This window comes from Anabrus simplex, chromosome 2 (assembly GCF_040414725.1).
Source record: "Anabrus simplex isolate iqAnaSimp1 chromosome 2, ASM4041472v1, whole genome shotgun sequence".
Taxonomy (NCBI): Eukaryota; Metazoa; Arthropoda; class Insecta; order Orthoptera; family Tettigoniidae; genus Anabrus; species Anabrus simplex.
In genome coordinates this window covers 805,590,722-806,058,559 of record NC_090266.1, presented here as the reverse complement: position 1 = coordinate 806,058,559, position 467,838 = coordinate 805,590,722, and the positions used below count along the sequence as shown (strand labels likewise).

At 39.1% G+C, this 467,838-nt stretch overlaps 1 protein-coding gene across 1 annotated transcript; it reads left to right on the top strand.

Annotated features, from left to right (window-relative positions):
• Window positions 1–123,266: 123,266 nt before the first annotated feature.
• CenB1A (Centaurin beta 1A) lies at window positions 123,267–439,791 on the top strand. The gene is made up of 15 exons (XM_067141489.2): window positions 123,267–123,455; window positions 161,393–161,450; window positions 209,099–209,157; window positions 258,266–258,439; window positions 292,294–292,522; window positions 318,526–318,621; window positions 330,182–330,504; window positions 339,811–340,041; window positions 344,460–344,566; window positions 345,735–345,915; window positions 383,965–384,545; window positions 399,219–399,382; window positions 412,434–412,533; window positions 431,864–431,984; window positions 437,015–439,791. Exons 1-15 carry the CDS (start codon window positions 123,394–123,396, stop codon window positions 437,172–437,174), a joined length of 2,646 nt encoding a protein of 881 aa, XP_066997590.2. The 5' UTR covers window positions 123,267–123,393; the 3' UTR covers window positions 437,175–439,791.
• Window positions 439,792–467,838: the final 28,047 nt, after the last annotated feature.

Below are 467,838 nucleotides of genomic sequence, written 5' to 3'. Positions count from 1 at the left end.
GGGTTGTAGTAAGGATGTAGAGGAGAGGGCTTATAAGTCTCTGGTAAGACCCCAATTAGAGTATGGTTCCAGTGTATGGGACCCTCACCAGGATTACTTGATTCAAGAACTGGAAAAAATCCAAAGAAAAGCAGCTCGATTTGTTCTGGGTGATTTCCAACAAAAGAGTAGCGTTACAAAAATGTTGCAAAGTTCAGGCTGGGAAGAACTTGGAGAAAGGAGATGAGCTGCTTGACTGAGTGGTATGTTCTGAGCTGTCAGTGGAGAAATGGCGTGAAATGACATTAGTAGACGAATAAGTTTGAGTGGCGTCTTTAAAAGTAGGAAAGATCACAATATGAAGATAAAGTTGGAATACACGAGGACAAATTGGGGCAAATATTCATTTATAGGAAGGGGAGTTACGGATTGGAATATCGTACCAAGGGAGATGTTCAATAAATTTCCAACATCATTGAAATAATTTAAGAAAACGCTAGGAAAACGACAGATAGGGAATCTGCCACCTGGGCGACTGCACTAAATGCAGATCAGTATTGATTGATTGATTGACTGATTGATTGATTGATTGATTGATTGATTGATTGATTGATTGATTGATTGATTGATTGATTGATTGATTGATTGATTGATTGACTGATTGTGCTAGAAACCTGATGGGCCTTGGCTTACCAAGCAATTGCTGCTCATACCAAAAATTTGCAGATTACAAGGTGATGCATGGTCAGGGCAATGAATCCTCTCAGCTGTTATTCTTGGCTTTCTAAACCGGGCCTGATATCCCACCCTCAGATAGCTCCTCCACTGTTCTCACGTAGGTTGAATGGACCTTGAACTAGCCATCAGATCTAAGTAAAAATCCCTGTCCTGGCCAGGAGTAGAACTTGGGGCCTCCCACTAAGAGATGGACTTCATACCACTAGACCATAGAGCTGGCCTCATACAATACTGCACAGCGATACTTTGCTAACAATCATCCTATTTCATTACATATTACAGGTCACTCATTTGGAAGTGGGGTAGAGACTATTGTCCTAAAGCAATTTAAAGAAGGTATGGCATCGTATCTTGTAGTTCTTGCATCATATTGGACTTTATTTAATAATGAATTTAGAGATGAAATTACATACCTTGATTTCAAATCCAGAAGGTCCAATAGCTTTGTTTTCAAGCTTTTCCTTCGCACATATTCCAATGCAATACCTAAAATAAAATGGGTTGTTATTAATAGATGTCTTCATAGCAATTTACGATAGAAATGTACCCCAAAGATGTACATTAGGAAGTAGCTTGGTATACTCATGTGTGTAAAAAGTCATCTGGTAACCTACTATTGTGAGGTCTGAGGTTGTGAGTGTAATAACAGTTATTATTTGAATTGATTTTCCTGCAGTAAGTATGGAAAAGCCACTATCAGCAGAGAGATTCACGTGGTGCCGTTTCTCAATCTGATCACCGAGTACAATTTAACACACTTGACTGCAGAGGTATTCATTCCCACCAAGCAAGTTGACTGCATAATGTGGGCCGTGTAGCTGTAATTTTGCATTCAATAGATGATGGGTTCGAGCCCCACCACTGGCAGCCTGAAAATTGTTTTTGTGCCAGGCATATACTGGGGCTATGCCTCAATAAAAACCCTAGCTACTACCTTCCTAGTCCTAGCTCTTTCTTATCCCATCATCATTGAAAGCCTTAATGTGTTGGTGCTCTGTTAAGTAAACTTGCACCAGGAGAGTTGGCTATGCGGTTAAGGGCACGCAGCTGTGAGCTTGCAACCGGGAGACAGTGGGTTTGAACCTCACTATCGTCAGCCCTGATGATGGCTTTCTGTGGTTTCCCATTTTTGCACCAGGCAAATACTGGGGCTGTACATTAATTAAGGCCACGGCTGCTTCCTTCCCACTCCTAGGCCTTTCCTATCCTACCGTCACCATAAGACCTATCTGTGTTCTCATTCTGAAGGGGTGCAGCTCTTTTCAGACACACCCCCAATGGAGGTGAGCTGCACGTACCATTTTAACTACACACCAGCCCTCCGGCCATTTTTAAATCTCTGGCAATAGAGGAAATGGAACCCAGGTTCCTGAGGTTTGCAGCTAATAGCACTAACTGTTACATTATGGACGCAGACAGTGTGACGTTAAACCCTACTATGTTGAAGGAAGATATATATTTCTCTGTTATCGTTTTGAACTAGGTGCTCAAAATTACTTTAAATTTCAAGATATAGAAAACACTTTCACTGGCCAGCGAAGCTTTCATGCCTCTAGACATAACTGACACAATACTTTCAGGGGTAAACAATCATTCAAATAAAACAACGTGTGTAGGTATTAGCTCTTTGCAATCCACTTGCAACACCTAGAATGTAGCTTAACAAGAAAGACATACTCTCCTTGTGTATGCTGCCATGCATTGTCAAATACTATGTACCTATAAGCTATGAGGACTTTAAAGGTCAACTGAAATTATTAACATTGTCATGAAGTTACAGATGTTATATGCATACAGCATTCTGTGGTATGGTAATAAGGAGTGGGAAGGCAGTACTCCAAGCATAGTTGTACACCAGTATCAGATAATGATCCCTGAACTTAAGAATAAAGAGCACATTACATGTCATGCACAGTAAATATTTTCTCCAACACATCACAGGAAGTAAATGTTTCTTGAGTCAAGTATCAAGATGCCTTTTATGCACAGTGAAGCATAGGTTGGTATTTTGGTATGCTCAACCATTTATATATAAGACTGCAACATGAGATTTAAGAACTTATCATACAGGTTCACAGCAGGCCCCTCATCATAGCACATGTCCTTTTGAAAAGTTTGTATCGATCAAAAATAATATCATTTCACAAGGCTGACAGAATTTTGTTTCATCAGATTACATGATCTTTATGTGCCTCTTGCAGAAGGCTTTCATTGGCAAAATCATGTCATTTTGGCACAACCATGAATTAGTAAGATAAGATAAGATAAGATAAGATCAGATCAGATCAGAAATGATAAGATAAGATAAGATACGATAAGATAAGATAAGATAAGATAAGATAAGATAAGATAAGATAAGATAAGATAAGATAAGATAAGATAAGATAAGATAAGATAAGATAAGATAAGATAAGATAATACTTGTCTCGCATAATTTTGGAAACCACAGATCAAAGGAAGGGTTTGAGGAAAGTAGAAGACAAGGAGGAGGGATAGGAGAAGGTGGTAGTGTTTCATGTTGGTACCAACAACATAAGGAAAGCAGGTGTGTGTGGGATCTAGTAAATGCAGCACGGGTGAAGTTTAAGGAAGAAGACATTGTTATCAGTGGAATACTGTATAGGAGTACTAACTGGAAGGTGATTGGGGATTTAAATGAGACTATGGAGTAGGTATGTGGGAAACTAGGAGTGAGATTTCTAGATCCTAATGAGTGGGTAGTAGATAGGGATCTGCGCTCAGATGGCTTTCAACTAAACCGCAGTGGTACATATAAGTTAGGAAATTTTTCAGAAGGGTTACAGGGAGGTATATTCATGAAAACAGGGTGGTCTAAGGAGCGGTGATAGCGGTACAGGGATATGGAAATCAAGTAGGGTATGACATAAAAATTTTAGTGTTGAACTGTAGAAGTATTGTAAAGAAAGGAATAGAATTAAGTAATTTAATAGATATATACTCACCACATATTGTAAGAGGAGGTGAATCATTGCTGAGAAATGATATAATGGATGCAGAAATTTTCTCACGAAACTGGAGTGTGTATCGTAGAGGTACGATAGGAATGGTAGGAGGGACTGCGAAAAAGTGAAAGATGACAAACATGAAATTCTAGGTGTAAAGCTCATCTCTAAAGATAACAGGCAACTTGATGTCTTTGGAGTGTACAGACCAGGAAAGGATAGCGCTGGCAGTGATTCAGAATTATTTGATGAGATAATCAGCTATATGGCAAACGATATAAAAAAGGAACGTGATTGTAGCGGGTAATCTCAATTTACCAAATGTCAATTGGGAATGTAATCCAAACGACAGAAAACATGACCAATAAATGGAAAATAGGTTAATATGGGAAGGGCAGCTGATCCTGAAAGTGATGGAACCAACTACTGTAGAGGGTAGGGTTGGGCAGACCGGAACAGTCAGTTGTTCCGGAACATTAGGAGCTTGAGGTGGAGTGTTTCAGTACAGTGTGCCAGCACACGGAACACGGGATTGTAACTGCGCAGTAGAGAGAACTTCATGAGGCAAAATGACATGCTATGCTTCAGCAGGAAAGTGCTGCTGTACCGGACGTCCTGTGTGTAGTTACGGCCAGCATAAAGCTGCACGGAACATGAAGGAACAGTCAGAACACTGACATTCACGACCAATAATCATGTTAGAAAGACTGCTTTTAGGTTAAGATTTTTCGGTCAATATTAAATACACATAACACGGTTACAATGGCAGTACAGGTGTTAGGATATTTTCACCAGTTGAATGTATCAGCCTGTATTGTGAGTAGTTAGAGCCAGGATAAAAACTTCATGGCACATGAAAAAGCAGTCGTAACTCTGAAATACGCACCCAGAAAATAATGTCTGAATGTTATTTTTTGGATAAGAATGTCTTTATTCATTCTGAAATACACCTGTCACAATTACACTGGCAGTAGATTTGCTTGCAAATGTCACAATGTTATTTTCACCAATTAAAAATATACTCGCACAGTTGAAGAAACATTTGCCAGTACTCTATTTACATACAGAATATACAAGCGGAATACAAAAATAAAAATTAACCCATACAAGCAAAACAAGAAGATTAAAGTTATACACTATATACAAGCGGAACAGGAGATTAAAAATAAAATTATACAAACAGAACATGAAAATTTAAAAAATTGGGTTGTTTAAGTTTGAAATGTCTTGTCATTGTGCCGGTTGAGATCCCTTTACAGACAAAATAGAAGAATATAAATTGCATTTCACTCTGTCCGGTTTTATTCTAGTAAAAAAGTCCTAAACAGGACTCCGGTGCGACATTATGCAAAGTTTACCGTCTTTCGTACGGTTATATTACTAGGCTTCAATGTAAACACTCTTACAAAACAGTTGAAAACAAAACAGAACACATTACAATGTTCGCATGTATCGAAGGCCAGTTGCCGGTGCAATGGAACTCACAGAAAAAAAGAGGATATGACAGAAGACGGAACACGGAACATGGAACACTTCAGCACATGGTGGCACTCAGCTGGTATCAACAATCAGCTAGTAGGCGAAGGACAGTGCATAGTGGTGCTGTCAACGAGATAGCGAGTCACTATTTCAGTCTCGCTTGAGAATGTTTCGGAACAACTGACACTCGGTGTTCCGGAACAGCGGAACAGAACTGTGCACCAACACAGTGTGCCAAAACAGGGACATAGTGCCCAACCCTACTAGAGGGAAGAATATTCTGGACGTGGTGCTGGTAAAATCAGATGAGCTCTAAAGAGAAACCAAAGTAACAGATGGTGTTAGTGATCACAAAGGTTTCTTCGTCATAGTTTAAAATAAATGTGATAAAAAGGAAGGTCTTAAAATTAGCACTATTAGGCAGTACCATATGGCTGATGAAAACAGGCATGAGGGAGTTTTTAAAAAGTAAGTATGATCGGTGGAAATATGGTTTAAAAAAATGTAAACAGTCTCTGGGGTGAGTTAAGGCAATTGTTGAGGAATGTGAAAACATTTAATCATTTAAAGGTGGTAAGGAATGGTACGGACCCTCTATATTATAACAGAGAAGTAAAGAGTCTAAGAAGGAGGTACAGACTGGAAAGAAATAGAGTTAGAAATGGCTGTGGAAACAAGGAGAAATTGAAGGAACTTACTAGGATATTGATTCTAGCAAAGAAGTCAGCTAAGGATAACATGATGGCAAGCATAATTGGTAGTCATACAAATTTTGTGCAAAATAGAAGGGTATGTATAAGTACATTAAAGCAAAACAGGTTCCAAGAAGGAAATTCCAGGAATCATTAATGAACAAGAGGAGTGTGTATGTGAGGATCTTCAAAAGGCAAAAGTATTCAGTCAGCAGTATGTAGAAATTGTTGGGTACAAGGATAATGTCCAGATAGAGGAGATGATAAATACCAAAGAAGTATTAACTTAAAATTTACCAATGATAACAATGACATTTACAATAAGATACAAAAGTTGAAAACTAGAAAAGCAGCTTGAATTGATAAGATTTCTGGGGATATACTAAAAACAATGGGTTGGGATAGTGTACCACATCTGAAGTACTTATATGGTTAATGTTTGCATGAAGCAGCTATACCAAATGAATGGAGAGTTGCTATAGTAGCCCCTGTGTATAAAGTAAAGGGTGATGGACATAAGGCTGAAAATTACAGGCCAGTCAGTTTGACATGCATTGCATGTAAGCTTTGGGAGAGACTTCTTTTTTATTATATTAGACATGTTTGCAAAATTAATAACTGCTTCGATAGAAGGCAGTTCAGGTTTAGGAAAGGTTATTCCACTGAAGCTCAACTTGTAGAATTCCAGCAAGATATAACAGATATCTTGGACTTGGGAGGTCAAATGGACTGTATCACAATTGACCTATCTAAGGCATTTGATAGGGTAGATCATGGGAGACTATTGGCAAAAATAAGTGATTACTGGAACTTTATGTTTACTTATATAAATATATAAATGAATTGAGTAAAGAAGTGTAATCAGATATAAGGTTTTTGCAGATGATATTATTCTGTATAGAGTAATATATAAGTTACAAGTTTGTGAGCAACTGCAAAATGACATCGATAATGTTGTGAGATGGACAGTAGGTAATCGTATGATGATAAACAGGGTTAAGAGTCAGGTTGTGAGTTTCACAAATAGGAAAAGTCCTCTCAGTTTTAATTACTGTGTTGATGGGGTGAATGTTCCTTATTGGGATCATTGTATGTACCTAGGTGTTAGTATAAGGATACATCTTCATTGGGGTAATCACATAAATGGGATTGTAAATAAAGGGTACAGATCTCTGCACATAGTTATGACGGTATTTAGGGGTTGTAATAAAGATGTAAAGGAAAGGGCATATAAGCCTCTGGTAAGACCCTAACTAGAGTATGGTTTCAGTGTATGGGACCCTCACCACAATTATTTGATTCAAGAACTGGAAGAAATCCAAAGAAAAGCAGCTCGATTTGTTCAGGGTGATTTCAGACAAAAGAGTAGCCTTACAAAAATGTTGCAAAGTTTGGGCTGGCAAATATTTCAGGTTCCCTATGGGAATCAACATCTATATCATCTGATGGCCAGGCAGGCATCAATTTTTGGTAATGAGACAAAGTCTCTCATAGTGCATTAGCACTGCTTGTGGCTCCAAGTAGCCTACGCAGTGGCCTCCATGGTATGCACTAGCCATGTGTCTTGGTGGGTGTGTTATTTACCAACTGATGAGCCCAACTAAGCACACTGGGGCGAAACACTGGCAACTGGGAATGAGTTAGCTGGAAAGTTAATAATGTCCAATATCGGACCATTTATATTGTTATTAAGTGGTATGTTGCGAGCTGTCAGTAGAGAGATGGCGTGGAATGACATTAGTAGATGAATACGTTTAAGTGGTGTCTTTAAAAGTAGGATAGATCACAATATAAAGATAAAGTTGGGATTCAAGAGGACAAATTGGGGCAAATATTCATTTATAGGAAGGGGAGTTAGGGATTGGAATAACGTACCAAGGGAGATGTTCAATAAATTTCCAATGTCTTTGCAATCCTTTAAGAAAAAGCTAGGAAAATGACAGATAGGGAATCTGCCACCTGGGTTACTGCCCTAAGTGCAGATCAATAGTGACTGAACATGTGTTATCATCCCTATTCTGTCTGTATGCTTTATTTTTGTGTACTCCCATTAACCTCCATATTATTCCCCTCATTTCCCTTTTTTGATGATGATGATGCTTGTTATTTAAAGGGGCCTAACATCGAGGTCATCGGCCCATTTCCCTTTTTGTTATATTATCTACATTTGTAATCATCTCCCAATTATATTACAAAATTCTACTAGTGACCTCTTATTTTTACACTGTGAAGCAATTTGTTGTTTTTGCGTTGATGGGGTGAAAGTTCCTTATGGGGATCATTGTAAGTAGGGGAGAGTGGGGCAGTTTCATACACATTCTACCTATTAACACTCAAGAAGATTAGTGGCTGTATTTCACAATCTAAATGGCTAAAAACAAGTGTTACAAAACATTGTTATATTAAAAACAAGTTGGACTTACGTAATTACTCATTTAGTTAATTCCTATAGAACAATTTAAAAATATTTATGAACATGTAATTTGTATGAAAGTACCCCAACATGGGGCAGTATCATACATTGCAGGGGCTCTTTCATACATGTTCTACAATACCGATAAAACATGCTTTTATACATACAAAAACACCACTAGCCTATCCTAAATTGAATTCAGTCAGATCTACAGAAAAAGTTAAGAAGGACATTGCTCGAGCTCTTCCTCCAACCATGGTAAGCTGTGGAAATTTAGTGTGAACAACAGCCCGAGCAATGTTACTGACATCTTTCTTTTCATGCAAAACAAATTTCTTTTTATAATTTGTATGTAAAAAGTTCGAGAAACTCTGAATCATTCATATTCTCATCAACTTTACAAACAAAGTATTTCTTTCTTCTTTTTGTTGCAAACTCAACCAGAACGGAGTCATTAAGCTCAATATCACTGTTGTTATCAAGCAGCGGTAAGTCAACATCTTGGTCACTAAACTCAAGTTCACTTTCACCACTTTCTTCACTGCTTGAAGAATTCAAGCCTACAGATTCCTTGCCAGATATAAATAATTTTCATCTAGGGAGATTCAATGATGTCAACTTGTTTGGCTTTCTTTTTGTTTCATTCTTTTCCTCCAATCTTTCTTTTTCAGGAGTGGTAGTCAGAATTCTTGAGTTTTAGCTCGTCCAGTGTCTTTAAATGTTATAGGCTTTGCTATGGGGTAAGGGTGGATATATTCTGGTGTAACTGTAGGTTTTTGAGGGTTGCCTTGGAATTGGGTGTTGGCGTGGAAGTGGGAGAAGCGGTGAAGTGGGTATGATGCTGGATGTACACTGACTGACAGAGCAAATGCAACACCAAGAAGGAGTGGTTCGAAAGGGATGAAAGTTGGGGAAAAACAGAGACGGCACGGACGAATAATTGATGTTTATTTCAAACCGATATGCAGGTTACACAATGCGCACGGCATCGACTCAGTAGGATGTAGGACCACCGCGAGCGGCGATGCACGCAGAAACACGTCGAGGTACAGAGTCAATAAGAGTGCGGAGGGTGTCCTGAGGGATGGTTCTCCATTCTCTGTCAACCATTTGCCACAGTTGGTCGTCCGTACGAGGCTGGGGCAGAGTTTGCAAACGGCGTCCAATGAGATCCCACACGTGTTCAATTGGTGAGAGATCCGGAGAGTACGCTGGCCACGGAAGCATCTGTACACCTCGTAGAGCCTGTTGGGAGATGCGAGCAGTGTGTGGGCGGGCATTATCCTGCTGAAACAGAGCATTGGGCAGCCCCTGAAGGTACGGGAGTGCCACCGGCCGCAGCACATGCTGCACGTAGCGGTGGGCATTTAACGTGCCTTGAATACGCACTAGAGGTGACGTGGAATCATACGCAATAGCGCCCCAAACCATGATGCCGCGTTGTCTAGCGGTAGGGCGCTCCACAGTTACTGCCGGATTTGACCTTTCTCCACGCCGACGCCACACTCGTCTGCGGTGACTATCACTGACAGAACAGAAGCGTGACTCATCGGAGAACACGACGTTCCGCCATTCCGCCATTCCGCCATTCCCTCATCCAAGTCGCTCTAGCCCAGCACCATGTTAGGCGTGCACGTCTATGCTGTGGAGTCAATGGTAGTCTTCTGAGCGGACGCCGGGAGTGCTCAGTGCAGGCCTCCTTCAACCAATCGACGGGAAATTGTTCTGGTCGATATTGGAACAGCCAGGGTGTCTTGCACATGCTGAAGAATGGCGGTTGACGTGGCGTGCGGGGCTGCCACCGCTTGGCGGCGGATGCGCCGATCCTCGCGTGCTGACGTCACTCGGGCTGCGCCTGGACCCCTCGCACGTGCCACATGTCCCTGCGCCAACCATCTTCGCCACAGGCGCTGCACCATGGACACATCCCTATGGGTATCGGCTGCGATTTGACGAAGCGACCAACCTGCCCTTCTCAGCCCGATCACCATACCCCTCGTAAAGTCGTCTGTCTGCTGGAAATGCCTCCGTTGACGGCGGCTTGGCATTCTTAGCTATACACGTGTCCTGTGGCACACGACAACACGTTCTACAATGACTGTCGGCTGAGAAATCACGGTACGAAGTGGGCCATTCGCCAACGCCATGTCCCATTTATCGTTCGCTACGTACGCAGCACAGCGGCGCATTTCACATCATGAGCATACCTCAGTGACGTCAGTCTACCCTGCAATTGGCATAAAGTTCTGACCACTCCTTCTTGGTGTTATTTGCTCTGTCAGTCAGTGTACTTGGATATGACTTTCTTGCACTGAAGGTGCAGTTGATCCCATTAAATCTTCCTCATGATGGACTGGATCTGAAGATGTAGAAAGTTTTGTAGAATGCTGTGGAGGGCATGGGCGATCTGTTGTCAAAGATGCAGCAAAGTCTTTGTCGGTAAAGACAAAACGATTTGGGGACCAAAGTCCGGTCTTCCTGAATGTAGACACAATGTTGTTCTTGGAAAATGACTGACTGAATGGTACATTTGTCAGTTCTGGTATGTTATAAATTGATATGGTCCTTCCTGGATTTTCATAGATCCACGTATTAAATGCTTGCCTGCATCTGGTCTTAAATGGACCGAATTTGTCGAACAAGACAAGTACGGAATCATCCTTAGAAGACTTGCATATCTTTTGGAGATGCTTGATGATTTCAAGAAAAGATGTTCCTGTAATCCAGCCACTAGGGTTTGCAAGGCCTAGGAGCCCCAATTATATCCTTTTTGCTTTAAAAATAGATGTAAGGGGGTGTATGAAAGTGCCCCAAACCATTGTATGAAAGTGCCCCATAGGCAGTTATTTTACTGATCTTGCCATGTGGCTTTTCGTAAGTTATGGGGACTACTGTAACTTTTATATAAGTTGCAGTGAAGAGTGTAGTATGATGTGAAAATTATTTCAGAATCAAACACAGTGAATCAAAAGACTTACCTAACTATTTCACAGCATGAAGATTTTTAAAAATATCACCAAAATTAAACTTTTTAGCACAGCTTCTCATCAACAGATGCTATGATGCTACAACTTGCACAGGAAGTAGATGAACTCAAAAGGAGTTAATAAAAATAAAAATGATGGCAGTCTCTACCCTTAAAGGTTGGAAATTTAAAACTGTATGAAACTGCCCCACTCTCCCCTACCTATGTGTTAATATAAGGATAGATCTTCATTGGGGTAATCACATAAATAGGATTGTAAATAAAGAGTACAGATCTCTGCACATGGTTATGAGAGTGTTTAGGGGTTGTAATAAGGATAGAAGGAGAGTCTCTGGTAAGACCCCAACTAGAGTATGGTTCCTGTGTATGGACCCTCAGCAGGATTACTTGATTCAAGAAATGGAAAAAATCCAAAGAAAAGCAGCTTGATTTGTTCTGGGTGATTTCCAAAAAAGATTAGCGTTACAAAAATGTTGCAAAGTTTAGGCTGGGAAGACTTGGGAGAAAGTAGATGAGCTGCTCAACTAAGTGCTATGTTCCAAGCTATCAGTGGAGAGATGGTGTGTTATAACATTTGTAGACGAATAAGTTTGACTGGTGTCTTTAAAAGTAGGAAAGATCACAATATGAAGATAAAGTTGGAATTCAAGAGGACAAATTGGGGCAAATATTCATTTACAGGAAGAGGAGTTAGGGATTAAAATAACTTACCAAGGGAGATGTTCAATAAATTTCCAATTTATTTGAATCATTTAAGAAAAGGCTACGAAAACTACAGATAGGGAATCTGCCCCCTGGGCGACTGCCCTTAAATGCAGATCAGTATTGATTGATATCCTTAACTCTTAGGACTGTTTATTACATATTATTTCCTGCTCTAAGCAATCCCTTTCCCAGTAGTATCCCATTCATACTGCTTCCGAAATATTCCTTACCCCATCCACCCAGTATCCATGGTTCTGATATTTTATCTGGTATTGCTAGGCTATCTGTAACACTCCGCCACCTGATCCCAACTTCAATCATAACCTATACTTAATTATCGTTTTTAACAATATCTCCCTGTAGACTTACATCATTGCACATCATACTTACTCTACAACTGGCTGTACAATTGGGTTGCCCCGTTACTAATTTAGCAAATTTACTTGTGATTACCTCGAGTGTAGAAACTTTTTTCAAATCCCCAGATCTCTGCTCCATACAATAGCTTTTAGACACCCTGTAATCAGTGTTTGTTTTTTTTTTTTTTTTTTTTTTGTCCAACATGTTAATAGCTGACAATGCACTCACACCCTTTCATTTTGCTCTTTTATTTTTCTCAACATTTTCCATTTCCACTTATTATCATAACGAGGTACTCTATTTTCTTAGCAACTTCTAATTTTGTCTTACCCATCCATCATTTTTCATTCTTTGATAATTTATAGCCTTTTATTAATATACCATTACCTTTGTTTTCTGTGTATTAATTTTTAAACTGCAATCTTCGCAGCAATTTACCACTTCATTTACACTACCCATCATACTTGCAGGAATCAGTGTGAGTAGGAGGATGTCATCTGCTAAAATGAGACCCGGAATATCCTGATCCTCAAGACTTGAGTAAACCCACAATGCAAAGCTGTTCGATTGAAATATGTCATTTATGAAGAGTAATATAGGGGACAACTTACATCCGTGTTCCAGTCCTACTATGGAGAGTATCTCCCCAATTACTTTACCCTCCGTAACTTTAATTGAGCACTTCTGAGTATATGCTTTCCACTGCTCTGATCATCTTATGCAACATTCCTATCCTTCCCATCTTTACCACAACAGCCCCTCTACTCATAGAATCAAATGCTTTTTACAAATCAATAGTGGTGATGCACAATTTTCCTCCTTTCTTTTTTACATATTTATCCATTATTGTTCTCACCACAAATATATTGTCAGATGTTCTCATCCCTTCTCTGAAGCCCGACTGGAGTCTCTCCAAGATCAAGACCCCCTCGGCCAATTTCATAATCCTTTTTGCTACATCCTGTGTAATACTTTACTTAAAGTATCTAGCAATGTTATGCCTCTATAACTAACTGGGTTTGATTTCTCTCCTTTCTTCCTATAAACTGGGAAAATCACTCCTTCTTGCCAAGATTTTGGAAATTCTCCCCCTTCAACTATTTTATTAAATACTGTAATTTCACAATGCTTTCTAGGATATGTCTGTTCATCACCACTTGCTTCCAAAATTCATTTGATACCCCTGAAATAGGACCTGATTTCCCTTTCTTAGCTTGCTATAAGAATTTTCTTACTTCTTTTACCAATATTTCCTTATCTAATGAAGGCACAGTACATCCCAACCTCCTGATAGTCCACTCCTTTCTATTTTCGGTCTCCACCTGTCTTTACCTCCTAATAATTTCTTATATTACTCCATCCAGTCAGCATGACTTACGATATTGATGATACTGATGATATTGCTGGGAGGTTCTGAAATTGGGAGGTAGAGCTATACTATGCAATTTGGAAATACTATTTATTGTGTCTCTCAACAATAAGCAAATTCCAGATGACTGGAAGAAAGCAACTGTAGTCCTGATTTTTAAAGGGGGCAACAGCTGCTAATGGACAACTATAGACCCATTAACTTTACATCCATTGTATGCAAACTAACAGAACAGCTCATTTCAGGATATCTAAGGGAACAATGGGAGAAAAGTTTGTGGATTAATGGCCAGCAACATGGTTTTAGAAAAGTTTTCTCCTGCGAGAGCCAGATGTTGTCACTCTTTCAGAACATTAGCAAGTCATTAGACAAAGGTGTGCAAGTTGATGCTACTGTAATTGATTTTGCTAAAGCATTTGATGTAGTACAACATGGCACTGTGATCAGAAAATTGGTGGTTCTGTGGATCCTGGAATTTTTGACAGACTGCACACAGAGAGTAAAGGTGGGAAATAAATACTCCAACAAAGTTTCTATAGCATCAGGAGTAGTACAGGGTTGTGTTACAGGGCCACTCCTATTTATGGTGTTTATCAACAATCTGCTGAATGAAATTCAAAGTGACTGGAGATTGTTTGCGGATGACTGTATAATATACAGAATGCTGGCGATAATAGGTTATCACAAGCTGATCTAAATATACTCATAAGTGGGCACTCGATAACAAAATGAAAATAAATGCCCAAAATTGCAGTTTTATAAGAATGGGAAAGAAACACAGGCAAGGGAACTTTCAATACTGCTTCGGAGATTGGACCCCCTTGTAGAGATTGACTCATGCAAGTACCTAGGAATCCACGTAAAGAGAGATGTAAAATGGGACACCCACATAGGATTTCTAAAGCATATAAGTCCTTACACTTCGTGATGAGGATGCTAAAGAGCAGCAGTTCCCAGACAAAGGCGCAGGGTTATATATCACTCATTAGGCTAATCCTAAAATATGGAGCAGTCGTATGGGATCCCTACCAAGAACTCATTAACGAACTTAAGATGGTACAGTGAAAGGCTGCAAGATTCGTGCTTAACGATTTCAATCCTAGAAGTGGTGTGACAAGTAGGATAAAGAAACCCAGGTGGGAAACGCTGGTGAGAAAGAAACGAACGTGGTTAGGTGCCATATATAATGCCTACATGAATAAGCCAGCTTGGGGAGAGTTGAACAGTTGACTAGAAAAGCCCTGTTACTTGAGTAGGACAGATCATCTGCATAAGGCAAAAGGTAGATCGCACAAAACTAACTATGCTACATATTTGTTTGTAAATTAGGGAACTGATGATTAGAATGCATTACCTGCAGCTGTCTTAGATACTTCTCCCAAAAATGTAAGATGCTTCAAGAATATGTAGACTCCAGCATTCTGTAAATTGTACTATTAAGGCATCTGAATTATTTAAGGTATGTGCAAATTTGTATATGAACATGTTGTATTTACAATGCAAAGATAACAGTAATTAGACCCCTCAATCTACTGTAAGTCGTAGAGTATAATTTTTAAATACTTACGGTACGTACGAATTTGTATATGGCCATGTTGTAATGTTAAGCTAGTAGTAAGTCATTGTACCGATCAACCTAGAGTATTGTAAGCTGTAGTGTTATGCACTGGAAATACTTGAGCTGTACGGGAATTTGTATAATTATGATAATGCTGGAGTTAGAATGTTAAACTTGTAGTATTTCTTGTAATATTTTCTTTCCATGGTAATGCTTGTTTTTTTTTTTTTTTTTCAATCAATCACTACTGATCTGCATTTAGGGCAGTCACCCAGGTGGCAGATTCCCTATCTCTTGTTTTCCTAGCCTTTTCTTAAATGATTGCAAAGAAATTAGAAATTTATAAATTGGTAAATTATTCCAATCCCTAACTCCTCTTCCTATAAATGAATATTTGCCCCAATTTGTCCCCTTGAATTCCTGCTTTATCTTCATATTGTGATCTTTCCCACTTTTAAAGACACCACTCAAACTTATTCGTCTACTGATGTCATTCCGTGCCATCTCTCCACTGACAGCTCGGAACATACCACTTATGCACAAATGCCTCAAGGATAATTTAATAAAACCACCTATTCATTGCATTCCACGTTTAATGTGGTTTGAATCTACATGAATTTATATAGACTTATCAGACACATGTTTCACCCTTTTTGGGCATCTTCAGCCTGTGGACAACCTTAAAGTCAAGGTCCAGGACTTTATTTAACCATATATAGTACAAAATATGAATGCTGATGTTACTCAGTAATAACCTCTTAAAATTAACATGCCATAACAATATTTTAAAGGGCCTCCGTGACTCAGGCGGCAGAGCGCCGGCCTCTCTCCGCTGGATACCGTGGGTCAAATCCCAATCACTCCATGTGAGATTTGTGCTGGACGAAGCAGAGGCAGGACAGGTTTTTCTCTGGGTACTCTGGTTTTCCCTATCATATTTCATTCCAGCAACACTCTCCAATATCATTTAATTTCATCTGTCAGTCATTAATCATTGCCCCAGGAGTGCGACAGGCCTTGGCAGCTGGCACAATTCCTAACCTTGCTGCAAGATGGGGGCTCCATTCATTCCATCCCTGACCTGGTCACTGACTGGAAAACAGGTTGTAGGTTTTCATTTTAATTTCAACAATATTTAAAAAAATGTGAACAATACATAAAAGTGATTGACATACAGTAAATTGATGGTGTTATTAACACAAATAAAACTTGTCAGTCTTATTCTATCTAATTTTAAAAAATGTCCAAAACTAAAATGGATCTTCTTCATCCAACATGAGTCTTAGGTAAAGAGTATATTCATCCAGGGGCTCATTTGACCCACATATATCATTTACATATACTTGACAAAACCAATGTTGAATGTGTTGTCAACCACAAGTGGAGACTTAAACCGATTGTTATATGTACTGGATACGATTGTTTAACACTACATTAAACTTTGTTGTGAATGAAAATGTAAGCGTCTTGGTTTCCTGTCATATGTGGTGACAATGAATTGTGAAGAATACAATCTTAGGTTGCTTCTTAGCCTGCAGGCAAGCGTTGCCGGAACAGACAGATCCACCTAGTATGAACTGAACGAATAATCTTAAGATCCCTCCCAAGGCCAAGTAACATATCAATGGGAAAGATTATTCATACAAGACTGTATGTAAGTATTTAAGACATTCCTTCCCAATTATGCAGCAGCCTAAAAACTAAGAAGAAATCTAAGATTGTCTTCTTCACAATTCATTGTCAACACATATGACAGGAAACTAAGACGCTTATACTTTCATTCACAATAATGTAGTGTTAAACAATCGTATCCAGTACATATAACAATCAGTTTAAGTCTCCACTTGTGGCTGACAACACATTTTAACATTGTTTTCGTCAAGTATAAGTAAATGATATATGTGGGTCAAATGAGCCCCCGGATAAATACACTCTTCACCTAAGACTCATGTTAGATGAAGAAGATCCATTTTAGTTTTGGACATTTTTTAAAATTAGGTATAATAAGAATGACAAGTTTTAATTATGTTAATAACACCATCAATTTATGTCACTCACTTTTATGTATTGTTCACATTCTTTAAAATATTGCAATAGCATGTTAATTTTAAGATGTTATCAGTGAGTAACATCAATGTTCATATTTCATACTATATATGGTTAAATAAGGTCCCAGACCTTGAACTTAAGGTTGTCCACAGGCTGAAGATGCCCAAAAAGGGTGAAACATGTACCTGATAAGTCTATATAAGTTCATGTAGAATCAAACCAAATTAAACGTGGAATGTATTGAATAGATAGTTTTATTAAATTATCCTTGAGATATTTATGCATAAGGTCATCTACAATACGGAACAATAAGAGTTGTTACTTGTTTATTTGTAACATACCACTTAGTCGAGCAGCTTGTCTCCTTTCTTCCAAGTCTTCCCAGCCCAAACTTTGCAATATTTTTGTAACGCAACTCTTTTAAAACCAATATAGTTGGTCCATTACTCTTTTGTCGGAAATCAGCCAGAACAAATTGAGCTGCTTTTCTTTGGATTTTCTTCCAGTTCTTGAATCAAGTAATCCTGGTGAGGGTCCCATACACTGGAACCATACTCTAGTTGGGGTCTTACCAGAGACTTATATGCCCTCTCCCTTACATCCTTACAACAACCCCTAAATACCCTCATAACCATGTGCAGAGAACTGTACCTTTTATTTATAATCATATTTGTGTGATTACTCCAATGAAGATCTTTCCTTATATTAATACCTAGGTACATACAATAATCCCCAAAAGGAACTTTCACCCCCACCAACGCAGTAATTAAAACGGAGAGGGCTTTTACTATTTGTGAAACTCACAACCTGACTTTTAACAGCGTTCATCATCATACCACTGCCTACTGTCCATCTCACAACATTATCAAGGTCATTTTGAAGTTGCTCACACAATTTTGTAACTTATTTATTACTCTGTAGAGAACAACATCATTTGCAGACAGCTTAATCTCTGATTCCACTTCTTTACACATATCATTGATATATACACTGATTTAGCAAATGTCATGGGATAGTCACCTAATAGCCTTCTCTGGCCCTGCGAACTGCAGTGAGACGCCGTGGAAGTGAGTCGACAAGTCCCTGGTAGTCCTCTGGACGCAGCTGACACCAAATCGTTTGCAGAGTGGCCGCCAATGCTGGTCTGTTCGTAGGTGCAGGATCCATGGCACGGAGCCTGCGTTCCAGGACATCCCAGATATGCTCGATACGGTTTATATTGGGGCTTCTGGGTAGCCATGGCAGTCATTGGACCTCCGCTGCATGTTCCTGGAACCATTCCCAGGCAACATGGGAGCGATGTGGTGGCGCATTATCATCTTGAAACACCGCAGAACCGTCTGGGCGCTGGAAGGCCAAAAGTGGGTGGAGATGGTCTCCGAACAGCTCAACATAACACGTACCATTCAAAATCTCTTCCAGAACAACTAAGGGGCCCATTCCATACCAGGAAAATGCACCCCAGACCATAACAGACATACCAGCACCCTGAACCACACCTGCGAGGCAGGCGGGATCCATCGCTTCATGTGGTCTGCGCTATACACGGTGCCTCCCACTGGCATGGCGCAGTTGAAATCGTGATTAGTCTGACCATATCACGTTACGCTATTGTTCCAGTTTCCATCCCTGGTGACTGGCGACAAATGCGCGTCGTTGTGCCCGATGACGTTGGGTTAACAGTGGCACCCGTGTGCGGCGCCGGCTCCCATACCCCATAGAGCCCATGTTCCTACGGATTGTCCACTGGGAGACGTGTCTAGCATGGCCTGTGTTGAATTGAGCCGAGATTTGTTGCACAGTTGCCCGTCTGTCACTATTGACAATCGGTCTCAGATGTTGCCGGTCACGGTCACCAAGGGTGGCTGGACGGCCGGTCATTCATCTGTTGTGTACGGTGACACCCGCACTGAACCATTCACGATACACCCTGGACACGGTTGATCGTGTGAAGACAAATTCCCGCACCTCCTCCAAAATCACACTTCCCATCGGTCGGGCACCGACCACCATACCCCGTTTGAACGGTGTCAGCTCACGACGACGTTCCATGTTACACCTGTCACATGCTCAGCCACTGCTCACAAGGTCTTCTATACAACTGCCGCATCAGTGCTCCGCTATCCCATGACATTTGCTCAGTCAGTGTGTTTATATATATATAAGAAAACATAAAGGTACAATAATACTGCCTTGAGGAATTCCCCTCTTAATTATTACATGGACAGATAAAGCTTTGCCTATTCTAATTTTCTGAGTTCTATTTTCTAGAAATATACCCACCCATTCAATCACTCTTTTTTCTAGTCCAATTGCACTCATTTTTGCCAGTAGTCTACCATGATCTACCCTATCAAATGCCTTAGATAGGTCAATCGTGATACAGTCCATTTGACCTACTGAATTCAGGATATCTGCTATATCTTGCTGGAATCCTACAAGTTTCCTAAACCCAAACTGCCTTCTATCAAACCAGTGATTAATTTCGCAAACATGTCTAATATAATCAAAAAGAATGCTTTCCCAAAGCTTACATGCAAAGCATGTCAAACTGACTGGCCTGCAATTTTCACGTTTATGTCCATCACCCTTTCCTTTATATACAGAGGCTACTATAACAACTCTCCACTCATTTGGTATAGATCCTTCATGCAAACAATAATCAAATAAGTACTTCAGATATGGTACAATATCCCAACCCATTACCTTTAGTTTATCCCCAGAAATCTAATCAATTCCAGCTGCTAGGCTAGTTTTCAAATTGTGTATCTTACATAAATGTCATTCTTATCATATGTAAATTTAATACTTCTTTAGTATTAGTCACCTCCTCTATCTGGACATTATCCTTGTAATCAACAATCTTTACATACTGGTGACTGAATACTTCTGCCTTTTGAAGATCCTCGCGTATACACTCCCCTTGTTCATTAATGATTTCTGGAATGTCCTTCTTGGAACCTGTTTCTGCCTTAAAGTACCTATACATACTCTTCCATTTTTCACTAAGATTTGTATGACCACCCAATATGCTTGCCATCATGTTATCCTTAGCTGACTTCTTTGCTAGATTCAATTTCCTAGTAAGTTCCTTCAATTTCTCCTTACTTCCACAGCCATTTCTAACCATATTTCTTTACAACCTGCACCTCCTTCTTAGTCTCTTTACTTCTCTGTTATAATATAGTGGATCTTTACCCTTCCTTACCACCAAGCTCGATAGCTGCAGTCGCTTAAGTGCGGCCAGTATCCAGTATTCGGAAGATAGTAGGTTCGAACCCCACTGTCAGCAGCCCTGAAAATGGTTTTCCGTGGTTTCCCATTTTCACACCAGGCAAATGCTGGGGCTGTACCTTAATTAAGGCCATGGCCGCTTCCTTCCCACTCCTAGCCCTTTCCTGTCCATCGTCACCGTAAGACCTATCTGTGTCGGTGCGACGTAAGAAAACTTGCAAAAAAAAAAAATTTACCCATCCTTACCACCTTTAAAGGTACAAACCTATTTTCACAGTCCTCAACAATTGCTTTGAACCCATCCCAGAGTCTGTTTACGTATTTATTTACCGTCTTCGGTGATGATAGTTACTTTTTAAAAACTCTCTCATGCCCGTTTTATCAGCCATACGGTACTGCCTAATAGTCCTAATTTTAATACCTTTCTTTCCTTCACATTTATTTTTAACTACAACAAAAAAAGCTTCATGATCACTAATACCATCTACTACTTCGGTTTCTCTATAGATCTCATATGTTTTACCAGCACCACATCCAGAATATTCTTCCCTCTAGATGGTTCTGTCACTTTCTGAATCAGCTGCCCTTCCCATATTAACTTATTTGCCATTTGTTGTTCATGCTCCCTGTCGTTCGTATTACCTTCCTAACTGACATTTGGTAAATTGAGATCACCTGCTACTATCACGTTCCTTTCCATATTGATTCCCACATACTTGATTATCTTATCAAATAATTCTGAATCAGAGTCAGCACTACCCTTTCCCGGTCTGTACACTCCAAAGACATGAAGTTGCCTATTATATTTAGAGATGAGCCTTACACCTAGAATTTCATGTTTGTCATCTTTAACTTTTTCGTAGCTTACAAATTCTTCTTTCACCAGAATGAATACTCCTACTCCTACCATTCCTATTCTATCTCTATGATACACACCCCAGTTCCATGAGAATATTAGTGCATCCATTATATCATTTCTGGGCCATTATTCAACCCCTATTACAATATCTGGCAACTATATATCTATTAAATTACCGGTACTTAATTCCATTCCTTTCTTTAAAGTAATTCTACCAAAACCAAACCCCAAGGCACTTAACGCCCTTGAAAGGGCCTTGGCCTGCCCAGCGACCGCTGCTCAGCCCGAAGGCCTACAGATTACAAGGGGTCGTGTGGTCAGCATGAGGCATCCTCTCGGCAGTTATTCTGGGCTTTCGAGACCGGGGCCGCCATCTTACCATCAGATAACTCCTCAATTCTAATCACGTAGGCTGAGTGGACCTCGAACCAGCCCTCAGGTCAAGAGAAAAATCCCTGACCTGGACAGGAACAAAACCCGGGGCCTCCGGGCGAGAGGCAGGCACGCTACCCCTACACCACGAGGCCGGCTAAAATACTTCTACAGTTCAGCACTAACATTTTTATGTCATTTTACTTGACTTCCAGTTCCCTGTACCCTTATCACCGCTCTCTAGCCCCTCCCCCCCCCCCCCCCTGTTTCCCTCAATGTACCTCCATATAACCCTTCTAAACAAATTTCCTAACTTATATGTACCACTGCGGTGTAAGTGAAGGCCATCTGAGCGCAGATCCCTATCTCCTACCCACCCATTAGGATCTAGAAATCTCACTCCCCGTTTCCCACATACCCACTCCATAGTCTCAATTAAATCCCCAATCACCTCTCAGTCAGTATCCCTCCTACACAGTATTGCACTGATAACAATCTCCGATTCCTTAAACTCCACCCGTGCTGCATTTACCCGATCCCACACATCCCCAACTATGTTGGTACTTGTACCTGCTTGTCTTATGTTGTTAGTACCAATGTGAAACACTACCACCTTCTCCTTTCCCTCCTCCTTCTCTTCTACTTTCCTCAACATCTGCCTCAACCTAATTCCTGGATAACACTCTACCCTGATTTCCTTTCCTCCACTCCACACACTTTCCCCACACGTCTAACAATGGAATCCCCCATGACCACAGCCTCAACCCTACCCACCTCATTTGATCCCCTCCCCTCTTGGTCAGCCCTATCTTTCCTGACAGCTGCAGAAGCTACTTCCTCCTCCCTTTTCTCCTTCCCATGATCCTGTTCCACATGTCTTTTCCAATCCACTACTCCTGATTTCCCTTTCCTACCTTTTCCCTTCCTCGTACTTCCACACTTCTCAGCAACAGTCCCCTGTTCTTCATCTTCCCTCGGTTGTTCCACTTGCAGTGACTCGTACTGATTTCTCACAGACACCTGTCCTGAATTCTAATCCTGAATAGAGCCCTTAGCCTGCAATCTCCTTCCCCTTAAAACATTAGACCACGTCTTCTACAATTCCACCTTCCCTTCCCTTCCTATCCCTTTTTTACACCTACTGTATCCTGTACATGTTTTTAGGAAGACCTACTTTCTTTCCTGTCCTCTGAGAAAATCCTAATTATCTCCCTCAAACTCTTCAACTCCTCCCTCATACTCCTCAATGCCTGGCAACACCCACAGTTCCTGCACTTGCACTCCTCAGCCATTCTTTACGGAATAATGAAAATAAAATAAAAAATAAAATAACTTTTTCTGTGCAAATTAAAAATGAAAGGATAGAAATATTGTCTAGGATTGTTCACAAAGATCACACGACAATAAGGTAAATAATATAAGCTACTACTATACTACAATACTACTTAGTTGTATGAATTTGTTTCCTACAACACCTTAACAGAATGAAAATCGTTGTTAATGACTGAAAACCGAAAGTAATACAAAAGAATTACAAAATTCTAAACTGCAATTAAGTCTATCCTAATTACTAAAACAGAATTCTAATAAGAGAGTTACTACAGATCCTACAGATACTATACTACACAAATATTTCACAGTACCATAATAGAATAAACACACTAATTTCTAATAAGATAATATAATACACTACAATAATTTTAAACTACGTTCAGACTACAGTACATTCAGATACTACAATACACTACAATATATTTAAATTACATTCAGACGTATCCTAATTACAACAGGTTATTACTAAGCACAAACAGAAATGGAAATTACAATTAAAGTTTAAAATTTGCAAGACTACTTAAAATAACAGAATAAGCAGTGTTATTTCTAATAAGTTACTACAATAATTTTTAAACTACGATGAGACATATCCTAATTACAATAGGTTATTACTAAGCACAAATAGAACTGAAAATTGCAATTAGGCCTAAAGTTTGAAATTTGCAAGAACTACTCAAGGATTACCAAGAAAGTTAAACGCATACACAGATTATCTGTGGGTATCTGTGGAACGCAGAGAGGTGAAAGAAGGTGCCGGGGTGAATGGGTCTATCTACAATATCAAAATTAATTTAAAACTTGAACTGAAGGTTGTATTTCTTCAACAACAACTTAACAAATTTTCACTTAGTGAACATCACAACATGTCAGGTACAAAAGCAAATAAGGGTGGAACATCCCAAGAATAGGGAATTTAACAAGTGTGGGCTTCAAGCCCTCGATTTACAGTTTCTGAGCTACCAGCTCAATTTTACAAAATTATCAATTCAAAATGAGGAACAATTTAGTCAAGGGCAGAAATCCCCTAATTCAAGAGCACTTGCTCCCTAAATTACAATATCTAGCCTTCCAGAGGCACTCTTCACTATCACAAAACTTTGAAAAGAGCTAACAGGCTCTCAGTTTCTTCCAGCCTACTCAAGGCAACATTACATCAAAATCTTACAATCTCTGGCCTCTCAAGGCACGACTTACAAATTGAAATAGTTTTAGACAGGGGTATCTAGTACCCAACCTACAGGGCCTTTGCGAAAAAGGAACAGGTTAAATGAAAGGCCCGAACACAAACTGAATGGAGGCATACACTGCGCTCCCAGATAATGAAAAAACCTACCAGGCTCTCGGTCGATGAAACAGGGGCTAGTCTCAAACTACTGAAGTGGCTTGCATGGAAATAACTTTAATACATTACAGGAAGAAAACAGTTATGAAAACGTAGTTACTTCAAATCAAGATGAAGGGGAGCTTGAGAGGGTAACTCACTCTCTATCCCCGATTTACAGTTAAAGACTTTATGAAATTTTACATTAGCCGAAAGAAGATTTACATTTAAAAAAAGTTGGTTACATAGTTAAAGATTTGGACCTTCCCCTCGGATAAATTTGCGGAGACAGCAAGAAAGATAGAATTTACGTGGCCATTACCTTGTAGATGTTCTGTTGGCCTTAACACACACACACTCAGAAAGACGACGATCAATGGGCAAGGAAACTTGAAAAGCCGCAGTTTATATACCCTCAGGGAAGGTTCGAGAGAATTCAGGACTAATCAGAACACACCCTCTGAATGTTTATTGGTTAATTCAAAGTGAACAAAAAATGCGGGATTGGTTGAAAATTAATTACAAAAATTCATGATTGGCCAGATTCAAAAATGGTGGAAAGGAAAAGAAGTATTGCCAACCCAAAAATAAATGAACATAGATTCAGTTATGCAAAACCTAGAAATATGAAACTTCTTTAAGTTATAAGTTCTTCCACCTTACACCAGAGTGCATGATCAGAGTTTTTGGTAGTGTCATTTGTGGAAAAATGTCCAAACTTCTTGATGTATAGCAAAACAAAACAAGGAGAAATTCAATCAGTTTAGGAAACTTCACAATAACATAATTACTTAATATTTCAGTAGTGACATCTTCCAATTAAAATTCCAACTTCATGTGGTATCAGTTTCACCTTTTGATCGATAGAGGAATTTATTAAGGCGCTTATTTGGAATGAGTGGGGTTAAGGTGTACCTCCTGGTACAAGTACAGTACTACTTTATCCTACTATGATCTAATAGAAATGAAACCTGCCATTTAGTTAAATGCTAAAGTGTTGTTGTTGTTGTTGTAGTTGTTGGGTAATTATGTTTTTTAACTTTACTTCATTATCACACTACTGTAGGTCATCATTGCCATTGGGATATTTCCCAACTGTGTTGTATTTGTTAATAATAATAATAATAATAATAATAATAATAATAATAATAATAATAATAATAACTGTATCAGCGGTACACCTTCCGCAGCTACTTAAATTGTGCGTCTTCTCTACGGCCATCTATGCGAACTTTCAAAACTTTCTTTTCCGACTGTTAGATGGCTCTGCCATCTGTTTGCTAATGACATCTAATGGCTAGACACAAAATAATTGTGGAAGAAATTTTGTTTTTGTTGTTGGTAAACCTTTTTTCTGAGGATTGTTTTTTTAATGTCCCGAAGTTGTAAACACTTCAGCTGGTTCCTCCTCTATTGTAATCTGCCTATCACATGCTTGTAACTATGTTCTCTAGCCAATCAAACCCGGAAGTGTGTATGGAAATTCAGCCTATCAGCGTATTGTATTTTAATTTAGCCTGGAACTTTCCCTTATGGAACTATTTAAGGAGAGCACTTTAGGGCCATCTTATCTGAACTGCTCCAGTTCTTGAGAGTGTGACTTGACAGAGGCCAGACAGGGTTTGGGGGCACGGCGCAGCCAGCTTGGAAAAGATCCAGTGCTACAAGGTAATGGCAGAATTTACTTAAACATGTGATTATGCCTGCAGGTAGTTCGAGGGGAAGATTTCATCAATTTCCTTAATATCTAACGTGTAATCTTTTCTTTTTGGGGTTGAAATGTAAGACCTTCTGCGCAGTCTTTGGACTCTATTTCTATTCCCTACTGGGAAAATATTTAATCTAAGGGAGCATGTCTGGTGACCCTCAGCTGTCTCCCCTTCAACTTTTGAGCTGGGTGACTAAAATTTTCAAACTCTAAATTTTGGAAATCTTCTCTCAGCTTTTAAATTCTTCCACTTTAGTCACCCTTTTTAGTATGGGATTAGCGTCTGTGTCATTGGGCCTTAAGCCCACTTAAGTTCTCGTCTATTCCAGAATGTTCATTGAGGAGTGCTGGTGTTTTGCCTCCTTGCCTTTTGTTAATGCAGTGTGTAACCTTTCCCTCATTATTCATAAGGCCTTGTAGTGTGGGCAATTTTGCCCCTCTTTATTCTTTATAGTTCTTAGGGTAACTGTATGTTTTGGTTCCCTTTGCGAAGAGTACGTAAAACTATTGTGGACTTTGGTAATAGATAAGCCCACCATGGGGCACCTAGTGTATGAACACTATGAAGTGGGGTCACCCTAGAGGTACCATGTGTAATTAAGAGCATAAAAAGCAACTGATAGTCTCTTGTATCTTGGAACTGAGACTCATATAAATTGTACCTGTATGGAGCAACTACGCTCTTTCATAATATTGTACCAGTCAGGAGCAATTATGCTCCTTCGTATGTAATTTAACGACTAAGAGCTTCTCCCAATTTATTCTGTACCTGATTTAGGACTTCTAAGTCCAAGGCACTGTTGGAGCTGATGAGCTTGTTGTTCATATTTTCAACTGTTCTTTGTTATACTATTAAATTTCTCTCTCTGAATTTTAAGAAAGGAAAGAAATAACATTTCCAAATTTGTTAAAGTAAAAGTTGCTCTAAGTGATCCCATTTCCAGCCATTCTACCCAGGCACTTCCTATTCCTCTGTGAGCCACAGAATTAGCCATAACAAATGATAGCAGGGCATGGTTGAATGGGTCTGGACAAAGCCCCTTTTGACTATTTTCACCTAATTTGGTACACGAACACTGAAAAATTTCCCATTTTCAAAGTTTTCTAAATTTTGTTCAAATTTCCATCCATCATGTCCGGTACCAGAGACGTTCTTGCTCCTTGGTATTTACATAAGGAGGAGCTCATTTATGAGCTGGCAATTAAAAAGTTTCAGTCTGTGGCATGGTTGCAACAGATGCATCAAAATGAAAGAATTCTTTAGAGTTACCTATTTCTATTCCTGTTTATGGAGAGAAGGAAGTTGGTGAGTCATTGTCCACGATCAGCACTAATATTGCTGATCTTGCTTCTGTTGTTAGTTTTTTTTTTTTTTTTTAAGGAGGTGAACCCTCCGGAAACCAACTTAAACGTGTTCAGGCTAGGCTTTTTCATTTTTATAACAGAGTGCAGGATCTGTTGTCTCTTCAGCTGAGCGAAGAACATTCTAGTATGGCTAACTCACTCACTCACTCACTCCCTCGCTCACTCACTCACTCACTACTGATCTGCATTCAGGGCAGTTGCCCACGTGGCAGATTCCCTATCTATTACTTTCCTACCCTTTTCTTAAATGATTGCAAAGAAATTGGAAATTGATTGAACATCTCCCTTGGTAAGTTATTCCAACCCCTAACTCCCCTTCCTATAAACGAATATTTGCCCCTATTTATCCTCTTGAATTCCAGCTTTATCTTCATATTGTGATCTTTCCTACTTTTAAAGACACTACTCAAACTTATTCTCTGCTGATGTCATTCCACGCCATCTCTCAACTGACAGCTCGGAACATACCACTTACAAACAATGAATCTCATTATTGTGACCATACTGAAGTATATTAAAAAGTTACAAAATAATTTATTAATAACCACCTGTTCAATACAATACAATCCTTATAATTGGGATGCAATTATTACATAGTGTTTATCGTCGCCATAAGACCTATCTGTGTCGGTGTGACGTAAAGCCCCTAGCAAAAAAAAAAAAAATAACCATCTGTTCAATACAATACAATCCTTATAATTGGGATGCAATTATTACATAGTGTTTGATATGGGACATGTTTCACTTGACACGGCAAGCATCTTCAGTCATTAAATATTTTAAGTTAGGTCAGGGCCCTGAGTCAGATGTTATATGTAGGACTATCACTCAAAATCTAACAGTTTATAATAATATTGTATTAATGGTCATTAATTTTCCAAAGTGGTGGAAAGTTATGCTAATTCAAAATTAAGTCATAAAAACTTTAATAAGGTAGTTGTTTTGTTGACTTTAATGTGACAGGCAGGGTTCACCCATTCCTTATATATCTATCTGTGTGGCGAGGGTCCCATACACTGGAACCATACTCTAGTTGGGGTCTTACCAGAGACTTACATGCCCTCTCCTTTACATCCTTACTACAAACCCTAAATACCCTCATAACCATCTGCAGAGATCTGTGCCCCTTATTTACAATCATATTTATGTGATTACCCCAATGAAGATCTTCCCTTATATTAACACCTAGGTAATTACAATGATCCCCAAAAGGAACTTTCATCCCATCAACGGTAACGTCAACATATCTCTGAGCTCTCTAATAAGGTGAATCAGTTGTTGTCTGGGCTTGTTAGTGGGAAGATTGATTAAGTTGCCCCATTTCCTATGAATGTAGAAGAGGACCATAACAAGTCATTGCACAGCGAGAAATCTGTTGAACAACAGCATGTGTCAGCTCCATCTGAACAGATAGCTAACACCGTGGGCAACCAACTACTTCACCAGTTTTTCATTACCAATGCCGCTTTTGAAACACCTAACCCTCTGGTAGCCTCACCTGTACAATCCCCAGGCTTTAGCAGTTTGCCTCATCCACTAGCCATGTTGCTTACAGGGATTTCAACAATTTTGGTCAACTCCACGAATGACGTCACTTCATTTTTAATATTCCTAGTAGAATTCCAAGATGCTTTGGTGTTTACCCTCTCACACTCTCAAATTTTGCAAATCATCTATCCTTACACCATTGGTGTCTTGTCAAACAAAATCGTTAAAGCTATATCAGAAAGAGGCTCCATTGAGATATTCCGTGCACACCTGCTGGCTAACTTTATTCCGCCTAGAGCCTTGTCCTTTTTAATTCAGAAATACTATTTCAGAGTTTAGAGGCTAGATGAAAGTCTAGCTGATTTTGTTCAGGACATAAAATTTTACACCAGAGTTTTCGCCTTGCACTATTCCGAAAGTCAGATAGTATAGACCATTACATAAGGAATTTTTTCATCTTATCGCTCTTATTTGTTCTTTGCTTCCCATCCTCAAATATTTAGGGAACTTGAGGCCATGTCTGTTTCTGCAGAGGGAGCAAAATATGCCGACACCTTAAGAATTGCGCGCGATCCACCACCTTCTTCTAATGTTTCTCGGCCACCCCGCCTAGAACTTTCTCTCCTCGTAAATGTTATGCTTGAGGGTCTGCAGACCAACTTAAGGAATAAGTGCCCTCTGTTAAATTCCAAAGGTTCTAAAAATGGATCTTATGCCTCTTCAGGCTGTTTTACATGTGGATCATCTATGCATTTGACAAAGAACTGTAATTCTTCGAATACTATGGCTTCTTGTTGAACTCCAAGCAATAACAGTAATAGAATTTGATGAGAGTGGCTGGCTGAGTCCTTTTCCCGGTCAGTGTCTCCAGGCTCAGCCCAGTTTAAATCAGATTATATATGATTTCATGTGTTGAAGAAGAAAGGCCATCTAAGGCTTTTTTGAAGGTCCTAAAGAATGTCTCAAAATTACTTCTGATGCTCCAGGATTTGTGCCATTCCTCAAGATCGAAATAAACAATGAACCTGTCACCATCCTCTTCAATTCCGGAAGTATTGTATCCATTATATTACAAGACTGGTATTCTACATTAAAGAACTGTTGTAAACTCCCTGAATATGTTTCGTTTAGTGTAATTTTCAGTCAACTATTCTCCTTTAGGGATTCACCTATGGAAAAATTCGTATTTCTAAGTTTACCTGGAAATTTAAGTTGTATGTTGCTAAAAATTTGTCATGCCCTATAATATTGGGGGCAGATTGCATGTCTCATTTGTGTCTGGTGCTTGATCTTCAAAGGAAATCATGCACTTTCAAGTTTGATAATAAGTTCCCTATTCCACTTTTGTCTTGCAATTTTGCATCATGTTCACATGTTTCGCCACCTCAGAGTGAGATGACATTAGATCTCAGTCATCTACCAGAGGATCAGGCCACAAATATTCGTACATTATGTCAGTCAATTTCCAATGTATTTTCAAAAAATCTATGTGTGACTGACATGATTGAGGTTACGGATTCGATCCCCGTACAATTTCCTCTTTATACGTTGTCACCACCTAAGATGAAGGTCCTCAAGGAAATTATTGATAAGATGCTGAGCGATGATATCATTTGCCTCTCTACTTCGGCATATTTGTCACCTATTTTTCTTGAGTCAAAACCACAAGGCAGTTTCAGGCCAGTAGTTGATTATAGGGCATTGAACCGTAAGATAATTCTCCAGTCAGTACCCCTACCTGACTTGCATTCATGCTTTTCTTGGTTTCGTAAGGCTAAATACTTCATGATCTTAGATCTCAACCAAGCCTATAGTTAAATACCTCTTGCAGAGGAATCCAAACATCTGACTCCTTTTGCTTTTCATAATAATTTCTAAACTCTTTCCCTAGCTCCTCTTTCCACCTGTATTTCGCAACTGATATTTCTTTAAAATTCCTTGTGCAATTCGTTAAAGCATTACTCTCTCTATGTTCTATTCTGATAATAATTGGTAAATGGTGTGAATCTCCCCAGTCCTGGACCTTTATACTCTTAATCATAGGTAATGCATTCCTTGAATATGCTACCATATCAATCACATTGCCCCCTGTTTCTGTTATGTATGTCAGGTTTGCTGTTTCATCACCACACCACCACCCATTTAAAATATATAGATCTTCAATACCACACAACTCTAATAATTTTTCACCATTTTTATTAAGTCCCTTATCTTTACATACTCTCTTTTGAATATATATTTCCTCTGATCTTTGTTTACAATGGCCTCTGATCCACAACCCTGGCACTGAAGTCTACCATCAATACAATATCTAAATCCTCAAAAGGATATTTTATCCTATTAATTTCCAGTGCTAACTTGTTAAAAAAGTACTTTTTTGCAAATGGAGAGGCTTCAGGTGGGTTGTAAATGAAACCAATGCACAAAACCCGCTCACTCTCATCAGAAGATGTTGTTTTTAACCAAATCATTTTCTCTATTTCTGACCCAATATGTTCTATTTTATCGTTTACCCCCTCCCTCACCATAGCCATTAATCACCAGGGTATTGTCCGGCTCCATGGCTAAATGCTTAGCGTGCTGGCCTTTGGTCACAGGCGACCCAGGTTCGATTCCCGGCAGGGTCAGGAATTTTAACCGTCATTGGTTAATTTCTCTGGCGCGGGGGATGGGTGTATGTGTCGTCTTCATCATCATTTCATCCTCATCATGACGTGCAAGTCGCCTACGGGAGTCAAATCGAGAGACCTGCACCTGGCGAGCCGAACATGTCCTCGGACACTCCTGGCACTAAAATCCATGTGCCATTTCATTTTTCATCAGGATATTTACCTCTTCAAACCCTCTTTTGATTTCTTTGGAACAGACTGTAAATTCTTATACTTCTATTTTACTTCCTGGAGCAATCCAGTTTTCTACACAAGCAAGTACCTTTAAGCTTCCCATCAAATCTCTAAGAGATTCATTCCCTAATTTAGTCATAAAAACTTTAATATTAATACACTCTATTTTCAACTCTATTTTTTTTTCTCCCATGCATTTCACTCTGTGTGCCAGTCTTTATCCTTGTAATCCTAGTTACTCCTAGGTCACTAGAGCTTTCCTCTAGTGCACTAACACTTTCCCTGTCACAAACTTCCTCATTTGAACTACCTTTCTTTGGCCAGAAGTCCTTCAGGCTCACCCGTCTATGTTTGGGCAATGATTCCTTACTTCCAGTCTCTGTTCACTCCTCCCGCTGAAGGTTGACATGGCTGTTCTCCCTACTGGTGCCCTCCAAGTCAGCAGTTTGGTTCACTTTCTCATTTCTTGTACGTCCCACTGCTGTACTCACTGAGCTCAGCCGTCTCCTACATTCGCATTCTTTCTCGGCCATCGTCCTCTCAGTGTTGCTTGCCCATCTCCTTTAGATGATCCACTGCCCACGTATGCCTCCTTTTTCCATCACCCACCACAAATTGATTTCCTCTTGTGTAGGCGATGAGACAAGAATGCCTTGCTTGGCCCATATGGAATCAGAGCAATTTTTGGCTCCTAAACACTTCTCTCTCCATTACATGTTTTATCCATATTTTCCCACCTTTCAAGTGCAGCATACTGTCCAAGATTTTCTTTGCCATTATGAATGAAACAAGCCTCAACCTCACTGGACGCTTACCAATTCTCGTCCTAATTAGCTGAACATAGTACTTCTCCCTGCTGCTGATCTTCAGACTTCTATTTATTAGATCTAGTACTTTAGCTACTAGATCTTCTTTGGCATCCTCTAGAAACACGTATATAAAGATGTTTTTCTTACTGGTTTCCTGCTGATGCCTTCTCTCTTGCCACCTCAGTTTCATTATCTCTGTTTCCATTTTCTTCACCTTGACCTTCAAGCTTTCTATTTCCTTGTGGTTGTGGAACACTATCTCCGTTACTTTCTTTAGTGGGCCGATGAACTTAGATGTTAGGCCCCTTTAAAAATCAAGCATCATCATCAAGCAACTTTCTTTAGTTCCTCTTTCATGCAATCCTTTAATTATCTTAATTCCTTGTCTTGATCCTGTAGAAGTTCCCTGGTCTGCTCCACCTGGCATGCCTCCTTGACAATTTCCTTTATCTTTTCTATCTCTTCCCATCCAACAGCACCAGTAGGACAGGGTTCAGGATTCATTTCCACACCTCCGATGACAAGTAGCACCACCACAACCGAAGCTCCCATCAATATTGTGGTAAACCCCATCTGATGTATGGCTCCGTATTCAGTAGCATGCCTGGCGAGTCCACTTCACCCGTACCAACGACCTATCGCCGCGCAGTATTGCAGAATAGGGATCCCCATGTCCGCACTTGCTTACTAAATGAACTTCCGCTTTGCTTGCTTGATTAAAACTGACCATGAATTAGTAACAAAGAATGATGATGTTAGCTCTAGGTCTACAAGGAGAAGCAGCAAAAAGTTATCGGCACTTTAGCCGATATTGCCACACAGGTGGACTGGGGAAATACTTGCTTTGTTCTCAAGTGGTAAGGATAGAGAGCATGGTCAGGCAATGCAGTGGGCATGGTTAGCTGTAAGTGTAAGGTATGAATGTTAATTTTATGAGTGGAGTTCTTGCTGAGCACATGTTATTAACATTATTAGTGTTGCATTTCTATACATGCTGTTGAACATTATTTGTGTTACCTAACAGTATAGAAATGTATAGTATTGGATAACGGATATTTCTAGTTGAGACATTTCTCCTAAAGAAATCTTATGACAGAAACATTTGCAAATTTCTGCGACGTTTCCATGGCACTGCAATGCCTTCAAGACAATATATAAACAAATTAAAACAGAAAGTGTACAAGAACAATCCACACATTCTTGAGGCCTTGTAGAATGAAATCACATGACTAATACATGAAATTATAGAGATGGAGATATGAGTGATTCAGAATTTTTTTTATGTCGGTGCAACGTTTGTATCGAGAATGATGAAAATCATTTTCAACAACTCCTTCAATGAAGGTAAGATATACTGTATATACTTTCTTTTTTACAATTTGTTTTGCGTCGCACCAACACAGATAGGTCTTATGGCAATGATGGGACAGGAAAGAGCTAGGAGTGAGAAGGATGCGGCTGTGGCCTTAATTAAGGTACAGCCCCAGCATTTGCCTGGTGTGAAAATGGGAAACCACAGAAAACCATCTTCAGGGCTGCTGACAGTGGGGTTCGAACACACTATCTCCCAAATACTGGATACTGGCCGCACTTAAGCGAATGCAGCTATCGAGCTCGGGAAACATAAGATCTACATTAGTTTTCAACTTCATTCATTATTAACTCTTAACTAATAATTTAGGCATACTGTAATGAAATTGAATGCCCACCTACACTGCTACAGGTTACCAGTAAGTCTAGCAATGGATTGCAGGCTCATCCCCTGCATAGTGTGATAACGTTTTGCTGCCTCCCCTGGTAGTACCTTCTGTATCCAGGGCAACAAGAGAGCTGTAGATATTTTACCATTGGTATCGCAGTCAAATTCTATAGATGGTGACTGGTCACATAACAGTATTTAAGAAACAAGTTTACCAAACTTTCCACCTTCTCCCTGACTGCAGACATTTAATTTCTTAATTTCTTTGCTAGTTTCCCTAACATTCACAAAATATCTGAATAGTATATGACTGGGTACCCAATGCAACAGATCGCACAATAACAGCTACAGTCATTCTCCCCAGCTGCTGATTTATATTTATATATTTAAGCTGCAATATGAATCTCACATTTCACTTTATTATAGGAAGTTGTCATGGCTTCGTATTCATGAGCGTCACAGTCTCCACATGTTATCCCTTCTGCATGGAGTTCTAAACTCAGGTGTACCAGATTACCTCTCATCAAACTTTAATTACCTCTCCTCCTATCATAACCATGACACACGATCTGCCTCCTCTTTAACTATATCTCTCAAGTCACTCCAGGGCTTACAACCACTTCTTTGTAGTCACTGCCACTAGGCTGTGGAATACACTCCCTGCTACCTTTAGGGATATGCGTTTTCGAGGAGATTTAAGATGGACTGCTGAAATCGCTTGCTGAATACTTCTAGCTGACTTGTATGATGAGTGAAGAGTGAATGAGTGTGTGAAAGAGCATATTTTCATAAAAATTAGAAATGTATTTGCTAGTTATATGTTTTTACTGTGTTTCCTTCTTTTATTATTATTGTTGTTAGATTTATAACTATTATCATGTTCATTTATATTGTCAAGTTGTACATTCTACAATAATTTCCTTTATTACTATTTCCATATTTGCTATTAGTACTATATTATTTAAGAAAAGATTTGTTGTGTTTAAAAAATTATATTTCAGTTAATTATTTTTAATGTTGTGGTTAAGTGTAAGAGAGGGCCTTGAGCCCTACCTTCACCATGAATAAAGACAAATTACTTACTTACTTACTGATAATATCCTATTCAATGTGAATTCATTCTCAAATCGACGTCAGCATCAACTGCATTGGAAGAAATGTCCATGAGAAACTAGTCCTGGGCAAAGAATTATGTGATCTTACGTGATGTTATTTTTTACATGACATTTAAATTGGTGAAGGAAATATAATATATTATCTTTAAAACTGCAGATGTCCCTCAAGATAGATGGTACTTTGGCCCAATTGTTTTAACAGTAATAGTGAATTAAGAGACTCACTTATATGCGTCCTTGAATTTGGTATAAATATGCTGATGAATTTGTGAAATTTTACATTCCACCATACGGTACCACCATTCTCAAAGCTGTCACCATTTGTTGCACTTTGTCCAGTGTTATATTTTCAGACAGCTGCTGCAACTCTTTCTCTTTCTTTCTCCCCCACCAGAAAACAATTCAAGAATACTTCCCAATTTCACTCTGGAGATAAGAAGAGAGGGAGTTGATGGTTCACTGAAACTGCTTGCTATATTGTGTGCTAGACCACCCAGCATACAACTATCTTCAAGAAATTTGTCCAATGATCCATCACTATCACACCACATGTCTATGTCTAACATGACAGCCTACTTACATAGGCAACCTGCTCCATAACGCTATACAACTCCCATATTATGCCCCTATCAATGTTTATTGAAGTTGTGTTGTTCACTCAGTAATTATGTGCCACCTCAGTTACTAGTATTTGTACCATAGCATGATGATTACAAGCCTTTTGGAGTAAACACGTGATATGTACAAACCAATTCTGTACAGACATTGCTGTACACGATGCAGGCCACCTGCCAAGCTGACCCGGATTTAGAGTGCCTGGTGCCCTCAGCACAGCCTACATTTGGTGCCCCCTCCTGTTGTACTATAAGTGGATCATACAGGATACCGGTACTAATAAAACTCAATATTTAGGGACTAAAGGTAGTTGAGCATTGATCTACATTGATGTACAAGGTTATATTATAAAGTGAATTGTAAAAAATATGTTAGTTTTTTTTTTCATTGGTATAATATTAAATTACACTGGCCTGCGAGGATTTTCCGGCAAAAATAATTGTATGAAATATACATTACATTTAGTGTCCTCATGTAAAAAATAATACCAGTTGTTTCGTATCACGTACAGATTTGTCACAAGTCCGCCTCATGTTTGTACTAATGGAACTTCGTTGTTGTAAATGAGGTTTGGATTGGTTGTATGGAATGCAGGTATGGACATGTCTGAGAGAAAATATTGTATGTGCTCTGTTTTGGAGGGGAACACTGGAAGAACAATTAGAACAGTTGCAGTTCGCGCATGCCAAATCCCAAGATCGCATTTCTCCGTAGTCTGAGAGGAGAATCTGAGAATGTGCGTCACACCTTTGTCTACAAGTTACAATGTGCACTTGAAGTTGATTGAGTGAATAAGTGAGTTAGTTTGTGTTAAAATGACAAGTGGCAGTGATGTTCGGGAGCAAAAATGTGTGAACAATCCCAACTCTTTCTCTTATATATGCGGCCAGTATACAATTAAAGGCCAGAAGCGAAATATTACGCCATTTATAAAAAGCCTGTACTTGGCATATTTTAACATGAAGTTAGGTGATCAGGACAAGAATTTTGCACCCCATATTGTGTGTAAAACGTGTGTATAAAACCTGCGGCAATGGTACAATGGGTTGTTGCTGTCAATGCCATTCGGAATCCCAATTGCTTGGCAGGAACAAAGAAATCATTTTGACTAATGTTATTTTTGTGTATGTAAAGTGTCCAGGTTCAATACGAAAAACAAAAAAGCACATTGTGTATCCCTGCCTTCCATCTGCCATAACCCCCATACCACATGGACCTGATATTCCTGTACCAAAACCACCAATACAGTTACCAGAGACTGTGTCTTTGTCATCTTCAAGTGCGGAGGATGGTGATGATGATACCTTTGTACCAGATGTTGAGGATAAAACTCCACATCTTTATAATCAGTGTGACTTAAATGATTTTGTGCGTGACCTAGGCCTCACTAAAGAAAAGAGTGAACTTTTAGGATCAAGATTAAAAGAGAGAAATTTTTTACTTCCTGGGACAAATTCATATTGTTACAGAAATCGGGAGGAAGAATTTTGGTAGTTTTTTGTTCATGAAGATAAACTTGTGTTTTGCTGTGATATCCCTGGCTTGATTCGTTGTCTTGGAACTATTTACCAAGCAAAGGACTAGCGTCTATTTATTGATACCAGTAAAAGAAGTCTCAAAGATGTTCTTTTGCACAATGGAAATAACCTTGCTTCAGTGCCAGTCACCCATTTAACATCTCTTCGTGAAAACTATCACAATTTACCTATGGTGTTGCAGAAACTGAACTATAATGAACACAGATGGTTACTGTACTGAGATTTAAAAGTGTGTGGTATCATATTAGGGCAGCAAGGAGGATATACAAAGTTCCCGTGTTTTCTGTGTGAGTGGGACTCTCGGGACAGGGATCGTCACTGGTTAGTGTCTGATTGGCCCAAGAGGAAACAGTTCGTGTCTGGAGAAAAACATTGTAAATCGTCCATTAATTGATCCTCAAAGTGTTTTATTGCCCCCTTTACATATTAAAATGGGAATTATGAAGCAGTACGTGAAGAGTTTGGATAGAGGCAGTCCCTGCTTTCGGTACCTCTGTCAGAAATTTCCAGGACTGTTGGATGCCAAAATTAAGGAAGGTGTTTTTGACGGCCCCCAAATTCACAAGCTTATGAAGGATCCGACATTCAGTACGATGATGAACGAAATACAGCTTCAGGCATGGGAATCATTCAAGGATGTTTGTAGCAAATTCCGGGGTAATGTTAAAGATGTCAGCTACCAACAGATTGTGGAAACCATGCTGTACAACTTCCAGAAATCGGGTTGCCGCGTGAGCTTAAAATTACATTTCCTGCACAGTCATCTGGATTATTTTCCTGCAAATTTAGGAGCATTCAGCAAGGAACGTGGCGAGCGGTTCCATCAGGATCTAAAAGAAATGGAATGAAGGAATAATATTTTAATGCTTTTTAATTAATTCTAATTGAATTTGAATAGTTAAGATATTTTATAAATAAATAATAATATGACTATCGTATTATTTTAAAGTTTTCACATATTTTTAAATTATAATTTTGAACTGTTAAATATAGTTACCTTGTATCGGTTTCTTCACTTTTCCAAATGTGTGTTATTTTAATATTATCCTAATCACTTGTGATTTTTTAATATTATACATATAAATTAAATAGGGTACCTGTGTTGTTTCCATAGGTTATGGAATTTATGACCAATTAAACAGAGCAGTTTAAGGCCAATAATGTGTTTAACAAATTATTTCATTTTTGTGAACTGTACGTGCCCACAAAATGTTGGCACTCTGAGCCACTTATAAATCTGGCACTATATTTATATCTCATAATCACATGAGTGACAGTTTATGGCCACAAACATTATGGGTGCATCCAACATTATATGCCACATGCTAAGGTATGTGGATGACTGCGAAGTGCTGCGCTTCACAAATGTTGTTTTGTTCACATACCTGTCCACCCTGAATGTTTCATAATTATTTTTGTCATGTGCTCCAGTAGTTATTCTTGTTAACAACATTACAAGAAATACTGAAGAGAGAAATACTGAAGAGGTAAATCAAGCACTGTAATAAAACACATTGATAATGTATCTCTACATAAAAATATTCACTGTGAGGTAAATATAAAACGTATTACACAACCATTCGACAAAAGCATGATTTTCAGCTTCTATCAGTTTTTCATTCAATTTTCATACTGTTGCAATTAATTTTTAAAATACCAATGCCTTGATTTTCTTTCTCTACTTTTATGACAGCCTATGTCAGCTTGTGTGTGGCTCCAACTATTTCAAATTTCTTTCCTTACAATTTGAAGGAACTGTACATTCACAAGAAGTAAATTTATAAAAGTAGGTAATAAATTATATTTTTAGAGTGGTATACAATCCCTTAAGCCCTACTCTTCATTCTCTCTCCCTCTGCTCTTTATTATTCCTTCTTCCTGCACTGATCAAGCTAACCACAGTATGTTTGCAACAATTATAGCCAGGCTGAGTGGCTCAGACGGTTGAGGCGCTGGCCTTCTGACCCCAACTTGGCAGGATCGATCCTGGCTCAGTCCGGTGGTATTCGAAGGTGCTCAAATATGTCAGCCTCGTGTCAGTAGATTTATTGGCACGTAAAAAACTCCTGCAAGACTAAATTCCGGCACCTGGGTGTCTCCAAAAACCGTAAAAGTAGTTAGTACCATGTAAGGCCAATAACATTATTATTATTATGTTTGCAACAATTGTAGCAATCTTTAGCAATGGCTTTCTGAGTCCAAGTTGGCAAGTTTGATCCTGGCTCAGGCTGGTGGTATTTGAAGGTTCTGAAATATATCAGCCCTGTGTCAATACCCTTATCGGCTCATAAAACGACTTCTGTGAGACGAAATTCCAGCACCACAGCATCTCCGAAAACTGCAAAAAGTTTAGTGGGACATAAAAGAACCAATAGCATAATATATAGGAAGTAATAGTAGTAGTAGTCAACCTCAGCTGAAGAATGCAAATTTTCTCAGTTTATCAGGGTAAGTTGTGCTCAATATCAAGTTACATTCTCAACACCAATTTGTACCATCACCATCTACACAACAGAAAACGCAGCTGGTAATCAAACCAACAGCAATATATTGAGAAAATAGAATGCCAAGGATGGAATTTCATTAAGTCGACACCTAAAAGGCAAAATGTGATAGGGTATTAGGGTATGGATTTTTTTTTGCAGAAAAGAACACCGGCCTCACCCTGGGGTCAATTCACAATTTCGCACCCTACTAGCTATTTCATTAACCAATCAGCCCCTGGCATAGGATTGGATGTCTACCCCTTAGTCCTGTTTTGTCTAGCTCCATGTCTAAATGGTTAGTATGCTAGCTTTGGCCCAAGGTGTCCCGGGTCAAATTCCCAGCAGGGTTGGGGATTATGAACTTAATTGGTTAATTCATCTAGCACAGGGGTTGGGTGTTTGTGATGTCTTGAACATCAGAAATCTTCAACCTCACAGACTTGAAGGTTGTCTATAAGCCGTCTACTGAAAAAGATCGGCACCTAGACTCTCTCGAGGATATATAGTCCCGTTTCCCTCACATGAGGTGGGGGACGAGATGACATGAATTTACATGGCATATTTTTATGGCCGGATGTTCTTCCTGACACCAACCTCAGTTGAGGAGCTAATGAGGATTAAATGAATGATGGTGAATAAAATTGGGTAAGGAGGTGGAAAGAATCGGCTATGGCCAATAAATAGGAATTGTCCTGGCATGTGACTGGAAGTAAAAATGGGAAACCACAGAAAACCCTCCCCAGGACAGCCAACGGTGTGGTCTGAACCCATTCATCTCCCAAATGCAGAGCCATAGCGCGTAAACAGGTGGACTGGTCCCTTGAATGTACCATGTTGTTGTTGTTGTTATTATCGATACCATTTTGCACAATCATCTACGATACTACAGTCAACGAAGCCAGTAGATCTCTAATGAGCGTTTAGAACATCAAAGACAGTTGCTTTACGTCGCACCAACACAGATAGGTTTTATGGCGACGATGGGATAGGAAAGGGCTAGGAGTGGGAAGGAAGCGGCTGTGACCTTAATTAAGGCACAGCCCCAGCATTTGTCTGGTGTGAAAATGGGAAACCACGGAAAACTATCTTCAGGGCTGCCGACAATGGGGTTCGAACCCACTACTTCCCGGATGCAAGCTCACAGCTGCGGGCTCCTAACCGCACGGCCAACTCGCCCAGTGAAATGTACACCTCAAACGCACATTGCGATGAGATACAGAATTTTCCGTCTCCAAAATATTCCGACCTCACCCCGAGGTCAAATTCGCAATATCATCCCCTGCAATCTAATTCGAAAACCACTCGGCTCCTGACAATGGAATTGGTCCCTTGAGCGTATTATTATTATTATTATTATTATTATTATTATTATTATTATTATTATTATTATTATTATTATTATTATTATACACTCACCAGGCGGGTAGTAACGAAGTAAAAATCGCTTCAACCGCATTTCTATTGTTTTGGACAATAATTTATGATCTGGCTAACCTATCAAACACTACTGACACGGTGATCACCGTACTCATTCCACATTACAACGATTGAAACGGAGCCAAATAATGCCTAGGTATACCAGTTCACATAATCACTTAAATGAACTAATAGTTCATTCTGCGGAAACAGATATTTGAAAGCACAACTTGTGAAACAATAACAGTGGTTGCTTAGCAACGAAACAAAATATTGTAGAACCAGAACTGCCAATATACAGTCCATTTTCCAAGGAGTTACGGTGGTGAATAAATCGATATACGGTACTGAATTTTCCTAAACACACTAATAATATTCGTTTTAAAAAAAATGCGTTTTATGTAGAACTAATAACTCAGGGCGGTTTTCGACAAAGCAAAAGTCTGTAATAGTCAACGAGCTCAACTAACATAGAGAGACGGAAGCGCTACCTGGATGAAGCTAATTGACCGAACGTCCGCCATATTTTCCGTAATCACAAAAGAATGGGAGCGTGGCTGTCGAATGACGAACCACAGTAGCGTAGCCCGGATTTCTGTTTGGGGGCGGGGTGGCATTAAGAGAGTTCTTCATTCAAAATTTTATTTTGATAGGTGTCCAAACTTCCAGAGTTTAGGTGGTATAGAATACCTACAATACCAGATCTGTGGGGTCGTGGATGCGAACTGTGTCGCACATGTGAATTTGGCCCTGTTTTACGGCCGGATTCCCTTCCCGACGCAACCTATATGGAGGGATGTAATAACTCTTGTGTGTTTCTTTGATGGTTGGTAGTGAAGTATGTTGTCTGAATAAGGAGAGGAAAATGTTGGGACAAACACCCAGTCCCCGAGCCAGAATAATTAATCAGGCGCGTTTAAAATCCCAGACCCGGCCGGGAATCGAGTCCGGGACACTCTGAACCGAAGGCCTCAACACTGATCATTCAGCCAGTGAGTCGGACACCAGAAGCTAACAGTAATATACATTATATATAAAATGCTTAATAAAAGTACATTCATTAAAATTCCTGGGGTGTCTGGACTCCTTGGACAGCACCCCCTCCACCCAACCTCTGTTACTCCTGTCCCAACATAACTGCAGCAATTCATATATTCCGAGTACAAGTGAAATGAATGCAAGAATAAACAGTTTGAGTAAAAATGCAATAATCTGGTTTGGAATAAATACGGTAATTTTATTATAATAATTGTCACGTGATAAGCTATAAAGAAGTGACATTGTATGCAAATAATGCGGCAAAGAAACACACACACACAGGTCGAATAAGGGTTTCTCGCCATTCTACTCCATGGCTAGATGATGAAACCAAGACAATGATGGCCCACCGTGACTCGTTATTTCGACATTATAAACAAACCCCAGATGACACAAACTTCGAAACTTACCGCGTCTTAAGAAATCGCACAAAGCAGTTAATCAGAAATAAAAAATGTGCATATTTCCGGAATTTAGCTAACAAGTTAAATTCTAATCGAACATGGGACCAACTTACACTAGAGCACTTATAACAGGAAAACATCAACAGAGACAGACAACTCCTGACATTCCACTTGACGAACTGAACGATTACTTTAGTAGAATAAATATTCAACCTACCCCATTTAACTGCACCGACTCACCGCATTCCCCTCCAGCCGATCCACCATTCACATTTCACAGTGTCGTAGAAAATCAGGTTAAAAAAGGCTTTGTACTCGATTAAATCAAAGGCTACACGTATAGATGATATTCCTATTACTTTTACACATAACATTATGGGTGCTGTCCTGCCTATACTGACGCACATACTGACCTACTGTTTACTAAACGGAACTTTCCCTATTGTCTGTAAAACAGCCAATATTCAATATTATACTAGTACCTAAGAGTATAAACCCACAATCACCCTCTGACTATCGTCCTGTGTCCGTACTCCCTGCGCTTTCGAAAGCCTATGAACGTTTAGTATGCGAGCAAGTTCTGGAATACCTAAATAAAAATGCTCTTTTCGACCCTTTGCAATCTGGATTTAAGAAGGGTCACGGTACCGTGACAGCACTCTTGAAGGTTACCGAAGACATTAGAAACGCTATAGACAAACGACTGCTCACTATACTTATCATTCTTGACTTCAGTAGCGTCTTTGACACTATAGAAATTCCGACTATGATAAACAAAAGAGAACTGCTAAATTTCGACCTAGCTGCGCTTAAGTTTCAACTACCAATGTTTTGCTCATCTCAGGTCTAATGTAAATATTTGAGTAACCATCAACAGCGTGTAGCAGTAAACGACAAGGCCTCTAAATGGAAAATGAAACTTAGTGGTGCCCCACAGGGCAGTAATCTAGGGTCCTTACTTTTCTGTATTTATATCAAGGACATAAGGTAAATCCGATACAGATTCCGCACCGGTGTAGATGTCGCATACACTGTAGGCACAGGTTCCCATCGTTAGAGCTATATGGCACTGTGTATGGTTTTTCAGTTTCTAAGGAAGAACTACTGTTTGCGTGTACGATGGCATTTGCTAGTATATTACGCCAATTATACCCAATATCTTGTGGAGAGAACATGTTTCCTCCTGACAAAGTTTTTCCTTGTGTTCATTTATTGAATATTAAATTGATTTAAAATGCTTAAATCAGCCGTTTTTGGTACAGCAGAAGTCAGAAGCATTACTCTAATTGATAATAAGCTTACTTTCGGCCATATTGGGCTTGAGATAGGACAGCAGGAGGGGGCGGCGTCTCTACCTGATAGTTGAGAGAGTTGGCGCACAGCAATCCGGCTGAGATGCCTAATTGCTAACAGATTCTAAAAGCGATCTGGAAACATTCAATACTATTCAGAGGGTACCAGTATTTTATTCGAATATAAAAATATCGAATATAAAATATAAAAATTCACGATTCTTAAAATAGATAATTTATTTTATTGCTTTCATTGCTAACATTGTTGTTATTATATAAATGAAAATCCACAGCCTGTTTACAGTCATTCAACCGGGTCAGAAACGGAATGAAGCCCCATCTAGCGGCGAGGATAGGAAAAGTGTCGGCTGCCGAAGACATGTCGCACTCCCCTGGGGCAATGACTAATGAATGATTAATGAGGTGAAATGACATTGGAGAGTGTTGCTGGAATGAAAGATGACAGGGAAAACCGGAGTACCCGAAGAAAGACCTGTCCTACCTCCGCTTGGTCCAGCACAAATCTCACATGGAGTAACCGGGACTTGAACCACGCTATCCAGCGATGAGAGCCCAGCGCGCTGCCGTCTGAGCCACGGAGGCTTTGTGATATTGTTATTATATACAATTACATTATTTTCAGAAATAAAAATGTATTTGATGGACCATAGAGTGCTTTTAACATGGATGAGTTTGGACTGCAGGCTAACCGCCAAACTGGTTCTGTGATAACGAAAAAAGGTTCTAAAGGAGAGGAAGGCGAAAATTTAACTGTTCTGGCTTGTTGTAATGCTTCGGGCCAATTTATTCTTCATGTTTTGATTTGTTCTAATGTTCAGTAATATTAAAGTTGAAGAAATGAGCTTAAATTTGATTTTGCTCTTGATTATTTCACTTGCGGCATCTCTCCCAAGCAAAGTCGACATCTATACCGGGTTCCAGGGAGAGATGCCGCTGATGCAACAATTGTCTTGTTCTTTCCTTTCACTAATTTATTTTCAACTACCAATGTATTGCTCATCTCAGATCTAATGTAAATATTTTCAAATTATGCTCTATCAATTTGCAACATTTTTTAAAAATAAATCTACGGATATATATCAAAAATTCTAAAAAGAGCGGCAACTCTACCGGAATTACCTTACCATCTGTGACAGGAAATAACACACACCACCTCTATGCTGACTATCTTCAAATACACCGACACTGCAAGACAAGATATTAACATTGACCTCCGACGACTCAGTATATACGCACAATGAAATTCTCTTGTACTAAACTCCACAAAATCTCAGGCAATCATAATTAGATCACGAAAATTACTGAGCTGCTCAAGCAATGTCGCAATCCCGCCTATCCTACTGAATGTTAACATTATTCCCTACAGTAAAACGATTTAAAATCTCGGCGTAATTATGAATGAAACACTTGATGGGTCTGGTCACACGAAAGAAATACGTAAAAAAGTTTTTGGAGTGCTTCACCCTCTTAAAGGGCAGAGGGACGCATTTCCATTTCAGCTAAAGGCCAAACAAATACAGACACTCATTTTCCCTATTCTTGATTGTTGTGACGTTGTTTTAGTTGACATGACGAGAGAAGAAACACTTAAACTTCATCGAGCACTGAATTCCTGCCTGCGATTTTATTTACAATATCGGGCACGATGTTCATATCACCCCATACTATCAGGCAGTCTCATGGCTGAAGCCTGATGAACGTCGGCAGCTACACACTTTAACGATGGTGTTTAGAGTCAGGCTGAAAGTCAGCCACTGTATATTTCTTCTAAATTCACCCTTTTATCATCATTTCACAACTTAAATACACGTTCTAGATCCTTTCTTTCTATTCCACTGCACCGCACAAATAAAATTAATAGATCATGTATGGTGACCGGCGGGAATTCCCTGCAAGATCAGGTCAGAGAAACTAGCTCTTTATCAAGATATAAGGTCACCTGCCGAGACTACTTGTTGAGGACAGCTGACTGAATGTGTGCGTGCCCGAGGATTAGTCATTTTAAGAGTTTTTAATATTAATTAGTCTCATTACTAATTTAGTTAGTACCGAGCTCGATAGCTGGAGTCGCTTAAGTGCGGTCAGTATCCAGTAATCGGGAGATCGTGGGTTCGAGCCCCACTATCGGCAGCCCTGAAGATGGTTTTCCGTGGTTTCCCATTTTCACACCAGGCAAATGCCGGGGCTGTACCTTAATTAAGGCCACGGCCGCTTCCTTCCACTTCCTAGGCCTTTCCCATCCCATCGTCGCCATAAGACATATCTGTGTCAGTGCGACGTAAAACAAATAGAAAAAAAATTAGTTAGTAATTTATTTCAATATATTTTCAATTCTATTAATTTATGTAGTTTTAACTATTTTAAGTAGGTATCCCAGTATTTTATTTAAGATGTGGGTTAGTATGCGTTTAAGGGTAGGAGAGGGCCTCGAACCATAACTTCGCCACTGTAAAAAGGCACAGATAAATAAATAAATAAATAAATAAATAAATAAATAAATAAATAAATAAATAAATAAATAAATAAATAAATAAAATTGGATATAGAATGTAAGGGGTATGGGTATAGATATTTTGTTTGTTGGCAAAGAAAAATACACGTCACAACATATGCTAGGTAGGGGTTACCTTGTCCTATTTGTTTCCCTCGCGGTTAGGGCCGCGCAGCAGTAAGTTTGTATCCGGTAGATAGTGGATTCGGAACCCACTTTCGGCAGCCCTGAAAATGGTTTCCCGTGGTTTCCAAATTTTTACACGAAGCGAATGCTGGGGCTGTATCCTAATTAAGGACACGGCAGCTTCCTTCCCACTCCTAGGCTTTTCCTATCCCAGCGACGTCATAAGACCTATCTTTGGGTGCGACGTAAAGCAAATTATTAATTAGTTTCCCTCGCAAGCCTGGGATATAGAATATAGTAGTAGAAAGTTACAGTTTTGTGACGCTAATATTCGTATGTATAATTTTATTAACGTACCAGAAACCAACGACATGGAACTGTTGCCAATTCAACACAGTTTTGAGGGCCACCGACCCAAGTCGAGATTTGAACCTGCGAACACGGACTCAGAAGGACAGCGACTCAACCAGCTGAGCCACATACAAAGGAGGCGTTTATGATTATTGTTATAAATAGATTCAGTTAGTATGTTCACAAAGGTTTTGTGAGGAGTATTTGTTAAGACGCAAGTTTTCCAACTGTCCTAAATGCACGAGACCGTACGGAAGAACTAGCTGGAAGTTAAGAGCCTTGCAGGGTTGTCGCTTCCTTCTCTGTTCACTTTTCCACACCAAACACCATGGCGTAACAGCACCGAAGGGCCATCGCCTACCAAGCGACCGCTAGTTGAGACCGAAGTCCTGCAAATTACGAGGTGTCCTGTGTTCAGCACGACGAATCTGAAATTCTGGAATTCCTTGCTTGAGAGTGTTGTGTAGTTTCTGAAACTTTGTGAACACATTGTGGATTATGGGGGTGTTGGACTCAAAGGCAGTAATAAGTTCAATGATTGGAGATAAAAGTTGGGAGAAATTTATTCAGAGCATTGGCCAAGTTCTACAAAAGGTGTAATATACAGTTTTCAACACACAACACACTGTATACGATTTTCAGAACAGTTTTTAATATCATTCATATATAAAATAAATAATCAAATAACCAAAAAGACTAGTAAATAGAAAGTTAACATTTACACTAAAAAGGTCTAAAAATAGAGGCCTTACTTAACTTAGGTTTAATGAAGCTTATCAAATGCATTAGGCTATTCATAATCATACATAATGAATCACTTTAGGCTTAGGCTTATATTCCAGTTTACAATGAAAATTATATTGAGTAGAACAAGTACAACTAATCTGAGATTTCATCACGCTCAGTGATGTACTCTACATTTGAGAGCCTAGAGGCAAATGCTGGGGCTGTACCTTAATTAAGGCCACGGCAGCTTCCTTCCCATTCCTAGCCCTTTCCTGTTCCATCATCGCCATAAGACTTATTTGTGTCGGCGCGACGTAAAGCAACTTGCAAAAAAAAAAAAAAAGTTCAATTGTTTTTCAGGTTATAACTATTGAATTTTATCTCCTGATCTAATTCCCAATTCTAATTCTGTTTTTAAGTCCCAATTCAAATTAAATTTAAATTTATTAACTATCTAATATTGTTACATTTCTAAAAAGTTAATGTAGAATAGTTTGCATACCGGTACCCTTACTTACCACGACACAGGACAAATTGCGTATTTACCCCAGTATATACCCTGGGCATTTACCCCGATTTATAAATACCTGGGTATTTTATATCACTAGTTGAAGTAATACCTTTTCTTTGGCTTTGAGATGCTGCTTCATGAAATAAAATCACTACATGTTTGTTTCCACTTCTTCTTCATGTTTGGGAATGTTTTATTGTACACGTTCAGTCTTAAAATGAAAAACGAATCTTTCGAGACAGGGGTTGGACTTCATGTAAGACTGCTGCAAACACTCTAACATTGTCAATTGTCTCCTGAGCTTCAGATTTATAGGCAACACGAGCACCGTTAGACTTATTTAAATGCATTTAGCTTTTAGCCACATTATAATTGTAATTATAATTATAGTTATAATTAATAATTAACCATTGTAATTAATTGTAATTTCCATTTCAGTTTGTGCCTAGTAATAACTTGTTGTATTATAATTAGGATACGTCTCAACGTAGTTTAAAAAAATTGTAGTGTATTATAGTAGGTATCTTATTATAAATTAGTGTGTTTATTCTATTACTGTGAAATATTTGTGTAGTATAGTATCTGTATTATCTATAGTATCTGTGGTATCTGTATTAACTCTCTTACTAGTATTCTGTTGCAGTAATTAGGACAGACTTAACTGCAGTTTAGAATTTGTAGACCTAATTCTTGTGTATTACTTTCGGTTTTCAGTAAATAACAGCAATTTTCATTCTGTTAGGGTGTTGTAGAAAAAAATTCGTACAACTAAGTAGTATTGTAGTGTAGTAGTAGCTTATATTAATTACTTTGTTGTTGTGTGATTTTTGTGAACTATCCTAGACAATATTTCTTTTCTTTCATTTTTAATTGCACAGAATAAGTTATTTTATTTTTCCTTTTCTTCCCATTATTCCGTAAATAACGGCTAAGCAGTGACTGTAGGAACTGTGGGTGTGGCCAGGCATTAAGGAGTATGAGGGAGGAGTTGGAGAGTTTGAGGGAGATAATTAGGATTCTCTCAGAGGACAGGAAGGAAAGTAGGATACAGTAGGTGTAAAGGAGGGATGGGGAGGAAATGGGGGAATTGTAGAAGACAGGTGGTCTAATGTTTTAAGGGGAAGGAGATTGCAGGCTAAGGGCTCTGTTCAGGACCAAAATTCAGGACAGGTGTCTGTTAGAAATCAGTACGAGTCACTGCAGGTAGACCAACCGAGGGAAGATGAGGAACAGGGAACTGTTGCTGAGATGTGTGGAAGTAGGAGGAAGGGAAAAGGTAGGAAAGGGAAATGTAGTGTAGTGGAAAGGAAAAGACTGGTGGAACAGGGTCATAGGAGGGAGGAAAGGGAGGAGGAAGTAGCTTCTGCAGCAGTGAGAGAAGATAGGGCTGACCAGGAGGGAAGGGGATCAAATGAGGTGAGTAGGGTTGAGGCTCTGGTCATGGGGGATTCCATCGTTAGACATGTGGGGAAAGTGTGTGGAGGAAAGGGAACCAGGGTAGAGTGTTATCTAGGAATCAGTTTGAGGCAGATGTTGAGGAAAGTAGAAGAGAAGGAAGAGGGAAAGGAGAAGGTGCTAGTGTTTCATGTTGGTACTAACAACGCAAGGCAAGCAGATATAAGTACCAACTTATTTGGGGATGTGTGGGATCTGGTAAATGCAGCACGGATGAAGTTTAAGGAAGCGGATATTGTTATCAGTGGAATACTGTGTAGGAGGAATACTGACTGGAAGGTGATTGGGGATTTATATGAGACTATTGTGGGAAACTAGGAGTGAGATTTCAAGATCCTAATGAGTGGGTAGGAGATAGGGATCTGCGCTCAGATGGCTTTTAACTAAACCGCAGTGGTACATATAAGTTAGGAAAATTTTCAGAAGGGTTACAGGGAGGTATATTCACGGAAACAGGGTGGTCTAGGGAGCGTTGATAGCGGTACAGGGATATGGAAATCAAGTAGGGATGACATAAAAATGTTTGTGTTGAACTGTAAAAGTATTGTAAAGAAAGGAATAGAATTAAATAATTTAATAGATACGGCATATATTTACCAGATATTGTCATAAGAGTTGAATCATTGCTGAGAAATGATATAAAGGATGCAGATTTTTTTCCCATGGAACTGTAGAGTGTATCCCAGAGATAGGATAGGAATGACATTAGGGGGAGTATTCATTCTCGTGAAAGAGGAATTTGTAAGCTACGAAAATGTTAAAGATGACAAACATGAAATTCTGGGTGTAAGGCTCATCTCTAAAGATGTCTTTCGCTTGTACAGACCGGGAAAGGGTAGCGCTGATTCTGATTCAAAATTATTTGATATGATAATCAGCTATGTTGGAAATGATATGGAAAGGAATGTGATAGTAACCGGTATTCTCAGTTTACCAAGTGTCAATTGGGAAGGTAATGCGAACCACAGGAAGCAAGACCAACAAATGGCAAATAAGTTCATATGGGAAGGGCAGCTGATTCAGAAAGTGATGGAACCAACTAGAGGTAAGAATATATTGGATGTGGTGCTGATAAAACCAGATGAGCTCTATAGAGAAACCGAAGTAATAGATGGTATTAGTGATCACGAAGCTGTTTTTGTCGTAGTAAAAAAAATGTGAAAGAAAGGAAGGTATTAAAATTAGGACTTTTAGGCAGTACCATATGGCTGATAAAACAGGCATGAGGAATTAAAAAAAGGTAACTATGATCTCTGGAAAACGGTAAATAAGAATGTAAACAGACACTGGGATGGGTTTAAAGCAATTGTTGAGGAATGTGAAAATAGGTTGTTCCTTTTAGGTGGTAAGGAATGGTAAAGATCCACTATATTATAACAGAGAAGTAAAGAGACTAAGAAGGAGGTGCAGGTTGGAACGAAATAGAGTTAGAAATGGTTATGGAAGTAAAGAGAAATTAAAGGAACTAACTAGGAAACTGAATCTAGCAAAGAAGGCAGCTAAGGATAACATGATGGCAAGCATAATTGGTGGTCACACAAATTTTAGTGAAAAGTTGAAGGGTATGTATAAGTACCTTAAAGCAGAAACAGGTTCAAAGAAGGACATTCCAGGAATCATTAATGAACAGGGGGAGTGTGTAGCAAAGAAGGCAGCTAAGGATAACATGATGGCAAGCATAATTGGTGGTCATATAAATTTTAGTGAAAAGTTGAAGGGTATGTATAGGTACCTTAAGGCAGAAACAGGTTCAAAGAAGGACATTCCAGGAATCATTAATGAACAGGGGGGAGTGTGTATGCGAGGATCTTCAAAAGGCGGAAGTATTCAGTCAGCAGTATGTAAAGATTGCTGGTTACAAGGATAATGTCCAGATAGGGGATGTGAATAATACTAAAGAAGTATTAAAATTTACTTATGATAACAATGACATTTACAGTAAGATAAAAAAGTTGAGAACTAGAAAAGCATTTGGAATTAATAAGATTTCTGTGGATATACTAAAAGGATATAGTACCATACCTGAAATACTTATTTGATTATTGTTTGGTTGAACAAGCTATACCAAATGAATGGAGAGTTTCTATAGTAGCCCCTGTGTATAAAGGAAAAGGTGACAGACATAAAGCTGAAAATTACAGGCCAGTCAGTATGACATGCATTGTATGTAAGCTTTGGGAAAGCATTCTTTCTGATTATATTAGTCATGTTTGCGAAATTAATAACTGGTTTGACGGAAGGCAGTTTGGATTTAGGGAAGGTTATTCGACTGAAGCTCAGCTTGTAGGATTTCAGCAAGGTATAGCAGAAATCCTGGATTCAAGAGGCCAAATGGGCTGTATTGCGATTGACCTATCTAAGGCATTTGATAGGGTAGATCATGGAAGACTACTGGCAAAAATGAGTGCAATTGGACTAGAAAAAATGAGTGACTGAATGGGTGGCTATATTTCTAGAAAATAGAACTCGGAATATTAGAGTAGGCGAAGCTTTATCTGACCCTGTAATAATTAAGAGGGGAATTCCTCAAGGCAGTATTATTGGACCTTTATGTTTTCTTTTATATATATATATATATATATCAATGATATGTGTAAAGAAGTGGAATCAGAGATAAGGCTGTTTGCAGATGATGTTATTCTGTACAGAGTAATAAATAAGTTACAAGATTGTGAGCGGCTGCAAGGTGACCTCGATAGTGTTGTGAGATGAACGGTGGGCTATGGTATGATGACAAAAGGGGATAAAAGTCAGGTTGTGAGTTTCACAAATAGGAAAAGTCCTCTAAGTTTTAATTACTGCGTTGATGGGTTGAAAGTTCCTTTTGGGGATCACTGTATGTACCTACTTGTTAATATAAGAAAAGACCTTCATTGGGGTAATCACATAAAAATTATTGTTAATAAAGGATACAGATCTCTGCACATGGTTATGAGGGTATTTAGGGGTTGTAGTAAGTATGTAAAGGAGAGGGCATATATTTCTCTGATAAGACCCCAACTAGAGTATGGTTCCAGTGAATGGGACTCTCACCACGATTACTTTTTCATGAACTGGAAAAAATCCAAGGAAAAGGAGCTCGATTTGTTCTGGGTGATTTCCGACTAAAGAGCAGCGTTACTATAATGTTGCAATGTTTGGGCTGGGAAGATTTGGGAGAAAGGAGACGAGCTGCTCGATTAAGGGGTATGTTCCGAGCTGTCAGTGGAGAGATGGCGTCGGAGGACATCAGTAGAAGAATAAGTCTGAGTGGTGTCTTTAAAAGTAGGCAAGATCACAATATGAAGATAAAGTTGGAATTCAAGAGGACAAATTAGGGCAAATATTCGTTTATAGGAAGGGGAGTTAGGAATTGGAATAACTTACCAAGAGAAATGTTCAATAACTTTCCAATTCCTTTGCGATAATTTAAGAAAAGGCTAGGAAAACAACAGATAGGGAATCTGCCACCTGGACGACTGCCCTAAATGCAGATCAGTAGTGATTGATTTTGATTGATAATCTGATGGATTTTCATTATATTCAATAGAGTAGCTACATGTATCGGTTTTACTTTACAGAAACCCGTGTTAAAGCATTGCGATTACGCCAGATAAACATCATCCTTCACATTAGCATTAGGATAATCAGTTTCTAAATTAATGAGCCTGTGCACTGAATCATTTCTGTATCAAAAAAATTATGTTCCTTCAGAAACTACACAATTACATTCAAGTAAACTGACAGATATGCAAGTACCAGCATATTAATTATAATATTGTAAAAAAATATCCTTCGGCGCTGCAGTGATACTCTTGTCCATCCACGCTCTACATCAATCCATCTTGGCTTTGAATCCTGGAAGCGTTTAGCACAGGACTCTCATCCCGTTCGATGCGTTGTGGCCATTCAAATGAAATCAGAACAACAATAGAAGAAACAACAACAAAATATGTTGAAAGATATCGTCAATGAGTCCAGTTATAAAAATGCATTTAAAAAACTACATATGCCTACATTATATTTAAGCAAATATAGTGGAAGTACATACCACTTCTGAAGATATAGAAACCTAGGAATTAACACTAAGTTATTGTAGACCACTCCAGTCCTCTTTAAAGGACTCGGCAATGGAATACCATGGCTCAACCAACAACCATTTATAAAGACGTAGTTTGAAAGTGTTAAATGTGAGCTGACGGAATTCTTGACCTGATTTATTGCATGGGGTTACACTTGGCACCTTGTTTCACTTTGAGTATTCTTTAAAATACAACATGGCATATCGAGATGATAAGATAACCTGGTACCATAGTTATGTATCGGGTTCCGACACGCTGGAAAATTTCGTAGCGTAACGGTTAGTGTTGTTAGCTGCTGTCCACGGGTTCGATTCCTGACACTGCCAAAAATTTAAGTATGGCAGGAGGGCAGGTATATGGTTGAAATGGTACATGCAGCTCACCTCCATTGGGGGAGTGCTTGAAGAGAGCTGTACCACCTCGGGACGAGTACACGAGTTCTTTACGCTGGAAAATAATTACTGGGCTGACTCTTCATAAACATATCAGAAGATTATGTACCTATAAATTGATTTATGTTAAACAGACAGTTCAATGAATAGTGGTTTACCTTAAGTGTAAAGGGGAACGCCAGAAATGGCGAAAAATAATTCCTTTACAAATTTTAAATATTACCTACGTGCACACTTTTGCCAAAAAAATATTAGACAATCCCCAAAAATCTCAAAAATACAAAATATGCAGGTCGCACACATGATTTAGTTACTACATACTTCAAATGACGGATTAGGTATTCCACTCGGAATAGTCTGACACAAATATGATTAACGTGGTATTCCCATGTCAGCTTTGTGTCAAGATGTGCCAAACTTAGGGGAAAACCATTTATGTTAAACGATGGTTTAACTTTCTCAAATGTGTGTTCGGTAAACAACAATAGTTCATCGAGATTTTTACATGAGCTCAGAAATGTCGAGCCGTCTGCATATAGGACAGTATTTTTGGTATATTCTCACTTAATTAATTTATCATGATCAGAAAAAGAAAGTGACCATGGACGGAACTTTCAGACACCCCATATTAAATAACAGATTATTTGGAGGGCACCCCATTTACCTCCATATATTGGGTTCGTCCAAATATGTATGATCTAAATATTTTAAATTCATTTCAGAAATGCCATAGTATGCTAATATATCAGGTAGAATATAATGTGGTACACAGTCATGGCTCTACCAAGGCCTCATATGGAAAACTTAACATAATTTTCTTCCTCAAAATTGCTCGTTATATAACTAAATACCATCATCCAATGCATTTATTGTTTATTTTCCTAGTATAAAGCCATACACAGATTTTGACAAAAGTTTATTAGACGAAAATTATTCATATAAGTTACTAATATCACGCATAGAAACATTTGAGAAAGAATAGGAACAACGGACACTGAACGATAGCAGCTACATTTTGACCTATTACATGTTTTGTACACTGGAACTGCCTTAGAAATTTGTATTTACTCGGGATGTTAACCAGTTTGAAGTCATTCATTTATGATCTTTGTCAGAGGGATAGAGATAAAAATGATGACAGATTTTAAAATGTTGTTGGTAAAGCCATAGTGATCCTTGCTCTTTCAAGGCTCCATATTACCAACAACATTTTCAACTTATTCGTAGTTAACCATCTTCCACTTAAAATGTAAGTTTCATGTGGTCAGTCTGAAATCTAACCTCGTCAGCTTTTCAATGCTATTGTTTGATTGTTGGAATTGACATCAGATGTCTTCGACTGAATGGATGAAGTAATTATTAAACAGATTAGGATGATTTATAGCTATATGTTTTGCATTACATGATGTGATCCCTTAATTACTGTCCAAGGTTCTTTACACGAATTCTTAGAATTTTGTATAAAATTAATATTTGCAGAAATATTAGTTTCTCTATGTGCCACATTATATTTACGGTATTATATATGCAATCGTATCCATTTTTGGTATTTAACGTGTTCTGGATTTTATGTAGTGTATAGAATAGCATTACATTTATTTTTAACGTCATGACCAGCAGTATACTATTTTACCTAATGTTTAGTTTCATGGTGATCAGCAGATCATGTAATTAACACTTAGACTGGACGGTAAATATCTACAATTGCGAACATGATTTAGGCATAATGCTTAAAATGTGACTCAAATTTTAAGATATGATCTTCAATTGCCTGACGATCTTTCGTACCTTCAAAGTCTTTGTGCATGGTAAGGTTATTTCATTTATTGTGCAGGATGTATCAGACAGGAGAAGTCCCATCCGATTTTCGGCAGAATGTTGTTATACCTATTCCCAAGAAAGCCGGTGCTGACAGGTGTGAAAACTACCGCACCATTAGTTTAGTATCTCATGCCTGCAAAATTTTAACACGTATTATTTATAGAAGAATAGAAAAACAAGTTGAAGCTGAGTTGGGAGAAGATCAATTTGGGTTCAGAAGAAATGTAGGAACACGTGAAGCAATCCTGACTTTACGTCTGATCTTAGAGGATCGAATCAAGAAGGACAAGCCCACGTACATGGCATTCGTAGATCCAGAAACGGCATTCGAAAATGTTGATTGGAACAAGCTATTTATGATTCTGAAGATGATAGGGATCAGATACCGAGAACGAAGAATTGTCTACAACCTGTATAAAAATCAGTCTGCAGTGATAAGAATCGAGGGCTTTGAAAAAGAAGCAGCAATCCAGAAAGGAGTGAGGCAAGGCTGCAGTTTGTCCCCTCTCCTTTTCAATGTTTACATAGAACAGGCAGTAAAGGAAATCAAAGAGAAATTTGGAAAGGGAATCACAGTCCAAGGGGAGGAAATCAAAACCTTGATATTTGCCGATGATATTGTTATTTTATCTGAGACTGAAGAAGATCTCGAGAAGTTGCTGAATGGTATGGATGAAGTCTTGGGTAAGGACTACAAGATGAAAATAAATAAGTCCAAAACAAGAGTAATGGAGTGCAGTCGAACGAAGACAGGTGATGTAGGAAATATTAGATTAGGAAACGAAATCTTAAAGGAAGTAAATGAATATTGTTACTTGGGTAGTAAAATAACTAACGATGGCAGAAGTAAGGAGGACATAAAATGCAGACTGGCACAAGCAAGGAAGAGCTTTCTTAAGGAAAGGAATTTGCTCACTTCAAACATTGATATCGGAATTAGAAAGATGTTTTTGAAGACTTTCGTGTGGAGCGTGGCATTGTATGGAAGTGAAACATGGACGATAACTAGCTCAGAAAGAAAGAGAATAGAAGCTTTTGAAATGTGGTGTTACAGAAGAATGCTGAAGGTGAGATGGATAGATCGAATCACGAATGAAGAGATACTGAATCGAATTGGTGAGAGGAGATCGATTTGGCTAAATTTGACGAGAAGAAGAGATAGAATGATAGGGCATATCTTAAGACACCCAGGACTTGTTCAGTTGGTTTTAGAAGGAAGTGTAGGTGGTAAGAACGGTAGGGGTAGACCAAGGTATAAATATGACAAACAGATAAGAGCAGATGTAGGATGCAATAGTTACGTAGAAATGAAAAGGTTAGCACAGGATAGGGTGGCATGGAGAGCTGCATCAAACCAGTCTATGGACTGATGACTCAAACAACAACAACATCAATATTATGAACCTGCACTTAATTCAAGTCAGTAATTAAATCAGTACTGTTAATGGCTATTGTATTTAGACCAATAACCTACTATGCAAAACCACCCAAATAAATTTTTTCGTCATCATTGCAGTTTTGTAAAATGATTTTAATAAAGAACCAGTTTTATTACTATCGCTCAAAAGCTTTCTCACAACTTCTGGTTTATAAATACCCATATAGTAAGAATGCTACATCCATCTAAGTTACTATTCAATGTACGTACTGTAAACGAAAGGTCTCAAACAGCGGTGAGAGCGGTGAGAGAAGCGTATTGAGTGAAAAGAAAAATTCTGATTGTGAAGAATTACTCACTTCATTTTTCCTACAACTCATTCTGCCTAGGTATAGCATACTTCCTTCTAGCAACAATCAGTGGGCAATTTTTCGTTTCGCATGTGTTACCAAATATACTATAGATAGTACTGTGTACTGGCATATTCTCCCGTACAGAACAGAGAGGTATGCTGACAGTGGCGCATCTGGCGGCCCGACCTTAAACACCAGGCGGTAAGATTGAAACCACAACATTTGCATGTTAAAACTTATAGAAATAAGGCAAATAAATAATGATTTTAGCTTTGTTCTACTAATAAAGTTAATGCTAATAATGATAGAAATAATGAAACCCCATAATGATTTCGATTTGTCCGAATCCTTGGCTGAATGGTCAACGTTTAGGCCTTCGGCTCAGAAGGTCACGGATTCGATTCACGGCAAGATCCGCGACTTTACTCCCATCTAATTAATTCTTCTGTCTCGGGGACTAGATGTTTGTGTTTGTTCCAAAACTTTTCTCTCCATAATCAGACAAAATTTGGAGAGAAATTTGCATTTCAAACCACCACAGAAACATGCGTATTTATTACGGGATTTCAGATTTTTAGGTACTAAAACGTATTTTTTTCTAAAATAGATTCTCATATATGTTCTAAAAGGTTCTTACGCATTCAATTTTACGTATTTTAATTTGCATCAATAAAAATACCATGTTGGGGTTGCTAAATTAATGACAGTTCGTTAGAGGGAAATATAAAACAAGTTTCACTCACCTTGTTGCTGCAAACGACACAAAATATAATTTTACTATCCGATGTGAAATGAGGAATCTCTTTTAAACATTTTTAAATTAAAGACTACTTGGAACCTGACACTTTCGGCATAATTCACACACTGAGAAAATGGGAATACCGAAACATTCTCACAGAAGGAAATGGATTTTTTCCCAGCAGGTCAACGAATATTCCCTTCTGCCCCTTGACAGACTACGGGAGTGTTTGCTGCGGGAGGCTCTTAAGGCTTTCCGGGGAGTGCGATTTACAGTTTCCCAATTTTAAGATTTTGTTTAGGTACTGAAAATGCACCAGCAAATATTTTATTTTATCGGAATGTATTAAAAGCATTTTAAACTGATTTAAGTATAATAATACGAATTATAGAATAATAGGCATATATAGGTTCTAACGTAAATTCGGGCATTTTTAGGCACGATATTGGCACTGTTTCTTATCTTATGAATACATGAAACGTGTAAATAAAACTTAATTTCCATTGAAAATGTTGATGATTCTTTGTACATTCATCAAGGAGACTATTTGAAGAGTGTATAAAAATAATGCCATATTGTAGATCAGCAAGAACTGCTATGGATAATAAATTTAAAATAAGTGAAGGTTTTGTGATCATTTCTGGTAGGGAAATATTGTGTAGGTCTTGTATTGTGCCTTTAATGTTTCCTAAAGTCGCTGGTTGAAATTCAAATTCTGGATTTGTCTTTATAAGGTTTTCAGTAATATTGTGGTATGGAAATGGAAGAATCAGAGTGTTGTACCTTTTAACAGTCCTGAAGCATAATTGATATTTTCGTCAATATTTTGTGAAAGCTATGAATCTATAAATGATGTTATTCGGTTTAAATGTTAATACAGTTGGTATTACTATTTTTGAAGTAAATAAAATCACAATTAACATTGATAATAATCCTGAGCAACAACGTGTAAAACACTCCGATATTGATTACAATTTTGTTAAACATCAAGAAAAAATAATAATGTATCTATAGACTATGTCCTAACACAAAAGCAAATGGCTGATGTATTAACCGAACCAATGAGTCATTTAATATTTGAGAGCTTTATGCTATATCTTAGTTTGTTCAGACGTTAAATGTATTCACGTCAGTATATACTGAGTGACCATAAGTCACGGGAAGGGGTGTCCCATTTGAAGATGTTCCATGTATGACCTCTGAGCGTTGCGGCTAGCTGCGGCGTAGCTGAGCAGTGTGTCAAAGATACCAGTGTCGTGAAATTGGCAACATGTCGCGAGTTAACCGACTCTGAACGTGGGATGATCATCGGTGCACGGCGCATGGGTTACTATAGTGTGGAGATTACTCGCGAATTCGGGTTTCCGAGATCGACAATGTCGAGGGTGGATCTTCAATATCGCAGAGAGAATATTACCACCCGCCTAAGCCGCCCCACGCGAAGAAAACAAGTGCTTAACGAACTGACCACGTCACCTCCGCAGAACCATACTGGGCACTCGATGGGCTAGTGTGAGTCAGATCACCCCCAGTTGACTGCTGGGAGTCAGGAATCCATTTCTACCAGGACTGTAAGGAGGTAAGTGCACCGCAGGGGCTTCACCAACCGACGACCAACTCGTGTCCATTTGATGATACCTCGACACAGAGCTCAACGAGGTGCATGGGCCCGCGAACATCGGCACTGGACCATGGAACAGTGGCTGTGTATGGTGTGGTCCGATGAATCCCGGTTCGAGTTGTATCGAACTGGCGTGCGCGTGTGAGTGTGGCATATTCCCCATGAAGCTATGGATCCTGCGTGTGAACAAGGTTGTGTCCAGGCGGGAGGTGGCTCAGTTCTGGTCTAGGCGGGATTCTCATGCTCGCAATTAGGCCTCATTGTTTGGCTGCAGGGAGCACTGACTGGTGCACGTTATGTGGACGTGCTTTCAGACTAACTGCATCCCTTTCTGCCCTTAGAGTATCCTGATGGAGATACCATGTTCCAACAGGACAATGCTCCATGTTACCGCTCTGTGGTGGCATGCGGGTGGTTGGATGAGTACTTCAGTTGAGTTACGACCATGGATTGGCCCTCCAGATCCCTCGATCTTAATCAAATCGAGTTTTTATGGAATGCTGTCAATACTGGTGTACGCTCTATGAACCCCACACCAATACACAAGAACAATTGTGGGTAGCAGTGCAAGAAGAGTGGGTCCAGATCCCTCCAGAATGATTTCAACACCTTGTAGAATCGATACCTCACCGTATCGATGCCATTTTGAGGGCTCGCGGAGGAGCAGCACGTTATTAACTTAACATTCAGTGTCTTCCCATGACTTTCGATCACTCATTGTAAGTATGCCATTGAGGAGGAAGATGTTAAAATTAAATGGTGATGTAGATTCCAGTACTGATGTTCATTAAACCGTGGAAATATATTGCATTTTGCGTGACTTTTCGGTCAGCTGTTTTGATCTTGTAATTTACTTTGTACTAATGTTCTCTTTGCTGAAGAAAGCATGTAGTGAAGAAGTCAAGTGGTGATTATATATATTGTCTTCTCGTTTTATAAAGGTCATTAGTCACAACCTCAAAAATTAAACTCGGGCGACTTGGCCGTGCGGTTAGGGGCATGCAGTTGTCAGCTTGCATCCGGGAGATAGTGGGTTTGAATCCAAATGTCGGCAGCCCTGAATATGGTTTTCCGTAGTTTACCATTTTCACACAGGGAAAATGCTGGGGCTGTACCTTAATTAAGCCCACGGCCGCTTCCTTCCCACTCTTAGGCCTTTCCTCCCCTATCGTCGCCATAAAACCGTTCTGTGTCGGTGCGACGTAAAGCCACTAGTAAAAACACATTAAAATGGTGCTTACTTCCTTCTGCCTTCTGAAGTATGTGTTCACATTTATGTGTTCGTTCATACAGGAGCGACTTCGGATGCAAAAGTTCGTATATTATCGATGATTCAAGATCACATTTGTGAAAAATACCCAATGTGGTCTTTTGGAACATCACTTCTTCAAGAAATCTAAATGCACTATGCAGACCCCTGTATTTTTAAGCACGTTTTCTCAACTCTGTTCTCAGTGCATCGAGTATGGCGAGAAATGTGTTTACGCGGAAGTGTCTACAGCCATTCAGCAAATCTTCTCCATATCTGGATTCACAAGAAGCCCAAGTTCTTTTCATCTTCCTTTGCATATTTGCCATGCATTATTGAAAGCCAGATCTTCGTTTTGACAGAATTTCTAAGCGACCGATATCATCTCGTAAATTTGAAATTAATTCGGAGAGAGAGAGCTATAATACATTTGAACCTTTGTCAGATACACATTTCATTCTGAAGCTTAAAGTTTCTAGTATCGTTCCTCATAATATGGTCATAAATGCCGTTTTATGCAACTATAGTCTTTCCCTTACTATGGGAGCTTAATTTTTAGTTGTAGCTTTTCAACGGAGTGATTTGGAATGGTATTCAAGGTCTGAATTATACCAGGCCAGTCCCTTAGCAGTGCTCAAGGCGTATCTTGGTGAGCTTATCGTGTTTTGCACAGAGCATGCACTGCAAGGTTGAAGTTTTCAAGAAGATTCCACAGGTGATTTCCAGTGTTTAAAAATTATTGTAAATCGCTTGATGAAGGACCCCCACAAAATTGGTAGTGCTTCAGTGCATGATTCTGTAGCACAGGTATCTTCAGGATTTTGATGGGGGATGCACACGGAACACATTCAGTTTCTGGACATTGTTCCCTGATACGTGTTTGAACACCTGTGTAATCACAAGACATATTAGGGGTATTGTCGAATGACTGGCCTTTACGGTTACTTATATACAAATCAAATCGGTCAAAAATATATAAAATGATCTGTACTATGTGTTGTGATTTGTGACCAACATTTGTCAAGAAACACGAAGACGTTCCATTGGTTTGCTATCTAGTGTGTTATGAATTTAACGACAAGTGACAAGTGGTCCTTACTGTAAGAGAAATGTGTCCTCTTGCACTTCATTTGTTATTTTGCCAGGAACATTTTTTGACATAAGTATGATAAACTCCTTAAATATAGTTTTGTACAAGTAAGAATTATTTCCTGAGCCTGTCAATACAACGTCTGAAATTTTCGCCCGGAAAGTAGTCAAACCCAACAAGAAATTCTAGCAAACCAAGAAAATTATCTCCATGCAGATTCCCTAAATGTTCATTACTTCTTTGTAATGCCAATCATCTTACAACTAGAAATTTAAAAGCAGCGACGATCCGCTTTAAAACGTGACTCAGATATATAACTTCTTCTTGTACATACTCAATGAGGATATAGTCAACTCTTACTTGTGCATTTATCCTCATTATTTATTTTCATACCATAATTTTGTGTTGGGGAGGGTGTAAATGGGAATGCATTATTTGGGAGGCCTTCTTCGAGTCTTTAGACTTAATTGTAAACAAACGTTTGGAATTCGGACCTAAAACTAGCTACGCGTTACCGATTACAGGCAACCATTAGACTGTGATTTCGGCAGCCAACACGTCGTATGGATTTCAAAATTGATAAGTTAGAAAGGATAGATAGGTTCCGAATTTTGTGTGAATATTATCCTTTTGACGCACTAAACTTCAACTTCACAATTCTGTGGTATATCATGTACAGAAACATAATCTCATAACTCTTCGGTAACGTCGCATAGTGCAGAAACAGCATCAAGAAAAGAGCTGATACGCAACTGAATCTCTTTTCCTTCAACGTCGAAGACTTTGTCGTGGATAGTTCCATTAAAATCATGGTGGGGGTACTCTGAAAATGCCAGAAAAAACTATTCTGCACCACTACGCTTCTACTACTACTCATATTGCTGCTCATCTTTCAGTCACATTCACGTACGGTTACACTAAATATAAACTCGAAATGAATGTTAACGTTTTCACGGCCCTGAATGACAGAAATGTACTGTAAAGCTAAGTGTACATACAGACCACTAAACGCATGAAGTAAACAAGCACACCACGACACAGCTGGTCGAATGCTGACAGCATTCACCTACTCAAACACTCACTTCCATGAATACGCTGCAACTTGGCGCTTGCATATAGCCCACCGAGTCCAGTCAACCAGCGATAGTTCAACAAAATATCATGGCTGAAATAAAACATATCTTTTCCATTTTACGGTCGATCAACCTTGTTGAAAATACTAGCCTGCATATCTGGACAGAACAATTTTCGGAGGTCTTGCGCCACCATGACTCCAGGTCAACGAAACCGAACAATGAGACATTCCTGGAAAACTACAACACATCTAGCAGAATCTATGACGCACACAAAATGCAACAAAGCAGCCGGCCTTGATAAAACACACAATACAATACAATGAATTTATTCTGTCTGGCAAGATTAAGGCCATTAGAATCTCTCTTCAATCTAACCAGAAAATACAGTATGTACAAGTGCAAAATTAAACTAAATAGATAGCTGCAGTCGCTTAAGTGCGGCAAGTATCCAGTATTCGGGAGTTAGTGTGGTTCGAACCCCGCTATCGGCAGCCCTGAAGATGGTTTTCCGTGGTTTCCCATTTTCACACTAGGCGAATGCTGGGGCTGTACTTTAATTAAGGCCACGGCCGCTTCCTTCCCACTCCTAGCCCTTTCCTGTCCCATCGTCGCCATAAGACATATCTGTGTCGGTGCGACCTAAAGCAACTAGCAAAAAAAAGAAAAATCTTGAAACTAATAAACACTACAATATTGTGATAAAGAGCAATAAAAATAGGGGAAAGGAAAATTATTAAATTATTTTTATTATTATTATTATTATTATTATTATTATTATTATTATTATTATTATTATTATTATTATTATCATCATTTTACCGGATGGTACACCCGACCCGTTCAATCAAATAAAGCGTCTTGCAGAATGCCATCTTCAATCTAAAACTCGCAACAATTAGTATTAGAAGTCTGGACTGTTGTCAACAGATGTCTCTCCTACTAATTTATATTAGGCACTCTGGTGTAAAGATGAACTATTAAGATTGTTAAGTAATTTTGTTTTCCTAGATTTCACAAGCTGAGCTGTTCTCTGCTTTTTGGTGTGTTGAAGTTTACAACACTTCTATCTCAGTCCGCCAACTTCAAATATTGACCATTAGGAAATTTTGTATATGTATGTTTCCACCAATAAAAATAATCATGTAGCTATTCGATTATCCAATAAAAATTGGGGGTGTGTCGGGCCTTAGCTCAGAGCTCTCTACAACCTTCCTCTCGGGTATAAAAGCTGGCACTCTTTCGAGTCATCTTGTCTTATTCATTGCTCCAGTCTTTTGTTTGGTTGTGAGGAGAGGCGGGGGTTACCGCTTTCGTCGTCGAGATGCCCATGAGATCAAGGTAATGGCAATCCTGGCTTAGTTAAGTAACAATCTTTGACAGCTGGCTCGAGGGGAACGTTCCAAAACTTAATAATGTTAACTTCAATTTTCCTAAAATGTTAATTTCAATCTTCTAATATAACTTCTAATTAGCCTAAGAAACTTAGCCGAAATTCGGGTATAGAATGTGACAACCTCCTGCAAAACCTTTCAACTTGAATTTGAGGTGACTATGACTTCGTAACCGTTTTACGTCTTTAGCTTTTGTAACTTAAATTTTCTCCATCTAGTCACCTCAGTAGTATGGCCATAGCCTCTGTAACTTCGGGCCACGAGCCCAAATAAGGCTTTAACCATTTAATTGTAAACTTCTAGGAGTTCAAGAGTTCGCCTCCACTTAATTTTGGTATTTGGGCCAGTAAATGAACCTGTTATTTTTCCACAAAGGCCTGGTAGAATGGGTACTCCTTACCCCTGTGTCAGTTCTTGAATGTAGAAAAGTAGGCTGTTGAGCACATGAAACAGTGCCTACTGTTGGAATTGTTAAAATGTAGTTTAAGCCATTGATAGGCTTGGAAATTTCTGTAAATAGTTTGCTGAGTTTAAAATTTATAGAGCATAGAGGCCCTTTCTTTTCATATATTGGTGTAAATATTGAATGGTGCCTTTCGAAGGCCGTAATGTTGTGGGGTTTGGAGAGGGTTCTCCTAAGTAATTTGGTGGAGTAAATTGTGCTCTTGAAACATTGTGTATTTTGAATACTCTGCCTCCTTGTGTATTAAAAGAAATTGGGAGGTTCGTCTCCTTTACTATTTTTTGAAAGAAGCCTCAGTATTGAATTTTTAAGGACAATAGTTAAGGAAGTAATAGAGGAGTGCAGTCCGTTTGAAAAGTTGTTGCAGGAGAAAGCTAAGGAACGTGAGAAGACGAGGAAATGGTTCCAGGAGATCATGAAAGAAACGAGAGCAGATATAGAAAGCAGAGAAAGCGAAAATCGTATCTTTGAGGGAGAGAATAAAAATTTGGAAGAGTAGGTTAGTAATTTAAAAACAGGAACCTGCAGACGCTAGCCGAGAACGTAGAGAAAAAACCATATTTATTTATGGTATGAAGGAAGAGAAGACAGAATCTAAGGTGGAGATCATTCATAAAGTGATTAACATCGCGCAGCATAAAATGAAAATAAATTTCAGTGAGATAGATATAGACGATATTGTGAGAGTAGGCAGAAGAAGGGGGAGTAGACCAATAAACGTGACGTTGATATCCACGCTGATGGCTGATACGATGGTGAAGAGTGCCGGGAATCTACAGGGTAATAAAATGTGGATTAAAAGGGACATAGGAAGAGACGATTACGATAAGTACAAGATTCTAAGGAAACATCTAGTGAAAGCAAGGCTGCAAGTGCTGAAAGCGCAGATCAGGGGACAGACATCAGTTGTTACCAATGGAAAATGGACCCGGAGGTGGTCTGTGTCCAAATTCATGGCAATGGAAGAGGTGATTGGAGTGAGAGTGGAGGAAAGGCAGGTTCCAGAAAGAAGTTCCGGAGGAGACGGTCTAGGTTTGCAACATGAAGCTACAGGAGGTTGTGTGTCGATTGAGTCTAGTATAGGGACAGCACCTATGGCAAGAGATTTTAGGGAGTATCTTAAGGATAGTTTTAGAGAGGCAATAAGTGAGAACAGAATTGTCGAGGACTCAGTGAACGATATAAGAGATATGTCGAGGAAGAGAAAGGTACAAGTGTCACCTAGCAGAGGAGGGGCTTTGAGGAAAGGAAGAAGTATGAGTCTAAAAGAGCTGTAGGGTAAGAAAGACAATAAGGACGGGGGTATGGTAACGAGAAGTAGGAAGTTAAGTAAAAAAGAGACACTAGATTGTGTTGGTAGTGGTAAGTGATAAAGTATTTCATTATGGCAGTAGAGTAATTGTAATGAGGTAATATGTCTGAATGATAAGAGAGGTAGTGAAGGGCGGTGAATGGATCATGGCAAGAGAGTAAATATAATGAAGTATTATGTATAGTTGATAAAGGAGCTAATGTTTTGAATGGGGTATTATGCTTTTTTGATAGTATTTGAAAAGTATGGTGAGTTTGGGGTGGATGGATAGTTGATAAGAGAGCTGGTGTTGATGTGGTTGGTGATCTAGAGAAGTGGGTGGATCTCGGCAACTGCGGAATTGTAATGAGGTATGATGTATGATGGATAGTAATGTAAAAGTGTGGTGATTTGGGGGTCGAAGGTAAGAGAGATGAGTAGGTGATCTGTATTTGAAGTGTAATGAAGTATTATGTACGGTTGATAAAGGAGCTAGTGTTGTGAATGGGGTATTATGTCTGATTGATAGTATTTGAAAAGAATGGTGAGTTTGGGGCCGAAGGTAATTGAGCTGGAACTAGATTAATTGTATTTGAAAAGTATGGCGAGTGTGAGGTTGATGTTGGATAGGAGTGCATAATTTAATTTGGTGAGCGGTTTGTTTTGAGTGAGGAGTTGAGGGTAGAGTGTGTTTGTTAATGGTATTTTATAAGAATAGTGAATAGTGTGAAGAGGGATTATGAATAAGAGGTCTTACAGCTGCATGACCTCGGCGCTGGAGTCGAGCGTGCTATCCTGTGACCCTGGTACACACAAGTCCGACATTCTGGCTGGCTCGTTCTCTGCTGAAATATTAAAGTAATCCAAGTGGTAACACTACACAACTCGTCACACGGTCCTGCTGTTTACGACGACACGAGCACAGAGTTTACACCACGAACAAGCAGGTCATGCCAATCACAGCGAGCGCGTTAACAACATGAATCGGGTAGCTCACAACACCTAAGCACCTTGACTTAGAGTAGCAATTTGGGTGATACCAATTTATTAATATCACGGACTCATTTAGGCCGGCATTGTACATAGCCGAAACGGCTTCTCGTTTATAAATTCTACTCGCAGCTTATTTACTGACACGCGGCACAGAGACATTCGCCTAGGCTCGCACTTCACAAAAGCTTCGTATTTCACGGCCGCGACGGACACAATAGCGCCGTCTTAATATGTGGTCAGTAGGGTTCTGACTGTAAAACTGGGGCACAACGTGACACAATTTCCCCTCTCAACGACCCGCTAGGAACTGACTTCAGCGAGGATCAGCTCAGCTTTTATGGTCTATTCAACGGAAAACGATGGGCGTAAACGAATCACGGTTCATTAGGGACAGCAGCTCCTTTCATCCCACGAACTCAGAACATTTAAATGGTGCATATTGCAACCCTCTCTTTACTCTCTTATTTGAACCAGGCGTGTTCCCCTGACGATCGGCAGATTCCCCGCAATTCGCTTCCCGCTTTTAATTATTCCATGAGCATCATCTGGGGGGTGGAGTCAATTTTTAGCGCGACTCTTAGCTTGGGGGACGCTTTCTCTTCCACATGTGTTTGCAATCTGTAAAATCTGGACATCTGGTGATCTCCTTTCTTCCCCTGAACAAAGTATTACATATTTTTAATCTGGGATATGCAGAAAATTCAGCTTTATTCATTGGTGTGTCTCACATAATTTTCCCATGTCTGTATCAAAATATCTTATTATCTTTACGCGCCAAAATTCGACGTTGGCACTCGTGAAACGTGCATAAAAACCGGAAGTTCCTTCTGTTAGTTTGGATCCCTGGCAGGATAGGCCACACCTCAGGGCGTGTTTGTCTACTCCAGCATCGCGTCATCTCTCCAACTATCTCTGCAAGTTGAGAGGGTCTTTTCGCGGGGGCTTGGCTCTTGCGCAGTCTTCCCTTTGTTTTCCAGGCGCTATTTCGCGGGTTCCGTTCTGGCCGGACGCCGCTCGATCCCCATCGCCCATACTACTACCAATGACGCAACCTTTAGAAGTGATTTTAATGAGGTAGAATGGCACCTACAATTCCAATGAGCTGTACAGGACACTGTAGGGTTTCAGTAGGTGCCATGGAATGTGCAAAGGTTTGCGTGTTTATTCAGGAGGGACAATAAGGTCTTTGTCATTCATAATGCCGTTTATTTTATTTCTACTTAATTATGTCTTTTTGGAATCTTATTTAAATTGCATATTTTGAAAAGGCAATGCGAATATCCAGGGGAGACGTTAGACGTGGCATGCAGGGGCTGAGGATGACTACTGTAGTAACCCTCACTTTGGGAGTCACGTTTCCCTAGTATACGATGGACCTCATGGCATGTCCAAGGAGTATCGTTTGATTATTACCTGTATTATTATTTCATATTTTCTGTTTATTTGTCGGCTTTTTCTCTATTGTTATTATCTCCAATAAATTTGTGCCTATTGTCATGGCCTCTTGTTTCAGCATTAAGAGTTGAGCATTGTCCATAACATAGCCTTTATTATATTCTTTTGCATTTTTGGCACTATGTAGGTTGCGTATGCTAGTATGGATTTATGGGAACATGTATTTGGGCGTGAGCCTGTTATGTTCAGCAAATAAATGTTCAATGTTCAATCAAAGAAGCCGCAGTGCGCATGTATAATGAGTAATTATGGAGCTCAAGCTCAAAGTGTTAATCAACTGTTTAATTAATTGTTATTTGATATTCTATAATTGTTACCCTATCTTATGAACCTTGTACCTGAATTATAACGTTATTTTTTGAAAAGAAACCAAAAGATAATCGAGAAAAGAAATATAACTCTAATTTTAAAATTTTTAATTAATCTTTTGATTGTCCTAGATAGCCCCATTCAAGCCCACACCTTGTTTTACCTCTGTACACCACGGAAATCCCGTATAACGTGGTAGCAGAACGTGGTTGAATGGGTCTGGGTGAAGCCCATTTTGCCGGCTACAATTAAGTAATAACACCGAACTCAAAAATTTTCTGGGTCGCTGGAATTTTTCAAATTTTGTTAGATTTTCCTTCAATATTCTGGTCTTCGTGAAGTCCTCGCACCCGGGTTCTTGCGCAAGGAGGAATTCATTTATGAGATTCGAATTATGAAGGTCCAATCTAGTGACATGTTTGTGGCAGATATTCCCAAATTTAAAGAATCTTTAAAACTTCCTATTTGATTCCCCGTAATTGGGGAGAAGGACGTTGATGAGGCTCTATCCACGATCACTGTTAATACCACCGAGCTAGCTTCCGTAGTTAGTTTTTTAAGTAAATGATCCTTCTGCTAATCAACTTAAAAGAGGTCAAGCTAGACTGTTTCGTTTCTATAATAGGGGTAGAGACATAAAATAAAAGTATGATCATGCTAATGAAGCAAGTAATCTATTGAACAATTAATATGTCGAACAGAGTTACTCAAATGTTTTCTGGGGCAGCTAGGTCTAAAGTTGACCCTGTTTAAACAGTAAACTTACCTGAGGAGGAGGACTCCAGCAAGGCTACGTAGAGTAGGAAATCTGTGGCTATTCAACAAACATCTGCCCAATCGGAAACAGTGTCTGATCATCTAAGACAACTTCCGCCGTTCTTTATGACTAATGCAGTGTTTGAAACTTCTCAACCTTCAATGCCGTCCCAGTAGAGGAGCAAAAACTGTTCAACACCCTCCAATCAGAAGCCGCGGAGCGAATCACGTGACTTATGAGTCAGCAGCACGCGAAATTTGAATTCCACGTGCTCTTGTTTGTAAACAAGGCAACGTGCTTTCTTGATAGGTGTAATCTCTAAACAAGAGAGCGTTGTGCTGACATCTGACGGGGCTAAAACTTCATGGCTGCCACTTTATGCACGTGGTGGAGGGCAATTTGAAATTCCATGTGCTTTTCTGACAGCTGACAGCTGCCATCTTTAAGCAAGAGAGCATCGTGCTGTCATCTAACGGGGCCAAAACTTCATAACTGCCAACTTATGCACGTGGTGGCGGGCAATTTGAAATTACACGTGATTTTTTGACAGCTGTCAAGGTGACAACTGCCATCTTTAAACAAGAGAGCTTCGCACTGGCATCTTGACCCCGCCAAAACGTTATAGCTGCCACCTTATGCATGCGGTGACGGTCAATTTGAAATTCCACATGCTTTTTTTGACTTCTGTCAAGATCTTAATTTATGAGCTTCATATCCGTATTGATGATTCACACAAATACAAAGAGGAGAAGAATTCAAGATAACAGCCGCCATCTTTAACCACGTGCACTTGTTTTGAACATGGCTTACTTGAGTGCTACTTATTTAGCGTATGGCTTATACAGACATAATCAGTAACATACATATATACATATTTACAGCTGAGAAACAAAGCAACTTGTGCTTCACAATTGAATGTCTAATTCTTCGATCCAGCGTGTAGCATCCGGAGTTAGCAGCAGGAAGTCATCCTCATCACCGTGATAGGCTCGAATCCTACATTTCCTGACGATATGACGAACAGTCTGGTGAGGAGCTCCGCAGTCACAGTCTGGGTTAGGTAGCTTTTTTCCACTTATGGAGAGCGGCTCTGCACCGACCATGTCCTGTTCTGATTCTATTCAGGGCAGTCCAGGTCTTGCGTGGTAGGTGGGATCCACTTGGAAGTCTGGGACCTGAGAAGAAGGTATGAAGGTGCACATCCGTTGCTGCTTCCCATCTACGTTTCCACTCATCATGAGATTTAAAATCCTTAGCATCCATGTTAGAAGCATCACGCAGAGTTGGATGCCGTGATTTTAGTCTGTTAAGATTCAGAAGTGGCAGGTCACTATTCACGGGTAGACTAGGATTTCTTGAGATCTTGTGAAATTCCTTCATAAAGGCATTAGATCGGCGTAGATCAGGTGGCATTATACCAGTTAACAGTGGAAGCCAATGAACTGGAGTAGATGTGATTGCTCCAGATATGATGCGCATTGTGGTATTAAGCTGGGCGTCAACAAGCCTTGTATGATGAATGTTCATCCAAACAGGTGCACAATACTCGGCACTTGAATACACCAAACCCAGGGCTGAAGATCGCAAAGTGGTTGCTGAAGATCCCCAGGTAGTTCCACACAGTTTATGAAGGATGTTATTGCGAGACTTCAACTTTTGTGCTAAGTTCAGGAGGTGTTGTTTGAAGGATAGTGTGCGGTCCAAGATGACACCAAGGTATTTTGGGTTCCAGTTATGACGAAGAATTCTCCCTCTGAAACTAACATTCAGTTTCACGTTCGCCAAACGATAATTTAAATGAAAGCAAGACACTTCTGTTTTGCTCGCATTGGGTTGGAGTCTCCAGATTTTGAAGTAGTCTTCCAGTAAAGACAGGTCTTTGGTCAGAATCTCTTCAGTCGTCTTCATTACCTGATCTTGTACAGCTAGAGCCAAGTCGTCGGCATAGCAGAATTTTCTGGATGAAGTGTCAGAAAGGTCAGAGAGATATAAGTTGAACAATAATGGTGAGAGAACTGATCCTTGGGGCAATCCGTTGTTTAGCTTCCTCTCTTTGCTTATCTTGCATCCAGTGATTACTTGGAACTTCCGATCACTTAACATGTTGTTAATCAGTTGAGCCATCTTTCTGCATGGTATGATACGAATAAATTTGTAGATAAGGCCTTCCCTCCATACAGTGTCAACGGCAGCAGTAAGATCAATAAATGCTACAGATGTTTTCAGTTTCGTTTGATATCCTGCCTCAATGAAGAATGTAAGAGTCAATACATAGTCACAGCAGCTACGTCCTGGTCTGAAGCCTGCCTGTTCAACTGGAATATGCTCTAGGATTGCGCTACTTATTCTGTTATATATCAACTTTTCAAAAAGTTTGTAACAGCAGCTAAGAAGGGCGAAGGGTCGATAGCTTTCTACCTTGTTGCTGGGTTTGCCAGGTTTCAGAATAGAAATTATCTTTGCCTTCTTGAACTCCAATGGAAGTTGACCAGTCAGCAGGATGTCAGTAAAGACCTCTGCCAACCATTTCTTAGCATATCCTCCCAAATGAATAAGAAATTCTGGATGGATGCCATCGAAACCAGGTGACTTAAGAGGTTTGAGGTCCTTCAGTCCCATGTCAATGTCTAAAACTGTGAAGGGATGTGCATATTCAGATGAGGGAGATGTTTTTTTCAAGTCGCGAAGCTGCCGTCTGATATGTTTGGTATGTTTCTTGTCGGGAGGCACTCTTGATCTGGTAATGATGTGGGAAGCAATTTGTTCAGGTGTTACTCCTGAAGGTTTCCTGCATAGTGATCCACTTCCTCCCAATCTCCTCAGAAGACTCCATGCTTCCCTGCTTGAGTGGGTAAAGTCCATACTTTCAACTGTGTCTGTCTATTTCTGCCTTCGAGATAAGTCTAAGCTGGTCAAAAGTTCTGTAGCTATCTCTTGGTCACTACTTTGCTGGAATTGTTGGTACAGTGTTTCACTTTCATCACTCCATCCTGGGATATATTCTTTTCGATATCCTCTTGGCATACACTTTTTAGCTGTTGTTGTTACTGCACCGATGAACCGATGGTAGTTCTTATGAGATGGAGGGATCCAGCGAATGCACTTATCCAATTCCCTCGAAAACTTTGCCCAGTCAGCTTTCTGGAAGTTCCATCGAGCATGTGGAGTTGATCGTATGACAGGGACCGTGCAACCAATTTGTATTATTACAGGGCTGTGCTGGCTGTGGAGGAAGGCATCTATCACTTTTCTTGTGGCATTGATCGGGAAACCTCTGTCATTGCAGGTAACAAAACATAAGTCAGGATTAGAATCCTTGCTCCAAGCAGCTGACCTGAAAGTACCTTGATCTTTGGCATCGAACACTAGATGAAGATTGTTCACTTCAGCCCATTCTGCAAGCATACTTCCATTCTCATCATTGTCAGAGTATTTCCAAAATTCATGGTGACTATTGAAGTCCCCTATATAAATTGCAGGATGTTCTGCAGTTTGTAAGACAAAATCGGGCCAGGGTGTCTTAGGTGGCTTATAAACATTTGTTATAGTGATATCATGCACTTGTATGACAACCGTATGTATATCTTCCTCCACATTAACAGATATTAGTGAAACCTTGTTTAGGTTGCTCCGAACATACGTAGCAATACCATATACCTCGTGATAAGTTGCACTAAGAGCAGTATATCCAGGAATTCGACTTCTGCTTCGGAATGCTTCTTCGTTGGAAACATGAGTTTCCTGAATGGCGACAATGTCGATGTTATTGACCAACAGGATTTTCGACAAATAGTCACACTTTGCCTTGCTAATGCCCTCGACATTCAGTTGTCTGATAAATGGACCAATGTTTCTCGTCAGCGTGTTCTGAGAAGAACTGTTTCTATTATTTCGTCGAAAATATGTCATTGACAGGAGATCCTGTGGATAGTCTGGCTGCCTGACTATTTTGACGGAAGTAAACTTTACTGCTACTACCTTATGGCGCGTAAATTAAATTGATATTAACGGGACTTAGCCACGCCGCGGGGACATGGCTAGGAGGTCTAACATTGCTATTCTCAACCTACTACTATCTTAGTTATAAAGAAAGCTGCCCTTGTCGACATACTACCATTTCTTTTAGCAAGCTACTGTTTTTCACATACTTACCATCTTATAGCGAGCTGCCCTTCTCAACATACTACTATCATAGATAACCTAATTTTTCCGCATATTCATTGCTACTACCTTACGGCGCGGAATTTAAATTGATCCAGACGGGACTTAGCTACGCCGCGGACAAGCAAGCTGCCCTTCTCAACCTACTACCATCTTAGTTATAAAGCAAGCTGTCCTTGTCGACATACCACCATCTTATAGCAAGGTGATGCGAGAGCTCCTTGGCGACTGCTGAAAGAACCTGTAGATTATAAGGTGTCGCACGACAATACCCTTTTTAGACCGGAGCCGTTAAATACCTCTTGAGTAGACTTTATACCAACTCTAAAGTCTACGTAAAAATCCATGAGCCAAAGTAGACTACCAAACCCGACGCTACTTAACGCTTAACGCCACTTAAAAGGGCTCCCGCCTGCTTAGCGACCGCTGCTCACCCTGCAGATTACGAGGGGCTACGATACATCTTCTCGGCTTTCGAGGCTGGGAACCGCTATCTTACCGTCAGTTCGAACTATCCTTACAAAAGGCGGCTAAAAGGCGATCTCAACTTAAGAGTACCCCTTCCCTGTCATACGACGTATCTAAAAATAATATCTATGGGCACAGTATCCCTTGCCGGTTATAAGAGGCAAATCGGAAATACTGTTTGAGCAGTGATTGCTTGGTAGACCCCGGGTTCGATTTCTAATCACGTAAGCTGAGTAGACCTCGAACCAGGCCTTTTGTCGAGAGAAAATCCCTGACCTGGCCGGGAATCGAACCCAGGACCTCCGACAAAGAGGCACATTAGACTACATAAAACAAAACTCTCCGACTTCGCTTAGAATCGAACTTGGAGTGTTAAGAAAGGATGCAGGCATAAGCAGATTGTAGACTACGAACAATTAGTTAGGTTTACGAGAATCATAAACGGAGCGAGCTATTAAGAATCGATCTCGGGGCTTCTAGGCAAGCATGAACAGACGTATAATTATACGAGGTAGCCAAAAAAGGATTATCTATAAGCACAGTATCCTCTTCCGGCCGTAAGATGTAAATCGGGAATACTCTTTGAGCAGCGGTTGTTTGTAGACCCCGGGTTCGATTTCTAGACACGTAAGCTGAGTAGACCTCGAACCAGCCCTCAGGTTGAGAGAAAAATCCCTGAGCTGGCCGGGAATCGAACTCCTGCTAAGACGCCGGCAAGCTACGGGGGTCGGCAGAGTAGACAAAATAAAAATCCCTATCTTCACTGGGAATCGAACTTAGAGTGTTAAAAAAGGAAGGCGGCATAAACAGATTGTAGACTACGAGATGCATAAACAGAATATTTTTTTCTACAGAGCGAGCTGTAAAGAATCGATCTCGGAGCTTCTAGGCAAGCATGAACAGACGTATAATAATAACCTGCTCTTGACTAGGGTTTTAGTGCGCTGTGGACTCTCTATTCATACCTTGTTCAGGGCACAGCGGCGTATCTTCGCACATGGAATGTCAAGTGTCAGGCGTTTTTCGCGGACCTTGGAGACGAGATGCAAAGTACATGCTCGTCAAACTGTACAAAAGAATACACACATGTTGTATTCGCCTTTGTCGTATAAATAAAATCCACCGCCTGTTTGACCGGGTTAGGTGGATAGACTACATTCACAGAGGCTAAGGATAGAAATTACTGGAATAAAACATGTTGTATGGTCGATTTCGCTGGTTATCGGAAGTTGATACTAGCTCATGCTGCCTATTATTAAATGAGCCTGTCTAGCTTAGGCGACAGTGCACTAAGCTCTTATAAGATGTACTCTTTACAGACAAGAAATCGACTTAAATAATTGAGCATTCATATAGGAATCAGAAATTTGCTTTAAAACCTTTGTTAGAAGTATACCGGAGAAAAAAGTGTCCCGCCTCTGTTTTGTCTAGCCGGGATTTGAACCAGCGGTAAGAGAACCTCGCGCTTCTGCTTGAGCTATAGAATAGTCTGCTGTTATGCGAACCCATATCATAACATAGATTAGATTATTCTCTACTTGATGGACTGATTATCTCAATCGGTTGAGGCATTGAACTTTTAACCCAACTTGGAAAGTTCGATCCTAGCTCAGTCCCATAGTATTTCAAGATGCTCAAATACGTCAGCCTCGTGTTAGTAGCATGTAAAAGAACACTTGCAGGACTAAATTCCGGCACATTGACGTCTCTGAGGTGGTCGCTTAGATTCCCGGTAAGGACAGAGATTTCTACGTAAGAGCTGCTTCGTCCAAATTTCAGGATAAGCAGCGGTAGACAAAAACCCGCTTTCGATTCCCAGTAACGACAGGGAATTTTACCTAAGCGTTAGTCAGCATTCTAGAAGAAGAAGATAGTGTTTTCGAATCCGGTAGTATTTTAAGACGCTCAAATACGTGAGCCTCATGTTAGTAGCATGTAAAATAACACTTGCGGGACTAAATTCCGGCACTTTGGCGTCTCTGCAGCGATTCCTTGGTACACCCTCGGTTAGATTCCCGGTAAGGATAGTGATTTTTACCTAAGAGCTGCTTCGTACAAACCTTCAGGCTAAGCAACGGTAGACAGAAACACGCGTTCGTTTCTCGGTAAGGACAGGGATTTTTACCTAAGCGCTGGTCAGCGTTCTAGAAAATAGCGTGTTCGAATGCTACAGTTTTACACTAAGTAAATGCTGCGGGTTGTAATTGACGCTAGAACAGCACAATTCCTATCTTTGCAGTTAGACAGGGCTTTCGTCCGATTTACTTTTGCTTTTTAACGGATTTCGGTAGATGTAGAATTCTGGACTAAGCTAGAATCGAACCTGCTTGCAGGCTAAACAGCGGTCGCTTTTGTAGGAACCATTCAGGTCGTATTGTAAGATGTACTTGTTCAGAGCTTAGCCGCATATAAGTTTCTATCCAGTACGGGAGCTGGAATGTTATAGTGTCATCATTTCCGTTCACTTTCAGCAAGGATATTGCTTGTAAAACTGTACAACAAGTTTTTACACTCACAGAGAGAGAATCAACACCTTGTGCTATCCTTCGAAAGCTGCGTCAATGCATACGACAACCCTAGGCGGACTAGACTCAGGTCAGGAGTCTCGTAGTCTCTAACCCAAGTGCGCAAGTTATAGCCTCGGAAGGTAAAATAAGTTCGATTCCCACCTCAGCTGTCCTGGAAGTAGTTTCTTACTTCTCGTGCACAAATCTGACATCAAGTGGCCTTTTTTTAACTACGGTACTTATTATGAAAAGGGGTAGATCGGGGTCCACTCAGTCTCGGAAGGTTGAATAAGTAGAGGAGAGTTCCATTCCTACCTCAGCTATCCTCGAAGTAGTTTTTCCTGTTTTCTCGTCCAGGCAAATGCTGGGATAGTACCTAACTTAGGGCCACGGCCCCTTCCTTAACAAAATTATGTTCTTAAGGCCACGGAAGCTTCTTTAACAAATTTATGTTTAAAGAGGTGGCTGTGTTAGATTGCTACAATAGGACACTAACATCCTTTGTCTAACTCATCAAGTAACCGGGGTTTGAACCACAGTAACAGACCATTGCGCTGCCGCGTGAGCTACGGTTAGAGGCTGGTGCGCTGCTGTTTGAGCAATAAAATCTGTATAATTGTAAGTTTGAAAAGAACAAGAGTTGACCAAGGGAGGCTGGATAAGATAGATTATGTTTTATTCAAATCCCAGGACGCTTCTATGTGAGCTATGGTATTTGGCGGTTAGAGGCCGGTGCGCTGCTTACTGAGCTACGAAAAGCTGTTACTGTAGGAATTTGAAAAGAACAAGAGTTGCCAAGGGAAACCGGATATGAGAGATTATATTGTGAGTAAACTTTTGTTACTACTGTATGCAACCAAACTGTGTGCGTGCTAACATATACACTAACTGCTGCCCGTATAGCAACAATACAGAGCTTGTGAAGTACTCTTTGTCTAGTACATGTGCTGTTGAGACAAGCATCGTAACAATTTCTGGATGCAGTAGATCTAATTAGGCAAAACGTTTATCGTAAAACATAATATAAGATTTGTGTGTGTAGTAATGGGTAGGCATTAATCCAGAAGACCGTCTACGTAGTGACAGTGTAGTGTGTGTGTTCATCATAAAACTTCTGACCGTATTGTTCATCGATCCGTGTATATAAGCGAATAAGCAATTCTACCTACGGTATTCCCTTGGTTTGATCGAAGCTACTTTCAAATAAGGCAGGCAAATGTGCGTGTGTGCTGTTTTAAAAACATTAATAAGCGTATATATATATATGCAGGGTGTTAGGGGTATACCGGCAGAATTTCTTCTAGCAATAGAAAACGATGTGACGAACCACTATATATCAATAATCTCGGAAGTTATTTTCGAGAGCAAAGAGGTATTATGTCTTTAGAATGGGTAGTATTCCTTGTTCTTGCGAATGAATAGCTTCCCTATGATAACAGGCGAGTCACGCGCCATCCGTGCCAAGCCGGTTTCTGTTTATGTTTTCGAGCAAATGTACTACCGTAACAGCTGAACGCTACCTATGCAATGCACGAGATGTTACGTAACATACTTGTCAAACTGGTTTTATGTTTAAGAGCAACTGAAGTACGATAATAGCTGAAAGCGGCTACTACAGTAGTGTATGCCATGTTACGGTACATTCTCGCTAGACTGGTTTTGTTGTTGTTAGTGTTTAGTTTCCGTCTTAGGGGGTTCAGACAACCCTTGTCATCGGTCGGACCCTGGAGATGTATCGAATTCTGAGCGTTAATACTGGTTCATTTGCTGTTACGTCCTTTAGGGGATTGGGATATCTGTGATCGTCAGCCCCGTGGTCTAGTGAGTACGGAAATGACCTGAAAACCTGTATCGGTTCGCGACTTGTACGAGCGTGTGATATAATTATTGGTTGGGATAGGCGCGCCGGGACGTGAAATACGATACGAACCCCGTTGTGCATTGCGTAAAGGTAGAAGAAAGATGGCAGTTCCTTACGCCAACGAAAGCAGTCATGGGATAGGATGTGCAAATGAGTAGCATCGGAATTGAATGATCGAAATACATCGATAGTTTCAAAGGAATAATTTACATGATATACAACTATATAAATTAAACGTACCTAAATTTCGTGCCTCCTTCCTGGCTGAGTGGCTCAGACGGTTGAGGTGCCAGCCTTTTGACTCCAACTTCACAGGTTCGAAGCTGGCCCAGTCCGGTGGTATTTGAAGGTGCTAAAAATACTGTACGTCAGCCTCGTGTCGGTAGATTTGCTGGTACATAAAGAGAACTCCTGCGGGACTAAATTTGGGCACCTCAGCGTCTCAGAAAACCGTAGAAGTAGTTAGTGGGACGTAAAGCACTTAACGTTATTATTATTATTATTATTATTATTATTATTATTATTATTATTATTATTATTATTATTATTATTAGGTCATTATAAGCTGAAATACGTGGAAGAAAATAGTAAAATATGCGTGGTTTAAGAGGAAACAAGCTGAAATGTACGTCACGTGAGGCAACATCGTTCGCAGTAGTGTGCCCTTCAAATATGGTAAATGATTTATTGGGAATGAATATTTTAATATCACAGTGGGCTAGTGCATTATTACGTCGGCCAGGACGGAAATTTTAACATTTCAGTATCTCCGCGAGACGAGCTGCCTAGACAGGTTTTTTCCGACCAGGCCAACAAGCGAGCAGCGTGCGCTGGGTTACTCTGTGATGTGTGTGAAAATTTTCGTAAAATGTGTTCAATTATTTACCGATTAGACCCTTGCTACACAACACCCGGTCTTCCATGGGATGCCATGCTAAAGTGTACCGGTGTTCAACTTGATCTTCTTACAGATGTTGACATGCTTTTGTTCATTGAATGTGGCATCCGCGGCGGACTAGTTTCGCTTGTTAACAGGCATGCGATCTCAAATAATCCCTACCTCGACAATTATAATTCAGAGAAAGGAAATTTTTATCTCATGTATTACGATGTCAATAATCTGTATGAGTGGGTCATGTCACAGCCATTACAATGTAAATATTTTGTATGGATAACAGAAATTTAAATTCAACATTTGGATGATTTTAAAGCTGCTATAGATCCTAATAGCGGCTACGTGTTAGAGACTTGTCTTGTTTACCCTTTTCATCTTCATGATTCACAATCCGACCTTCCTTTTTGTGTTGAAAGAATGATTCCACCTAATCATAAATCATAAATCAAAGTATAGTAAACTGCTTGCAACACTTTTTCCGAAAAAACGGTACGTTATCCACATACAATGTCTTGTTCAATATCTCGTATACGGCTTACAGTTAGAGTGTATTCATCGTGTCGTTGCATTTAAGCAGGAAGTATGGCTTAAACCGTCCATGTATTTAATCGTCATCAACGTATTACAACAACATTTGAAAGTGCGTTTTTCCAACTGATGAATAAGTCTATCTATGGAAAAAGCATGGAAAATGTACGAAAACATCGCGACATTCATTTAAATAATCAATGGGATGGCCGGTATGGGGCACGCAAGTACATCTCAAAACCAAATTTCAAAGCCTATCATGTTATTGATCGTGACCTTATTTCTGTTGAAATGAAAAACTGAGATCGTCTATACCAGGCCAATTTGTTTGGGAATGACTATACTTGATTTTCAAAATTAAAAATGTATGATTTTCATTTTGCATATGCAAAGCAAGACTTTTCTGGTCTTACGCTTTTGTATATGAATACAGATAATTTTATTTATCATATTCGGAAAACAGGCGTCTACGATGTGATGTGAAACCATTCTCAATACTTTGACACTTCATACTTTTCACTTAGTAATCCATTTCACATTCAGCCACAGAACAAGAAAGTCATAGGGCTTATGAAAGATGAATGTGCCATGAATATCATGACTGAGTTTATTGGTTTAGCACAAAAATGTATGAATACGATACGCAAAATTCACAGTCTGTGAAAAAAGCAAAAGGTGTACATTCAAGCGTTATTAGCCGTTTACACGTTCAACACTATCGCGATGTACTAACATCGAGAAATGCCGCGTTCTATACGCAAAAAGAATACATTCACGCAAACATCATGTATATACAATCGAGCAAAATAAATGCTCATTACTTCCTGTTGATGATAAACGTGTATGGGATACTAATTCCCTTACAAGTGTTCCATGGGGGTACAGCAACAGGTAAAAATTACAAGATGCATAATTAACTTGTAAGAAAGGGGTAGAGCAACATGTAATGTTTTACATACATTATCTGTAAGATGGGGAAATTATATTATCATTATCATTATCATTTAAAACATGTGTAAAAACGATATTATCATTCAAGATGCAGAAAATGACTAAGGTTATAATTAAGTTATACATGTAAGAAGGGGGGAATGAATAATGCTCTAAGAAGGTAGTACAGCAAATTATATTTTCATTCAAGATGCAGAAATATTACACATGCTATGATTAACTTGTACATACAAGATGTAATATTAATAATAATGTAGAGTTTAAAGATAAAAATTTCATTGTTCCGTATTGAAATTATTGATGTTAAAAATTAAATAAATTTTAGATTATGTATTCCTTTGTCCACATGTCTGTCAATAGAAGTATTACCTTCTCCTTACAAAATCCTTCCCCTGCCACTCCCTCCTCTTCTTTGCAAGATAATGTTAGGATCGTTTTCTTAAATTCTACGTCTGCACATCATTCGAGTACGAGGAGGAGGAAGAGGAAGAACTGTGCCCTGTCAGAGGAGGAGGAGGAGGAGGAGGAGGAGGCGGTTACATTTTTTAAATTCCATAAACAACGAAGTTATGATAATAGCTGTTAAGTTAAAGTCTAGGAGTGTTCAGAAGAGCAGTTTGCTTTAATTCCATGTTCTCTAAATTGTCAAAAACAGCAGCTTAGTTTAAGATGGTAAGTATGAAGAGAAAAAAGGTCTTAGAAGAGCAGCTTGCTTTAAATTTAGGTTCAATAAATGACAAAAAACAGCAGCTTCGTTTAGGATGGTAAGTATGTCAACATAAGGAGGTCTTAGAGTGTTCAGAAGAGCAGCTGGCTTTAAATCTATGTTTATTAAGATGTAAAAAATATTAGCTTCGTTTAGGTATGACGAAAAACTAGGTTCTCTATGATTATAGTACGTTAAAAAGGGCAGCTCGCTATAAGATAGTAAGTATGCCAAAAACAGAAGCTTGCTGAAAGATTGTGGAATGCCGACAAGGGCAGCTTGCTTTATATAGCTGAGACGGGCTACGCGTACCCACCGGCATTCAAACAGTTCGGCAAACGTTTGACCTACCTGGCCACTCACTTGCCTAGTAGGGGGTGATTTATGACGGCAGTGGGCTTTAAAACGGAAGTTCGCATTCCCCTTCAGAAATACTCACAGCTCTGTTGCCAATGCACCTCTTGTTAAATAGACGTCAGTCTCTCTTTTCAGCTCAGACAATTCACACTTGCTTTGTTCGCTGTTTGAAAGTTTTGGATTATTTCTTTGCTTCATTAATTAATATTTGTGAAGTGTGTTGTTTTTCACTTCGCTTCACGCAGTAATGTGGAGGGCGTGGGAATCACACCTGGAAATTATCGCATCAGAAAATCCTGAATTAAATCTGCCAGTGCAGGCAAACGATCCTCAACCGAGCACCGGTAACAGTGATATTCGACCGAGTAGTACTGGTTCCATGTCCGCGGGTGATACTCAGCCGAGCAGCAGTGGTTCCGCGCCCAGGAGTGATATTCATCCGAGCAGCAGTGGTTCCGTGTCCGCGAGTGATACTCTGCCGGGTAGCAGTGGCGGGCCCACTATTGATATTCAGCCGAGCAGCAGTGGTTCCGTTCCCGCGAGTGATACTCAGCCGGGTAGTAGTCGTTCCGCGGAGAAAAGAAAGGCGACTAAAACTTTAAGTAAGCAAAGTCAACGGCTGGTATGTAACGCATACGAATACGTTATGAAGAACAACGTTCGCAAGGGTTATATTTCTGAGACAGTATGGTTCGTCCATTATTGGAATATGCAAACATTGTTTGGGTTCCTCACCAAGAATAACTAATAAAAGAAATAGATAGTGTGCAGAGGAAAGCAGCAAGATTTGTAACAGGGGATTTCAGGAGAAACAGTAGTGTATCAGAAATGTTAGAGGAACTTGGGTGGAAATCTTTAAGTAAGAGAAGGGAGAAAACTAGACTTATAGGATTATATAGAGCCTATACAGGAGAAGAAGCATGGGGGAGAAATCCGTGAGAGGCTTCACTTGGAAAATAATTATATCGGCAGAACTGACCACAAGTATAATATTAGACGGAATTTTAGCAGAAGCGATTGTGGTAAATTTTCATTCATTGGGAAGGGCATGAAGGGGTGGAACAGTTTACCAGGGGGTAGTGTTTGATCCTTTTCCAAAATCTGTACAGATATTCAAGGAGAGAATAAACAGCAACAGGGAAAATAAATGAAATGTTAGAGGGCATTCGACCAGTGCAGGCTATTGTAAATAAAAAATGTGTGTGGAAACATTAATTCCATCCCGTGGTCCATGGAGTTTGGACAGCCAAAGTAGGGGACTGCCTGTAGAGGTGAAGTACAGTGGGGACTTCGAGGGCCCTGGGACCGCTACGGTAGCTGTGAAGGCCCTTCAGGAACTATGAAAATTGGTGGCAAAAGGGGCTCTGATTAAGACGCAGCAGGTCGATATACTACTTAGGTTCCAAAACAGTCTTGATTAAGCTAGTGAACGGAACGGATGTGCTGAGTGAGTGCTGCGTAATGGGGAACACTGTGCAACAATATAGAGCTGCGATAGGAATTTGGCAGAGTAGATGTAAGAGTAATGACTTAAACGATAACAAGATGAAGGATATGAAAGAGGGGTTAATTGCAGCTCTGCTTGTAGCAGTGGTGGTGGCAATGTTGCTAATGATAGGGGGAGTGGAGACGAACACAGGACCAGGACAAGGCAATGTGAGAGCTCTTGGTTGGGAAGACATTGAAGCAATAAAGGAGCTGGTGAAGGAGGCTTGTCAGGCAGACCATGTACGGGATCTGTTAACGAAAAAGGCTGAGGATATCAAGCAGTGCATCAAGGAGGAGATGAAAGATCTAAAGGGCAAGGTGGAAAACAACAGGGAAGAGGTAGAAATACTACGAAAGAAGGTCAAAAATTTGGAGGAGGAGCTGGTAAAGGTGAAGATGGAAAGATTTAATGGTGAGCAGCAAAGAAGAAGGAAATACATTTTTATTTATGGAATACAAGAAGGGGCCGGAGAAAATAAATTTGGCGTAGTGTATAAGGTGGTGGACGCGGTACAAAACAAAATGAAGATAAATTTCAGCGAGGTTGACACTGATGATGTTTACAGAGTGGGGAGAAGGAAGGGAAATAGGCCCATTAAAGTGTTGCTATCAACCACCCTGATGGCGGATATTGTGCTAAGCAACGCAGGAATTTAAAAGCGGAGGAAATGTGGTAGAAGAGTGATATTGGTTGTGAAGCAATTAAAGAGCTGAGAATTTTGAGAAAACATCTTTGGTTAGCGAGAAAACATGGTTGGAGAGCACATATTAGAGATCGTCAGTTGGTAGTTGGAGACGGCCGGTGGTCACGTGTGTGGGGAGTGAGAAAGCTTCAGGAAATGGATAATAGTCATCAGCAGGTTAGCAAGCAAGTGGCGGGTGAAGGTGAAAGGAAAGTCGAAGCAAGTGTAGAGTGTGCTGACGCAGTAGTGAATAACTGTGAGGAAGTGACCGAAGTCCAGTGCCCAGAGGAGGAAGGAGCATCGAGTAGATCACCGAGTGTGGAGGGGTTGGTGCTGTCTCACGCAAGTGGAGCTGTGGAAGGAGAAGAAAGAAGACGACGAAAAAGTTTGGGCAAGGGAAGGGGTCTAAGTTTAAAAGACTTATGGGTAAGAAAACAAAGGGCAGGATTACAAGACCATAAACGAGACTACCAAATTGAATACAAAGGAGGAAGGTACAGTTGAAAGTGAAGGAGCGAGGGTAACGAGATGTAGAATGATCAACACAGCAGAAGTAAATAAATTTAAGGATGGAAGGGTAAAAGATGGAGAGGGGAATATATAACTATATTCGAAAATAGGATTTGTAAATATTGAGGGCTTCTATGTAAATTCGGAAATGGGTTAGTGATAAAAGTAGTGGAGAGCTTTGACATCGTGGCCCTTTTGGAGACATGGCTAGGAGAAGGAAGGAGTTTGACCTGGAAAGGCTTTGTGGTAAGGAATGTAACTAAGAAAAAACGGGGAGGAGGGAAGATATCCTGGTGGAATAGCATTACTAATAAAGGAAGAAATATGCGACAGGATTGATGTTTTAGACAATCAGGTGGAAGGGGAGATTTGTGTGAGGGTTAACCTAGGTTGGGGCGAGCCGAAAGAGGTATGCCTGGCCTTTTTATACAACCACCCCAGTGGTTCTCTATATGCAAATGATAGTTTCTTTGAAGAACTGACAGTGGAAATCAGTGGGATAAAGGAGAAGTACGAAGAAGCGGGGATGATATTGATGGGCGACTGGAATGCGAGAATGGCGAACTTATGCCCCTTATATAATGAAGAGGTGAAGGAGGGGTGGGTCGATAGTGAGTGTAAGGGATTGAGGAGAGAAGTTCTGAGGGTGCTGAAAGACTTTAGGAAGCATGGAAGGGGAGAAGAGGGGGAAAGGTTTTGTAGACTGAGGAGGGAATACAAGGCCAAGATAGTAGAAAATAAAAAGTTATGGAAAAAGGAACAAGTGGAGGCGATCAATAGGTAATCCAAAAGTAAGGAATGGGAAAAGATATGGGAGAGAATTAACAAAATTCATAGGGGACAGAGGAGTGATAGCAAACCTAAAATTGATTACGAAATATGGATAGAATATTTCCGTAAACTGTTAGGAGGGAAGGATAGATGGAAGGGGGATAGAGGGATGGAGGCGATTGGGTGGGGGTTGGAAGTAGGGAAATATGAATTGGACAAAGAAATATCAGGGGAAGAGGTATTGGAAGTGATAGGCAAAGCTAAAAATAGAACAGATGGGGGTAGGAACGGAATATCAAATGTATTTTGGAAAGAAGCGATAAAGAATGATAGGATTAGGGAGTGTTTAGTGAAGTTATTTAATAAGATGTTTGAAGGTACCAATTTTACGAAAGATTGGCAAAAAGGTATCTTATGCACTACATATAAAAAGAAAGGAGCGAGGAGCAACCCCAGTAACTATAGGGGTATAACTCTATTAGATGCGTTGAGTAAGGTGTACACGGGTGTATTAGAGAATAGACTGAAGAAATGGGCGGAAGAGTTGTCTATTTTATCGATCTACCAAAGTGGGTTCAGGAAGGGACGTAGAACAATGGATAACGTGATGATAGTGAAGAAAATAATTGATAAGTATGTGAGGAAGGAAGGAAGCAAGGTGTATATAGCAGCGGTGGATTTTGAAAAGGCATTCGACACAGTTAGTAGGAAGGCGCTGCTTGAGAGATTGGGTAGGGTGGGAATTTCCAAAAAGATGAGACGGACTATTGAGGCCATATATGAGGAAGTGTACTGCAATATAAGATTAGAAGAAGGGGTTGTAAGTGGTCTAATCGAATCAAATGTAGGTTAAAACAGGGCTGTAAATTATCTCTCGTTCTTCTTTTGATCTTTATCAATTACATATTTGAAGGGCATGGGAGGGAGTGGGCGAGTCCTGTATTGGGTGATACAGAGATCCCTGGTCTGATATTTGCAGACGATGTATTATTGATGACGTTGATGAGGTGAGGTTTACATAGAAGTTTAATTAAGGTTGCGGAGCACGCCAGGATGTGGTCGTTGAGAGTAAATAGTACTAAGACAAAGGTAATGGTATGTAGGAAAAACAGAAATGGGAAGACAAAGAGGCATTGGGTGATAAACGGGGAGGTAATAGAGGAGACAGATAAGAGTATTTGGGGGTATGTATAAGTAGGAATGGCAAATGGTCCGAACAAATAAATCAAGCTAAGTGGAGGGGATAGCAGCACTTTCAGTTATAAGAATATTGGAAAATAAATTTCCAGGGGTCGATTACAAAATTCAGAAAATGGTATTTAAAACAGTGGTTCTAAGTAGGGTGTTATTTGGAGCAGAAATATGGGGAGTTGAAAAGGATTTTCTTATATTAAATCAGATTGTTAGTCGCTTTGGAAGAATTATATTGGATCTCCCAATTTGTATGGCTATCGCAGCGGTCAGAGTCATGTGTAATGTGTGCTTAGAGGTTGATATCATGAGGAGACTGTTGGGGTTCTGGAGAAGATTGGTAACGGGAGAGGGCGGTCTTCTCCTACAAACGGTCTACTGGCACCAAATTAAGAGTTCTTTTGGAGACTATTGGGTTGACAAGGTGAAGAATATCATTGAGAGGTTGGGGTTAGGAATTTATTGGGGGATGGACTGGGAAAAAAGGAATGCAGTTTGTTGGAGGAACACGTTAAAAACGATTAAAGATATTCACTTACAGGAGCTGGAGACTGATTGCGGGAGAAGAGCGTCCCTAAACATGTTTATTAAAATCAAACAAATAGTAAGTGTAAAAATAGATAATGTGAATCACAGTCTAGCTTAAGCCAGTAAGGAGGACGGACGTATCGTGTGGCGTGCGCCTGCTGAGTGGAGTGGAGTAGGAGTGGGGAAGCGGTAGGGTCAAGCGGTCGGCAAGGAGATAGATAGGATGAGTTGGGTAGACGTAGAGGCTGTGAGGAAAGTAGTAAAAGAAGTAATACAGGAAGTATGTCCGTTTGAGCAATTAAAGAAGATGCTCCAAGAACAAGTCCAGGAGCAAGAAAAGACGAGACAGTGGATCCAGGATTATATGAAAAATACGAAGGCGATGATAGAAGGCAGCGAGAAAGAGCTGGTGTCACTAAGAGAGAAAATAAAAAATATGGAAGAAGAGATGGTAAACCTGAAGAAAGAAATTGAAGTCTGCAGACAGGAGCGTAAGAAGAAATCCATATTTATTTATGGGGTGGAGGAAGAAAAGGCAGAATCTAAAGTGGACATTATTTACAAAGTGGTAGATGTCATACAAAAGAAAATGAAAATAAATTTCAGTGAGGTAGATATAGACAATGTGGAGAGAGTTGGCAAGGTGGGAGGGCACAGGCCCATAAAAGTGTCGCTGCTATCTTCATTGATGGCAGATATAGTGACAAGGAACGCTGGTAATCTACAGTGTGAGAACATTAGAGTTAAGAGAGATTTCGGAAGAGAAGAGAGTAGGAATTTTAAAATTCTCAAGAAACATTTTGTGAAAGCAAAAATTCAGGGATTGAAAGCGTATATTAGTAGTCAAATACTTGTGGTGAGCGACAGGAATTGGACCCGAAAGTGGACAATATCGAAACTGAAATTAATGGATGAGAGATTGAGGCAAGAAGAAACTAGCAGGGCTGAGAGGTCGAGGCAAAAGAGTTTGAGGCAAAGGAGTTTGAGGCAAGAAGAAAAAAGCAGGGCTGAGAGCTCGAGGCAAGAAGAAACTACCAGGGATGATGTGAGGGAAGAAGAAAAAAGCAGGACTGAGAGTTCGAGGCAAGAAGAACTACCAGGGCTGATGTACATACTGTAAAGGGAGGAACACTGTGTAGATGGGGTTCCTGGGAAGCGATCGTAAAAAGAGCTGAAGAAAAAGGAAATGCAAGGAGGATGGAAGTAGCCAGGAAATTAATGGACGAACTAGTGTCGGAGGTCTGCGCGAGGGAAGAAAGCAGGATGCAGGAAGAGATGATGGAAAAAGAATCACAGGGGAAGACAAGTGGACAGAATCGGAGCGAGAATAATGGTTTGCGGGAGGAAGCAGAAGTAAGAAGTGCCGTGATTAAAGGGAGAAGCTTGATTTTGAAGGAGCTATGGGACAAAAAGGGAAAATGGAAGAAGGAGTAATTACGAGAAATAAAAAGTCAAGTAACTGTAGTAAGTAACATGGTTTGCCTATAGATGGATGATAAGAGAGGTAGCGTAGTTTATGGTGGTGTCTGTATGTGTATTGTGTATTGTAATTGTTGAAGTAAATGTGGCCTAGAAGGAGAGAGGTAGCGAAGTTCAGATGGTATTTACTCAAGTAATGGTGCCTGTATGTGTAGTATAATTGTTATTGAAGTGATGGTGTCTTTAGGTAAAAGATGGATGGATTATGGATGGATGATAAGAGAGGTAGCGAAATTTGAGTTCGATGGATGGAAATGAGGTGAGGTAACGAAGTTTAAATGGTATTTATTCAAATGGTGGTGTATATATGTGTATTGTAATTGTTGAAGTAAGTATGGCCTGGAATAAGATGGATGGATTGTGGAGTTCGAGGGATGGATGATAAGAGAAGTAGCGAAGTTTAGATGATTGTAATGGTAAAATAAACGAGGACTGGAATTGAAGTGTTAGGTATGAATAGGTGATGATGATGGATCGATGTTAAGAAAGGTAGCGAAGTTTAAAGGATGGCATTTATTGAAGTGAAAGTATCTCAATGTGTATTATAAATGTAAGTAATTGAAGACTGGAATTGAGTGTATGAAAGTATGAAAGGTGATGATGGATGGATGATAAGAGAGGCAGCGAAGTTTAAATGGTATTGGTAAGTGATTTATTAGTTAATGGTAGATCGGTAAGCAAAGTTGGTTGTAGATGATTATTTGTGTTTTTAGATATAAGATGGCTGGACTGTGGAGTTCGATGGAGGATGATAGCGTATTGTATGATAGATGAAGGAGAATGAGAGATAGCGAGGCGATAAGGTATTTTTTTAAAGTGTACTGTAATTGTATGGTATTTATTCAAGTGATGATATGACGACTGGATTTGAAGTGTTAAGAATGGAAGGTGGTGATGAGGGATGGATAAGAGAGGTAGCGAAGTTTAAATGGTATCGATTTAAATGGTATCGATGATAAGAGAGGTAGCGAAGTTCAGATGGTATTTATTCAAGTGATGGTGTCTGTATATATGGATGAAGGATAAGAGAGGTAACGAGGTGATAAGGTGTTTTAAAGTGTATTGTAATTGTATGGTATTTATTCAAGTGTCTTTAGGTATAAGATGGATGAATTGTGGAGTTCGATAGATGGATGATAAGAGAGGTAGCGAAGTTTAGATTATGGATGGAAATGAGGAGAGGTAACGAAGTTTAGATGGCATTTATTCAAGTGATGGTGTCTGCATGTGTATTCTAATTGTTGAAGTAAATGTGGCCTGGAATAAGATGGATGGTTTGTGGAGTTCGATAGATGGATGATAAGAGAGGTAGTGAAGTTTAGATGGAGGACTGGTATTGAAGTGTTAAGTATGAAAGGTGATGATGGATGGATGATAAGAGAGGCAGCACAGTTTAAATGGTATTGGTAAGTGATTCCTTAATTAATAGTAGATCGGTAAGCAAAGTTGGTTGTATATGATTTTTAAATTAGATTAAGCATGGTTGAATAAGACGAGCAGGAACAGATAAGTAGTGCAGTGATAAAGTTGCAACGTGAGCAGAGTACGTAGTAGCAGAATGTGTGTGCAACGGAAGTATGGAATCAGCAACTCAGAGGGAGTCAAGTAGAGGAAATGTAGAAGGAATGGAATGTGCAAAGGTTCGCGTGTTTACTCAGCAGGGGCACGAACGTCTGTGACATTCATAATAATGCTTAAATTGCATATTCTGGGAAAACAATAGAAATATTCAGGAGAGAAGTTGGACGTGACATGAAGAGGCCGAGGATGACTACCGTGGTAACCTTCATTTGGGGCGTCACGTTTCCGGAGTATCCTAGGGGATTCATGCCATGTCCAAGAAGTATCATTATTTTACTAAATTGTTCTATTTATTTTCTGTTCATTCCGTACATTATTTTCTTTTATTTTTCTGTACAGCACATAGTGTGAATTTCGGCTTAAGCTGGACATTGTTATTTTTCTCTTTTAACGGATCAATGGGTATTGTTACTGTAGATCTGAAGAAAAATAATAAATCAATAAATCAATAATAATAAAAGATAATGTGAATAGATTAGAGAGAAGAGGAATCATTTGGTGGATGTTGGGTGCTCACAAAAATAAAGGGTGGACAACAATGAACGACAACTCAATTTCTTTATAGTGTGGAGAGGCAAGGGAGGGGTTACATTTGTTAACAGCATGTAAGGGAACTCGTGCGGAGAGAGAGAAATTCATGAGCGAGGGACAATTGGAAGCCATGAAAGTGTTGGACAATGACCGGAAGATTAATAACTGGATAGCGAGAGAGTGGAAAGAACCAGGAAACTTAAACAAGTTTTTAGAGGCTATCAAAAAAACCGCTGCATTAAGAAGTTAAAGGAAACTGAAGTTATTAGAGTGTATTGTGGCAGATATATATATATATATATTGTTCTTCCTGTCGTAGCGAGTGTGTTGTTGAGAAGATAAGCAAGCAGGGAGTGACGAGATAAGCAGCAGAGGATTATGATCCTCACACTGCTGGATAGCAGAGTGGGGGGAGATAATGGGTGTGCACGAGCGGCGGCCTATGGCAAGGCTCGGCTGCCTCAATCTGTTGGAAGTCTCGGTCAGCCGACCAAGTGCTCGCCGCTCGGACATACGTCCATTGTAGGGACTGATATAATTAGCCTTTTTGTTTGTTTTCTGCCTTGTTTGCCGTGTTGCTCAAGAGTTATTCAATAGCGTTTCTTTCTTTTCATTATTTACATCTTGTTGTGGGTTGCTTTCTATAAGTTTTCCTTTTGTGCAATTCCTTCTTTTATTTCTCAGTAAGAATTAATTTGGTTGAAAAACTGTACAATCTGGAGAAATAAATATACTACTACTACTTAGGTTCCAAGTGGGTTAAAAAAGAAAGTAAATAAATGCAATGTACAATTTTAATCTTATACCAGTTGCACAGTATTATTTGAAGTAATTCCACATACTGTTTATGAGTTGACTATGTTTGTAAGTATAGGAGATATTATAAGTAAAATCTTGTGAACAATATAAATTTATTAAGGATAATCTGTTTGTTTAATATAATTTTTTAGCGAAAATTGTATATTATTGTATTCTAGAAAAAATTTCTTCTTTTCTTGTTAATTTAAAATTTAGTGCTTGACAATAATTTATTTTAGTGTACCATTTGCCACCGAGGTAGACACCTCATTTGCAAATAAAGAGATTTTTGATTTTGATTTATTTTTCTCTCCATTATCACTGTTAAGAGGCTTAATTTTCATTATTGGTGTACTCACCAGAAAAGGGCACCCTATTGCCCTTGAGGTGGGAAACTACCTTTATATGTGGATGAACCGATAATGGTCAAAGGCATAGAAGAAGCCCTTAGCGGTGAACCAGGCGCATGCGCAACTAATGTAGCTCCAACGGGTGGGAAACCAGGTGAAGGCTGCATCATTTCGGGACCTCCGGTCGTCGTAGTTGTAATGCCACTGGTCAAAGGCACTGAGACATTTCCCACAATAATAGATGTCACGCAAGCTTTGCTCGAGGATGGGCTGTAAAGCAATTCGTACGCTGCACTCGTGACTAAGTAGGCCTATTTAGTACTTACTCTGCTTACACTGAATAGGGAGACAGGGAGGGGCTAAAATGTTAACCTAAATATAGTCAGCCTATTTTCACCCGACTGGATAGTCGCTTCCATACACCACTTGCGGTCGAACCAAAATAAGAAATAATTTTACTACTTGAAACGTACGTACTCTGATGGACAGTGACAGAGATAATCGACCACAAAAACGAACAGCAATTGTTGTTGGGAATTGAAAAGGTTGCTGCACTCAGTGAAACAAGGCTTGCAAACGAAGGACAACTGAAGGAACATGGTGGAGGTTATAACATCTTTTCGAAAGGGAGGAAATGGAATGAGCCCCGTATCCAGTGAGTTAGCTTCGCCATCAAGAATAAAATTGCTGATCATGTTGATGAGCTCCCATGTGGTGTAAATGAAAGGCTAATGACCCTTCGCCTTAAGCTCACTAATAACCATCGAATTACAATAATCGGTGCATACGCTCCGACTCTCAATTCCAATGATGTCCAGGAGGAAGAATTCTATTCCCAACTCGATGCGCTGTGTGAGAATATAACAGAGGCAGATAAAATTATCCGTATAGGAGACTTCAATGATTGAGTTTGCAGGGAATCAGGATTATGGTCTGGTGTAATTGGTAAAGGTGTCGGTAAAAGCAATTCAAATGGAAATCTTCTTCTAACCAAATGTTCTGAACATAACCTTGTAATCACGAACACACCCTTCCGAAAAAGAACAAATTTAAGAATTCATGGCAACACCCTAGATCAAAACACTGGCGTCCAATCGATTACGTGATTGAGCTTGCCCGAGACAAACGAGACGTATTCATCACAAAGGCTTTGAAAAGTGCTGGTGACTGCTAGACTGATCACCGACGATACGGTCTGGTATGGCTCTGCAAGTTAATGAGAAACACAGGAAGCTGAGAAAGCATATCAGATATAGGGTGAACACCGAACGTCTCAAAGATCACAGCGTTAAATCGAAATTACACCCACTCATTCATGAAAAGTTTCCTGAGAATTATCCAGAGAATGACGAAGACCGTTGGCAAACGTTCAAGTCAGCAGTGTGCTCTCAGCCTGTGAAGAATCGGCTGAAACATGCAGATTGGTTTGAGAGAATGACCTAGAAATTCAGTCTCTTATAGAAGCGAAAAGTAAAGCATTTAATATCTGGCAAAACAAACCCTAAATCTACCTCCAAAATGCAAATGTATCAAAATGCAAACGCTGAAGTCCATAGGAAAACTCGGGTCATGATGAACCAATGGTGGATATATAATTTCCGTGGAATGCAGCATCCAGCTGACACAAACAACACCCATGCTTTCCTAAATGCAAGTAAAACTGTATATGGTCCATCTCACCATGGAATAAATCCCATAAAATAGAAAGATGATACTGAATTTCTTAGAGACACAAACTCCATCAACTCCCCCTGGAAATAACATTTTGTAGAAGTACCGAACAGTGACACGTAAATTGATGACAATATCTTTACCCAAATTCCTCAGAGCCCTATACAAGGCCCCCTTGATGAAGCTCCCAATATATTGTAAGTGAAAATTACCATCAGTCAACTCAAAAATAATAAGGCACTAGACATGGATGGAATTCCTGCTGATCTCTTCAAGGAAGGGAACACATCACTAGTTCACCACACACAGAAGCTCACTGACAAGTTATAGCAAATTGGAACCATGCCTGCTGATCTAAGGGATTCCCCGATAGTAACCATACTTAAGAGGGGTCATGGGGGACATGTGGCAACTATCGATGGATATCATTTCTTTCTGCTGCTGGCATAATTATCGCCAGAATACTGACCAACCTCCTGAAACCACTGGCCGAAACAATATTGCCCGAAACTCAACGTGGCTTTAGACCATATCGAGGCTCAACTGATATGATCACTTTTGCAGGCAACCGTGGGAATATCAAGAGAACAAGACCAGTCTCTATATATGGCATTCATTGATATCGTTAAGGCCTTCGATTCAGTCAATCGAGAAACTCTTTGGAGGATCTTATCCATAATTCGATGCCCACCAAAATTCATACAGATTCTTCGATTACTACATTATGATATTAATGATGCAGTCTTTAACAACCATGGACTTAGAGAACGGTTTAGGATCGCCACAGGTGTAAAACAGGGCTGTGTAATTGACCCCACACTGTTTTCCATATATATTGGTGCCATACTTCACTTGGTCAAAGACAAAATTTCAAATGGGGTAGAAGTTGTATACAGGGCAGATGGAGGACTATTCAATCTTAGCAGACTGCAACCAAACACTAAGGTATCTACTACTTCTGTTCTTGAACTCCAGTATGCAGAAGATTACGTTATTTTAGCAAACTCTGAAGATGATCTTCAGCATACCCTGGATGCATTTAACGAGGCATGTAGGAGAATTGGTCTAGACATAAGGTTTGTTCCAACAAGCAGTTTGCGTACGGTTTGGTATCGATTCATGAACTGATGTAAGCGCATGATCGAGCTATGCACTCGTTGGGAACCGTCGCTAAACAGCAGTCTGTTGGAACGATTCGTGAACGTCAAGAAAAACTACAATGCGCATGCGTTCACAATTACGCGGGAGATTCCTCTTTGAGGATAAACAAACAGCAGTTCTTGTTCATCTCTGCTAAACAAACTTGTTAGGCCTACTCAATGGAAGGTAATTGGCAATAAAATGACACAACTAATAAAATTATAGACTATTGGACCTGTTTCTAAAATAATAATTACTTTATTCCAGAATTATGTAAATTTATAATTCTACCACGAGTACTGGCAGCGTAAAACCGATGATGTAGACGGTCCTCTTCTCTGTCACCTAAAAGAAAATACTGATCACATTTTTCTTCTGAATAATTGCCAAGAGGTGAACTACTAAATACTCTGCTAGTCCGGCTCCGCGGTGTAGGGGGCAACGCGTCCACCTGTAATCGGCGCCCCCGGATTCGATTCCCGGCTGAGTCAGGGTTTTTAAATTGTAATGACGTCCTTTGTGGCGTCCTTAATCTTCATTTCCTCACACAAAATATTCCACACTACCGCCATTCCAATTACACGCAGGTTCATACAATATGGTGCCAGTAGTGGCACAAGATCCACATGGGTCGACGCCCCGAACAAACAGCATTTAAAAATACTCGGAAACACATCCAAAATTTTTCTCCTGTGGTCAAAAACAGCTTGCATTCATTAATTCATTAATAATAACAGTGGTTTACTATGAAGAGATATGTTGATAAATAAATTAATATACCTGTACGGAATAGTGTCCTTTTCTATTTATGCAAGAGTCGGGATCATTTGCAGGCTTATCAATTTCAATATGACAGCCACCTATGGCACCAATGACACCTGGAAATCCACTTTCCCTGAAATGTTGCTCAATATTTACTTTCTCATATTCTGTAGGCCAAGTGATCTCTTGAGGTGATGAGTTGCTAATGAAGACAGTCAATCGTTTGACAATTCTATGTAGAGAGCTCAAAGAAATGTCAAACCGATCTGCAACTTGCAGTCTGATGCCCAATAAACCACAGGATTGGAAAAGCAACACTTTACGATAATTAAAATTATTATTATTATTATTATTATTATTATTATTATTATTATTATTATTATTATTATTATTATTATTATTATTATTATTATTATTATTATTATTATTATTATTGCAGCAGCTGCAGAAAAACATGACTCAGTGCAGAATGTTTTCCATGTTTGTAAATATTTTCCATTATCTCCCTACTGACGCGCAAATGCTCCTTGAACGTTTCCTTGTCATAGCGAGGTACTGTTTCTTCTATAGGCGGAGAGCGAGAGAGAAAGAGAATTTTGGTTACAAAATTATGAGTTACTCGTACATGTAGTGAACATAAATATCATTTAAACATAATTGCAAACAAGTAAAAAAATAATATGCCTAAATAGTCTGCCTTTTTCGCTTTTGGGATATTGTAATACACTGACTGACAGTGACAATGCAACACCAAGGAGGAGTGGTTCGAAAGGGATGAAAGTTGGGGAAAAACAGAGACGGCACGGACGAATAATTGATGTTTATTTCAAACCGATATGCAGGTTACACAATGCGCACGGCATCGACTCAATAGGATGTAGGACCACCGCGAGCGGCGATGCACGCAGAAACACGTCGAGGTACAGAGTCAATAAGAGTGCGGAGGGTGTCCTGAGGGATGGTTCTCCATTCTCTGTCAACCATTTGCCACAGTTGGTCGTCCGTACGAGGCTGGGGCAGAGTTTGCAAACGGCGTCCAATGAGATCCCACACGTGTTCGATTGGTGAGAGATCCGGAGAGTACGCTGGCCACGGAAGCATCTGTACACCTCGTAGGGCCTGTTGGGAGATGCGAGCAGTGTGTGAGCGGGCATTATCCTGCTGAAACAGAGCATTGGGCAGCCCCTGAAGGTACGGGAGTGCCACCGGCCGCAGCACATGCTGCACGTAGCGGTGGGCATTTAACGTGCCTTGAATACGCACTAGAGGTGACGTGGAATCATACGCAATAGCGCCCCAAACCATGATGCCGCGTTGTCTAGCGGTAGGGCGCTCCAAAGTTACTGCCGGATTTGACCTTTCTCCACGCCGACGCCACACTCGTCTGCGGTGACTATGACTGACAGAACAGAAGCGTGACTCATCGGAGAACACGACGTTCCGCCATTCCCTCATCCAAGTCGCTCTAGCCCGGCACCATGCCAGGCGTGCACGTCTATGCTGTGGAGTCAATGGTAGTCTTCTGAGCGGACGCCGGGAGTGCAGGCCTCCTTCAACCAATCGACGGGAAATTGTTCTGGTCGATATTGGAACAGCCAGGGTGTCTTGCACATGCTGAAGAATGGCGGTTGACGTGGCGTGCGGGGCTGCCACCGCTTGGCGGCGGATGCGCCGATCCTCGCGTGCTGTCGTCACTCGGGCTGGGCCTGGACCCCTCGCACGTGCCACATGTCCCTGCGCCAACCATCTTCGCCACAGGCGCTGCACCGTGGACACATCCCTATGGGTATCGGCTGCGATTTGACGAAGCGACCAACCTGCCCTTCTCAGCCCGATCACCATACCCCTCGTAAAGTCGTCTGTCTGCTGGAAGTGCCTCCGTTGACGGCGGCCTGGCATTCTTAGCTATACACGTGTCCTGTGGCACACGACAACACGTTCTACAATGACTGTCAGCTGAGAAATCACGGTACGAAGTGGGCCATTCGCCAACGCCGTGTCCCATTTATCGTTCGCTACGTGCGCAGCACAGCGGCGCATTTCACATCATGAGCATACCTCAGCGACGTCAGTCTACCCTGCAATTGGCATAAAGTTCTGACCACTCCTTCTTGGTGTTGCATTTGCTCTGTCAGTCAGTGTATATCCCTAGATCATCTTCACTGGAGTCCGAGTTCATAAAATCATTATCAGAATTTATTTATTTATTTATTTATTTATTAGTTATCGGATGTCCCAGTAAGCTAATGGCTCAAGGAACCACCTTCAAAATCATTTTTTTGCTATTTGCTTTACTTCGCACTGACGCAGATAGGTCTTATGGCGACGATGGGATATTAAAGGCCTAGTAAGTGGAAGGAAGCGGCCGTGGCATTAATTAAGGTACAGCCCCGGCATTTTGCCTGGTGTGAATATGGGAAACCACAGAAAACCACCTTCAGGACTGCCGACAGTGGGGCTCGAACCCACTATTACCCGATTACTGGATACTGGCCACGCTTAAGCGACTGCGGCTATCGAGCTCAGTGCCTTCAAAATCGTCATGCATCATTCTCGTTTTAATCTCGTGCCTCTTACTTTATTAGTGTGTAGTCAAACATGACTTTTAACTGTATAACTTTCTAACTATTACTGTATAATTGTATAACAACGCCGCACTTCTATTTAATTGTACGTGTAATGTGTCGTCTGTTCGCGCCAGATGATACCGATCAGCTGTTCATGCTTCACCAAGTGAAAGCTATGGATCACAATGCACAGCTCACACTTATTTTGGTGTACTGCGCATGTCTCTGACGAACATTACTTGTTCTGGATCACGAACTGCTTTGCCAGTCCGCAAACTTGTTCAGGAACGGTCCATAGTCTGTTGGAACAACCGACTGCGAGTCCGTGTTTGAGTTTGATGTTTGTTGGAACGCTCTTTCCGTACTGTGCATGCGCCAGCCAGTTTGCAAACTGTCCCCGTTGTCGTTGGAACAAACCTATAAACACCAGTAAAACGTACCTTTTATATCAACCTGCACCAGCCTGTAATGCTGCTCCTCCTGCTTTCATGGTTAATGGAACTAGCTTAAAAATATTGAACACTTTACCTATCTGGGCATTTTCTTTCAACAAATGCAAACATTGACGCCGAAATTCAATATCTTCTCAGATGTGTCAGCATAATCTAGGTTGTATGCGAATTAGAGTATTTGACAATAGTAACATCTGCACTCAATTTAAGCAGTATGTATACCAAGCCATTGTTGTTCCAATTCTACTGTGTGTTTGTGAAAATTGTGTTACATACAGAAAGCACTTACTATACCTGAAAGAAATCAACGCTGCATTAAGGCAAATCCTTAAGATTATAATGGAAAAACAGACGTAATAACATAAGTGTTTTGGAGCAAGCTAATACTACCAGCATTGAGGCTCTCATGATTAACACCAGCTTCGATGAAAAAGTCATGTAATTCGCATGACTGAGTCACGTCTCCCAAAATAAATCATGTGCTGTCAGTTAAAGGACGGACAGAGAAAGCAGGGTGGGCAACAACACTTATATAGACGTTCTGAAGATGAATGTAAAGAAATGTCAAACTGACCCTGAAAACTGGAAGGTTGTGGGATCCACTCGTCCAGAACGGCGTCGCCTTTATTTTCTCCAGATTTACAGTTTTCCAACCTTAAACCCTACGGAGAAAATAGCGAGAACTCAAAACCAATCAAAAACAAAATATAAAACATAAAATATTGAATGTTGCCAATAAACCCTAATAAACAAGCCTCCTCGGCAAAACGGCAAAATGTACAACCTTGATTAATTATACACAAAGAAACAACATAACAAATAATATCCTGTTTGAATCAGCAAGTCTTAATCTACTTTCATTTTATACTCGCTCGCCACTAGGTAGTACTTTGCAACACCTTGTCCTTGAATAATATTTCCTTGCTTCTGGACAAGGCTGCTAGCTCGATGTTGCGACCTACCTCACTAAGATCTTGTTGATTCACCCTTTTCATTCCTATAATCTGCTGAGTCTCATGCCTTCATTCCTCTTTACTTTTAACTTATACCTAGGTACCAATATCAACAACGCACGATATTTAATCATACACACAGTGTTCTACTCGATAAATTTCATGTCCAATTGTCTCATTAGCCCACTGACATGACCACTTCTTTTAATTTTTAACACATAATTTCTCATTAGCCCACTCACACAACCACTTCTTTTAATTTTTAGCACATAATTTTTTACAGCACTTAAGTACCAATTGAGATTCCCTACCCTATTCCGTTCTATAATCACCCACCCAATAATTTCTGCTCATTACTCTGTTTTAATAGCTCTTGCTGAATTACACTCAAAATTCTCACTCTTACTTTTTCTGTTTCTTTACATTTTCCTAGCAAGTGCAGGTCTCCATTCACTTCCCCACACAATATACATAATGAATTATCTTTATCTCTATTCAACCCCTTATTTTTATATAAATCCAAAATCCACCACAGTGAACATTCTCTCACATCTCTATCCACATTACCAAAATTTATCCTTGATACTTGGCTCTCTTCCTACACTCCTCCATCTGTCGTTGCATTTGAATATCCTTGACCTCATTAAAATCGTTCTCCAACTTCTACTACCCCTTTATTCCAAACCACATGCCATATGTATCCAATACCCACCCTTTACACATACATTTTGATCATCGGCAGCCAGCTCCCAGCATACATACTTTTCAGCTGTTGCTGGTAAGCCATTTGTAACACTATACCCACTCCCCACTCTTTAATCACATCCAATTATTAAGTATCCTCATCACACATTCAACTTCTATATACTCCCCACAAATAACTATCGTCCCAGCATTTGCTGAACAGTGCGGGAGTCGCATCAATGTCTTAATAAATTTACAAGTAATCTGATTAACATATCTCTTCGTTTCCCTAGACCCCATAGTTCAGCACAATACAGTACTCTGCTCAGCATTAATGTCTTTAACTTCATCCTTTGAATACTAAGCTTTATACCCAGATACTTCGTCTCCAAAATCTCAACATCTGACCCCTTCAATTTCACTCTCTTAACTTGATCCTCCCATCCCCCTCTTTTGATTATAAGCACTCCTAGATTTTCCAGCTTATCTACCACTTCAATCATCTCCCCCTAAACCACCCATTTCCTCTTCTTCTTTCTCGACCTGTCTTTCGAATTACCAACACCTTCGATTTATTACAGTTAATTTTCAGGGACCACTTCCTTGCATATTTGGAAACCGCATTTAAACTTCTCTGTAAATATCACCCTTTAAGGTCATTAATATCACATCATTAGCAAAAATCAATCCTGTGGTCTCTACATGGTTTACTACCGGAGATGCCCAGTTATCCCCTTCGTTTATGAATAGTAGAAATAAAATCGGCGACAGTTTACAGCCCTGTTTTAATCCCATCTTACATTCAATCGGATAGCTTGCTAGATTTTCTTACAATTTAATACAATATGCTTTATCGTATGTAGCCTCAATCGCTCGGATAATCTTTCCTGAAATCCCCACATTTAATATTTTTCTACTAACGCGCTTCTGCTCACTGTATCGAAAGCTCTTTCAAAATCAATGGCAGCTAGATATACTTTACCTCCTTCCTTATTCAGATATTTCTTCAGGATCATCTTGACTGTCATATTATCAGCCGTCTTTCTACCCTTTCTGAAACCACCTTGGAAAATTGACAGTATCGACTGCTCTCCCGTCCAGTGCCTCAGTCTGTTCCCTAGTAGGCTACTCCTGTATAAATCTTACTGAAGGAACACCGTAAGATTATACCTCTATAATTACTCGGGAGACTCCACTCACCTTTCATTTTATAGATTGGGCATATGATCCCCGTTCGCCATCCATTTGGAAACCTACCACCCTCGAAAATCTTGTTGAATAGTTTTACTATGCCCTCTATCATCTGACTATATTTACCTATTTCTTTCCAAAACAAGTTATTGATAGCATTGCTTCCACCAGCCGACCTACACTTAAGGTTTCCTACCACCCTTAATACTTTTCTTTTGAAATTTGCTTATCAAGCTCATATATCTGTATATCCACTCCCCTCTCTAGGACCTTGTCCCCCTGTATCTTTCCATCTATTCTTCCCTCCTAATAATTCTCGGAAGTAGTCAATCAATGAATCATAGTCGATACTCGGTTTTTATCAACCCTCTTCCCCTTATTAATTCGATTTACTCTGTCCCCCACCATTTCAGGTCGCTTCATCCTACACTACCTGTTTATTTCCTCTGCTTGTTCTCTCATCCACACTTTCTTCCTCTAAGCAATTGCAAGCCTGTATTCTTTCCTTAATTTACAAAAAGTATCTTTTTGCTCTCCCTCCGTGCTTTCTATATTCTTTAAGAGACTGTACGACTATTTTCTTCATTTCCTTACACTCTTTATTGTACCACTATTCTTTACATCCCGTCTTTCATTTCTTACATCTAGCTAGATGGGCTACCCTCTTAATTGGGTATTCGATTAATTCCAGCGCTCTGTCAACATTATCTTCTCTCAACGCTACCTGCCCTCAACACTTAATTAATTGCAGTTCATTTTCTATAAGACCACCTAAATCTCGCTTTACATTTTCTGACCATTTATATTTAATATATCTTCTATCCTTCTCAACACTCCTCTTTTTCTCTCCTACCTTTTCCTCTCTCTCACATCTTTCCATCATCACCAAAACCCGAGCATGGTGGGATTGAACCCAGTCCCCTATTTCTATCCCCTTAATTCCCCCTATCATATCTTCCAAACTAATTACTAAATCTATAACATTTTCACCCTGCGATGCAATATACGTCAGCTTCTCTTCCCTATCCCCTTCCCACCAGCCATTCAAAATATAAGATTCGCTTGCAGCACATAATTCTAGGAGTTTTAACCCATAACGATTCCTTTCTTTATCTTTGCTACATCTTCTTCACCTCATCAACATCTTATCTTCTTTTTGTTGAACAAAGATCACCTATCCTAACGTTCCAATCACCGAATAGCAACATTCCATCTTCTTCATATTTCTCTCCTGACACTAGTTTCCAATAATAAATCCTCAACAAAATTTTCATTAGTATATGTGGATTCCTGGGGTGACAAGTACAGAAAAGTCAAGCATACCTCCTTTTCTCCCAGTTTCTCGTTCCCCGTATTGAACCAGACCACCTCTTCTATCTCATTATCCATGTCTTCAATTAACTCGCTAATTCCGTCCTTTATTAAAACAACAATACCCCCGGCGTCCTGCACTTGGTCCACTCTTTTGTTTTTGATTTGTACTTGACCACAAATCCCATCCACGTTAACACCTTCCCTATTTGTAAGCACGTCTCTAAGAGCACCACAATACCGATGCTTTCTACTAATTTTATTACTTCTTCATTACCCATCTTACTTAATAATCCTTCAATATTTACAAATCCTATCATTCAGTCTAGTTATAACCTAACCTCCCCTGCATCTCCACTTCCTCCCATTTTTACCCCCCTCTGCCACATTACTTGATTTACTTCTCGTTATTATGGCCATACGCTTTCTACTTCCATTCCATCTTTTTTGGACATTTTGAGACGCTCTTTGTTCACCTTATCCTCTACAGCTTTAGTTTTGTTTCCCCACAGGTCCCTTAAGCTCAGACTACTCCCTTTGCTCAAGGCCTCTCTTCGTTTTATTTCTTCTTGCGCACCTTCACCTTTACCATGCACGTGGACGCTGCTGACAGTACTTGAAGTTTCTTCAGTTTCTCCCTCCACCAACACCTGCTGAATTCTCGTTTCCTTTCTTGAGCTGCACTGGACACTGACCTCTGCCATGCGCCTGCCTCTTGCCTCGTCACGTCGCTCCGTTCGTTCTGCGACCTGTCTATCACCTTGCCACGTCACCATGCACTCTTTCTGTTTGAGCTTCTCATCCATTTCCTGAAGCTTATCCACTGTCCACGTTCTCACCCATTTACCATTTGTCACAGCCAGCTCATGGTCAATGTCAACTTCACTGAAGTAAATCTCCATTTTGTTCTGTATCACCTCCACCACTTTGTATACTAAGTCCACTTTATATTCTTCGCACACACCTGGGCACAATATATAAATATACATTTCCTCGTACGTTCCTGGCTCGAATTGCTTCCTATTTCTTCAATTTAATCACCTTCTCTTCCATATTCTTGTCTTCTTCCTCATTATTTCCCACCTTGGACATTGCCACACCCATTTTTTCTTGGACCCACCTCTTCATGTCATAAAATTCTTTTGATTGATCCCTTATCATTTCCGTGATTTGGTCCATTTGACACGCTTCTTTATCCACCTCCTTAACCACCTCCTAAACGGCTTCGAAGTCATCCCAACTGATTATTTCCACTTGTATTCGGGTCGGGATTCAATTCCACGCCCCCAATAACTAGTAACACTGTCACCACAGCTGCCAACAAAAGCACCTCCCTCATACTTCCCAAATCACCCATGCACTCCATTCTCCTTGTTGTTTTTCTCTTCAAACTCCTCTGCCCATCTTCCAATTGCGGCTCGATATTGCTCCACTGCAATAATTTCTCGGCACTCGCCACTCAGCACGTCCGCTTTCACTGCTTGCTTAGGTTAGACTGTGATTTGAACTTTACCTTACACATTAACGCGTGATAGTCTAATAATAAAAATACATTAGTGAATAGTACAAGTTATTTTATGTACTTTAAACAGTAGTTTTCATCGTTACTGTGCTTGAAGACAGCGTGTTTCATTGCGAGAAATATTTATGAAACATGCCCACGTTTTTTGTACCCGGTTGTAGATCAGGATATGATCAATCGTCTTCAGATGGGCATTTCTTTAGACCTCCTAAGGAGTAGTAATCTTTGGTTGCACGTTAAAAGTAATGGAACTGTTTGGGAATATCCGAAAACGTAAATAATCCCAAGCGTTCAATTTCCAATCCAGCTGACTCTAGCAGAAAACTGTGGGCATTTTCAGACGCGCCATATATATTCCATTGTGTAAGAAATCATTTCCATGACAAAGTACAGGATAAATAAAATGACGATATTGTTGACAATTTATTTTACAAGAAAGTTGATGAATCTGATATATCTCTAGAATTTTCGAGGATTGAAACTTTGCTATAAATTCACCTCTGCCCTTTTGGATCCTAATTCGTTTCAACGAATGAATGAATGAAAGGCTGGCATTTGAACTATTCAGTAGATCTGTGTCTAACGGTATAGAATTCTAGGGGGTATTAATTCAGAAGGTTTAGAAGGCAGTGAAGGAACGGAAAATTTCACAAGTGATTTATACTGCCTGATTAACGCATTAATTTCATTCATCACTAGTCAAGCACTGTATAAAGTATCAGAGGCACATGCCACTTTAGTGATGCGGCAGAATATTCTCAGAGATACTCAAAATACAGTCGCTTCGCAAAAAAGGCTGAAGTCCTTGAAGTGTTACATTAGAAAGCACTTTAGAAGTTTCTGAATATTTGTGGAAAAGCAATATGACAGCAACATTTTGACTAGAAAATTTAATAAAGATTCCCATGACCCCTATTTTGGTATCTTTCGATCACTAATTTGAGACGATCATCCGTCCACTGTTGACTTTCTACATTTACATTCATTGCTTTCCATTTATGTACCAACTAAACTTGCTCTATATTCTGGCGGGACCTATGAGTACCGTGTTGAATCTCTATTAATGTCTCTCGTTAATTATATGTTTATTCTTGCATGAACAATTGAGTACAAACATTGTGCAGTGAAAATACAAGCTGAAGATAAAAAGATGGAAATAATTGTCAATCTTGAAGATCAAATTCAAATACCGGCCTGGGAAAACAGTTTACCCTACTTAAGTGAGCAGAGTGTTGGCAAAAAAAGCTTAGTGTATCATTTAGCCTGATACATGGTGCGAAATACTTCGAAAGTGACACAGTGTAAATTATGCCTACCTTTCCTCCACGGCAAACCGAGTGATATTGTACCAGTACCTGCTTCGCCTACACTAATTAAAGATCACGGGTCTACACAGAGCGGCACTTACCCTACGTATTGATCGGGAAGTGTCTATAATCGCTGTGGCGAGTGGAAAAGTTTGTTGCGGAAAAGCTATTGTGTGCTAAGCGTTCGTGAGATGCAATGGCGTATACTGAGGGCTGCCAAGGCTATCGGTGAAGCAGTAACCTCAAATGAGAACGATCGAAATCTAAAGCACGTTATACTGTAAGCATCTGACACTATGTGCCATTTACAAAACTTGAACGCAATGAGATAAAACGTCGCTCGCATTTCTGAGCGCAAGTCACCGGAGAAAGGTATTGCAGCCCAGGCACTGCGTCCCTCTCTCATCGCCACACATCGCACGGTTTGCTGCTGAATGCCGATAGGTGCGGGGACCAGGGGGATAGGTGTGCTAGGCTTCAGTCCGTCCAATCGCCACTGCTAACGAAGGAGAGATAGCTCAAAGACTAGAAGTTCTCCGGAAGTTTCCTAATTGACATATACTTTCCTCTTCGTATATACGTCCTCACCCCACACTTCTGACTTAATTATACAGATGACAGAGTGCTGGTATTTCACTCCCTTTTGCTTCTATATACTTTCAGGAAGACTCTGCATGCTACTGTTATAGGAGTAATATAGTTTTCTTGATTATTATTATTATTATTATTATTATTATTATTATTATTATTATTATTATTATTATTATTATTATTATTATTTATTGGTGTCAAAAGGTTCCATGAGCATCTGGCTCGTGATAGGGACAATACAATACATACTTTTTTAAGGCGACACAATAATTACATTTCATATACAATAGCTTTTTCTGTAAAGTGACAAGTACATTTTTGGATAACTAAGACATTGCTTTTTTACATGTTAAGATCATAGTTTTTCAGAAGTATATTCATATATTGCATGGCTGTAATGTATTAAATATGGACAATATATATATTATTGTATTAAATAAAACAAGTTATACATAGATTATACTAAGATATCCGTAAAAGAGTAATATTCCTTATTCCTTCAGTTTTTCTTAAAACGTATAATCACCGGGCGAGTTGGCCGTGCGTGTAGAGGCGCGCGGCTGTGAGCTTGCATCCGGGAGATAGAAGGTTCGAATCCCACTATCGGCAGCCCTGAAAATGGTTTTCCGTGTTTTCCCATTTTCACACCAGGCAAATGCTGGGGCTGTACCTTAATTAAGGCCACGGCCGCTTCCTTCCAACTCCTAGGTCTTTCCTATCCCATCTTCGCCATAAGACCTATCTGTGTCGGTGCGACGTAAAGCCCCTAGCAAAAAACATATAATCGATTTAGAGTTCTTTATAACAGGAGGCAACACATTATATTCCCTAAACATTGATGATTCTATGCCTTTCGCTCCATACTTTACTGAATTAGCGTGAGAGGGATATATTCTTAACGATCGTCTAGTTTCATATCCATGAATTTCACTAAAATGGGAGAAGTTAACAGTAGAATGGGTTAATTTCCTGTCTAGCGTCTGCTGTCTGATGATGAAAATGCAATTTGTTTATGGAATGGCAGAATATTTGACTCTGAAAAAAACTTCATATGACGGTTTAAGGAAGGGGAATCCATACATGATTTTGATGGCTCTTTTTGTAGGATTTCCAAATTATTAATGTAATATTTCCTACATCTTCCCCAAATAAAGCTTGTGTATGTTAGATGTGGGTGGATCATTGCATAATATATACACTTCAATTGTTTATGAGAAAAATTACTGTATCTTAATCTGTGCATTATTCCTATCAAAGGGGTAATTTTGCTGATTACATAATCAATATGGCTTTTCCAGGAAAGTGTTGAGTCTAATATTATACCAAGATACTTAGCTGAGTTGACTCGCCCTATTACTTGGTCCTTTAGGGTAACAGTGTTAGCCGCTTGGTGATATTATGGGCTTTTTTATGAAATATTAAGTATTTTGTTTTAGTCACATTTATGATCATTTTTTGAGATAAAGCCCAGTCCGATAACTTGTCCAAGTCACAATTTATATCTTCCATAATTTGCGTTTCACGTAGTCCTTTGTAAGTTATTAAGATATCATCGGCAAATACTTTACATTTTCCCTTTAGTGTTAAAGATTGTATGTCATTAATATAAATCAAAAATAGAATAGGACCTAGTATTGTTTTTGTTTGCTGCTTAGAACTTTTAGTATCGTTAATCATCACATATTGTGTTCGGTTTGATAAATAATTTTGGAACCATTTGTGTGCTAAACCCCTAATTCCTGCTAATTTTAACTTGTGGTCAACTAGGTCAAATGCTTTTTTTAAGATCTATGAGTAGCCCTGCTGCTAATTTATTTTCATCTAAGGTCTTTTGAACATCTATTACTGTATCAAATACAGCATTATCAGTTCCTCTATTTGGGAGAAACCCATATTGATTATTGGAAAAGTAATTTGTTTTACGCAGAAAATTTACCAATCTAATTTTTACTACCATTTCTCTGAGCTTTCCAATTGCAGATAATATTCTAATTGGTCTGTAATTGGATGCATCTGTGTTACCTCCTGATTAAAAAATAGGTACAATTCTGGCACATTTGAGTAATTGGGGTATTTCTCCACTGAGAATTGAACGGTTAATAATTTCCACAATATATGGCACTAAACTTTCAACACAAGTTTTTAACATGACATTGGATATTTTATCTTCTGTTAAATTATTTTTATTTTTTTGTGAAGTGATAATTTTGATCACTTCACATTCATCGGTTGGAGACATGAAAATACTATTAGTTTGACTTTCAACTGTTGTGCTGCCATGAACTTGCTCATCTTCAAGAAGACTTTTTCTTATATTTTCAGCTACGTTAACGTATAGTTCATTTAGATTATTGCATATGTCCTCTGTGCTTGTAATGCTGTCATCATTTACCACCAGATGGCTGATTTCATGTTTATGTCCAAGCTTCCTATTTAACACTTCATTGACTACATACCATGTTTCTTTTTGGTTTTTGCAATTCTGTAATCTGTGTTCATAATACCTTTTTTGTAACTCTCTCCTCAATTTGGTTATTTTATTACTGATTCTTTTGTATTCTTCAATTACTTCCGCAGAGGGTTTTTTACTATAGTTTTTTAAACATTGAGTCTTTGATGTGAATCAGTGTTAGTAATTCTTAGGTAACCCAAGGTTTTAAGGGAATATCTTTGGGGTCCTTTCTTTTTATTGCAATTGAGCTGGTTTCAATTGCTGTGCTAATATACTCAATAAATGTATTATAATAAGTGTTTATATCCATTTCCTCACAGTTAAATTTATTTTGTAGCATATACTGATTTAATTTGTTGTAATTTACAAATTGCGTACCACCATCTTTGACTATTGGTACTACTGGAACTGATTTTCCACTAGAAATTTCACATACCAGTAGGTAGTGATCACTTAATTTTTTTTATATTGAATACATGGCATTTTTACTGCTATTTGTGACAAGTAGGCTATGTGATCAATTAACGTGGAGGTTGTTTTCGTTACTCTAGTTGGGTATTTGTTATTACATGTTATATAGCCGTACGTTGTTATTAAATTGTCATAAAAAGTTCTGTTTATGGAGGTTGAAAGCAAGTCTATATTTGTATCTCCAAGTATTATTGAAGTATGCCCTGAACTACTATTTAGGATATTTTCTAGATCAAACATGAAACTTGGCGAGTTACTTTCCTGTGGGTTATAAATGGTACTGTTTTCATATCTTTGATTTCCTTTTGTAATCATGACTTGCAGTATGCTATGAGATTTATTTATTTCATTTATGACATTGCTTTTCCATTTGTTTGAAACATAAAGCGAAACATCCCCACCTATCTGCTCCCTTACCACATGATGAGAAGTGTAATTTTTTATTTCAAAAGCGCGGGTTAGTTTGTTGGTTAACCAATTTTCAGAGATTGCAAAAATATCTTCTTTAATCTGATCTAAGATAATTTGGATATCATCAAATTTATTTTTAATGCTTTGTGCATTTATGTGTAGGCCTTTCAAATCACGTGATCTACTTTCTAATACTCTATCTTTAATATAATTATTTAGTGTTTTGCATTTAAATTCGTCTACCTTAAGAAATTTGTTTTCAGGATCCAGGTTTGTTTATGTAAGGACAAAAATTTGAAATTAAGAAAAGAAAGCTTGGAATTGAAGCGGGTACAACACAAGGAAAGTTTACCTCGTTGTTTCTAGATCAGCTGAAGTGAGCAAGTTCATGCAGAGCTTCATGGTTTGCCACTAGCCTCGAAGGACCGTCCTGGAACTTACGGATATACACTTTACAGTCCCTGACCCGTGTGCCAAATATTTTCTCCTGTTGCCGTAGCTCGCGGCATTTTTTTGGCGGGGGTCTCATTCTTAGGCGTGAAGTGCTCGTTGATATAGATGTTATTTACCGAACTATATCCGATTTCGTTCGTTTTTAGTGTCTTTTTGTCGTCTGCTACTGAGGATTTCTTCTTTCTTCCATCGATTAAAAAACTTCACGATGATAGGTTGTGGTCCAGGTTTCGTGGATGGAAGTCTGTGTGCAGCGTCAATATCTTCGGGCTTTATATCGACTCCCAGCGCCTTGCCAACTTCAGTTACTTTCTGGAAAACTTTTTCATCCTTTTCAGCAGGAACTCCATACACTAGTAAATTGTTTTTGCGTTGATACTGCTTCAAGTCTTCTAGCTCGTTCACGTCTGCCGTTGTCGCAATTTCCGCATTTTTCTTATCTTTCCTCAAAATGTCTAGTTCGTTCTTGAGGTCATCATATTTTTCGGAAAGAAAGGTTGCTAATTTCCGTAATTCTTGTTTTCTTCCGTTAGTACTTTGAGGGACTCTTCAAGTTGTTTGGAAAAGTTCACCATAACCTCATTTATGTTAGGCTGTACAATGCAGTCTTCACGTTTACACGACCATTGGAATTGTTCTTCCTTATGGAAATTTTGGAGAGTTCCTTTGTTCATTTTTACACATGTTACGTGGAACCAACTTTCTCATTTACTATCACAACCTACAGCCTGTTGATTGATTTTTATTTTCTTGCCACACGGGGAGCACACGAACACCATAATGTTGTTTATCTTATTTATTTAGTTGTAGCTGTTTGAGTGCTAATTCGATTTTGTTTTAATGGTTCCCTGAGTTATTAATGTTACTGATCTGCAGTATCTTCCTCAAGAATTGTGGATATTACTCACATAAATTTGTTTTTCCGTCACTTCACTTAATGTATTACACACTCACTGCCGCCATGAACAAAATCATGTTAACACTGGTTGATCTGCTATAATGAAATGCAATCTTACAGGGTTAGTGTTCTCTTTGGTAGGCTGGAATCGAACTTGTGATCATGGGTCGGACACCACCACTGATCTCCAGAGGAAGCAAATAAACCGGTGAACGATGGGTACGACTGGTGGTAACGCTGTAAAATTCAAAATGTTAATTTAATAATAATAATAATAATAATAATAATAATAATAATAATAATAATAATAATAATAATGGCGCATGTCATCTGTCTAGGCTTGGCGGTGACCTAATTAGGATGAAATGATTGACAAAGATGTGATGAACAACCAGTCGCCACGCCAGGGAATTAAGAGTACGAGGGGGTTGATTCTGAGAACTGAACCGGGTCCATCGGACCAAAGGGAAGCATTCTATCCATTTCGCCCAAAGCCGGACTTAAATTTGCTAAAGTTTAGGCTACCATCTCCACTGATCAGGTGTTGATTATTGACAGTTGCAGAGGCCAGGGCAGTAGTAACTTGGGAAGCAACACCGACAACCACTGCCTTCGTAATGTAACAGGCCATACTGTAGGAAGCGCGCTAAGGCAATCAGCTGATCGATTAGGGCGAATATTACGAGTTGCATCTCTGAGTGTAACACGAAGTGATTGGAAGCTTTGTGTGAATAATAATGGTTACTGAAGGTCAATTATTGATTTTTAGGTACGTTAAATGCCTTTTATTCTAAATTATCGTAATTCATCAAATCAAGATTCACATAGGTAGTTGTAATTGAAATAGTGAGGCAATGTTGTTTAGGTTAGGTATGCTATCCCCTTATGGGGAGTTGAGGTAATTCAGACGATATATTGCTCCTTGTTAAATACATTAATTGAATACTTTCTGTTCTGTGTAATTTAATATGTTGTGTGTTGAAGTGTGTGTGAAAAGCGATTGCCACTATGCCAAAAAGTTGTCGTGTGCCAGGATGCAAATCCAAATACACAGGTGAATATACAGCAGTATTTTCATTTCCTTCGGATTAGGAAAGAATTAATTTATGGAAGAGGAAAATACCGAGGTAAAATTTAACAATTACAAGGAATAGGGGAGTATGCATCATTCATTTTCCTAAAGACCAGATTTTGAGAGAAATCAGTGCAACCCGTGCTGATGGTGAGTCCTGCTTTTGTCTTTCTTCTTGTGGTACAGATTTATAGTAGTGAGTTTTGCAGAATAAGCCTACAAGTAATTAAATGGGCAATAACTGAGCCTGAATTTGTGATGTTTCCTGGATATGGAATATCGAGAATTAGCTGCCTTTTTTCCTCTGATGCTAAGTACTATTAAAACACAGTTTAATGTAGAAATGAATGCAGTTTATAAATCCTAATCTTTGTTAAATGATTTTAGCATTATTATAACACTGAAAATTGAACTATTGTTAGTATGAATGATGTTTATCTTGTAGACAACAACAAATGGGTCAATTTGTTCGCTTAGGTACTGAATTGGTGGTACCACTCAAGAAATTGGAACTGACAAGTGGTGTTGTACCATTAGCATTTCAAGTTTAACAAAGTATCTTACTTCAAACAATCGCGTTTATCGTAAAGATCCAGAGGAAAGAAGAAGAACTTATATCGAGAATGAAAACAGGAAATATACTCAGTAGTTGTCAGAAGATGAAATTTAAATTTAGATCAGATTTTAAATAATGAATCAAGGTATAATCACTTAAATTGGATAGTCAAAGGTAAAAATGGGAAATTGTATTTTATGATTGTATATTTCAGTGAATATGCATCCCTTAAAAGAACTGTGACCATTGATAAAGAGTTAAAAGTAAACATTATTGTTGATAGTTATAAATATTGAGGTAGGGCAGTTTTCATATATTTTAGGCCCAGAGCTATTATGCAACTCTTACTCTAAACTGCTTCATTTGTTAACGGCAGTAAACAACCTTGAAAGTAAAGATGTTACAATTAAGGATAAAATTAGACATATCCAAGTTGTTCTTAAAGAGTGTAAAGATGTTTGTGAGGAAAGCAGAATAAAAGCTGCTCTGGATTTAATTAGTGAACAGCTTGCACTTTTATTTTCCAGTCAGATGAGGTATTCTCTTGATAATTTAGTTTTTGCCTGTAGCTTTTTTTATTCATTTCCTGCTGCTTATAGATTTCTTAGGAATTTAGGAATTCTTGTGTTGTCACATCCCTCTTATGTCAAAACATTTACTTTATCCAGCATTAGTTCTGATGTTAATGATTCACTTAAGAAGTATCTGAAAGTAAGATGTGATGCCCTGGGAGCGCATGAAAAACTGGTATGACTGTGTGTTAGATAAGATATATGTTAAACCAAAAATTACATACAAAGGCAACAAAATTGTGGGCATGTCAAGGAATTCATTGGATCTTATATCAGCAACTACTGTTCAGAATTTTTTGATTAAATCTATCTTGTCAAAGCAAAAAGATGTAGTAGCTTTACTACCAGTAAAAATATGGATGCTGATTTTCTCATCAGTCAGTAATGAATGTCTTACGCACACTTCATGAAGAAGGCTATGAGGTTGTTGCTGTTAATGTAGACAATGCTAACGTTAATGTTAAATGTTACAAACTGTTAATTAATGATAGTGTGATCTACCCTTTTATCTCTAACCCCTGTAGCAGTCAGAAGAAGTGCTTTTTACTGTTTGATACAGTTCATCTGTTGAAGAATTTAAGAAACAATTCGTTAAACGAGAGGAACAGTACTTTCATCGCCCCATCAATGAATGATGTTAACACAATTCAAATGTGTAAACTTCAGGAAGTCAGAAGAATTTATCAGGACCAGAAACTTCATCTTGTAAAGCATGCCCCAGGACTTTCCTTTCGAGTGTGTTATCCAAACAGTTTTGAACGACAAAATGTTAATTATGCCGTAGCGCTTTTTGACGATAAAACAATTGCTGCAATGTCCACTATCCAGGATACGGAGGGTACGAAAGAGTGGTTGCGAATTGTCAGGAAGTGGTGGATGATTGTTAATGTGAAGCATCCCGAGAAGGGGATTCGTTTGAGAGAGAAGTATGCTGAGCCTGTTAGAAACATGGATCAGGAATGTGTTCAGTATTTGTATTCCTTTTGCTCCTGGCTCAAAAGCTGGAATGATATTTTTATCATTGACTCTCCCAAAAGTTGTGGAAAGCTCAGTAAGGAGACATTTTCAGCTTTGTTACATTCCACTGCTCGAACTATGTAAATACCTTCTGAATTATCTGAAGTTGCATTATAGAATGATAGGCACTTTTCAAACTGATGACTTGGAGCAAAGTTTTGGAAAGTATAGGCAGATGAGTGGGTGCAACTACAATGTTTCAGTTCAGCAGATAATGGAATCTGAGAGAAAAATAAAAGTTACAAATTTACTGAAGTTAAAGTCTAGGCAAGCAATTTTCAATTTTTCTGAGATGATCAAAGATATTAATGCAGCTTCAGACCAGGACATATCCAATGAATTCTTTTCCTGCTGAATAAGACCATGTCATAAATGTAAGTGAGGAAATTGAGATGTAATCCTCTAGTTTTGAAATAATAATATTTATTGCTGGCTATGTTAGCTTTAAAGTGTCTCTGAGATGTGAATGCTTGTTGTGTAAAACAAATCTAATTACAGCTTCAGACTTAATTTGTGATTTGCCCCCTGAAGTGAGTTATTTAAATCATTTAAATCGTGGAGGGGTAAAGTATCCATCTAGTTTCTCACTTGAAATTGGAATTCAGGTGTATACAATTTTTGAAGTTCTTGTTTCTGATAGTTACAAAATGTTAGTTTTGTATTCTGAGGACCCAAAATCTGTGCTTAATCATCTGGTACTAGAAGCAATGCAACTTAGTTCCTCTACAATTATGTGTGAATGTGAGAAAACATTAGTATATCTTGCAGGCCGGTGTGTTACCATTTGGGCGAATGTATTGCTAAATAACTACAGTAAAATTCAAACAAATGTTTGTGTGGAAGAAAGTGCCTCTAAACGCTCTTGGAAGGATAGTGCCGGAAGTTCCAAGAAGAAAACCAGGAAAGCTGCCGTATTTATCGGCATCTAAAATTATGGAGGTAATGCCTTTTATTATTACACATTTTATTGTTGTACGTTCGTTGTCTCCATACTTTTATCAATGAAAAATATAATTTATTGAGTGCGTTGACAAGTAAGGTAATCGTTATGCTTTGACTGTTTTTATCACGTTCTAAACCAAATTTTCCTAAAATTATGTCGGCCGTATTTACTATATTTCGAAAGATCACAGTGTTATTTTTTCATCTGTTGTATTAATGCAACCAATCGTTAATATTTCGTAACTAAAAGACAAATTATATCGCATTACAACTATATGTGCATGCATTGCCCGGGTCGGACGGACCTAGCCGACCGCCTCTTTGCGAGACGTCACCGAAGTTACAGTACGGCCTGATCATTACGAAGGCAGTGCGACAACACAGCAGACTACTCCGTTGGCTATAGGCTGCAGCTCAGAAAGCTTAGGACTTGACATTCGCTAACCAAACTATCGAAAAGCGGTAACCTAAATCTAGTGGTAGCCTACATCTTGTTCCCAGCATACGCTACTGGTGAAATGATATATTTATTGAGTGTTTGGATAGTTTAGATGTTATTAAAGTGAAGTCGTTGCATTTGGAATGCCGTGAAGACCGTGTGTTGTTTTAGCTGCTAAAACTGGTTTTTCACTACTTGAAGTGTCTACTTTTCTTCCTCACAAATGACATAGGAAGGGAGCTGGCTACTTCCAAGACAGCTAAATCGTCTGGAAAATACTCCAATATGTCCTGCTGCTGAAATCATATTTAAACGTGAATTGCATGTGTCACTTGATTCATGTAGATAGAAGCAATAGCAAATACTTTAATATGACAATACCGGACAGCTTGCGGTTTTCAGCGAGAATGTCTATATTGCTGCCACCTACATGGTTTGGTGTGACCAATTCTTTCAAAACATATTGCCACTTAAGTAATTCTTGGCGCACTAGCGTGTTGTTTATAATGTATCAGAGTTTGTCACCATATTTTTGTACATTGCAGTTATATTCCAAGAAATGTGTTATGCGTTGAGCAAATTATTCGGCAAGATAATGACATGGGAAGTGATAAGGATCGCATGTACAGGTTGCGGCAGAAATATCTGACGAATTTCAGACATAAATAACTCAGCAACGCAACAAGCCATTCAAAATTTTGTTGCGCAGTTTAAAAAAGTAGGGTTTGCCATTTATGTCACATACAGTAGATTGGAGCGAACTAATGGTCGTATTGGCCACATCTTGCAAACAGGTGTTATTGTCGTGGTGCGCGCGGTCTTGGACTTAGCCTTTGAGAAAACGTGCATCGTCTCGTCCGGGCTAGTCAGTCAGCCAGCCAGTCGTAGCATGGCGTGGAGTGGTGAACACCGAGGTTTCGTGATTGAGACTTATTTCAAAAATGCCGAATCTGTTAACACAACACATCGTTTGTTTCGCAGACACTTCCGCTTAGGTCGACATGAGAAAGTTTCGAGCAGGAACACCATTCTGTTATGGGTGAACAGTTTGAGAAAAAGTGGTTCGAGTGTGAAAACGAAGCCGCCTGGTAGGCCTCGTGGCGTCCGAACACCAGAGTCCGTCCGTACGGTGAGACACACCGTCACGCAATTTCTTCAACGTTCGGTGCGAAGGCATTCACGTGCTAAAGGACTCTCAGATCGCACCTTAAATTGGATTATACACGCAGACGTGAAGATCCACCCCTACAAAATAGTGGATATTCAGAAACTCAGCGAACGTGATTGGGCCAACCGCAGAGCGTGTTTTGAAACAATCCTGGAAGCTGTAGCAGCTGACACCAGTGTCCTGGCAAGTGATGAAGCGCACTTTCATTTGTCAGGCTACGTTAATAAACAAAGTGTTCGGTACTGGTCCGCAACCAATCCTCAACATCTCCACGAGGGACTTCTCAACAGCGAGCGTGTTACTGTTTGGTGCGCTGTCGCTGATTTCGGAATTGTAGACCCTTACTTTTTTAAGTGAAGGACGGATCTGTAACCGTAACATCGGATCGTTAAGTACAGCTGTTACTCACCTTCCTGCAGCCGACACTCACCGACTTAGGGAATCCTGCTGTGTGGTTCCAACAAGATGTTGCCACTGCTCACACAGCCAGGGCGTCGACAAGTCTCCTCAGGGAAATGTTTCCAGGACGTCTCATCTCCTTGCGGGATGACGTTCCATGGCCAGCCCATGCCCCTGACCTCGCCCAGTGCGATTTCTTTCTCTAGGGATATTTCAAGGATCGCGTCTTCCGACGTAAGCCGCGAACACTACATGACCTGAAAGCTGCCATCCGTGAAGAAATCGAGGCAATGCCACAAGACATGCTCAAGGGAGTCATGCGGAACTTCAGGAAGAGTCTGCAGAGGTGCATCGAACAGGACAGTCGGCATTTGGATGACATTATTTTCAAAACCTAGTGTGCGTGTGTGTGTGACGCAAATAGCAAAATCTTTTCTTTTCAACTGTGCAATAAATCTTTAAATGGCTTGTTGCGTTGCCGAGTTTTTTTACGTTTGAAATTCATCAGGTATTCCTGCCGCACTCTGTATTAAAATAGTCATGACCTCGCATCTCTGTTGAGGTTTCCTTCTATGCCCCTTATATTAAGAAATCTATCAAATACTGTACTGGAATGTTAGTGGGACTTAAAACCAATAATACAGTATCACCGAGCAATTGTCCGACTCGCTGGCTGAACGGTCAGCGTACTGGCCTTCGGTTCAGAGGGTCCCGGGTTCGATTCCCGGTCGGGTCGGGGATTTTAACCTTAATTGGTAAATTCCAATGGCTCGGGGGCTGGGTGTTTGTGCTGTCCCCAACATCCCTGCAACTCACGCACCACACATAACACTATCCTCCACCACACTAACACGCAGTTACCTACACATGGCAGATGCCGCCCACCCTCATCGGAGGGTCTGCCTTACAAGGGCTGCACCCGGCTAGAAATAGCCACACGAAATTATTACCGAGCAAGTGGTTGTGCGGCTTGGGTCACGTAGTTATCAGCTTGCATTCGGGTGATTATGGGTTCGAACGCCACTGTCGGCAGCCCTGAATATAGTTTTTCGTTGTTTCCCAATTTAACACCAGGATAATGCTGGGGCTGTACCTTAATTAAGGCCATGACCGCTTCCTTCAATCTCCTAGCCCTTCCCTATCCCATCGTCGCCGTAAGACTTATCTGAGTCGGTGCGACGTAGAGCAGATTGTAAACAATAGAACAACAGTATTAACAGATATGAAATTCTCGTACACTCAAACAGGACGGTCCGCATTTTCAAATAATATCATAAATTTCACAATTGGACTCTATAGCCATATCATTCCATTTCTACTCCTTGCCCTAACGAAGACTCCACTAAGACAATTATCTGGAAATTTTGTACTAATTCCACAATTTCTCTATTCACCAACTTCCCCACTAACCCCTCAACGTTTAGCACCCCTATCGACGTATATAGTTATTTATTTTATCCTCCCCCTTTCTGCTTATGTGTTTCTCCACTGCCTGTCTTGCTTCTCGCAATTTTTCCTTGTGAGCCCTCCTCAGCCCTATCATCTTCCTTGTCTTTCTTGTCCCCTCCCTCCTTCCCATTCTTTGAGCCGGATCCTTTCTACCCCCATAAATATTTCAGACTTATCGATCTTCCCTTATTCATCGCTTGCCTTTTCACCACACTCCTATCTGTATTCCCTTTCATATAGGACGCTGGATCACTTCCCTGTCTAATTATGTCTCTCCCTTCCACTTCACCTCCTATCCTCTCCTCACTCTGGTCCTCTTGTGTCTCTCTTCTCGTTTCATGTTTCATTAACACCTGTACTGCTTTGACTCACCAAAGTGTCTGCATTCACCACCAGCTGACTGCTGACACTGCCGTCTCTTCTCTCTCCTCTATCTCCGCTGTTGACGTCTTGTGTTCGGTCGCTGCTACTCCCCTGTTTCCCGCCCATTTCCAGCTTCTGCAGTCTCTCCGGGTCCAAGTCCACGACCATTTTCTGTCTGCTGTCAGCAGACGCTTCCCTACTATCTTCGCTCGTAAACCTTATGCTCTCGTCTTCCAAAGATATAGGTATCCTCTTTAAAGGAGTTCAACTCCTTCTTCACTTCTTTTCAACTCCCACACTTAAGTTGATTTTCCGAAAACAAACAATACGTGTTCCTTTATTTTTAAAGGAGAATCCAAATATCAATATTAACGTCAGTAACCGCTTCAAATGTTGAGATAGAAGTATCCTCATAAGAAGAAATGAACTTCTTCTTCACTTCTTTTCACTAATTTCCCCCACCCCTACCCTTCTTAAGTGGACTTCCCGGAAACAAATCTACGTGTTACTTAGTTTTGAAAGGAGATTCCAGATACCAATGATCACGTCTGTAACCTATTAAGTTTATGAGATATACTCATTTTAAATATTCACCCGTTTTTTCAATTCTTTTCACTCCCTTAAGTGGACTTTCTGAAAATAAAAGATAGGTGTTTCTTTATTTTTAAATAAGATTCCAGGTGCCAAATTTCGCGTTTGTAACTTCTTCAGTTTTTGAGATATATGAATCCTCATATAAATAATTAAACTCCTTCACTTCTTTTCAACCACCTCCCCCATTAAATAGAAATCTGAAAACAACAGTACGTTGTAACGGTTCAAATCCCGTTACAAGATGATATCTATTATATTAATTATTATCGTTTCCGAATTATTATTATTATTATTATTATTATTATTATTATTATTATTATTATTATTATTATTATTATTATTATTATTATTATTATTATTATTCAATTCAATTCTGTAATGATTATCACTTGCTTGATTGTAGTCAGTTTGATATATATGTGTGTGTTTAGATTAGCATTGCGACATGTACAGTAAGAGTTGCTGTATGATATCAGATGTGGATGTGTTGTGTGAAATAATTTGTGACATTGCAATATTGTGCAATACTGCTAGCGTAACTGCCAAGTCATCGCTCTGTCATTGTGTGCATTTAGCGATGAGCTCATTTTATGGAAACATCTTGAATGCCCCAGGCAAAGAGTTGGAGCCGGGTGGGAGTAATGTAATAGTTATTTTTGGAGATTGTGTAGGTGTCTCAGCTAAAGGCTATGTATACTTGAACCAGCGTCTTATAGCTTCAGTCAAATGGATGGAGAGGCCTCAGTCGGTCGGTTAGTTGGAGTCATATGGATGGAGAGGCCTCCGTCGGTCAGTTAGTTGCCTTGAAGTCAGTGAAATACAGAGCCTTGCTATACGGAGTACCACTGAGATGATAGTAGTCAGTCATCTGGATGGAGAAGCAGCAGTTACATGGATACTTAGTCGCCAGTCACTATATGGATTAAATGTTCGGAGTGTGAATCTAATTTCAAGCCACGCTATATCTCGTCAGTGAAACAAAAATTATACACCACCAAATTAGGCTTGATACACCTACAGTAGACACCAACTCAAAGGAATACGTCGTAATTACACTCAAAATGTTGAAGGTACAGTCAAGTGAACCAGTGAGTGATACATTTCTTGTACAATTTTTAAATGTCCGGTCAAGAGGATTTCAAATTTAATGCCTAGTTTCTTTCAGTTGTAATGTCATACTTTTATATTCTCATCTGTTTTATCGCAGCCAGTCTTACTATTTTTTATCGAAATAATTTAAAGAATATATTTTGTTCTATTAAATTAATTTATCGTTTTATTTCAATGGTAGAATTAGATAACCTCAAATTTAATGGCGAAACTGAACGCCAATATCCTTTTCCCAGATCCTAAATTGGAAGTTGTCAAAAGTAAGCTTATCACCCCACACCCTAGAGATATTCAACAGACTCATTCTATTATTGCTGCACTGAGTTGTACCTGGCGCCCATCAAATATTGTATGTAATCAGGTAAGAACTAAGTGTGAGTACAAGGCCCGACAATTGAGTATTTTATCTAATGAATATTAATTTTCATATTTTTCATTTTAATGCTATTTGATTTCGTATTTTAAGTGTGTGTGTGTGTGTGTGTGTGTGTGAATATAGTGGAAAAGATACAACGTGCTTCTTTATTTTAAATAAGATTTCAGATACCAGTTTTCACGACTGTAACATCTTCAGTCTTTGAGATATAATTATCCTCAAGAGTTCAACTCCTTCTTCACTTCTTTTCTCTCCACCCTTTAAGTGGATTTTCCGAAAACAGAAATACAGACCTTTTTATGTTTAAAGGAGATTTCAAATACAATTTTCACGTCTTATATGTGTTACGTTTTTGTGATATAAGTATCCTCATAAAAATAATTCGACCCCCTTTTCCGTATTTTTATCCCCCCCCATGAATTTTGCGAAAATAATCAAATACGTGTTCCTTTATTTTTTTATGGAGGTTCCAAATACCAATTTTCACATATGTAACATATTCAGTTTTTGATATATAAGTATCCCCATTAAAGGAATCAACCCCTCTTTCAATCTTTTCACCTTTCTCCGCCCCGTTAAGTGTATTTCCCGAAAAAATAGACGTGTTTCTTTATTTCCAAACGACATTCCAAATATCAATTTTAACGTCAATGAGATGTTCAGTTTTTGATATATACTCTTTTAAAAATTCACCCATTTTCACTCTCTTCACTCCCTCTTAAGTGGATTTTCCGAAAACAAAAAAATACGCCTTTCTTTATATTTGAAAGAGATTCCATGTACCAATTTTTGCGTCTGTAACATCTTCAGTTTTTGAGATATGAGTATCCTCTTACAAATTATTCAATCCCCTTTTTCACTTATTTTTACCCCCATACGTGGATTTTTCTAAAAAAAAAAAACGTATTTCTTTATTTTTAAAGGAGAGTCCAAATACCAATATTTACATATGTAACATATTCAGTTTTTGAGATGTAAGTATCCCCATTTAAAGGATTCAACCCCTCTTTCAGGTTTTTCACCTCTTTTCGTCCCGTTAAGTGGATTTTCCGAAAAAATAGACGTGTTTGTTTATTTTTAAAGGAGATTCCAAATACAATTTTTTACGTCTATAATATGTTCAGTTTTTGATATATACTCGTATAAAAATACACCCCTTTTTCACTCTTTTCATTCCCACAGTAAGTGGGTTTTCCGAAAACAAAAAAAAAAAATAGGTACGTGTTTCGTTATATTTAAAAGAGACTCCATGTACCAATTTTTACGTCTGTAATATCTTCAGTTTTTGAGATATAAGTATCCTCTTAAAATTATTCAACACCCTTTTCACTAATTTTACCCCTATAAGTGGATTTTTCGAAAATAAAAATGTACGCGTTTCTTTATTGTTAAAGGAGACGCCATATACCAATTTTCACATCTTTAAACTGTTAGGTTTTTGAATTATAGATAAAATCATTTTAAAATTTCACCCCATTTTTAGCCTCTTAGCAACGTAATATCCAAAAATCCTCTCTTGGTGAGCACCCACACTTTAATATAAATGTCTCCTCAAAATTTAATTTCTTTCTGTTTAAGAGTACAGTAGGTATTGCAACGGACCACAATCCATTTAACCTCATCGTTTGACGTGTCATACCATCTGTTGGTGAATGAGGGTACTTCTCCTATCATGGATGATTGTTTTGGTGTGCAGAAGTGATTCATAGGTTGAAGTGGAAGTGTGTCATTAAATCTTCTCCTGTTTTTTTAATGACAGGAGGTCATGTATTTTGTTTGAGTCTTAGGCTATCTCATGCAGTGAATGCATGATCATCATGGAACCAATTATAGAATTTGAAGAATGTCTGCGAGATTCTCCGAAGTTTAGGTAAGGAACTGGACGTTGGGTTAGGTCTGGGTGACAGAATTAATTTTAATATTCTTAAGGGATTTTGCGCATCGTGTTGTTTCTGCATGTGTTGTTTCTAAGTTTTCAAATAATAATAAGTCCTTTAAATGGTTAAACGTGTAAGCTGCATTGGTGTCTGTCCATCGAAATCGTAATTTTGACAGCGTTTGACATTTGAACTGTATTGGTGTGATTCTTCCTTATAGTTACATTTATTTTTTACTTTTAGGTATGCAGTTGGTTGTAGGTTGACGTTTATACATTTCCTTAATATTTCATTTAGTTGTCATGGGATTGTATGCTATAGTTTATTGTAATTAAAGGTAGGAAACTTCAGATATTTTTTCTTTAATTAACTCTTCGTAGGTTATGAATTCCCATATTCTTGTACGATTTTGATAGAAAATAGAGTTTATGCATTAAGAGAAGAAGTATTCTCTGAACCAGATCAGTATTAACCTCCAGATATATTAATGGCAGAAATTATTTGTGGGTATTTGACCCTAGTGACCTGTTACATAAAATGAGATCAAGTGCAGATTAATTTCTCTTTCATCCGTTTATTTGTTGATATTATGAAGTATAATAATTTCGTGTGGCTATTTCTAGCCGGGTGCAACCCTTGTAAGGCAGTCCATCCAATGAGGGTGGGCGGCATCTGCCATGTGTAGGTAATTGCGTGTTATTGTGGTGGAGGGTAGTGTTTAGTGTGGTGTTGGGCCAGAACAAGCACCCAGCCCCCGAGCCATTAGAATTAACAAATGAAGATTAAAAACCCCGACCCGGCCGGGAATCGAACCGGGACACTCTGAACCGAAAGCCAGTCGGCCTAAACTCTTGTCCCTTTCAGGCACACCCCCAATGGGGGTGAGCTGCATGTACCATTTCAGTAACATACCAGCCCTCCTGTCATTCTTAAATTTCTGGCAGTACTGGGAATCGAACCCGGGTACCCGAAGGACGGCAGCTACTAACACTAACCGTTACGCTACGGAGGCGGACATTCTGAAGTAGGTCTATAGAGACAAGATTACATGCTGTTATTAAGTCATGAACAGGGAGATTATGATGTTTGGGATGTACCATAGCATACCAACCGATCATGGTGGAAATAAAATAAAAATATCGTACTCCTTTAAAGGTTGTCAGTAGTTACTGCAGATGCTTAATCATTAGATTGCATGCAAAAAGCCAGAATTCAATTACAAATCTCTCCGCATTGGAGTGAAGGCGTGTGACGCGATTGATGGTAATTCATCTGTCAGATGGAGACGTTAAGCCATGAACAGACCCCTTGGTGTTATTCGTCAGGAGTAGCCTACAGGCTGACACTGGGTTCTTCTCTCTCCCTACCTCATTACCAGACACGCAGGTCGCCCATTGGATTCAAATAAAAAGACCTGCATCAGGTGAGCCGAACAGGTCCTCGGGCATTGCCATAACTAAAAGCCATATGCTAAGTAAATAAATTAATTAAATAAATAAATCAATCTTAATATCGGTCAAAATATTTGATACCTTTGGTATTCTAAGCTGGCTCCGTGGTGTAGCATGCCTGCCTCTTACCCGGAGACCCCGGGTTCACTTCCTGGCCAGGTCAAAAGAGAGGAATCATCGTACTGACCACACAACATCTTGTAATCTGCAAGCCTTCAGGCTGAGGAGCGGCTGCTTGGTAGGGCAAGGTACTTCAGGGCTGTTAAGCCATATAGTTTAGTTTAGTTTAGTTTAGTTCTGGTATTCTGACCAGAATCTTCCAGATTTGTGAACAGGGGGGTTCAGTTTCATAGTAGTCCTACAAATTATTTTCTCTTTAAGATAACAGAGATGAATAATAATATAACTTCCATAATATTAAAATAAGCAAAATACAAGTGTTCAAATAGTATTTTTTTAATCATCATATGTTGTTAGACAAGTTGAAAGGAAAGAGTGTGAGGGATTGTTTCAAGGAACATGTTGCACAAGGACTAAATGAAAAGGCTGAAGGAAACACATTAGAGGAAGAGTGGGTAGTCATGAAAAATGAAGTCAGTAGATCTGCTGAAGAAAGATAACTAAGAATCGGTGGATAACTCAGGAGATACTAGACCTGATTGATGAACGACGAAAATACAAGAATGCAAAAAATGAAGAAGGCAAAAAAGAATACAAGCGATTAAAGAATGAAGTAGATAGAAAGTGCAAGGTAGCTAGGGAAGAATGGCTGTGGAAGGAGAAGTGCAAGGATGTCCAAGGGTGTATGGTCCTAAGAAAGGAAAATGCATACAGGAAAATCAAGGAAACTTTTGGCGAAAGGAAATCTAGGTGTATGAATATTAAGAGCTCAGATGGAATGCCACTTCTAGGGAAAGAAGACAAAGCAGAACAATGGCAGGAACATATCCGACAGTTGTTGATTTGGTTCTGGATCAAGAAGAAGCTGTTGATGGTGATGAAATGGGAGACCCAGTTTTGAGGTCAGAGTTTGACAGAGCTGTGAGAGACCTAAATAGGAACAAGGCACCTGGAATTGATGACATTCCGTCTGAATTACTGACTGCCTTAGGAGAAACCAGCATGGCAAGGTTATTCCATTTAGTGTGTAAGATGTATCTGATTTTCGGCAGAATGTTGTTATACCTATCCCCAAGAAAGCCAGTGCTGACAAGTGTGATAACTACCGCACCATTAGTTTAGTATCACAGGTCTGCAAAATTTTAACACGTATTATTTACAGAAGAATGGAAAGACAAGTTGAAGCTGAGTTGGGAGATCAGTTTGGCTTCAGAAGAAATGTAGGAATACGTGAAGCAATCCTGACTTTACGCCTGATCTTAGAGAATTGAATTAGGAAGGACAAGCCCACGTATATGACGTTTGTAGATCTAGAAAAAGCATTCGATAATGTTGATTGGAGCAAGCTATTTAAGATTCTGAAGGTGACTGGGATCAGATATCAAGAACAAAGAATTATCTATAATCTGTATAAAAATCAGTCTGCAGTGATGGGAATCGAGGACATTGAAAAAGAAGCAGCAATCCAGAAAGGAGTGAGGCAACGCTGCAGTTTGTCCCCTCCTCCTTTTCAATGTTTATATAGAACAGGTAGTAAAGGAAATGAAAGAGGAATTAGGAGAGTGAATCACAATCCAAACCTTGAGATTTGCCAATGATATTATTTTATATGAGACTGCAGAAGATGACGAGAAGTTGCTGAATGGTATGGGCGAAGTCTTGGGTAAGGAGTACATGATGAAAATAAATAAGTTTGAAACAGAAGTAATGGAGTGCAGTGTAATGAAGGCAGGCGATGCAGGAAGTATTAGATTAGGAAATGATGTCTTAAAGGAAGTAGATGAATATTGTTACTTGGATAGTAAAATAACTAACGATGGCAGAAGTAAAGAGGACATAAAATGCAGACTAGCACAAGCAAGGAAGAGCTTTCTTAAGAAAAGAAATTTGCTCACTTCAAACATTGATACAGGAATTAGAAAAATGTTTCTGGAGACTTTTATCTGGAGCGTGGCATTGTATGGAAGTGAAACATGGGCGATAACTGGTTCAGAAAGAAGAGAATAGAAGCTTTTGAAATGTGGTGTTACAGAAGAATACTGAAGGTGAGATGGATAGATCGAATAACAAATGAAGAGATACTGAATCGAATTGGTGAAAGGAGATCGATTTGGCTAAATTTGCCAAGAAGAAGTGATAGAATGTTAGGACACATCTTAAGACACCCAGGACTTGTTCAGTTGTTTTTTGAAGGAAGTGTAAGAACAGTAGGGGTAGACCAAGGTATGAATATGACAAGCAGATTAGAGCAGATGTAGGATTCAATAGTTACATAGAAATGAAGATGTTAGCACAGTTTAGGGTGGCATGGAGAGCTGCATCAAACCAGTCTATGGACTGATGACTCAACCAACAACTTCTTGTTAGTTTTTACCATTAATGTATGTGTTCTGCATTGGTGTTTTCTTTTTTCTTTCTTCATTCTAATACAAGATTCTTTCAGTCATTAATTATTCGTTTGAAGTGTAAAGACTGGTTACGGTGTTACTGATGCATGCAATGTGAGGTATTTATGTAGTTTGCCAACTGGTCATGAACTATTTTTGAACATTTATCAAACTTTTGAAATTTACTAGTAATAGTTTTATAGGATAACCACTGTTAAATATTGTTTATAATAGGAATATGCTGGTGATGTCTTAGTGTGATGTTAAACCATTAGGGAATAAAAAGTTCAAAATATTGGATACCTTCGGAACTCATTACGATTGTGGTGTATAAAGAGTCTCTCTCTTCTGCAGATGTACTTGGGTAATGCTAACTGTGATTCACACCTAGCAGCTCAGATGTGCTGCTGAATCCTGTTAGAGGGCTGATGACCTTAGATGTTTGGCCCCTTTAAACAACAAGTATCATCATCGTTATCATAATTGAATCCTGATAGTACTGGTTATTGTGACTGATTTCTGCCTCCCTTCTTCCATCTAATTATCAATGTATAATTTTGTGGAGTTCAGATTTGTTCAGATGATTGCGATTTTCCATAATTATCAACTTGTAGTAAATTTTAATTATTATTTTTCTCAGTGTAATGCATGTATATTAGTGTTTTATTTATGACTAAACCGAGCTCAATAGCTGCAGTTGCTTAAGTGCGGCCAGTATCCAGTATTCGGGAGATAGTAGGTTCGAACCCCACTGTCGGCAGCCCTGAAAATGGTTTTCCGTGGTTTCCCATTTTCACACCAGGCAAATGCTGGGGCTGTACCTTAATTAAGGCCACGGCCGCTTCCTTCCCACTCCTAGCCCTTTCCTGTCCCATCGTCGCCGTAAGACCTATCTGTGTCGGTGCGACGTAAAACAACTAGCAAAAAAATATATATATTTATGAGTAGAACTACAGTCTTAAGTGGCTAATTTTTATGTATTAAAAGAAATGATGCTATTTAATTAATATTGATCAATGAACATTTATTCTGCTTCCCATAAGAATATTGATTGATAACTAAATAAGTGTACTAACTTGGTTGGAATCCTTACAGAGATTATGTGAAGGTATTCATTCATTTGTTTGAACCTTCCTGCAGCATGTGCAGGTTGCTGTGATAACAAAGAGTACCTGAAGTTACTATAGAAAATGACATATTTAGAAATCATATTACCGGGCGAGTTGGCCATGCGGTTAGGGGCGCGTGGCTGTGAGCTTGCATCTGGGAGATAGTGGATTCGAATCCCACTGTCAGCAGCCCTGAAGATGGTTTTCCGTGGTTTCCCATTTTCACACCAGGCAAATGCTGGGGCTGTACCTTACTTAAGGCCACGGCCGCTTCCAACTCCTAGGCGTTTCCTATCCCATCGTCACCATCTGTGTCGGTGCGACGTAAAGCCACTAGCAAAAAAATATCATATTTTAACAAAATCTGGCTTTGTCATGAATATTATTTTATAATAAGGAGTTGAAGCATATATTTATATTTTAGGTCATTTTTTGGCACTTGTTCTATATGCTGTACGTACATTTTACATTATAAGCAAATTTTTTGAATGCTAGAGATCTATCAAATTCATATTCATGTTACGTTGAAAGGTAGTGTGGGTGTAAAGTTTATTTGTACACATCCTTACGCAAAAACTGAGTGGACTCTTGTATAACTCGTACCCTGCTATGGTCTCTAAATACCGTAATTACTTACTTAATTCCTTAAACTCCTGTTGAGGAGCATAAGGCCGAGACAAGGTTTTGCTGTCTGGTACTGTGATGTGCCATGTGTTTCAGCTTTCCCCATGCATACTCAAGCTTCTCACTCTCTATCTCCACTGATCTCCTCCATGTCATCTCAGGTCTTCCTCTCCTCTTCTGCCCTTGGCAATTCCACTCAAGGGCTTGTTTTGCTATGCTGTCATCAGGTCTGTGCAGTGTATGGCCAATCCACCGTCACTTTATTTTCTTAATCTGCTGTTAAAAAGGTAATTGGTGCGTTCTCTTCCACAGTTCCTCATTTGACACCACTTCTGGCCAGTATATTTCCAGGATGTTTCTTAGACATTTGTTTTAAGTGCGGCCAGTATCCAGTATTCGGGAGATAGTAGGTTCGAATCCCACTGTCGACAGTCCTGAAAATGGTTTTCCGTAGTTTCCCATTTTCATACCAGGCAAATGCTGGGGCTGTACCTTAATTAAGGCCACGGCCGCTTCCTTCCCACTCCTAGCCCTTCCCTGTCCCATTGTCGCCATAAGACCTATCTCTGTCGGTGCAACGTAAAAAAAAAGTTTGTTCACAAATGTCTGAATCTTCCGTTTCAAAGATTTGGTCACTTTCCATGTTTCACACGCATAAAGCAGCACAGAGTTAATGTTGCTATTGAAGATTCACAGCTTTGTTCTCGTACTGAGTTCTTTAGACCTGCATATGGGACGGAAGGTTGCGAACGCACCCTTAGCTTTGTTCAAATGGCTGGCCACATCTTCAACTCCCCCTCCTAATGCTTCCTAGGTAGCAAAAGCTAATCACTTTCTCTAGAATATGCCCATCCAATTGCAACAGTGTGTTATTTCGGTTTGTATTTCCTTTGTCTTCCTAATGTTAATCCGAAGTCCAACTTCCTGTGCCTCAGTTTCCAGGTCTTTAAGCTTAATATCCATATCTTTACAACTATGAGCAAGTAATAATAGGTCGTCGGCAAAATCCAAATCTTCCTGTCGTTGAGTAAGGTTCCACTGGATTCCCAATCGTCGATTCATTGCACTTCTCATGACAGTATCAACAGTCATAAGAAACAGTATGGGTGAAAGTAGAAATCCTTGTTTCACACCAGTCTTAACTTCAATCGGTTCCGTTAAACGTCCTTTATGTTCCACCTGGCATGTATACTTATCATACAGGCACTTAATCGGGCTGTTGATCTTCTTGGGAATGCTGAAGATCTTCATTGCTCTCCAGATCTTAGCCTTAAAAATGCTGTCAAAGACCTTCTCAAATACAATAAAGAGCAAATACAAAGATGGCTGGTATTCTGCTGATTGCTCTGTAATTATCTGTAAGGTATTTATCTGATCGGCATAGGAGTGGCCTTCTAGGAACCCAGCCTGCTCTTTTCTCAGCTTACTGTCCACATACAGTTCAGTGTTCTCCCTAATATCTGAGTCATTAGGTGTTCCAAATTAAAATATAACTACTGTAAAACTGTTTATTTAATTTATAAATGATCGTTATTTTCAGCATAATTGCATCAATTTCATCGAAGTTTCAATGTTTAGCTTGATTATTACGTAGTGTAGTGCGCGAGCGGTGTCTGTATTAGCGTGGTATCACAAGCGAGCACTCGATTCCGCCCGATGTCACTAACCCGTATGGCACTCTACAGCAACTGAGTGGTAAGCCCCGGTGTTCATTAATATTATTAATGTCCTGAGGGGACTAATTGAAATTTTATCATATTCACTTTTTTTTTTTTTTACTTAATATTCCCCATCCAGCTACTCATTCCTGCCACCCAGCTTACGAAAATTTCTGGGGAGAACACTGCAGTTTGATCCTGTCGAGAATGACTCGTGAAAGGACCTTGCTGGGCACAGAGAGCAGTGTGATACCATGCCAGTTGTTGCAAACTGACAGGTCCTCCTCTCTTAAGAAGTTTGATCAGCATCCCTTTGTTCCATTCTTCTGGGAAAGACTCCTTTTCCCAGATAGCAGAAATCAGTGGAAGCAGTAAATCTGCAGATATGTCTGGATTTGTTTTGAGAGCTTCAGGCATGACATTATCCAGTCCTGGAGCTTTGCCATTCTTTAAGTGTTTGATGGCTTTTCAATCAATCAATACTGATCTGCATTTAGGGCAGTCGCCCAGGTGGCAGATTCCCTATCTGTTGCTTTCCTAGCCTTTTCCGAAATGATTTCAAAGAAATTGGAAATTTATTGAACATCTCCCTTGGTAAGTTATTCCAATCCCTAACTCCCCTTCCTATAAATGAATATTTGCCCCAGTTTGTCCTCTTGAATTCCAACTTTATCTTCATATTGTGATCTTTCCTACTTTTATAAACGCCATTCAAACCTATTCGTCTATTAATGTCATTCCACGCCATCTCTCTGCTGACAGCTCGGAACATACCACTTAGTCGAGCAGCTCTTCTTCTTTCTCTCAATTCTTCCCAACCCAAACATTGCAACATTTTTGTAACGCTACTCTTTTGTCGGAAATCACACAGAACAAATCGAGCTGCTTTTCTTTGGATTTTTTCCAGTTCTTGAATCAGGTAATCCTGGTGAGGGTCCCATACACTGGAACCATACTCTAGTTGGGGTCTTACCAGAGACTTATATGCACTCTCCTTTACATCCTTACTACAACCCCTAAACACCCTCATAACCATGTGTAGAGATCGGTACCCTTTATTTACAATCCCATTTATGTGATTACCCCAGTGAAGATCTTTCCTTATATTAACACCTAGATACTTACAATGATCCCCAAAAGGAACTTTCACCCCATCAACGCAGTAATTAAAACTGAGAGGACTTTTCCTATTTGTGAAACTCACAACCTGACTTTTAGCCCCGTTTATCAACATACCATTGCCTGCTGTCCATCTCACAACATTTTCGAGGTCACGTTGCAGTTGCTCACAATCTTGTAACTTATTTATCACTCTATAGAGAATAACATCATCCGCAAAAAGCCTTACCTCCGATTCCACTCCTTTACTCATATCATTTATATATATAAGAAAACATAAAGGTCCGATAACACTGCCCTGAGGAACTCCCCTCTCAACTGTTACAGGGTCAGACAAAGCTTCACCTACTCTAACTCTCTGAGTTCTATTTTCTAGAAATATAGCAACCCATTCAGTCACGCTTTTGTCTAGTCCAATTGCACTCATTTTTGCCAGTAGTCTCCCATGATCCACCCTATCAAATGCTTTAGACATGTCAATCGCGATACAGTCCATTTGACCTCCATAATCCAAGATATCTGCTATATCTTGCTGGAATCCTACAAGTTGAGCTTCAGTGGAATAACCTTTCCTAAAACCGAATTGCCTTCTATCGAACCAGTTATTAATTTCACAAACATGTCTAATATAATCAGAAAGAATGCCTTCCCAAAGCTTACATACAATGCATGTCAAACTTACTGGCCTGTAATTTTTAGCTTTATGTCTATCACCCTTTCCTTTATACACAGGGGCTACTATAGCAACCCTCCATTCATCTGGTATAGCTCCTTCGACCAAACAATAATCAAATAAGTACTTCAGATATGGTACTACATTCCAACCCATTGTCTTTAGTATATCCCCAGAAATCTGATCAATTCCAGCCGCTTTTCTAGTTTTCAACTTTTGTATCTTATTGTAAATGTCATTGTTATCATATGTAAATTTTATTACTTCTTTGGCCTTAGTCTCTTCCTCTATCTCGACATTATCCTTGTAACCAACAATCTTTACATACTGCTGACTGAATACTTCTGCCTTTTGAAGATCCTCACATACACACTCCCCTTGTTCATTAATTATTCCTGGAATGTCCTTCTTGGAACCTGTTTCTGTCTTAAAATACCTATACATACCCTTCCATTTTTCACTAAAATTTGTATGACTGCCAATTATGCTTGCCATCATGTTATCCTATTACTATTACTTTTACTATTTCTTGTTTTCTTTGTGACTGACTGCTGATCCTTTGGTCTTCTGGTATCTCTTCATTCTCCTGTTCTGGTTCCTCAGTTTGTTCTGTAATCCGGTTCAGGACTTTTGTAAAATACTCTCTCCATCTCTTCATCTGCTCTTCCTCGGAGGTAAGAAAGTTGCCATCTTTATTCTTAATTGACTTACTACCATCAAATTTCTTGTTGGCTAATTGTCTTGTGATGGTATAGACAGTTCTTATAACTCCTACTTCCGCTGCATGCTCTGCTTCTGTGGCTAGCTTATTAATAAACGTCCTTTTATCCCTGCGAAAGCAACGCGTAACTGATTAATTGATGGCAGCATATTCCTTGTGGGTCCTCTCTTTATCATCTCGTGTACTGGCAGCATTTTGCTTCGTTTTACCGATTCTTCTCTCTTCAATTAAGTTCCAAGTGTGTTGTGAAACCCATACAGGTCTTCCTTTCTGTTTTACTCCAAATACCACTTCACAGGTTGAGTTGAACGCTTCTTTAGCCTTAGTCCAAAGTTGGTCAATATCCTTGATCTTTTCCTGCTCTAGTTTGCCCAGCTCTTCGTACCGATTGCAAAGTTATATTAAGAACTCTTCTTTGCTGGTAGTCTCATTCAGCCTGCTGGTGTTGTATTTCACTCTACCATATTGACCTGATCGTCCCGCTGATGCTATCTTAATGCATACAGTTGCTGTGAGTAAATGGTGGTCACTACAAACGTCTGCTCCTCTTCTATTTCTCACATCGAGTAGAGAGGTGTGCAAATTCCTTTTCATGGCAAAATGGTCAATCTGGTTTTCAGTCTTACGATCTGGTGAGACCCAGGTTACCTTCTGGCATTCTCTGTATGGGAAAATTGTACCACCAATAAACAATCCAAACATACCACACAGATTGATGAATCGTTCTCCATGATCATTTTGGGTTCCTGTACCATGCCTTCCCATAATTTGCTCCAGGCCTTTGTTAGCACTTCCAGTTTTTGCATTTAAGTCTCCCATTACCATAACAAAATCTCTTTTCCATATACTTCGTAAAGTTTCATGGAGCTTACTATAAAACTCTCTTCTCTTCTTCAGCATCTCTGTCGGTACATAACATTGTACTAAGGTAACAAGTCTTGCTCTAGATGAAAATGGCGTGGTGATTATCCATTTAGAAATACGATGCCACTCTAACAAACTCTTCTTTGCTGTGCTACTCAATAGTAGGGCAACCCCCTCAGCATGGTTGTTATCCTCTCTTCCTGAATACAACAGAGTACTTCCATTCCTAGTTTTTATTTCTCCAAAATCTGTCCATCTCGTCTCACTAAGACTGGAAATTGTCAGTCGATACCGCATCATTTCTCTTGACACTTCTTCAAGCTTCCCAGTCTGCCACATGGTCTGAATGTTCCAAAATCCCATTCGAGTGTCATTTTTCATAGCAAATGTCACATCTTTTGAATCAGTCCGGCTATTTCTTATTGAGCTCAATAGCTGCAGTCGCTTAAGTGTGGCCAGTATCCAGTATTCAGGAGATAGTGGGTTCGAACCCCGCTGTGGGCAGCCTGAAGATGGTTTTCTGTGGTTTCCCATTTTCACACCAGGCAAATGTTGGGGCTGTACCTTAATAAAGGCCACGGCCGCTTCCTTCCCACTCCTAGACCTTTCCTGTCCCATCGTCACCATAAGAGCTATCTGTGTCGGTGCGACGTTAAACAACTTGTAAAAAAAACTTGGCTATTTCTAGTTTCGGTTTCTTTGATGAGGTTTATTCGGGTTAGCACGAGTTATCGGCCCAAGCACCCTAGGCTGGTGGAGGGGGTGAGGGGTGCCCCTTTCTGCTTCTAGGCATGTGGGAGTTTTCTGTTTGGGTTCTCTCCCTTAGCCTTTAGGGATCCCTCCCCTTCCCCACAAGGCAGTGGTTGCTAATCCTATTTACACCAGAAAGCTGGGTTGCCTCTTCTGCTAGTTCCACCATTCCAAAAACTCTTCTTTCCACCTTCACTGCCATTGAGTACTTCAGCAGAGTTAACCAGAGCCCCGTTAGCCGTCGCTTTTCAGGGATCCTGGCCTTTACAGCTACCGTGGCAGTGCCGGGGCACACAAAGTCCCCACTGTACTTCGCCCCTGCTGGCCATCCCCTACTTCACGCCATTATTATTATTATTATTATTATTATTATTATTATTATTATTATTATTATAAATTAAAACATTTCATATCTAGCTCTTTATTATACATTTGTCCAATACACTCTTTACCAATAAACGTGCATAATTTTATTATGATAGGAAAACTGGATTAAGTAGCTGAGACATTAGAAAACTGGCCTTCTGTGTTTAAGTTGGTGAGTTCGATTCCAAAGTAGTCCGATGGCATTTGAAGGTGCTCAGATATGCCAGCCATGTGTCGGTAGGTTTACAGGCATATTAAAGAAAGTAGTTGGCGGAACAAGTAAATTATTGGTATTATTATATTAAGTAGCAAGTGACATTTAGAGCAGTTAGAGGAACTTCAGTGAATTAACTAGCAAAGAAATCTCTCTTAATATACTCCTTCTTTGTGGTCATGCTTGTACTCTGGGAATGAAATATTTCCAACCAGTCTTTTTTTTTTTTTTTGTCAACGCGTGTACAATATGTGCCATACCAAACTCTGACTCAAACCAGCAATGGCAACAAGAGGCTGCATGCATATCTGAGGAGTAACTGCTGCAGAACTAAAGACAAGCACCTGTGTTGCTCTCTTATTGCAGTTCATTCATTCATTTCTGTTCATTCAAATGAGCCTCCAGGCTCATACGGAGAAATTGTACATGTCATTACATTCTGGCAGGCACTAACATAGATAATATTAATTTTATTGTTTTTTACATCCCACCGACTGCTTTTGATGGATTTTGGAGATGCTTAGGTGTCAGAATTTTGTCCTGAAGGAGTTCTTTTAAACGCCAGTAAATTACTGACACGAGGCTGGCAGGATCAAACCTTCTAAGTTGGGATCAGAAGGCCAGCGCCTCAGCTGTCCGAGCCAATCAGCCTGGCTTACATATTTAAGTATAGATTGTATATATACCTCAAATAAAGTCTTCTTGTCAGAACTGAAGTTGCTTCAAGTTGTTAAATTCTTCTGAATGTTATTGGTAGATGATTTGGTCACATAACACAAACCCAAGTTTCTCCATCTAACCTATATTATATTACCAAGCATAAGCAACATGTCTACCTTTTCATAGATGAGTAACTTATCTATAGCTTAAAGTATGAAGAGAAACCATATTTGCATATCTAAGACTTATATAATGGTTGTCTATGCCTCCAATGTCTGATTAAAACTCTAGATGTCTAAAAACTTTGTACTTGTAATACAGCAACTTACAGCATGCAGCATTGCTTTCCAGGTGTATACCCATCCCTGACTATAGCATAGGCCTACTGTACAGAAAAATTCATGTATGCATTCACGGTGCTGGTTGAGTGTAAAGTGATCATTCAATCAATCAATAAATACTGATCTGCATTTAGGGCAGTTGCCCAGGTGGCAGCCTTTTCTTAAATGATTTAAAAGAAATTGGAAATTTATTGAACGTCCCCCTTGGTAAGTTATTCCAATCCCTAACTCCCCTTTCTATAAATGAATATTTGCCCCAATTTGTCCTTTCGAATTCCAACTTTATCTTCATATTGTGATCATTCCTACTTTTAAAGATGCCACTCAAACTTATTCGTCTACTAATGTCGTTTCAAAAATAATAAAGGTGTTCACTAGTCCACCTATTCAATACTTTATTTCCACTTGAAGTGTTTACATAAACACAGTAACACTTATTTGGGACATGTTTCGCCCTTAATTAAGGGCATCTTCAGCATATAATAATTTTCAAAAGTACATATAATAATACAAATAGAAGCTAAAAGATTAGCTAGTTACTAAAATTTGGTACATACAATGTGAATATTAATACATCAATAAAAACGTGTTAATGCAACACTGTCAATGATCATACGAAAACTATCTTGTCAGAGACTAAAACTTCCTCCATAAAAAATACGTAGTTCTAATTAAAATGGTTCAAATAAAAATGTTTGTGGAATCACCAATGTGATAAAGCGTATATTGCCAACAAAATGAGGGCGTTAACATAAGCACAAAAATGTATGTCATGTACACAGTATGTTCAAGGCCGCTATTAAAGTCGTAAGCATGAAGGTATTAAAACACTCAAAGGTAGATATACGTAAAAGCGAAACTGAAACATCAGTTGAATTGTCGTAGGAGAAGTGGCCCTTTTGTACAGGTAGGAAATATTGTCAGAGACCTTTGTTGAGAATGTCGGTAGATTCTGGAATAATGTTCACTGTAAGAGAAGGAAAGGAAGTCTTAAAATGGTGAACACAAGGAGAGAACTCATTTTACATTGCTTAAAATCAATGAGAACTTACGTGTTTGTAGTAAGTTGTTACTTGTTATCTACCGTTGCGTTATTAACCACCCTTCTGTTGGCTCTGAGTCTCGTATTGTAACTGTGCTGCAGAGGCGGTAGCAAACTCGGAGGGGAAGGAATGGGGGAGTGTGGAAGGTAGGAGAGGATGGGTGGAGTTAACTGTGACGAGGTTGACGAAGGGGCGGAATTATCAACTTTGCAGGAAGTAGGCCTATAATCCGTAGGTATGGGTGGAGTATTAGAGTATGAAGTATTAAATATATTGGGTATCCTAACTCTGTTTGAACTAACCGTCTTTAATAATTTAGGCGTTAATTCATGTAACATGCTTTTACTGTCTGTGATGTCATTAAGATTCTGATACTTATTATACGTCTGGTCTAAATAGATATATAAACTTTCTAGTTCGTTCAACATTCCTTCTTTTTCTATATTTCTAATTATCGCTAGATCTTTCTCTATGGATTCAAATCGGTGACCAGTCTCCCCCATATGCAGACTCATCGCTGAGTACTTTCTTTGTTTTTTTGCGTTAACATATTCCATGTATCTTGTCATAAAGCTTCTCCCAGTTTGTCCAACACACGAAAAATTACACTGTGTACATTTGAGTCTGTATACTCCCGATCCCAAATAACGATTTTTGTCATAATTAACGTTTTTATGGTTAAAGAATATGGATTGGTTAGTATTAGTAGCTCTAAAAGCTGTATTAAAATTATGTTTTTTGAATACGTTAGTAATGTGGTGTATAGCTGGATTGTTATAAGTGAATGTAGCGTACTCAGTCTTTTTGGTTTTGTCTGGTATCAGATTCGTGGATAACCTGTTCTTAATTTTATTGATCAGTCTACTGATCATTCCTATTTTGAAACCATTCCTAGTATAATTCAAGTCTGTCTTCAAATTCTTGCGAGATAGAGGAATTCTAAGTGCTCTGTATATTAGACTGTGAAAATATGCTTGTTTATGTGAATTCGGGTGTAATGAGGAATTGTTTATAGTTATAGATGATTGTATCGGCTTTCTAAAGATTTGGAAACCAAGAGTGATATCCTTACGCATAACTGTTACATCTAGAAAATTCGTGCTCTTTTGTAAATTTAAAATTGGGTTTGATTTCATTTAACTTGTCTAGAACGTCTTGACTATTAATGATGTCTTTGTTTATAATTACAAATGTATCATCTACATATCTCAACCATAATCAATTCCTTTAATTTTTGCTATTATTTCGTTGTGCTTAATTGAATCTATGAATATGTCGGCAAGGATGCCCGATATATAAACAATTCCTCATTACTGTACACCCGATTTCACATAAACAAGCATCTTTTCACAGTCTAATGTACAGAGCACTTAAAATTCCTCTATTTCCCGAGAATTTGAAGACGGAGTTGAATTATATTAGGAATGGTTTCAAAATAGGAATGATCAGTAGACTGATCAATAAAATTAAGAACAGGTTATCCACGAATCTGATACCAGAAAAAACCAAAAAGATTGAGTATGCTACGTTCACTTATAACAATCCAGCTATACACCATGTTACTAACGTATTAAAAAAATATAATTTTAATATAGCTTTTAGAAATACTAATACTAACCAATCCATATTCTTTAATCATGAAAAAGTTAATTATGACAAAAATCATTATTTGGGATCGGGAGTATGCAGACTAAATGTACACAGTGAAATTTTTCATATGTTGGACAAACTGGGAGAAGCTTTGTGATATATTAACACAGAAAAACATAGAAAGTACTCAGCGATGAGTCTGCATATGGGGGAGACTGGTCACCGATTTGAATCCATAGAGAAAGATCTAGCGATAATTAGAAATATAGAAAAAGAAAGAATGTTGAACAAACTAGAAAGTTTATATATATATTTAGACCAGACATATAATAAGTATCAGAATCTTAATGACATCACAGACAGTAAAAGCATGTTACATGAATTAACGCCTAAATTATTAAAGACGGTTAGTTCAAATAGAGTTAGGATACCCAATATATTTAATTCTTCATACTCTAATACTTCACACATACCTACGGATTATAGGCCTACTTCCTGCAAATTTGATAACTCTACCCCTTCGTCGGCCTCGTCACAGTTAACTCCACCCATCCTCTCCTCCCTTCCACACTCCCCCATTCCTTCCCCTCCAAGTTCACTACCGCCTCTGCAGCTCAGTTACAATACGAGACTCAGAACCAACAGAAGGGCGGTTAATAACGCAACGGTAGATAACAAGGAGCTACTTACTACAAACACCTAAGTCCTCATCTATTTTAAGGAACGTAAAATGTGTTCTCTCCTTGTGTTCACCATTTGAAGACTTCCTTTCCTTCTCTTACAGTGAACATTATTCCAGAATCTACCAGCATTCTCAACAAAGGTCTCTGACAATATTTCCTACCTGTACAAAGGACCACTTCTTCTACGACAATTCAATTGATGTTTCAGTTTCGCCTTTACATATCTCTACCTTTGAATGTTTTCATACCTTCATGCTTACGACTTTAATAGCGGCCTTGAACATACTGTGTACATGACATACATTTTTGTGCTTATGTTTACGCCCTCATTTTGTTGGCAATATACGCTTTATCACATTGGTGATTCCATAAACATTTTTATTTGAACCATTTTAATTAGAACTACGTATTTTTAATGGAGGAAGTTTTAGTCTCTGACAAGATAGTTTTAGTATGATCATTGACAGTGTTGCATTAACACATTTTTATTAATGTATTAATATTCACATTGTATGTACCAAATTTTAGTAACTAGCTAATCTTTTAGCTTCTATTAAATACATATAATAATACAAATTTTGTATTATTATATGTACTTTTGAAGATTATTATAGGCTGAAGATGCCCTACATTAAGGGCGAAACATGTCCCAAATAAGTGTTATTGTGTTTATGTAACCACTTTAAGTGGGAATAAACTATTGAATAGGTGGATTAGTGAACACCTTTATTATTTTTGAACTGTAAATTTTCAGTACGGACCAATAATGAGGCTTCGTCTTCATTCTCCCACTTCTTCCCAGCCCAAAATTTGCAATATTTTTGTAATACTACTCTTTTGTTGGAAATCATCCTGAACAAATCGAGCTGGTTTTCATTGGATTTTTTTTCCATTTCTTGAATCAGGTAATCCTGGTGAGGGTCCCATACACTGGAACCATACTCTAGTTGGGGTCTTACCGAAGTCTTCTATGCCCTCTCCTTTACATCCTTACTACAACACCTAAGCATCCTCATAACCATGTGCGGAGATTTGTACCCTTTATTTACAATCCCATTTATGTGATTACCCCATTGAAGATCTTTCCTTATATTAACACCTAGATACTTGCAATGATACTCAAAAGGAACTTTCACCCCATCAATGCAGTAATTAAAACTGAGAGGACTTATCCTATTTGTGAAACTCACAACCTGACTTTTAACCCCTTTTATCAACATACCGTTGCCTACTGTCCATCTCACAACAGCGAGGTCACGTTGCAGTTGCTCACAATCTTGTAACTTATTTATTACTCTATACAAAATAACATTATCCACAAAAAGCCTTACCTCTGATTCCACTTCTTTACTCATATCATTTATATATATATATATAAGTAAACATAAAAGGTCCAATAATACTGCCTTGAGGAATTCCCCTCTTAATTATTACAGGGTCAGAGAAAGCTTCGCCTACTCTAATTCTCTTAGATCTACTTTCTAGAAATATAGCAACCCATTCAGTCACTCTCTTGTCTAGTCCAGTTGCACTCATTTTTGCCAGTAGTCTCCCATGATCCAACCTATAAAATGCTTTAGACAGGTCAATCGCGATACAGTCCAATTGACCTCCTGAATCCAAGATATCTGCTATATCGTGCTTGAATCCTACAAGTCGAGCTTCAGTGAAATAACCTTTCCTAAAACCGAACTGCCTTCTATCAAACCAGGTATTAATTTCTCAAACATGTCTAATATAATAAGAAAGAATGCCTTCCCGAAGCTTACATACAACGAATGTCAAACTGACTGGCCTGTAATTTTCAGCTTTATGTCTATCACCCGTTCCTTTATACACAGGGGCTACTATAGCAACTCTCCATTCATTTGGTACAGCTCCTTCATGCAAACAATAATCAAATAAGCACTTCAGATATGGTACAATATCCCAACCCATTATCTTTAGTATATCCCCAGAAATCTTGTCAATTCCAGCTGCTTTTCTAGTTTTCAACTTTTGTATCTTATTGTAAATGTCATTGTTATCATATGTAAATTTTACTACTTGTAATTAATACCATCACGCAGGGAACACCCTGGGTAGCATTTGCTTGCACGTAGTACCACTATGTTAGGTACGTAATAGGTTTGTGATTAGTAGCAACAGTGTGTGAATCAGGAGGTGGGTCCTACAGTACCTGTGATTCGTACCCCTATATGAGCGACACCATGGTTCTGCCTTACCTATGCTCAGTTCCCACTATGTGAGGAATTCCACAGGATAGTACGAGTCCCTATGGTTAGTCCACTTATTTGAGGAACGCCATAGGTTTGCATTGCCTGCAATTAGCGCCGCAATGTGCGAAACACTATAGGTCTGTGTTACATGTGCGCATTATACTACCTGTGAATAGTATCATAATGTGTGGAATACCACGAGTCTCTGCTACTTTTGATTAGTACCGCAACATTACACATAGCATGGTTGTACTTTCCTAGTGATAAATACCATTATGAATGGCTGATGACCTGGATTTTGGACCCGTTTCGACTATAAGCATAATCGATTCAGCATCGTGCTATAGAAGCATTCCCTTGGTCAGTAATACTATTGTTTTGTGCCAGCTTCTGTGCATGTGAGGCACTGTGGGTTGGATCCACTGATCGTTTTAAATTCATATCCGTCCATCCATTCATTCTTCATCCTCATGCTTTGAATTCTGGTCAGTGGAAGATTTTGGACTTCTAAGTTGTCATATCATTTTGTCTCATTTCGTACCATTAGGGGCCAATGACCTCAATGTTAGGCCCCTTTAAATAACAAACATCAATCAATCATTTTTCACTAAAATTTGTATGACTGCCAATTATGCTTGCATCCATGTTATTCTTACCTGCCTTCTTTGCTGATGACTGAACATACATACATACATACATACATACATACATTGTAAATATCATTGTTATCATATGTAAATTTTAATACTTCTTTAGCATTAGTCACCTCCTCTATCTGGACATTTTCTTTGTAACTGACAATTTACATTCTGCTGACTGAATACTTCTGTCTTTTGAAGATCCTCGCATACACACTCTCCTTTATTAATTATTCCTGGAATGTCCTTCTTGGAACCAGTTTCTGCCTTAAAATACGTATACATACCCTTCCATTTTTCACTAAAATTTGTATGACTGCCAGTTATGCTTGCCATCATGTTATCCTTAGCTGCCTTCTTTGCTAGATTCAATTTCCTAGTAAGTTCCTTCAATTTCTCCTTACTTCCACAGCTAATTCTATTTCTTTCCAATCTGCACCTCCTTCTTAGTTTCTTTATTTCTGTATTATAATAAGGTGGGTCTTTACCATTCCTTACCAGCTTTAAAGGTACAAACCTGTTTTCACATTTCTCAACAATTGGTTTAAACCCATCCTAGAGTCTGTTTACATTCTTATTTACCGTTTTCCACCGATCATAATTACTTTTTAAAAACTGCCTCATGCCTGCTTTATCAGCCATATGGTTCTGCCTAATAGTCCTACTTTTAAGACTTTCATTTCTATCACATTTATTTTTAACTACGACAAAAACAGCTTCATGATCACTAATACCATCTATTACTTCGGTTTCTCTATAGAGCCCATCTGGTTTTACCAGCACCACATCCAGGATATTTTTCCCTCTAATTGGTTCTATCACTTTCTGAATCACCTGGCCTTCCCATATTAACTTATTTGCCATTTGTTGTTCATGCTTCGTGTTGTTTGCATTTCCTTCCCAATTGACATGTGGTAAATTCAGATCTCCGGCTACAATTGCATTCCTTTCCATGTCGTTTCCCACATAGCTGATTATCTTATCAGATAATTCTGAATCCGTGTCAGCGCTACGCTTTCCCGGTCTGTACCCTCCAAAGTTATCAAGTTGCCTATTATCTTTAGAAATGATCCTTACACCAAGAATTTTGTGTTTGTCATCTTTAACTTTTTCATAGCTTACAAATTCTTCTTTCACCAGAATGAATACTCCCCCTCCTGTCATTCCTATCCTATCTCTGGGATACACTCTCCAGTTCCGTGAGAAAATTTCTGCATCCATTATATCATTTCTCAGCCATGATTCAACTCCTATGACAATATCTGGTAAATATATACTGTATCTATTAAATTACTTAATTCTATTCCTTTCTTTACAATACTTCTACAGTTCAACACTAAACTTTTTATGTCATCCCTACTTGATTTCCAGTTCCCTGTTCCCTTATCACCACTCCCTAGGCCACTCCGTTTGCCTGAATGTACCTCCCTATTACCGTTCCAAACAAATTTCCTAACTTATACGTACCATTGCGGTTTAAGTGAAGGCCATCTGAGCGCAGATCCCTATCTCCTGCCTACCCATTAGGATCTAGAAATTTCACTGCCAGTTTCCCACATACCCACTCCATAGTCTCATTTAAATCCCCAATCACCCTCCCGTCAGTATCCCTCCTACACATTATTCCACTGATAACAATGTCTTCTTCCTTAAACTTCACCCGTGCTGCATTTACCAGATTCCACACATCTCCCTCTATGTTGGTACTTATACCAGCTTGCCTAACGTTGTTGGTACCAGCATGAAACACTACTACCTTCTTCTTCCCCTTCTCCTCTTCTACTTTTCTCAACATCTGCCTCAACCTAATTCCTGGATATCACTTTACCCTGGTTCCCGTTCCTCCACACACTTTCCCCACATGTCTAACGATGGAATCCGCCATGACCAGAGCCTCAACCGTACCCACCTCATTTGATCCCGTCCCCTCCTGGTCAGCCCTATCTTTCCTGATAGCTGCAGAAGCTACTTCCTTCGCTCCTTTCTCCTTCCCATGACTGTTCCACCTTTTCCTATCCTCTACTCCAAATTTCCTTTTCCTACCTCTTCCCTTCCTCGTACTTACACACATCTCAGCAACAGTTCCCTGTTCCTCATCTTCCCTCTGTTGTTCTACCTGGAGTGACTCGTACTGATTTCTCACTGACATCTGTCCTGAATTCTTATCGTGAATAGAGCCCTTAGCCTGCAATCTCCTTTCCCTTAGAACGTTTGACCACCTGTCTTATACAATTCCCCCCTTTCCTTCCCCTCCTTCTTGTACACCTACTGTAACCTGTACATTGTTTGAGGGAGGCCTATCTTCCTTCCTGTCTTCTGTGAGAATCCTAATTATCTCCCTCAAACCCTCCAACTCCTCTCTTATACCCCTCAATGCCTTGCCACACCCACAGTTCCTACACTTGCACTCCTTAGACATTCTTTACGGAAAAAATGAAAGAAAGGAAAAATAAGATAAGTTACGTGCAAAAAATTGAACGGAGGGAAATATTCTCTGGGATAGTACTTGAAGATCACACGGCAATAAGGTAATTAATATACGACTTCACTACAATACTATTTAGTTGTACTCTATTTTTATCGTACAACACCCTAACAGGATAAAAACTGCTGTTAATTACTGAATACCGAAAGGAATACACAAGAATTACACAATTCTACATACATACATACATACATTATCATTATAGACTGTTATGCCTTTCAACGTTCAGTCTGCAAGCCTCTGAGAATTTACTAAATGTCGCCACAATCCTCGATTTGCAACTAGTGTTGTGGCCTCATTTAGTTCTATACCTCTTATCTTTAAATCATTAGAAACCGAGTCTAACCATCGTCGTCTTGGTCTCCCTCTACTTCTCTTACCCTCCATAACAGAGTCCATTATTCTACTAGGTAACCTATCCTCCTCCATTCGCCTCACATGACCCCACCACCGAAGCCGGTTTGTGCGTACAGCTTCATCCATCGAGATCATTCCTAAATTAGCCTTTATCTCCTCATTCCGAGTACCCTCCCGCCATTGTTCCCACCTGTTTGTACCAACAATCATTCTTGCTACTTTCATGTCTGTTACTTCTAACTTATGAATAAGATATCCTGTGTCCACCCAGCTTTCGCTCCCGTAAAGCAAAGTTGGTCTGAAAACAGACCGATGTAAAGATAGTTTCGTCTGGGAGCTGACTTCCTTCTTACAGAATACTGTTGATCGCAACTGCGAGCTCACTGCATTAGCTTTACTACACCTTGATTCAATCTCACTATATTACCATCCTGGGAGAACACACAACCTAAATACTTGAAATTATCGACCTGTTCTAGCTTTGTATCACCAATCTGACATTCAATTCTGTTGAATTTCTTACCTACTGACATCAATTTAGTCTTCGAGAGGCTAATTTTCATACCATACTCATTGCACCTATTTTCAAGTTCCAAGATATTAGACTGCAGGCTTTCGGCACAGTCTGCCATTAAGACCAAGTCGTCAGCATAGGCCAAACTGCTTACTACATTTCCACCTAACTGAATCCCTCCCTGCCATTTTATACCTTTCAGCAGATGATCCATGTAAACTACGAACAGCAAAGGTGAAAGATTACAGCCTTGTGTAACTCCTGTAAGTACCCTGAACCAAGAACTCATTCTACCATCAATTCTCACTGAAGCCCAATTGTCAACATAAATGCCTTTGATTGATTTTAATAGTCCCCCAGTATGGCAAACATTTAAGCCTATCCTAATTACAGCAACCAAATTTTAGTAAGAGAGTTTCTACAGATACCTCTACTATACTACATAAATATTTTACAATAATTAAATAAGCACGCTGAATTCTGATAAGATATTACTTGTGTACTACAGGGGCTTGAACTGCACTATTATTGGCATATAGGAATTTTATTATTAACTTTTACTCGATGATTAAACAAAGGTGGAAAGGACAAAGTATGCAGGGAACTTAGGCTACAAATTATCGGAATAAAGTAATCAGCTGATTTTGTATTTATTTACACAACTACCATGTGCATGTAGCAACAATCGTCAACAATCCAAAAACTGGTAAGTACCGTAATTATCCAGTGTATTGTCTTTAACTTCTTTTTAAATCGAAGTTTACAGGCGTATTGTGTTATTTAATCTAATAAATTATCACCTTTGTGATAGTTTGAACGGATATCTATACGAATACCGGAAAAGTTGCGGCGGAAGTTACAATGAGTTACAACTCCTTATGATAATCTGCCTTTGTATTATACCAACAAGCCTACAGATATTTAATTTTAAAAAAAATTAACTTAATATTATTACCTAAGTATTTCCTAAACCTAAATTCGAAACAAGGTACACCTAGCTAGCCTACTTAACCTAGAAAATGTAATCTACTGAACACGAAATGAATTACTTGTTATAAAATTCAAATAAATATCACTACTCCCAATTTCTACCAACAAGCACTAAACACCAATATATAAACAGCACTAAATGGATCACACACACACACACACACACACACACACACAAAATTAAACAATTTCAGTAGGTTTTAACTACTTTATCACTACAATAATGCAAGAGCTCTCAACAGCCGACCGTTCACAAGCGCATCCAACAATGCAATCCAGTGCAATGCAGTATGGTAAAAGGTGACACATCAAATTAACCATAATATCTTCCTTTGTGCCTAGAGTTTATATAGCAACTCTCACTTTATATCTTATAAACTTACAGAGCTAAAGGTGTTATTTAATGTGAAATAGGTATTTCTGTAAAAAGACTGTTTTAATTGCACTTAGGTGTATGGTTATATTCTCTTTATAAAATATAATTTTTTTTTACAGTTTGCTTTACATATCACTGACACGGATAGTTCTTATGGCGACGATGGGATAGGAAAGGGCTAGAGTAGGAAGGAAGCGTCCATGTCGTTAATTAAGGTACAGTCCCAGCATTTTCCATGTGCGAAAATGGGAAACCATGGAAAACCATCTTCAGGACTGCCGACAGTGGGGCTCAAACCTGAATGCAGGCTCACAGTTGTGCAACCCTATCTGCATGGCCAACTTGCTCGGTCTAAAGCTATAAGCAGGCATTAGAACCTCGTAGTATTCAAAGCACTAAGACAGATATCAACTGCTTTTGTGGGCTGCAAATTCCTGTGTCCCTCTACCTAAATAATTCATTCATATGATGTGGAATTATTCATAAACATTTCTGTATTTTCTGTATACAGTACAGTAATATTAGAACATGTACAGTGAATGACCCCTCTGATACTGGTAAGTCTAATTATTAGTCCTGTTCCCCGATACTCAGTCAGGGAAGAAGTGAGATGAGATGAAATGACATGGCATATTTTTATAGCTGGATGTCCTTCCTGTCACAAACCTCAGTTGAGGAGCTAATGAAGATGAAATGAAAGATGGTGAATGAATTTGGATAAGTAGGTGGAAGAAATGGGCTGTGGCCTATGAATAGGAACTGTCTCGGTACTTGCCTGGAAGTGAAAATGGTAAACCACAGAAAAACATTATCAGGATGGCCAACTGTGTGGTTTGAAGTCTCTAGTCTCCCAAATGCAGAGCTTGGCTCCATAGCTATAGTGCATTAAAGTGCACTACCACTCTACTAGGTAGATATTGGTAAGAGTATTAAACTTAAATACATATTCAATGAAGTCAGGCTAAGCATTCATACCTTCACGGAAATTAAAAGGGAAAAAGGCAATTTTCTTGAGTTCGAAAGAAAGACTACACTGCTCAGATGAGAAACGGACATGATAAATGGCAACTCTCAAACTGTTGGTAGGGGGCTGAGTGGCATTGTTACTGCCTTCTCAGCAAGGTGGCTGTGTTTCAAATCCTGGTCGATGCAATGTGGAATTTTTAAAATGAGAATTCATGTAACTGTGGTTTAGATTCCACATAAAACTGGAGGTACCATGGCTATAATCATGATATCAACAGTCATGTAAAACTGCAAGCTTGCTTGAATTCTTGGTAGACAGGGTTATTTGCCAAGATGTCTCAAGTCTGTTAAATTGGAAGAAAAAAACAAGAAAGTATACTGCATTGTTGGTAGTGTTCATTGCTTCTTAATAAAATATTAATGATTATAACCATGCTTTATGTTTAATGTCCCATCAACTTCTGTCAGTTGCAAGAGACTCTGAAGTGCCTGCAATATTCCTTGATGAGAGGTTCTTTAAAGTACCAGGAAATCTTACATTTAAGTACTTTTAAATGTTTACTATCTCTGCTGCAATTCAATCCTGCAACCTTGAGCATTCTCTGTGACATTGAAACGCTTTTATATGCTCCTTACAAACTTGTAACAGAATGTCAGAGAGGTTTTAGAGTAACTTAAGCACTATGGTTATATTCAGTGGAGCCTAAGATAATTTTGTACTGTGCACTGATTATACCGAGTAACTTCGTCTTCCTCGTGGTGTCGGGCAATTGAAAGCAAGCAGTAATCACTGATCTGCATTTTGGACTGTCACTCAGGTGGCAGATTCCGTATCATTTGTTAACCAAGTCTTTTCTTAAATGATTTCAGGGAACTTGAAAATTTATTGAATATTTCTCATGATAAATTATTTCATTCTCTAAGTCCTCTCCCTATAAATGAATATTTGTCCCACTTTGTCCTCTTGAATTCCAACTTTATCTTTGTATCATGATCTTTTCTACCTTTAATATTTGTCTACTGATGTTGTTCCACCCAATTCCTCCACTGACAACGCAGAACATCCTGCTTAGTCAAGCAGCTCATCACCTTACTCCCAAATCTTCCCAGCCCAAAGTCTGCAACATTTTTGTAACGCTACTCTTTTGTTGGAAATCACACGGAACAAATCTTGCTGATTTCTTTTGCATCCTTTCCAGTTCTTGTATCAAGTAATCCTGGTGTGGGTTCCATACACTGGCATCATACTCTAATTGGGGTCTTATCAGGGACTTACCATGCTCTCTCCCTTACAACCTTACTACAGCCCCTAAATGCTCTCTTAACCATACGAAAAGGTCTATAACCTTTATTTACAACCTCATTAATGTGATTACCCCAGTGAAGGTCATTCCTTATCATACAGCGACCCTATCAACACAGTAATTAAAACTGAGAGGACTTTTCCCCTTAGTGAAATTTACAACCTGACTTTTCATCCTGTTTACCATCATACCATTGTCTGTACCGAGCTCGATAGCTGCAGTCGCTTTATTGTGGCCAGTATCCAGTATTCGGGAGATAGTGGGTTCGAATTCCACTGTCGGCAGCACTGAAGATGGTTTACCGTGGTTTCCATTTTCACACCAGGCAATTAAGGCCACGGCTGCTTCCTTTCCACTCCTAGCTCCTCCCTGTCCCATAGTCGCCGTAAGACCTGTCTGTGTCTGTGCGACGTAAAAGCAACTTGCAAAAAAAGAAACGACAAACCTTGTCCTCTCTCCATCCACAATATTGTCAAGCTTGTTTTACAGTTGCTCGCAATGCTGTAACTTATTTACTACTCTGTACAGTACATCATCATCTTACCTGTGATTCCAGTTCTTTATTCATTTAATTTATATAGATAAGAAAACATTATGGTCCAGTAATACTGCTCTGCAGGACCCTGTCTCCCTCCCCCCATCCCACTTAATCGTTACAGGAACAAATAATACTGCACCTACTCTAATTCTCCGACTTCTGTTTTCTAGAAATGTAGCCACCCATTCAGTCATTTTTCTGTCTAGTCCATTTACACCAGTAGTCTTCCATGATCTGTCGTTTACATGATATTAGAATCATTCCGTATTGACGGTTTTCACTATAAAAAGGAAAACAATTTAATGTATCCTCCTAATTCAATACAAAACATAACTCCATTATTAGATGGAGCAATAAAATTTCATCATGTTTCGACTCGTTTGAGCCATCTTCAGTGAAATGGGGGGGGGGTGTTTAAAGTAGGTAATCTACATAATACAAGCTAAAAAGTGCTAAAAACATAATGAAGGCACAAATGAAAAACCAAAAGAGACAGACAGAAATAAAAACAATAGCAATATACAATATTTACATCACTAGATGGAGCAATAAATAACTCGCTGAGACAAATTCAGTGAAACGGGTTAATATAAAACATTATTGAATCCAAAATATGTGCTAAAACTAAGAAGAAAAGAAAAATGATACAGACGGAAACGAAACAATAAGTGCTAATAGTGAGGTTGTGGACCTCTTAGACTAAAATTTTTTTAGTTTGATAATTAAAAAACAGGATGAAATCACTGTGTTGAAAATACAGGCTGACAGTCTGTCTTTGTAGAAACACCATCCCACGAATGGCTGGGAGGGGAGCGAAAAAGCTTGAGAAACAAAGTTTGAGAGGAGACAACGTGCCAGAAGAAATGTATGTGATGGATCATGGGATCTATATTGGCTTGGCGTTGACCTAATGGGGATAAAAATGAATGGCGAAGACGTCATAAACACCCAGTCCCCAAGCCAGGGTAATTAACAGTATGAGGGGGTTGATTCTGGAAACTGAATTGGGACCATCTGGACCAAAGGCGAACATTCTATCCGTTTAGTCATAAGCTGGACTTTCATTTGCTAAACCTTAGGCTACCATCTCCACTGATCAGGAGTTGAGCATTGGCAGTAGCAGAGGCCGGGGCAGTAGCCTGTGAAGCAGCCTTGACAATACAACAGGCTTCTCCGTTGGCCACTGGCTACAGCTCAAAACGCTGAAGGCTTGACGTTCACTAAACCAACCATCGAAAAGCGGTAACCTAAGTCTGGTGGTAGCCCATGTCTTAATCCCAGCATACGCCACTGGTTTCCTGTATATATTAAAGGATGAAGTGTTGTTGAAGTTGTGCATAATGGTTAAGTCGAGGTAATTGAGGGCTTTATTGTTTTCTGACTCTATGGTGAATTTTATATGTGGGGCAGTGGAGTTGAGAAATTCAAGTACTGTGTTGCTGTTAGTAACATGGGAGTCTAAAATAACAAACATATCATCTACCAGTCGTGTCCAATGTTGAATGCCGTTAATCTTACCAATGATGTGAGAATGTTGTAAATGATTGATGTAAATATCCGCAAGGACCCCTGAAGCTGGTGACCCCATGGGAAGACCTATCTGTTGGTAAATGACATTGAAAGTGAAGAAATTGTTATTCAATGTATACTTCAGAATCTGAATAATTTCATATATTTCACCTATACTTAAATTGCTGAATTTGGAAAGATTGTTCTTGACCAATTGTATGGTGTTGTTAACGGGCACATTCGCATACATGTTAGTAATATCAAATGAATGAAGAGTGTGGTGTTTGGATAAATTAAAGTGTTTAATTTTATTGCAAAATTCTGTGGAATTCTTTACTGATGTATTGGCTTGAAAACGATAGTGTGATTTGAGGAATTTGTGAATGAACCGAGATACCTCATAGGTCAGACTATTTCTGAAATTGATAATGGGTCTTATGGGGATGTCTTCTTTATGGACCTTGAGTGGCACTTTTGTTGTCGGAAGCTTTGGATTCATAATGATCATTTTGGATTTTTCATGGTCATTAAACAAAAACAAAACATTCTTAATTATGGTTTTTAGGTCTCTTTGTATTTTATTAGTTGGATCCTTTTTTTAGAGGTTATGACGTTGTTTTCTGTAAAAAAAGTTTGTGCTTTGATACAGTCACTTTTATCCATGATTACGGTAATGTTCCCTGTGTCGGCTTTCGTTATTATTATGTCATTGTGTATGACTTTTTCTTTAGTTTGTGAATTTTAGCTATGTCTTCTTTGTTGGGTTTAATGGTTTGTTGTTGATTAAGGATAGAAGATAGCTTGCATTTGAATTCATATCGGACCTCTTCTTGTATGTTTATGGGTAATTTATTAATGGGTAATTCTGATTAAGCTATGGTGGAAATTAAATATCATGGTTAGAAGGATTACCCCAATTATGTTTGGGTCCCTTGCTTAGCGCATCAAAATCATTGGCATCGAGATTGATTTTACTTATGTTTACTACAGCTTGCTGAAAATCATTTGGCTTTATGTTGTTTGGGATGTTATGTTTGCTAAGTGTTGTTTCTGAAGGAGTATTCCACTTTTTGTCAAGTGTGTTTTGTTTCTTTAACAAAGTAAGGTTAAGTTTGTTAGTGACATGTCATTGAAAGGACGTCCATTCGAGGGGGCAAGGGAGAGTGGAAACTTCTAAATGAGTTTCATATAGTTTGTGGTTCAGAAGAGATTTCTTTTTATGGAGAAATTTGACTTCGTCTTTAATCCAAATTTTATCGGTTTTAAGTTGAGTCGCAAGTTTTTGGTGTCTTCCTATGAGTTTTCTTGGTGAATTTAAAAAATGTGGGGGTTAAGTTAGATCAAGAATTTTTTCAAGAAACGTAAGTCTTGCCCTAATTAGGCAACCTTTATTTTGAGATTGCAATAAAGGTTAGCTTTCTTGCCTGCATGGATGGCATTACCATTACAGGATATTAGAATCATTCTGTATTAACGGTTTTCACTATACAAATGAAAAAATTAAATGTATCCTCCAAATTTAGTACAAAACATAATTCCATCATTAGATGGAGCAATAAAATTCAAACATGTTTCGACTCGTTTGAGCCATCTTCAGTGAAATAAGGGAGGGTTAATGCAATCTACATAATACAAGGTAAAAATGCACTAAAAACATAATGCAGGAACTAATGAAAAAACAAAAGAAACAGACAGAAATAATAACAATATACAGTATTTACATCACTAGATGGAGCAATAAATAACTCACTGAGACAAATTCAGTGAAAAAAGGTTAATATAAAACATAATTGAATCCAAAAAATTTTCTAAACCTAATACGAAAAGAAAAAAAAATGATACAGACGGAAACGAAACAATAATTGCTAATAGTGAGGTTGTGGACCTCTTAGACTAAATTTTTTTAGTTTGATAACAATTCAAAAACAGAACAAAAGCATTGTGTTGAAAAATCAGGCTGACAGTCTGTCTTTGTAGAAACACCATCCCACGAATGGCAAGGAGGGGAGCGAAAAAGCTTGAGAAACCAAATTTTAGAGAAGACAATGTGCCTAGTGAAATGTGATAAGTGATGGAAAAATGCCGATGAATTTAAAATTTTAGAATAATAGCATTCTCAATTTCTTCTCAGTTTAGCGGTCCCCTTCTTAGCTAGGTGTGTTTGCCTTATTTTAAATGGTTGGGAGGGCAGCGACAACATTGAGAAGCTGTGTTAGAGAACTAACAGGTGCTTGGTAAACTGTAAGTGACCATAGTGGAAACCGTCAATGAAGTTCCAATCTGTAATGGAGAAAACAAGGTTGTGCAAGAAACTTGGGCTGATAAGTGAAAAGTGTAAAATGGGTGTGAAGAAAACGTTAAACTTACGGTACTTAAAAGATGGTTGTCCTCTCGAACCGGCCTGGCCTTCTCAAAGTTAACGGTCCCGTTCGTAAGATCGAGTCTATTGTTGGCTCAGCTGTGTTTGCGAGGATGGGAGGAACGGAGGGGGAAGGAGGATGCATGGGTGGTGGGGAGTGGTGGTGAGTTGGAGAGATGGAGGCGGGGTTTGTTTTTATTACAGAAGTTCTGACAAATATATGAAATTAATGTTTGAAGTAGAATGTTCTTTTTTTGGTTGATTTCATATAAATTGTGAGAGAGGTTCATAAACTGATCTAAATCGATGTGGATGCTCTCTAGAACATTGAGTAAGGTGCCTTTTGGCTTATAATGCAAGATCTTAAGATCTTTATCTATTGATGTGTGTTTGTGGCTGGATGCTTTATGATGTTCACTCATAGCTGAAAAACAATTATATTTGGGAGCGTTGCGATATTCGGCGCATTTTATGACAAAATTGCGGCCTGTTTGACCTACATAGCTGGAATTACAGGATTGGCATTCTAATTTGTAAATTCCGGAGTTCAAATATCTATTATTAATGTTATTATTGTTATTGTTGACACTGTGTGGATTGAAAATGAGTTGGTGTGGGATGTTCTAAATGCTATTTTGAAGTTGTGTTCTTTAAAAATATTAGAAATTTGGTAAATGCTACTATTATTGAAAGTGAATGTGGAAAACTTTCCTTTAGAAGTGGAATCTTTTTCTAGGGTAGTCTTGGTTCTGCTCTTATGTCTATTGATGATAATGCTGATGAAGGTTCTACTGAATGTTGTGTTCTGCAATATTGTAAATTAATTTCTTTTTTGTAATTCTTGCAAGATAAGGGAACAGTTAATGCTCTGAGTACCATGCTATTGTAAGCTGCTTTCTTATATAAGTCTGAGGGCACAGAAGTTTGTTGGATGGTATTGATGGTGTGGGTGAGTTTCCTGTATATATTAAAGGATAAAGTGTTGTTGCAGTTGTGCATAATGGTTAAGTCCAGGTGATAGAGGGCTTTATTTTTTTCTGACGCTATGATGAATTTTATACGTGGGTCAGTGGAGTTGAGAAATTCAAGTAGGCCTACTGTGTTACACAAAGCGTGTCCAGTGTTGAATGCCATTAATCTTACCAATGATGTGGGAATGTTCTAAATGATCGATGTAAATATCAACAAGGATCCCTGAAGCTGGTGAACCCATGGGAAGACCTATCTGTTAGTAAATGACATTATTGAAAGTGAAGAAATTGTTATTCAATGTAAACTACAGAATCCGAATAAATTCATCTATTTCACCTATAGTTAAATTGCTGAATTTGGAAAGATTGTTTTTGATCACTTGTATTGTGTGGTTAATGGGCACATTAGCATACATGTTAGTAATATCAAATGAAAGAAGAGTGTGGTGTTTGGATAAATTAAAGTGTTTAATTTTATTGCAAAATTCTCTGGAATTATTTACTGATGTGTTGGCTTGAAAACGATAGTGTGATTTGAAGAATTTGTGAATGAACTGAGATACCTCATAGGTTGGACTATTTCTGAAATTGATAATGGGTCTTATGGGGATGTCTGCTTTATGGATCTTGGGTAGCGCTTTTGCTGTGGGAAGCTTCGGATTCGTAATGACCATTTTGGATTTTTCAAGGTCATTAAACAAAATGAAATTTTCTTAATTATGGTTTTTCTCTCTTTATTTTATTAGTTGGATCTTTTTTAGAGGTTATGAAGTTGTTTTCTGTAAAAAATATTAAATTGCAATGAAATCAACGAAAAAAGAACAGTCTACTTGAAACATTCATTCCATGCATTTGTCAGAACTTCTATAATAAAAACAAACCCCGCCTCCATCTCTCCAACTCACCACTACTCCCCCGTCCCCACCCCACCCTCTCCCCACCAGCCCTGCATCCCCTTCCCCCTGCGCTCCTTCCATCCTCGCAAACACAGCTGAGCCAACAATAGACTCGATCATACAAAAGGGACCGTTAACTTTGAGAGGACAACCACCTTTTAAGTACCGTAAGTTTAACGTTTTCTTCACAACAATTTTACACTTCTTACTTATCAGCCCAAGTTTATCACACAACCTCGTTTTTTCCATTACAGATTGGAACTTCATTGGCGGTTTCCACTATGGTCACTTACAGTTTACCAAGCACCTGTTACTTCTCTAACACAGCTTCTCAATTTTGTCGCTGCCCTCCTGACTGTTTAAAATAAGGCAAACACACCCAGCCAATATTGGAAATAATCTTCGAGAAGGAGACCACTAAACTGAGAAGAAATTGAGAATGCTGCTGTTCTAAAATTATAAATTCATTGTTTTCCCATCACTTATCGCATACATTTCACCTGGCAAGTTGTCTCCTCTAAAACGTCATTTCTCAACCTTTTCGCTCCCCTCCTTGCCATTCGTGGGATGGTGTTTCTACAAAGACAGACTGTCAGCCTGAATTTTCAACATAGTGATTTCGTCCTGTTTTTGAATTGTTATCAAACTAAAAATATTTAGTTTAAGAGGTCCGCAACCTCACTATTAGCACTTATTGTTTCGTTTCTGTCTGTATCATTTTTTTCTTTTCTTTTCATATTAGGTTTAGCATATTTTTTGGATTCAATTATGTTTTATATAAACCTTTTTTCACTAAATTTATCTCAGTGAGTTGTTTATTGCTCCATCTAGTGATGTAAATATTGTATATACATACATACATTATCATTATAGACCATATTGCCTTTCAGCATTCAGTCTGCAAGCCTCTGTGAATTTACTAAACGTCACCACAATCCTTTATTCGCAGCTAGTGCTGTGGCCTCATTTAGTTCTATACCTTTTATCTTTAAATCATTAGAAACTGAGTCTAACCATCACCATCTCGGTCTCCCTCTACTTCACTTACCCTCCATGACAGAGTCCATTATTCTCCTAGGTAACCTATCCTCCTCCATTCGTCTCACATGACCCCACCACCGAAGCCGGTTTATGCCTACAGCTTCATCCATCAAGTTCATTCCCAACTTAGTCTTTATCTCCACGTTCCGAGTACCCTCCTGCCATTGTTCCCACCTGTTTGTACCACAAATCATTCTCGCTACTTTCATGTCTGTTACTTCTAACTTATGAATAAGATATCCTGAGTCAACCCAGCTTTCGCTCCCGTAAAGCAAAGTTGGTCTGAAAACAGACCAATGTAAAGATAGTTTTGTCCAGGAGCTGACTTCCTTCTTACAGAACACTGTTGTTCGCAACTGCGAGCTCACTGCATTAGCTTTACTACACCTTGATTCAATCTCACTTGCTATATTACCATCCTGGGAGAACACACAACCTAAATACTTAAAATGTTCTACCTGTTCCAGCTTTGTATCACCAATCTGACATTCAATTCTGTTGAATTTCTTACCTACTGACATCAATTTAGTTGTCAGCATAGGCTAGACTGCTTACTACATTTCCACCTAACTGAATCCCTCCCTGCCACTTTATACCTTTCAGCAGATGATCCACGAACAGCAAAGGTGAAAGATAACAGCCTTGTCTAACCCCTGTAAGTACCCTGAACCAAGAACTCATTCTACCATCAATTCTCACTGCAGCCCAATTGTCAGCATAAAATCCTTCGATTGATTTCAGTAATCTACCCTTAATTCCATAGTCCCCCAGTATGGCGAAAATCTTTTCCCTGGGTACCCTGTCATATGCTTTCTCTAGATCTACGAAACATAAACACAACTGTCTATTCCTCTCGTAACATTTTTCAATTACCTGGCGCATACTAAAAATCTGATACTGACAGCCCCTCTATGGTCTAAAACCACACTGGTTTTCATCCAACTTCCTCTCAATGACTGATCGCACCCTCCCTTCCAAGATGCTAGTGAATACTTTGCCTGGTACACTAATCAATGAGATACCTCGATAATTGTTGCAATCCTTCCTGTTCCCTTGCTTGTAGATAGGTGCAGTTACTGCTTTTGTCCAATCTGAAGGTACCTTACCAACACTCCATGCTAATCTTACTACTCTATGAAGCCATTTCATCCCTGCCTTCCCACTATACTTCACCATTTCAGGTCTAATTTCATCTATTCTTGCTGCTTTATGACAATGGTATTTATTTACCATCCTTTCCACTTCCTAAAGCGAAATTTCACCAACATCATTTTCTTTCTCCCCATGAACTTGCTTGTTCACGACACCACCATGAAGATTTCCTTTTACGTTGAGAAGATTTTCAAAGTATTCCCTCCACCTGTCCAGTGATTCCCTGGGATATGTTATGAGTTCATCTGAATTACTCAAAACACTGATCATTTCCTTTTTCCCTCCCTTCCTAAGATTCTTTATTACTGTCCAGAAAGGTTTCCCTGCTGCTTGACATAGCCTTTCCAGGTTATTACCAAAATCTTCCCATGACTTCTTTTTGATTTCAACAACTATTTGTTTCGCTCTGTTTCTTTCATTTACATACAATTCCCTGTCTGCATTGGCCCTTGTTTGGAGCCACTTCTGATAAGCCTTCTTTTTACGTTTACACACAGACGTTCCTAGGCATTCCCTTGCTGTTTCTACTACAGCATCCCTATATGCCACCCATTCTCTTTCTATATCCTTTACCTGCTTACTGTCCACTGTTCAAAACTTCTCACTAATCATATCCATGTACTTCTAATTTCCTCGTCCTGGAGATTTTCTACCCTTATTCGTTTGCAGACAGATTTCACTTTCTCTACCCTAGGCCTAGAGATACTTAGTTCACTACAGATCAGATAGTGACAAACTGAAACACATGTACCACTGCACTTGGTCAATGTCCCATTATTTGCTCAGTATGCACACTAACAGAGAAGCTGTTCAAATTGATTTTCACTCTGCAGACTGCACATCTAAATGCGATGATAAATGCTGCACACATTTCTTAACCGGGCGAGTTGGCCGTGCTGTTAGGGGCGCGCAGCTGTGAGCTCGCATCTGGGAAATAGTGGGTTCGAATCCCACTGTTGGCAGCCCTGAAGATGGTTTTCCCATTTTCACACCAAGCAAATGCTGGGGCTGTACCTTTATTAAGGCCACGGCCACTTCCTATTCCTAGGCCTTTCCCGTCCCATCGTTGCCATAAGACCTATCTGTGTCAGTGGGACGTAAAGCAAATAGCAAAGTGGCACATTCTTTAACCTCTCAGGTGTTATTTCTGCAGAGACTCTTGTGATATTGTCCTACAGTGTCGTTAGTGTTCTGGGCCTGTTGGTGTAGAAAGTAGACTTGCGGTGCCCACAGAGGAAATAGTCTAGTGGCATAGATCTGGCGATTTAGGTGGCTATTCCACTGGACCCCATGAACCAATTCACCGTCGAGGAATAACCTTATCCAACCACTGGCAGACTGCTCGTCAGAAGTGCAGGTGTGCTCCTTCCTGTTGAAAGAAAAACCTCTGTCTTTGCACCAGGGCTACAGTATAACCTCGATGCTGTTTGTATCTTTCATCAGTAAGCCTGTCATTTAGAAATATGGAGCCAATGAGAACATCCCCATAGATATCACACCATATATTTAACCTTGGGTCTGTCTGATGATGTGCCTCTGCTACTAGATGGGGTTTTCTTCTGCCCAATGCACGGTGTTATGGCTGTTCATTGTCTTTTTCAAGTAAACAGGATTCATCGCTGAACAAAATATCAGCTGGAAGGTTACACTGATATCGATGCCTTTCTTCGAACCACTTACAGAACAGCACACATTTGTCAGTGTCATCACATTGCACAAAATACAAGCAGTAGGGATGTAAATGATTGAAAGATAGTAGTTGGGACACGGAAGCTTGACTGATACCACCCTCCTGTGTCACCTTCTTTGTTGACCATGTTAGACTGACTACCATCTTCTCCAGTACGTGAGCTGATTTTAACTCCCCTGTTGCTGTACATGGCCATCCTGAAGGTATCGGTACATTTCAGTAATTGCCCAATAGTGGAGTCCTACGACTTAGATTAATCTCGATGTCGCCTGTAGTATTCTCTTGACCGAGCTCGATAGCTGCAGTCGCTTAAGTGCGGCCAGTATCCAGTATTCGGGAGATAGTAGGTTCGAACCCCACTGTCGGCAGCCCTGAAAATGGTTTTCCGTGGTTTCCCATTTTCACACCAGGCAAATGCTGGGGCTGTACCTTAATTAAGGCCACGGCTGCTTCCTTCCCACTCCTAGCCCTTCCCTGTCCCATCGTTGCCATAAGACCTATCTCTGTTGGTGCGACGTAAAGCAACTAGCAAAAAAAAACAAAAAAAAAAGTATTCTCTTGCTGCTTCCTATTGACTCATGCCCGCTGCTTGGATAAGAACTATTTCTGCCCTCTGAACTGTGTACATTATCATTTGCTGCCCAGTTAATTGGTGACACAAGCACTCGTCCAAAACGTACACGCAGTGCAGAATTGAACCACCCAACAGACACACTAACTGCTCTATGTTGTGCGGTGCAGAAGCAAGTGTTCAACAGACCCATCTGCACATTGCACATTCCAAGTGTGTCCATTATGCTTAGTAATTTAGTGTTAATCATATATGGGCTCTTTTTCTTTTTCAGTGTGGTCAAGGAGGTTAGGGGCTCGGTACATATCCAGATATCCAGCACATTAGTAGAATGAATAGCCCCATCAAATTTTCCCCCCTTTCTATATTTTGCTATTTGCACTAAGAGCCAAGTTGTCCTATGGTGTCAGACTTTTGAATCTCCCTGTAAAAAAACCTTACTTCATTTGTGTACTTGCGAATACATACATTAAGTTCACACCAAAATTGTGTGCCATCTATTCCTTATTCATTACGTATAAGTTTGCTTCACTTTCTTGGCTAGTGCCAGGAAATCATGGATCTGACTGGTAAGAATGCATGTTATGTACTTAAGCCCATTTTCATTGGTGAGCTTGCAATGATAAATTCTGTCATGGACCTCAAAAGTACTGTAGATTGATTGTGAGATAACGTATTTTGTATTTTCTTCCTCCCCCAGACACCCTGGCATGTATTGAAATAACATCTTATTTAAAGTTGTGTTGCGCCTTTGTCAGTGCCGAACCCTAATAATTACAATTATATGGCTATTTCAGGTATGATAATATTGACCATTGATTTCAGGAACATCAGGATAATGATTTAAAATGTCCATAGCCCTCAAATAACAATAATAATAATAATAATAATGGGAAGGTATTAGGGTAAGCATTCTTTCTGTGATACTTTGTGGTTTCAGTTTGATTCATCGAAATTAATATATTCTTTTAATATTTTTAGGGCAAAGCTTGAAGAGCAAGAGAATGATATTGAGCAACTAGAGCAAAAATTAGATAAAGTAAGTATAATGGTATCGTATGATTCTTTTTTTCTGGTAAGTGAAAAAAGTATACTATATTTTGTCTCCTCATTAATCATTATAGGTGTATCATTTTATTTATTTTTTATTTTTTGGGAATATTTGAATGATTCAGATTATCTGATTTGCAGTGAACTTAGTATCTCTAGGACTAGTAGAGTAAAACTTGCTCAAAGCAGAATTGCAAGGGACCAAAACAAATTTCTGAATTAGACAAGTTTTCTGCATTACACAAAACATTTTTTTTTTTTGCCTTAAAACAGTAAACATTAACTGTAAATATTATTTAGAGCTTACCTGTATCCACCTACACATGATGCTAGGCTATCGAGATTGATGTATACTGGTTTGTTCATTGTTACTGCGCTTCATTATTACATACAGAATGATATACTATTTTAGAATACTGGATATACACTCCTTAAACTTATTTTCATCATAGAACTCTTATACAGTACTTCACAACATTAAGCTTTCTTCGACAGATCAATCAAAGGAACTTGTTTCCTGTTCGTTCTAATCGTGTCTTTCTGAATGCAATCCTGAGCTGAGTACATTAGTTCAAGAAGAGTAGAAGAGTTACATGTAATGGCAAATTGCTTTACGTCACAAAAGCACTGTAGGCCTGTTTGTGGGTTCCGATCTTCTTCTTCTGCTTCTTCATCTCGTCATTCTCAGCCTTTCTCATTACTGGAAGACCTGTAGTTGATTCGAAAATGTGGTGCGTCATAAGTTCTTGCTTGACAGAAGTTTGATATTGCCGATGCTTCACTCGTTCCACCATCCGTATTATCACTCTCTCCAAACAATGACATTGATCATACCAGCATCAGAAATGCACAAATATATATGTAGGACTACATCAGTTCCTAATATTTTCTGCATTGTACAAGTAGATTTTAAAGAATTCTTTCATTTTCCTTTTCCGCGTTGAGATTCTGCATTACACAAAAGTAAGAACATTATAACTCCGTAAGCTTCGCCGGGACGGAGAAAATATTCCGTAGTGGACAAGTTTCTGCTTTATTCAAGTTCTGCTTTGAATACGTTTTACTGTATATGACAAATCAAAACTCTCTGTGGGTGGATAAGGGTGGAAAATTTTCAGGATAAGGACATTTGACAGAAGTACATGGATACAATTTGTGAGAAATGTGAAAGAATATATAGCTGGTTCTGGATGTGGAAAGAGAATGGATGGCATACAAATATGCTGTAGTTAAAATGTAAGAGAATGTCTAGAAACAACATAGAAACATGGAAAAAGTGCAAGTCTTTGTGGAATAATGAAGTTGCTTGTAAAGATAAAGTGAAAAGAGAAAAAATGGCTCCAAACTAGTACTCGTGTACAGTAGATAGGGAATTGTACATGGAGGAAAAAAAATACATCATAACAATTACGGTAGAGTACGAAAAGAAATTATAAGATGATGCGTGGAAATTCTTGGAAAGGCTAGGTCAGGTGGCAGGGAAATCTTTCTGGAGTTTAATTAGGAATCTTAGAAAAGGAGAGAGAAGGGAAATGAGTAGCATTTTGGGTAAAATTGCAGATCCTAGGAGATCTCTGGATATTTTGACAGACTTCTCAATGTGAGAGGAAATACTGAATCTCTGTTGAAGGTATGAACAACAGAGTTCTTTTGGGAGGAGTACAATGATGCCAATGGAGTTATAGTCAGGGAATTGTAGATGATGGTAAACAAACTACAGTGTTCTAAAACAGCAGGAATAGATGAAATTAGGCCCAGAATGGAATAACACAATGGATGGCAGGGATAAAATTGCTTCATAAAACAATAGGATTAGCATGGAATTTGAGTAAGATACCTTCTGACTGAGCATAAACATAATTGCACCAGTCTACAAGCAAGGAAACAAGAAGGTTTTTGCAACGACAGTAGGCATTTCTTTGATCAATATACTGAACAATGTGTTTACAGGCATTTAAAAAGTGTATATGATCTATGGTAGAAAGTAAGTTTATGGGATACCATGTCTTTTCAGACCACAGAGGGACTGTGAGGACCAGAATATTGGTTACCTCCCAAGTAACTGAGAAGTGCTGCAGGAGGAATAGGCGGTTGTGCTTACAGTATGTTCCATAGATCTAGATGTGGAGTATGATAAACAAGGAGAGAGATGTTGGCCATTCTGAGAGATTATGGGGTCAAGGCTACGTTATTGCAAGCAGTCGGAAGCATTATATATAATTTTTAATTTTTTTCATAGATATAAAATGGGACCTAAGTTGTCATCGAAGACCTTGAAAGTATCTGCTTCTTTAGGATTATACTAGCTGGTGTACCCATGCTTCGCCATGGAATTCTACATTATATACTGAATTCTAGGTTAAGTAGTTTACACGTTATGAGTAAGATTGTATTCAATTGCATAACTCTTAACATTACCCCAGAAACGTGACGGGGAATTCACTGTAGGTCTTTCCTCATGTGAAGACTGGTTAAGGGAATTTTCATTGTAATGGCAGGCCCTCTTGCCTACTATCAGTCACAATCAAGTTGGAGAGTTTTCATTGTGATGGCAGACCCTCGCTCTCCACCTCCCTTTATATTTCCTCAGAAAGACTCTTTGTGGTTTTCTCAACTAAAATCAACATAGGTTATTACAATGACATCAGTAGGAATGTCGCAGTTAAAAGCAATGCTATCATGTGAAACACTCGATCAAACGAACGGTACTACGCTGCCGATCAACAGTCCAAAGTTCCAGAGCTGGAATGACCAGGCCGTAGACAGCCGTGAACACTCCTCTGCCATTATTCCGTTAAGTGTGCACACTGTTTATTCCTGTCATTACCGCAGAGTAGGGATCGTATAGCTCAAATACTATGATGAACCAGTGTAATACATACCAGTAGTTTCAGAAAATTTATGAACCAGAGGAATGGCATGCTAAAGAAGAATGTTATCTAACTCCTCAGCTACTTCCCGCTAATATTCAGGTAGGCTGTTATACTCTGGATCCAACCATAATCCCATCTATTGGTAATGAGTGGCAGCAGAATGGTCAATGTAATGCCATTGTTGATCAATTTATTGAGCTTTCAATATTGTACCTTTTATATTTAGTTTTCCTCCGACTTTGTGATATTAGGGCATCTAATGTAAAGGGAGTCCTCCTTTCTGCCGTGACCCCCTCTTGTCTTATTCTTCAAGCAATCGTTCCTTTACGATTTTTCTCATTTTTATAATAATCTTCCCAATTGTCCTTGTCAATATAGACCAATGACCATGTGTTTTTATACCTAAAAAAATTCTGACAAAAACCATTGCCAGTTAACATGATTGAACAATATTTCTTTGTCAGCAATGCTTGCCATTGATATGGACTTAGCCACAAGAGTCTAAGTTCATCTAAATTCATGAATTCCCCTTCTCATAGTCGTCCCCCTGTGGGTGAGGGTGGTAGAATAACACCCATGGCATCCCCTGCCTGTCGTAAGAGGTGACTAAAAAGGCCACAGGGGCTCTGAACTTGGGAGCGTGGGTTGGCGATCACAAGGCCCTTAGCTGAGTCCTGGCATTGCTTCCACTTGTGCCAGGCTCCTCACTTTCATCTGTCCTATCTGACCTCCCTTGGTCAACTCTTTTTCTTTTCTGACCCCAACAGTATTATGTATGGAGGCCTAGGTAGATTTTCATTTTCATGCTCTTTGTGGCCCTTGCTTTTCTTTTCAAAGTGTTGGACCCCTTCCATTTTCTGTGATTAGTATTATATAGAGGAGGTTGATTGCCTCCTTGTACTTCCTCTTAAAACAATAACCACCACCACTCTTATCATAGTCGGTACGGTAAAACTGAATAAGACATAAATGATGGGAAATAGTATTCTCTAAAACTTTTGTTATGTAGTACTTTTTGATAGGACCAATAACATAGGTATTTAGTATTCAGGAGATGGTGGGTTCGAACCCCACTGTCAGCAGCCCTGAAGATGGTTTTCCGTGGTTTCCCATTTTCACACCAGGCAAATGCTGGGGCTGTACTTTAATTAAGGCCATGGCCAATTCCTTCCCACTCCTAGCCCTTTCCTGTCCCATCGTCGCCGTAAGACCTATCTGAGTCGGTGCGACGTAAAGCAACTTGTAAAAAAAAATTAAATTTTAGGTGCGTTTCCTCAAAACTACCATTTCATCCAGGGCGAATAAAATTATTTATAGCCTAGACTGTAGTTCCTTGCTCCTCGCCTTTACATACCGATTTTATTTAAATTCTGTTGACCCATTTTCTTGTTGCTTGGCTTTGATATGGACTTGGCAACACAAATTCGCTGGGGCTACACCTTAATTAGGCCCATGGCCACTTCGCCCCACTCGTAGCCCCTTCCCATCCGATTGTTGCCATAAGACCTATCTGTGTCTGTGCGACGTAAAGCAACTGGTAGAACTAGAAATACAAATCCAAATTCATGAATATCTCCGTTATCATATCTGGTACTTTAAAAATGTATGAGAGATAAATGATCGGAAATTTAATTCTATATAACTTATGTTATGTAGTATCTATCGATTGGACCTCTATTAACATAAATATTTGAGAATTAAATTTTAGGCCTTCCACTAAACTACCATTTCTCTCAGCGTGAATAAAATTATTTATAGCCTAGATTGTAGTTCTCTTATGTATGTGTGTACATACATACCATTCTTCTTAAATTCTGAGCGATGTACAGACAAAACTTATTTTATATACTGTATATAAACACTGCTTTTAGAATTGACCTTTAATTCAGACTTCATGAAACTGTGTACAATTTTAAACTTATAAGAAGTAATTTGTACAAAAACAAATCTACGAGTTACAATTGTCTTGGTTTGAATTATTGTAATTAATTTTTATATACATCTTCCTGATTACTTTATCTGGCTATAATCCTTCATACTTGTACTTTATCTGGAGTAATAAAGGAATCCTTTATTGCTCTTTGTGTTCTCCCTGGAGAGACCTTTTGAACTGGACTGTTCTATCTAGCAGTTTGAAATTGAAAAGGCTATCAGTCAGCTGAGAAACAGGAGTTACCTGGGATGGATGACATAATGGCAGGAACTGTGTAAACCCATCTGGTGGAATGGAAGTTGGTCGGCCGAATGGTGTCACACAGTCTTCATTCCTATGTATTAAAGGTTCACAAACTGAGTATTCCAACTACTGGATTGTTGCTGTCATCCCTCATGCCATCAGAATTATTCTCCAAGTCATTCACTGTGGACTGAAAAACCTTCAGCTGAGTAGCATTGTGACTGTATCCCAGGAAAAGGCACTCGAGTGCAAATTTTGAATGACTAGGAGATTGTGAAAAAGGCCTGTGAGTCTAGTGATGCAACCTTACTCTGCTTTGTTGATTGCACCAAGGCATTTGACTCAGTAAAATGGACACCCCTCTGGTCCGTTCTTCTTGTAACGGGACTCCTACAGCACTTCGTCGCAATTGTTGAGAGTCTTTACCAGAACAACACAGTGGCTTTCCAAGTCAACCAATCATTGTCTAGAAACTTCCGAGCAAAAGGTGGTACAAGACAGGGATGCATTCTTTCACCCATCCTCTTCAGTATCTATACTGGCCACATAAGGAGAAAAGTGTTGGAGGGCTAGGAAGGAGGTTTTCTATTGGTGGTAAGATGATCAGCAGCCTAGGTACGCTGATCCTGGCTGCTAGTGAATGGGATCTACAGATGCTTATGGAGAATCTGATGTTAACTAGTAGATAATATGGCCTGTAAATCCCCATTGCCAATTGTCCAGCTGAGACCTGGACAATCAAACAGGGAGATATGAGAAATGTGTTTTGAGATGTGGGTGTAGCGATGCATTCTCCACATTCTTCGCATTTCTTGGACTGAACACTGTACCAGTACATCCTTGCTGGATAAGCTGGATGGAATCCAGATTAGACTTCTCGAGAGGATCATCCTGGCTTACCTGCAATTCTTTGGACACATTTCCAGGAGAACGGGCACCTTGGAAAGGCTTGTGTTAACAAGAAAAACTCCCAGTCCAGTGGGTGGATCAGTTGCAACCCCTGGTAGGAAAATATTTTCATAAGGCTAGGCTTGTAGTGACAGACTACCAAACTTAGAGAAAGCAAATCAGGACAGCAAAGCCATAAAATGCCACCATTATCCTGTCAGGAGCAAAGGATTGAGGAGTGGTTTTCTCCCTATTATGTTTAATCATTTATTTCTTAGGACTTTCTGTAATGTTATGTTGAAACAGAACCTTATTTCTGGTGATTTTAAGTGTATGTAGTGTGTTTTAAACTTTAATTTAACACTAGTTATTTATTATGCAATGAAAATCTGATAAATCAGTTGCCTCCCTATTGTGCTTGGCTTTATCAAAACTATTAAATGAATGCCTAAGTTCATTCCTCATATTCTCTTCATGGTCACATGTAGTGAGAGTTATATGCTTTCTGTACTACTGTCTTGATATTGTTGAACATACTTGGGTGGGCATAATTGCTTATCCTATATCTGCTTCATTCATTCCATCCCTGACCTGGTCAATGACTGGAAAACAGGTTGTAGGTTTTCAATTGCTTGATTAGTATAATGGTGGTAGTGTAGGAGAGACTGACTTCAGTGTGAACACATCACAGTTAAAAAGCTTAAAATAGCTTTCTAAAATATTTCTCTATGGGAAGGTTGTACTAAATTCCTGCTAATGAGCAGATCTCTTATATATTTGCTCATTTAGCCTTATGCTGCACATATCTATGAAAACTATTTGAAGTTTCACGAGACCCATATCTTGGATTTTTCTCTGATAAAGTACATTTGTATCCTTGGTTCCTTGAGGTGGTGCAGCTTTCTTCAGGCACACCCCCCAATGGAGGTGAATTGCATGTACCTTTTGGCTTTTACTGGCCATCCTGTCAATCTTAAATCTCTGGCAGTACCGGAAATCAAACCCAGATCTCAGAGGACAGCAGCTAATAGCACCAGCAGTTGTTTCCTCTCTCATTTATCAATTGACATACCTTTATTATAGAACTATAAGCAGACTCCGATGGAAAGTTTTATTTCACTTCTAGATAATTTCTGCCAATTTCCTTATACCACTCAATATTTGCTATTTAAAAAATGTCCGACTCGTTGGCTGAATGGTCAGCCTACTGGCCTTCGGTTCAGAGGGTCCCGGGTTCGATTCCCGGCCGGGTCGGGGATTTTAACCTTAATTGGTTAATTCCAATGGCCCGGGGGCTGGGTGTTTGTGCTGTTCCCAACATTCCTGCAACTCACACACCACACATAACACTATCCCTCCACCACAATAACACGCAGTTACCTACACATGGCAGATGCCGCCCACCCTCATCGGAGGGTCTGCCTTACAAGGGCTGCACTCGGCTAGAAATAGCCACACAAAATTATTATTATTAAAAAGTGAGGCATTTCTGTGATGATGAAAACTGAAGCTATTTCAGTAGGCCTATGTCTTACTTTTAAACTTACATAAACAATTGAGGTGGTTTAATATAGTCAATTGAACTATAATACTGCATTGCTAATATTCATAATCTATGGATTGTATTGTCTATCATATAGCTTACTTCAATATTTTTTATTTCTGTTCATCTTATGTGAATATGCAGTTGCCCAAAAAAGGTATGAATGTGTGATACTTTATAAATTCCTTACTTTGCCGGGCTGAGTGCCTCAGACGGTTGAGGCGCTGGTCTTCTGACCCCAGCTTGGCAGGTTCGATTCTGGCTCAGTCCGGTGATATTTGAAGGTGCTCAAATACGTCAGCCTCGCGTCGGTAGATTTACTGGCACGTAAAAGAACTCCTGCGGGACAAAATTCCGGCACCTCGGCGTTTCCAAAGACCGTAAAAGAGTAGTTAGTGGGACGTAAAGCAAATAACATTATTATTATTATTAAATTCCTTACAGGTTGACTTTTCTCAGAAACAATTGAACCTAGAGATATAATGGTTGTTGTGGGTATCTGCAGGGTTTGTATCTACATGGGAGGTGAATTATATTTTGATAATAATTAAAATGATGTTTGTTAAAATCTTAAATGTAAGGAACATATAATATATGCTCTCATTCTTTATTTTAGAGCGACTATACAATAATTAGCTTTCTAATTATGAAGTCATGCATTATCATGGGGAACAAAAACATCTTTTTTGGGTCATGTCTGGAATTTTTAAAACTGATTCTGCGTATATTTGCACTGTTGGTTCCAAAATGCTGTCCATTTCGTTCTAGCAGCTCTAGTTTTTTAAGATATTGTTTATTTTGTGATGATGTTTTAATTTATTTCCACCAATGTTCATTTATTGTTTCTACACATTATACATTTGCATGTGTAAATTACATGTCTGGTATGTTTTATTTCTTTGTAGTTGTATAAATGGTTCATAACAAAGAAAATTTATTAACAATCCTGATGTTTATTATTACACTGACTGACAGTGACAATGCAACACCAAGGAGGAGTGGTTCGAAAGGGATGAAAGTTGGGGGAAAAACAGAGATGGCACGGATGAATAATTGATGTTTATTTCAAACCGATATGCAGGTTACACAATGCGCACGGCATCGACTCAGTAGGATGTAGGACCACCGCGAGCGGCGATGCACGCAGAAACACGTCGAGGTACAGAGTCAGTAAGAGTGCGGATGGTGTCCTGAGGGATGGTTCTCCATTCTCTGTCAACCATTTGCCACAGTTGGTCGTCCGTACGAGGCTGGGGCAGAGTTTGCAAACGGCGTCCAATGAGATCCCACACGTGTTCGATTGGTGAGAGATCCGGAGAGTACGCTGGCCACGGAAGCATCTGTACACCTCGTAGAGCCTGTTGGGAGATGCGAGCAGTGTGTGGGCGGGCATTATCCTGCTGAAACAGAGCATTGGGCAGCCCCTGAAGGTACGGGAGTGCCACCGGCCGCAGCACATGCTGCACGTAGCGGTGGGCATTTAACGTGCCTTGAATACGCACTAGAGGTGACGTGGAATCATACGCAATAGCGCCCCAAACCATGATGCCGCGTTGTCTAGCGGTAGGGCGCTCCACAGTTACTGCCGGATTTGACCTTTCTCCACGCCGACGCCACACTCGTCTGCGGTGACTATGACTGACAGAACAGAAGCGTGACTCATCGGAGAACACGACGTTCCGCCATTCCCTCATCCAAGTCGATCTAGCCTGGCACCATGCCAGGCGTGCACGTCTATGCTGTGGAGTCAATGGTAGTCTTCTGAGCGGACGCCGGGAGTGCTCAGTGCAGGCCTCCTTCAACCAATCGACGGGAAATTGTTCTGGTCGATATTGGAACAGCCAGGGTGTCTTGCACATGCTGAAGAATGGCGGTTGACGTGGCGTGCGGGGCTGCCACCGCTTGGCGGCGGATGCGCCGATCCTCGCGTGCTGACGTCACTCGGGCTGCGCCTGGACCCCTCGCACGTGGCACATGTCCCTGTGCCAACCATCTTCGCCACAGGCGCTGCACCGTGGACACATCCCTATGGGTATCGGCTGCGATTTGACGAAGCGACCAACCTGCCCTTCTCAGCCCGATCACCATACCCCTTGTAAAGTCGTCTGTCTGCTGGAAATGCCTCCGTTGACGGCGGCCTGGCATTCTTAGCTATACACGTGTCCTGTGGCACACGACAACACGTTCTACAATGACTGTCGGCTGAGAAATCACGGTACGAAGTGAGCCATTCGCCAACGCCGTGTCCCATTTATCGTTCGCTACGTGCGCAGCACAGCGGCGCATTTCACATCATGAGCATACCTCAGTGACGTCAGTCTACCCTGCAATTGGCATAAAGTTCTGACCACTCCTTCTTGGTGTTGCATTTGCTCTGTCAGTCAGTGTACATTTGTGGGGAGTTCACGTTCTTCCAGTGGAGATAAATTATAACGGATTTCGTGAAAGAGCCTATTTTTCTTACTTCAAAATGAAACTGGGGGTCCAAGATAAGTCATGGGCACCACATTTCTTGTGTAAAATGTGTACAGAGCACCTGTGACAGTGGACAAATGGACAGAATGAAGTTTGGTATTCTGATGGTATGGCATGAACAGAGCTACCACACTGATGACTGTTATTTTTTGTTTAGTAAATATAAAGGGGTCCGCCTCTGTGGTATAATGGTTAGCGTGATTAGCTGCCATCCCCCAGAGGCCCGGGATCATTTCCCGACTCTGCCACGAAATTTGAAAAGTGGTACTCAACTGAGTAGAAAGGGTTTGATTCCCACTTCAGCCATCCTCGAAGTTGTTTTCCTTGGTTTTCCACTTCTCCTCTAGGCAAATGCCAGGATGGTACCTAACTTAAGACCATGGCCACTTCCTTCCCTCTTACTTTTCTATCCCTTCCAGTCTTCCCATCCCTCCATAAGGTCCCTGTTAAATAGCAGGTGAGGCTGTCTGGGCAAGGTACTGGTCCTCCTCCCCAGCTGTATCCCCCCGACCCAAAGTCTCATGCTCCAGGACACTGCCCTTGAGGCAGTAGAGGTAGGATCCCTCACTGAGTCCAATAAAAAAGCCAACCCTGGAGGGTAAACAGATCAAGGAGGAGAAGAAATATAAAGGGCATGAACGGGAAAAATCGGAGTCAGTGGAAGTATCCTGAGTTAGCCTCTGCGAGACGCCCTATTTCACATTCCTAAGAGATAACCTTGTCCAACTTACTCTAGCCTTCCTGAACGTTAATGAAGCGACAGATGAATCGAATAGTGAGACAGAGGCTGTGATGAGCAACATGATAGTGATTTGTGCTTCGAAAGGTTTCAGTCAGGCTCATGATCTCGTTAGTAAAGAGGAAATGGGTAAAAACTAACTTAAAATTAACAAGCTTTATCCCAGAAATACTTGTTAATCGTAATGAAGTAATTGTGTTTCTTTATCTGCGTTGTAGGATTAATTTCATAACCTAATATGCCATAATGTGAGAAGGAGAGCTGAAATGAAGAAACTAATACCATTTTCAAGAACACCTCAAAAAGGGACTAATATCTGGGACACCAAAATTCATGTTCCCCGGTGTTGTTGTCACTATTGAAGGAATTTATCTTGCAACTTTTTATTATGCTGGGTTACAGGCATATCACATAAGAATGAAGGCGTTGAAACAACCTGAAGAAATTGAATGTTTGAGAGTACCTAACTGAGGTTATAGGGAGTAGTGTAAATGAAGTTCTAATTTTTATAACTACGTAATTATGTAGTCCAGACATTTCAGGGTTAAATAAAGACTTCCAGGTGTTCCCAGTTGCAGAATTATTTGTATCCTAGTAAATACCTCTTGGAACAAAGGCAGTATTAAAAACAAGAACCCTAGAATACAGTACAGAATTCTTACCTCGAAAAGTTTTTGCCGTTGGTATACAACCTGTAAAGGAATAATTGAAATTAAAAATGCTGTATTGACTGGTGTGAAACTGATAGTACATATTTGGCCGTTTACCAAAAGAGCATAATTTAAATATTGAGAGTGATGCTTTCATGGCCCATAATTGTAGACATGATGACAAGCTTTTGAGCTTTTGCTGTGTCGAAAAAAGGTGAAATTCCTTATGTTTCGCTGTGAAATTTACTCGGTTTCTTCAGAAGAAAATCACGTCTCTTCACAAGCAAGACTTCTCTAATCCCACACAATGAGCCCTCTTGTGACGAACAAGAGTACCACTTACTGTAGATCAGTGGTAAAGTATTCTTAAATTCAAGCCTTCATTATTAAAGAAGTATTGCTCGTGAACAGATGAGATTTTCTTCTGAAGACGCGGAGCAAAGTTCTCTATGAAACATAAAGATTTTCACCTTGTTTCCTGATGTGGCAAAAGCCCCAAAGCTTATTATCATGTCTAGCATAATTTCAAACTTTCTAATTCTACTGAAGCATTTATTCAGATTGTTTCCTTGTATCCAATTAGTGAAGTGGTCATTGTGTATCTATCCACTGAAGAAGAATCAGGAAGCATTTTCAAACTTAGTCTTCAGATTTTATGGAGTGTACTTTCTTTAGTATATACCAGAACTGTATAGCAGATGGGAGATATTCAACTCTTTGATGCTTAATTTGTAACCGGGTGAGTTAGCCGTACGGTTAAGGGTGCGTGACTGTGAGCTTGTATCCGGGAGATATTGGGTTTGAATCCCACTGTCGGCAGCCCTGAAGATGGTTTTCCATGGTTTCCTATTTTCGCACCAGGCAAATGCTGGGGCTGTACCTCAAGTAAGTCCATGGCCGCTTCCTTCCAACTCTTAGGCCTTTCCAATCCTATCATCGCCATAAGACCTATCTGTGTCGGCGCAACTTAAAGCTACTAGCTTTATTTGTAAGTAATTAATATTGTAATGCCTGTGTTTGATAACTTTAAGAATGCAATTTGTATCCCATTGTGCAAGCATGGTACTTGACAGTGTAAAGGCTGCATGGTAATTCTGAATGCCTCAAATCGCTTGGTAGCATGATATTGGAAACAGTGTTGGACTGGAAAATTCTCTTTTTGGTCTTTTATTGATTGGAGTCCGACTTGTTGGCTGAACGGGAGGGTTCCGGGTTCGATTCCCGGCCGGGTCGAGGATTTTAACCTTAATTGGTTAATTCCAACGGCACGGGGGCTGGGTGTATGTGTTGTCTTCATCATCATCATGACGCGCAGGTCGCCTACAGGCTTCAAATAGAAAGACCTGCACCTGGCGAGCTGAATCTGTCCTGGGATGTCCCGGCACTAAAAGCCATACAACATTTCATTATTGATTGGAAAGTGTCAAATGTACAGAATTTTTTAAACTTGCTGTGCATTACTTGAATGTCATGAGTTAAATGGTGGCAGGTAGGAAGAAGAACCTATTAGTGAAGTATGGTATTCACAAAACCTTCACCAAGTAAATTGGCTGTGCAGTTAGGGTCGCGCAGCTGTGAGCTTGCATTTAGGAGATAGTGGGTTCAAACCCCACAGTTGACAGCCCTGAAGATGGTTTTCCATAGTTTCTGACTCACACCAGGTAAAATCATGAGGCTGTACCTTAATTAAGGCCACGGCCGCTTGCTTCCCACTCCTAGCCCTTTCCTATCTCGTCGCCATAAAATTTACCTGTATTGGTGCGACATAAAGCAAATTGTAAACAAAAGAAAAATCTATACCTTCTCACTCATGGTAGATTGCTGGTAGCAAATAGAGCATGGCTTCTAATGCGTCTTTAATTCTGCAGTCGACATGCTTCGTGCAAATAAACCTGATTGAGAAATGGTGCAATGAGATGGTCTTTGATCTTTAAAAATTCAGAATTGTTTAACAATAAAGGTTTTACACACAATACACCTCATCTTGATTCTGTATTGACATACATATAAAAATTGACTCCTGAGAGAAAATTGTATTTTAATCCACCTTTCAATACAATATTGGGAAAACGTGACACTGTAAGTAAATAATGAAAAGCATTTTTATCACATGTACATGTTTCGGTCCTTATTAGACCATCTTCAGATGGCTAGTAAAATTGAGAAGAGGCATTAATAAACACAACTGAAAAACCATGAATAAGATACGAAAAATGATGATGTGTTGTGAAATTGGAAATTCTTAAAAAAATAGCGTGACGGTTTTCAAAGTCCTCTTGTGACACATCTTAATGGTAAATTCACACTGTTCGAACACAAATATAAAATGATCATGTTGATGAAGTCGTATCGTTGAATTCTTGATAACATGATTAGAGGGATTGTTTGTTGTGTTCTATTTGTAAAAGGACATATAGAACAGAACACACTCTGAGGGAGTGAAGGATAGGGAGTGATTAACTGTGGCATTTTTGTGATAGGTTGTCTTTTCTCTCACAAAGTCATGTAGTTTTTCTTTTCCAGACTCTTACAAACAGAGGAACTACTAGTCAATCTGAACAAGTGATTTTTTCGTGCTGACATTTCATCGTAAAAGCTCCATGCAATGAATGTAAGGGTCCACCACAGTTAAACTAAGAGTAGTTCCCATACTCAGCCTAACATATTCAGTCCATTTTACTAAGAAAACTATTCCTTTTAACATGTTATCAGTAATTCAACAAGACAACTTTGTCACCATTTGTACTAGAACAATGTAAATTTAGCATTAAGGCTTGCAACAAGAGGACTTTTAAATCAGTCACACTATATTTTTAATGAATTTTTAATTTTACAACACATCATCATGTTATGTATCATATTTATAGTTTTCTAGAGTGTTTGTTGATGTCTCCTGTCAATTACTAGCCAGCTGAAGATGGTCTAATAAGGACCGAAACATGCACTGGTGATAAAAAATGCTATCGAGCTCGATAGCTGCAGTCGCTTAAGTGCGACCAGTATCCAGTATTCGGGAGACAGTAGGTTCGAACCCCACTGTCGGCAGCCCTGAAGATGGTTTTCCGTGGTTTCCCATTTTCACACCAGGCAAATGCTGGGGCTGTACCTTAATTAAGGCCACGGTCGCTTCCTTCCCACTCCTAGGCCTTCCCTGTCCCATCGTCGCCATAAGACCTATCTGTGTCGGTACGAGGTAAAGCAACTAGATAAAAATGCTTTTCATTATTTACTTACAGTGTCCGTTTTCTCCAATATTGTATTGAAAGGTGGATTAAAATGCAGTTTTCTCTTAGGAATAAATTTTTATAGTAAAGCTTTTTGCAATAAATCATCCGGGTTTAAATGGTTTTACTCGGAGAATATTGTGAATATTTTGTCTTAATCTGAGTGGCAATCTGTTTCTTAGCGAGGAAGATAATTACACCAATAGCTGACCTTGGAGGTGCTTGCTAGTTGCTTGGAAATTGCTTACTAGTACTGTAGTTTCACTTCCTAATCAAAATGAGTTTTGTATTATCGCTATTTGTTATATATATTTATGGATTTCTGATTGCTTCTTATTGTTCTGAACTTTGATTGCTTGCTATAATAAACCATGGGTTTAATTCTTCAGATATTTATGGATTTCTTCTAACGTGCAGCAACACATTATTTGTTTATGAAATTAACATTTCTTTTGCGCTCTTGATAAGAAAAATTGCTTAATACCATGCAAGTTATATTATTATATTATTTTCCCATGGAAGTCATATTAAACTTACCGTACTTTAAAGGTAAGTTGAAACCTCAAACCTTCATTTAAAATTTATTGCTGGAAGATTTTTCATTGCAACAGTAACCCGTGTTTTCATAGAATACTGAAATCATGTCTACTCCTCCCGGAGAAGGTATCTCTGGTAACATGCAAGTTTTTATTTCTGAGAAATTGGAAGAAATTAGACCTCAATTTATCGTCACCGTAAGACCTATCTGTGTCAGTGCGACGTTAAGCCACTAGCAAAAAAGAAAAAAAACACCTCAGTTTATTTGTTGAGAATCTGTACCGTAAATCAGTAGAGGGATTGATTGACCTTTTCCGATGACCGCTTTGTTTGCTGCTGTGGATTTTTAAAGCTTTGGACTGTTTTCTTTCAAATTATTGCGTATATATAACATTGTCACTACCTAGTGGAAGAAATGTTCATTTATTTCAAAATTATATATAATTTGATCTGATTAGGTTAACTTGAGATTATAAGAATACTTGTCCGTGTATCAAGGTGCTTTTCATCCCTCCTCCCCCCTACATATTGGATCATAATGCTTCTTGTTTCTAATGTCATGTTTTTCTTGAAGGTATTTTGTTTGCTGTTTACGTTTTCAGAAGAATTTTCTTGTTTCTGTTCTAAAATTTTCACATGATCATGTGGGAGATTTGCTGGTGAGTGGAATTCATTGTAATGTAGAACAAGTTCAGTGATCTGTAAAATTGCATTGTTTTCTTTTTCATCTTCTTATATATATCATCTAGAAGCATACATTGGAACCTTCTGATTTTGTATATACTTTTGTATCTGAGCAGTAACCTATAATCCGCAGTAGAAATTTTACGAAGTTCTGAGATGTGACATTCTAATCCCAGCACTGACTGTAATCCTGAATTTAGATTTCTCCCTTATCTTTTCTTTATCATTTCTCTTAAATTCTGGGATTGTACCTTCTTTCAAATTCTGGGCCACCTAGAGTAATCTGGGGCCCAGTTAATTACACCTATATAATCCTGCAGTTTCTCCATGCACAAGGGTTGATGACTAAAGATTCTCTAAAGATAATTCACAGCTTAGGTATTTATATCACTCGTGGTCGTGGTGAGGATTAGCGGAGCTTGAATCTCACCTTATGTTTGAATTAGCATATGAGAACCTCTGGTACATTAGAACTGTAAATGATTGTGTGTTCACATACCACATTACAAGTATAGAACTGTTTATAAGATTTATTGGTTTGTGTTTGTATCGGTCAAACTGGGTGGAGAAAGAATACGAGAGGTACCTATACTTTACTTACGTAGGTGATTAAACTCGCCACCAGGGACGAGGACACAAGTTTTCTTACTTCACTGAAGTGACATTGGCATGTGTGACCAAATATGAAATAAATCTCCATTTGAGAGATTAAGATCTTTAGAAAGCAAGATCAGCTGTTCCTAAGAATATATAATTGACAAACAGTACTGGCATCCTTTAGCAAAGATTGTATTTTGCAGTTAACAATATTTGTTGATTACTTTTGGCCTACAGTTTTGAAAGAATGTGGTGCAGAGGAGTTGGTTTTAATTTAGTCCATCTGTGCCTCTTGTTTCTTACTGAAGGTGGTGCACCTTCAGTGTTGTATGCTTATGAGATTCCAGGTGATAATTGAAACATTTCTCTCTAGTGGTAAGAATTTCATGAGTTGAATTTTACTCAATCGTAGATTGACTTGCTTTTGTATTCCATAGAATTTGATCATCAATTTTTATTATAATGTATAAAACATGGTCATCTTCTACATTATAGTTGAAAATTATGAGAGCTTTGTTCCTACACACTGTTTTTGTAGCAAAGTGCTCTACTATGTATTGGCTTCCTGTGATCACTGAAGTACACCTTTGGACAGTGACTAAAGTTTGGATTGCTATTTTTCAAGGTCACCTGTGTCCACCTTCAGCTACATTAGTGTAATTTTATATCAAATGCTTTTATAAATATTTGTATCTAATGAAGTAATAATGTCTGCTAGAATATAACAACATACGTTAGGGTCAGTAAACTTTCATATTTGTCTGATCCATAACAGGTAATTATTCTCACTGTTGTACTTCATTCGACTGTTTCAAGACTAATTATGCCCTCCCCATTTGTATACTATTTCTTTCAAATCTGTCATCTGACATGGGTATTGTTATGATGTTAGTCACTGGTAGGCTCTAACAAATAAAATATTTTCTCTGGCTTGAAACTTTTGTGGACAGTATGACAAGGGAGGTTCTTGTACCTTTAGAAATTGGCTGTAGAGAAGTTGAGATCCAGAGTCAGGGTCGTTCGACTCCTCTTTACCTGGAATAGTTTCTGTTGTGTGTGTTGGTAGTTTGTTCTGACATTCTAATCTCTTGCTTAGATAAAGGAATTGACTAGAGGTGGGAATTACATATGTTAGGGCAATTTAAGATCCAGGTTGTTCTCTGTTACCAAAGATGTCTCCAAACTTTCATCTTTCCTTGTTTGTCAGTTTATATTGTTATTTAGACCTTGGTTCTATGACCATCACCGTTATATTTCACTTTTTTCATCCTTTTCTCTTTTCTCCAACCCACTATGGTTTCTTGTAGAATCTTGCAATATAAATGCTTGCTTGTTATTGTAACTATAGTGGATATAACTTAGTGAGCACCGGGCAAGTTGGCCATGTGGTTAGGGGCACGCAGCTGTGAGCTTGCATCTGGGAGATAGAGGGTTTGAACCCCACTATCGGCAGCCATGAAGATGGTTTTCTGTGGTTTCCCATTTTCACACCAGGTAAATGCTGGGGCTGTACCTTAAGGCCACAGCCACTTGTTTCTTTCTCCTAGGCCTTTCCTATACCATCATTGCCATAAGACCTATCTGTGTTGGTGCAATGTAAAGCCAATTGTAAAACAACTTAGTGAGCCGTGGTAGTGTGTGTATTCCATCTTTATTATTTTTTCGAAGAGAGCGAGAGAGAGAGAGAGAGAGTGTTTTCTTTCTTTTTTTAGCATTCAGCTCAAAGGCTGGTTTCATCATCGGCAGCTCTTCAATCAGCTGTCATGGCCTAAGCGCCACTAAAGAGGCATAATAGGTAAATGATGAGTGAGGTAGTTTCCCGTTGCTTTCCCTACCAAGCCAGAAGTTATTGCATATCAGTCTGCCAAGCCCACAGAAATGCGAGCACCATCTGACCTTATGAGCGACATTTTCACATCATTCATAACAGGGACTGGCTGCATAAGGAATGGACTTATCAGTTATTATCATTGCTCATACCTCAGTCAATATCATATCATCAAAGCCAAGGATGAGATTGAGACAGGTAAATAAAACTAATTTGATATAGCCCATACCAGAGGACATAGTACCCCCTGTGGGTGGGGGACGCAGACGAAGAATACACCCATGGTATCCACTGCCTGTCGTAAGAGGCGACTAAAAGGGGCGACCAAGGGATGATCAAATTAGAACCATGCTACTTCTTGCAATTAGTACCACCACGTGGGGAACACCATGGGTCGCTTATACTTGCGCGTAGTACCACTATGTTAGGTACACAATAGGTTTGTGATTAGTAGCAAGAGAGTGCGTTGGCGGCTTTTACAGTACCTGTGATTCGTACCCCTATATGAGCAACACCATGGGATTAGCGACACCATGGTTCTGCGTTGCCTATGCTTAGTACCCACTCTGTGAGGGACACCACGGGATAGTGCAGGTTCCTGTGGTTAGTCCACTTCTGTGAGGAGCACCATAGGTTTGCGTTGCCTGTAAGTAGCGTCGCAATGTGCAAAACACCATAGTTCTGTGTTACATGTGCGAATTTCATTACCTGTGCATAGTACCATACTGTTTGGAATACTGCAAGTCTACGCTACTTTTGATTAGCACCGCAACATGACACACAGCATGGTTCTATTTTAATAGTGATAAGTACCATTATGAGGGGCCGATGACCTGGATTTTGGACCCGTTTCGACTACAAGCATCATCAAGTCAGTATTGTGTTTTAGAAGCTGTCCCTTGGTCAGTAATACTATAGTTTAACACTAAGTTTCTGGGAATGTGGGGCATTGCGGGTCGGATCCACTGATTGTTTTAACTTCATGTCCATCCATTCATTCTTCGTCCTCACGTTTTCGAATTATGGTCAGTGGATGATTATGGATTTTTAAATTGTCATACCATTTCATCTCATTTCGTACTATTAGGGACCGATGACCTAGATGTTAGGCCCCTTTAAACAACAAGCATCATCATCAGAAGACATAGTAAACACTAGGTCTCATCAGCAAATTGTTCTTAATGAAGCAATTTAAAATTAGAGTTGTTGATAGCAACCAGTGCAAATCTGACAGTCTGTCAGTTTGTCAATAATTGATATTATATTCTAACACAAAAATTCTTCTACCTCAGACTAAAGCAAGTGTCTGTAAAGTATAGGTTTCCATATGATTTAAATATGTAGATGTATGTACGAAGTTCGGAAAAGCATGTTGTGAAGTGTTCCTTCCTTTTTATTCTTTCCTGTTTCACATATTGGAGTCAACTCCATCAGTTCCTTCCTATCTTGAGAAATCCTCAGCCAACAGACAAAAATCCTTTGCATATAAATGGTATTTAGTGATTGTGGAGTGACTTGAATTGTGATGTCAGGAGTAATGCTTGTGTTTATCTCTGCAATGTTGACAAGATTTGTACGGTCCTTTCGATGGGACCATATTTTCACAAGATGGTCATCCATGGTAATCCAGAACTGAGATTCATTGCTGAACATGATTCAATGCCATTAATCATCAGTCCATGCCTTCCAGTTTCAGCACCACCTCAAATGCACCCATGTCTGTTCAGGTGTGAATGGCAGCCTGTGAATAGATGATGTACTGCAGATCAGCATTGAGTCTGAGTTGACATCCAAGCTGATCCCACGTTTTATTAAGGACAGATCTTTGGATCCTGCTGGCCGTAGAAGTACCTGAACATGATGCAGGCAATTCATAGACGCATGTGTCATGCCTGGACAAACATTGTCTTGTTGAAAGCTATTCCAGGACACTGTCTTATGAAAGGTAACACATGAAAACGTAGTATGTCACTGATGAACCTGTACTATTAGGGTGCCCTGAATCAGTGGATGAGCTCTAAGTTTGGCTGATGGCGGTCTTCAATGCATGGTGCAGGATTACACAGGGTGTAGCGGTGTCCACCATTCCTTCTGTTTTTTTTTTTTTTTTTCAGTTGAACTGTGCACTACAGTCAGTACCAATTACCTTTTTAACGAATGTAGATTGTAACTTAATTCACTTGTATATTTCCCTTCCTAATGTCTGTCAGACTCTTCAGAAGTACTAGTATACATCACAAACTGACATAAGTGTGTTGCTGGACTTGCTTAACATGAATGTGAAAGAATAAACTTCGTCTTGCAAACCTGATGAAGGAACTTCCCATTGCTCAAAATGCCCAGGTTTTTTCGACTGTAGTTTTTGAAGTCCATTTGCCTCCTTTGCACTACCTAAAATTCAAGAACACAAACCAGTATTTAGTATTGTTCTGTAGCTGATAGGTATGCTTTTTGTGGTTATGCCAAAGACATTTCAAGATGCATTACTTTCCTTACCTTGTGAAAAATTATGGCATAAGCCCTTGCCCGACTTCACGCCGTCTGATGCAGCATGCAAAATCGTGCATGCTGTTCTTATTTATATCTCAAAAAGTAATTGTCCGATTTTGAAAATACTTACATATTTGAACTTGTACGCAATTGATCTTTTAGGCCAGCTGTATGAATTTGTGCCGTTCTATTCAAAAATATGGAGTTAGTATCAATATCTCGGTTATTAATCACCCCATGAGACTAAGTAGCACGTTATATTATAAGGCCCAGGGTACCATTTACGAATATGAAAACAGAATGCCGATATCTTTAATGGTTTAGAAGTTATTTCTGTGTAACATGTTAGGTGAATAACCCTGTATATTGTATTTCAGTCTTCTGTATTAGAATATTCTTTGCTCATCGTTTTACTTCCTTCATACTGTAATGAGTTAGCGGGGTAGTATGATCAATTAACACTAGACTGGTAGCTTCAATACTAAGATTTATTAGCTACGCACTAAACTACACAAGACTACACACAACCTTTGCTCATAACACAGACTTATGCAGTTCGCGCGCTCTCTCTCCCTTCGTTTCTCACTTGTTCTCACACTACACAGTTTTACACTCGCACACAAGGTCCCGCGTCACACGGCTACACGTTCTCTCCTTCGCCGACAGTCCGCACTGTAGCACACTAGTCCGATAATCATGGCAGTTCACATACTTCACTACACTGGCAGTCGCTCACGACTGAACCACACCAACTTCTAACTCAGTCTAACTCTCACTAACTGCAGGTAGGTTGTTCCTCTCTTATATACCTGCGCTGGCTCTTTTAGAATTGTCCGGATGCTGGATGGATCCAGGAACATCACGAGATGGAACACTCGAGATTAATCGTGGAGTCATTTCCATACTCCTCTGCTACAGGACCGCAAGCGGAAGCGAGTGGGGCTTGCCTAGCCTTAAGCGCTACTAGTGATTGGCGCAGTTGAAGCATAAGGGGTGGGTCTATACGGTGCCGGGCCGGGCCCAGTGCCAGTTGACATGGCGGACGCTATGACCATTACAATACATTCTCTGCCTTGGATACTGTCTTCACAATGGCTCTGTATAGAACCACAGCAGTACATTCAGTAGAGTTTTGTTGTCTCTCTCCAAATGATCTGTGGTCTCATTGAAAAGCTGGAGGAACTCGATAACTTTCAGCATGAGTTGTCTATCCAGTCATAACATTTTGTCCAAAATCTGCCATTCCTTTTCTGTTGTTTATTTTGGATTTGATTTGATTTTTTGATTTTTGATTTGTCAAAACTGCTACAAGTTGGTCACATTGAGTGAAGATGGATGTTAAAATTAACACCTAAGTGTTCCACCTAGTTTATCTCCTGTGCATGAGACTCCAGAAATTCTGTGTTGAATGTATGTCACAACAGTGTTCTAAGTGCAGTGCATGGTATTTTTGTAAAATATCCGTGAACCTCTAAAACTAACTTTGTATTTGACCCCTGGTCAGTTACAAGTGCAACCCTCTGAAGATCAGGCAGTTGGATACCTAAATCATTGCTTTGTTTCACTATATCTACAACTATTACTTTTCCTAATTTTTAATTCATTAGTAAATATGCTCATAAAGAGCATCCTGATTTTAATATGGTAGTCTTGTATATGATGGATTGTTGATGACAGGTAATGATTATTTTTAAAATCATCAGTTCACGTCTGTAGTAGCTGCTCATGAATTGTTTTGGATAGCTGAAATAACCTCAGGAGTAATCGCTCGACGAATGACATGCTAATTCATGGCTGCGTCACGCTACCATAGTGCGGTGGGGTAACACCTTGGATGCAGTTGGAAAGCCTGCCTCATGTCCTACATCAGTCATTTCGTGAGCTACTATCTTAAAGCCTTGTCCGGCCCCTGGTGTAGGGGGCAACATGTCCGACTGTCACACGGCGGCCCCGGGTTTGATTCCCGGCCGGGTCAGGGTTTTTAAAATTATAAATGATTAATATGCCTGACCTGGGGACTGGGTGTTTGTGCCATCCTTAAGGTTCATTTCCTCACATTCAACACTCTACACTTCCGCAATTCCAATTACACGCAGGTTCATATCATATGGTGCAAGTAGGGGCAAAAGATCTCTATAGGTCGATGCCCCGAAGAAATAGCATTTAAAAAAATAAATATCTTAAAGCCTGCAACTCTCAGAATGCTGTAAGCATGCAAGTCCAAAACACACATTTTCACATATGTTTCTTGTTATCCTGTGTTTTATAGCCAGTCTTGGACTGGCATTATAGGTACCAGCAATCTGACTTTCAGTTACAGGTTTGTTTTGCTGATGTACTGATGATAAAGTTCCTTGTATGTTTTGCAAAACATGTTTTTTCACCTTTATCATCAAGAATGATATAAAATCTGTCCCATACCTTGCTCTTTCCCTTTGTATTCTCTGTTAGAATATAACATTTCATCCACTGTTGTGATAATTGCTCACAGCACTGGCAAGGACCACTAAGAAGGTGGCTGCTATGTTAGGTATTTATGTGTGTATTGCCCCTTATCAGCTGCTTACCTACATAACCGGTGTTCGTGTACTGACAACGTATTAGTTCTTTTACTAGTCCCCAGGGAGCTGTACATGCAATTCCCTTACTGGCTAATGCTCACCCTCTGAATAGTTAGGTTGTGCACCACATACATGATTTACCCATGCTCATCTCTCACTTAGTGATTCCCATGAGGTACTTTCACCCCATCAGTACAGTAATCAAAACTGAGAGAACTTTTCCTCTTTGTGAAACTTATAAACTGATGAAATTCATCGAGCAGTTACTCCTGAGGTTATTTCAGCTATGTAAAGTAATTCATATACAACTACTACAGATAAGTGGACTGATTATTTAAAAAGGAATCACTACCTGTCATTAACTGTCCATTATATTCACTACTAGCATATTAAAATCAGTGTGCTCTTTGAGTATGTTTCCCAGTAGACTAAAAGTTCGGGAAAACATAACTCACCTCACATGCTCACTTTCCATTGTTGATACCAATGTGAAAAACTACCACCCTCTCCTTTACCATCTTCCTTCCCTTGTATTTTCCTCACCCTTTGTCTTTAATACTGCTACCCTGGTTCTCTTTCCTCTACACTTTCCCCATGTGCCTAACAAGGGAGTACTCTATGACCAGACCATCAATCACCTGACTGGATCCCCTCTTCTCCTGGTCTCCCAATCTTCCCTGACGACTGGTGAATCTATTTCCACCTTCCTCTTTCTATTCTCTACTCTGTTTCCCCCTCCTGTTATCAAATAATTCCTTGACAGCATCACCCCTTCCAGATCTGTACACCCCAGAAATATCAAGTTGCCCATTATCTTCAGAGATGAACCTTGTACCTAGAATTTCATGTTTCTCATCCTTAATTTTTTCACAGCTTAAAAATTCTTCCTCACCAGTGTGAATACTCCTCACTTGAATACTATCATTTGACTGCCATGATTCAACTCCTATTACAATATCTGGTATATATATTATTAAATTAATCTTATTCCTTACCTTGTAATACTTCTGCAGTTTAACGGTAACAACTTCGTTATCCTTACTTTGTTATCCTTACTTGACTTCAGCTCCCTGTACTCTTAATCAGCACTCCCTAGTTTACTCGTTTCCTGAATGTTCCTCCAATACTTATCAATGCAGTTCAAGTAAAGGCCATCTGAGTGCAGATTCCTATCTCCTACCTGCTCTGTGGGATCTACAAATCTCACTCACACTTTTCCACATACATACTTCATAGCCTCATTTAAATTTCCGATCACCCTTTGTTCAGTATCCTCCTACACAGTATCCCATTGTTGAGTCTTCACTCCCTGAGATTTCTTGTGTGCAGCCATAACCATATCCCCTATATCCCCAACTATGTTGGTACCAATTCCTTCTCACCTTACGTTGTTGCATCCTACATGAAAAACTAACACCTTCTTTGTACCCTCCTCCTTCCCTTCTACTTTCTTCAACATCTGTTTTAACTTAATTCCTGAATAACACTACCCTGGTTACTTTTTCTCCATACACTTTTCCTTCCCTCCTGGTCTCCCGTATCTTCCCTGATGGCTGCAGAATCTACTTCCCCCTCGCGTCTCTCCCTTCATGACCCAGTTCTACCTCCTCCTTCCTATCCCTTACTCTACCTTTCCCTTTTCTCTTACTCTACTCTGTAACCCTTCTCTGTTCCCTATCTTCCCTCTTCTGTTCTACCAACCAGAAGTGACTCGTACAGGTTCCTCACCAATACCCTTCCTGAACTCCTCTCTCCCTCCCTGACTAGATTCCTTCCTTTAAAATATTAGCCCACCTGTCTTCCACAAGTTCTTCTCTCCCTTCCCATCCCTCTTGTCTACCTACCATACCCTGAACTTTGTGCTGTTTGATCAATAATTAGAACATAATTACTGCATTAAAAGAAACTTTCCTGGTGTTGGTTTTCACAGCCTGTGTCAGCTGACAAGTGATGGTATCCTTCTCGGATATCAGGCTGCACTGACATTGTAAAAATGATATTTCAATTTCTGTGCAGTAGCCCTTGTCAAGATGAATTTTTGTGAGCAGGATGGACGTCTATCCTTTTGTTATAGTGACGAAACTAAATGTTGAGGCTAATATAGACTTGCCTCTCCAAATTGGTGCTATCAGGACACTGCGCGATGGAGTCAAAATATTATGTCAATCAGATCTGTACCAAAGTGAGGTGGAGCATCTCTTCTTGGTTTTAGAAACTAATGGATACATAAAGAAATTGGATCAAGACTGTTGCTGAGACTTCTCCATGCTCAGAGAAAAACAGGAAGATGTATGTGGGAGAAAGACATTCCTTGCATACATTCATGCAATTACCATCAGGATTGGCAAGGTTTTAAATATTCACAATATAATGATTGCTTTTATAAATGAGAAAAATATCCTAGCAGCTGAGGAACCTTACGACCCTCTCCCCATTGCAAGCATGTACTGTATTCTCTGTTGGTTTGGAAATGTTTACATTGGAGCCACCAAACTTAGCAATAACATGTGGCTGAACAAATAGAATTTGTCATTGTTTCCTTGTCCAAACCGAAAAATGTGTGTTGGTGGAGCACTCTGTCTGTTTCTTCAATCACAGAATATGATCTGGAGAAACTGCAGTTCTTGCTACCACCCATCAGTATCATGCTTGTCTTTAGCAAGAGGCTATTGAAATAATAATAATAATAATAATAATAATAATAATAATAATAATAATAATAATAATATTGATTTTATGTTCCACTAACATTTTCTTAAACAGTTTTTGGAGATGCCAAGGTGCCAGAATTGTCCTGCTGGAGCTGTTTTACTTACCAGTAATCTACTGACACATGGCTGGCGTATTCAAGCTTGTTCAGATATCACTGGTCAGAGTTGGTGTCAAACTCGGTATTTATACAGGATGGGTGGTGTATAACTAGGCAACCATGAACACACGATGCCTCGGGTCATTAGGAGCTGAAAGATGCAAAAATAGTGTGTTAAACTATGCATAGTTTATGAGAAAACAAGATGAAATGTTCGTCACATATGGCAACATTGCTTTAAGTATTGCATAAGACCAAAACCAGGAAAAGCTTCTTGCAGATGAGTCAGCAGTAACCTCGTATTGTGGTTAGCATGAGAGGACGAAGTGTGACAAACAGGTTTTGGGCATAACATCAAACATACACATCAACAAATCTGAGAAACATAAAAAATGTTACACGTGACAGACATGCAGCCATCAACCTGACGCCTGGCCGATGGTCGCTTTCGTAAGTTCCAGATACTATTTCGTTGCATTGTACTCCCGTTGTCTCTGAACTGTTAATAATAAAACGCTTGTTTTTTATCTGTCCCAGCTTGAGTTATCAAATGATTAACAATTCACAGATGTTGAATTTATCTAAGAGGATTCCTCCACAACTAGATCCTGCATTTTACTGTGATTTTGCTAATAACAAATCGCAGCTGATTATGTTAGCGTGTGTTAAGACGATGCCGGTAGAATACACCTAGGATAAGATATAAGGCTTCCAGATGAAGAAGGTAACCTTAGCCGCACAGTCAAGTATGACATAGCCGAACAAGGCCCACATTTGTAACACAAGACATAAGAGTGGCATGGCCGTAGGAACTACAGTTGTAACTTAATAGTAACACACACTTGTAGAAAAGAATGAACTGTCGTACAGTAGGGGATCGATAATTCCAGGTGGACGGTACCGAGACTATCTCAACTAGAAAAACGTGGACTTTCAATATTATACGAGAAAGCCTGTGTATACGAAAAATTTATCTTTTGTAAATAAAAAAAACTATACTACCTACTGAAGTTAAAAATTGAAGTGCCTATTTCAGTAGCTATGAATACAAAAACACACATTTCGTTGCATTCTTTAAACATTATGATATGGTGATTTAATGTAATCAGCCCTTAAAAAGTAAAGTGTCTTCTGTTTTGACTCATTGTATTAAAAGACATAAACTGCTCAAAGAAATATGTACAAGGTAGGTTTGAGGAACTACTGAATTGCATTCAAGGTCAGTGTCTAGCATTTCAATAAACACATCCCCTGTGTGTTGTGTTCAGCTTTCGCCATGTATTTTACCCAAGCACTGAAACAGATAATTTATAATTTTTGTTACTTCATTTACTTCTTCTCGGATTTGTGGGAATTTCAAACTATCGAGAGTCGAAACACTCCATCAAAACTCTACTGTACAACCCCTCCCCAGAAATTTAGTACTATTGCATAACGTGTGAGATACCAAAGCATAGCGGTTAGTGTTATTAGCTGTCGTCCTCGGGGGCCCGGGTTCGATTCCCGGTACTGCCAGAAATTTAAGAATGGCAGGAGGGCTGGTATGTGGTTGAAATGGTACATGCAGCTCACCTCCAATGGGGGTGTGCCTGAAAAGAGCTGCACCACCTCTGGATGAAGACACGAGTTTACCTTACTTTACCTGGGCTTGTATGCAGGCTTCACTTCTCCAAACCCAGTTGCGACTATTCGAGCCAAGGCACCAGAGTTGTTCCGAATATCCTCCGCTGTTTGAGAAGTACGTTCCTGGAGGTCATCCAGAGTGGTTACTTCAGTTCGATGTACTTGGTTTTTAATGCCTTCCCAAACATAAAAATCCCCTGGCTTAAGGTCTGGAGATTTGGGAGGGGGGGGCAATTAATTGGTCCACGTCGTTCTATCAACAGATGAGGAAATGTCTGATCCAAATGATCGCGCGCTAAGCGTCTTATATGAGGTGGTGCACCAGAGTGTAAAAACCACATGGTTCTGCATAGGTAAAGCGAAATGTTCTCTAACAGCTCCACTAATGAGGAACTCTAGGTAAGCCACACCGGTCAACCATGCAGGTAAGACTATTGGTCCAAGTAAACAACTTCCTACTATACCCATCCAGATATTGAGAACCGGTGCTGAAAGTTGCCTTAACATACTGCGTGGGGATGTTCCACAACCCATGAGCGAGTGTTGTGCATATTAAACACTCCTTGTCATGTGAAAATTTCCTCATCTGTCACTATTACACTCGGCAGAAGTATGCTGGCTCCATGGTGTAGGGGTAGCATGTCTGCCTCTCGCCCGGAGGCCCCGGTTTAGATTCCCGGCCAGGTCAGGGATTTTTCTCTCAACCTGAGGGCTGGTTCGAGTTCCACTCAGCCTATGTGATTAGAATTGAGTAGCTATTTGATGGTGAGATGGTGGCCCCGGTCTCGAAAGCCCAGAATAACGGCTGAGAGGATGCGTCGTGCTGCCCACACGGCCCCTCGTAATCTGCAGGCCTTTGGGCTGAGCAGCGGTGGCTGGGCAGGCCAGAGCCCTGTCAAGGGCGTTAGGTGCCGTGGAGTTTGGTTTTTTAGAAGTACACTCTTGGTTTGTAATCAGCTCGTGAGAGACACTGCATGCATTGAATGTGTTAAGGGTGCATTAACTCTTCATGCAGTGTCTAACGCACAGTCCCCAAGTTGCTACACCAATGGCATGTGCTATACTACACGTACTGCGCCCGGGATCATTGTCTACCATTACCAGAATATTTCCTTCCATGTCTAGGTTTGCACATGGCCATTCAGGCCGTATATTTTCATAGCATGTTGTAACACAGCCACCAGTATCGTGACCATGCTGTACTACAGCAAGTATCATTGCTGGATTCTACATCCATCTGTTGGAAAACTTTTCCTGATAGATTCGCGTAGCGTGACGCGTGTTCTCTGTTGCCTAATTATACGCTAGCAGCATATCAAGGTACTCATTTTCATACACTGACATAATTCAAATGCTACTAATATGTAACTCGCGTACGACTAGTACGGATGATAATTCGCCACTGGACAGCTGTTATTCTAGTTGAAAGTGAAGCAGGCAGCTCATAACTCTAATCCAGTTTCATGGAGAGTGAGAGAACCCATCTAACCACATCCCTGCTGACTTGTAACAGCAGAGCTCCAAAGTGCCACATGGCACTTCTAGCGCTGTTGGCGAACTGCTTACGTTGAATGTTCTCCCACAGTGTTATTTCATTAACACGAAGTTTTAGGAGAACCACTTACTGTATGCAGAAACACCCCAGATCTCATTTCTTTGTTTTGTTATAGGTACTGCACAACATAGTGTAAACATGAAGCTTATAAAATGTCTGGTTAGCCTGCCAGACATCTCTAAATACCATAAAAAAACATTTTTTCCCCCAGTTAAACCATGCACATTTTACTGTACGATTTGCGCTTATTTCAACTCTTGACTGACCTGGAGCATCGCGTGTTCATGGATGCCTAGTTATTTATACTCCATCCACCCTGTATTCTAGGCCTTTAGAATATAGACGCCTCTGTTAAAACTCGTGTAATTGTGTTAGAAGCAGAGGAAATTATATATTTGTGATATTCTTCCTTTTGCTCATGATAGTACTGTATAAAACGTCAAATTAGAGTACCTTATTGTACTTCCTCTTAAAACAATAATCGCCACCGCTACCACCTTTTTAATGCACTTTTGGCCTGTAATATGTATGTTATCAGTTAACTACATGTACCCCTGATTGGCAACACCTTGTAGTGCTGGTCTTGGTGGTTATGTCACATCTGTAGCAATGGATGATGTCTGCATATTGGTTTGCTTTGACTGTATGATTAAACCCTGTGGCATCATGAACCGAAGCAGTCACTGTTCGATTAGCTTCATCTGTAATGATCTTAGACTGCAAGTATATTTCCCTCCTCACCAGGCTCATGGTATCAACAATATAATAACTGTACTTCTCATCCCTTTCTGTCTTTCAGATGATATCATTGACCATCACTTGGCATGGGAATTTACATGGTGAACTGTCACAGCAAGCATTTTTCTGTCATTTTTACTTTGTTGAATCAGACAGTGGTTCAGACTTAACCCTGATGCATACTGAAATATATAAAGTGGCCTAAATTAACCTCAGCCATCCTTGTTGCTATTGAAAGGTCCATTGCATCTTACTTCGGATCTCTTCATACTTTCTTAGTAGAATTACAAAAGAACAGCAGCTATAAGAAGCTGTTGTTATGCTCTGGTTGCTTCAATCTAACTAGGGTCAGTTTATAATGTAGGTCTATAGGAAAATCCTGACCAAGTTGTGAGAGCAAGGTAAGAAAAATCATCCTTGTCAACCTTCTTAACTCAAGTATGGACTATACTCAGGTACATTTTAGGTAGTCATCAATGTAATGGTAGAAAATTCCATTACAGGCAGCATTGGTATAGATCCAGTCTCCACTGCTTATCATCTAGTGTCCACACTTGGGGGATGTTTCAAATTCTAGGAGTTTTGACTCCAGATTTCTAGCTCTGAAGCACAAAGTAGAACTGACTTGTTACAGTTTCCCAGACCAGTAAACATCCACAACCAGATGTCATTATCTACTCAAGGTGTTAAGCCCAGTTTGGTTGGAGTGTAAATTTCCAGCCCATGGTCAAGGAGGAATAATTATCTCTGTCCTGAAGCCTGACAATATAGAGTGTTTCATGCCCATCTGCTGTACAGCTCTCTGTGTGATCTATTCAAGAGGATGGTTAATTGATAACTTAGTATACTGTCTGGAGAAAAGAGGACTGTGGTTTGAATACCATTAGTTTAAAAAAAATGGTTTTTTTTTACCTGCCTCTCTGTCATCAGTCATCTAGTACACCTGGAGACTGCCTTCCAGGATGCTTTTCTCAAGAAGGAGCATCTCGGTACTATATTCTTTGACCTTGAGAATGGCCTACAGTACCACATGGAATTTTGGCATTCTCTCAACCTAGCTTGAATGAACTATCCAAAGTAGTGTGTCAGATTTCATGGTGAATTTTATGCTCATATTCAGTTAAATCTGGTGATTAAGAAAGATGAATAATGGACCTTGGTAGTACCAGAAACTAATGCTCTGTTTCCTACCCAAGATCCTCTTGGGCAATATTCTTCCAGTAGTTGACACTTACTGCTTTGTTAGACTTAGTTTTATGTTTGTTCTCAGTAGAGACATACATGCTGTAATCTAATACTCCATGTGTTAAGTTGAATTTGTTATGGTTTCTAGTGGCACAGAATGAGAAGGCTGATGGTGCGGCATTCCTTCAGTCCTTTGGGGCACGTATTTTAAACCTTAGTCATGAGTGGAATTTTGTTCCTCATTGAAATATATTTTCTTGTTGACTACAACACAAAGTTTTGATTATCACATGAACTGGTTGGGAGTATTTGTTGCTACCGTGTGAGTTGGACGTGTGGTTAGGGGCCCGCAGCTATGAGCTTGCATCCGGGAGATGGTTTGAATCCCATCGTTAGCAGCCATGAAGATGGTTTTCCGTGGTTTCCCATTTTCACACCAGATAAATGCTGGGGCTATACCTTAATTAAGGCCAAGGCCGCTTCCTTCCCACTCCTAACCCTTTCCTCTTCTATTGTCACCATAAGACCTATCTGTGTCTGTGTGACATAAAATAAATAAATGAAATAAAAATTATTTCTTACTTTATTTGAAAGGTGCTTTGGTGCAGGGTAAAATTCTGTGCATGATAAAGTGTAATCAAGTCTTATGAATTTCATTGAAAAAGCTGGGTCACGTAATTGTGGTATGGTATGGAATTTTTTGTTATTTTGGCAGTGTTTAAAGGGTACAATTTTTTTTGATATGCAGTGCTAATTGATATTAGAATTTTTGTTTCTAATGCATATTTCAACATTTTTATTGCATGTTGTGACAATTTTTAGTGCATATTTTGTCATTGTTAAGTGCATAATTATCTGAAGCCTGGTTATCACTGTAGTCTTTTGTATTTGCATCAGATACTCGTACACCTGTGGTGCCAGCAAATGCTGCTATTTTATGCTTAAAATGCATGTCAGCTGCCACCTCACCATTACTTTCCTTGCGTATTTTCAATTATAATCTAGCCATAAGTACTGTCACAAACTATTTTGTGAATGGGTGAAATATGGTTTGAGAATTTTCAATTTCCTGTTAATGTGTGTGTGTGAAAGAGGGAGAGATTGAGAAATCTGTCACTGTTGCCACCAAGGAATGCGTCAGACTTTCAGGTGAAGGGTATTATTTCTTGCAGATCATTTCCCCTTGCACTGAATACAGTTTGAAGTCCACTCAGCAGTGGTGATGGAGTCTGGTACACTGGCTTGCAACCACTGTTAAGTCATCCATGCCTTATGAGTTGGTGCAGAATCTTGCTGAAAGGTTGAGAGTTCATTATTGAACATGCTGTTACAAGAGTCCTTCATGATACGGTCCAGAACAGTTTCCACATACACTGGCACTCATTTTTCTGTCTTTTTCACAAAAAATGAATTCTGATGGGGCCTTCATAGCTCACCCCCAATCAAACCATGACTGAGAAGGGGTGACGACTTCTCTAGACCTGAAACACTCTCAGGAGCTTCCCAAGAACTTGCTACCGAACTCGATAGCTGGAGTCGCTTAAGTGCGGCCAGTATCCAGTATTTGGGAGATAGTTGGTTCGAACCCCACTGTCAGCAGCCCTGAAGATGGTTTTCCGTGGTTTCCCATATCTCACACCAAGCAAGTGCTGGGGCTGTATTTTAATTTTTTTTTCTATTGGCTTTACATCGCACCGACACAGATAGATCTTATGGCGACGATGGGACAGGAAAGGGCTAGGACTGGGAAGGAAGTGGCCGTGGCCTTAATTAAGTTACAGCCCCAGCATTTGCCTGGTGTGAAAATGGGAAACCATGGAAAATCATCTTCAGGGCTGCCAACAGTGGGGTTCGAACCCACTATCTCCCGAATACTGGATACTGGTCGCACTTAAGCGACTGCAGCTATCGAGCTCAGTGTGTACCTTAATTAAGGCCACGGCCGTTTCCCTCCCACTCCTACGCCTTTCCTCTTCCATCGTCGCCATAAGACCTATCCGTGTCGGAATGACTTAAAAGAAATTGTAAAAGAAAAAGACCGAGCTCGATAGCTGCAGTCACTTAAGTGCGGCCAGTATCCAGTATTCGGGAGATAGTAGGTTCGAACCCCACTGTGGGCAGCCCTGAAAATGGTTTTCCGTGGTTTCCCCATTTTCACACCAGGCAAATGCTGGGGCTGTACCTTAATTAAGGCCACGGCCACTTCCAACTCCTAGCTATTTCCTGTCCCATCGTCGCCATAAGACCTATTTGTGTCGGTGCAACGTAAAGCAACTAGCAAAAAAAAAAAAAAAAAAAAAAAAAAAAGTATTTGTTGCTTCATTTGGAAGGTGCTTTGGTACAGAGTAGAATTCTGCACATGATAAAGTGTAATCAAGACATGAATTTATTGAAAAAACTGGGTCACTTAATTGTGGTACAGTATGGAATTTTTTGTTATTTTGGCAATGTTTAAAGGGTACAATTTATTTTTTTGATATACAGTGCTAATTGGTATTAGAATATTGATTTCTAATGCATATCTCAACATATTTATTGCATAATATGACAATTTTTAGTGCATATTTTGTCATTAAGTGCATAATTATCTGAAGCCTGGTTATCACTGTAGTCTTTTGTATTTGCATCAGATACTCGTACGCCTGTGGTGCCAGCAAGTGCTGCTATTTTATGTTTAAAATGCATGCATGTGAGCTGCCAGCTCACCGTAACTTTCCTTGCCTATTTCCCAATTATAATCTAGCCATAAATACTGTCACAAACTATTTTGTGAATGGGTAAAATGTGGGAGAATTTTCCATTTCCTTTTATTGTGTGTGTGAAAGAGGGAGAGATTGGGAAATCTGTCACTGTTGCCACCAAGGAATGCTTCAGAATTTCAGGTGAAGGGTATCATTTCTTGCAAACCATTTCCTCTTGCACTGACCACAGTTTGAAGTCCACTCAGCAGTGGTGATGAAGTCTGGTACATTGGCTTGCAGCCACTGTTAAGTCATCCTTGCCTTATGAGTTGGTGCAGAATCTTGCTGAGAATCTTGAAGATCTTAAATTTATTTAGGTATTCTCATTCAGTTCAACAAAATATTAAATTTTATGTAATGATCATTTTCATAATATTTCATTGATTTCTTTATTCATTGATATGGTGAATTAAAGATACAATACTTCTTTAAATTGTAAGAAAAAACAAAATATAGTGTTATATTGTTTTATTCCTTGAACTGACATCACTGATGAAGGGAATGTATGATTTTCCTGTAATATGTATGATTAAATACATAATTTTCTATCATTATAAGGTGTATTGACAAGGTGGACTCAACATAAAACTATTTTAATTAGTTTCTTTGATAGATTTAGACAATTCAATACAGGATCAAATAAAATACCTATTATGGTTATGTTTATCAACAGTATTCAATTCATTCATCATTTTCCGACAACATGGAGAACAATTCAATCACCTGCATTTCAGAATTCACCTCATTGATACAATACTCGAAAAGTACACAGAATCAACCCCCGCTGAAGCTAGGCCTGTCCGTTCACTTAGACCACTTCGCGCTGCTCCCACAGAAAGACTCGGCGGTAGGCATTTTTCTCATGTGAATCTGCCATAGGGAAAAAGGCAACACGGTGTGAAGAGGTGCGTGGCATGTCTGGCAAAAAGAGAGAGAGACATGAAACAATCTACAGGTGCAGCAACTGTGATGTCGCTCTCTGTGCAGCTCCGTGTTTCTATGCTTATCACATGCAAGAAGTGTAAAAAACAGTGTGTGAGGTGAAAAACTTTGTGAATAATGTAAATAATATAATTAGTGAAATCAGTCCTGATGTGTAAATTCATTGTGATAAAGAAGTAATTATTGTGAGAAGACGATTAGAACCAGGCTACAATTTGTAAGTGCTTACTCTCAACTTATTACTGAGATTGCAAACCCTGCGTGGAATGTTTTTTTTCTCAACTGCGGTATTTATTTCAGAAATTTGTAGATTAGTTTAATATAAAGTGTATTTCCAGTGTACATGTTTTATAATTTTCCCAGAATTAATATGAAAATAAAGATATTCCAAGAAGAAATTTATATTTGTAATATTCAGAAACTAGTACGAGACTTAGGTCGTTTTTGCTCCAAAACGAAAACACCCAGAAATATTAACAGATAGGCAAAATATCAATTTATATGTCAGAATAAGGATATAAGTAGCATTTTATTATCAAGTATTTCAAAATTTGGAGGGTTTCTTGAATGTATTTATCTTTTGAGTTACAAAAATTCGTCCCCACCAGGATGGAGTTACTTCTTTGCCCGCTCCCCAGTTGGGTTGAGTCTTACAAGACTTGGCCCAAGGCAACAAGAAAAGCTAGAAAGAAAGACAACCTTGTCATTTATGCCCAACTTCCTGGAAGAGAAAAACACACAGAGAGAGAGAGAGAGAGAGAGAGTGTGTGTGTGCACTCGCATGTGCTTTAAGTGTAAGTCACCAGTCTGTCTGCAGTGTGCTACACAAATAAGCTACAGTTGTGTAGAAAATGAATGAACTTCAAGTCAGTGAGGATCTTCTGCCAAAATTATGATTCCAAATTGTGTTCCACATTTTAATTTACATCATAGTTTTTGTTTTTATTTGTATGTTCTGTTTCTTTGCATAATAGAGAATCAGTGAATAGTCATTTTTGTGTGTTTTTATTAGTCTGAATCATGTAATTTAAGAAAAGACCAACAATCTGATATTTATACATACAGTAAAAAAAAAAAAAAAAAAAAAAAAAAGAAGTTAATCTGTGAATTATTAAGTCTTATATATGAATAAATATCCTGAAAGACAATGAAATATTTACAGGAAATGCAGTATGAAGCATGTCACGATTTACATAATGGCAATTCTCGTGGATTTGAACATAAGATGTTCAATGCATAAGTTGTTCTTCTTGGCTGACTGTTTTGCGATGATGTCTTGTTAGTTACTAGTGGCACTGTGTTGTGCAGAACTTCACTCACCTTGGTGGGTTAATACTTCAGTGTACAAACCTTCCAGCAGAGAGTTTAGTTTCACCGAGCCAGCAAACTTTTTTATCAAGATACAAACTTCAACATGGTTGATTTTAACTGCCAAAGTTCATCTTTGGGGTACCAAGAAACAGAGCAATGGAGAAAATCTAGAAACATGGACAAACACTCATGATTTGCGGCTGATCCATGACCCAAAGCTGCCACCATTCTTCAGCAGCGGAAGGTGGGAGAAAGGGCACAACCCTGACAACGTCATTGTATCTTCTAGAATAGCATCACTGTGCGAGAGGTTGGTGACTTAACCAATCCCACGAACACATCATAGACCTATCTCATGCATCTTCAGTGCCATTCCAAAGACACAGCAAGTGACTTTTAAGAGACAATTCAATTTTAAGAAAGTGGATTGAAAGAACTTCAGTGAACTGCTAGACAATGAGTGACAAATAAACCTACACAGCTTCAGGAGAACAATTTCTTCATTGATCTAGTCTAGAAAATTACAAGGAAGACAATACCTATAGGCTGCAGAATCCAGTACATTGCTGGCATGTCAGAAGATACCTTCTTGATAATTATAAAGATCTCTTCGAAAAAGTTTCCTTTGCTGAAGAGACCATTCAAGCTGGCGAAGACCCAATGCTGTCCATCAGTGACACCAGAAGGAAGAGATTGATGTGACATGATGGTGAATTTGGCACGCTTGGGAGCTCCTGAAAGACCTTAGCGGTGATCCAACAAAGTCAAAGGATACATGTAGTGAAGTACAGCTGTCAATGTGGCAAGTCAGCTACTCTTAAATGGCAAGACGAAGGTTCGAAAAGCCAACTAGCCCTTTGTTCAATGCATAGAAGATCAAACATTTCTTACTAGAACTTTACTTCATCTCAGAACTGCAAACTGCCATCTGCAGGATGAAGGTCAACAGAGTGGCAGGAATTGATGAACTGAGAGGTGAAAAAATTAAGAACTTTGGTGATAGGATACTTGAACCTGATGAATGCATGTACCACCAACATACATATCCTGAAGGTGTGGAGAAGAACCCAATTGGTGGTCCTGTTATAACCAGGCAGGGATTCAGGACTATCAGGCGGTACCATATGGTTAATAAAACAGGCATGAGGGAGTTTTTAAAAAGTAACTATGATCAGTGGAAAACTGTAAATAAAAATGTAAACAGACTCTGGGATGAGGAATGTGAAAACAGGTTTGTATCTTTAAGGGTGGTAAGGAATGGTGAAAACAGGTTTGTATCTTTGAGGCTGGTAAGGATGGTAAAGATCCATTATATTATAACAGAGAAGTAAGGAGACTAAGAAGGAGGTGCAGGTTGGAAAGAAATAGAATTAGAAATGGCTGTGGACGTAAGGAGAAATTGGACCTATTAAAGAAGTCAGCTAAGGATAACATGATGGCAAGCATAATTGGCAGTCATACAAATATTAGTGAAAAATTGAAAGGTATGTATAGGTACTTTAAGGCAGAAACAGGTTCCAAGAAGACATTCCAGGAATCATTAATGAACAAAAGGAGTGTGTATGAAAGGATCTTCAAAAGGCAGAAGTATTCAGTCAGCAGTATGTAAAGATTGCTGGTTACAAGGATAATGTCCAGATAGAGGAGATGACTAATAATAAACATACATACATTATCATTATAGACTGTTATGCCTTTCAGCGTTCAGTCTGCAAGCCTCTGAGAATTTACTAAACGTCGCCACAATCCTCGATTTGCAACTAGTGTTGTGGCCTCATTTAGTTCTATACCTCTTATCTTTAAATCGTTAGAAACCGAGTCTAACCATCATCGTCTTGGTCTCCCTCTACTTCTCTTACCCTCCATAACAGAGTCCATTATTCTCCTAGGTAACCTATCCTCCTCCATTCGTCTCACATGACCCCACCACCGAAGCCGGTTTATGCGTACAGCTTCATCCATCGAGTTCATTCCTAAATTAGCCTTTATCTCCTCATTCCGAGTACCCTCCTTCCATTGTTCCCACCTGTTTGTACCAGCAATCATTCTTGCTACTTTCATGTCTGTTACTTCTAACTTATGAATAAGATATCCTGAGTCCACCTAGCTTTCGCTCCCGTAAAACAAAGTTGGTCTGAAAACAGACCGATGTAAAGATAGTTTCGTCTGGGAGCCGACTTCCTTCTTACAGAATACTGCTGATCGCAACTGCGAGCTAACTGCATTAGCTTTACGACACCTTGATTCAATCTCACTTACTATATTACCATCCTGGGAGAACACACAACCTAAATACTTGAAATTATCAACCTGTTCTAGCTTTGTATCACCAATCTGACATTCAATTCTGTTGAATTTTTTACCTACTGCCTTTAGTCTTCGAGATGCTAATTTTCATACCATACTCATTGCACCTATTTTCAAGTTCCAAGATAATAGACTGCAGGCTTTCGGCACAGTCTGATATTAAGACCAAGTCGTCAGCATAGGCCAAACTGCTTACTACATTTCCACCTAACTGAATCCCTCCCTGCCATTTTATACCTTTCAGCAGATGATCCATGTAAACTATGAACAGCAGAGGTGAAAGATTACAGCCTTGTCTAACTCCTGTAAGTACCCTGAACCAAGAACTCATTCTACCATCAATTCTCACTGAAGCCCAATTGTCAACATAAATGCCTTTGATTGATTTTAATAATCTACCTTTAATTCCATAGTCCCCCAGTATGGCGAACATCTTTTCCCTCAGTACCCTGTCATATGCTTTCTCTAGATCTACGAAACATAAACACAACTGCCTATTCCTCTCGCAGCATTTTTCAATTACCTGGCGCATACTGAAAATCTGATCCTGACAGCCTCTCTGTGGTCTGAAACCACACTGGTTTTCATCCAACTGCCCCTCAACGACTGATCGCACCCTCCCTTCCAAGATGCCAGTGAATACTTTGCCTGGTATACTAATCAATGAGATACCTCGATAGTTGTTGCAATCCTTCCTGTTTCCTTGCTTGTAGATAGGTGCAATTACTGCTTTTGCCAATCTGAAGGTACCTTACCAACACTCCACGCTAATTTTACTAGTCTATGAAGCCATTTCATCCCTGCCTTCCCACTATACTTCACCATTTCAGGTCTAATTTCATCTATTCCTGCTGCCTTATGACAATGGAGTTTATTTACTATCCTTTCCACTTCCTCAAGCATAATTTCACCAACATCATTTTCCTCCTCCCCATGAGCTTGGCTGTTTGCAACACCACCATGATGATTTCCTTTTACATTGAGATGATGTTCAACATATTCCCTCCACCTCTCCAGTGATTCCCTGGGGTCTATTATGAGTTCACCTGAATTACTCAAAACACTGTTCATTTCCTTTTTCCCACCCTTCCTAAGATTTATTATTACTGTCTAGAAAGGTTTCCCTGCTGCTTGACCTAGCCTTTCTAGGTTATTACCAAAATCTTCCCATGACTTCTTTTTGGATTCAACAACTATTTGTTTCGCTCTGTTTCTTTCATCTACGTACCAATCCCTGTCTGCCTCGGCCCGTGTTTGGAGCCATTTCTGATAAGCCTTCTTTTTACGTTTACAGGCTGCTCTCACTTCATCATTCCACCAAGATGTTCCCCTTTTCCCATCTTTACACACAGTTGTTCCTAGGCATTCCCTTGCTGTTTCTACTACAGCATCCCTGTATGCCACCCATTCACTGTCTATATCCTGAACCTGCTTACTGTCTACTGTTCGAAACTTCTCACTAATCATATCCATGTTCTTCCGTCTAATTTGCTCGTCCTGGAGATTTTCTACTCTTATTCGTTTGCAGACAGATTTCACTTTCTCTACCCTAGGCCTAGAGATACTTAGTTCACTACAGATCAGATAGTGGTCTGTATCATCGAAAAATCCCCGAAAAACTCTTACATTCCTAACAGATTTCCTGAATTCAAAGTCTGTTAAGATATAGTCTATTATGGATCTGGTACCCCTAGCCTCCCATGTGTAGCGGTGAATAGCCTTATGCTTGAAGAATGTATTCGTAACAGCTAAACCCATACTAGCACAGAAGTCCAGCAAACGCTTCCCATTCCCATTAGCTTCCATATCTTCCCCACATTTACCAATCACCCTTTCGTATCCTTCAGTTCTATTCCCAACTCTCGCATTGAAATCGCCCATTAGCACTATTCTATCCTTGCCGTTGACCCTGAACACGATGTCACTCAATGCTTCATAAAACTTGTCAACTTCATCCTCATCTGCACCCTCACATGGTGGATACACGGACACAATTCTTGTCTTAATTCCTCCCACTGACAAATCTACCCACATCATTCGCTCATTTACGTGCCTAACAGAAACTATGTTCCGTGCAATGGTATTCCTGATAAAGAGCCCTACCCCAGACTCTGCCCTTCCCTTTCTAACACCCGTCAAGTACACCTTATAATCTCCTATCTCTTCCTCGTTATCTCCCCTTACCGGAATATCACTTACTCCTAGCACATCCAGATGCATCCTCTTTGCTGACTCAGCCAGTTCTACCTTCTTTCTTCCATAAGCCCCATTAATATTGATAGTTCCCCATCGAATTCCATTTCGTTCGCCAAGTTGTTTCCAAGGAGTCCCTCGCCTGTCAAATGGGAGTGGGACTCCATTACTCCCATAGGTCCGAGGCTTGCTTAAAGTGTTCTGAGCTCGGTAAATTCATGAAGCAGGATGCTGCCCTGCTTGCACATAGTCCAAGTGAGGATCTCTCCTCTAATGGGTTATGGACCACCGGTGAATTGTATAGTCCTAGCCGCCTGAGCACAAGGAGGGCCACGACTCAGAATATGTCCGAGATGCCCACTCCCATTCCATATCAAGTGGTAACCCGACTCTCAGGACCACTTACTAGGCCACTCAGCCGTTGCCCATGGTTCACGAACTAGGACGTGACTACAGTAACCCACAAACATGAACCATCTAATAAAGAAAAGAAAGAAATATTAAAATTTACCTATAATAATGACATTTACTTTAAGATACAAAAGTTGAAAACTAGAAAAGCAGCTGGAATTGACAAGGTTTCCGGGGATGTATGAAAGACAATGAGTTGGGATATAATACTGTATCTGAAGTACCGGTACTTATTTGATTATTGTTTGCATGAAGGAGCTATACCAAATGAATAGAGAATTGCTGTAGTAGCCCCTGTGTATAAGAGAAATGGTGATAGACATAAAGCTGAAAATTAGAGGCCAGTCGGTTTGACATGTGTTGCATGAAAGCTTTGGGAAAGCATTCATCTGATTATATTAGACAAGTTTGCAAAATTAGTACCGTAATTGGTTCGATAGAAGGCAGTTCGGGTTTAGGAAAGGTTATTCCACTGAAGCTCAACTTGTAGGATTCCAGCAAGATATAGCAGATATCCTGGATTCAGGAGGTCAAATGGATTGTATCGCAATTGACCTTTCTAAGGCATGTGATAGGGTAGATCGTGGGGGACTACTGGCAAAAATGAATGCAGTTGGACTAGACAAAAGAGTGACTGAATGGGTGGCTATTTTTCTAGAAAATGGAACTAAGAGAATTAGAGTAGGCAAATCTTTATCTGACCCTGTAATAATTAAGAGGTGAATTCTTCAAGGCAGTATTATTGGACCTTTATATTTTCTTATATATATGTGAATGATTTGGGTAAAGAAGTGGAATCAGAGATAAGGCATTTTGCAGATGATGTTATTCTGTACAGAGTAATAAATAAGTTAAAAGATTGTGAGCAGCTTCGAAATGACCTTGATAATGTTATGAGATGGACAGTAGGCAGTGATATGATATATGGGGTTAAAAGTCAGGTTGTGAGTTTCACAAATAGGAAAAGTCCTCTTAGTTTTAATTACTACATTGAAATTAGGGGTTGTAGTAAGGATGTAAAGGAGGGGGCATATAAGTCTCTGGTAAGACCCCAACTAGAGTATGGTTCCAGTGTATGGGACTCTCACCAGGATTACTTGATTCAAGAACTGGAAAAAATCTAAAGAAAAGCAGCTCAATTTCTTGTGGGTGATTTCCGACAAAAGAGTGGCGTTACAAAAAAAAATATTGTATGCAAAATAAGTCGTATGTTCCGAGCTGTCATTGGAGAGATGGCGTGGGATGACATCAGTAGGCGAATAAGCTAGAGTGGTGTTCTTAAAAGTAGGATAGATCAAATATGAAGATAAAGCTGGAATTCAAGAGGACAAATTGGGGCAAATATTTGTTTTTAGGAAGGGGAGTTAGGGATTGCAATAACTTACCGAAGGAGATGTTCAATAAATTTCCAATTTCTTTGCAATCATTTAAGAAAAGGCTAGGAAAACAACAGATAGGATATCTTGCCTCTTGGATGACTGCCCTAAATACAGGTCAGTAGTGATTGATTGATTGATTGATTGATTGATTGATTGATTGATTGATTGATTGATTGATTGATTGATTGATGGCATTCCAAGGAACATTTGTCCTGTGTCACCACTTTGCCACTTATTCAAGATTCTAGAACGTGGTGGTCAACAGGATCAGTACTTCCCTGGTTGACCAGTTCATAACAGAACAAGCAGGCTTCCAATCTGGAAATTCATGTGGGCAAACTATCAATCTCACCCAACATATTGAAGATAGTTTTGCCAGGCAAATCACACTGGTGTGGCATTTAACGATCTGTCGTACAGGACACCGTGAATCATTGGATGCTCTGGAGAAAAGTCAGCTGCCTACCTAAAGACTGCAAGCTAACATTACTGATTTGCTCCTTTCTCTATGGTAGAAGACTTAATGTCTGCCTTCAGAGATAAAATAGTAGGTGGAGGATTTAGAAGAACTGATTACCCCAGGAAGTAACATCTAAGTGAATGACTATCCTGTGCCAAAGAATACTGGATAGTTTGTCTATGCTGATGATACAGCAGTGGCTGCTCAAAATACAACTTTCAGTGAGGTAGAGGAGAAACTCACAGCAACACTGAACAAACTTTCACTTTACTTTGATACCAGTTACCTCAGGCCTAATCCGCCTGCGCCTTTCACCTCAACAACAAAGCAGCGAGAAGGAAACTGGATGTCACATGGTTAGGTGAAGAGTTGCAACACTCCTCGACTCCAAAGTACTTGGAAGTAACCCTTAATAGTACCTTAACATTTTAACAACATCGCATAAACATCAGAGGGAAATTCAGTGCCCACAACATCATCATTCACAAGCCGATGGGCCCGCTGGGGATACCAATCCAAAAACATTAAGTATCTCAGTCCTGTAGCCAGCCTCCGTGGCTCAGGTGGCAGCGTGTCAGCCTCTCACCGCCGGGTTCCATGGTTCAAATCCCGGTCACTTAATGTGAGATTTGTACTGGACAAAGCGGAGGCGGGACAGGTTTTTCTCCGGATACTACGGTTTTCCCTGTCATCTTTCATTCCAGCAACACTCCAGTGTCATTTCATTTCATCTGTCAGTCATTAATCGTTGCCCCAGAGGAATGTGACAGGCTTCGTTAGCCATCACAATTCCTACCCTTGCTGCAAGATGGGGGCTTCATTCATTCCATCCCTGACGTGGTCAATGACTGGAAAACAGGTTGTAAGTTTTTCATTTCAGTCCTGTAGCCCTATGCATCTCAGCCTCAGCACTAGGCCTGAATGCCTCTGCACATGCCAAGCAAGTTGACATTACAGTAAACGATATAGCCCGAATTGTAGCTATTTGTCTAAAGCCAACCCCTGTCCAGAAGCTGTATCGACGTAGTGGTATAGCACAGTGGTGGGCAGTCTCAGACAAGGTTTCGAGATTTCTCAAGACTAGCACTGGCACTGTTTCTCACGTTAAATGTCGAAAAATCTCTAGAGCATTGTCGGTAGAAACCTAGTGTACTCACTCCGCTTGCTGTACACGGAGGCTCGGTGGCAGGTGATGCTCTTTTATTTTTAGTTCACGGGATTGTGGATAAGAGCGTCTTTATGATCTGCCAGTGATTTGCGAATTGTTACCAACTGTTGAGGAAATGTCCAACAAAATGTTACGAAAGGTTACAACCACTAAATTAACATTTTCCTTGCCGTGTGGGCAGTATGCACCGCTGCGATAGTTAAGTTTGTCAAAGGGAGTGTGGCCCCAAAGGGGCCACTGTTCTCATGACAGAGCTTGGCCTGGATTTGCAAAGATAGGTTACGGCTACTAAATTACATTTTTTCTTGCGGTGTGAGGTTACTGCTACTACTAACAGAGCCATTTTGCTGTGTTTTCCTTTTGCATGGGTTGGTAATGGAAGCAGCGAGTTACGAATTCTGGGAATGACGTCATGTTGGCCAATGGCTGTGCTCGTAGCTGGCCGGCTAATGGTCAATGGCGCATGAAACCCTTCATTAAGTTATAAAAGTAAATGTAACTTTTTGGGTGGGTTGTCTTGGTCCCTGGCATTCGTAATGAACATATCTCTCTTCTACAAGGATTTTGAGGTAAAATTCATATATATTTCTTTGCGAAGTTGCGTGTTATAAACTGAAGTGTCTACACTAGGTTTGTACCATGTTGTCCCTGCAGTATGTGGCGAGCAGCATGTCGTAGGCCTAAAGGTAGACAGAGCTGAATGTTGATTGTGCCGAGTATGCAAACAGCCAAGCACGGGCCTTCTCCATTCTGTAAATACATATGAGTGTCTAGGGCATTCAGTTCTTTCATTTCTACAGAGGTCTATTTTGATGCAGTATAACGTAATTATAAAGGTAAGCATTCTGGCATTTTATGCAGTGGTAAGTACACGAATGAGTAGGCTAAGTACAGAAATTGATGGCTACTGAAGGTGTACATCTTTATCGCTCATAATTCATCAGACCTCACATTCATTATCCATTTGACCGGTGCTTGTGCTTACCAACATTATTTTGCCGAAGGAAATAATTCTTTACCATGTTATAATAGTGTATTTGTATAATAATTAGGTACTTCAGTATGGTGCAATGTGTAATTTTTCTTCTAATTTTACATGATACGTTTAGGATGATGCAATGTAAGTCATGAACGTGGGATTGTTTTTAAGAGATGCCACATAGCACAGTCCACAGTGTTATTTATTCAAAAGAAGTAAAATACGTCATTAGAAACACTTCTGGGATGATCCGGCTCTTAAAAGCACATTATATAGCTGAAGAGGAGTCATCATAGAGAACACCTCCAGCCCGATCTGCATCACAAGAAGCTACCTTGTCGACAACAACTGGGAAGTATCCAGTAGTGTAATGCAAAACACGCTCTATGCTCGGTTCATATTTGTCAAGCATGACCATGACCAGAGTTTGCTTGTGAAAGGTGAGGCAAGCTATGTTCTTTCGACCTTGCCCTTTGATACTCTCTCTCCTTCACGCACTATCTGTCACAGGTACAAGTGATCTCCCCCTCCCCACTCCGTCCGTGTTTCTGCTAATGGTGGAAGGATATGGTAACACATCAACAGTATCTACTTTGCTAAAATTAGCACCGATATTAATCAATTCTTGCCCCAATTATTTAAAGCCTTCACTGGTAACAGTGTTGAATGGTCGGAAGTCTTTGGCACACATGAAAACACGTGCCAGTTATGGTTTGCTTTGTATTACTGGGCAAAACTTGGTGAGAAGTGCTACAATTAAATTTTCAAACGAGTTTTCTAAATGAGCTATACCGGATTTATATGCTAGCAGTGCACAAAACGTTTCATGGGAAACATAACTTGTCTCCAGACTGTCTGCAGGGACCACAAGCAGGAATTTCTTCCAAACATCAGAACTGAGCCCTTCTCTCTTGATTAGTTTATTTTGATCAATTTGAATTTCAGCCATAATGCTGTTCATCGATTCATGTGGCACGGTGAAATTCAGCTCAAAACTAATGCTTAACTCAACTATTCCATCATTTTAAAAAACCCTGAATTCCTGGCCTTTGCTCTTTTGTAAACATGGGCTTCTTCATCTCTGGATGAACCACATTGTTTGCAACATCAGTAAAGCAAGCAAGGTCATCCTCCCTAGGCAGCATACTTTGCATTGAACATGCCCTGTGGAACGAATTGGAGCAAACTCGGGCATTTTAGATTACACGTTCTACTCATGCGTAATGGTGGTTGCATACGCAGCAAGGCACATCTTGCTCTGTCTTGGTTACCCGTCTCAAGTTCGAATAATGCACGCCTCTAGTGTCCAGGTAAGTGTACATCCTATCTACAGTTATTCACAAATTATGCAGGGTTATTCATCTAAGATGTCCACCTCAAATTACTCGTAAACCGTATAAGATATTGACATTCTGTTTTCGCTTTTGTTAATGGTATTAAGGGGTTCGTAGTTGAACATGCAGTACTTTCCCAGGTTTTCGATAAAATTTATCGGCACACAAGTTTCCATATGAGGACGTTATTTCACATGATAACTGCTTATGATATACTATGAAGCTTGGGCTCATAGTTGCTGGGATGTCACACGGATTGCAGCACAGGAGAATCGGTCTCGAGATTCTCGCAAGAGTTTAGAGATCTCTGACGTCAGTCTCGAGAGTCTCGAGCAAGAGCATTGCCCATCGCTAGTATAGCCCCACCAAACATCCTGTAGGATTTAACCACAGACGTGGAGCAAGCAAAGCAGGAGACTGATCCGTATCATCCCGTGTTAGGTCACCAGCCAGCCATAGGACAACTCAGGTCAAGGAAGAGCTTCCTCGCAAGAAGCCAAATCCTGAACAGGACACAGGAAGAAATCCACCTAGTAGCATGGAGGAACAAGCTAGATTATTCTTTCCTGAAGGCCAAGGAAGAATTCCCCCCCAGGGGATGGATGGTGTGAGAATGGGAGTATCATGATGTAAGGTGAATGTGATGAAATGGGGCCTCCTGCCAGGTGATGCAGACTCCCTGGTGTTATTCAAGATCCAAGCCGTCTGTTAGTATGTTCTTGCCTTTATGATCCTTGTTCCACGGATGATTTGCTCCAACCAAATGACAAGGCAGTATCAGCCACTTGCTATTGGACACTTCACAAGTTTGATCCTAATACAGAAAGGAGCAGCATATTTTTTAAAGCATGTGAAACTTTTATTGCTATTTATTACATAAGTCACGACATTTCTATGCCTAGTTGATTATAAAAGATTCCAGCACTACTGTACTGTATAGAAGAAATAAGATTTTTTAGGAGTTTATGAAAATCGTTTTCGTTGCATAGTCTCCCATATAAAATACCAAATTATTGAAATCCTCAGTGAATTGAGATGAAACTTAAAAATATTATTCTGGTATCAGATGTAATGGAGGACTTGGGTCTTGGATGTGTCATTTTTGACTTTGTAGATTTAGTATTTTTTTCAGATTGTAAATTTTAAATAATCTGATAATCAGATATACTTGTTACATTGCTTAGATACATATGCTTTCTGGAGCTTGACATCAAATTATTTTTTCTCTTTTCTTTAGGTCTTGAAAATGTGTGGTGTTATGGTTGATGTTGGGAAAAACTATGTTGCACAACAAAGGTAAGGATATGTGTTTATTCTGCTTTTCATTTCTTATGCATTTTGCTAGGAAAATAATTCAGTCTATTTTCCTGGTATGTATTCTGTGATGTAATTTGTAATTCAATTTAAAAGATTAATTTGATAGAATGTTTATCCTAAGATTTCAATCTGAATACCGCATCTAAATAACGTTGCAACTATATTTTTCTGGACTAAACTGGTTGTGTGGTGTATATGGTTAGATGTTTTCCTTACTGCTCATGTTTGTGTGTTTGATTCACAACACAGTTGGCATTTAAGAGGGATTGAAGGATACGAATTATGTGAATAGATTATTCAGAGAAGTACCCCCTTCCAGGTCAAAAATTTGATCCTGTTAGTATATTATATTCACAATCACTATCGCTGGTTTTTACTGGGTTTCTTGTATTTTATATTTGATCAGTCTACCAAGCAAAATGTATCTACAACTCTCTATTAACATCACGACAACACTTCAAAGAATATATAAAGCAAACAATATTTTATGTACAACAAACCTAAATCTAACTAAGAATTTACAGTGTGTTTATAATTCTGTATTTTCCACATCACTCCCTTCTCAGTCTTAGTCACATCAAATACTCAATGAACTGCACTGGGAATCATACTACATGACCTGATTTTGTAGTTCTGTATTTATTTTCTTGATGTGCTGAACTTCGTTCCATGTTTGTAGTCTTTGGCAAGGTGAACTGTGTAGGTTCATCAATTTTGTCAACATATCAGCCACTACTATATTTTTTATCTTTACTGCAAAGAACTTGAGGTTTCATTGGACAACTTCATAAGGACCTTCATACAGACTTTCCAGTCCCACTTACACTATGTTGATTCTGACAAACACCTGACTCGAGGTGTTGATGTCTCTGGATAAATGGTGTTTCCTTTGACTTGTGGGGATATTCAACAGGTGTCGAAGTTGAGAAACAAATACTGGTAGTTTCACATCTACTTCTGTACTGCATTCATGGAAGAAGTCTCCGGGTAACTTGAGAGTGGTACCATACACCATTTCAGATATTGTTGCATTACTTCCTTCCCTAATACAGAAGCATAGACCAAGTTGGATTGTAGGTAGTATATGGCTCCATTTACTAGTCGAATTTGCCTGGATAGCTGTCTTGAGTGTACGATGGAATCTTTCAATTTTTCCATTTGACTGGGGTTGATATGATGTGGTCCGTGTTAGCTTACAACCACAGATCTTTGTAAGTGCTTGAAACAACTCGGACTGGAATTGTTTACCTTGGTCAGTCACTATTTGGTAAGGTGTTCCAAATCTACGAGGGTGAATCAAAAAGTAAGTTTCACTAGCTCACCGCGAGAGCACTCTGTATGTCAATGCGGAGCAAGCTACAGTAACTGCTGGCACGTCCGATAGGAAAGTTGGTGTGGTATCCCTTCGTGTTGTGTGTGCAGAGCAGGCTAGGCCCTCTGGCACGTCAACTGGATGTTCACTCCGAATTGGAGGTGTGTGCAACGATCAAATTTCTATGGGCTAAACAACTCCATTGCATAGACATTCATTGTGAAATCACTGCTGTATATAGTGAGCGTGCGATTTCTCACCCAGGTATTGTAAAGTGGTGTAAGCATTTTGATGCTAGACGCACGGATTTCACGGACGAACATCGTGAAGGCAGGCCCACAACGTCCAGTACGTTGCAAATGTTGTCTGTGTGGATGAGATCATTAGAGAGAATCAGTGCATAATACTGCAGGATATTGCCAGCATGCTGAACATTTTGTATGGCAGTGTGTTCTCCATTGTTCACCAGCACCTTGGATTTCGTAAACTGTGTCGAAGATGGGTCCCACATCTACTCGCTGATGTTCACAGGGGACAACGTTTCCAATCGTCGCTGGCATTTTTGCAATGGTATTCTGTTGAGGGCATCGAGTTTCTGCGGCGAATAATCACGGGATGAAACGCGGGTCCACCACTTCACTCACAAAACAGAGAGAACATCCATGGAATGGGTGCACACCACATCACCACCACGAAAGAAGGCCAAGATCCAATCTTCAGCAGGAAAGGTAATGGTGATGGTGTTCTTTGACATGGAGGGTTTGGTGCTTATGCCAAAACTCTGCTTTGTATTGTCAAATGTTGAACCGTTTGCATAAGGCAATTAAAGAAAAGCGGTGGTGGAAAATGAGTGCCAGTGTAATTTTGTTGCATGATAAAGCGACACCTCACACGGCCCGCCAAGCATCCAAACTGCTGCAGCGATTCAAGTGGGAGATACAGCAACATCCTCCATACAGTCCAGACTTAGCGCCATGCGATTGTCATGTGTTCGGTAAGCTGGAAAAGGATCTCGGTGGGCGACGACTCAAAAATGATGAGGAGATGAAAGCAGCTGTCTCCTGGTGGTTACATAGGTGATTTCTAGGCAACCAGAATCGAAAAGTTGGTTGACCGTTCCAAGAAATGTTTACAGTCTCTTGGGGACTATGTGGAAAAGTAAACTTACATTGTATGTTGTCATAGCCATGTTGCCTATGTATAGGTGGTTTCATAAATGGCCATAACTTGGAAGTGTAACTTACTTTTTGATTCGCCTTCGTAGTTATCGAGGAGTTGAAAAAGGCTTGTGCCACAGTCGCCGCACAGATAGCCTGTAGAGGTACTCCTCCTTTCTGATTTGTAAATCTTTCTGTACACGTTATTCAATAAGTAAACTCATCAGATGAGGGTAATGGTCCAATTCACACAGACCTAACAATGCTGAAACATTCATTATGACTTGGGAAAATAAGTGGAGCATGGTCTGTGTATATCGTGAACATTCTTCCTTCGAGGAGGTGTTCAAAGTATATGATGGCCTCTAGATACTAAGGAGTTCTCTGTCATTAGTCGAATATTTCTTCAGGGCAGGAGATAATTTCTTTGAGAAGAAACCAATGGGCATTCTAACACCATCTTGTTTTTGCTGAAGTGCTGCACCTGCTGCAAAGTTCGATGCATCAACAAACAAGGTGAGTTCGAGGTCCATGCTGGGGAAGGATAAAAAGGGCTGCTTGGGCGAGGTCTTCTTTGCATGGCGATGATAGAAGTTTATTGTGCCTAAAAGGGCTCATAGTTCTCTTACTGTTTCAGGCTGTTTGAAGTTTGTGATGGTAGAAACTCTTTCAGGGCCTGGTTTGGCACCATCTGCTGTAATGTCCTAAGAAAACAAGTTCTTGTACACCAAATATGGATTTTCCTACATTAACTTTTAGGCCAAACTTGTCCAGTGGCAACTTATATATCTCATTTTTATCCTTCATTGGCCTCAACTCAACTAAGGTTTAGGTTGAAGAAAGAAGCCCACATTCAAATTCTTATTTGCTTTCTTTGGATAGTGTATGTAATCATAAAGATATTCCAGCTTAAAGGCTAGTTAAATGACTAAAAAAGTACATGTTTCATTCCTCTGATTTGGAACATCATCAGCTAAAAACATGTATAAAGATACAAAAACTGGCACATATGAAATAAAAAAACATGATGATGATGATGATGATGATGATAAGATGTTCCTTCATGTTGAGTTAAAACACTCACCAAGTCAATGTTTAAATTTGTAATAAAATCTGTGTGTAAGGGATCCTAGAAAGTGAAGTTCTTTCTTCAAAATGCTGGAGAAGTTGCTATAGTTTTCTAGTATGTACTCTAAATAACTTGTGAATAATGACAGAGTTAAATTTAAAAACAATGGCCAGGCGAAACTCCTTAAGAAAAACGGAAGTTGAGATTAAATCTTGTTAGAAAGTCTTGTGGTATTGAAGGGAGTCTGTAATAAGAGGAAAGTAAAATTGTTTTAGAAAAAGCCATTTGCTGCATTTCAGCTCAAACTGTGAGAAAGAGATCGCTTGAAGTACAACTTCACTCTTGATGTCCATGGTGAGGTCCAGCTCTCAAACCTAGATATCACGGTGGGGCATGGTACAGATGGGCCCATGATTCTGCTGAATGTGGTCTCTTCAGAATTGGCATAAAGTACTTTTCACAATCTGGTCTGGTCAGGCTTCATGTTTCGAACACGCTACTCAGCACGTGCAATAAGGTGGTGGTTCCCGGATGTTTTGGGACGGCATTATGTGGAGCCACCATACACCACTCCCAGTCATGCAGGGCAATGTCACTGCTGTACGATATAGGGAGGCAATCCTTCGACCCATAGTGACACCGTATCACCAGCATTTTGGAGGAGAATTTTTCGTAATGGATGTTAATGTGCACTTCTATTGTGCAGTTCTTATTAACTCAATGCGGGTCACAGCACAGTATATTACATCTCGCGGGAAGTATCACACCATTTACGTTGTAACATATTGCATATCAAACTTCTAAGTGTCATATCTTTGCTTCTCTATGTCCTTGACCAATAAATCCAAAATGTACGCTATCTGCCATCTATTGGCTACGGTACTGAAGCTTGCGCTTGTTCGTATCCTCGCAGAAAGTGCTGTTAACATAGTTCTCATACCGAGCTCGATAGCTACAGTCGCTTAAGTGCGGCCAGTGTCCAGTATTCGGGAGATAGTGGGTTCGAACCCCATTGTTGGCAGCCCTGAAAATGGTTTTCCGTGGTTTCCCATTTTCACACCAGGCAAATGCTGGGGCTGTACCTTAATTAAGGCCACGGCCGCTTCCTTCCCACTCCTAGCCCTTCCCTGTCCCATCGTCGCCATAAGACCTATCTGTGTCGGTGCGACGTAAAACAACTACCATAGTTCTTTTATGTGAATGTCTATGGTTTTTAGGAATCAACTGCCAGCTGATGAACATGGCTGCTCACAGTCGTGCTGAAGAAGTAGTACTAGGTAGTGAGAAAGTGTTCGAAATTTTGATGAATTATGTGAGGATTCTGATTTTTCCTATAAAGATGAAGTTGATGATGACTTCCTTCCTGAAAATGTCATAATCGAGGGTGAATAAATAAGTGATAGTGACTAAGAATTACAACGGAAAGAGGCTCAAAACTTGTCATACAGAGTTCGTGTAAAATAATTATCCAGGAACTTCTCTCTTGGCCTGAGTACAAAAACATACTGAAGAAATTGTGAAAGGATGGCATTGATTTTTAGGAATTATGCTGAGGGTCATGTACACAAACATATCATAGAAGTTTACTGATCCATTCATGTACACTCCTGTATTTGATCAGCTTGTGCTCTGTAATCCTAAATCATAAATACAGTTCTTTCATTTCAATGAAAACAGTTCCCTACCTCAAAATGAAAATTTCAGCCCAAAAAGAGAACCAAAGGACCTAAAACTGCAAAGACTGCAACATCATTTGTGTCTACCATCATATTTTATGAAATACCATGCAGAAGAACATTATTAATCATGAAGATTGTGTTGTGATTTTGTTATTTTTCAATTTTTTAATGTATGACATGGCCACTTTTTAAAATATAATGTTCTGTGTGCATCTACAGCAATTTATAATGGGGTTTATTTATGAGCATACGAAAACCTAAATTGGGGTATGTCAGTGCTTCAAAAACCCTACCCTTAAAGGGTTAATGACTTCCTTCGTGATCAAGTTATTGCTCGACTAGTGTGGTTGCCGTGTTACCCGGACATGAACTCCATTGAACATGCTTCGGAAAAATTAAAGCTGTTTATGGACATCATGACTCGCCAACCATTCTGAGAGATCTACACAAAATTATCGTTTAGGAGTGGGACAGTTTGGGTCTACATTACCTTGATAAACCAGTGCACAGTATGCCAAGAAGAATTCAGGCATCCCTCAGTGCAAGAGGATATGTTACGCAGTATTAATGATACTGGTGGGTGCTGTATTCAGTAACACAGATTAAGAAATCAAAGCTGTACAGCTGTAGAGACTCTCATTTGTTGGTTTATTGGGCAATAAATAATGCTGATATAGTACCTCTGTATGTCCCTCATTCTGTTTGTAGAGTCTGGAACTCTTTGGTCTGAGGTAATGGAAAACTTTTTTTGGTGTTGTGTAGTTTAATTCTCATTTCCACTGTGGATTGAAAATATCATATTTTCAACCCATATTTTGTTTGTTTGTTATGAAATATAATATTATATTCAGTGTTTTTGCATCTCATCAGTACATTATTACGTCATACAAATTGAAATATTTTATGTCTGGTGTTATCACTTGTGAGAGGAAGGGTGGGAGAAAGTAGATATAATAATCAGAAATTGTATGTTCTGAACTATTACGAATTTTACCTAATTGCCTCTGCTCAGTTCTGTGCTGTTCAAGGAGTCTTAAACTGTGCAAGTAGCAAACATTTTATGATACTGGACAAATTGAGAACACTCCATGATACAAAGGTTTCTGTACATTTGAGACAACTTACGCATGAGGACCTGTCATTGGTCAATTTCAATCTCAATAAATATAAAACGCAAAGCTTCTCCAGTGACCTGCCATAATGTTTTTCTTGGCATCTACCTAGTGGATTATATTTTACTTCACCGTTCCAAAGCACAAACTTTGCTGTTCATTATGTCACCTCCTTACAGTGCACCTATTTCATTTGAATATCTAGGAATTAATTTCATATGGCAATGTTTCAGTTATCATCAATTAACTGAACTAAAGTTTGAAATACAGTCAGTTTAACTTTATTGATGTCTTGTATACTACTTGTTCATGTTTGTATACTTGTTTTAGGAAGCACAAAATTTAAAACTTAGGAGATGTGGAGAAGACCATGCCACAAGATTACAGGATAAAATGGTACCTGTTGTGATGCACTGAAGGAGAACTTCCGGCGCTGCTTCACTTCACCGAATACACACTTGTGAGGGTTGAAATGATCAGAAACACTTAACCCTCAGAGGACAGAATTCACTATATTAAATCCCATAAAAGCTGTCCACAAACAGAATTTTACATATTAAACAGTCGAAGATATGGTGTTACCATCACACATAGTACTCAAAAAGCTCAACAGATGGCAATAAATGGCGCTTTTAACTCCGGCTGAATGAGGAACACCTAATAAAGTATTGCTGTCACTTCCCTGGCTTATTACTAAAAGTAAGAAGCTTTGGTCATACATGCGTTGCAAGGTTTGAGACAGGCTTTTTTGCAATGTTATAGCAAAATGACAAGTTAAAAAGAGAGCTAGTGAATAACAAAATGTTTCTGTTTTGAACTCCACTGTTGTAGATGAAATTCATTTTTCATTTGAAGCATCTGAAGATGAAAATTCAACTGGTGAGTCTTCTGAGTGCAAAAATGAAGTGCCTCCGAGAACAAAAAAAATTGATAAATGAAATGTGAGTAATTTAGACCCAGGACCTTTGACTAACATTTTAATGTATAATATAAATCGAGCACCAATTTTATCCTCATATTTTGACATAGCAACTGAGCCTATGGTGTATTTTTCACTATAATTATTTTGATACCAAAATTGTTGACATATTTCACCAGGATACTGTAATTCCAGGAAACAAATGGAAACAGGCAACACCTCCAACTACAAGATGTAGAAGATTGATCATCTCCAACTCCTTCTGATACAAGAATTTTTTTTTGTGAAACCTCTTATGCTGTTTATGTGCTAACATAAAAAGTAATCTCCGTACAGGCCATGAAAGCCGTTGTGGGGGTGGAAGGTAAAGGCTTCCACTATCCGTAACCTCGGCACTTGATGGGGTAGAGTAGGTAGCTCTTTGTCCCCAGGAATTAACCTGGTTCTCATTTTTGGTGTAGGCTGAGGGAACATCAGGGCCATGTGCACCTCTGGAAGTGGAAATATCATGTCTTAAAATTTTTCGACTTCCTGGGAGGAATAATAACAATAAGTTAATTTATTGATTTCACCACCTAATCAATACAATAAGTCTTGGGCCGATGACCTTTGATGTTAGGCCCCTTTAAACAACAAGCATCATCATCATCATCATCATCATCATCATCACAATAAGTCTTGTCTTAGTTGATTTACTTTGGCATGTTAACTAAAATGGTACATGTTTCGCCTTGAATTTAGGTATCATCAGCCATTATCTTAAGCTTAAAATAGAATCAGGCACCTGATTTACATATACATGAAATAAAACAAACTTTTTAAAAACCTTGGAGAGACTTGAACTAAAATTAACATATGGTAAAAGACTTGTAATGAATTTGGTTTTAAAGATATTACAATGAGTGAGGAAATATACAATTGGTGAAAGTAGTAGTAATATTGACATTAGAAGGCTTCTATTATAATTAAAATGAACAAAGCAACAGTCTGTTATGAACGAGGGATAGGATTGCTAAAAAATTATGTTGGCCGACCAGTGGTTAAAACGAAAATGATGATAAAAATCGTATTTAATAAATAATGTAGAATAAAATAATAATGAAAGATGGTCAAGTGACCAGCAATTATTTGTTTACAAGAGATAAGTGTCGAAAATCAATGGCATATGGCGATGTTGTTCAGTTTGATAAAAAAATACAAAGTTGAAGTTGAAGGTTGAAGAACGATGTTTAAATAGGACCTTTATGGACCATCTCAGTTTGATGCAATGCTACAATGTTGTTAAGAATGTGGGTTGTTTGACATTCTAGTCGAAACGGAAGTGTGACAGTTGAATCATTAGACGATGGTGAGGGTAATTTGTTACATTATTAACTGAACGTTATTGTCGACTGTCGGTTTCTTACAACGAGTGTTTTAGTTGTAGGTTTGAGTCTCTCCAAAGTTTTTTAAAAATTTGTTTTATTTCATGTATATGTAAATCAGGTGCCTGATTCTATTTTAAGCTTAAGATAATGGCTGATGATGCCTAAATTCAAGGCGAAACATGTACCATTTTAGTTAACATGCCAAAGTAAATCAACTAAGACAAGACTTATTGTATTGATTAGGTGGTGAAATCAATAAATTAACTTATTGTTATTATTCCAATCAAATATCGTCAATACGGATCAAGAATGATATTTCCTGGGAGGAAGTCGAACCCATGTACTTCTGGGTGAACCTCGCACATCTTTACTGCCTTGTATGTGCCAACATGCTGTTGCAAAATGTTTAGATAATTTCCTGTGCACCGTTCCGTCGGAGTACATTAAATATTGAAGGTAAATTATTTATATTACGTACATCTACGTGTTTATAGCTAGTTTGGATGAGTTTTTATGAGTTTTAATTTGCCATATTTATGGTCTGCATACAGACATGAAACGCTTCTTCCTACGAAGGGTTAGTATTTACAAGATCTTTAATAGTTCAAATAATATGAGGCGGTCCGTTCCAAAACTCGTCTTATCCATTTCAAAAAAAAAATGAGTTAGAGGTAGCATTGCCTTCTTGATGATGTTTGTGATAGTCCTAACACAAAATTAAGCACTGAAACGTGCCTTTTCCCATAGAAATCTGTCACCAAACTTAGGCTGTTGTTCCATAACTCGCCTTATCCACGGCGCTTGTCGTTCCAAAACTCGCCATATACAATCAACCAATAGGAATGGATAATTTCAGCACGTGAATCACGCTACAATTTACCCGCGTTTTATGCCAGTCTTCCACTCTTTGAGTTGTTCTTGAACTGTGGTAGACTTTCATGCAGTATTGTGCTGCGAATAGAGTGTATTAAGATGACCGAAAATATTGCTCTTGTTGTGGAAGGTATATAAAACTTGCTAATACAGAACAGTTTCACATTCAGGTCTGCCAAAAGACATTCTTGAATGTATTTCATATCAGGAAAGATCGGGTTCAGAGGATTGCCAGAAATCCCTTCACGACAGGGAAACTTCCAACAGAAAAGAGGGGAGGAGCTAGGATCAAACCAGAGTACACTGAAAAGAAGCACTCAGTGAAACATTTCATTGAAAGTTTGTAGTGTTGTGAAAGTCACTATTGCCGCGGAAAGTCACCGGTCAGACAGTATCTACCTGGAAATTTAAGCATCGCTAGGCTTTACAAAATGTATAACAACAAATCACCTGAAGAACTCAGGGTGAAGCGGTGGTTCTTCCGTGAAATTTTTACGCGTTGCTACAACATAGGATTCGGAACACCAGTTACTGACGCTTGCTGAAAGTGCATAGAGTTCAAGGAGAAAATTAAACTTGAAAGTTCGAACGTAGCACTGAAGAATGATTTAATCTTGGAACTTCTAACTAAGGGCTGCAGCTTTTTTCAGAATGCTCCAAGAATAAAGGGATAGCATGGCAATATTTTCATTTGACTGCCAAAAGAATCTTGTGAATCCAAAAGTTCCAGATCAAATTGCCTATTACAGTCGCCAATTGTACACCTATAATTTTACCATTGTGAGGGGTACCTCACATGCCAAGTTGACAAAGGAGAATATTTTTACATACACATGGATGGAGCATGAATTCAACGAGGGGTCTAATGACACGACATCTGCAGTTTACCATCGATTATCACAAACTGATTTGTCAAACTTCACTACTATACGAATTCGTGCGAGATTGCAATGTGCTCATATTTCTTGACACACACAGCTCTGCCTAATATAGAAAGTGTTGAATTGGTCTTTCCTATGACAGGCCACTAATTTCTGCCCTCTGACATGGTATTTGCTCAAGTCGAGAGAGAGAGATATGGAAATGCTCTATAATCTGTAATCCAGCAGAATATGAAGACGTCTTTAGCAAACATGCTGAAGTCTTCAAGTTTGGCAGAGACTGCTCGGTGAACAATTGGAAAATTGTTTCTGAAAATATGATGAAAATGCCTGCATCTTGGCACTTTGAATTTTCTTCAGTGAAACGATTTGTTATTAGCAAAGACTCGCTGGGAAATGCCATCCTTAGAGGAGAGCCTCCTTACAACTCAGACATCAGTTTAGGAAAATCGGTAATGAAAAAGGGAAAACGCCTGACGAGATATGCTAATGCCACCTGAATTATTGCCAGGAGTAAACCTGAATCCCGCCAAAGTAAAGGACGTAAAAAGTTTGCTTGAAAAGCATTTTAGAATGGATTGGGTTAGGAATGAGTTGCTTTCTTTTTATAAGAATCTGTTCACCTCAATTTCTGTAGACGAAAACAATCTTGTTGAAGAAACAGAAGTTCTTTATGATGGACTTCAAGAGGAGGGAACAGATTTGAGAGTTTGATTAACAACAAAGTGATGTTTTATTGTTCAAGTTACTTCTATTGCGAGTGCAGTGTAGCTTATAAAGGAAGAATTCTCTCCAAATACTATGGATAGGATGTAAATATGATAAATCACACTGCTGTGTTTAATTTATTTGTGAATATCATTATACTGATAGCAAAAAGGTACATGAGTGTAGTGGTGAGTTTTATTACAACATTATATTCTCAATCCTTTCATTTTTCTTGTTTAAAAGTAAGTTGTGTGAGGTAATATATTTTGAATTTTTTTGGGTGCTCCAAAACTCGTCTTATCCAAAATACAAATGTAATTTATTGACCTTCTACTAATTATATTTATAATTCTTCAGTAAGACGACCCTATGACATTGGACTTGAACGTGTCGTAATGCATTTAAACAAGTGAGAATTATATTACAAAAATTACAGGTTTTTCGCTTTTCCTGAAAAATCACTTATGATGGATAAGACGAGTTTTGGAACGGACCTCCTCATATTATACAAGTTAGAAACGCTTGAAGACTTAATGAAACACTTTGAGACTTAAAAGACTGCTGCACTCCATGCTAGCTTCCCAGTGAAACCAAATCAGAACCATTGTACCAACTGTAAAATAATAATTATGTTGTCTGATCATAGAGTTTATACCAATCAAAGAGAATGCAAGCTGACAACGAGTAAACACATTTGAAAGCAGATTCTGTTGTATTTTCATATTTGTGAAATCAACTCCATGTAGGCTTAACACGGGGGGAATCAACTAGGAAGTGACCCGGTATTCGCTAGGACAAATCATCAGAATTATCACTGGAGGTGTTGATCAATAACAGTACACTGGTTTGTAGGTAATGGAATGAGTTTGTGCACTGGTCATCATAGTTCCCCATTGGATATCCTTACAGCAACCATACAAACTAGTTGCCTTCCTTCAGTAGCACAACAGGGCTGGTATGGATTTTGGGTTGAGCTGACTTCTGTTTGAGGTGCTGCTGTGTGTCATCTCCTCCAGAGATTCTGGAAAAACTGTTTCAGATGTTCCCACTAGACAGCTTATGATCAAGCTATGTTAGTGAAGTCAACTTCAGGCAGGCTTACAATGAGAGAACCAACTATGAAGTGACCAGCGGTTTCAGGGTACAAATCATCGGAACTGCCAGAGAGAAAAAATAAATAAATGATACATAATTGTACAGCCTCAGCTGCTGTGTGCAAGCATTTTAATTTGACATCATCTGGCTGCTTGCTCGTCAATTTTTACGTTCCATTTTAATGTAGGCCTTCTAGATGGCAGAGTAAACTGAATCTCTCTTCGGTGTCTGAGTTTAAATGAGCTTTTTTGGGCAAACACCAAGTGTCACCAGAGATCTTTTACATGCCGACATCATATGACATAGTGTCAAATGGATTTTTTCTGCCCATCAAATATCCAACTACATCTGCCGGGTATGAACCAACTGTTGTGGGATTCTAAGGCTGACACTTTACCACTGATCCATAGAGGGAGTTTGCCAGAGAGGAGATGATGATGATGATGATGATGATGATGATGATGATGATGATAACTATTTTAAGAGGAATTGCACTGGGCAACCATCCTCTATTAACACTAATCAGAGGGAAATACTGGAAGATGTCCAACACTTCAAAGGATGAAATTATCATTGAAAGAAAGGGAAGGGCCACTAAGAGCATGAAAATGAAAGACTCCCTAGGCCTCATAAAGCTAATGATTTGGAAAAGAACAAAAATTAATCAGTGGAGGGTAGATAAGATAGATGAGTGAGGAGCCTGGCAGAAGTAAATTGATGTGATGACAGGACTCAGCTAAGGGCTCCGTGGGTGCCAACCCACACTCCCAAGTTAAGAGGTCCTGGGGCACCGTTTAGTCGCCTCTTACAAGAGGTAGGGGATACCGTGGATATTCTTCTAATACCCCCACCCACAGGGCGATTGTCAGAGAGAGTGGTTTAAGGACTTGATTTAAACAGGCTTCAACTTGGTACAAAGGAGTACTTAATTCTTCGTAAGTTAATGAGGCAGGCCGTGTTACTTGATACAGGTGTTGCTTCATGTACTTGATATTATCCTCCTATAAACCTCTGAAATGTGGAGAACTTGGTGGAACAAAGTGCCTCGTGAACTTCTCGGTAGAGGCAAATTTCTGAAAATCGTTTTGGAAATCACTATATTTCATCAAATTTCTCATAGTCTGTAAATCCCTGCTTTGCATCAACAAATTTTCATGGCATTGTCTAAATAGAAGCGACATTTCTTCTGGCTATAAATCTTCTAAATGTTGCAATGAACGCTTCAGATGATAAATTAGTCACCACTTCCAGATGTATAGCCTTAGTACACAGGCAAACAAATGAGGCAACTAGCACTTCTGTGCTGATCTGCTCCACTGGTTTCCAAGTTTTGATAGTCCAGCGTAGTCGACACAAGTATTGAAAAATGGGCGCAAAGGTTTTATGTGAAGATTTGGTAGATGTTCCATTAATTGTCCTATGTTTCTTCCTTCAGCTTCAAACATACTAAACATTTAATGAAATACACCCAACTCTCAATTAACCGGGATAATGTAAGGTTGATCAAGGTTTCCCGGAAAAGTAAAATCACGGTTAACCTGCAAAAAGTTAAAAATAGAACAAGCGTACTGAAAGTATAGTAAAAATGATGATAAATTATACTACTGTATTGTTTTTTATTAACTTACCCAATACGTTGCAGTAAAAGTAGCACTTAGCAAAATTAATAAATGGAGAAATAAACAGCACTTTTCATTGAAACTAATAAGGCAAAGAAAAATATTCAGACTACCTAACTTTACTGTTTCTGAAAATAATCACTAAGGCTTTCTGCTTTTGTGCTGAGAAACACTTCAATATTTTGCTTCTCAAGTTTCCCAAAACAAGTTTTTTGGTGATGAGAGCATCATGCTGGCCCTCAATGTACTCCAGCAATGACTCGACATTTGCCAAGGCAGCCCCGTGCTTAACTGTTTGTTGTGCTTGTGTTGTGCTTTCCCCCTTCTCATCACTTTCACTTCTCACTCCCTATTCTTTTGATAGATATGTACCATATATAGTTATAGTCAAACCACAGTTTAAAAATCTCACTGTCCATCCAAGCAGACTTTTGGTTCTTGTACACTACAGGCAAATTTTTGGCCTCTGTACCTTTGAAAGAGCAAGGTTTTTTTGCTTTTCTAATGACGTGTAAAGGTAATCTGAGTTCCCGTTGGGTTCGCACAGGTCATAATCATTATCCTTTCTTTAGATGCTTTATAGCCTGGTGCACAACGCTCCTGTTTGAAAGCAAGAGTATGGGATGGTAAGCATTTCCAGTACAGGCCAGACTCATCTGCATTGTAAATTTGTTCTAGGACCAAACTCTCATCTTGAACAAATTTTTCAAAATCCGAATTGAACTGTTGAGCAGCTTCTGTATTTCCACTTAGCAACTTGCCTTGTACACTGACATCATGAATGCCATGTCGCTGTTTAAAGAGTGTAAACCATCTGGATGATGCATCGAAATCACCCTCCATCCCAAGAGCTTCGAAGAAAAGCTTTGCTTTAGTCATGCAGATCGGTACCGATACTGGAGTCCCTTGAGCTCGCTGCTGTGAAAACCACTGAAACATGCATTGGTCAAGCTCCTCAAATGTAGATTTTTCATAGTTTTTCGGTTTGCCATACCACTGTTTGCATCGGACAAACAAACAAACAAATGATAAAAGTTGGTCTTTGTTGCTTAAAATATCCCGCATGGTAGAATCATCTACGCTATATTGGAAACACACCTGTTTAACGGTAGTACCTCGTTCTATATTTTGTACAGTATCCAACTTCTGTTGAATCGTCAAAACGACAAATTTCCGTTTGTTTGCCATTGTTTGCGAACTGAACTGCACTAAACAAAAACAGGTCAATGACTGAGAGGGGAGCAGTGTGGAGTAGAGCAGGTGCTCGCGGCCAGTGACACACCAGCTACAAATAACTTTAAGGTTGCGCCACCCCTGTTGCTATTACAACTTTGCAGTATTATCCCGACCCTTTGTAATTCTGTATTACTATAACTCCTAACACTCTTGCATTTCTAGTGTTTCTGATATCGCGGTTAAGCTGCAACACGGTTGATCCGAGTACGGTTAATCGAGAGTTGAGTGTAGTGGTTGAATTACTTGACGGATTCTTGGAATCCAGTATCGTTCACTTAACATTGTGGTCAAGAGCTGGGATCATCCATGGAGTGAATATAGATGCTCATTTTGAATTATGAGTTTGTTGGTGGTTACTGCAAGTGACAAATTTAACCCATTAGTGCTGTGCGTTGCCATATGGCAACGATTTTCGTGCCTTTTTCTTTTAGTACTGTTGGCAACATGAAAGGATCTGGAAGGCTGTGGTGTCGAGTAATCACGTTTATTTAATTTGAAAATCTATTGTTGTAACACAAGGAGTGGTGGACTGTTGGTTATTATCAGATTCCCGCAAAAATGGCTGCCAGCTTCGTGTAAGTAGTATATACAATATATAAATGAAGTTGTTTCAGTAGATTATGTTTATAGTAGTGTTGTGCACACTTCATTACATATGTTGTAAACATTCAAAATAGTACGGGCGCACGATGCCATAGTAGTCCTTGTTGAATCTTGAGCGTTGTCATATGGCAACGCTTGACGTTTATACTCAGTAAAATTGCTGCAGCTTTCAGATGACGGTACTTTATCCTAACTCATATATCTTCTTTGCAGGAAGGGATTTTCCCTTTCAGAAGCACTGGATATGTTGCTGACGTAGGATGTCGATGGTGATATTTTTGTGGAACCGCCCGATGTAAGTGTACTTACAGATGAAGACTCTGGTGATGAAGATGGTGGTGGGCTTATTGATAATCTCAGCTCTCAATACTTGCATACCAGTGCTGAAATAAAGCTTGCAAAAAATGAAAGAATTGGAATCAGTTCTGATAGTGAAGATGTGTTACCAGAAGATGAACTGTCTTTCGTGTCTAGTGATGCAAGATCTGTTTCAATACCTGAAATGGCAAAAGAGTGGATAAGTGATAGAGAAAAGAATAAATCAGATTATAAACCAAGATGGACCAAAGGGGCTGATTTTGATATAGGGCGACTGTTCACATTCCCAGAGCCTAATTATAGCAAGTACAAATCCATGACTATTGTTGACATTTTTTAATTATTTGTGGATAATGAGCTGATTGAACATTTCGTTCAAGAGACCAAAAAGTATGCAATGTTTTTAAATTGTATGGACCCATAAAGAACTTCTGATGAAATTTGTTGCTTCATCACCATACTTTTCATTTCTGGATACAATAAGTTCTTATTGGGACACGCATGATGATATGATAAACATTGCAGTGTCTCAGTCGATGAGGAGGGACAGATTTCTCCAGATATGTTGATTTCTCCACTGTGCAGATAATACGCAGGTTGATGAGAAGGATAAAGTGTAGAAAATTCAGCTAGTGTGTCAAGAATTTTGTGCCAGAGCAAGATTTGTCATACGATGAGTGCATGGTTCAATATTTCGGCCGGCACAGCTGCAAACAATTTATTTGCAGTAAGTCATTACAGTTTGGTTTTAAACTTTGGTGTTTAAATTTAAAAGATTGTTACCTGGTCAATTTTGAATTATACCAAGGCAAGGGGCCTAAATCAAAACAGGAGTAATGTGTGTTTGGTAAAGCTACAAGCCCTCTGCTGGTGCTACTGGATGAGATTCCAGAGGAGAAAACGTATCTACAGTACAATTTATACATGGACATTGTATTCAGTGGTGCAGCACTGTTCTCTATCTGAGCTTTCTTGGATATTCTCCTATTGGGACTATAAGGAAAAATAGAATTCCTAAGGAATGCCCAATGACAAGCAAAGCATGTTTAAAAAACAAAAACAAAAAAGAACGGGGTTGATTTGAGACTGCTACGGAAATGAATGATGGCCACCTCAATGTAAGGTGAATGGACAGTGCCGTCATCACAATGCTGTCTACATCATGTGGCACCCAAAAAGTGGTTCTAGTGAAGAGGTTTTTAAGCATCTGAAACCTACAGTAATGGTTGAAAGACCTAAGTTGATTTCCAAATACAATTCTGGCATGGATGGAACTGATACAATGGACCAAAATGTTGGCTATTATTGGGTCAGGATTTGAGGCAAGAAATGGTACTGGTTCTTGTTTACGTGGATTTTGGATATAGCTATACAAAATAGCTGGCTACTGTATAAGAAATCCAGGAACCAACCAGAACATACCAATTAGACTTCAAGAGGGAAGTAGCCAGTGTGTATCTGAGGAGGTATAAAGTGTTGCCTAGGGGTTCTGGAAGGCCATCTTCTTGTGTAGGATTTTCTTCACACTGCCGTGTGTCAGACGGAATAAGGTATGATGGGACTGATCGTCTGGTCGATCACACGCCAGAAAATAAAAAAGAGAAGGTGTGTAAACCATTCTTGTTTTTCTATTTAAGAACAATGTGCACCAAATGTGAAGTTGTGCTCTGTATTGACTGCTTCCTTCCCTTCCATAAAAGACATTAAAAGACTGCCATTCTCTATCCCTGTGTCTAACACGCATGTATTGAGAGTTGGCTTTTATCTGACTCAGAAAATATTGAGTACTGTAGTTACCGGTAGGTACTGTGGAGTGTGTAACCTCATCATTATTCACTCTCTTATTTTTGATTTTGATTTTATTCTGATGTTCCAGTGAGTGTTTTGTTTTGACAAGCAACAAACATACATATGTCTCTCTGTAGAGCAAACAAATACTTCCTTTGTTCAATAATTTTATTTTTTAGCTGTGTTGTGAATGAAAAGTGATATTCAATATTCTTACAATAAATAATGCTAAGATTTTCAACATTGTAACCTAAATTCTTCTTCCAAAACACATTGTAAAAAAATAGGTAGTGCAAGTGCCTAGCAGTGCCATATGGCAACATCAAATATCTTAGTACCTAGCAGTCCCAAAATTCTGAAACTTGTTTTATTAGTTTATTTTGGTCTCAAACATGCAGTAAAACATAACAAATATAATAATCTCAGGGGGAAAAAAATTCCAGCGCTAATGGGTTAATAATCGGTTCTGTATTGACTTGGCAATTATTTTTTTAATTGGTCCAACTTTTCAATATAATTAGACTATCCACTTAACTATAAATGACCAAGCTCGATAGCTGCAGTCATATAGTGCAGCCAGTATCCAGTATTCGGGAGATAGTGGGTTCGTACCCCACTGGCGGCAGCCCTGTAGATGATTTTCTGGTTTCCCATTTTCACACTATTTCCTGACTGTAAGTTGACAGCTACATGACCCAAACCACGCAGCCACTTGCACATTGCTTTGGAAGTGAAGGACCTTGGTATAGTGCTGAACATTCTTGACACATCTATATATATATATATATACACTGACTGACAGAGCAAATGCAACACCAAGAAGGAGTGGTCAGAACTTTATGCCAATTGCAGGGTAGACTGACGTCACTGAGGTATGCTCATGATGTGAAATGCACCGCTGTGCTGCGCACGTAGCGAACGATAAATGGGACACGGCGTTGGCGAATGGCCCACTTCGTACCGTGATTTCTCAGCCGACAGTCATTGTAGAACGTGTTGTCGTGTGCCACAGGACACGTGTATAGCTAAGAATGCCAGGCCGCCGTCAACGGAGGCATTTCCAGCAGACAGACGACTTTACGAGGGGTATGGTGATCGGGCTGAGAAGGGCAGGTTGGTCGCTTCGTCAAATCGCAGCCGATACCCATAGGGATGTGTCCACGGTGCAGCGCCTGTGGCGAAGATGGTTGGCGCAGGGACATGTGGCACGTGCGAGGGGTCCAGGCGCAGCCCGAGTGACGTCAGCATGCGAGGATCGGCGCATCCGCCGCCAAGTGGTGGCAGACCCGCACGCCACGTCAACCGCCATTCTTCAGCATGTGTAAGACACCCTGGCTGTTCCAATATCGACCAGAACAATTTCCCGTTGATTGGTTGAAGGAGGCCTGCACTCCCGGCGTCCGCTCAGAAGACAACCATTGACTCCACAGCATAGACGTGCACGCCTGGCATGGTGCCGGGCTAGAGCGACTTGGATGAGGGAATGGCAGAACGTCGTGTTCACCGATGAGTCACGCTTCTGTTCTGTCAGTGATAGTCACCGCAGACGAGTGTGGCGTCGGCGTGGAGAAAGGTCAAATCCGGCAGTAACTGTGGAGCGCCCTACCGCTAGACAACGCGGCATCATGGTTTGGGGCGCTATTGCGTATGATTCCACGTCACCTCTAGTGCATATTCAAGGCACGTTAAATGCCCACCGCTACGTGCAGCATGTGCTGCAGCCGGTGGCACTCCCGTACCTTCAGGGGCTGCCCAATGCTCTGTTTCAGCAGGATAATGCCCACCCACACACTGCTCGCATCTCCCAACAGGCTCTACGAGGTGTACAGATGCTTCCATGGCCAGCGTACTCTCCGGATCTCTCACCAGTCGAACACGTGTGGGATCTCATTGGACGCCATTTGCAAACTCTGCCCCAGCCTCGTACGGGCGACCAACTGTGGCAAATGGTTGACAGAGAATGGAGAACCACCCCTCAGGACACCATCCGCACTCTTATTGACTCTGTACCTCGACGTGTTTCTGCGTGCATCGCCGCTCGCGGTGGTCCTACATCCTACTGAGTCGATGCCGTGCGCATTGTGTAACCTGCATATCGGTTTCAAATAAACATCAATTATTCGTCCGTGCCGTCTCTGTTTTTCCCCCAACTTTCATCCCTTTCGAACCACTCCTCCTTGGTGTTGCATTTGCTCTGTCAGTCAGTACATTCTTGACACATCTATATATATAAAATAAGAGTTTTGTCTGTACATTGCTCAGAATTTGAAAAGAATGGTATTTCTGTATCGGTCATGTCCATAGTAACAAGAAAATGTACTTTTTACTTTTCCGTAATTTCTGTCTGTCTGTCTGTCTGTCTGTCTGTCTGTATGTATGTATGTATGTATATACACGCATCACGAGAAAACGGCTCAAGAGAATTTAATGAAAATCGGTATGTAAAGTCGGGGGATGAACCGCTACAATCTAGGCTATAAATAATTTTATTCATGCCGAGTGAAATGGTAGTTTAGGGGAAGGCCTTAAATTTAATTCTCGAATATTTATATTGTTAGCGGTCCTATCGATAAATGCTATATAGCTAAAGTTATATAGAATTAAATTTCCAATCAATTATGTCTTATGCATTTTTACCTACTGGCTCTGATAACACAGATATTAATGAATTTGTAGTTTTGTTGCTAACTCCATATCAACGCCGAGCCACGAGAAAATGGGTTAACAGAATTTAATGAAAACCGCTATATAGAATTGGGGAATAAGAAACTACAGTCTAGGCTGTAAATAATTTTATTCGCCCGAGATAAAATGGTAGTTTAGGGGAAGGCGCCTAAAATTTAATTTTTAAATACCGGTACCTATGTTATTGGTACTATCGAAAAGTACTACATAACAAAAGTTATAGACAATACAATTTCCGATCATTTATGTTTCATTCAGTTTTACTGTACCGACTATAAGAGTGGTATTTCAGAAGGCCTACAATATCAAAAGCGCATAACACTGATCAACAATAACTTTACATTGACCATTGTTTGTTACTGATCAACAATAACTTTTTTTTGCTATTGGCTTTACGTCGCACCGACACAGATAGGTCTTATGGCGACGATGGGACAGAAACGGGCTAGGACTGGGAAGGAAGCAGCTGTGGCCTTAATTAAGGTACAGCCCCAGCATTTGCCTGGTGTAAAAATGGGAAACCACGGATAACCATCTTCAGGGCTGCCGACAGTGGAGTTCGAACCACCTATCTCCCGAATACTGGATACTGGCCGCACTTAAGCGACTGCAGCTATCGAGCTCGGTAAACACAATAACTTTACATTGACCATTGTTTGTTGTGATGTTCTTCGTTTCTTATGGTCCCGCTCAACTCCGATAGATGGGATTACTACTGCGTACGAGTATAACAGCCCGACTGAACTTTAGCGGGAAATAGCTGGGGAGTTGGAAAACTTTCTTCTTTAGCATGCCATTCCTCTGGTTCATGTAGCCTCCGTGGCTCAGACGGTGGCGCGTCGGCCTCTCACCGCTGGTAACCGTGGTTCAAATCTCGGTCACTCCATGTGAGATTTGTGCTGGACAAAGCGGAGGCGGGACACGTTTTTCTCCGGGTACTCCGGTTTTCCCTGTCATCTTTCATTCCAGCAACACTCCCCATTCTCATTTCATAGCATTTATCAGTCATTAATAAATCACTTTGGGAGTGGCGAACCCATCGTACTAACAGCCTATATATATGCTTCATTTATTACATTCCTGACCCGGTCAATGACTGGAAAACAGGTTGTAGGTTTTCATTTTCATTTTCCTCTGGTTCATACATTTTCTGATACTGCAGGTACCTAACACACTGGTTCATCATAGTATTCCAGTTGTTCGATCCCTACTCTGATGCGCTGTTTTGAATGAGCTGTATGCACACTTACGGCAGAGGCTAACTTAGTAATAGTAGTAGTATGACCTGGTCTAGAATTACTATTTAAGCCTATTTCCAATTATACCAACCACAATTCACTAAATAACTCAGAAGTCAACCCTGAAAAGAGCCGTTTCTTAAGAAAAGCTTCTTTCTCTTCACTTTTATTAAATTCTACATTCATTTAATTCCAAATTAGCAGTGAAGGAAAAAATTGCCTCCAAATCAGATAGGTTTTTTCGTTCCCATTGTAGTGAATTGAGATTTTCTGACTCATCGGGTACTCCTCGGAAACAGATTAGTAAAAAGGCATAGTTTTTGCCCTGGGACTCTCCACTATTCGCCTTCCCCCCCCCACTCGCCCCCGCACCGCAGAATCAGAACTGTCTGCGACTTGGTCATTCCAGCTCTGGAATTCCAGCATAGTACTGTTCGTTAAAAGTGAGAAAGTGTGTGATCTTTCATTTGATGGAGTATTTCATATGAAAGTATTGCTTTTAATCGCGTCATTCCTACTGACGTCATTGCAATGACCTATGTTCATTTCATTGGGAAAAAACCACTAAGACAGTCTTTCTGAGGATGTAAAATGGCTGGTGGAGAGTGAGTGTCTGCCATTATAATGAAAACTCCCCAAGCTGGTGGTGACTGATGGTAGGCAAGCGGGCCTATCATTACAATGAAAATTCCCTAACACAGTCTTCATATGAGAAAAGACGTTTAGTGACTTCCCCGTCGCGTTTCTAGGGTAACGTTAAGAGCTATGCAATTTAATACAATCTTGCTCACAACGTGTACACTACCTAGCCTAGAATTCTGTATACAATGTAGAATTCCGTAGCGAAGCACGGGTACATCAGCTAATTTCAAATAATTTACTACCACTTTCTAAGATATCTTTACCAGTTTTCTCTGGAGATTATAAAGATTGGATTAGTTTTAAAGATATCTTTCAGAGCCTAGTCATAGATAATGAATCATTATCTCAGGTTCAGATGTTGCATTATTTAAATTCATCTCTAGGCAAAGCAAAACACCTCATTCAAGGGGTTCCTAGTTCAAATGATGTATTGGTCCTTGATTAAGACTAGGTACAACCACCCAAGACCAATAGCTGTCAGAGGTAAGTATGAATTACTCTTCTGAAGATTGCAAAGAATTTGCTCACGGAGCTCAGCCAGTTGCTTAATCACATGACGAGCAACAAGACTGGATTAGAAGCACCTAAGTTAAATTCATCTCGCTTAGAAATAATGTTAATGCAGATGACTGTTGAGCACCTCAACAATAAAAGCAGAGAAGAATTTAAGGTTACTGTTCCTTCTGAAGAGACCAACAGCTGTTTGAACCTAGTAACTAGATGCAAAGTACTATAAATCGTCTATGCAGGTAGCGTGCATGACACTTCCACGCAAACCCAAGTCTGATAGTAACTTTAAGAACATCAGGTCAAATAAATCATATTTTGCATATTCCACAATGGAGCACAATTGCGTATGATGTAAACAAATGCACTATATATACAGATGTGAAAAGTTTTTTTTTATCAGTGCCACAGCAACTTGAAGTCATGAAGGAAAGTAAACTTTTTTCCTATTGTTTCTCTCCTTCCCAACATACGACATCTAACTATATGAGTGGTTTGTGTTGGTCTTGCAGTGGTAGGCATCATACTTTATTGTTTGCTGCAGGCAGGAAGGAAGCCCAGTCTATGTCTATAGGTGCAGAACCATCAAGTTCAACTTCCCTCCAGGGCAGCTCCCAAGTAGGAACTGGACTTGCTAGTTACTATACAATAAAGACACATCCTGGTAGTCAAGTTTTACTCTCCTTGGCTTCAGTACTAGGGCTAGACAGGAACATTAGGCCTCACAATGTTTGGTACTTGACCAAAAATATGGCTTCTGATTGAGATAGCTAAATAAAATTCGGGAAACTCGATAATAAAAAAATTACCAGCGTTTAACCCCAGTGCAGCATGGGCTCATCAGTTGGATACCGCCCCTTCCCAAAACACTGGCCGGCTAGCACGCCAGTAGCGACACCACTGTAAGCTCTCCTGTGGTAAGTACACATGCAGTGCCAATGTACTAGGGGAGAATTACATCTCCACTTGCTCTATATGCCCTCCCGGGCTAGCATGACCAAAAATATGGCTTTCGATTGAGATAGCTAAATCAAATTCAGCAAATTCAGTGATCAAATATTACTAGTACTTTGGCACTGCATTTGTGCCAATCACAGGATAGCTTGCAGTGGTGTCGCTACCGGCATGCTAGCCGGCCAGTGTCTTGGGAAGGTACGGTATCCAACTGATGAGCCCATGATGCACTGGTGCATAACACTGGTAATTTCTGAAGACTGAGATTCCTGAATTTTATTTATGTTTGGTACTTGTTGGATTCCCACAGCCAGTCGAATTATATAACAGAAGCATTAGTTCAACGACTAGGCTTAAAGAAAACTAGGAACATTGTTCCTATCAAAGGCATAAATGGCACGAAATGACTAAAATATTGTATAACTGCTGATATCCTTTCTCAAGTATGGGATACATTGCTCCATCCTAACCAAGATTACAATCAATCACCACTGATCTGCATATAGGGCAGTTGCCCATTTGGCAGATTCCCTATCAATTGTTTTCCTAGTCTTTTCTTAAATAATTGCAAAGAATTTGGAAATTTATTGAATATTTTCCTTGGTAAAATTATTCCAATCCCTAACTCCCCTTCCTGTCTGTCAGTTAGGTCATCAGCCCAGAGGCTGGTTGGATCCTCAGATAGCACCACCAAAGGCTATGGAGTTATAGGGAAACAGCAAAAACCAATGGCAGAGCCCAAATGAGGTGTACTGGGCAAGATGAAGAGTGAGGTAGTTTGTAATACTTTCTTCACTGGACCAGAAGGTGCTACTGCAGCATGACTGATCCTATGAGCAACACCTGTCATAACACTCAGACACTAGTTGTGCTCCAGTTGTCATTGCTCAGCACCACCCATGCCCCAGCAGCTTCCATATTGTCACAGTCGCGGATGAAACTGGGACTTCAGTGGAAGCTACACTTTGCTCTGGCCTGTGCCAAGAGATGGATACAAAAATACTGCATCCATCAAGAAATGGCAACAGATAAACAAATATTTGCCCCAATTTCCTCTCTTGAATCCCAACTTTATCTTCATATTGTGATCTATCCTACTTTTAAAAACACCACTCAAACTTATTCGTCTACTAATTTCATTCCATGCCATCTCTTCACTGACAGCTCAGAATATACCACTTACAAGTAATGAATTTCATCTTGGTCCATGGTGGAATTATTATATATAATAAATTCCGCTTGTACATTTGAGAAGTTCCACCTTTCCGCCACTTTAAAATCTTATGATTGTTTCTAGAATAAAATAACAATTAATTTATTTTAAAATTAGTCAGTACATGTTTCATTTTTCATAGAAAACATCTTCAGCTGCGATCTTGAATGATAGTTAAAATATGTACGAAAGCACAGGTCATGTAATTTAAACACAATTACCCACTCATATCAAAAACAACTTGTCCTCGACAAGATAAAAGGTCTAAATGGCTAAAGAGTCTTTGTTTTTTGTATTTTTTTCATTGTCACTATTTGACGTCTCTTGATGTAAAAGCTGCATTATTCAATAAATACCACTATGAAAACTGTCCCAAGATAATGGCATCTTAAAATTTCTTAATGAATAAATGAAACAGTAGTGTACAACTATGCAAAACTTTTGTAACATTCAACACTTGATGTGAATGGGAAGGGGGAATTTTCTTGTCAGATGAAGTGGACTAATTGTGTTCGAGATGGAAAGCAACTCCCTATGTTGTGGTTGGATCTAAATCTGGAAAAGAGAACAAAATTTTGAAGCTCTATAATGAAAGTGATTTGGCTGTCATGTTTAACCCGATGAGTGCTACGCCCACCTATAGATGGGCTGACGCGGCTGGTCCAGCAGTGCTATGTCCGTCTATAGACGGTGCACTTTAATTATTTTGAGTTTCCCGGTTCACTCTCGAGTGATAAAGATGTTGATTCCCATTGGGAATAACGGACCAACTATATTGGTATCGCTCTCGAGTGCCGATTCGATCTCTGACATGTTCTGCCATCTGTTGGGCATTATGTAGAACTTATTGATCACGGCTTGTAGCTTCGACAATTGACTTACAGAGCTTTTTGTAGAAGTCTGTGGAGCTCATCTGTGATATAAACAAGCATGTAGGAACAACAAGCTAGTTGCTCCCGCAGCAAAGTTATTTTGGACCAAAGAATCTTTCAGTTATTTACCACAGTGGAAAATGATGATGAAGCGATGATTTTAATGAATCGTTAAGCAATTTTGAAAGTAAGAGTTTTACAGAGAGTGCTCAAAATATTGTGAGAAGGAATCGGAGCCTCCTTCCAAACAAAACAAGGAAAACATGGTGAGTTCAAAAGCTATTTCATCACTATTTTCATGGCAGACGGATGACTTTTCTCCACCAGACTTTCAAGTAACTGTGGCAGACTCTGGGAGCCAAGTAGTGTTTGATGACAACCCCAAAATCATTGATTTAAAAAAAAAAAAAAAAAAAAAAAAACTCTTGTGCGAGTGGAGATGGTGCAGGTGGTTGTTGATGAAACAAATCAGTATCACAAACAACTAGTGGAAAACATTGTCCGTCTCCATGGCTAAATGGTTAACATGCTGGCCTTTGGCCACAGGGGTCCCGGGTTTGATTCCCGGCAGGGTCGGGAATTTTAACCATCATTGGTTAATTTCTCTGGCATCATCATTTCATCTTCATCACAACGTCCTTGGACACTCCCGGCACTAAAAGCCATACGCCATTTCCATTTCATTTCAGTGGAAAACATTGAGCTGTCACCACATTCCAGGTTTAGAATGTATTGTAAAATATCAACTTAGGTACTTGTAAGGAGTTACATGTATTAGTTGCCTACAGATTTTAAGAAATCATTTAATTTTGGGCTCTTTGCTTCGTATATAGATGATGTAGGCAAGGGCACAAGTGTGTAATTTTTTCCTCTCAAAATAATATTGAACATATAGTAAGTATAGGATTTTCCATTTGCATTTAGATTTATAAAGAACCAACATTTATGAACATTTGAAGCTAATCACCCCACTGATAAGTTAAAAAATGAGGCTTCACAATTTTTTAAAATTTACGAATGGAAAAACTCAACACTGAGGTACCAAACAGTCAACTGGTAACTCGGCACTTAAAAGGTTAATGAGACCTCAAGTTTACTCATTGCCTGACACTCCTCACGGTTGACTCATACTGGAGCTGTAACTGCGCACAAAGCATTTTGCTAATGGCTAGCTCTGATTCTGTGATCATAGTAGCAGCTATGTTGAGGCTGTTTTTCCACCTTCACGTTCAACAATAATATCTACAAGTTAACCAATATCTTCAAGAAACAAGGCGTTAAAATAGCCTTCAAAACCAACAATAAGAACACGAATGTTTTACACAATACTTCACACATCAACAAGACCAGCAGCTTTTTAAAATCAGGAGTTTATAGGATCAAATGCAACACCTGTGAAAAATCCTACATTGGACAAACCGGAAGAAACTTCAATACCAGATACCACGAACACACTAACGCAATAAAATACAACAGGTTTTCAGCCATCGGCCAACACATGGAAGATTATAACCATAATTTCACCAATATCAAACAGGACATGGACATTCTCGAATTTGCAAAAAAGGGGCCTTTACTTAACATAATGGAAAATTACTACATACACCTAGACCAATACTTCAATGCCAGTCACAATCTCAATGAAATCTCAGAGAAACCCAACATACTCTACGAACTATTCATCACTTTCCTCAGAAACAATAATGCAGCCAACCAAAACTCAATCCTAAGTCTAATCAAAGGTACTTTTCCGAGACAATTACCCTTTCTCCTGCACCCTTCAGCCCCGCCTTAAGGTCCCCCCCCCTCCCACCCCCATCGCTCCAAGCCACCCCCACTCCTCCTAACCCTCCTCCTAACCCGCACGCGCCTGCCCTCCTCTCTGCCCACATTTCTCTTCCCGCCACCAGTCGCACACCATCAGCTAAACTACACACACCGCAGCGCGAGATAAGCGTCCTTTCACTTTATGTTAACCTTTTTCCCATCTCCGTTTTTTGTTTTTTACCGGCTTTCTCCTTTTTAACAGGTCCAATTTGGTTTCCGCTAAGAACTGAGAATTAATATATCCATGCGCAGTATCCAACTTCTTCTTAACCAAAAATTCAAAAATACCTTCACGTCCAACAATCAACAATGCTGCCGGTCAACACAGCTTTTTACACACCAAATGCCTAATTTCTCTGCTTAAGCTGATCAGTGTCAAGCCGACTCGGCATTAAAAGAGTATCACTTTCTACTCTCCAGACTTTGTACATATTTGTATATACGTTTATATGTGTTATTTTACATTGTATTCTTTAGTACGAGGACACCTGATATCCATGAGTTTATAATTTTTACAACACTAAGCACCCCATTTGTACTTTGTTCACCGGGCGAGTTGGCTGTGCGCGTAGAGGCGCGCGGCTGTGAGCTTGCATCTGGGAGATAGTAGGTTCGAATCCCACTATCGGCAGCCCTGAAGATGGTTTTCCGTGGTTTCCCATTTTCACACCAGGCAAATGCTGGGGCTGTACCTTAATTAAGGCCACGGCCGCTTCCTTCCAACTCCTAGGCCTTTCCTATCCCATCGTCGCCATAAGACCTATCTGTGTCGGTGCGACATAAAGCCCCTAGCAAAAAAAAAAAAAAATTGTACTTTGTTCCAAACTTCTTTGTATGTATATTTCCTTGTATTATTATTAATTACTACTCACCTGTACCATACTAACATTTCTCATCTCATTACCACACTTCACTTTATAAATTATAAATCCATAAGATTATTACAGTTAAAAATAACATGTTTTAGGATTCGACAAACCTTATTTATGCTTTAATATGGCTGATGATGACCCCTAGGCGGGTCGAAACTAGTTCCATGTAATTTATAATATTGTAAATACATATTAGTATTGAATAGGTGGAAACCTTTACTGTGTTATTATTCATATGTTATTCTCAGTTCAATACGGACCAACAACATGAAATTCATAACCCTTAATGAGTGAAGAAAAAACCAAAGACTATTTAGACATTTAGACATTTTATCTTGTGAAGGAAAAGTTATTTTTAATATCAGTGGTTAATTGTGTTTTACTTACGTCACCTTTGTTTTTGTGCATATTTTAACTGTCATTCAAGATAACAGCTGAAGATGTTTTCTATAAAAAACAAAACATGTACAGACTAATTTTAAAATAAATTAATGTTATTTTAGTCTAAGAAAAATTGTAAGATTTTTAAGTGGTGAAAAGGTGGAACTTCTCAAACATGCAGTTGGAATTTGTTATACAGACCACTTAGTCGAGCAGCTCCTCTCTTTTCTCCCAAGTTTCGCCAGCCCAAACTTTGCAACATTTTCGTTATGCTACTATATTGACGGAAATCACCCAGAATAAATTAAGCTGCTTTTCTTTGGATTTTTTCCAGTTCTCGAATCAAGTAATCCTGGTGAGGGTCCCATGCACTGGAACCATACTCTGGTTGGGGTTTTACCAGAGACTTGTATGCCCTCTCATTTACATCCTTATTACAACCGCTTAACACCCTCATACAAATCACCTACCTGCATATGAGATTAACATACCCCACTAGAACCTGCCTGACTAGGTGGTTCCCAGTTAGGAACTGGACTTGCTATTTACTGAACATGAATTCTTCATACCAGGTAGAATCAATTTGCTACTACGTACTGAAATATTCTTCAATGCACTGAAGCAAAGTTGCAGGATGAGAAATGCTGATTGGTCAGTACTACAAGACACTCAGTTAAGATATATTTGAGTGGGAAGATATCAGACGCTTGGCCATGATATAGCACCCCTCAGAAATTTCTTACATCAGCATGGGCATACCATCGATGTACAGCTGAGACAATTCTGGGAGTTAGAGGAAGTTCTAGTAAAGGAGCACATGGTACAAGATCTGCCATGTGACATGCATTTTCGAGAAGACTCATCACATGTTGAGCAAGGACGTTTCCTTGTTTGGCTAACCCACAAGCAAGTTCAAGATACTTTAAGCGTGATAGCTCGTGCTTCAATGCCTTCAGTAAATTCCATCATCTAGAGACTGTATATAATTAATAATAATAATAATAATAATAATAATAATAATAATAATAATAATAATAATAATAATAATAATAATAATAATAATAATAAAATCATATAGAGAGGCATGTCAAGAACAACCCAATCCTGAAGCCCCAATACTGTGACTTCATGAAGGAATATGAAGATTTAAGATATACAAAAACAGCAGAGGAAGTTCTTGACTACAACCTCTATGAATCATGTTGCATTGCTCATCAAGTTACTTCCAAGGAGCATATCACCACAACCAAACTCAGAGCTATGTGGTTGTTCCAGTAAACCTACTACAGGAAATTTAAATAATTCAGTAATGGTTGATTCTGTCCTGCAGGAAGATCTGTATTCAATAGTACTCCATTCAGCAGTGGCGGCTGGTGGTATCTGAAGCTGGGAGTTGCACCAAAATTTTCAGTGTCACATTTTTATGTCTTACAGAAATAACAGGAAACTATTATCGTTAAGTAATGAGAATTGATAACTTGCCAAGATGTGGAATAGTGATCATACAAGGGATATGGTTGATTCTAACGTTTAAAGATCGCATGGTGACAGCTAGCTTGGGTGGGATGTTTCCGGGAATTACTTTCTTTTAATAATCAGAAAAAGTTTGAGGTGAAATAATTGTTTCCACTTGTAAAACTCTTATCATATCGATCTCCCTTGTTCCTTGCGGCTTAGAGTTTGTACTTAGAATAGTAATGTACTACATTCTTACTAAAACTGTAATATATCTGGCAATTACAACCTAGGAAATACGAGGCTAATTACACACTGTAACTACAGTTACTCTTAATAATAATGTTATTGACTTTACATCTCAGTAACGACTTTTTACGGTTTTCGGAGACGCCGAGGTTCCGGAGTTCTTTTACATGCCAGTAAATCTACTGACATGAGGGTGACGTATTTGAGCACCTTCAATATAGTTGATTCTAACATTCTAACCTTCAAATACCACCGGACTGAGCCAGGATCGAACCTGCCACGTTGGGGTCAGAAGGCCAGCGCCTTAACCGTCTGAGCCACTCAGCCTGGCACAGTTACTTTTGCCTCTCTTGAATTGAAAATTTACCGTCCTGTTTTTCACTGAAGCAAGATGTTGGTAAAATTGTGGGTGGTCTGATATGGTGTGGAAAAGAAATTACCCAGCAAGTTGGCCGTGTGGTTAGGGTCACGTAGCTGTGATAGTGGGGGAGAGTGGGTTCGAACAGCACTGTGTCGAAAGCCCTGAAAGTGGTTTTCCGCGATTTCCCATTTTGACACCTGGCAAATGCGCACTTTCCTATCCCATCATCGCCGTAAGTCCTGTCTGCGTCGGTGCAACGTAAAGCGAAATTTGCAAATTTAGAAAATGGGAATGAAATTACCCTTGCGAGAGGAGAGGCCGCAGACTGGCCCGATCTAACGGGGACTTTTGGAACTGTTTCTCAGTAGGGGACTTGCTTGTCTCGTGCAACTCCCTGAGACCGATACTGGCGAGCATGCTACCTGATGCTATACAGGCTAGGCTGGACCCTGCCGAGGTACACTGCGCCGCGCTGTCCGCTAGAGAGTTGCCGTAAGAAAGCAAACCCCCTGAGTTTGATTCGAAGCCAGCAGCATTTATTGGTCCGTTAGAAAGCATTAGTACAGCGAACGACCCAAGACGGTTGATTTTAACATGTTTTCGAATATATGTTACGTTTATTTAACTAAAACATGAGAAGAAAACACAACAAATGAAGTGAAAAATTATTGGGAGTTGTGCAACCCTGCAACAATACCACGCACCGCCCCTGCCATTCAGTACTGTTCCATTTCAGAACTCATCCCATCACCTTCTCGGCAGACATTGAGAAGATGTACCATGAGGTTCTCATAAACTCTGAGGACAGGAAGCTACAACATACATTATGGAGAGACCAAACCCAAATCTGCCAGTCTGTGTGTATGAGTTACAAATGCTCACACATTATGGAATGGTTCAGTGCTATTACTTAGCAACCAGATGTCTTGCACAGCTAGCTGATGCCTATCCACTAGCATCAAGAGCCTTAAGGCAAGACTTCTACAGTACAGGGATGATGTTCTAGTTGGAGGAAGCAACCTACAGGAAGCCGTGCAGTTGCGATCAGAGTTGATTAAGCTGCTTGCCAGTGGTGGATTTTCAGTTAGAAAGTCCTGCTCCAATCTGTGCCAATCATCCAGAGTTACTGACAACTATGCCTCCAGAAAGTAGAGACCCAGGTTCCAATCTCCTTCGAAAAGAAGAACATGTTAGAACTTTAGGCATTCTGTAGCATCCCATGTTAAATAGTTTCATGATATCATTCAAGGTTACGGGAGGTTAAAACTTTCGTGATGAGTTCTTCCTAAGTAATTTGACAAAGCGGTAAGTAATATCAATTGTAGCATCTGTCTTTGATCCTCTTCATGTCTTAGGTCCTATTGACATTTCTTTTAAGATATTTCTTCAGTCAATTTGGTTTCATCAGAGTGGGACGATTCCTTACCTCAACCTTCGTTAAGTCAGTAGCATGACATGTACAAACTACTTTTTCATGTAATAACATTAAGACTGACATATATACATTTTGCTGATGACCTGGCTGTTAGGCCCCTTTAAACAACAAACAAACAACATATATACACTGGCGGAAAATGAAATTCCTCACAACAAGAAGGCATTAATTTAGAGGAATGCAATTTTGGCTAAGCAATTGTCTAGGTAACATTTTTGATTGAAGTTTCTAGGTCACAGGTTCAAATATACTTAAGAAGACATGTGACATGACGGTACATTAATAACCGCTGTAGTTTCCATGATTTTGAATGCAAGTGAGCAAACATGCATTGTATCGTACAGGTACTGTATGCCATTTTGTGGGATGGAGTTCCATGCCTGTTGCACTTGGTCAGTCAAATCAGCAATGCTCAATGGGTTAAAGGTCTCCTGATCTTGCAAGCCAAGGCAACTGGTCGATACTCTGTTGAGCAAGTTGGATGACAGCAATGGTATGAGGATGACATTATCCTGTTAAAAAATGCCCCCTGGAATACTGGGAATGAATGGCAGCACAATCGATTCAGTCACCAGTCTGACGTACAAATCTGCTATCAATGTCCTTGGGATAACGACGAGAGTGCTCCTACTGTCAGAGGAAATCGCACCCAAGATCATAACTCCGGGTGTAGGTCCAGTGTGTTGATGCCACAGAGAGCTTTGTTCCAAATGCTCACCTGGCATCCTCCTTACCAACCTTTGGCCATCCCTGGCATTGAGTCAGAAGCGGCTCTCATCTGAGAACACAACAGATCTTCACTCTGCCCTCCAATGATCTCTATCTCCACTGAAGTCATAGATGGCAATGATTCAGAGTTAATGGCACGAACGCTACAGGATGTTTAGTTTGGAGCTGTCCCTCAAGTAATCGATTTAATACAGTTTGCTGTGTCACTCTGGTACTAACTGAATCTCTAATGGCTGCTGCAGATACAGTATGATCCACCACAGCCATGTGGCGAATACGGTGGTCTTCCTTCTTCATACGCACTGTGCACTTCAGGAGTATTAGTCATCGTCCAGTGTTGATGTTGTGGGGCAGGTGTGTGGCTCATGTGTGGCCAGACCCTCTTCTTGAGACAGTGCCTTCCTGTGACCGTTGTTGCCAACACCGATTAGATACATCCCTGCCAGATATCTCTGCAATATCGCAGAAAGAATATCTACCTTCTCGTAACCCCTATTACACAGCATCGTTCAAACTGAGTAAGCTACAGATAGTCCCTTCATTTCCTTAAAGGTATATTTGACTCACACCTGCCCCACAACATGATGACTAATACTCCCGAAGTGTATGGCGTGTATTTAAAGCAAATTTGTTTTACAAGGCCATAGTGGAGCTCCTAGCACCACTCTTCATCGACTAGCGCACAAATTTGAATAGGCGTCATGTGTCAGATGTGCAAACATGTCTCCTGAATATCGTTTGTCTAGGACAACTCCTTCTCGGTATTGGAAGATGCTAGTGATGCTGCTTATGCTTGTGCTATCTATGTACAATCAATGAAGAGCAAAAATGAAGTGCCAGTTAGATTATTATGTGACAGCCTCCAACAAGATGATCACATTACCTGGGCAGGAATTGTGTGGTGCAGCACTGATGGAAAGATTGGTTAGCAGAGCTCTTCCTTCATTAAATTTAATAATAATTTTTATGATGTTCTATTGGGCCGACTCTACCACACTTCTGTCATGGTTGAGCTCACTATCTTCTCACTGGAAAATATTTGTAGCCCACAGTGCGTCAGGGATTCAAGAACTGACATGTTTCCTTAACAGAAAATCAAGCAGACCTCATGTCATATGGAAATAATGCCAAACTCTTAAGAATTCTCTCTGGTGATAGTAAGGAGCATCCTATTTGAAGAGCCCATTGGCCATGTGTCCTGAGGCGAATGTGAGGTTGAAAGGGAACAAAATTCCAGAAATGCTGTTGTATAGTACCATTTCTGTGGAAGCCATAAACTGATTTTCTACATTGAGGCATTTGATCAGAGTGCTATCTTTGTCAAAGATTTTTTCACAATGTTTGGAACACTAACAAATTCACAGGTGTCCCGTCCTCAGAAAAGTTTTAAGTCGAAGAGTGCACTCCTGCATAAGGATGGCACAACACAGGTCCTACAAACAAGATATTGAAGCATCAAGAAGCAAGAACAGTCTCTCAAACAGAAGTACAGTACATCACTCAATTTCCATCCATTCCTTGATGAAATGAAATGTCGTATGGCTTTTAGTGCCGAAATATCCCAGGACGGGTTCGGCTTGCCAGGTGTAGGTCTTTCTATTTGACACCCGTTTGATTTTCCGTGGTTTCCCATTTTCACACCAGGCAAATGCTGGGGCTGTACCTTAATTAAGGCCACGGCCGCTTCCTTCCCACTCCTAGCCCTTTCCTGTCCCATCGTTGCCATAAGACCTATCTGTGTCGGTGCGACGTAAAGCAACTAGCAAAAAAAAAAATTGACTCCTGTAGGCGACCTGCGCGTCGTGATGAGGATGGAATGATGATGAATACAACACATACACCCAGGCCCCGTGCCATTGGAATTAACCAATTAAGGTTAAAATACCCGGCCGGGAATCGAACCCGGGACCCTCTGAACCGAAGGCCAGTACGCGGACATTCCTTGATGATCAAGGCTTATTAAGAGTAGGTATGGTAGAAGACTTGGCAAATCTGAACTACCGTTCAAAGTGAAGCATCAGCTAATCTTGCTACCTAATAACTTCTTTTAAAACATTAAATCATTCTTTATAATAAATTATTTTAACTGGTCCAACTTTGCATATAATAAGACTACCCACTTAACTATAAATTGAAATTAATTATTTTACAAGTAGCACATGTTTCGACCCATAATTGTATCATCTTGAGCTACTGATAATTATGGTAGAAATCTTAAAATAGGTGGTCACATAAAGAAATGATAAAAATGACATGAGAAACAATGAACACACTTGAAACTGTAATAATAACATGCAGTGTCTTTCCATTGTCTAAAATATGTTATTGAGTGTAAAAACCAGTGGCGATGATGTAGATGTAGGGTAGTCATACATGTAAATAAGCAAAACAGATGCATGTTAAATGAGGATAAATGGATCAGGGAACATCTTTTATTCATTATTGTGATTGGAGCTTGTTCAGTGATAAGTACTTCTTCAGTATACAAGTGCATTAAAGTAGAATGTTGAATATGTTATTTGGCGGTAGAAAAATTGTTAAACTTCATCTGGGACTTGTCTGAATTTATTTTGATTATTTCATCAGAAATAATTTTTACTTTTTCTGTAATTTCGTTAAGATAAATGTTAGGATTGTTCCTTTGGTCTCTATGTATATGGACATATTTAATAAAACACCTTCATTAGCTGTATGTATTTTGTCCAGATCTTGGACTATGAGAGAATATTAGTGGCCGTAGTCAGTCATCCAGGGTTGAAATGATGAGGAACGTTTTATATTACAAGGTCTGTAATAGTTAATACAAGTTAAGAAACACTTCACAATTTAATGAAACACTTCAAGACTTAAAAGACTGCTGCACTCCATTCTAGCTTGCCATTGACATTCAAGCTTAACAATGGTACCAACCTTAAAATACAGGGTGGTTCATGGAACCGGGTGGTCTTTAATACTGTCTCGTTTCTGTTTGGTGAAAGCCACAAACATGTAATAGGTTAGTATATATGCATGTATCTGTGGGAGAATTGCTTACCCTCACAGTAAACGTTCATAATGACCTCATTCTGTCTGTAGACACATCCGTATCCATGGTTGCATATTTCAGGCTGTTTGCTGTAGTACCTCTGACAAGGGAGCTAGCGCAATTTGCGATCGCAGTTGCAAAAAAGTTTTGGTTTGTACGTAAGAGTTTTATATGTACATTATATACATAGGCAATAACAAAATGTGTAACCACTAAAACTTGGAATACAGATGGTGACGTGAATGAAAGACTTTGAGGACACTTGAATCAGATTTTGCAGTTTTAGCATGTGTTGCACTACTCGCACTCCAAACTGACCTATAGGTCCCTGGTAAATTACCAGCATCTTTGGAAACACATATCCACTTGCCGACATAATGGGTTGGATGGTGTAAGAATGAGTTGTTACATGATCACTCTGCACCGAACTTCTTACCAACTTCTCTCCCTTGGAATGCAGAATTCGCAATGAGTAATGTTCTTTCCATATACCACTTTGATCGGTATTATAAATCTGTATACATTCCATGGTGTTCATTAAGGATAATGTCATTGCGAAACTCGTCAAATCTATTATACTGGTTTCCTTGTTCTTATGCGTCATGTGTCTCCAGTTCCCCTAGATGTCGCATCGGATACTTTGTCATGTGACCTTCGGTACAACACGGCACGTTGACCATAGCATACACTGCAAATAAATACATTAGCTAGAGAAAAAAATGTTTACGATGACTAAAGTCACGATATCATGTTAGATATGGTCCATTATGAGGGGAATATTGAATCTTCGTAGCTTACAGTGTAATTGGCGATGGCACTTCGTTTATACATTTTTGTAATTAGCACTTCAAACATCTTCATACGACCCACAAATTACTATTCTTTTAGTGAAGGTGAGCAAATGTTGCTTTTCAAATTTATAAGAAGTTGAATCTTTCATCTATATGTGAAAGTAATCAAGTATGGGTAATTACTTAACCATTTAATTTTGAACCTCTTAGCATGATAACTGCACACATTGGATGCTCACTGAATGTCTGCTTACAGGTTGCATCTTGGCTGCGAGTCTATTTCACTGTAAATTATTTTGTACTTTTTATACAAATGAAGCGATAGTTACCGGGTGAGTTGACCGTGCGGTTAGGGACACGCAGCTGTGTGAGCACGCATCCGGGAGATAGTGGGTTCGAACCCCACTGTCGGCAGCCCTGAAGATGGTTTTCCGTGGTTTCCCATTTTCACACCAGGCCAATGCTGGGGCTGTACCTTAATTAAGGCCACGGCCACTTCCTTCCCCTTCCTAGGCCTTTCCTGTCCCATCGTCGCCGTAAGACCTATCTGTGTCGGTGCGTCGTAAAGCAAATAGAAAAAAAAAAGCGGTACTTGGATGCAGACATTTTCTCATGGAACTGGAGAGTTTATCATAGTGGGAGGATAAGAATGGTAGGGGAGGAGTATCCATTCTGGGGAAAGAAGTATTTGTAATCTACAAAAAAGTAACATACTAGAAACATGAAATAATAGGTGTAAGGCTCATCTCTAAGGATAATAGGCAACTTGATGGTTTTGGAGTGTACAGACCTGGAAAGGGTGGCACTACATCACTCCCCCTCCAACGACAAGGCCGTGAACAAAATTTAGAATTAATTGGGAACTAAGAGAAGAATAATAAAAAAAATAAAGCAATATTTACAAATTACACAAGAACAACATGCTCAAGAAAGCATTTTTGGAAAATGGACTGTTCTACCAACTCGTGTTTTCACTACACTTTTTGGTAGTACTTCTGGTGTTGTTGATGAGTGGTTTTCTTGTTGAGGTGGAATATTTTCAAGGTGATTCGGGTTAACCTGGTCCTCGTCCACTAACAAATCTGCTGATTTTAATCTGTCCACAGAAATGTTAACAGTTTCTTGACTTGATGAACACTCCATGGTGACACGGAGATTAAACAAAAAAAGGAAAAGAGATTAGATAAGATTGTATTTGCTTGGTTGCCGTGGAGACTTCAGAAAAAATAAGTTGTTTGTTGATTATCACCGTGTTATAAAAAAAACATGAGCACTTCCACCAACAGAAAATGAGATTCATCTTGAATATTAAGTGGGAGGACTATGTGACCAACACGGCAGATCTCGACAAAGCGCAGCTAAATAGCATTGAGGCAACAATCATCGCTCATCAGCTGAGATGGTTAGGCCATGTTCACTGCATGGGTGATACGAGGCTTCCCTGCCAAATTCTTCATGGTGAACTTTGCTCCAGCAGCAGACCTCATGGAGCCCCTCTTAAGCACATCATGAAGACAACTGGTTTAGATATACAGACATGGGAAGAATGTGCTGTGGCCCGCTCACTATGATGGAGCACTACATCCACTGCTGTCAACTTGTTTGTAAGAGAATGCCGCAGACAACAAGAGGCCAAGCGACAAGCAAGAAAACTCCGTCAATTACAACCCCGCCCTCCTCCATCCATTCAGTGTGATTTGTGTGGGCGTATTTTTTATGCCAGGATTGGTCTGTTTAGTCATCGTAAACACATCCATAAACTGAGTTGAACTGGTCAATGTATGCAGGAAGAAGTGATATATACTCAGATCGAGTTACAGCTGACAATGGTGCACAAGCTAGAATTTGTGTATTCACATTCTCAGTCTCACAATTCACCACCGCCACTGATCACGTCAGAGTCACCAATGTTACTATATCATTTATTAATTGTAGACTGGAATCTTCTTAGAACTGACTCCATATCCTTTTAATCAACAGACAACTTATTTTTCTGACATCTGCATGGCAAGCAAGCAAATACCATCTTATCTAATCTCTTTTCCTTTTTTTTTTTTTTAAATCTCCGTGTCACTATGGAGTCTCTACAAGGCAAAAGTTGAAAATTAGAAAAGCAGCTGGAATTGATACAATTTCTGGGGATATTTTTTTAGAACAAAGAATTTCCACAATAAATTTGTTGATCATGCATGCTTCCTGTCATTCGCCTTACCTTGTGGAAATTCTTTGTTCTAAAAATTATGATTGAATGTGGAATAGAAATTAAATTCATTGGTTGTAATTCTGGGGATATACTAAGTGATAGGTTGGGATATGGTACCATATCTGAAGTAAATTTATAACTGGAGAGAAGTGAAGACTTCATTAAGGTAGTTCCAAATTTCAAGTATTTAAGGATTTTAACAGAATTTAAACATGAATGTTTGTACATATTTAAATATTTTTGATTGTGATTTGATAGAATCTGATTATGTTCTTTCAAGAATGAAACATCTAATTCTATTTTTAATTAAATTGTTACTTTTCAAGTATAATTCTATTATATGTTTTCTTTTTCAGGTAGTCTCTAAATTCATTCATAAATTAGTTTTGATAGACCGAAGAATGTAACAGTTATAAATTGAGTCGAAGCTGAAAAGAAATGGCTTGAGATATCACCAAAAGAAAAAATTCTGAAGTGCTTATTTGATTACTGCTTGCATGAAGGAGCTATACGATTGGAGAGTTGCTATAGTTGCCTCTGTATATAAACAAAGGGTGATAAACATAAAGTCGATAATTACAGGCCCGTTGTTGCATGTAAGCTTTGGAAAAGCATTCTTTCTGATTATATTAGACATATTTGCAAAATCACTAACTGGTTTGGTAGAAGGCAGTTAGGGAGTAGGAAAAGTTATTCCAACTTATAGGGTTCAGAAAAATATAGTAGATATTTTAGATTCAGGAGGTCAGATAGACTGGATCTAAGGTGTTTGATAGGATAGATCATGGGAGATTACTGTCAAAAATGATTGCAATTGGAATAGAGAAGAGAGTGACTGAATGGGTGGCTAAATTTATAGAGATCAGGCAAGTTGGTCGTGCGGTCAGGGGCGAACGGCTGTGAACTTGCATCCGAGAGATAGTGGGTTCGAATTCCACTGTCGGCAGCCCTGAAGATGGTTTTCTGTGGTTTCCCATTTTCTCACCAAGCAAATGCTGGGGCTTTACCTTAATTAAGGCCACAGCCACTTCCTTCCAACTCCTAGGCCTTTCCTCTCCCATCGTCGCCGTAAGACCTATCTGTGACGGTGCGATGTAAAGCCACTAGCAAAAAAAAATTCTAGAGAATAGAAATCAGAGAATTAGAGTAGGTGAAACATCTTATCCTGTAATCATTAAGAGGGGAATTCCTCAAGGCAGTATTATTGGACTTTTATTTTTTTAATACAGGGTGTATCTAAATTATACTGACAGAAAAATCAGGGATGCTCTTTTTCGTCATATAAAGGACGATGGCACAATCAGATTGGTGGTGAAAATTTTTCTTTTCAAGAAAATGAGGTTATTTTCTTATTCTGGGTGTGCGATTCAAATTGACGAACTCGCCGTATTTGATGTGCCAGATTGCAAATAGCTGTCCACTGCTGTGCTTTGGGTAAGGGAGGGGAAGTGGGGTATATGATAGATGGAGACAGAGATAATGATCGGTGCGAATGTACAAGTTTATCATTCATTTAGTGTAGTCGCTCCCAACCCCAGTAGGTAGTATACAGTTTTTTGTCCATATTAGCTACTAAGCTTGTGGTATAAAATGGTGAGTACAGCTCAGTTTCGATACACCAACAAAGAAACGCTGATAGGCACCAAGCCTGCGGTGTAGCAAATGGCAATGGGAGATAAGCCTCACTGATTTATGGTGTCCGGGATTTTAACCTCATCATTCAATCTTCGTATTATTTGACTTTTATTTCTTTTATACAGGGTGTATCCAAATTATACTGACAAAAAAATCAGGGATGTTGTTTTGCGTCATATAAAGGATGATGCCACAATCAGATTGGTGGATCAGATTGGCAGGTGACTGCATGAACACCGGGTGAGTTGGCCATGCGGTTAGGGGCGCGTGGCTGTGAGCTTGCATCTGGGAGATAGTGGGTTTGAATCCCACTGTTGGCAGCCCTGAAGATGGTTTTCTGTGGTTTCCCATTTTCACACCAGGCAAATGCTGGGGCTGTACCTTAATTAAGGCCATGGCCCCTTCCTTCCAACTCCTAAGAAGAAAGCCCTCATGCGACTAGTGTGCACATTTCAGCATCGGTTTAATGTCAGTATTTAGGCTGGTATTTTTGGTGACTATTTACTTGGTCATATGTCCTTTCTCCTCGTGTGAATGGTGAGGAATGCAACCATTTCTCGGTAGAACCACAGAGTGGATTATTGGAAGACGTTCCTCTGGGTATTTGGCAGCAAATGTGGCTGTGTTATAATGGCGCTCCACCGCACTTCACTCGCCATGTCAAACAGCATTTAAATGATCATTATCCAGGGAGATTGGTGGGCCTCGGTGGGCCAGTTAAATTGCCTCTGCGCTTGACCAATGTAACTCTCGATATGTGAAGATCGAAGTATGTAGAAGTGGTGGAGAATATTAAGGATTACTATAATCAAACCATTAGGCGTATTGTTTCTTTCGTTCAGCATTTCATTCCTTTTACAAAGTTGTGAGTGAAGGATACACAGGCATGTGGTGGTAGCATTGCACCTTCATGAGCGTTAAATAATAAAGTTACTCAAACCAACAGACGTGAGAAGAAATGATTGGATGTATTCCTTGATTGACAGATGTGTCTTAATTACAGTGTGTTTTTGTACTGTGTGTGCAATTATGGCTGCTTAATATACAAACTGTAGATATAGCCTATAAGAGACAAGGACAATATTCTGCACGAGTTGAACGAAGAAACTTGTGCATTAACACGGAGAATTATCTTTCTCTCATTCTGTCAAACACCCCACTTCTCCTTCTTTCCCTGAAGCCACGAACCTGCTGCTCAGGCGTAGCAGGGGGAGAGGTGATACTCCCACGTGGCGCGTCCCAGGTGGCGGATAGGGGGTCCTAAACGGCTTGCTGGCGGACTTGAGGGAAATAAAATACCTCTCACAGACCAAACACACTCCCCCCTGCGGGTGGGGGACGCACATGTAGAATACACCCGCGGTATCCCCTGCCTGTCGTAAGAGGCGACTACAAGGGGCGACCAAGGGATGATTGAATTAGAACCATGAAACTACTCTTGATTCGTACCATCATGCGGGGAACACCATGGGTTGCATGCGGGGAACACCATGGGTTGCATGTACTTGCGAGTAGTATCACTAACTTGGTACGAAATAGGTTTGTAATTAGTTGCAGTAAAAAGCCTGGCCTGGTGGATTCCAGTACCCGTGCGTTGTACCCATGTGGGCAACACCACGGGTCTGGGCGTAGCCTGTGAGTTGTACCACTATATGAGTGACATCGTGGGTCTGCGTTGCCTGTGATTAGTACTCACTATGTGAGGAACACCACGGGGCCCTTGGGACCGGCACCCGTTACTAGTACACCTAGGTGAGGAAACTCATCGGTTTGCGTTGTCTGTAAGTGGCGCCATTGTGTGCGAAACACCATAGGTCTGCATTACCTGTACGTGAGTAGTACCATCTTGTGTGGAACACTGTGAGTCTTTGCTACTTTTGATTAGTACCCCAAAATGACAAATACCATGGTTCTACTTTACTCGCGACATGTACCATTCTGTGGGGCCTTAGTCGTGGATTTTGCACCCCTATTGACATCAAGCATCATTGTGCTTTATAAGTGGTCCCTTGGTCAGTAATACTATTATTCACGATCCTTTTTTTTTTTTGGTCTGATCCACTGTTTTTGTTTGTTTGTTTGTTTGTTTGTTTGTTTGTTTTTGTTTTTTTGTAGGGTTCATGTCCATCCATTCATTCTTCATGACATTTTTTCTTTCATTTTGGTCAGTGGATGAATCTGAATTTTTTGTTATTTCATTTTGTACCATTAGGGGCCGATGATCTCGATGTTAGGCCCCTTTAAACAACAAGCATCATCATCATCAACTTTCCCTGAAGCATAGCAGCATGCAGTGATTTGCGCTCTGGCACAGCAAATACAGCAAGTTCTTCAATTTGAATTCCATGCCTGAAAGTAAGAAAAGAACATTTTTCTCCACCAATCCGATTGCGCCATTGTTCTTTATGTAACACAAAGAGCATCCCAGATTATTTTTGTTGGTACAATTTAGGTACACCCTGTATGTATAAATTATGTAAGTAAAGAACTGGAATCTGAGATAAGGCTTCTTGCAGATGATGATATACTGTTTAGAGTAATACATAAGGTACGGTATTGTGAGCGACTGCAAAGAGACCTCGATAATGTTGTGACATGGACAGCAGTCTATGGTATGATAATAAATGGGATGAAAAGTCAGGTTGTAAGTTTTACAGAGAGGGAAAGTTCTCTCAGTTTAAATTACTGCGTTGATGGGGGGTGAAAGTTGCAAATGGGGATCACTGGAAGGACCTAGGAGTACCTAAGAAAAATCTTCATTGTGGTAATCACATAAATAAGATTGTAAATAAAGGTTACAAATCTCTACACATTGTTATGAAGGTGTTACAGTAAGGAGGTGAAGGAGAGGGCATATAAGTCTCTGGTAAGACCCCAATTGGAGTATGGTTCCAGCATATGGATCCCTCACCAGGATTACATTATTCGAGTAGTAGAAAAAATCCGGACGAAAGCAGCTCAATTTGTTCTGGGTGATTTCCGACAGAACAGTAGTATTATGAAAATGTTGTAAAGTTTGGGCTGGGAAAACTTGGGAGAAAGGAGATGAGCTGTCAGTGGAGTGATGGTGTGGAATAACATTAGTAGACAAATAATTTTGAGTTGCATTTTTGAAAGTAGGAAAGATCACAGTAAGAAGATAATTTTGGAATTCAAGAGGTCAAATTGGGTCAAATATTAGTTTTTAGGAAGTGGACTTAGGGATTGGAATAATTAACTAAGGGAGCTGTTTGATAAATCTCCAAATTCTCTAAAATTATTTAAGAAAAGACTGGGTAAACATCAAATTGGGAATCTGCCACTGGGGATGACTACTGTTCTCTAAATGCAGATCAGTGGTGAGTGATTGGATTGATTGATTGATTGGATTGATTGATTGATTGATTGATTGATTGATTGATTGATTGATTGATTGATTGATTGATTGATTGGATCAATTTGTGCAAAAATGTTGCCTGTCTGGCAGAACCCAACACTCCATAAGGTAACAGTAGTTTGGTAGGCCCATGTGCATCCATTACATGAGTTTTATATGTTTCTGCTATTACTGTTTTCTACTATTGTTTTACTTTTACTCACCTTCTTAGCTATTCTCACACTAATAAATATTATTTTAATAAAGCAGCCTAGAAACAATTTTGGGAGATCTTTAATGAAACATGGTTTCTAGATTACAAGTGATTATTTTCATTTTGACCGTATTGAAATTCAGTTACTAAATGTTAAACAATTAATTTATTGAAATCACCTATTCAAAACTAGTTAAGTCTTTATGACTATAACAATGTCATTACATTAAGTTTCTAGAGACATGAATTACCGCTAAACATATAGCAAGTTCATAACAATCATCCTACCGAGCTCGATAGCTGTGGTCGCTTAAGTGTGGCCAGTATCCAGTATTCGGGAGATAGTGGGTTCGAACCCCACTGTCGGCAGCTCTGAAAATGGTTTTCCGTGGTTTCCCATTTTCACACCAGGCAAATGCTGGGGCTGTACCTTAAGGCCACGGCCGCTTCCTTCCTATTCCTAGACCTTTGCTCTCCCATTGTCGCCATAAGACCTATTTGTGTCGGTGTGACGTAAAACAAATAACAAACATACATACATCATCATTATAGACTGTTATGCCTTTCAGCGTTCAGTCTGCAAGCCTCTGTGAATTTACTAAATGTCGCCACAATCCTCGATTTGCAACTAGTGTTGTGGCCTCATTTAGTTCTATACCTCTTATCTTTAAATCGTTAGAAACCGAGTCTAACCATCGTCGTCTTGGTCTACCTCTACTTCTCTTACCCTCCATAGCAGAGTCCATTTTCTCCTAGGTAACCTATCCTCCTCCATTCGCCTCACATGACCCCACCACCGAAGCCGGTTTATGCGTACAGCTTCATCCATCGAGTTCATTCCTAAATTAGCCTTTATCTCCTCATTCCGAGTACCCTCCCGCCATTGTTCCCACCTGTTTGTACCAGCAATCATTCTCGCTACTTTCAAGTCTGTTACTTCTAACTTATGAATAAGATATCCTGAGTCCACTCAGCTTTCGCTCCTGTAAAGCAAAGTTGGTCTGAAAACAGACCGATGTAAAGATAGTTTCGTCTGGGAGCTCGCTTCCTTCTTACAGAATACTGTTGAGCGCAGCTGCGAGCTCACTGCATTAGCTTTACGACACCTTGATTCAATCTCACTTACTATATTACGCTCCTGGGAGAACACACAACCTAAATACTTGAAATTATCGACCTGTTCTAGCTTTGTATCACCAATCTGATATTCATTTCTGTTGAATTTCTTACCTACTGACATCAATTTAATCTTCGAGAGGCTAATTTTCATACCATACTCTTTGCACCTATTTTCTAGTTCCCAGATAATAGACTGTAGGCTTTCGGCACAATCTGCCATTAGGACCAAATCGTCAGCATAGGCCAGACTGCTGACTACATTTCCACCTAATTGAATCCCTCCCTGCCATTTTATACCTTTCAGCAGATGATCCATGTAAACTACGAACAGCAAAGGTGAAAGATTACAGCCTTGTCTAACCCCTGTAAGTACCCTGAACCAAGAACTCATTCTACCATCAATTCTCACTGAAGCCCAATTGTCAACATAAATGCCTTCGATTGCTTTTAATAATCTGCCTTTAATTCCATAGTCCCCCAGTATGGCGAATCTTTTTCCTCGGTACCCTGTCATAGGCTTTTTCTAGATCTACAAAACATAAACACAACTGCCTATTCCTCTCTTAGCATTTTTCAATTACCTGGCGCATACTGAAAATCTGATCCTGACAGCCTCTCTGTGGTCTGAAATCACACTGGTTTTCATCCAGCTTCCTCTCAACAACTGATCGCACCCTCCCTTCCAAGATGCCAGTGAATACTTTGCCTGGTATACTAATCAATGAGATACCTGAATAGTTGTCGCAATCCTTCCTGTTCCCTTGCTTATAGATAGGTGCAATTACTGCTTTTGCCCAATCTGAAGGTACCTTACCAATACTCCATGCTAATTTTACTACTCTATGAAGCCATTTCATCCCTGTCTTCCCACTATACTTCACCATTTCAGGTCTAATTTCATCTATTCCTGCTGCCTTATGACAATGGAGTTTATTTACTATCCTTTCCACTTCCTCAAGCATAATTTCACCAACATCATTTTCCTCCTCCCCATTTGCTTGGCTGTTCACAACACCACCAGGATGATTTCCTTTTACATTGAGATGATGTTCAAAATATTCCCTCCACCTCTCCAGTGATTCCTTGGGATCTATTATGAGTTCACCTGAATTACTCAAAACACTGTTCATTTCCTTTTTCCCTCCCTTCCTAAGATTCTTTATTACTGTCCAGAAAGGTTTCCCTGCTGCTTGACCTAGCCTTTCCAAGTTGTTACCAAAATCTTCCCAGGACTTCTTTTTGGATTCAACAACTATTTGTTTCGCTCTGTTTCTTTCATCTACGTACAAATCCCTGTCTGCCTCGGCCCTTGTTTGGAGCCATTTTTGATAAGCCTTCTTTTTACGTTTACAAGCTGCTCTCACTTCATCATTCCACCAAGATGTTCGCCTTTTCCCATCTTTACACACAGTTGTTCCTAGGCATTCCCTTGCTGTTTCTACTACAGCATCCCTGTATGCCACCCATTCACTTTCTATATCCTGAACCTGCTTACTATCTATTGTTCGAAACTTCTCACTAATCATATCCATGTACTTCCGTCTAATTTGCTCGTCCTGGAGATTTTCTACCCTTATTCGTTTGCAGACAGATTTCACTTTCTCTACCCTAGGCCTAGAGATACTTAGTTCACTACAGATCAGATAGTGGTCTGTATCATCAAAAAATCCGCAGAAAACTCGTACATTCCTAACAGATTTCCTGAATTCGAAGTCTGTTAAGATATAGTCTATTATGGATCTGGTACCCCTAGCCTCCCATGTGTAGCGGTGAATAGCCTTATGCTTGAAGAATGTATTCGTAACAGCTAAACCCATACTAGCACAGAAGTCCAGCAAACGCTTCCCATTCCCATTAGCTTCCATATTTTCCCCACATTTACCAATCACCCTTTCGTATCCTTCAGTTCTATTCCCAACTCTCGCATTGAAATTGCCCATTAGCACTATTCTATCCTTGCTGTTGACCCTGACCACGATGTCACTCAATGCTTCATAAAACTTGTCAACTTCATCCTCATTCGCACCCTCACATGGTGAATACATGGACACCATTCTAGTCCTAATTCCTCCAACTGACAAATCTACCCACATCATTCGCTCATTTACGTGCCTAACAGAAACTATGTTCCGTGCAATGGTATTCCTGATGAAGAGCCCTACCCCAGACTCTGCCCTTCCCTTTCTAACACCCGTCAAGTACACCTTATAATCTCCTATCTCTTCCTCGTTATCTCCCCTTACCCGAATATCACTTACTCCTAGCACATCCAGATGCATCCTCTTTACTGGCTCAGCCAGTTCTACTTTCTTTCTTCCGTAAGCCCCATTAATATTGATAGCTCCCCATCGAATTCCATTTTGTTCGCCAAGTTGTTTCCAAGGAGTCCCTCGCCTGTCAAATGGGAGTGGGACTCCGTTACTCCCATAGGTCTGAGGCTTGCTTAAAATGTTCTGAGCTCGGTAGATTCATGAAGCAGGATGCTACCCTACTTACACATAGTCCAAGTGAGGATCTCTCCTCTAACAGGTTATGGACCACCGGTGGATTGTGAAGTCCTAGCCGCCTGAGACAAGGAGGGCCAGGACTCAGAATATGTCCGAGATGCCCACTCCCATTCCATAGTAACTGGTATCCCGATTCTCAGGACCACTTACTAGGCCACTCAGCCGTTGCCCTTGGTTCACGAACTAGGACGTGACTACAGTAACCCACAAACATGAACCATACAAAAAAAAAAAAAATCCATCCTGCCATTTTATTCTCCGTATTAACTTAGATTAAATGTGAATGGTGTAGACACAATCAATAATATTTCACATATTTGGGCACACCTCAGTGTAGCATGAAGGCTGATATGCCTAATAATTAATCACTTGACAACTGTGGTTCATGTCTGTGAATGTGTTAACACAGACACAAGCAGCGACTTGAATCTGCTCCACCCGCCGAGTTGGCTGCCTACACTCCTAGGCTCGTCCCAATGGCCCAAAATTGCCACAGTGAGTCATTTCTGTACTTTCTTCACATGTATAATTGCCCTTATGTTTATTTTTGTAAGTCAAGACTCTAGAAGTACAGACAGTTGTGATAAATAATTTAATAAAAACTCCCTTTGGTTAGATATATCCTTTAATTCATTAAAAATATAATGGGAACTAATCTTATGCTCACGTCCTACGAATTAAACTTTTCAGAAACTGGAATCTTGGGATAAATTTTGTTGCCTGGGGCAGGTGTCACCATTTTCCGTCGCTTAGGTCCAGCACTGATTGGTGCAGCCTGTCGTTAGTTTTCTGTTCCCAAGTTAGCTCATTCAATCTCGACTCAGATTCGTGCCACTGGAGGATATTTAAAGGAGACAAATCTGCTTTGGCTCCCAGCATATTAAAAAACACCTATGGGTATTTTTTTTTCTTCTATCATCTGTTAAAACTCTTTACAGATAGAATATATGTTATTCAGTGATGTTCTTGTTGTTATTTTATTTCATTTCCCCCCTTGTCACATTTACCTCTTCCACTTCATTTAAATTATCTCTTTATAAATTATTTTTTTATAAATGTATTTGTCTTTAATTTTCTTGCAGCTTGTTTGCTAACAGCTTATGGGAGCTTAGTACTTACTTCCATGAGGATGCTGCTGTGGTAGCATACCTCAACAAGCTAATCCATGCTCTGCAAGAGATGAACAAATTTCATACTATTTTATTGGACCAGGCATCCCGCACCATTTTGAAGAACCTGACATCCTTTATCAAAGGGTGAGTATTTGTTTTTCTGTGTTGTGTGAGCTGCTTTCTTACAGATTATTTGTTACTGAATCTTGGGGTTATGCCATTGTATTTACTGGATTATAGAAGTTTTACTTCTCTGGAATTTATATCTGAAATAGTAAAGCAAGTGAAGAAATTTACCTGATTGTTGAGGTGATATATTTTTGCTGAATGGAAGTTAAATGAGTGAAAGTACTCTAAATGGAAACAGAAATTTGCTTTGTTGGTAATGATAGTGCAATATTCACTTGTGTGTTTGTAGTAAGTTGCACAGCAGCCACCCTTGCAGTTACGATGATTGAAGCTGTTTGGTCTAGTGTATCAGATACCCCACACATTTTGTTTCTCAAGCGAATACAAAAAGTATCCACTTATTTTCTGTTGGGGTTATTTAGCAGTAACCTTTATTTATGAAGTCATTAAGTCTGTTCTTCGGAAATTATGTCCTTTTTAATGCAAACTGCTTTCCGGTGATCATATTAATATCTACTTCTTGACACCAAAGATTAGAAGGGTTTTTTTGGGGGGGGGAGGGGTCAAGATTATGGCCATTTGGCCCTCTCTTCCATGTAACCAGATTATGAGATACAATGCATATACAACAATAATTTAAAATAAAAATTACTTACAAATATTAACTTAATGGAATACCAATAAAGGTAATGATAGTAACGAAGTGATGGATGCCGCCGCCGACTACGATGATGATGATGATGATGATGATGATGATGATGATGATGATGATGATGATGATGATGATCTCAAAGTAGTAAAAGATGTACAAACAGTGGTAACTTACAGCAACTGAACCCTTACTAAGTAATTAAATAACTACGTATAGACAGTACTACTAACAATTTGCAGTTTAGAAAATGAGAACAATTGTTAATATGAGACTAATACTGCAATTAACCCATTCGCATTTAAATACTGTACCCGTTCACTGAAAAATCACATTTAAAGGCTGCTCTACAGCAGTCATCAGCACAATATTATTTAGAAAATCGTACAAAACCAACCAGTAAAGATTCCTTCCTAAAAATGTGCATGCAAGATAATGGAGTAATAAGCTTACCAATGCCACTTTACTAGTATACTTGCTGATTGTCATACACCTCAAAACATTCTTTTAAGTGAAGAGCTATACCACACTTCTTGCACTGCCAGCAACTTTCACTTCTTTTACCCTGGCTATAACACACAACACACCTGTTTGCAACTTTTTTTTCTTCTCTGTAGGGGGAATATGCATGGGAAAGTGGGCCCACAATTTAGCTTGCAGTCTGGTAAGGGTGGTGCTCGCTGAAGTTCAACCTCGGAGTACTTTGGTTCTTAGAAGTTAAGCTTCCATGGTGTGTAGAATTATTTAGTTCTTTTTCCGGGTTGAACCGTGTTGTTGTTTTCTGTATCTATGTGTCTTTGCTCTTCTCAGATGAGAGCAGATTGAGTCGTCGTAGAGTTACTAGATATACCCACATCTGGCGGAGGTGGGAACACGTAATGCACCCGGGAATAATGTAGGATGCTAAATGGTTTATTTTGTCACCTATTCAATACATATAAATTTTACATTTAGGAATTTATTATTAATTCCGCATGAGACATGTTTCGCCCTTCATTGAGGGCATCATCAGTCAAATTACCTCCTCAAGGCAAAAATCAGGTACCTGATTAGTATTTAACATGCACAAATTAATACACATTACAATGTGAAAATTAAGTACGAGAAACTCTTGTACAATGGTGATGGTTAAACAATATAAGTTTAAAGAATAAGAAGTCGGCACCAATGCTTAAAATTACTGGGTCATTATAGCAGAGTTCAGTAGTGGTGCTCTGAAGAATATAAAATTATTTACAGTATAACAGTTGGGGGGAAAGGGTATAGTGCTTGGCGCCAATGTTTTTAACAAAAACTACTGCCAATGGTTGGGGCAACCCGGGAATAATGTCGAACATAATCATTTTGGTGGTCTAAGTGCTATGGTGTGGGGTGGCATAATGTTACATGGGCGTACTGACTTCCAAATGTTTGAACGGGGTACACTCATCGGTCAACATTATTGTGACAGTGTACTCCTTCCCCATGTGCATCTTTTCAGGGGTGCAGTCGGCCCTGACTTAATTTTTATGGATGACAATGCACGACCGCATCGAACAGCGCAGGTGTCTGTCCAGACCTGATGATCTTGGCACCAACATAAACAGTGCTGCCAATGTGCGAGTGTCAGTGGAAGACAACATAATGGTCTTATTACATACTATCCACTTCATTCCGTATCGATATTGTAATCAAGATAACAATTAAGTAAAAGGTTCCACCTGATTGATACTTTTTTATTATTTAGCCTTCGGCTAAATTTTATGTCATTAAAAACTTACAGTACATGTTTCGATTGCTTAGCAATCATCATCAGCTGTTTCACTTAAAGCTTAGGTGAAAAAGCATAAAACATTAATTAAAATTAAAATTAAAATTAAAATGTGTTAGTAAGGGATGCTTAAGTGGTGAGGGAGGGTGGGGGTGGGGGGGGTTGTGTTTGTTAGTTAAGATTAAAATTATACAAATTAAAAAAACTATCCTAAACTAAAACATCTTTGATTTCATTCGTTGTCACTTGCACTGGTTCATTATTAAGTTGGACAGATACAAACTTGTAAACATCGGAACAAGAACGAATTGGACAGGGCTCGTACACCTAACTTCCCAACTTAATGATCCCGAATAAATTTCGTACAACGAATAATTGGATTTGGGTCGTACTTCAAACTATCCAACTAAATGAAAACTGAACAATTCAACAAACAATCTACATAATCTTCTCCACCGGACAGTAAGAAAGGTCTAGAAAAAGAAGGAACACTACACCATCAAGACAAGTGTGCACGAGTATTAACGGAAAACTGTCGAATTACTGTTGAATTACCTGCAGCAAATACCTCTTTAGAAATTTTTACCTTTAATCGTTACTGTTACAAAAAGGTAACTTTTACTCTTAATTGTAATTTCCTTTCATGGAATACCTGCACATCTTGTTTGTGGCATGTCAATCTTGCTTTAATATTCACAACATTTATCATATTTTCAAACTTGTAAATTAGGGAGGTATTTAGGGGTTTTTAAGGAGGGAGTATGTAAGTCACTGTCAAGGCCCTAATTAGAGTATGGTTCCAGTGTACGGGACCCTCACCAGGATTACTTGATTCAAGAACTGGAAGAGAACCAATGGAAAGCAGCATGATTTTTTTCTGGTGATTTCTGACAAAAGAGTAGTGTTACAGAGAGTAGTACCGGTGCCCATTGAGTTTGGTAAAAAGTAAAGATGCCAGTAGCTGACCACAACTTCCATTGCACAGATCAGAGCAAATATCAATCAGTCACCATTGACTTGCATTTAGGGCTGTTGCCCATGTGGCAGATTCCCTATCATTTATTTACCTAGTCTTCTTTTAAATGATTCCAAATAAGTTGGAAATGTATTCAACAACTCCCTTGGTAAATTATTTCAATCCCTAATTCCTCTTACTATGTCCGACTCGTTGGCTGAACGGTCAGCGTACTGGCCTTCGGTTCAGATGGTCCCGGGTTCGATTCCCGGCTGGGTCGGGGATTTTAACCTTAATTGGTTAATTCCAGTGGCACGGGGGCTGGGTGTATGTGTTGTCTTCATCATCATTTCATCCTCATCATGACGCGCAGGTCACCTACGGGTGTCAAATAGAAAGACTTGCACCTGGCGAGCCGAACCCGTCCTGGGATATCCCGGCACTAAAAGCCATACGACATTTCATTTCATTTCCGCTTACTATAAAAGAAAATTTGAATTCCAACTTTTACCTTTCGTACTTTCATACTTTAAAAAACTTCTTTTATGTTTGTCTACGAATGCCATTCCATGCCATCTCTCCACTGACAGTTTAGAACATACCGCTTAGTTCACCAGGTCGTCTCCTTACATCCAAGTCTTCCCATCCCAAAGTTTGCAACATTTTTGTAACACTCCTCTTTTATCAGAAATCGCCCAGAACAAATCATGCCGCTTTCCATTGGTTCATTTCCAGTTCTTGAATCAAGTAGTCCTGGTGAGGGGTCCCATACACTGGAACCATACTCTAATTAGGGTCTTACCAGTAACTTTTATGCCCCCCTCCTGAAAAACACTGAATACCTTCCTAATCATATGAAGAGAGCTGTAACCATTATTTACAACCTCATTGGTGTGATTACTCCTATGAACTTCTTTCTCAGAGTTGGGAAGTACCAGCAATTGAATTACTTGTATCGAATATCTCTGTAGTAATTTTTACCTGTAATTGCTACTTATTACAAAAAAATAATTTGTACTGTTAGAGTTGTAATTTACTTCTTGAAATCAAATTTTAATTGTTACTTTCTAGGCTACATCACATGGAAGTAAAATCGTGAAAAAATTAAGTGATGATGAAGGTAACTTTTTCAGTTCTTTTACAGCAGAACCAGTAGCTTCACCAGTGCTGGATGGGGTACTTTCTTACCTCTCCAGTACCTCCAATGACATTAGACTTATCCTACAATATCCACTACTGTGGGGAATGATATTAATACTAAACACAGACATTCCTTCAAGTGCCCCTGTAGAATGTCTTTTCAGAAAAAGCAACTATGTACTTTCCACCAACAGGTTGAGGTTCAGCGATGGAAATTTTATAAACTAATTATTTTGTAAAGTAGGTCTGTATGTTCAGTCCGTCAGCGATGCCGCTGGTGGGATCCTCAACAGGTCTGCCATCAGCTGTCATAAATGGCCTAGGCATCACTGAAGAGGCGTACCAGGGAAATGAGGAGTGATGTAGTTTCCCGTTGCTTTCCTCACCGAGCCAGAGTTTCTTACATATCAGTCTGCCAAGCCCACTGAATTGCATACACCAACCGACCCTATGAGCAACATTTTCACACCATTCATAGCAGGGACTGGCTGCATAAGGATTGGCATTACTAGCATCGCTCATACCTCAGTCACTTTCATATTGTCAAAGCCAAGGATAAGACAGAGACAGATCTATGAAAGTAACAAAATTTCTCTAGCCTGTACCAGAAGACATAGTGCACTGTAAACACTAGGTCCTGCCACCAAAGGCATAAAGTAGGTCTAAATGGCAAATAATTTGAAATTCTTAAGTCACTGACTAAAATAAAAAAATATGGGAGAAAATCATTTTTGAAGTTCCAAAGTATCATGTTTAATCTTACTTAGTGGTGATAGCCACTATATATACTTTTATATTAAATTTTATATTCAGTTTTATATTAATATATTTTTTCTTGCAAACTTTAGTATCTTTGCTGCTCCAAGCGATAAAGAAAATATCAGTGATTTCCTTGAAGACTGGCATTCTGTGAAGTAACTGTAATTTTAATTTTACTGATTACTTGTTGAAAAAGTAATTTATAATTCTAATTGAGTAAAATATTTCTCAAGTACCTGTAATTCAGCCCATTTACTTTTTTTCTTGTATTTCTCCCATCCCTGATCTATCCTTTTACATATACGTTTAGTCCATCAGTGCAGTAATCAAAACGAAGGGAACTTTCCTCTTGGTGAAACTTACAACCTGACTTTTCACAGTGTTCACCAGTGAGACTTACAACCTGACTTTTTACAATATTCACCATTGTACCATTGTCTGTTGTCCGTCTCGCAACATTGTTGAGGTCAGTTTTGCCGTCACTCACATTTCTGTAACTTATTTATTACTCTCTGCAGTATAACAACATCCAAAAAAAAGCCTTACCTGAGTTTCTGGTTTATTACTCATGGCTTTTTTTTTTAAGCTATCTTAATTTAAATCAGGCAAAGTGCAGACCATTGTACTAGGTTAGGTACAGAAAGTAGAAGTCTTGCATATCTCTGAATGTTTCTTCTGTAGTGTCAAGAATGGGCTAACCAACTGCTGCAAACATCTGTTCTCTAGTGGAAAGTAGCACACCTATTAGATAAGCAGGATAGTCAATCTTAAATCAAATATTCTAAATGAAAAATTCAGTAGAATCTTTATTAAGTGACCATTTCTGAGGAAAACTAGTCATTTGGTAGAGAGGTGGTCTCTTAATAGGGGTAGGTAGTCTTAAAAATGCAGTACTGTAATTTAATAAGTATTTCAGTACTGTACCCCTCAAAACCTTATTTAAACGCAGTTTAGTTGTATACTGTATTTAGAAAAAACATAATGTGTACAGTACTGTACTACAGTACATTATTCACAGAAATATTCTGTCCTCATGTATGGTACGTTCATTTTTGGTTACAGTATTTGTTGATAGAGCTTTGTTTCAATTTTTATACTTCTTCATAATTATTTTGTTTTCTAAGCTTTCTTTTAGTACAAAAAATAGCCCACTTACTCGCTCTGAATTCATACAATCTTCTAGATTAGTAGAATTATTTTCTGTGTGTTTCTCAACCCTTTCTGCAGCGGCAGTGTACCATTTACCGCCTCGTCACTGACGTAAACACCTTCTCTGTCCTCCTCGTCCTCATCATCACTGTCTTGCCCAGTAAAACCATCAGATTTCTCTGCAAGAGAGGAGAATATCTTTTTGTAAAATTTACTGCCAAAAAATGTATTCCTTTTAAGCCTAATGCCGTTAAGGGTAAAATCATACAACAAAAGGAAACTTGCTTTCAAGAATTGTTGTTGCATATGATAAACTTCATTGTAATTCCGTACTGACAATTTTCAGTGGTATAGAAAATGGTAATATAGTTTTCCACCTAATCAATACAACTAGATTTATACACATTTTTTTTTTTTTTCAAATTGCAAAAATTGTTACACAGTTAGATGTTTTGGCCTCTTTGGGTCATCTTCAGCTACATTAAATGTTACAACAAAATTAAATTTACATTTTTGAAAACAATCAGAATGTTTCATCAGAAAACTATTTTCTTATGTGATAAAGTCATTTGAGATGAAGATAAGTAAAACAAAGTCCATAGAAATGACCATAAACGGCAAAGGAACAAACTCAAACCTCTTTTTTTTGAAAGAGCAAAATTAGAATCAGTTCTTCACTTCTAGTACCTCAGAAGCACAATTTCCAAAGACAACATTGTCAAGCAGGAAATACTCAGCAGGACACAGAAAGCATCAGATTTTTACATTCAAGTCAGAAATCTACTCTGGGACTACAAAATACCACACCAAGCAAAAATAACCCTACACCACTTACCAATTCTCACATATGATTTAGAGGCATGTACTACTCTACTAAACAATGACTACAGCAGAATTCAGGCAACAGAAATGCGATTCATTAGAACTGTGAATCAGACTACTTGGAAGGTCACTATTACCAGTGTAGTAAAGAAGCGTATACTTCAGTAGTATGGGCACATTATGAGAACGAAGAGCAAGACCTGCCAGAAAATACTTTGACCTTACTCTCCAAGGAAATAGACCAAGGGGAAAGCTGAAGAAATGCTGGATAGACACAGTGAAATCAGATGTGGAGGAGAGTGTTCTCAGATGGGAAGATGTCCTAGAACAGAAGATGTATGCAGACAGGAGGAGATGGCAAGCACTTGTTCACCACACCTGGGAAACTGGAGTTGGAAAATAATAATAATAATAATAATAATAATAATAATAATAATAATAATAATAATAATAATAATGGTACCTATTTTGTTATTCTTTGACATGTTATAACCTCAATAATAATAATATAAAAGAATTTATTGGACTCCAACCTATTCAATACATTTCTAAACACAGCACCTTAAGCCAGTTAGAAATAGAAGAATGCTTACAATTACTAACTTTCGTCCTTCATAACAATTATTTTACGTTCAATAATAAGATATACAAACAAGAAGGTCTAGCCATGGGTGATCCCATTTCGGGAATACTCGCCGAAATTTATATGGACAACCTCGAAAATAGTAAAATAACAAACAGCATTAACGGTTTGTGTCTTTGGCTACGCTATGTCGATGACACACTAGCAATAATAGACAAAAGCTGCAATAATAGTGAAGACATACTAACTTACTTAAACAGCCTTGACAATTGCATCAAGTTTACTAAAGAAGACGAGGACAATAATATCATCAATTTTTTAGACATTACAATCACCAGGACCTTAAACAATTTCGATTTCCAGATTCACAGAAAACCTTCATTCACTCCCACAACCATAAAACAAAATTCTCTTCACCCACAATCGCACAAACAAGCCTCATTTTACAGTTTAGTGTACAGAGCGTTAAAAATTCCCATGTCAACCGTCAATTTAAAAAAAGAAATAAGTACCATAAAAGAAATAGCTGTTTTCAATGGATACAATCCCTCAATCATACAGAAAATAATCAATAAAGTGAAATTGAAATTGGCCACAAACCTCTCCCCAATAAAAATTAATAAGCCTAAATATGCATCATTCACCTACATTAACCCCATTATACATCAAATCGCTACCCCTTTAAAAAAACATGATATTAGGGTAGCCTATAAGACCCATAATTCTAATCAAAAGCTATTTTTCAACCACAATAAGATAAACTCGGACAACAATAAATTTTCGGGCTCTGGCATTTATAGACTGAAATGTGCTGAATGTAACAGTTCATATATCGGTCAAACTGGGAGGAGCTTTGCAATTAGATATGCAGAACATTTCAATGCCCAAAAGCACAATAAACACTCAGCCATGAGCATCCATATGAAAGACACCGGACATAGCTTTACCACAATCGAACAGGATCTCCAAATTTTAAAAAGACTAGATAAAGGCAGGCTCATGACCGAGTTCGAAAATTTATACATTTTTTTGGACCAAAAATATAATAAGAATAAGAATTTAAATGATCCAATAGACAACCGAAGCCCTCTTTACGAACAATTAATATTTTCGCTCAATAGTTTAAATCTGAAAGACAAAAGACTTGTTAACATCCTCAAAACAAGCTCTCCAAGCACCCCCACTAAGCCGCTCAACTCATCACGCCCCTATTCTCCCTCCAATACACACAACTCCTCCCCAAGCGCCAATCACATACCCACAGCGCCGCCTTCTCAAATCCACTCCCCTCCTCTAAGACGTCACACGTACAACACGAGGAGCAGGACATTAGCGACAGTCAGTGCTCCACAAACCTCCTAACAATTAGGCAACAGCTCAACAGCTTTCAAGGTAAAAATTTTTAACTTTCACATTTTTCATTTCTCAATGATTTCCCGTTTCTTTTCTTTTTCCGTCATTTCACTTAACTAATTAAGACAAATCCTCCATTTTCAGATTTCTCTCACATGTAGGACAGCTCAAACACCGGATTGCACTGCACAACATTTTTCGACCGTTGCCCATTCAACCAACAACTGACCTTCCCACACTTCAACAACAAAATATACGCAAATTTTTAGTCAACTAGGAAGAACCTAATGATGTTTTTAACTATCTTCATTTGAAGCTGGTGTTGTTTTAACTCGGTCTTAGCACAGCCTCGTTTTATAATCAACAAAAGCTGTTCACTTGCACTGTGCACTCCATTCAAATAGAGAGTGACCAACGGAGTTTGACTACCTCATGAATCCTAGGGCGAATTATTTTGGTTGGAGCCAAATTACAAATAGTCAAATTGGAATGTTTTACCTCATCATTTTTAACAATTAGAAATAAGTGTACAGTAATTATAAATTGTGTTTTATTTTGCCAACATTTGTATATACTACGCAGAACTACCATCGAACTCAATATCATACGGACTTTGATTACTTCCATTTTTATACTGTGCATATGATAACCTCATTTTAATATCAAGAAACCACTAGCGTATTTTACTATGTGTAACTAGTCTGTTGTTATTTTGTTTTGGATAGGACTTTGTACGTGTTTTTAATGTATTCTTTCTTACAAATATTGCTCATAATTTCCAACCAGACGTCTGGTTTAATTTTGAGGTATTTTGATATGACTGATGATGCCCCACATGGAGGGCGAAACATGTCTCCATTTTAACGATGTTTAACTAAAAATGTTAACATCCAGTAATGTATTGAATAGGTTGGAGTCCAATAAATTCTTTTATATTATTATTATTGAGATTCTTTCAATACGGAAAATAAAATGATTTTCATTACTTGCAATGTTATAACCTCATAAAAACAAACTCAGCCAGTTAACTATGTTTGTTTTATTTTAAATCGGTTCCTTTAAAAATTGGTCTTTAAGGGGGTGGTCATTCAGACAGGTTTCACTGTACTTTAATTAATAACTCATACAAAGGCTGAAAATAGCAGTACTTAGAACTTCTACAGAAATTGTTTTTAACATGTTAATACCTGTATACTGTATTCTACTAATTTTTTGAAACTAATAGCTATACCAACTGTGGTGTTGGAAGTGTGTTTATGTTGCTACACTTAACTTAGATGTAAACAGAAACAGAATAGTCAAATTGTAAACATGCCCATAAAAGCAGGCTTACTCTCAAAATTACAATTTTAGGGATAAGTACTGCTATCTCTTGTATGTGATGGGAACAACTATTTTTTAATGAAACTGTGAAAATTAGGAGACCTCATGTAACAAGTCTTAATTTAAACTGCCTACTTGATTCTCCTCTTTACAAATAAGAATGATTTTTTTACAGCTTCATTCACAAAACTAATTATCCATTTTGAATAAGTGTGGGTTAGTCTGTTTTTATGGGCGTGCAAGAAACACTACATATAAATCCACTGAAGAGCCTCTACTAAAATTCCTGTATAAGGATAAAAAATGAATCTTAATAGATGCTATAACCAGAAAATGTCAAGTAAAGGGTTCTAAGGGCTCTAAACAATTATCCCATTAGAAATACAGTGCTGTAAGCTGAGTGATAGAAAATGAAGTGCATGCAATTTGGCTAAGGACAATCAAATTGCATGATGATGTTGATGATAAAGGATACCACAATTAAAGCAGTCTGTATTTCAAAAAGGGCTTGTGATTACCTTCTTGTTAATGATCCACAAATGGTCATACTTGTGTTGTTTCTAATGCTAATGCCAGGGAATTGGAATATCAAGTGGAATTGAATTGTGGAACTGGAAGGATTACAACTGTATTACCACTTCTGTACGTTTGCGTGGTATAAGATTATGAACTATCTCAAGAAATTCCTGATTGCTATTTATCTTATAGTATGTGTTGATAAGATAGCAGATTTCACTTCTTCATTCATTATTGATTATGTGCCTCCATGATGCCAGACACTGTTCTGCTAACCTACATGCTTGAAGGCCTTGTAGGAAGTATTTTTGTTACCTTAAACTAACAGTATGTGTCCTCTTGGTCTAATTGCTTTTGTGTGTGACAGCATTTGTCTTATCTAAAACCAAGGTCATCAGTAATGGTCAAACATGATATGTTTCCAGTTGTGACTTAAGGAACATTACTGCATGCCTATTTGAAGTTCACAGAATGCATTTCTGCTTTAGAAACAGAATAATAGGGGAACTAGTTGAGATTTTGGTGCATTTGCTAATTTACTGTCTGTTAAATTGAGAAGCGTATAAGAACATTTTAATACTCCCATTTAAGTTAATGAATTAACTTGGATTCTTTTTTCTTATCAGATGATTTTCGGAATATTAAGAGTATGTTATTTACTTGTTTCTGGCAATACTGCAATGAAAGATTGTGTAAGAATTATGACAACAACTTGAATTATACCAGGTAAGCTGTTTAACAGAAGGTGCTTCTGTGAATTGCAAGGAATGTATTTTCTGTCCTATTTCTGGTCATTTGATAAGGAATACTGTAAATTTTCTTTGTGTAGTTTATTTTCGAATGTTGTACAAATGCTATTTCATTTACCCATTTTTGTGGCAGTGAGTTTGTTAGCCTCTTAATTGAGACTCTAATTGAGAATTAGTTCTGTGTGCAACTTACTTCAGGCATTCATTGAATTTTGTTTCTGTTACCTGTTCATGTTTGTGTTGCTGGATGTATTAAAATGTGATGGAAAATTACATTTTTAGTACTCTCCAAGAAAGTAAATTAGAGCTCTTATGGACTAAGACAGATACAGTTTAATTAGTTAACATTTATTATGATGAATTACCATTGGATCCTCTAATGGGAACTCTTATTTCCTTCACTTTCCCCACAGTGTGGTGACAACTGGACTATATTTAAGAGGCTCGTAACACTCGCTTTTAATGCAGAAACATTCTGGGATAACGTTCAGAAATTCATTGTCATTGTTATTATTATTATTATTATTATTATTATTATTATTATTATTATTATTATTATTATTATTATTATTATTATTATTAACATGAATCTGAAGTGGCTGTAGCACCCAAGCAGCATCTGTGGGCTTCTGGACTCTCCAGTGCATTTACATTTTCCTGTTTGACACAGTACTATGGGGTAAAACTTATTTTTTAAATGATTTATTCTTCATCAAATGATTGAAGTTGCCAAACTGACAAAGAATATCACGCAATATAAATTTAGTAGTCTAGTTACAATACAGAATAAAAGATAACAGTAATCCTAATGATAATGTATTAAAAAAACAATCCTTAGTGACAATGAGTAAGTAAATAAAATACGTTAAATGATTTAACTAAGTAGATGGATCGTAGAGGCTTTCAACATGTGTATGCCCCAGCTCACGATGGTCTCATTCAGTATACCAAAGCATCGTGACTGGGTGACCAGTAGTTTAGGAATAGTGCCCCTTGCATGTAGCATGAGCCCTGTAACCTTGATGTCCTCAAGGTTGTACTTATTGAGGTAATAAGGAATGGTTGCTGGATATATCCTTTTTTTTTTCTTCGTAGGCTTTAGCGGGCTGATGTGCATGTGATTCAAATCTGGTTGTCGGAACAAGAATGAAACCTTTTTTGTTCCCAGGTTTGAAGGCGATCATGTCGATTTGTCTTGTACCACCATCAACTATGAGGCCATGAACCTCTTTGTGTACTAGATATCCTTTTCCATGTAGCGTATCGGCCAAGAAAGACTGGATATGATGATGTCTGGTGTTTTGTAGGCATTTGCCGAATGGGCAAGATCCTAAGATGTGCGCCAAAGTTTGTCTCACCACATCGTCTGCAGTGGTTACAGTCTTGGGATCTGCTTGGTACGGCGTGGACAGGGGCTACATTCACCATCATTTTGAGAGCATCTTTCCACTCAGTGCTTGTGAGTTGGTCCTGATTTCTTTTCCACCAGTTGGCTGGAATAAACTGTTGATGTAGGCACACTCCTTTGACTTGCTGGTTTAATAGACACCATTTTTTATATTTCTGGTCTCTGAGAGATCTCCCGAGTTTCATGGTGTCCGACAGGCCGTCATGATTTTGAAATTTAACAGCAGTTTCGGTGAAATACTTGATGTTAAGGGTGGAAACACAATGTGCAGTTTCGAGTTTGAGGTTTCTTGCTGTTTGTGTTCTTATCGCCAGCTTTGCGGAGGATGTCGCAGGTATTGATCTGTTGTTGAGCTCCCTCCCAATTAGTGCAAAAAAGACCCAGACCTTTAACTTCTTTTGTAGAATAGATCATTGGCTCTGATTTGTCAGCTGGAAGTGATAGAATCTCCTTGAGAATACTCTTAGTCATTTTGTCAGCATCATCTAAAAATCGTTAGAGAATTATTTTCATTGTTGTGGAAAGGAACTGATATATCAATATGGGACACAGGGATGAATTTATGATTTTAAACTTTTGATCAGTATGTAGCCAAGGAGAATTTGCCAGGGCATTTAGTTTCTCTTGCAGTAATGTGATAGATTGCTTAGGATCAAATACAATAGCATCAGCGAAGTCAATTCCCAGGTATTTAATGCATTTAGATCTGGAAATCCACTGTATAGTGGTTCCATTTGAAATGCATAAGTTTCCACTGCTGATTTTTCCTTTGTTAATGTTGATAGCTATTAATTTGTTTGCATAATTCCTGAAATCTCTGAATTGCTAAATAACTGATTGGGTGCCAGCATGTTTGATAATACACAACCTAAATGTAGCACGAGACTAATATACACAGTTAAAAAAAAAATTAGGGGAACATGTTTTGTAACGTCTGGCATGTGAACGTTAATTTGGTAGATGGGGTTCCAATGGTCATACAGCATACTTTGAGACCTTAGCTACTCAGGGTATGTCAAATCGAAGTTATACTCCATCTGTAGGCATAGCCATGGATTAAACTGTCGGATGACCCCACAAAACAAAGTGAATAGCGGTGCGTCCGTGTGTCGTTGTGAGGTACACAGACTATTGCGGCCATTTGAGCATGTTGTATGTAAACCAGCACATCTCATGAGACATCTTAACGAGGTTCAAATCACAAGGGCCGTCACTTTGATCCAGGAAGGATGGACTTTTCGTCATGTTGCTGTGGATCCCAGTATCTCTCCGTCAGTTATTTAGTGCTTGTGGAATCACTGCAGTGAGACAGGCCAGTTCACAAGGAGGGTTGGACAAAGGACAACCCCACAGGATGACCAATATCTGACCATCTGTGCATTGCGGCGTCGTTCAGTAACTGCCAGAGAACTGCAACAAGACCTCAGGAGGGTCACTGGAGTCACAGTGTCTGACCAGACAGTAAGGAACAGGTTAAGAGAAGTGTCATTACGACCCAGACTCCTATTTGAGTGCCCTGTTTAATGCAGCAACATCGTGCAGCTCGCCTTCTGTTTGCCCATACCCACGTCAACTGGCAACTTCGCCAATGGAGACCTGTGTTGTTCACAGATGAGTCCAGATTTCCTCTGACACAGCGTGATGGACGTCAACATGTATGGAGATGCCGTGGTTTGCAGTACATACCAAATGTTGTCCAGGAAGGCGTCCAAGGCCATCAGATGATGTAGATATTGACATTTGTCCTAGCAGGCATCAGTTTTTGTAAATTAGACCAAGTCTCTGATAGTACATTGGCCCTGCCTGTGGCTCTAAGTAGCCTCCACTATATGCACTAGCTGTGCATCCTGGTAGGTGTGCTAGTTACCAACTGATGAGCCCAAATTGGCCCACTGGGGTGAAATGCTGGCTACCAAGAATGATTTAACTGGAAAATTTATAATGTCCAATAACGGACCATTTATATTGGAATTCTGACGTGTCTTATCGGACGTAGATGATTGTCTTGTGTAATCTATATATATATAAAATAAGAGTTTTGTCTGTACATTGCTCAGAATTTGAAATGAACGGTATTTCTGTATCTGTCATGCCCACAGTAACAAGGAAATGCATTTTTTTACTTTTCCGTAATTTCTGTCTGTCTGTCTGTCTGTCTGTCTGTCTGTCTGTCTGTCTGTATGTATGTATGTATGTATGCATGTATGTACACGCATCACGATAAAACGGCTGAAGAGAATTTAATGAAAATCTGTATGTAATGTCGGGTGATGAACCACTGCAATCTAGGCTACAAATTATTTTATTCACGCTGAGTGAAATGGTAGTTTAGGGGAAGGCCTGAAATGTAATTCCCAAATAAGTTATTTATGTTATTAGTGGTCGTATCGATAAATACTACATAACTAACATAACTTTAGTTATGTCGTTAGTAGTATTTATGTAAGAAGTTATTAAATTTCGGATCACTTATGTCTTATACATTGCTACCGTACCGCATGTAATCGGAGATGTTCATGAGTTTGGATTTTTGTTACTAAGTCCATATCAGCACCGAGTCATGAGAAAATGGGTAAACAGAATTTAGTGAAAATCTATATATATATATATATATATATATATATGAGTTTTGTCTGTACATTGCTGAGAATTTGAAAAGAATGGTATTTCTGTATCGGTCATGTCCACAGTAACAAGAAAATGCATTTTTTACTTTTCCGTAATTTCTGTCTGTCTGTCTGTCTGTCTGTACACGCATCACGAGAAAACGGCTGAAGAGAATTTTATGAAAATCGGAATGTAAAGTCGGGTGATGAACCGCTACAATCTAGGCTATAAATTATTTTAATCACGCTGAGTGAAATGGTAGTTTAGGGGAAGGCCTGAAATTTAATTCTCAAATATTTATGTTATTAATGGTCGTGTCTTAACGACAATCGCTAGACAAAGATGGAAAATAAGTCGCTACTATATAGGCTATACACGCTGAGAAAAATGGTAGTTTAGGGGAAGGACTAAAATTTAATTGTGAAATATTCATTTTATTAGTGGTTGTATCTTCACGAAAATTGGTATGCAAAGTCGGGGAATAGGTCGCTATAATCTAGGCTATCAATAATGTTATTCGCACTGACTGAAGTTGTAGTTTAGGGGAAGGCCTGAAATGTAATCTATATATAAAACAAGTGTTTTGTCTGTACATTGCTCAGAATTTGAAATGAATGGTATTTCTGTATCTGTCATGTCCACAGTAACAAAGAAATGCATTTTTTACTTTTCCGTAATTTCTCCGTCTGTCTGTCTGTCTGTCTGTCTGTCTGTCTGTCTGTCTGTCTGTCTGTCTGTCTGTCTCTCTTTATGATTGTACACGCATCAATAGAAAAAGGCTGAAGAGAATTTAATGAAAATCGGTATGTAATGTCGGGTGATAAACCACTAAAAGCTCGGCTATAAATTATTTTATTCACGCTGAGTGAAATGGTAGTTTAGAGGAAGGCCTGAAATGTAATTCTCAAATAAGTTATTTATGTTATTAGTGGTCGTATCGATAAATCTATATATATAACATAAGAGTATGTATGTATGTATGTATGTATGTACACGTATCACTATAAAACGGCTGAAGAGAATTTAATGAAAATCGGTATGTAATGATGGGTGATGAACCACTGCAATCTAGGCTACAAATTATTTTATTCACGCTGAGTGAAATGGTAGTTTAGGGGAAGGTCTGAAATGTAATTCTCAAATAAGTTATTTATGTTATTAGTGGTCGTATCCATAAATACTACATAACTAGCCTAACTTTAGTTATGTCGTAAGTTAGTAGTAGTTTTGTAAGAAGTTATTAAATTTCCGATCACTTATGTCTTATACATTGTTACCGTACCGCATATAATCGGAGATATTCATGAATTTGGATTTTTGTTACTAGGTCCATATCAGCGCAGAGTCACGAGAAAATGGGTAAACAGAATTTACTGAAAATCGGTATGTAAAGTCTGAGAATAAGGAACTACAGTCTACGATATAAATAATTTTGTAAGACACCCTAATATCACAGAGTCGAAAGAAAATTAATGTGAAGGCTTGCATTATAGAAAGCTCATAAACTTTATCAACAATAACACTACATTGACCATTGTTTGTTGTGATGTGCTTTTTGTCTTCTCTTTCCTCTCATCCCCGATAGATAGGATAACTGCAGCGTACCGAGATTTTTTAAAATTTGCTTGACGTCGCACCGACACAGGTAGGTCTTATGGCGTCTAGGGGATAGGAAATGAATAGTGGTGTGAAGGAAGCGGCCTTGGCTTTAAGGTACACCCTGGTGTGACTGGTGTGAAAATGGGAAACCACGGAATACCATTTTTTTTGCTTAACGTCGCACCGACACAGATATGTCTTATGCGACGATGAGATAGGAAAGGTCTAGGAAGTGGAACCAAGCGGCCGTGGCTTTAATTAAGGTACAGTCCCGGCATTTGCCTGGTGTGAAAATGGGAAACCATGGAGAACCATCGTCAGGGCTGCCGACAGTGGGGCTCGAACCCACCATCTCCCGAATAACCATCTTCAGGGTTGCCGGCAGTGGGGTTCGAATCCACTATCTCCCGGATGCAATCTCACAGCTGCGCGCCCCTAACCACATGGCCAACTCGCTTGGTCGTACCGACTGTAACAGCCTGCGTGTATATTGGCGGGAAGTAGCTGGGGTGTAAGATAACTTTCTTCTTTAGCATGCCATTCCTCTGGTTCATACATTTTCTGATATATCTGGTACGTAACACACTGGTTCATCATAGTATTCGAGCTATACAATCCCTACTCTGAGCCACTCAATGGATTGAGTAGTGTGCATATTTAACGGAATGATGACAGAGGAGTGTTCGCGGCAGTCTGCGACCTGGTTATTCCAGCTTTGGAACTTTGGACTGTTAGATCGAGTATTTTATATCATAACATTGCTTTCAAGCGCTACATTCCTACTGACGGTTTTGTAATGACCTATGTTGAATTAAGTTAGGAAAACCACCAAGTCAGTCTTTCTGAGAATCCCGTAGCGAAGCATGGGTACATCAGCTAGTAAATATTAAATAAGTATATAGTTTAGATTTGGTGTAGTCCATGTGTAATATTGCACTTTGAGTATTAAACAAGAAGAGGAACAATTGGTGGCCCTGACATGATACCTCAAAGTGAATGGAAAAATAAAATTCCATATTTGTTGGAAGGATTTGGACTGGCTTGATGCAAGTGGAACCATAAAATCAGCACAAACGGAAAATGTAACTGGAACGAATATGAATGAAACCAACAAAGCTGGTGCAAAGAGTGTAAAATACCTCCTTTTTGGATTGAATGACCTGGCATGTGGTTTAAATAAGTAGAGGTGTAATTTAAATTAAAATGCCATATAAAGGGATTGCACAAAAAATTAAACAAAATCTGTTGCTGATATTTTGGATCTTTTATACTCTGATGAACCTGATAAATATGCTATGACTAGAAAGGTTTTCTTATTGTCTATTACCAAATTGACGATAATCAAATTAAATGGTTACATGCTGGACTTAAGTTTGGTGATCATCACCCAAGTCAGTTACATAGAGACCGAGTGAGTGGCTATGTGGTTTGTGTCACGTAGCTGTCAGCTTGCATTTGGGAGAGAGCAGGTTCATACCCCACTGTCGGCAGCCCTGAGAATGGTCTTCCATGGTTTTTTGTGGTTTCCTATTTTCATGCCAGGCAAATGCTGGAGCTGTACCTTATTTAAGGCCATGGTAGCTTCCTTCCAGCTCTTAGCCTTTTCCTATCCCATAATCACCATAAGACTTATCTGTGTCAGTGCAACTAAAACAAATTGTAAATAAGGTATTTAGAAAAATGCAATCTCTTGCCTCTGCTGAAATATCTGCCAAAGTTCTTCATACATTTGGTTTGCAAAACTCCCTGAAACAATGAAAAATGTCTTGCTAGTTTCAAACAAAGATTTTAGTAAACCAGCTGAGATGGCTGACAAAATAAGTGACATTTTGCCTTCTTATGATGTGTATAATTTTTAATGTTTGGCAGCCAAATAGAAGTAGTGATATTGCTCAAGAAAAAGTAAGCGCTTACAAGACCTCATACATGGGCTGACATTGAAGATCCAGTTGTTAGAGGTTAAAACAGAATCTGTTAACTACAGATCACAGAGTCACGGTCTTAGTCATAACCAAAGCCTTGGCTATTCATCCAGTCACGGTCGTAGGAGGTTTAATCCAGATGACAAATTCTGCTACTTTCATTATCATTTTGGAAAGAGGTGTCGTCCGGAAAAATGTGAACAGCCTTGCGCCTGGGAGGATTAGGAAAGTTGCAGATCGCATCGCAACAAAATTGGTGACACATTCTACTGCAAAAACCCCCTGCGAGTGGGGGATGCACAGGTAGAATACACCCGCGGTATCCCCTGCCTGTCGTAAGAGGCAACTGAAAGGAGCGACCTAGGTGCGGACATGGATTGCGGTTTGGTACAATGTGTTGGATCTCCTGTTTATGGGAGGGGCTGAACACATTCACAGGTAATCCCTGCCTGTCTTAGAAGGTGACTAAAAGGGTCATGTGGCCGTGGTCCCTTCTTTTTTAAAAATTGTTTTCTTCTTGAGGGTTAGTTGTAGACCAATTCAAAATTTTTGATGTGCGTGCTGCTCGGAGATGGGCCTCTTACGTTTGCTTTTACGCCCAAAAGCCCACATTTGTGCCCACCCAGGGATCTTGCGGATGGGAGCGCCATGTACCCTTGCAGTAGTATCCACTGCCGAAGGCCAGAAGGACATATTATTATTAATTATTTATTATTTTTTCCCTGTATGTAGTGCTCTGTACACACTATGGGGTACATGCTATTGCGGGTGACTGGACGAAGGGAGTCCTAGTGCTCATTGCCTCAGTCGTCCCGTATTAGACATCATCCAACATCGGACCCCGGGCAGTACCGGCTATGACCAGGTGGGTATTGCCTTGGCTGCTTGGTTCGGCTACAGAGACCCCTGATCGGAGTGGGTGGCATTCAGGGAGGACGATTTCGGGTATGGCTTGGAAACGGAAGTCGCCCATCCCAAGGTTGTCCCCCACTGAAGTCTTTAACTTTAGCTTCCCTGAGAGGTTCAACTCCCTGGGAACTTGCGCAGCGTGAAGGAATGGGATCCAGCTTCCCTAGGTTTCTGGTTGGTAGCAGAACTGATGGGCACGATTTTAAGCTGGTAAAGTCTATCCTTTTTAGTAGACACATTGAAGGCATCTACAGCAAACTTGACGACCTCAAGAAAATGCGCAACGGTAGTTTACTTTTGAAGACTCGTACAGCACTGCAAGCCGATCAGTTGCTTATGTGTGACCACTTTGGCGAAATCTTTGTCAAAGTGTAGGAACACAAATCCTTGAATCTGGTTCGTGAAGTCATCTTTCACCGCGACCTTATTTTGAACACTGACGAAGAGTTGATGGAAGACATGAAGAACCTTTGCGTGAGACACGTCCGGCACGTTACGCGCAAGGTCAGCGGTGAAGGCGTTGCCACTGGTGCCTTCATTCTCTCTTTCAAGTTGTCATTGTTACCAAAGAAGTCAAGGAAACAACTTATCGTTGCGATGTGAGGCCGTACATCCCGCCGCCTATGCAATGCTATCAATGCCAGAGATTCGGACATATGATATCTCGTTGTTTGAATCAGTCTGTGTGTGGTACATGTGGAAGAGGAGCTCACGGCGCGGACGAGTGCATAACTTCGTACAAGTGCACTAACTGCTCTGGTCTACATTCTCCTCGGGATCGGAACTCTCCGACATACCTAAGTGAGAAGAAGATCCAGGAGATCAAGGCCTTGTATGGCCTTTCCTACCGGGAAGTGCACCATAAGTTTAATTCCACGAATACACCTGCCCATACACTCAACTACAGCATGATAGCCAAGAGTCTCCCAGGATTGTCTTTCACGACGTCGTTACCCGTGATGATCGCTGCGCCCAAGGCGGCTGTTGCTCCTGAGTGCAAAGTCGCAAGGGGGGGATCACCCTTCCTTTGACCACCAAGAAGTCTCCCAGCCCGTCTAAACTTGAAAAGAAGGTGGAGAAGAGGAGCACCCTTACCGGACGCTCCCACACTTCTCCTACAAAGGGGAAATCATGCTCTCCATACGGAGGGTATGAGTTTGCGCCAGCAGGTACGCCTGCTCTGAAACCTGCACGCTCCCCTCGTAGGGGGGCTTCCCGCCCCCTGGAAAGCGTCAAAGTTCTGGGTGTCAGTCCCGCCGTTTGTCAATATCGGGATGGACATCGAACTGTCATCTACAGCATCTTGCTGAGCTGTGTCAGCTCATTAGTGAGTATGCGGCAAGTATAGTCTGAATTCAGGAGACAAACTTCAGACCAGGTCATCATATGGTCTTGAGAAATTTCAGACTAAACTCGACAGAACGATATTATGCTCACCGGGCATCTGGTGGCGTGCATATTTTTGTTCGTTCTGATACCTTTAGCGAAGAGGTTCCTCTAAGAACCCCACTGGAAGCAGTTGCGGTACGGGTACTGCTGCCTGTCATAGCAACAGTGTGTAATGTTTATTTTCCACCAGGCCAGCTTCTTAACATAAATGATGTCACTGATCTTATAGATCAGCTTCCACCTCCCTTCCTCTTATTGGGAGATTTTAATGCCCATCACCCCATATGGGGCTCTGAGATGCATTGCCCCAGGGGAAGAGAGCTGGAAACATTAGTAACAGAGCTGGATTTATGCATTTTGAACACAGGTGAACCAACTCGTTTCAGAGTGCGCTACAGCACATACTCTCGCATAGACTTAAGTCTATGCAGCCGAGCGTTGGTTCTGCTATTTCGGTGGAATACACATGATGATCTCTGTGACAGTGACCATTTTCCCATTATTCTATGCAGCCGAGCGTTGGTTCTGCTGTTTCGGTGGAATACACATGATGATCTCTGTGACAGTGACCCTTTTCCCATTATTCTTATTTTGTTGAAACAGAAATCCATCGAGGCTCCTCCTCCGTGGATTCTTAAACACGCTGATTGGCCAAAGTACAGATCACTCACTATCCTTAACGACGAGACCAGGCGGACTGTAGACAGCGATATAACTTACATAACACAAGTTATCCTTGCTGCTGCTGAGGTGTCCATTCCCTCCTTCTCAGGGCCTCCTCACCGAAAACTCGTTCCTTGGAACGAAGAAATCGCAGCAGCTATCAAAGAACGCCGTCGCGCTCATAAACAATATCGTAGGCAGCCTACTGTGGCCAACTTGGTAACATTTAAAAATCTCCGCGCTAAGGTGCGAATTCTTATTTGCCAAATTAAGAAAGCTTCGTGGGAGAGATATGTGTCATCTATGACGTCACATACTCCATCATCTCGAGTGTGGACTAAACTTAGATGTATTTCAGGTATCCAAGGTTCGTCTTTTGTACCGGGAATTTCCATTGCAGGCAGTATCGTCACTGAACCACTCTCGATTGCTAACCGTCTAGCTAGCCATTTCACAGATGTGTCTGGCTCTGGGAATTACCATCGTCATTTCCTCGCTCTGAAGTGGGAGGCAGAACGTCATCACCTTAGTTTTGCCACTTAAGCTTCAGAGGACTATAACGTGCCCTTTACGGAGTGGGAACTCCGCAGCGCCTTAGTGCTTTGCAAGGACACTTCTCCTGGACCAGACAATATCCATAACCAGATGTTGAAACACCTTAGTGAGGATAGTCTGTTATATCTCCTTCGAGTGTTCAACCGGATCTGGATAGTGGGTAAGTTTCCATCTCAGTGGTGAGAGGGCATAGTCATTCCTGTCCTCAAGCCCGACAAAAATCCTGAGTATGCAGGAAGCTATAGAACTATTTGTCTCACAAACTGCTTGTGTAAGCTATTTGAGAGGATGGTAAATCACAGACTTGTTTCTGGAGAAACGCGGACTTTTGTCCGAATACCAATGTGGTTGATACAGATGTTGAATCCCATAGGGAGTTTGAAATATTTGTTCCAAATGAGTAAATTTATAATACCAATATAAATGGTCCATTATTGGACATTATAAATTTTCCAGCTAACTCATTCCCGGTTGCCAGCGTTTCGCCCCCGTGTGCTATATGCCATATGCCAAGCAGGCATCAATTTTTTATAATGAGACAGTCTCTCGTAGTGCATTGGCACTGCCGGTGGCTACAATTAGCCTACGCAGTGGCCTCCATGGTGTGCACTAGCCAGTGTCTTGGTAGGTGTGCTAGGTACCAACTGAAGAGCCCAGCCTAGCACACGGGGGCGAAACGCTGGCAACCGGGAATGAGTTAGCTGGAAAATTTATAATGTCTAATAACGGACCATTTATATTGGTATTACCAATGTGGTTTTCGAGCCGCTCGCTCGACCAATAACCACCTGGTATGCCTGGAGAGTTCTATCCGGGATGCATTTCTTCACAAACAGCATTTGGTGGCTGTTTTCTTTGACTTAGGAAAGGCCTATGACGCCACATGGCGATGTGGTATCCTTTCAGTCCTGCATCAATGGTGATTCCAAATGAACTTGCCGGTATTTATTGCAAATTTTATGTCCCTCCGTCTATTCCGTGTCCGAGTTGGGAGGGCATATTCGCAATATCACATTCAAGAAAATGGAGAACCACGGGGATCGGTACTTAGTGTCACTCTGTTCGCACTTGCCATAAATGGTATTGTCGCTGCTGCTGGTTCAGCAGTAATACAGTCGCTATATGTGGATGATTTTGCGCTCCATTATAGCTCGCGTAATATGGCAATTGCAGAGCGCAAGCTATTAGGAGAGTGGAACAGTGGACCTTAGAACATGGCTTTCGGTTTTCCACTGCAAAGTCCTCTGTTGTCCACTTTTGTCGGCAACATACTCTTCACCCACAACTTGAGCTTTATTTAGGAAATATCGTTCTTCCCGTTGTTGACACTTACCGATTTCCTAGGCTCCTTTTCGATAGCAAATTATCATGGGAGCCACACATGCGGCAGTTAAAAGTAGAATGCACCAAGAAGCTGAATATCTTGAAGTTTCTTAGCAGCACTAATTGGGGTGCTGACCGCACGGTGCTCTTACGATTCTATAGGGCACATATTTTATCCCGGCTAGACTACGGCAGTGCAGCATATGGTTCAACAAGACCAAGCGTCCTTGCAGAACTGAACAGCATCCACCACAACGGGTTAGGTTGGCGACAGGACCTTTTCGTACAAGCCCCATTGCTAGCCTGCTCGCTGAGTCTGGTATGCCGCCTTTACACCTGAGGTGCCAGCAGCTCCTCCTGTCGTATGCTGCAAATTTGCGACAGATGCCACTTCACCCAAGTTATTCTCACATATTCAACAATGGAAACTGTTGGCTGTATGCTGCTTGTCCTCAAGCAACGCACCCGGTTGGAATACGCTTGGAAAGCAGTCACAGATTGTTTGATGTATGACGACCTGAAATAATCCTCGATCTGCACACTGGCCTGAAGGAAAGCACGGACCCTTCGATTTATCGGAGGCTTTTCCTGCTTGTTGTTGGCTGGTATTCAGGTTCAGTCGTCGTTCACATGGATGGCTTGAGAACAGACATGAAATTGTGCTGTGCTGTGCTGTGCGTTCAGCAATTCCCCTCTTAATTATTACAGGGTCAGATAAAGCTTCGCCTACTCTAATTCCCTGAGATCTATTTTCTAAAAATATAGCAACCCATTCAGTCACTCTTTTGTCTAGTCCATTAGCACTAATTTTTGCCAGTAGTCTCCCATGATGTTGCTGGAATTGCCTTCTATCGAACCAGTTATTAATTTTGCAAACATGTCTAATGTAATCAGAAAGAATGCCTTTCCAAAGCTTACATGCAATGCATGTCAAACTTACTGGCCTGTAATTTTCAGCTTTATGTCTATCACCCTTTCCTTTATATACCGGGGCTACTATAGCAACTCTCCATTCATTTGGTATAGCTCTTTCAACCAAACAATAATCAAATAAGTACTTCAGATATGGTGCTATATCCCAACCCATTGTCTTTAGTATATTCCCAGAAATCTTATCAGTTCCAGCCGCTTTTTTAGTTTTCAAATTTTGTATCTTATTGTAAATATCCTGCCTTTGCTGGCAGGACCTAGTGTTTACAGTGCACTAAGTCTTCTGGTATAGGCTAGAGCAATTTTGTTACTTCCATTGATCTGTCCCTGTCTTACCCTTGGCTTTGACAATATGAAAGTGACTGAGGTATGAGCAATGCTAGTAATGCCATTCCTTATGCAGCCAGTCCCTGCTATGAATGGTGTGAAAATGTTGCTCATAGGGTCGGTTGGTGCAGGCATTTCAGTGAGCTTGGCAGACTGATATGTAATAGCAACTTCCGGCTTGGTGAGGAAAGCAACGGGAAACTACATTGCTCCTCATTTCCCTAGTACGCCTCTTCAGAGATACCTAGCCCATCTGTGATAGCCGATGGCGGAGCTGTTGAGGATCCAACCAGCCTTAGGGCTGATGACTGATACATACATACATACATACATACATACATACATACATACATTGTAAATATCATTGTTATCATATGTAAATTTTAATACTTCTTTAGCATTAGTCACTGAATACTTCTGCCTTTTGAAGATCCCCAGATACACACTCTCCTTGTTCATTAATTATTCCTGGAATGTCATTCTTGGAACCAGTTTCTGCCTTAAAATACGTATACATACCCTTCCATTTTTCACTAAAATTTGTATGACTGCCAATTATGCTTACCATCAAGTTATCCTGCCTTCTTTGCTAGATTCAATTTCCTAGTAAGTTCCTTCAATTTCTCCTTACTTCCACAGCTATTTCTAACTCTATTTCTTTCCAATCTGCATGTCCTTCTTTGTCTCTTTATTTCTCTATTATAATAAGGTGGGTACAAGGTACAAACCTGTTTTCACATTCCTCAAAAATTGCCTTAACCCATCCCAGAATCTGTTTACATTCTTATTTACCATTTTCCAAACTGCTTCATGCCTGCTTTATCAGCCATATGGTACTGCCTAATAGTCCTACTTTTAAAACCTTCCTTTCTATCACATTTATTTTTAACTACGACAAAAACAGCTTCGTGATCACTAATACCGTCTATTACTTCGGTTTCTCTATAGACAGACCATTCTAGACAATGAATTCAACACACTCATGCGCAGTAAGAATTCTGGTAAAAATTCGCCTTCAGGTAATAGGCATACTAATGGATCCATCTCGGAAAATTTGGAATTTCACGACCCTGTTACAAATCTGACACCCAACTCAGCACCTCATATACAATATCTTGGAAAAATGCCCTAAATTTAATTGGCCTACTATCTTCAAATTAGAAGATGCTATTTCCATTACAGCTGAAGCTGAGAGTGCTATGCAGAAATTGCCAGTTGATAAACATAAATTAGGTTCAATGTTCGTAAAAAAACCTCTCCATCCTAATTGAAATCAATAAATTGACAGCTCCTCTTCCCCAAAAAGGCCATTAATTCTTTGAAACAAAAAATAAAAGAGAATGATTTGATAGTTACGAAAGTGAACAAGGGCAATGCTACAGTAATTATGAACAAGGAGACCTATGTTAAAAAACCAAAACTTTTTTTTTGAAAATTTGTTTAAATCGATTAATAAAGATCCAACTAATAATATTCACAAGAAATTAAAACAAATATTGAAACAAACATCCGTCATTCTCAGCGACTACAATTCTCAGAAATTAATGAAAATGAACCCAAGTATTCCTACAACAAAAGCTTTGCCCAAGGTCCATAGAACAGACATTCTCGTAAGACCCATAGTTAACTATAGGCTCAACACCATGACTTGGAATATGTCAGAGATGCCCACTTCCATTCCATAGCAATAGGTATCCTGAGTCAGTACCATTTACTAGGCTACTCAGCCTTTCCCCATAGTTCACAGACTAGGACATGACTACAGTAACCCACTCCAAGAAAAACTTTCTTCCTTGACATAATACACTCATGTTCATAAAAACCAGAACACCTTGAAATACTAGAGATAGGAAGTTCATATTCACAGGACATGTGCATTGGTATGTTCTGAAGAAATGATTTGTATTTGAACAATATCGGCCCTCAGGTTCAAGGTCTACATCGATATCTCGTTCCACCACCACCGCCTGGAAAATGTGCCTGCGATCTCTATAAACCAAATATAATGGATCATTGTGACTTGAGCAGATATGCAGGATGCCTGGCAGATGTATGCGAGAACCGTACCGTCAAATGAGTGAGTTTGAAAGAGGGTGCATTATTGGCATGATAGAATGTGATGCATCCATCCGGTAGATTGCTGCTCGTGTAGGACAAAGTGTGTTGGCAGTGCAATGGGTGTGCACAGAATGGTTCACAGAAGGCCGTAGAACACGAGATGGGTCTGGTCACACCACCCAGACCCCCCCTTCCCCGAGAAGATTGACACCTCATCCGAATGGTATTGAAGGACAGATCTGTGTCCTCCTGGGCTCTGGCACAAGAGTGGAACAGTGTAATACATCATACACTATCAGGAGTGACAGTCTGTCACCGTTTATTTTGGTCTGAGTTACCGGCGTGTCGTCCACTTCTCCGGCTACCTTTGATTAATGTGCATAAACATGCTAGACTGCAGTGGTGTATGGAATGATGTCACTGGTGACAGTAATGGCAGCAGATAGTGTTTTTGAACGAATCCAGATTCTGTTTGTTTGAAATTGGTGGCTCCATTTTGGTTCGCTGCAGACAGGGAGAGAGGCATCACATTGACTGTATTCGCACAAGACATACAGTGCCAACTCAAGGCCTTATGATGTGGGGTGCTATTGGGTACAACTACAAATCACAGTTGGTCCGTGTCCAGGGCACTGTGACCAGTTTGACCTACGTGAATAACATCCTACGACCCTTAGCCATACCCTTTCTGCATGACACCCCAGACACCATATTTCAGCAGGACAATGCGCAACCAAATGTTGCTGCATGAACAGGTGCCTTCTTGTTGTCTCAGGATGTCAGACTGTTGCCCTAGCCCGATTGCCGATTACTTGTCGCCAATCAAAAATGTGTGGGATATGGTGAAACGATGGTTGCAGTGCTGTGACCCAATGCTAACCACCAAAGATGAACAGTGGAACCAGGTGAATGCAGCATGGATGGCTATACCTCAGGATGCCATTCGCGCCTTATACGGGTTGATACTATCACGCATGGAACAAGTTATCAGTGCCCATGGAGGACCCAGTGCCTACTAGGCAACAGGACACATGCTGAACCTGCTCAAAACTGTAGATGTAATGGTGTCTAGCATGTCCCGCTGGTCGCATGTTAATGAATTGGATCAATATCGTACAGCAGACGTAATAAAGTAATCTGGAGAATATAATTATATTATCCTCAGCTAATTAAATGCCAGTATTGGCCAGCTCATTAGCAGGACCATCATGAGGAGGCAGTTTTAGATTGGTTGCAGACTGAACACGCTTATACTCGTTAGAATGAGAAGATGATTGGAGCTGTGGTCTTCCGCTTGGTGGATAGATCAAGTGATCAAAATTAATGTTGGACTAGGGGTGTACCTTCCATAGGTACTGATTTCTTGGAGTGAGCGATGAATTTTGAAACCTGAATTTGTGTCCGCTGCAGGACAGTGCAGGATACCCACATTTTGTTCATACATTATGTTGGCTTTTGGTCGTCCCTAGAAATCCGAATTTCTTGCTACAACTGTCACTGCACTTCATTAGAAATTTGTGATCATTATTAGTTTTCCTACATTGAAATCACAGTCCTTCTAATATTCTTAACATGGAAGAGGTGGGGCAATTTGTAAGTCACATTAGCCCTCAGAACTATACACAGTTCATGAGCAGTTAGAAATTCTCCCCCTATCATGAAATTGGAGGACAGTCCTATCAACATTGTTATTAAAATCATCTAAATATGTTATTAATTGTGGAAAAGTAATGTTTCTTCGGGGTGTTGGAAGACATTGGAGTATCTGGCAAGTTCAACTTCTTGGTCTTTTGACACATTCATGATTCAAGGTATTTATGAACATCACACACTTCTATTGTGAGAATTCTCCTCACCTGACTTCTCCAAGAATCAGTTTTCATTCTACATTCTACCCTGATACATTCTTCAAGAAAAGATATTCACAAAAAATTTGTTTCGAGAGTGACTACATAACATTACTTTCCCTCTGTAACCCATGTTACCGGTGTTTGTACTTGATTTACTCAGCAGTATTGTAATATATCTAATATAATATATGAATAAAAACACACCTCATGCTTGGGCACCTTTTGTAATATTAGGTATAACCATTAATAACCACTGCCCCCACATTGGGCGCCAATTTGTAATATACTAATAACCATTAATAACTATTTCCTCATGTGGGGCACCATTTGTAATATATCTAATATATGAATAAATAAATGGCATTGACAGAAAAACCAGAGCACTTATACAACAGACACTTACAGACACCACCTCCAAGAAAAAGTTCATGGGAGAAATTTTGGAACCCTTCCAGATACACACAGGTGTCCGACAAGGAGACGGGCTCTCACCAATCTTGTTCAACATGGTGTTGGACAAAATTATCAAGCAGTGGGAGGAACAAGTTAAAGGAATACAGCTGGGAAGAACACGTGAAACAAAAACAATCATAAAATGTCTGGGATTTGCAGATGACATAGCCATACTTAGCAACAATACACAGGAGGCAAAGGAAGCACTGGAATGCTTGCATGAAATAGCTGCCAAAACAGGTCTACAGAAATCTTACGAGAAGACCCAATACATGGAATGACAGACAACAATGTGCACACCATGCATACTGTATATGGATCCGTAAAAAGAGCAGAAAAATTTAAATATTTAGGGGAATACATACAAATAGGATCAAACAAGGCATCTAACATAGAACGAACGGAAAAACTCCAGAAAGCATACACACTCACATGGTCACATTATAATAAGAAAAGCATATCAAGACAGGCCAAACTTAGACACTACAAAACAGTCGTATTACCAGAAGCATTGTATGCATCAGAAACGACCACAATTGAGCATCAGGCATCACAGAGACAGAAAAAAATAGAACCTAAAATTCTCAGAAAAATATTTGGACCAATACACAGAGATGGCATGTGGATGAAACGACCTACTGAAGAGCTGTACCAACACACTGACAGACTCACAGACATGATCAGGAAATGCAGACTAACTTTTTATGGGCACATACAGAGAATGGACAGCAACAGACTTACGAAGAAAATCTTTGATGTAGTAAACAGTTCAAGCAAGAAAAAACAAATTGGTATCATGAAATAGAGGAAGACTTAAGGCAGGTGGAGATCAACAGGCAAATGATAGGAGACAGAAAAGAATTCAGAAACAAAATTAGGAATACAAAATTTATAGTAAATGAGAAGAAGAAGAAGACAGGAACATTGTGGACAGAACAAAGGAAACAGGAGCACAGCCAAAGGATGAAGAGATTTTGGGAAGAGAAGAGGAAGAAGAGAAAGAAGTGAAAATTGTGTCATCATGAGATATTCAAGTTCAAACACTGTCCATAAGGGCAAAAATGATATGAATGAATGAATAAATACATGCTTTATGCTTGGGGACCATTTGTAAAATGAAATAAAATATGCCCCACAGTTGGGTGACATTTGTAATATTATTGAATATAAAATATGCATAAATACACACCTCAAGCTTGGGCATCATTGAATTCTTAATATTATTAAGTCTAATGTGGAATAAAATAAATAATACACTGAAATATCTGGAATTTGGGTGCTGGAGTTCACCTAAACGGATCCCTCGAATTTTGATAGAAAATGATAATTCTCTCTCCAAGGGCTTGTACATAAAGCAGTGTAGTGGTACATCTGCTTTGGGCTTTAACTAACCTTCCAAAAATGATTAAAGAGGTAGGAACTGCACCTAGGTTCTCCAATAATTTCTCTACTAATTTAAAATAACTATATCCTTACCTAACCATAATCTGTACATCAACACACAGTAAGTATAAAATAATGACACTCAATAAGTATTTACAACTGCTGGAAGACTCCCTATGTGCATTCAATTATCCTAGAACAAAAGCAGTGAGAAACGACAGTGAGGACTGCACTACCACTTGTAGTGAGCCCAATGACCAATAGTTATAATGCGTATATGTTATATTACCCTTAATTGTATTTGTGGGTCAACACAAATTGCTGGCTCACACCTTCAACACATGGTATTATTATTATTATTATTATTATTATTATTATTATTATTATTATTATTATTATTATTATTATTATTATTATTGTTATTGTTGTTGTTGATAACTTCCTCCGTGAGGAGGCTGCCACATTGACAAAGTATATCAAGAACAAAATAATTATGTCTTCCAAGCCATTGGTAAATTTGCTAGAATGTGCCAGGTAAAAATAATCACAATCACAAGGCTCAAAAATAAATTTGGAACATAGCATGATGTACAGTTAGTCAGATGTTATATAGATGATTGCAGAGTATGGTTATTGAACTTCGTATAGCATTGCTAGTGATGTCGTGAAGTCATGTCCAGTTGAGACCAAGAGAATCCCACTGCTGTACAAGAAATTCAGGGATTGTGCCTCGAGCACCAATCATGAGTCCATGGACGGGGATGTTGTCTAGGTGATATTTGCTGTTATAATAGTTTACGGTTGGCTGGTAAATAAACTTCTTCTCGGTGTCCATCTCTTCAGGCCAATCTGCGACTCGAAATATACTATTGAATTTAAGATCAGTCCTTGCTTACTAGTTGGTTGAAAGGCTATGGTGTCATTGCACCTGTTACTCCCATCAGTAGCTAGGCCAAAAACCTCTTCGTGCACTGTGAAACCATGATCTCTCAGTGAATATGTGATCATGTGCTGTATCGAATTACTCTAGCACAAGAGTTATATAAGTATTAGCAAGTTAACTACCACACTACTCTGTTCATCAATAATCAATTGTACACTCGACAATATTCACAGTAATAGTCATTGTAGTTAATGTAAAAAACAAAAACAAAAACAGGATGACGTCTTTCTGAAGTGCATATACACCTCCTCATCCCTGCTCTGTCTCGTTATGTCTGAGCTTGTTTAGGCATGTCTGTCCAATCATGAACGAGAGATTCCCCATGCTATAGCAGCATGTGGCTATAAACCGACCATGCCCGAACCTATGACTTCAGGATATTCAGGTCTCATGACTTAGATTTTCCATATGACTCACCAAACGTTCCCTGTGGAAATAGCTGTGTGTGTGCTTCTCAACTGCCTGTACAAAATAAATTAATATCTAACACGGAGACCTTCTGGCTTCAAATATTCTTACATGAATACACCAATATAATAATGATGATAATAATAATAATAATAATAATAATAATAATAATAATAATAATAATAATAATAATAATTGTTTTACAAAATACAGTGCGGGGGGTGTGATATGTGTACCATATTTATGATACACAAACTACTAGAACATCAAAACACACATTCTCAAGAAAATCGTGTTATTCCTGCTAACAGCAGTATTGCCGAGCCTCCTGGCATGGGATTAATGAATAACCATAGTGAGGGACCTGTTACTCTTATACAGTAAATAGATATTTGATAATTACATCAGAAGATGAATGATTTACGATGAGTAACACAATGAGTAACAAGTTAGAATTCAAGAGGACAGATTGGGGCAAATATTCGTTTATAGGAAGGGGAGTTAGGGATTGGAATAACTTACCAAGGGAGATGTTCAATAAATTTCCAATATCTTTGCAATCATTTAAGAAAAGGCTAGGAAAACAACAGATAGGGAATCAGCCACCTGGGCGACTGCCCTAAATGCAGATCAATAGTGATTGATTGATTGATTGATTGATTGATTGATTGATTGATTGATTGATTGATTGATTGGTATTCATGTGCTATTTATTTATAAATTTCATGACACTGACTGTGGAATCATAATATGTGTGTCTAGTAGACATTTAATCTTCATGTCCAATTTTCTCTTAACATTAAACAGGTTGTAAGTCAGAAACTGCTGAAGCTAAAAGTACAGGGATTTTATCAGTCCCCTCCTAGAACTGTTCTCTACAATCCTAGCTATCCATTCTTTGTTATGTCATTAATCTGTCTGGACAAGGCTGGTTTTTATAATTATGTTTTACAGCGTGGCAAAGTCCTCCAACTGGGCAACACAATGAATTTCTGATTCATGCATGTTGGGAAAGTATCATGGACGAAGGTTCAAGGTTTGGTTTGGTAACTAATACCTGATCACCTATCCCTGCCAATTTTTACTCACCAAAGATGTCTACTATCTATTTACAGAATCATGAAGATAAGTAATAGTAGTAATTAGTAATAATTGTGAACCATACATTGAAGTGTCAGCATTATAAACCCCTCATGATGAATGCTTTTCATTTTCTGTCTATTGGTTTCAAAGTGGGTTTTTTGTTCCATGAAGAGCCCTTTCCACACGTTTTGGATATTACTGTTTTCCAGGGAGGTTGATAATTGCTTTTCCCCTAAATATGGCAGTCTTCACCACAACTATCATTCCCACTTTTTTTTTCCCATCTGTAACAAATAGCATATCATTTACAGAGACATCAAGAGTGTGAAGGAGTCACGACACTACTTTGAGAAGATTTCGGTTGACCTTGATGCTGTGCTTACTCGGAACTCTCAAGCACCACGTAGCCGACCTCATGAAGCAGAGGAAACTCAAAATCTACTCTGTGCTACACGCTCCTGCTTCAGACACACAGCACTAGACTATGTGCGTGCACTGAGTTTACTTCAAGCCAAAAAGCGCCATGAAGTATTAGGAACGGTAAGTTACATATTTGCAGATCAGCAAATAAACAAAATAGCAAAATAACTTTTATTTGCCCATTGCATTTTATGAACATACTGTTATTTTAATTACACTGGTGGCATATGGAATTAAATTACAGAATATAAAATAAATAAATAAGTAAATAACTAAATAAATAAATAAATCCTGTAATGTGTTCTATACTTATTTCAGGATTTTTTTTCACTTACAGTTGAGACTGTTTATACGTAACTCACTTGTATGTAATCCTGTTTTATACATAAATTTCTGTAGGTTCCTAAATAATAAAACTTAAATCATGTTATACATAACAGATTTATACGTAATTCGGTGTTATACGTAGTAATTTTGTGAAATGCAGTTGATTTGTGTGTAATAAATTTAAAATAATATCACACGTGTGTTTTTCCTGTTATCAAAACATGGGCAAGTTAGAAATGTGATACGTTAGAATCGGCATTTTAAGAGGCGGGATATTAGTTCCAGATGTGGAAGGGGCATGTTGCAAAGGTGTAATGAATGTCATGGAAAGCAAGTGACTGTACAGCATTAAACTAAAATAGAAAGATTACGAGACACCTGTTCATGAAATCCAGATGATTTGCACGTATGTACATACATAGATAAATGTCTTTATTGGCGTAGTTGAGGTCATTAGCCCTTCTCTTACACTAAACCAGTTAGTATTAATTATGATTCTAATGTATAATATAATTAATACTAGATAAAGCATAATTAAACACAATCAAAATATAACTGAAATAAAATACACCCCAGTAAGACATAAATAATAATAATAATAATAATAATAATAATAATAATAATAATAATAATAATGTAATAACACGATCAACGAAAGACCAGAAATGCATAGTTGACTCATATCCTGCTGTACCTCTTAACGCTACATTAAATGACACTGTGGTTGGTATTCTTCAAACGTCATCTGGTAAACGGTTCCATTCTCGTGCAACAAACACAGAAAATGAGTTGTTATATGCGGTAGTAAAATGGTGAGCAATGACGAGAGGTTTTATGTTTGAGTCCTTGTATTTCTGTTATGAACATTTGAGAAGTAATGGAAGTATGAAGAAAGGTAAGATGGGAAAGATGTAGTAAGAACTCGGTGGAGGAGAGACAAAGTATGATGATAATGACGAATATGGAGTCACGACCACTTCAGTTCTATGAGGGTGAATCAAAAAGTAAGTTACACTAGTTCACCGCGAGAACACTGTGTGTCATGACTGTGGCCAGTCCGAAGCAATCTACAGTAACTGCTGACATGTCCGATAGGATGGTTGGTGTGTATCCCATCGTGTTGTGTGTGCAGAGTGGACTAGGCGTGTGGCGTGTCAACTGGATGTTCACTCCGATTTGGAAATGCATGCAATGATCAGGTTGCTATGGGCTAAACGGCTCAATTGCACAGACATTCATTGTGGAAATCACTGCTGTATATGGTGAGCGTGCAATTCTTCACCCAGGTATTGTAAAGTGGTGTAAGCAATTTGTCGCCGGACGCACGGATTTTGCGGACGAACATCGCGAAGGCAGGCCTGCAACGTCCAGTACCGTTGCAAATGTTGACCATGTACATGGGATCATTGGAGAGAATCAGCGCATAACACTGCAGGAAATTGCCAGCATGCTGAACATTTCGTATAGCAGTGTGTTCTCCATTGTTCACCAGCACCTTGGATTTTGTAAACTCTCTCAAAGGTGGATCCCATGTCTTCTCACCGATGTTCACTTAGGCACGTTTCCAATCGTCACTGGCATTTTTGCAATGGTATTCTGTGGAGGACAATGAGTTTTTGTGGCAAATCATCAGGATGAAACATTGATCCACCACTTCAGCCCCGAAAAAAAGAGAACATCGATGGAATAGGTGCACACCACATCACCACCACGAAAAAAGGAAGGTTCAACTTTCAGCAGGAAAGGTAATGGCGGCAGTGTTATTCGATATGAAGGGTGTGGTCACGTGGAATTTATGCCAAAAGGGAGGACAATGTACTTGGATTCGTATTCGCAAACATTGAACCACTTGCGTAAGGTAATTAAAGAAAAGCGGTGGGGAAAATTGAGCACCAGTGTGGTTTTGTGGCACGATAACGCAACACCTCATATGACCCGCCAAACGTCCGAACTGCTATAGCGAATCTAGTGCGAGGTATGGCAACATCCTCCATACAGTCCAGACTTAGTGCCATGCGTTTATCATGTGTTCGGTAAGCTGGAAAAGGATCTTGATGGGTGGTGATTCTAAAACGATGAGGAGGTGAAAGCAGCTGTCACTAGGAGGTTCCATAGGTGATTTCTACACATCCAGAATCAAAAAGTTGGTTGACCGTCCCGAGATATGTTTGGGGATTTTGTGGAAAAGTGAACTTACATTGTATATTGTCATAGCCATGTTGCCTATGTATAGGTAGTTTCATAAAGGGCCATAACTTGGAAGTGTAACTTACTTTTTGATTCACCCTTGTAGGAAAGATAACACATGGTCATATTTTCTTAAATTGCATATATATCTCACACAAGCATTTTGAATATGCTGTAGCCTTAGGGAGAATTGTGGCCTCACATCATTGAAATCAAAATCACAATCCCCAAAATGTGGCATTACAAGAGTTTTGATTCAGCTCTTTTCAAGTTTTATTGGAAATATATGTTGATATAAAGAATGTAAAGTTGAGAAAACTTTTTGGCATATATGTAAGACATGTGCAGACCAAGTCATGCATTCATCCATGATAACACGGAGCTTCTTCACTTGTGATACAAAAGGAATTACAACATCCTGAACGATTACTCTTGGTAACGGATGTTTACTCATACTTGTCATTTGATTTTGCTGGCCAGGAAGGATTACAGGCTGTGCGCAGCAGAGCAATCACTAACAGCCTGTAAACCAATGTTTAGGAAGTTTTATATTTTCCTGAAGGTCTCCTGCGGTAGAGTCTGTGTGGAGTTGAAGGTCGTCAGTGTACATATTGTATTTGCAATGCTTAAATTCGATGATATGTCGTTCACAAAGAGTGCAGAAAAGAAGAGGTTGAAGTACAGAGCTTTGAGGGATTCCTCTGTTCATGTGGCACCACGAGGAAACGATTCCATTATTTCCATTTGCACATTGTTGCCATCTTGAAGATAGGAATGCATCCAAGCAATTGTATTCTAAGGAAAATGTAGAGCCTTCAGTTTTACAGTGTCTACACAAATACATCTTCATTATAGACTGTTATGCCTTTCAGCATTCAGTCTGCAAAACTCTGTGAATTTACTAAACACTTCCACAATCTTCTATTTGTAACTAGCTCTGTGGCTGCATTTAGTTCCTCACCTCTTATCTTTAAATCTGAGTCCAGTCATCATTGTCTTAGTCTCTTACTTCTCTTACCCGCTATGACTATGTCCTTTATTCTCCTAGGTAACCTATCCTCCTCTATTCACCTTACATTACCGAGCTCGATAGCTGCAGTCGCTTAAGTGTGGCCAGTATCCAGTATTCGGGAGATAGTAGGTTCGAACCCCACTGTCGGCAGCCCTGAAAATGGTTTTCCGTGGTTTCCCATTTTCACACCAGGCAAATGCTGGGGCCGTACCTTACTCGAGGCCACAGTCGCTTCCTTCCCACTCCTAGCCCTTTCCTGTCCCATTGTCGCTGTAAGTCCTATCTGTGTCGGTGCGACGTAAAACAACTAGCAAAAAAAATCACCTTACATTACTAGCGACGTGACTGCAAGATAAACACAGCCAGTACCTGCGCCCCATATTCCCTCAGTCGTGTTTGTCCTGTTATAGTGTGCAGAATGTAGCCTCGTGGTGAACGTGACAACATAATGGCACGACAACGCCATTTGACCCCGTTTTGTAGGGTAGAATACTCGGCCGTCTGGAAGCAGGCCAGGCACAGACCGAAGTCACCGTATCCTTGAATGTGCCACGAAGTGTCATTTCCAGGCTTTGGAGACGACTTTGAGACACAGGAGATGTTAGTCATAGGCCAGTACCAGGTCGACCAAGGGTAACCACCCCGCGACAGGACTGATATCTGGCCTTAACTGCCCAACGAAATCGGAGTGCACCTGCAAGACAATTGTCGGCGGAGCTTGCAGCCGTCTCAGGGTTTGCCGTTTCCCGGCAAACTGTGTACGGGAGGCTCAGAACAGCAGGGCTGTTTGCCTGACATCCAGCGGTGTGAGTCCCGCTCACTCCAGCACAGAGATGGGCCCGTTTACTGTGGAGCCGTCAACATCGAAACTTGATCGTGAATGAATGGAGGCATGTGCTCTTCACAGATGAATCCCGCTTCAGTTTGCAGAATGATTCCCGTCACACATTAATCTGGAGAGAACCGGGTAGCTGATACAACCACGGGAACATTGTGGAATGGGACCAGTATGGTGGTGGTGGCATCATGGTGTGGGGCGCCATAATGTTGAATGGCCGTACAGTCCTGCACATCTTCATGGGTGTTCTGAGGAACACTGTTTATGCTCGGAGATACAGGGATGAGGTACTGAGACCACACGTTCGACTCTTCAGAGGTGTGGTTGGTCCAAACTTCCGCTTAGTGGACGATAATGCCCGACCGCACCACGCTGCTCTGGCGGATGAATTTCTGGCTGGGGAAGACATTCATCGCACGGACCGGCTAGCGAGGTCTGCGGATCTGAATCCTATAGAACATGCCTGGGGTGCATTGGGGAGGCGAATTGCATCCCGTCAGCCTCCATCAAGGACCCTTCAAGACCTTCGCATTGCCCTTTCGGAGGAATGGTATCGACTGCCACAAGAGCTCTTGGACCATCTGATAGAGAGCTTGCCACGTCGCTGCGAAGCATGTGTGGCCGTTAGGGGTAACCATACACCCCATTAACAGCATATTTTTTGGTTAGTTGTTGTCAAAGGTGTACCTTAGGTATCAGAACCTTTCTGACACTGCTTTTTGTACAAGTTGTGTGACATATGGTGTGTGAGTCAGCTTCTGTTTTTTCAGCAATTTGTCCGACATTCCTATCATTTGGTATAGCCTCGTTTAGTGATAATGCATAACTTTTGGACATTAGTGTAGTTTAGTTTACAGGGTTTTGAAGATCCCTTCTTCAGTAAATAAATTTAAAAAATAAGTGAATTTAATAAAAGAAATAGCCAGTTTCAGTTGGTTTAATCCCAGCATGTTCAATAAAATCATTAATAAGGCAAAACTAAAATTAGCAACTAATCTTTCTCCGGATAAGCACAGAAAACCAAAGTATGCAACATTCACATACACAAACCCAATTATTCATCAGATTGTTAATTCTTTGGAAAAGCATGAAAAAGAAATCACTTTCAAAATGCAAAATACTTATCAAAATTTATTTTTCAGTCACAACTCAGTTAACTAATAATTGTTATTCTGGGTCAGGTATTTACAGACTCAAGTGTTCAGATTGTGATTTTTCATACGTTGGTCAAACTGGATGAAGTTTTTTGACTAGATACGCAAAACATTTTAATGTCCAAAAACATAATAAATTCTCTGCGATGAGCAACCACATGAGAGACATGGGTCACTATTTTGCTACAATAGAACGAGACGTAAAAATAATAAAAAGAATCAAGAAAGGTAGGCTTATGACAGAGTATGAAAATGTATATGTTTTCTTGGATCAACATTTCAATAAAAACCAAAACTTAAATGATGTACTGGATAAAAAAGCCCTCTTTACGAATAAATTCCAATGTTACTACAAAAATTAAATCTACAAGATAATAAATTCCTAAAAAAATTTAATGCAAAATCAGTAAACGCTCCCATCAAATCGACAAACATACTACTCCCCTCCTCTCCCTCCGACACCAATAACTCTCCCCCACGCGCAACTAACAAGCCCATAGCTCTGCCCGCCTTCCAATAAGACCGCACAGTTACAACACGAGAGGTAGGATCCCTATGGGAATGAACAGCCATATCAAGTAGGACCTTGGCGATTGCCAGTTATCCTAAAACGCTCAACACGAGAATTTAACATTTCAGCGGTCTAAAGGGTAAGTGCTATCATTGAATTAGCCACTAGTCAATTCCTTCATTTTCAATACTCACCTTTCAATAAATAAGAACTTTTTCCTTTTTACCGACTTTCAGTACACACTCGGCTTCTCATTCTTCACAACATCCGCTACAATTTGATCTTTCCCTTTAGACCAGCCTACTTGTTATTCAGTATGTTCTAACAACAACGAATCATGCTAATCGTATCAAACTTCTCCACAAACACCACACATTAAAAGAAGATGGCCCAGTGAAGTCTGCTTTATACTTCAGTTGTTATTGTTGCTTTAAATATGTAACATGAAGACTATGTCTCATAAGAAGAATTTCAGTCACATTTGCATATACATTTTAGAACACACAGCAATTCCTCGAACTAAGGACTTTAGCCAGATGATTTTAAAAATTTTAATAATATGTCTTATCAATCAATCAATCAATCAATCAATCACTACTGATCTGCATTTAGGGCAGTCACCCAGGTGGCAGATTCCCTATCTGTTGTTTTCCTAGCCTTTTCTTAAATGATTGCAAAGAAATTGGAAATTTATTGAACATCTCCCTTGGTAAGTTATTCCAATCCCTAACTCCCCTTCCTATAAACGAATATTTGCCCTAATTTGTCCTCTTGAATTCCAACTTTATCTTCATATTGTGATCTTTCCTACTTTTAAACTTATTCGTCTACTGATGTCCTCCCACGCCATCTCTCCACTGACAGCTCGGAACATACCACTTAATACCAATACAAATGGTCCGTTATTGGACATTATAAATTTTCCAGCTAACTCATTCTTGGTTGCCTGCGTTTCGCCCTCGTGTGCTAAGTTAGGCTCGTCAGTTGGGACTTAGCACACCACCCAAGACGCAAGGCTAGTGCATACCGTGGAGGCCACTGCATAGGCTACTTGAAGCCACCAGCAGTGCCAATGCACTATGAGAGCTATGTCTCATTTTCAAAAATTGATGCCTGCCTGGCCATCAAATGATGTAGATGTTGATTCCCATAGGGAACCTAAAATAATTGTCCCGAATGAGTAAATTTATAATACCAATACAAATGGTCCGTTATTGGACATTATAAATTTTCCAGCTAACTCATTCTTGGTTGCCTGCGTTTCGCCCTCGTGTGCTAAGTTAGGCTCGTCAGTTGGGACTTAGCACACCACCCAAGACGCAAGGCTAGTGCATACCGTGGAGGCCACTGCATAGGCTACTTGAAGCCACCAGCAGTGCCAATGCACTATGAGAGCTATGTCTCATTTTCAAAAATTGATGCCTGCCTGGCCATCAAATGATGTAGATGTTGATTCCCATAGGGAACCTAAAATAATTGTCCCGAATGAGTAAATTTATAATATCAATACAAATGGTCCGTTATTGGACATTATAAATTTTCCAGCTAACTCATTCTTGGTTGCCTGCGTTTCGCCCTCGTGTGCTAAGTTAGGCTCGTCAGTTGGGACTTAGCACACCACCCAAGACGCAAGGCTAGTGCATACCGTGGAGGCCACTGCATAGGCTACTTGAAGCCACCAGCAGTGCCAATGCACTATGAGAGCTATGTCTCATTTTCAAAAATTGATGCCTGCCTGGCCATCAAATGATGTAGATGTTGATTCCCATAGGGAACCTAAAATAATTGTCCCGAATGAGTAAATTTATAATACCAATACAAATGGTCCGTTATTGGACATTATAAATTTTCCAGCTAACTCATTCTTGGTTGCCTGCGTTTCGCCCTCGTGTGCACTAGCCTTGCGTCTTGGGTGGTGTGCTAAGTCCCAACTGACGAGCCTAACTTAGCACACGAGGGCGAAACGCAGGCAACCAAGAATGAGTTAGCTGGAAAATTTATAATGTCCAATAACGGACCATTTGTATTGGTATTATAAATTTACTCATTCGGGACAATTATTTTAGGTTCCCTATGGGAATCAACATCTACATCATTTGATGGCCAGGCAGGCATCAATTTTTGAAAATGAGACATAGCTCTCATAGTGCATTGGCACTGCTGGTGGCTTCAAGTAGCCTATGCAGTGGCCTCCACGGTATGCACTAGCCTTGCGTCTTGGGTGGTGTGCTAAGTCCCAACTGACGAGCCTAACTTAGCACACGAGGGCGAAACGCAGGCAACCAAGAATGAGTTAGCTGGAAAATTTATAATGTCCAATAACGGACCATTTGTATTGGTATTATAAATTTACTCATTCGGGACAATTATTTTAGGTTCCCTATGGGAATCAACATCTACATCATTTGATGGCCAGGCAGGCATCAATTTTTGAAAATGAGACATAGCTCTCATAGTGCATTGGCACTGCTGGTGGCTTCAAGTAGCCTATGCAGTGGCCTCCACGGTATGCACTAGCCTTGCGTCTTGGGTGGTGTGCTAAGTCCCAACTGACGAGCCTAACTTAGCACACGAGGGCGAAACGCAGGCAACCAAGAATGAGTTAGCTGGAAAATTTATAATGTCCAATAACGGACCATTTGTATTGGTATTATAAATTTACTCATTCGGGACAATTATTTTAGGTTCCCTATGGGAATCAACATCTACATCAACATACCACTTAGTCGAGCAGCTCGTCTTCTTTCTCCCAAGTCTTCCCAGCCCAAACTTTGCAACATTTTTGTAACGGTACTCTTTTGTCGGAAATCGCCCAGAACAAATTGAGCTGCTTTTCTTTGGATTTTTTCCAGTTCCTGAATCAAATAATCCTGGTAAGGGTCCCATACACTGGAACCATACTCTAGTTGGGGTCTCACCAGAGACAAATATGCTCTCTCATTTACATCCTTACTACAACCCCTAAATACTCTCATAACCATGTGCAGAGATCTGTACCCTTTATTTACAATCATATTTATGTGATTACCCAAATGAAGATGTTTCCTTATATTAATACCTAGGTATTTACAATGATCCCCAAAGGGAACTATCACCCTATCAATGCAGTAATTAAAACTGAGAGGACTTTTCCTATTTGTGAAACTCACATCTTGACCTTTATTCCCATTTATCATCATACCATTGCCTACTGTCCATCTCACAACATTATCAAGGTCATTTTGCAGTTGCTCACAATCTTGTAACTTATTTATTACTCTGTACAGAATAACATCATCTGCAAAAAGCCTTATCTCTGATTCCACTTCTTTACACATATCATTGATATATATAAGAAAACATAAAGGTCCAATAATACTGCCTTGAGGAATTCCCCTCTTAATTTTTACAGGGACAGATAAAGCTTCACCTACTCTAATTCTCTGAGTTCTGTTTTCTAGAAACAGAGCCACCCATTCAGTCACTCTTTTGTCAAGTCCAATTGCACTCATTTTTTCCAGTAGTCTCCCATGATCTACCCTATCAAATGCCTTAGACAAGTCAATCGCGATACAGTCCAATGGACCTCCTGAATCCAGGATATCTGCTATATCTTGTTGGAATCCTACAAGTTGGGCTTCAGTGGAATAACCTTTCCTAAACTCAAACTGCCTACTATCAAACCAGTTATTAATTTTGCAAACATGTCTTATATAATCAGAAAGAATGCTTACCCAAAGCTTACATACAATGCATGTCAAACTGACTGGCCTGTAATTTTCAGCTTTATGTCTATCACCCTTTCCTTTATATACATGGGCTACTATAGCAACTCTCCATTCATTTGGTAAAGTTCCTTCATGCAAACAATCGAACAAGTACTTCAGATATGGTAATATATCCCAACCCACTGTCTTTAGTATATCCCCCAAAACCTTATCAATTCCAGCAGCTTTTCTAGTTTTCAACTTTTGTATCTTACTGTAAACGTCATTGCTGTCATAGGTAAGTTTTAATACTTCCCTAGTATTAGTCACCTCCTCTATCTGGACATTATCCTTGTAACCGACAATCTTTACATACTGCTGACTGAATACTTCTGCCTTTTGAAGATCTTCGCATACACACTCCCCTTGTTCATTAATGATTCCTGGCATGTCCTTCTTGGAACCTGTTTCTGCCTTAAAATACCTATACATACTCTTCCATTTTTCACTAAAATTACCGTGGCCACCAATTATGCTTGCCATCATGTTATCCTTAGCTGACTTCTTTGGTAGATTCAATTTCCTAGTACGTAATTGATACCCTAGTTGGGATGTGTTTCCTATCGTCAAATTGAGGAAGAGTATTAGTTTTTTTACATTATGCAATAGAACCATATTATGTGAATTTTATATTGTACTACAACTAATATTTCAATTTTTGTAATATGACTGCTTATTTAGTTTAAGTTCACAGATGTACATTTTAGCATTTTACATGTTAATTTCAATCAGGTATCTGATTTATTCTTGAGATGATACAATGGCTGATGATGCCTAATAAGAGAGGTGAAACATGCACCATTCTTTCTATTTATTAAGGATAAAATCCTAATTTTATGACTTTAATGTATTGAAAAGTTGGTCAATCAATAAACATATATTGTTATTAATTTAACATAATTACTTTCAATATGGAACCACAATGATTTTTGTCACATGCAGGGATGGGAATACTGCCGATCTCTTTATTCACTTTGTAGGTGTGTAACCAAGGGCTTCTAAATTTCCAGTTTCCGGTGTCCTTTTCAGCTTAATTTTTTTTCTTCTCTCAATTCATTTTCAAATTTCTCCATTTAACAATTAGTTTTTAATTTTTAAAATTTTTTTTTCCAGTTAATTTGTTCAGAGAGGATGGTTACCTAGTTGTACTTCTCTTAAAACAACAATCACCTCCACCAACACCATCATCATTGATTGAGTACATGAAATGTATTTACTAATTTCTCATTGAATGATTGATCTTACTGGGTGAGTTGGCCTTGCGGTCAGGGGCGCGCGGCTGTGAGCTGGCATCCGGGAGATAGTGGGTTCGAATCCCACTGTTGGCAGCCCTGAAGATGGTTTTCCATGGTTTCCCATTTTCACACGAGGCAAATGCTGGGGGGGTCTGTACCTTAATTAAGGCCACGGCCACTTCCTTCCAACTCCTGGGCCTTTCCTATCCCATCGTCGCAATAAGACCTATTTGTGTCGGTGCGACGTTAAGCCGCTAGAAAAAAAAAAAAAAAAAAAAAAAAAAAAAAAAAGTGATCTTGCTACATTTATTGGTATTGAAGTGTGGGTTTGCAAATTTTGCTCCATTCGGCCAGGATATATAAATAAAATTGGAGTTCTAAACAGTCATTCACACTTGAAATTGAATTTATATAATTTGATATCATCAGCAAATAATAATAATAATAATAATTTTGAGAACCAAGTTTACTGGGAATGTTGTTTAGAAATAAGAAAAACATCAAGGGACCTAAATTGAAGCCCTTTGGAACTCCAAATTTTACAACGAAGTTTTAAGAGGTAAAGTTCCATTAGCTTACAAACTGACTTATGGGCTTCAAATACAGAACTAAAAGACACATCAGAAATGGATCTAAATTAGAATCTATTTATTTACTAATTAAACAATCACGATCTACTTCGTCGAAAGCCTTTCGAAAGTTGTATAAATAGCATCTACATGGGAACAATTATAGATATCGGTAGATGCAAACTGTACAAAGTTACATAAATTGGTTACTGTAGATTTTTTTTTGGTGTAAAACTGTGTTGATGACATGAATCGTGTAGTTTCAAAAACCCCTATCTCCAATTTTCACGAAAATGGAGATAAAGATTGATTTGATTTTGCTGTGGGCATGTCCACCGCTGTGTACTATTAGTACGCATCAAAACCCGCTCTAACAGTTCGAAATTCAATGTCAAAGTACGGGGTTATTTTCATATTCCGCCATCTCCAACGCCTTGCGCTCGGCGATAGATAACATAACCCGCCATCTCCGCCGGCCAATAGGAAGGCAATACGTAACCATGTGTTAGGCGCGTGAGGAGCACTTGGCGCGACAGTGAGGAAGCATTTGTGTTGACACAGTGTCGTGTATTGTCTATTACTAATGGATTCACCTCATAAATGTATTGAGAAGTGTATCCCTGGCAAGGGTAGGAAGAAATTACGTAACGAGCAGCAGTGGAAATGCAAGGAAGCAAAAATATCAAGGTATGTTTTCTTATAGTAACATTATGTTATTACGTTCCTCTCTTGTGAGCATAATTGTAGAACTGTATCAGAAACTGCACTTTTGGAATAAGCTTTAGAAAACATGTATTACTGCATGAAGTCGGCGCGCGGTGTTGTGTCGGACCGGTCGTTCTCCTGTCACAAAAATGGCCGCAGTTCGAATCTCGGCCAGTGCACGTTCGATTCCTGAAAGCCCGTACTATTGTGGCTTTGTGCAGCTTCTGATATTACATTCTATGGTCACGTTGAGAAGCGAACTTCCCTTTCATTTTCGATGCAGGTCATTCATAAATACCTATGATATTTTAGTAAACATACATATACTCGTAAGTGAAAAGGGTATTTATTACACAGGTACTCGTCGGATGGACCTCCTGTCACACCAATGTGCGGCCATAAATCCAAGGCCTACCAGTGCGGAGATATTTCTTTGTTGGATGTGAAGAAGTTTCATTCGGTATTCTACTCTACAGCATCAAAACTGCAGCAGGATAGTTTCATTATCAAGCATGTTTCTTGCATACCATTGGCGAGACGCAGGCCGGGTAACAGTATCAGGTTCGGAAAAGCTCACACATTCAAGTACACTATTCGGAAACGGGATGGAACGATGGCACCAGTTTGCCGAGAAGCATTTATGGGAGCTCTCCTATTGAAGAAGGACAGAATTCAAGGGGTACTAAAGCGTCATTTTGAATCTGGGTGAATGTCTGTGGAGAGAAGAGGGGGAGACAGAAGAAGCTATGCCAGTAAACCAAAACGTGAGCCCATCTGTAAATTTGTTGAATCGTTTCGTGCTCAAGAGCCGCACTACTGCAGTACCAAGTCAGCGGCACGTATGTACCTGCCATGAAGAAATGTGGAGACAATACAATACTACTGTTGAACCTGAATTGCAGGCAAAACACGCCTTCTTCAGGAAGATCTTGAATCGTAACTATAATATTGGTTTCGGAAGTCCGAAGACTGATGATTGCTCAACTTGCTCACAACTAGACGACGAACTAAAAAATTGCACATCAGAACATGCAAAAGTTGCCCTGCAGACCAAGAAATGAGTCCACAAGTTAAAATACAGTGCATTCTACGAATATTTAAGAGAAGAAGATAAGTCTATTCAGTCTGTTTCCTTTGATTGTCAGAAGAACATGCTATTGCCCAAGCTAAAGACCAAAGTGCTTACTTCAGCAGGCAAATAAATGTGTATAACTTCACTGTAGTGTCTGGAAGCTCTAAGACGTCACTGACGCACGAAAATGTGATGATCTATTCATGGAATGAAGCTGACTTTCGTAGAGGTGCAAATGCAATTGCAAGTTGTTTGTTTGATCTGTCACAAAAAAAATTGTACGCCTATTTGCAGATGGATGCGGCGGACAAAATAAAAACAGTATTCTTGTGGGTATGGTTAGTAAGTGGCTTCTATATGCACCAGTGAATATGAAAGAAGTTGAAATTTACTTTCCTGTAGTTGGTCATTCGTTTTTACCACCCGACAGGGTGTTTGAACGTATAGAGAAAGTTGTTCGAAAAAGAGAAGTTATCCTTAAGCCAGAGGTGAAAATGAAAATGAAAACCTACAACCTGTTTTCCAGTCATTGACCGGGTCAGGGATGGAATGAGTGATGCAGATATAGGCTATTAGTACGAAGGGGTCGCCACTCCCAAAGTGATTTATTAATGACTGATAGATTCTATGAAATGAGAATGGAGAGTGTTGCTGGAATGAAAGATGACAGGGTAAACCGGAGTACCCGGAGAAAAACCTGTCTCGCCTCCGCTTTGTCCAGCACAAATCTCACTTGGAGTGACCGGGATTTGAACCACGGTATCCAGCGATGAGCGGCCGACGCGCTGCCGTCTGAGCCACGGAAGCAGCCTTAAGCCAGAGGTATACAACAATATTTTCAGTGGACATGGGAAGCTTCTCCAGCCTGGTTGTGAAGTACCAATATTTGACTGGAAGACTGCTGTTCGGCATGTTTTGAAACCTGTCGGCTCGTGGCATTTTCAGTTCAGTCCTGCGAAAAGAATTTGTCTAAAAAGGAAGAAAAGCAATATAATGGTACAAGGGGAAGTTGCTTACCGTTGCACATTTGGCCAGCCAAAGAGTGTGTTAAAGAGAGGCAAAACCTTTTCTGGACTGGTTCCACAGTTAATCGAAAAAGGCAATGTTCCATTAAACAATGCAAAAGTGAAGGATGTGTGCAGATTGGTTGAGAAACATTATGGGGCTAGATAGAGGGAGCTTGCAGATCTCCAGTTTTATGTTTCGCTGGAAACACGACAGGCTGAACATCGTTGCAGTATGACTGAATAGCAAGAGGAAGAAGAATACTGTGAACCAAGAGATGATTCCGTATCCTTGTTGTATTAGATTGCAATAATATGATTATGTTTTTATTCTTCAGAGACAAAACCATTCCATCTCAATGAACATTTAAACATTTAAACATTTTATACTGTATTTCATGTTTTCAATTCGTTTTCCATCTCAGTGTGCTACATAGATGTAAGTAAGTGAAGTAAACAAAGTTTCTTTGAGCATTAGACAGTAAGGGTATGTTTGCAATATCCATGTTTACTTTCAAACCCCGCCATGTCCACCTGTGACTTTCAAAACCCCCTATGTTCTAGATAAATATTGCCCTAGTACAAAAATGTAGAGATGAAATTGCATACATTTTGTGTATTTTGTTCAATATAAGCTCATTAAAGCAAAAGCAAAGAAAATGTTAAAAAGGAGTGTAAAATGCAGTCATGGCAGTTTTTTGCCCTTCCTGAAAAATTTATTTTCTTGGAGATAGGGGTTTTTGAAACTACACGACTCACATGGTATAATTAATTTAACATGATTTAAAATGTGAGCGCACAAAATATTTTCAAATATTTTTGCTGGAGATGATTGAACAGTAACTGGTCTGTAGTTATTGTTTCCTCCCAGATTTATAAATTGGCATGACTGGTATATTTCCATTGTTCAGTAAAAGTAGAACTAACTAAGATAAGATTAAATAATATGTAGGGAAGGATTTACTAGCACGTAAAAGAAGTCCTGCGGGACAAAATTCTGGCAGTCTCCAACAACTGTGTAAGTAGTGAGACGTAAGAACAATTATTATTATTATTATTATTATTATTATTATTATTATTATTATTATTATTACTACTACGGTGTCGTAGCAGGTGGAGAGGTGATACTCCGACGTGGCTCGTCCCTGGTGGCGGATAGGGGGTGTCCTCATTGGCTTGCTGGTGGACTTGAGCAAAATAAAATAGCTCTTGCGAACCAAACACACAACAACCTCTGTGGTTAATAACCATAGTTGTAAATTGGAGCTTGCTCCACTTAAGGTTCAGTACCTTTGATAGTCAATATGGCAAAGTCTTTTAGGAAAATAATTCCTCTGTCCTGTCCAATCAGGCTTGAGGAGAAGGCTACTTCGGATTCGGCGGGTAGCCAACTGAGAGACAGCAATGATTCACAATTAAGTATTTATTATTTTTTCCACCTAGTTGATACAATAATTGCTTAAGGCAATTTAATGGTTAAAAGTGGTACATGTTTCGTATATTATCAACATCTTCAGCCACATAACACTGTTTGGATGAAAAAGTCAATTTATATATTTTTCATCTAAACAGTGTTATGTGGCTGAAGATGTTGATAATATACGAAACATGTACCACTTTTAACCATTAAATTGCCTTAAGCAATTATTGTATCGACTAGGTGGAAAATTATAAATACTTAATTGTGAATCTATTGAAGTGTGATACGGACCATCATGGGCGCCTGCAAGGGGAGGCAAGGGGGGGCGCTTGCCCCCCCCTGGAATTCTAAAAAGTTGATGTTCAATTGTTTAATATCATACCAGATTATTTCATAAACTGAACTTACTGACAGTCATCTAGCATCTGTTATATTCGCAAATTTCTGTAAAAAATTTAATGTTGCTGACGTTATATTGGTATTTATATTCAAGAAAATTGTTAATGTGCCCCCCCCTTGGGAAAGATCCTGCGGGCGCCCATGCGGACCATGAAGCTGATTTTATGTAAGACAGCAATGAGTTGGAGCATTTGCAACCAACTAAACTTAAAAGAGGATTAAAGATTAACAAATTAACTACATTGAAACACACAATATTAATTCTCTCTGTAAAATTGGAAGACTTACAATTTTTACAGATGAAGTAGATAAACAAAAACTTTAATAGTGGGCCTTCAAGAAATGAGAAACATAATGGAAGAACCTCTTGAATCAGTAGGTTATAGAATTTATAATGGGATACCGGTCTGAGGAGTTAAGAATCAATGTCCCCAGTTTGGAACAGGATTTATAGTGAATTTTTAAATAATAGATTCAGTAATTGATTTTCAAGCAATATCACCAAGAATTGCAACTCTCACCTTCAAAACAACAAATGAAATGTATACAACAATAAATGCCCATGCCCTTACTAACACGAACAAAGAAAGAAGTGGGTAAATTTTGGGATCTCTTTGAACACATAATAAAGTATATAAAAGTAATGTTCAACTTTTATTAGGGGACTTTAATGCCCAATTAGGAAGGGAAAAACAAGTATCGAGATATAATTGGAAAATGAGCTCCACATAAATTTACGAACAAGAATGGCCAACGACTTGTTGAACTTTGCAGAGAGCATAACCTTATATCTAAATTTCCTTATTTCAAAAGGAAACCAAACAAGCTGAAAACTTTTTCATAAGGAAATTTATAATGTAAAAGTTTAAGAGGAATAGGTAGTGGTTCTGATCATTACATTGTCAAAATTCAACTTAAATTCACACCACTAAAGAAAAATATTATCAAAACTAATAAAGTAAAGAGGAATTATGACCCACACCAGTTAATAAAAAATGACAAGTATAAGGAAGTCATGCAAACAATAAAACTGGCAGATGACCTTGAAGAATTGATCCCAGTTCTCAAAACAGCTGAAAATTTAGCTACATTGAACCCTCTTTAAAAAATGTCTGGTATATGACAGATGTGATGAAATTCATAAAGAGAGACAAGTTCCAAGCCCATAAATCAGAAGAAAATGCTATCATCCTAAAAAATATCAGGAAGAAATTCTCACAAAATATTAGAAAAATTAAGAGAGAAATTCATAAGGATATAATAAACTCCATTGAAGTTAATTATCATAACACCAATTCTAGAGGCTATTTATAAAATTTTTGGAAGACACTACAGAAATATGTTCCTCCTACATTAATGTTGAAAGATGAAAATGGAAAAATGGCACATAGCAGTATTGAAAATGCTGAGATCATGGCAAAAGCATTCAGTAAACTTTTGAACTGTGAAGAACCTATTAAACTATTACAAATTAAAACAAATACTCCAATAAAAACCAAATTTAATAACACAGACCCTCCAACATTTTAAGAATTAGAAAAAGCACTAAAAGAACTCAAAAATTATAAGGCATGCAAAGAAGACCAGGTTTTTATAGATATGTGGAAATATTCAAGTAATACGGTTCAGATTTCCTTACACATGGCTTTAACAAAAATTTGGATCACAGAACAGTTTTCAGAACATTGGACAACAGCCTTAATACATCCTCTTCATAAAAAGGGAGATAAGAGTAATCCAGATAGTTATAGAGGATTGTCTATCTTGGATGCACATGCAAGATCTTATATGGAAGGATTAAAGATCAACTAGAAAAAGAGTTAGGAGAATACGAAGGTGGCTTTAGACCCTGGAGAAGTTGTGCTGAATAGATCACTCTAAAATTAATAATGGCATACTACAGGAAACAAAACAAGCCTATAATAACATCATTTGTTGACTTCAAGAAGGCATATGATTGTATACATAGATCTTCAATGTTAAAAATTTTATGGAATTTTGGACTCCATCCTAAATTAATTAAACTGATATAACTTACTTTAACTAATACCATACCAGGCGAGTTGGCTGTATGGTTAGGGGCGCGCGGCTGTGGGCTTGCATCCGGGAGATAGTGGGTTTGAATCCCGCTGGGACTGTACCTTAATTAAGACTACGGCCGCTTCCTTCCAACTCCTAGGCTTTTCCTATTCCATCGTCGCCATAAGACGTAAAGCCACTAGCCCAAGTAATAACATATCAAAAGTAAAGTTTAGAGGAGAGGTTTCTGAGCCATTTTTAATTAAAACAGGTTTAAGACAAGGAGACTGTTTATCACCATTAATATTTAATTGTGCATTAGAACTTATTATAAGGGAATGGTACAAGGTCAACCCAAAGAACATAAAGGTTGGAAGATTCAAACAAAATTTAAGTTTAAACTCGTTAGGATTTGCTGATGACCTTGTTCTATTGTCTAACAATATTCAGGAACTCGACACCAAATTAAATCTCCACTGGAAATAGCACAAAATGTAGGTCTTACAATGTCTTTTGAAAAAACTGAGATCATGTTTACACATCCCCCACTAGTAAATAAAATAACAATTGATGGGCAAGAAATCAAAATTGTAAATTTAAGTTTTTAGGAGAAATCATAATCTTAATGAGAAACCAGCTTGGCATAACAGAATAAATAAACAAAGCAAATTATATTACCAAGACTACATACAATTAAAAAAATGCTTATCGATAGCAGCAAAATTAAGGCATTATAAAACAGTCACACAGCCAGAAATAACTTACGCTAGCGAAACAATTTTAAAAACTACTATTACAGCAGAAACAGACACAATACTTAAGACAGAAAGAAAAATAATTAGAACATGCATAAATAAACAGTATCAAGTTGATGGACAGTGGAGAATAGCATCAAATAAAACAGGTTATAAGGAAGTTGAACCAGTATTTGAGCACGATTAGGAAAAAAAGTATATCATTCTTTGGACATCTTATCCGAACACCTGACACCAGAATTAGCAGAAGAAGAATAATTCAAAAATGATGGAATAGCAAGACCAAGATTAAATAGATCACAGAAATTAAGGAGGATATTAAAAAACTACAAATAACAATAGACGATCTCAAAAACAAAACAGAAAAAATTAAGATACTTCAAGACACACTCACCAGGCTACAGGCCAAGATCAATTAAAGGTCTAATGGGAGGGTATTTTCAACAGGAAAAAGGAAGGCAGCATCTCTCAGAATGAAAAAATATTGGGCTGATAGGAAATCAAGAAATTCTTTGTATAATTGACTAGAGTGGTCCAATGTAGGCCATAAAATTTAAAATAAAATAAGTTATTATTATTATTATTATTATTATTATTATTATTATTATTATTATTATCGTCATCATCTGGAGAAGTTCAGGTAATATATTCCCACAAACCTTAAAAATATATTGAGGTATCCCATCGGGTACTGCAGAATTTTTGGGTTTTATATTCTTTATCGCTTTGTCTATTTCTTTGGCCATTTTATATTAAATCTCTAAATTATTTTGTGTGTTTGATTTAGTACTTTCATTTTTATAAATGGAGTAGCGAGTGTTCTTTTCTGAATACAGTATACTGATTGGAAAAATCAACAAAGCCATTTACTTTACCATAATGTTTGTGTATTTTATCCCGATATGTTCCATTTGCGCATTGTAAATGTTCTGTTGTCTTCTGTTTTTTATGAAATTTCAAAAATTGCTCATGTACTTGTTTATGTCGCTTGCAATGTGATTAATATACAGAGTGAATCACCTAAAACTTGCACCCCAAATATTTCTGATATGGAAGGTTCTGTTGATGTGCTGTTTTCACAGAAATGAAGTGTAACCAAGGGCTGATAATTGTAGCCCATGCACTGATTTTAATCATTATTGGAATGTGTATTTATTTTAGAAAGTTACAATTTTTCAAATTGAACAATAAAACTAGAGTAAATTAGAATGTCAGCAATTTTTTTTTTTCTTTTTCATGATTCTAGTACAAATAGTTTATGAAATATCATAGCTTAAAAATTGTAAATACCAACAGTTGTCTGCTCCATTCAAGTGTTTGCATTGAGACTTGTATGTATGTTGGGTATTCAGCTCGAAGGCTGGTTTGATCCTCTGCAGCTCTGCCAAAAGCTGTCATAAATAGCCTAGGCATCACTGAAGAGACGTGCTAGGGAAATGAGGAGTGAGGTAGTTTCCCATTGCTTTCCTCACCAAGCCAGCCGTTGCTATTACATATCAGTCTGCCAAGCCCACCGAAATGCATGCGCCAACTGACCCTATGAGCGATATTTTCACACCATTCATAACAGGGACTGGCTGCATAAGCAATGGTATTACTAGTATCACTCATACCTCAGTCACTTTCATATTGTCAGAGCCAAGGATGAGACTGAGACAGGTCAATGAAAGTAACATATTTGATATAGCCCATACCAGAAGACATAGTGTACTGTAAACACTACATCTTGCCAGCAAAGGCATGCATTGAGACTTACTTGTCAGTTATTTTGTGATGACTCAAGAAGTAGGATGTGGTGGAAGATGGTATTACCAATGCTGAAAAAGCCGACATGTTAATGGTGTACGGAGAATGTAGGAAGAATGCTGTAGGTTCTTGTGCTCTGTACACAGATCAATATCCGAATAGACATCACACATCTCGACAGTTATTTGTGAACCTCTTCAATCAATTACGTGAAACTGGGAGTGTAAGAAAACGTAACAGAAACAAATAGTGATTGGAGAAGAGGGTCAAATTAATGTTTTAGCTGTTGTTGCTGTAGATCTGCACATTAGTTCCTGTGTGATGGAACGGGGAAGTGGCATAAGTCAGGCAAGTGTACTACCAGTTCTCCACTGTCGTAAATTCTATCCGTATTGTCTCTTCATCAAGAGCTGCATGGGAGCGATTTTGAGAATCGCGTTAACTTCTGTACATGGAGAATAAGACAAGATACACCAGATTTATCATATATCTTGTTTTGTTTTCCATAGTTTCCCATTTTCACACTGGGCAAATGTTGGGGCTGTACCTTAATTAAGGCCATGGCCACTTCCTTCCTACTCCTAGGACTTTCCTGTCCCATCATCGCCATAAGACTTATCTGTGTCGGTGCAACGTAAAGCAAGTAGGGAAAAAAAAAAAATCTAGTGATGAAGCAACATTTACAATTCAACACCAAGTAAACCTCCGAAACAGGAACTGACCAGGCGAGTTGGCCATGCGGTTAGGAGCGCGCTGCTGTGACCTCGCATCTGGGAGATAGTGGGTTCGAATCCCACTGTCCGTAGCCCTGAAGATGGTTTTCCGTGGTTTCCCATTTTCACACCGGGCAAATGCTTGGGCTGAACCTTAATTAAGGCCACAGCTGCTTCCTTCCTACTCCTAGGCCTTTCCTATCCCATCATCGCCATAAAACCTATCTCTGTCGGTGCGACATAAAGCAAAAACAATAAAACAATCTCTATTGACTTCGTCAGGTGGAACGCCAGTGTCCATGGAGTTTAAATGTGTGGTGTGGAATAGTGCACCTTTTTTCATAGAAGGAACATTAGATTCTGAGGAGTATCTCAACCTCCTAACAGACCAACTTCCACAGATGTTAGAAGACATTCCACTGCCGACTAGAAAGAACATTATATCAGCATGATGGCTGTCCAGCGCATAGTGCACAACGTACTACAGCTTGTCTTCACCGATTGTTTCCAAGTCATTGGATTGGACGAAGGGGACCTGTACAAATGGGTGATTGAAGAAAAGCTAGAAGGTAGTGTTTATGAGGACATACCAACTACACCAGATGATATGAAACGATGTATTACTTCTGCCTGCACTGGAAGTTCTGATGAAAGGCTAGTGTGTGTGCATCAGTCTTTACATGGCAGACTGGAAGCTTGTATTGAAGCTGGTGGTCATCATTTTGAACACAGCCTTTGAAGGCCAATTCTCTTTCTTCTTCAAATTCAAAAGAATTTGTATATTCACTCTTTATTTCTTAAGTTAGTGCTGAGACATGGAGCAGACAGCTGCCAGTATTTACAGTTTTCAAACTAGGATAGTTCATAAACTACTTGTATTAGAATCCTGAAGAAAAAACCCACCATTGACATTCTAATTTACTCTAGTTTTATTTTGTTAATGTCAGTAGGCATTGTTCCATTTGTAAGAATGTAACTTTCTAAAATAAATACACATTCTATTAATTATTAAAATCTTTGTATGGGCTACAGATATGAGCCTTTGGTTATACTTCATTTCTGGGAAAACAGCACATTAATTGCAGTTTCCATTTTAGAAATAATTGGGGTACAAATTTTAGGTAAATCACCCTCTATAAGTGAAACATGATTATTTATAAGTTGCTTTTACGTCGCACCCACACAGATAGGTCTTATGGTGACAAAGGGATAGGAATGACTAGGAGTGGGAAGGAAGCGGCCATGGCCGTAGGTAAGGTACAGCCCCAACATTTGCGTGGTGTGAAAATGGGAAACCACGGAAAACCATCTTTAGGGCTGCCGATAGTGGGGTTTGAACCCACTATCTCCCGGATGCAAGCTCACAGCTGCGTGTTCCTAACTGCATGGCCAACTCGCCCGGTAAACTTGATTATTACATCATGTTTGATTTCCGACCTAATTTTTCTAAACTGGATCATATTGTATCTCGATAGTTGCTTTATCTTCTTAAATTTCTCCTGTAACTTTACATTCTCATTAATTCCTTTCATAATCCATAAAAGACACTTCCGTTTATAAGATTTTATTTTGGGAATACGTTTGTCAAATATTGAGTACATTTTATCATTAGAATTTTTTTTTTTTTTTTGCTAGGGGCTTTACGTCGCACCGACACAGACAGGTCTTATGGCGATGATGGGATAGGAAAGGCGTAGGAGTTGGAAGGAAGCAGCTGTGGCCTTAATTAAGGTACAGCCCCAGCATTTGCCTGGTGTGAAAATGGGAAACCACGGAAAATCATCTTCAGGGCTGCCGATAGTGGGAAATATGAACAGCTTCATCAACATACTGACTGCTCATTTCCTCCCATTTGCAATGTTTAAAAATTATGTACAGTTGTAAAAAAAATCTGCTGTTTTGAAATTATAATTTCTGGCCTCATTTACTTTAAATAACTTTGGCACTTATAACTAAGAGATAGTGGAGGATAATTATCTAAAATATTACTTAAAACCAAATCAGCTGCATTATCATTAATATTCCTGACATCATTAATTGATTCCATATTTAATACATTTAAAATTCTAGTTAACAGTCTGGCTTTTGTACTTCCGTTTTACAATTTGTATGTACAATAGAGTCTCTCCAGTCTGATACACATGGGACCAAGCTTTGTCTTATGGTAGATGTCTGATTACTGGATGTTCAGCAAAATAAAGCAGAGATATTGAAATGAAAGCATTTAATTTATTGAAAAATATAAACAATACAGTGTATTCTAAGAGTACTTATTTAGACAAAAGCAACACTGTATTTTAATTCATTCAGTGAAATACATATTGAATTAAGGAAATTTTATTCAATGACCAGCAATTTATAACCACGATTAAACAACGTCTTGTACATTAGTATCTTTCAATGACTAAATGATTCTTTGCTCTCTGCTTATTACACAAAGTAAAAATACAGTAGGTAAATTTAAAGAGTGCCCTAATTCAATTGCAAAATCTATGTAACAAACAACTAGCGACTGGCTGCTCTCTTGCGCACTGACAATAAAAATGTTACATGACCGGAGCTCGTATCACTGGTGAAGTGTTGAACTACAGAGACTGCTGTAATTGCTCTTATTTCTGGTATGTCAGTCACCTAGTATTAATACATTACTGCCTTGACGCAATGAGACATAATTTCAACTTGGTAAAAAACTGTATATAAATTTCTATGTTACTATTAGGTGTGAAATATATGGCACAGACCTAGTGTTTCTTGTTGTTATAGATCACTTTAAGCCATATTAATTCATATTGATTCATTTCCTTATTCCAGGCAGTTTACCCACTTCACAATACTGTAGATTTAATGCTCACTAAAACTCCACCAGTTGTTTTTCTTTTCTTTTTTGCCAGTAGATCTGTATATTTTCTGTTAACTACATATTGATTATCAAATATTTCAGAATCATAAATGCCTTTTACTAACTATGTTTCATTATGCAATGATATCAAAATTACTAAGTAGTATATTATCAAACATTATACCAGTTTTTGTTCTAACTCCTCTTATATTTTGATAGTAAATATCTAATGTACTATTTACATGTAAGTTATCCACATTGGTAGCTTAACCAGATTGTTTTCCTCACTAATGCTAAAAATTGGGATATTTTTACCCCTTCATAAAAATGCTTCCCTTTTAAGAGTCCTTCAAAATTTAACATTTTCATTTAGTCTAACTTCCCTCACTTTAAGACAACAATTTCCTCCTTTCATCACACAGACTTATTAACATATACAGGATTACATATAACTTGTCTTCTGCTTATCATGTTTTCTTTCAGGGCTCTATGAATAAATTTCACAATTACGGGAGGAGCTTGCGTGTCAGAACACAGGGGAATTGGTGACATGCAACTACATCATCTTCTTTAACCCCTCAAGCTGCTATGCTGTGTGTCAGATGAGGGAAGGGAAGGGAAGGGAAGGGAAGGGGGGGAGTGGGAGACAGAGGTAATGCACAGTGCAAATGCACAAGTTTCTCATTTATTTCACATAGTTGCTTCCCAGCCCTAGTAGGCGGTGTACAGTTTGTTCTACACAAATTGACTTCGATGCAAATCCCGTAGAAAAAGAAGATGGACTTGTACCAAGAATACAGGCAGCTTTCTAATTTGTTCGCGACACACCACACATCCTGAACAGAGTCCAAAGTCACTACTACACCACTATGAACTGTTGTTGAAGTAGAAGGGGGCATATTGAACATGTACTCTAATCAAACCAGTGGGCATATTGTTTGCTTAGTTCAGTATTTTGTTCCATTTACAATATTGAGAGTGAAGTAATACACAATCATGTGGCAGCATAGCATCTTCAAGCATGTTAAAAATAAAGGACATTACTGCGACCAACAGATAAGAGGAGAAATGTTCTGGTGCATTCCTTGACTGACAAGTGTGTCTTTTACTATGTGTGCAGTTACGGCTGTTTAATAAACAAACTGTGGTTATTGCCTATAAGAGACAAGGAGAATCCTTTTCGAGTCAAACAAGGAAACTTGTGCATATGTGTGGAGCGTTATCTCTGTCTCAATCATATGCCCCACTTCCCTTCCCTCCGCTTCTCTTCCCTAGAGTACGGCAGCGGCTTGTGCTCTGGCATAGCAAATACGGCGTGTTCGTCAATTTGGATTGTGCACCTGGAAAATTTTTCTCTGCCAATCTGATTGCACCATCATTCTTAACATAACACAAAGAGCATCCCTGATAATTTTTTCTGTTGCTGGTATAGTTCTGATACACCCTGTATAGCCAAAACATGTCCTTAACCTTGTCTTTTTCTGTTATATCTGAAGAACTTTCATCCAGAGGACTAGAAAGTTCAAACCGAGCAAGTGGCCGTGCTGTTAAGGGTGCATTCGGGAGATATTGGATTCAAACCCCACTGTTGGCAGCCCTTGAAGATGGTTTTCCATGGTTTTGATTAGTACACCAGGCAGATGCTAGGGCTATACCTTAATTAAGGCCATGGCCACTTCCTTCACACTCCTAGCCCTTTCCTATCCCATCATCGCTGTAAGACGTATCTGTGTCGATACGACGTAAAACAAATTGTAAAATAAAATAAAAATGAATAAATAGGAAATTAAAATATAGATGAACAGTAAAATCAGTCTGTTAAATATAGAGTGAATTGATTTTAGAACTTGTGCATTGCATTTCTTGTTTCAGTTGCTCTCCTACATGCATGCTTCCAGTACTTTCTTCCACCAGGGATCAGATTTATGTCAAGATCTAGATCCTTTCTTCAAAGAACTAGCTGATGAGGTGAGAGGATTTCAAATATATTGTGAAAAGAATGATATTTAGGCCTATTATTCATGTACCCACTAGCACTGATTTCCATAATTATATTTGCTGTTGCACAGTGAACTCCACAGCTAATGTAGAGTGCTTCAAGCCTTGAAGTAGAATATAAAAGTTTTCGATGACATATTTCTTATCCATTCCCTGGCCTGGGATGGTTGTTTGTAATCTTCTAAACTGATGAAATTTGCTCAGATTGTACATGATACAATCTGTCTTTAACAGAAAATTATCCCAGTGAATGGAATTGGGCATCAAATTTAATGCAAACCACTGTGGATTAAATGGAAACTCTCAAACACAGAAATGAAAGCCAAAACTTCCTCAAACAGAATATTTCCAGTCCTTTTTGTGGATTGTTCAGAAATAATTGTACTATCCTATACATTCCAGACAGTCCTTGATGCAAGGGCAGGTATTGTGTTATGGTTCGATTTATTTCTTCTTTCCCATTCCTTTTGTTTTGGGAATTAACTGCTGGGTATTTCTTTTGACTAAATGCTTCACCTGGACAATCCGCTTTGTGTACGGTACTCTGCTCTATGTATAGCTGTCAATCATCTTTCAAATTCAGTAGTTCTCACTTTGGGAGGAGTAAGAAGAATAAGTGAGTGAAGACTTATCATGATGCCGTCAGAAGTTTAAACAAGGTACAGAAATTTTCCCAACAACAGAATGATTTGGATATGTTCAGCAAAATTTTATCCCTGTTATTACAATCTGGTCACTTGAACTGGTTATTTTCAGTTTTAAAACTGTCAAAATTTTTATAGTCTTACAGCTTTCCCAGTCAGATTAATGCCTTGGAGCGTGATTAGCGCAATAGCTTAGTTGGTGAGTTTCCACCCAGATAAACGAGGGTCAGTTGATCCCGGGTTGGAATTTTCATGCCAAAAAATCCTTGCGAAGTGCATCTGGCCTTTAACCCCTGACAAAATCCAAAGTCTCTGGTGCCTCCAGCAACACCAGAAATACCTAGGATAAGCTAAAGAAAGGATGTGTGTAATCAAATTGAAAGCCATGTCCCAGGTCAAAAATTGCTTCCATACTCAAGAAGAAAAAAGGTATTGATACCTAGCTATGGCCAAAACATAAGAACGGCAAGTAGATTGGAACTGGATTGATCATTTCATGACTGGGTGTTTAAAGTTAGCAGCCAAATTGACTATGCATTATTAATCATACAACCCCTGTATACCATACACCATTGTATGGGGACAGTATTCATGGAGACAAAAGGCCAACTAGGGCTTCAGTACCACTGAGGAGTTAATCTGGTAAATCCTTGCACGCTTGAACTTTTACTGAAGGTTTGATTTATAACTGTAACTCTGTTTCGCTGAGCACGTGTATTGCAAGTTTGTCCTTTGTTAGTAGTATACAGTATATGGTTGTATATTGCTTATAAAGATGTTTTAGAACTAATTTGATTGTGACATGCTTGACAATATGATTTGCCCATCAGTTGAGCACTTCTTATTAGACTTGTGCCTCACTCATACCTGACCAGGTTAACTTAGTTCACAGTCCTTTATCCCTATTTTTTTTCCATAGTTTCTCGATCCAACTCGCAGAAAATGCTGGAGGCTACAGCTGTATCCTTACCAATTTTAGCCCCAGTCAAATAAAAGCACACAGATAAACACTGTCAAATACACACACAAAATAAACGCAGGATTGTTAACTACAATGTCCCAAGTCCCGTAAATTAAAACCAGAACCTCTGTTAGGGAATGTTTTCTGCTTTATACATTTTAGATTGGAAAGCAAATTTGAAAGTCATTTATACTGAGGCCAAAACTTTTGTTACTAAGCTGAAATTAGATGCAACATCAAGTTAGAAAGTGCATCTTTCAATGACACGTTCATCAACTCGTTGTGTTTTTTTGTCAGTTTTATCTTGAAATGGATTATAAGAATTAAATTAGAGGCAAAAAAGGATAGTGTATGATTCTCTCTTCATAGATACTAGACAGATAAAATAAAACTAAAAATATAGTAATAAAAATTATATTACGGGATGAAGGATCATATTAGGATCTTTTGAGTCATAAATATAAAAATAAAACAATTATATTTCTTTCATGCAGTTTTCAGCATATAGGAAATACTGTATGTAATAACTACTGAAATATTCAATGTTAGTTTGAACCATAGCCTGCTGCGATGTCCTTTAAGCTTCGGCAATATGCCTTCTCACTTGTTATAGATAGTAGTTACAGATTTCTCAGTTTGGCACTGATAGCTAACCCCTGCAGCGTGTGTCGGCTCGAAGCAGCAACTTCATACACACAGAACTTTGCGACTTAAGGGTTTCCTATTTAAGCACTTCAGTGTTTCCAGCACTTCCGTTACATCTCAAAATGCCTGGAATTACCGTAAGTTCTTGAGGATCAGTTCACTAAATGAAGTGGAATGCATTTCACTTACAGTGCATATGAGGATGTTACTAACTTTTCACAGCAGTTAGTAAATATTTCTCCAAGTTCTTTCTCTTACGTCTTGTAACATAGATACAGCACTTTCTATGAACTTCTGTATCACACATGAAGGTACTATAAAGCTAGAGGATAGGTAATGGAATGTAGAGTTCTTGTCTCACTTAAAAATGAGACCCAGGAGGGCAGAAAGCCAGTTTGTAGTAATCATTTTGCCTTTCCAAATAGCGGAGGATACCCCATCCATCATATTCTTCATCACGGAACCTCCTTCATACGACAGAGAAGATAAAACTGCAGTGGCGGCTCATGATCAATTCCGCCGGTGGGGCCCAATACAAAGTTTTTTGGCCATGAATATGGGATTGAGGCAGGCATTTCTGAAACATGGGATTCTATACTGTACTGTACTATACTATACTGTACCATAAAAACTCCAAAGACTGTACATATAGCAAAATATATCAGCGTAAATATATACACAAAATCGTTAATAATAAAGAAATGGAACTGAACTCACCAAATGGCACATTACTTATACAGCAGTTGAGCACGCCTATTCTTCTGACAGGCAAACGTTTTCAATGACTCTATTGCTGAAGTTGGAAATTTCACCAATTTCCTCCTGATTAATTGAACAAACAGCAAGTGAATTCAGTCTGTTTTGACCCATACTATTCCAAAAGTAATTCTTGACTCTTTTTAATGTGCTGATACTTTGTGCTGCTTCCACTGTTTAATTGAGTAGTTAGTGCAGTTTGTAGAGTTTTGTGTACCTCGGAGAACAATTCTTTGTAGGAATGCTTCATGAAGAACGTGAAAAAGTCACAGGCTAAAGGAATATCTTTTTGAAGGTATCATTGCGATAAATCACTGAAAGTTCATTTCTCAATTTCTCTTGGGAAATAAATGGATTGTAACTCGATCAAAATGTATTGACTAAATTCATTGGGTAAATATCTCTAAACGTAGCAAACATTATCTGACAATAATTTTGAAACTACTAAATATACGAGACTGTTGGAATTTGTCTTTCATTTGGTTGATCACTATATCACACACTTCTTTGGCATCTACAGTCAGATTTACACCAGAGCTGTATTTAGTTCTTTTTGTTGTTGGAGTAGAACATTTGTCTTCATCTACCTGATACCTCTCACTGTTCTCTCGTATTTCAAAAACAGCTGATTCATAACGTTGTAATGTATTGGATATGGTAATTGCATTGGCACTCTGCATCTGAATGTATTATACAAAATATCAACATGTTTCATCATCTTACAGAAGAATTTCAGAAAAAATAAAAAATTCTGAATTGTTAAGTATCTTTCTAAACCAAAACACTCCCTTACTGTTACATTATCCCAACCGTCTTTGTTCTTAATCTTCTCAAAACATTCCAATAAATGTGATTTGTTTTCATAAACACTACTCACAACCTGAGACTGAAAGATCCATCTTGTTGAAGAAACTGATCACAGTACATCACTTCTCTTAGGCGGTGAAGAGAAAAATTTAGTGAATCTAGTAATGTTTGCGAAGAACAACCTAACAGATTTTATGTTCTTGCTACAAGCATTTTGTATTACCAAATTTAGTTGATGAGCGTAACAGTGAACGTACTTGGCATACAGAAAAGAATTCTGCATCAGAGCCTGAACACCTCCCTTACTCACTTGCATCACCGTGGCTTCATCAAAGGCCTGAGCTATGAGCTCTTCCTCAACATTGAAAGGTTCAAGCAGTATGTTCAGAACCTCGCCGAGACCATAGGCTGTCCTATCAGTAACATTTTCAGCGGAAAGGAATCTTTCAATAGGTTTATTGTCCTTAATGTGCCGCAATATGATAAATTGACTTTGGCAAGTAATGTCTGTTGCTTCATCTGCCTGCACAGAAACAAAAGTTGCAGCGTTGATATCTTTGACCAAGTCTTCAATGTACTCTTGATACATACAATCTAATTGTTCGTTGTGTATAACGTGTGACGTGTATTTAGAAACTGATGTGCAGGTTCTGTTCAGATGGTCATTAACACACTGTCGAGATTGAAACTGAAATGGCGTATAGTTTTTAGTGCCGGGAGTGCCTAAGGACAAGTTCGGCTCGCCAGCTGCAGGTCTTTTGATTTGACGCCCGTAGGTGACCTGCGCGTTGTGATGAGGATGATATTATGATGAAGATGACGCATACACCGAGCCCCTGTGCTAGCGGAAGTAACCAATGATGGTTTAAATTCCCCACACCTGCCGGGAATCGAACCCGGGACCCCTGTGACCAAAGGCCAGCATGCTAACCATTTAGCCATGGAGCTGGGCACTGTCGAGATTACCAAAAAGATATAACAAATCTAAGAAAATTACCATGGTTTGCTGAGTCCTGCATTTCATTATGGCCCCTCAGTGCTAACTCGTGAGCTCCACAAAATTTTAAGCACACTGCTACTCTATTTAGTATGTATGTATTTCTTATGACTACTACATTATGTTTCTGGGTTGAGATTTTATAAGTATGCAGAGTCAATTTGTGCAATAATGTTAACAGTCCCAAATATTTTGTATTTACAGGCATTTTGTAAGTGTAGTGCGCTTTCCTCGTGTATATTCATTCATTCTTTTAAATGTTTTAGATCCTTACACCTGGTCGTTGACTGCAATCCTTCACCATGAAATAACATGCTGTAAATAAAACAGACTTTGTTTCTGTTCACTCACTGTTAACCATGACTTTTTACTGAACCATGTATTACAGAAAGTTATCTTTTTCTTGCCATCAAGTTGAGATAACGTGAAATCATTTGGTTGGTAAACACCTAAATGTTTAATTTGAAACTTTTCTTCTAGACTTAATGAACTGAAGGGAGTTTTTAATAAACAATTTGCTCAGTTCATCTTAAAGACACTCGCTTGTCCACCAAACCATTGAGAATTGCCTTACAGCAATAATCACACTTCCGTGCAGCGTGCCGACTTTGGGGCGGCAAGGCGTTTTCTACCCCCCCACTCCCAAGAAAATTCCTCCTTAAAGCGTGGAGTTTGGTAGTCTTCGGAAGCTGCTAAGGCGTTAAATCTGGAGAAGAATATAGATGGTTTTATATCAAGAAATCAGATTAGAGAGTGGGCATTCCTTCAGAGAACTACATTTCCCAATGGAGACTGTTCAGGCGGTACACCTGGTGGTAGAGCATTTCACATTTTATATCATGATATGCATAATATACAGTACGGTAATAAGATATTTATTAAGAAAGTGTATTTATTATTATTCTGTTTTTTCTGTTTGTGAATATTGTTATCATATAGGAATGTTTGCATTAATAGTTTTTCCTTATTTCACATGCATGTGCTCATGTTAATCATGCCCCCTCCCCCCTTAATTACCCGATGTCAGTGCTCCTGTTTCCATGCACAGCCAGATGAAGCGTGAAATACAGCCGGCACAACGGGCCAGCTTCCCCTGGCCCCAAACGACTTGATAACTCGCCAGCTATACCTGCCACTGTGCCAGGCTGCCAAGGAGGGGATGTAAGCCAGTCGACTGGTGCGCCGCTGAGAACACGTGGGGAGGAAAGGTGATTGGGCCCAACAGAGGTTGGCCCACTCACACGGCACCAAGGCCGTTGACGGACTATTAGCTTTGAATATCATACTTGCTTCATAGTGTTTGCAATAAAAACTACAAATAATAAATTATAAAGGCCCATCTGGCCCTTATGATAGATCTGCCCCTGTAAAACTGTATGGTGGTCTGCTTAGGAACTGAAACAAGTGAAAAACTTCCACTAGATTTTTAGGCTAAACAAAAAGTAATGTAATTAAATTATAAATATTATTTATTTTACATACCCTGAATATCATGCAGGTCATCAAGATACGTCGAGTGGAATTTGGTAAAGATGCTTCAGGAATTTCGCAAGCACTACCTTCTGTTACCTGTTGGGTCCATATTGGTACTGTCTTCTGTGTGATTTCGAAGTTTGTGGAAGAAGGCAGAGAAAAAATACCTGCTTTTATAACTTCTGATACTAAAAGTAGCAGCTCTGCAGTACAGCATGTCATTTGCTTCTGACATTTGTCTCAGTCCTCTGAAGAACAGTTAAATGGAATCTGAATTAAATCACCTTGTTAAAATGTAGCGAAAACCGTTCTTGTTGAGATACCTTATGTAAATTTCTGTTGATGCCGTTTCTACCATGACCGCTTCATATGTTTCGGTACTTATGAAATCCTTTCCTGATTCTTCACTTTATATCTTGATACTGTTGAGATATTCGAGAAACTGGTTTTCTAACCAGTTGAAGCCTTTCGTCACTAATGGAGGAAAACAACATACGGTCATCACTCCCTGCCTTAACATGATGAGGAATGCTACTTACATCATGAAAAGCGAACCATTTATCATTTAGTCCTTCAGTGTCTGAATATGGCTCGAAGTGCCGTCTTCTCCAAAAAAAAAAGTCAAGTTTGGCATTATACATACACGAGTCGTCGTTTGATTGACATTTCGTCAATAACTAGACTCCATAATAATTCAGCCTTATTGCGAATTTTCAGCTTCTGCCCTGTGCCTAGCTTAAATTAGATGTGTAACTCAAGTTTCAAAACAGATATCTCTTACAAAACTAGACAGAGTTCTTTTTCTTGGCATTTTGATGATGCGGTCTCTTGCAAATTTAAATAGTTTCAGCAAGCAATAATGCCATAGCACACATTGTCTTGGAAGGTTTTTTTTTACCATCTTGGGGTTAGTTTTCTCAAATTTTATCTCATCCAATAAAAATAAACATTTGAAATTTTCTTTACAGTATTCCAAAAGCAAGAACTTGACAGTTTTGTGACACTCATTCTCTTCTAAATATAATACTTCAACTTCTAAGCTGATTCTGCATGCTTTCTTAAATGTGTCTGAACTTGTTATTTGACCACTACAGCTTACAACTTAGGGCACTGTTTTCCCTTTCTAATTTCTGTAACCTCGAAATAAAAGTTCCGTCTGTATGTACAGCAACTGAAGTGAAGTTATGTTGGTCATTCCCTTGTAGGATTGCATCATCATTTAGTGAACAAGAAGTAGACCTGTAATTGTGTTAGGACTGCACTTTCGTTTTCCGTTTCTCACTGGCATATTTTGTTTATTTTGTTTAATTTTCGTCTTGGTGTTACTACTATAGTCACTTTATGCGGTAGATGGTTTAAGAAAATACTTGGCACACTGTCTGGTTTTAAAACTTGAATTTTAAGATTTTGGTTTGCAATCGTATTCTGAAAAGTGTTCGCTACAAACTACAGATGAGTTAAGACTTTGTCTTTGCCTCAAATTTATCTGGTGAAATTAGCCATTTCCTTGTCAGTTCCAGATCCACAGGAAATTTGGGGTGACTTATACCGGTACCGTTAATTTTTGCCTTTTTATTTTTTCAAAATGGGACGAAACAGAGAATGAGATTGTATGTCTTCAATGTGGCATTTGTAATATATGGTAGCCAGTATGAGTACAGATAACTGTCTGAAAAATTCAATACGAACGATGTAGAATATTTGTATTGAAAAATATAATCTTAATTATTTAGTTAACCGTCAAAAGTACAGGGAAACACAGATTTAAAAGCAAAGCAGCTCTCATATATAGACAATTTTATTTCACGAACACACGTAGATCGCAGTAAACCTAATCGTAATGCACTGGCGTGCTCTTCCAAGAGGGTACGGCTATCAGAGCTCCTAGCGACAAGAAACTGAACAACTCTCGTTCGCTAGCTCCTGTAAGATCTGGCAAACTGCCAAGGCTTTACGGACATTGCAGCGGGCTATGGTTTGAACCTAAGAAACTATAGTTTTTAGCTATCCGAGCCTCAAGGGATGAAGCTATGGCTAGCACACATAAGTACATGGTACTGATGAGACTTGTTACACACTTTTTGCACAATGATGATTGATAACAGAACATCATTTGAGTTAAAGTGGCAGTCAAGGAAAAGCAGAATTAAGCAGCTAGTCAAAACACTTCATGTGAATTTAGTATAGTTTACGTACATGTTTTGTGTTATTTAAGGGCTTCTTCAGTTCGTTTATATTATTTGGTTCTATATAATCACCCCCTGTGGGTGGGGGACGCAGACAAAGAATTCACCCACGGTATTCCCTGATTGTCATAAGAGGTTACTAAAAGGGGCGACCAAGGAATGATCAAATTAGAACCATGAAACTACTTGTGATTAGTACCACCACAAGGGGAACACCATGGGTCGCTTTTACTTGTGTGTAGTACCACTATGTTGGGTACCAAATAGGTTTGTGATTAGTAGGAAACGAGAGCGGGACGGCTTTTACAGTACCTGTGATTAGTAGAACTATATGAGCAACACCATGGGATGAGGGAACCCATGGTTCTGGCTTGCCTATGATTAGTACCTACTATATGAGGAACACCACAGGATAGTATGAGTCCCTGTGGTTAGTACCCTTATGTGATGAACACCATAGGTTTGCGTTTCCTGTAAATGGTGCCACAATGTGCGACACAGCGTAGGTCTGTAATACATGTGCGAATTTTATTACCTGTGAGTAGTACCTAATGTGTGGAATACCGCGAGTCTACGCTACTCTTTATTAGTACCGCAACATGACAAATACAATGGTTCTACTTTCGTAGCGATAAGTACCATTGTGAGAGGCTGCTGACTTGGATTTTGGACCCCTTTCGAATATGAGTATCATCTATTCAGTATAGTGCTATAGAAGCAGTCCCTTGGTCAGTAATACTATTGTTTCGACTTTGTCAACGTCAGATCAAAAATTAGATGTATGGCTTTTCCGGCGTTTGCTCTATTAACCAGCGTTTCGTCTTAGGTCTGACACTAGACTCTTCAGAGTGGGATGTGTCAGACCCTACCCACTGACACTGGGGTGTATCTAATCTAATTCCCTTCATGGGAACTTAGAATTTCCATTTGGAATTGCTAGGCGGGCATTGGTTCCATTGTGGAGTTTTATCTCCCGTATGCAGTTATCAGACTGTGCTTCATAAATAAGCTTCTGATAAGTTCACCTGCATACACCCCAGTGTCAGTGGGTAGGGTCTGACACATCCCACTCTGAAGAGTCTAGTGTCAGACCTAAGACGAAACGCTGGTTAATAGAGCAAACGCCGGAAAAGCCATACATCTGATTTTTTATATGCTCTATTGATGGAAAAGAATCTAATTCCCTTCATGGGAACTTAGAATTTCCATTTGTCAACGTCTCTGATCCACTCACAGAAAATCAATAACCCAGCGCATGTGCTCTGCGCTGTGTTCAGTAAACTCAACGGTCAAGTGATGTCTCTACAGAAATTTATGAATATTTAAAAAATAGAGTTATAATAATTATCTAGCATAAACAGTTGTATGCAACTTGCCTATAATGGTAATTAAGACACTCGTATGGAAATTATCAAACTCGCTTCGCTCGTTTTTTGCTAGTGGCTTTACGTCCCACCGACACGGATAGGTCTTATGGTGATGATGGGATAGGAAAGGCCTAGGAGTTGGAAGGAAGCGGCCTTAATTGCCTGGTGTGAAAATGGGAAACCACGGAAAACCATCTTCAGGGCTGCCGACAGTGGGATTCGAACCCACTGTCTCCTGGATGCTTTGCTAGTTTTATAAACATACTCGTATCTTAATTACTGCCCTTATATGCTTGTTGCAAAATGTACTATTATAAATGCTGAAGTGGTGAATGACCATTTTCTTTCTTTCTTTCTTTCTTTCTTTCTTTCTTTCTACTATATAGGTTGTTGTGGTAATGAAGAGTGCCTAAACAAAAATTCAGTAGGCCTATGTTGAGGAAATAAATGTTCATATAATAGATTTTATGTGATGACAGAAGTGTGGAAAATTGGGTTTTGAAATAAGTCTGTTAGTACTGTGTGTTGCCAAGTAAAGATAACATTTCATGTTGGATAAAATTACAGTAGAAAATTGTTACAATCATTGAAGAGTTGAAGAGGGAATCTGCCACCTGGGCGACTGCCCTAAATGCAGATCAATAGTGATTGATTGATTGATTGATTGATTGATTGATTGATTGATTGATTGATTGATTGATTGATTGATTGATTTGCTTACCTGTTCTCTGTAGTGAATATATACTGTAGAGTTCAATGGTGATAATTTTCTGATAAAGCATTTGCTGACAAATTGCTTAAATTTTAGGTTGTCATGTTTGCAGCATTCTCTTCTGTTATGACCTATTTGAAATTGACACATTGTGTTGTGTTGTGGGCTTTTCTCATGGCTTTTGCACCATGGGGTTTGGGCTTTAAGTGAACTAATCTTAGTGATTGCAAAATATGAAGAATTGACAGAAAATATGACAGATTTTCTTCTAAAAACTAAGGGGATTATAACCTTTATTGGTTAATGCTGATGTCTCGGGGCTTGGGTGTGTATGCTGTCTTCTTCATTAGAATTCATCGTTGGTAGGGCTTCATCCATACAGATATGTAGGTGTCCTATTACGTGTCAGCTCGAAAGACCTGCAACTGCCCTCTACTGTGCCCACACCCCATTTATTAACAGCCGCATAAAACTACAAAATTGTTTAATTGCGTACTCTTATCTACCATAGTAAAACAAGAATGTGAATATACTTGAAAATTCAGTCAGATTATAATTATGCCCACTAAAGAAATACTATGAAGTGGACAGACAGTGTTTATGTGCAGTTATATTTTAGAGGTAGTATTTAGAAAGCATGTTCCCCTTGTTACTTTGTTTGTAGCCTCTACTGAAGGTTTAGTTTCAAATAAAATTTGCAAGGTGGTCATGCAGTTTGGGTCATGTAGCTGTAAGCTTGCATTCAGGAGAAGGTGGATTCAAACCCCTCTGTCGGCAGCCATGAAGATGGTTTTCTGTGGTTTCCCATTTTCTCACCAGACAAATTCTGGGGCTGTACCTTAAATAAGGCTACAGTTTCTTCTTTCACAGTTCTAGCCCTATCCTGTCCCATCGCCACCATATGACCTGTCTATGTCGGTGCGACGTAAAACAAATTAAAAAAGTTTCAAGCAAATTTACATGTCATCTGAACTAATTGCAGGTAGGTGTCATGCGACAACAAAGTGCAAAGCTTGAGAAGGAAATGGAGAATAGACATTCATATGTGACCAGTACAGACTTGGTGTCTGCATCTGTACGAGATGGAAGTGCTCTTATGCAGGGCTACTTATTCAAGCGCACTTCAAATGCTTTCAAAACATGGAATCGACGTTGGTTTATTCTTCAGGACAACCAGTTAGTGTACAGGAAGCGTACTGGAGAAGACAGCGTTACTGTTATGGAGGAAGATCTTCGCCTGTGCTCTGTCAAGCCAGTACTTGATGGTGATCGACGCTTCTGTTTTGAAGTCCTGTCTCCTTCCAAGTGAGTATAGTTGATAACAGATTCATTATATAATTTCTACTTTCTGACTCTTTGCAGTTGTTTATGTTGTAGGCTTTATTAGATTTACTTGCAAAAAAGTTATTGTGTATCTCTCCTTTGTGTGGGTATTTACGCACTTAAAAATCCATCTAGTGTTCTTCTGTGCGTGTAACTTCTTAAGGAGCTCAATGTAGAAAGCAATATTATTTGGGAGAATATTTTAGGAAATCATACTGGTAATGAATGACTCTTTGTCATTCACTCTCACCTTGCTTAGCGGTCAATTCTCTGTGAAAAGACAGAATATTTAACACATTAGATGCCATGCGGGGTCCGATAGGACTGGCAGTATAGGTATTTATAAACACCTATGCCAGTCTGACCGGGCCAACAACAGCTGGTTGCTAGGTATTGTGCAATAGAATTTTCATACTAACTGCAGGCATTCTCTTGCAGAAATAATGAACCATGGTATCTAGAGACTCTTTGGTAATGCGATGACGTAACACAGCCACCCAATTTGGTCGGCTATGCAGCATAGAACACTTACAAAATGATGCAATACGTGATATTGCTTAAAGGCACGATCGGGTTTGCATAATTATGATCTACATAGTAATGACCAAAGTGAAGTTGAGAATCAAACGAATAATTTGACACACTGAGCTCGATAGCTGCAGTCGCTTAAGTGCGGCCAGTATCCAGTATTCGGGAGATAGTGGGTTCGAACCCCACTGTCGGCAGCCCTGAAGATGGTTTTCCATGGTTTCCCATTTTCACACCAGGCAAATGCTGGGGCTGTACCTTAATTAAGGCCACAGCCGCTTCCTTCCCACTCCTAGCCCTTCCCTGTCCCATCGTCGTCATAAGACCTATCTGTGTCGGTGCAACGTAAAGCAAAAAAAAAGACATTACATTGAATTTCAGTTGGGAGATGTGACAGTGGATGGTGATGGGTCCCGTTCCTTATGAAAGTCCTGACAGCCGGATGGGAGCTCATGTTCAACAGGCCAAAAAATTTTAGTTCACGGCCAATAGAGCAAAGCAGGCCTCTATCCCGCAGGCCGCACTCAACGGCGGTGGGCTACGATGTTTGGTTTTGGCTCTCGAGTTCGCCAGCTCCCTGGTTGCATCTAAGCAATTACTCATTTTTATGGACACTAGCATGCAATAGGTATTGACGTAATGAAAGTAAGCAAACAATGTGGCTTGACGTTCTTGCTCCAAATCTCCCACAAAAGGCTAAACAGTGGCTGGTTCCCGATTGGGTCAACAGTTTTATTTTAAGTGCTTATAATGACCAAAAGTAAATGTGCCAACCCAACCGGGACAGCAGTTGTGAGCCCATGAATATTAACAGTTTTATCTCATTTATGGTTTATCATCACTACACATGCACAATAATATAGGAAATAAGGAGAAACCATGTTTCATTCAAAATGGCATTTTAAGTGGAGTTCACCAAATGTAACGTGGTAGCTAACGTGTCAAAAAGAAAGTTTTATATATACGTTTAATTTCCTAAGCGCTGATACTACTTTAATTTGTAAAAATGTACATCGGCAGTAAAAAAGAAAACTGGAAAGATAGACTCTTTGTTATAGAATATCTTGCAACTGACTTCATACAAATTAATAGATGTATTATCGGTCAATACTTTCCCTATATCAGGGATTGCTAAGTGACAAAGGAAGGTAGATATAGTTTAGAAACATATTACTTCAAAGAATGGATACCAAGCCCTGTAACACTGTAATGACAACATCCATTATGAACTGTTTTCCAAATCCAATTTTGCAGGAAACTTGCTGTGCGAACAGGCTAAGAATAATGTTTTTAACACTAACAATCAATCCAATAATATTGCCATCTCTAAGATTCTACTTATATTTATAATGAAGTGTGGTTGATGTGTAGATGGTATTTTTCAAACCGTTGGGTTAATTGTCACAGTACAGGTGCTCGGATCAATCCTTTTTAAGGTCTCTTTTTGATATTGGAATGTTGAAGGCTCGCTAAACCATACTTGGATTTTTTAAACTTAATAAAATTGATGATGATGATGATGATGATGATAATAATGATAATAATAATCTTGACAATTCTTTTCTGGCAAGATTCATAGATGACACCATAGTAATCTGAATGAGAGCATAACAGAGACTGTTACCACGCTTATTAATCTAAATAACATTGATCCACATATAAAATTTACACTTGAATCTGGAATTGGACAGAAAATTAACTTTATTGACTTAACTATTATCAGACACCCAGGCTCCTTAAGATATAAGATTACTGGGCAAGTTGGCTGTGCGGTTAGGGTTGCACAGCTGAGAGCTTGTATCTGGGAGATAATGGGTTCGAACCCTATTGTCAGCAGCCCTGAAGATGGTTTTCCATGGTTTCCCAATTTCACACCAGGCAAATGCTGGGGCTGTACCTTAAGACCACGGCCGCTTCCTTCCCACTCCTAGGCCTTTCTGATCCCATCGTCGCCATAAGACCTATCTGTGTCGGTGCGACGTAAAGCAAATAAAAATAATAATAATATGATTTCCAGAAAACCCACCCAAACAGTTACCACAATCCATCAAGATTTTTCACACCCTCAAATTCACAAACGAGCAGCATACAACAGCATGGTATACCAAGCCTTCAACATTCCAATGTAAAAAAAGAGACCTTAAAAATGAGTTGAACACTATTCGTAGTATTCATAGTATTGCTAAATCTAATGGATACAACTTTTTTTTTTTAATTGAAAGAATAATCAATAAGTACGAATATTGCCCCTCAACCAAGCAAGAAGTCTTTTTCTACCTTTATGTTCAAGGAACAAATTTACAAAGTCGCCAGCATCTTTAAAAAGCACAATGTAAAATTACTTTTTAAAACCAATAATAGGAATGCAGGTGTCTTACATAATGCTAGATAGTAGAAAAAGTTCAGTAGTTTTTCAAAATCTGGAGTGTGCAGGATTGATTGCAACAGTTGTGGTTCATCCTATGTAGTACAGACTAGAAGCAGCTTTGATGTAAGATACTTAGAACATGTTAATGCCCTGAAGTACAACAGCATATGGGTGACTCTAATTATAAATTCACACACATGAAACATGATATGGAAATTCTCAAAATCATCAACATTATATTATAAAACATAATTACAAAAGATGTTTTGTAGGTATAGATCAGTATTTTAATCTGAACTATAATCTTAATGACACTTAAAAGTCAAATATCCTGTTTGACCTTCTAATTCCCATTTTTAGAAATGTCAAACCAAAAAATCGTAATTCATTTTTTCACAGTATTCATAGTACCCTTTCTCAGTAACTGTCTGGTTTCCCCACTTCCTTCAGCTCCACCTTAATCCCCCTCCCCCCTCTTGCCCCTCTCCTTTCCCTGCCCTCTCCCTTCCCAGTTTTCCCTTCGAGTCTTACGATACAGTCTCGGCTCCTCTCTGTGAGGCACACAGCAGTAGGCCATGCCCTAAACCAAACCAAATCCCAAACCCCATGGCACTACAGCCCTTGAAGGGCCTTGGCCTACCAAGTGACCGCTGCTCAGCCCGAAGGCCTGCAGATTACGAGGTGTCATGTAGTCAGCACAGCAAATCCTCTCGGCCGTCAATCTAGCTTTCTGGACGGGGGCCGCTATTTCACCGTTAGATAGCTCCCCAGTATTAATCACATAGGCTGAGTAAACCTCGAACGAGCCCTCAGGTCCAGGTAAAAATCCCTGACTTGGCCGGGAATCAAACCCGGGGCCTCCGGGTAAGAGGCAGGTACACTACCCCTACACCACGGGGCTGGCAGGCCATGCACCACATGCTGTAACAAAAGGTAAGTCTCATATAACCTATAACCTATGACTGATAAGCACTCTGTCCCTTTAGTTCATTAACTTTTGATTATCATTTATTTTGGTTAACTTCATGGACACAGTGTTGAATTGCAAATGTTACTTCTCTACCAGCTGTAAGAAATGTCCACTCACAACCTAAGATCGTACCTGCTATTTAGACATATTTTCATGTGCCGTCCTCGACTCACCATTTGACAACTTAAAATAGTCCTCTATTTCCTTTCAGCGTATTCAAGAAAATTACTCAAGAAAGTTTTAACAGGAAGCATTAAGGGAACATGTTTTTAACATGATGCAGTGCATCAAAGGATTTTAGATCTCGCCAAGATCCTTATTTTAATTCCATTTTTTATTTAAGTGTTGAGTACAATGTTCATTTCAGGATCTCTGGATGCTTTTATTGCCTTTTAATGTCATTTGTGTATGTTTGTACATTTGTTTTAGTTATTAGATGTGTGTGTATAAATTTGTCTTACGGCTGATGATGGCCAACCAAGACCAAAACTAGTTCCTCAACTAAAAAAATGTAATTTAAACACTGCGTAACATAGTATCAAAAAGGTGGACCATTTCAGACATTTTGTTATTATTGTGATGGATATCTGCTGTTTATTATGGTTGACTACAGTACAGCTGAATGTGTTAAACTTGTATTGTATTCAGGAATTTCAATCATCATCATCATCATTGTTACCGTATTTTTGTGGTAGGTAGAGGTGAAAGAAGGTGCGGGTGTGAACGGGTCTTAAACTACGAAATTAAAGTTAATGTAAAATTTCACAAGGTTATATTTTCTTAGCAAAAAACAAGAAATAACAATAATGGCAGGTACAGAGTAGCAAAACCACTAATCGAGAATGTTCAATTACAAGATTTGGGCTCCGAGAGCCAGACACACAATTCTGAGCAATTAGCCCAACTTTACGATATACAGAATTCAACAAAGGGGCAGAAGACCCCAATCAAGCCCAGGAGCACTTGCTCCAAATTACACAGTAAAGCCTCCTCGAGGCATACAACACTCAATTTTCGAAAAAGAGCCACTCGCTCTCAACTTTAAGCCTATCAAAGGCCACACCAAACTCCACCTTCAAGTTGTCCTCTAAGGACATATACACAGGGGTAACATACCCAACCTACTGAGGCCTATTAAGTGAGAAAAAGGTTAATTACTTGACCTCTAAAATAACAATTGAGAGGAGGTGATCAGCACTCCTAATACACTTGTTTAAAACCTACTTGGCACTAGGCCGTTAATGCAAGGGCTAATCCCATACTAAAGAGGTGACTTTTAGAAGGAAACAGTTTACGTTACATTAGAAGGGAAGAAACGGTTGTGAAAATAAGTTCACCTCAATGCAATATGAGTGGGAGATGGAGAGGGTTAAGCACTCTCTATCCCAATATGTAGTTTAGAAAGAGAATAGAGGCTAAGAGTCTACATTTTAGGGAAAGTTACATGGTAGAAACGCTTCAGACCCGCCCCGAGAGTTAAACTGCTAAGCTAGCAAGAAAAGAAGTTATTAAAAGGCCATTACCTTGGTGTAGAACTGCTCCCCGAAGAAAGAGGCGCTTCCCGCCCCCTGCTATGTACTTTACACACTGAAAGATGGTACTGAAGTGGCCTCGAGACCCGAAAATCATCAGTTTATATACTCTCGCGGAAAGTTCGAGGCGTTTTTGGAATGAGAACACCCTCCCACAAGGATTTTATTGGTTCACCAAGAAACCCCCTACACAATACGAAGAAGAAACATATTATTGGTTGAAAATTAATTCGAGAAATTCGGGATTGGCTAAATTCAAAACAAGGGGAAAGAAAGGGTTAATATTGCCAACTTAAACAATGACTGAAAGAAATTTAGCAAAGAACAAACTTTTGAAATTAAATTTTCTCAACAAAAACAGTTCTTTCACTTCGCACTAGGGTGCACCGTTGTAGTTCTTCAGTAGTGTCCTCTAGAAGAGAATGTTCACACTTCTTACTACAAGCAAAACAAAAATACATCGAAAACAACACAGTTCAGAAACTTCAAAATTTCCAAGTAGTGGCATCTTCAGGGTAACTTGAAAATTAACACATAAGACAAAGTTCAGACTTCTCCCAGTAGGGGAGTTTCAACTGGCGCAAGGTTTAAATAAGCGGCGTGGAGGTGTACCGCCCGGTACAATCATCATCATCATCATCATCATCATCATGTCACCACTTATCTGCATTTAGGGCAGTCGTTCAGGTGCCAGATTCTCTACCTGTTGTTTACCTAGTCTTTTCTTAAATAATTGCTGCATTTAGGGCAGTCGATCAGGTGCTAGATTCTCTATCTGTTGTTTACCTAGTCTTTTCTTAAATAATTGCTAAGAATTTCAAAATTTATTGAACATCTCCTTTGGTAAATTATTCCAATCCCTAATTCCTCTCTTATAAATAAATATTTGCACCATTTTGGCCTCTTGAATTCCAACTTCATTTTGTGATCTTTCGTACTTTTAAAAAACACCACTCAGTTGTCTACTAATGCATTCCACGCCATCTCTCCATTGACAACTTGAAACATACCACCTAGTCGAACAGCTCGTCTGCTTTCTCCCAAGTCTTCCCAGCCCAAACTTTGCAACATTTCTGTAATGTTACTCCTTTGTCGGAAATCAACTTGTACTTTACATGGTAGTGTTTCTGTTTGTTTATGAAGAAAGTACGTGACCTGTAAAGCACATGAAAAGCTTGCAAGAAAATCTTTGTACTATAGAGGTAATTGAAAGAATTCTGACTGAAAAGAAAAATTGAAATTGCAAAACAGTTAGGGTTGCCTGCTTTCATGCTGAGTACCATAATAGGGGGAAAAGCAAAAGATTCATGAACAGGTACAAAAGTGTTGAATATCTGCAAAGAAGCCTAAAAAACAAGGAAGGAATCTAATTATTCTGAAATAGAAGCAGTCCTCTCTTCTGGGTATCGGGAAGCTCGGCATCAAGAATTTTGGAGGATGGTAACATCTTCTGAGAAAAAAGTCCTAAGCATTGCAGAATGAATGAATGAATATTGAAAGCCTTTGAATGGATTGATTTCCTGGTTTTAGAAGCGCCAAGACAAAATTCGCACCTACATCACTGCATATGACACAGTGGCAGCGAATTACAGAACGTTTCAAATGTTGAGGGAGCACTGTACCATGTTAAGACAAAAGAAAACCTGACCGACCTTTGCAAACTTTTTCACAAAAAAGTGACTATTGTGTGACTGAAGAAATGATGCCATATAATTTATGTTTTTCATACTTTTTTTTTTTTTTTGAGTGTATGTACAGTATGTATGTATGATGGTGACACTTGATTTTTGTGAGCACTGGGCTATTTCATTATGATTTCTTCTGTGATTTCTTATGTTTCAGTAGTGTTGTCATTTTTTGTGTTTGTGTGCAGTGATTACTTTTTTATGTGACTGGAATTGTTACGGCCTATGCTTACATGTTTTCAGTGATGTTTTTAACTATGGGCACATACAGTTGAATTGCGCTAGTAATTAGGCTTATTGTGAAAGTCACACTTCTCGCCTGTTTATTGGTCAGAAAACATGAATGGAAGGTACTGAGGACTAAAGCGTTGAAGTTAATTGCACTGATAAAAATCAATGGATATGAAAGGTAATCAACTAACCGGAATGGAACTAAGCAAGGTTGCAGTTTATCCCCGTCAATTTTAATGTTTGTATAGAACAGGCAGTAAAGGAAATCAAAGAGAAATTTAGAAAGGGGAATTAAGGTTCAAGAAGAGGAAATCAGAAGTCTAAGATTTGTGCATTTTACTTTATCTGAGTATGTAGAAGATATGGAGAAACTGCTGAATGATATGAATACAATCTTGGAGAACAAGTGCATGATCAAAATAAATTTACAACAGGAGTAACGGAATGTAGTCAAATGAAATTAGTTGATGCCCAAAATATGAGGTTTTGTATTAAAAGAAAAAGGAAACAGATGTAAATAGTTATCTGGATAGTAAAATAACCAGTTATGTTTAACCCTGCAACGGGTGACTATATTACCTCCAACCACTAAGCATGTCTGGGAGTTTTGCAAATAAATTTTATAAAATCACGTAAAAGATAATAGTTGACTAATAATTAAGTATTACATGTCATTTTATTCAGAAAAAAAAATAAAGAAAAATACAGTAAGAAATCAAACTCGCCAATTTAGTGTCTTAAGGATGTTTCGATTAAATATTCCACGCAAAAGAAAAAGTCTAAATAGTCCATTAAGTTCTAGGCAACAGTGAGGTAACAAAAGTAGGTTTATCACTGTTATGTTACATACAAAATGTGCAAATTTTTATGCTGATCAATAATATATATATACACTTTTCACTATCTTGAACTGTTGTAAAGGTAAGAGGAGAGGAAAAAAAACTAAATAATATAATACATGCACATCACTCCAAAACACAGACCGCTTACTCGCACTCATCCTCGGCATCTTCAGGGTGGCTTCTCATTCTTCCTGCCTTGATGGTTCTCCATTAATATTCTAATTTATGGTATCAATCTTGATGGACACCACAGTTACATCCTGGGCACCAGAAGTGGCTGCGTGAGTTTTTTCTGCAGTTAGACGGGGCACAAGCATAGTTTCTTTCCTGGGAGGTGTAGCAGTTGACGTCAGAATCATAATTTCCTTCTTCCAGAATGACATCACTATCTTCTTCGCTTTCTAAGTCTAATAGACAGCCACGAATTTCACTGCTCCATGATAATTCATTCATTTCAGATGCAAATACGCTGGGAACACTCACTAGGCAACCACACCAAACAAGATGACTGTCTGCATTATGTTCTTTTTCCGTGTGTATGCTAGCCTTCTCCATGACTAAATTACATTACCGATATGTTATAATTATAAACAGACTTTCCTCTTTAAAGTGATGTATAATATCTGGTCAATATATTGACAATAAAGGAGCTATCACGAGATTAGTAAGCGCTGACATAACTTTAGTGGTAGAGCTATAAGGAAATACGCGCGTGTTTACTGGTTATAGGGTTAAAGTAAATAGGATATTAGATATTGATATGATTCAGATAATTATTTAGTAGAATATTTTCTATGAGCATTGCTGATCAAAGTTGCTGACCAGAATGAAGTTTCCATGGTCAAATGAAGAAGTTTTTGGGTAAAGCTGGACTTGAACTATGGACTTTCTGAACTCATGTCATTTATGTAGGAGTTTTTGTAAGTTTATAATTGTACATACTTCATTATTGTGATGTCCAGCCAAATTGTTGATGGTTTTAATTTGTTCCCGGATTTTTTTTTTGTATGGTTTTTCCATGGGCCATCCAAAAATGGAGAATTGAGGTTCCACTGTGTTTTCTGACTATATTTCTCGTGGTGCTGAGATTGTCATCCACAATATCCTACATTGGTTGTGGGTTATGTTACAGGAGTCACATACTGCAAGCAGACTCTGATGAAATGTATGAATCATGGATCTCGGCCATGCAACAAGGGATTGGTGCTGCAATCCAACTGAGCATTAGTGAAGAACCATGTAATAATGTAGGTGGCAGTAGTACCAACAGTGGTCGCAATTCAGTACCATCTCATTCTCCCAGTGCCAGTTCAGCCAGTGAAACAGTAGATAAACCTTCTCCTGATAAGCAGCGCAAATCTAGGTAAGTACTGACAAGTGCTGCTAACTGAATAGGCGTAATATTGTATTCTGTAAAATAATTTTATATCTTATTACTGTCTTTCAAGAGAGGTGAAGTATATGATTATAACCATTAATGATTCAGAGGTGTTAGTTTCCAGACGAGGCAATGAACCATTATAATTATTCTTTACATATGTTTGGCAGTGCTGCAGTTGAATGGTTTTGGTTTCAAATCTCTACAACTATAATACTTTCAAGATCTACAACAAACATAGATAGGACTTAAAAAGTTCACACAAAATCTTGTGAAAAATGGGGCAGTGTTAGACCTTGGGAGCAAATGTAATATTGTTAACAAAAATTAATAGCTTGTTGCATAGGTTTTGCAACCTCTTCCAGAGTTTTAGCTTCCGTTCCATGTCATCACATAACCTTGTTGACTTAATTCCTTGCACTCTATCCAGGGCATAGGGTGTCTGGCAATGATTTTGCTCTCTCTCTCTCTGTGGCCAAATTCTCCGATCTCTCTAGCATCCAAACATACTCTCACGGAACCATTCGCCTTTGGAACAGCCAGGATAGGACTTAAAAATGGTGTAGGTGATTTAGTTATGATCCCGTTGTTCTCCATGTCGTCCACCAACTCCTTCACCTGAGGAAATAACTTCTCGGGAATGGGGTATGGCATCTGCTTGAACGGTTCCCAATTGTTTACGATAATTTTGTAATTGGGTATCTTTCCAGGCTTGGACCCAAATATGTTCTTATGCTGTACCAAAATTTCCTTCATTTTTCCACGGGCTTCTTCATTCACCGGTGCCTCAGCTAATTTCTCTGGTAGCAATTTTGAAAATTTATTATCCTCTTCTGCTTCTAAATTTAGCGTCATGGCCTCAAAGTACTCTGTTAGTTCATTACAATTTTCTATCCAATTTACCGGAAAACCTTCTCAATTCTAGGGCTTTCCCATCATTGCATTGCTGAAAACCTTTGATTTGCTAGTGCAGCGTTAAATCGCTAGGGAATAAAAAACTAGGAAAACCTGCTACAGAAACTTAAAACTTGCCTGTAGAAATCTCATAATTTTCTATCTTTTAATCAAGTTTTTGAGTGTTATAAAATATTGAGGAGAGAAAGTTAGAGATCAGAGATGGTTTGCATCTCGGTCATCCTTGTACATCAAAAACAAAAGTTAACAATGAAAATACCGAGCTCGATAGCTGCAGTTGCTTAAGTGCAGCCAGTATCCAGTAATCGGGAGATAGTGGGTTCGAGCCCCACTGTCGGAAGCCCTGAAGATGGTTTTCCGTGGTTTCCCATTTTCACACCAGGCAAATGCTGGGGCTGTACCTTAAGGCCACGGCCACTTCCACTTTCTAGGCCTTTCCTATCCCATCGTCGCCATAAGACCTATCTGTGTCGGTGCGACGTGAAGCAAAAAAAACAAAAAAAAAAACATTGAAAATTAGTCAGAGTACATTTCACTGATGACACTATTTTGAATGGAAGGCCACACATACCCTTTTAGAGTTTTCAGCATGAACTGTTGAGAGAATCACCAGCATTCTGAAATATTATTGTGAGGTACAGTGCAATTTACCTTCCACTACTCTGTTCAGAATAATCTGTGAAGTGTTTTATCAGATCTGAAATGTTGCGAAGCTCCCCTTTCTGGAGTTTAAATTCCAAGACCTTGTTAATACATTTCAGGATTATCCTGGAAAGTACAGTATTTTTCTTGGGATGGATATTAGGGGAATTCTGCTTTATCACTGCTCTCAAGATCAAATTCTCGCTTATCTTGCTTCCCGTCATTCCTCTTATTATAGTTGAGGACCTCAGTGAAGCATTTACTCTCTCATGACTGCTTTTCTTGGGTAGCAATGGTATTTCTCTTCTATATCTCTGATATATTGAGTCTTCCATAAGCCCTATTTCGACAGCAATTCTGTAATGCAGTTTAATTGTTTACTCTTGCTGTTGGGAAAGCCCTAGAATTGGGAAGGTAGCACCCATAGCCTTATTTAAGGTACAGCCCCAGCCTTTACCTTGTGCAAAAATGGGAAATAATGGAAAACCATCTTCAGGGCTGCCAACAGTGGGATTCAAACCTAATATCTCCCAAATACAAGCTCAGAGCTACGTGATTCTGATGGAGGGCAAGAACATGGCCTATTTTAATAAACAGCTACTGACAAACTGTTAGGTATATGCATTAAGACATTTAGTGATATCTGGAAGGGAGAGCACAGGTCACTATGCTACCATGTTCACTGTTGCCAAGCCTACAAGAATCTGGCAAAATAATCAGTATGGTTATTAGAAATTTTGGTAATTACTTTTCAGCCTATCACAGGCTTCGTATTGGTTTTTGGGTGTAACTTTGGTTCTGCCAATAAAATTGAGAGGGTGTGTCCGGATTAGTCCAGAATCCTCTCGAACTTTCCTTTCAGATATATAAGCTGCGGCTTTTCTGGCTATCTTGTCTATTGATCGCCGCATTTCTGAGAGTGTGTATATTAAGACAGGAGGCCTCATTCATCGCCATGCAGACTAACAGCCAAGGTAATGACCACCAGACTTATTTTTCTGTAGCTACCTCCACAGACTTGCACGAGGGGGTCCTTATTTCTAATTATGTAACCAACCTTTCCTGAAATGTAAATTTTCGTTCGGCTAATGTAAAATTTCATAAAGTTTGCAACTGTAAACTGGGGATAGAGAGTGCGTTACCCTCTTGAGTTCCCCTTCAACTTGGTTTGAGGTGACTACGATTTTGTGACTGTTTTTCTTCCCTTTTGCCTCTCTGAAACATTCTTTAAATTCTTTATGCTTTTGCAATGTACTGTGCTTGCCTCTGTGCTTTCTACTGCTAGGTCTTATTAGTATTCACTTTCTCCTTGATCTGTTTCCACCTATCTGCGTCGGTGCGACGTAAAGCAACTAGCAAAAAAAAATCTGTTTCCGGAGTGAATGATATCCTGGGTTCTCTCAGACATCTACTACTTCTCTACTTCTTGGGATGATTAATTTTTTTCCCAGAGAGTTTTGCTGGTGTCAGGAATGTAGCTCTTTACAGTGCTTAAAGATTGAATCATGTCTGTTTCTGTTGTCTCAGAACACATTTCTTTTTTTAGTTCCAGTTGGAAATCATCTTTGATCTTCTACTCTGTTTCATCACTTTGCATCTATTACTGTGTCATTGAAATTTCTTGCTTACTGCCAGGGTCTACACTGAAACTCTGTTAGCATGAGATGATCATTGTTAACGTTAGTTCCTACCTTATTTCAAATAGCAATGACAGATCCTCAGAATATCCTAGTCATTGCAATATTATCAATTTAGACATCTGGAGAAACCTTTCGAGCTGTTAACGACATTTCTTATGTAGCGACGGAGCATCTCTGGTAATCAGATGATGGCTTGAACTGGAATTTGTAAGCCTTACCACATTATCTTTCTCATTGCCAAGATCATGCAAGCTCACCACATGCTCCAGACCTCCATAATCCCCCCTACCTCGGCTATAAAGTCTCCCATGATCATCATTACTTTTCTTTTAGTAATCTTTTCCACTGTGCTGAGGTGAGTACCTACAAAAAATACGCATTTCTCAAGATTTCAGCTAGTAGACATCCTCTCCATTTAAAGTCCTCTCCTTGTCCCACACAAAGTGTTTCTCATTGTAGTTAAGCTTGAGTTATTTTAGGCTGCATCCTCCTCACAAGTGTTCAAATACGAGAGTTTGTTAATACCATGGACTATGACTAAGAATTTGTGTCTTGTTCATCGTTTTAGAGAAATACACCAAGCCAGGCTGAGTGGCTCAGATGGTTGAGGTGCTGGCCTTCTGACCCCAACTTGGGAGGTTCAGTCCTGGCTCAATCCGGTGGTATTTGGAGGGTCTTAAACACGTCAGCCTAGTATTGGTAAATTTACTGGCACGTGAAAGAACTCCTGCAAGACTAAATTCCAGCACTTCGGTGTCTCTAAAAAAAAAAAAAAACGTAAAAATTGTTGGTTGGACGTAATGCCAATAATATTAAATTATTATTATTATTATTATTATTATTATTAAAACATACTCATTTTAATAATAGTTCCAGTATATGATTATTAGATTTTTTATTTTATAATGCTATTTGTTCGGGGCGTCAACCTATGAAGATCTTTTGCCCCTTGATTATGAACTTAATGAAAAATAGAGAGTATAGCTGCTAATTAACAAATTTTGATACAAGATAATTGAATAAAATGTTCTGACAGTAGGAAGCAGAATGGTGGGAAGGTAATGAGGTTATCGAAACTAATAAAACCCTTTTCCCAGGTACCTTGAGGTCTTCAGTGACAGCATAAAGTTAAAATATACATTTTGGCAATTTTCCAGAAATAATGTCTGTGATTGTCGCATGTTGCTGAATTGAACTGTGTTTCAGGATGTGGGAACAGTTGCTGAAAATTCCAGGCAATGATGCCTGTTGTGATTGTGGAAATCCAAACCCTCGATGGGCAAGCATAAATCTTGGGATTACTCTTTGCATTGGTATGTTTCTTCCATCCTCTCTGGAATTATTTAATTATTGGTAGTTAGTAGTAGTGATAATACATTAAAGATGTAGATACAATAGTGAAAGTTATAATGAAGTAAGTGGTCAATAATAATTCTGTGATGTCTGACTAGCTCAAGAAATTCAAAGGAAATATTTACTCCAATATGTACACGATCAAACATCTGCATATTCCTAAAAACTTCGTAGTATTGTATCATTCTGTTCATCGTAATTGCGTGACAAATATCCAACCATCGACAGAAATTGCTGCCAGTCATTCTGCAATGGATAATTGTTTGCTACACTAAAAAAAAAGTTTTCTTTTACTAACATAATTAGGATTTTTCAAGTAATCAATTTTTGTGTCTATACATGCTGCTGGGTCATATGGTGCTCAATGGGATCCTGTGGCTGTATATAAAGCAGTGACTGGCTGCTGGAATGCTTTCAGTGTTACTTTGTGAAGCAGGTATACGAGAGCATCACACATCGATGATGTGGTGTCAGTGGAATACTACTTACTGCAAAGACACGGGATTGTAAGCCAGCTACATGCAATTGATCACCACTTGATTGTCACTTAATGTGTGGTGCCACAGTTGTTTAAATTTCTGCTGCTGCTGTTGTCTGGGTCATCCGAATCATGTGCCAATCCTCCCACATCATTATCCGTCAGGTTGGTCCTTTTCCAAATCTCTGAACATGTTTCCCTTCCTTTGACTACTGCTGTCATACACGTACCATACATGCATTTTGGCCAACATGTGCAGCTGCAGCCCACACAGATAACCCACTCTCACACAGATGAACTATCCAGGCCCTCTCGAGTGGTGACAATTGTTGATATCCTGGTCATAACCATCGGCAAGGCATGTTTCTCAAGTGAACACTTCACGTTACTGCACATCAACTATGCTCTACTGGGCTTTGAATACAGGAGGTGGTTTATTCATCACCAGTCAGGTGGGGAAGTTCAGACATACAGTCTGATTGGCCTGAAACCAGTATCATTGTAATTCGTTGTAAGTTTGATTTTTGCATGTATAGTGGTATGGTTAATTGTGGGTGTTTTACTCTAATTCTTCCTCTAATATTATTTAATTTTTTAATATTTTTAAAACGAAGCTGAAGGAGTGTTAACCAGAATTGTTTTATTTGTAGAATGTTCAGGTGTTCACCGGAGTCTTGGTGTTCACTACAGCAAAGTGCGCTCACTCACACTAGATGCATGGGAACCAGAGATTCTGAAAGTTATGGCAGAATTGGGCAATTCAATTGTCAATAAAGTGTACGAGGCCAACATAAGCTCAAGTTTCACTCGTGCTACACCTAAGTGCCATGGGTAAGTTGATAAATATTTAACTTTTACACTTATATTAGAATTTGTTGGATATCTCCTGTCTGTAGACTGTTGAATTGATGATAGGCCCTTGGAAACAACAGTCGTTGTCATCGTCTCCTGTATGCTGATAATTTATTGTCGTTGAAACAGAATAACTGCTTTTGATCAAAATTAGACTGCTGTGGTCTGTTGTATATAAGAACTGCAAAAGAGTGTAGAGCATAGTTTCCCTTGAATATGCTAATATACTTTTCTTAAAAGGAGGTAGGTTTCATTTAATATCAAAACAATTGTAATATGACCTCTCTTCTTTTTCCTTTTTTTCTTTCTTTTTTTTTTTGCTATGACCTGCAGTTTTCTTATATCTGCTATGGTTGGCTAAACTTACTTTGTTGTAATTCTGTTTTAAACATGTTTTACTGCAGTAATAGTGCTGAAAATACTGCAGCTAGGTGTACTTGCCATAGTATGAGACAGACCAACAAATGATTACCAGGGCCGATTTACAAAACACCCGGTATGTCAGCTCAACTTTTGCTGTAGAGCATACTGTCATATTCAGTGTAGTTACTTGGTGTGTAATTACCTAATTTTTTGGTAATCTGTAAATGGCCATTTATTAAAATTACTGTATTCTTGCCGTAAGGAAATACAGACTTCATGGGCATAGGGAACAAAATGGTTTGGACATTTTAAAGAAAACATCCTAGTAATTTCTTGGAGTTAAACTAGAAAGCAACAAAAATCCTTTTACAATGTGGCTAATAATATCTATGTAGCTTTTCAAACCATGTACACGGGCTTACACTGCCACTTTGGTGGTCAACCATTACGATATCCTTTAAGAAGAATGATAACAAAATTGCTAAATATTTTTCTATATGTGTGCATGCATAAGAAAAAGGACCACTTCTCGGTTAACAGTTCACAAAATAAATGTAAAAAAGCACTCAAGGGAGAAAAATGTCGAATTTTTGTTTTTGATACCTGTGTATTGCTTAGACCGTCATCTACTCACTGCGTGAATTTAAAAAGCCCTCTGACAATAATCACTGTTAAAACATGAGCTTTCGCCATAAGACCTATCTGTGTCAGTGCGACGTAAAGCAAAAAAAAAAAAAAAAATGTGCTGTATTTAATACTAAGAAAAGAGACCACTTTTCGCATCATAAGCCTGGCTCCACACACACTCGCTGTCATAGCTGCGCGAGCATAAGATAAGATGACTCGGATATAAACCCTAGCTGGACGCTTTTAATAAAGGTAACAGGTTTCATAAACATCCTGTCTGCTCCAAACATTTCCGATACCGATGCAGTCTTTCAGTGTATTTCACACTGTGGAGAAGTTTGCGATGAATGCATTAGTACGAAACCAGCCAATGACGTCAGCTAAGAGAAAAAATTATGACAGGAAAGAAACTTACACAATTTATCGCTTCAGAGGGCAGGAGGTGTGTCAGTCATTCATTCAATTTGTATTCGCTTGTGGCTCTAAGAGGCTAAAAACTTTAAAGGGACAATTCAAGAAAGAAGAGATGCAGCTTAAAAATTCACCAAAATGTATTAAAGAATTCTCAGATAAAATCTATTCCTTTTGATGATCGTAAACATACAATCGACTATATGAATGATTTCAGTGAAGAAAATGAACAAAATGCACTCTCGTTCTGGTATCCCATCTGGCATACATTTTGCAGTAACATAGTAGGTCAGAAACCCAAGACTAATCTTTGTATGACTTGTAGAAGCAATCAAACTGTAATAGGGAAGCTGTCAATTAATTAATGAGGAGGAAATAAGAAATCCGATGGAGAAGGCTATACAACATCTTAATCATGTCCAAGCAGAGTGAACTGCTTATAAAAACACCATAGACAATTGTAGACAAGGGATTAGACAACTGGAAACTCCATTGTCTCTTGGGCCACGTTGCTGTAACACATACAAAGGCACAGTATGCTCAACAGGTGCACTTACCATACGATCCGCAATATGTTGGACCCATTTTCTATCTTACAGGCTACAAAGTAGGTCTCTTTGGTGTAGCTTGTGAACCACTTAACAAATTTGTTTTGTACATTATTCCAGAAGCTTGTATTGTGGGTAAAGGAGTAAATACTGTCTTATCTCGTGTACATCAGTTCTTGGAAAACTTTTCAGTAGGTGAGGAACATCTAGAATTCCATGCTGATAACTGTGTTGGGCAATATAAAAACATCTTAATGAGATACCTCCTGTGGAGAGTTATGACAGGAAAGAACAGCAGTTGAAAAATTTCATTTTTGCCAGTGGGACACACGAAATTTAAACCTGATTTGTATTTTGGTTGTTTCAAGAGAGCATTATGCAAATGGTCCATTCATTGAACAAATCCCTAATTTACTCATTGCCTTTAATATAAATACCAATAATTTCATGAAAATATTTAATTATAAACACGTTAACAACTTCCCTACTGCAACAGTAGCCACTTCCAATCCACTGATTCACGCTACACTCCCTCCGCCTACTCCTAATGTTCTCAATGCTCTGCTTACCTCACCTCTCCCGACTCATTCTCTGCCTTCACAGTCACACCCCTACAATACACGTAGTAGCAGAATAACGACTGCCAGATCGTCTCAAACAACCAACAAGATTAGTCACCTCTCTGGCAACACTAGGGGTAAGCGTTTTTAAACTTTCATTCATTAGTAGAATGTTCTCTGTGTTTCCAAAACTTACATTTACTTTTCCTATACATTTCAGTTTTCAACACGCGTCACATTGCGAATTCTGTAACCGTACGTATGTACGATCCCCAAATTTTTAGGTTAGGAAATTTTCGTATATAGTTTGTAATGTTAAAATCATGTAATTTTGTTTATTGAGAATGTAAAAACGTAATATTATAAGAAGAATGTGTAGTTAGGGAATATTGCATATGTGCATCATTATATTTTGTATAAATTTCCGTTTGGGTAAGAGTCTGTAAATATAGCCTAGCCGTAAGGATTGTGCAACCAGGAAATCTGCGACTATATCGGGAAGGACGGTTGAAGTCAGTTGGATGTGTTGCAACAAGTGGCTTGGAAGCACGGGGTACGGCAGGTAGTATAGGCTGAAGAATTGGAGTGGATCAATGTGGATGTACGTGAGTGGACATTCGATGTCACAACAGACGCACGATAGCCAGTACGAGGGCTTTGTTTTTAAGCGAGGTTGGGTTGACTGAGTGACGCGTCAAGAAGTGCCTGTGAGAGCGTTGCTACCTATAAACTTTCCAGGACGCTATAACCACGTGCAGCAAGCCTATATAAGCAGGTACGCGTGTGCGGCAAGTCATTCGGATTCGGATTCTAATGCTATTTCTGATTGTGTTTCTGTCTCTGATTCTGTGTGTTTCTCACTCGGACTGGCGTGCGGGAGTTACTTTGCGCATAGTCCTAGGCAAAGTTGTATTGTTCTTGAGTATCGTTTTCGGAGTGAGCACGCTATATGCTGCTGATGCTAATGAGTTTCTGTTGGCGGTTAGGTCAAAGACGCTACTTAAGTGTTTATTTGTAACTCCAACTCTGTATAATAGTTGGACTACAATTCTTCGATGAAATTTTGTACAGTGGATGTGGTGATGCGTACAGAATTGAGATTCGGTAGTGGATGTGTGTTTGAGCACAGAGCTGATTCTTGGTCGAGGAAATCGTCGGCCGAGTATCCACTTTCAGTTGCAGAAACCTGAGGCGTTACACAAACCTGTGCGGCACTCGAGAAGAACTCAAGACGTCGATGAAGTGTGTAAATAAGGTTAGGGATGCTCTTCGTAAAGAAGGTTGCATCCGTACGTAGAGAAAGTCGTCGTACTTTTCTCTACCAAAATACGATTTTTGTTCTATAACAGTAGTGAGTGTAGTGGGACTCTTACCTGGAGGTATGTTAAGAAATGTATATATAGTATCAACAATTTTATTGATGGTTTGTAGTGTGTATATTTGCCTTTGTAAATGACAAACGAGTAGGTCTCGTCAAGTAATGATTTGGTTGTTGTTAGTAGTGTGTATATTTGCCTTTGTAAATGACAAACGAGTAGGTCTCGTGAAGTAATGATTTGGTTGTTGTTAGTGGTGTGTATATTTGCCTTTGTAAACGACAAACGAGTAGGTCTCGTGAAGTAATGATTAATGTTGGTCGTAGTTGTTTGTACGTTGCCTTTGTGGACGGCAATCAGGAGGGGGTCTCTTTAAGTGATGATTATTGTGGTATTTATTATATTTTGTTTATTATTTTGGGAGTAAAGTTCTGGTATCAAACTTGCAGTAAATCTTTTTATCAGTAGAGTATGGATGAACCTGGCTTGCTACCCAAATCTAATTTCAGGAGTAAACAGGTAAGGTTATAAAGTAAGTCTGGAGCTTCGTCAGCCTGATGACCGTCGCCTTGGGAGAGGGAGTTACTCATTGCTCAACATAGTTATATGTTCCTGTAATTGTTTTACAGGTAGCGCCCATTATCTTAGTATTTATACTTATTTCACTCACCGTTAATTAATATATATTTTTAATTATTTTTGGAAATTACAATTCTCCCACATCTAAAGCTTTATTGAAAACCCTATTTGTTGAATCTACGCAAGACAGCTCGTGACTACAATCTACTACAAAGATTATTCCATGAAAGAGACACAACACTTCTGCACACTGATGCTTCAAGCGCCTTTTGACGTTATTATGGAACTACTTGGAGTCAACAACTCTATCATAATTCTACGTACCTGGTTCTCATTCAACAATGTTCGAAGATTTAGTTTTTTATATTTTACTTAATCCACGCTTCATTAATATCAACAAATTTGTACAATCAGTTGTATGTTGGATCATGATTGTCTCATTCTACAAATAATCAGCTTGTACTACTTTTAAACAAACACTAATATTCATTCCATGTACATAAAATACTATGACAAGTTTATTATGTCCCATTTTAACATCAGTGTAACATTTGTATCTTAAACTTAAAGATTGTAAAGGAAGACTATATGGGAATGTTTAAGAAAGAAGAATGTACCCAAAGGGCTTATCCAGAAAGTTAAAATGCTTTACGAAGACTGCTGCAGTTGCGTACAGATAGGAAACGCTAATTCTGATTGGTTCCAAACCACTAAAGGAGTGCAACAAGGCAGGACCCTTTCACCATTACTTTTTATCACTGCCATGGATGAAGTCATGAAAGAAATTAAGCAGAAGAACAATATGGACATCAATGCATTTGCATTTGCAGATGATGTAGTAATTTGGGGAAATACAGAGAAGGAAGTCCAAGAGAGGCTGAACACCTGGAATGAACATTTGAAAGCATACGGATTAACAATAAATAAATCAAAAACTGTTACTATGTCTCTGTCAACAGGCAGAAGAAGAAAGGAAAAATAATGCTGGAAGGTACACAACTGGAAACAGTAGACCAATATAAATATCTTGGGTGCATCATTTCAAGTGATAACAGAATACAGCATGAGATTAACAACCGCATTCAAAAATCAGCTCAGTTTTACCATCAAGTTCGGAACCTCCTCTGGAACGAACAAGTTCCCTTAAGATCAAAGCAGATTCTATTCCAATCATACTTCACCCCCATAATAACATATGGCCTAGAAACCTGCACAACAACCCAACAAGTGGACAGCAAACTACAAGCTGCAGAAATGAAGTTCCTACGAACTATGGTACAGAAGACAAAAAGGGACAGGGTAAGGAATGAAAGAATAAGGGAGCAAGCTGGTGTGTACCCATCCCTGAATGAAAAAGTGACAAGGGCCCGTTTGAAATGGTTTGGCCATGTCAAACGAATGGACGATGGAAGGACAGCAAAACAATGGCTATACACAGTCGTGGCCGGAAAACGACCGGTAGGAAGACCTAGGAAGAGGTGGCTGGACCAAGTGAAAGAGGACATAGGAACAAGAGGAATCAGCTGGGATGTCGTCTTGAGAGAAGAGTGGTACATGGACAGACAGAAGTGGAGAGTGCTCGTAAACCACACCCGGGCAACTGGAGTGGAAAACTGATGATGATGATGAGTTACATTTAATCGCTTTTTCCACAGACTAGATTTTTACAGCTGTTTTATCTTGTATTAATTCTTGTATTATACTTTAATAAGGAACCCAGTTCAGGGCCCTGACTTAGCTTTAGATTAAGTGTGGCTGAAGATGCTTACAAAGCTTAAGCGAAACATGTCCCATTTTAACATCAGTGTAACATTTGTATCTTAAACTTAAAGATTGTGCAACTACTGTAAGCTTATTGAAATACTGAACAGATAAACGTTGACTCAACTAAGTGTAAATAACAAGGATAATGGGCGCCACCTGCAAAACAATTGCAGGAATATTTAATTGTGTAGAGCAACGAGCCACTCCCTCTCCCAAGGCGACGGTCATCATGCTGACGAGGCTCCAGACTTGCTTTGTAACCTTACCTGTTTGCTATATAACCCCTGAAATTAAATTTGGGTAACATGCCAGGTTCAGCCTTACTCCACTGACAAAAGACTCACTTAAAGTTTGATTCTATGACTTTACTCCCAGAATAAGAACTAATATGTGACAAACACCAACAAAATAAACACTTATGCAACCCACTTAGTGCTTGCTGTTTACATAGAGCTAATATACACAATACTACCCAACAAAATCATCTCTTCACTAGATTTACTCGTTTGCCGTCTACAAAGGCAAATTAGACATCATTAAAATCATCACTTAAAAATCGAACATCATTATACTTTTAACATACCTCCAGGTAAGAGCCCCTTCGCACTCCACTGTTACCGTGAATTCTAATCTGGTAGAGAAAAGTACGACGACTATTTCTCTACATATGGATGCAACCTTCTTAAGACGAGCATCCCTAGCCTTATTTACACTTCTTCGTCGACGTCTTGAATTCTTTCCAATTGCTGGCTGGACAGAAAGTGTTACATCTCCAGAGGCAAGCAAACAGCAAAATTCTCCATCAACTGAAGCTGCATACTCGGGTGACAAGTTCCAAACAAACACTTTCTTTTACAGAAAGTCCACTGCAAAGCCGGTAAGTTGTTGAGATTATACCATGATCGCTCCGTAACAGATACTCACGTACAATAGCAGATCGTATAGCAAACTGCGCAAATACGTCGCTCCCGCAGACCAGTACAAATGAGAAACACACAGTATCAGCATCAGAGTCAGAAACACAACGAGAATCAGAATCAGAATCAGAATCAGAAACAGAATCAGAAACAGAATCAGAAACAGAATCAGAATCAGAATGACTCGCCGCACACGCGTACCCACTTATATATCCTTGCTCCACGTGGTAATAGCGTCCTGAAAAGTTTTGTGGTAGCAACGCTCACACCGGCACTTCTTCCCGCGTCACTCTGTCAACACAAACCTCACTCAAAACAAAGCCCTCGCATTGGCTATCGAGTATATGATGTGACATAGATCGTCCACTCATGTATGTCCACATTGATTCACTCCAATTCTTCAACCGATACAACCTGCCGTACCCCGTGTTTTCAAGCCACTTGTTGCAACACTTCCAACTGACTTTAACCGTCCTTCCCGATATAGTCGCAGTTTTCCCGGTTGCACAATCCTTACGACTAGGCCATATTTACAGACTCTTACCCAAACGGAAATTTATACAAAATATAATGATGAACATATGCAATATTCCCTAACTATACATTCTTCTTATAATATTACGTTTTTACATGGTAAATAAACAAAATTACATGATTTTAACCTAACAAACTATATACGAAAATTTCCTAACCTAAAAACTCGGGGGTCGTACATACGTACGGTTACAATTGTAAAGTATTGGAATGATGGTTTTTAATAAATTTGTTTGAAACTTTTTACATCAAGAGAGCATTTCGGAAAAATGAAAGTGAAGTTATTGAAAATATAATTAATGTCACTCGTAAAAGTTGTCATGTTTCTAGCTGTATTATTCCTGTCGCTGTTGGCACAGAATCTAGAAATGTGACAATTCCTACTTATGACTGGCAAAACAAGTTCCGTGCTGGAATGAAACACATTCCACAAATAACCCAGATACATCACTTTGTTTATATGAAAGAGCACCCTGTTGTAGTGTTGACACAGAAGTCCCTAGTTTCTGACAAATTACCCTACCCCATCTTTCCAGAAGATCCACCGCCTGACTTCAGTGATCTTATGTGACCTTATGCAAGTCATCAAATCTCAAGGAATTAGCATTGATAGACAATGTGTTTCCATGAAAAGATTAGACCCTTCGTATCAGAAGATAAGAAAGATATATTATGTTCTGCTCTAACATCTTTCCCTGCTCCGACAACACCGCCACCAACCACCTCAAGTGAAAATCTTACTGAGCCGGCTTCTGCTTCTCCTGCTCTGCCAATAATTACACCATCATCTTCTTCAAAAAGTGTAACGCCTAAAATAACAAGTAAGTCTCCACGAACCTACTACGCTGGCGTAGCAGGGGGAGAAGTGATACTCCCACGTGGCGCGTCCCAGGTGGCGGATAGGGAGGTCCTATCCGGCTTGCCGGCGGACTTGAGGGAAATAAAATACCTCTTGAGGACCAAACACACCTACCCCCTGCGGGTGGGGGGCACACATGTAGAATACACCCGCGGTATCCCCTGCCTGTCATAAGAGGCGACAAAAAGGGGCGACCTAGGCGCGGACATGGATTGCGGTTTGGTATAATGTGTTGGACCTCCTGTGGATGGGAGGGGTTGAATACATCCACAGGTAATCCCTGCCTGTCGTAGAAGGCAACTAAAAGGGTCATGTGGCCATGGTCCCCTCTTTATTTTTTATTGTTTTTTTTTTAGGGTTAGTTGTAGACCATCTCAAAATTTTTGATGTGCGTGCTGCTCGGAGAGGGAGCTCCTACGTGTGCGACTACACTCGAAAGCCTGTGTCAGTAACCACCCAGGAAGCGGCGGGTTGGAGTGTCATGTACTCGGGCAGTAGTATCCGCCTGACAACACAGGTCCCTGCACAGCCGAATGCCAAAAGGACATATTATTAATTTTTTTTCCTCCTTTATATTTAGTGCTCTGTACACACTATGATGGGGTACATGCTATTGTGGGTGACTGGAGGAAGGAAGTCTTCGTACTTATTTCCTCAGTCCTCGCGTATTAGGCATCGTCCAACATCGGACGCCGGGCAATACCTGCTATGACCAGGTGGGTATTGCCTTGGCTGCTTGGCTCGGCTACAGAGACCCTTGATCGAAGTGGGTGGTATTCGGAGAGGATGATTTCGGGCATGGCGTCGAAACAACTTTCGCCTGCCACCTCGGATAGTTCGCTACCCAAGTCTTTAACTTTTGATTCCCTAAGGGAGCCAGCCCCTTGGGAACAAGCGCAGCGAATTAGTCTGGGTTCCAGCTTCCCTAGGTTCCTGGTTGCTACTGGAACCGATGGGCACGATTTCAAGATGGTTAAATCGATACTTTTTAGTCTCGTAATCTATAATCTTCATTTCCGTATTGACGAATTACACAATTAAAAATAGGAAAGAATTTCCACCAATCAATACTTGTTTTTTTATTGCTTATATTAAGCTACAGGACCGGTTTCGACCCCATTTACAACGTCATCTTCAGCTGAACCATGAATACATATTTATATGATGAAGCTTTGATTAAATTGCATTGTCAAAGGAATGTTATATGATGATGTGCATTTAGTCACATACAAATGGGGCATGTCTTATCGTGAATTGGCATATATGTCAGTATGTACAATATTGCAACTGTATGTCTGAAATATTATGTTGAGGTCCTAAAATTTCAACATAATATTTTAGACATACAGTTGCAATATTGTACATACTGGCATATATGCCAATTCACGATAAGACATGCCCCATTTGTATGTGACAAAATGCACATCATCATATAACATTCCTTTGACAATGCAATTTAATCAAAGCTTCATCATATCAATATGTATTCATGGTTCAGCTGAAGATGACCTTACCGGGCGAGTTGGCCGTGCGCGTAGAGGCGCGCGGCTGTGAGCTTGCATCCGGGAGATAGTAGGTTCGAATCCCACTATCGGCAGCCCTGAAGATGGTTTTCCGTGGTTTCCCATTTTCACACCAGGCAAATGCTGGGGCTGTACCTTAATTAAGGCCACGGCCGCTTCCTTCCAACTCCCAGGCCTTTCCTATCCCATCGTCGCCATAAGACCTATCTGTGTCGGTACGACGTAAAGCCCCTAGCAAAAAAAAAAAAAGAAGATGACCTTGTATATGGGGTCGAAACCGGTCCTGTAGCTTAATATAAGCAATAAAAAAACAAGTATTGATTGGTGGAAATACTTTTTAGTCTGCTTATCGAAGGTGTATATGGTGAACTTGAGGATCTAACGAAAATGTGCAATGGTGGTTTGCTTCTGAAGACGAGCACTGCGCTTCAAGCCGATCAGTTGCTTAAGTGCGACCACTTTGGCGACATCCCCGTGAGAGTGGAAGAGCACAAAAGCTTGAATCTGGTTTGTGGAGTTATTTTCCACCGTGATCTTATTCTGAACACCGACGATGAATTGATGGAAGACATGAAACACCGTGGCGTGACACACGTCCGGCGCATTACGCGCAAAGTCAACGGTGAAGACGTTGCCACGGGTGCGTTCATATTCTCCTTCAAATTGTCAGTGGTGCCAGAGAAAATCAAGGTAACAAACTATCGTTGCGATGTGAAGCCGTACATCCCGCTTCCTATGCGGTGCTATCAATGCCAGAGATTCAGACACATGGTATCTCGTTGTTCGAATCAGTCAGTGTGTGGTACATGTGGGAAAGTAGCTCACGGCGCGGAGGAGTGCACACCTCTGTACAAGTGCACTAACTGCTCTGGTCTTCATTCTCCTTGGGATCGGAACTGTCAGACCTATCTGAGTGAGAAGAAGATCCAGGAGATCAAGACCCAAGTTTAATTCTCTGAATGCACCGGCCAAGACACTAGATTTGAGCTTGATAGCACAGTCCCTGCCAGGTTCCTCATTTTCAACTGGAACACCTTTCCAGTAGATCGCTGCGCCCAAGGCGGCAGTTGCTCCTGCGAGCAACGCCGCAAAGAGAACAAGCTCGAAGGCGGGTCCATCCCGGCCTTCGACCACCAATATACCTGTGCCAGCTAAGAAACCTACGCCGGCACAGAAGGGGAAGAAGACAACGTCTCCTTCCCCCATGAGGTCGGCGAAAGCCGCGCCTAAGCCGGTGGAGGCGGCATCGTCGACCAGGGCTGGGTAATCACCTCCCAGCCTGTCTAAACAAGAATCGACAGCGGGGAAGAAGAGCGCCCGCAACAGGCGTTCTTCTACATCTCCTACAAATGGGGCCTCACGCCCTCCACCTGGAGGGCCTGATTCTGCGCCAGCGGGTCTTCCTCCCCTCATAGGAAGAAACAGCACCCCCGGACTAAATCGAAGAAATTGAAGTGATGCATCACCTCGTCTAGTGACGGGGAGATGCGCATGGAGCATGAATCTCCATCTTCGGATGGGGATGTGAGTGCAGGTTAGGTTAGGTAGCATTACGCTGCTCCTAACCTGAACCTCAGAAGTCCACACTTACAATATGGCACTGTTACAATGGAATTATAACGGTTATGATAGGCATCTTGCTGAGCTGCGCCAGCTCATTAGCGAGTATTCAGCGAGTATAGTCTGTATTCAGGAAACAAATTTCCAACCAGGTCATCATACGGTATAAAGACATTTTCGACTATACTTGACAGAACGACATTATGCTCACCGGGCTTCCGGTGGTGTTGGCATTTTTGTCCGTTCTGATACCTACAGTGAGGAGGTTCCAATAAGAACCCCGCTGGAGGCTGTAGCTGTTCGCGTTCTGCTGCCTGTCATAACAACAGTGTGTAATGTTTATTTTCCACCAGGCCAGCCTCTTAACATCAATGATGTCGCTGATCTTCTAGATCAGCTTCCACCTCCCTTCCTATTGTTGGGCGATTTTAACGCCCATCACCCCATCTGGGGCTCTGAGACGCCTTGCCCCCGGGGAAGAGAGCTGGAAACATTAGTAACAGAGCTGGATTTATGTATTTTGAACACAGGGGAACCAACACACTTCAGTGTACGTTACGGCGCACATTCTTGCATAGACGGATCTTTGTGACAGTGACCATTTTCCCATCATCCTTACTTTGACAAAGCAAAAACCTATCAAGGCTCCTCCTCGAAGGATTTTTAAACATGCTGATTGGTGAAAATACACATCACTAGCTGTCCTTAACGACGATATCACGTGGACCGTTGGCGAGGAAATAACTTACATCACCCAAGTTATTCTTGCTGTTGCTGAGGAGTCTATTCTGTTCTTCTCGGGAACTCCTTGCCGAAAACTCGTTCCTTGGTGGAACGAAGACATCGCAGCAGCTATCAAAGAACGCCGTCACGCTCACAAACGTTACCGTTGACAGCCTACTGCGGCCAACTTGGTAACATTTAAGAAACTCCGCACTAAGGTGCGAGTTCTTATTTGCCAAAATAAGAAGGCTTCATGGGAGAGATATGTGTCGTCTATGATGTCACATACTCTCATCATCTCAAGTGTGGACTAAGCTTCGACGGATTTCGGGTATCCAAGGATCATCTGTACCGGGAATTTCCCTTGCAGGCAGTATCGCCACTGACCCTCTCACGATTGCTAACCATCTAGCTAGTCATTTCACGGATGTATCTGGCTCTGGGAATTACCATCCTGATTTCCTCACTCTGAAGCGGGAGGCAGAAGGTCATCACATTAGTTTTGCCACCCAAGCTTCAGAGGACTACAACGTGCCCTTTACGGAGTGGAAACTCTGCAGCGCCTTAGCGCTTTGCAAGGACACGTCTCCTGGAGCGGACAGCATCCATAACCAGATGTTGAAACACCTTAGTGATGATAGTCTACTATATCTCCTTTGTGTGTTCAACTGAATCTGGATAGAGGGTGATTTTCCATCACAGTGGCGAGAGGGCATAGTCATTCCTGTCCTCAAGACTGACAATGATCCTAAGTATGCAGGAAGTTACAGACCGATTTGTCTTACAAACTGCCTGTGTAAGCTATTTGTGAGGATGGTAAATCGCCGACTCGTGTGGTGTCTGGAGAAACAAGGACTCTTGTCTGAGTACCATTGGGGTTTTTGAGCCGCTCGATCCACCTCTGACCACTTGGTACGCCTGGAGTGCTCTATCCAGGATGCGCTTCTCCGTAAACAGCACTTGGTAGCTGTTTCCTTTGACTTAGATAAGGCCTACGACACCACATGGCGATATGGTATCTTTCAGTCCTGCATCAATGGAGATTCCGAGGTAACTTGCCGGTATTTATTGCAAATTTTTTGTCCCTCCGTCTATTCCGTGTCTGAGTAGGGAGGACATATTCGCAATACCACATTCAAGAAAATGGAGTCCCAGAGCGATCGGTCCTTGGTGTCACTCTGTTCACAATTGCCATAAACGGTATTGTCGCTGCTGCTGGTCCAGCAGTAATACCGTCGCTATATGTGGACGATTTTGCTCTGCACTATAGCTCGTGCAGTATGGCAGTCGCAGAGCGACAATTACAGCAAGCTATTAGGAGGGTGGAGCAGTGGACCTTACAACATGGCTTTCGGTTTTCTGCCGCAAAGACCTCTGTTGTCCACTTTTGTCGTCAACATACTCTTCACCCACATCCTGAGCTTTATTTAGGAAATGTCGTTCTTCCAGTTGTTGACACTCACCGATTTCTTGGGCTCCTTTTTGACAGTAAATTATTGTGGGAGCCACACATGTGGGAGCTAAAAGTGCAATGCACCAAGAGGCTTAATCTCTTGAAGTTTCTCAGCAGCACTACTTGGGGAGCTGACCGGGCGGGGCTCCTACGATTTTACAGGGCACACATTTTATCCAGGTTAGACTATGGCGGTGCAGCATATGGCTCAGCAAGACCAAGTGTTCTTGCGAAGCTGAACAGCATCCACCATAGCGGGGTTAGGCTGGCGACGGGAGCTTTTCGTACTAGCCCAATCGCCAGCCTGCTCGCTGAGTCTGGTGTGCCGCCTTTACACCTGAGGCGCCAGCAGTTCCTACTTTTGTATGCTGCAAATTTGCGACAAATGCCTCTTCATCCAAGTTATCCTTGCGTGTTCAACAATGGCAACCGTTTGCTGTATGCTGCTTGTCCTCGAGCAACACGGCCGGTTGGAATACGCTTGGAAAGCAGTTACAGATTGTTTGACGTACCTTCGGTTCCTTGCCTTGTCAGACAACCAAGTGGGGTACCTCCGTGAGTTGTACGACGACCTGAAATAATCCTGGATCTGCACACTGATCCCAAGGAAAACGCGGACCCTTCGATTTATCGGAGGCTCTTCCTGTCCGTTGTTGGCCGATATCCAGGTTCAGTCGTCTACACGGATGGTTCAAGGACAGATACGAAGGTGGGCTGTGCGTTCGTTGTCGACAATGATAGGTTTCTTTTTGCTCTCCCGGAAACCTGTAGTGTGTACACAGCAGAGCTCTATGCTATCTGTGAAGCTCTGCGGTATGCACTGTACAATGAGCGCCGTCACTTTCTTGTGTCTACTGACTCCTTGAGTTTGCTCCAGTCTATTAATACCTGTTTCCCTCGGCACCCTCTGGTGCAGCGGATCCAGGACCTGCTGGCCGGGTGTTCGGATGCCGGCACCAGAATCACATTTCTGTGGCTGCCAAGCTACATGGGCATAGAGGGAAATGAGTTACCAGATTAGGCTGCCAAGGAGGCGGTTACACTGCCCCCGTTACCTTTCAAGGTTCCAGCAAGTGATATTCACTCTCAACTAAGACATCTGGTTATGTCCCATTGGGAGATGGAGTGACAGGCCATTCCACTTCCCAATAAGCTGAGAGCAATAAAAGGAACAACGAAGGTATGGAGGACTTCCCTTCGGGCTTCGCGGAGGGAAGCCGTGGTATTATGTCGTCTTCGGATCGGCCATGGTATCGTGACTCGCTCGCATCTTTTGAAAGGCGCACCCCCTCCGGTGTGTACCTTCGGCGACCATCTTACTGTGGTACACATCTTTACGGAGTGTATGGACTTGTATAATACCAATATAAATGGTCCGTTATTGGACATTATAAATTTTCCAGCTAATTCATTCCTGGTTGCCAGCGTTTCGCCTCCGTGTGCTAGGTTAGGCTCATCAGCTGGTACCTAGCACACCTACCAAGATGCTGGCTAGTGCATACCGTGGAGGCCACTGCGTAGGCTAATTGTAGCCACCGGCACTGTTAATGTACTATGACAGACATTGTCTCATTACCTAAAATTTATGTCTGCTTGGTCATCAGACGATATAGATGTTGATTCCCATAGGGAATCTTAAATATTTGTTCCGAATGAGTAAATTTATAATACCAATATAAATGGTCCGTTATTGGACATTGTAAATTTTCCAGCTAACTCATTCCTGGTTGCGAGCGTTTCGCCTCCATGTGCTAGGCTGGGCTCATCAGGTGGTATGCACGGTATGCACTAGCCAGCGTCTCGGTAGGCATGCTAGGTACCAACTGATGAGCCCAGCCTAGCACACGGAGGCGGAACGCTGGCAACCAGGAATGAGTTAGCTGGAAAATTTATAATGTCCAATAACGGACCATTTATATTGGTATTATAAATTTACTCATTCGGAACAAATATTTAAGATTCCCTATGGGAATCAGTATCTATATCATCTGATGACCGAGCAGGCATCAATTTTTGGTAATGAGACAAAGTCTCTCATAATACATTGGCACTGCCGATGGCTACGATTAGCCTACGGAGTGGCCTCCACGGTATGCACTAGCCAGCGTCTTTGTAGGTGTGCTAGGTACCAACTGATGAGCCCAGCCTAGCACACGGAGGCGAAAAGCTGGCAACCAGGAATGAGTTAGCTGGAAAATTTATAATGTCCAATAACAGACCATTTATATTGGTATTATAAATTTACTCATTCGGAAGAAATATTTAAGATTCCCTATGGGAATCAACATCTATATCACGTGTATGGACCTGCTCGATCTTCATCGTAGTCTTAACCTCCCGGGTACCATCTTCCTTATCTTGTGAGATGACGAGCAGTCAGCAGACCTCGTCATCTGCTTTATGGGGGATTGTGGTCTGTTTATCGTGTCTAATGGTGTCCTTTGTCCTCGTGTATTTGTGCCACTTGCGCTTTTATCCCATTGACTTCATTTCAGTTTGTTGCGTATTTTAATGTGTTATTTTAACGTCTATTGTAAATTATGTATATATATCTGCACTACCAGGCAATGCCTTATTCCTTTTTTTTCCCTGTATTTTCTCTTGTTTTATTAGAAAATAAGGCATTGCGAATTAGATCCACTGCTGTTTTAATCTCATACTCATTTTCTCATCACCATTTTTTTTTTTTTTTTAACTCTTGTCAGTGGATACATTTTAAAATTTTAAATATCATCTATCATGTCTGTCTCGTTCCATTAGGGGCCGATGACCTTGGATGTTAGGCCCCTTAAAACAACAAGCATCATCATCATCATCAACAAGTAAGGCTAAGAACAGAAAACCACCAACTCCAAGAAAATTCTCCGCAGAGGAGAGGTCTTGACCCACCTGCAGCTACTGTGGAGAGGCAGGACATTGGGACCAGACGGTGAAAGGTCATACAATATGCCCAAAACGCAGGCTTCAGCATGAATAACTGATATTCCTGTCTTATGCTGGCTGTGATTAATGATTATTAAGGTATATGATAATTGTTGTAAAGTGCAGTAGTGTTGCAATTAGTTGTCTTCAGTGACCTGCAAGTCATAAAACCTCAGAGACTTAGCATTGATAGATAGATCTCCACACAAAAAAAATAGACCGTAAATAATATCTGTTGGTAATTTTCATTTAAAAAATTCTATGTCAGAATACTGGTGCACACAAGTATGAAGAATGAGTTCTCCACCTAATCAATACTTTATTTTACATAGTGTCAATATTATTTACATTACATTATTTACATTTATTATTTACTCTCCTTGCATTACATTACATTATTTACATTTATTATTTACTGTCCTTTCATGTAAATAATATTGACACTATGTAAAATAAAGTATTGATTAGGTGGAGAACTCATCCTTCATACTTGTGTGCTTGAACTATCAATATGCACTGTGAAGCTAATAGATTATAGAATACCGGTGAACATGAAAATGTAAACGCCAGCGTACCTTCCAAATAGTTTAGAAGTTATTTGTGTCACAAAGTAACCAAATTTTTAAACAGATCTACTGAAAAGTTATGAAATCTTATGTTATAACATTACATGATAATTTAAAGCATTAATTTCTTTCGGAGGCATTCAGTTAATTACATTATATTAGTTACATACATTATTATGGAACAGGACAGTATCTTTATATCAATACCTGACATGTGGTCCCTTTTCATATGCACACACACAAATTAATATATATTAAACGGTTAGGGAAAGAAAGCTATAACAAAAGAAATGAAGCATGCACATACTCGGCACAAATTTCTGTATAAACTTTGTACACACTTTAACTCATTGGCGTATACTTATGGCTCCCAGCTGTGTAATAGCTGAGCCATGTAATGGGGTGTGTGACTTCAATCAGATATGAGCACTTATTTTAGGTGTTTTATTAAGAGATGGCATGTACAGTGTATACCATTCGAAAGAAAAAGAATGCCTCTTTCTCGTATGGAAAATTGTGCTAGATTGTTCGATTGTCTTGGTTAGTACACGTTCTATTCGAGTATGAATTATAGAGCTGCAAGATATTGGAGATCAGTTTTCCCAACACTTTTCATGTGAAATTGTTTGCGCTTGCTTTCAAATTCTGTGATACGTCTCTTCTGAAATTGTGGTGTGACATGAACATACGAGTAATACAAGAGAATAGAAACACCTGAGCGTAAAATATATAATTGCATTGTTTGATTGATTCATCTTTTATGTTTAATTGGTGTTATTACATAAATATTGTATGTGTAAAAAAATGTGGTGTATGACACACTCTAGCACTCCTGGGGATGACATGCAAAAACAGTCGAAAATTACCACTATTAGTGTCGAATCCATAGTTTTCGGGATTGTTGTGATGAATAGGACACTCCGAATGCTGTTTAAGTCCAAGTTCAGCTCCCAGCGGCAAGCTGAGTGAGAAGGGGTGAAAAATGAAATGTCCAAAATGAGCAAGATTATCGATGTACGTGTGTATGTACCAGCATATGTCTTAACCAAACTTCGCACACACATTATATAATAACTTCCAAAGGAAATAATTCTGGTTCCACTATATTCAGTACTAATCCTAATCAGATTCTTTAAATCCTTAATTTATTATTTCTCTTTAACATCTACAAATCACACATTTTTAGTACATGTTTCATCTGTATTATAGGACTTCTTTAGCCAATACACAGTGGCAAAAATAATTGATACAAGATTAAGAAACATTTTTAAAACATTGCACATGCATATAAAAATGTCCATACTATTTGTTCATTACATTAAAACAAATGATCACTAGAAAATAGTCTTCTTAGACTAACTTGTCCCAATCTTTCATGTGCAATGTTTGATGTTTTAAAAATGTTCCTTAATCCTGTAACAATTATTTTTATCATTGTGTATTGGCATAAGAAGTTCTATAATAAGGACGAAACATGTACCAAAAATGTGTGTTTTGTAAATGTTAATAATATTAATAATAATAATAATGGTAATAATGATAGTAAAGAAGTTAATATTTATTACGTTAAACGTAACATATTTTTACAGTTTTTGCTTCAGGAGTACATCCTTTATCCGCGAGGACTAGAAGTGTGTAGTTTTTTTTTTGTGTGGTGTAGATTTTTGAACGTTGAAATATTCAGCGTGTGTGATTTGTAGATGTTAATATAGTGGAATATAGTGGAACCAGGTTGCGTGATTGTCGCTTGTTAAATATTTTGGTATTTTGCTACATTGAGAAAAATAAAGTCTACATAACAGTGATGTTGGATGATCACGTACCGAGCTCGATAGCTGCAGTCGCTTAAGTGTGGCCATTATCCAGTATTCGGGAGATAGTAGGTTCGAACCCCACTGTCGGGAGCCCTGTCGGGGCTGTACCTTAATTAAGGCCATGGCCGCTTCCTTCCAACTCCTAGGCCTTTCCTATCCCATCATCGCCATAAGACCTGTCTGTGTCGGTGCGACGCAAAGCAACTAGCAAAAAAAAAAAAAAACAGATGATGATCACGTAGTTCATTTTATATTATTTTCTAGACAATAGTGATATGAATATCTCAGTTAGGTAAGTTATTTGATCACACACACATGTATATAAACATACACACTAGTGACCTGCCACAGCAATAGCTGCGAACAAAGACTAAAAATGAATCTGATAATAAAAGAATCGTGAGAAAAGTAATGGAAAATATTCTGAACTTTGGAAGACCATTTATTTGCCTTTAAACTTACGCTTCCAGTGTGACTAAATACGTGGCATTTTTTTAACTTTGGTAATTATGCTTTTATAATCTTCTTATGGATGCTTGCAACAGTCATGTTTTAATCACTTCAACGATGTAGGCTTCAGTTCACTGTAAATGATTGCATTTGACTGTCCCAATTATTGGCTAATTTTTAGTATTTCATTGTAAAGAGTATGTTTTTCATGAAATACCCTTCAGTTTCGGGGAACTTATCCTGACATCCCTCGCAACTTTAACTCTACTAAATGCCGCATATAACTGACCATGGCTGAAAGTGCACAGAGATAAATAAGTATCTTCTTTGCCAAAACTTTGACCCCATGTTTTGTTAATGGTCATTGCAAAAGTAAAATCTATTCGAAACTGTCTCCTTTTAAATTTGAAAGGCATATATTTCTCTATCATACACACTCCATTTATTAAACCAAAAGCCATGTACATATTTCTTATAAGCATTACAGTTGCACCAACTTTCAATTGTTATACATGTGGAGGCATTCCAGATGGCATAATGGACTGTAGGTATTCTATGGGTATGCTGCTTACAAAATCCGTGTCAGCATAGTCATCTGACAACAGAGTATCAACGCTGGTCTTTTCTTTTTAAAAAATTCCTAAGAATTTGCTTTACGTTGCACTGACACAGAGAGGTCTTATGGTGACGATGGGATAGGAGAGGGCTAGGAGTGGAAAAGGAAGCTGCCATGGCCTTAATTTAGTAAATCCCCAGCATTTGCCTGGTGTGAAAATGGGAAACCACGGAAAACCATCTTCAGTGCTGCCGACAGTGGGGTTCGAACCCACCAACTCCCAGATGCAATCTCACAGCTGCGCGTCCCTAACCACACAGCCAACTCGCCTGGTGTATCGACACTGTTGTATTCTTTAAACCTTCCTGGGATTAGGTGAGGAACATCTTCATTTATGCTGTTACAGTCCATCATTGAAGTGACTTACAGTTACTCTGTTACGGTAAACTGAACAATTAAAATCTATACGTGACTTACCAATGAATCGTTACTGATGAAGTCATTGGGGACCCTTATTATATCATTTTCTATTTCACTATTTTCATTATTTTCTAGTTGTAGTAGCCATGTCGTGAATTCCTTTTCGGAAGGTTTTGCACGCATATTTGTTTTCAAGTGTTATCCTTTAATTATTGGCCTTATTTGAGCATTCTGGATACATGCCTGAATTATTTGAGGCCTTTCACCTTTGGATACTGTATCAGTAAAAGATAGCCCAACGTAACTGATGATTTAAAAGAGCACGGATGAAAAGTTCTCAAGGCAATTTCTAGGTAAAATATAGCTAGAGCTTGGTACAGGAGGATAGGTTCTATCTGCAGTGAGTGAAGATTTTTTTAAAAAGTTAATTTATTCAAACTTATTGGCAAGTTGAAATTTATATCACCTTGGTGCAGTGAATCGCCATCTCCTGGATCACCTTCTCGAAGGTTCTCTAGGCAAACTCTTACTCCCAGGTCCTCTCGTCATCATAAAATTGAACTCGTACTCCCAAGTCCGTTCACCAGAATGGAGTCGAAACCATACCTCGAACCTGAAGGTCTCAAAATTCTTGAAGGTCTGCGGCGATCTGGATGCGGGGTAATCACTCGTGATTTTAACTTTATACGAGTGTCCAGTCATACAGTCTCCCGACACGTTCAGAATCACTTGACACCAAAGACTGACTTTAATATTGATGTAGGCACATAACACAAAGTTTGAAGTATGCCAAAACTTCACTCAACACTTGCAGATAGTAAATGTTGAATGTCACTTTAAAAGTTGAAATGCGGATAGCATTGATTTAAGAAATAAACAAATAGAACACAGTTCATGGTTATTTACCACTGAAAATGATGAAACTAAATATCGTTCACTTGTAGTGACTGTCCGTGGTGACTTTCCACAATGAATAATATTGTCGCATTTGACACAAAATGGCTATTTATAAGGGCTTATCCAAAGGACACTACTAATAACAATGAAATAAATAATAATTTGTTAGTCACTCTTAGCACAGTGAGTTTCGTGAAATAATAAAGTCACTGAAGAATAGTTGGAATTAATTATGTACAGGTATGAGTTTGAATCCAATTACGGCTATAATGTATTATCGCTCACTTTAACAGTGCAGTTGGCACAGCTTTCCATGCACAGAATTAATCACTTGTTCAGGAACCTGAAGTATTGAATGGACCAACACTTGTATTGTTATGGTGAAATACTTTAAACACTTTTAAGGATCAAATTTGCATAGCAATGAAATAAATTACACATTTCACTCGGTCTCTGATCGAAGAAATGCTAAGTTAAATATCACAGTTACTGAAATAATGTTCCAATGTTTCACTTGGAAATAATTAACACCTTTACGATACTTGATGGTGTAGATTCTAACAAGGGAACACATACATGTGTTACACTCGGATCCAGTTGAAATTGGTAGGAATATTCTTGGGAGGCAGTAGAATGCTAAGGTGAAAACTGCATGTGCTCAGCGCAAGTTAAAATGCCAAAATTGAACAAATAAATAGTCGTAAAATTAAAAGTGCCGCGGGAGTATCAGGGTGTGGCGGAGAGGTAGGGAGGAGCGAAGCAGCGGACGTGAGCCAGCCGGGCTGTGTCGAGCTGCTCCAGCAGCCAGGCAGCGTATAGTTTGCGCGTTCCCCGCAACTTTCCGGTCAGATGTGCAAAACGTAAATATGAAAACAGCACATGAAACAATTGTCTGCAAGGACGATGTTTAAACAATGACGCCAATAAGGTTTGAAAAATTCACGCCCGAGTTCTTTTTACTCGTTTATTGTTTACAAAAAAGTGGACAAGGCACAGATACTGTGTGTACCATACACATCTTACAGCACTGTCGCTTTCACCAGTACTACATTGATTATCGGAAGGCTCTTCTTTGAAACAATAATCGACTGGATTAATAAATTGTGAAGGTTTCTTTTTAACATAGCCACATTTGTACCAACTAAACTGCCACATGCTACGTAAGTGCGGAGAGGAGAACAAAGATTGCACTTTTAAAAGGTTGTTCCTTAAATGTACGTTGATGTCTAACGAGTTTCACAAAATTAAATCGTACAACATATGAATAGATTGTTTCCAAATGCGTAAGCCCAAAACATCTAACGGCTCGATAAGTCCAGTGGCTCCTTTCGGAATTGTTTGAACATTAATGATTTTCTTACTCCCAATTTTAGCATTTAAAGCATTTTCTTCTTTCTGTCCTGTCCATGAATCGAGAACTAAAACACTGTACTCTTGTACTAGCTCACAATAAACATCCTGTAACCATTTCTGTACAAGTTCTCTGGTCAGCTTTCCAGATTTTGAAGGCAAAATATACACATTTGGTGCAGTAAATAGTTTTTTCTATATTAGGACCAAATTTGCCATTTCTTTCTTTCAACACCACTAACAACTTCAGCAGGAGTTGTCCATCTGCCAAAATTATTGGCTGTATTGTGTAGGTATGAGTTAGCGAATTCATAGATTGTGCTTCCACTAATACGACTTTTTCTCCTCGTTCATTATGGGTCCTGCCAGAATGGAACTCTTCATGAAAACCAGACTGATAAGTATTAAACAGCCCTGAAAATGGTTTTCCGTGGTTTCCCATTTTCACACCAGGCAAATGCTGGGGCTGTACCTTAATTAAGGCCACGGCCGCTTCCTTCCAACTCCTAGGCCTTTCCTATCCCATCGTCGCCATAAGACCTATCTGTGTCGGTGCGACGTAAAGCCGATAGCGAAAAAAAAAAAAGGTATTAAACACGCACTCTGGGCTGTGACTTTCTATTAATTGCGACACTACTTCTACAAACAGTGTCGCATTACAATTAGTATCTTCTTGTTCAAATTGGTATTTTTTAGATATGAATTAGCAAATCTTTCTTGATCCAATTCAAAATTTCTTTTTAAAACTCATTACCCAGGAATGAGATGCTCGAAACGTGTCGTAGCTAACTAGACGAGCGTACATTAAGGCCCATTTTTTAATATTTATATCGTGAACAATTTTGTTTCGTTGTCTACTTTCTTTGAACTTATTACAAGTCTTCTTCGTAACAAATTAATTTTTTTTCTCCCATTGTGCCACCGTTTTCCAATTGTTGCTCCCACCTGTAAAGCTCTTCCCGGCACTTTAATTTATGAAACCTGTGTTTCACTGATGCGAATCTCCTCTGTTTCCCACCTTTGTTTTGCCAAAATTCGACGACCTTCTTCTTATAAGTTATTGGGATTAGGCATCGTTCAGCCGTTGTTGTGGATGCAGGGTTAGGAGCAACATTTTCGGAGACGAGTTCAAATATCGGTGTTTCAATATTGTCTTCCTCGAAAATAAAGTCATCATCTGACATATCCAATGTGGCATCCAGTTCGACTGTCACATCGGTATCCAAAACCCTATTGGCAATTAGACCTGTAAAACAGATGCAAGAATGCAGTTCCTGTGAACGCTTGTTTTTCTCTTAAAAGTAAATATATATAAATAGATTGATCTATTTATGATATAATTCCAATCCGAAATTCCATTCATCTTCGAAAAATGGGGTGTCTTTTTTGTCACACTGCACAACAATGCAAAACTGTTCTGAATGCACACTACTACATTCCACAGATTGAATGACTTCTGTAGTGGGCATTTTGTTGTGTAAAAAATCAATTATTACCGTACAAGGTTAAAGTAAATATACAGTCACCATTCATAAAAATTACTATAAAAACTTCAGACTTTACCTGTCATTGTAAGAACGTCATTCATTCGACTCGAGCGTGCAGCCCGGCTGGCTCACGTCCGCTGCTTCGCTCCTCCCCACATCTCCATCACACACTGATACTCGCGCGGCACTTTTAAATTTACGACTATTTATTTGTTCAATGTTGGCGTTCAAACTTGCGCTGGGCACATGCAGGTTTCACCTTAGCATTCTACAGCCTCCCAAGAATATTCCTACCCAATTTCAACCGGATCCGAGTGTAACACATGTATGTGTTCCCTTGTAAGTTCCACTGTCTATCAAAAAATTTCAAAGACTCGACAATTGTGTATGTCCACGTTTACACATGAGATCCTAAGTTCAGTTTACTTACAGAATTCTAAGTTCACTCAAACAGTATTTCTAGTAGACTTCCAACAGCACTTCGTTCAGATGAACAATATCACGGCGTTGTGTGGCAAGCCTGACAAGTCAGAACTCCCAACGATGAATGCCTGTCCACTGCTGAGTGGCCTTGCCTTTTATATGCTCGAGGCTTATACGTCATCAGATAGCATGATTATTTAAAAGTGGAATTACACGAAAATCAGTCAGTGGATTTTCTTGAAATTTAATATTGGAGACTTTCTTGTAATTCACTACAGAATGACGTATTTTCCAAGATGATACGACCATTATTAAGGAAGTTTTCAAAATCTCTGAATTGAAAGTTTGAGAATGTGTGACGTTGTTCTAGAACTCTAGTTCTTGCCATGTGCCAAGTTGATGAGTTGGGTTGGTAGTCTACCTCGCTCCTGTACCTGCGTCATCACAGCTGTTTGCGCTCACGCTGGCTCGTTCTGCTAGATGTAAACATATCAAGCTTGTAGTTCTTAGCTCACGTGACAATTAAATGACATTGCTCTTAAAAAATACTGGATATACCATGCGTTCCCACCCTCTCAGGGAAAAAGAAAATGCTTATGAGGATTTTCTTCTTTAATTTTGCTTCTTAAAGTATTTTTAAGGTTGGAAGCGTTGCAAAATGCCTTCAGAGCTGTCGTCTAACTTGTTGACTTTGTATGCGCCATTATCTAATGATTCAGTGATCCTGTAAGGACAGAATTTAGCGTAGATACGGAATTCAAGATGGGAAATCGCAGGCTTGCGTATCAATACTTTATCTTCCACTTGCAAGGGTTGTCGGAAATTGAGCTTTCTGTTCCTTCTTCCCCTGAGGTCGTCAGCATGTCTTAATTTTCCTAGGGCTTTCACCACTCTGTCTTCTTGGGTGATCGCAGCATCCGGTGAAGCAGGGAGAATGGTATCCCATGGACGGTCTTGTGTACGTCCATGATGTATGATTGCTGGGATATCTCCAATGGACTCGTGGACATTAGAGTTGATGGTCTGCTGCATTACTGGAAGCACGCCAATCTACTTCCAGTGTTCCTCACTGCAATACACGCGGCAAAAATTTGGCGATTTCACTCATCATTCACTCGGCAGGCTTGGTTTCTGGATGACGTACGGAATTCATGATGTGACGAACTTCCGTCTCTTCCAAAGCCGCCTGTAATTCTGCGGAGGTGAACTGACCCCCTTGATCAGTTAGAAGAAACGTAGGTTTTCTCATCTCAGGAAAGACATTCTTACGGAGTCTTCACAAAATTTTGCCAGTGTTTGCTTTCTGGATAGGCAACAGCATGGTAAATTTGGAAAATATGTCAACTATGACAAGGACATGGCTATTTCCTTTGGTCGTCTTTGGGAGTGGGCCATACAGGTCGAGCGCCATCACTTCCCCTGGCTTCTCTGAAATGATAGGCCACGGATATTCCCTCATGAGATAATTGTTGGGCTTAATTCTTTGACGTAAGTCACAAGTCTTAATGATGACCCTAATATCTCTTCGAAGGTATTCTCAAATGAATTTCTCTCTTATGACGTTGGTGACCGTATCGACTCTAGCATGCCTTGTGATGGTGCAGCAATGCCAGTTGATCGCTTCCCGTAACTTAATAGGGGCATAAATCCGTCGCTTGGTCCTAGTGGGATCGAGGTACTTGTAGAGCAAGTTATTTTCCAAGGAGAAAGCTTGAGCTGCTCACCTAATCCGGGCAAAGTCTAGATCGTGAGGCAGAATCAATTCCGCGAAGAATCGAATGATCTCCTGGAGCCTATTATCCCTCCATTGGGCTTGAGATAAATACAAAAGTCTTCTCACAAATTCATCATCATCATCATCATCATTGATGACAGAGATTGTACATGCAAAAGCCACGTATGCTGGATTCTCACTAACGGCATCAGCAAGCAAGTTCTTTTTCCCAGGTCAGTGTACAATAGACGCATGAAATTGCTGTATAAATAATGCCCACCTAGTGACTCTTTCGTTGGTGAGATTGGAAGACAGTGTGAAAGTTAAGGCTTTGTGATCCGTAAAAATAGTGATCGGGTATCCAAAGACTACTTTCTTCCAGTAGAGAAGCAAATATACTATAGCTAGGGCTTCCAGCTCAGTGACTGTGTAAACCCTTTCATGCGCCCTCAGCTTCCGGCTTAAAAATGAGATGAACAACTTCACAGTGGGTTCACTGGGATCGACCTGGTAGAGAGCTGCGCCTATCCCCTTCCTACTGGCATCACATTCAATATGAAACAGCCATTCATAATTAGGATAAGAGATTTTGGCGTTATCCCTGAGCATCCTTTTAGTGGCAATAAAGGATTGGGCATAAAATCTGAAGGATAATATAATAAAACCACTTTCCACATTTAATGTGGTTTGAATCTACATGAATTTATGGAGACTTTTCAGGTACATGTTTCTCCCATTATTTGGGCATCTTCAGCCTGTAGACAACCTTTAGGTCAAGGTTCGGGACCTTATTTAACCATATGAGGGCTTATTTTACCCACATATATCATTTTCATGTTTATGACGTAACTGATGTTGAAATATGTTGTCAACCACAAGTGGAGATTTTAGAACTGATTGTTATATGTGGACTGGTCAAGATTGTTGTTGTGAATGAAACTATAAGCGTCTTGACTTCGGGTCATTATGTAATGACAAGGAATTGTAAAGAGTACAATCTTAGGCTGTTTCTTAGTTTTAGGTTGCTGCTTAATTGGGAACGAACATCCTAGACACTTAAAACAGTCTCGTATGAATATCATTCCCGTTGATGTGTTGCTTGGCATTTGGGAGGGATCTTAAGATTATCTATAAAGAAGTAAAAAAGAAATTATAATTGACTTTTGTAGTTTTCGACAAAGATGTCACTAACAGTGAAAGAGATTTTGGAGTCCGTAAACAGAATTAATCTATAGAGAAAGACTTTTGTAGTTTTCGACAAAGATGTCACTAATAGTGACGAGCATAGGTAAAGCATAGGTAAAGGGAAATTAATGAATGAACTGGAAAATGTAGTCATATAACAAAATCAACATCTTAATGATGTCAATGAAATTAAAAATCCTTTGTACAAATTAACACCTAAATTAATTAATATCGTGAATTCAAATCAGAACAAAATCCCTCATTTATTTAAATCTTCACACTCAAATGCTTCATCCACCATGCCAAATTTAAGCCCGCCCATACCGCTTCTAGAAACTCCCCTCCAGCAATAGCACATATACCCATAGACCAGCCTCCCCCCCCCCCTCTCCCTCCATGCCCTGCCCCTCCATTACCGCACTGATATAACACCAGGAGTAGAAATGTTAGTAAGGCAGGCACTGCTGGAACAGACACGTCCACCTAATATGAATTGAACAAGTAAGTCACTTTACAGTTATGAGGTGTTAGTTTAATAGGTTTTGTCACAACGCATGCTCTAAACAGTCAATTAAAATTTCTTTTTTACTTCTTTATAGATAATATTAAGATCCCTCCCAAAGGCCAAGCAACACATCAATGGGAATGATATTCATACAAGACTGTATTAAGTGTCTAGGATGTTCCTTCCCAATTAAGCAGCAGCCTAAAACTAAGAAACAGCTTTAGGTAGTACTCTTTACAATTCCTTGTCCTTACATAATGACCCGAAGTCAAGGCGCTTATAGTTTCATTCGCAACAACAATCTTGACCAGTCTACATATAACAATCGGTTTTAAATCTCCACCTGTGTTTGTCAACACATTTCAACATTAGTTACGTCAAGAATATGAAAATGATATATGTGGGTCAAATAAGCCCCTGTATGAATATCCTTTTTACCCAAGACTTATGTTAGAGGAAGAAGATCCATTTTAGTTTTGGACATATTTTTAAGTTAGGTAAAATAGGACTGACAAGTTTTAACTGTGTGAAAACACCGTTAATTTATATTTTCATTCACAACAATCTTGACCAGTCTACATATAACAGTCAGTTCTAAAATCTCCACTTGTTGACAGATTGTAGTAGTTAACTTGTTAGAAATAAAGGCTGAAGTAAACAATTGATTAATTTAATGTCATGTACTGAAATTAAGTAAGAATGTGATATCTCTCAACAAATGGCGCACTGGGCCGAGTGGCTGAGATGGTTGAGGCGCTGGCTTTCTGACCTCAGCTTGGCAGGTTTGATCCTGGCTCAGTCCGGTGGCATTTGAAGGTGCACACGTCAGCCTCGAGTTGATACATTTACTGGCACATAAAAGGACACCTGCGGGAATAAATTCCAACACATCGGTGTCCCCAAAAATCGCAAAACTAGTTATTGGGGCGTAAAGCCGCAGAAAGGACAACCAATTTCAGAGGTTAGTTTATTCAGTAATACCTCGTTTGGACTTTTCTGAAGGGGACAAGGAAAGAGAATGTGTTAAGCGAGGAAACATACTATTGATTACACGGATTAGAACTATCCAGAAGGGATAATTTTTTTTTCCGATGTGAGTACATTTTACGTAATGTATGTACAGGTACGGTGCAAGAGATGGGGTACCTATTGTTTCTAAAGATGAGAGTATTAAAAAGCGTGAAAAAATGAGAAAACAAATACAAGCATCTTTTCCACTGGGCGTATTAAATAACAATGGTGTATAAGGTGTGTAAAACATCAGACAAGAAATATAAAACATGTGCACTGGGGTCCGTAAAAGTATGAGTGCATTATTTGCAGATCACACTCTTTCTAAAACAAATGTCAGCTGAAGTCGTATATTTCAAACCAATAGATTATTAAACATTGTTTTCTGGCCACACTCTTCGACCATGAATTATTTGGAGGTTAAACTTGGCCATGTGCGAGAGGATTACAGTCGAACCTCGGTATCTCGAACCTCCATTACTCAAATTTTCAGTATCTCTAAGTAACTTAAATTTCCCAGCATTTTGTCCTATTCTTCATGTGTATTTATTTCTCTATTACCCGAAATTCTGTCACACGAATTTCTCGATTTCTCAAAGCAAACATTTCCCCCCTTGAAGCCAAAAATACTCTGTAATCCGAATTTTGTGCAACATTAACTGTGCAGTACGGCATTTGTGGTTTGTGAGGAACAGTTAACAAGTAAAGAAAGGGTTACAATGATGCTGGGAGCTAATATGACAGGAGCCGAAGAACTATAACTTCTAGTGATTGGAAAATCGGCGAAGCCTCGCTGTTTCTTGGGTGTGAATTAATTATCGGTCACGTACAAAAGCAACCCTTCAAAGTCGCAGATGACAAGCTCCATTTACAAATCTCGGTTGCCTGGTATTGACGAGAAGTTTCAACATGAAGGGAGGAAAGTTTAACAGTAACAAACAGAAGAGACTAACGGATTTTTTCCAAAGGTGTTAACGGAGGTATATTTCTTGTTTCACTACTGTATGGACTGTATCCTGTCTTCTGTAAAGTTATTACAATAAAGATTATAATTAAAGTGATGCCTTACAATAAAGTTTGTTTGTATATTTTTAAATATGTTAAAAATAATGTATCCAGTTTAATCCTGTAGATAGACATGATTCAGTTATGTGCTGAAAAATGGGATTCTCCGTATCTCGAAATTTTGATAGCTCGAAATATAATTTTGCTCCCGAGGTGATTCGATAGATTGAGGTTCCACTATACTTTGACTGCCATCTTGAATGTAACAACACTCAAAGGTGTGAGTTTCAATATACGCGCCATTGTTGAAAGATGTGGATACTTGTCCTCTTCCTGGATTTTAATTTTGTCTTCATAAGTAAGCGAATATGACAACTTTTTCAGTACATATAACTGTGAAATACAAGTACAAACAAGCTTTCTAGGTTATTCAGCAATATCAATGAAAATCGGAGAGCAAAACTGTACTTTCCCTGTGGCTAACGGCTACCTTCCCGAGATATAAGCTTAAGTTATGTTAAATAACGCTTTTTGAATAAGGAAATAAAACATTTGCCACCAAAGCCACTGGAGTGATAGTACTCCAATTTTTCACAATGAAATTGAACATATGCGTTCATGTTGTCTCGGAATTAGAAAAAGAAGTAATGAGTAAGTCGTAGTATGGAAATCTGCGAAAACACAAGTTTTGAATAAACTGATTGCCTTTTCATACCGATTTTAATGTGTGTTGGGGTCCGCCCGACTCTCTTAAAAAAGTCGGATATAATGACAATCCACTATAGTGAGTAAATTCTTCACCGTTTTGAATTATTGCTATAACGGACTTCTACTGTGCTTTCAGAAGCAGGAAGAGCACCTTATCACATACAAGGTGAAGAGCTCATCAGTGGTACAAGACCGAGCGGAAAAAAGTCATATGTATGCAAATTGACTACATTCTCTGCAACCGTGATCTTCTGAGACAGTTTGTTGACTGCAAGGTCATCCCAGGAGAGCCTCTGACATCTCACCATAGGCTTTTGATTGGAAAGCTCTTGCTGTGGTGTCCCTTAAACATCAGTCAGACCAACTACGAAGATGAAGTGGTTTAAGCTGCAAGATAGACGGCACAACCACTCGTTGAATATATCTGGGCTTGTATCGTTTAGGACAGGCTTTTCCAACTGAGGTACCACCGGGGCCCAGGCCGGCTGTAGCACAGGTGAGGTGGGGTAAGGCTGGAAGTGGCAGAAGCAGCACCACAGGTCGTCAAGTCAGCGCACAGCTTCTGTAACCTATTATTAATGGCAATTTTGTGAAGACACAAATGCAACCTTTTTTCGCTACATATTTTTTGTTTGCCTTCGTGCACATTTAGCATATAAGTCGATTGTTGACATCGTTTTGCCAGAACTAATTTACCAATATTGGGTACAATCGATTTGAGAGTAGAAATTATAATTGTAAATTGTAAGGCAGCATTAGAGAAGTCCTGGTTTTACTTTTATTTAAATTCACAATTGAAAACATCTGTTCGCATGGGTGTGTTGTACAGAACATTGACATCAATTTTAAGACAAGTGCATGAAGTTTGGGAAATGCCTGTGGATGAACACCTTTGTAAAGTGAAATTAAATCACCGCTATGATGGTAGTACCTGTCGTTTAGGACTGCGTTGCACTGTAGTTTTATCAGCTCTGTTTGGAAATATGATGGTGATTTTTCAGGACATGCTGAAAATTGCGTCATAAATATTTAAAGTTGTGGTGCCATATCATTAGATTTTTTTTTTTTTGCAATGGGCTTTACGTCGCACCGACACAGATAGGTCTTATGGCGACGATGGGATAGGAAAGGCCTAGGAGTTGGAAGGAAGTGGCCGTGGCCTTAATTAAGGTATGTATTCACGTTCGAAATTGCGATTTAGGTCAAAATAATCAATATTTAGCTTTTGATGACAAATGAAAGCCTGGAATTTCTAGTTTCCAAATATGTAAGTATCATTGGCCTGAGACATATAGAACGGCCGTAAATTGCATTTAAATGGACCACTGCATTCATGATTTATCTGCTCTGGGGGCGTGGTCAGGTGCTAACATTCACTAGCTTTCCATACTCAAGCAGTTTTTTCCACATAATTACATTTCAATACATCGCACTGGTGTTTCCCCATGTAGTACCTTTGTGAACCAAAAGATAGCAGTGGTTGTCACATGATATATCTCTGGAGAAGGAATGTTGAATCTTGCATAAATGCTGTGCAATCCAATTATGAATGCCATGTGCTGTGTTATTTGTGTTTATATCGAGTAACTAACTTCTGCTAAGTGAATAATGGGTAGTAATAGACATAGTGGCTATAAAAGAAAGCGCCGTTGCTATGGAAATAAGTATACAATGAATAAAAAAAATATTACTGAGACAGTAGTCCAAAATGAGAACAATAAAAATCAACTTCCCAATGTCAGTAGTGCTTCCGAGTCAAAAACTTTCTACTTCGCATTATGACAGTAATTGTGGTGATTCTCAAGTATTTTTAACATTACATTTAGTGTGTAATGTGTTGAAAAACTGTTATCTTTGCTGGTATGTCCTGTCTGTATGAAATGTGGATCAATATCGCTGAAAAACTTCTGTAAACAGAGGTTAGGTTGGGCATTTTTTTTTTGTTAGTTTGGTGTGTAGTAATAGTGATTTTCAATCTGAACCTCAGTGTACATCAAGGGGAAATTGTCAGATTATGAAATTAATAGAAGACTTGTGTATGGGATGCGCTTCAATGGGTGTGGTGGAAGTGAAGCAGGAAAATTTTCGAATATTTTGAATTTACCTCCACCGCCCGCACCTGCATTATATACTGAACATGTCAAGATTCTGGCTGAAGTTACCACTGAAAGTATCTCAGAGGAAGAAAACGACTCAAAGAGGACAAAATACTACAATAAGAGGGACCTACCTATGCATCAAACCAAACCAAACCCACTGGCACTAGAGCCCTTGAAGGGCCTTGGCCTACCAAGCGACCGCTGCTCAGCCCGATGGCCTGCGGATTTCAAGGTGTCGTGTGGTTAGCATGAGGAATCCTCTCTGGCATTATTCTTGGCTTCCTAGACCGGGACCGCTATCTCACCGTCAGGTAGCTCCTCAATTCTAATCACGTAGGCTGAGTGGACCTCGAACCAGCCCTCAGGTCCAGGTAAAAATCCCTGATCTGGCCGGGAATGGAACCCGGGGCCTCCGGGTAAGAGGTAGACACACTACCCCTACACCACGGGGCCGGCACTTATGTCTCAGGAGGGTTTGAATTAGCCAAAGTAAGCAATTTCAATCCCGAAATAAACTTCCAAGATTCAAGTTCAATTTTCCACACAGTGAATTTCTCCAGATTTTTCATAATTCAAAAAATCATAACGTCTTCAAATTTTAAGTTATAGAATACATTGATATGTCAAATTGAAGCTTATTAAAAGTAGAATGTTCTGAACTAAACATAATAATAAATAAGACTATAATAAAAAGGTACCAAATGAAAAAACAAATCTAAATATTCTAAAATTTTGACTGCCATGAAAAATATATTATAAAAATATGATATCAGTGAATTATTAAATTCTGTTTAGTTCATCACATTATATGCATTATTAGGATGAATTATGCGCAAAAATAATTGGAATTGAACTATTTTCCAGAAAGCTATGATTTTTGGAAATGTATGCAAAATTTCGGAGTTTTTGTCAATTATTTAGGAAACGGTACCTTAAGTGTGAAATTTTTATAGTGTAAATATATTCCGTAAATACGAGTATTTCATTGTAAAAATTTCAAAAACATTGATAAAATAGTATAGATTTTGGTCCGAAACGTGAATACATACCTTAAGGTACAGCCCCAGCATTTGCCTGGTGTGAAAATGGGAAACCACGAAAAACCATTTTCAGGGCTGCCGATAGTGGGATTCGAACCTACTATCTCCCAGATGCAAGCTTACAGCCGCGCGCCTCTATGCGCACGGCCAACTCGCCCGGTTAGTTTCTTTTTATCGGGAATTGAATTAATCATGTAAATCTTGTAACAACGTCTGGTACTCTCCAAGATTTTTGCAAATAGAGAATTTTAATGATTTTATTGAAGGAAAATTGTAAAAATTTCCAGCTTTATGCTGATTTAAAAAAACAAATTCTGTGTTTTGAAAGAATTCTATCGCACCTGGTGATAATCAACTTGTTTCTCACTCCGAACAAAGTATAAATGTTACTTTCCTCTGACGTCTTCGGATTGGCCACATTATAGTAACGCACTTCTATTTACTGAACGGAGAACCCCCTCTGGTGTATACTTATGGTGGTCATCTTACTGTGATACACATCATTACGGAGTGCGCCTGGCCGATCTGCGCTGTAGTCTAAAACTGCCGAGTACCATCTCCCTCATCCTATGAGATGATGAGCAGTCAGCAGACCTTGTCATCTATGAGGGATAGTGGCCTGTTTTATCGTGTTTAAACGTAGTATTTCCTGTTAGTTTTTATTTTGTTGTTTATTACATTTTATTATCTTGACTCAGTTTTAGTTTGTTTTTGTATATTTGAATGTGTTTTTTAATATTACTTTGAATAATATATATTACTGCATTTCAAGGCAATGCCTTATTTTACCATAATTTATATTTTCTATAATTTTATCAGAAAATAAGGCATTGCGAATTAGATCCACTGATTATTTTAAATTCCTAATCATTTTTCATCATTCTTTGTTTTAAATTCTAGTCAGAAGATAAATTTTTAAATTTTAATTATGTCAGTTTTTTCCACCTCATACCATCAGGGGCAGATGACCTAGATATTAGGCCCATTTAAACTACAAGCATCATCATCATCAAAGTAATGTTTCAGTAGCAACATCTGTGATAGCTTTATTTGAACTTAATTGTAGTGTGTGGGCTGCACACTGAAAATTGTCGTACATTGTTCTTTCAGCTCCTAGAATTTTATTTCTTACATTGCCAGTACAAACAGCAACAAATATATCTTCCAACCCCTACTCAGGAATTATATCTTCAAACTCTTCTCTACAGTTAGCAGCATTGTGGTTTTCTGTAACATGTTTAACGTGTAATTTTGTATTACAATATTCCCAGTTTGAATCGGTCCAGTGAGATGTGATCCCCAAATAGCTACAGTTAGATATGGAAGACCAAAAATACCCCGTGAGACTAACAAATTCTGCTTGTTTCAGTTCATCTAACAATTTTGACCTTTCTACGTCATACAACCTGTTTAATTTTTTAATTTATTCTGTCTTTAGCGAGAAGATTGTAAGTGTGAGAATCGAGAAGTTCCCATAAAACATCTCCAAGACCACGATCAGAGACAATGTTGACCAGTCTACTGTCCTGCACAATCCACCTCACTAGATTATTTGTAATTTCAGTTTCCTTGTTAGAAGATGCAGGCTTCACTTATAGGTGCTCCAGCATTGATCGAGAAGATGAACTAGAAGCAATGTTGATAGACACAGATACACTTTGGAAAGGTTGAATATCTTTAAGACGATATTGAAAACTTGTACTTCCATTATAACAACGATTTTCTGCATTTCGTACAAAGCAGTGTTTTTCTGTCATGTCACCTTACAACAGTCGTTCAGTTCAAATCCGAAACTTTCAATGTTTTATTCACATTGATTCATAAGCCATTCTTAAGGTTCACAAACACTGAATGTGAATATACTACTTTCTGAATAAGAACCACACATGAACTGAGGTTTAAGTTTTCTTCATTTTTCTACTGTATTATTCTAACAATTGGTATCTATCAATTCGCACATTAACCGGGAAATTCCTTAGTGACAGTCCCTTCAAGTACCTTCCCCACCCATACCCATTATGCTGCCTGACTGTGTGTTTTAAAGGTCCACAAATAACTGTCCGGTATTTCCTTTCTAGCAGTTTGTAAAAGCAATGGTCATAACCCTCGTTTTAGGAGAATGCAATTAAGGAGGTTATTGTTTTTACCTTTCTGAAAGAAAGTTATGAAAATCATGTTTGTTACTTTTATGACCTTTCAGTAATACATTACCTGAGGGTAGCACACCAAATGGCAAATATTGTAAAACTTGCTCAAAGCGGAACATCTATAAAGCGGAAACTTTTCCAGTGTGTACGAAAGTTATGGCCCCAGCGCACTGGTTATGGCTTTGCATGTTATTTATGTTGTAAAAAGTGGAATCTGTTCAACATGGAAACGGAAAGAAATTATGAAAATAATTACTGTATAATGTGGAAATTATGCTTTAGCTGTGAAATTTATTTAGGCATACCCGGTACTGCAGGTGTATAAATATTTCGCCAGGGGAAGAGTCAGGTGTTTACAGATGGTAACATGCTGCTTTAATGAGGCCTGGGTTTCCCAAATTCCTGGTAGAAGGGGGTTTAAATCTCCACTAATTGCCTGACTCTTGCCAGAATTTTGCATGTAATGTAGACGAATACGTTTGCCATGACTACCAGTTTGTTACTCACTACAGCTTCCAGTCTGCTGTACAGTTTCCGAAAATCGGCCGTACAGAGAATGAAGAAGATGATAATCTGAGGGACGAAGACCAGGAAGAGGAGGAGGAGGAGGAGGAAAGAGAAAGTCAGGAAAAAATATGCACTCATGAACAAGCTATTGAGTGTGTCACGGACATGATGAAATTTGCTGGCAAGTCAAATTCACTGCGACTTCTTGTGCTACTGTACAGTGCTAAAGACTGCATTGAGAAAGACATGACATTAAGAAAGGTGAAACAGGTTTGTTTGTTAGACATGTGGAAGAAGGAATAATTTGACAAATACAGTATTGTATGTAATGTGTTATATGTATACTGTAGTTCGTTTATTAAACATGTGGAATAAGGCAGAAATTGTCTAGTTTTCATTGAGTACGGTACATACAGTACATACTGTACAATAATATGTTGAGTGTGTTATAGTGCAGGCCTATGCAAGAGTAATAAAAACCTACTGTACATCAAGATATTGTGTTACTAAGATTTGCATCACCAAAACTAGACCAATGGATCAGGTATAAGTAATTTGTGAATCTTTTTGTATAATTTTGTTCAGTCTGGAAACTTGTTTAATTTGGGAAAGAAACTCGGACCCTTGCGATTCCGCTTTGAGTAAGTTTTACTGTAATAATACAATACGCAGGCTTTGTGCCGTGCAAAACACTTATTTTTCCTTCACCTCACTACAGTTTTAATCGGTTTGTTTAATTGGTTAAATCACAATAATTGATGAATCAGATGTTTAGATTAATCTGTTAATCAGTTGGATTAATCGATTAAATCAACACCTCTAGTATCAAGATGAACACGAACACGCAATCTCCAACTTAGGGGAATTAACCAGACAAAGTTAAAATTCCTGACATGTCCGGGAATCAAAGTGGAGGTCCTCTGAACCGAAGGCCACTACGCTGCCCACTCAGCCCAGGAACTTGGAGAGTGTATATAAGGGTGTGATCAGTGTAATTAGTATGCCCTTCTACCACTGCACAAAATGCATGGAAATCTCCTGCTGGAATATCTACTGGAAGTATGTAATTACATTGTGTATGTTATCTTTTAGAACCTTTATTAACCAGAATCCTGCATACAGTGGAAATAATTCACGGTCCCGTGGGATTCCGTTGTACACAGGATTTACTGTACTCATTTTTGGTGTAGGCTGAGTGAACCTCAGGGCCATGTGTCTCTCCAGGAGAGGAAATCTCTCTTTATAAATGTTTTGACTTCCTGGCATAGAATCCAAGAGTCCTTGCAGGTGAATCAAGCATGTCTTTACTGCCTCGGCTAGGCAGCCACTTCTATGCAACATTGTTAATTCAGATCAAATTTTGCTCACTGTTTTCTTATCATGCAATCCTTGATTTGTATAAAAATTGTATTGACTTTGGTGAATTTTTCAGTGCTGTAATGTTTGAAAACATTATTGAATTCTGGACTTTTTTTTTTGTTATAGTAACATTCGGGAAGCATGGATCAAAGCGAAGTATGTGGAGCGGCAATTTGTGAAGCAGCTTTCAGTGCCTTCCTTGGGTGATCAATTAGAAGGACAGCAACAGTCTCAGTCAACCTCTTCTGACCACCGGAGTTCACGCTCACAATTATCTGTACGGAAGTGGAGTGTTCGTAAGCTGCGTCGACGACCACGTTCTAGGGATAATCGTGGCGAGAAGAAATCTTGCAGCCAACCAAAGCTATCTGTTGTTAAGGAAGATAGTCACCGTTCCTTGGAAGTGAGTGATAGTTGTTTGAAACGTTCATCATCATCGTCTTTGCCCCCAGTAACAGACCAGAAGGATGTTGGTTCCAATCGGTTGCATGTTCCAGGAACTAGTGACTTGAAACGGAAGGAATCTAGTTCAGATACTGACTTACCTGTAATAACCAAAAATGACACCAGATCAGTATCCGATGATTCATTGTTAAGTGCAGAAGTGCTTGTGTTTGGGAAGAGCTTGGAAAAGCAGCCATTAGAAGGTTCTATAGAGCTTAGTAGTGACCAAGATTCAACTGGAGGTGAGGAGGATGAAGTTGTAGGTGAGTATCATTAAGAACATTTTGTAGGCCAGTAGATCTTTTAATGAATGTTATTTTGACGTAAGTAATATAACTGCCTCGCCACTTACCCCGCTGTGGTAATGAGTAGACTGTACAGCCAGCCAGAGTTTCAACATCAAGTGTTGAACAGTGGTTAATAACCCAATCTGCTAAGGTGACCAATGGCTTTGGGTTGGAGGAGTTTCCTTACAATGGACAATGGTCACTACACTGTAGGAAATGACACTGGAATCCATCAAGCATTATCTGACCCCAGGTTAGAGGCAGCTGCAAAAGGTATAGGTAGCTCTAAAATGCCTTTGAGAGTGTCGACCCCATCGTAATAACAGCCTAAAATAAAAATGGCTCTTTTAAATAGGCCTCGGAAAAGGCTAGGGCATTCCCTAGAAGTGGCGTGCAGTTCTTATACTGGGAGAACTATGAGAAGTGGGAACCAATAGAAAACATTATGAAGGTGGTGGCAGTAATCTACCTTGTGTCACTGACTGGAAAGTCAGAAGAGGCGATTGGTTGGTTGGTTGATTGATTGATTGGATTGATTGGATTGATTGATTGATTGATTGATTGATTGATTGATTGATTGATTGATTGATTGATTGAGAATATGGATATGATGGCATTGAGCCAGGTTAAAAGGAGAGATAAAGAAAATAAGTTTAGGAAGGGATACTCTCTACTGGAGTGGAGAACGTAAAGCAAAGAATGAAGTGGGGATAGTAACCAACGAGATTTTAAATGAGTATGTTGATAAAGTGTACTATGTAAGTGATAGAATAATCAAGATACAGTTCAGGACAGAGAATGAAGTAAAGGATTTCATCCAAGTATATGCACACCAGAGTGGACGCAAAGGAGGTGATACGAACAAATTCCCGGAAACACTGCAGAGAGAAATAAAGTACGTGGAAGGAAGTGACTGTCATGGGAGACTTTAATACTATAATGGCATGCGACAAAAAGGGAACGGAAGAAGTAATTGGACCTTTTGTATATGGAAAGAGGAATGAAGAGGGAGAGAATTCGGTGGATTTTTGTGTGAGAAATGGGTTAAGCATGGGCAATACATGGTTCAGGAAGACTAGTAAAAAGATTACAAGATATGGATAAGGAAACAGAAGGTCAAAGATGAGATTGATTACTTCTTGGTGGAAAGAACAAATCATAGACAATTATTAGATTGCCAGAAGTAACCATAGTGAGATGAAAATGGAAGAAATAAGAAGGAAGGAAATAAAAGTATGTGGAAGTAAAAGAAAAATTCCAAAATCAATTGAAACAACACATTGCCAGAACTGAGATGAGTGTGGAAGGGCAATGGGGCATTAAAGAGGGCATTTGTAAGCTGTGCAAAGAGTGCTTGTTTGTGGCAGAATAGCTGAAAGGGTGAAAGGTAAACAGACCCCATGGTGGAATGAAATGGTAAAAGAAGCAGTGGAAAAAAAAAAAAGCTTGCCAATTATGAAATAGGGATAAAACAGAAGAAAGTATCAAGAAATGAAAAGAAAGTGCAAGAAAGTAAGAAAAACTGTAAAGGATGTTCATGTGAATTGGAAGAGGATGTGTTTAGTGGTATAAGGATGCTATATGGGCCTGTAAGAAGGATGAGAAAGAGTCTACACAAAGCAAGTTAAAGGGAAAGGAAGAGAGATAATAACATAACCAGAGCAGATACAGAAAAAATGGAAGTATTACTTTGAACTCCTGAATGTGAGAAGGGGTGTAGGTGATATAATAGAGGCAGAGTGTGAGGAGACAGGATCCAAGAGTAAAATCACAATGGAAGAAGTGGAAACTGCTGTCAGACAAATTAAAGTGGGAAAAGCAGCAGGATTGGGTGAATTGTGTGTGGAAGTGATAAAAACAGCAGGACTTGTTGATCTACAATGACTGCATAGGCTATTTAGACCTATTTGGAAACAAAAATCTATACCAAATGATTAGAATTAAGGGGAATGGGGACAAGGAGATATGTGACAATTATCGAGGAATCACACTCATTTCTCAAGTATGAAAAATGTTTCAAAGGTTACCAGAAAAGAGAATGAGAAGGAAGGTGGAAGGACAGTTACAAGAGAGCAATATAGATCAGCTGCTCCTTCTTGGCTGGTGTAATTTACGTGCGCAATGTTCTCTCCACGCATAGCGAGCCTATAAGTTTCTTCTCACTACGGTAACCAGTAAATTTGACGTGCGCAGTGATCTCCCCTCGCAGGGCATGCACATAATAGTTATGGTCTCAGTTTTCTCCTCTAGCTGACAGCTTGTGAGCAGTAGAGTAACGCGAGTGGTAAGAATAGTGACTAGTGATTCGTGTTTACTTCCTTACAATGCCTCCCGTTCATTCGAAACTAGCGTCGAAAACGTTGCATAGTCAATCACGTGAAATTATTTCAAATGTACATGAATTTATGAAGAGAGAGGCAGCCGCTGATGAAGTGATGATCCCTTTGAAGAAGGTTCAGGACAGGGTCGTAATGGCAACTCGTGTGTCTGAACGATCTGTGAGATGGATTGTTAGGGAAAGGGAAGCTGCTGAAGAAACGGGAACATCATTTGGAACGCCTGGGGAGAAAGCACGCAGTAAGGAAGCGTAACACTGGTGTGGATGACTTCCACGTGTCTGTGATTCGCTGTAGTGTACAAGTTTTACCTTGTAGAGAAATGTGTGCCAACAATCGGCGAACTCCTTCCTAGACTTCAGGATGAGGATAGCATAAAGTTTACAGGTGGGAAAACAAGTTTAAAACTTATCTTGAAGAATGTGGGTTTTAAATGGAAAAAGGCAAGAAACAACAGGGCTGTTCTGATAGAACGGCATGACAGCATTCACAGAATAGCATTCACAGTTAATGGCAGTAGTGACATTAGTGACAGTTTGTTAAGAATGAAGCCATACTTTTCAGTGTCGACTTAGATAAATGTCAAAATCTCTATAGAACACTTTCCCGCCTTGTCAATACTTCACTTTTTTTTTTTTTTTAATGCACTTCTCTTTAATGCACTTGTAAAGTATTGACAAGGCGGGAAAGTGTTCTATAGAGATTTGAATATAAGTCAATGCGGACCAACATGGTGAAAATAATCAATTCTTAGTTAAATGTAACAAAATCTTTTCAGTCTGTCAAAGGCACTGCAGTTACAATATAAATTATAACACTATAAACATAACTGTAAAAATATACACTATTATACAAAGAATGACATGTTCTGTTCTACAAGAACGTCCTCAGATTCTGTCAAATCACTTAAAACATGCTTATATATGGGGTTTGCGTATACAGTTCCTGAAGGCGATTAAGAAATATCGAGAGGAGGGCTGCCCCATAGTTTATGAAGTCGAGTCTTACATTCATAGTAGCCACTCAAGCTCTAAGAACTGGAGTGATGACACAGGAGCAGGTTTGATGACACCTGTATCAAAAGGCAATAGATTAATAATCATTCACCGGGCGAGTTGGCCGTACGCGTAGAGGCGTGCGGCTGTGAGCTTGCATCTGGGAGATAGTAGGTTCGAATCCCACTATCGGCAGCCCTGAAGATGGTTTTCCGTGGTTTCCCATTTTCACACCAGGCAAATGCTGGGACTGTACCTTAATTAAGGCCACGGCCGATTCCTTCCAACTCCCAGGCCTTTCCTATCCCATCGTCGCCATAAGACCTATCTGTGTCGGTGCGACATAAAGCCCATAGCAGAAAAAAAAATCATTCATGCCGGTGGCTCGTCGGGTTTTGTACCGAACGCTCTATTAATGTTCAGATCGGGGTGGTCGACGGGAGACTACAATAATGACATGTCTTTCTGTTATAGTATGACCTTGCTTTGAGAACAATGTCTTCTTTCTGTTTAAAAAAAAGACTTTACAGTGTGCAGTACATTATTCTGTCAGTAACTTGACTAAAGATTTGGAATGTGAAGCATCTACTAACGAGTGTCGGCTCATCTTCAGGGCAGTGTCACACATAGTGTTTATATTGAGGCAAGGGGATAAACAAAGCACCATCACTGTTTCAAAGCTTTGCTGTTTCAAATCATCAATGTTGCTGATATGTTCGGAACGACTGGAGTTTATGCTCCCACGACACAACACACGAAGCAATCTCACTGCTTCGAAACAATGAAGCATTGATGTGTTGAGGCATTGAGACAGCTGATTGCGCCAGCTCAGTGGTTCGAAGCATACACACACTAGCCAACTCTAGTTTGGATATCCGAGTGGGGACTACACGATAGGGGGCAATCATCAGGAAGAGGAATACTGGCATTCTGCGAATCAGAGTGTGGATTGTTCGAATCGTTGTGGTAGGTTAGAGAATGTATGGTGGACTAGTGAGGAAGCTCATTTGCAGGGCATCATTAGGATAAGTTCCAGATTACAATTATTTAGGAATTTAAACAGAATTTAAGCATAAATGTTCCTACATTTCTAAATAATTTTGAGAGGGATTTGATGGAGCCTGGTGTGGTGGTCTTTCAAGAATGAAGCATGTCATTCTATTTTTAATTAAGTTGTTTCTTTTTCAAGTATAATTTTATCATCATACATTTCCTTTTCTGGTGTTCCCAGATTTATTTATTTAGTTTCAATAGACTGAAGATCCTAACAGTTTAAAAAAAAAAAAAAAAAAAAATGTGAAGTCTCCATTGCAACTTGGGCTGTTGTTTAATATCACTAATTACCTATTTCTTATCTCATGATCCTGCATAGAATGTAACTTTAAGGCTTTTCAGTCTGTCGAAAACACTAATTGTAACACATATAACTCTACAACATATCTTTACAAAATACACACTGTTAAACAAAGAATGACATGTTTTGTTTTGTACAGAATTCAGAGAGAAAAATAATCTCTGGTAACTCCCATTGGTTTTTCTTCGTGTATCAGTATGAATATGACAAAGTTCACCCTGCGGAATGCATACCTGCTGTCAGCTCAAGGTCAGACTGTGTCCTGTATTCCTCTCTTTATCTTAGTCATAGCAGGTCCCCCTGGTGTTTGGTGAAAGGCACATACAGTAGATAATTCTGGATCCTAGAGTATTTCCTGGATTGATGAGCTAGATTAAATGTGACTGTTGAACTGGCTGCAATTTCAGTGTACAGTATGTGTGAGACGTAAGGTATAATACAGAGACCAAAGTATTTCACTATTGTAATTTACTTTCCAGAGCAGTGGCGGTGCGTGACTTTCGTCACTGGGGGTTCAACAGAAGGAAAAATCCCCCCCTTAGTATCTCCTCTCCTCCCTGTTACTTGTGCCATGACTAAGTACAAAGAATGGGCATAACAGTGAACATAATATGCATGCCTAAAATCTTCCCTGATGAAAACTTGCACACTGAATGGTGACCACTCATTACATTTGCTCCATCGTAACCTTGTGAAATCAACTTATCTGGATTATCCACAACTTCGCTCAAAGAAAATTTTAAACACTCTGCTATTGTCTTAGCATCATGACTAGAGGGTGAGAGGAAACCCCAGAATCTTTCAACTGGCTTACCGTTGGGAAGAACGATAACAAATTGTGCTGTAGTTGATATATCGGTGGTCTCATCTGCGATTACCGAAATGATGTGTGCTGTGGTGATTTCCTTTTTTTATTTTCTCACGACTGATTTCATACATGCACGCAAGCAAATAATTCTGAATGTCTTTCGAGGTTCCTTTGAAAACAGTAGCTTTGGACGGATGGTCCCTTAATGCAACGTCAATTTCAGAACTAAAAGTAATGAGGCCTCGAGATATGCCAGGATTTGATGATTAACTTTTTTCGTCATGCCTGTGCAGTGCCATCTGAAACGCACCACAGAACTTTGCACAGCACATAACGATTTTTCCGTACTTGATCGTTGTCTCTTTCCACATACTGCCTGTAAGCACAGTCAAATTACTGACGGTTATCGTATCTTCCCAGGAGATCGAATTGTAGCTGGGCAAGCATATGAGATTTAGAACTTCTGCGTTTCTTTATTTTTTTGGGTCAGATGTCCCATATCTACCACTGCAACTTTGGTCCAAGTCCCTTCGCTTTCATCACTCATGAATCATAAAAAAGGAAAACAAATCAACATGTTAGTAATTTCGCACCCACAGATCCACTCGATTCTTTTATACGGTATATATACATTCTGAATTTACGCACGATTTCATTACTTTTAGGATGCCTCGTTATATCAAGATCAGGCATTGGGCGTCCGGCATCCTTAATCTTAAGTTTACGCTCGAGAGAGAGGGAGAGAGAGAAGAAAAGTGTGTCTTCTTAAGTATCATATCACTGTTCAAACTCATTATGTAGCACCTTACCTTTCCCGGGAACAAACATTATGGACGCAACTACAGTGCACAAAAATACACACACGGACAAAATATTGTAACTTCTTTATCTCATAAAAGTTAAGTTTCTGAATGGCACAACAGTGATAACTATTGCAAACTTTTGTAACCACTAGCATCACACTTGAAAAACACAAGTAAACTTTAGGGATATACTGTATGTTCGCACTGTTCACAATGTTGGTAACTTAATTTTAAGAACTCCTATGGCTAGGCAGTTAGCGTTTTCATTGGTATTACATCCCCGCTACTCTTTGCCTCGGTGATTTTTAAGTTAATTTTCTCTCCAAGAAGTAATTATTCCAAAGAAGGCAAATGAATAGATGTTTAGTAAGTATTGATGTACCGAGCTCGATAGCTGCAGTCGCTTAATTGCGGCCAGTATCCAGTAATCGGGAGATAGAGGGTTCGAGCCCCACTGTCGGCAGCCCTGAAGATTGTTTTCCGTGGTTTCCTATTTTCACACCAGGCAAATGCCGGTGCTGTACCTTGATTAAGGCCATGGCCACTTCCTAGGCCTTTCCTATCCCATCGTCGCCATAAGACATATGTGTCGGTGCGACGTAAAGCAAATAGAAAAAAAAAGTATTGATGTATTTCTGAAAAGACATCAATTGGAATCTGGCAGTTTAATGTGACTGCTGGTAGTAATGATGCTCTTCAACACTAGCGCTAATTATGTGCACTATTTTCTGCTACGTAGTTGAATTCCTGTAAGGGCAACAGATGGCAGGCACATACTAACCCCAACACAAGGTCAGTCTACACAGACCTTGCCCCAACACCCCCGACAACACGACTAGAGAGAGTGGCATATTGCGCATGCGTAAACCACAGATATCTGTTTCTGCGATATCCTGGTCATGTCTACGTGCCGGCCGATGTCCCCCCCCCCCCCCCCCCCCCGCACCTCGCCACTTCCTTCGCACAGGTATGGACGGAGAGATCGCCTTCCAAGGGGGTTCATTCCAGACAAATATCCAGCCACGGAACGTGCGCAGTTCACATGAATTGAAAGCCAGTATGAGTATATTATGGATAGATGGGCTAAGCAAGAGCTTCGAGATTGACAAGGGAGTTACGAATATTAAGTAGTTGAGTACAATTTGATATAAACTGGAGGTTCATTGCCCCATTGCGCTATACCAGAAACCGCCACTGTTCCAGAGTGACTTAGGCAAGTTATGGGGAAGCGTTCAAGTTTTCCGGCAAGTTTTGAAAATTGAGTTATTCAGTTTGCAGAGAAACACAGAAATTGTGCCAGGGGCTGAGAATTCAATGTGACAGATTTTAATGTACGCTACTGACAAAAACGGAAAGTTAATCTTGAACATACTGACAAATCAAGGAAAGCATTCAGGGGCCAAAAAGTGGAAAGTTTCCTGCATTAGAAAATGAACTGTTTCAGTAGGTATGTGAAATGTTTTGCAGTGATGGATATGGTGTTTCTCACAAAATACTACAATTTAAAACACGTGAAATAGTAGGGAATAAAAGGGGGTATATTAGCCATCCAGAACTGATGTTGGGCCTTGGCTGAATAGCCCCATATTTATGAAGAGGAACTGGGAACTGAGCAATAGTCTCCTACAGTGGTCTGTTATGGCACCTCTTTTATTCAATCTTTACTACATATCTGATACTGCTTAAACTTCATCTTCCAAACTTGAATACTTCTGTTGATATTCAGTAACACGTTATGGAATATAACAAAATGCAATTCACTATGCGAAATTGTGAGGCTTGATTACTTCTAAAGTTATTTCAGTTCTAGTGAAGTTTGATTTTGTAACTTTCTGCACATACCTCGGACCTCAATTTTTAAGCTCAGATTTTTAGAAAAAGTCTGAGATAGACATAAGTAAATACAATATTCTGCTTAAACTGTGTGGCACTTCATGGAGTGTCTCAGTAGACATGCTGTGACATTCCGCTCGAGACTGGACAGCTGAGTACTGCTCTTCAGTATTGCTTAACAGCTGTCACATGAAGAAAGTAGACATCCAGCTCAGCAACGCCATGCATGTCATCTCTTGCCCTGTGAAACCTATTCCAAATTTCTGGCTTCCAGTTTTGTTACCCATTGCCCCACCAATGGCAAAATTTCAGCCTAGGCCTTCAGTGATCCGTGACATCTGTATGGATGGGAAGTGCTGGGTTTGGCATAATCTCATCAAACGCTTGGATATGAGCATTTGAGTGGCACGATTTGTTGCATCATAATCTGCAAAATATACAGACATCTGGTTTGTATTACCAATTTTCAAGCATAAATACAGATTTCTCTGGCACAAACTGAGAGCAAATCTGTGGAAATTCACAATCTTGTCATAATAGGCTGAGAGATGTTGCGCAGTGTTAGTTTTCCTACTAAAACTAAAGTTATTTCATTCAGAATTGCATGTGAGCCATCCATGGCTAGCCTTGAAAAATATAATTTTTAACTTTCTTTCTTTTGCTATCAGGGGTGCTTGGTTTTGTAAATTAGTGGAGGTGCTCTAAGTCACAGTCCAACCAAGCAAGTAGCTGCACGGTTTGGGTCACATAGCCACCAGCTTACATTCGGGATAATTATATTGGTTTCAGACACCACTGTCGGCAGCCCTGAAGGTGGTTTTTCACCCATTTTCAATCCAGACGAATGCTAGGGCTGCGCCTCAATTAAGGCCATAGTCTCTTCCTTCCCACTCCTAGCCCTTTACCGTCCCATCATCACCGTAAGACCTATCTGTGTTGGTGTGATGTAAAGCAAACTCACAGTCCAAAAGGGGGGAAGGCCCCAGAAAATGTTGAAATGCAATTTTAGATGTTTTGGAATGAGCAATATTTGATGGAAAACATAAACTATTGTTTTATTATGTGCTTTTTCAGAACTTATGAATGAATAAAAACATAAGTCACACACACATTCACATACAGTCTACATTAAATGCACATGAAAGGTAAAGGTGTGTTTAATCATGGAAAAGTAAGAGATTTTACTTTTAGGTATATGTGAATTAAAAGGATGGAAGCTAAAGAAATAAAAATTCTCTCTCTCAAATCTTAGGGTAAAAAAACTTAATAGTCTAATCTTCTCATAGAATAATACCAAACTGAGTTTAAAGAAAAATACAAAATGCCTCAAATTTGGTGTTTGTTATTAGTATAATAATAAAAGAGAAACTGAAACTCTTAAGTCTTTAGCACAACATTTAAGATCTTTGCAGAATTTTTAATTCTCACTCATACAGAGTGTGTTCATACGAACAGTTGATTGCTTGATGAAAATGTTTGCCATGGTTTCGAGGTTCAGTTTATTTTTTGTTTCTTGATTATGGACATGCATGATTGCATTTTCGTTCAAGTTTCCTTGCACCATGGTACTGCTCAGGTAAGTTTTAAATCTTCTTCTCAAGGTGGAAAAAGAACGTTCTGATGTACATGTATGATGATGCTTGATTGATGGTTGTTGTTTAAAGGGGCCTAACATCTAGGTCATCGGCCCGATGTACATGTAAAAAATGGGTATAGTTAAAGCGACCTTTATCAAACATAACTACCTCTCGAGTAGGTTTCCATTTATGAGTTTTGGATTAATCAGATCTAATTAATAAAATAAAATATCCATATAATTCACTTGTGTTTCAGAATAAATTAAGCCTACACAAAATTTTCTTAGTGGGCTCCTCAGATCCCTGTTGGTAATGTTGGGACAAAACCACCTTGTTATTACTAGGATTAAGAACTATGATGAAAAATTCCCCCTTTTTTTCTTTTTTCTGTTATCTCTTTCTTTAAATCTTCCTTTCTGTTTTGGGGGGTTTCTGGGCACCCCCATAAAAAGTTTCAACCGACACATTGCACTTGTGACTGCACAACCAAACTGCCTCTCTTTAGTCACATATTTGCTTATCCTGTTTTCGATTTCTGCAAAATGCCTGGCGGTTACTGTTTGTATGTTGAAGACAAGCTTTATTTTTCCTCCCATCACGTATTGCAACACTTTTCCACATCATACTTTTCCCATGGTGTGATTACCAGTTTGCTTTGCCTCTTCAATAATATTGAACTGTTCTCTAGCCTAAATGACGTAAAGAGAGCTCACACCAGCCATCCTAAACACGTGCTTCTACTTAAACTGACACCTTGCAAATGATGTGGTATATATGTGGCATACTTCGCACTTGGGGAGGAACAGAATTCCCAACACAGTGGATGGAAAAATACCAGCTTCCAGTTTTCTGTAAGTCAGGTGCACTTTATCTACCTTAATGCAAATAATACCCACACTCCGACTTTTCGCCGGCAAATTTTGAAATTTTTTTACAGGAATTGTCGACCAAATATAAAAACCGGGCTAAGTGCCAAAACAATCAGATTCCATTTTATTGCTAAAACGTGGGCTATGTGCCTATGCCTGTGCAGTAAAAACCAGGCTGTGTGATATTCAGTCTGCAAGTAGTTCAATCTTTAGCCACAAGAATTCGCCTGGGTCTAAGTGCCACCTACCATGTATCAAAATCCGGGCTATGTGCCAAGCACCATGCGACTGGTTTTTTAGTTACTTGGACGTCTTGCAGGTTATTGTGTGCTGCTTTTTGGTGCGAGTTCAGAGTTTTAAGTGTGTTGTGGTGTTTTAATAATGGATGCACCTAAGAAACTCCGTAAAAGTGGAGAAGGAAGTGCTTCCCAATTTAAGAAGAAGTGGAGGTTGGAGGGGAAAGTTATGAGGGAAATAATAAACAAAATTTCCTGCAAAAGAAATTGAGGTAGGCCTAGAATGCTAATGTTATAGGCTATCTTTATTCCAAGATTGTGTGAGTAGGCCTAAGATTGTTTTAAGGCTTTAGTTTTTTAGTTGTACTGTACAGAGTAACTTAGCAAACAGGTTATTTTTGGCAATAATAGTAATGCCTCTAATGCGTTGTTGGTTTACTTTTACTTTTAGATTGTATGCCAATGTCGTTATGAATGTAAGAACATTGGTTATGAACAAAAGATCAATATATTTAACCAGTTTTACAGCCTGGCAGACCACGTGAAGTAAAATTCATATTTAATGGGACTCTTAAATGTTAGTCCAGAAGAAAGTCAGCAGGCAACTGTTTACTTTTCACTTCCTGGTGGCAAAGGAAAACACGCACAGGTGTGTAAAAGAACATTCCTTGAAGATCATGGTATCACAAAGCGAAGAGTCGAAACCCTAGTTGCAGAAAAAAAGCGGGGTGACATTACCTATATTGAACGTAGGGGTAACAAAACTAAAGAAAGGAAATACACTGCTCAAGATGTAAAGCTAATAATTGATCATATTGAAAGTTTACCAATGAGGAAAGCCGCTATACCAGGGCCAGGAGTTCAAATTTGTTTTTAAGTGAAGATTTGAACCATAATAAATTGCATACAGCTTTTAGGGAACTTCATCATGATCCTACAGTTCAGTACTGGTTTTACTTAGAAACAGTGAGAAAATACTTTGCCAACCTAAGATTTCAGAAACCAAGAAAATTCACATGTAATACTTGCAATTTGTTGCACAACAAAATACAAAATGACCAGAGGAACAACAAACTACACCAAACGTCACTGGACATTCACCACAGGAGAGCAGAGCGAGCCAGAGAAATGATGAAACTAGATCACAAAGAATCAGCTGTTCCCGTAAGTGATACTTGTACAATGTCAGTCGATTTGCAGCAAGTGTTTTATTTACCAACACTGAACCAAACCAAAACCAAACCCCATGGCGCAACAGCTCCGAAGGACCATGGCCTACCAAGCGACCGCTGCTCAGCCCGAAGGCCTGCAGATTACGAGGTGTTTTGTGGTCAGCATGACGGATCCTCTTGGCTGTTATTCTTGGCTTTTTAGCCCAGGGCCGCCATCTCACCGTCAGATAGCTTCTCAATTGTAATCCCGTAGGCTGAGTGGACCTCGAACCAGCCCTCAGGTGCAGGTAAAAATCCCTGACCTGGCCGGGAATCGAACCCGGGGCCTCCGGGTAAGAGACAGGCACACTACCCCTACACCGCGGTTTACCAACACTAACCCACTGCCAAATGTATTACTTACGACAATTGTCTTGTTTTAATCTTGGTATGCACATGGTTGCCAACAATCAGGGATTTATGTTCGTTTGTCATGAGGGTTTGAGTGGCCGGGGAGGCAATGAAATCGCCAGTTGCATATTCAGAGGCATTAAAATAACATAGCAAACAAGAAAAAACTGATCGTATGGAGCGACAACTGTGGGGGCCAAAATAAGAATAAGTTGCTATTGTTTCTTTGGATATATTTGGTTTCTAACAACTATGTTGAAGAGGTTCAACATAAGTATGTTGTGCCAGGCCACTCCTACTTAAGCTGCGACTGCGACTTTGGTCTCGTAGAAAAAAAGAAAAAAGAGTTGAGAAATGTGAGGTTCCCTTGGATGTTGTCAGACTTCTCTGTACAGCTTACACACACAAAAATGTATAACAACTTTGATGGATGCAGAAGATTTTTATGACTTCAGCGCAGCAGCTAAAAGTTGCCTTAACACGACAACTTTAGAAATTTCTAAGTTTGTCTGGGTCAAAGTCACCAAGAAAAATCCAGGAACCATATACACAAAAAAAACTTTCAGTGTTTTCGAACTTTGGGCAAAAACAAACCTGTTTAAAAAAGGGGTAAGGAATGAAGCTATAAAAAAAACTTTGAACTGTCACAGTTGGGAATGTCATCAAGATTCAAGCTTGAAAAGAAGGACGATATGAAAAAGATGATTCTGTACCTAAAGGAAGAAAACAAACCTTTTTGCACTGAACTAACACAGTAGCCATGGTTTGAAGAACACAGTTTACATATTAAAACTTTTAATATTTGTATAACAATTATAATAGCCTACATTTTTTCAAATTATTAATTTTTTCTACAGCAAAGTTTTCAAGAACACTACTTTTTACTTAGGGCCTACTATTATTATGACTTGAGTAATTAGTTTTTTGTTTTATGAATAAAATTAATTTTAAAAAGATTTTCTCCTTTCTTTATCAAAATGTTATCCATACCTGTTGTTTGCTAACTCTGCTCTTATAAATTTTGCCTTTCATTATTGTGATACTTTAACGGCACTTAGCCTGGTTTTAATGGAACAGGCGATTGCACGTACCTCATTTCATAAGATGGTCAGACAAAAGAGGTAATTACAAGAATAATATTCCTTAGATAACATTAAGCTTTCATGAATGTTTATAATGTAAGTGCTTCTGACTTTTTTTAATGCTTTTTTGGAAGAAAAAATAAACTGTGAAAATGACAATGTTTTTTCTGTTTATCTCAGAACTTAGATTTTGGCACTTAGCCCGGTTTTTATATTTGGTTGACAGTTATTCACATATATAGGGTGAATCCGAACTCCACCGGCAAACTTTTGGAGGTTGTTCAGGGATGTCTTTCAAGTATATTGGTATAAAGGATCCGTGGTCTCCAGTGGCTCATTACAAAGTAATTGCATTTTGTTCGGTTTGTTGCTCCAGTTAGCTTTGTATCTGCATTGCACTGAAAATATAGTAATAATAATATTATTGTTATCAAACACACTGTGATAAAAGTGCATGTTTTGCCTGAAGGTTGTTGAATTACTCTGTGTTTTGTGTTTACTTTTAGGTTATTGTATATTACGTGCTTTTTCACAGAAACAAGTATGATTTAGGCAAAAAAACTGAATAAATCATTATTACATTATTACTCTGTAACTAGCCACAGGAGACCGTAGTTCCCTTATACCAATATTCTCAGAAGGTATCCCTGAAAAACCTCATAAAGTTTATAAAACCAATATAAATGGTCCGTTATGGTCTCTCATAGTGCATTGAATCTACCAGTGGCTCCAAGTAGCCTACGCAGCGGCCTCCACGGTATGCACTAGCCATGCGTCTTGGTGGGTGTGCTATTTACCAACTGATGAGCCCAACTTGGCGCACTGGGGCGAAACGCTGGCAACCAGGAATGAGTTAGTTGGAAAATGTACAACAAAGTCAACTCATAAAGTTTATCGGTGGAGTTTGGTCTCGCCCTGTGTATATGGTAAATATTTCTTGTCTTACTCTTTTATACTAGGTGTTCATAACCTGATCTGCATTGTGTTAGACATATTCCTTGTTGAATCCTACATCAGTTTAACCCAACCTGTCTTGGTAGTAATTATGATGGTTTATGGCAGTTAAGCATGACTGAAAATATTTTTCAGATTATTTCTCGATTTGTGTTTTGATGTAATGTATTATTCAGATTTCATTTAATTAATGATTATTGCTTAGTGTTTCTGTTCCTCATAGAATACATAACTTTCCAGGTGAAGAAGATATCACAAAACTGCATCCTGACCTCCTCCTATACAAGGCAGCTGCTGCCCACAATCTACCTGTGATGTGCCAAGCTTTGGCTGTTGGAGCAGATAAGAATTGGTGTAATGCTGAAGACATGAATCGCAGTCCTATCCATCAAGCTATTATCAGTGTAAGTTTTTTGTTTTGCATCTTTGAGGTATTTAAGTCAAATACAACACGTGGTACACTCTCCAGAACTACATAAGCATGAAATTCAAATGCCAAACCTGGAATGAAGTTCTGTTTTCATACACAGTTTTCAGTAGTGATGCTGGATAGAATATACTCTTTATGTAAGAAGTACACGAGATTGCAAAACATGAGAAAATATGAAGAATGCAAAATAGTAAAACTGGTGTAGCTCCCTTGAACCTTACTTGTGTACCACTACATTCAGCAACTTTATTGGAATGTGAGCTATGTACAAAAATCTTGTGTTACTGCTTATGGCTGCTAGTTTCAGTGAAATCTGCCGACATCGACCTTGAGTAGATTTTGCTATCGTTTCCTGGTTACATCGTGGTTGAGTGTTATAAATAGTGGTACTGCTATCAAATCAGCTTCCAGAATCAGACTGCTGTATATAACTGCAACAGAGTACAGGTTAGCTGACGATTATCTTCTGTCTGTGCATTGCAAAATATAATTTTGCTAGACGAAATTGATGATGGTGATTTCTGTGGCAGTAAGTCACTTAATTTTGTACAGATAAATGTAAGCCAGTAAAGCTTAGTTGGGGATTAAGAGAGGAGATGCTTCACATTATATACTTGAGAGTTGCATGTGTGGAATAACATATCGGACCAATACAGATGATGATAGTGAAGATAGAAGAGGTTATACTACTCTTTGTCCTAAATGTAAGAGATCAAATATGAATGCAAATTTAATATATCTGAACTTATTACTCACATAAAATGTTCCAGATCATTCATGATTTTCTAGACCTCTTAAAGAATATACACAGCTTGATCAAAAGTATCTGGACACCTATTTGGATTTGCACTTGGACTTACCCATGTTACTTTCCTTATTATTGGACATTAGTATGGGGTGGGTCCACCCTTTGCCATTATGACGGCTGTAACTCAGTTGGGGACACTTTCAATGAGGCATCTGAATGCCTGTAGAGGAATGGCAGCCCAGTCTTCCTCAAGAGCTGAAACCAGAGAAGGTAGTGATATTGGACGCTGGGGTCTGGAACAAATTTGAAATTCTAACTCACCCGAAGGTGTTCCATTGGGTTCAGGATTTTGGGCAGGCCAGTCAATTTTAGGAATTTTATTGTCCACAAACCATTGCCTCACAGATACAGTTTTATGACAGGGTGCATTGGCATGCTGATACAAACAATAGTCATCTCCGAACCGGTCCTCTACTGTGCGCAGTACACAATAGTTTAAAATGTCTTCATATCCTTCCACATTTAGAGTTTTCTTAAGCGCAATAAGGGGACTACACCCTAATCATTAAAAACGCTCCCATACCATAACACCACCTCCTCCATACTTCACTGTTGGCACTACATACGATTGCATGTAACGTTCTCCAGGCATTCGCCAAACCCAAACCCTTCCATCGGATTGGCACAGGGTATAGCATGATTCATCACTCCAAATCACTAATTCTCGGTCATCCATTGTCCATTGGCGTAGCTATTTACACCACCTGAAGTGTCGCTTAGCATTGACTACAGAAATGTTTGGCTTATAAGCAGCAAGTAGACTATTGTACCCCATTCTTCTCAACTCTTGACGCACAGTCATTGTCCTGGCTGGACTGCTGGTAGCACTTTGAAACGAGTGATTCCTTTGTCTGATTTCTTGCAACTACCCTCTGCAATGCTCGACAGCCCTCTCCTTCATTAAATGAGGTCAGCCTGGTCTTGGTTTAGCTGCAGTTGTTCCTTCATGTTTCCACTTCACAAGCACATCACTAATGGTGTCGACTGGGGCAGTTTTAGAAGGGTTGAAAAGTCCCTGATAGATTTGTTACGCAGGTGACATCCAATGACTAGTCCATGTTCAAGGTCACATCTCTCCTGACCAGCTCATTCTGCTGTTACTGCTTCTCTACTGACAGCACAGTACTTCCCGCTTCATTTTATACTGGCAGCTCCACCTCCTGTGACATCTAGGATTCAATTCCACATCACACAGGGGTGTCTGATTACTTTTGATCAGGTAGTATATTGATTCCCTCTCAATGCTTGAATCACAAATTTAACGCAAGGAACATTAAGATTTAAGTATTCCCTCCAGAAAAATAATGTTACAGTAACAAAGCCATTTGTGAACATACTATTCAAGAGAAACAATGTCCAGAAATACTGGCCTTCTGACCCAGAATTGGTGAGTTCAGTCCTGGCTCAGTCTGATTGTAAATGGTGTTCAAATAGGCTACACCAGCCTTATGTTGATAGATTTATCAGCATGTAACAGAACTCCTGTGGGACAAAACTCTGGTACTTAGGTGACCCTGAAAATTGTAAAAGTAGATATTAGAATGTAAAACCAATGACTTTATTAAGTAACGTTTTCTTATACGTGTATCAAATGTACAGTTAAACCTGTCTTCAGCTGAATCTAAAGGGACACTCAAATGTTACTGTTAAAGATATGTTTCTGGTTAACTGATGTAGGTCTGTGCTAAAATAATTGAACAATGAAAATGCATATAATGGACATACTGAGAAAAATAAAATGATGTACATATGAAGAAGAAGAAGAAGAAGAAGAAGAAGAAGAAGAAGAAGAAGAAGAAGAAGAAGAAGAAGAAGAAGAAGAAGAAGAAGAAGAAGAAGAAGAAGAAGAAGAATAAGAAGACTGCCACATTAGCCTGCCAGCCAACTACAAGCACATCAAAATCACAACATGAGTTCACACACTCAACTAACGATTTTCACTAACACTCGCTAACAACTCTACACCATCTCTTTATATACCTTGCCTGGCCAGGCTTCTAGAAACGTATGACACAATACATTTTCTCAAATCTATTTACAAATGAACAGAACATTCTATACAGGTCCAGTGACAAGATCAATTGTTCTGGACCCTTACCCTATGTTACACAACGTTACATTGGATGTATACATCATATTTACAGGTAATAATAAATTATATACTATTCATTACATGTTCTTACATTAAATAAACTCTTAATATACATACACCAGACTTGTTGTGACATAACCTCACATGTTTTGTTACACAAGACAGATCATGCAACACACAAATAATAAATGGTACGACCACAATTTATACCAAATAAAATCTATACATAACTACGTAAATAATAATAATAATAATAATAATAATAATAATAATAATAATAATAATAATAATAATAATAATAATAATAATAATAATAGACGTAAACAACTTCATAGCCACACCTCTTTTATAAATGTTATTTGTTCGGGGTGTCGACCCATGTGGATCTTTTGCCCCTACTGGCACCATATTGTATGAACCTGCGTGTTATTGGAATGGCGATAGTGTGGAATGTTGTGTGTGAGGAAAGGAACATTAAGGACGTCACAAACACCCAGTCCCCAGGCCAGGTATATTAATCATTACAATTAAAAACCCCTGACCCGGCCGGGAAGCGAACCCGGGGCCGCCGGGTAACAGGCGGACGCATTGCCCCTTACACCACAGGGCCGGACTAGCCACACCTCACAAGTCATAGTATTAATAATAATGATAATAATAATGATAATAATAATAATAATAATAATAATAATGATAATAATAACTAATCAACCGGGTGAGTTGGCCGAGCTGTTAGAGGCATGCGACTGTGAGCTTGCATCCGGAAGATAGTGGGTTCGAACCCCACTGTCGGCAACCCTGAAGATGGTTTTCCATGGTTTCCCATTTTCACACCAGGCAAATGCTGGGGATGTACCTTAATTAAGGCCACGGTCGCTTCCTTCCAACTCCTAGGCCTTTCCTATTCCATCGTCACCATTAGACCTATCTGTGCCGGTGCGACGTACAGCCACTAACAAAAAAATTAATAACTAATCGAGCTCAATATTTCACTATTTACCCATGGGTTTAGAAAATTGTTTCCAAGTTATACTAGTCCATTACACTTGCATCAACACCCCCCTTGTTCATTAATGATTCCTGGAATGTCTCTCTTGGAACCTGTTTCTGCCTATATACCTATACATACCCTTCTATTTTTCACTAAAATTTGTATGTCTGCCAATTATGTTTGCCATCATGTTATCCTTAGCTGACTTCTTTGCTAGATTCAATTTCCTAGTAAGTTCCTTCAATTTCTCCTTACTTCCACCACCATTTCTAACAACAGTAGAAAAGTCCACTATTGCGAGTACGGCATATAGCGATAACTCCGTTGTAACGATAGATTTTTATGTCTCTTGAAGATTCTTATATTAAACTGTGTATAATCCTTCGGTTATAGCTGGAGCCCCATCACTGATGCATCTGTTATTACGAGTGATTAAGCGTGCATTATTATTTCCATAATCAACATTTATGGACTCCAGCGATTACAATGAATGTGAACAGTTATCGTCAGTTTAGTTTTCATGCTGTGTGCACTAGTGAGCTGTCTCACCGACATTCAAACTCAAAGGGAATGTCAGAATCGATTAGTAATACTCATTGACTTTTGTTCTGTAAACACAAGTCGAAAATGAAAGAGAAATAAAGGCTGAAGTAAACAGTCGATTTATTTATTTATTTATTTATTTATTTAGCGTATGGCTAACACATCACATGCCATTGTGATATGTTTTAAGCCAGGAGATCCCAAGGATTGTCTGGCTGCCAATGTTGTTGCTTTCTTAGCACCACCCAGGGGTCACGTGTAGGGCACTTTGAGGTTAAACCTACGGATGTGAAGCGAGTAATTTAATATTATGTACTGAAATTAAGTAAGAATGTGATACATCTCAACATACGCCGCGCTGGGCTGAGTGGCTCGCACGGTTGAGGTACTGGCTTTCTGACCTCAACTTGGCAGGTTCGATCCTTGCTCAGTCCGGTGGTAGATGAAGGTGCTCACATACGTTAGATTTACTGGCACTTAAAACAACTCCTGCGGGAATAAATTCCGGTACATCAGTGTCTCCGAAAATCGCGAAAGTAGTTATTGGGATGTAGAGTCATATTTTATATTTCGGACCAGTAGGTTATTTAACGTTGTTTTTTTGTTCACACTCTTTGACCATGAATTATTTGGAGGTTAAATTCGGCCATGTGCGAGAGGATTACAGTCGAACCTCGATATCTCGAACCTCCATTACTCGAATTTTCAGTATCTCAAAGTAACTTAAATTTCCCGGCCGTTTGTCCTATTCTTCATGTGTATTTATTTCTCTGTTACTCGAAATTTGGTCACATGAATTTCTGGATTTCTCAAAGCAAACATTTCCTCCCTTGAAGCAAAAAATACTCTAACTTGAATTTTGTGCAACATTAACTGTGGATAACATCATTTGTGGTTTGTGAGGAACAGTTAATAAGTAAAGAAAGGGTTACAATGATGCTGGGATCTAATATGGCAGGAACCGAAAAACTAAAACTTCTAATGATTGGGAAATCGGCGAAGCTTCGTTGTTTCTTTGGTGTGAATTAATTATAGGTCACGTACAAAAGCAATCCCCCAAGTTGCGGATGACAAGCTCCATTTATGAATCTCGGCTGCCTGGTATTGAAAAGAAGTTTCAACATGAAGGGAGGAAAATTTAACAGTAACAAACAGAAGAGACTAACGGATTTTTTCCAAAGGTGTTAATGGAAGTATGTTTCTTGTTTCATTACTGTATGTTCTGTAACCTGTCTCCTAAAAAGTTATTATAATAAGCATTATAATTCAAGTGATGCCTTAACATAGAGTTTGTTTGTATATTTTTAAATACTGTTAACAATAATGTATCCAGTATAAGCCTGTAGATAGATATGATTCAATTATGTGCTATACATGCTCAAAAACGGTGTTCTCTATATCTTGAAATTTCAATAGCCCGAAATAAAATTTAGCTCCAAAGGTGAAATATCAAGGTTCCACTGTACATTGACCGTCATCTCGAATGCATCAACACTTTGATCGACTCGAGTTGAAACTCGAAGGTGTGAGTTTCAATATACGCGCCACAGTTGAAAAATGTGGATACTTGTCCTCTTCCTGAATTTTAATTTTGTCTTCATTAGTAAGTGAATATTATAACTCTTTCAGTATCTATAATTGGGCTATACAATAATATGACCACGCTAATCAACTTAACACGATTGTGTTCCTCACCCGTACGCAGGCTATCACGTGACAAATATTCATTACCTTTCACTGTGACTCAACACACAATAAATTTCTAAAGTTCTGAAAGGAATGCGAAATACAAGTACAAACATGCTTTCTGGGTTATTCAGCAATATCAATGATAATCGAAGAGCAAAATTGAGCTTCCCTGAGGCTAACTGCTTCTTTCCTGAAGGTGTAATTTACCCTGTAAAGTTCAGGAATTCAAGGCCATTTCTCAAATTTGTGCAACTTTCTCAAAGCAGCGCCCTGTGGCGAGGGCTGTAATCTGTGTTGGAAATCTGTTCTTTTCACAAGGGATGACAAAGAACATTTTCAGGGCTACTTTGTAAAGGAAAAATGTGATGAAAATCTGTGATGCGCTAAGTGTGATATTTTTATATAGGTTTAATATGCCGTGAATATGGCTTCGAATTTACGCCGTGTTAACCAAATCATTTTAATGAGGAAATCCCTAACAAGGTTTCTCTGTATTTTATCGCGTCTGGTTAAATTTCGGCGCTTGAAGTATATTTTTACGATGCATATATTAGGTTAAACTAGTTTAAATGATGCTGTTTGAATAAGAAAATGAAATGTTTGCCACAAGCCACTGGAGTGATACTACTCCAATTTTACAGAATGAAATTGAATATATGCGTTCATGTTGTCTCGGAATTAGAAAAATAACTAACGAGTAAGCCGTAGTATGGAAATATGCGAAAACGCAAGTTTTGAACAAACTGATTGCCGTTTCATATCAGTTTTAATGTGTGTGGGGTGTCCGCCCGACTCTTTTAAAAAATCGGATATAACGACAATCCGCAATAGCAAGTAAATACTTTGCTGTTGTGAATTTTCTGTATAACAGACTTCTACTGTATTTCTTTCCAATCTGCACCTCCTTTTCAGTCTCTTTACTTCTCTGTTATAATATAGTGGGTCTTTACCATTCCTTACATCCTTTAAAGCTACAAACCTGTTTTCACTTTCGTCAACAAATGCTTTAAACCCATCCCAGAGTCTGTTTACATTTTTATTAACAGTTTTCCAATGATCATAGTTTTTTTTTTTTTTTAACTCCCTTATGCCTGTTTTATCACCCATATGGTACTGCCTAATAGTCCTACTTTTAAGACCTTCCTATCTATTACATTTATTTTCAACTATGACAAAAACAGCTTCATTATCACTAATACCATCTATTACTTTGGTTTCTCTGTAGTGGACATCTGGATTTATTAGCACCACATCCACAATATTCTTTGCTCTAGTTGGTTCCATCACTTTCTGAATCAGCTGTCCTTCCCATATTAACTTATTTGCCATTTGTTGGTCATGCTTCCTGTCGTTCGCATTACCTTCCCAAATGACATTTGGTAAATTGAGATCTCCCGCTACAATCACATTCCTTTCCATATCGTTTCCCAAATAGCTGATTATCTTATCAAATAATTCTGAATCAGCATCAGCTTTACCCTTTCCTGGTCTGTACACTCCAAAGACTTCAAGTTGCCTATTATCTTTCGAGATGAGCCTTACACCTAGAATTTCATGTATGTCATCTTTAACTTTTTCATAGCTTACAAATTCTTCTTCCACCAGGATGTATACTCTCCCTCCTACCATTCGTATCCTATCTCTACGAGACACACTCCAATTCTGTGAGAAAATTTCTGCATCCATTATATAATTTCTCAGCCATGATTCAACTCGTATTACAATATCTGGTAAGTTCATATCTATTAAATTATTTAATTCTATTCCTTTCTTTACCATACTTTTACAGTTAAGTACTAACATTTTTATGTCATCCCTACTTGACTTCCAGATCCCTGTACCCTTATCATTCCCTAGACCACCCCGTTTCCCTGAATGTACCTCCGTATAACCCTTCTAAACTAATTTCCTAACTTATATGTACCACTGCAGTTTAACTGAAGGCCATCTGAACGCAGATCCCTATCTCTTACCTGCCCATTAGGATCTAGAAATCTCACTCTCAGTTTCCCACATACCCACTCCATAGTCTCATTTAAATCCCAATCACCTTCCAGTCAGTATCCCTCCTTCACAGTATTCCACTAATAACAATCTCTGCTTCCTTAAACTTCACCCATGCTGCATTTACCAGATCCCACGCATCCCTAACTATGTTGGTACTTATACCTCCTTGCCTTACGTTGTTGGTACCAACATGAAACACTACCACCTTCTCCTTTCCTTCCTCCTCTTCTACTTTCCTCAACATCTGCCTCAAGCTAATTCCTGGATAATGCTCTACCCTGGTTCCCTTTTCTCCACACACTTTCTCCACATGTCTAACAATGGAATCCCCCATGACCAGAGCCTCAACCCTACCCACCTCATTTGATCCTCTCCCCTCCTGGTCAGCCCTATCTTTCCTGACGGCTTATTCAGTGTTGTATTTACGAATTAATACACTATGAGCAAAACTTACAACAAACGGAAAAATGTTACTGTACTCAAGATTCATTAATTTTTCTAACTGTCAAGGAACGTTTTCTGCACGCGTTGCTGCTCAGTCGCTCAACTTTCCATGAACACTTTAGCCTGAGAAACCAAACGAAGCATATCAGAATCGTTTTGCCATGGGGAAAATTGCTGTAGTTCATTTAACTCTTCACAGCATCTTGATAAGTCTTTAGCCTACACTCTTCTTCTAATTCAGTATCATATTCTTAATCTTTCTCTGTCTCCTCTATGATTTTCTATAAAATTCTTAATTAAGCCATTTATATCCATTGTTTCTGTCTCGGTTTGCACATCACTGTGTATGTTTACATAGTCCTCGGCGTTGGAATTGGAAGCAGCTTCATTAATGTAGTTTCGTAATTCTTGCTGTTCATCTTCATTTTCCTCACTATCAATAACTTTTTTTGTTGGAAACCCTGCTTTTCCGAAACACTTTGTCACTGTTACTAGTAACAATTTCTTTGCACCTTGGCTTATCCAAAATACTGTATCTAGCACTGAGATGGTTTTTAGCTAGTTCAGAGCCAGATGACATAGGATTCATTTCGGTGAGCATAAATTGCATTTACAGTGTATGATAATGCACTTGAACATTCTGAATGATGTCCATTGGTTGAGTAACACTTGTGGTGTTAGGAGGAAACCAAGCAAGTCATACGTTTGATAGTTCAATATTGGGGTGACATCTTACGTTATCCAAAAATGTCAAAACATGCTGGTTTTGCCTTTTCATTCTTCCATTAAATGCTGTTAACCATTCTTTCATGAACTGTGACATCATCCACACTTTTTTTTTAACCTCCAATTAACGAATAAGTTCCATAGGTCAATGTTTTTGAAGTATCATGGCTTAGCAGCCTTACCGATCACTAAGGGTCTCCACTTCACCTGACATAAAACCACATAAGAAGGCATTCTATCTTTCCTTGGACAATTTTCCTCCCGAGTACTTCTCACCCTTCAGACACGATGATTTATCGGTCAACATTAAAAACTTCATATCTGGTCCGTATTGAATGGAGATAACATACAATACAGGGAAATTTGATTGATCCACCTATTTTCAATACATAATATGTTGCTAATATGACCACATAATTTTTTATTCTGTACCGGTTTATCGATAACATGTGACAAAATAGCCCTGTTTTGTCGCAGTTTGATATGTTTTCAGGTTTGTATCCCTTGATTATATGGAAAGTAGTTCAGAAATCCATTCGGCAAAGATCTCACTATTGACGTTACTCGATTTGCCACTAAGTTTGTTAAAGACAATCTGATGTCTTTTGCGGAAACTCTCCAACCATCCATTAGATGCATTGAATTCAGTCCACTAGTTTTTCAGCCACCTTTTTAGTGTATTCCTGTAACATAGGATCTGAAATGCGATGATATTTTACCCTGACACTAACAAACCTAACAAACTATTCCTACTCTATTTCATTAATATCTCAATTTTCAGTTTTCTTACATTCTCTCTTTATTATTCCATTAGCCTAGTTTTCCCACCACTTCAGAATTTCTGTTTTCTTTAAAATCTCATACACTTGAGTTTTACCTATGTTGAAGAACTTCATCATCTGCAATACACTCAATTTATCTCTTTCACTAGCATGAATCACTTTTACTCTCATGTTGGGATCAAGCACAACTCTTGGCTTTCAAAGCTATAATGACTACTGCCGAACTGTCAGAAATCTAAGTTTAGAAGTGCTCAGTTAAAACCTAAATTCTAAGCTGATTGACAAAGGCCAAGACAAAGACAGGCATTTGTTTATTGACATCTGTTTAAAGCAAGAATTGGACAACTGTAATTAGCCGTACAGTTTAACATGCAAGTTGGAGAGCAAAAGAATGAAGATGTATTTGCCCATTCCTTGTTAGCTACAGAATCATCTGTTACAGCAGATAAGGTAGACTTGCACAAGGTGCTTGAAAATTCTGTAAACACTGCATTCTGAAATTTGGAAATTTTCCATTATGATGCGTATTTTGATCTCTGTTCTCCACATAAAACAGTTTCTGTTTAGTGAAGGGAATTTAGCATGTTTTTCACCCCTAAATTCACGGAACCATCAAATGTTTCAGTTTAATCAAGGGTCCGTTGAAGGCAGGTTTTACTGTAGTGTCCACCTTTCTTTTTAGACAGTTTAGTGGTAAAGTTTTCTAATTGTAAGAGGCTTCTGGCAACTACTGAAGCACCCTCTTCATTACCATCAAAGACTTCCAAACACTGCATCGTTTCAGTGGAAGTTAGGAATTAATTTCATTCAGAGGCCTACCCTTTATCAATTCTACCTACACTCTGCTTATACTATCATTAGTAAGTTTCCTGCATTTCTCAAGGTTGTCATCAGCATGCTCACTTTGACATTTTCTGCAAACTGTGACTTTCTTCCATATTGTTTTCATTGTTACTATAATTTCCTTACTTCCAAGTGAAAATGGGTTGATTTGGTCTTGACTCTCAGTATCCCATGAAGCTAACAGTATAGAAATATCATCAGATAATACCACCTTGTGTATTTGTTTCTCATCTACCATAAATTGAAATGATCTGCCCAGGAACTGTTCATGTTGAGACAACTTTAGAGAGCATTGTGTGTTGTTGACTGCCATTGTAAGCTTCCACTGATTGTTAGTTACTTAAATAATGCATAAGTCAACAATGCATTACTGTTCTTTCTGCAAGTGCTTGAAAATGACTTACTACTTCGAAATATTTTATTCTCAGATTTGTCATTCATGCTTGTATTTGCAAGCATATATATTTTCTTTACATCGTATCTGGTATCCCTAAGGTACTATTTCCCTTTAAAAGCATACATTTTATCTGAAAGTAAGTTTAAAGAAAATAAAAAACAGAACTTGACATTAGGCTCTAAATCTCTCATAATAGATAGTAATATACTCCAATTTTCAAGATTCCAATTGCTCCTTGTCTACATTTCTTTTCTTTTATGTTTCTATACCTCAGTCCACAATATCGCTTAAATTGATCAGTCCAAGTAGATGAAGCTTTAAAGTGAAGACTCCTAGCACAGTTGCTCAAAACCTTTCCTAAAGTACTCTTTTGATTTTTGTGTATTTTGACATTTTTAACTTCTACCTGCTTATTTTGATGCTTCTGCCTTCCCCAGTCTACAATTTTTATGCATCATTATGTACGTGATAGTTGGAGCTGTTGTGTTCTGTCCGCAGCCCTAAGGCTGGTTGGATCCTCAACAGCTCCGCCATCAGCTGTCATTGATGGTTTAGGCGTCACTGAAGAGGCGTACTAGAGCTGATAAGCAAAATTCTTTTGTTAAGTTACTGCATGTTGTATGTGGTCAACATTTCCCTGGATTGATAACATTATTGTATCAATAATTATTGATAATTTCTCATGTTACAACTTGGAACACCTTGAACAAAACTAACTTTATGTTCCTTTTTCATGAATTATTATTCATAAAACTTAACACTACTTATTAACTCTATACAAATTTCAGTTTGAAAGATTGCATATCGTTTTTGTATGTAATATCAAAGAATATACTCAATACCGGTATGCTACAAACAGTTTATGATTGAAAAGCATTCTAAGCAAAGAGCGTGTCCCACTATATGAATGAGCAAGCCATGTGAAAAATTTCTTGCAGGCATATGAATATATTAAATGGTTATGTTATGTTCTTTGTTTAAGAATAGAACTTTGTATTTTTAAAAATCTTCTCATAAAACTCATTAGACAGAATATGCTTTTATTTTTGGAACCATTCTATTTTATAATTTTAGTTTCGAAAACATTTTGTCCAACTCATTGGCTGAATGGTCAGAGTTGAGGCCCTGGTTCGATTCCCGGCCGGGTCGGGGATTTTAATCATGTCTGATTAATTCTTCTGACCCAGGGACTGGGTGGTTGTGTTTGTCCCAACACTTCCTCTTCATATTCAGACAACACATTACACTACCAACCACCACAGAAACACGCAATAGTGATTACATCCCTCCATATAGGGTTGGCATCAAGAAGGGCATCCAGCCGTAAAACATGGCCAAATCCACATGTGCGACACATTTCACACCCATGACCCCACAGGTGTGGGAAAAGCGGTAGAAAAATAAAGAAAAAGTTGTAAAAACATTTTAATGGGGTGTTCTTAAATGGGAACCACTGTATACCACTGTATTGTGTATAAAATCAAATGTAATATATTACCTACCTGCATCCTGCGCTTGGAAACATCAGATATCTCGTAATTGAACGAACAGAAATTCTGGCACATCATGACGGCTTAATTTGTTAAAAAAAATAGTGTGATTTACATTTATGAGTTATGCTAGTATTGAGTGATGTACTTATATGTTTGTATCTCTTTCATACCAATTTGAATTCTGAGAAAGATCATGTGTTTTCTGTTCAGGGATCTGTAATGGCATGCGAGTACTTGCTTTTAAATGGAGCTAAAATAAATTCCCAGGATAATGCTGGAAAAACACCTCTTCACTTAGCTACAGAACTAGGTGAGTTTAATACAGTTATGTATTACAGTGGTTCATGTTTTCAATGAACTGGTTTAAGAATCCAACTCTGATATGACTAGCAGACATGTCTTTGCACCGCTAGGTAGCCGCATATTTGTGCATGTCAAAATTCTTGATTTCCCTTACATCTTAACTGGATTTGTCGAGTGCAGGGTGCAGCATTTCATCCAGTCTTCGTTGAAGTAATTTTATTGAAAGAAAGCATGTATTCTGCATCTATACATCATCGGTAGGAAGAATGCCATGTATTGTTTTAATCTCTAAAAAAATTGTGATGGAATGAAAATGGTAGTAAGATTTTGTAGGAATATATATGGGAATATACTGAAAATATGCTGTTGGATATTGAACCTTGTCTGCTGTGTACAGAGTTTATAATTAACTGTGGGGTACTTCCTGTGTGTGTCTTATTACTAGGGACCTGAAAATTTAGCATCTATTTTCCTTTGAATTTGCATTTAATTTTTTCCTATTTAGCATCTGGTTTTTTTTTTTTTTTTTTTTTTTTTTTTTTTTTTTTTTTTTTTTTTTTTTTTTTTCAGGTTACTTACAGACTATATGACTTCATTGGCAACACATTTGTCTTGACTTGTCTTGACATTTTAGGCCTACAGAAAAGCAAAAGTATTGTAAATAACTATGCCTTGCACTCCTTCAAGTTTCACCTTCTGTCTGTACCAACTGTACCATAGTGTGATAAAACACGTTCATTGTCTACATTGTTTGTTACATTATACTAAGTACGGCATGCTGCGATAGCTGACTGCAGCCTGGGTGCTTCAAGCAAGCCAAATGCTAGCGGTCGGGGGTTGTGTGGGGAGTTATAAGGCAGACAGAGTTCCTGGCGGAATGGTCAGGTCTTTTATAAATAATAAATGTAGGTCTAGGTATGACTGTATGAGGAAGTATTGCTAGGCTCAGCTGGGTGCATATGGTAACTAAGAATTTTTTGCTTCTCATTCAAGAATTTTTTAATTATTAATCAAGAAATTTAGATAATTTTAATCAAGAAATATGGTTATGTCTGGTAATTATACAATATTCTATTGTTGAAATACACATTAATAACTTAATTTCACTTGAGACACAACTTAATGTTCAAATGTAAATAACTCTGCATTGCACTCTTTCAAGTCACACCTTCTGTCTGTAACAACTGTACTGTAGTGTGACAAAACACTCTCACTGTCCACATTGTTTGTTGGTATCCACAATATATCTAAAGAACGCTTGGCGAAATGTTCGTGTTCATGTTGAACAGTAGTTAAGTCATTGTACTACATCACACTTCTCTTTTTGTTTTAACTAAGATTCAATCATTTTCTTGAAAGAATCATAGCCCTTCCTTATTTCATGATGTGGACGGTTAGTAAAGCCTGGAAATTTTTGAATATTGGTTTCTTTGTCATTGTTAAAAAGCACATGTCTGGGATAAAATATCTGTACTATGGCTTCAAAGATTTTGCGATTGGGATCACTGGCCATCAATGTAGAAAGCTTGCTTCTAGCAGACTGGGCTGCTTTTACAAACAAATCTTTGCCTGTACCACATTCTAAAGCTGTGAGTTTATCTAAGGCATTTTCTGTTACTTCAGAATAACATCCTTGAATTATGGCACCAAAACTAGCATCCAAGCTTTCATGTTCGGGATAAAGCAAATGTGAGATTGGATACTGGGACCCCTCAAGCAGAGTGAGATGTTCAATAAATTCACTAGCATACTCTTTCACAAAAAGGATTTCAGAATAAATCCTATTTACATCTCTGTCAAGCCTCACAGGAATGTAACACCACTGTTACTAACATCTCTCATGTCTGGTAGCTGAACAAAATTCGCACCATCATGAAAACAACTTGCTAAGTAGAAGACTGCTTCAAACCAGCTGTTCCATCGAGTAAGTACCAGCGATGGAAAAAATTTTGCTGCTTTCAAGTTCCCTTTTTTGACTTCAGAAAGTGCAAGTAGTTACATTTGCGCTTCATTGTGCTTAAGGAGGTCAACTTGTTACAACCTGATTTAAGTCAGACATAGCTGCTGTCCAACAAGTACCACAAGGCAGAGTTTGTTTGCGCAACACTGCACATGGAGCAATTGATCTGCAATGATGACCTTCAGTGTTTCATAACAAAGAGTCATATATGGAGCACTATCACTTACAAATACTTTCATAGCATCATATTGCACGCTGTGATAACGCGATGTATCTAACACAGCACAAGAAGAGTTTGTAGCATTTCCGAATTCAAGGTACGAGGGGCATACTATATTGTTTTACACTTTATTTTTTGTACTTCCTAGTATGGTTCACATTTCACTTTTGAGGGTGGTGATGTGTAACTAGTGTCTTGTTCCACCGTTTGGTAGCAGCACACGCACAGGGGCCTACGAATGAACTCATTTCATAACAACACTGTCAGTGTAGGAGCTGACAACATGGAAAGCAACCTCAGGAACAGCGCTATACGACTTGGTACCTATGGAAAGAAGGGGTGACCACTGCAGAAATTAATCGGCCCTTGGTGGCAGTCTGTGGAGAACATGCGCTGTCACGGAAAACAGTTTACAACTGGAGTGAAGGTTGGAAAACAGGGCGCACATCGGTGGACAAGGGAACCAGTTCTGGAAGGAATGTGACAGTGTCAACACCAGCCAACATTGCCTGGGTCGAACAGGCCATCCAAGGAAACAAGTGCATCACATTTACAGAAATGGGGGCAGCCACGGGAATTAGTCGAAACCCTGCAGCAGATCATCCACGTGGGTGCCTAAACTCTTATCTGCAGACGAAAAGCAGAGGCATGTGGACATGTGCAGAGAACTTTTGCAACGCCATGATCAAGATTCAGCTGACTTCATCGCTAGGCTTGTGACTGGTGATGAGACATGGCTTCATTACCATGAGCCACAAACGAAACAACAATCGATGCAATGGAAGCATAGGGGCAGTCCACCGCCAAAGAAATGTTGAACAGTGCCATTAGTTGGCACCAAGTGATTATCACCTGTTCGGGAATACGAAGAGACCTCTGCGTGGTCGCCATTTTCCATATTTTGAAGAACTGGACACAGCTGTCAAGGCATGGGTACGCAGCACTGCAAAATAATGGTTTCAGGAAGGTCTGGAGAAACTGACACATCGATGGCAAAAGTGCCATACAGTTACAAGGCGATTATGTTGAGAAGGTGGACGTAACATGTGTAATGTACTTCGTTTGGGTAGAAAAAAAAAGGAAGTGTAAGACAATATAGTACGCCCTTCGTATTTCATTCCAGCAATGAATCATTTCTTCTCACTTGCTTTGGCACTTGGAACAGAACAACAAAACCACAACGACCCATTCTGTCTGTGGTTTCATCACATAACATGTTTATTTTTTTCCCAACTAGAGCTTCAGTGATTTCTTGTGATCAGATGCAACTTCTGAAAATAAAAGGTGATTTGTGATAACCATAGAAATCCAGTGAAATTTATTTTATTTAGTATACTGTGCCTTTTAGAGGCTACCAGGAATAGAGCACAAAATATTAGCTGCACAAGCCAACTGACAGAATTATCACAATAGCTTCTCCTATAATAAAATAGATGGACGGGCTCTGTTAGTTATCATGAAGTTGGATTACCTTCATATTTTTATAGGTTGAGCTACATTTTTGAAGGTCATGTAAGCATTGGATGTAAGCTTAGACTGTATAGAAATTGGATTAGCTTTGCTTTCTATGGGTTATATGGGCATTATTCACAAAGCATTGTTACTCGTCCTTCCTTGTTTCGTTCCAAGGTAATTTCTCTTAGTCTGAGAGGTTCTGGTCTGAAAACTTTGTAGGTTGACAATGAAAAGTGAGCGCGCAAAAACTCTGTGTATAGTCTTAAGTAAATCACTCCCCTCTCAACTTTCTTTAAAAACTAATCATTGACAAATCTTTTTACAAAAGTCTCCAGTGAACCTCTACATAGGAATACCTTAATTTTGCTCAATACAGGGAAGCTTTTCCTTGGAATTGTGACCTAAGTTATGCACGGAATGAGTAGTTGGATGTCAACATTATGGAGCTGCTAAAATACCTGGCGATGACACAATGGTCGATGTGTTGTGATTTCTTGCACCTTTCCCCTGTAAACTAACAAAACGTAATTGTTGAAGTGTATGATATTAACAACAACCTAGACGTGTAATGACTTGTATAATATGTTCCATCCTTAAGTATTTAGTTTTAACTACATTTCTTTTGTTTCACTTAACCTGTTATTCCTATTAATTTGTAATTAGGATTTGCCTAAGTGGAGTTTTAGAATTGTAGTGTAGTTAATTAATTAGCATCTTCCTTTATTGTCATGAAATCCTTGTGTAATCATTCCAATATTTCAGCATTTAACAGCAGTTCTCATTTCTGTTAGCGCGTGGTAGGATATAATAATAATAATAATAATAATAATAATAATAATAATAATCGTGTAACGTGAAGGTGGGGAGGCAAATGATCACACAGCTGGTAGTGTTTACTCTTAAGATTTAATAATTAATACTTGCTTATACAACTACACTGGCACACAGCTACAGAGTTTGCCCCCCCCCCCCCCCCTTCTCTCTCTCTCTCTCTCTCTCTGTTATTCATTCTATTGCTATAAAACATAAACCGTCACACTATGCGCTCTGCTACTGCTGTCACGTAGACCCTGGGGCAGTTCACAATTACACTCGCTGTATATTCGTTAAACTTAATCAATGAATTGAGTAAAGATACTTTGTTTCATATGCTGTTCAACACCAGTTGCACTGTGCAACCATATTTATTTCCAATCTTAGCAAATTCATGTATCATTAATACTGTAGTATAAATACTAATTATACAAGTTATACAATCCAAAGGACAAGTTAATTGAACAATTAACTTTTTTAAACAATAAAAATGAATTAGAAATTGATATCATCAAAAAATTAAGTGAGAAGAATTGAAACTGGAAAAAAAAAATTGCAAGAAATTCACTAAAACTTGATTTTACTTGAGGCAAGTCTGAATGTGGTCATTTCAGACAACACAAATTATGTAAACAAAATTTGATACTGTGAGTCCAGCCATGATGGCTTAAGGAGGCTTGTTCATTTCTACTGTCTGTACTGCTTACTATTGCTTGACTGGCCAGGCAGGAAAAGAGTCAGGAGTACTACATTAGAGCAAGCAAGTTGTTTCAATCTGGGGCAGGATGGGAATTCCTGTCCTGGCCAAGACGAAATGCGATCGCATAGTACTATAGTTGATATAGTGGAGCATGTAAGCAAGTGTGACATTAGTTGCTTGCACTATCATTATTAAAACATAACACAAGTGTGCTGCGCTCTTTGAAGTAACATAAAATGTTGTGCCCATTTATTTTTAATAACAATTATTATATTAAAATACATTGTGATGTGATGATTGCAACTCTAGTATATATATGTAGGTCAAGTCATAATTCATGGCAACTATTTTTTTTCTCGCGAACAGGAGACAACATGGAAAATCTAAGATGTGCATTTGGAAACGTACGGTATGTACCTGCGTATGATGCCACTAGATGGTGTATGTAAACAACAGTGTGGGTCTAAGCATGCCCCCAAGTTCAGTGTGTGAGTGAGAGCGTTACAAAATGGAAGTCGTATATTAAAATAGCAGTTCTCCGCGGCAGAAATGCACACCAATGCCATGCAGAGTTGACTTTGATCTAATCCTCAAAGTCAAGAATCCATTACGTGGACAACGGTTTGCTAACAAAGAGGACAACGTAACTGCATTTCGGAGAGAGGTGTCACACGTTAGCGATACACATGCAGCGAATGGTATTCAGCGCCTGTCCCACCACTGGCAATGCACAGTGGAAACCTTGGGTGATTATTTTGAAGGTCTGTAACCAGTGGAGACCTGTCCTTTTCTTGTGTATTTGCTGTGTCTATACCATAATAAAACAGTGTTTACCAATGGCCTGTGTTCTGTCACTTTCCTACGAGAATCTCCTGAAGTCAGAATTTGTCTTCAGGCACTTTGCATAAGTACATGCCCTATATTTCCAAATGCATATCTTAGATTTTCCGTGTTGTCTCGTGTTTGCGAGGAAAAAAAATAGATGCCATGACTTGACTCGACCCTCATACAAAGTAACTGAGAAGATCTCAAAACTATTATATTATATCAGTTTTCTAAATAATCAAAATGGAGCGTTCTGTTTTATTCTCTATGTACTAACCATTTTCGTCCATGATATACTGTGTGTAATATTCACTGTTTTTAAAAAAATATTCTTTCTTCTATAGAAAAAATAATCACGACTCGCTTATACTTTTTTAATTTTCATATTAATATATTAAAATACATAGAAATGTTATGACAATGCAAGTATCTATAGTATATATAGTAACTGAAGAGAACTCGTAACCGTAATATTTTAAAAAAGCATAACAAAAATTATTGTTCTTCATGTACAAACCAGTACATCTCCATATAATATTAATACATCAGTGAAAGAACGTGATGTACGGGTAGCGTGCCTGCCTCTTAGCCGGAGGCCCCAGGTTTGATTACCACCCAGGTCATATATTTTTAACTGGATCTGAGAGCTGGTTCAAGGTCATCTCAGCATATGTGTTTACATTTGAACTATCTGGCAGTGAGATACTGGCCCTGGTCTAGAGCCAAGATGCGGCAGGAGAGGATTTGTCGAGTTTACCACGCGTCACCTCATAATCTGCAGACCTTCGGGCTAATCAACAGCTGGTTGGTTGGCCATGGCCCACCAGGACTGTTGGTGTCATAGGAGGGGGGTAGCCTAGTGAACAAATAAAATAAGTGTACATGGGTGAAGTAATTATAATATATACTACTCCTTTAAACAAACAAATAACCATGTACGATAGCTGCATCGCTTAAGTGCAGCCAGTATCCAGCATTCGGGAGATAGTGAGTTCAAATCCCATTGTCCGCAGCCCTGAAGATGGTTTTCCATGGTTTCCCATTCTCACACCAAGCAGATGCTGGGGCTGTACCTTAATTAAGGCCATGGCCACTTCCTTCCCACTCCTAGCCCTTTCCCACTCCTAGCCCTTTCCTGTACCATCATCGCCATAAGACCTATTGGTGTCGGTGCTACATAAAAGCAACTTGCAAAAAACAATTATGTATACAAACTAAATTGATGAACTTAAACATAGATAACAAATGATAACTAATGCCAGTTTTCAGTTATGTTTCCATGGGTAACCATATGGTCATTAACCCTCTCTGGACCTAGGTTAGACCATTCATCTCTTACTAAGAGCACTGAATAGCTGAAATCTCTCCCACTTGGGACACTTTCAGTGCATCTCTGCTGTTTCTCCACTGCTGAAATAAATGATCATCATCAACCTGCAGATATAAATTTATGTATCGATCAAGTTCATTATGATCTGGTAGATCTCTTGCCCAGTCTGTAAATAGTCTTTTTTCCCTTGGCTCTGTAGTTGCATTGATGATGATGTTAATAAGAGATCATGCTAAACATTAAATGTTTGTAGAGAGAATATTGGACTTCTCAGAGAGTGAAGCATTAGGCCTACATTTTGTACATATTTCATGCACAGTTGTATGGAGTTATTGCCTTTCATCCTGGGGCAACTTCTTTGGGGAAAAGTAACTAGGCATCAAAATTGTGGCATCTTTGTGAAGAATATAAATTTTTAACTTTCGATTCAGAAAGATGTTGCCAGTTTATTTCAGAAGCACTGTTATCTGAAAAATTAATTTGACATTTTATATTTGTTTATGTATTTGTATTATTGTTTATTTTTCATCTTTCTTACAAAGTAAATGCAACAGCTTATTAATTATCCAAAAATATTAACAGTGAATTTAAATATAATTTTAACTTGGCATTTCCATCTTCAACAGTACTATGTGATAGCAATGTATGAAACCATAGTAGCCCAGCAGTAAAGTTCCTTCTAAAACCTTTGTAGCTTCCCTGAAAGGCTGTAGAAAGAAATGAGCTGAGCAGGTACATTTTCGTCATAGCCTATTATTTTTTCTCTGGTATTTCCTGTGTAGGCCTATAGGATTGTTATTATATCCTTTACTTGGGAATGAACAGACTCTATCATGTTCACATAACTATTCCAGAGAGTATTGTTTCAGTGCAGACCGAAATTGACAGCACAGAGCTCTTCTTTTGAAGTACGATAAAATAGTTTAGGTGGTGTGCAACACCTCATTTGTTTCAGCTATTTTATCTTTCGGGTAAGACTCATCCAGTACATGCCTTAATACTGTATTGGGGATGTGCACAGCATAGCGGAGATGTTTGTATGTAATTTTAATGCCCTGATCTGTAACAAATGCAATTTTCTTCAAATTCTCTTGAGAAATACCTAGTTGTAAACAACCGGAATTCTAACTCCTTTCTAACATTAGTTTTAGGACAGTCGGGGAGAACAGTACACCCTAACATACCATATAATCCCGAATACCACCCACCACCGAATAAGACCCGCACCATAAATTGAGACGGCAACATACGGAAAAAGATAAAAAATAAAATAACTTGCATACCTATGTAATTTTCTTCAAATATACCACAAATATAAATTTAAACAACTTACAGTTAATAAAATCATCACAAAAATCGTAAATAAAATCAGTCCAATACACAGATCATTCACAACTCACCGTCGTCATCTGAAGTTTCACCATAGGAACTCGCTGGCATCTTTCCATAAATAGCCGTCCTTACTACCGTCCACTGAATTTGAAATTCCACATTTCTTAAAGCTTTTGGACACTAGATCACAGGGAATGCACACCCATGCGGTCTTGATCCAGCTGCATATTAGTCGCACTTCAGGCCTCTTCACTTGTCCGGTTGGTGTTAACGCATGATCACCATCAGACATCCATTTGGTTGTACAGCTGTTTCATTGCAGTTTTGAAAGGCCGGTTCACGCACACATCCAACGGCTGTAGAATAGAAGTGAGTCCTCCAGGAATTATCACAAGATCGGTTTCTTCTTTCCTCATCATATCTTTTACGGCGTCAGTTGTATGTCCTCGGTAACTGTCCAACACAAGTATGTTTTGTTTTTTTAATAAAGCGACGTTGCCAAATGCACTTCACCTAGTCCTCAACTAACGCACTGTCGTTCCAGCCGGACTCGTGTGTTCTAACAGTAACACCGGACGGCAAGTTTCCTTTCGGAAGTGTTTTCCTTCTTGGAACCACATATGGAGGGAGTTTGGTTCCATCCGCTAATACGCATAACATTACTGTGCATCGTTGCTTTTCGTTGCCACCTGTTCTGATGGTTACACTTTTAGAACCCTTTGTATCCACTGTAATTTCCAACGGCATTTCAAAATAGACAGGTGTCTGGCCAAGATTCCCAATTTGCGACAACAAATAAGAATTTTGGTTCCTCAAATGAATAATGTGACGCTGAAAGGCCATTAATTTTTCTTTATACGCCGCAGGGAGACATTGTGGAATAGACGTACGTCCCCGAATGCACAATCACCTTCTCTGATAACAGTTTTGGATCCATCCACGGCTTGCAGTAAAACCCTGTGTTTTGAGTTCTTTTGAGATCTCTAGTGCTTTCAATTGACACATTTCACTAACTCGCTTTTTTCTATCACAAATTTGTGGAGTCGTTTTTCAATTTCCGGAAACACTGCACTCTGCCCACGGAACGCTCTGTGATCGCCGTTACTTTTTAGAAGTTTTTCCTTCTTCTGCCAATCACAAATATATGATTCATCAATATCATAATTTTTGCCAATGGCACTATTTCCGTATATTTCAGCTTCGCTTACAACTTTTAAGTTTCTCACGCACAGTAAATGACCACAGACGCTGTTTTGAATCCATCGCTTACTATCAAGACAGTACTTTCACGGGACAGATATAGAACTTGAATGTGAGCGAGGTAGACTTCCGTAACCAACAGTCTCAACTCTTGCAAAGTACGATATCCTGCAAGATCAGCTATTCGCGCACCCAGCATGCCAGCAACACTTGTGAAATAAATGATGATCGAGCATCCGCAGCAGCAGCAGCAGCAGCAGCTTTCATATTTACTGCATAAACTTTGATTTACCGTATTTCATTACCTTACATTTCGCTTTTACATGCCACTGTAACCGTATTGAGAAAAAATCGATCTTGTTTTCTAGAATGCAACTAAAACACAATAAGACCTGAATGCCCGTTTACATGTGGTATATTGAGTACGGTAACCATATTCAAATCTATTTCAATACTCCATGTAAATGTAGTAAATATTTACGAGAATGAACGGCTTGAATATGACCTGCACCTAAGATTTAGAACCAATATTTTGGGGAAAAAGTGCGGGTGGTGTTCAGGATTATATGGTATTTTCTCGGCAACCAATCTTTTGTTATATAGTGCATTGTAATGAAACTAATGATGCTCTTTTTAGCTGTCAGTCCACAGGTCTGCAGTGGTCGAGCAATAATTACTCTCTTCAGTAGCTTTAAGGACGCTTGGTATCATGCTTGCTCGAACTTCATCTACGCAAGCTTCTGTGTGAACCGGGTGAGTTGGCCATGCGGTTAGGGGCGCGCTGCTGTGACCTCGCATCCGGGAGATAGTGGGTTCGAATCCCACTGTCGGCAGCCCTGAAGATGGTTTTCCGTTGTTTCCCATTTTTACACCAGGCAAATGCTGGGGCTGTACCTTAATTAAGGCCACGGCCATTTCCTTCCCATTCCTAGGCCGTTCCTGTCCCATCGTCACCGTGAGACCTATCTGTGTCGGTGCGATGTAAAACAAATAGCTTCTGCGTGATGAGAAACTGTAATTCGTGAAGGCGTAACTTCATGAATATTCAAAGCATCATATTAGGTAATATCTGACTAAATTCTATAATCCCGCACCCTTGATTGTGGTAAATGACCTAAGATATTTTGCACACATTTCCACCCTTTTCCTCAAATGAGCTCCTTATTTTCTTGGAATATACTTAAAATATTCTTCCTTTCTTTCTTTTCTTCGCTACACATGGTGCAGTAAACCATTAATGCCCCATGCAGTATTCATTATCTTGTCACAAGTATTGCACTGGGCATTTCAGACAGATATTTTTGAAGTTTCTTCAATAATACATGAAAACTTATCCCATGTTTGTCTAATTAGGTTGCCAGTATTGATGTCTGACTGCAATAAATTCTCCTGATTGTAATTTTTCCTTTACTGGCTTTCTTCTGTACACACTCGCAGTCCACAAAATACTGATTGAATGTGTTTGTTTTCCACTTACAAAGTAAAACTTCCTTCTATTTCACCTGAGCGTTTAAGAGCAGGACTACCAGCACTTGCCTGTACTGTCTGGCTTAAAAGAGTGGTGAAGGTAGGTGCAGCGATAGGTATTACTGCCTCCCCTCCAAGCAGGAGTGAAGGTAACTGCTGGCTGCCAAGTGTGGGGAGGCAACCAGGAGTAAAGTGAAAATGTACACTCTTGGGCTTAAGGGAGTAGCTTGAAGATAATAGTGAAAAATTGACCAGAAATCAGTTCACTTGAAGTTACAGGACTGATTGAAATTCAAAACTTATTGAGGTAACAGTATATAACTTCCTGTTGTTGCACATCGTCATAAATTACTCGCTCACTCACTCCGTAGGGTTCTGAGGGACGCGAAGTTCCCGTGCCGATCTCACAATCCTCTTCCATCCTTTTCGATCTTGAGCTTGCTCTTCCCAGTTATCAATTTGGAGGGTCCGGCATACCTTGTTGATCTCCTTCTTGCAGGTGCTTCAGGGTCTTCCTGAAGGTCTTTTCCCACTAAGACATCCCTTGTATAGATCTACTGGTGCACTGTTATCCTGTATCTTCAGTACATGTCCAGCCCAGCGCAGTCTGTTGGATTCTATTACACCCATTATGGTGTATTGAGAGAGGGTGTAAATCTCATGATTAGATCTTTTACCGGGCGAGTTGGCCGTGCATTTATGGTCGCGCAGCTGTGAGCTTGCATCCAGGAGATAGTGGGTTCGGACCCCACTGTTGGTAGCCCTGAAGATGGTTTTCCGTGGTTTCCCATTTTCACACCAGGCAAATGCTGGGCTGTATCTTAATTAAGGCCATGGCTGCTTCCTTCCCACTCCTAGGCCTTTCCTATCCCATCATCGCCATAAGACCTATCTGTGTTGGTGCGATGTAAAGCAAATAGCAAAGAATAATTTAGATACTTTCTGCCAGCTTTGCGAGATAGAATCGAACCATGGGCCAAATATTTTTCTATAAACTTTATTCTTAAAGACTTGCAACTGCTGCTGCTCTTTCTTGGTTATACTCCAGGTCTCAGAACCATATAGAAGTACTGGTCGAATGATTGTATTGTAGATAATCATTTTTGCATTCCTTGTTAAAAACTTGGAGCCTAATATAGGGCTCATAGAGTGAAATGCCTTATTTGCATTCTTGATTCTAGCTTGGTGTTCCTGTTGTCTTCGGATTTGCTCATCGATTAATACACTAAGGAATTTAAACTCCTCTACTCTTTTAAATATATATTTTCCAATCTTCAAAGGCAATCTGTCAACCTCCTCATGACTTGGTCTCTGCACAACCATGTAATGTGTCTTTTTATCATTTACCTGTAAGCCAATTTTTGCTGCCATTTCATCTAGTTCCACAAATAACTGCCTAATTTCTAATTAATTGCAGCCAATAAGAACAATATCATCCACATGTGCATGGACTTTGTTGTCTCCCCAATGTGATGCCAGCAGGTACAAGAGCTAATTTCCTGATAATCTTCTATGATGCAATGTTGAATAGAAGAGGAGATAGTGCATCCTCTTGTTTCAGACCAGTTTTATTCTGGAAGGAACTTAATGTTCTGTCCTTGAGCAAAACACGGCTAACATTACCATCCATACACAGTTTGCACATGTTAATTAATTTTATGGGAAAGCCAAACTCCATCATGATGTTCCACAGCCCTTTTCTCTGGATTGAATCATATGCCTTGAAGAAATCTATAAAGAGGTAATGAACCAACTCCTTATGTTCCCACACCTTATCATTAATAGTCTTAATTGCAAATATGTTGTCTGTATTGGATCTGTTACTACGAAAACCTTTCTGATAGTCCCCATTAACATTTTCAGCAAATGGTTTTAAATGCTGTAAAAGAATAAAAGACAGAATTTTGTAGGCCGTGTTTACAAGAGATAAACCACAATAATTTTGAAGTTCTTCCTTATCTCCTTTTTTATGAATTGGGACAATAAGTGATTCCTGCCATTCTTTGGAATAACTTCATCGTGCCATATCCTTACAATGTTCTTATATATGTACTTATGCAATCTTTCTACACTGTATTTAATAAGCTCAGCAGGAATGTTGTCACAATGCGAAGCTTTATTGTTTTTAAAATGTTTAATACTTTGTAATACCTCTTGATATGATGGCTCTGGTATTTGTTCTTCTGATGGGGATCTAGATGGTTTACCAATACAGATTTATGGATCATCACTATTCAGCAAGGAATCGAAGTATTGCTTACAGTAATTTGATAATTTGCCCTGATCAGCAATTAAATTTCCAGACTTATCTCTCATAATACTCAATCTTGGTTGAAATCCTTTTTTAATTGTGTTGACATTTCCATACATCTTGTGGATGTTCCTGTTTCTGTACTCATCTTGGAATGATTCTATTGGTTGTCTCAGGTAGACTTTTTTCGTTCTTCAAATTAATTTACTACATTCTTTCTGTTTTTCTCTGTATAGTTCCTCAACATCTACATTCTTATTAGACTGCAGCCACTTATATTGCCATATTTCCGCTTCATTGACTGCATCTTGACATGCCTCATCAAACCATTTCTTTTTCTTACTAACACCTTTTGGAATCACTTTCATTGCTACTGTTGTCATGATTTGTTTCGCGCTATTCCACATTCATTCACAAACTTCGTCATTTGTTTCATCATTACCGAGCTCGATAGCTGCAGTCGCTTAAGTGCGGCCAGTATCCAGTATTCGGGAGATAGTGGGTTCGAACCCCACTGTCGGCAGCCCTGAAGATGGTGTTCCATGGTTTCCCATTTTCACACCAGGCAAATGCTGGGGCTGTACCTTAATTAAGGCCACAGCCGCTTCCTTCCTATTCCTAGGCCTTGCCTATCCCATCGTCGCTATAAGACCTATCTGCGTCAGTGCGACGTAAAACAAATAGAAAAAAAAAAGCATTTGTTTTATCAATGTCTTCTGTAGAATCTTCTCCCAGAATATCACATCTGTTTATAATTTCCACATTATACTTTAATCTTTCATCCTCCTGCTTCAGTTTCTCAGTGTCAGCTTGCATCTTTCCTCAGTCTGTGACTTACAAGAGGTTTTCAATTTAATTTTAACGGAAGCAATTATCATATTGTGATCAGATCCTATCTCAGCTCCTCTGTAAGCTCTTATATCAGTTATGGAGCTTCTCTGCCTGTTATTCATTAGTATATGATCTATGTGATTGGCAGTTTTACCATCACACGAATACCGTGTGTCCTTATGTATTTGTTTATGTGGGAAGGTGAGACTCCGCACATTCATGTTTGTGGATGTAGTAACATTGATCAGTCTAATGGCATTATCATTGCTTTCTTCATGCAGACTTTCCCTTCTTATTGTTGGCACAAACATTTATTGTGCATTGAAATCACCCAAAATCATTTTGACATCATGTTTGGGTGATTTTTTCCACAATTCTAACAAATCCTCACAAAAGGAGTCTTTAACGTGATAATCCTTGTCGTTTGTGGGGGCATGGCAGTTTACGAGTGATATGTTAAACCATTTAGAATATACCCTCAAATAGCATAGTTTTTCATTCACATGTTCAAAGGACAGCACTGACGATACTAGAAAATTTTGGAGACAAAGTGCAGTACAAAATTTGTGGGGTCCAGTTTCTTTACCACTCTTAAAGAATGTATACTTCTCCATGTCTTGTATACCATTACCTAATAATCTAGTCTCTTGAATTGCAGCAATTCCCACTCTATACTTCTCCAACTGTTCACGGGATTTTGAAGGATCCAGATTAATACAGGGTTCTTACATTCCAAGTTCCTATTCGTAAAGCCGATTTTCATTGCAGGGTCGTCATATTTTGATATCCATTCTTATTCATCTGAGGCAAATGTGAGATATTTGTAACAACTTTTTTCTTTTTTTTTTTATTTTATGCAATAGAGCTGTTACCCTATGTGCAGTCCCCAACCTGGAGGGCCAGAGACTTTTCTATCAGGGTTGCCATGCCTTAGCCAAGTAGTCCCAGTTTTAAGGCACCAGTTACTCGCCCTTACCCCTTCTATTAGAACAGGATTTGCTGGTTGTAATGTATAGCAGCCAAATATTTCTTGAGTTTCAGTTTAAGGTACACTTACTCGACATGGATGCACCCCCCAAGGTTCTCAACCAGCCGATGCTTGGAATATTCATTCACGTCTTTAATGGAGTGGTTTCCCGTTCCCTTCCCCATCCTTTGCTGTTGGCCGTCTAGTGGCTCTTCCATCTTTAGGAGTAGTTTCTCACTCCAAGGGCAAGAGTGTGCCCTTCCTTCCACCCGCTCATCCACCCTCCTAGGAGGCTGTTGGCATTTGGTAGAAGGTGGTCTCCTTATACCGGGCGATACTCTATCCCTGCATTCATTAGCTGCCTATATATAAAATATATACAACCGTTGCCCTCTTTCTACCATGGGGAGGTGAATGTCGGTATTTCACCGTCATTGAAACTGGGACCAAAAGGCATTTCCGAGTTTCTCTAGTTCTTTAGAGAGGACATCTTCATAACGAATAAATAAATCTTGTATTTGGATGATATGAAGGTTCACAGTCTTGACAAGGAGATTTGGATTCCAGCAAAGATCATGTTGTCATCTGGCAGCTAAATAAAATAGTGTAGCAGCTCCAGGCAGACAAATAATGGAGCAGCAAGATTGTACAGCCATCCTCAAAGTAGCTGAAGAAGCCTCGTGGTCAAATATCTCCATGAACCACTTGCGAGAACAGAGTTATGGCTGCTGTGGTGTAGCCTCGAGGACATGCGACGCAGTGTGTAGCCAACATGCAGGCAGCTGTGATGTGTAGCAATGTGGCAAGGAGAGGTGACACAAGAGAGCCTCAGGGCTCATGCTTAAATAGTGAAACTGGTGGGCAAGGCTAAGGCAAACTAAGGTTTTGAAGATTAGACAAAGATTGCAAGATAAAGATTAATTAAAAATATAATCCATTATGAAAATTACAATAAAGATGCAGTGGTTATAAAATACATTAACATTATTAGGGAAAGAATTAATAAAGTGATCGTGCTATCAATGATGTCACCTGAAATGTCATGGAACTTATAAGGAAACACCAGTAGGATTCATATTACAAAAGGTTCTAGAACATCAACAATCGCAAGAGAGTAGGAAGGTTAGTAAGTTAACTACCAGGCAAGAGTATGGTCACGGTGAATGGCAATAACGAACTCAATGAAGAAAGATTAAAGTTAGTGATAATATACTTACCAGTTAAAGTACATCTGCAGGAGGAATGTACTGTGACATTTAAATACATAAACAAATAATATACATAGAATAACCAATTAAGCTCAAATATTAACAACTAAATCATTTTTACATAAACGTAAACACCAGCAAACTACTGAAATTTATCTGTGATAAGAAACGCGCGCGTGCGTGTGTGTGTGTGTTTTTTTATGTTTTGGAATATACCGGTAAATGGTTCCTGAAAAGAAGCACCGACCCATGCACAGCCACCTCGGCAATTGTGGCTAGGTGGCTTTCTTTGAGAGCAAACCTCTTCCACAACTTGGCCATCATGCCTGGTATGGTACCTCTTGCACTCACCAACACAATCCGTAAACAGTGACGGAGTTTACATGATATTCCTCCATGATTTAATTGGATACAGGAATGTAAATTGCCTGCTTCCCAGAGTACACAATGTGCGACTGTTGTTCGCCTGATTCTAGATGTATTGTTGTTAATGCCAAGCGGGCATCAATTTTTGGTAAAGAGACAGTCTCTCATAGTGCATTGGCACTGTCGGTGGCTCCAAGTAGCCTACGCAGTGACCTCCACAATATGCACTAGCCAGCGTCTTGGTAGGTGTGCTAGGTACCAACTGATGAGCCCAACCTAGCACATGAGGGCGAAACGCTGGCAACCGGGAATGAGTTAGCTGGAAAATTTATAACGTTCAATAACGGACCATTTATATTGGTATTATAAATTTACTCATTTGGGACAAATATTTCAGATTCCCTGTGGGAATCGACATATCATCTGACAGTTTTCCGAACAGATGTATTATAGGACAATAGCTGATCAGATACATCAATGCTAGGCTTTGCTTTGTTATAGTCAATAACTATGGATGGTTTGAAAATTTCCGTGTTACTCTCATCACGTTTTCCTGAAGTTACAAATTCTAACTGGTGCTTAGTTGAGAGCATATAAACCTCTCGCTTGTCCATCCATTTCAGTGCTAGGATACCGTTCTGTGATTCCTTAGCAACCATTTCTCTTTTCTTGATTTTTTTTTTAGACCTGGCGGAAGCCCAACTCTATTCTTCTGCAAGGTACCAACCAGATGAGTGCGTCTAGCTTGGAGTTTGTTCACCAGATCAACTGACGTGTAGAAATTGTCTGTGAACAAAGTTGATCCACTGTCTAAATAAGGATCCATAAGTTCCATCACAACAGCTGTAGCATGTGATAGTCCAGGGTGAACATTTGTCCCTTTGCTGCAGTACACTTTTGTGGTGTAGGTATAGCTGTCTTTATCACATAGTTTGAATACCTTCACCTCGTATTTATGAGCCTTATTTGGAATAAACTGGCGAAATATTAGTCTTCCCCTGAAGGGGATCATAGATTCGTCAATGACTAATGTTTCCTTTGGCTCATTTAGTCCTTTGAAATTCTTATTGAGCTTTAGAACAAGAGGTGCGATTTTATACAACCTGTCATGACCTTGGTTTGCTTCACTGTTGAAATGCTAGAAACAGAAAATCAGTAAGAACTTGTCCCAGTTCATTACATGACCCCCAACATAGTTTTTATACAGTCTGTTCTTTCTTGACCAATAAGTTTGCAGTTTGGGGAACCGTGCTAAGCCCATCCACATCAATAAGCCTAAGACCTTTTTCATGTCAGCACAATTGATATCAGTCCACTGAGTGAATCTACTCCGCCTACTCGTTTCCCTTGCAACACATTAACACATTCTTTGCATTTTCATTGGTTTCGTGCACCTCATATTGATGATATCGTCATTAACTATAGCATGATATAAATCAACTGGTTGAGATTTAGCACTCAGAGGAAATTTTAAACTGGGGCTACGTGTGAATAAAAAATGTTTCTGCAAACCTGAGAATGTTCCCCAGTAATTGTCACTGGCTGGTGATATGGTTGAATCATCGCACGATGCAGCACCGGATTCTTTGCTAGTGTCCTCACTACACAAACTACTGTCCAATTCCGACTCTGCATAGGTGGCATCACACGGCAAATCCAAAATGTCAACATCACTTGATTCAGCACTCAAACCCTTTTTCAAGTTCTTCTTCCATCTTTCTATCGGTAATCATGGCTTACTTGACACAGAAATACATATAACATGAATTCAGTTCTTGTCACAAAACTGTAATTACAAGGAACTCATTGAAAGGAACGTAAACCAACAGTTCACAACACAGAGCACAGTGTTCCACAACAACAAAGGTAAAAATGTCGTCACCCCTGTGAGGGTGACGCGCACTTTCTCTGTTGCATTGCCATCCTAGTAACCATATGTCACCCCAATAGGGAGACATAAAAATAATAACTTTGAACATAAATTACGTCTTTGATTATCATCTACGAAGGAAATTATGCACAGACAAAGCCCACAACAACCTGAAATATGTATATCACATTTCCGCAGTCAACCACGAAGAAAGCAAATGTACGCATTGACGTTAACGTGTTAAGTACAGACTAGGTAAATAACAATTGTGGAATTGCTACCTGGGCAACAGCCCCAAATGCAGATCAGTGGTAACTGATTGATTACAATACTAATGCAGTATTTGTGTTTAAAATGATTTTTGTGGATCACAAAAGTCATTAAGTTAAAATAAATTACTTTTTGTCTTTTAAGTTGGTCCTTTTTGATTCTACCCATTAGCTCCTTAATTAGGAATTTAAAACACACCTTACCATAGTTTGGAATCACCTTGTGAATATATTTCTTTCACATTAATCAGTTTTTAATTCATTTGCCAACAGGTCATACTGCTCAGGTTTGCTTGCTGCTGAAACACAGAGCAAATCAGCACTTGAAGGATTCTGGCAATACTGAACCACTTGAAATTGCCATCCGTGAAGCCAATGCCGACATTGTTACTTTGTAAGTCTAGAAGTTAAATACTTAATGTCATGGTCCATGAATTTGTCTGATAAGATGTCTTGTTTTAAGTGAATATTCTTTGTTTTCCTGTATGAAGTAGTTTAGCACCTCCTTTATCTTTTTTTAAAAAAATTTTCTATATTTTTAATCTCCCATTTCATGACTGTAAAGCTGTACTACAGTATATTGTAGTCCAAGTTTTGAATTCTGACTCTGGTATACTATCCTGAGTTTGGTTTCCTTTGTCTTTTCACTGTTCCCAGGAAGTTTGCTCTGCGGTTTTGATCACTTATCAGTGAGCTTGCATTTGGGAGGTTGGCCGTTCAAACTCCACTGGGCCGTGGGGTTAGGATCGTGCAGCTGTGAGCTTGCATCCGGGAGATAGTGTGTTCGAACTCCACTGTCGGCAGCCCTGAAGATAGTTTTCCGTGGTTTCCCATTTTCACGCCAGGACATTAATTAAGGCCATGGCCGCTTCCTTCCTACTCCTAGGCCTTTCCTATCCCATTGTCGCCATAAGACCTATCTGTGTTGGTACGACGTAAAGCAAATAGCAAACCCCACTGTTGATTTCCCATTTTCACACCAGACAACTGCTGAAGCGAAACCTTAATTAAGGCCCTAGTCCTAGCCCTTTCCTATCCCATGATCACCATAAGATAAGTCTTTGTTACTGCTATGTAAAATAAATACCAAAAAGAAAGTTCACAGGGCTCCTTTCCCATTCGTGTTCACGTATGCTACTCTTTCCCCAAGCCATATATTATAATGCAGGATATCAGGCAACTCCTGACCACTTCAGTTCATGGGGTGTAGATAGAGTTGTGCTCTGTCAGAACTATGGTTCGGTAGTTTTGGTCGAATACATAAATGACGTTGTAAACTGTATAGTTACTGGTATTATTGTTAGGAACAAAGACCTAAATGAACGTATAGGATAGGAACTGAAAGCTGACTATTTTGTTACACATAATTAGAACTGCACATTGTTCAGAGCCAGTCTGTTGGTTAGCGTTCCATTCCTACAGAATATACAGTATATAAACATTGCATTTTATAAATAACAAAAAAATCATAGGAGTTCTGTACACACACACACACGCGCGCGCGCGCACACACACACACACACACACACACGCACCTATATAATTGTTTAATTTTATAAGTTACCAGACTGTTTTTCAACGTGACTTCGGTCTCTGTGTTCAAAACAAACATGCGAAGAGCTTAATGGAATAAGGAGGAATCCCTCAAAAGCGTATTTTTTGGATATTTAGTATTTTATTAAATTTTCTGTGTCCGACTCACTGGCTGAATGGTCAGCATTGAGGCCTTCAGTTCAGAGGGTCCTGGATTTGATTCCTGGCCAGGTGGGGGAATTTAGTTGCGTGTAATTAATTCTTCTGGCTCGGGGACTGGGTGTTTGTGTTTGTCCCAACACTTTCATTTTCATATTCAGACAATGCACTACACTACCAACCACTACAGAAACACGCAATAGTGATAGGGTTGGCGTCAGGAAGGGCACCCAACCTTAAAACAGGGACAAATCAACATGTGCGCCACAGTTCGCACCCGTGAACCTACAGATGTGGGAAAAGCGGCAGAAGAAGAACAAAGGGGTCAGATTTTCTGTAATTTAAGGAAAAAACACTTTTTTCTTTGATAATAGATGACGTCATCTCTTCTTATTTTTGACTCAGTTAATTTTTAACTGTTAGGTTCTTCGGTCTGCCAAAACTAATTTTGAGTAATAAATTTATAAACTACCTGAGAAAGAAACAAATGGTAACAGTATTATACTTGAAAAATTAAGTTTTTCTTTTTCTTGTACAATTTTGAGGTAGTTTATACATTTAGTAATCAAAATTAGTTTCAGCAGACTAAAGAATTTAACAGTTATAAAAAATAGAAAAAAAAAACAAAATATTTAAGCTATTGTTTTAGGTAGGTATGGGGAACGTGCATGTCATGAGGTTCAGAGCGCTCTAATGGACTTCGGTGAGTTACCGCATTGGCTAGTGCTGTGAGTTGCTAGTGCTAATAGTGAGCAAGGAGCAATCATCAAGGGATATTTTCATTTTTGATGGATTTAATGCCGTGAATTTCATACCCGAAAGTGAATAAAATAATACCACAATAGAGCACACTATTTCAAACGATATTATACATGTTAAATAACAGAAGTTTTTTTTCACTTTGCTTTATGTCGCCCCAGATAGGTCTTACGACGACAATGGGATAGAAAATGGCTAGAATCAGGAAGGGAACCATCATGGCCTTAATTAAAGTACAGACCCAGCATTTACCTAGCGTGAAAAAAGGTTAGCTGGGCTGAGTGACTCGGACGGTTGATGCGCTGGCCTTCTGACCCCAGCTTGGCAGGTTCGATCCTGGTGCTCAAATATGTCAGCCTCATGTCAGTAAATAACTCCTGCGGGACTAAATTCCGGCACCTCGCACCTCCGAAAACCGTAAAAGTAGTTAGTGGGACATAAAGTCAATAACCTTATTATTAAAAATAATGGACATAAGCCTCTCCATCTCCTCTTGTCTTCGCACTGCTTCTTCCTCGTCACTCTTGCCCAGTCCTCTCCACTTCTCCTCGGTACACACTTTTCCACTCCTTTTATCCACTTGTCTCTTGGTCTTCCTCTCAGTTGTTTTCCTGTTATCTCAGTTTCATGCATCCTTCTCGGTATACTTTCCTCTGTCATTCTCTTCATGTGTCCATACCATCTAAGTCTAGATGCCTCTATCCTGTTCTGCAGTGGCTCATCTTTTACTATATCTCTAACATTTTCATTTCTTATCATTATTATTCTTATCATTAGCCGGGCTGAGTGGCTCAGACGGTTGAGGCGCTGGCCTTCTGGTCCCAACTTGGCAGGTTCGATCCTGGCTCAGTCCGGTGGTATTTGAAGGTGCTCAAATACGTCAGCCTCGTGTCGGTAGATTTACTGGCACGTAAAAGAACTCCTGTGGGACAAAATTCCGGCACCTCGGCGTCTCTGAAAACCGTAAAAGTAGTTAGTGGGATATAAAGCAAATATCATTATTTATTAGTATTCTTATCATTACCCAAGTTTCTGCTGCATACGTCAGAATAGGTACATAGTACATCCTGTATATCACTCTTCTCAAACACCTTTGCACAGTGACATATCAATGTTATTCCCTATAGTTCTTAAAATCTTTGCTATTCCCGTTCTTGAAGAACTTCCAGTCTTCAGGGGTCTTCCTCCCCTTCCCTACTACTTTCAACACACGATAAAGCCACTGTTTCCCTACTGCTCCTGCTGCCTTCACCATCTCAATACTCACTTCATCTAAACCTGGGGCTTTCCCTTCTTTTGTCTTGTCCAGTGCTACCTCCACTTCTCCCCATGTTAAGTCTTTTTTCTTTTTCCATGTTTCTTCCTTCCTCTCTCCCCATTTCTACTCTCCTCCTCAGTGCATTTTTAAATCGTAGATGTGAAATAGGAAATATTTTAAGACATTCCACCCCTAAGAGATTAAATGAGATTAGCTCCGGAAACAGAATTATTCATCCCTCCAAAACCATTTGATGTTCGAAGTTGTAATTTTACAAGAGGTTTTTCTTTTTATGTCCTGGATGTTAAGTTTGGTGTACTTCAAAATGTTTTAATAATAATAATGTTATTAGTTTTATGTCCCACTAACTACTTTTATGGTTATTGGAGATGCAGAGATGCCGGGATTTTGTCCCACAGGAGTTCTTTTACGTGCTTGTAAATCTACCGACATGGGACCGACGTATTTGAGACCTTCAAATATCACTGAACTGAGGCAGGATCGAACCTGCCAAGTTGGGTTCAGAAGGCAAGTGCCTCAACTGTCTGAGCCACTTAGCCCGACAAAAATCACTAACTAGAATCAAAACTAAAGAAGTTTCAAAATGCAGTCGTAACTGCACTTAATATTTTTTGCAGGAAAGAATTCGGATTCATTTACAGGAAGAGTGAAATCTGGAATCAGCACAAAATTATCGGACAGAGAACTTAATAATGGCTTGCACCACTGTCATTCTCAAGGTGTCAGTTGCAGTTGAATTATACTTCTGATATTACTTCACGATACTTATTTCATATGCCATTGCTGGCTGGACCTAGTGTTTTCAGTGCACTGTGTCTTCTGGTATAGACTAGAGCTAGTTCATTACTTTCATTGACCTGTCTCAATCTTATCCTTGGCTTTGACAATATGAAAGTGATTATTCTCAAAATGAGCATAGAAACTACCAAATTATAAGGTACATGTTTCGCCCCTCTTTTACTGGGCATCATCAGCCTTATTCAATCCTAAAACAAACATTGGTGTGAGGTCCTTATCCAATTTATGTAAACTATGCTGTTAAAACGCTTAATAATATTGACACTGTGGTTCCTTATATTAGGGTACAAGGATATCTAAAACACATATATACACACATTAAAATCAATTTTAAAAAATTGAAATGGCTAAAAGAATTTTGTATCACATTATTTCTTAAAAATATTCATGTCTGAATCTGAAGTGGATCTTCTTCATAATTGCTTGAATAATAAGCAACACTTAGGGACCAGTGTGCTGAACCCAAGGTTATCAATAGAAATGATCAGTGTAACAAAACATGCGTAATGGGTGGGAGATCTGTTTTTTAAAAAAAGTTGAGAGTTAAAGAAGCGTAGTCAAATTGAAGAAGTACTTTTCTATATTGTACTACTGCTGATTTGCATTCTCTCATTGTTCCTTTAACTATCCTTTAACTGTCATTTAACTTCATGCCAGTGCCTTTATCTTTTAAACTACCTTGATGTTTTCATCATCAGAATTTTTCCTTTTCTGTCCCTTGACAATTTTATTTTGATTGGCTTGTATCACCTTTGTTGCTCCCTCGCACTGTTATAGCACTGCATGCTCTTTCTTTTGTTTGGACATAATTTCCATTATTCATGATTTCTTCTCTTTTGTCTTTCTAATCATTTTTGCTATGGAGTGTGGTCGTGATAATTTCTTGCATGTTGCAGGTTGAGATTGGCGATGCTGAATGAGCAGATCAAGGCATCAGAATTGGGTTCAACGGGTGATGATACATTTAATGATGTTGTGCGGGACTTTTCACAGTTAGCTTATTCACACCCTGAACGCCTTCACAGGGGTAAAAATGACTACCCAGAAACAGAGTGAGAACAGGGTGTGGCGTCGTCGAAGTCTTCGTCGTCGTCACGCCGTGAGAAAGTTTCTGCATTTGTACGCTCTTCAGCCCGTAGGCTTTTCCCCATTACAACCAAGAGAGGGAAGCGCAAATCTTGTGATCGTGCATTAGGAGAACAAAATGATGGAACATAGTGTCTGTCATTAGCAGTATCGCCTGTGGTTCAGTCTTGAAGAGAAAATTGTTATGAAGCAACTCTATTTTTGATTGAATTGGTACATACGTTATCTCATCATGAATTGGAAATACATGTACTGTGCTTAATGAAGATATTTCTTGCAACTGCTTTGTAAAGTGTTAAATGTGCAAATGTGAAGTTGAGGTTGATTCAGTCTCAGTTGTAATGGACTGATTAATTACTAGTGGATGGCGTAAGATCCACTTGATTATGAATCTCTGTCGTTGCGAATCTCCTTTATTTTTTAATTCTATATATTTTTCTCTTCTAATAATGACTGTGAGAAATACATTAAAGTATTCTGCATTCCAGTATAAGAAAATGCTCACTTACCTGTAATTTTAGGAGTAACGAGACATTATCCAAAACTGAATGATACCACATATTTTGCATGGAGAATATTAGAACCTTCTAAGAAATGCAGGGTTTTGTAGCAAGTAGTTTCAGTGCCTGTAAGGCATTGTATTGGCACTGCAATGCTAAGACTGAATAGCTATATATTAAATCTTAGCTGCTTCACTTTAACATGCAGGAAGGAAGCTTCCCATGTATAGGAATTGGAACTATTAATTCCTTGCTCTTGAAGTAAAAGGGAGTATCAGTTTAACAAGTTAATGTTAGTCTGTTGTATTTTCAAATTTTGAAGAGAAAAGTAGAAATTAAGAAATAGTATTTTGGATAGTAAATTGATTTTGGAAGGGGGAGGTAGCAGTTGGTAATGCAGTTGCAGAACATTGTCAGATTTAATTCAGGTTATTGTGTATACTTACCAGGAAATGTGGATAGGATATCAGATTACTGGAAAACATATAGTTTAGAAGGGACCGAGCGTAGTGGCTGCACGTCTTACACACTACGACTACGGAGCCAAGCTCTGCATTCAGGAGATTCATGGGTTCGAAACTGTTGGCTATCCTGAGAATGGTATTCTGTGGTTTCCCATTTGCAGTTCCAGACATACGTTGGCACAGTTCCTGTTCAGAGGCCACAGCTGATTCCTTCCACCTCCTCACACAATTTCATTGATATAATCATTCATTTCATCTTCATTAGCTCCTCAGTTGAGGTTGGCATCAGAAAGGGCATCTGGCTGTAAAAACATGACGTGTAATCTCACCTCACATCATCTCCAACCCTGTATAAAGAAGTGGGGCTAAGGGGGTAAATATACAGTATAGTTCAGAAGGGAAATGCTTTGAAAGAAATATGTCCAAGTAAAGAGCAAATGCATTTATTTATTTATCTATTTATGACTTTAGCAGTGGTGAAGTTAGGGATCGTGGCCCTCTCTTACACTTAACCACATAATTTACAGATAATACACATATAAAAGAAATGTACTATTCTATTATAAACTCAAAGATAAGATAAGCTAAACATTACAGATTTGGACAGCATATATATGAAGAAAGAAAGCAGAGTTAAACAAATAAAATAGAATAAAAGAAAAAAAAGAAATCTGGAGCATAAAAGTAAAAAGAAAGAGACAAAATCAAAATGAAAGATACAAACCGAAAAATATAAACAATGTGTAAAGAGAACTCAATATGGAATACGGTAAATGGAAATATAAGTATGACTATAAAAAGTGATCTATGTACATGAGTATGAAGCTAAATATTATGTACATTTACATAATAATAATAATAATAATAATAATAATAATAATTACTACAATCTCACACACACAACCTATCATTCGTCATCATACACACAAAACAATCAGTGGTACCAGTATTCAACCGGTAATCTTTACATGCAGTCTTAAATTTTGATATTGACTGTGAGTTCCTGACAGCAGCTGGGAGTGAATTCAAAAGTCGTGACCCAGCCACAACGAATGATCTATTATACATTGAAGAGTGGTTGACTGGAATAGTGAGGGAAGTGAATTCAGGAGACGCATTGTCCAAAATATTCAGAATGTGCTCCATATGACTGCCAACAGAGGAGCGTTCAAGTGATAAATAACTCTTCTGAGTATGGTATAATGGAATGGTATAAAATAATATTGATATATCCTCCTTTAACTTTGATGTCAGTACTGTGTTTTAGCTAAGAGAGAAATTATCTGCAAATTTACCTGACTATTAGTCAACTTAAGAGTGTGGATGTTTCTTTGTATATTGATATTATTTTGAATCATTGACATAGTCAAATCAAGTCCCATGCTGCAAAATCTTAAACAGTAATAAAAAGCTACTGTCATTTTTCCCTTTCTGAACTCCTAAGCGATATGAATAGGAAGATGATCTGAGAGTAATATGGGAAAATGTATATGGAAAATTTGCTTTCAGATGTAGGCCATGTAAATGATACAGGTCCAAGATAAAAGGAAGAAAAATGTATTTTTCATATTCACTTTTTTATAAATTGTAATATTGTACATAGCATTTGCTGGCTATCCTAAGTTCCATAATAACTTCATTTAAAATAGCTTTATGGGAAATATGTGTGTTTTAGGCCTTCTTAAAAGTGAAACATGAAAATTTATCCATCTGGATTTGGAAACGCTTATGCCATAAGAGGTAAAAGAAACTGTCAAGTATAGATATTGAAAATTTCTCGCAGGCCTGATAAATGCTCATTATTACTAAGTATTCACATTTTTAAATATTTATTTTTATTTATCATTGAAGTAGTGTTAACTCAGTTAAAATAGTAGTATAATTCTGCTCACTCCATTCTGAGGTATGTCCTTGTTTTTAATGAAGAATTATTTTCAGGAATTACCAATGGAGAGGTATTATAATATGTTGTAACTTAATATCCCTTTACTTCCAGAGCAGAAATAGTTTCATTCCTGAGTTGTCATTCTCGGTATTTTTGTGCTACGTGTATGTACAATTTGTGAGTTGTTCCTGTGCAATATGTTGCTTGCTGCAGATAATTTTGCATCATTTTATATTGCTATATGATCATTATAAGTACAGTAATGCCATTGTATAAAGCTGTACATAATGTTCTTCTTCAAATGACTGTTTCAAAACAGGGATAAGGGTGAGAAATTTGCATCAGAAATGACCTCAGTGTTTCACATTCCAATTTTGATTTGGTGTAAGTTATCAGATGGGTATTATTGGGTCTCTCTGGAATATTCAGAGAGATGATATTTGCTAGGGTACATATCTTTATGTCTTACTACAAATTCGTGGCCTGTGATATATTTCAATTAATTTAGTGTTCTACAATGTTTCTCAGTCACAAATTTGTTCATAAAAATTTCTACTCAGAGCAAGCACGTGTAATAATCCCTGTAGCCTGTATTCATCTCTCTCTGTATTCGATTTTTCTCGTAATTACAATATTTTGTTGAGGGAGTACATGGGAAGTATTTATCAAAGAATAATACAACCCAGGAAATAAATGTGTTATGACATATGGGTAGTGTGTAGGAATAGTTTAATACTTGTCAGTGCCAAAGAAATTACAAGACCTTAAAATTCAACTAATCTTAGATTACTAACATGCAGAGCCTTTCCATGAAATTAAGTATCTTCACTCAGATAAATAGGAAAGTAACTTGCATGGTCATTACTCAACATAAGGACCAACTGATGGTACATGACATTTTTTTTAAATCCTTTGAACAATCTTTGGTGTAAATGCATGCAAGTTATAGTTTTCTTGTGCTTTTGTGAATATTATGAACATTTTAAATGTGTTCATTTGAATATATTTTGGGTTTTAACTAAACTAATATCTGAACAACATTGTTCCATTACAAAACGAATTTGAAGGTGAAAATAAAGTGAGAGTTGTTCCTTTGATCAGGGTGCTGGAACTGTAGAGAAAGTTTATTACCTATTCGTGGAATAGACTTCGAAATTGGGCATTTGAAGAGAATGTAATGCATTAGAAGTTTACAAATTTTCATTTTAGTGTTTATTTAATCTTCACTACGATGAATACTACTACTACTACTACTACTACTTTTTTACAACTTGCTTTACGTCGCACTGACACAGATAGCTCTTATAGCGATGATGGGATAGGAAAGGGTTAGGAGTGGGAAGGAAGCTGCCGTGGCCTTAATTAAGGTACAGCCCCAGAATTTGCCTGGTGTGAAAATGGGAAACCACGGAAAACCATCTTCAGGGCTGCCGACAGTGGGGCTCAAACTCACTATCTCCCAGATGCAAGCTCACAGCTGCGTGCCCCTAACTGCACGACCAACTCAGCCGGCACTACTACTACTACTACTACTACTACATCTCACTTTGTTCCAAGGAACCTGAGGTCTGTTAGGCCCCTTAAAACAACAAGCAAGAACATGAGGTCTTAAGCGACTTTTTATATTTATTATTAACTAAAATATGTGTGTTGGTATGCTTGGTCACTTTGAGTACACAGTCAGATTTTAATGGTATAATGTAACATACATACATACATACATCAACATTATAAACCGTTATGCCTTTCACCGTTCAGTCTGCAAGTCTCTGTGAATTTACTAAATGTTGCCCCACAATCCTCTATTTGCAACTAGTGCTGTGGCCACATTTAGTTGTATACCTCTTATCTTTAAATCATTAGAAACTGAGTCTAACCATCATTGTCTTGGTCTCCCTCTACTTCTCTTACCCTCCATAACAGAGTCCATTATTCTCCAAGGTAACCTATCATCCTCCATTCGCCTCACATGACCCCACCACTGAAGCCGGTTTATGCGTACAGCTTCATACACTGAGTTCAGTGTTCTCACCTGTTTGTACCGGCAATCATTCTCTCTACTTTCACGTGTTTTACTTCTAAGTTATGAATAAGATATCCTGAATCCACCCAGCTTTCGCTCCCGTAAAGCAAAGTTGGTCTGAAAACAGACTGATGTAAAGATAGTTTCGTCCGGGCCGGGCTGAGTGGCTCAGACGGTTGAGGCGCTGGCGTGCTGACCCCAACTTGGCAGGTTCGATCCTGGCTCAGTCCGGTGGTATTTGAAGGTGCTCAAATACGTCAGCCTCGTGTCGGTAGATTTACTGGCACATAAAAGAACTCTTGCGGGACTAAATTCCAGCACCTAGGCGTCTCCAAAAACCGTAAAACAGTAGTTAGTGGGACGTAAAGCAAATAACATTATTATTATTATTATTAGTTTCGTCCGAGAGCTGACTTCCTTCTTACAAAATACTGTTGATCGCAACTGCCACCTCACTGCATTAGCTTTACTGCACCTTGATTCAATCTCACTATATTACCATCCTGGGAAAACACACATCCCAAATACTTAAAATTATCTACCTGTTCCAGCTTTGTATCACCGGTCTGTCATTCAGTTCTCTTGAATTTCTTACCTACTGACAACAATTTAGTCTTTGAAAGGATAATTTTCATATCATATTTTAGTCTTTGAAAGGATAATTTCTTTGCCATACTCATTGCACCTCTTTTCAAGTTCCAAGATATTAGACTGCAGGCTTTTGGCACAATCTGCCATTAAGGCCCAAGTTTTCAGCATAGGCCACACTGCTTACTATATTTCCACCTAACCGAATCCCTCCCTGCCACTTTATACCTTTCAGCAGATGATCCATGTAAACTACAAACAACAAAGGTGAAATATTACGGCCTCTTTTAACCCCTGTAAGTACCTTGAACCAAGAAATTCTACCATCAATTCTCACTGTAGCCCAGTTGTCAACATAAATGCCTTTGATTGATTTTAATAATGTACCCTTAATCGCATAGTCCCCCAGTATGGCGAACATCTTTTCCCTCGGTACCCTGTCATATACTTTCTCTAGATCTACGAAACGTAAGCATAACTGTCTATTCCTCTCGTAGCATTTTTCAGTTACCTGGCGCATAACTGAAAATCTGATTCTGACAGCCCCTCTGTGGTCTGAAACCACACTGGTTTTCATCCAACATCCTCTCAACCTCTGATCACACCCTCCCTTCCAAGATGCCAGTGAATACTTTGCCTGGTATACTAATCAATGAGATACCTCGATAGTTGTTGCAATCTTTCCTGTTTTCTTTCTAATAGATAGGTGCAGTAACTGCTTATGCCAATCTGAAGGTATCTTACCATGCTAATTTTATTTACTCTATGGAGCCATTTCATCCCTGCCTTCCCACTATACTTCATCATTTCAGGTCTAATTTCATCTATTCCTGCTGCTTTATGACAATGGAGTTTATTTGCCACCTTTTCCACTTCCTCAAACTTAATTTCACCATCATTTTCTTCCTCCCCATGAGTTTGGTTGTTTGTGACACCACCAGGAATATTTCCTTTTATGTTGGGAAGATTTTCAAAATATTCCCTACACCTGTTCAGTGATTCCCTGGGATCTATTGTGTGTTCACCTGAATTACCCAAAACACTGTTCATTTCCTTTTTCTCTCCCTTTCTAAGATTCTTTATTACTGTCCAGAAAAGTTTCCTTGCTGCCTGACCTAGCATTTCCAGGTTATTACCAAAATCTTCCCACGACTTCGTTTTGGATTCAGCAACTATTTGTACAGTAGAACCCCACTCAACCGAACTTTGCTTAACCGAAATGCTCTGGCAAATTTGTATTTTAATATTTTGTTTTTACCCTCTCGTTCTTAGCCGTCGATATTAGTAATTCTCTTGCTATATGTGCTGAGAGCTACTAGGCAAACCCTATTTTTATATTATTACTTATGCCAGAATGCACGTGTAGCATAAAACAAAACATTTTCTTACCATCTGGTTCGTTCCATCATATTTTTTCTTGAACAAGCAAGAATTAGTATTACTGTATTATTATTATTGCTGTATTACCAGTCTAGAAAGCCAAGAATAACGACAGAGAGGATTCGTCGTGCTGACCACACGACACCTCGTAATCTGCTAGCCTTCGGGCTGAGCAGTGGTCACTTGGTAGGCCAAGGCCCTTCAGGGCTGTAACGCCAAGGGGTTAGGGTTATTACTGTATTATTCGTCATGAAGATTATGTAGACAACTCCGACCCTGACAATAGCAATTCTGAAAATCTAGTTACAGCAGATGATTTATTTAATGCATTGGAGGTAAGATTGATTTTGAATTGTTATTAAAATACAGTACCACATGCTTTAATTACAGTACTGTAATAAAATTACCCTATACAGTATTCAGTTCAGTAGTAATAAAAAAGTTGTTTAATTATTTCAGATTGCTTTGCGCTTTGTTGAACAAAACAATTAATCTACACCAGCTGATGTATTGTTGATTAAACTGTGGTGCGACATAGCTGCACGACAGCGCTGCGCCAAGAAAATTCAGTCACTGGTTTTATACAACTAGTGACATTATGTAAACATTGTAGTGTTAATATACAGTATGCACCTTTGCTTAACAGAGTTTATGCATTTTTATTTTGACATTTAACTTTCGAAAATATTTACCATGTCTCATCCGAAAAAACGCGTCAACCGAACAGGGTTCTGCTGTATAATGTAAGTTATCATTTATTTAGTGATTTATCCTCTTCACTTGTATAATTTGTTATTTACACTGGGGTGTGATAACCACGTGACATTGTCACTGGCTGCTCACCAAAGCTGCTGCGGTTCAAGTCCCAGCCAATGCATTTGGGATTTTTTAAGTGAAATGCCGGATTATTCAGGTTGTATGTAAAATTAGACATAACATGGCCATGATATGAAATTGCATGAAACTGCTTGTTTGCCTTTTAAGTTATTTATGTTCCAGGAACTTTTTACTTCTCTGTGTTTGAGAAAGAAACTGTAGTGCTGTACTTGATGATATGCTTTGATTCCATTTTTCAATAGATATTTCATACTTTGAGTGCATTAAATCCTAGTTTCAAGTTTGCTTAAAACTTCTGTCCTCTTTCTGTCATAAGCAAGGTGGTGTTTTTTTTTTTTTTTTTCTCAATAAAATCAAAACTACTGATTATTTTTGGGCAATTTACATTTCCCCTGATTCTGTACACACTGAGCTAGTTTTCCACGTAGTCTCTATTTTTGTTCAGACCTTTATCATGTCGTGAGATGATTTTGTAAACCCTGATCATAGACATCTACCGCCTACGATGAGAGCAACATCTGAACCGTTGTTTCTTGCATTGTCGTTGATCACCGCTACTAACCTTTTGTCACCTATCTCTTGAATAACTGTAGTAAGGCTTGATGCGATAAATCAGGCTGTTTCTCTGTGCTCGCCAGGTGGAACACACTGTAAGAACATTCGTTCTGATGTGAAAACAAACCGTCTGTCAATCCATAGCATCAAATGATTGGTATATAATAAACTATTATTAAAAATAGCACAAGAAAATACATAGACTAATAATAGTAGTAGTAGTAGTAGTTTACTTATCTTTCAAGTGTGGGTTTGCTGCACAATTGTGGCATAACACAGTATATATTTTGTTACCTTTCAGTTAGCCGTTTTGATCAGTAATTTATTTATCCAAATTAATATATTTGTTGTCTCAACGAGTTCAAGGAATGAGCCTGTTTCCATGGTATTATCTTGTTACAAAAACCGGGAGTGCTCCAATCTCCTGCTGCCATTTCCACTGCTCAAAGATTGTACAGTAGCGAGCCTGTAGCCATATTATCATGTACTCCACTCTTAACTTTATCCTGATCTGCTTGTGTAACGAGTACCTTCATGACATATATGTGCATGACAGTTTATTCTGTGTATTACTGGTATGTTAATAAATGTTGATCATTTTTAGTCATCTGCATATAAAGAAGGTAAATACATTTACCTACTTATTACAGGGAAGGTCTGTTAGCTCTTGACCAATAAAATGTTCCTTAATATAATATACAGATACTGTATGTAGAAATGTATAAAGATGTTTGTTAAATTTATGTTTCTCACCATTTTCTTAATTCACATTTTCTTTTTTGAAGGACCCCTTTTTCTTAATTGATTTTAAAAATGCAATTCTTTCTAGTGTTTATAAAAAAAGATGATAGTTGGACCCAAATCCATGAAGACAGTTTTGAGAATAGTCACTGTAATTTGATGAGCTAAGTCAGATTTCTACTTTTTTTCTTTCTGCAGAGCAAAAAAATTCAAGTACTGTAATGATTTTGAAGCTGATAGAATATTTGTTTTACTATATTCACACCGAACAAGTGGGCCATGTGGGTAGGGTGCACAGTTATGAGGTTGCATTCGGGAGATAGTGGGTTTGAACCCCCACTGTCGGCAGCCCTGAAGATGGATTTCCATGATTTCTCATTTTCACACCAGGCAATTAATTGAGGTCGTTGACCTTAATTAAGACCGCGGCCGCTTCCTTTCCACTCCTAGCCCTTTCCCCTCCCATCGTTGCCATAAGACCTATCTGCGTTGTTGCAACGTAAAGCCAGTTGTAAAAAGAGTTACTACATTCACCACAGCACTGTTATGCTATTACAAAATTTTTGTGCAATTTATACTTTTTTCTCTAATTTATAGGCCCGTGTTTTTTTTTTTTTTTTTCAGACATTGCACATGACTGACTTGGATTTAGAAAACATTTTAGAAAATTTCATAGCTCTGGTTGATTGAAATATGGTGCATTAACTGTGAATGCATTCACATATTTATTACAAAACACTAAAAATTTTTACACGTCAGTTCTAACAAGAAATTTTGTTTTATTGAATGAACAGTATTATCATTATCTTCATCAAGTTCCATCGGTGCTTTCTCTTAAAATATAGGACTATAGGACTGAAACAAAATGCACCAAACATTGGCTTTTTTTTTTATAGCTTTTGTGCATGGTTGTTGACTTAGTTGGGTTTGGTATATGAGAACAATTGACTTAGTTGGATTTGGAAAAAGGTGTTAGAAATTTAAAACTAACAAGAATAAGATGGATTTGAAGTTAAGTACATTATCTTGTTAGTTATGTATCATGTATTGGAGAATACAGTGAGCATTGTAACTAACAACTGCCAAAAATTGATGTACTGTAGTAGGTTTTCGAATCTACCTCTTGAATTATGTTATACTGGTGCACTGGAGTCCCTTCTACTTTTATTTGAACTGTTAGGAATTTTTCAAACATTTTTCTCCTAACTGGACCGTCCCCGTGGCATAGGGGTAACGTGCTTGCCTCATACCCAGAGGTCAGGGATTTCTGCCTGGATCCAGGGGTTGGTTCGAGGTCCACTCAGCCTACATGATTACAGTTGAGGAGCTGTCTGATGGTGAGATGGCGGCCCCAGTCTAGAAAGCCAAGAATAACGGCCAAGAGGATTCGTTGTGCCGACCACTGACACATCGTAATCTGCAGGCCTTCAGGCTAAGCAGCAGACGCTTGGTAGTCCATGGCCCTTCGGGGCTGTTGCGCTGTGGGGTTTGGTTTGGTTTTCTCCTAACTGAAGGCTATAATTGTACGAAGTTTTACACTAAAGCCCCCATCAACCTGTAAGTAAAGACGTGATAGCTGAGTGGAATCATCACTGGCTTTTCACCAAGGCAGCCATGATTAATCCTGGTCAGGGCATGTGGGATTTTTTTAAAAAAAGTTGCTTTCCTACGGTTCAGATGCACGTAAAACTGGATGCCCCGCTATGCTTGGTCTTAACCTTTATGTGATTGTCCTACTCAGTTTATTTTCTATCCTTTCCAATGTTGTATTCATGGTGTTGGAATCAATGATGATGAATCCTCTGCATTGTAATATTAAAATAATTGTGGAAGTCTATTACAGTAGAGTACGATACAGAATTTATATATTTTATACCTAGCAGTAATAACATAAATGAGCATCATGGGTATTCGGTGCTGTTCGTAGGTGCTCCTTATTTTGATATAATGTTCATTGTTCGTTTATGGCTTTGAAGGCTGGACAAAAGTCCAGCTTTCAGTATGACCACTGAAATATTTTATGCTATAATCTAATGCATCACAGTCTATTGTGGAAATGTATGTATGTTTGTATATTTTTGACTAATTATTCCATGCATGGTTCACTATGCAGTACAGCATTTTACACAACCCGTCTAGCTGAATCGTAACACTGCATGCATGGCAATTTACCCTTGTTTTTATCTCCTGAGGTAATACCATCCTGCTGCTAGGCAAGTCTCTCCCATCTGTCTAGACCAGGCGTGCACAAACAGCCAGAGCACACTGTAGGAGCATCTGAGAGAGAGAGAGAGAGAGAGAGACAACAATGACCATTTTAGTTTTATTAGTGGAAATAGTGAAGAAGAGATGCAGATCTCATCAGTATGATGTGTAAAATTGATTGCCATTTCCATAATGGGAAAAAAGAAACAAAGTTGCTAACTAGATTCCATTCTCTCTTGTATTAATCAATCCACTAATTCCTCTTCCTATAAACTAATATTTGCCCCAATTTGTCCTCCTGAATTACAACTTCATTTTCATGTTTTATGATCTTTCCCACTTTTAAAAACTCCATTCAAGCTTATTCATCTACTAATGTCATTCCATGCTATCTCGCCATTGTCAGCTCAGAACATACCACTTTTAGTTGAGCAGTTCATCTCATTCCTCCCTAGTCTTTCCAACCCAAGATTTGCAACATTCTTGTATTACTATTATTTTGTAATTTACAAATTTCATTATATATGTCCATATTGATGCAGCTTAATTAAGAACTACTCCTTTGTCGGAAACCACCCAGAACAGATGATGTTGCTTTCCTTTGTATCTATTTCAGTTTGTGCCAATGACCTAGATGTTAGACCCCATTAAACAACAAGCATCATCATCATCATCATCATCATCATCATCTATTTCAGTTCTCATTTTCTGGTTCATTGTAGTGGCCAACATTGCACAAGACAATAAGATGTGTTTATTTTCTATATTGTTTAAAAAAAAAAATGTTAATTTGATTTAACTTTTTTCTGCTTTCATTCAGTGTTACGTACTGAATAGACAATTTAACAGTGAATCATATTAATATTACTTTGTCATCAAAGTAGAAATGTAATTTTTAATTTTTCAAAATAAGAGGTGGGTGGAACTTAGACAACTAATTCTTTTTGCTTTTTTAGCAATATGATTAATAAATTATGTAATGACCAAATTATGTCCCATTATACATTAAAATGTTGCATTTTAAATTTGTGCCTGACATTTTGGCTTATGAGTTAACACCTTTCACCCTGGAGCAATTTGATCAATTCAATTGTATCTTGTAAAAATGTTATTGATTTATTTTTCTCATTGTTGTTTACATATACTTTATACCTAGCAGTAATAACATAAATGAGCACCATGGGTATTCGGTGCTGTTCATAGGTGCTCCTTTTTTTAAATATAATCTTCATTGTTTGTGTACGGCTTTGAAGGCTTGACAAAAGTCCAGCTTTTTTTCAATAATACAGACAACTTAGACCTGGAACTCATTTAAAGTATTTAAATGAAATAAAACTGCTCTGCACACACATCCAACCACCCTTCTTTCAATTGATCTACAAACATTGTGCAGCCAGTATTGTATTTAGAATAGAATACTCACCCTCCCCCAGTTCTAGATCACCAGAAACTGATGAGTGAGTATTAGTGTATCAGCAATTAGGCATATATCTATTTCAGCCAAAAGAAACACAATCTAAGGGAAATGGTCTATGAAGTACATATCAATGAACAGAAATACTACCAGCAAGAACAATATAATATATATAAAAGAAGGCAACAAAACTTGAACAAATGTTAAAACAGAACAAGATACTAAAAGTAAGAATGTTACTGACCATAATCAAATTTGTGTATAGGGCAAATTATCCCCTCTTTCCAAGCCTGTGGGAATGCCCCTCTCTTGAAAATGTTATTGAATATCCTTGCCAAAATTTCTGTTGCACTATTTTACTTTTCCATCTCTTTCCAAAATTCATATGTGATTTTCAAAATAGCTCCTGATTTTCAAATTGTACCGCCTATAGCAGGTCCCATATTTCATGAGTTGAAATAGTTTCATCTAGTTCAGGCGGTGTGTCACTCAAACCCTCCAAGACCACAATCTGTGTGTGATGAGCTCTGCATTTGTCTTCTTTATTCAATAATTTATGAAAATACTGAATGAATGTACTATGACATACTGGTCTCCCCTGCACCCAATCTTTTCTATGTTACCCGACTTATTTTATCCCATACTTTCTTGCTATCATTGTCCTTTCTGTTTCTATTTATGTCTGTAGCCGTCTTTCATTGCCACTCTTAACTTCATCTTTTTAACCATTATTATGTCTGTTTTTTAAACAAAATTCAGCTATGTGCCCCCTATCTATCCTGTGTTTCCTAAATACCTTCATAGCTAGTGTATTTCGCTTTACACGTGATGTATTATGCTACCCACTTCTTGTCTATGCTTTACCTGGATTAAGCCTCGTACGTTTTCCTACCATTGCTATTATATTTTCTATCCTCGTTAGGACTTCTTCAACTCTATTCTCTTCTATCAATTTTTTCTATACATATTTTCCAAATCTTAAAATTCTCTCAACTGAAGTTCTATTTACTAATTCTTCTTGGCAGTGATACCCAGGTACCTTCCTATCCTTAAAGCTATCATACACCATCTCCTCTACTCTGTTATTTTGGCTCATTATTTTTATATTTACTGGCATAAGATTTGTTTTCACGCAATCCCTGATTTTATCTCTTTGATAACTTGTAGACTATTCTTAGAACATACAGCTAGGTCAATTATATTGCCCCCATTTTTTACTACATAGGTTAAATTTCCACTCTCATCTCCCAACCACCAGCCATTCAAAATATAAAGCTCTTTCAGTGCACATATGTCCTGCAGTTTTTCCCAACTTCTGTTGCATTCTTTGTCATGGCTATTTCTGTTAAGTACTATTTCCACATCCTTTAGATGTGGGATAATTGTGGAGTCGTTTTTTGGGAAGATGTAATTCAGATGGTTGTCACTTGACAAATTTTGCCTGATATGATGTAAGTTGTGTGACTGGTATATCCTGAGAATGATTCCACTGGCATATGTGGGATACATAAAGTATCAGTTTGTAAACTTCCTCAAGGTACTCCTGTTTCTTCCAGCTTAGCCATTATTCTTTTGTCATTAAATGAAAAGCTAATGAATGGCAGTTCATATCAGCCCAGACTTAGGAAGATCATCAAAAGCAGTTTGCCTGGGTCTTTTCTGAGTGTTCACATTTTCTAGGAGGAAGGAAATCTGTCATAAACCATAAAGTTGGTCCTCATGGTGAATGTGACCAGAAAATGTAAGGGTCCATAAACCCATAATTTAGATAGATTTTATGCTTCCTGTAGTCCTAGTTATTAGAAAACACATTTCAGTATTTTGAAGTGCTCTTTAAAAAATATATTGTACTATTTTTTTAAATATCAGAGGTGCTTTATGTAGATCTATTTGTTGACTGTTTTTAGAATAAAACTGACATTCCTTCAGTGATTAATATTGTTCAATTGTAATGTAAAACATACAGCGAAAATATATGTATATATTTTAAGTATAGCACATTTGTCTTTCTATTAAAAAGCATTGTTATCTGTTTGTAATAAAAATATTTTGTTTCATGCTGATATATGCTTGGAAATAATATATTTTGATGCTAATACAGATTAATTTTCTGTGTTGGACTAAAGTCTCTGTATTTTTTTGCTCAAATGTGGTAGCGATACCTACAAGACTAAAAGCCAGTTCACATTGAAATAAAAGTAAAATGGATAAGATGAAATATCAATAATGTGTGTTGAATGCTTCATCCTGTTGCAGTCTTGAATCTGGAAGAAGGTAATGTTTTTCTTATTTTTTAAACTTCTTTTCTGGGCAACACCCTGCCAGCAGTTGAAGGTTGGGAAATAGAACAGAAGTGGAAGTGATTGGAAGACAACTTCATCATCATCATCATCATCATCATCATCATCATCATCATCATCATCATCAAGTTTCCACTCCATTTTCCCGGGAGTGGTTTACGAGCGCTCTCCATTTTAGTCCATTCATGTGCCACTGCTCCTTCAAGACTTCATTCCAGTTGATTCCTTTGGATGTGATATCTTCCTTCACTTGGTCCAGCCATCTCCTCCTAGGTTTTCCAACAGGTCTCTTTCCAGTAATCTCAGTATGCAACCATTGTTTTGAGTGCCCTAGTTATGGTCTCCTTCACAGACTGATTTATTCCAGCTTGTTCTCTAATCTTCTCATTTCTTACTTTGTCTTTCCTGGTCTTTTGAGGCATGTTTCTTACAAAATTCATTTCTGAAGCCTGAAGTCTGCTGTCATCTATTTTGGTAGTTGTGCATGTTTCCAACCCGTAAGTCAATATAGGGACAAAATATGTTCGAAACGTAGTTTGTTTTGATCTTAGTGGCACTTGTTTATTCCAGAGCCGATATCGAACTTGCTCGTAGAATTGACTGTATTTCTGAATACGGTTGTTTAATTCAAGCTGTATTCTGTTGTCACTTGATATTATGCATCCAAGGTACTGATACTGGTTTACTGTTTCCAATTGTACACCCTCCAGCATTATATTATCTTTATTTCTCTGTCTATTAACAGATATTGCAGCAGTTTTTGTAGCACTTACTTTCAGTCTATATTTTTTCAGACCATTCCAGACATTCAGGCTTTCCTGGACTTCCATCTCGCTATTTCCCCAGATAACTATATCATCTGCGAAAGCAAATGCTTTAAGATCCATGTTGGTGTTCTGCTTCACTTCTTTTATGATTTCATCCATAGTGGTGTCCGACTCGTTGGCTGAATGGTCAGCGTACTGGCCTTCGGTTCAGAGGGTCCCGGGTTCGATTCCCGGCCGGGTCGGGGATTTTAACCTTCATTGGTTAATTCCAATGGCTCGGGGGCTGGGTGTATGTGCTGTCCCCAACATCCCTGCAACTCACTCACCACACATAACACTATCCTCCACCACAATAACACGCAGTTACCTACACATGGCAGATGCTGCCCACCCTCATCGGAGGGTCTGCCTTACAAGGGCTGCACTCGGCTAGAAACAGCCACACGAAATTATAATTATATCCATAGTGGTGATGAAAGTAATGGTGAAAGGGCACTGCCTTGTTGCACTTCTCTAGATTTCTGGAACCAATCTGAATATCTATTTCCTGCTTGAACACAGGCTGTAGCAGTCATCATGAAGCATTTTTATTCTCTGAGTGAGTTCCATAGATACATTCTTCTTTCTAAGACACTGACTGTTAACACCTCCTTATTGAAGGAGACATCCAATTTGATGATTCCGTCATTCACATATATCACTTCACTTAGAGCATCTATATCTTCTCTCAGTAAAAATCCGACACCATTCCAAGCTTCGGTTTTGTTACACATCCAGTGAAATTCATATCCTTTCCTCAGTTGTTTTACTCCTGTGCCTTTCCATTTTGTCTCGCTTATGCCAAGGATGCAAAGTTTCCTCCTCCCCATCGAATCCACCAGTTCTTCATATTTACTTGTCAGTGTAAGAATGTTTAGTGTTCCAATCCTATGTTTGTTTTTCTTGATTTGGGATTTCTTCGCATAACATTGTAAAAGATCATCAGCCTTTTGGTCATCATACATTACAAATGTTTGAGAAGATTTGTCAATCCGGTATTTGTTTTTCATTCCGAGGCTCGTTTTAGTTTTGACAGCAATCCAAATTACTCTTCAGCTGGCTTGCCAAGCCTAACACTGGAGAGGAGTTTCTGTTAGGGTTTTCTCCCTTAGCCTTTGGCAGTCCCCTGCCACTTTTACAGTGTTGGTATCCTCTTCTGATTAACCCCAGAGAGCATGGGTTGTCACATCCACCATCTCAATCAATCAATACTGATCTGCATTTAGGGCAGTCGCCCAGGTGGCAGATTCCCTATCTGTTGTTTCCTAGACTTTTCTTAAATGATTTCAAAGAAATTGGAAATTTATTGAACATCTCCCTTGGTAAGTTATTCCAATCCCTTACTCCCCTTCCTACAAAACGAATATTTGCCCCAATTTGTCCTCTTGAATTCCAGCTTTATATTCATATTGTGATCTTTCCTACTTTTAAAGACACCGCTCAGACTTATTCGTCTACTAATGTCATTCCATGCCATCTCTCCGCTGACAGCTTGGAACATACCACTTACAAGTAACTTTTACTTATTTACTTTACATATCACTTAGTCGAGCAGCTCGTCATCTTTCTCCCAAGTCTCCCCAGCCCAAACTTTGCAACATTTTTGTAATGCTACTCTTTTGTCGGAAATCACCCAGAACAAATTGAGCTGCTTTTCTTTGGATTTTTTCCAGTTCATGAATCAAGTAATCCTGGTGAGGGTCCCATACACTGGAACCATACTGTAGTTGGGGTCTTACCAGAGACTTATATGCCCTCTGCTTTACATCCTTACTACAACCCCTAAACACCCTTATAACCATGCGCAGAGATCTGTACCCTTTATTTACAATCCCATTTATGGGATTACCCCAATGAAGATCTTTCCTTATATAAACACCTAGATACAATGATCCCCAAAAGGAACTTTCACCCCATCAATGCAGTAATTAAAACAAAGATTCACACCAGGCAAATGCTGGGGCTGTACCTTAATTAAGGCCACGGCCGCTTCCTTCCAACTCCTAGGCCTTTCCTATCCCATCGTCGCCATAAGACCTATCTTTGTCGGTGCGACGTAAAGCCCCTGCATGCTGGCTCTTCAGAAATGTGTGCACGTGTGTTTTGTATTCAGGAATCATTCAAGACGAATATTTTCGCACTGCAAGATGTGTGGTTAAGGTTATTTTTAATATGTATAACTTTTGCTTTCTAAACGATTCATTTGTTTCTATATTCGTCCCTGTTTTTATCTTCTTGTAAGATGTGTATTGTTTAATGTAACGCCTTGTGTAATATAAATGCCTACATGCTAGCCTATTTCCCACATTTTGGCTGATGATGACGCCAAACAGCATCGAAACTAGTTCCAAGTGCATATATATATTATAAATAAACTATAACATTTTTGTATTGAAAAGGTGGACCCTTTTAAGTTTTCCTATCTTCCATTCTCAGTTCAATACGGACAAAAATGAAATTCTTAGATTTAAATGAAATTCTTAGATTTAAATTAAGTAAAGCCCCTAGCAAAAAAAAAAAAAAAAAAAAAAAAAAAACCAAAGAGGATTTTTCTTATTTGTGAAACTCACAACCTTACTTTTAACCCGTTCACCATCATACCATTACCTGCTGTCTATCTCACAACATTATCGAGGTCATTTTGCAGTTGCTCACAATCTTGTTTATTACTCTATACAGAATAACATCATCCACAAAAAGCCTAATCTCTGATTCCACTTCTTTACTCATATCATTTATATGTATAAGAAAACATAAAGTTCCAATAATACTGCCTTGAGGAATTCCCCTCTTAATTATTACAGGGTCAGATAAAGCCTTGCCTACTCTAATTCTCTGAGATCTATGTTCTAGAAATATAGCAACCCATTCAGTCAGTTTTGTCTAGTCCAATTGCACTCATTTTTGCCAGTAGTATCCCATGATCCACCCTATCAGATACCTTAGACGGGTCAATCGCGATACGGTCTGTTTGACCTGAATCCAATATATCTGCTATACCTTGCTGGAATCCTGCAAGTTGAGCTTCAGTGGAATAACCTTTCCTAAACCCGAACTGCCTTCTATCGAACTAGTTATTAATTTCGCAAACATCTCTAATATAATCAGAAAGAATGCCTTCCCAAAACTTGCATACAATGCATGTCAAACTGACTGGCCTGTAATTTTCAGCTTTATGTCTATCACCCTTTCCTTTATACACAGGGGCTACTATAGCAACTCTCCATTCATTTGGTATAGCTCCTTCATGCAAACAATCTATATATATAAAATAAGAGTTTTGTCTGTACATTGCTCAGAATTTGAAAAGAATGGTATTTCTGTATCGGTCATGTCCACAGTAACAAGAAAATGCATTTTTTACTTTTCCGTAATTTCTGTCTGTCTGTCTGTATGTATGTATGTATGTATGTATGTATGTATGTATGTATGTATGTATGTATGTACACGCATCACGAGAAAACGGCTGAAGAGAATTTAATGAAAATCGGAATGTAGAGTCGGGTGATAAACCACTACAATCTAGGCTATAAATTATTTTAATCACGCTGAGTGAAATGGTAGTTTAGGGAAAGGCCTGAAATTTAATTCTTAAATATTTATGTTATTAGTGGTCGTGTCTTAATGAAAATCGCTAGACAAAGATGGGAAATAATTCGCTAGAGTATAGGCTATAACGCTGAAAAAATGGTAGTTTAGGGGAAGGCATAAAATTTAATTGTCAAATATTTATTTTATTAGTGGTCGTAACTTCACGAAAATTGGTATGCAAAGTCGGGGAATAGGTCGCTATAATCTAGGCTATCAATAATGTTATTCGCACTGAGTGAAATGGTAGTTGAGGGGAAGGCCTGAAATGTAATCTATATATAAAATAAGTGTTTTGCCTGTGCATTGCTCAGAATTTGAAATGAATGATATATCTGTATCTGCCATGTCCACAGTAACAAGGAAATGCATTTTTTACTTTTCCGTAATGTCTGTCTGTCTGTCTGTCTGTCTGTCTGTCTGTCTGTCTGTCTGTCTGTCTGTCTGTCTGTCTGTCTGTCGGTATGTATGTACACGCATCAATAGAAAACGGCTGAAGAGAATTTAATGAAAATCGGTATGTAATGTTGGGTGATGAACCACTGCAATCTAGGCTACAAATTATTTTATTCACGTTGAGTGAAATGGTAGTTTAGGGGAAGGCCTGAAATGTAATTCTCAAATACGTTATTTATGATATTAGTGGTCGTATCGATAAATACTACATAACTAACTTTAGTTATGTCGTAAGTTAGTAGTAGTTATGTAAGAAGTTATTAAATTTCCGATCACTTATGTCTTATACATTGTTACCGTACCGCATATAATCAGAGATATTCATGAATTTGGATTTTTGTTACTAAGTCCATATCAGCGCCGAGTCACGAAAAAATGGGTAATCAGGATTTAGTGAAAATCGGTATGTAAAGTCTGAGAATAAGGAACTACAGTCTATGATATAAATAATTTTGTAGGACACCCTAATATCACAGAGTCAGAAGAAAACTAATGTGAAGGCCTGCAATATAGAAAGCTCATAAACTTTATCAACAACAACATTACATTGACCATTGTTTGTTGTGATGTGCTTTTTGTCTTCTGTTTCCTCTCATCCCCGACAGATTGGATTACTGCAGCGTACCGAGGTTTTTTAATTTGTTTGACGTCGCACCGACACAGGTAGGTCTTATGGCGACAATGGGATAGGAAATGAATAGTGGTGTGAAGGAAGCGGCCTTGGCTTTAAGGTACAGCCTGGTGTGACTGGTGTGAAAATGGGAAACCACGGAATACCATCTTCAGGGTTGCCGGCAGTGGGGTTCAAATCCACTATCTCCCGGATGCAAGCTCACAGCTGCGCGCCCCTAACCACACGGGCAACTCGCCTGGTCATACCGACTGTAACAGCCTGCCTGTATATTGGCGGGAAGTAGCTGGGGAGTAAGATAACTTTCTTCTTTAGCATGCCATTCCTCTGGTTCATACATTTCCTGATATATCTGGTACGTAACACACTGGTTCATTATATTATTCGAGCTATTCAATCCCTACACTGAGGCACTGATTGGAATGAGTAGTGTGCATATTTAACAGAATAATAACAGAGGAGTGTTCACGGCAGTCTGCGACCTGGTTATTCCTTCTCTGGAACTTTGGACTCTTAGATCGGCACCGTAGTACTGTTTGTTGAAAGTGAGAAAGTGTGCGGTTTTTTCATTTGATCGAGTATTTTATATGATAACATTGCTTTCAATCGCTACATTCCTACTGACGTTTTTGTAATGACCTATGTTGAATTCAGTTAGGAAAACCACCAAGTCAGTCTCTCTGAGAATCCCGTAGCGAAGCACGGGTACATCAGCTAGTAATCAAATAAGTACTTCAGATATGGTACTATATCCCAACCCATTGTCTTTAGTATGTTTGTCCAACCCTTGTCCCGTTTCCCTATGGGGTCAGGTATGAGGTGAGATGAATCTGTCGTGGCGGGTTTTTATGACCGGATGCCCTTCCTGATGTCAACCTCATCAAAGGAGTTAATGAGATGAAATGAATGACGTGATATATGATAGTAGGGAGAGGGCGAAACCCGGTGCCGGCACATAGCCTACACCTGTCGAGTAGCACCAAGGGGTCTGCTCAAGGCTTAACGTCTCCATCCAACGGACGAATCACCATCAACTGCGTCATATGCCCTCACTCCATAAGAGCACTGCAGAGAGGTTTGGAATTTAATCCAGGCTTTTGGCATGCAGTCTAATGATTAGAAATTGTATATCCCCACCTCCCCTACCCTGCCGGCCAACATTCTGCTGGTGACATTTTTTTCGACCAACGGGACTCGAACCGGCTAACCTCGGTGTCAGACCGTTTAGATTTCAGTGCCTTAATGATCATGGCCACCAGGTGGGCTCCATTGTCTTTAGTATATCCCCAGGAATCTTACCAGTTCCAGCCGATTTCCTAGTTTTCTACTTTTGTATCTTATTGTAAATGTCATTGCTATCATATGTAAATTTTAATACTTCTTTAGCATTAGTCACCTCCTCTACCTGGGCATTATCTTTGTAACCAACAATCTTTACATACTGCTGACTGAATACTTCTGCCTTTTGAAGATCCTCATATATCGGTGCGACGTAAAGCCCCTAGCAAAAAAAAAAAAGATCCTCATATACACACTCCCCTTGTTCATTAATGATTCCTGGGATGTCCTTCTTGGAACCTGTTTCTGCCTTAAATTACCCTTCCATTTTTCACTAAAATTTGTATGACTGCCACTTATGCTTGCCATCATGTTATCCTTAGCTGACTTCTTTGCTAGATCCAATTTCCTAGTAGATAAGGGTTATTCTGCCCGAAGGCAGGTCCGAACCACCGCAGAGGTGTTCCTGAGCCGGAGTTTACGTGCGGTAGGGTGGCCAGTTCCTTTCCGCTCCTCTATTCCCTTACCCCCAACCAACAGCGCGTGGCAACCCATCCAACTCCTGACCATGCCCAATGTTGCTTAACTTTGGAGATCTCACGGGATCCGGTGTTTCAACACGGCTACGGCCGTTAGTGTAATTTCCTAGTAAGTTCCTTCAATTTCACCTTATTTCCACAGCCATTTCTAACTCTATTTCTTTCCGAATTACACCTCCTCCTTAGTCTCTTCATTTCTCTATTATAATAAGGTGGGTCTTTACCTTCCTTACTACCTTTAAAGGTACAAACCTCTTTTCACATTCCTCAACAATTGCTTTAAATCCATCCCAGAATCTGTTTACATTTTTATTTACCGTTTTCCACCAATCATAGTTACTATTTTTAAACTCCCTCATGCCCGCTTTATCAGCCATATGGTACTGCCTAATAGTCCTACTTTTAAGACCTTCCTTTGTATCACATTTATTTTTAACTACAACAAAAATAGCTTCATGATCACTAATACCATCTATTACTTTGGTTTCTCTATAGAGCTTATCTGGTTTTATCAGAACCATGTCCAGGATATTTTTCCATCTAGTTGGTTTCATCACTTTCTGAATCAGGTGCCCTTCCCATATTAACTTATTTGCCATTTGTTGGTCATGCTTCCTATCATTTGCATTTCCTTCCCAATTGACATCTGGTAAATTCAGATCTCCCGCTACAATCACATTCCTTTCCATGTTGTTTCCCACATAGCTGATTATCTTATCAAATAATTCTGAATCCGTGTCAGCACTACCCTTTCCCGGTCTGTACACTCCAAAGACATCAAGTTGCCTATTATCTTTAGAAATGAGCCTTACACCTAGAATTTCATGTTTGTCATCTTTAACTTTTTCATAGCTTACAAATTCTTCTTTCACTAGAATGAATACTTCCCCTCCCACCATTCCTACCTTATCCTTTCTTTTTGCCATTCTGAAGGTTGCCTTCTCTGCCAAAGGTGCCATTAATGGACTTCACCCATAACCCTGGGCAAGGGCTGTGTCCTCCGCAATCTTCACCGTTCCGAAGTCCATCTCCTCCGCCGAGGATTTCATTGAGGTCTTCACTCGTAACCCTGAGCTGGGACCCTTACCAGATGTTACACACATGGGCCAGTGTGCTCTGGGACTCACAGTCGGGGGCGCCATTCCCTGGGCAGGGCTGCCTCTGAAGATGGGGCCCTACCTGCTACTTGCAAGACAACTTCATAATGTGAATCTTAAAGATGGTGCACATGAGTTTGAAGATTAAACCCTTAAATGCAGAGCATTGCTTATGTGCAAAGGAGAATATACTTGGGTCTTATATCTGATTTATGATTTTACAAGTGTCCATGAACTCACTAGGGGTTGCTAGTGTATTAAAAAATAAACAGTCTTTTATTTTATGACTTCTTGCTAATCAGCTGGAGTGGTGTAAACTTTAAACAGTTAAGGTCAAACAAATAAAATGTTGTTTACCTCTGAGAATTTGTGAGCCATGTCATCCCTAAGATTGAAGTTTGGCAGTAGCTACAGTATTGCACATACCGATGCATAAAACATTCAAAACTCATAAAATTTTGACTGATCCAAATAAATAATCATAATGGATGAAGTTTTAAAAGCGGTTAAGAGAAAAGGATCCAACAACTAATGCCCTGGTTTTTGGTGATGATGTAATGGTATGGGGTGAGACAGAAGCAGAAGTACAAACCAGACTAGATCTCTGGCATGAAACTTTTACAACCTTAGGTCTCAAAATCAGCAAAACAAAGACAGTTGTCTTGGTGATGCGTAGAAACTCTCCAACTGTTCATTTAAGAATTGGAGATGAGGAGATGGATATTGTAGACAACTTCCAGTATTTAGGTAGTGTTCTGTCAGCAGACAATACCATACATCAAGAGATTAGCATCTCTATTCTATCATGCTGTACGTCAAATACTTTGGGATGAAACATTTCCGTTTGTTTCCAAGATCAGCTTGTACAAAATATATCTAGTACCTATATTGACGTATGGCCTGGAAGCAGGAACAATTACTGGACCAACAAACAGTTGTCTTCAGGCAACGGAAATGAAGTTCCTCCGTTCTTGTCTACAAAAAACAAAAATGGATAAAATAAGAAATGTGGATATCCGACAACAGCTTGGATTGAAAAGAAGCTTGCTGGAGACTAAAGAAGTGAAGAGATTGCAATGGTATGGTCACATGAAAAGAATGAACCCTCACAGGACTCCTCGAACATACTTTGACCACAATGTTCCTGGGAAGAGACCAAGAGGAAGACCTCGTGATGTTCGGTAAAAACAGATAATGAAGGACCTTGAAATTAGAGATGTGAACTGGTGTCGCATATATGAGCAGCATCTGTGGATGGATAGAACAAACTGGAGGAGGCTCGTACACCACCGCACCCGGCTTGCTGGAGCAAAGAAATGATGATGATGAGGTCACAGTGAAAAGTTCAAAAACTTAAAAACAGACATAATGTGTTTTGCTCGTAAACCCTCGAATCTTCATCTCAAGTGTGTTCAGTATGAATCTCACTCTCATTCGTGAAATTTTATTAATTTATTTATTTATTTTCAACTAGGTACGGTATTGTAAAAAAGTAAAAAGTAAAACAGTATTGTAACACTTTGTGATATCACATCGAAGAGCCCTCCAGTGCCCGTCTTTTCAGATTTACTAGGTTAAGAATCTGTTTGTCTTACGGGTGGAATAGCTCCAGAAAGATTTTTGTTGAATTTGCTTAAAACATTAGTAAGCCTTCTGTTTTTCGTGGTAATGCCACCAATTTTGAAGTAAAGGCATAACTTGCATTGATTCAAAGTGAGTGATCCAGATAGTTACAAATTTAAAGCCTAAAATAAAGCTGCCCTTCTTGTAGTAGCAATAATAACAATCATATTATTGGTCTTACATCTTTGGAGATGCCGTGGTGCTGGGAATTTTACTCAAGAATACTTGTATGACCCAGTAAATCCAGTGACACAAGGTTGACGTATTTTAGTGACTGCAAATACCGGTACCACTGGTATGAACCAGGATCGAGCTCGCAAACTCTGGCTCGGAGAACTTTTGGTACTAGTCTAACGTCTGAACCACTCAGCCTGGCTGTAAGAAGAATAGTCCGATTAACAAGTTAGTTGAAAAGTAGGGGAACCTGTCCTAAAATGACATACTTCGATAAAACGACATATCGGTCGTTTCTCGTAAATGACGCATGGGGCAGCACTTATCTCTAGCTTGAATTATTCATGGATTGGTAAGACTGGAGCAGAGTTTATAGCATTGCTGCTGTTGCCGCGGTTTTCGTGTTGTAGTGGAAATCTCTCAACATCACGTCATTAAATTATAAAGTAAGTGTAATTCTATTACCAAATATGTTTATTTGAAATAGCGTAACAAATTATTTACATATAGGGTAACTAAAAGCATTCATTCTGATTATTTTGTGGTATTTAAATAACCCCTCACACAAGGCGTTTGTGAGCATCGCTGTGATGTATTTGAGGTTAACAATGTTGGTAAAATGACATACTGTGTGCTAAGGTAAAATGACACACTATGTCATTTTACCCGAGCGAAGTCACACTATTAAGACCATCGGTAATTGGACGAATAGGACTAACATCACGATTGTTGTTGTTGTTGTTGTTGGTGGTGGTGGTGGTGGTTGTTAGTTAACCTTTTGAGGGTTGGGAAATTTGTGGTCGTCAACCCGTTGGTATTATTATTATTATTATTGTTATTATTATTATTATTATTATTATTATTATTATTATTATTTGCCGAGATAATGGTTGGGAGTTACAAGAGAAGTAGTACTCGACAATCATGGGATAAAACAAATATGGAGCAAGCCATGAATGCCGTTAAAAAAAAGGAAATGAGCTGGTATCTTGCATCCAAGACCTTTAATGTTCCACAAGCTACGCTGAGGAGGAGAGTTCTAGGGAAAAATAAGAACTTAACCGGTGCTGATAAGGGACTGGGCCGCTATCAAACTACTTTTCCTTTGTTCCTGGAGGTTGATCTTATACAGCACATTCAAGATCTTGAATCTAGTCTTTTTGGTTTAACACTGGATGACGTTCGAAGGCTAGCGTATCAATTAGCTGAAAGTAATGGATTAGATCATCGTTTTAGCAAAGAAGAAAAGATGGCAGGTTAGTACGGTATATTTCTGACAAACTGTAAGCTATTTGTTAAAAGGCTGTAGGATAGTGGCACTAATTTCATTTATCACAAATGTGTTTATCTTTTCTAGGCTGGGAATGGTTACGTAGTTTTCGGAAGAGGCACCCTGAGCTTTCATTGAGGCGACCAGAAGCAACTTCAGCAGGAAGAGCCCGAGCATTCAATAAGCCACAAGTCTCTCTGTTTTTTGATAAATTAGAACTTGTTCTTACTCAGAATGGTATCCATCCAAAAAGGATTTACAATGCAGACGAATCGGCTCTCTCCACAGTTCAGAGGCCCCAGAAGATTCTAGCTTCTAAAGGCAAAAAGCAAGTTGGTTCTATGACCAGTTCTGAAAGGGGTCAGCATGCAACCGTAGTATGCTGTATGAGCTCTGCTGGCATTTTCATTCCGCCTGCAATAATATTTGCTAGAAAGAAGTTCAAAAATGAACTTTTTGATGGAGCACCTACAGGAACATTGGCTCTTATAAACGAAACGGGCTGGATGACAGGAGAACTGTTCCTTCAGTGGTTGAAACACTTCCAACAACATGTCAATTCATCAAAAGACCAGAAGGTGCTTCTGCTACTTGATGGCCATGCTAGTCATAAGCATGTTGATGTGCTAACATATGTTAAGGACAATGGTATCATCATGCTCTCGTTCCCTCCTCACTGCACCCATCGACTTCAGCCTCTGGATGTGGCATTCTTTGGACCACTGAAGACATATTATAATCAAGAAGTATCCAAATGGCTCAAAGCCCACCCAGGAAGAGTTGTTACCCAGTACCAAATGGCTAGTTTGTTTTCATTAGCCTACGGGAAAGCAGCTTCAATTCACAATGCTACCAGTGGGTTTGCCAAAACAGGCATTTGGCCTTTAGATCGTGATGTGTTTCCAGATCATGTCTTCTGCGCAGCAGCAGTTACGGAAAGGTCTCTGCAATGCGAGCAACACCAGGAAGCAAACCAGGAAGACCAAAACAAGACAAACGGTGAAACATTGAAAGAGGGTGCAACAGCATCCTTCCCACCTCCTCAAGATACTGTAATCCCCTCCAGTTCCTCATGCGTAACACCGTCATCCTCTAGGTCTTATCCAATTGAGAGTAGGCCTACATCTCCTGACTGTTCACCATCCTCATATATCAGACCAGTTCAGATATCTCCAATGCCTTCTGCATCACAAACTGGTTGTGTCTCAAGAAAACGCAAATGTGAAGGGTCTCAAATACTGACTAGCAGTCCATACCTCAATGAAATAAAAAATAAGGCTGCAGAGAAGAAGAAGGTAGTATCAAGACGCGCTGCTCAACAGGTAAAAAAGAAGCTTTATTTACGTACAGCCAGCGATGAAGACGTGGATATTGATGCTGATGATGACAATGATGTACCATGTCTCTATTGTAATGACTTATTCAGTAACTCTAAACCAAGGGAGACATGGTCAAAGTGTACTAAGTGTGCAATGTGGGCACACAATGAGTGTGCTGGACTCTCAAGAACATCAAAAGCATTTATTTGTGAGTTGTGTGAGTAAAAAGTCTTTTTACTTGAGATATCAGCAAGTTTGTCATTTTACCCAAGTACCTGAGATAAAATGACATAGTAACATGTTTTTGAAAATATTCAAATTACGAGAGACAGAAACATTGTATTAATACTTAAGTTATGCCACAATAGTGCTCCTTTCTAGGGTTATTAATGTTCAAGAAATAAATGAGTTATCTCAAGAATTATGTCCACAGCAGTGTTTTTATTTTATGGTATGTCATTTTAGGACAGGTTCCCCTACTAACTTAGCATTTCATTTCAAACAAATTTAACCTTCATGCAAAAATCGAAGATTTTGGTTTGACTTACTTTTTCTTTTTTTTATATATATAACTGTTAGATTCTTCACTCTTCTGAAACTAATTTTGAATAAATAAATTTATAAATTACCGGAAAAGAAAAAAAATGGTATCGGTCACAGAATTATACTTGAAAAAGGAACTATTAAAATAAAATGGCATGTTTCATTCTTGAAACATCATCAGATTCTATCAAATCACACTCAAAATATTTAGAAGTGTATAAACATTTTTGTTTATTTGTGTTTATAACCTTAAAACTTTTAAATTTGGAACTTACCTCCAGTCTAGCATAGGCTTCAGATATCACAAATTAACTTAATTGTGGCTCATTCAGTATGAAAGTTGGAACTTTACATTGTTTATCGTACTCGTTAGAGGACAACCATTGTGAAGTAGGTACCTGTATTGAATTGGTCTCTACTCAAACTCATGAAAACGGTAAATATCAGTACCGGTAGTCGACTTGGGGTTGTAACGATCAATTCAGCTCTCAAATAAATCTGATGACCTAGGTGTTGGGCCTCTTTAAACAGCAATCATCATCATTAACTCAAATAAAAGGCTGCCTACTGTATGAAACAACAAATCGAACAAAAACTACAAGCGAATGTTGTGTTAAGAAGAAGGCTGTTCTTTTTTTGAGTGTCGATTTTGCTAAGTTTTTCAGTCTAGGATATAGTTGTCGTCCTTACAGGTATGTTATAGCGTATTAAGCGTTACATTTCGTGTTTCGACAGACTGAAAAACATGGTGCGTTATATTAAAAGCGAATGAAGGGAGGAGTGCTTTGAGCGTAGCACGACGGTCTTAGTTCCGGTACCGGTAATGTTAATGACCTATCCGCCATAAGTGGAAAATACAGTATATAAATGAGGTAAGGAGAGGAGTGGACGACGGGTAATATGCTACATTTACAATTGGCAATTGTCGCTAAATACGTCGCCAGTTGGTGCTGGTTTACCGGGCGAGTTGGCCGTGCAGTTAGGGGCGCGCAGCTGTGAGCTTGCATCAGGGAGATACCTTAGTGGGTTCCAACCCCACTGTCGGCAGTCCTAAAGGTGGTTTTCCGTGGTTTCCAATTTTCACACCAGGCTGTACCTAAAAGGCCACGGCCGCTTCCTTCCCATTTCTAGGCCTTTCCTATCCCATCGTCGCCATAATACCTATCTGCGTCGGTGCGATGTAAAGCAAATATTAAAAATGTGCTTTTTTTATAGAAAGAATTTTTGCGTGAAGAGAGTAACTCGCATTTACGCCTTTAGAGACAAGAGTTCATCGTCGTCCTGATGGAGGCTGACGTTCGTGTGATATTACCATTCTAGCTATTACGTTGTGCTTCAGGAAGATCATTCTTGCTGGAGCTTTAATAACAATATACTGTAAATACAAGAGTTGATCGTCGTCCTGGTGGAGCTTTATCTGACCCTGTAATAATTCCTCAAGGCAGTATTATCGGACCTTTGTTTTCTTATATATATAAATGATACCGGTATGAATAAAGGAGTGGAATCAGAGGCAAGGCTTTTTGCGGATGATGTTATTCTCTATAGAGTAATAAATTAGTTACAAGATTGTGAGCAACTGCAACGTGACCTCGAAAATATTGTGAGATGGACAGCAGGCAATGGTATGTTGATAAACGGGGTTAAAAGTCAGGTTGTGAGATTCACAAATAGGAAAAGTCTTCTCAGTTTTGATTACTGCGTTGATGGGGTGAAAGTTCCTTTTGGGGATCATTGTAAGTATCTAGGTGTTAATATAAGGAAAGATCTTCATTGGGGTAATCACATAAATGGGATTGTAAATAAAGGGTACAGATCTCTGCACATGGTTATGAGGGTATTTAGGGGTTGTAGTAAGGATGTAGGCCTAAAGGAGAGGACATATAAGTCTCTGGTAAGACCCCAACTAGAGTATGGTTCCAGTGTATGGGACCCTCACCTCGAATTTCTGTGAAATCATTTAGGAAAAGGCTAGGAAAAACAACAGATGGGGAATCTGCCACCTGGGCGACTGCCCTAAATGCAGATCAGTATTGATTGATTGATTGATTGATTGATTGATTGATTGATTGATGCTGACGTTCGTGTGATATCACCATTCCAGCGATTACGTTGTGCTTCAGGATGATCATTCTTGCTGGAGCTTTAAGAACAATATAAATAGCCTACGTGCTTTAAATTTTACCTGCAGACAATTCTTGTGTCGAAAGGTGTGTTGTACATTACTGTCGGGCATGAAGTATGGTCAATTGTTTTGACAATGCATGGTATTTCTCGGTTTTCGTAAGGTGTAGTTCACTTACTCAAGAATCATGGAAACCGCAATGATAAAAGTTCCAACAAAAATTGAATAAATCTAATTATCAGTATCAAAAGGCAGATATGTATAGAAATAGACCTGCTTGAAAGAGTCAAAAA

Bases quoted from the DNA above. Each gene is read 5' to 3' on its own strand.
- CenB1A (XM_067141489.2), top strand. From the start codon at position 123,394: ATGATCATCATGGAACCAATTATAGAATTTGAAGAATGTCTGCGAGAT. The intron at 209,158-258,265 runs GTAAGGATATGT...ATTTTCTTGCAG, and splicing joins AACTATGTTGCACAACAAAG to CTTGTTTGCTAACAGCTTAT. The intron at 344,567-345,734 runs GTATGTTTCTTC...TTTTATTTGTAG, and splicing joins TGGGATTACTCTTTGCATTG to AATGTTCAGGTGTTCACCGG.